This window comes from Elephas maximus, chromosome 10 (genome assembly GCF_024166365.1).
Source record: "Elephas maximus indicus isolate mEleMax1 chromosome 10, mEleMax1 primary haplotype, whole genome shotgun sequence".
In the NCBI taxonomy this organism is placed as follows: domain Eukaryota; kingdom Metazoa; phylum Chordata; class Mammalia; order Proboscidea; family Elephantidae; genus Elephas; species Elephas maximus.
Window position 1 is genome coordinate 73607870 of NC_064828.1, and position 461733 is coordinate 74069602.

At 41.4% G+C, this 461733-nt stretch overlaps 2 protein-coding genes and 1 non-coding gene across 3 annotated transcripts; 2 read left to right on the plus strand and 1 right to left on the minus strand.

Moving 5' to 3' along the window:
• Positions 1 to 18087: 18087 nt before the first annotated feature.
• Positions 18088 to 21324, minus strand: TMEM30B (transmembrane protein 30B). The gene has a single exon (XM_049899320.1). The coding sequence runs from the start codon at positions 21024 to 21026 to the stop codon at positions 19965 to 19967; it is 1062 nt and encodes a 353-aa protein (XP_049755277.1). The 5' UTR covers positions 21027 to 21324; the 3' UTR covers positions 18088 to 19964.
• A 50467-nt stretch (positions 21325 to 71791) lies between these two features.
• PRKCH (protein kinase C eta) lies at positions 71792 to 349997 on the plus strand. The gene is made up of 14 exons (XM_049899308.1): positions 71792 to 72582; positions 152474 to 152537; positions 216457 to 216607; positions 219423 to 219457; positions 223098 to 223186; positions 224563 to 224692; positions 226947 to 227074; positions 230172 to 230315; positions 230481 to 230654; positions 272399 to 272553; positions 324819 to 324957; positions 325924 to 326112; positions 346873 to 347016; positions 348718 to 349997. Exons 1-14 carry the CDS (start codon positions 72220 to 72222, stop codon positions 348862 to 348864), a joined length of 2052 nt encoding a protein of 683 aa, XP_049755265.1. The 5' UTR covers positions 71792 to 72219; the 3' UTR covers positions 348865 to 349997.
• A 31152-nt stretch (positions 349998 to 381149) lies between these two features.
• LOC126084919 (U6 spliceosomal RNA) lies at positions 381150 to 381254 on the plus strand. The gene has a single exon (XR_007519145.1). It is a non-coding gene; the product is annotated as a U6 spliceosomal RNA (small nuclear RNA).
• Positions 381255 to 461733: the final 80479 nt, after the last annotated feature.

The following is a 461733-nucleotide window of genomic DNA, read 5'->3' on the forward strand; positions in this document are numbered from 1 at the left end:
ATCAGCCAGCCAATGGAAAGATATTAAAGGTCCTACCATCAGTCATCTGCCCCCTCCCCCAAAAGATTATCCAGTCTGTCTATTGAGGCCAAGACCAGAAAGGAACATCTACCCAACTGGGGACCATATGATTTAGTCTCACACTTCACCCAAGCAGTGGTCTTAAAAATGATTCATTTCATAGTCTGAATCAGCAGGGAAGTGCTTTCTTGCTGTTCTGACTTTGTACATTCCACCATCAGACAAGTCTAAATTCATCTTTTGCCATTCACATTCAAATCTTTTTTATTTTTTAAATTTATTTTGCTTGACCAAGGAATCTTTTTGGAGTTGGTCAAAGACATGGACCTGCCATAATGGATCATTGCTGGTGTGGTTTCTTAATCAGGTTTCAATGGAGCTAAAAGTTGCAAAATTAAGGATTTAGAACTGGAATGATACAGCCGCTTTGGAGACCTGTAAGTTTCTCATAAAGGTAAGCATGCATCTACCTTACAATTCAGCAATTCCACTCCTAGCTATTTGTGCAAGAGAAGTCAAAAGATATGTCCATGAAAACAATCAAACAAGACTGTTCATAGCACCCTTATTCATAATAGCTCAAAACTGGCAACAGCCCAAGTGCCTGACAACAGGAAAATGTATAATCAAATTGTAGTATAGTCATACAACACGGTACTGCTTAGCAATAAAAAGAAATGTACCATCAACACACACACCATATGGAGAATCTCAAAAGCATTATTTGAACAAAAGAAGCTGGATATAAAAGAGAACCTACTGTATGAGTACAATAATATGAAGCCTAAGAACAGGCAAAATTAATCTATAGTGTTAGTAGTCAGAAGTCAGAAAGTGGTAGCCTTTGGCAGAGTGGTAATTGGCTGAAAAGGGACACAAAGGAACTTTTCAGGGTGATAGAAACCTTCTATACCTTGTTTGGAATGGTGGTTATGTTTGTGAATACAGTTGACAAAATACATCAAACTGAACACCTAAGATCTGTACATTGTATCATACGCAAGTTATTCCTCAATTTTTTTAAATAAAAAGTTGAGAATTTAGAAATACAAATGATGTAAAAAAATGCTTGAGGAAATCAGGAAAAAGTGAAAGTGGGGAAATTGATGATTCTGGGGGGAAGATAAATTCATTAAGGATGCAAATGTATATGGATGTATATAGGAATACCTAACTAGCTACTTTGTATTTTCTTGAATGCATACAATGTGCAAACATTGTGCTAATCGCCTTATTATACATTATCTCCTTTAATCTTCTCCTTTTTTTAACCCTCCAGTACACAGAATTGGATTAATCGTATTACTTGGTTCATGGCACATTCTCATAATTGACCCATGCATGGCAAGTTTTATTTTATTAGCCAGTAATTCTTATTTGTAATATGCACCTGCAAAACAACCACCCAGACACAAACTATGACCTTGACCGTAACCTGTTATATAGCCACATGGTCTTCTTCCTTTGCCATCCCCCCACCTTGCCTCCAGTGGAAATAGCTGTCATCCTGAACTTTGGGTTCATTACTCTTTTTTTTTTTTTTAAATATATACACAATTTTATCAATTCTGTGCAGTTGATTTAAACATATAGGCATAAATGTTATTTGGCTTCAACTTTATGAAAAAATATCATGCTGTACATAATCTTTTAGGATTTACTTTTTTTTTTACTTAATGTTGCTAAGATTCACCTAATTTGTGTGTCTCTAAGCCATTTAATCTTTATTACAATTCTGTGATGCGGGATCAAGTTGGGACTCAGAGAAGTTGATTAACATGCCCAGCCACACATAGCAAGAAGTGACAGAGGCAAGATTCAAAGCCAAAACTCTTAACCAATGTGCTGCTCTGCCTTCTCCCTTATACTGCCTGTTACGTATAGCCATGTCTCTATCTATCCCTATCCCTGTTCTTGTCTACTGCTGTCCATATTAGACATTCAAAGATAAGGGTCATCAGGGAATCCAGGCTATGGAATATGAAAAAAACCAGCCAAGCCCATCTAGTAATTTATGGGTCTTTATATTGCAAGCCCTATGGGGCAGTTCTATTCTGTCCTATAGGGTCACTATGAGTTGGAATCAGCTTGGCAGCAATGGGATACTCTGGTAAGGAGCTCTGGTGGTGCAATGGTTAAGCGCTTTGCTGCTAATTAAAAGGTTGGAGGTTTGCACCTACCCAGTGGTTCTGTGGGAGAAAGACCTGGGGATCTGCTTCCGTAAATATTACAGCCAAGAAAATCCTATGAAGCAGTTCTACTCTGTCACCTGTGGTCACTATGAGACAGAATCGACTTGACAGCACCCAAAAATAACACAAAGTACTCTGGTAGGAAGTCCCTGAGTGGTGCAAATGATTAGCGTGCTTGGCTGCTAACCTAAAGTTGGTGGTTCGAGTCCACCCAGTGCCTCCTTGGAAAAAAAGACTTAGAGATATACTTCCGAAAAATCAGCCATTGAAAACCCTATGGAGCACAGTTCTACTCTGACACACACAGGGTCACCATGAGTTGAAATTGGCTTGACAGTAATTTTTCTTTCTTTCTTTTTTTAAATATACTCTGGTTGAGAACTATAAACATATGCCTATAACTTCAAAAGTTTTAGTCCTCTAAAATACAGAATGTACAAGCAGGTAATGTCTTAGGAAAAGCATATGTGAGCACGGTTGTGTGTGTGTGTGTATGTGCATTTCCTGGAGTGTGTCTTAGAATAACATCCTTATTTTATTTAATCTCTTAGGCTAAAAGGATGAATGCGCAGGCATTGTTTAACCAACTTCTTGCTCTGCACCTTATAACTGTATACCAGAGGCAAAGGAAACGGAATCACCCTCTCAGGATACCATTACGGCCAAGCAGAATCTCATTAAAAATCAATTCCTCAGGTCCATAAAGCCAGTTTATTTTATCTTCCTGGAGTGCCTGCTGCTAGCAGCTACATAGTTCCATTGTGTAGTGGTTTTGTCTGCTAAGAACGTTGCACAAAACAGCTATTTAAAGATTTTCCATTTTTATGTTTACCTTTATAATTTTGCAGTAGTTTAAGTGTATGGGATTTGTTTCTCCAGCTTAGGGTATCTTGTTACATGTGTTAGAATCAGCATTGCCAGTTCTAGGGTCCCACTAATCAAATATTTATCTTTATAAACTAGATGTTGTCTGATGCGAAAGTACGGGTTTAATTAATTGGGGGGCCGGGGCTTCAGAGCTAAGAAAGCCTAATTTGTCCAATTACTGCTGTCTAATTATTGACTGTCTCGGCCAATTGCAACAACTTCTTGTCCTTTGCTGCTTTCTGATTGCTGAGTTGTACCTATGACCTTCAATGGGAACATCACAAAAACCATGTAGGGAATTTGCTCCTTGCAGTGACTTTAATTCAAGTATCTCTAAGCATCCTAGAAATCAACATGGACCAGTCAAATTTTATAAATGAGGAGTTGAAAGCACACAGATTGAGTGAGCTGTACAGGTTACAGCCTGAATGAGCAACAGAGGTGGAAGAAATTGGAGAGGCTACTCCAGCCCCATCTGGAATCCTTTAACTCTCCTTGTCCCCTTCAGTGGGTTTAGGGGTTGACTGATTTCAAAGATCAGTGACCTTTTTGGAGCAGTGACTGGCAGTGAAACACAGAGGCTTGGATTCCTTAGTTTCGGACTTTTATGGTCCATGACGCAGGCTCAGTTTGTATTTTAGAACTATCTGTGTTGTTAGTGTGGAGTTAGCGTGGTGCAAACAGTTAACGTGCTTGGCTGCTAACAAAAAAGTTGGAGGTTCAAGTCCACCCAGTGGTGCCTTGGAAGAAAGGCCTGGAGATCTACTTCCAAAAAATCACAGCCATTAAAAACCCTATGGAGCAAAGTTCTACTCTGACACATGGGGTCGCCGTGAGCCAAGGTCGATCGATGGCAACAGATGTTGTCAGTGAGTGAAAAACGTGAGATAGAGTAAATACGGGTTGGGTGAGGACTGAAGCAGGAATAAGTGTTAAGATCCCTACCAACAGACACCCAGCGCTCTTTCCCCACCACATGTAGGAGACTAGCATATGATAGAAATAAAAAAGGTTAGAAGCTGAGATTGGGAGGAACCAACTCCAAAATAAACCTCAATATAACCTACTTAAAATTTTCAATGGAAATTAAGAGAGTTATCCTGTGTTTTGAACTCTTGCAAATTTAACAGTTTTATTTCCCTTAAAAAAAAAAAAAAAGTCCCTGGAACACCACTGTCCAAGATCCCTTAGGTGGAACTCCATGTCTACAAGACAGTAATTGGTATTAGACCAAAAAAGGGGGTGTTTGTTCAAATATGCTTGCAAACTTCTGAATAGTTGGTCTCCTTCATGGAAATTCCTAAGTATATTAACTTGTTAGAGGTTCTGAAAAGACTTGTAAGGGGGAAAAAAAAAACTTAGTATGACTAGCTTGACCATTAATTTTTCCCACACTGCAGCAAAACAATGACATATGGCATCTGGTGAAAATAGAAATAATCTACAGAGAACATTTCAAGGAAAAAAATTAACCCTTCGATAAAAAAAAAAAAATCAGTCCTATGCCCATAAACCCTACGGGGGCAGTTCTACTCTGTCCTATAGGGTCTCTATGAGTCAGAGTTGACTCGACGGCAATGGGGTTGGGTTTTTTTAATTTAGTTTTTGTTTTTAAAGTCCACTGTAAAAATTTCTATCTGAATCTCAAGTCACAGAATTCTATTGCTGGAAAGGAATCCAGTGGCTTAGTCCAACCACATCATTTTAATTTATCTAGGTCATGTGCTCAGGTAGTGACAGAAAATGGACCATAACTCAGGATCTTCACCTCGCAAGTCAGTACTCATCCACGTCACCACTCTGCCACTCAGAACTCCCCTAATACCAGAATAATTTCAGTCTGGGCTTGAAAATGTAAAACTGAAACGTTGCTATGTTTGTGTTTTGTGCTAATGTTTGGCCTAGAATGAGACTGGGCTAGGAGAATAGTATTTAAAGAGAGCTCTAAGATGAGCCCTAAGAACTTGAAAAGGAATGCTCCAGGATGGGGGAAGAGTTTTAAAGATGATTAAGGCTCTTAGGAAATCCTGGCGGCATAGTGGTTAAGTGCTATAGCAGCTAACCAAAGGTTCAGCAGTTCAAAGCCACCAGGTGTTCCTTGGAAACTCTATGGGGCAGTTCTACCCTATCCTATAGGGTCGCTATGAGTCAGAATCGACTTGACAGCAACAGGTAAGGCTTTTAGGAAAATTATAGGTCCAGAAAGTATGCAGTGACGAATAGACCCTGAAGGTGCATAAAGGAGGCAGGTGGGAAGTTTTTAAAAGCAAGGAGCTTTTGAGGGTGCAGAAAGGTGGAGTTCATGGCAGAGGAATGCCATAGGGAAGATGAATGGCTCAGAAACCTCCTGAGTCAGTGGCTTGACTCAACACTGCAACATGGATCCAGAGCGAAGACAAATGAAAACTTACTTTCTGAAGGGCTAGGAGAAGAACTGTATCATCAGAACAGGTAACAGAAATGGTTTTATATGCCTGAGTCATCTATAAACCTACTATTCCCCTTATTTGTGTATAGTTTTTATTATTAAAACAGTTGCTGTCAATTCTGACTCGTGGCAACCTCATGTGTGTTAGAGTAGATTTCCAGACCTTTCTGGGTAGACTTGAACCACCAACCTTTCATTTAGCAGTTGAGCATGTTAACTGTTTTCACCACCCAGGAACTCCTTTATACTACTAAACCAAAAAAACCAAACCTGTTGCCATTGAGTTGATTCCCACTTATAGCGACTCTATAGGACATAGAGTGCCCCATAGGGTTTCCAAGGAGTGCCTGGTGGATTTGAACAGCCGACCTTTTGGTTGGCAGCCATAGCTCTTAACCACTACACCATCAGGGTTTCCTTTATACTATTAGAGGCCTTTAAACTGGTGTCTAAGAGTCTGTGTACCTTAAAACAATTCTGATTCCTTGAGCTTCACTAAAATGGAGCCTAGCAAGGGAGATCAGGAGGTGGAGATGGGTAGTGGAGAACAAGAAGCACAATTTTTGAAGGAAAAACAAAAACCCGATTCCTTGGGCAGTGTGGTAGTGGGGTGGGGTTGAGGAGACATTGAAAAGTTCCCCCAAGCCAAGTCTAAATAGACTGGGGAGGTTCTTATTTGGAGCTCTCCCTTGGCAATGTTTTATCACAGTGTGACTTCCATTCTTGGCTGAGGAAAGAACCTGGGTGGAACTGAATTGGCTTAGCTCACCCTGACAACACATTCACAGTAATGGAAGACATCTTTTCCCTGTAACTTTGAAAAACATGAAAGCAGATATTGGCTCTGAGTATGTCCGATAGCCTAACTTTATTTCCTGTCAACAGAAATAACTCTGATTTATACTTGGCCATCAACTCCACACACTCACACACAATTCATATTGAGAGAGGAGGGAGAGATGTAATACCCAGAGCTGTGATGTATGCCTATCCAGCAAAGCTTCCTGGTCCAAAGGAGACCCCAGGGACCGAGAGAGACGCTTCAATATTCTCACTCTTCTACACTCTATTCCCTGCGCATCCTCTCAGTGAGGTATATCACATGAGCTTCACGTGGGCTACATGTTGGCTTTGATCTCTGAGGCCCCCACCTGCCCCTCTTGGTCCAGAAGGTTTGTTGGCCCATATCCAATAATTATAGTGAGATACTGGCGGTGGAAGGGCTGATCTATTCTGGCATCTGGTACATTGTTTTATTCTAATAATATTTGGGCACATCAGAGAAGTGAGAGAATTTTTAAAATTCCAACTTGTTCTCAAAATTGATGGACGATGCAGGCAGCGGAAATGAAGCAAATATGCTTTTTCAGTTAATGCCAACTTCTGTCATGTGGTTTTGAATTCAGAAGCATTCTTGCCACAGTCCTTTCATTACACTGTATAATTCATAGAGTTTAAGATGTCATTAATTATAAGATGCACCATGATTTTATGCACCATTAAGAAAGACAATGTTACCAATTAAATTATGGAAAATAATAATCTTACATTTAAATTTTTGTCTTTTATCCTTATTTAAAGAGTTTTATTACACGTATTTAAGTAGATTTTTATTACTTATTACTCTTAGGCAGCTATTAAAAAGGGAAATGTAAATATAATAAAGTGGCTAAGGCTAACTCTTCTTCATATTCAGTCCAACTTTTATGAATCCGTTTTGAGACAGACTAGTCAATGTCCAAGTTATTGCCCTCAAAATATAATGAAAGTAGAGCACAATGACAACTGCATCACCACCATCACCTGGCTGACAGTGAGTCTAAGTGCCAGCAATTTCTAAGATGTCTTGGCTTGTGAGAAACGGGATTTGAGACACACCCTGATTTCAGAGATCTTAAAATGTGAATATAAAATGTGCATCTTAAAATGAAAGAAATAAGTGTTTTGGTATTGAAGCATGGTACCAGGTGTACTTACATAAAATTCTACAAATATTTTACAAAAATCTCTGTTACTATTTCTTAGGTTCAATATCAACCTTAGGAAAGTAAACAAAGTTTAAAAATCACCTCTGCTCGAAGCATTTTGCTGAGATTGAATTACTGTTTTAGTTTAAATGATTTATAGGGCTCCTAAGTGAGCATGCTTATTTTGCTTCTAGAAAATCTCTCCTCGACAAGTGGCTACTGACTGGTTTTATCAGTCAGTGCATCGGGACCATGAAGCAATTTCATATAGTTACAGGGCAAGGTGCCTGCCAATATTTACGCCTTTCGTGAAAAACAAAGAAAACCCAAAATGCAATTTCTAATATAAGAAGATATGACATATGCCTATTTGGCAAAGCAATCTTGTCAAAAGAAGGCTAGTAGCAGTCTTTTACATTTTTTGTCCCTAAAGTTTACAACAAAGTACGTATTTTTCCAACGTTAAATCAATAGTATTTTCTTTATGACTAATACATTCTGTACAAGAGGTGTTTTTAGAAGGGAAAATCAAAACTGGTAGCAGCCACTAGAAGTATATTGAAGAAAATGTACTACATTATTTGAATAAATTCAAGATAAACTTCCCAGTTTCTTTTCTTTTTCTGATCTAGTAATTGCCCGTGGAGTAGATTCTGACTCATAGTGACCCTACAGGACAGAATAGAACTGTCCCATAGGGTTTCCAAGACCGTAAATCTTTATGGAGGCAGACTGTCACTTCTCTCTCCAGCCACATCTTTATTCTACAGGGTGGCTGACCGACCTCTTGGTTAGCAGCTTAGGCTTTTACCACTCCACCACCAGGGCTCCTTGCATTAGACCCCAAACCCCAAAACCAAACCTATTGCCCTACCGACCCTATAGGACAGAGTAAAACTGCCTCAAAGGGATTCCAAGGAGCAGCTGATAGATCGGAACTGCCGACCTTTTGGTTAGCAGCGAGCTCTTAACCATTTTGCCACCAGGGCTTCAAAAGCGGAGGGAGTTAAACGTTGGTGATTCTGTCTCTGTCCAGCGGAGGGCAGTAGTGCACATCTTTGGAAACAGGATTCCCACTACTGGATTGGATAGGCATCAACTGAGAAACCTTACACTATGTTCATGCCTCTGCAGTCAGGTTCCTGCTACAGTTCTTGGCAGGGTCAACAAGGCCATGCAAGGTGGCTTCGGGGCTCAGGTGGCAGAGTTGAAGCCGCCTCTTCCTCGTTCTGTGAAATGTCCTGGGGTGTGCAGTACAGGAAAAATGCCAATGCAAAGGGACTGGAACAGGGCCGTACTGCTTAACTGGCCTTTGGCTAAATTCGAGAGAAAGCAGCTAAAATGCCACTTATTACCTTCCCAAAATTTCTGTCCTGGGACTAATTCCCACTTAGAAGATTCCATTTTCTCCTGCCTTCTGCTCTGATGAAAGACGATGAGTAGGAGGTGTCGAGGCTTTGGTCCTGTAGCAGTATCTTCTATTCCAAAAGCTGCCTCCCCAGCTTAGCACTGGCCAGTGCTTTGCTGTCTTCGTGCAGTGTTTGAACAACCTGTGAACATCAGGCCCCTGAGAACTCCCAACGGGCTGACCAGCAGGGGTGCCTCTCTTCCTTTGAACTTTCCATTAAAATGGAGTGCCTTGAGCAAGAGTCCATCTGAGGTCATTTTTATTATTCAATATAAAGAAAATATTAAGTTAAAATATTTCCAAATTTCCTCAGTGAGGTAGCAAATACTTAGGAAAGGAATTATTCTAACCTCACATTACTCAAGTCTATAAAAGCCCTGAAAATAACACAGAAAGGGTATAGAATCTAAAGATGTCATAACAAGTGTAGTCTTAGATCCACCCCCCCCCACAGCTTTTCATTAGTACAGAGTAAATCGCCCACACTGTTAAATACTATAGAGTGTATATAATAGGTGCACAATTTAAGGAATAATAGCAAAATGGACACCAGTGTATCCACCTCCCAGCCTAAGAGAGAGAATATTTGATGCTCCTGCTTGTTCTTCCCTGATTCCATTCGCCTCCTTCTTTCTCAGAGGTAACCACTCTTCTAAATTGCAATCATTTCTGTGCTTTTCTTTATAGAATGAATCCTTCTGTATTCTGTTTCATTGGTGTGTCTATCCCTGCACTAAAACCACTCTGTCCACATTACTGAAGTTTTGTGTTGTTGTTATTGTTAGCTGCCATCTAGTTGTCTCTGGTTCATGACGACTCCATGTATAACAGAACAAAATGTTTCCTGATCCTGCACGTTCTTCACCATTGCTGGCATGTTCGAGTCCAAAAAAACCAAACCCGTTGCTGCCGAGTCGATTCCGACTCATATCAACCCTATAGGACAGAGTAGAACTGCCCCATAGGGTTTCCAAGGAATGGCTGGTGGATTCAAACTGCTAACCTTTTGGTTAACAGCTGAGCTCTTAACTACTGCGTCACCAGGGCTCTTGTTTGAGGCCAGTTGGATAATATTTTGTTCCGATCTATTAAGTTTTCATTGGCTAATTTTCAGAAGTAAATCACCAGGCCTTTCTTGCTAGTCTATCTTAATCTGGAAGCTTCACTGAAACCTGTCCACTGTGGGTGACCCGGCTGGTATTTGAAATGCTCATGGCATAGCACCCAGCATCATAGCAACATTCAAGCCAACACAGTATGAGAAACTGACAGACAAATGGTGGAAGTTTTATAGGCATGTCTTAATTTCTAGTAGGTCAAGTACAGGTCCCCCTTCACTTCCCTGCCCTCTGTTCTTCTTTCTCAGGGGTGTCTTGACTATTCTTGAACCTTTATAGAATTGGTCTTAATATTAATAATTAACTTTTATTAGCACAAAAACTAAGAGAAAAATAGGGTATGAGAAGTTGAGTCACTTAATGTGGTGATGAAGAGCAGGGGCCCCTCAGTTTGACGACCTGGTTTGGGCTCTGGCTCTCCCTTAGATCTATACTGCCTTGGACTTAACCTCTCTTAGCTTCAGCTTCCTCATCTGTGAAGTGCAGATAATAATAGTACCTATTTTGTAGGATAGTTTTGAGGATGGCAATGAGATAATGCCAGGCACTGAACTTAGAACATTGCCTGGAAAGAGCTTGCCCAATGTCAGCTATTTTTATTGTGACTGTTGACTTTGAAAAGCCAGAATTTTAAGATCGGGGTTTCTGAAATCAGGCCTCAGCTGGAATCCTGGCTGTCTCACACCAGCTGTGCGACCTTAGAGCAACTTCTTAATTTCTCCAAACCTCTGTTTCCACATTTTCGAAATGATACTACTAAGGTTGTTGTAAAGATTAAATGAGAAAACCAACGCAAATCATTTAGCATGCTGTCTGGCACCTTGTCAGTGCTCATCAATTTCTTTTAAGTGGTTTAAACCCATTGCCGTCAAGTTGACTCCAACTTAAAGCGACCCTACAGAACAGAGTAGAGCTGCCCCATAGAGTTTCTAAGTAGCACCTGGTGGATTCGAACTGCCGACCCTTTTGGTTAGCAGCCATAGCTTTTAACCACTACGTCACCAGGGGTTCCTTCAAATGGCTTAACTAGTTTTAAAAGTGAATTTCGCCTTAATGGTAAAAACCGCTGCATCTCCACTTCTGAGTCTCTATAAAAATACTTGCCAGGGTGAAACGGGAAAAGAATGCTGGTAGTAAAGAGATTTGCAAAACTACTTCTGTGTTCTTGCAGCTTTTCTTTGTTTTCATCTTTTCTTGTTTGGCAATAGCTTCATTGAGATATGATTCACATGCTGTACAACTCACCCATTTAAAGTGTGCGAGTCAATGGTTTCGAGCATATTCAGAGTTGTGCAACCCTCATCACAATCAATTTTAGAACATGTTCATCACACTCCAAAAAAACTGTAAACTTGACCAATGAGGGTTCCAACCTTGCTCACCTTAGTTATTATCTGTCTTTTTTATTATAGCCATGCTTTCATCTTTTTTTTTTTTGAGGTACAGGGAACTCAGGAGGGAGAAACACAGCTGTCGCTTATCAGGGCCAAGGGTTAGAGTCTCCCTCGCAGGACTTTTTTCTGCCTCCACATCCTCTTTTTCAGCTTAGGGAGGACAATGCAAAGCCATTTCTTAACATGTTTTCCAGAATCAGAGGAAAGTTCAACATAACAAAATTTTATAGCTCCTGCCCAGAAACATATATTACCTTAAAAAAATAAAAATACCTTTCCCTTATCATGCATTATTCTTTTACATGTACAATTTGTCTGACGTATTGAAGTAATGTTCCATGGTTAGCTGTGACTTGGAGGTTTATAGCCCTTCTGTGGCAGACCAGACTAAACATAATTCATTCATAGCTACTTAGTGCTCAGGGAAATAAAACCCTGAACTTAAATAACTATGGTGTGACCTCTGTAAAATATTATTTATGGTTTTAAAACTACTATTATGTAGATATCAAGATGTGCCAAATGTCATAAACCAAACATCAGCCAGCAAATGGGACAACTTGTATTCCATTTATTTTTGCCTTCCTTTCTGGATAGTATTTCTCTACAAATGCTATTTTTGTTTAAATGGATTCAATGATAATTGCTAGGTAGAGGAAGGCAATGTTCATTTACATTTTATTATAGAATAGTACAGTAAAGGAAACCCTGGTGGTGTAGTGGTTAAGAGCTATGGCTGCTAACCAAAAGGTTGGCAGTTCGAATCCACCAAGTGCTCCTTGGAAACTCTATGGGGTAGTTCTTTTCTGTCCTATAGGGTTGCTATGAGTTGGAATTGACTTGACAGCAATGGGTTTGGGTTTTGGTTTTCTACAGTAAATATCACACTCAGGTAAAATTTTGCTGAAGATCACTCAAAAATTGTTGCAGTAGTACATTAACAGGGAACCGCCTGAAATTCAAGCTGGATTCAGAACACGATGTGGAATGAGGGATATCACTGCTCATGTCAGATGGATCTTGGCTGAAAGCAGAGAATACCTCTGTTTACCTGTGTTTTGTTGACTATGCAAAGGAAGATGTTTACCTGTGTTTTATTGACTATGCAAAGGCACTTGCTGTGTGGATCATAGCAAATTATGGACAACATTGCAAAGACTGGGAATTTCGGAACGCTTAATTTTGCTCGGAACCCTGATGGCGTGGTAGTTAAGCTTTCAGCTGTTAACCAAAAGGTCGGTAGTTGGAATTCACCAGCCATTCCTTGGAAACCCTATGGAGCAGTTCTACTCTGTCCTGTAGGGTTGCTATGAGTCAGAATCACCTTAAAGGCAAGGTTTTTTTTTTTTTTTTTAAATCGTGCTCATGCAGAACCTGTACATAGATGAAGAGGCAATTGTACAAATAGAATAAGGGGATACTGCGTGGTCTAAAATCAGGAAAGGTGTGTGTCAGGGTTGTATCCTTTCACCATACTCTTTCTGTCTGTGTGCTGATCAAATATTCTGAAAGCTGGACTATATGAAGAAGAACAAGGCATTAGGACTGGAGGGAGACTCATTAACTCATTAACAACCTGATATGCAGATGACACAACCTTGCTTGCTGAAAGTGAAAAGGACTTGAAGCACTTACTGATGAAGATCAAAGACCACAGCCTTTAGTATGGATTACACCTCAACATGAAGGAAACAAAAGTCCTCACAACTGGACAAATAAGCAACATTACGATAAATGAAGAAAAAATGGAATCTGTCAAGGATTTCATTTTCCTTAGATCCACAATCAACAGCCATGGAAGCAGCAGTCAAGAAATCAAATGACGTATTGCATTGGGCAATTCTGCTGCAAAAGAACCTCTTTAAAATGTTGAAAAGCAAAGATGTCACTTTGAGGACTAAGGTGTGCCTGACACAAGCCATGGTGTTTTCAATTGCCTCATATGCACGTGAAACCTGGGCAATGAATAAGGAAGACTGAAAAAGGATTTATGCCTTTGAATTATGGTGTTGGTGAAGAATATTGAATACACCATGGACTGCCAGAAGAATGAGTAAATCTGCCTTGGAAGAAGAACAGCCAGAATGCTCCTTAGAAGCAAGGATGGTGAGATTTTGTTTCTTTACTTTTGACATGTTAACAGGAGGGACCAGTCCCTGGAGAAAAGGACATCATGCTTGGTAAAGTAGAGGGTCATCTAAAAAGAGGAAGTCCCTCAACAAGATGGATTGACACAGTGGCTGCAACAATGTGCTCAAACATAGCAACAATTGTGAGGATGGCACAGGATCAGGAAGTGTTTCATTCTTTTTTACATAGGGTCTCTGTAAGTTGGAACTGACATAACAGTACCTTACAACAACCACAGTAAATAAAAAAATTTCCTCTATAAAGCTGTACCACAAAAATATAAACATTCTTTAACTTCTTGAAGTTTAATAGAAAAGACATTGATTACTTTTGAATATTAAGGAACTGCCTCCACTATCAGTGGACTAATATAACCCATCTGCTATTCATTTATGCAAATTGGTTTGTGGGGGAAAATCTAATGACATATTTAAGTTATTCAAATGGGAATTCTAAACACAGCACTTTCACACTGTTAAGAATATATATGAATTCTGAGCACTCCTTACTCTAAGATTTTCATATGTTTAGGGTGCTATCCTCTGCATTTCGTTTGCTTTCTGAATTATTTTCTATGCATACAACTATTGTGGAAAATAAAATGTTGTTCAGTGGTCATAGAGTAATGGACTCACCGGTTTTCCAATGCTCTAGTCATTCAACAAATGTTTGAGGTGTCAGCTTGTGCTAGTCACTCTACTTGGCACTGGAAATATTAAAACTGAATGAGAAATCTCAGCCTTCATAGAACTAACAGTCTGGACATGGAGATAAGACTGAAAGAAGCAATTTCCAGTCAATGTGTTAAGTGCTGTGAGAGAGAAATGGAATAAAGGACCATTCCTGGGGGCAGGGAGTGGAGGAAGCAAGGACGAGCTGAGGAGGACTTGGAGAAAACACAACCGCTGAGCCAAGTATTGAGGATGAATGAGTGAGTAGATAGGGATTGTCCTGTGGACCAGCACAGACCAAGACATGAGGATACTTTGGGCTCAGACCTCTTCAAATCATTCCATATGACTAAAATTGTGTGGGGCCTTGGAGGAAAAGGAGATGAAGGCCTTGTATGCCCTGTGAAGGCATTTGGACTTTGTCATATAGGCCACGCACAGGCACGAGTGATTTTATGGTGAGAAGTAACACGGTGAGATTGGCATTTTAGGGAGTTCCTTATGGCTGGAATGTGGAGAAGAAACTGAAGCTCAATTAGGAAGTTCCTCTGTTTCCAGATTAGAAATAGCAAAGTCAGGACCTGATTGAAAGTGCATTTGGGGTATAGAAGCAACAGGATCTGATAACCAGTTGCATGTGGGTGAAAACAGAGATGGAGGAATTCAGGGGGCAGTTCAGGTTTCTGGCTTGGGCGATCGGGGACATTAAGGGAGTCATTTTCAGCATCTAGTAATATACTTGGAGGAACAGGTTTGGAGAAGAGACTGACCCCACTGAACTTGAGTACCTGTAGGACATTCAGTCGAGTCCAAGAGGTGGTTGGAAATATGAGTTTGGAGTTCAGGAAATAAAGTCAGGGTTGGAGATGGAGATTATGTCATTTATTTATGTGATGTTGAGTGATGTTTTAAAAGATTCTTGAAAGTTAATATACAAGTTAATTTGCTCCTCTAATGTTAAAACTTGATAAATATAATTCAGTTATTTGAAAATTATGTTGATGAAACAGATGCCTAAACCCCTAAAATCTTCTAGGAAAAAGTAAAGAGTAGAAAGTATTTTACATTTGATTACTTGTTATGAATAAAAACAAAAACCAAACCCAGTGCCGTCAAGTCGATTCCAACTCATAGCGACCCTACAGGACAGAGTAGAACTTCCCCATAGAATTTCTAAGGAGCGCCTCGCTGATTTGAACTGCCGACCCTTTGGTTAGCAGCTGTAGCACTTAACCACTATGCCACCAGGGTTTCCTGCTATGAATAAAAAAAAAAATTTTTTTTTTTTTTTATGAATAGGAAGCATCAAATCTCCATTTCAGATTCTTTAACAAAAACGGGCAATGTTTTTTGCTTATCAAAATCATAGCAAGGATTAATCAATTCTTCTTTTGAAAATACTCAAGTGTTCCATTTCCAATAACTTTACTGCTGCCTCATCCAGAGCCTATGCTATTTTTTTTTTTTAAACATTACCTACTATTATAAAATTCTAAACAAAACTGAGCAAAACAGAAAGGGATTTACTTCTACATTGTTGATCTTGATGACTTTCTAAAAGCTCATGTATCTTGATGGATAAGATTAATGAGACCACATAGTGTTAAGCACCTTGGACTTTCAGAACAAAGGCCTTTTAGCAAAACAAAGTATCATTATTAATGACACATCATTTACAGTTTTCAGCAGTAATGTAAGATTTCAGCCGCTTTAATGGGAACTTAGTTAAGAGCTCAATGTGGAGGCCAAGACTCTTAGCTAAGTTTCTTGACAGTAATACCTTTTGCTTCTAAGGAAAAAGATACATCACACTCAAATTGATCAAAAAGACAAGCTGAGGAGTTCAAAAGGAGGTGAGCCACTGGCTGCTTCCTGACTTTCTCAAAGGCCTTGTCATCAGTGAGTGCTATTGGTGAGCCCTGCCCTCTGCAATGGGCTCCCTTCACTGGCCCTTCCCTGCCTCCTGGACACCTACTGGCCTAGAAAATGCCTCATGCTTCAGACCTCATCTTTCCTTTTTATTTCCCCACTCCTATCTCTCTCCACCACTCATCTGACTGTTGTACTGTGGTGGCTTGCATGTTGCTATGATGCTGGAAGCCATTCCACCAGTATTTTAGATACCAGCAGGGTCACCCATTTTGGACTGCTTTCAGCAGAGCTTCCAGACTAAGACAGACTAGGGAAAAAGGCCTGGTGATCTATTTCCAAAAACTAGCCAATGAAAATTCTATAGAATGCAACAGAATATTGTTCAATATAGTGCTGGAAGATGAGTTGTTAGGTTGGAAGGCACTCAAAATACACAGTGGCCACAACAGTGGACTTGAGCACACCAATGATAGTGAAGATTGTGTAGGACCAAGCAACATTTTGTTCTGTTGTACATGGGGTTGCCATCAGTTGGAGCTTACTTGAGGGCTACTAACGACAACAATAGCCTATGTCTCTACAGCCCCCAAACAATCTTTGTTGAGTTTAATTGCCCCAGGGTTTTTCTGTATCCTACATAAGCTGGACAGCAAAGTACAATAAATGAAGACGGAACACTTCAGTAACCTAGTTTTCAAGAATACAGCCAATGATGGGAATCGTAATGCAAAGTGGCAAATCAGTGGGGAAGTTTCTGTCTGAATACGCATTGATAGTCTCATCAGGGAAATAATGAGGAATACGTGTATACCCAGAGTCAACACTGTTAGGAATTTTCTCAAATTCTGTACACAAAGTGCTGCTCTTGTTTTCAATCTCTCAGGGACCTTAACGTTTTTCAGTGAGATTCACTAAGGCCTTCTCAACGGTGATTCAAAAATGACTGTTTTTGTTGGAGGACAATTAGGAGAAAATTTCCTGCAGGAAAAAATTGAAGGTTAATTTTCTTTTTTAATTTGCTGTTTAAAAATCAACCAATCATGTTTTAGCCACAGAAAGAAACAAAATCTGGGATGCAAAGAAATTCCCAAAAAAGGAGGAGGGAATTTACTATCATTACAGCAACTAAGGACTTACATCTAAAAGCACATAAGGAATTGATTATGTTGCGACTCTTCCAACAACTCCCTTTGAGAATTAAGATTGTTGAGGTCTCCAATGACTAGAAGAGGGCAGTGGCCTTAAAGGTGAGGCCAAAGTGTTGTGGCTATACATTATGAAGTGATATTTGCTATTAAAGGAAATTCCAGACTATTTCATGTCTCTGGTTTTTAACAATTGCATAGTCAGTAAATTGTTTAGCTGATTTGATTGCGGAGATACCTGAAAAGCCTTTCTTATTTTGTCATTGTTTCAGGAGCTTCCATTGACCACTTTAGTCTTTTGTTTGTGGTTTTATTTTACAAGGTAGGTCAAAAGCACATTTTCAGTCAAATTGTTGAGGTCACTCTTTTCTACCTTACTTCCAGAGGGCACACCTTCAGCTGGGGAGCAGTTACTGGATAACATGGGGATTCAAGCCCAGCTAGAAACCTGAGATACCAGACAAAAGTTACAGCACAGGGATCATCACGGGAAGATATTTCACGTTCACATTTTTTCAGTTTCTGAGGCTTTGCAGCCCAAAATGTGAAACATTTCCCCATGATGATGCCTATGCTGTAGAAGACCAATTATGATCACACATTCCTTACTAACTTTTAATATGAAAAAATTTTTTTAAATGACTGTTTTACCAAATTTAAACAATAGTTAGCACCATCTAATTCATACTACATGTTGATAGAAATCCAAATTCTGTTTCAGAAAGTTAATAATGAAAGATTATGTTCACTTTAACTGAGACTCATTCTATAAGATGCTTTTCTTGCTGCAATATAAATGGGCTAACAAATGAGCAAAGGGCTGATATTGTCTGTGCCTTTAAGATCATAGTTCAAAAGAATTAAGCAAACACAGTAACAAAGGTAAGACAAACATAACCTTTATTCACTTTTGGTAACTCAAAGTAAGGGGTTGGAATCATATTCAGTATTTTAGTCAGAATACCTTAAGTTTCATGGTCTCATTTAAGATTTTATAGTAATGGACTGAATGTTCTAAAAATGTTGTAAGGGACTGCTGGAAAGTAGTTGTAATAGAGAGCAGGTTCTGGAGAATTCTGTCTGACAGAACACTAAATACTGCTTGCTTTCAGGAAATAAACTGGTTAAGATGATATCACAGAGTTTTTTTTTTTTTTTTTTTAAGTTCCTTTAAGTTATTTTGCTATGAAAGGAAATTTTGTTTTTAATATTTTATTGCTTCTTAGAGTAACTTTATACATATTAGGATGATAATAGTCCAGATTTGAAAATTATCTCAGAGGTTCAAATAATTCTCAAGATTCCAGTTTACATATAAAACTCTATACTCCTTAGCATTCATTCAAACATGATTATTGGAAACAAACATCCTTCTTCTGAGAACATGAATTAAAAAGTTTTCTCTCTGATCCAAGGGAAAAGGTATGAATGAAACCATTTCTCTTTAAGCATATAAAAAAGTCAGATGGCACGGAGAACTGAGCCAGGAGTCAGAAGATGCAGATATGACTTTAGGAAAGTCACTTTCTCTCTAAGATCTCTTCCAACTCTCTGATTCTAAGGTTAAAACATTCTCTTGGAGCTGTACAAGCTGACCCTAAATTTTCAATTTTCTACACAGTACCTGGTATAGCTTTTTTCTAACTCCAATATTAATTGATACAAACCCTGCCCTGCAAATTTGTATGACAACTAATTCAATTAGAGATAGCATTTTTTTTTTCCTATTCATTCCACAAATCAGTTAGAGCTTCCTGCGTTCAAGGGAAGGAGCCCTGGTGGTGCAGTGGTTAAGCACTGGCTGCTAACCTAAAGGTAGGCGGTTCAAACCCACCAGCCACTCTGCAGGAGAAGGACCTGGCAATCTGCTCCATAAAGATTACAGCCTAGGAAACCTTGTCTGTTCTACTCTGCCCTATAGGGATGCTATGAGTCCAATCGACTCCATGGCACACAACATGTTCAAGGGGATGTGCTAAACCAAACCTGCAAAACTGTGATTGTCACTCTCCCTAGGAAGGAATTACTGCCTGAAAGCCTGGACTAGGTGGCTGTTTTAACAGCTTCAGTTTCAACCTCAGATACAGGAGAAAACGGGGAAACATCAGTATTCTATTTGCTCCCTGGTCAGGGCAGTGATTGCCAAGCTTGAAGGAATATAGGACTCTCCAGAGGAGCTTATTAAAACACAGTTTCAAGGGCTCTAGCCTTATTGCGTCAGAATCTCTGGGGACGGTGCCTCCAAGCCCATATGTTCTCCCCCATCCCTCCACGCCTTGGCAGGTTACCTGTAGGCCTCACTCTACACCTCCCCTTCCTCTCCCCACCTCACCTCTCCACAAAAAAGGAAAGGAAGAATAAGAAAATCACTGGACTGTAGTGGCAAAAGCTCTAGATTCAGGAGTCAGGAACCAATAAGCAGCTGCTTGATCTTGAATGAGTTATCTAAAAGAACACCACTCGTTACTGGATGGTCTCAGTCTCTCCATCCGATAAGGAGTCTCTACTCCCCTCTGCTCTCAAATGTTACAGACTGTAAGGATCTAATGATGGGGAAATGTCCAAGGATGTTTCACTCTGCAGTCCGAACAAGGCAGGGAGGATGTCTGGCAGCCCCAATTCGGTGGGATTCCTTTCTCTGGCTTCCCATTCCCAAGAACCGGAAAAGGGAGGCAAGGTTGGAATTGTGCGAGAAGGGAGGAGGAGATGGCCAAAAGAAGCTTGCGAGAGAGTTTTAGCAAGAAGTAGGAACTACTCCTCGTCGTCGTCGTCGTCGTTCTGGTCCTGGTAGCGAATGTAGACGATCAGCATGACAAAGCCTGTGAGGATGCAGAGGGAGCCGACCACCAGGTAGGCGATGCCCAAGAAGGGGTTTTTGCCGCCCATCCACGAGATGCTGCTGAAGATGATGCGCTTGTGGCCGCCGAAGGCCGTCACCGGGTAGTTGTAGGTGATGTTGACGCGGTAGGCGCCCCGCGGCAGGCCGGCCGTGTAGTTGCCCTGGCGGATGCGCGCGTACAGCTTGCGGAACGTGGGCAGCGCCGCCGTGCGCATCCACACCACGAAGTCCTGGTTGATGAAGCCGGTGTTGTTGGGGTCGGAGCTGAGCTCGTAGACCGGCCTGGGCCAGTTGGGCGGGGGCGCCGTGCCCTGGAAGGCCAGCGCCAGGCTGCCGTTCACCAGCGGCGGGTTGCGGAACTTGACGTGGTAGTCGCTCCACCAGGCGATGCCGGTGCGGTCGAGCGGCACCTCGACGTAGGGCCCGCCGGCCGAGCGCTGGTGCCACAGCGAGAAGGAGTCGTTGAAGAGGCTGTTGGCGATGGCGCCGCAGGGCGCGATGGGCAGGCCGCCGGCGCTGTACTGGTAGGGGGCGCACTCGTTGATCGGCTGGCGCAGCGCGCTCTGCAGCCCGCTCAGCTGCGCGTCGTCGCGGGACACGACGTAGCGCCGGTAGTTCTGGTAGAAGTTGGAGAGCTCGTAGTAGAGGAACACCGGGCCCTGGAAGAGCTCCGGCAGCGAGAAGTACCAGGCGCACTCGCAGCTAGGCGGCGGCGCGCGGCCCTGGGCGGCCGCGGCGCACACCGAGCAATTGCTGGTCCCCGAGTTGCCGGTGTAGTCGTCCTCGAGCTCCTTGATGCCGTTGGAGGTGTAGTAGAGGCCCAGGCCCAGGCCGATGAAGGCCAGGCCGGCGCAGAAGAAGAGCGGCAGCGCGATGCTGGCGGACAGCAGCGGCTGCCAGGCCGGGAGGCGCTGCTGCGTGAACGCAGTGTTGTCCGGCTGGTGGGCGCCCCGCGCCGTCACGCTCCAGGTCATGGCGACCAGCGCGGGATGGGCCGACGGACTGACGGACGGGGGGGTCGCTCAGGTGGGGCCTGCCGCTGGGACCTCCCCCTCCGCGTTGGGTGAGTCCGGGGCTACACCCGGTCTGGTTTCTCGCCGGCTCAGGTGAGTCCTTGCGCTGGCCCCGCCTCCCGCTCGGTGAGTGTTAGTTCAGGTTCTTCGTGTGGTAACCAGACCCTTCAGTTCCGCCTCCGCCCAAGCTATCCTAGCCGGCTCCGCCCTGCAGGTAACCCACGGATGCGGCTCCGCCCCTTCCGAGGTGAGTGCGCCGGCTCTTCCTCTCCTTACCTGGCCGGTCCCGGCTCCTGTTTCCTCTCAGTCCAAATGCCAACTCCTCCTCCCCGAGGTAAGTGGCGGCCCGGGGCTGCCTCTGAGTGGCTCATACCTTGTTCAGGTTCCACCTCCTCTTCCGCCTTTCAGTTAACAGTTGCACCTGGGCCGGTCCTTCTCGAAATCATAGGAGCTGTAGCCTCCGGCAGAAAGTTCCGCTGAGGGAAGGCTTGAAGATACCAGACTGCTAATTCTCTTTTAATTGGGGGGAAAAAAGTGATTCTAGACCCTCGTGTCTTTGTAGGTTAGCTTGTGGACCGCTTCTAACTTCCGCTTCCAGCCACAAATCGTAATGCCCGGGAAGTTACACCGTGTCAATGCTGTTTCAAAATCAATGCTTGCATTTAAATTCTAACATATATTTTTTTTTAATAAAAAATTATGTTCAGGTCCAAATCCTCAGTTAGGCTGTATGACTAAGACAGATGGAAAATTCTCTAAAATGACTCTTAAAAAAGAAAATCGAAGACCGGAGAGGTTAAGAGCCTTTAAATATCTTTCTAGCTGTTGGTGAAACCACACAAGGAGAAAAATGCACTGGACTACATGTGATTTCTTTTTCTTCTCAGATTATTTGCCTGACCGGAGAAGGGGTTCCAGAAGACCTAAGTGTTATCCACAGTGAAGGACATTTGGAATGTTTGGCCAAGGAGGTAAACTTCAAGGATTTATAGGGCTTACTGTAAAGAGAACCCAAATTTGCTCTGAACATTGCCTGGAATTCTGGCGTTTATATCCAGGCTGGTACAACCCATATGAGGGATATCCAGTAATTTCAGCCTTGTGCTAAATCCTCCCTAAGTATGGAGGTGTTCCTACCTTTCCTCCAGCTCATTAAATGCAAATAATGTAAATATTTTCTGCATTACACTTCTGCAGCTACCATAATATGTTGCGTTCAGGAGGCATTCAAAACCCATAGAATCTTGCTTGTTAAATTAAACAACAGGTTTTATTTAGTATCTTTCACATGTGCCCTATGATAAGCAATGTAGAAGACAGGAGAGAATTAATCTAAAAATGACCCTTGACTTCAAGGAATTTGCAGTCTGGTAGGGGACATATTACTTAAGAGCAAGCAACAATCAAAATAGCCAATAAACTGAAAAACCAAACCAGATATGGTCAGGTGGATTCTGACTCATGGCAACCACATGTGTTACAGAGTGGAACTTCTCAATAGGGTTTTCTTGGCTGTAGTCTTTATGGAAGCAGATCACCAGGCCTTTCTTCCATGGTGTCCCTGGGTGGGTTTGAATCGCCAACCTGTAATAGTCCAGTGCAAACTGTTTGCCCAAGCCAACCCATTGCCTTTGAGTTGATTTTGACTCATAGCAACCCTATAGGACACAGTAGCACTGCCCATATGGTTTCCAAGGGTGTAAATCTTTATAGAAGCAGACTGCCACATCTTTCTCCCTCAGAGCAGCTGGGGGGTTCAAACTACCAACCTTTCTGTGAGTAACCAAGTGCTTAACCACCGTGCCACCAGAAAGCGTATAATCAAATACGAATTATGCTTTAGAAGAATGATACTAAAATTAGAAAGGGTAATATTAATAATGGAAAGCTCATTCCATGTTGTTGAATGGAATGAAGGCACATTGAAATGTTTAGCTGTTAGAGAATACTGAGGGAGGCCCAATGACTTGAATGTGACTTCCCTCACTTCTTATCAAGGAGCTCTGGTGATGTGATGGTTAAGTGCTTGGCTCCACATCCATAAAGATTACACCCTAGGAAGTCCTATGGGGCTGTTCTACTCTGTCACATGGGGTCTTTTGAGTCAAAAATTGACTTGACAACACTTAACAACAACACTTCTTATCATACCCTAAGAGAGCAGATTCCGGTATTGTCAGTAAGTTCCTCTAGTGTGAGCCATTCTCTGTTACATGTTTTTTCAATAAGTTACAGGAATAAACAGTTTTCTGCATGATTATGGTTGAGTCCCACTCAACCCTACATAATTGAATCCGTCAGTCTGCTTGATACAGAGTCTGCAAAACAGGTCCCCAGTGTGAAATTCAGTTCTCAAAATTTTATCTACCAAAAAACCAAACCCGCTGCTGTCAAGTCGATTCCAACTCCTAGTCACCCTATAGGGCAGAGTAGAACTGCCCCATAGAGTTTCCAAGGAGCGCCTGACAGATCTGAACTGCTGGCCTTTTGGTTAGCAGCTGTAGCACTTAACCACTACACCACCAGGGTTTCCAAGAAGATAATAAGTGCAACAACTGCCATCACCACCACCACCCCTAAAAGTGCACACCCTCCTGTTGAGCTCAGAGCCTTTAGAACCCTCTACTTCCTGGATGATCTCAAGGCCTCAGTTTATTCATTCTGGTTACTAAGGTAACACCAGAGTGTCCAAAAGCCAAAGGAGGAGAGTATTTCCAGACAGGGAATGGTCAGCAGGGTGAAACAGCTGAGGATTCATATCAGATAAAAAGGTCTCAACAACAACAAAAAATAAAATGAGTTAAAAAAGGAAAGGAGCTATTGGATTTGACTTTTGTTGGAACAGTTTGGGTGGTGGAGTGGGAGGAGTCGGACTGTAGTCAGGTAAGGGAAAGAGGAGGTGGAGACAGCCATGGTAGGACAACTCATTTGAGAACTGTGTGAAGGGATGGAGAAAGGTAAGTGATAATTATTCTAGAAGACCATGTATTCTAAAGGAAAGGCTGCTTTCTTTTGTGGTAGTATAAATACAATAAACATTTGCCATTTCAACATTTTTTACATGTACATCTCAGTGACATTAATTACGTTCACCGTGTTGTGCAACCGTCACCAAATCTCTTTCCAAATTTTTCCATTACTTAACCAAAACTCAGTGCTCCCTAAGCAATGACTCTTCTTCCCCACCCCCTCCCCCAACCACCTCTGGTAACCACTAGTAAATGTTGGTCTCTATACATTTGCCTATTCTAAATAGTTCATGTAAGTGGAATCGTACAATATTTGTCCTGTTGCGACTGACTGATTTCACTCAGCATGATGTTTTCAAGATTCATCCATATCGTAGCATGTATCAGGACTTCATTTCTCTTTACGACTGAATCATAACCCATTGTATGTATGAACCACATTTTGTTTATCCATTTTTCTGTTGATAGACACGCAGGTTGTTTTCATCTTTTGGCTGTTGTGAATAGGGCTGGCAGAGAAATGTTTATTCTGAGGGAAAAAAGATAACAGCACAGGAGTAGTTGAAGAGAAAGGAGTGAGAAACTCATGGATGTTACAAAGACCCTGAGCAGGGATTGGGGTCCAGAGAACAGGTAGAAGGTCATCTTGCCTATGAAACTGGAGGGCAGGGAGTAAGGATGAATGCAGAATACAACTGGGAGTTAGGCCTGGCTGGAAAGAGGTTTCATTTAGTAACTTCTTTTTGTGTAGCAAAAGGCAGGATCACCTGCCAGAAGGGGGAGGGGGGAGCGTAAGTGTGCACATGGGAAGGCTGAGGGGGTGGGAGAGAGGGAGCTGACTAGGACTTGAAGGGGTGCCACGTGACTTTATCTAGGAGAGTCCGGCATCCCAGGCTGGGAGAAGGCAAATGATTGACAGCATCTAGTACATAGGTGTTTTCGGGGCAGGTGAACTGGGAAGATAAAAAGTTCCAAGATATTGCAGTCTGACTAAATGGCCAACAAAATGAAACCAAAAGGGAGCTGGTGGATCAGAAGGAATGAACGGACCAGGAAACTGGCAGTCCTAATATTGTTTTTGAGCAGGTGGCTTGAAAGCTGGGAGGGAAAAACCCTGGTTGAGATGAACTGTTGTTTTAGTTATCTAGTGCTGCTTTAACAGAAATGGAAACCCTAGTGGCATAGTGGTTAAGTGCTAAGGCTTCTAGCCAAAAGGTTGGCAGTTCAAATCTACCAGGCGCTCCTTGGAAACTCTATGGGGCAGTTCTGTTCTGTCCTATAGAGTCGCCATGAGTTGGACTTGATGGCAATGGGTGGGTAACAGAAATAATATGTGGATGACTTTAACAAATGGAAATTTATTTTCCCACAGTTTAGGAGGCTAGAAGTCTGAATTCAGGGTGCCAGCTCTAGGAGAAGGGTTTCTCTCTCTGTCTGCTCTGGAGGAAGGTCCTTGTCTCTTTAACTTCTGCTCCTGGACGATCTTTACGTGGCTTGGCATCTCTCTTCCCCCAACTCTGCTTCTCTAGTTTGCTTGTTTAATCTCTTTTGTATCTCCAAAGAGATTGACTCAAAATACACCCTAATCCTACCTCATTAACATAATAAACATAACCTAAACCTTCATTGACATACCCTAATCCTGTCTCATTAACATAACAAACACAACCTGTTCACAAATGGGATTATAACCACAGGTAGAGGTTAGAATTTATAACACATATTTTTAGGGTCGCTATGGATTTTTTTTTTATGGATTGGAATCGACTAGATGGCACTGGGCTACTGGGTATTTTCAGGAGACATAATTCGACCCATAACAACTGTTAAAAGATTTTGGAGGTGGAGCAGTGCCGAGATCTATGTATTTGTTATATTTCCTCTACCTACCTGTAAATTCTGAGAGGCCAAGGACTGATGTATCACTGTGTCCCTCAGAGTTCATTGATAACAAGCATTGTGACCTCAGGTCTCTCACTCTATTGTACGTGTTATCATGATGCATTAAAGGACATTTGGATCATGTAGAGTCTTCCATCTCAGTACCAGTAAAGAGATGAATTTGTTCTAAACAGTTGTTTATTGAATCAGGATTATTAAGAAAACTCAAAAGAAAAGGGCATTCATAATCCAACTATTCTTATAAATCACTTTATTTTTCCATTTAATTGTCTAGATTTTGTCCATATAAATATTTAATTTCCTTGGTTGTAATTATGATGAAAATGCAGTTATCATTCTACTTGTAAAACTACCTTTGTTTTGGAATGGGATGGAGAATAAAATATTTTCCATGTTTCTTTGTGGTCTTATAGTTTTTTTTTTTTAATGGTTCCATAATTCATTGAATGAGCCTACTGTATTTAACTACACTTACTGTTGGGCATGTAAATTATTCCAATTTTTTGAGTACTCCAGAGAATATCGTAGACTTATAACCTTTACTTTTAGATTATTTTCTTAGTATAAATTTCTAAAGTAGGAAAAGGAGCTTAAAAGTCAAAGGTTTTTTTTTTTTTAAATAGTTTTTATTGTGCTTTAAGTGAAAGTTTACAAGTCAGTCTGTCACATATAAGCTTATGTACACCTTACTCCATACTCCCACTTACTCTCCCCCTAATGAGTCAGCCCGCTCCCTCCTTCCAGTCTCTCCTTTTGTGACCGTTTTGCTAGTTTCTAACCCTCTCTACCCTCCCATCTCCCCTCCAGACAGGAGATGCCAATACAGTCTCAAGTGTCCACCTGATACAAGTAGCTCACTCTTCCTCAGCATCTCTCTCCAGCCCATTGTCCAGTCCCTTCCATGTCTGATGAGTAGTCTTCGGGAATGGTTCCTGTCCTGGGCCAACAGAAGTTTTGGGGACCATGACCGCCGGGATTCTTCTAGTCTCAGTCAGACCATTAAGTCTGGTCTTTTTATGAGAATTTGGGGTCTGCATCCCACTGTTCTCCTGCTCCCTCAGGAGTTCTCTGTTGTGTTCCCTGTCAGGGCAGTCATCGGTTGTGGCTGGGCACCATCTAGTTCTTCTGGTCTCAGGATGATGTAAGTCTCTAGTTCATGTGGCCCTTTCTGTCTCGGGCTCATAGTTATCGTGTGACCTTGGTGTTCTTCATTCTCCTTTGATCCAGATTGGTTGAGACCAATTGATGCATCTTAGATGGCCGCTTGTTAGCATTTAAGACCCCAGATGCCACACTTCAAAGTGGGATGCAGAATGTTTTCATAATAGAGTTTATTTTGCCAATTGACTTAGAAGTCCCCTTAAGCCATAGTCCCCAAACCCCCGCCCTTGATCCGCTGACCTTCGAAGCATTCAGTTTATCCCGGAAACTTCTTTGAAAAGTCAAAGTTTTTAAAGACACGTACTGCTAAGAGTCTTTTATACTGCCACAATAATGTGTATACTTTGCTCATTTCACCAACCTTTGCCAGCAAAATCAGTTGATAACCACAGGATAAATTAATCTATGCTAATGATCTGTCAGAGACTAGGGGAGGCAGTATTGATTGGGAAAGAATGCTGGTCTGGTGTTAAAGAAATTCAAATTCTACTCGAGTTTGTCAGGAAATAACTGTGTGACCTGGGTCTAATTGCTTAACTTCTCTGGTCTCATGATTGGTTTTCTATATGAGTGCATTAGCCAAAATGACATTTAATATCTCTTTCTATGCAAAGATTTCTATATTTCTTGTCAATCTCAAGGAATCTTTCTCACACTGACTCACTCAATAACAGTAATAACTACAACTGAGTGTTTACTGTGACCCAGTCACTCTGTAAGCACTTTGTATTATCTCATCTAATTCACAACAACATAGCTAGGCAGTGGATAAAGTTACCATACCCATTGAACTGATGGAGATACTAAGGCTTAGGTTAAAGAATCGAGGCTGCTCAAGTTCTCATAGTTGGTAAGTGACAGACCTGGGGTTCAAAGGTCAGCCTAATTCCAGCATCCTGAATTTTCAACTGCTACCTTGTAATGTCTTGGCCCACTTCCTCTTAAAAGAACCTAAAAGACCTTAGCCTTGACCCAGTTTTTAGCGTTGCAGTTCTTCTCTTACACCCCAAAGATAAGAGAATTCCATTCCAGTTATGAAAAGGGCCCTAGAACATCTGAGTTGCCTTTGTTTTTGTCTTACAGAAGTTTTTGTTTTGCAGCCAACTTTTGTTTAGCATGATTATTTCTCTTGCTAAAGTAGAGATAACTTCATTTGTCTGGCTGGACTCAGTTTTTGCATTTATTTCATTTGACTCTTGACTATTTATCTTACTGAAACAGAGCCTGGGTTTTTAATTGGCATTCCCTTCTATAGGTTTATACTATTTGAGATCTTTGCCTGTTACTCTGCCCATGGGGCAGCTCTTATTTAAAAAGAATCAAATTAAATTGCTTCATAAAATTACAGCATGTGTTCAGAAAAGTTTTTTAAAAAAATTCACTGTGCCTGGGCTTCATTTTTCATTAAGAACTGTATTCAGCAGATTTCCTGTTTCAAAAATTATGGGGTGGTACCCCCTAGTGGAAGATGAAGAGAAACTTCAGTTAACTAGCATTATAAGTGCTGGAGGTTCCAAAGACGTCCAGGAATTTCTTGGCTCCTTGCCACAGTTCGTTGGTTCTTTGTCACTAACTTACTGAAAAACAGTGAAGGTCAATGAGAGAGAGAACTGCAAGCAGAGTTGGATGGGTCAAGCTGCAGTGGGCAGTATAAAATGGAAAATGGGATTGGGATAGGTGACTGTTTTAGTCATCTAGTGCTGCTGTAACAAATACCAGAAGTGGATGACTTTAACAAAGAGAAGTTTATTTTCTCACAGTAAAGTAGGCTAAAAGTCCAAAATCAGGGTGTCAGCTCCAGCGGAAGGCTTTCTCTCTCTGTCAGCCTTCTCATCAATCTTCCCCCAGACTAGGAACTTCTCTGCACCGGGACCCCAGGTCCAAAAGACGCACTCTGCTTCTGGCACTGCTTTCTTGGTGGTTTGAGGTCCCCAAAAATGTGTGTATCAATTTGGCTGGGCCATTATTCCAGATATTGTATGATTTTCCTATATGTTGTTAATCCTGCCTCTATGATGTTAATGAGGGAGGATGGGCAGCAGTTGTGTTAGTGAGGCAGGACTTAGTCTACAAGATTGGATTGTGCCTTGAGGCAATCTCTCGAGATATAAAAGAAACAAGCCAGCAAAGAGGCTGGGGGACCTCATACCACTGGCTCCTAGTCTGGGAGAAGATTGATGAGAAGGCCAACGGACAGAGAAAGGCTTCCCCTAGAGCTGACACCTTGAATTTGGACTTTTGGCCTACTTTGCTGTGAGAAACTAAACTTCTCTTTGTTAAAGCCATCCACTTGTGGCATTTCTGTTATGGCAGCACTAGATAACTAAGACAGTAACCAAACCAGAAACCAAACCCTTTGCCATCGAGTGCATTCTGACTCCTGGTGACCCCATACGTTACAGAGTGGAGCTGTTCCGTAGAGTTTTCTTAGCTGTAATCTTCACGGAAATGGATCATCAGGCTTTCCTTCTGTGGCACAGCTGGGTGGATTCGAACCACCAACCTTTAGGTTAGCAATCAACCTTTAGGTTAGCAGTCAAACTTTAGGTTAGTAGTTGAGTACAAACCATTTGCGCCACTTAGGGATGGGGTCTTAACCTGGGTTAATGGAGCTGCCAGGTTAAACAAGCACAGATAAACCAGTAAGGATGAGTTTGTAATTGAACTGTAGTTCAAATTTGGTTGTGGGGATTGTGCTTGGTGAATTGACAGGAGTGAGACCCAAAATATGAGGAGGACAAGTTGGGTGACAGAACTGAGATAGAAGGGAAGGCAGATCTCTGTAGCTGGAAATAAAAGGGCTTGAATCAAAGCTGAAGTAGACTGTCCGGTATGAAAGATGAACAGGGTATATACCAAGGGTGAGAATTTAGGGCAAAAGAGGACACTGTGGCCGAGCAGTGTCTGTGGAGGCCCCGCAATCTGTCAAGGCCAGAGACCACCCACCTCTGCTGTCCCCTTGCCCCTGATGGAGTGAAACTGCCTGGTTTGGGGAAGGCATCACTGAGGGCTCTAACATATATACTGACTTTCCCTTCCACACAGTAATAAAATCTATTCAAAATTTTTGGGATTCCTTACTTATACAATGGCAGTAAATAAACATTAAAAAATTTCAGAAAGTTAATCAGATTTTTAAATTGAATAAAGTAAATATCTCCCCTCATTTCACACAGGCCATGTATGTCTGGTTTAGCTTCTTTCCCCTTCCATCTCAGTTTCCTTTTTTGTGCCATTTTCTTAGGCTTCTTGCCCTCATTTACCTTGTTCATTTTTAAAAATGCAATGGCCGTGTTCCCATTTGCTTTAGAAATTAGACAGGGGCAGGGATAGATGATACATCCCATGCAAGTGATTGCTTGTTGTTTTGTTGTTGCTGTTTGTTTTTTATGATCACTTGGAGGTAAAACATTGAGATGAACTCTCCCTATCCAAGAAAATAACATAACTCGAAAACCTTGAATAAATATGTGAGAGTGGAATCTGTTTCAAGAAACACAAAAGGGAATGCTTAGCCAGAGATTAAATGACACTAAAACAAAAGCATAAGATAAATACTGAATTGAATCTTTTATTTTAAAGCAAGATTTTTTTTTCAAGCATGTAATATATGTCCAATATAAAATGTGTATCCACTATACACAGATATTAAAAGTCTTAGTAATTAGTTTTTTTTAAGTTAATGATTCTAAACATCTTAGATAATCCTTCTTGTCTTTTTTGTATTTGTACATTAAAAAAAAAATTGAAACCATACTAGACTTTTATAACCTTTTTCCTCCCTGAAATAGATCATGAATATTTCCACTTGTTATTAAAGATTTTTCTAAGAGTAAGATGATGGTATTATAGCATTTGTCTAGGCTCACGGTATGATACTATGCTCATAATAGCCCACAGTGATTACTCTACCATAATTTCTGTAACACTCCCCGTATTGTTGAACATTTAGGTTGTTTCCAGTTTTTTTTAACCAATATAAATAATGCAGTAGTGAATAGAGATAAGTCGTTTTTTATTTGTTGTTGTTGTTAGTTGCTGTCGATTTGGCTCCGAGTGTAGCAGAATGAGATGTTGCCCAGTCCTGTACCATCTTCATGATCATTGGTATGTTTGGGTCCATTGTTGCAGCTATGTGTCATTCCATCTCACTGACGGTTTCCCTCGATTTCACTGACCCTTTGCTTTACCAAACATGATGTCCTTTTCTAGTAATTAGTCTTTCCTGATGACATGTTCAAAGGAAACAAGACAAAGTCTCACCATACTCACTTCTAAGTAGCTTGCTAGGTGTATTTCTTTTAAGACTGAGTTGTTCATTATTCTAGTAGCCCACTGTATATTCAGTATCTTTTGTCAACACCCCAGTTCAAATGCATCAATTCTTCTGTCTTCCTTTTTCACTATGCAGTTTTTGCACGCATATGAGGCAATTGAAAAGACCATGGCTTGGGTCAGACACACCTTAGTCAGCAAAGTGACATCTTTGCTTTTTAAAATGTTAAAGAGGTCTTTTGCTGCAGATTTAGTCAATGTAATGTGTTGTTCGATTTTTTGACTGCTGCTTTCATGGACATTGATTGTTGATCCAAGTAGAATAAAATCATTGACAACCTCAATTTCTTTTACATTTATCATGATGTTGTCTATCCATCTAGTTGTAAAGATTTTTATTTTCTTCACCTTCAGGTGCATAAATTTCTAGGAGAAAACTACCAAGTCAATCAATTTTTAATATTTAATTTATATTTTTATCAAACATCAGGTGGTCTCTCTCTAAGGATCTTCCATGAAGAAAGAAGGAGGGAGGAAGTTAGTTCCCTGTAGAAATGCTTGGCTGGGGGGTAGAACATCGGTCTTTAAATCTGCGGATGATCTGAGGCTTACCTTGGACCATGGTAGCCCACCAAAGTCTGTGGTCCCATGACCCAAGCCAACCCCCGGCCTTCTTGAATGTCACGGCTCATCTCCCTGTTTCTGCATCAATGTGACTTTGGTATTGCTCCCTGCAGTCAGAAAAGCCTCTAGATTGCCTCAGTACCTACCTTTCCTCACTTAATTCTTACCGTGACCCTATAAGGTATTACTGAAGTTTAGAGAATTTAAGTAACTTTCCAAGGTCAAACAGCTAGGACACAGCAGAACAAGGATCTGGACCCACGCTTTCCACATTTCGCTGTTTCCCCTTCTATTGAGGGGTTAAGAATTCTCAGGGCAGTAGTGAGTTCTTTTCTTCCCTGAGATATGCCACTGATAGAGCTCAGCTTGAGAGGATTCAGACAACTGCAGAAACAGAAATGAGGACCAGCAACTGAAAGTGTGACTTGTTTCCTGGTTGGAAAGAAGTCAGAAAGGGGGCTTTGGTCAAACCCTCACTCAGCCCAGCCCCAGCTCGAGAACAGTGCTGGCTGACTACATCATATCTAGAAATGCATAGGGCAGGGCTGTCTTCCAGGAACTCACTCATGTTTTGTGGGCTTTCTATATAAGAAATATCTCAAAGCCTAGGATATTTCCACTACACAGAACTGTCTCCCCAAGACACCTAGATAGGAACTGTCTCCCCGAGACACCTAGATATTTCTCGTCTGCATTTACAAGTATCTCTTAAACCTAGGTTTGTGGCTAGACGATTAGTAGTTCAGTTCTTCTCTGCAGGAGAATAGAATTCTTTAACTTGAGAAAAAATACTTACCAGGGAGCCCTTTGGTTTTGCCTAGAGTTCAGATCATGTGAAGAGGCTCAGGCAGTGAGAATCTGAACAGTTTGCATAAAAATGTAACTTCCTTGTGCATGGAGTTAAGTCTCTGCAGAAAAGTCACTATGATATGAAGTGTTTTTCAACTGGCTGGGGAAGGAGAGAGTCTAGGGTCCCCTGGACTCTGAGAGATGGAGAGAGGACTGAGACCAGGAGGACAGAGGCCTGCTACTCGGTGGCATGTGAGGAGACGAAGAAGAGAGAGGGACTACAGATGTGCTGTGAAGGGGCTGGTTTGGAGACTCTAGAGACTGGGACATCTGATTACCAGCTTTAAGTACCCCCCCTTTTTTTAACCAGCATGTTCAGTTTTTATTTAAAAGGGGAAATCAGTCTTCATCAAATCACTGGAGAATAAATACTTGGAATACAATATTATTTAACTCAAAAATTTGTGCCTATAAGCAAAGACTGACTGGATAATTTCAGTTGTATATACTATACGCAAGGTGGAATTTTTCTTTCTTTAAGATAATTTCTACAAGTAAAGGTAAAAAAAAAATCAATGTTTTACAAATACTGTAAATAGGTGATGAAGTTTGGTTGACTGTCCCACAAACCAAGCAGCTATGTTTTGGCTATTCTAATGGTGGGCAATAAAAAGTCAGGGGAGGCATTTAAGACATGTTATCTTTCTAGACCATAATGTACTTCTCAGTTACAAAAATGACAAGAACAGGCTTATGAACACTTTGTGAAATATTCAAAAAGAGAAAAGGAAGATAAAGAGTTAAAACAACCTACCAGTTGCCATGGCAGCTGCAAATTGCTTAAGCTGAACACTCACTGCCATTTCAACTTTCACTATCCCTGGTTTTGCTTTCGTAAAAACCATTCACAGTCACATCCACAACTGGAGGTGAATGTAAGGCCACAGGGCACAAAGAGTGAGCAGCAGCAACAACAAAAGGCATTTAAAGTAGGGGTAGGCGGTCAAAGGGAAGGAGCAGGGGTGAGTTGAGAAAGGAGAGAAATAAGGTGGGAAGAGGTTTGGTGTTTAAATAGATCAAAGGAGTGTGATCAAGGTAGGAAGATGGCGGGGGAGGAGTTGGGCATGGGAATTCCCTGCATTCATGAAACTTTTCTATATTCAGGAGGTGAGAAGGGAGACATTTGTTCCTTGTTTTTGTTAGAATTTTGTTTCAGTTGTTTCACAGAGATCAAAAAGCAGTGGCATTAATAAACCATAGGGTAAGTTTGCTCTGCTTCACAAGGTTCCAGAAGTTTTTGTTTGTTTGTTTGTTTTTTACCAGTTGCTGACAAGTCAGAGAAGAAGCATGCTGCACCAGGGTTTTAATGGCTGATTTTTTGGAAGTAAATGGCCAGGCCCTTGTTCCGGTTTTTCCCTTTTTTCACATTGCAATTCCCTAATCTTATCCCCAGGTGTTCAGACACTCAGTAGCAGATGTTGTCTGTGCTTTAGAGAATTCCAAGGGAGCCTGGAACCTTGCTTAGGAGAGGCAGGCCAACTGGGCAAGAGAGACAGCAGCACGAGGAAGCACTGCACAGCGGCAGCTCTAGAAGGCTTAAGGAGCGCTGGGGCAACAGGCTGGAATAACAAGCAGGACAGAGTGGTGGAACAGGTCAGTAGTGGTTTTCCAAATTAGTCTTCCGAATTAAAGATTTCTTTTGAACAGAAATTTTTGTGGCTGATAAGTTTCAAACCACTAGTTTGGAAGAACTGCTTATCCCTCAGGTAGTTCTTCATAAATGCTGCTGTTATGGATTGAACTGTGACCTCCAAAAAGACATGTTGAAGTAGTGAATGTCACCTTGTTTGAGGATAAGGTTTTTCTTTGCAGATGTTATCAGTTGTGCTAACACAGTCATATTGGAGTAGGGTGGGTCATAATCCTAATTCCCTTTTTTTTTTTTTTTTCAGTTTTACTTTAGATAAAGGTTTACAGAGCAAATTAGTTTCTCATTAAACAATTAATACACATATTGTTTTGTGGCATTGGTTGCCAACCCTGCATGTCAACACTCTCCCCTTCTCCACCTTGCATTCCCTGTTACCAGCTTTCCTGTCCCCTTCTGCCTTCTTGTCCTTGCCCCTGAGCTGGTATGCCCAGTTAATCTTGTTTTGTTTTATGGGCTTGTCTAACCTTTGGCTGAAGGGGGAACCTCAGGAATGACTTCAATACTGAGTTAAAAGGGTGTCCAGGAGCCGTACTCTCAGGGTTTCTCCAGTCTGTCAGACCAGGAAGCCTGGTCTTTTTTGTGAGTTAGAATTCTGTTCTACATTTTTCTCCAGCTGTGTCCAGGGCCCTCTGTTGTGATCTCTGTCAGAGTAGTCAGTGGTAGCCGGGCACCATCTAGTTGTGCTGGACTCAGTCTGGTGGAGGCTGTGGTAGTTGTGGTCCATTATTTCTTTGGACTAATCTTTCCCTGGAGTCTTTGGGAACCCTAATTCCTTTTGAGTAGCTAGCATCTTATAAAAGAGAAGAACAGACACAAAAGATGCCATGTGACGACACAGGCAGATGCACCTGTACGCAGCAAAGGAACACCATGGATTGCTGGCAGCCACGAGAAACTAGCCTCTCAAAGCCTCCAGAAGAAATCAACACAGCTAAAACCTAGAATTTGAACTTCCAGCCTCCAAAACTGTAAAAAAAATTAATTTCTGTATTTTAAAGGCACCTACATGGTGGTATTTTGTCATGACAGCCCTAGAAAACTAAGACAGCTGTACCACTTGTTTCGCCCAGGTTTCCCAGGGCTGCTGAAGCTGTGATGAGCCCAGAATTTTGTTCTTCACATGAACCTGAAGGACGTTTCTTCTCTGTTGCCACACAGGGCAAAGCCGTATGTATGGCCTAACATACATACAAGGGTGACTGCTGGTATTTGAAATTTCAATGGCATAGCTTTCCAGCAGCATAGCAACACACAAGCTACCACAGTATGACAAACTGACAGGCGGGTGATGGACAGCCTTCAGTGGAGCCTACTAAGGCAGACTAGGAAAAAAGGCCTATGAAAATAGCCAATGAAAACCCCATGGATCATGCCAGAATACTGTCCGACATAGTGCTAAAAGTTGAGCCCCCTAGGTTGGAAGCCAGCACTGGACTCAAGCATGCTGGCGATCATGAAGATGGTGCAGGACCAGGCAGCATTTCATTCTGTTGTACGTAGTGTCACCATAAGTTGGAGTTAACCCAACAGCAACTAACGACTACAAACTAGGGAGGCAGGGCCGACATCTTATGAAAGTGAGTTCCCTAACAAAGACATGGTTAGATGCTCTTCCCTGTTTGATATTATCAATAAACTTAGTAAACCTACTTTCAATTCCATTATCTAGGTCAGTGAGTCAAATGTTAAAATGCCTTGGCCCAGCACCTTGGAAACCTGTATGTGTCATGGATGCTGATCAATATTTACCTGTTAATATTCAATCCAGAGATTTTATACTCATGGAGGGTGGCAGGGCCCCCTGACCTTTCTCTCTGAATTCATTGTGGCTGGGTTTAAAAGTTGTTTTCTTTCTGCAGGAGGGATAATGTGAAGATGGCTGCATCATGTCAACTTCTAAACAAAATCTGAGAATGTTAAAGGGACCAAGGCCCTAGATGACACCTTACGCAGTGGTTTCCAAGCTGACTAAGTAGCAAAATCATAGTATTATAGGAGCGGGGGCCGGGGCGGGGGTGGGGGGTGGCTTTTGAAAATACATATTCCCTGGAGGCCATCTCTTCCCAACTAAAACAAAATCTCCAGGGGGCAGGGTCCAGGAAGCTTACTCAGAGCAATCTGATAATTGGTCAGTGTTTTTGGCCAGTGTTTCAGTAGATCTCCTCTTCTATGCCAGCCTCACATTCCATGTAGGGATTCTCTTTGATTATAGCCGAAGATTACTGGCATGCAAAGAATAGAAACTTACTCAAGCCAGTCTAAGTACAGGGGTGGTTAATGTTCAGAGATGAGAAAATCACAGAAGGAAGGAAGTGAAGGAAGTATATCTGACTCTCTGAGGAGTAGAGAGTCATCCTCTCTCTTCACTGACTGGTCTCTGCATCTCTCTGCACCTCGACAGCCCAGCTTCTTCAGGCTCTTAGATTTTGCTCCTGCAATTTTGCTCCTCCAAATCTCAGGCTGGTTCATGGCTTTGGATTGTCACAGCTCAGAATCTGGTGCCAGAGCTATAACATCTTTTTGTGTGTGTGTGTTTTTGGCGAAAGTTTACAGCTCAAGTTATTTTCTCATATAAAAATTTATACACATATTGTTATGTGACATTAGTTGCAATCCCTACAATGTGACAGCTCACTCTCCCTTTCCACCCCAGGTTTCTTGTGTTCATTCAACCAATTCCTGTCCCTTCCTGCCTTCTCAGCCTGCCTCCAGACAGGAGCCACCCATTTGGTCTCATGTGTCTGGTTGAACTAAGAAGCATACTCTCCACGAGTATTATTTTGTTTTATAGTCCAGTCTAATCTTTGTCTGAAGAGTAGGTTTTAGGAATGGTTTTAGCTCTGGGTTAACAGAATGTCTGGGGCCCATAGTTTCAGGGGTTCCTCCAGTCTCTGTCAGACCATTAAGTCTGGTCTTTTTATGTGAATTTGAGTTCTGTTCCACAATTTTCTCCCACTCCATCTGGGATTCTCTGTTGTGTTCTCTGTCAGGGCAGTCATTGGTAGTAGCCAGGCACCATCTAGTTCTGATCTCATGCTGATGGAGTCTGGTTTATGTGGCCCTTTTGTCTCTTGGGCTAATATTTTCCTTGTGTCTTTTGTGTTCTTCATCCTCCTTTGCTCCAAGTGGGTTGGGACCAATTGATACATCTTAGATGGTGTTGTGGATTGAATTGTGCCCCCCAAAATATGTGTCAACTTGGCTAGGCCATGATTCCCAGTATTGTGTGGTTGTTCTCCATTTTGTGATTGTAATTTTATGTCAAAGAGGATTAGGGTGGGGTTGTAACACCCTGACTAAAGTCACATCCCTGATCCAATGTAAAGGGAGTTTCCCTGGAGTTTTGCTTACAAGAGATAAAAGGAAAGGGAAGCAAGCAGAAAGTGGGGACCTCATACCACCAAGAAAGCAGTGCCAGGAGCAAAGTGCGTCCTTTGGACCTGAGGTCCCTGCGCAGAAAGCTCCTAGTTCAGGGGAAAATTGACGAGAAGGCTGACAGAAAGAGAAAGCCTTTCCCTGGAGCTGAAGCCCTGAATTTGAACTTTTAGCCTACTTTACTGTGAAGAAATTAATTTCTCTTTGTTAAAGCCATCCACTTGTGGTGTTTTTGTTATAGTAGCACTAGATGACTGAAACAGATGGCTACTCACAAGGTTTTAAGACCACAGACACCACTCACCAAAGTGGGATGCAGAGCATTTTCTCAATGAACTTTTTTATGCCAATTGACCTAAATGTTCTCCAAAATTATGATCCCCAGGCCCCAGCCCAGCTACTCTGCCCCCCAAAATGTTTGGTTGGAAACTTTTTAAGGAAACTTCTTAGGTTTTGCTTTGGTCCAGTTGTGCTGACTTCCCTTGTATTGTGTGTTGTCCTTCCTTCCACCTAAGATGATTCTTGTCTACTATTTAGTTGGTGAATTCCTTTCCCTTTCCCTCCCCACCCTCGTAACTATAATTACCTCTATTTTTCTAAGTTTAAACCAATCTTTTATTTCTTGATATCACCTTAACTTCCTCTCCATATGAAAGTTCTATGACTACACCATTTAGTCCCTCTTTTTTGTTTTATTGTTGTCATTTTCTACATAATGACGTCTATGTTTCCCTATTTTCAGTCTTTTGGCTTTGACTTATTTTTGCAACTTCCCTATCAGGGTTGATATCTGGTTGTTCTGTCCTATGTTCTAGTCTTGGGTTGTTGTCTGATATTGTTGGTTCTCTAGCTGAAGGACTCCCTTTATTATTTCTTATAATTTTGGTTTTAGTTTTTACAAATTCCCTTAGCTTCTGTTTATCTGGAAATGCCCTAATTTTGCCATCATATTTGAGAGACAGTTTTGCTGGATATATAATTCTTGGCTGGCATTTTTTTCTTCAAGGTTTTATATATGTTATTCCATTGCCTTCTCACCTGCATGGTTTCTGCTGAGTAGTCAGAGTTTAGTCTTACTGACTGTCCTTTTTAGGTGAATTTTTGTTTATCCCTAATAAAAAAAAAACAACTAAACCCATTGCTGTCAAGTTGATTCTGACTCGCAGTGACCCTATAGGACAGAGTAGAACCACCCCTAGGGTTTCCATGGAGCACCTGATGGATTCGAACTGTCGACGTTTTGGTTAGCAGCTGTAGCTCTTAACCACTATGCCATCCCTAGTCACTCTTAAAATTCTCTCTTTATCTTTGGTTTTGGTGAGCTTGATTATAATATGTCTTGGTGACTTTCTTTTGGGACCTACCCTGCGTGGGTTTCGATGAGCTTCTTGGATAAATATCTTCTTCTTGTCTTTCACGGTATCAGGGAAGTTTTCTGCCAGCAAATCTTCAACAATTCTCTCTGTATTTTCTGTTATCCCCTCTTGTTCTGGTACTCCAATCTCTCATAGGTTTTTCCTCTTGGTGGTGTCCTGCACAATTCTTGGAGTTTCTTCTTTTTTTTTTTTTCCAAATTCTTATATGTGATTTTTCCTTGAATCATGTCCAGGGCTTCATATTCAGTCTCACTAATTCTGACTTCCATTGCCTCAATTCTCCTATGAACTTCTATTGAGTTGTCTTATTCTGAAATTTTATTGTTAATCTTTCGAATTTCTATTTGCTGTCTCCCTATAGGGTCGCTATGAGTTGGAATCGACTCAACGGCAATGGATTTGGGTTTTTTGGTTATGGTTTCTAGCAGCCTGTTAAATTTGTCATTCTGTTCTTAAATCGATTTCCTGAGTTCCTCCATTGCTTTGTCTGTGTATTCCATGGCTTGGTCTGAGTTTTGCCTGATCTCCTTCCTGATCTCTTGAAGAGCTCTGTATATTAATCTTTTGAATTCTAACTCCAGTAATTCCAAAATCTTCTCTTTATCTGGAAGGTTTCCTGGTTCTTTGTTTTGGTCGCTTGCTGGAGCCATCCAAACCTGCTTCTTTATGTGATTTGATATTGACCATTGCCTCTGAGACATCATTAAATTGTATGTTTGCTTACTGTGTCCTGGCTTTTTATTTTGTTTTGACATGCTCAAATAGGCTGGGCATGTGAGCTGCTTTGGTTATTGGGGTCTTTGAAGCTCTCACATCCTGTCACACCAGGTGGTTAGAGTGTCTACTAGGTGTGTGAGCCCAGGAGTTTGTTTATTTTTCTTGCATGGATTCAGCTCAGGTGTCCAGGTCATTGGTCACTGAGTGTGTGGTGCAGACTCTCACCTATAGTCCTAGATGGGCAGGGCTACATAGGGGTGATTGAAGAGGTGCAGATATCTGGCTGCAGTAGGGGGCTATGTGCTGAGCAAGGTAGGGGGCTGATGGCAGCCCCTGAGTGCCTGGGTGGAAGTCATGTACCAGTCCCCTAGAGCATGTAGGTGGGTGGGTTTTACAGCTAGACTTTGGCATCCAATGCTGTTGGCTATAAGGACTGGGAGGCACCACTTATTCTCAGACCCCTGTCTTGGGTGGCTAGGTGGAATGGGTGAAACTGCTAGTCCTTATGCCCCTGATGTGGGTGGGTGGGGACCCTGCTGAATGGGCAGAGCAGTGTCAAATGTCACAAATCTGCAACTCCCCCTTGGCTCCTGTAGTTGAAAATAGGCTTCAGGTATATACCCTATTCTCTGCTAATGAGAGCCTACGTGGTTGTATCAGCCCACACAGGTCTAGGCAGTGATGAAGGGCATTTGAAGTCCATGGACCCCTTATGCCAGTGCCTAGGCAAAAGGGCAGACTCTGCCCTGTGTTCCCAGCTTAGGGGATTTGGCAGTTTTTTTTTTTTTTTTTTCCTAAAGCTGTGAGAATGATTTGGGCATGATAGCTACTATTTCCTGCTTAGGGAGTGTGGCAATTGCTGAATAATGCCACAATGGAGTGGGGAGGGGGCTGGTGAGGAGCAAGTGGCACTTCTCCATCCCAGCGGGTGAGGGGTTATTTTGATCCTGAGTGGTAGGTTAGATGCTTGCACTTAACTTTTGCAGATACAGCACTCCTTCCCTCTGGCTCCAGAGGCTTATGCAGACTTTCCACTGTCTGGTCTCTCTTGACGTGGTGAAACATGTCCTGAGCGCTACTGCTTGCCTTAGCTCATGTGTGCCAGCTGACCCAGCCCACAGGGTACCAGGTAGCTCAAAACTGGCACTCCTTCTCTGCTTCTGAACTGTCTTCCCCTCCCCCTGCCACTCAGCCTGACTCCTCAACTTTGTCTTTGATCAATTATATATAGATTGTCATATATAATCAATTCACTTGTTTTTTTAAGTCTTTGTTTTAAGAGGGACCACAGGGAGCATCTGACTATTCCACCATCTTGGCTCCACCCCCAGAGCTGTGTCATCTTTCAGCTCCCCCTGACTTCTGTAGTTATGCTGCTTAGTTTAAGAGAGAGAGAAGCCAGTTTGGGCCAGGGGTCTGGCCTGGGCCGATCAACTGTGGCAGGAATAGGGAAAAGTCACATGGCACAAACATAGCTGCCTGCATCCACCTCTTCAGTAAAAGTTGAAGGGACTCTTGCAAAGGAGGGATGAGGTCTGACTAAGCACTCAAAATATATCTACAGTACCTTTGTAATATCTCAACTAGGGGGTTATTTGGGATCTACTTGAACACTCATTGTGACAAGGAACTCACCATTTCACGAGGTCTAGTCCCTCCCTGTTGAACAGTTCTAAGAATTCGACAGCTTCTTTGGTAATGACCATCGCGTATTCTAATTTTATTATTTGGAATACTACAGAATAAGCTTACTGCTTGTCTTTTAAGAACTTTGAAGCTGGTTATCATGTACACCTTAAGTTTTTTGTTTTGTTTTTTTTCTTCAGACCATGTATGCTTAGTTCCCTCACCTAGTCCTCTCTAGACTCTCATTGTTCTGGTCTCCTCCTTTTGCACATGGCTTGGGTTTGTAGATGTTGCTATTACAGAATTTATTTATATACCCATTAAGCTCCAACTCACGGAGATCCCATGTGCTACAGAGTAGAACTGCTCTGTGGGGATAAACTTTGGGGATAACCTTGGCTGTAATCTTTACAGAAGCATATCACCAGGTCTTTTTTTTCTGTGGTGCCACCAGGTAGGTTTGAGCCACAAACCTTTAAGTTAAGAGTAAAACGAAAGTTGTTTGTGCCACCCATGGACTCTATTTATATACAGTAGTATTGTAAAAGCCCTGGTGGCACAGTGGTTAAAGCAATCAACTGTTAATGAAAAGTCGGTGGTTCAAAACCACAAGTGGCTCCTCGGGAGAAAGCTGTGGCAGCCTGCTTCCGTAGGGTGTTTTAAAATATGGACTTGGTGATAAAAACAATGCCAAAGATCACATGTTAGAATTTTGCAAGACCAGTGACTTCTTTGTTGGAAATACCTTTTTTTCAACAACAGAAATGGCAACTTACATGTAGACCTTACAAGACGGAATACACAGGAATCAAATTGACTACATCTGTGGAAGGAGATGAAAGAGAAGTTCAATATCATCAGTCAGAACAAGGCCAGGGTCTGACTGCAGAACAGATCATTATTTGCTCATATACAAGTTCAAGTTGAAGCTGAAGAAAACAAATCCATAAGAGCCAAACTACAACCTTGATTATATTCCACCGGAATTTAGAGATGATCTCAGGAATACATTTGATGTGTTGAACACTAATGACGAAAAACCAGACAAGTTGTGGTATGACATCATACATGAAGAAAGCAAAAACTCATTAAAAAGACAGGACAGAAAAAAAAGACCAAAATAGATGTCAGAAGAGACTCTGAAATTTGGTTTTGAACGTAGAATAGCTAAAGCAAACTGAAGAAATGATGAAATAAAAGAGCTGAACAAAAGAACTCAAAGGGGCAACTCAAGAAGACACAGTGAAATATTATAATGAAATGTACAAAGACCTGGAGTTAGAATACCAAAAGGAAAGAACACGCTCAGCGTTTCTCAAGCTGAAATAACTAAAGAAAAAATTTAAGCCTCGAGTTGCAATAACGAAGGATGCTATGGGCAAAATATTGAACGACAGAAGAAATATCAAAAGAAGCTGGAAGGCATATACACAGTCATTGTACCAAAAAGAATTGGTCAATGTTCAGTCATTTCAGGAGGTAGCATATGACCCAGAACTGATAGTATTGAGGGATGAAGTCCAAGCTGCACTGAAGGCAATGGCAAAAAATAAGGCTCCAGGAATTGATGGAATACCAAATGTCATGGGTTGAATTGTGCCCCCTGCCAAATGTGTATCAACGTGGATATGCCATGACTCCCAGTATTGTGTGATTATCTACTATTTTGTCATCTGATGTGACCTCAGCCTTCAGAATGGATTATATATCTCAACATAAAGAAAACAAAAGTCCTCACAACTGGACCAATAAACAACATCATGATAAATGGAGAAAAGATTGAAGTTGCCAAGGATTTCATTTTTCTTGGATCCACAATCCATGCCCGTGGAAGCTGCAGTCAAGAAATCAACTGACGCATTGCACCAGGCAAATCTGCTGCAAAAAGATCTCTTTAAAGTGTTAGAAAGCAAAGATGTCACTTAGAGGACGAAGGTGTCTATGCCTGACCCAAGCCATGGTATTTTCAATCACCTTATATGTATGCAAAAGCTGGACAATGAATAAGGAAGACTGAAGAATTGATGTCTTTGAATTGTGGTATTGGTGAAGAATATTGAATATACCATGGAACGCCAGAAGAACAAACAAATTGTCTTGGAAGAAGTACAACCAGAATTCTCCTTAGAAGCGAGGATGGTGAGACTTCGTCTCGTGTACTTTGGACATGTTATCAGGCGTGATCAGTCCCTGGAGAGGGACATCATGCTTAGCAAAATAGAGGGTCAGTGAGAAAGAGGAAACCCCTCAAGAAGATGGATTGACACAGTGGCAGCAACATGGGTTCAAACATAGCAACGATTGTGAGGATGGTGCAGGACCAGGCACTGTTTCATTTTGTTATACATAAACAGGGTTGCTGTGAGTTGGAACTGGCTTCCTGGCATCTAACAACAACAAGAACAGTGTTTTTAAAAGAATTTACAATGGCTTTAAAATATATAATAGAACAACATACAATAAACATTTCAAAGCAAAATAATGAAGTATTTTATAAAATAAGATGGAGCTGAGAGAGAAACTGGTACATGAAGTCCCGCCTATGAAACCCTGTGCTCTTGCTGGTAGTAATCTACAGGATTTCTTCTTAAGCTTTCTAGCAGCTAGCCCAAAGTGGGAAAGATGAATTGCTGCATCCATGAGAGAAAACAAGTCATTAGCTCAGACAGAATTTTAATTATTTCTGGTACAAAGAAAAGGAAAAATTTTCTCCTTGGATTTCTCCTAGAGAAGATGTAAAATCACGTGTTATGGGTTGAGTTATGTCTCCCAAATGATATGTTGAAGTCCTAACCCCTGGTACCTGTGAATGTGACCTTGTTTGGAAATAGGGTCTTTAAATATGTTATCAGTTAACATGAGGTCATACTGCAATAGGGTGAGTCCTAAACCAATATGAGTAGTATCCTTACAAAAGAGAGGAAGAGACACAGAGCTGCACAGAGAAAAGATGGTCTAGTGACAATGGCAGCAGAAATTGCCATATCTGCAAGACAAGAAAGACTTGGGGCCACCAGAAGCTGGGAGAGAAAAGAAAGAATTTTCCCTTAGAGACTTCAGAGAGAACATGGCCAGGCTGATGCCCTGAATTTGGGCTTCTGGCCCACGGAACTGTGAGAGAATAAATTCTTGTTTTCACCTATACTTCTTGGTATTTTGTTGCAGCGGCCCTAGGAAGCTAATACATCTGGTAAACAACATCTCTGACAACAACCTTGCAGTAAATATTGCAGCAAATCTCATAGGATTGTTTCTTATAACATCTACCAGAGTGAGATATAATCGTATTTAGTCAAAGCACGGTTTACTAAAGGATCTCTATGGAGGCTCTGTGTCGTTGGCTGGGTTCTCTAGAGAAGCAAAACCAGTAAAGCATACAAGTATATATACATAGAGAGAGAGAGATTTATATCAAGGAGATGGCTCACGCGGTTGCAGATGTTGGAACGTCCCAAGTCTGTGGATCAGGATAGAGGTTTCTCTTGATTCACGTAGCCACGGGGGCTGGAAAACCCAAGATCAGTAGGTTGGAGAGCAGGGCTCTTGCTTACAGGCTGTGAAGACGAATGAATTCCAAAGTCAGCAGATAAGCTGATAGCTCAAGTCCCAAGAACCAGAGGTCAGATGAACAGGAGACAGTCACAGGATCCAGAATAAGCAAAAAAGCCAGAACGTCTGCTTATATTTGGATGCAGGCTACACCCCCGAGGAAACTCTCTTTCAACTGATTGGCTACTCACAGCAGATTCAATCATGGGAGTGATCACATATAAACATTGAGAATCATGGCCCAGCCAGGCTGACACACAATCTTAACCATCACACCTTGTGACCCAGCTGTGCCACTCTATGGTTCTCTGATCTGTCCATGCATGGGTGTTAGAGGATCTAATAGTTTTCAGGCTGTGCTCTGAGGGCCCATCAGTGCTCAGACTTCAAGCTCCCCATCCCTTCCCCTGGCACAGGACCAGGCAACATTTCCATCTGTTATACATAAGGTTGCCACAAGTGCTATGGCTGCTAACCGAAAGGTCAGCAGTTCAAATCCACCAGGTGCTCCTTGAAAACTCTACGGGGCAGTTCTACTCTGTCCTATAGGGTCACTATGAGTCGAAATTGACTTGGTGGCAACGGGTTTTTTTTTTTTTTTTTTTTTGCTTAATAACAGTGTCCCTTCCTAGCATTTCATCCTTCCGACCCTGAACTTCTAAAAAAGTCATGGTTTAAACAAGAATTCTATGGTTAAAAAAGATGTTTGAAACTACTGATCTAAAACAATGAGTGGACAGCTGTTATGGAGTCAGTTCCAACTCATGGCGACCCTATGTGTTACAAAGTAGAACTACTCCTTAGGGTTTTCTTGTCCGTAATCTCTACAGAAGCAGTTTGCCTGGCCTTTCTTCTGCGGACATGGTGGATGGGTTTGAACCGCCAACCTTTAAGTTCATAGCTGATATCCAGCCACTTGTGCCACCCAGGCTTCTATCCTTCAGGTAATCCTCCCTATATATTGTTCATTTTCCCAAGTTTTCAACAGTTAACGAGCAGCAATGAGTTCGAAGATTAAATATGCTGATAAATTCCTGGAGCACAGAGCTTCTATGTTTCCAGTTTAATGCAGAGCCATATGTTTTAATAATCAAGCAAGCTAGGGAGGGATTGACAACTTCTTATTAAATCTGAGGTATTTAACAAGGACATATGGGTAGACAGAATGCCACTGTACCTCAGCTTGGAGGTGGGCTAAGGAAGGACCATCTGTCAGTGCTCAGATTCTCCTTAAGAAGTAATTTGGTGTTTGCTCCAACAAGACAATACACAAAGTACAGCCTCAGTGATTTCAGCTTAAAAACATTTTTTGAGTCTCTTGTAACCAACCAAAAAAGCCAAACCCATAGCTGTCAATCTGTTCCAGCTCATAGCAATAGGACAACTATAGGGATAGGACAGAGTAGAACTGCCACATAGGGTTTCCAAGGAGCGGCTGGTGGATTTGAACTGCTAGCCTTTATGGTTAGCAACCATAGCTCTTAACCACTCTGCCACCAGGGCTCCCTTATAACCAAATGCCCATTTTATCCATAAACAAATCTCAGTAAGTCACTCATAGGAACCACTGAGCTCTTTATATTGAAAAGTATGTATATTAGTTTAAATATATATATACAGTTACAAAGTTGATGGTGTTGGATTTAGAGCAATTAGCCCTTCTTTTTGATAATAATAGGATCAACTGTCTATTAATGCCCTTCTGGTTTTCGATAATAAAACCATGGTATTGATGCACCAGAGAAAGCCTGTTTCTCTATTATTTGTAATTGGGGTAAACACTGTATCTGAAATGCACAGTGGTATTAAGTACAGATTGAGTTTAAATATTTGTGGCCAAGGGTGGGAGTGGGATGGGGAAATCAGTATTGAGCTTGTAGCTCAGCCTGTAACCAATTTTAGTTCTCAGAGCCAAAGATTATGGAAAGGTGGGTAAAAATTACAAGCACACTTAGGTTTTTCTTATAAGATTGCTCCACGAGGTTGGCAAAGAGTTTAATAATGATCACGGGTGGTATAGCCATGCCTGTAGCTAACCTTGTGTAGAACATTGTTCCAAGAAACCCAGAACTTAATGATTTATCAAGCAGGAAAGTAGCATGCGTTTAAATGGACCATCTAGTAAATTAGGAGGGGAGTAAAAGATTGCCCTTAGAAAGAAATGGGGTAGACCAAACTGTGATCCAGTTAGTAAGACGGAATTTCTTATTTAAAATACCACTGACAAGAGTCTTCACCATTTACTCATAAATCCATGTGATGACTCTACCTTTGTTTCAAAAGTTTTATGGGAATAATGTATATGTATGAGTTTCCCTGGGTACCACAGTTACAGGTGATTTGAGTGAAAATGAGAAGTTGTAAAATTAAAATATAAGCCGGTGGTACAAATGGTTAACACACTTGACTCCTAACTAAAAGTTTGGAAATTCAAGTCCACCCAGAGGCACCTTGGAAGAAAGGCCTGGAGATCTACTTTCAAAAAATCAGCCATTATAAACTCAATGGAGCACAGTTCTACTCTGACACACATGGGGTCGCAGTGAGTCAGAATTGGCTCAACAGCAAGTGGCACTGGTATCTTTATTAAGTTCTCAAGATAGCAACAGGGTAGGTATAGGTGGATACCAACTGTCTGTTGGGGTAAAACCCTAAACTTTCTGGTTGGTCACAACCACCTGGAAAGATGGAACCCCTAACTGTGATGGAGAGCCCGGCAGGTGGTGCTGGAAGCAAAAGCGTCTGGTTCTCAGAGGGTCCCCTTTACCTCATCTCAAATGACCAGGGTACAGACAACACACCAGAGCCTAAAAGCCTGACAGTCTGGGTAGCAAGTATGACACTGACAAAGAACAGGCTTGTGAAGGTCTAGTCCCAGGTCTTCCTTCTAGAAGTAGAAGAAGGACCCCTTGCCCCTATACACACATTGTTTCCTCTTCCCTGTGGGTCCACAAAGCCCACCTCTGTGCTGTCCTTATATTCAAGTAGGGACAAGGCACTCCCAACATTAAAGTGGCAGAGTTCCCTCTGCCCAGTTTGTACAAATATACAACACTTGCCAAAAAAAGCCAAATCCCTCGATTTCTAAAACACCTGAAAATAAAAACATTTTTAAAGGGTAAGGTAAGATCAGAGCTCTCTATTAGCAGTGACTTGCTAACCATTCACTTCTCCAAGAGTTTTATTTTCCTTAATGTTTAAAATGTCTAAGTAATAGGAGGAAGTATTGCCAGGTCCCATTCTCTGACTAGGTTCACAAACTTAGGGCAATCAGCCTCAGCTTGCAAGCCGTGGAAAGTTAGTCTCCCAGGCAGTACTCACAATCTTAACTTTTGGTATGTCTCTGAGGAAATCTTACCAGGGAAACTCTGCCCCAGAAACTGCATATTAACAGTTATGACCAAGCTCAGGGCCTCCCAACCAAGTTCTTTTGCGGTAAGGACATGTTTCTATTGGTTTTATTTTACATGTTCCTAGGTAGACATTAACAATTTTCAGTTCTCATGATGCCCCATTAACCTGGGTATACTTGTTTGTTGCCTGACTGAAGTGGACAGGTCAGCCAATTTGCCTGTCCTACCTATGTTTCCTCGAAATATCAGTGCAATCCCCACTCCCAGAAGTATGGGCTTTGGATGCAGACACAAGAGATGATCACTGTCCAAAATTTTACTTAAAAAAACAAATCTGTTGCCGTTGAGTAGATTCCAACTCATAGTGACCCTATAGCACAGAGTAGGACTGCCCCATAGGGTTTCCAAGGCTATAATCTTTATGGAATCCAACTGTTGTATCTTTATTCCATGCTGACCTTTCAGTTAGCAGCCAATCTCTTAACTACTGTGCCTTAACCACCAGGGTTCCTCCAAAAATTTATAGTTCTTACTAAATTTTATCTTAATTTAGAGTCATCATTCCCATTTATTAAGATGACTTTATGTCCTGACTCTTCGTATCTAGTATGTTAGCCATCTCTTCCAGCATTATGTTACTCAAAGATTTGACCAAGATACCTCTTCGTCCAAGTCACTAATAAAAATGTTGACTGTGCTGGTAGATTTATTTGGTGGAATGTAAGTGAGCATTCAATATGTTGGTGCAGATCTTTGTTTATTGTCATGGAAAGGCCATAGTATGTTGAAAACTGGAAAAAAATCATCAAATATTATGCATTTTTCTATTGTTATAAATGTGTACAGGTGTATATAAATATAGAAAAAGTTCTTGAAACAGACCAAAAAAAAATCATGCCAGCGATAATCTCTGAGTGGCCAGGGTACCACCTCTATGTATCTTTTAAAAAAATAATTTTGTAATGAACATAGATTACCTTCATAAACAGAGGAAGCGAAGAATTTTATATTTAAAAAAAATCAAAAGAAAAAAGGGGAAAGATTAGAGAGAGTCCTGTGGCATGTCTCTAAAGATCTTCCAGGCCCGATGGAGTAGTTCTCAAATGTCTCTGCTGAACAGAATTATTTGAAGAGGTTTTTAAAAACCATCTCCTCTGGGAAAAGAACCAGATGATGCTGATGTTGCCAATCCCTGGACCAGCCTGCAGACCCACCCACTCGCCCACTGCCCTCAAGTCGATTCCAACTTATAGTGACCCTATAGGACAGAGTAGAACTGCCCCATAGAATTTCTAAGGAGAGCCTGGCTGATTTGAACTGCTGACCTTTTGGTTAGCAGCCGTAGCACTTAACCACTATGCCACCAGGGTTTCCGGCCTGCAGACAGAGCCATTTAATTAGCTATGAATCTGCCTAACTCCTCTGCCTCTTACTAGCTGTGGGGCTTTGGGCAAGTTACTTAAGCTTCAAAAAACCCGTTTCTTCAGCGGCAAGATGGGATAGCAACACCAATCTTGAAGGGTGGCTGTGAGGCTTACTGATAAATGTAAAGTGTAGTAAACAGTGGCATGGATCTCCACAGCATCCAGCCCTCGGTGGTTCTCAACCTTACTGACAGTCACCTCCATACCACACCTCTTCCCCCTTCTCCCTTTCCTAATGCTAGGCTTTTCAACACATTTTAGGATCTGAGAAAACGAAGTAAAGACAGTACTAATGTTACTGTTGCTGCCAACTTGCTAAAATCATTGTTTCTCATGCTCTTCACATAAAGAAATGAACCCTCGATAAATAACTTACTGGTTGTTTCAAACTCTTTGGGTCTTGTTTGTGGGTTTCCCATTACTGAAATTCCCCTTACAACTCCGGCAACTCTGGAAGTTAATTCAAGAAATATTTGGAATTGTGCATAAAGCAATCTTCTAAGCAACCTGATCTTCATTCCCCACGGAGCTTAAAGCCAGGTGACTGAATGGTAAAATATCAGTTTTGTACCTCACAACATTTTAGTGGAATTTTTGTGATTTGAAATATCCTAATTGGTGGGGGATGGGAGTGTGAAATAGCATACTTTATTTTTTGTCCGTTTTCAATTAGAGCAGGATATTTTAAAAGTAACTCTTACAGGCAGTTATTGATTTCTATAGAATATGATTCAAACCACCTCAGAAGGGCTGAGGTGAAGGAGACTTAGCCCTGAAGAGGTCACCGAGCTGGACTGGGAGGTGACTGGTTTACAGAGGAGCCCCACGCCGGAGTCTAAGTTGGGGAAGCATTGCTTTTGGAGTAGCGAGCTTGGCTGCTTGGGGATGATTGACAAAGATCACACACAGCCGCATTCCTCCCACACAGCTTCTCTGCTTATACCCACACAGTTGGGTGGCATGTGTGAGCAAAGGAAAATTCTTTTGGCCCCAGAGCTGGGCTGTGGATGAATCATGCCATACTGCAGGTTTCCAAAACAGAACCAATGGATGGCAGCTTCACTTTCTCTAGAGCCCAAAATTCATTTAGTAGTCCTGTAATCCTCCCAGACTTGGGCTGTAAGGAGCCTGGTGGTGCAACAGTTAAGTGCTCGGCTGGTAACTGAAAGCTTGTCTGTTCGAACCCACCTAGAGGTTTCGCGGGAGAAAGACCTGGTGATCTGCTTCCATAAAAATCAGAGCCAAGAATACCCTATGGGGCAGTTCTGCTCTGTCACATGGGGTCACTATAAGTAGGAATCAACTCAGTGGCAACCAACAACAAGAGGAAGGGAGAAAGGTTGGAACAATTATTTTCCATACACTAGTCTGGTAGAGGAAAACCTGGTGGCATAGTGGTTAAGTGCTGCGGCTGCTAACCAAAAGGCCGGCAATGCTAATCTACCAGGCTTTCCTTGGAAACTCTATGGTGCAGTTCCACTCTGTGCTGTAGGTTGTTATGAGTCGGAATTGCCTGGATGGCAATGGGGCTGGTTTTTTTTTAGTCTGGTAGAAATCAAGGTAAAGTTCTTCTGTTGATCCCCCTAATTTAACCTCCTTAAAAAAAAAATGAAACTATCCTACTTGAACATATATTTCAAAGATGATGTTTCTAATAATTCTGTAATTTTTTTTACGTATATAAATTATGGTTTGCAGATTTGTCATGAATTATTTAAATTTAAAATATAGATGATCACGTTCATGCACAGGAAAATGACAGAGAAAAGTTAAAATTGATATGTGCAAGGCCAATTAAGTGAACAATTTTGAAACTGGAAATTCATTCGATCTTAATGTTATTATCATTATTTTAGTTCTGGTTCTTTTTCTTTGCCTGTCTCTTTTGGTTTATAGTTTGTGGCCAGTAGATGGCACTGTGTATTTCCAATATGAAAAGCACTTGAAATCCTAATGCTAGGTTGTGCAGAAGAAAATAATATAGTTTTTTTTTTTTAGTTAATAGTTCCTTATTTCAATGAATTTCCCACAAAATTTGTCAGTATTATAGTTTTTTAAAATTGGAATTCAAATTTATTTCAGGAAAATAATTGAAAACAACTTGTACAAATATCCATAGTGGCAAGTAGGGCTCCACTGCCAAAATGGTGCTGTCCATAAAATGGGATTGTTCATAATTAAAAGCAATAAAGGTACTGACAGATGCTAGAACACGGATGAACCTCAGAAACGTGCTACGTGTAAGAAGCTGGACGCAAAAGGACACCGATTTACGTATGTAATGTCCAGAAGAGGAAAACAGAGGCAAGATTAGTGGTGGTTGGATGATAAACAAAATAAAAAATTATTATTTTATTTATTTATTTTTGGGAGGGAAATTCCTCTATGGGATTGACTTAAAAGTTAATTTGTCTAAAAACATTTCCGATATTTCAAACTTACCCCTCCAATGTGTCCCTCAAGCAGCGGTCAGTATTGTAGCTTCTTAAACAGAAATCCAGAACATAATTCCAGAGTCCATATGAAACTTACCTTGCATTAAAAAAAATTCCTTTGTATGTGACGCAAGAATACTGCCTCCTGTGTCAAATGCGATAACTCCTTTACATCCTTTTCAGAGCATCACACTGCTGATTTTCTAATACTGTTGATGAACTTGTGTTAGTCTAATCATATGCTCTCATTTAAAGCTCCTCATCGCCAGAAGCATTTATTTAGGATACAAATTTATTTACAAATTTTTCTGAGATGCTATCTTTAACTCTGGAAAAGAATACAATTAATTTTCTTTCTTAGGGATTGATCCCAGGAGATAGCTTCATCACTCTCATCTTTAACCAGTTATTAGAAAATGATGTTTGATTACTGAAGTTTCACTTACCAGGCCTCACCCCCAAAAAGCTTCTTGTTCCTCTAACTCTCCATTGTTTCTAATAAGAAGTCAACTGTCACACATAGCATTGTTCTCCTGCGTGTTATTAACTTTTTTACTTTAACTGTTACATTTCCTCTTTATCTTTGGCCTTCAGTCTTTTGACTATGATGCACCTAAGATTTTTTTTTTTAATGCATTTATTCTGCTTGGAGCTTGTTGATCTTTTGATCTGGAGGCTGCTGTTTTCCCCAGGTTAGTGGAATTTTCAGCCATTGGTATTTTCAAATTTTACCCTATTCCATTCCATATGTATATTCCATTATACATATAATTGGAGTCCCCTATGTATACTAGATGCTTTGTTCCACAGGTCTCTGAAGCACTGTTCATAATTTTCTTCAATCTTTTCTTTTTGTTATTCAGATGAGATCATTTTTATTGATATCTCTCAGAGTTAACTGACCTGTCCTTCGGCCATCTCCAATCTGCTCCAACAGTCCAGTAAAATTTATATTTTAGATATTTGCTTTTTAGTTCTAATAAATCTGTTTGGTTTATTTCTTTGCTGATACTCTCTATGTATTTACTAATTATATTCATCTTTTCTACATGTCCTTGAATATATTTATAGTAGTTGTTTTAAGGACCTTGTCTGCTAATTCCAACATCTGGGTCATTTTGGGTTCTGATTCTACTGACTGTTTCATTTCTTGATTATGGGTCGTATTTTACTGCTTCTTCACATGTCTAGTACTTTTAAAATTATTATTTGATGGATATTGTTATAACGTAGTTACAGGGAGTCTGAATTATCTTACAGTCTTTAAAGGTTGTTTAGATTTCTTCTCACAGGCAGTTATGTTACTGGCAGAGCCTTGATTTTGTTAGGCTTTTTAAAATTTTTATAATTTGTTAGGACAGTTCTATTATATTTTTATTCCTTAGTCCTGGGGTATACCCCTTTCTTGGAGCATGGTACTTATTCCTAAAGTGTGGCCTCTTTGGAGTTTCGGTGAATATCTGAGATGCTCAGTAAGGTCTCTTCACTTTGTCTAGGCCAGTAAGTACTCCAGTGATTCCAGCACTGCACAACCTCTGACATCTTGGCCCTGTTCTCATTCAAAGCAGCCACTCTCTGCTAGCCTTCCTGAAGTCTCATCCTGCGCCTGGGCTGCATGGGAACCCTCATGAAGTCTTCTTTGTCCTCCTTCTCCGCACACACCTTCTTTTCTGGTAACTGCCTTACAAATTCCGGGGACCAAAGACGTGTTAAACTTCTGTCCCCATCTCTTCAGCTCAGCAAGACTGCCACATTCTCTTGCATCCTACTTCTTTTGTCCAGTAGGTACCCCTAGGCAGAAAGCTGAAGAAGACATGTAGCTCACTTTGTATTTCTCTTCTCACAAGGATTGCAGTCCTCCAGTGCTTGTTGTCAAATGCCTGAAATCAGCTACCTTATGGATTACAGTTGTTTTGCATATAAGGGCAAGTCCATTCCTAGTCACTTTGTATGGCCATAAGTGAACAACTTCTTGTATTAAGTTTTCATATGTATATACAGCTCAATAAAGTACTAACACAAAAATCACATTTTTCAAAAAATTTAAAGGTCTTTTCTTCATTTCTATATCAGGGCACTCTTTTTAATGCTTATTATGTATACTTAACCTAACCTCAATAGTCATTAGTTTGTTGAAGTTCATTTATTTATTATAATTAAAATTTCTCAATCATAATGATTAATATTTAAAGTGAACATGTATCTTTAAGACTCATTACAGAGCATATTAAACATTGAAAAGACATTTTTTTCAAAAGTTTAAGGTAAGATTTGAGTATAACAAAGTGTCCTTCCTACTGAAAAAAAAGTAGGGATCTATTAAATTCTAAGACAATAAAAGTATCTATACGAATCTTGTTGTTCATTACAAAATTTAACTTGTAATTTTCCAAAAAACAACCAAAATAATTTCTTTCACTGGTTATAATTTAATGGGGACATGAAAGGAAAATGCCAGAAACAAACTTGCCTGGCACTGTATTTCTAGGAAAGCTGATATAAATCATTGACGGCACCATAATTTATGTGTGGGTTTTTTTTTTTTTTTTCCAATTGTTAAACAAAACATAGCAAAGCAATATAAATGATAATGCTGTTTATATAAATCAATAGAGATAAGGCATGTTGAGTCTAGTTTACTTGAGACTAGAACCTGCCCTGGGGACCCAGGGAATGTGTAATAAACAACCTAGGAAATACTTCAGTACTAGCTCCTTATTTACAAAACAAAAGTTTGGTCTAGAGTTCACTAGTACCTCTTCCAGATCAAAGCGTTCATCCTTTCTCTGTTCCTATTTTTAACTTCTGTACCATCTTCTTATATTGCTGTATTTTTTTCTTATCCTAAAGCACTCATTCCATACACTTAGTTTCATCTCAAAGTAATGACAACCATATTTTTGGAAATATCAGGCTCAGTGCCAGGTAATTTTAAAAACTTAAAAATTGTGATGATCCCATAAATACAGTACATTGTCTCCTATTGCTATTACAGAAATCGTAAAAACAAAAAAAGAGAGAGAGAAACAGCATGGGCATTTACTTGGAAACATACATGCTGGAGTGGTATCACCGCCTGCCATGAGTTATCTCAAACTGAGTCCAAGTTTTTAAAGTCATTTCCTAACTAATGTTAACAAGCACAGGTGTTTCCTGATTTCAGTTGTTGGGACTCTTAAAATGAGTAACTCAGGAAAACGTGTAAAATTCCTTTGTCGGCTTCCTTTCTCCTGTATCAAGCTCAAGGTTCATCTCGGTACTATGTATATGTGGTTTTTGTATGTCCACACCCGCTTAACCCATGAGCTTATCTTCTGTCCCTGTCTATTTGTGATATGCACCGGTGTTTTCTTTTGTCTTTCCTCTTACTTGCATTATTTTTTCTCCACGTTTTCCTCCATAGTTAGAATCCCAATCTCGGTAATTATGGTTGTGCTAAGACAATGTGTGAAAACATTCGGCAGGTGATTTGAAGTGTCTCTGCGGGTGGCAGGGTTGAGCTCCTGCATGGCTATGGGTCTATGCCTGATCTTGAGCCCTTTTACCTACCGCAGATGGACACATGGTAGCAAGTACAGAGCAGCAAAGATGAGGCGGTGGAAGGAAAGTGGGGCAGGACGGCAAACATTTGTGCAATGCTGTTAATGCTGCTGCCGTTGTTGTTCGGTGCCCTGGAGTCGGTTCTGACCCACAGGGACCTCACGTGACCGAGTAGAACTGCCCCGTAGGGTTTTCTTGGCTGTAATCTGTACGGAAGTAGATCACCTGGTCTTTCTCCCAAGGAGCCACTCGGTGGGTTCAAATTGCCAACCTTTCAGTTTGCAGCCAAATGCTTAGCCGTTTGTGCCACCGAGATTCTTTGCTGTTAATGCTAATGTACTTTAAATTCAGTTTCTCACATAATCTGTGCAATTATATAACTTGTCCAGGGTCATCTAGTACTCTTGGAAGATGCAAACTAAAGACTCTGAATGCTAGTGTCTCTTACGCCTGGGGTTCTTAAACTTGAGTGCAAAAGAATCACCTAGGTTTGATAAACTTTGTCAAAAATGCCAATTCTAGGACCATGCAGCTCCCCATCCCTAACACCAAGGGTTTTTGGCTGGAAAGTCTGAATTGTCCTACTATCACTTATTGGCTTCTGGAGCTAATATTATATTGAATTCATAGCAGATTTCATTAAGTTACTATTATTAACATTGAAAGTCTGCAGTACCTTGATTTACCTACTTCACCCTGCCTGTATTTTGAATAAACATTTGCTAACTTACTGAGCTTAAAACAAATGTCTCAATTCAGATTTCTAAATGGGCGTGGGTAAAGGCGAACGGGAGATTTTAAAGTAGGAATATATCTTGGCCAGTATTGTGGAAAGTTAAATTTTTGTCTTTGTATGACCAGGATTGCAAGACAACAAAAGGCCCTCTTTTATCCTTTTTTATTACAAAATGTAAGCTCTAGGGACCAGGCACCAAACTGCTTTTTCATTTCAAAGAACAGAAGACGTTCAAGTTTCACCAGAAAGAAGACAGTAAATGATTAAGATTTGAAAGGATTAAAGTCAAGCTTATCTGTGATTTGGTGTGTAATTTTTTAATTTTAATATTAGTTTAGAAACTGAATACATTGATAAACTTTTCATTATGGAAAAATAACAAAATACAGATAAAAAAAAGAAGCCACCGCCCATAATAACAAATACTTATAAAGTTGTTACTGCTAGTCACTGTTCCAAGTGCTTTACGTATAATAACTCCTATGAAACTCACAACAACCCACTTTTACAGATAAGAAAACTAAGGTATAGAAAGGCTAGGTAGAGCGTAAAGCCACACAGCTAACAAGTGGCAGACTTGGAATTTGGATGGAGGCAGTCTAGTTCCAGAGTCCTTGTTTTTAACCACTACACTAGACTAACTCTGCCCTGTAGTCTGTGACTCTGTGATAACCAGTATTAACATTGGGGGTATACGCTTCCAAATTTACACACACAGAACATATACATGCAGATTTTGCGTGAAATAGGATCCTACTGAATTAAAGTTTGATAGCCCGTTTTTTCACTAATGGTACACCATGAAAATCTGTAACGGTCACTATAGTAAGTGGTTATGGCTGTATCCTGGTAAATGTTCTATTTAAAGTGAAGCTCTCCTTGCCCTTGCCTCCAAGGTACAGATATGAAAAAATACAACCAAGGAGGCTCAAGTGATCACTAATATTAAGATCATTTGAATTGATGAAAATCATTTCATATATTAAATTGTACATTCAATTCAAAAGAACATTCCATTCAGAGAATGAAAGTGTTTAGAGGTTCTTACAAATGATCTAAAAGCCATTCCAGAGGCCTTTGGAGAGTCCAAGTATGAAGCCCAATGACCAGAATGGAATTACTGATTGGATGGTCACCGAGTGAACCGAAGAATGCCATCAACAAGACGTGGAGAAAGTCCGGTAAAGGGTGAAGAGAAATGTCGTTGGAGCAAAATCGTCACTTTCTTTCACAGGTCTCTTACACAAGCCATTAGATCTAACAGCTTGGTTGCTACTTGTGCTTAATAACCACTCAGCTCGTTAATATACCGGAACCAAATGAGAAAAGTTAATGGAACAACCTGACCATTAGCTATATTAATACCTAATAGGTGTAGAGAAAAAATATTACTATTTTAAACCATATTCACTTGTTTCCATTACTAGTGCTTTTTAAAAATGCTAAGAAAAAATATTAAAAGTGAGGAGTGATAATAAGTTCCAAATTCAGAATTAAGGAGTTTTAAGTTTTTCTTAGTTTGAAAAGATATTTTGCCACATTTGGTGGCACGTAAGTTGTTATTGCAGAAACGGATACAAAGAAATATTTGCTGTGACTAAATGCAGTCTTAGCTCCTCTAAACTATTTGTGTCTTCTTTTTATTGTGTATGAAGTATGTTTTATTATTTTTTTAATCTATAAAATTATAAATCAGGCTGAGGACATTTATAAACATATTTCTTGATAGAATGCCTGTAAGGTTTTCCAGGGTTCACACTATTGCTACAAAAGGTACTTAAAAAAAAAAAAAGTACTTAATGTAAAATATTTCAAATGAAAATATTCTAATATGGGTAGATTCAATTAGATGTCTTATGTCAAAAAATAAAGCCATCATGGGAGAGTTGTAGTTGTTTTCACACATAAAATACTTAACCTCACTCAATTTTCCTGTTTAAAAAGGATGGTAGAAATGTTTTATGGAGTCATTCCTCTTGGTCACCACGCTATGTCTAAGCAATTGTCTGTACAAAGTGTTATTAACTTGATTACTTTTCATGGAGGTATTACTTTTATGGTTTCTCCTCTGTTCTGATCTCAATCCCTGGAATCTGTCTTATTTAAGAAGGTTTTTGAGGCAAATAGTAATATAAGGCCTTCCCTTTGAAGAAGTCTGAAGAAGGGTCTGCAGCTCTGCCTGTCAACTCTGTCTTCCTGGCTTCCCTTCAGACTGCTTTTCTTTCATTCCCTCTCTCCTGAGCTCTTCATCCATTGCAGCCCTTAGTCAACCTTCCCATCTGGTGTGTCAGGACCTCTGGGCTCACTGAGGACCTCACTACTCTTATCTCTCCTCTCCTACTTTGTCCTCTTTTCTTCCCCTAATGAGAAAATCACAGAGAGGAGAGGGGGGTGGTTTGGTTTGCCATTGCTTTATTTAGAAACACATATTTACTATTGGACCTCCTTGGAAATGAAATGGGCTTTTTCAAAAGTGATGGGCCCCTTATCTGTGGGATTGACCAGACAGAGGCTGAATGCCCATGCAACTCACATGTCCAGGTGTTAAGATGTGTACGTCTTTCTTTGTTCTTCTTTTTTCCCTCCTAAGTATCCATGCCAAGTGTAGGTGACCATATACTGTTCAAACTCAGATACTCATGAGTATGGTGTGGCACCGTTATTATGCTGAGATAACAGGCTAAAACTGGGATTGTCTTGGGCAAATGGTCAACCTATACACCAGGGCCAGACCTCTTTTTTGTAACCATAATTCTCTGTATTTATAAGTTGGTTCCAAAGATTGAAAATCAGAAAACAGTGATTATTATGATTATGTAAATATGGCTCACTGCAGAGCCAAGTAGAATGTGATCATTATGGTTCTTTTCTGGTATAGCTTTTGTTTTTCCTAGAGTTTCTGTCTCTTTTTTTTCCTCGCAGTCTCTGCTTTTTTCACACGCTCAACCTCTTCTAACATCTGAAGGATAGTGTCTAATCTGTGGAATTCTCTAAGCCCTCCTCTGTTTTCCTTCTCTGAGATGGCATGACAGATAGCCTCCCAGGCCTGTTCCCACAATCACCCTAGGCTTCTCTTCATTTCTTTTATGGGTTGAAGTCTTCATTTCCTGGGTCACATGTCTTTTTTTCTTGGTTTACTCTATTGGTTTCCTGAAGCACAAAAGAAAACTTCTGAGCCTTTATATGTCTGAAAATATCTTCATTCTGCCTTTCCCCTTGATTGATAGTTAATTCCACGTAGAATTCTAGGTGGAAATAATTTTCTCTCAAAACTAGCATTATGACTCCATCGTCTTCTAGCATTAGCTGAGATGCCAGTCTGATTCTCATTCCTTTTAGTTATCTCTTTCCTTTTTTCACCTCCTGGAAACTTTAAAGATCTTTTCTTTATCCTGGTTTTCTGAAAATTTACAATAATGTGTCTAGGTGTGCATCTTTTTTCACTCGTCTTGCCTAATACACTGTGTCATCTTCCATATGAGACTAGTGTCTTCCTTCCACTCTAAGAAATGTTATTACATCTGTGAGATGCCTTACCTTTTTCTGTGTTTTTTTGGGACATCCGTAAGTAGGACACCTATAAGGAGCCCTGGTGGCTCAGTGGTTAAGCATTCAGCTACTAACCAAAAGGTCAGCAGTTCAAATCCACTAGCCGCTCCTTGGAAATCCTACGGGACAGTTCTACTCTGTCCTATAGGGTCTCTCTGAGTCAGAATTGACTCGATGGCAATGGTTTTTTTTATAAGTAGGATATTTTAGCCCCACTTATTTATATGTACCTGTGCATATTTAGAAATGGATATGGAATGGCACTGCTATAACCTCTACCCTGCATACTACTCTCTCCTGCCTGTTGAGAATCTTGATCTTCCTTCTTGTATTCAGTACATAGCGGTATTAGAATCACTCTGCAACAGGGCTTAGGCACTGCATTTTTTTAAAGCGTCCCAAGTGATTCTAATATGCATCAAGGCTGGTGAACTATGTAGGCACTGGAGGCAGTTTGGGTGTGAATTGTTTTCTATTACTTACAATGTGAACATGAGAAAGTCATTTAATCTCTGCAAGGCCCTTATAGGGCTGTGAGGACTAAGTAACATAATCCACGTAAAAGGTTTAGGTCAGTGTCTGGTCAGGTCATTGCAAGTAATAATAATATTAAACATAGTTAACACTGAATACTTAGTGTATTCTAGGCACTATAATAAACACTTTGTGTGCATTATCTCATTAAATTCACTTTATGAATTAAGTACTGTTATTAATCCCCATTTTACATATGAAGAAACTGAGGCAAGGTCACACAGGTAACAATTGGCAGGGTCAATATATAAACCCAAACAACCGAACTCTAAACCACAGTACTATTGTCCTTACAGCTATATGTCCAAATTGCCTCACCTTATCTATTTGTCGGTGTTGCAGTCCCCTGGTGCTTTGTGTACATTGGCTTGGGATCTGGGCAGACTCTATGGTCAGCTACTTGGATTGTCCTTCCTGTCCTTAATATTTTACCCAGAAGGGCTGGGTCTGTCCAGAGGAGTGAGTGGAGCAGGCATTGACAATAATAGCTCAATAAATATTATTTTTTTTTCATTTGGTGACTGTCCTTCAATTTTTAAACATATTTCATTCTTCCTTTCATAAGCTTCCACTGTTATTTATTCATCCATCCCTTCATCCATCTATCCCTCATCTGCTGAGTTCTGCTATACTCCAGTTGTTGTACTAGATACTAGGGTCTCAAGGGACACAAGAGCTGCTTTCTAGGACTTAACCACTGAAGGCAGAGAATGCAGCAGGTTAAATGTCATTACGGGTGGATAAAGCTAAAAAAGAAAAAGAGAAGGGGGAACATTGGGGAAGGTGCCAAAGAAGACATATTTGAGCAGTGACTTGAAGGATGAAGAAATACTTGCAAGGTGAAGAACTGGGAATGACATTCCTGGTAAAGAGAATACCATGTGCAAAATCTAAGTGAAAGTGAAAGAACACACCATCTTCTAGAACCATTTTGATCCTGCCTTTGTCTTTCTAAAAATCGCATTTGATAAAATATAAAGTGGGATACCAGCTCCAACAGGCTCATTAATCTCCTGTCCTCAGATCAAGTTAATTTTCCAACTACTCAATGGAAATCACTCTGTTTAAGGTGTTTAATGACTACCTCTTTGCCAAAATTTAAGTCCACATTGTACCTTTCTGATCAGTCTTATCTGTATCGCTTCCTCTAATGTCTAATGATTAAACAATTTCTTTTACTCTCTTTCCTAAAATCTTAGTTCCATAAGAGTCTGAAGAGAGATATATCTGAGTTCAAACCTCAGCTCCACCATGTATATTAACTTGTTTTTAGGTGCTGTTGAGTCAGTTCCAACTCATAGTGACCCTATGTACAACAGAATGAAACATTGCCCAGTCCTGCCTCATCCTCACAATCATTATGTTTGAGCCCATTGTTGCAGCCACTGTGTCAATTCATCTCGTTGAGGGTCTTCCTCTTTTTAGCTGACCCTCTACCAAGCATGATGTCCTTCTCCAGGGACTGGGCCCTCCTGATAACATGTTCAAAGTATGTGAGACAAAGTCTCACCATCCTTGCTTCCAGGGAGCACTCTGGTTGTATTTTTTCAAAGACAGACTTGTTTGTTCTTCTGGCAGTCCATAGTATATTTGATATTCTTTGCCAACATCGTAATTCAAATACATCAATTCTTCAGTCTTCCTTATTCATTGTCCATCTTTTGCATGCATATGATGCGAGTGAAAGTATCATAGCTTGGGTGAGGCGCACCTTAGTCTTCAATATGACATCTCTGTTTTTTAACACTTTAAAGAGGTCTTTTGCAGCAGATTTGCCCAATGCAATATGTTGTTAGATTTCCAGACTGCTGCTTCTGTGGGCAATGATTGTGCATCCAAATAAAATGGAATCCTTGACAACTGCAGTCTTTTCCCCATTTATCATGATGTTGCTTATTGGTCCAGTGTGATGATTTTTGTTTTCTTTGTGTTGAGGTGTAATCCATACTGAAGGCTGTGGTCTTTGATCTTCATGAGTAAGTGCTTCAAGTCCTCTTCACTTTCAGTAAGCAAGGTTGTGCCATCTGCATATCACAGGTTGTTAATAAGTCTTCCACCAATCCCGATGCCACATTCTTCATATAGTCCAGCTTCTGAGATTATTTGCTCAGTATACCGATTGAATAAGTACGGTGAAAGAATGCAACCCCGATGCACACCTTTCTTGATTTTAAATCATGTAGTAAACCTCTTTTTCTGTTTGAATGACTGCCTCTTGGTCTATGTCCAGGTTCTACACGAGCACAATTAAGTGTTCTGGAATTTCAATTCTTTGCGATGTTATCCATTATTTGTTATGATCCACACAGTTGAATGCCTTTGCATAGTCACTAAAACACAGGTAAACATCTTTCTGGTATTCTCTGCTTTCAGCCAAGATCCTTCTGACATCAACTATGATATCCTTCATTCCACATCCTCTTCTGAATCCAGCTTGAATTTCTGGCAGTTCCCTGTCAATATACTACTGCAAACCATTTTTTAATTATCTTCACCATAATTTTACTTTACTTATTAATGATATTGTTCGATAATTTCCATATTCTGTTGGATCACCTTTCTTTGGAATAAGCACATATATTGATCTCTTCCAGTCGGTAGGCCAGGTAGCTGTCATGCAAATTTCTTGGCATAGATGAGTGAGCACCTCCAGTACTGCATCCGTTTGTTGAAACATCTCAATTAGTATTCCATCAATTCCTGGAGCCTTGTTTTTCACCATTGCTTCAGTGCAGCTTGGACTTCTTCCTTCAGTACCATCAGTTCTTCATCATTAGCTGTCTCCTGAAATGGCTGAACATCAACCAATTCTTTTTGGTATAGTGACTCTGTGTATTCCTTTCATCTCCTTTTGATGCTTCCTGCATTATTCAAAATTTTGCCCATAGAATCCTTCAAAATTGCAACTCAAGGCTCTAGTTTTTTCTTTGGTTCTTTCAGCTTGGGAAATGTCGTGTGTTCTTGCCTTTTGGTTTTCTAACTCCAGATCTTTGCACATTTCATTATAATATTTTACTTTGTCTTCTAGAGCCACCCTTTGAAATCTTCTGTTCAGCTTTTTTACTTCATCATTTCTTCCTTTTGCTTTAGCTACACTATGCATCTGTCAGCTTGTCATACTGTGGTGGCTTTTGTGTTGCCACCAGTATTTCAAATACCAGCAGGGTCACCTTTGGTGGATAGGCTTCAGCAGAGCTTCCAGACTAAGACAGACTAGGAAGAAGGAAACGGTGGCGTACTTCTGAAAAAACTGGCCAGTGAAAAGCTTGTGAATAGCAGTGGAATATTGTCTGATGTAGTGCTGAAGAGTCAGAAGGCACTCAAGATATGACTGGGGAAGTGCTGCCTCCTCAAAGTAGAGTCTACCTTAATAATGTGGATGGAGTTTTCTTGACCTTTATTTGCTGATGTGGTGTGGCTCGAAATGAGAAGAAACAGCTGTAAATGTCCATTAATAATCACAATGTGGAATGCATAATTTATGAATAAGGAAAATTAGAAGTTAGCAAAAATGAAATGGAATGCTTTAAGATCAATATTCTAGGCATTAGTGAGCTGAAATGGACTGGTATTGGCAGTTTTGAATCAGACAGTCACATGGTCTACTCTGTCAGGAGCGATACATTGAAGAGGAATGGCGTCATATTCATCGTTAGAAAGAACATTTCAGGGTCTATCCTGAAATAAAATGCTGTCAGTGGTAGGATGATATCCATATGCCTCCAAGGAAGACCAATTAATACAGCTGTTATTCAAATTTACACACCAACCACTAAGGCTGAAGGTGAAGAAATTGAAGATTTTTCCAACTTCTGCAGCCTGAAATTGATCAAACGTGCAATCAAGGTGCATTGATAATTACTGGTAATTGGAATGCAAAAGTTGGAAATGAAGAAGGTTTGGTAGTTGGAAAATATGGCCTTGGTGATACAAATGATGCCAGAGATCATATCATAGAATTTTGCAGTACCAAAGACTTCTTCATTGCAAATACTTTTTTTCACAACATAAATGGTGATGGCGACTATACATTGTGGACCTCACTGGACGGAAAACAGGAATCAAGTCAACTCTGTCTGTGGCAAGAGATGGTGGAAAAGCTCAATATCATCAGTCAGAACAAGGCCAGGGGCCGACTGAGGCTATCAATTGCTCATATGCAAGTTCAAGTTGAAGCTAAAGAAAATTAAAACAAGTCCACAAGAGCTAAAATATAACCTTGAGTGTATCCTGTCTGAATTTAGAGACCTTCTCAAGAATAGATTTGATGCACTGAACACTAATGACTAAAGTCCAGATGAGTTGTGGGAAGACATCAAGGATATTATACATGAAGAAAGAAAAAAGTCATTAAAAAGGAAAGAAATAAAAGACCAAAATGTCAGAAAAAACCCTGAAAATTACTCTTGAACATAGAGTAGTTAAAGCGAATGGAAGAAATGATGAAGTAAAGGAGTATAAAAAAAAAAAAAAAAACCCAAAAGAGTATACTATGATTCAATTCATTTAACCTTTCAGACTCTCAGTTTCTTTATAGTAGAATAGAGATAATAACATTTACCTCATATAGTTGTCATGAGGATCAAATGAAATGTTTGTCAATTGCCTTGTTATAATTCTTGGTGGATGCTCAATAAATAACAGTATGGTAACCAAGGTAATGGCTGAAACGTACCTTGCCCTGGCAATGTATAAAGTGCTTTCTGTGAATTATTTTTAATTTTCAGAGTTATTTAAGGTAAATTCTTTTATTACTTATTTGTAAGTGCAATACTCTATGAACTGTGTTTCATTTGCCTGTGTTGCATTTCAGGGAGCCCTGGTGGTGCTGTGGTTAAGTGCTCAGCTGCTAACCAAAATATCAGCTGTTCAAACCCACCAGCTGCTGTGCAGGAGAACGATGTGGCGATTGCCTCTGTAAAGATTTCAGCCTTGGAAACCCTATGGGGCAGTTTTACCCTGTCCTATAGGGTCACTCTGAGTTAGAATTGACTAAGTGGCAGTGGGTTTTTTTTTTTTTTGATGTGGCATTCTAAACTTTATCCTTTGATATACATATTTTATGTGCTTGAACTTTATCCTTTGACATACATATTTTATGTGCTTGCTTTTATAGCATGTCTATATAGTCTAGTTTTTATATTATTTACTATTCTATGCTCTTCATCATAGATTATTTTAATAGCTATATAACATTCCACTGAGTTCCTATTTCATAATTTACTTAATCATTCTACTATTACTAGACATCTTCAGGTATAGAACGAATTTCTTACTTTGAAGCTTTTGATGTATACTGTCAAACTGTCTTCCAAAAAGTCTGTGCTGTTTTGTAGTAACATGGAGGTAATTTTTGACCTGGCTGTGTTATTCTCTAAATTCTCTAAGCCTATTTTAAAGGGGAGGGGGGTTGTGTACAGTGTTCCCTAAGATGTTTGAAAAATGACAGTGATTCAGTCAACCAATCTTTCACTCAAAAAAGCATTTACATAATGTCTTGGGAATTGTACGTAGAGAAGATCAAAGTTATAAGACAAGAAATAATAATAGTGATAAGGATAAAAATCTCTAGTCTATAAAAGGACCTGTAATATGGATTTTAAAGCCGTCAATAAAGACATGCAAGTTGCTATATTTCATTGTGCATGAGCCACTTGTGAGTGGGACAGGATGTGTAGGCAGAGGAGACTTTGTGTTCCTCTGTCTTCCTTAAAAGTCAGGGACAGCTCTAGACAAAAATAAAAAATCTTAAACAGGAAGACAGTCCCTTCCTAAAGGACTTTGTACGTGTGCTGTCTACTACCGATCCATTGTCCCCAAGGAGCCATCTCATGGCACATGAAAGGCTGGCGACACCCAGAGTCTGCCCAGAGATTGACTTAAGCATGGTGGTAGAGAGAATCATCATTCTGTTGGGGCTGTTAAGCTGGGAAGCTGGTAAACTGGGGCTGCTGGTGACCGTCTCCCCTGACTGTATGGAGGAAGCCAGTTGTAGAAAGAGAAAATGAGGAGCACAGAGAGGGAAGCAAACCCAAAACATGATGACAGTGGGGAGGGAAGGAGAGAAAAAGTATGTGAGAGTGAGAAAGGAGAAAGTAGCTTGGCTAATACAACAGGTAATCTGCATTTTACCTGTGTCTTTTTGAGGTTCAAATATCTCACCCTAAACGTATGACTTCAAGCAGGCAATTTTGGACAGCAAGTAGGCTGAGAGCCATAGACAAATGTTTTTTTCGTAACTAAGGCCTATTTTTTTCTTGTGCTTTGGATGCCATCCCGTACTATATGCTATGCTATAATCTCTCTTCTCCCTGTGTCTCCCCTTCCAGTGTCATTCCATCTTCCTCCTTAGCTTTCACTTTCCTCCCCATTCCAGCCAAACTTCTTGAAAGAGTGTCTGCACTCCCTGTCTCCACTTATTTATTTTTTACTTCAACCTACTCTAAATGGGCTTCCACCCCTATTTTAGTTATTTAGTGCTGCTATAACAGATATATCACAAGAGGATGATTTTATTTTCTCACAGTTTAGGAGGAAGCTAGAAGTCCAAGTTCAGGGTGATGACTCTAGCAGAAGCCTTTCTCTCTCTGTCGGCTCTGGAAGAAGGTCCTTTTTTCTGTGAGCTTCTGCTCCTAGGAGATCTTCATGTGGCTTGGCATTCCCCTCTCCCCAATCTAGTCCTTTTATCTCTTGTAAGAGATTGACTCAAGACACAACCTACACTAATCCTGCCTCATTAAAGTAACAGAAGACGGATTCCCAAACTGGATTATAACCACAGGCATTGAGGTTAGGGTTTGTGACACATATTTTGGAGGGACACAGTTCAATGCATAACAACCCCCAACTCTCTACTGAAACTGCTCCAAGATTACTAAGGACCTACTCATTGCCAATGAGACAGATTGACACAATAGCCGAAACAACGGACCCAAACATGCCATTGATCATGAAGATGGCACAGAAGCGGGCAGTGTTTCAGCCTGTTATATATAGGGTCATCATCAGTTGAAGCTGACTCAATAGCAACTAACAACTACACATCCATTGCCAACTCCACACAATATCCTTTAGTCCTTGTTGTTTAATCTCTTGGAAATCCTGATGGCATAGTTGTTAAGAGCTACAGCTGCTAATCAAAAGGTTGGCAGTTCTAATCCACCAGGCTCTCCTTGGAAACCCTATGGGGCAGTTCTACTCTGTCTTCTAGGGCGGCTAAGAGTCAGAATCGACTCAACGGCAATGCTTTTTTTTTTACTTTATCTCTTAGCTGACCATTCTTCCCAGGTTGAAAATTTTTTTGGTTGGTGTCCATGATACCTGGATACCACACGCTCCTGGTTTTTCTTTTATTCCCCTGGCTGCTGCTTCTGAAGCCTCTTGCCTGCCTATCCTCTACCTATCAATGGTGGGGTTTCTGGAGGTCTCTGTCTAAGGCCCTATTTGCTCATTCTATATGCTTCCTATCTCTCCCTTAGCAGAGATCTCATCCATTATTCTAGCTTCAACTGCCATCTAAATACCCATGATTCCTACATTTATCTTTAGCCTAGACTATGCTTCTGAGCTTCACAACCACAACCAATTGCCCACTTCTGATTTCCACTTAAATGCATCAAAGAAATACCAAATTTAACATGGTTCAAGCTGAACTCTTCCTCTTGCCCCACAAATTTGCCTTTCCCACAAATTTGCTCCTAAATCACTAATGGTTCCCCAATCTACACAGCTGTTCCAGCCAGATATCTGGGAGTCATCCTTGCTACTTTCCTCTTCCACGTTCCCTCCATTCAACCCATCATCAAGACCTGTCAATTCTACCTCCTAAACACTTCTTAAATTAATCTACTTATTTTCATCTTCATCATCACCACTTTGGTGGCGTGGTGGTGAAGTGCTACAGCTGCTAACCAAAAAGTCGGCAGTTTGAATCTGCCAGGCACTCCTTGGAAACTCTACGGGGCAGTTCTGCTCTGTCCTGTAGGGTCACTATGAGTCAGAATTGACTCAATGGCAGTGGGTTTGGGTTTTATTTTTTTTTGGTTTTCATCACCACCTTAGACCCAGTTCCCATGGTCTCTCTTCTGGATTTTGGCAACTGCCTCCTAACCGTTCTCTCATTCATGCTTTGTACTTCCAACCCATTCTCTGCACAGGCTTAGCGAGACATTTTAAAACACAAACTTCATCCTGTCCTAGTCCTGCTTAGCAGCCCTCAGAGGCTTCCAGTTGTCTGTAGACAATGTCCATCTTTCCTTGGCCTACTAGGCCAGTCAGTGATGGACCTTGACCCACCTTTTTTTTTTTTTTTAAATAAGTTTTATTGTGCTTTAAGTGAAAGTTTACAAATCAAGGCAGTCTGTCACATATAAGCTTATATACACCTTACTACATACTCCCATTTACTCTCCCCCTAATGAGTCAGCCGCTCCCTCCTTCCAGTCTCTCCTTTTGTGACCGTTTTGCCAGTTTCTACCCTCTCTACTCTCCCATCTCCCCTCCAGACAGGAGATGCCAATACAGTCTCAAGTGTCCACCTGATACAAGTAGCTCACTCTTCATCAGCATCTCTCTCCAACCCATTGTCCAGTCCCTTCCATGTCTGATGAGTAGTCTTCGGGAATGGTTCCTGTCCTGGGCCAACAGAAGGTTTGGGGACCATGACCATCGGGATTCCTCTAGTTTCAGTCAGACCATTAAGTCTGGTCTTTTTATGAGAATTTGGGGTCTGCATCCCACTGTTCTCCTGCTCCCTCAGGGGTTCTCTGTTGTGCTCCCTGTCAGGGCAGTCATCGGTTGTGGCTGGGCACCATCTAGTTCTTCTGGTCTCAGGATGATGTAAGTCTCTAGTTCATGTGGCCCTTTCTGCTTGACCCACCTTTTCAGTCTCATTTCTGCCACGCTTCCCTCACCTTTCTTGGCTCCAGCCAGATGGAGTCATCTCTGTTCCCCAAACAAGCCAAGCTCTCGCTTTCCTCAGGAACCCTAAATGAGCTGATTCCGCTGCTGTTTACTTCTTCAGATACCCTTCCCTGGTTATCCCCTCCAAGTTACATTGCCCAATAGCACTTTGGCTTTTCCTTTACTGCACCAGATACGTGTAATTTTCTATTTATTACTTATCCTCCCCATGGGACTGGAAGTCCCAGGAGGGTAGGCACTGTGGCTGTCCTGCTCATTGCTCTGTTGCCATTACCCACTCTAGTGCCTGGCACTGACAGGACAATAATGGAGTGGCTGGTACTCCTCACATCACAACACGGGGCAGCTATCTAGCTGCTAACCATTTAGGGGCTGTCTTCTTTTGGTGTCAAAGCCCAACAGCAGCAAATCCTTCAGTGGTTCTTAAAACTAGATCTGAGCTCCTTGGAGAGGGTGGCAAAGTTGGCCAAAATGGTCAACCTGACATCTTCACCTAGAGCACTGCAGCCAGACAGAAGCTCCCTGCATGTTTGGAAGCTTGCTTTACAAGCCCTGTACAAAGTTAAGGCATCGTTAGGGTAATGTGTTGTATCTCTGCTCTGTTCTCTAAGGAAGCTTTGGTCCTTTTAAGATAGGCCCTCCCCCACTCAACCCATTCTTCCTGTTTGTGTTCATTCTACACTGTGTAGTTATTACGGGTGAGGCCTTTATTCACTAGCATAAAATTCTCAGTTTGAGAGTTCCCAGCAGGGCACTGTGGGGAGAGGCTAGAAGGTCCTGCTCTAAGAGAGCCAGAATGGCAAGACAGAATTAATTATCTTAAGAATGACATAGGCTTTAAGGCAGACAAATTGGTTGTGACTGCCTTTAGGGAGCAAGCTTTGCAGTGCAGGGGTTGGTAGGGGCAGGGTGGTGGTCCACCGAGGAGAGAAGCCACAAGGTCCTTCCTGGGGACAAAAACTGCAGAAGTCAAGGGTGGGAAGAAACAGCTGTCCATTCGAACTCAAACAGTAACAAATGTGAATCTTTCCTATAAAAAGGTGATTTCTTTGGTGTACCTGTGATGAGAATAGTGTGAACATCCTCTGGCCGCCCTATCCAGGCAGACCAGGAACCACCCCCGCAGAAGAAGAGGCTTATTAAATCTCGGGGACTCTGTCTCCAGAAGAACTGATCTTTCCTGCTCCTTGTGGAACCAGACACACCTCTCCAAGGAATGAGGCAGACAGGATTTCCATCATTACTACTGCCCTATTAAAAAACTAAACAAGCAAACAAACAAAACCCCGCGTAATTACTCTCTGCAGAAGCAAGGATGGCGAGACTTATCTCACTTTGGACACATTATCAGGAGGGACCAATCCCTGGAAAAGGAAAAAAAAAGGTCAGCTAAAAAGAGGAAGACCCTCAATGAGATGGACTGACACAGTGGCTGCAACAATGGGCTCAAACATAGCAATGATTGTGAGGATGGCGCAGGACGGGGCAGCATTTCAATCTGTAGTACATAGATAGGGTCGCAATGAGTCAGAACCGACTCCATGGCACCTAACAACAACAGGAAAGGCCCACAAACAGGATGGCCCGAGCTGAACCCGGGATGAGCCATCACCGTAAAGATTAGGAAAAGGAACCTCCCTGCTCTGCACAGGCCTCCGGCCGGGGCCTCTCCCGTATGGTCCAGCAGGGTCGCCAACCCACTGCCGAAAGAGGGAGAGAGGGCGCGGGCAACTCCTCGATGCGCGCGTTCCCTGCTCTTGCTCCTCCTCCGCATCCTCTCCGCCTTCCAGCCCTCCCCGGACCTGTCTTCCATGCCTCAGGTGTTTGCTCGGGTTGGGCCACAATCCCTTCCACGTTTTGGCCTGAACCTTGGGGAGCCTCTAACCGCAGCACACCGTGAGACCCGGCGCAGCAGGGAGGGCGCGAAGGGTGGTGCAGGCGAGTAGACGCGGGGCTCCCCGGCGGCGTGCTCCCTGGCACCGACCGCAGGGCTGGGCCACGGGCTGGCGCCACGCCCACAAGGTCCGGAAGACGCGGGAGCTGGCGCAGGGTTTCTGTGAACTTGGAGTCCGGCAGCGCGAGGCTCCCGCTGGGGATGCAGCAGCAGCTGCTTCCTGGTTTGAAGCTCGCCGAAGGGGGGAGAGCGTGAGCTCGCGGAGGCGGGGGCAGAAGGAGAAGCAGGAGGAGGCGGGGGCAAGAGACGCTTGGGGCTGGAGCTAACCGGACGGGTCGCTCCGGCTCTCCAGGGAGAGAAGCTTATAGTCCCCGGAGAAGGGGCGAGTCCCGCGCGAGCCCCCGGGAAGCGCCTCGCGCTCGAGAGGGACAGTTGGGCTGCTCCTGCCCTCCGAGGGCTCGGAGCAGGGCTCCCCTCCTTTCCACCTCGGGAGGGAGGGGGGGAAGGAGGGGAGGGAAAGGTCCCGGGGAGGCGGCAGAATGGCGGGTCGAGGGGGTCTTGGGCGCTGCTTTTCCCCGGAGCTGCCTCCACTCCTGCGACTACCGCGAGGGCTGGCCTGAGCCGGGGCTCCTCGCTGTCCTGCCGCGAGCCAGCGCGACCCCCATCCCCCGGGGCCGGGGCAGCGGCGCCGGCATGTCGTCCAGCACCATGAAGTTCAATGGCTACTTGAGGGTCCGCATCGGCGAGGCTGTGGGGCTGCAGCCCACCCGCTGGTCTCTGCGCCACTCAATCTTCAAGAAGGGCTACCAACTGCTGGACCCCTACCTGACGGTGAGCGTGGACCAGGTGCGCGTGGGCCAAACCAGCACCAAGCAGAAGACCAACAAACCCACGTACAACGAGGAATTCTGCGCTAATGTTACCGACGGCGGCCACCTCGAACTTGCTGTCTTTCACGAGACACCCCTGGGTTACGACCACTTCGTGGCTAACTGCACCCTGCAATTCCAGGAGCTGCTGCGTACGGCCGGCACCTCGGACACCTTCGAGGGCTGGGTGAGTAGCCGTGACCCTCACCTTTCTGCCCACTCGGCACCCTCTAGTTCTCTCCACTTTTCAAAACTCGCCCGGGTACCGCTTTCCCAGCGCCTTCCTGAGCTCAGCGAAGGTGGGAATTCCCTCCAGACTTTGGTCCTCGCCCAGGTGGCCGTGGCATCGGTGACGCGGCCGCGGTGGGTGTGTGCGGGTGCAGGTGTGTCATTAGGAAGCCGGCCTGGACACGGTTCCCTTTCGGGGTAGCTCGCACTAACGGGAAACCGGACAAGGAACCGGAGCTGTCACTCATGTCCTACTAGACTTTGGGTGAGGAACCCGAACTCTCAGCACGCGGGTAATACGCAGGAAAGGCAAGGAAGATGTGATATGAAAGTGCCTTGATTTGGGTAAAGTGCTTCAAGCGCTTCTTAGGAGAAAGCCATACATTCTCGCGAGTATTATTCATAATGTTTATGGATACGAGTTGGTTCAGCCACGCAGACGTGCACACGTGTCCCGGCATGCACATCCATTACATCCCAAAGGTACAAAAGTTACACTGGCAAGGATCGGAGTGCCTAGGTCTGCACGTTGGCAAGGTTTTCTTATTTAGCAGTTTTACGAGGAGATGAGGTTTACATATTCTTACAAGTAACTTCAGTTTAGTCACAATATGAGAGCTGTGAGTCCCGCACTATGAAAGGAGTGACTTTGTGGACTGCTCCTCTCCCCCGCAAACCTCATCACCGGCTGCTGTTCTTCTGTATTGACATGTAGCTACCCGTCAACTTCCCACGTGCCTCTGCTTTTCACTAGTTCCCATGAGGCAACATTTCTGCTGTAAATAGATTAAAATTTCTAGAGTACTCTACACAGTGCTGAGATGCTTTAGCTTCGTACGGTATGACGCAGGTGTTATCATTCCTACTTTTAGATGATGAAATGATAACTATAATTAGTTTGATAAGATGAAGTAGGCTGTTTGAAGACTCTCAAGAGTTTAATGGTTCAAGTTCTGAAGTCAATTTCCAACTCAGTATGTAAATCAGCATTGCAAACCTGTTTGAAATTAACAAGTGGTGGGATCAGATGGATAATGATGAAGGCTCATTTATTTGTTATACTTTGGAATATTGATAATTTTATTATAAGTGCTCTAAGATTACAGATGGCTTGTGGAGCTATCCTCTTCTTTTGAGTAGAAGTAAAGAAGCCTACTGTAATGCTTGCTTAACCGTTATCATCAAATTATATGGAGCTAATTCCCCTTCAGACTAACTTACTTTGTGGAATTTAGAAGCGGTCTGGAGAGGAACAGCTAAATATACAGCCAGGGACTTACATTTTATCCCGTGAACCTAAGGATATGAAATAGAGGTGAACATAGGAATTGCAGTGGAATTACTGAATTCATGTCTGATTAGGAGGTAGCCTGGGTAATGCTCTTGAGGAAGTGTGTTCTGAACAGGGCTTTGAACCTGGTTTGTTCTGGTTCAAAGCCCTGCTGAGAATTTGCATTTCTAACAGGCTCCCAGGTGGAAACCCTGGTGGCATAGTGGTTAAGTGCAACGGCTGCTAACCATTAGGTCAGCAGTTTGAATCTGCCAGGCGCTCCTTGGAAACTCTATGGGGCAGCTCTACTCTGTCCTACAGGGTCGCTATGAGTTGGAATCGACTTGACAGCATTGTTTTTTTTGGTTTTTAACAGGCTCCCAGGCGATGCTACTACTGTTGGTTAGGGGCCAATTCTGAGAACCACTAGTAGAGCAGTGGGTTTCAAAATTTATTATACTTAAGAATCACCTGTGCATCTTATTAAACTGTAGATTCTGATTCAGTATATCTGGGGTGGAAATGCAAATTTTCAGCAGGGGTTTGAACCAGAATGAACTGATTCAAAGTCCTCGTTCTGAAGCATAGTGATGCAGATTGTCCTGTGGCCATGAGAAGCATGTCCTGACAGAACTAAGACTGGTCCTTTTCACCCCTAGTCTGCACATTTGAATCACCTGGGAAGCTTTTAAAACTCTCCACTTTTAAAGACTCTGGATAGGAATCTCTGGCTGTGGAATCGCCATATCAGGACTATTTGGCTCCCGGGGTGATAGGATCCAGGCTACCTGACTAGGTGGAGGTGTGCAGAACTACTTATTGTCCCACTGGATGAACAGAGGTTAAAGTAAATGACTATATCTACAATTGTGTGAATTAATTAATTATACGTAGTGTTCTGGAAAACATGAGTGTTTGGTAGGATAAGGTTAGCATTTGAATGACTTTGGAAGCAATGATTTGTATGTATTTTTATTCAATTAGAAGCCTTGGGGTGCAGTGGTTAGGAGCTCTGCTGCTAACCAAAAAGGTCACAGTTCGATTCGAATCCACCAGTTGCTCCTTGGAAACCCTGTGGGGCCATTCTACTCGGTTCTATAGGGTCGCTATAAGTTGGAATGGACTCAACACATCGGGTTTGGTTTTGGTATGTTCAATTAGGAAGCAGAGTTTTTTCTTTCTTGTAAGGTTTTTTTTTTTTTTTAGTAAAGTTCTGGATATTTTGAACTGTGATGATCAGGTAGGTAGAATAGAGAGATTTTTTTTTTTCCTTTTTGTTAAGAAAACCATCTGGAGACTGAAAATATATGCAGTGCTTGTTTTTTAAATTAGCACTTTTATAGATCTAAAGGTGCTTTTGAAGTTTAGAGTTACAGAAATACTTCGAAGATATTTATCTTTGGTATATTGAATTCAAATGTATAGTTTATTTAGACAGACATGGAGTAATAGTATTTACCTCACAATATTTTTTGTGTGTGTTGCAATTGGAACTACACATTGCTGACCTTTGAAACACCTAGTGACTTAGTTTTTGCTAGTTGATGAGAAGAGACAAAAGCAGAAGATACTTTCATCATTAGAGTAAAGCATAAAAAGTTGTTATACTTTCTGGCTTAACATATTTTTTAAGTATCAAGAAGATAATTGTTACCATTAATTTTAGTACCAGTCTTGTTGATATTTCCGCTAAACTTGATGAGAGAAAGTGTTAGATCTATTTTATTCAGTATATTCATGGTACCAAGCACAGTGCAGGACATGGAGCAGATACTTTAATATTCATTTACTCACTGTATGTATGTTATTTCATTTAATCTGCATACAATCCAATGAAGTTGTGCGATAAAGCTAAAGTTCCTAAATAGATACTCATAGCATTCAGCACTTAAGTTAGAACAAGATCTCAAATCAAAGACCGAAGGTTCCACCAAACTAAAAAAGAAAGGCAAATTGAACCCAGCATAAGCAGAAGGAAGAAAATTGTAAAGATAGAAATCAGTGAAATAGAAAACAGAAAGCAATAAAGGAAATTAATGAAACCAAAACCTGGTTCTTTGGGAAAAAAAAAAATGATAAACTTCAAGGCAGAATGATCAAGGGGGAAGAAAAAAAGATGCAAATTATGAATATTAGGAATGAGAGAGGGCACATTACTACAGATCCTATAAACATTAAAAGGACAATAGGTAATATTATGAATAATTTTATGCTAGTAAATGCTACAATTTAGATGAAACGAACAAATTCCTTGAAAGATACAAACTACCAAAGCTTGCTCAAGAAGAAATATATAACTTGAATAGCCCTACATTTACTAAAGTAACTGAATTTGTAGTTGAAAACCTTCCATAACCAAACTCAAGATTTTGGGTGCTTTACTGGTGAATTCTATCACGCACTTAAGGAAGAAATAATACCAATTCTACACAAACTCTTTCAGCAAATAGAAGAAAAGAGAACATGTCCTAACCAATTCTATGAGGTTGGCATTACTCTGATACCAAAACCAGATGAAGACATTACAAAGAAAGAAAACTACAGATCAATATCCCTCATGATCATAGATACAAAAATTCTTAAATTTTAGCAAATCAAATCCAGTAATATATCAAAAGGATAGCACATCATGCCCAAATGGGGTTTATAACCAGGACTGAAAGGTTGATTTAAAAATCTATCAGTGTAATTCTTCATATTAACAGACTAAAAAAGTAGATCTCTCTGATCATCTCAATAAAAACCAAACCAAACTCATTGCCCTCGAGTCGATTCCGACTCATAGCGACCCTGTAGGACAGAGTGGAACTGCCCCGTAGAGTTTCCAAAGAGCGCCTGGTGGATTTGAACTGCTGACTTTTTAGTTAGCAGCTGTAGCACTTAACCACTACGCCACCAGGGTTTCCAAGATCCAATTCAGTATACGAAAATCAGTTGTATTTCTATATTAGCAGTGAACAACTGAAAACTGAAATAGGAAAATACTGTTTATAATAGCATCAAAATATGAAATCATTAGGAAAAAATTTCGTAAAGATGTACAAGACTTATTCATTGAAAATGGCAAAACGTTGCTGAAATAAATTAATGATCTAAATAAATGGAGAGAGATACTGTGTTCATGGATGGAAAGATTCAATATTGTTAAGATCTCATTTATTCCGAAACTGTTCAAGAGATTTAATGAAATCCTAGTCAAAATTTCAGCAGACTTTGTTGTAGAAATTGACACATTGATCCTAAAATTTATATGGAAATGCGGAGGACCTAGACTAGTCTAAATATAATTTTGAAAAAGAACAAGTTGGAAGACTTACGCTACTTGATTTTAAGACTTATTAGAAAGCTGCAATAATCAATGTAGTGTGGTATTGGAGTAAAGAATCTAGAAATAGATCCAACGTGTATGGTCAATTGATTTTGACAAAAGATACCAAGGTAATTCAGTGGAGCAAAGATAATCTTTTCAACAAATGGTGCTTGAACAATTGGATAGCCATATGGAGAAATATAAACCTTGACCCTTATCTCCCATCATGAACAAAAATTAATTCAAAATGAATCATAGGCCTAAAGGTAAGAGTTTAATTGTGAAAATCCTATAAGAAAACATAGAAGAAAATCTTAATGATATTGTGTTCAAAAAGGGTTTTCAGATAGAACACAAAAAGCGCCAACTATAAAAGAAAAAAAAGCAATAAATGGGACTTTATCACAATTTAAAACTATTTTACAGAAGACAGTTAAAATGAAAACACAAGGCACAGACTAGGAAAAAATACTTATATAAATCAGATAATGAACTAGTAACATAAAATATACAAGAACCCTTATAACTCAATAATAATGAGACAAATAACTCAATTTATAAATGGGCCAAAAAGTTGTACAGACAACTTCATGACAAAACAGCACATTCAAAGATGTTCATAATTATTAGTCACTAAGTAAATGCAAATTAAGACCAAAATGAGATACAAATATGCACCCACTAGAAAGGCTGAAAAGATGGAAACTCTGGTAGCATAGTGGTTAAGAGCTACAGCTGCTAACCAAAAGGGTGGCAGTTTCGAATCTACCAGGTGCTCCTTGGAAACCGTATGGGGCAGTGCTACTCTGTCCTACAGGGTCACTATGAGTCGGAATTGACTCGACGGCAATGGGTTTGGTTTTGGTTTATACCAAGTGTTGGTGAGGAAGTGGAGCGACTGGACTCTTCATACCCTGCTCTTGGGAAAATGGCACAATCACGTTCGTTGGAGAATAGTTTGGCAGTTTCTTAAAAAGTTAAACGTATACCTACCAAATGACCCAGCCACACTTAAGTACCAAGAGAAATGAACAGTGTTGTCTACAAAGACTTATGCATGAATGTTTACAGCAGCTTTATTTGTAATAGCCCCCAAACTGGAAACAACTCAAATGTCAGTTAACACAATGACTGTTTGAACAAATTGTGCTGTATCCCTGCCATGGAATACTACCCAGCAATAAAAAAAGATGTACTATTGATACATGGAACTACATGGATGGATCTCAAAATAATTATGCTGAGTGAAAGAAACCAGGCAAAAAGAGTACATACTGTGTGATTACATCTATATAAAATTCTAGAAAATGCAAACTAATTTATTGTGACAGAAAACACATCAGTGGTTGCCTGGGAATGAAGGGGCAGAGTTGAGGGGGGGATGAATTATAAAGGAGGCACAAAGAAACTCTTGAGGGAGGCGGATAGATTCATTATTTTGACTGTGGCGATGGTTTCACAGTTATATACATACGTCAAAACTCATCAAATAGTTCACTTTAAATATCTGCAGTTTATTGTATGGCACATAATGCCTCCATAAATCTGTAGGGGAAAAAAAAAAAAACAACTAATGAGGATTTTTTTTTTAATCCCTGTTTTACCAAAGAAAATGCTTAAATAAGATGCTAGTAAGTGATAGAATTGGATTTGAGCTAAGTCTGACTCTTGAAAACTGCAATGTCTCTTTGGTGTAGAAAATATTTATCAGAGTAGGAGCTTAAAAAAGCACCAGAATAAAACAAATTCATTAAATACAGTTTGTGACTTTGGGACACGGTCTCATTTTTTAAATTATCATGGTCAGTTTTTTCTGCTCCTTCTAGAGCTTGTTTATTTTACATCACTTTGTGTACTTACGAAAACTGAAGATTTGCCTAAGTTAAAATCCTGTTTCCTTCTTGCATGCATTTGTTTCTTGATTTAATAACTTTCCACACAGGGACTGGCATGTAGTGCATAATGCCGACTGTGGGGACCTGGGGGGAGGCTGGAGGCTGCGTCATGGAAAGACCTTGGCAGCCCCTCAGGAAGGAAGGACCTGCTTGGCGGGACCCCAGCCTGTTTTCCTGGTTCAGCCCTCCTGAAGACATTCTGTTCCCCGCAGCACAGGAGTGCTGCCTTCTCCTAACTTCTCTGTGAGGTACCTGTTCTGCAGTCAGAGCCGAGTTACCACTGGCAGTCGCAGTCTGTCTTCTCTCTTGACTCCCAGATCCATAGGCATGAATTTATAGCACCAAAATTTTTCCAGATTCTTATCTAGTGATTCATTCTCTTTTGTACTTCATAGTGCAGTAATTTATTGTTATAACCGATTTTTTTTTTTTCTGAGCCAGTTGGTAAGGAGGGTCTAACTCTGACTGACAAACCTACGGTGTTTAGGGGAACAACGTATTTTAGAATCTTGCGAGAGGCTTACCAGATTCAGTGTACAGGAATTTGTAATGTACGTGTGTGGTGTCTTCAGTTTCGTTCTAAGAATTTGCTGCAGTGAGGTTGGCTGCTTCTCATCATATAGGCTGTGGCTCAAATGTGTCCCCCACAGAGAACATTTTCCTGTCTTGGTTATTATCTTGTCACCCTGTTTTATAGTCTTTATTGCACTCATCACTCTCTGAGACCATTTTGTTAATTGATTTATTTATTGAACCATCCTCTTAGAATCTAAATACCTTGAGAGCAGGGACTATACCTCTCTTGCTCACTGTGCTAGCCCCAGCACCTTGAACAGTGTCTGGCACATAATAGGTCCTCAATATTTGCTGCATCAATTAATTTTTTAATGTGATTTTCAGGGCAAGTCAAGTATAAGTACTTTGGGAATACGTTTCCTTAAATATCTTATTTATCTTTCGAAAAGAAATGTGAATAATGGGGAAGTGGTCGTAATTGCAGTGTTCCTCTTTTAAATCAATCAACGACATACCAATATGTACTTGACAAATTACTCTAGATTTTTGGGTACGGGAATGGATTGAAAACCTTGCGCAGAGAAAATTTCTTGCTTTTGCTTCATTTTAAGAGTACAATTTTTAGATGAGTCATATGTTGTAACTTTTTCACTAGTCATCTGAGAGCCTAACAAGTTAAATTCTGGGCCAAAACAAAACCGTGGCTGTTGAGTCAATGCCAACTCACAGCAACCCTGTTCTGGGCCGTAACAAGAAATAAGCATTTAAAGATTGTACTTCAATCTTACGGAGCTAATGAAGCTGGTGGGCAGAGCGTGAATCATTTTACCTTATGCAACTCTTAACTCAGGTTTAGTATCCAGCAGGTATTTAGAATGGAGGTTAGTGGTAATGGTAAAAGTGCACTATTGTTTCATGAGGTGGATTGCATTTACTTAGAATAAGAGAGGTGTCTTGAATTTTCTGTAGTCTTTTCTTTCTCTTTTCTAAAACAATTGACTGGATCAGGTATCCTTTGGGTTAACTGTTTAGCTCTGTTTTATTATAATATGATAAAATGATACTTGAGTTGGAAATATAGTCCCTGACCAATCTTCTCTACTCTTGTCATTATATCCAAAATGATCCTAGTTGCCAAGCTGATAGTCATTCCTTTACTTAAAACTTTTCAGTGGCTCCTGAGTGTTTTTAGGATTAAGCCCAAAGTCTTTAAAATGGTTTAGAATGTTCTATGCGATCTGATCCTTAATTTTCTCTTGAGCGCACCTATGGGCAAGTCACAGGGAACTTCTTTCAATTCCTGAAAGACGACCCTTCACCTTGCTAACTCCTCCTTATCAGTTTAGACATCACTTTTTCAGAAAACTTTCCAGACATGCGAAGTCTGGGTTTAGTCCAAATTTTTAGTGTTCCCTCAGCATCCTGAGGTCTCCATCAGCCACCCTCACTCCCATCCTGAATGAATTGATGTATGAATGGATGGATTTGCCTCTCATGGAAGTGTGTGACATTGGTTAGAGGGAGTTCAAGGTGTAATCATCTGGATGGTTAACTTGGATTCATCTCCTTTGCTTCTGGGGTAGCTACTCGAACAGGCTATCTCATGTGTCTATATGAAATGGCAAACCTTAGGTGAGCGTTCATCTACCATTCAGTACCCAGTATATGCCAGGCACTGTGCTTGACCCTGGAGAGTCAAATAGATGGGACAGGCATGGCACATTCCTTCAAAGGCCTTGTGGTTCCAATAGGGCGATAGATTGAAAAACAAAATAGGAAATTCCAGTGCTAGGAGCCTCTGGGCGGTATAAATGGTTAATGTACTCGGCTACAAATCGAGAGGTTAGGGGTTTGAATCTACCCAGAGGTGCCTTGAAAGAAAGGCCTGGTGATCTGCTTCTGAAAAATCAGCCATTGAAAGCCTTGTGGAGCACAGTTCTACTCCGACACATGTGGGGTCGCCATAAGTCAGAGTCAACAGTAGCTGGTTTTTTAGTAAGTGCTAAGATGCTGATAAACACCACGTTGGGGAAGGTCAGGGACATCTTCCTGGAGGAGAAACACAGAGCTGATTATTAAAGCCCCAGCATAGATATCCACAGGCCTGCTTCGGTTAAATGGCTGTGAAAAATCATTCCTCAAAAGAAGAAAAGGAACTTCTGGCCTGATAATGTTTTTCCAGAGTGACATGACAGATGCCCCTGTGAAAGGTAACAGTTCCTGATCCATAGAAATGTTTCCATCTTTGGAAAGTTTGGGAAGGAACTAAGTTATGATGCTTATGAACACATGACCTGAAAGAACTTTTGACTCCCAAAGGCAAAAATAATAGCACCCTATTCATAGCATCAAATATTTTAAGCTTTGTGCCAATCATAAAGGAATCATAAGATTTTGAAGCAGGAGGATCATCTAGTTCAGAACAATAGCAACAAAAAAATCTCATAGCTCTTAGGCCTGTGGATAGCCTGTGGAAGAGCCGCTTGGCAAAGATATTTTTAGTGTTGACTCTGAAGGCATTTAGTGGTAGAGTGCTTCCATTTGCCACAGACCCTCACCACTCCCTATTACTTACACCTGCCCTCTTTACTCATCTCCTGCTTGCTTCTGGAGGTTTTTGAGTTTGTGATGCCTGCTCTGGCTCGAGCCTTTTTTTTTTTAAATGTGGGAACCAAGGTTCCTGCCAAAGAATTACTATGGCCCTGGCTGACATGATGTGTTACACACACAACCATCCCATTGAATATCTACATATGTATCTACTTTACTTAGACATGTATTTACTAATTTATCTAGATACTTATTTATCTAAATATATGCATATACATAAATATATATACATATGTTGTTGTTGTTAGTTGCCATCGAGTCAACTCCAACTCATGGAAATCCATGTACAACAGAACAAAATGTTATGATCCCACACCACTTTCATTATCATTGATAAGCTTGAGTCCATTGTTGCGGCCACTGTGTATTATTTTCTAGCACTATATCAGATGATATTCTGTTGTGATTCATAGGATTTTCATTGGCTATTTTTTGTTAGTAGGTTGCCAGGCCTTCCTTCCTAGTCTGTTTTAGTCTGGAAGCTTCACTAAAACCTGTCCACCGTGGGCGACCCTGCTCGTATTTGAAATACTGGTGCTATAGCTTCCAGCATCAGAGCGACATGCAGGCCACCACAGTATGACAAACTAACAGATGTGTGGTGGATATACATATACATGTATAACCAGGTGCTGTCCAGTCAATTTCAACTCATGGCAACCCTATAGGACAGAATAGGACTGCTGCATATGGTTTCCAAGGCTGTAATCTTTTCGGAAGCAGACTCCACATCTTTCTCCTGTGGAATGGTTTGTGGGTTTGAATCACTGACGTTTTGGTTCGCAGCTGAGCCCTTAACCACTGCCCACCAGGGATCCTTATACATATATATGTATATATATCATATACACATACATACATAAATATGCATGCATAATATATACACATAAATATAAAAAATAATGTATAATATGCATATATACACATATATGTTGTGTGTGTGTCCTAGAATTTCAGAGAAAATTAGACTACTTGTAAAGATATGAGGAGCTAACTTTCACTGCAAAACAGATGTTTTATTAACTATCCAATTAAAAAAAATCTCTTTGCGTTTCAGTGTACAACTTCCAGCAATATCTGAGTGCCACGCTCTCATAGGAGTCAGGAGACCTGGGTTCAAGTTGTGACTTTGACACCTCTCAGCCTCTACCCATCAGGGTTTCAATTCCCTGGTTTATATAATGAGGGACTTGCACTACAATATCTCTGATAAGCCTTCTGTCTCTAAAGCCTCTGTTCCATGTGTTAGGCAGTTACTTCATTTCTTTCCTTTTAGATTAATTGGTTTGGTTTTAAGCAGTCAAAATGAATTTTGTCTTAATGAAAGTTAGTAACTCCTAAGAATTAAATTGTTCTAAATCTAAATTGCTCAGGTGTGGAGAGGCCTTAGCTCATGTCTTAAGTGACTTGTACAGCATTGATAGTCATGTTGGTATTATTTCGTTGGCTTAGGAACGGCCTTAAGAAAGTACAGTGATGCTCAATTCAGAGCCAGCGCTGTCCTGCAGTTATATTTCTTAATTTACACTAATGCACTCCTTGTTCTGGGGAATGGTTGTAAGTTATGCCCCTGTTACGTTGTGTCAGAGAGAGACTGAATATTCCACTGTTGAAGTTTTTCCTGGAACCTAGCTTCTCTACATGGTAATTAATGCTTCGCAGTTCCTTAGTGTCTCTAGTCACCAGTCTATATCGCCACCCTGGGTGATGACAAATACTATAAATCACTTGTAGGACAGACATTTTAATTAGTTGGCAGGATGAGCCCAAGGGTGTTGGCTATCTTGGTGTTTTAAGTGCTACGCTGAAGAATTTGTTGCGAATCACTGAAGAATTTGTGGCGAATCGCTGAAGAATTTGTTGCGAATCGCTGAAGAATTTGTTGCAAATCGTGATACTGTCTGGAGATGCTTATCAAGATCATTAGGTTGGTGTGTTTCTGTAGTGCTAGTAAATTAGAGTGATTGTCAAAGCACCTAGGACTTTTGTAGTAGGAAGACCACTCAACAGGGAACCTACCAGCAGTGCTTTTGTTATGTGCTGCCTTCCTGAAAGTTCCTTTGATTTTACATAAGTTCCCTGGGCACGTTTTGACCTCACAAGGAGAAAAATGCTTAAAAGTTACCAAAGATGTTTAGTTTGTGCCTGTAGTTTAAAAAAAAAAGGAGAAATTTGCTACAGGATAGAACTGTTGTCAATACGAACCCCTCATAGTTAGATTGATAAAAGAAGTCACGTAGGGCCAGTGTGAACATGTTCTGTACCTGGCCCTGTATAACTGATTATAGACCTAGCCCCTGTTCTCCAGGCACTTCAATCCAAACCACAAAGTTGTATTTTCATTTCTAAGCCATCTTTTATCCCTTGTACTTGCACAGCACTGTCTCTGTATCTTTTCTCATATCATTTTACCAGTTGCCGTCAAGTCAGTTCTGACGCAGGGAGACCCCATGTGCATCAGAGTAGAACTGTGCTCCATAGGGTTTTCAGTGGTTGATTTTTCAGTAGACTGCCAGGTCTTTCTTCCTAGGTACCCCTGAGTAGATTCAAACCTCCAACCTTTTGGTTAGCACCTAAGCACATTAACTATTTGTACCACTCAGGGACTCCTGTCTTTCTCATAACCCAGCCAAAACCCAGTGCCATCGAGTCGAGCACTTAAATATAATGCTGTGGTCTCTGCCCTCATGCTGGATTTTGGTTTTCTCATCTGTAACGTCAGAGGGTTGGGCACCCTGAGCCCTGTGGTCCCTTCCAGGATCAGAGTTATGTGGTTCTAGTTATGGTTCCACCGGACAATGCAAATTCTACTCCCTTCTGGAATATTTCCTGGGAATTATTCTGCTGATTCTTAGGTCTGTCCTGGGCTCTGAAATTATTTTTGGAAGAACACCCAAAAGTAAAAATATGTTAGTATAATTCCCCAAACAGAATGTGTTTGTTTATTTGTAAGCTATGGACCTCTTAGGTTCTTTATTATATTGTGCTGAAATCTGTGTTCCCTTACAGTATGGAAGTGTTGATAGAAGATTACATGTAAACAGTGTTTCTGAAACTTTTTGGAACACTAGACCCTTTTAGTGATGATAAAAGCTATGGATTCTGCCTCTAGAAACATGCACGCATGTGCACATTAATGATATTCTGGGCATACTTTTACCTATAAAGCCTGACTGTAGTAGACATAGCCTGAGGTAAAGAACTTCCAATCTGCAAGTGTCAGAAATAATGCTTTTGTTAGTTCCTAATTCCCCAGGCAAAGTTCTAGTATTTTCCCCTGTATTAGAGGACATTTTCATTTCAGTTAATTATAGGGAACAAGTTAACTAGTAGAAAGAGGGAGCTATAAATTTTAGAGAAAAAGTTGTGCTTTGAAGGGTACATTCTCACTTACTTTTGACTCCTGGTGAAATATACCAAATGATGACCCATTTTAAGACCTATTTGGCTGTGTTATTTATGTATTTTCAAAAGCCTCTATTTTTGAAGGGGTTTCTTTGAGGTTTGCGGTAGATAAAATGTTTAAACACACCCACCCACACACCTACACACAGAAAACAAGGACAGTTTGAATGACCTTGGCTTGGTATCTTAGTTAATATAAACTTTTTTTTTTTTAAGCATAAGATTTATTAATTTTGTACACCTGTTCTTAAAATGTTAACCATCTTTTTGAGCTGTAATGGGCATGATGGTGAACTGCCGTGTGAATCCAGGACAACATGATGAGATCAGTTTTGCTTGTCTATTCCTATTGCCCTTTGAACTCTGTTTTCCTATGGCTTGGGCCTTTCCATCTAACATAAAAACATTTTCTGATCTTCTCTTGAGTTCCAGCTCTCTTAGCTGACACCTTGGAAAGCAACCTGATGCAGGTGGAAATTGAGCTGAATGTAGATCAACCAAGAGCAGCCCCACAGCTAGTTAGAAGAAAAGTTGAAATCTTAGCTCTCTGGATTCAGGCCAAGATTCTTTCCACAACTTCAGCTCAGTGTATGGTGAAGGCAGCAGGAAAGCCATCCAATCATTCACAGGTCTTTATTAAGTGCCTACTGAGTATCAGGCAGAAACCCTGGTGGTGTAGTGGTTAAGAGCTACGTCTGCTAGCCAAAAGGTCAGCAGTTTGAGTCCACAAGGTGGTCCTTGGAAACTCTACAGGGCAGCTCTACTCTGACCTGTAGGGTCGCTATGAGTCGGAATCAACTCGATGGCAATGGGTTTGGTTTGGTTTGGTTTGGTTTGATTTGGTGTGTCAGACAGGAGTCCCTGGGTGGTATAAGAGCTTGACTGCTGACTGAAAGGTTGGTGGTTTGAACCCGCCCAGAGGATCCTTGGAAGAAAGGCCTAGTGGAAGAAAGAAAATCCACTTCTGAAAAGTCACTGTCTTGAAAGCCCTATGGAACACAGTTCTACTCTGAAACACATGGGGTTGCCATGCATGCGAATCGATTCCACAGCAACTGGTTCTTTTTTTGTTTGTTTGGTTTTTTGGCGTGTCACCCATCATTCTAGGTGCTACAGATGGAGCAGAGAGCACAATACCCAGAGTCTCGGCTCTCACGTAGCTTCTGCCTTTGCACAGAGAGGCAGATAACCAACAAGTAAACAAATGAATAAGGAAATGATGGTTAAGTGCTAAGTGAAGGGTTAGAAGATGGTGATGTGATGGAGATGACAAGGTGACTGCTTTACCTAGAGTGGCCAGAGAAGGCCTCACAGAGATATGAGTAATGAGAAGGAACCAGCCATGTGAAGGTTGGAGAAAGAGCTCCTAGGCAGAGGGGACAGCTAAGGCAAATGCCTTAAGGTGGGAACAAGCTTGACGTGTGACGGGGCAAACAAAAGTTGGTAGAAAGTGGGCAGACTTGGCATCAGCAAGTCAGGTGCATGAATTCCAGCTCTGCTACTTAATAGGAGTGTGAGCGATGAGCAAGCCCCTTAATTTCTGAGCATTACTAGTTTTCTCCTCTGGAAAATGGTGCTAATATTAACTGTTAATTGTTGCTGTCCGGTCAGCTCTGACTCTTGGTGACCTTATGTACATCAGAAGGAAACGTTGCCCGGTCCTGCACCATCTCCTGATCTTTGATATGTTTGAACCATCTTATTGAGGGGTTCCCTCATTTTTGCTGACCCTGTACTTTACTAAACATGGTGTCCTTTTCTGGCGATTGGTATTCCCTGACGATGTGTCCGAAGTAAGCAAGATGCAGCCTTACCATCCTCACCTCTAAAGAGCATTCCAGTTTTATTTCTTCTAAGACGGGTTTGTTTGTTCTTCTGGCAGTCCATGGAATAGTCAATATTCTTCTTCAGTCTTTTTTCATTGTCCAGCTTTCACATGCATATGAGGTGATTGATAAGACCATGGCTTGGGTCAGGCTCACCTTAGTCATCAATTATTGTGAATATTAGATATAACACATAAAAAATGCCCAGCACAAAATAGGCCCTCAAGAAATGGTAGCTTTGGTTACTGTTAGTCTCCCAAGGAAATTAATATTCTGATAAGGGCCTTCTGAAAATGATCATATTGGCCAAGGAAAGATACTCAGATGGCTGCATTTTAGAGAATGGGGCTGGCGATGTAGAAGTTTCCTGAGGATGGGGTAGGGTATTGTCTTGTTGGTGTCCCTCAAGTGACATCAAGAACCCATTCAACCCGTTGCTGTTGACATCAAGAAGCATCTGCTTGATCTCTATCCCCTTCAGTGCTTCGCTTTCCAGAGAGATCTAAAGATTGTGAAGTTCGTTCCAGATTTTTGGATTTCTGAATGTTATATTTATCTTCTACGGACTCTTAAATATTAATGGAAAGTTTCAATAATTTAAGGGGGTTGGATTATTGTATTGCAGCGATATAATAGACAGGGCACCGAAGTTGTTTTTACAGAACTACATTTATGAATCGTAGTTCATAAGCATAGTCCAATATATATACTAACAAATGAAATAAAACCTCAGCCATTATGAATAACTAAAGACAGTTGATTCTTGCTTACCGCTGAAAACTCATGTACTTTGTTGGTGATGATCATTTTGTGGATTAAATTCTGAATAATTTTTATAATTTTGAGTAATTTTAGAGAATTCCTATTTTTCATCTCCCTGATTTCCAGAATGTTTCCAACCCTCCCTTCAACATCCATTGTTCTGTGTTTAATGTAAAAACCACATTAGTATTTGCCTCAGTCACATTTTTAGGGTGCAGAATCTACAATTATGGGCTAATAACACAAATAACAGGCTTTGAGGAGTATTTATTGGACAACAACTGTAATTATGGGTGCATCATAATGTGTTGGTTGGGAGTCAGCCAAATTTGGGTTCAGCTATTAGTTCTCTTATTAGCAGAACTCATTTACCTCCTGCAACCCTCAGTTTTCTCATCCATAACATAACAACCACCTCACAGGGTGATGTAGAATATAGTGAGGTCTTATGTAAACCGTCTAGCACAGCACATGACACATACCAGTGCATAGGAAAATTACTATCGATTACACCATCACTACCACTACTTTACCCTCAGCACTTAATTATGAAATCACGGGTCCAAACTACAATTTTCTGTAATTAGAAAACACTGAGATATTTATTTACAATGAATTTTAGAATTATAAAGGATTTTTGAGTCCAGCCCTCTTACTGCTTTTGGTTTTCATTTAAGATTCTGGAATATAAATCAGTAGACTTCTAGTTACTGGGAGAAGAGAAAGAGTTTTTCTCATCCTGGAGTAATAGGTATTTGAAGTAAATTCTGCACGTAAGGCCACTTTGAAGGAGCTTGCCAGGAATATGAGAAGATGGAAATGGACTTACTAGAGCTATGATGTTGGCCAAAGTTAGTTTATGGAAGATCTTGAAATTGAGTCTGTTGGTTTGCTCATTCTGTACTGGGCAGATAGAAAGGCTGAGTTAATGTGAACCAGCAAGCCAGAAAGAATTAAAGTTGTGATATTCAGTTACAAAGGACTGAAGGAACACTTTGAAAAGCTGAAGAGAGTTCTTTTATTGATCCAACTAAGGGAAGTGATGGTTAAATCGTGTCTTTCAATTGGCAGCAAAAGATATTTCCTTTGACTATCTAATACTAGTACATAGTTGAAGGTGAATTGCTCTGTCATGCTTTCAAGGAGAAAAACTACAATTTTAGACATGTATCATTTAAACTTGTGGATTTATGGATGAAACCAATAGCAACTCATTTTGAAGGTGATTATTTCTAGTTACGTCCGTTGACTGGACCTAGATTTTTTACAGTTGATTTCAAGTTAGAGCTTTTCTGAATTGTACGTATTTAATTTTTCAGAACAAAAGTTTCTTTTGCTCCCTGCTAAGGCATAGCAGAGTTTGCATTTGATGTTTTTAGCAGAACCTTAGTTTTGGTTGTTCAGAAAGCTTTGTTAGCTCTTTGGCTATTTGGAGAATGTGCTGTTTTGAGTCTCCCCTCTGGGCCTCCTCGCCTTCTTGTCATGCACATCCTGTACCTGGGTTGTGGTTATATTGACTCTTCGGGGGTGCTGCTGTTGCAGATGTCTGAGGGTGAGTGAGGAGATATGTTCATGGGTTTCTGCCCCACTTTGGCCACTGACTTGCTTCTTTCAACTCAGTAGTCCTGCAATTTGTGTGAATGCTGGAGACCCTCAGCCTCCACCCAGCACCTGGCCAAGTGCCCTGCACATGGCAGGGATTCAGGGCACATTTGTGGAATGGAGACCTTCCTCACTGTTCTCATGTCTTAAGTCTAATTCAAGAATCAAACACTGTCATCTATACTGCCTTTGCTAAAAAGGTTTTTCCTTTAAAATTTTATGAGTTTAGGAGCAACCTCAGAGTAGTTTAGAGAGAATGAATATGCTAGTATGATTTTTACTCTCTTGATTAAATAAGCATAAAAGGTATGTGAAAGGAAGAATGGAGCCCAGGTTCCCCAGATAAAATGCTAACAACTTTGGTGTAGGTGATAGATGATTTTCAAAACAGCAAAACATGAGAGATTTAAGCCATTTCCTGGTAAACCAGATGTTAGGAATTTATTAATGACAGCTTCCCTTTGTAAAGAGAACATCAGTGATGGGCATACACTAGGTCAGGGTTCAACTATGACCTTGAGCCTTGATTTCCGTTATTTTCCTTAAAGTATCCTGTTCTGGCAAAATAAATAGGTGGCTCCTGAAGTTTCCTCATGAGGACCTCATTGCACGTTTTTCTCTGTGAACTGAATTTCTGATGGGTAATTGTTGACCCCTTCCGCTGTAATTTGGACCTGTTGAGTTTGTATATATAGAATTTTGTTTTAAAACAGGAAAAATAATGATTCTGAAAATCGTTCCTGTCAAGACATTGAATGAGCCTGTTTATTGATATGATTTCCGTTAATATTTTGGAGATAAATTACACAGTGACAAGTGTGCTTTAATGAAGGTTACATAAAAAGAAGAAACCACCTGAGAAAATAATGAAGCCTCACCACTTCCCTTAAGCCTCTCATGCAACGCCGACCCCTTTTTACTATTTAAAAATTTTTTATTATGAAGAAAATGAACTATACAGGAAAATAGAATAGTGTAATGAATATCCATTTATCCATCAGCTACATTTAGCAACTATTAAATTTTGCCATATGTGATTTACCTATTTTTATCTGAAGTATTGTAATATAAAATCATCCCTCCCTACCCCTCATCTTATAATCTTAGCAGGCGCCCTTAATTTTGTTCTGTTTGGGTCATTATTTTGGAAGGTCTCAGACAAGATTTAGAGTTATAATCAGGAAGAACTTGTTTCTTCCCTAACACGTTATTCTCTGTAGGTAAATATACTAGTGTTCCAAAGAAAACTTAAGGTGACAAGTGTGAACTTCCTCAATTCCCAGCTTCCAGCTCTCACCTGCAGTCCTATGCCCTTCTGCAGTCCTGCTTTCCTGCTGCCATTCACTCTTCCGGATGAGGAGAACTTCCTGTTTAAGTCCAGCCCTGCTCAGTTTGGGTCCCCTCTGTGTTCTCTTGGGCCAGGCTTTCCCTTCCCTATACCCTCCTTCTCTTCGTTTCTCCTGACACCTTCCCTTTAGAAACAGATCCAAATCCCTCTGAACACTCAACACTACCCCTTTTTCCTCCCCTCCCCCAGAACAAACCACCCAGCCCTCTCTTGGCCTTGCTTGCTTCCCTTTTGAGGTAGGGCTCAGTGTCTCCCCTTCCCTTCTTAGCCACTTCTGTGAAGTGCCGTCTGCACATGTCCTCCCCTCTCTTCCCATTCTCTTCTCATCCCTCTGCAGTCTGGCTTCTGCCTGCACTGCTCCACAGACACTCACTGCTCTGGGAAAGCCCAGAAATGTCCTTGTAAACATGCCAGTCCTCCTTTTTCTTGTTGGCTGCTACTTGAGACTCTTTGCTCCCCTCGTTTTGCATTTCTCCAATGCCTTCTATGATAATTTTTTTCTCAGTTTCTTTTTGTACTTCTTTTTTTGCCATCCCTCAACCTTCATAAATATTGATATTCTCCAGAGTTTGGTTCTTTTCTTGTTGTCTTTCTCATTTTGAATGTTCTCAACCACTTTCATAGTCTTAAGCATAATTCCCATGTGCTGAAGTCTTCCAAAGCTGTCTCCCATCCCCTGCGCCCTCCCCTACCAGCTTGACTATTGCTTCTAGGACTGACGCAGGCAAAGGGCTCCTTTAATCCTAACAACAGCTGGTGAGGGAAGACATTACTGTTGTATCTGCATTTCCTACCTGGAACCTGTGGCTTAGAGAAGTCCTAGAACAGGTCCAAGGTCCCATGTCCCATATGCCTGCTGGACAGACCTACTGAGATGTCTTTCAGGCATGTCCAAGTCAATGTGTCTACAATTAAATACCTTATCTTCCTCTAACCTGTGCCTCCTCCTGTTTTCCTGGTCAGAACTGGTGTCACCATCATTTAGTCACCTGGGGTTTTCTATCAATTTTTCTTTGTCTCTCACGTCTTTCCGTCTATCCATCAATTGCTACATCCACCTGAATTTGCTTGCTAAAGTCTTCTTGAATCCGTTTCGTCTTTTCCATCAGCAACACACTTGTCTGGGCCCTTATGATGTATGTGGATTTTTGCAATCGCCTTGGACCTGATCTCCACATATCTAGCCTTACTCGTTCAAATCCATCCTCCACAGAGCTGCGTGTATGAATTATATAACATTTAACTATATCCTCTCTCCTGCTTAGTCTTTTAAAGGCTTCCCATCCCCTCTAAAGTTCAGGCTTCTTGGGAAGATTCCCAATAGTCTGACCCTTGCCTGCCTTTCCAGTCTCCTCTCCCACCTCTCCTCGCCTCTCCAGATTGGGCTTGCTTGCTTCCGCCATCTAATTCTTTTCAGTTTCAGTAAATATTGGCATGGTGGGGTAGGCATCCCTTTTTTAATTTGGGCAGGACTCATTGTATAACGTTGGAAAGGATAGCAAGAATGAAGATATGAAAAATCGGTTCCTTTCCATGTAACTACAAACACACCCACAAACAGGTCTGAACATGCACACAGCAGCATGCACTTCCATGTCTCAGCTCACAGAATTCACTGAGCAGCTACTATGGCCAGAGACCCTGTTAGGTTCTGGGGCACACAACTCAAGGAGCTCACCTGTACTGGGGGAGACAGCACAAACCTGCAGTTTCATTGTAGAATAGTTGAATTCAGGGACAGAAATGTGTGCAGAATGTTAGGGGATTGTGAGCCCAGGGGTTCAAGGAGGACTTCTTGGAGGAAGGGATGCTCAAGTTCAGCCCTGAGGGAGAGTCAATATTAGCCAGGTCTGAGGTGGCACAAATGGCCTTTTTCCTTTCTCCCTTGGAGATTCATATTTTTTTTCCATGGAATTTTACCTGTGCAGGTCATTTTAAACGGGGCTGACAGCACTAAAGTGATTTTTAAAAATACTTGATTCATACCATTGGTAGGAACTTGCTTCACCAGGGCAAGGGCTTTGTCTTGGCCCCTGTCGTATTCCCAGCACATGGCCCCTGGTAGATGGAGAATAAATGTCGGTTGAATTGGATGTCTTGAGGTGAGGGGTGAGAAAGAGTTCTCCTCTTATTCTTGGAAGCTGTAAAAGTTGGTGTGACTGAGAGGTTGGCCGTGGGAGGTCCTAGGCCCCGTGGTGTACTTCCATAGTGTAACTACCTACCTGTGTGGCAGCCTGGGCCATCTCACAGGAGGGCCTGAGTATAGTTGAGACATCCAACTTTGTGTTCTCAGCAGGAGTGCCAAGCTCATTTGCAAGTGAAGGGAGTGCCCTTTTAAAGCCTAAACAAGTAATTAAATTCAGGCAGAAGGATGGTGAAGGTGGAGCTAACTCATTTATTAACAGACAGTATGATCCACCTAATTTATATAATTGTGGATTATTGTGGTTTGTCTTTTCCTAGCTGCAGGAAGGCTTCAGGAGCACCCTTTGACTGTGAATTAGTCAATAAGCAGCTGGTTGGAGATCTGACAATACCAGAAAGTACCATCTCTGTAGGCATTATCATTTACTTAATTATAGATACTTACCCCATATATGTGAAGTTAATGATTGTCTTGGTTCTGAGCTCTGAATAATTTGCCCCCGATGTGCCATTCCATTGGGCTGCCTCACTACATATTATTGGGATGAAGCCTTTGTTTTTTCAGAGACCTGTTTCTACCAGAAGAATCTCATTGTAAGTGTTTCCACAGGAACTCTGCCCTTTGCCAGTGTCATTGTTGTGGCTGTACGGCAGAACCCACAGGGCGGAGGTGTTCTAACCCTTGTTGAAAATGCAGTAGATCTTTCCATTTCTTGCTGCGAATTTTCCAGGGTGTTCTGGCCCTCCAGGGTGTCTTAAAACCAGGTTTACTGGTTACCACATGAGAACTGATATTCAGATGTCTTAAATTATCCATTGAAGACTAGCATCCAGAATGGTTGTTCAGCTTTCATCTCTCCCAGCTAGCGTCTGACAATGCCATGTAGAAGCTGTGTATAGTGTTGCTGTTAGGACAGCTTGTGAGGTTTCAACTCTGGGTGAAGTATTTCTGTTCCTCTCAGCTTTTCCATCAATCAGCAGATAGTGTTCCAGACGAGGTCATTTCACTGATTCTTCTCATGCATACCTCCTTTTTTTTTCTAATTTTGTAAAATATATATATCATAAAAATTTCCGTTTTAACCATTTTTGAGTGTACAATTTAGTGGTATTAATTCTGTTCACAATGTTGAGTAACCATCATCACTATTTCCAAAACTTTTTCATTACCCTACCCAGAAACTCTGTACTCCTTCAGCAATAACTCCATATTTCTCCCTCCCCATAGCCACTGGTAACTTCGTCTACTTTCTGTTTCTATGAATTTGCCTGTTCTGATACTTCATATGTTGTTGTTAGGCACTGTCAAGTCAGTTCTGACTCATAGTGACCCTATGTACAACAGAACCAAATGCTGCCTGGTCCTGAACCATCCTCACAATCGTTGCTATGTTTGAGCCCGTGGTTGCATTTTGCAACAGATTTGCCCAGTGCAATACGTTGTTTGATTTCTTGACTGCCGCTTCCATGGACATTGATTGAGGATCCAAATAAAGTGAAATCCTTGACAATTTCAATATTTTCTCCGTTTATCACGCTGTTGCTTATGGGTCCAGTTGTAAAGACTTTATAATTCATGTGAGTGGAATCATATAATATTTGTGCTTTTGTGTCTGGCTTGTTTCACTTAGCATAATGCTTTCAAAGTTTTCCCTGTAGCATATATTATAACTTCATTCCTTCTTATGGCTGACTAATACTCTATTGTGTGTATATAGGAAACCATGGTGGCGTAGTGGCTAAGTGCTACGGCTGCTAACCAAAAGGTCAGCAGTTCAGATCCACCAGGTGCTCCTTGGAAACTCTGTGGAGGCAGTTCTACTCTGCCCTATAGGTTTGCTATGAGTCAGAATCGACTCGACGGCAAGGGGTTTTGGTTTGGTTTGGGTATGTATATACAAATTACCATTTGCTGTTGATTGAGTTGATCCTGACTCATGGTGACTACATGTGTGTCAGAACAGAAGCTTGCTCCATAGAGTTTTCAATCACTGATTTTTTGGAAAGTAGATCACCAGGCCTTTCTTCCTGGGGGCCTCTAGGTGGAATTGAGCCTTCATCCTTTCAATTAGCAGCCAAGCACATTAACTGTTTGCACTACCCAGGACTCCATATGTATACTACATTTCATTTACCCATTCATCTGTTGATGGAGGCTTGAGTTGTTCCCATCTTTTGGCTATTGTCACACTGACTTCCTGCCTTTACTTTTTTACAGTTACTTAAAGTGTGGTCTGGAATATAGTTGACTGGTTGACATTTACAGTGGGCTGATAAATTGAGGGAATGGCTTGGAGGCTAATGTATTCTTTGGGGGAAAGAGCTTAATGTAACATCAATTAAGAAAATAATGAGTCCCAAATCATTATAACTCAAGTGTGAAATCTTTCCCCAAAATGGCTGTTTAGAGAAATAGTGGCCAGCTCACTGAAAAATAAGACAGTAGACTGGATTAAAAAGGCTTATGTTTGTGATTGATTTCTTTGATCAAACTGGTAAAAGGACTAGTTTCTATAAGGAAAAGAAGGCCTTAAATTTTATTGATGAGATTTTCATTGGTTCTGGAGTTATGATAGGACAGACTAAAAGAGTTTTCTTTATACTTTTATCTCAGAAAAATTATATCTAATGTGCAAAAGTAAGACATGGCCTTTTTTTATAATCAAGAAGTATTTTAAATAATATTTGTTGCATAATAGCACATTTATGACAGAATAAGAATTGGGTTAAAAATACATTATGAGTGAAAGAAGTTTAAAAATAATTTTATCCATAACTTTCTTAGAATAGTAATGGGTGGAATTATATTAGGCGCCAGGAAACTGATCAGGCTTATTTAAAATGGGCATTTTCCAGGTTCTCATCCTCTGTGTGGAAGCAAAGGTTGATCCGTCAGCTTTTTCTTGAGTCAGGATTCCAACAATTAATTCTTAAATGTATATCCCAAACCCTGGAATCCCATCGCCTTTATGTAGCATAAGGCCTGTACTTTGTGTTGGTGGCTCTTTTGATGGTGACTTCTTCAATGGTGAGATTTCCATTCATCTCCTCTTGCTTTCCGGTGATGATGATTATTATATCTTTGGAATACCATGAAGCATATCATTTGGGGAGAAGGAACTTTCTGATGTACCTGGAAAAGAAGTGGAGAGCTTGTTTCAGGCCAGTGATAAACTCAGTGATCTCTGGAAGTTCCCCCAGCTCCAAGAACTTTGCTGTCATCCACATCTGCTGCTAGGGTTGCTGCTTCAAGAAACTGGACGTATGTGTAAGAAGGGGAAATAAGTATGAGAGACCTAGCTCCTCAGAGCCTGTAGGAGGTAGGGTTGGAAGTTGGGTTAGATGGTGACTGGCATTCATAGCCACATCAGTACAGAAGAGTCCCATGATGCAAATGGAGGCAGGTTGTGCTCCAGGTGTTCCCATGAAAATAGCATGCTGCAAGCAGAGATTTTAATGACACATTTAATCCTTTTGTGTGTGTGTGTGCGCGTGCATGTGTGATTTGTTGAAGCGCTAAATGTTTGTAAGTAACTTGCTTGAGAGAAAAAGAGCCACAAGGCAGGCCCATAGGGAGGGCTGGATGGTTGCTCTGTGAACAGACCTGTTCTTTTCAGTCTCGTGGAGCCAGCTGCCAAGGCGTAGGATGATCAAACAGCTGCAAATATGGCTGGAGGCGGCACTGGGCCCATATTCAACAGGTTTGCTTGTGGGTGAGACGGGCAGAATGTCACTAGCACGTCCTCACTGATAGAAGTACTGGCCTTGCTGATCTTTGCTTGGGTGATTTTTGTGTGTTTCTTCTAGAAGTGCCAGTTACTTCTAGAAGGCTTGCCTCTCTGACCTATTTTCACCAGATCCAGATTGCTGGCTCCTTAAAGGGACCTTAAAGATTGTGTGGGATAGAGGATTTTTTTTTTTTTTTTTTAATGCGGTTACTGGCAGTCCCCAGGTTCTGAACAAGATCCATTCCTAAGTTGGAACAGGTGCATACAGTTCTTATTTAGCCTTGCTTTAGTGCAAGAAACGCCTCGAAGCCTTTTCAGTTATTTAAAAGCTGCATGTGCAGCAATGAAGGTGATTGTGATGAAGACTTCGTTGTGAGTAGGGGTTCGGTCAGGATCCCTGGTGGCTCACTGGTTAAGCACTCGGCTGCTCACCCAAAGGTCAGTGGCTAGAACTTATCAGTTACTTTGCAAGAGAAAGACTTCAAGATTAACAGCCTTGGAGATCCTGTGGGAAGTTCTACTCTGTCCTTTAGGGTCCCTGTGAGTCAAAATCAACTCGATGGCAGTGGGTTTTTTTTTTTTTTTTTTTTGATAAGAGTTGGTTCAGTAGTTTCAAAGTGAGGGCAGATTTATATAACATTAATGGGCAAGTACCAGTTGTCTGAGCTGTCCTTAAGTCAGAGGTTCCTAACCCAGGGACTTACCATACTGCCCGGAACTCCTAGTTGTTATGGAGGTCAAGCTTAACTTGCTTACCAAGTATCCTACTTCACATGTAGTGTTTTCAGTTTCCACTGTGGGAGAATGACCTTATCAGTCCTGCTAAGAGAGCTTATTTCTGTTCCTGTCACAGTACCAGGCTGCATACTCAATTCTCCTTGAGTTCCCTTTTCTGATATATTTCCTAACAAATCATTTCCCCCTTTCCGATATTTTAAGGGTAACAAGTCCCAAGATATTCAAATATAGATGAGCTCCCTTCTCAAGCTCTTTTCTAGGTGTAAGCATGTTTTTGAAGATGGACTCTTTCTAGGGTCTTCTGAGATTGCAAATCGTTTGGAGGCTGGAATGTGCAGAGTTTTCAAGTCTTTTGTAGGAGTCTTCAAGTCCATAAGCACACTTAATTTTCCCAGATGATACAGATTTCAGACCTCAAGTAAAAAAACAAAACAACTTAATTCATCTATCCTTTCCCCATTCAGAGACTAAAACTTTCAATATTTATATGTGGAGGCTAGGCTGACAGAGCAACAAATAGTAGTTAACGGTGGTGGAAATCACCACATAATGTGCATGTTGAAGAGGATAAATGATCCTCCACCATGGGTCTCAACTTGTTCCTTCTGTCTCAGAGATCTGCTGCAGCATCAGGAGAGAGGGGAGAAGTGATTAATGGAGTAGGGTGGGGAGTCGGATAATGCATAATAATAGCACTCAATGAGGATTGTGTCAAGCTAAGAGCTCCACGTGCATTAACTCATTTAATCCTCAGAATGCCTTTGAGATCTAAAGATTCTCTTCTTACGCCCTCTTTATGAGGCAGCTGAGGCCCAGAGAGGTTAAGATACTTGCCCCAGGTAAGTGGAGGAGCTAGGTTTGAACATCTGCATGGAGCCACTACCCAACATTACATCTGCTTCAAGGTGGTTGATAGGAATCAAAGAGCAAAACTTTGAGATGTATTGTTGGGTATTTGCCTTTTAAGGGTATATGTCTCTTAATTCTCCAACCAGCCCATGGGAGAAGGATGTGGCAGTCTGCTTCTGTAAAGATTTACAGCCTTGGAAACCCTATGGGGCAGTTGTACTCTGTCCTGCACGGTCGTTATGAGTCAAAACCAACTGGATGGCAGTGAGTTTGGTATTGCCTTGGTCTCTTAATTCTGGTAAAGTGTAGAGAGAAATTATTGAGTGTTTCATGAGAAGACTCTGGGTAGGAAGAACATCTTACATGTGCTATGTGTGCATGGACAGAAGATGACAGGTCTTCAGATATCACAGAGCTTCCCAAGGTTGACATGCCTGCCCCATTCGAAAGAGATGTTTTAGATGCCACCAGATATTTTTCTTAGCAATTTAATGAGTAAACAATCAGATTATTACATGACAACACAAATTAGCTTGAACTTCTCTGGAATTTACCTTCCCTCAAACACTGTGCTTACTATAGTATAGATTTCTACCTTTTATTTTCTCAAACAGTGAATTACTAGGTAAAGAAATGATTGAGTTCATCAGCACAAGTGGGGTGCATAAGGTGTTGGGAGCACTCTACAAACAGTAGCTGGAGGTAGTAAGTATAATTTCCCAGTGTTTAAGGCTATAGCCCACACCAATGACTTTTTCTTTTTCAGTTTTAAGATATTTTAAAATGCACTGTTACTTTTCCAATAGTATCAACACTTTTTTTTTTTTTGGAGCAATTCTTATGTATCTGGGTCTATTCTAGACATGGACAAGCAGAATTAAAGGCAAGGTCTCTGCCTCAAGAGCTTATGTTCCAGGAGAAACAGATACATTAACACAATACAGAAAGCTGTGTGAGATGGCCTTAATGCAGAACTCCATGAGAGACTAAAGCTTTCATAACCAAAGGAAGCATCAGCAGATGTTTCACATCTTCCTGTCTGTTTTTTTGTAAACCCCTTCTGTTAAAGTGGGCTTGATTTAAGGTCTACTCGTAGTCTTGGACTTCAACCAAACAACCATTACAGGAATGAAAATTTAAATGAGCTACGTTTCCTAAGCATTGTAGTCCCCCCCGCCGCCCCGTTCATCTTTTCATTCCATCATTAGCTAACAATGTTCTCGCAAGTCATTTTTAAGCATTGTTTAGTGATGGCTTAGGAATTTTACCATGTGTTTACTTTGGCTTTTCTGCTGCCCCTTGCTTTGTAATCTGCTCACTGGTGATTCCGTTGTTTCTTTTGAGCTCCTTTGAAGTTGGGTGGTGAGGGGTGGAGACTGGAGGAGCTGGGGAGAGAAACAATGAGAGACATTCCTAAATCTGTGAGGGGACTTTGGTGAAAACTCTGGAGAGGCTGTATTACAGCTGTTTACCTAAAGGAGGGAATACTGATTTAATTACTTTTAGAAATGCAATTACTTTTTATTTAATTGTTTTTCTTAGAGTCATGGAATGAAGGTGGCGGTAAAGCAATTGTGTTGTACTGGTTGGTTTTCTTCTGATTGCGCTCAAGGCTGAATGGAAAGTGTCACCGTAGGACTATTCATGCTTCTACGCCTCTTTTAGCTGCCTTTGCCTCCTCTTTCCCGGGCACTGGTGCCCATATCCAGCTGGTGGCCGGTGGAGTAACTCTTGCCCTCCTGGGCTTAAAAGTGGTATTCCTGGGCCTGGAGGGAAACCCTGGTGGCATAGTGGTTAAGAGCTACGGCTGCTAACCAAAGGGTCGGCAGTTCGAATCTGCCAGGCGCTCCTTGGAAACCCTATGGGGCAGTTCTACTCTGTCCTATAGGGTTGCTATGCGTCGAAAACGACTCGACAGCACTGGGTTTGGTTTTGGGATGGTGCAGTGGGAGCATCTGTAGTTTATTCAGAATACCATTTTGTGGTATTCGCGCTCTTAGCTTAGACTTAGTTTGTCCTAAGCGGTCTTCGGGAGTTCCTGGGTACTGCAAACGGTTAATGCACTTGGCTGCTAACTGAAAGGTTGGCAGTTTGAGTCCACCCAGAGAAGCCTCAGAAGAAAGGCCTGGAGATCTACTTCTGAAAAAAAATCAGCCATTGGAAACCCTATGGAGCACAGTTCTGCTCTGACACACATGGGATTGCCATGAGTCAGAATCGACTTGATGGCAACTGTTTTTTTTTAAAGTGGTCATCATTGTTAATCAGAGGCCACTGAAGGTAAGGCACCTCATGTGGCCCCCACAGAGAGAGGTGGTGGGTCTTTTTCATCAGAATTTGGTTAAGAATGCTTCTCTCTGTTTTAAAAACCAGAACCCTGATATAACTAGTAATGAACCTCGTTAGTAATTTAAATTGGCAGATCTGAGGTATTAGATATTAAAATGGTTTTATACCATGTTAATTAGTGAAGTGTGCTTCTGGGGTGAGGGGGGGATGCAACCACTTTTTACCAAAATAGTGAGGGAGAGAGGATCAGATTTTTTTAGGGAATAGGATGAAATAGCACTTTAGTGAGCTTTGATGGGCAGTAGGGGGAGGAGAGTTTCTCACTGGTGCTAAGAAAGCTGTAGAAACTCACAGGGAAATTCCCCTGCTCCTTTCCGTTCCTTTTTCTGACATGGTTTTAGGTCAATTTATTTGGGCCAGTTTTATCAGCACCCATCTCTTTTTACAGCTTCCCCAGTGATGGCTGTGCAGTTGGTGTTTTCTGGGGATAATGTTTTTTCCTGTGGTTTGTCACTGCCAGAGTAGGGTGCCAGAGAGAGGACCTGTGTGTTCGGGGTGAGTCCTCAGTGGCTTGGCCTGCTTTAAAATGCTCTGGGGATGTGTGGTCGTAGAGTAGATTTTGAATGAAAAGAAGGAGTGGGCTGGGTGGATGGAAAAACCCGAGACCAGTTGGACCATGCGTGTTGTCAGGAGAGGCGGGAAGTATAAAGAGATGTGATTGGCAGATGGAGGGAAACAAAAGCTTTCTGATGTTTGGGCTTGGAATGAAGTAAGTCAGTTTTCTACTGATTGTGTTAAGTAAGACAGAGGGAACCTTCTCTTGTTCTTCGTTGGATCCAATAAAAGGGAAGAATGTTGCATGGGTTCTTGATTTTAGCAAGTCTCACTGAGCTGGTATAGCTATCAGCCTTGGCATGTCATTTTCAGTGGCTGACCTTTTTCCTCTTTCTCTCCTCTCAGAGTCACCAAAAGCCACTTTCAGTTGCCCCTTGTTTAATACGGTTTTCCCTGTGAGTTCTCTAGGCTTGGTTAGGGTCTCGCTGACTTTTCTATAAAACTCCCCTATTTTATGCTTCCAAAACAACTGGTGCTTCTGCCTTGCTGCACTTTGCACACGATTATTTGAAATTAGTCATCTACCCTAGACTGCAAGCTTCATGAAGGCAGGGGCTACAGTCATATCAGCATCCTCAGATCCCCACAGAGTGCACCCTGGTAGTAATTGTTAGTATATGTTGCCTTCCTGCCCGACTGGACTGACACAGGGGTGGCCCTGTTCAAGCAGTGATTCAGGCTAAATGAATTTGGAAAAACGGTGGTGGCTTTCAGTTTATGCCCTTAGAAGTGTGCACTTGAGAGTAAATCACAGGTGGTCTGTTTGCTTAGACCTTCACAAATTTCATGGAGTTTTCTCTGTTCCCTTATATGTAGTTGCTGCTTTGACTCTCACAGTGATTCTCTGAGGCAGGTCGATTATCATCTGGGTTTTCATCTGAGGAAACACAGGAGGTAAAACAGTGGTAAGGTGAGGTTACACGGGCGGTGGTCAGGAGCAGAGCAGGGACTCAGTGGTAGACCTCCTTTCTCCAGATCCAGTGTTCTCTCCAGTACCCCATGCTGCCCTTCCACATTTATTGAGCACCTACTATATATCAGCCTTTACATTTGTTGTCTTATGTATTCTCCCATCCATCCTGTTGCATTAGATATCATCATCCCTATTTTACAGATAGGGAAATGGAGTCTCAGAGAGGTTAAGTGACTTTTCTAAGGGCACACAGCCAGTGAAAGGAAAAGGAAGAGTCTGGATTCAGACCCAGTACTCCAGTGCTGGGAATGCAGCTGTTGCCTGCAGAGAGCGCCAACTCAAACCTTTTGGATGCTTCCGGTAGCAAATGGGGAGCGGTGCTTGCCACCTTAGAGATTCTGGCTGATGTCTGTGTTCATTCCTGTGTTCATTGTTGTTTCACACATACTGTATGTAGCAAGTGTGGATGATATGCCAAGAATGTGCTCAAGATAAAAAGATGAATAAGATAACCATACAGAGAACTATGGCAAAATGTTTTTGGTGTTGTTGTGTGCCATCGAGCTGCTTTTCAGCTCAGAGCAACCCCATGTGATGGAGTAGAACATCTCCATAGGTTTCCTAGGCTGTCACCTTAACAGGAACAGATTGTCAGGTCTTTCTGCCATGGAGCCACTGGGCGAGTTCAAGCCTTTCAATTAGCAGCTGAGCGCTTAACTGTTGCACCATCAGGGCAAAATGGTATGTTACAAATGCCTCAAGAAGGGTCTATGTAAAGTGCTGTGGGAATGTAGAGCTGGGAAGATAACCATCGTTTGTATAGTGCTTTGTATGTTGTCTCTTGCTATCATATTCATTCCTATTCTTATCCTCCCTTCCTCCTTCCCTTGTTCCATTTCTCTTCCTCTAACTCTCCTCAGGGCTGAGACTGAGTTGGTGGCCCTTCCAAAGGCCTTCTTCACTGGACCCCAAGAGAACCCCAGCATACATGTTTGCCCAGTCTGTTTTGTACAGAAACAGTAAAAAACAAAGAGCACTGACATATTTAGATCTATGGGTTTTTATAGAAAATAAGAATTACTTTCTTATATAAGGTCAGCAGTTATGCCTTGTTTACTTGCTCCTTTCTCCTCTAGAGACTAAGAATATATATTGCCTCTCAGAATCATTGTTGAAACGGAGACTAGAAACTGTAGCAAAGCCTCTCTTTTCTCCCCTTTTCCTCAGAGTCCTATGCCTCTTGAACACAAACAAATGTCCCCTCACTCCATGTTATTGTTGGAAGGTACTGTTGAGTCACTTTTTCAACTCTTAGCGACCACATGTCTGACAGAATGAAATACTGCCCGGTCCTGCACCATCCTCACAATTATTGCTATGCTGAGCCCATTGTGGCAGCCACTGTGTTAGTCTGTGTCATTGAGGGTCCTCCTCTTTTTCACTGACTCTCTACTTTACCAAGCAGGACGTCCTTCTCCCTCCTGATAACATGTCCAGAGTACATGAGATGAAGTCTTGCCATCCTTGCTTCTGTCTGTACTTCCTCCAAGACAGACTTGTTTGTTCTCCTGGCAGTCCATGGTATATTCAATATTCTTTGCCAACACCATAGTTCAAAGGCATCAATTCTTCTTTGGTCTTCCTTATTCATCGTCCAGCTTTTGCATGCATATGAGGCGATTGAAAATACCATGGCTTGGCTCAGGTGCACCTTAGTCCTCAAAGTGACATCTTCGCTTTTTAACACTTAAAAGAGGTCTTTTGCGGTAGGCTTGCCCAATGCAATACGTTGTTTGATTTCTTGACTGCTGCTTCCGTGGGCATTGATTGTGGATCTACATAAAACGAAATCCTCTCTCCATGGAGAAGTGATAATGCCTCATGTCTGGAAAGCTCAAAGCACTTTACAGCAGCACTGTACACAGCATTCTAGGGAGGGAGAGAAGGGGGGATACTGTTAGTGCTGGTTCGTGAAGCAGACATAGGACACACAGATGTTAACTGTGCCAGCTCTTTTAAAGGCTTTCTCTTAGGCCCACATCTAACTCAGTCTAATAATAAAAATCCCCAAATAACCATGCTGACTTAGATCTTATGACGCTCAGAGGTCAGCCCTTTGGTATCTGCAGGTGGCAAACATTTCTATAAAGGATTGTAGGTTGTTTTTTCTCCCTGTAAGAGCCAGTCTATCTCATGTTGCCTTGGTCACGGAAATGGGCCAGTTCTGGTGCTCCCTTTTTAAACCATACTTTTGATAAAGCACCACTTTGCTTTGCCTTTTACGGTCCCAGGGTACACATATTCTTAATCTATTGGTCTACTTACACAGTTTAAGCAGTACTCATTTAGAGAATTTCAGAGGTCTTATAACATGATATTCTGTTAGAAAAGCTCTAAGATAGCTATTGATTCCCCCAAATAATTGATTGGGCTCTAGTACTAGGTATATCGAGAGAGGGCTGCATTGCTGTGATTTAATTCTGCCATCCTTGGGAAAGAGGGCACAAGGTTCTGGAAGAATGTGTTTATAAATACTCATTCTCCCAGATGGTGATTCTAGCTAAGGTCCTGCAGAGTTGCATTCTGCCACCCTTCTGTCTGTGAGCATGAAGACCTGGGGTGGCAGCAGTGGAAGTCATGGTGGGGGGCGTGGTGGGGAGGGGAGGAGGGAAAGGCAGATTGATATTCCATGGCTGTAGTCTTTCTTCTCTCCTTGTCATCTAGCTAGACTGGGGTCTGTCTGTTTTTCTATCTTCTGAATTTTAGAAACTGGATGCATGTGTAAATTTAAGATTTGTCCTGCATAAATGGAAGCATACTTGCTTATTGAGGGATATATTTGGATGAACTAAGTGTGTCTCAAGGCACAGTGAGGGGTGGGGAGATCCTGGGGGAGACCCATTTGGTGTTGGTGGTTTTCCAGGTGGTAGAATAGTGGCATGGTTCTTTCCCTGATCTAGATTTAGCTCTTTGGGGATCAAAAAGGCAAGGCAAAATTATTCATGAAAATGAAACATTCTTGTCATGCTGTGGCCTATGTAGTGATCCACAATTTGAACATTCAACTTGAATTCTCAGTAATTGGAGATTTCTTCTTGTATCTTTTTCTGTTTACCTATGTTGTTGTTGTTAGGTGTTGTCGAGTTGGTTTGAATCCTTACGACCCTATGTACAGCCGAACAAAATACTGCCTGGTCCTGCGCCATCCTCACAACCCTTGCTGTGCTTGAGCCCATTGTTGCAGCCACTGTGTCAATCCATCTCAGTGAGGGTCGTCTTCTTTTTAGCTGACCCTCTACCATGCATGATGTACTTCTCCAGGGACTGATCTCTCCTGATGACATGTCCAAAGTATGCGAGATGTAGTCTCGCCATCTTTGCTTCTAAGGAGCATACTGGTTGTACTTCTTCCAAGACAATTTGTTCGTTCTTTTGGCAGTCCATGGTATGTTCAATATTCTTCACAACCCCATAATTCAAAGACGCCAATTCTTAGGTCTTCCTCATTCATCGTCCGGCTTTCGCATGCATGAGGCAGTTGAAAACACCGTGGCTTAGGTCAGGTGCACCTTAATCTTCAAGGTAATATCCTTGCTTTTCAACACTTTAAAGAGATCTTTTGCAGCACATTTGCCCAATACAATGTGTCTTTTTATTTCTTGACTTCTGCTTCTGTGGGTGTTGGTTGTGAATCCAAGTAAAATAAAATCCTTAACAACTTCAATCTTTTCTCCTTTTATCATGATGTTGCTTATTTGTCCAGTTGTGAAGATTTTTGTTTTCTTTATGTTGAGGTGTAATCCATACTGAGGCTGTAGTCTTTGATCTTCATCAGTAAGTGCTTCAAGTCCTCTTCACTTTCAGCAAGCAAGCATGTGTCATCTGCATATCAGAGGTTGTTAATGAGTCTTCTTCCAATCCTGATGCCCCGTTCTTCTTCATATAGTCCAGCTTCTCGGATTATTTGCTCAGTATACAGATTGGACCGATACGGTGAAAGAATACAACCCTGATGCACACCTTTCCTGATTTTAAACCACCTAGTATCCCCTTGTTTTGTTCAAACAGCTGCTTCTTTATCTATGTCATGAACACAGTTAAGTGTTCTGGAATTCCCATTCTTCGTGATGTTATCCATAATTTTTTGTCAAGTATGATCTGTTCAGTAACACCTCTAGTGGGAGCCCAAGCAGTAACTTGTATTAAAAATATATTGTTTCTGCAGTGAAACAAATGTTCATACCCACTGGAATCAAGACTATAAATTGTCTTATTCAGTTCATGTTAGATTATGACACCAAATGTTATAAAAAAAAAATTTTGATTTTGGAGCTTTTGAATATCAGAATTGTGAATACTGAAAATGGATTTGTCTCCAGATGCAAAAAACCTGGAAGATTTTACACTGAATCCTCAGTTACGATTTTCTTGGGATGGGGAGGTAGGTTGAGATAATGAGAAACTTTCATTTTCTAAGGTGTACATTTTAATTATTTATTCTAGTAAGCATGTATGATTTTATTATCAGAAAACTGATTAAAGGCATACATATAAAATAGCTAGAATCACATTTAAGAAATGTATAATAGTCTTTATCTCAGGATACTGGGATTAGTAGTACTTTTTTCCTTTCTTCAAATGTTTCTAATGTGATTATATTTCATCTATGTTTAAAATATTTTCTAGATATGATTAGAAAAAAATAAAAAGGAATATGGGATAGAAACTAAAAAGTCAATGGTGAAGAATAAGACCCTTTAGGTGCTGTGTGGGAAATCAGGACCCACCTTTTCCGTGATGCTTTGTAAGAACACCATACTGATTGATTACATTTTTTGCCTTCCATGCTGGAGAAACCATTGCTGTTGAGTTGATGCTGACTCATAGCTGGAGACCTGGGGTCAATTCCTGGCCAAGGCACCTCACGTGCAGCCACCAGTAGTCTGTCAGTGACCGGAGGCTTGTGTGTTGCTGTGCTGCTGAACTCGTTACAGTGGAACTTCCAGACTAAGATGGACCGAGAAGAAGGGCCTGGCAGCCTACTTCTGACAATCAGCCAGTGAAAACCCTATGGATCACAACAGTCCAATATGCAGCCAATCACGGGGATGACACAGGACCAGGCACCATTTCATTCCATTGTACGTGAGGGGCCGACCCACTGGCAGCTAACAACGTTAAATTTTAGGAATCGCATAGAAGAAGCAAATCACGATAGCCACAAATTACTGAGAATAGTAAAATACTCTATGAAAATGTAAGACTTCACAGAAATATAAATTGTTATTGTAGCAAATTGCAGTTCTTAGGTGGTTGGAATGAATGGTGTTGGTGGGAATGGGCTTTGTCTGAGAACTGACTGGAAGAATTCATGAAAAAAGAAGGAACTTGGAAATTTTGTGTGGAATGTAAATGAGAAGGTTGATAGTTGATAGTTTAATTTTGTCACTCAATACATAATGACCCATATTATTCTTTATTTTCTCATTTTTCCATATTTCTAATCATAATACATTCATTTGTTGTATTTTCTTAATTACGTAATTACAGTTTTACATATTGCTATATGAACAACAATAAAAAACCTGTTGCCACTGAGTCAATTCTGTGCTAAAGTAGGACTGTGCTCCATAGAGTTTTCAATGGCTGTAATCTTAAGGAAGTAGATCAGATTACTAGATCTTTCTTCTGGAGTGCCTCTGGGTGGACTCAAACTGCTAACCCATCAGTTAGTACATAATAACTGCATGATATTTCAGGGACTGGTTTCCATAATTTATCATCATATTGCTTTCTAATTTTTTGCATTACAAATAACACCTCTTTGTACCTGTAACCCTTTCTAAATCTAGGGATTGTTTTCTTAGGAAAGATTTTCTAAACGCTTTAAGATCTTAAAGTTTATTCAGTAAGCATTTATTGAGGATCTACTATGTTATGTAACTCTGCAACAGGGTTTTGAGCCTGTTCATTTCAGTTTGAACCCCAGCTAAGAATTTGCATTTCTAACAAGTTCCCAGGCAATGCTAATGCTGCTGATTAGGGACCAGTTCTGAGAACCACTAGCAAAGCCGCGGTTCTCAAAATTTACTATATGTAAGAATCACCTGGGGATCTTGTTAAACTGTAGATTCTGATTCTGTGTATCTAGGGTGGAAATATAAATTCTCAGCAGCAGCTCAAACTGGTTCAAACTGGAACAAACCATTTCAAAACCCTCCTCTGCAGATACAAGGATGAGCTTTCAGGACCTTTGCATGTGCCGTGTCAGCTTTCTGGGGCTTTCACCCTCATCCTTCATCACCTGGCTGATTTTCCCTTTAAATTTTACCTTGCCGAAAAGGCCTTCAGTGCATCCCCGAAGTAGTTTACATTTTCCTATACTTTTCCTTCTCATTTACTTGCAGTTGTAAATAGTTATTTTGGAATTATTTGTTTCATTTCTGCTTGCCTCATTAAACTGTAATCTCTGAGAGCAGGGCCCATGTCTCCTTTTTTCCCCTTGGTATTCTCAATACCTAGTATACTGTTGTTAGGTGCTGTTGAGTCGATTCCAACTGACAGTGACCCTATAGGACAGAGTAGAATTGCCCCACAGGGTTTCTTAGGCTCTGACGGGAACAAATTGCCAGGTCTTTTCCCTCACAGAGAGGCTGGTAGATTCAGACCACCAACCTTTTGGTTGGCAGCTGAACACTTACACATTCAAATATTTATCTAATAAATGAATGCTTGAATAAATTAATTAAAGGAAAAAATGAATGAATATGATCCCTGTTTTGAGATGCTTAGAAGATTAGAAGTGAATAATGGATTGCACTGATACACAATTTCAAAGGTATATAGATAGAAATATCTATATAATATTAGATGGAAGGAACACACGGACATTATACCAAAAAGAATTAGCTGATGTTCGGCCATTTCAGGAGGTAGCATATGATCAGGAACCGATGGTACTGAAAGAAGAAGTCCAAGCTGCACAGAAGGCATCGGTGAAAAACGAGGTCCCAGGAATTGATGGAATATCAATTGAGATGTTTCAACAAATGGATGCAGCGATGGAGATGCTCACTCGTCTATGCCGAGACTGTGGAAGACAGCTTCCTGGCCAACCGACTGGAAGAGATCCATATTTATGCCTATTCCCAAGAAAGGTGATCCAACGGAATGTGGAAATTATCGAACAATATCATTAATACCACATGCAAGCAAAATTTTGCTGACAGTCATTTAAAAGTGGCTGTAGCAGTAGATTGACAAGGAACTGCCAGAAATTCAGGCCAGATTCAGAAGAGGGCTTGGAACCAGGGGGATATCTTTGCTGATGTCAGATGGATCCTGGCTGAAAGCAGAGAATACCAGGAGGATGTTTACCTGTGTTTCATGGACTATGCAAAGGCATTCAACTGTGTGGATCATAAGAAATTATGGATAACATTGCGAAGAATGGAAATTCCAGAACACTTAATTGTGCTCATAAGGAACCTGTACATAGATCAAGAGGAGTTGTTTGGATAGAACGAGGGGATACTGAGTGGTTTAAAGTCAGGAAAGATGTGCGTCAGGATTGTATCCTTTCACCATACCTATGCAATCTGTATGCTGAGCAAATAATCCGAGAAGCTGGACTATATTAAGAAGAACCGGGCATCAGGATTGGAGGAAGACTCATTAACAACCTGAGTTATACAGATGATGCATGCTTGCTGAAAGTGAAGAGGACTTGAAGCACTTACTGATGAAGATCAAAGACCACAGCCTTCAGTATGGATTATACCTCAACATAAAACAAAAATCCTCACAACTGGACCAATAGGCAACATCATGATAAATGGAGAAAAGATTGAAGTTGTCAAGGATTTCATTTTACTTGGATCCACAATCAACACCCATGGAAGCAGCAGTACAGAAATCAAAAGATACATTGCATTGGGCAAATGTGCTGCAAAAGACCTCTTTAAAGTGTTGAAAAGCAACAATGTCACCTCGAAGACTAAGGTGCACCTGACCCAAGCCATGGTATTTTCAATTGTATCATATGCGTGGAAGCCCTGGTGGTGTAATGGTTAAGTGCTACAGCTGCTAACCAAAGGGACGGTAGTTCAGATCCTCCAGGCGCTCCTTGGAAACTCTACGGGGCAGTTCTACTCTGTCCTATAGGGTCGCTATGAGTCAGAATCGACTCGACGGCACTGGTGTTTTTTTTTTTTTTTTTTAAATAATACGCATGCGAAAACTGGGCAATGAATAAGGAAGACCGAAGAAGAACTGATGCCTTTGAATTGTGCTGTTGGCGAAGAATATTGAATATACCATAGACTGCCAAAAGAATGCTCCATAGAAACAAGGATGGGGAGACTGCATCTTACATACTTTGGACGTGTTATCAGGAGGGATCAGTCCCTGGAGAAGGACATCATGCTTGGTAAAGTACAGGGCCAGTGGAAAAGAGGAAGACCCTCAACGAGATGGACTGACACAGTGGCTGCGACAATGTTGTTGTTAGGTACCGTTGAGTCACCTCCGACTCATAGCGACCCCATGCACAGCAGAACAAAACACTGCCCGGTCCTGCGCCATCCTTAAAATCGTTGTTACTCTTGACCCCATGGTTGCAGCCACTGTGTCAGCCCACCTTGTTGACGGTCTTCCTCTTTTCTGCTGACCCTGTACTTTGCCAAGCATGATGTCATTCCCAGAGACTGATCCCTCCCGACAACATGTCCAAAGTATGTAAGATGCAGTCTCGCCATCCTTGCTTCTGAGGAGCATTCTGGTTGTACCTCTTCCAAGACAGATTTATTTGTTCTTCTGGCAGTCCATGGTATATTCACTATTCTTTGCCAACACCACAATTCAAAGGCATCAGTTCTTCTTCGGTCTTCCTTGTTCATTGTCCAGCTTTCACATGCATATGATGAGGTTGAAAATACCATGGCTTGGGTCAGGTGCACCTTAGTCTTCAAGGTGACATCTTTGCTCTTCAACACTTTAAAGAAGTCCTTTGCAGCAGATTTACCCAATGCAGTGTATCTTTTGATTTCTTGACTGCTGCTTCCATGGCTGTTGATTGTGGATCCAAGTAAAATGAAATCCTTGACAACTTCAGTCTTTTCTCTCTTTATCATGATGTTGCTCATTGGTCCAGTAGTGAGGATTTTTGTTTTATGTTGAGGTATAATCCATACTGAAGGCTGTGGTCTTTGATCTTCATTAGTAAGTGCTTCAAGTCCTCTTCACTTTCAGCAAGCAAGGTTGTGTCATCTGCATAACGCAGGTTGTTAATGAGTCTCCCTCCAACCCTGATGCCAATCTATACAAAAAAAAAAAAAAAAAAGTAATACAGTGGAACCCTGGTGGCAAAGTGGTTAAGAGCTTGGCTGCTCACTGAAAGGTCGGCAGTTGGAATCCAGCAGCCGCTCCTTGGGAACCCTATGGGGCAGTTCTACTCTGTCCTATAGGGTTGCTATGAGTCCAAATTGTCTTGATGGCAACGGGTTTGGTTTCATCTTATTTTTTAAAAGCTGTTTCTTAAGACTCATTTTTGCTGGATCTTCATGGTCTTTTCTAATAGCCTTACCTATTCTGGTCTTTATCACCTGTTAAGAACTGTTAGCTCCTTGAGGGACGGGATGGTGTGAGCTCCAGTAGTATGTAATACAGATTCATGCAGGTGAGGATTGGTAATAAACTTTTGCTAGGAGACTTTAGAAGATCCATTTTCCTGTATATGCTTTAATGTATCCCTTGGGTCAAATGTAGGAATTTTTTTTTCAACAGTGGTCATTAAATATTTAAGTAATTTGACCAAAATGTGTCTTCTGACTTTTAAAAAACTTTACTAAAAAATACACTAGGTAGTTTTACACGGAGATTTTGTAGTCTTACATTCAGGATGGAAATCTATTGACTACTATTGACTCAGCTTGCCGCTTACTTTCTTGGCGGCTTCTGAATTCATTTCTTGGAGTATTAGAACTCACGGCTGACATAGTAAGTATTGTTACAGTGTAATTTTACTTTTTGCCACTTCCCCTTTCTAGCCGACCTGAAATCTGGAACATCTCCACCAAAACATGTGTGTAATCCAGTCTGAATTTAGAAGTGTCATTGAGAGAGAAGCAACCTGAGCCTTTGAGACTGAAATGAAGCCTCCTTTAATCATACATCTTCTTATACATGGTAGAAACTGGCAAGTGACTCACCAGGGGTGGAAGCCTGGAAAACAACCTGCCGAGGAGGGTTGTCTTTCTGGTAACACATTGCCACCCTTTTGAAGCATCTGGGGAACTTGAAGAGCAGGAACTGCCAGTCAGACTGACTGAGCGCTTGGCATTCTTTTATGGAAAAACAACAGCTCATCCAGAGCGAAAGAGGAAGTGGTAGGGGAGCTGGGGGGCACAGAACAGGAAAGTGACCTTACGTTTCCATTGTTTCTAGGCTGTTCCGTCTAGTGCAGTGGGTTGTTTGGGGGGTGGGGGAGGAGTTGGAATCACATTATTTCTATTGTTGCTGTCCAGAGCAGTTTGTGATCAGCCGGTAACCAAAAGATTGGTGCTTCGGACCCATTCAGTGGTGCCATGGGAGAAAGGCCTGGAGATCTGCTTCTGTAAAGATTACAGCCAAGAAAACCCTATGTGGCTGGCCATTCTACTCTGTAACTCACCGGGTTGCCATGAGTCAGAGGCCATCTTGATGGCAGCTAACAACAGTGTTGTTGTCCTTTTCAGATATGCTGTGCCATTTCGTTAACGAAGGGAGCTTGTACCCGTCGTATCTTTGCTTCGCTTCGCTTCGTAATCCGTATTGTTTGTGATCCCTGACATTCCCCTCACACTTAGTCCAGGACTAAACTGATTATAATTCTAGTATCGTTGTAAAAACTGGGATCCTCCTTTGCCAAATTTCTGTGAAATTTGAGAGCTGAAAGACTGAAGTCTTTTTACAGGCTGTTTCTGGCTCTGCCACTGACAGGTTTTTGAGTGCCAGGTGATTTTTGTCTCAGTATATAGGCTTAAAGAGTAAGAGTCAAGGAGTTTAACTGCAACAATAGTGTTATTTTGCTAATTTTTTTAGTGTTGTCTTGGGAGCACTCTGGGGGAAAATAGAATTGTCTTCTTTAGTTCTGTGTTAGGTAAGGAGATTTTTTAGGGAAATGTTGATCACCTGAACACCTGCCAGTGCCCCAATTCGGTGATCTATCCATGCTTCCGCCATCCGCAGCCAGCAAGTCTAAGGCCTAGGCTGAAGCTAGGATTGCTTTCTCTACCCCTGTGCTTGGGCTGCCCAGCTGTGCAGCAGAGACTTACAGATGGGCAGGCTCATTCCTTCCCATTCCCTGTTCTACTGAACGATAATGCCAGGCGCTTACTGTTCTCCTTAAGGCCTCTCCAAACCCTCACTCTAACAGATGCCCTTGTATCAGACTTCATTAAAAAACTTTTGAGGCTTCTTAGAGTGATCTTCACCAGTTTCCTGTCCTGATGTCTATAAACTTAAGTATAGTCATGGTTATCTTCACTTACTTTCCTTCAGATTTATCCCATTGCCTTCTGCTTCCTCCTAGGCCTTGCTCTGTTAGTCATTATCCCTCCTGTCTCTTTCTTCAACTTTTTTGTATTTTACTGTCTCTTTCCCCTTGGTCGTGAATTAGCCTCAGTGTTTCTCGTTTTTGTATTTCTTGTTCCTACTAATGACCTAATGTTTGTCAAATCCAGTGGACATGCTATTGTCTTTATCTTCCTGGACCTCTTTGTTGCATTTAAGGAAGCTTATCCACTAATCTCCTGGAGAGTCTTGGGCTTCTGGGATGGTGCATACTTCTGGTTTCCTGCTCCTTCTCTGTCTTATGTCTCCTTTATGGGTTTCTTGCCGTTTGACCACCCCTTGATCCTGGATTTGAGTTCTGGGAGTATTCCTCTTCTTGTCTCTCATACTCTGGCTTTGTGACTTCCTCTGCCCGCTGGGTTTTCATTACCATCCGTGTATATGCTGCTGACTCCTATGTCTCTGCTTTTCTCTGCTGCCGGGTGTCTAGCCATCTGCTGGTATCCAGTGTATACCTGAAAAAATACCTGAAGGACACCTTAAATTCTACATGAACTGAACACCTCTTAAACCTCCCCTTTCTCCTGTTTTAGGAGACCATACTGCACAATGGTTAAGAGTTGGTCTCTGCAATCAGACAGACCTGACTTTGAATTGTGGCTCCAACACCTCTGTGGATCTTGAACAAGTTATACAGGCTTGGGGACTGTATAGCACCTATCTCCTAAGATTCTTATGAAGTAATGTCCACAACACATTTGTATAGTGCCTGGCTTAGAATGAGAGTACAATAAATATTAGTTGTGACTGATGTTCTTCTCTTTCAGTTACCCTCACCCGTTGAGTCACTCATGCCGGAAACCTGGAAGTCATTCTAAATGACTTTACATCCTATATCCAGCATGTCACCCAGCGCGGCTGATTTCTAACTACCTTTATTTTCTAGTTTTGGCAATTTCTGAGCCTCCTCTTCCCTTGATTCCCATTTCCACTGCCTGCATGCAGGCCCTCAGTATTGCCTGCCAAGATGAAGCCAAGTCTTCTGCCTCTTCTTTGTCTCAGCATATTTACCCTCCAGTATGTTACCAGGTAGTACTTCTAACGTCTGACGGGGTCTCTCCCCTGGTTGAAGCCCTCATATGGCACCCCATTATATGCAAATCAAGGACATAGTATATCTGGCTCTCCTCCCACTTCTTAGGGGTGTTGTAGCCTTTTTTTCTTACCACTCCCTGACTCGATTTTGTACTTGAGCAACACTGTCTTGCTGTGTTCCCTGTGCAGGGCAGACCTTTTAGGCTCTTTCTCACCTTTATTATCCACACTTTTTGGAATGCTCCCTTCCCTGCTTTTGCCTTACTAACTTTCCATTCTGAGGACCCAGCTCAGGTGTCACTTCCACCAGGAAGCCTTCCTTGACCCTCCCAGGATGGGTTAGGCAACCTCGCATGGAGTCCTGTCATTCTCTGTGCTCATTTTGCACTTAGGATGTTAAATCGTTATATTTTTTCCCTCCCAACATAAGTTCCTGAAGGGCAGAAACGTGTGTCATTCAACTTTGTATTTCTGTACTTGGCTTGATGCATGACATGTGCCAGGTGCTCATGAAATATTTGCTAAATGGATGATGGAATTAAAAATGTGAGCCTCCAGGTGACCCTGGTTTCCTGTTTGTGTGGACCAAGGTGTTAGGGGCAGGGCAGGGATCATCAGTTGAAGCCTTGGTGGGGCAGCCACACCTGAAGTAGACATCCTATCCCTTCGCTGAGTCCCTAGGTCTAGGAGTGAGGCTGTCAAGTGGCGAGTATCAAAGTGAACCTGAACTAGTTCCTGTGAAGAATAAAACAGTATTTTACATGGTCTGCTTAATTCTTATTTTTTTTTTTTTTCAGAGATCACTTTCATATTTTAGAACGTATGGGAACACATTTTATTTTTTTTAAGAACTTATTTGATGGGAGGTATTGCAGACTATGTTCCCATGATACACCATGTGGAACTACATACCAGCGACAGGGAGCGAGAGAACACGTATGCCCTGAGATAGAACTTCTTTAGAAATGTAAAGTAGGCTGACCTACGTTAGAGGCTGCCTGTATCCTAATTTTCTATTTTAAAAAGATGATGGCCAAACAATGAAAAGCTGAGGACATTTTAGAACTCTTTTGTCTAAAATAGTTGACGCTAGCCACCAATAGCTATTTAAATTTAATTTAAATTCAGTGTAATTAAAGTTCAGTCCCTCAGTCACATTAGCCACATTTCAAGTTCTTAATAGCCACGTGGCAAGTGGTTACTATGTTGGATAGCTTAGATATAGACCGTTACCATCGCCAGAGAAAGTTCTGTTGGATAGCGTTTTAGAATGCAAGAGCCTGGGTGGGTACTACCAAAGCCAGCTTACCACTGAGGAAATTTTAAGGAGTTATGAAATAATAATTCTTACTAAGAACATTATATAATTGCTATTTAATCACTGTATCATTTGATTATGTCTATATATAATCACTATCATTTGATTATGTCTATATCTTCAGGGATAACAACATTCAGACACTAAATAATGTTCGTTGTCTATCTGGAAATGTTTTCTTATACAATTCAAAGGGGAAAGAGAAGAATGTGGGTTGAGTAAATGGACTTATTTGCCTTTGCTTCATTGTCATAAGAATTCACAGAAGCTAAAATGTGTGTTGAACTAAATATTTACAGCTCTTAAGGAAAGCCATGTGTGTTTTCCTTGGATGAAAGGAAAATGAAAGATTTTATGGTTGGAAAATGCAAGACCACTTTAAGAATTAAAATCAAAAGAAATGCAAGACTTCCGGCTTTCCTTTATTTCTCTGCCTTATCCTTTTGGCTTCCAGTGGCCCGAGGAATTGAAGGAATAAGCATATCTTTAGTTCAACTGGAACCTTGACAGGAAGCTAGTTGTTTTGCTAAGGACCTCACTAGAATATTTAATTATAGAGCAGCTACTTTTTACACTGACTACATTGGATACCAGCACCTTAGATGGGCTGGCCTAGAAAGATTGTTCGGGAAGAACAAGAGTGACAGACCTGTGCAGTCCATCAGACATAATCAGTTAGAGTTAACCTACAATTGCCAGGCACAGGGAGATGTGATATGAGTCATTCTGCTATTAAAGCCCCCTGGAGACCATATGTGGTTCCCAACTGGATGGTTTCTGAAACCCAGGTCAGAAGCTGTAGCCGAAGGATGTTTGTTAGATAATGGAGAGCTGTGGGTTTCATATCAGCATCCTGGTTTTTTCTGCAGCTTGTAAGAACAGTGCCTGGGTAAGTTCTTAAATGTTTATTTGGGGATTTTAGGAGGGACAATGGGAGCTTGAGGAGTGGAAGGAGTTGAAATCCTACTTTTACCTTCCTGTGCCTCTTTCTTTGTGAAAAAACAAAAACCCAGTGCCGTCGAGTCTATTCCGACTCATTTGTGAAGAGCTCCATTATTGAGAAACAGTATAAAGGAACTCTGAGTTAGAGTAGAGCATGGAAAAATCTGTGAGGGAGTGAAGAACGAAGGGTGTTTATCCTAGAGGATGATCACTGCCATGGTTATAGTGTAGGTAAAGCACGTTCCTGACTAATAGTAGAAGTTTGTTTTCCTAGTCAAACTTTCTGTATACTAGCAAAACATTAGCTTTTCGGAGAGTTAATTTTTTATGAACATTGTCCATTGTCTTCCTAAAACACTCAACTCTGTCCTCAAGCCTCATTTTATACTCTTAATGTCCTCCTTCAAGAAGAGGCAGCCTAGCTTAGTGTTATAACCTTGGGCTTTGGAGCAGGTAGACCTGGGATAGAAACCCAGGTTTACCACTTAGACAAGTTACTTAACTTTTGAACCTCAATTTTGTAGTCAATGAAATGAGAATAATAATTCTTACTTCACAAGCAAAGGAAGGACAATTTCCATGTGTGGGATAAAATATTAAGGGAAGCTGACTTATTTTCAGAAAGTTTTTTTTTAAGCCACATTCCTGATCATTTTTGTGATTATATTAAGTCATATATTTGTTTTACCATGCCTATTTAATTAACATTATAAATCTATAAGGAGGAAGGTCTCTTGGTGAAATCAGTGAGACTATCTCAGAATCTGTGGTATTAGGGAATTAATCAGAAAATAAAATTGAATGTGATCAGAAGAATGTTTAAAGGAAATTTATTTTAGACAAGTAAAAAAAAAAATTTTTTTTTGCTACATTATTTAAAAGAAAAGGGAAATGAAAGAATGAAGGAATTCAAAGGCTATTCGTTAAAAGCATATTCATTAAAAAAACAACAAAAACCTTGAGTATTTGAACTTTTTGTTGTTTTGAGTAATAATATAGTCTATGAATTTCAATCCAGTCTAAGTAAAAAATACATCTCATTTTTCCTTCCAGAGAGTTTTTGAGGACAGACTAGTCAGCTTTGACTGTTCACATACATTATTACAGATTTGAAAAGTCAGGTTTCATGTGACTCTGACACAGAGGAGGTGGAATAATTATGAGTGTTCCTCTCTTGAGCACTATGTAGTGTTCACAACAAAAGGAACTGTAGTTATTTTTTCCTTAACGCCTGGGCTGCTTAGGCCAGTGTTCCTGGAGATGTGGGCTCTGTTGGAACTACAGTGGGTGTTGATGACCCTCTTTGCTTCCAATACTGAGTTAATTCTCAGAGATACAAGGATGAATAAGGTATAGTCCCAGTCGTGGAGAGGAATATCATCTAGAAGGGGAGTATGGACATGGGCACCTGTGATGTCAATATCAAATGATGAGTGTGATGACAGGGCACTAGGAGATATAGAGAATGACCTCTTACCTCCATTTGAGAAAAAGGGAGGTTAGGCAAAGGTTCCTGGAGAAGTCACATGAACTGAGTCTTGAATGATGAGTAGGAGTTAGATGATGAACGGGTGGGGGAGAAGGGCATTCTAGATGAAGGAAGTAGCATGAGTATTAATGCATTAAACAGTTCTGTGTATGCTTGTAGAGTCCCTAGGTGGTGTGCAAGCAATACGCTTGACTGCTAACTAAAAGGTTGGAAGTTCGAGTCCACCCAGAGACACCTTCAAAGAAAGGCCTGATGACCAAAATATCAGCCTTTGAAAACCCTATGGCACAGTTCTACTCTGACACATGGATCAGAATCTACTCAATGGCAACTAGTTACTGGTGGTGTGTGCTTGCAAGCGCAAGCCATTCAGTGTTAATAGATGGTAATGCATGAGATGGGGAGTCAAGGGCTATAAGGGGAGTGGTGTTATTTCAGGGACAGGCCATGGAGAGCCAGGTATACTGTGTGAGGGCTTCGAGTATATGCTTTAGCTGATGGGGAACCATTGAAGAATTTTGATTTCCCACTTGGTCGGGTTGCTGTGGTAGCTCAGTGGATCATAGATTTGAGCCCAGATTTTAGGAAGCTGTCATGGCAGGCCAGATGAGAGAGGATGCAAATAAGCAAGAAGATAGTGAAGGTCAGGGCTGAAGAAGAGAAGATAGGTTTGACATGTGCCCAAGATGTGAAGATGATATGACTTTGATCAGTTGGCTTTGGAGGATGAATGAGTTGTAAGAGACCAAAGTGACTCCTGAAGTACTAGTGTCAACGTAGACTTAGGGAATGGAGGAGGAAGAACTGGTATGATGACCAAGGTAATGTATTGATTTTAAAGAGTTCATCAGGTAACATGAGCCTGAAGCTCCGGGAAGCTAGATGGCTGGAGATATGGATCTAGTAATCATCCACATGAAGGTGGTTGTTAGAGCCATGTGAGCGAGCTTGATGCCCAAAGAGAACATAGAAAATGAGGAAGGCAGTAGAAAGAGGATGGAGTCCTAGGGGCAATCTTACAGAGGTGGAGGGATGAACGAAAGAAGACATTCCTAGGAAAAGACTCAGAAGAATGGATCAGAAGGTGGAATCTGTGCTGTCACAGAAGCTGGGAGGGGAGACTTTTAAGAAGTTTGTAGTTGAGATAGATAACCCTCAGTTATCCTAAGTATTTGATGAAGAATCAGGCGAAGTAGGGTGAGGATGGAACCTTGAAGAAAATAGAGACTATTTGGAATATTCTGTCACTGAAGGAACGGGCAATTGGCTGACCAAAGAAAAGTGACAGAATGTGAAGAGGTACTGAGATCAAAAACAGAATTTACAGTGGCCCAAGTTTACAAGGTGCCCCGCCAGCAGCCTGTAGGTAGGAGCAGAAGTGGCAGATGATTATGGTCCAGGGTAGGGCCAGTCAGATGTGGCAGAAGAACAGGGAATGAGGATATGGGGGTGTAGGTAAGAGTAGGGAAGGAGATGTGACCAGGAGAGCCTGATGCTGGAGAAAGCATTTGTGGACCAGGAGGCTCTACATGGTCAAAAGCAGGTCTAGTAGGCAAATGGCGGGAGGCTGTAGGCTAGTGTAGAAGGAGCAAGTCCAGTGGGTGGCCACGGAAGTGGGTGGCAGAAATGGCATGGAAGTGAGGACCACTGGAGAAAAGGAAGGCTCACAGGGAAAACTATGTAGAAATGAGACTTTTATTCCACTTGGACAAGCTTGTAGGACAAGCTTGTAGGATTCATACTGAGTTATAAAAACGAATATGTAGAGTAAAAAGCAATTTGGGTGTTTCAGAACGTGGTAGATGGACATGTATCCTAAATGCTCTGTGCGGTTTTCCTAAAGACAGGCGTGTAGAGCAGTAGCTCTGGGGACTTCTGTTGTGATTCTATAGCCATGTATTTAAGGAGTGAAAAAAGTAAGAGTTTGTGTCTCTCTAAGGAAGAAAATTAGGGAAAGCTTTGATAAATGAATATATTATAATATTTATGTATGCTTATCTGTCAAAGTCATTTCACTGAGTTTCCTATTCAGTTTAGTTTGGTGGTATTGGGTGATGCTTTTAAAGTCACTTTTAGCTTGTTAGTTTCTCTCGAGAGGATAGGAGGGAGTACATATTCCACGTATTTCACTGGATTAGAGGATGGATTACTAACAAAAATAATGGAAAGCTCTTAAGTAAATTTAAGTATTGTATAGTGCCTGGAGGAAATAGATTTATGCTGAATTATATGTACTTTAATGCAATCTCATTTAAAGTTTCACTTTCAACTTTATATATTTGTGGTGCAGCGCATCAGTTTTACATGGCCTTTCTCACCATGGTCTTACAACTCCCACCAAATGACTGGATGGGACTATGCAAGTGATGTACTTGTGGCCCACCAAGCGGATTGGCTAGCTTGCTAATAATGCAGATAAGATGCATGGCACCCTGGGGGGGTGGGACCATGCAAATAAGGTGTATGGCACCTTAACTAGGGGATTGGTCGGTTTTGCCATCCTGCTAGGCTTAAAATGAGTCATCCCAGATAAAGAAAGGGGGAACCTCATTACCACCAAGAACAGATGGAAGCAGAGCAAGTCCTTTGGACCCTGGGTCCCTTTGCTGACAAATTCTTAGACTCAGAAGACAAAGAGAGCTGTGACACCAAAGATGCAACATGGCGAGAAGTGGTGGCAGAGAAAATGGTGGCAGCAGAACCAGGAGACCGGCACAAGATGGAATAGTGGGCTTCCTGGCCCACAAAGCAAGGTGGTTACAGTGGGTATGCTGACCTGCTGAGCGAGAGAGCTGAGTGCCTTTGGACAGGAGGCTTCCTAGCAAAGTGGGGTGCCTGCAGGTACTTATTGGCAGAGCTAAAGACTTTGTAACACTTTCCCAAGCAAAGCAGAGGCTGTACTGTGGGCATGGCCAAGAAGCTGTCCTGATCAGAGAACTGTATCCTGAGTCATTCCTGATCCTGAATTGTAACCTATTGCTTCCCTAAAAAATCCTATAACTATGTGTATGATCTATGAGTTCTGTGTGGCCATTGCAATGAATTATCGAACCCAGGAGAGAAGTAGAGAGTACTGTGGGAGGGACAGTTGGTTGCAGAACTGGTAAACAGATGGGAGGGTGGAGGTACGTTTGGCTCCATCTTGTAGCAGTGAGCCTTGGGCTGTTCATCTTGATTCACCTTCCCCCTTATGAAATATGAGGAGTCTGACACTGCTGCCATTTTTACAATATTTCTGTATTTGATTTTTTTTTTTTTTAACTGAAGACAGCTATTTCTTCTAAGATTAGAAAAAAATCAAAACAAATCACATCAGTATGTGTTTGATGATCTTCCCACTACATGTAGGGTGGTGTGAGAATACAAAGACACATAGGACTTGATTCTTGCTCCCAAGGAACTTCAAATTTAGTTTATGGAAACAACATAAGCACAGGAAAAGTTGGATAATTATGCAGCATTTAAATAGCAAGGCATTGCATGACTAACGGACAGATGAATTGTTGAGGCAGCATTTGCTACAGGAGTTTGGGGAAAAAAAAGGCCATTCTGGCTGTGGTGGTAAAGGAAGGGTGTAATAACTGAAAACATACAGGAAAAAGTGGATAGGGTTATATAGAGGGACTGGAACTTGGGAATTACTGAATCTTGTTCTCCAGCTTCTGCCTTACCTTTTCCCTCAATTTCCCAATCCCTGTAAGGCAATCATGACGTGTTGCCTCCCATACTGCTGGAAGATGAGATGGTGATTGTAAAGCTCTTTGCGAATAAGTCCTGGTCCTTCCACAGTATGTAGGAGGTAAAAGATTGCACACCTTTTGAAGGTATGTGAAGTTTTAGGTCAGTAGGGTGTTATTTACTGTTGTTCACATTTACCAAGTGCGATGAAAAGAAATTAGCATATTGCTAAAAGTTTGGATTTTTAAAAATTTTGATGCAAATGTAGACAATAAAACATACAGCAATTCAGTCATTTCCATATGTTTAATTCAGTGACATTGATTACATTCTTCAAATTGTGTTACCGTTCTTGCTATCCTTTTCCAAATTATTCCACCACCATTAGCATACACTGGATACCTGTTGCTGTTGGGTTGATTCCAACTCCTAGTGACCATATAGGGTGGAGTAGAACTGCCCCCAGAGGATTTCCAAGGCTATAAATCTTCACAGAAGCAGACTGCCACATCTTCCTTTTGTGGAGTGGCTGGTGGGTTCTAACCTCTGATCTTTTGACTAGCAGCTGAGCACTTAAGCACTGTGCCACCAGGGCTCCTATACACTCAGTGCCCCCTAACAAAAACCCTCACTTTCCCTCTCACTCCCACTGGATTTTTTCTTTCTTAGTAAGGAAAAACTCATAAAAACCCTGAAGAAATTTAAAACTAACTAGTAGACACATTAGAACTTTGGGAAAATTGTTTCCATGACCCTGCATCCTTTTATTCTCTTCATTTCCTTGAGACAATGATTAATAAGGAAGCATAACAGAGGAGGAGCCAGATCCAGACTTAGGAGGCAAAGAATTTTGTAGTTCCATCACGTAACCTGGCTTCGTTAAGGAAGGTCAGTGGAAAGCAACCTTTGCCTGTTTGTTCTGGTTTGGACCCCTGCTGAGAATTTGCATTTCCACCCCAGACTACTGAATCAGAATCTACAGTTCAACAAGATACCCAGGTGATTCTTATGTATAATAAATTTGAGAACCACTGCTCTTCTAGTGGTTCTCAGAATTGGTCCCTAACCAGCAGCATTAGCATCACCTGGGAACTTATTAAAAATGCAGATTTTCAGCAGGGGTTCAAACCACATGGAACGTGTTCAAATCCTTGGTGGAAAGTGCAGGTTGGCTGATGACCACCTTGCGTGAACCCAGCCTGGCACCTTGTATTTTAGAACTGACGGTCTCAGAGCCCATAGGCTTCCTGGGTATAAGGAAATGAGTGTCAGCCATTTCAACCTATTGCTAATTGCTTTGGGAATATGAAAGGTATTCATTAGGCCAGGAAGTTTGTACACACAGACTGTAACTAATGTGGGCAGCCCTGAAGCGACCAGCGCTCCTTCAATATCTCTGTATTTCATGGTTCTGCTTATATTTATATTTGCCTCAATTGCCAAAGGTGTTTGTGTAATGGTGATGGAGATGGGATCCTAGAACTTTTGGACCCCAGCCTTAAATCCCCTGGGAGCACTTCTCTTTCCAGGAGGAGGTTGCTCCTTCAGCTGTCTTCTTCCCTTCCCTACAGTAGCAGTTAGGTGGACTAAATGTGAAATTTCTGAAACAAATATTTTGATACGTAGGGAAATCTGTTTTCTTTCATAAATCCCTTTTCCTTCATAAATGGATGTATGAATGGATTCCTGAATGTTCCGTTGCTCCACCTCTTCACTGCTTTTGACAGTGGTGACCCGAAGGTCATAAACGGGGTTTTTCCATACTTTGGCAAACCAGGAACATGGAGGTGAGAGAAGGCAGAGGAAGGAAAAGGGAGAGAAAGAAAAATAGGGAAAGAGAAGGTAGGAAGATGAAAGGCAGAAGCGAATGAGTTACGACAAGAGAGGAGGAAGAGAGCAGTAATTCTCCAATGATATCTGCTTTTACTCCAGTCTAAGTGTCCATGTCTGACTCAGTGTCCTCAGAGGACACTCACCCTGAAAAACAAATACAAGATCATGCTACTTGGGTGTTGCAAATGTGTGTGTGTCAGAGGTCGGCCCTAATGTAACTGCCACCAAGGTCACTGTGGTGAGGTCATGCAAGAGGCACACCCAAGCTGCCCCTTGGTACTGCTTTCCTCACACTTGATTTCCCTATTTTCAGCCCCAGTTTTGTATGTGGCCCACAGTAGGGGCTCAATAAGTTCTGGTTGGATGAATAACTAGATGACTGGGTACTCTGGCCCCTGTGGAGTTTCTGTGACCTGGAATCAGTCTGGAAGGAATGAAATTGTCCAGTGTGAATTCATCTCCTGCTTATGACTTTCTTCTATCAACTGTAAATTATGCGTTACCCAGATAGACCACAGGCTCTTAGTCTGGTGTTTGGAGGAGCTTCCAGTGTCTGAGAGCCCATGAAATGGGATGCAAAGTTAGAATTTTCTAAGGAGAGGGTCAGAGAAGCACTGCTTTAACCCAGGTTAATCTTTCCATGTTTTCTTCCAGGCCTCTGGGCATTACCCGTAAAAACCTGTAGCTGTCAAATCAATGCTGACTCATAGTGACCCCATAGGCGTGAGTGGAGCTGCCTCATAGGATCTCCAAGGCTGTAATCTTTACAGAAGCAAACTGCCACATCGCCTGTGAAGCAGCTGGCGGGTTCAAACTGCTGACCTTTCAGTTAGCAGCTGAGCGCTTCGCCACTGCTCCTCTGAGCATAACAGCAAACTCTAATTCCAAGACCTGATGCTCACAGCCTACCCATAGCCTCTTCCCTGGATATTATCGAAGCCTCTAAAAAAAAAAAAAAAAGTCCTGCAGTTGATTCTGACTCATGGCAACTCCATGTGTGTTAGAGTAAAACTGTTTCCCATAAGGTTTACCATGCCTGACTTTTCAGAAGTAGATCAGCAGACCTTTTTTCCAAGGTGCTTCTGGGTGGACTTGAGCCTCCAACCTTTTGATTAGCAGCCAAGTGTGTTTGTATCACCTAGGGACTCTGAGATACCTCTGGTTGCGCAAAAAAGAGAAGCTGAACTTCCAAGATTCCCTTGCCTTTGAGCTGAGCGTGTAGCCTCACAGGGAGAAGGCGCTGGACTCTCCTCCCCTCTGATTCCTTTCTGTTTGGTCTTCTGCCTAATACCTGAGATGAGGAGACTTCTCCAGACTGAACTGTAAGGAAAGCCTTTAAAATGCAGAAGCAATTTTATATAGTCCATGCCCAGTGGACACTGATGTTTATGAAATAACAAAGGAAGAACAACCAGGCCAGGTGTCAGAGGACTTAATACAGCCTTTGGCAACTATGTAACTCTCCTGTAGGTATTTCTTATCTGTAAAAAAGAGTTCTGCTTACTAGATATCAGCTGAAATGGATTGATAGTTGGAGTGTGCTGTGGAAGTTGGAACGTTTTGCCAATTTAACTTTTTGAATTTAAATAGAAAGATGTTTGATTATAAATGGTGATTCTCTTCCCATCCCCAAATAAATTCATTTAAAAATTTTCAACCTTTGACAATGATATACTTGGCTACAGGCATCCAAAGCACATTTGACAATAATTGGCATTTACAGAAAATTGATTGAAGGCTGTTTGTTCGTGCATGCATTTGTTCCTTATTCATTTATTTTAAAAATGTGTAGAAGTCTAATACGTGCCAGGCACTGGGGTTCCATTGATCCTACAGCCCACACTTCCTTTCTGCATCCTCACTGTGTACTTGGCCACTTGGTTTTGGGCTTTGTAAATCTGTTTTACCCTGTTTACAGGAAAAAATGCTACTAGAATGTGCTGCGCACGATACACCATTATCTCATTGTTGGGATATTTCTGAGCAAGGTTTTAACCCCTTTCAGTGCACCCTACAGGAAGACCCACTAAAAGAGTGGTTCTCAAGCTTTATATTTAGCAAGCATTAGAACCACCTGGAAGGCTTGTTAAAGTACAGATTACCGGTGCTCACCCCCAGAGTTTCTGATTTAGTTGGTCTGGAGTGGAACCTGAGTATTTGCATTACTAACAGGTTCCTAGGTGATACTGATGCTGCTGGCCTGAGCCTCACACTGTGAGAACCACTGCATTAAAGACGTTTCTTCTAGACCTCAGGACCTTGAAAGCTGTCTTCTCCCCTGAGGAATCCGTGTGGTTTTATTATGGTTGATGTGAATGATGTTTGGGATTCCGGTTCCGTTTTTGCTTTGGCTCAGAAGTTCAGATTCAAACTTATAACTTCAACTATAACATTTAAACTTCTACTTCAGTAACGTTTAAATTGTTTACACTTAAATTTTTCCCCAGCCTTGGTCTCCTATTGCATTTTCCCCGTTCTGATTTTTACCTGTTTATAGTTCGCAATTTTATTATATAAATTCCTGTTAACTCTTTGAGCCTTTTGTGGAATATAATGTGTATTGATTAAATATGATTCTAGTCAGCATTCTTTTCTTGAGCACTTGGCTTTCCTATCAACTCTAAAATATGTTCCGTTTTAACTGTTTATTGCATTAGCTATGGGCATAGTTTTTCCAGAAGGGTCAGATTATTAATAGCAACTAAACAAAGTGGATTGAAAAGAAAAAAAAAAAAAATGAGCAAGAAGGTGAGAAATAAAGTTCTCATTGCAAGCATAGAGATTTTTCTTGGAACTAGCTGGTGCATATAATATGATCTGTATGCAGAAATTACTATTTTTTATGGAGAACCCTAATATAAAGAAGCAAACTGTACACTTTTTTTTAATTAATTTTTATTAAGCTTCAAGTGAACATTTACCATTCCAATCAGTCTGTTGTATGCAGAAATTACTATTTTTTATGGAGAACCCTAATATAAAGAAGCAAACTGTACACTTTTTTTTAATTAATTTTTATTAAGCTTCAAGTGAACATTTACCATTCCAATCAGTCTGTCACATGTAAGTTTACATACGTCTTACTCCCTTCTCCCACTTGCTCTCCCCCATTCAGTCTCTCGTTTCGTGCCAATTTTGCCGTCTTCCCTCTCTCTCTCTCTTCCTATCCCCCCTCCAGTCAAGAGTTGCCAACACACTCTCCAGTGTCCACCTGATTTAATTAGCCCACTCTTCATCAGCATCTCTCTTCCCCCCGCTGACCAGTCCTTTTCATGTCTGATGAGTTGTCTTCGGGGATGGTTCCTGTCCTGTGCCATCAGAAGGTCTGGGGAGCATTGCCTCCGGGATTCCTCTAGTTGCAGTCATACCATTAAGTATGGTCTTTTTATGAGAATTTGGGGTCTGTATCCCATTGGTCTCCTGCTCCCTCAGGAGTTGTCTGTTGTGCTCCCCGACAGGGCAGACATCGATTGTGGCCGGGCACCAACTAGTTCTTCTGGTCTCAGGATAATGTAGGTCTCTGGTTCATGTGGCCCTTTGTGTCTCTTGGGTTCTTAGTTGTCATGTGACCTTGGTGTTCTTCCTTTGCCTTTGCTCCAGGTGGGTTGAGACCAATTGATGTATCTTAGATGGCCGCTTGTTGGCATTTAGGACCCCAGACGCCACATTTCAAAGTGGGATGCAGAATGTTTTCATAATAGAATTATTTTGCCCATTGACTTAGAAGTCCCTTCAAACCATGTTCCCCAGACCCCAGCCCCTGCTCCGCTGACCTTTGAAGCTTTCATTTTATCCCGGAAACCTCTTTGCTTTTAGTCCAGTCCAATTAGGCTGACCTTCCTTGTATTGAGTGTTGTCTTTCCCTTCACCCAAAGCAGTTCTTATCTACTGATTGATCAATAAAAAACCCTCTCCCTCCCTCCCTCCCTCCTTTGTAACCACAAAAGTATGTGTTCTTCTCCGTTTTTTCTATTTCTCAAGATCTTATAATAGTGGTCTTATACAATATTTGTCCTTTTGCCCCTGACTCATTTCGCTCAGCATAATGCCTTCCAGATTCCTCCATGTTATGAAATGTTTCAGAGATTCGTCACTGTTCTTTATCGATGTGTAGTATTCCATTGTGTGAATATACCACAATTTATTTACCCATTCATCCGTTGACGGACATCTTGGTTGCTTCCAGCTTTTTGCTATTGTAAACAGAGCTGCAATAAACATGGGTGTGCATATATCTGTTTGTGTGAAGGCTCTTGTATCTCTAGGGTATATTCCTAGGAGTGGGATTTCTGGGTTGTATGGTAGTTCTATTTCTAACTGTTTAAGATAACGCCAGATGGATTTCCAAAGTGGTTGTACCATTTTACAATCCCACCAGCAGTGTATGAGAGTTCCAATCTCTCCGCAGCCTCTCCAACATTTATTATTTTGTGTTTTTTGGATTAATGCCAGTCTAGTTGGTGTGAGATGGAATCTCATCGTAGTTTTAATTTGCATTTCTCTAATGGCTAATGATCGAGAGCATTTTCTCATGTATCTGTTGGCTGCCTGAATATCTTCTTTAGTGAAATGTGTGTTCATATCCTTTGCCCACTTCTTGATTGGGTTGTTTGTCTTTTTGTGGTTGAGTTTTGACAGAATCATGTAGATTTTAGAGATCAGGCACTGGTCTGAGATGTCATAGCTGAATATTCTTTCCCAGTCTGTAGGTGGTCTTTTTACTCTTTTGGTGAAGTCTTTTTTTTTTAGATGAGCATAAAAATAGGTGTTTGATTTTTAGGAGCTCCCAGTTATCTGGTTTCTCTTCATCATTTTTGGTAATGTTTTGTATTCTGTTTATCCCCTGTATTAGGGCTCCTAGGGTTGTCCCTATTTTTTCTTCCATGATCTTTATCATTTTAGTCTTTATGTTTAGGTCTTTGATCCACTTGGAGTTAGTTTTTGTGCATGGTGTGAGGTATGGGTCCTGTTTCATTCTTTTGCAAATGGATATCCAGTTATGCCAGCACCATTTGTTAAAAAGACTATCATTTCCCCAATTGACTGACACTGGTCCTTTGTCAAATATCAGCTGCTCATACATGGATGGATTTATATCTGGGTTCTCAATTCTGTTCCATTGGTCTATGTGCCTGTTGTTGTACCAGTACCAGGCTGTTTTGACTACTGTAGCTGTATAATAGGTTCTGAAATCAGGTAGAGTGAGGCCTCCCACTTTCTTCTTCTTTTTCAGTAATGCTTGCTTATCCGGGGGTTCTTTCCCTTCCATATGAAATTGGTGATGTGTTTCTCTATCCCCTTAAAATATGACATTGGTATTTGGATTGGAAGTGCGTTATATGTATAGCTGGCTTTTGGTAGAATAGACATTTTTACTATGTTAAGTCTTCCTATCCATGAGCAGGGTATGTTTTTCCACTTAAGTATGTCCTTTTGAATTTCTTGTAGCAGAGCTTTATAGTTTTCTTTGTATAGGTCTTTTACATCCTTGGTAAGATTTATTCCTAAGTATTTTATCTTCTTGGGGGCTACTGTGAATGGTATTGATTTGGTTATTTCCTCTTCAGTGTTCTTTTTGTTGATGTAGAGGAATCCAAGTGATTTTTGTATGTTTATTTTATAACCTGAGACTCTGCCAAACTCTTCTATTAGTTTCAGTAGTTTTCTGGAGGATTCTTTAGGGTTTTCCATGTATACGATCATGTCATCTGCGAATAGTGATAGCTTTACTTCCTCCTTGCCAATCTGGGTACCCTTTATTTCTTTGTCTAGCCTAATTGCCCTGGCTAGGACTTCAAGTACGATGTTGAATAGGAGCGGTGATAAAGGGCATCCTTGTCTGGTTCCCGTTCTCAAGGGAAATGCTTTCAGGTTCTCTCCATTTAGAGTGATACTAGCTGTTGGCTTTGCATAGATGCCCTTTATTATGTTGAGGAATTTTCCTTCAATTCCTATTTTGGTAAGAGTTTTTGTCATAAATGGGTGTTGAACTTTGTCAAATGCCTTTTCTGCATCTATCGATAAGATCATGTGGTTTTTATCTTTTGTTTTATTTATGTGATGGATTACATTAATGGTTTTTCTGATATTAAACCTGCGTTGCATACCTGGTATAAATCCCACTTGATCAGGGTGAATTATTTTTTTGATGTGTTGTTGGATTCTATTGGCTAGAATTTTGTTGAGGATTTTTGCATCTATGTTCATGAGGGATATAGGTCTATAATTTTCTTTTTTTGTAATGTCTTTACCTGGTTTTGGTATCAGGGAGATGGTAGCTTCATAGAATGAGTTGGGTAGTATTCCGTCTTTTTCTATGCTTTGAAATACCTTCAGTAGTAGTGGTGTTAAGTCTTCTCTGAAGGTTTGGTAGAACTCTGCAGTGAAGCCGTCTGGGCCAGGACTTTTTTTTGTTGGAAGTTTTTTGATTACCGTTTCAATCTCTTTTTTTGTTATGGGTCTATTTAGTTGTTCTACTTCTGAATGTGTTAGTTTAGGTAGGTAGTATTTTTCCAAGAATTTATCCATTTCTTCTAGGTTTTCAAATTTGTTAGAGTACAATTTTTCGTAGTAATCTGAAATGATTCTTTTAATTTCATTTGGCTCTGTTGTGATGTGGTCCTTCTCGTTTCTTATTCGGGTTATTTTTTTCCTTTCCTGTTTTTCTTTAGTCAGTCTAGCCAATGGTTTATCAATTTTGTTAATTTTTTCAAAGAACCAGCCTTTGACTTTGTTAATTCTTTCAATTGTTTTTCTGTTCTCTAATTCATTTAGTTCAGCTCTGATTTTTATTATTTGTTTTCTTCTGGTGGCTGATGGGTTCTTTTGTTGCTCACTTTCTATTTGTTCAAGTTGTCAGGACAGTTCTCTGCTTTTGGCTCTTTCTTCTTTTTGTATGTGTGCATTTATCGATATAAATTGGCCTCTGAGCACTGCTTTTGCTGTGTCCCAGAGGTTTTGATAGGAAGTATTTTCATTCTCGTTGCTTTCTAAGAATTTCCTTATTCCCTCCTTGATGTCTTCTATAACCCAGTCTTTTTTCAGGAGGGTATTGTTCATTTTCCAAGTATTTGATTTCTTTTCCCTAGTTTTTCTGTTATTGATTTCTAGTTTCATTGCCTTGTGGTCTGAGAAGATGCTTTGTAATATTTCGATGTTTTGGATTCTGCAAAGATTTGTTTTATGACCTAATATGTGGTCTGTTCTAGAGAATGTTCCATGTGCACTAGAAAAAAAAGTATATTTTGCAGCAGTTGAGTGGAGAGTTCTGTATAAGTCAATGAGGTCAAGTTGGTTGATTGTTGTAAGTAGGTCTTCCGTGTCTCTATTGAGCTTCTTACTGGATGTCCTGTCCTTCTCCGAAAGTGGTGTGTTGAAGTCTCCTACTATAAATGTGGAGGTGTCTATCTCACTTTTCAATTCTGTTAAAATTTGATTTATGTATCTTGCAGCCCTGTCATTGGGTGCATAAATATTTAATATGGTTATGTCTTCCTGATCAATTGTCCCTTTTATCATTATATAGTGTCCTTCCTTATCCCTTCTGATGGAACTTTAAAGTCTGTTTTGTCAGAAATTAATATTGCCACTCCTGCTCTTTTTTGATTGTTGTTTGCTTGATATATTTTTTTCCCCATCCTTTGAGTTTTAGTTTGTTTGTGTCTCTAAGTCTAAGGTGTGTCTTTTGTAGGCAGCATATAGATGGATCGTGTTTCTTTATCCAGTCCGTGACTCTCTGTCTCTTTATTGGTGCATTTAGTCCATTTACATTCAGCGTAATTATAGATAAATATGTTTTTAGTGCTGTCATTTTGATGCCTTTTCATGTGTGTTGTTGGCCATTTCATTTTTCCACATACTTTTTTGTGCTGAGATGTTTTTCTTAGTAGATTGTGAGATCCTCATTTTCATAATGTTTAACTTTATGTTAGTTGAGTCGTTACGTTTTTCTTGGCTTTTTTCTTCAGTTATGGAATTGATATTCCTTTTTGTGGTTACCTTATTATTTACCCCTATTTTTCTAAGTAAAAACCTAACTTGTATCGTTCTATATCGCCTTGTATCACTCTCCATCTGGCAGTTCAATGCCTCCTATATTTAGTCCCTCTTTTTGATTATTGTGATCGTTTATCTATTGATTTCCATGATTCCCTGTTATGTGTATTATTTTGTTTATTTATTTGTTTTTTAGAATTAATCTTAATTTGTTTGTTTTTGTGCTTTCCCTATTTGAGTTGCGTTGATATCAGGACGTTCTGTTTTGTGATCTTGTATTGTGCTGGTACCTGATATTATTGGTCATCAGGCCAAACAATCTCCTTTAGCATTTCTTGCAGTCTTGGTTTAGTTTTTGCAAATTCTCTAAACTTGTGTTTATCTGTAAATATCTTAATTTCTCCTTCATATTTCAGAGAGAGTTTTGCTGGATATATGATCCTTGGTTGGCAGTTTTTCTCCTTCAGTGCTCTGTATACGTCGTCCCATTCCCTTCTTGCCTGCATGGTTTCTGCTGAGTAGTCTGAACTTATTCTTATTGATTCTCCCTTGAAGGAAACCTTTCTTTTCTCCCTGGCTGCTTTTAAAATTTTCTGTTTGTCTTTGGTTTTGGCAAGTTTGATGATAATATGTCTTGGTGTTTTTCTTTTTGGATCAATCTTAAGTGGGGTTCGATGAGCATCTTGGATAGATATCCTTTCGTCTTTCATGATGTCAGGGAAGTTTTGTGTCAGGAGTTCTTCAACTATTTTCTCTGTGTTTTCTGTCCCCCCTCCCTGTTCTGGGACTCCAATCACTCGCAGGTTATCCTTCTTGATAGAGTCCCACATGATTCTTAGGGTTTCTTCATTTTTTTTAATTCTTTTATCTGATTTTTTTTCAGCTATGTGGGTGTTGATTCCCTGGTCCTCCAGATGTCCCCGTCTACATTCTAATTGCTCTAGTCTGCTCCTCTGACTTCCTATTGAGTTGTCTAATTCTGTAATTTTAATGTTAATCTTTTGGATTTCTACATGCTGTCTCTCTATGGATTCTTGCAACTTAATAATTTTTCCACTATGTTCTTGAATAATCTTTTTGAGTTCTTCCACAGTTTTATCAGTGTGTTCCTTGGCTTTTTCTGCAGTTAGCCTAATTTCATTTGTGATGTCTTTAAGCATTCTGTAAATTAGTTTTTTATATTCTGTATCTGATAATTCCAGGATTGTATCTTCATTTGGGAAAGATTTTGATTCTTTTGTTTGGGGGGTTGGAGAAGCTGTCATGGTCTGTTTCTTTATGTGGTTTGATATGGACTGCTGTCTCCGAGCCATCATTGGGAAACTAGTTTGTCCAGGTAATCAGCTAAAAAAAAAAAAATGCAGTCAGATCCCTATCTGAATTCTCCCTCTGGCTCCGGGTATTCGGATGTTAATGGAGCCACCTGGGGAGGGTGGGGGAGGGATCGGAGAGCCAGGAGTGTAGCACCTCAAAATATAGATCTGATCCCCACGTTCACGCTCCGCCCGCGCCCGCCAAAATCGCGGCGGGACGGCTCCCCGGCTGGGACGCTGCTCTCCCCGCTCCAAGACCAGTCACTTCCTCCCGGAGACTTCTCCCTCCGGTGCACCGTGCCACACGCGCGAACTGGGTGGGCGTCACCTCCACGAACATCTGGGCCCCCCCCCCGGGGTCACTTTAGGGAAATATAGCTGATCCCCACGCTCACGCCACGCCCGCTCCCCGCCAAACTCCCGGCGGGACGGCTCCCTGGCTGGGAGGCTGCTCTCCCCGCTCCAAGATCAGTCACTTACTCCCGGGTACTTCTCCCACCGGCTGTGCTGGTATGCTGCCCGCGCCAGCCGGCTAGGCTCCCTCCCGGGATGAGTTCAGGGGCTAGGGCTGGGCCCCTTGTCTGTGCGTCTGCCCTGCTGGGCTCTGCCCCAGATCGGGCTCCGAAGGTCACCTGCCTGATACGCTGGCTCCTGGTTCTGAAAACGATCGCTGTCTGCCCGTATTTGTTCGTTCTCCGTCTCTAAGTCTGTGTTTGTTGTTCAGAGTTTGTAGATTGTTATGTATGTGATCGATTCACTTGTTTTTCCGAGTCTTTGTTGCAAGAGGGATCTGCAGTAGCGTCCACCTAGTCCGCCATTTTGGCCCCGCCTCCTGTACACTTTTTAAATTTGTTGGAGGACGAAAGGATTGGGTGGTGACAAGAACAGTGAAGGAAGAACTAACCACAATGGCTCCCAAACTTGAGCAGGCATTGACTTACCAGCGGAGCTTGTTAAAATGGGATGCTGGTCAACTAGGCCTGGGGGTGGACCTGCACTTACTATAAGGACATCAGGGGATTCTGGCTCTGGGGAACTAGGAGAAGTGCTTGCAGTTCTTACTCCCTCAGCTTTGGGGAGAAAAGCAAAAAGCCGGGCTTGCCTTAAAAACCTGCTCCAAATCTTTATCCGTTTTTAAATAATAGTTCCTGTTCAGATTTTGTGAAATCAGATAGAATAATGGGCATGAGGTCATTCTCATTACATAGCCTTGGCTCTTAAAAAATAAAAAATTACTCATTATCTTAGATGTTCGTTGTAAGACGTTTGTAGTTGGAAGACGTTTGTAGTTGATTTTACACACACACCCACACGTACACACACATGTACACAGGTTCTCTCTCTCTAATTGGGTCTAGTTAAGTATACAGGAGTAACTACTTCTAGCTTAAGGAATGACACTTTTCACCAACAGCTTGTCTGAAAGCAATTTGGAGAAAGGAACACTTCTAAAAGTCCTGAGGGGCTCACTGCCGGAACGTGGAGTAACACTAGCTCATACTGGGATGTGCTAACAGGGTGCCAGATGGGAAAGTTGGGAACAGGGACAACTTAGCATTAACATGGTAATGTTACATACACCATCTTAAAAGGTCAGGTGCTCTTTTGTACTGCTGCTTCCTTTCATTTGGTGAAAGTATCGAATATATCACCTGACTAATTCAGGTTTTAATGTCTTTAAGAGTTACCTGGATTTAGGGGTCAGTGAAAGCATTTTTTTTTTTTAAATAAGCTTTTTTGTTTTAGATTTACAGAAAAATTGTGAAGGCAGTACAGAGAGTTTTCATATAGCACAAACCCAGTTTCCCCTCTTATTAACAAAGTGCCATTTTTATCACGTCATTTAAGGACACACACTATCAACATGACTGGGTGACACAAGTTGTGCTCAGCTGCTAATGGAAAGATTAGTGATTCAAACCCACCCAGCAGTGCTGTGGAAGAAAGGCCTGGCGATCTGTTTCCATAAAGATTACAATGAAGAAAACCCTGTGGAGCTCAGTTCTACTCGGTAACACATGGGGTCACCATAAGCCAAAACCAACTTATCTGCACTAGGTTTGTTTTGATTTACTTTAGTACGGTACATTCGTCACAACTGTTACATAGCTGTCAGGAGCTGCTGAGTCGGTTCTGACTCATAGCAACCCTATGTTCAACAAAACAAAATACTGCCTGGTCCTGCGCCACCCTCACAATCGTTGCTATGCTTGAGCCCATTGTTGTAGCCACTGTGTCAATCCATTTTGTTGAGGGTCTTCCTCTTTTTCGATGACCCTCTGCTTTACAAAGGATGATGGTCTTCTCCAGGGACTGGTCCCTTCTGATAACATATCTAAAGTAGGTGAGAGGAGGTCTCAACCATCATCGCTTCTAAGGAGCATTCTGGCTGTACTTCTTCCAAGACAGATTTGTTCGTTCTTCTGGCAGTCCACAGTATATTCAATGTTCTTTACAACACCGTAATTCAAAGACATTGATTGTTATTCAGTCTTCCTTATTCATTGTCCAAGTTTCACATGCATAAGAGGTGACTGAAGACACTGTGGCTTGAGTCAGGAGCACCTTAGTCCTCAAGGTGACATCTTTGCTTTTTAACACTTTAAAGAGGTCTTTTGCAGCAGATTTGTCCAATGCAGTGCGTCATTTGATATCTTGACTGCTGCTGCTATGGGCATTGATTGTGAGTCTGAGTAAAATGAAATCCTTGACAACTTCAATCTTTTCTCCATTTATCATGATGTTGCTTATTGGTCCAGTTGTGAGGATTTTTGTTTTCTTTATGTTGAGGTGTAATCCATACTGAAGGCTGTAGCCTTTGACCTTCATCAGTAAGTGCTTCAAGTCCTCTTCACTTTCAGCAAGCAAGGTTGTGTCATCTGCATAACGCGGGTTGTTAATGAGTCTTCCTCCAATCCTGATGCCTCATTCTTCTTCACAACTAATGAGCCAATACTGATACATTATTATTAACTAAAGCCCATACTTTCTTCAGGTTTCTTTCATTTTTAGCCAGTATTCTTTCGCTGCTCCAGGATGCCACCCAGGATACCTTATTACGTTCAGTTGTCCTGTCTCTTAGTCTCTTCTTGGCTGTGACAGCTTCTCAGACTTTTCTTGTTTTTGATGACCTTGACAGTTTGAAGAATACTGGCCAAGTGTTTTTTGAATGTCCTTCAATTTGGGTTTTTCTGATGTTTTTCTTATGGTTAAACAGGGGTTATGGGTTTTGGGGAGGAAGACCACAGAGGTAAAGTGCCATTTTCATCACTTCATATTAAGAGAGCACACTATCAATGTGACTTATTACTGTTAATGTCAACCTAGATTGTCTGATTGAGGTCGTGCTTGTCAGGCTTTGTGTCTATAAAGACACTCTTTTTTGCCTCTTGTCTATACTGTACTCTTAAAAAAGGAAATCACTGTCCTCAGCCCCTACTTAAAGGATGGCCAGTTATGCCCTAAAGTGCTCGTTGGGTTGCAGTTGTGGTTGTGAAACGGGTTCCTAAGAACAGGCAAAAGTTCATGTAGAAAGAAATGAGAGAATGAGATAAGTGAATGTTAAAAAATGAAAGCTTTTTGTGTGACAGAGACTAATTTTAATGAGGTTTATTAAAAAGCCATAAATGCATGAGGATTCTCTTCACGGGGGTGCAAATGGTACTTCTAGGTCCTAAAATTCAAATCTAGCTCAACCTGCTGCCAATTTATGAAGTCACTTACTTCTGAGTGACTCTGTCGATGCAGTGGCAGTGATGGGGTATAGTTTTCCTGGCTCAGAAAGCGATTGTGAAGCTGAATGGAAAGGGTGTGAAACTGTTGGGGGGACCAGAAGTATATAGTGTGCCTTTCTAGACTCTCTTCTTTCCCTTTTGCTGGTTTGGCTTTCTCACATCTTCTAAACATGGGTTTGATCTTTAACCCTTTATTCCTTGAACTGTACCTTCTCTCCATGGGTGCCAACTCTCTTGGGGTTCAGTTTTCCCTGCTGCATGGATGACTCCTACAACTCTGCCTTTACCCCAGACCTTTAAGTCTCAGGTCCCTATCTATCTTTTGGTCAGATATTTCCACCTGGATATCTCTCTCCTAAATCAGTATGTTTTAAAACCAGAGACATCCCAAGCCAACTGACCTTTTAGATTCCCTTATTTCTTCCAGGACTACCATCAGTCTTCCAGTGTTTCTGATACTGGAACCCTTTTAGCCTTTCTTAGTTCTTAACCATTAGCCCCCAAGTCATACTGAGCCTCCTTTTGTATTTTACTTTTGTCTTCTCCACCACACACCTGTATTGTTGGAATAGACCCTCAACTGCACCCTCCCCCCAAACCCAGACTGTTTTTCTCCAGCTTGTCCTCCAGCCAGTTCTTTTTAGACTGTTACTAGTCTAATGATTTGAAATTAAATTTCAACTCTTATCTTGGCGTCCAAAGCCTTCTACCTAACTTGCATTTCTACTTTTACCTTCCAACTCAATTAAGTTCTTGTAGATTAATTAACCTTCATGTTCCTTCCTGTTTTTCTTCTGTTCTCTACATCTCTCTCTCCATCTCTGCAGAGTAAAAAGTGGAATTAATCCTGCAGGTGGAAGTTAACAGGGATATGGATGGGTTTTAACTTACTATGAAGAGGATCTTTCCAAAAGAGCTGCCCAAAGGTTGGGTGGATATCATGGAATAAGTCTACCCAGTTTTCAAACCTAGCGACCCCTTTAAAGTCCTCATTTACCTCCTCCGCCTCTGTAGCATTTGACTTCTCTTTTTTGAAACCCTTTCCTCCAATGTTATATGACATTGCCCTTGAATGACTCCCCCCACTTCTCAGGCTGCATCTTTCTCATTCTTCTTTCATCTCCTAAATGAATCTGCTTTCTCTTTTATTTGAAAACTTTCATGGCTTTTGTGATCACCATTTGAGAAAGATTTGCAAATAATAACCCCAATCCTATCTATCTTCACAATTTGTCTTAATTTCCAACCCCTTGCCAGATGTTTCTATTTGGGAACCTTTGTGTCCAAATTTGAACTCATTTCCTTCCCTTCTAAAACATTTTCCTTCCCCCCACTGAGTTCACTGGTTGATTAATAGCAACTATTGTCTAGGTTGGGGGTTGGCAGACTTTTTCTATAAAGGGTAAGATAGTAAATATTTTTGGCTGTGCTTTTTTCTGTAAAGGGCCAGGTAGCAAATATATTTGGTCTTGCAGGCCATATGGTTTTGTGGCAAATACTCAGGTCTGCCATTGTGGTACAACAGCAGCCATAGGTGATAAGTAAAAGAAAATGGGTATGGCTGTGTTCCAGTAAAACTTTACTTACAAAAATAGGCCAAATTTGACCTGTGGGCCATAGTTTGCTAATTCCTGGTCTAGGTCACCCCAACTCAAAACGCAATACTTCTTTGATATTACTCCTTTTATTTGCTGTCTTCGTATAAATTTTAATTTCTGCCTATTTCTACCCTTTCGAAAAACAGTAGCTGTCCCCCATTCATTGATGTAGTTGACAAAATGCCCTTTTGCGTGTTACTCTCTGTTCTCTTACATAATCAAACACCTCTAATGACTCCCCTTAGCCTGCATAATAAGGTTAAAACTCTCTGGGTGCAGCTCTTTCTTCAGTTTTGCCTCTAACCTTCTCTCTTTCTCACCTATCTGGACGTTCCACTTCAACCACACTGGGCTGGTTTGTGCCTTGATATAGTTTCTGCTCACCGCGTGCTCTTGACTCACAAATGGTCTCTTTCCACTTAGCAAAACTTCCCTTTGGGGCCTCAACTCAGGTCACACCTCCCAGGTGAAGCCCTGGCCCAGTGATTGTTCCTCCTGATCTGGACAGTGCTTTTGATGTTGTCATTTACTGCTTCAATTTACTCTGCACTGGATTATAATTTACATGTTCCTGGTGTTCTGCCTCTGAACTTGGAGAAGACCTTAAGGACAGCTGCATCAGTGCTCCGTTGACATGGGTGATGGTCACACCAGGAATCATCATCCTCCCTGGAGGCCATTCCCCCCTTTCGGTTACAAAGTCTAGCTGCTGCTCCCTTTTGTACCTTTCCCCTTTCTGCCTCCTCCTCTCCATCCCCTCTGCTGCCTTTTTAGCTCGTCTCACCACCTATTTCACTAAGACTATTGAAATAGCCTTCAACGTGTATGCCTACCATCAGCTTCTCTCCCCTTATAACGCTAACACTCCATCTGTAGGGATTTGACATGTGGGTATGACCCTGTAAATTTGCTGATTGAAACCACTTAGTGGTTCCCCACTGCCCACTGGATTAGATCCAGCCTCCTACCATGTCATAAGGCCATTTCTGATCTGACCCACTTTCCTCCCAGCCTTGTTTCTGATGTGTCTGGTATACATAGTCTACACTCACCATGTGCAACCCCTAATAGGCCCTCTGTGTGTTTGCATCTACTTCCCTTCTGTCTGGATGCCTCTCCTTCCCTGGTCCACCTAACAAAGTGTTACCTAAATTTCTAAAAATGGCACGAATGTCCCTTCTTCTTCGGAGCTTTCATCTCTCCATATTCCCAGAAGGCCAAAAGAATAAAGGTGTTGTCATATAATAACTATTGGGATAGACCTAGAGCCTGAGCAATGAGTAATGAAGGCCCAGCTTATATGCGCTAAATGCATAATTTTGACTTATTCCTCTTTTTTTTCCTAGAGCTTTTGCCTTCTTCCTCCATTACAATGGATTATGGGAACAGACGATATAGAATTATTCTGGGTTTATTTGTAACCTTTTTTTTTTTTAACCTATAGCTTCAGTTAAAATATTTTAGGATGGGGCAGAGTCAGAGGGAATAATTATTTCATTGCAAATATTTGAGATGTCATTTTTTACCCTAGAAAGATAACTCAGTATCTATGGCAAAGCTTACTAGACCTCAACTTCTAATGTTTCTCCTTTCCTATGGCGTTTCCTCTCAGAGAAGAAGGCTCATCATGGGGCTGAGAGCTCTCCCTAGGCAACACTCAAAGGTTGTAGGGAGTAAATTAGTTTCTCATTTAAAAATTCATAACACAAATTGTTTTGTGACATTGGTTGCAATCCCCACAATGTGTCAGCACTCATAATGTGGAGTCTTCCTGTCCCTCAACATGGTATGTTTTCCATTTATGTAGGCCTGTTTTGGCTTCTTGTAGTAGTGTTTTGAAGCCTTTTCTGTATAAGTCTTTTACGTCTCTGGTTACCTAAGTGTTTTATCTTTTTAGGCTCTATTATAAATGGTATTGTTTTCCTGATTTCTTTTTCTGTGCTCTCTTTTTTGGCGTATAGGTATCCAACTGATTTTTGTATGTTCATCTTGTATCCTGCTACTCTGCGGAGGCTTTCTGTTAGTTCCAGGAGTTAAAGGATGTGTTTTAGGGGCAACTTCTTCATAGTCTTCAGATGTCTTTACTTGCCCTGTAGAGATTCCAGGTTTTGAACTTGGAATCATAGACTATTTAGATATGAAAAGGATCTTAAAGGTTTGATCTACCCCCTCATTGTTGAAGCACAGAAGCCAGATGACCTGCCTGAGTGGCAGGTTTACGGTGCCAGAGCTATGATCACAGCCTGAGGCTCTTTGCCGATGCCCCCTCCCCTCTGACCACACTTAGGATGAGGGACAGACTGAGGATTTACTCACTAAAATAATAATAATGTTTTCCTTCATTTTTAAACTTCATTCAGATTTGATAAGCATTACTTTTTCTGTTCAGTTTCTGCCCTCATCTTTCTTTTAATCTGTGGTACTTTTTAGTGTATTAACTTTTTAGTATATTCGTTGTTGTTTGTTTTTAAAGATGTTAGAAACAGCATTGGTTTTTTTCCTTAATAGACTTTATTGTTTCAGGTTCACAGAAAAATTGTCCTGAAAATACAGAGAGTTCCCATAGGCTCTTCTCCCCCTGCAGACAGTTTCTCCTATTCTGAACATCTTGTGAAATTCCTGGGAGGTTAACACACTTGGCTGCTAACCAAAAGGTTGGAGGTTGGAGCCTACCCTGAAGTGCCTCAGAAAAAAAGCCTGGACATCTACTTCTAAAACATCAGCTGTGGAAAACCCTAGGGAGGACAGTTCTACTCTAACACACATGGGGTCACCATCAGTTGGAGTCAACTCAACAGCAACTGGTTTTTTTTGTTTGTTTTTCGAGTTTAACATCTTGCATTTCTCTCTCTTTTTTTTTAAACTGTACTTTAGATACAATTAGAACAAACTAGTTTCTCATCAAACAGTATACACATTGTTGTGTGACATTGGTTAACAACCTCATGACATGTCAATACTCTCTCTTCTAAACCCTGGGTTCCCTATTACCAGCTTTCCTGTTCCCTCCTGTTCCTCCTGCCCCAGGGCTGATGTGCTCCTTTAGTCCCATTTTGTTTCATGGGCCTGTCCAATCTTTGGCTGAAGGGTGAACCTCAGGAGTGACCTGATTACTGAGCTGAAAGGGTATCTGGGGGCCATCCCTTCAGGGTTTCTCCAGTCTCTGTCAGGCCTGCAAGTCTGATCTTTCTTTTGAGTTAGAATTTTGTTCTACGTTTTTCTCCAGCTCTGTCTGGGACCCTCTGTTGTGATCCCTGTCAGAGCAGTCAGTGGTGGTAGCTGGGCAGTATCTAGTTGTACTGGCCTCAGTGGAGGCTGTGGTAGGTGTGTAACACCTTGCATTTCTCTGGTCCATTGGTTGCACTTGATGAACCAATATTGATACATTGTTATTAACTTAAGTCTATAGCTTACATAAAGGTTCACTCTGTGTGGTACAGTCCTGTGCATTTTGACAAATGCATAGTGTCATGTGTCCGCTATTATAGTACCATACAGAATAGTTTCACTGCCCCTGTTCTCCATCTATTCATTCTTTTTCTCTGTTCTTGTCCTTTTAATGCTTAAAACTTGTCTGATTGATACAGAGCTGGAAGTAGAAAATCTTCAGGGGCATAGCATTTGTCTCATTCACCTCCTTTAAAACTCTTTCCATGGGAGGGGCCATGTGGTGTGTCTGCAGCACAGGATGCTGACTCGAGGTCTCCAGGCAGCTAGCTAACTCGCGGGGCCTGCACTGCCTACCTCATTGCATCGGCCCCAGCAAATAGACTTGGCTGTGCTTAGCCTCTTGTGCCTTGTGTTCTCGCTGGGAGCTATCGAGGGACACCGTCAGGCTGGTGCCACTCCCCCTGGCCTTGGCAGTGAGGAGGCGAGAGGGCTGGCAGTTAGCAGAGAGCAGCCTCAGGTGCTGGTGGCACGAGTCTTGCCTGTGCTCCCAGGGGAGACAGGTGATGACCTCATATGCTGGAAGCCAGGTTGGGGTGGCTTCAGGTTGAACGGGAGGCAGCAGACAGACCTGCAGTAACCTGCAGGCAGATGTTGTCACGACGGACATGAGGGAGGCTGGGCAGCAGACCTGACCTACATGTGAGTCTTCCCTTGGCCTTCATTGCTTGTGAGGCCTTGGTCAATTCCATAATGTCATTGAGCCTCCATTTTCCCTTCTGTATAATGTGATGGTGATACTTAACCTTGCAGGCTATGAAGGTTAGAAACAGTGTCTGTTAAGCACTAGTGTGGCTTCTGTACATTGATGGAGTTCAAGGTATGGTAGCTGTTATTGTTGTTATTTAAGAACACAGCCACACTTCTTATTGGTTCAATCTAGTAAGAATTTTTTTCCCCCTGTAAGAATTTAAACTCTCATTTTATAACCTGATAGATTCAGCTGGAAGAGAATCAGAAATGCTTTATCATGCTTTTAGGTTCTTTTTGTTACTTATCTGTAGGATAAGACTTAGAAAAGCTATAGAAACAAACCACGTAGCCAAGAATGGGAATTTTGTAGCCTTCCCTATTACAGAGGTCTGACTGAAGGCCCATAGAATCTAGGCGAAACTTCTGCTTTGCACGAATAAAGAATTGTTTTTTAATATGTTAGATCCCTCTGCTAATCCCAGGCTGAGATGAGTATTAAGTAGCCAGAAGTTTCCTGTCTGTGATCAATTCTAATGCCCTTTGTGAAGGGAAATGGTTGTAAATTATTACCGATTAATTAAATGAGTGTTTCCCTTGAGTCCTGTGAGCAGGCTTTTATCTAAGCCTGTTTAGAATCATGGAAAGGTTTTTAGACAACCCTCTGATTTCATGGACAAAGAGACAGAGCCAGGGATATAGAGAACGTGCCCAGTTTCTGCAATATGATGTTAAAGAAAATCAAACATTGGCCAGGGCACGGGGCTGGAGATCTGGTGGGCACATCAAGTGAACAGAGAATTCCTGAGCAATGGGCCCTTGTAGTCCATATACCACTGGTGGCCAACTTGGAGTGCTTTTATATTTAACACGTTCTGTGACTTAGTGACTTAGTGTCTTCTTTATTCTATAGTAAATGTCATAATTCCTCTTTTACAGGTGAGGAAATTGAAGTGGTCACTTGACTTTCCTATGGCCACAGAGCTTTTACCTCAGACTCTCAGAGATGGTACTAACCCCTATGCAGTGGACCGTCTTTACCTGTGAAGCAGCAGCTGCTACCCTGGGGTGTTTATCCCTGAACCTTCTATTTACCAAAGATCTCATCTCAGTTTGTGTAAGGATATTTTCCATGGAAAATCCCTGACTTTCTTTTTTTAATAGATGCTAAGAGAAAATGGAATTCTTTTTCTTGCCAGTAGTTTCTGAAATGTTTCTTCAAAAAGATGGAGGCTTCATGTTTTGAAACACAATCTGCAGTTACAGCAGAAAGATGATAAATCATGTTCAGTGTGCATTTTTACTAATGATGTGTGTAAAAGCATCCTTACACTTAATAGACATTTTCATTAGTCCTGCTGCATTTTGGCATGATGCTTCCAGTTGTTTAGCTTCTCTTCTTCTGTATAAATCATTTTCTAGTGAAGGGCAGCTCTTCATTGCAAAGAACCTCACTGCTTCCCCTTCAGTGTGTTGAAAACGACAGTATACATGGGTAGGAAATTTGCATTATCACAGACTAAAAAACAAAAGGCTTTAGAGGTTTGGAGAGAGACAGCAAGGGTGTTTTCAATATCACTGTCAGATGATATTCAGCTCATTAGATCAGATCCGCAGATATTTATTGAGCATTTACTTTGTCCAGGGTAATCTGGTAGGCATGGAATTAGAGCCATTTAAAGCTGGAAAGGACTTTGAAGAGCATCTAGCTCAGGGTTCCCAGATGGTGGTCTGTGGCCTAACTGTGTCAGAATCACTCATGGAACCTTTAAACACTGTAGGTGCCTGGCCCACTTCGCTTTTCCCAGAAAATGCTAAATCAGTAGCTCTTTCATGGAACCTGGGCATCTGTATCTTTGATTCCCCTTCTTTACCCCCCTGATTCTGTATGACAGAGAGGTTGAATGGCTTGCCCAAAGTCACAGACCAGTTAGCGCAGGGTTCACACTAGAACCCAAGTCTTCTGTGCCATTTCTGTTAGTCAACCAGACGGGGAGGATAAGCTTAAATGGGAACATGTAGTATTTAAGGCCACATCGATTCATGTGGGTACAAATGTTGAGTATCCTTTTTTTGCTTGTGTTTTTGGTGTTATATCTACAAAACTATTGCCTCACCTAAGGTCACGAAAGTTTACTTGTGTGTTTTCTTCTGAATTTTATAGTTTTAGTTCTTACTTGAGGTCTGTGACCCATTTTGAGTTGATGTTGTATATCGTATGAGGTAAGTAAGGATTCAACTCCATTCTTCTGCGTGTGGATACAATTGTCAGTACCATTTGCTGAAAAGACTTCTTTTTTCACTGGATTGTCTTGGCAGCCTTGTGCCCCTTTTTAATCTCTCTGTACCAGCCCTCCTGTTTCCTTTACCTCTGTCCCCAGCCAGCTGCTGATCTGTTTTCTGTCACTCTAGATTAGTTTGCTTTTTCTAGAGTTTCCTATAGATAGAATCATACAGAATGTACTCTTTTTCATCTGCCTTCTTTCCCTGAGTATTCTGAGATTCTTCCATGCTGTTACGTGTGTTAATAGTTCATTCTTTTTTATTATTGACTAGTATTCCATGGTAGGCATATATCACATTTTTAAAGTACATTAACCAGTTGGTGGACTTTTTTTCCCCCCTTTTTTGACTAGTACAGTTAAAGCTCCTATGTGTGTTCGTGTACAGATCTTTATACAGATACATGCTTTCTTTATTCTTAAGTAAATACCTAGGAGTAGAATGGCTAGATCAAATGGTAAGCATGTGTGTAAATTTTTTAAGAAACTGTCAAGCTGTTTTCCAAAGTGGCTTTACCATTTTACAGTCCCACTAGCAGTGCATGAGAGTTCCAGTTACTCCACATCCTCACCAACACCTAGTAGAATCAGGCTTTTTAATTTTAGGTCTTTTAATAAGGTATGTAGTGTTATTGCACTGTGGTTTTAATTTACATTTCCTAATGACTGATGGTGTTGGACTTCTTCTTATGTACTGATTTGCCATCTGTCTATCTTCTTTGGTGAAGTGAAGTGGTAAGTCCACCTTTTAAAAAATTAGATGGTTTGTTTACTTATTATTGAGTCTTGAGAGTTCTTTATGCATTCTATGTACAAGTCCCATACCAGGTGCGATTTACAAATATTTTCTCCGAGTTTGTGTCTTGTTTTTTCATTCTCTTGACAGTGTCTTCCAAGTAGCAGAGATTTTAGTTTTTGATGATGTCCAGTTTATCAATTTGTTCTTTTATTGATTGTACTCTTGATGTCATATCTAAGAAATATTTGCTTAACCCGAGGTCCCAAAGATTTTCTCTAATGTTTTCTTCTAGAAGGTTTAAAGTTTTCATTTTTACATTTTAACTCTATGATCCATTTTGAGTTACCTTTTAAAAAAAAAAAAAAAAAGTTTTTTTTTTTGTACAAGTTGCAAAAATGGGTCAGGGTTTCAGTTTGTTTTTTTTTTTGCATGTGATGTCTAATTGTTCTGGTGCCATTTGTTGATTTTTATTCATTTGTTCATTTATCTATTTGTGTGTAAGGATGTCATTTTTTCAAGCTGCTGTTTTCTGGGTTTCAGCGAGGGCTCAGGAGTTGTCCTCCTTACCAACAGAAATGTTCTGTAAGTGAGAAGGGGATAGAGGATTCCATGCTCCCTGAATAACTGTTACAAAAAGAATGCTAACGTGTAATGTGCCCATTTTTCTGTGGAGCCTGCCTCAGCCCCATTTTCTTGGGCATTCTGTCAGTGCCCTAGGCGATGACATAGTTAATCCGAGGCCCTGATTTAGGAGGCTGTAAGGTTGAGACATAGCATGAATGAACAAATAGAACCTGGGATCCAGTGAACCATGGAGCCTGGAACAACAAGCTGAAATTTTGCAGAAACAATATGAAGCACCTAGGTTTTTGTGTGGGTTTTTGGGCCTAACCACTGCACCAGCACAGGGCGTGGGAAACAAAGCTTTATTGCACATAGAAAAGACACAGAGGTTTTAGTTGATGGCAAACTCGACCTGGGTCACTGGAGCTTCTCAGAGTGCTCATGCAGTCTGTATCTGCATCAGTGAAGCACTTGTTGAGATTGAGGTTGGCAATGATCTTGCTGTCTTCTGTGAGGGTCAGGTCATACCTCCAGGGTGATATTCACTGTTTAATGGAGATGTAAAGACACTGGGGTATGTCTGGAAGAAAATGACCAGAATGATGAGGAAGGAGTAAACCATGTCTCAAATGAAACTGCTGAAGGAGTTTGGGATAATTTATTCACTCATTCATTCAACAACAATGTACAAGGCAGAGCCCTAGGGAACAGTGTGTAATGACAGCCACATGATGTGGGTTTCAACAATGGTCTCCATATAGATGTGGACTTGCCGAACTATCAAAGAGAGGCCTGGGAATGTCTCCCTGAAAAGGTGACTTTTGAGTTGAGTCTTGATGGACAAGTAGGAGTTTGACACGTAAAAATGGAGTGAAGGATTTTCTATCTGGAAGGATCAGCATACCCAAAGTCACTAAGCAATAAACTCCAGATAGGTAATGAGTCTTTCCCATATTTGTGACTACATTCCCCAGTACGCTGCCTGACGTATAACACATTTGTTGATCTCTCAGGTTGATTGAAATATCATGCCTCACAAGATTCTACAAGTAACCAAAGTAGGTTCAGATACAGGTTGAATGAGCAGAGGCTGAAAGGTAGTCAGGGACACAGTGTGCAGGGGTATGTGCTGTGCTCAGGAGTTTGGACCTTTTTATGGAAGGAAGAGGAAACATTGAAGGATTATAAGTTAGTAAGTAGCATGGTCAGATTTTCATTTTTCAAACAGGACAGTGGCAGTTGATGAGAGGCTGTGAGTCTGGAGACAGAGAAAACAGCTAGAAGGCCTTTGCAGAAGTCCAGGTGAGGCCAGACAGTGGGGATGCGGAGGAAGGGGCGTGTTTAGAAGAGACTCAGAAAGTGGACTGGATGGAATCTGGTAGTGATTAGATGTACATGGTAAGAAGCCTGGGCTTCCAGCATGGGCTGCAGGGTATATGGTGGGGTCACAAATGTGGGGAGGGAGTTGTTGACTAGGTGTTAACAGGTAAGAAGTAGAACTCTGGACAAGTTGATTTAAAGGAACTTGTGGGACACAGAAATGGAGAGTTTCAGAAAAGAGGCATAGGCAGGTTTGGGAGAGAGGTCTATGCTCGAGACATGGAGCTTACAAAGTGGATCTGACCCTACCTCTTACCCCAGACTACACCCTGACCCTCCTGGAACTTCCGAGATGTTTCCTTCTCTACTCCTACCCTGAAGTTGAGTCTCTCAGTTGGGTTTTGAAACCTTGGGTCTGAATCGTCCAATGGAAAGAAAAGAGGACTGAGGAGAAGCAAGATTTAAAGGCAGTCAGAGAAAGAGATGCCTGAGAGGAAAAGTTAGGAAATAGCGAGAGTAGGACCAGGAGAGAGAGGTGCCCTGGAAGCAAGGAACGGGAGAGGCCCATGAAGGAGGAAGCTGTCAAGAGGATCAGATGCTGCAGAGAGATCAGTTGAGATGAAGAAAGACATGTGGTTGGATTTGACAGGATGTTTTAGGGCTTGTAGGAGCTGCCTCAGTGCTTAAGGGAGGCAGAGAGTCAGATTGTAGTATATAGTATGGATTTTAGAAGGCCTACAGGGGATGTGAAAATTGTCTTCAAATACTTGACTTACTCTTTTTGGCTGCCATTTTGGCTAAGTCTTTTGATAGAAAACCGGACTCAGACTGGCTAAAGTGAAAAAAGGAATTTATTGGTTCAGACTACTGAAAAGTCCAGATGTATTAGGTGAGGCTTGATCTAAAGGTCTAAGTGATATCATCAAGACCTGGTCTCTTTCTCTCAGCTCTCCCCTCCTTGTTGGCTTCATTCTCCAGACACCCAAGTTTATTTCCTCCCAGATCGAAGTTCAGTAGGAGCAAGATCTTGTTTCTTCCTTGTAGCTCCAAGAGTCCTAATTGGACCTCCTTGGATCATATACCCAAACTAGAACCAATTACTGAGGGTAGGGAGTTGCAAGTGGCCAGATACAGAGCTTGGGCCGCCTCTGGACCAGTTACGGTAGCTGGAGGGATTCAGTGCTCTGATTGACAAAGCCTGGGTCACATATCTACTTTGGAGCTGGGGTAGAATCCCAGCTGAACCATTTGGACTGTGTAGTACAGGAGGGAGTAGTTCTCAAATAAAACTAGAGTGCTTTTCCCAGAAGCTGGAATGGATACTATAGCTAAAGAGAAAAAGTCCACTACAGCAGTAGGTGCTGAACTAGAATCAATGAGTAGAAATTATTGGTTGCTGCATTTCTGATCATAGAAAAAGATCTTTTTATGATGTCTGGCAATGAAATAGACCAGCTGCGGAGATATTGAATTGACTGCTACTGGAGGTACCTAAACAAAAACCACTGTAAATAGATAGCAACAACCCATCAGCACTGTGTAGATGGAACAGAAAACTTCTAAGGCAGCATTTTTCGAACTGTTTCACTGTGACCTGCAGCTACAAATACCTTTTTGCTTTGCAACCCATATGCCCTTGGCGTGTGTATAGTGGTGTCACTAGGACTGGTGTCACCCAGTGAGGTGACTCATGGTGGTGAATCCTCCCCCCATACTAATTACCACAATGTTATAGCTAAAACACCAGAAAATTTGAGAAAATTGGTGACTGTAAAAACACTGGCAGCAATGAAAACAACAGCACGTGTTTTCGAAACATCCTTGTAATTGGGTAATAATGATAGCTCTGACTGGAGCTCATTAGAAGGTCCATAAAGTAAATTAGCATAGAGTCTTAGCCTTGTATGTATATCAATACGTGTGCTTACGAAAAATTTTTTGTTGTTATAACTAACTACAGGGATTTTATAAAAAAATAAATTTCTGCTGAACACTACTACTACACAGAAATTTTATATACAGTCATTTTGATGTCACCCCCTCTGATAGTGTCACCCAGTGTGGTCCACACCCCCCCAGACACTACTGTGTGTATACAGAATTGCAAGCAAAAAAAAAAAAAAAATAGTTTCTTATTTCTGCTCTGTTTTGTTATACCTTTAAAACCCTGCTGTTTGCAGCCCATTGATTGTTTTTATGCACTAATGGGTCTCAACCTGCAGTTTGTAAAGTCCTTTTCTAAAGTCAGGGGTTCTTAGCATATTCGCCTCAGATGAACCTCACTTGAAGATGGCATTTGAATCTGGCTTTTCCACTGCCGTGGTGGTTTGAGTCAAAAATGAGGAAGCAAACCTATCTTGTTGTCAGCGTTCCTGGGTCTAAGTGGTGGAATCTCCCTTCTGTCAGAGCTGCTCCTGACCTGTCGGGGTGGAGAGGCCTGCTTTGCGGGCCTGCGGGGCGCTGTTGGAGGGTGCCTTTACTGGTGGCGGCCTGGAGGATCACAGAGGCAGCCCTGCAGCCTGTCCTGAGGCTGGCAGCAGCTCCTTCTGTGCCAGCAGTGGTTTATACTGTGAGGTCGGGTGTGTATGTATGCGTGCATGTGTTCTGTGCCAGGCCTTTATATTGAAGACAAGGGAGTGGTTTTTTAAAAATAACATATTTTTGACTTGAAACAAGTCGAGGCAGAGAGTGAAGACAATTAGAGACTGACATCCTGTTTAGTCATCTCTCCTGAGAGCTCTATTTTCAGAACTTCTGTAAGATTCGCCAGTAGTGTTAAGATAGTTAAGGGGAGATTGTTAATTTAGCAGGAGTTGTGATACAAATAGCTGCTTTGAACCTTGAACACTGGAATGATTTACAGGGCGGTAACCAAATTGGTAACAGATTTTATGCAAAAAGGGAGGGTTATAAGAACAGGTAAAACTTTTTGATGGTGCAAAATGGGGATCTTTTATTTTGAAAACTGGGTGTGGTCATGACCTTGGGTAAGGTCAATGCATTTTTTGTGGGAGGGGGGAGGGTCTCTGTTCACCGAAGTATAGTAAGAACAGTAAATAGTACTGTTGAGATTCTTTGAGGTCATCTGATGGAAGCCATGTCAGAAATGGTGAATAATATCATAGGCTTTCAGATGAAGCCCCTGGGTGGTGCAAATGGTTATGTACTTGGCAATAACTGAAAGGTTGGAGGTTCGAGTCCACCTTGAGTTGCCTCAGCAGAAAGGCCTGGTGACCTACATCTGAAAAACCAGTCATTGAAAATGCTAAGGAGCACAGTTCTACTCTGACACACAGGGGATTGCCATGAGTTGGAATTAGCTCATCAGCAACTGGTTTTAGGCTTTCAGATGAGAACAGTGAGACTTGGGGTGGATAAAGGGCCTTGCACGGGGTACGGAGCTGGCAGTGGCAGAGCCAGACAGAAGCCCCTGTCCTGGTCTTATCCAGTTCAGGGTTATTTCTGCCACATCATATGATTTGCAGCTTATTCACATTGAATATTCTATCAAAAATGACCATATCTATACTAAGCTTCTGTTCACCTGCCTCCTTTAGGTGAAGGCAGAAATAGCCATGAGCTGAACCTGACAAGATTTATTTAAAGACAAACTGTAAATTCATGCCATTCGATTCCCAAAGAACTTCTCAATCCAAGGTAGTAAAGTTAGCAGCCAGCATGAAAAGGGCAGAGCCTGCCCACCTGGCTAGTGGTGATCAGAGCACTGTCAGGAGGGCACCGTTCCACTTGGGCGCCATGCCGTGTGAGGGTCTTTGGGATACTGGGGTGTGTGCAGTAGCCGGGATCTCAGTGGGGGAGACAATTTCAAGCTGCCTCAGTTGCAGAGTGGATATCTTGATATTTCAGCCCATGGATAAGAACTTTAAGGGGCATTGATATTCTTTTGAACAAGTAGAATATAGTGACTGCAAAGCACCTAAACTCCCTTCCTCTAGTGCTTCCTTAAGATTAACTAGACTGTGGTGGAAACGGTATAGACAGAGACAGCATTCTGTTCTTTATACTTTTTCTTGATTCAACTAGAGATTTGCAGTTGGCAGTCCATTATTACCTTTATTTATCTAGTTCTTATACTTGCCATAGGATTTCATAAAATGCTGCTGTTACAAGTGGTATACATAAGTTGGGAATGTCTCAGAAACAATTACCAAAAGTATATGGTGCTTCTCTATATATTGAAAAGGCAAAAAATGGAAGAGAATAAAATTTAAGAAGGCGGCAACTCTGAAAAGGCTTAGTTTCTTTTAGACTGGTGTCTCAACCTGTACTACTCTTTGAGATTTCACTTGTTCCCTTTAATGAAAGCCTTAGCTGATTGCTGACTGGGATTTGTACATTTTGGCCTCTGTAAAGAGTTGAGGCCCACAAAAAATACTTTAAAATTAAAGTAAAGTGTAATTTTACTTTTTTTCTCTTTCTAGATTGATTTGGAGCCGGAGGGGAAGGTATTTGTGGTAATAACCCTAGCAGGGAGTTTCACTGAAGGTAAGAACGAGTTTTGTGTTGTTTTCCGGTACATGAGCAATCTCAATTTATATTCAGTAGGAATTTCTATCATGGAAATTATACAAAGGGCATTTTGTAAAAGATATTTTTAAAAAATTTCAGTGTCTTAAATTAGTCTGGCTGGCATTTTATTACCTAATGGTTGGATTGCCAGATTAAATTAAAAAAAAAAGAAACCCAAAACCCACTGCCATCGAGTCAGTTCCAACTCATAGCGACCCAACAGGGTTTCCAAGGCTGCAAATCTTTATGGAAGCAGACTGCCCTCGGAGCCACTGATGGTTTTGAAGTGCTGACCTTCTGGTTGGCAGTCGATAGCTTTAAATATATTTGCTAAATCTGGTAATCTAGTATTTTGTTTAATGTACTCACTGAGTTTTTATTCATCATCATCTTGTTGTTAATAAGTTTTTATCCTCCATCATCTTGTTAGTAGGTGCCATCCAGTCGATTTTGTCTCATAGTGACCCCATGCAACACAGTAGAACTGCCCTGCAGGATTTTCTAGTCTGCAGTCGTTATGGGAGCAGATCCTGAGGTCTTTCTCCTGAAGAGCTGCTGTGTGGGTTTAAACCGATAGATAACCTTTTGCTTAGCAGCTGAGCACTTAACTGTTGTGCCACCAGGGCTCCTATCATCATCTTAGCTGAACTGATAAATTGTTATTGCCTCTTTTGGTTTATGCCTATTAAATTGTGCTTTAGATTTGTTTTTGTGCTAACCTTTTAGCTTGTTACTGAATTTGTGTGAAAGCAATTCAGGGATCAAGTCCTCTTCCTTAGGATCTTTATGCCATTTTTATCTTTTAAGAGATTCTGTTCCTCTTCCCCTGCTACCATCCCCCGACCCCCAAGGTTTTTTTTTATTTGAGGTAAAATTTACAACAGTGAAATGAGCACTTCAGAAGTAAAAAAAAAAAAAAAAGAAAAAAATGAGTTTTGACAAATGCATACGACCTTGTAGCCAACATCCTAATCAAAAATATATTACATTTCCATCCCTCTGAAAGTTCATTGTGCCCTTTTCCAGTCAGTCCCCTGCTGCCAGAGGCAATAAACGTGCTGATTTATTTTTTTAAGCCATAAATTAGTTTTACCTGTTCGAGAAGTTCATAAAAATACAATTATAAAGTATGCTGTCTTTCGTATCTGGTTTCTTTTGCTCAGCACAATTTCTTTGACATTCATTCATGCCATTGTATATATCAGTATTTTATTTATTTTTGTTGCTGAGTGGTATTCCATTGCATAAGTGAAGCACAATTTGTTTATGCTTTCTTCTTTTGATGGCTATTTGAGGTTTTCCCTGTTTTTTGATATTATAAATAAACTACTATATAAACATGCTTGTATATAAATTTTTGTGGATATACACTAGGAGTGGAATTGCTAACTAATAGAGTAGGTATGTATTTAACTTTATAAGAAATTCCCAAATGGCTTTCCCAGGCGGTTGTATTATTATACTCTTCACCAGCAATGCATGAAAGTTCCGGTTACTCCGTATCATCACCAGCACTTGGTATGGTCATTGTTTTTAATTTTAGACATTCTAGTGGATATGAAGTGGTCTCTTGGTGAAGTTTTAATTTACATTTCCTTGGTGTTGAGGGCTTTTTTATATACTTATTTGTCATTTGAGCCCACTTGGCGCAGTGGTTAAGAGCCTGGCTGCTAACCAAGAAGTCAGCAGTTCGAATCCACCAGCCACTCCTTAGAAATCCTGTGGGGCAGTTCTACTCTGTCCTGTAGGATCACTATGAGTCAGAATTGACTTGATGGCAATGGGTTTTTTTTTGGGGGGGGGGAGTTATTGTTCCTTTAGAGTTTTTTTTAATAAGTATTTAAGTATTTTGTCCAACTAAAAAAAAAACTGGGTTTGCCTTTTTATTATTTATTTGTAGGAGCTCTTTATATTTTCTAGATATGAGTCCTTTGTCAGATATATGCATTGCGAATACTTCCAGTCTGTGTCTTGCCTATCCATTTGAAGAGCAGAAGTTTTTAATTTCTTTGAAATCCAATTCATCAATCGTTTCATGATTTGTGTCCTCACTAAGAAATCTTTGACTAGCATGGGGTTACAAAGATATTCTCCTGTTTTTTTTTTTTTTTTTGGAAACTTAAGCCTGTAAGTTTAGCTTTTATATTTAGGTCTGTGTTCCTTTTAAATTTATATTTGTGTGGTGGAGGACTTGAAATTGTTTTCCTATAAAGCAATCCAGTTGTTTCAGCACCATTTGTTGTAAAAACCAAACCTGTTGACATCAAGTTGATTCTGGCTCATAGCGAGCCTACAGGACAGGGCAGAACTGCCCCACAAGGTTTCCAAGGCTATAATCTTTATGGAAGCAAACTGCCCCACCTTTTTTTCCACGAAGTGGCTGGTGTGTTCAGATTGCCGAGCTTCCAGTTATCTGAGTTGCTTAACCACTGCACCACCAGGATTCCTTATTTGTTGTAAAGAGCCTCCTTTTCCCATTGAATAGCTTGACACTTTTTGTCAAAAATCAATTGACCATATATATATATATATATATATGCGTCTCTTCCGTTCCAGTGATCTCTTTGTCTATCCTTATACCAACATCACACTGTCTTCATTTCCACGGCCTTATAGTAAAGCTTAAAGCATTGTGAGCGCACCAACTTTGTTCTTTTTGTTTGTTTAAGGTTATTTTCCTTTCATGGCCTCCTATTGGAGTTCTGGCATCATCTCTGAGTCTTCAATCCCAAAGCTGTTCTTAAAAAAATTATTTAAATGGGGCTGCGGTCTGTGACAGATAGGAATGGCATTAGGAGCTATTGCCTCATCCTTATCTCATTTTGTTCCATTTTTACATCTTTGTTAATTCTGCTGAATTAGCAGCTTAGACAAAAACATTTTATTAGATGCTAGACATGACTGAGAAATACCTGCTGGGTCAGACTTGTAATTCCAATGTCAATGGTGGGGAGTTAAAGGCAGACACATCCATGTGTGCAGTGCAGGGGGCCAGGTGCCATGCAGGAATAGGTCCAAGGCACAAAGTTGGCTCATGGGCGAGAGCTTTGGGAAGGAGGTTTTAGAGAAAGCTTCATAGGGGAGGTGACTCATAGACAGATTTGAAGGATAACTAGGAGTGTGCTGGAAGAAGACAGTGTATACAAGGCATAGAGGTGAATATTGGTAGGTTCAAAAAGCTGAAAGTGGTATGGAGGTGTCTGTGGTTGGGGAGTGATGGGACAGAGGCCAGAGACTTGGGAGGTTTGCTCGGGACAGTCCCATTTGGCTTGCTGTACCAATGTTACTATTAACTTTCCCTCTCAAAAGTGCTCTGAGTTAGGTGAGACATCATATGGTGTCACTACTTCTAGGCAAGTAGAGGTGATGGGTGCCAGCAATGTGTTTTAAACAGAAAGACGCAAGATCTGATTTGGTGGCAGTAGGTTCAAAGGTGGGAGTGTTGTTTAGGCCATAAGAGATAACCAGTATGTGGAGAGCCATTAAGAGATTGTTAAAATTGTCTAAAGGGAAGATATTCAGGGTCTGAGTTAAGTTGGAATGAGTAGGAATAAATAGGAGGGGACAGCTTTGAGAGATGTATAAAGCCAAAAACCAAACCCACTGCTGTCAAGTCGATTCGGACGCATAGTGACCCCATAGTTTCCAAAGCTGTAAATCTCTACAGGAGCAGACTGCCACATCTTTTTTCCACAGAGCCGCTAGTTGTTTCAAACCACTGACCTTTCGGTTAGCAGTCAATTGCTTTAACCACTGTCTCAGCGGGGATGCTTTGAGAGATGTATAGGTAGTAAATCAACAGGAATTGGCAATTCATTGGATGTCAGGGATGAGGAAGGGTGATTCTCAGGTAATGCTCAGATGAAGTGTGGAGTCATTCACCAGGATAGAAACCCAGGGGGTGGAAGATGATGAATTCAGCTTTGTACAAGTGGAGCTTGAGGTGACTGTGAGACAACCAAGTAGAGATGTCTAGAAGGAATTGGGAGTCTGGATTATGGCAAGATGTTCAGGCCCAAGATAGCTAATAGCTGTAGTGCAGGGGAAGGTAGGCACATGGATGAAGGGGCCCAGTGAGAAGATTTAGAGAGAAAATCATGCTGGCCAACAGCCTTGGAACATCAACATTTAAGGACTCTGACTCATAGATTATAATTTTTCAGATAACCCCAGGTCTGTTGAAGGTTTACTTAATGAATACCATTTCACTAATGGTCTCATTTGTTCATTCTGTAATATTTGAATGCTTAATGTATGCCTGACACTATTTCACCAAATGGCCTACCATCTTCCAAAATGGCATCTAGTATTTGATAATGAAGTTTGAAGAAAGAATAGAATATAAAAGGCTTTAAAAGCGTAATAACTGAACCGGTAGTAACTGTATCTTCGAAGTTTGGTGATACAGTGAGCTGAATGCAAAGGTATGCATAATGCTTGGATAAGAAGAAAAAGTGGACCTGCTCTAAAATCTGCAGTGAGTATTGAACATACCAAGTTCTTCACTGAACAAGGAACTGGCAAACTTGGGAACGTCATAGAACAAGGGAAAAAAAAAAGGTTTTGGCAGTAATCGCTTTGTGAAGTCTTTTGCAGAGCCGGAGGCATAACCTTATTAACTGGATCAGAAAACTCGTCGTAGTTGTTCATTGTGAGAATGGTGTTATCTCTCGAGCAGGTGCAGAATTCCCCTGAGTACTGCTGCTGAAGTAGACACAGCTGAAGTGATTTATTATTTTGAAAAAGCTGTCTGATGTCACTCTTACTTCATTCTGACTAAGCCCTTCTGGAGCTACCAACTGGATCTGCAGCCTAATCAACCTGCACTGTGTTATACGGATGAAGCAGACCTGGGTTTTCAGCGCATGGCGTAGGAGCTGTCACTGTCCTCATGAACATGAGTGTCTTTTGAGCTATTGGACTAGTTTCTACCTGGGAGTGTGGAGTGGCAAAAGAATAGGTTGAGATAAAGGAAACTGATGAAAATGCATGAGACTAAATTCATAGCTGCTATAATTCAAAGAGAAACAACAGGAAGACATTAAGTTAAAGAAGTGATATACTGTCACATGGGGACAGGTCAAAATTAAGGTGCTGCATTTTTGTGCTGTTAGAAGTAATGATATAAGATTTTAAGATTTGAAAGGAAGGTAGTTTGAATGAAATTTGCCTGGACTCAGGATACCCCAAACTTAAATGGTTGGCCTACAGAGAGAAAACCAGACATTATGTGCTCAGAAGCAGACCACGCACCATCTATGAAGTTGTTGTTACCTGCCCTTGGGTCAAATTTGCACAACAGAACAAAATGCTGCCCGGTTCTCTGACATCCCCATGATCTGTTGCAGATCAGGCCATGATCCATAGGATTTTCATTGGCTGATTTTCAGAATTAGATCACCAAGCCTTTCTTCCTACTGCCGTAGTCTGGGAGCTCCACCGAAACCGGTTTAGCATCATAGCAACACGGAAGCCCCCACTAACAGACTGCACCTGGCTGCACCTGAGGTGAACTGGCTGGGAATCAAACCCAGGTCTCCTGCGTGGAAGGCGAGAATTCTACCACTGAACCAAAAAAATCAAATCTAAAAACTGGTCAAGCTTCCAAATCTAACCACCATATTAGAGGAAATACAGAGGCTAGCAGGATATTTTAAATGATACCGGGGATGTAATCAGCAAAATCCAGACTGTGGGAAAAACTTTACAGGACAAGAGACTTGATTTTTTTAACCAAAAATTGTAAGGAAAAAAGAGGCGGGAGAACCTTAATAATAAAGGAGACATATTAACTAGTTGCAGGGTATGCACCCTATTTGGATCTTAATTCAAACAAATTGTAAAACAAACAAAAATTCTCAGAAGACAACTGAAGAAATGGAAACGTTTAACAGATACTTGGTGATGTTCAGCAGTTGTTAGTGTTATTTAGTGTGACTGTAGTTGTTTTTGTTTTTTTGTGTGTCTGTTTTTTAAAGAATATCTAGTTGAGATACATTTTGAAATATTTACTCATGAGATGATGTGATGTCTGTGATTTTCTTCAGAATAATCCAGAAGTGGGCAGAAGCAGTATAGATGAAAGCAGGTTGGCCATGAATTGATTGTTGAAACTGGGCAACGGTACATGTGGGTTCATTATACTATTCTGTCTACTTTTGCATGTGTTTGAAATTTTCTTTAATGAGAAGTTAGACAATCCAAATGACAAATTTAAAAAAATGTCCCTTTTGTAGACAAAAACCAGACTCTTGTTTGCCTCTATGACATCAAAATAATGCTTTAACTTTGAACATGTGACCTCTCCTCATTTACAGATTGAGGCTGGTATATTTTATCTGTATATATTTTATCTTTAATTCCCAATTCTTATTTATCATGAAAAGACAAGTTAAAATTTTTTAAATGACGAAAAATACTTTGGAAAGTTTTTTAAAAGTTCTAAATAAATACAAAGCAGTGAGTCAAAACCTGCAGGTAGGAAGAGATGAGTAAGATGATTCCCTTCATTCCATCATGAAGTGTTCTCATTTATAATGAATGACAAGTAAATCATCTCCTATTAACAGTTACATAACACTTCACCCTTGAAAGTTTAGTTTTAAGAGTTCCCTGAAAGAATTAATGGTCAAAGTACCTTTATGCAAGATCATAAAACAGTTTCTATGGGCACATCCGTTTCTTCCCCCTGAGTTCCCAAAACAAACATGAAGGTATTCTTCACCAATTTTGGGGGCAAGATAATTTCATTAAAAAAACAAACACCCTGAGAAGCACCTATGACTTGAAGCTTGTTTAGAAGAAAGAAGACCATTCTTTTTTGTTAAAACCTTGAATTGCCCTCTCCTCTCAGATTCTTATTATATTACTTGGAACAGATGTATTTCTCTCAGGGAAAGTATGCAGAAGTCCACTTGAATTTTGGTATCTGCTTATTCTGTCTAACACGGCAGCACGTTATGGTGCCAAATAAGATTCTGATCTTTTTCTTTTTTGTACATTTGCCTCGGTTTTTAGCTCAAATTTCCTGCGTCAAACCACTGGTTTACAAATAATTACGTTTGCTACTAAATCATTGTGACCACAGGCACCGACAAGGCAGATGAAGTTTGCAGTGACAGCTTTGCAGCTGCAACCTACGCTTTCCTACTGTATCTGACTCTTGTGATGCATGTGTCGTTTTTAAAGGGAAAAGAAGTTATCTCTGCTGGGAGTTGATTTACAGCATTCCTTTCTCATGTTTCAAGCCTGATGACAGGTAGTTGATTTAGGGGGGAAAATTTTTTTTTTTTTTTTTTTTTTGAGGGTGAGGAAGGCCATATATCCTGCCTGAGGAGTGAGTGAGAAGCACTTCATTTTTCCTGCTGGCTTAGCGGTGCTTGTAGCTACCATTGGAAATGACTGCCAGGTCGCAGACAGGGTAGGGAAAGAGGAATTGAGGGAATGGGAGAAGGAGAACTGGAAAAGGAACAAATCATATTTTTAAAAGGAGAGAGAGGGAGAAATGAAAGAGATCAAGACTAATGGTCCCATGTCACAGGGTCCTTGCTTCTCTTACCCATGATGCTCAGCTCCTTTATTGAGTGCCTTCTGAGGGCTAGGTGCTATGCTTGGTTTGTAGTTCAGCAAGTAGCAACAGCAGCCCTTGTTTTATTTTCTTTCTGATAGCAGGGTGGCCTCTTACCTTAGTCATTGAGTACCTGCTAGGTGCTCATGTCATCCCGTATATTATTTCATTTGCTCCCCACAACAAACTTCTGAGGTTGATGTTATTCTGTTTATGCAAACAGTGAGTCACGCTCCTGCTTATGGTCTCCTGGATACTAAGTGCCAGAGCCCAGACCCAAGCACAGATTGCAGTTCTGAAGTGGAGGATCATTGAAGGGCATCCAGTTATCTGGGAGGCAGCGTAGCATTTTCTCTGTGTTCTAACTTGGAATAAAACTCCCCGGGTAGTATAATCCCACCCTCCCCAGAGTTTTGTCTTCTTTGCAGATGATGCCTTTTTACAAGACTTCCCTTGGATTTGTCTTCCTTAAACTCAAAGAAGTTTCTCCTGGCCTTCTCAGACATCAGGTGTGGATCAGAGAGCCCTGTGCAGATGGAACTTCAGATTTGCCCAAGTTTTTTTTTTTTACTGCTCTCAGGAGGTTCTCTTGATATTGACCTTAGACTAGAACTTAGAAGAAAATGAAAATAAAAAACGCTTTCACTTAGGGTATGATAACTGCCCTTGCCTACTGATACCCTGATACTCATTGGCTCCACCCTAACTATTTCTCTTACTCTTACTGCCTATTGATGAAAAACTCCAAGTATGGTTCTGTTAGGGGTTTTTTGATTGGTTTTCAAAGTGCTGCTCTGCAGACCTCTGAGGGTTCCTGAGATGTTTTCAGTTGAAAACTATTTTTCCCATAATACTAAGATTCTGTATTTTTTTTTTTTTTTTTATTACCATATTGACATTTCCTCTAGTGCTACAAAAGAAATGGTGGATAAAACTGCTGGCACCTTACCACAAATGAAGGCAGCAGCACAAACTATACTGTGGTCAGTGTCTTCTTCACTGCTCACCATGTGTACGCTCCACACCGTGCCTGTGTGTTCTCGCCACACTCTGCGTGTTCTCCCAGCCATACACTTGTAGAAAACAAACAAGCCAGTTTCACTTAAGAATGTCCCTGATGAAGTACTAAACATTATTGATATCATTAAAACTCAACCCTTGAGTGTCATCTTTTTAATATTCTGTGTGACAAAATGGAAAGTATGCATAAAGCACTCTGCCACTTGCCAGAACACTCTACTGTCTGGAAGAAAAGCACTGTGATCGAGTTGTGAGCTGAGCTAGCCACTTTTTTTCACAGAACACCATTTTACTTGAAAGAATGACTGGCAGACAAACTATAGTTATGGAGACTTGGGAATTTGTCAGATATTTTCTTAAAAATGCATGCAGTGAGCCTACTTTTCAAGGAAAACAACTGTGAGCGTTTGGTGCCAATGATAAAATTAGAGCTTTCCAGCTGTAATTTGAATTTTGGAAAAATTATACCCACCATTGTGAGCTTGACAGCATTCCAGTATTTAAGGACTTTCCTGATGAGTTCATTGTTGATATTAACAATTGTGATTTTTAAAGATATTGTAAATGGAATGTGTCAACATTTGGAAGATCTGTATAATTCAGTGAACCCATATTTTCAAAATGACAGATACATGATGTTACAAAGCCACGTGTGGGTAAAAATCCATTCAAAGTGCAAGAAACCAAAAAAGAACAAACTCATTGCTGTCAAGTCAATTTGGACTCATAGTGACCCTATAGGACAGAGTAGAACTACTCCACAGGGTTTCCAAGAAGCGCCTGGTGGATTCAAACTGCCAGCCTTTTGGTTAGCAGCTGTAGCTCTTAACCACTGTACCACCAGGGTTTCCAAAGTATGGGATAGGCTGATGTATTTTAATGTAACAGAGTGTGTAAAATGTATCAATAGAATTTCAAATTTCTCATTACAACTAACTCAGCTACCACTTGTTGAGTTTTGATGTAGTATGATAATATTTACAATTACTTGAAAAAGCTATTAAAACACTCTCCCCTTTTCTAACTACTCTCTGTGTTAGGCTTAATTTTCTCTAGCTACTTCGACTAAAATAACATATTGAAACAAATGAAATACAGAAGCAGATGTATGAATCAGCTGTCTTCTCTTAAGCTAGACATTAAAGAGATTTGCAAAATTGTAAAACAATGCCATCGTTCTTATTAATTTTTATTTTGGAAAATATAATTATCTTTCATAAAAATATTATATTAAAATGCACTGAGTTTGTTTTAAAATGATAAAATAGGTATTTGTAAATGTCTCCATTTTAGTTTCTAATATGGTAAATATCGATAGGGCTCACATAATCTGAAACTCTTTGTAACTCCTCCCTGGTGGTGCAGTGGTTAAAATGCTCAGCTGCTAACTGAAAGGTTGGCGTTTAGAACCTACCAGCCGCTGCATGGGAGACAGATGTGGCAGTCTGCTTCCGTAAAGATTATAGCCTTGGAAACCCTATGGGGCAGTTCTGTTCTGTCCTATAGGGTGGTTATGAGTTGGAACCAACTTGACAGCAATGGGTTTGGTTTTTTTTAAAAGGAGCTCTGAGACCAAAAACTTTTTTTTTTTCACTTTTATTATTTTTTTAATTTAGGCTCAGGTTTGTGCAAGATCTTTAGAAGGCTTGAAGTTTAGCTCTTCATAAGATTCTCACTTTCAAGTCTGTTTTTTTTTTTTTTAGTATTTTTATTGTATTTTAGAAGAAGGTTTACAGATCAAATTAATTTTTCATTAAACAATACACATATTATTTTGTGACATTGGTTGCCAACCCCATTACATGTCAACGTTCTCCCCTTCTCCACCTCGGGTTCCCTGTTACCAGCTTTCCCGACCCATCCTGCCTTCTCATCCTTGCCCCTACGCTGGTATGCCCGTTTAGTCTCGTTTTGTTTTATGGGCCTGTCTAATCTTTGGCTAAAGGTGAACCTCAGGAGTGACTTCAGAGCTGAGTTAAAAGGGTGTCCAGGGGCCATACTCTCAGGGTTCCTCCAGTCTCTGTCAAACCAGTAAGTCTGATGAGACCAAAAAACTTTTTGAACTTCTAGGTTTGAGTAATATTTCCATTTTATCTTTCAAAAGCACAGCACTTTTAATTTTAGTGACCACAGGGAGAAGGGACTGACAGATATTTGTGTATGGTATATTGAGGAATGGTGTTAGTAACAACTGATACAGCTGACAGGATAATTCAGTCATTTTTTGAAAACTTACTCCCTTTTTCTTATTTTATTGCACAATGTACTGTTTCAGACAGTTTTTGTTATAAGTCTTTTCTCATAAAAATAGGAAGGTCAGGAAGTGACACCAAAACAACCAGAGTGTGTGGTGGTTTCTAACTTTAGAGATACCTGTTACAGGTGGCTTTGTGCTAAACCTTTTCTTGATTCAAGCAGAACAAGGCCAACTGCAATACTTCTGAGCAGTAAGTGCTTCAGCAGTACTCTGAATACGCACGTGGTCAGAGCTGTGAGCACTAGACGCTGAGCCCTCAAATATGGCTGACAGAGCTCTGGACAGACGCATTAGGATGCTCACTTCATGTGGTACTCATTTATCAACTAGTATCGTCCTTTGAAATTAGGGTTCTTGCAAAATAGATTCTGACTGGTTTCTCCATTTTCTCAAACTTCATTTTTTTTTTTCATTGAAATTATACTAAGGTATTATCTCAATAGAATTGAGATGTGGGTAAACGCAAATGATTTAATTTTTTGATAGAAAAATTAACTGCACCAGAACCTTTTATTATACTTCAGCCTTATTTTCCACACCCCCTTATCTCTCTACTCTTTAAAAAAGGGAAAAAAGAACAAGGCAGCACAGTTTATTTCCCAGGCCAGTTATATTGGCATCCCTTTCTGTGGGTTTTCCCCAGTAACACCCTGAGTCAGTGGGCAGATAGAGAGACAAGAAGACCAGTTTCATGCCTTCCTCTCCCTGAAACTTGTCTTCAGTGTCATGATTTCATCCTGATGCCTTTAAGATTTCTGTTCTGGGTCCTAAGTCATCCCTGGATGACCCCCTGCCTGAGCTGACAGCATTGAGGTGTGTCCAGTGGCCTCAGGTTGCAGATGCATTTTTTGTGTATGTCAGAGCTTGCCTTAGATTTTCTAAGTGGTCTCTTAATTCTCATATGACTTTGGAGAAAAACAGTTGTCACCTCTGCCTGTGAATTTGCTTTGATCACAGAATATACTGAGTTGAGCACAACTTCTAAATTATCACCTTTTGGGTCCAGTGGACCAAGACAGCCATCTATATATACACAGGGAGTATAAATGTAGAGAATTATGCAATAGATGAATGTGTGCACACATGTATATGTATGTGCATACTAACGACATCAGCTTATATTCACAGAGCTCAAAATTTTGTGTGTGTGGGAGGGGGGAGGCACAAACAATTAGACAAAGGAAAATAATATGTCAAGTGGCAAGTGCTGTGGAAAAAATACGTCAAGGTAAGAGAACAGACATAGGCGAGGGTACATGTCTTCTGTTATTCATATCAAGTGCTCAGAGAAGGCCCTCTGTTGAGGTGATATTTGAGCAGGAGGTCTGAAGGAAGAGAGGAAGTAGACCACGAGAATGTCTGGGGGAAGAAAAACAGGAAGTACAAAGACTAAGAGGGAGCATGGTCAGTGAGTTGGGGTTATGGCAGGGAGAGGAATGTGGCTGAGCCTGTGGTTCAGGTGAGGTGCTCACCATGGTTCTTGGCACGAGGTTGGCACCCTTGCTAATGATACTTCCCTTGGCAGGAGCATGCCTTTATCACTTACGTGAAGTTGGCTTATAATTTAGTTGCTTGAACTAATGCTTTCCCTTTTGGCTAGGAGCCCAAAAAGCACAATATTACATGTGTTTATAATGATTTAGCACAAGTTGCTAAAACAAGAACAGTTCTATGTTCACAACGAAGACCTCCTCAAGCTCCGCAAATTCTATCATGGCTCTTATTGTTCTAAGCTAAATTAGGATCCATTACACAGCTTAATGGAAACCCTGGTGGCATAGTAGTTAAGTGCTAGGGCAGCTAACCAAAAAGGTCGGCAGTTCGAATCCACCAGCGCTCCTTGGAAACTCTATGGAGCAGTTTTACTCTGTCCTATAGGGTTGCTAGGAGTCGGAATCGACTCGATGGCAGTGGGTTTTTGGACACAGCTTAATAAGCATTGAAAGTTCAAATTCACTGTCTGGAGATATATAACAAGCCCATGCACTGCTACATGGAGTTAACTGTACTTCGATTTTAGTTATGGGTTATTAAGGAATTACTCTTATTTGTAAACCTCACTCATCCAAAACACAGAGAATTCAGGCTTAGCTAGAGACTTCTGTTCTTGGGCTGGTATGAGCCATCATTTGCTGTACAGTTTTAGCAAATGTAAGTGACACATCTCTACTAAATATCTGGAGAGGAGTTGTTAAATAGGTTGGAGCTCAGTATGGGCACATTGTAGGGACTTGGTATATACCTTTTGAAAGGGTAATTAGTATTGAATATTGATGATACTTCCTGAGGATGTGAAGCATATTGGGAGGACTCTAGAGACAATGTCTTATAATCTGGAAGCTTGCCCACCAAGCTTTTGGAGTCTTCAGATATGAAGTTTACCAAGAATTAAAAATGGGGGCTTCCACCCCAGATAAGTGAAGCATTACTGAAAAAGAAGAAGAAAGTGGGAGGCCTCACTCTACCTGATTTTAGAACATATTATACAGCCACAGTAGTCAGAACGGCCTGGTACTGGTACAACAACAGGCACATAGACCAATGGAACAGAATTGAGAACCCAGATATAAATGCATCCACATATGAGCAGCTGATATTTGACAAAGGCCCAGTGTCAGTTAATTGGGGAAAAGATAGTCTTTATAACAAATGGTGCTGGCATAACTGCATATCCATTTGCAAAAAAATGAAACAGGACCCATACCTCACACCATGCACAAAAACTAACTCCAAGTGGATCAAAGACCTAAACATAAAGACTAAAATGATAAAGATCATGGAGGAAAAAATAGGGACAACGTTAGGAGCCTTAATACAAGGCATAAACAGAATACAAAACATTACTGAAAATGACAAAGAGAAACCAGATAACTGGGAGCTCCTAAAAATCAAACACCTATACTCATCTAAAGACTTCACCAAAAGAGTAAAAACACAACCTACAGATTGGGAAAAAATTTTCAGCTATGACATCTCCGACCAGCACCTGATCTCTAAAATCTATATGATTCTGTTAAAACTCAACCACAAAAAGACAAACAACCCAGTCAAAAAGTGGGCAAAGGATATGAACACGCAGTTGACTAAAGAAGATATTCAGGCAGCTAACAGATACATGAGAAAATGCTCTCCATCATTAGCCATTAGAGAAATGCAAATTAAAACTACGATGAGATTCCATCTCACTCCAACAAGGCTGGCATTAATCCAAAAAACACAAAATAATAAATGTTGGAGAGGCTGCGGAGAGATTGGAACTCTTATACACTGCTGGTGGGAATGTAAAATGGTACAACCACTTTGGAAATCTATCTGGCGTTTTCTTAAAAAGTTAGAAATAGAACTACCATACAATGCAGAAATCCCAGTCCTCGGAATATACCCTAGAGAAATAAGAGCCTTTACATGAACAGATATATGCACACCCATGTTTATTGCAGCACTTTTTACAATAGTAAAAAGCTGGAAGCAACCAAGGTGTCCATCAATGGATGAATGGTTAAATAAATTATGGTATATTCACACAATGGAATACTACGCATCAATAAAGAACAGTGACGAATCTGTGAAAGATTTCATAACATGGAGGAACCTGGAAGGCATTATGCCGAGTGGAATTAGTCAGAGGCATAAGGACAAATATTGTATAAGACCACTGTTATAAGGTCTTGAGAAATAGTATAAACTGAGAACAACACATTCTTTTGTGGTTACGAGAGGAGGGAGGAAGGGAGGGTGGGAGAGGGTTATTTACTGATTAGTTAGTAGATAAGAACTACTTTAGGTGAAGGGAAGGACAATACTCAATACAGGGAAGGTCAGCTCAACTGGACTGGACCAAAAGCAAAGAACTTTCCAGGATGAACTGAATGCATTGAAGGTCAGTGGAGCAAGGGCGGGGGTTTGGGGACTATGGCTTAAGGGGACTTCTAAGTCAATTGGCAAAATAAATTCTATTATGAAAACATTCTGCATCCCACTTTGAAGTGTGGCATCTGGGGTCTTAAATGCTAACAAGAGGCCATCTAAGATGCATCAATTGGTCTCAACCCACCTGTATCAAAGGAGAATGAAGAACACCAAGGTCACACGATAACTATGAGCCCAAGAGACAGGAAGGGCCACATGAACTAGAGACTTACATCATTCTGAGACCAGAAAAACTAGATGGTGCCCAGCCACAACCGATGACTGCCCTGACAGGGAGCATAACAGAGAACCCCTGAGGGAGCAGGGGATCAGTGGGATGCAGATCCCAAATTCTCATAAAAAGACCAGACTTAATGGTCTGACTGAAACTAGAGGAATCCCGGCCGTCATGGTCCCCAAACCTTCTGTTAGCCCAGGACAGGAACCATTCCCGAAGACAACTCATCAGACATGGAAGGGACTGGACAATGGGTTGGAGAGAGATGCTGATGAAGAGTGAGCTACTTGTATCAGGTGGACACTTGAGACTGTATTGGCATCTCCTGTCTGGAGGGGAGATGGGAGGGTAGAGAGGGTTAGAAACTGGCAAAACGGTCATAAAAGGAGAGACTGGAAGGAGGGAGCAGGCTGACTCATTAGGGGGAGAGTAAATGGGAGTATGTAATAAGGTGTATATAAGCTTAAGCTTATATGTGACAGACTGACTTGATTTGTAAACTTTCACTTAAAGCACAATAAAAATTATTTAAAAAAAAGGGGGGGGAGGGGCTTCCAAAAGTGTGAAACGGCAAGAAAGGATCTGTTCTAGAGCAATTCAGTAACTTGGGAATTTTGAAAAATACAGATTCTCAGGCCCCCAGACTGAATCAGAATCTCTGGGGGAAGAGACCAAGGAAACATGTTCCTAATGAGCACCTTGGCAGATTCTAATGATTTGCCAAGTTTGGACATCTCTGTTCTATCCTACCCAATTGCAGTTGAGTCCGGTCTGACTCACGGTAACACCACATACATCAGAGCAGAGCTGTGCTCTGTGGGGTTTTCAGTGGCTGATTTTTTTGAAGTAGATCACCAGGCCTTTCTTCCGAGCTGCCTCTGGGTGGACTCGAACCTCTAACCTTTCGGTCAGCAGCCAAGCGCATTAATTGTTTGTACTACCCAGGTACTCTGGTTCTATTCTAAATCATATATAATTCAGTTAAAATAAGGAGTTTTGGTGGTTGGGAGAGGTTTGTTAGTTGAAAAAATGCATAGTGTATTACTTTTGTGTACTGCCTTAATAGTTAAAAGGCCCTTAAAAGAATGTATTTGGTGTTTTAAAAAAGGCTGTGATACAGGCAGATTAGGTTAAAGTTTTTGTATTTTTAGGAGGAGAAAATAAGACTCAGAGGCCTTGCTAATGTCTGCAAACACTCAGGTTTAATGACGTAAAGATGCAAACCAGGCTTCCAAGTGATAAATTGGGATGGGAGTATTGGCTTTGCTGCCTATCAGAGATTGGACTGGAGACAAGTTATTGACGTTTCCCTTCTCTGAGGGCAACTAGGGCTAGGAAAAGACAATTTAAAATTATTCCAGTTAAAATGGGAATCAAATATTTTTGTAGTACATATCTTTAAAAGTTGTGGTTGGGGCTCTTTGTTTGAAAATGACAATAAAATTATGAAAGTAAGATTTTCATATTACCGTTATGAATGTTTAGGTTATAATGGCACCTGTGTGCTAATTCTCAGAACCAAGAATGGGTCAAATAGCTTAGTGTGTACTTTTCTGGCTGATTTGAAAGCATGATAATATCATCTACTTCTTAATGACTTACTCAGCACTCTCAGGAAGAGGGTTGTTTTTGCAAAAGTATTTGAAGACATCATCAGTTTTTCCGAAGGCCAAACATGGTTGATCTCCTTTCCTGTTGGTGATGGACCCGGTGCCCCAGATTGACATTGTCAGTGGCTTTGCTGTGATTGGAGCAGCTTGTCAGTCAACTTCAAGTCCTCCTGGATTTTCGATGAGATCTCAATTTTGCTCTGGAGCTGATTTTTATTATGTGGGTTTTATTATGGGATGTATCTGATTCTCAGAAAGGGGGGATGATAGCCATTTCCCTGGTGGGCAAAGATCAGTTAATTTTAAACAGGGAAGAACATCAGAGAAGGGACTAATTTAAAAGTGGTCAGTCTGTTCATCAGTCACTATTCTTATGCTCTGACCGGTTAGTTTACCTATATAAATCTCACCATTAAAGGGACTTTGGTAACGAATACTCAGGTCATGAGTTCAGGTGTCACTGCAAAATGTATTACTTATTCCTTATGAATGGTGTAGTACACTCTTACATAAGACAGTATGCGGCATTGGTGGTTTAGGGGTAGAATTCTTAACCTCCATGTGGGAGACCTGAATTTGATGCCCAGCCATTGCACCTCATGCACAACCACCACCCGTCTGTCAGTGGAGGCTTGTGTATTGCTATGATGCTAAATAGGTTTCAGTGGAGCTTTTAGACTGACAGACTAGGAAGAAAGGTCTAAAGACCTACTTCTGAAAATCAGCCAGTGAAAATGCTATGGATCACAATGGTCTGATCCCCAACTGATAATGGGGGTGGTGCAGGACTGGGCAGAGTTTTGTTTTGTTATGCATGGGGTCCCCATGAGTCAGGGATTGACTCCAAGACAGCTGAAAACAACTTAAGTCAGTAGTGTTGTTCAAGTACCATTCTGTAGGAGACCAAAAAAAAAAAAAACCCGTTGCCATTGAGTCGATTCCGACTCACAGCGATCCTATAGGACAGAGTAGAACTGCCCCATAGGGTTTCCAAGGAGCGCCTGGGGGATTCGAACTGCTAACCTTTTGGTTAGTAGCCAAAGCTCTTAACCACTGCACCACACCACTAGGGCTATATCTACCTATTAGGTACTTAGAATCCACACAGGCAAAGGAATGTGTCACAGTACCTTCCAAAAAAAACCCAAACCCATTGCCGTCAAGTCAATTCCGACTCATAGCGACCCTACCTTGTGGAAATCCTGGTAGCGTAGTGGTTAAGTGCTACAGCTGCTAACCAAAGGGTTGGCAGTTCAGATCCACCAGGTGCTCCTTGGAAACTCTATGGGGCAGTTCTGCTCTGTTCTATAGGGTAGCTATGAGTCACAATACCTTAGAGGGGTTCTTTTTAATGTTGGACTTTAGGAAGAATTTGTTGACAAATACTGAAGCTTAATTCTGCCTTAACCATATTAATTTTGTTAAGATACTAATAAATGACAGTTCAGTAGGACTCTGATATCTGCTTCTAGCCCTTCTTTACTGAGGATGCAGTGGGAACACTCAGCCAGGGAGCCAAAAGAATCATTTCTGTTCTGGTTCTGCTCAAGTGCGTCTTTGAGCTATCCTGTCTTGTTCTGTACCTCTTGCTCAGGTGTATCATGTCCTTGTTTGAGATCTCTAATTTCTACATTCCCTTTCTTTGCCTCTGAATGCTCAAAAGTCCCGCTGAGCGCAGTCTTTAAGGGGCCTTCTCTCTAAAGTGCAGAATATTGACTGCATGCTGGCTTGTGCCTACTTGGCCCTACCTCTCTTTCTAACTAGGAATCACAGACTGGTTTTGTTTTGTATGTGGCACAGTGCAGTGCTTTTGAAGTTTTTCAACTTGAATTCTTTAGACCAGGCAGGGTTCTCAAGAGCACCACATTCCTTAGCCTTCTGTGTTGCCTGAATCCTCTCTGACTTTTTTTCTCCATGCTTCCTCTCTTTGGCCTCAGTTTGTAATCCTGAATCTGTGCAATAGCCATGGGAGAAGCATATCAGTGACTTTTAGTGGGATCACATCTTCGATGGAGTTGAGTACCATCTTTACTGAGTACCATAGAAGATCCTGGAAGGTGCAAATGGTTAACGTGCTCAGCTGCTAATCAAAGGGTTGGAGATTAGAATCCACTCAAAGATGCCTTGGAGGAAAGGTCTGGCGATCTACTTCTGAAAAACTTTTGTTCATTAAAAGACTTTACCAAAAAAGTGAGAGGACAAGCTGCCGACTAGAAGAATGTCTTTGGAAATTGTATATCTGTCAAGAACCTAATAACCAAAATATATATGACTTCGACAACTTAAGAAGAAAAGGACAAATAACCCAATCGTAAAATGAGCAAAGGACTTGAATAGACATATTAGCAAAGAGAACATTCAAATGGCCACCAAATACATAAAAAGATGCTCAGTCATTAGCCATCAGAGAGATGCAAATCAAAACCACAGTAGATACTATTTCACTCCTACTAGGATAGCTAAGATTTAAAAAAAAAAAAAACAAAAAACAGAACACAACAAATGTGGGCAAGGATATACAGAAATTGGAACCCTTACCCATTGCTGCTGGAAACACAAAATGGTACAGCCATTGTGGAAAACAGTGTGGCAGTTCCTCAAAAAACTAAAAATAGAACCAGTAATTACACTCCTAGGTGTATACTCAAAAGACTTGAAAGCAGAGACTCAGAGACTTTTACACCAGTGTGTATTTCAGCACCATTCACAATAGCCAAAAGATGGAAACAACCTAAATGCCCATCAACAGATAAATGGATAAACAAAATGTGGTACACACATACAATGGAATACTACTCAACCAGTAGGAGAAATGAAGTCTTGATGCATGTTACAATATGGATAGAGCTGGCAGACATTATGCGAGTGAAATAAGTTAAGGACAGAAGGACAAATATTATATGAGCTCACTTATATAAAAAGATAAGAAAGGGAAATGTGTAGAGACCAAAGTTTATTAGTGGTTACCAGGGGTGGGAAGGAGGGGAAAAGGTAAGGGGGAGTTAATGGTGATAGAAAAGTTGCATTGATTAAGGGTAGGGTTGCAGGGCTGATTATCGTAATTGCTGTCAGTAAGTTGTACACCTATAAAAAGTTGAATTGGCAAAAGTTGTATGTTAGATATATTTACAACAAAAAAAAAAGTAGCTGCTGAGGCTGCTTATGTAAAACCAAATACCTCATGGGATTTAGCTCCTTGATTTGGACGTTTAGGGTTATGGTTTCTTGGGACATCCCAGTTAATTGGCCTAATAATGTGTTTAGTACTTCTGTTCTATTTCCTAGTTCATTGCATAGTACCTGGGGTCTTAAAAGCTTGCAAGCAGCAACAATTGGTCTCTACTCATCTGGAGCAACAGAGAAAGGAGAGTCAGAAACAGGAGAAGGATACGAATGTATGGCTAATTGCCTCCATGAACAATTGCCGCCTTTGCCATGAGATCAGAAGAACTGGATGGTACCCGACTACCATTACTTGAACATTTTGATCAAAGATTCCATAGAGGAATCCTGATCTAAAGGGGGAAATGTAGAACAGAACGTGAGAATTTCATGGACTCCAGACTTCCTGAAGTCATGAATGTTTGATGAACCCCTGAAACTACTGCCCTGAGATAATCTTTAAACCTTAAACCAAAAGTATCCCCTGAAGTGTTAAAACCAAACAATAGTTTAACTAGTAAAAAATGTCTGCCTTGAACATTATGCTGTTTTAAAAAGTACATATTTGAGATCATATTGACAACTCAAAAGATTACATAGTAACCTTAGGGGGCAGTGAATTTATGTTAAGGCGGGGAACAACTCAGAAAAGGAGGGTGAGAATGGCTGTACAACTTGAAGAATGTACTCAATGTCACTAAATGGTACATGTAGAAACTGTTGAATTGGTGTATGGCTTTGCTGTGTATATTCTCCACAACAACAACAAAATAAATTATATACTAAAAAAAAAAAAAAAATCATCCACTGAAAACCCTGTGGAACATAGTTCCACTCTAACACAATGGGGTCACCATGAGTTGGAACTGACTCAACGGCAACTAGTTAATTTCATTGAGTACCACAGAGGCTCCTCTCTTGTGCCATTCAGCCCCCATCACGTCCCAGTAGCACTCCACTTTGGGTTTTGGGTAGTGCAGAGTCTCACTGTTCTGGGGAGGTCTTAGAGAAGAGTCAGGAGAGAAATATCTCCTTTTTTTTTTTTTAATCCAGAGATAAGTCATGCTTTCAGATAATAGATCTACTTCTAGTGGTTCCTCCACCTCCCTGAAATGCCCACAAGAGTTAATTTCTGGTGCCAATGTTAATGCCTTCTTTAATTTACAACATCAGACTCTGGCTCTTTAAACTCAAGAACTACCATTCAAGTCTCACCTACAGACAAAATCCTTTGGCAGTTGATGGTGGTGATTAGTTAGTGCACTGAAGATGTGGGGCTGGTGGTAGAAGGGGCACCACCTTTAGATCAGGTGGACCTGGTTCTGATACCTGCACTTACTAGCCGTGTAACCTTGAGCGTTCATTGCCTTATGTGTAAAACATGGACCTAATGATATCTGGCCCTGGGACTGTTGTGAAGGTCACATGTGATTATGCATACAGACACACCCTCCCAAATAGACTGTTGCATTAGGTCCTGATGCAGATTTTGTAACTTCCTACTTTGGAAGGAAATCCATATTCTATTTACTACCATGTACTTTGTGTCGAATCATCTAAAAGGTACTGGGAAAAATATAACTACACCTATTCCTCACCAACTATATATTTATCTGACATTTTGTATTTGCGACAATAATAAAAAATCTACTCTATTTTCTGGGTTAATGACATACATCTGGCAATAACGAACACCAAAGTACCAGGCAAGAGTAACACTGTCTGTGATGGTTAAGGTTACATGTCGGCTTGGCTGGGCCGTAATTCTCAGTAGTTTGACAGTTATGTAATGTTGTTAATTTGGCAGTTATGTAATGACGTAATTTGGCAGTTATTTAATGATGTAATTTCGCAGTTATGTAATGATGTAGCCATCCTGTGTTTTATAATCTGATATGGTTATCCTCCATTTTCCCATAATGCTGATTTTCACCTAGCGACCTGGTCTTTGGAACCTAACCACATCCATAAGTGAGGAGTGGGTATACTGCATAAGCCCCTTTTCTCTGCCATTGTTTTAAACCTTAGACAGCAACTGAATTTCACATGTGTCTTTTTGTCATATTCTGGGAGGGTGTAATGAACATACTGGTCTGCACGTGCTTTCTGTAGGAGGTACCATCAGTGAAGCTGTGGGTGGCAGGGAAGTATTTCGGGTTGAGGGCAGGGAAGATGCTGGAAGGATTCAGTGCTTGAGAGAAGAGTGATGTTTTGTCAGTTTTCTGCTTGTTTGACCGCAGGGAACATTTGTTGTTGTTGTTAGGTGCTGTCAAGTTGATTTTCAATTCGTAGCGACCCCATGTGACAGAGTAAAAGTGTCCCATAGGGTTTTGTAGGCTGTAGTCTTTACGGATGCAGATTGCCAGGTCTTTCTCCTGTAGAGCTGCTAGATGAGTTCAAATTGCCAATCTTTCAGTTTGCAGCTGGGTGTCTAACCATTGTACCACTAGGGCTCTTTACAGGGAACACATCTTACCCCTGTTTTTAAATCTGCCCACCAAAGCCAATGCCACACTTTACCCAAGTCACTGCCTGGGTTGGTGATGCTGGTACTGCCTCTTCTAGTGAAGATCAGTTGTGTCGCGGGTGATGTGTTGTGTGTGTGTGTGTGTGTGTGTGTACAAACTAGTTAAACCTGTGCTGTCAGTCGATTTCGACTCATGATAACCCCATGTATGTCAACATAGAACCTTGCTCTGTAGAGTTTTCAATGGTTGATTTTTGGGGGCGGAGGAGTAGATCACCAGGCTTTAATTCTGAAGCACCTCTGGGTGGAGTCGAACCTCCAGCCTTTCAGTTAACAGCTGAGCACCTTAACTATTTGCACCACCCAGGGATTCCTTGTGCATGTGCAGACCAGCCCTAATTCATAGTCCTCCAGACTGCTGTGGGCACTCCACAGGAATGTTGATTGGATAATGGAACAGGAAGTAGGGGTCCTACTTTCCTATCTAGCATGACCCTAGCAGCAGTGGACCCAGGAAATTGTTCTTTGGAGTCTTATTGAAAACCAACCCCCACAGTTGGCTGGTTCTTTTAGCACAGATATAGATAGAATTGAAATGAGTGCCTTCTACCCATATGTATGTTGAGGTGAATGAGTTAATGTTTAAAACACATTTTTAGGTCCTAGACAGAAGGCATGTGTTAAAAGGAGATGGTATGTGCTGCTTGTTAGTAATTTCTCATTTCTAGAGGACTGAGTTTTAAGTGGCAGGGATTGAGGTTGTAAATTGTCAGGCAGCATTGGCCCTTGCCGCACCCCCTAATATCCCTATGCCAGGATTGTGTTAGGTTTGGTCACCAGCCTGGTGACCTGACAAGTGCTGCCATCAGCTTGGAGGGTTGTCGTTGTGTACTTTGTTATTTATTCAAAAGTTGCAGTTGGCTCACTCCATGTGGGTATTTCTATAGCCTTTGGTCTTTCCCCAAATATTTGCCTTAGTTTCTTAAATTAATTTCTCACCAGTTTAAAGTGTGTGTTGACTTTTATGGTTTTAATTTTGCAGACTTGGTTGTCTTGTCTTACAGAGGGTGTCTTTTATTCAGCTCATAAGCAGGTTTTGTTTGCTTGCTTAGCTTATTTAGGAATTAACTGCCACCCAATTCCTTGTTAAATTGAAGATGGTGTTATGTTCAAGTGGAAAATCCATTTTGAATCTGGTACTTGATTATTTAAATATCTCTTGTGCATTTTAAAGGTAAAATTATACTTTTGTTACATGTAAAGGGGGAAAACTTACTGAAAACCAGTTGATTAACTTTTGTGTAGATTTGTGAGGTTAATCTTTTACTCTGTTACTATGTGGTGTCTGTGGTTTGTTCTTGGTTGCTGTTGAGTCAATTTCGGCTCGTGGTGACCCCAGGTGTGCACAGTAGAATTGCTCCGTAGGGTTTTCAGGAGCAGATCATCCGGCCTTACTTCTGAGGCACCTCTGAGTGGGCTGAACTGCCGTAAAGGCCAGCTCCCTTTGGCAGTCACACTTTTGTTGAACTCGTGAGATAGAACAGTGTGCTAGGCTAATTCCAAACCACCTGAACCACTGTGTTCATTTTGGGAATAAACGATGATTACAAAAGTAGAGGGAGTATGAGATATCATGGATGTCATCTTCTCCTCAGCTCTTCAGTCACTTGGATGTCAGGGCTTTCAGTCTAGGGTGTATATCAGACCTCCTGTAGAAGGGGCATTACAGCTCAGCAGGGACAGAGTCCAAGTGACCCTCTCTTTCCAGGATCTCGGTGGTCCTACTCGGAGAGACAATCACCATGCAACAAAGAATGCCCCCATTGTGCAGAGTTTTGAGCTACCTCAGAGGCTGCCTCCTTCATGCCTAGTCTTTACACATGTCCCTTTGACTCATTTCCCAATCCCGTCTTCTTCAGCGCCCAAGAGAGCAGTGGTGCCATTGGATGTATATGGCATGAGCAGAATGATGCTGCACCAAGAAACTTCTTTTGAGCCACTTGCTTCCAACAGAAAAAAGAGAAGAGCTGGACGGAGTTTCCAGGCCAGGGCACAGGGAGGTGGAGCCCAGTGGACTCTGAGTTGAGGAGATAGAGAGTCCAGGGAGACCAAGGCAGCTAGAGATCACAGATGGAGTACCAGATAGGAGACAGCTGTACACAGAGAGAACTCCAGAGATTTGCAAAGGGTCCTCCTTGAGTATTCAGCTGAGTACCAATCGGTGTAAGGAAAGCATCTGAGGCTAGGGAAAGAACAATCCAAAAGCATCGGAAGTAACTGTCTTGGCAGTCACACGGAGCCAGGAATAATGCCTCTTCCCACCTGCCAGACTGGAAAATCTCAAGAATCATGGAGTATTCAGTAGAGTATATAGAAGGACCTTGCATCACTAGTGTGGAATAACTGGTCTTAGACTGAGCACTGTTCTGGGCCCACCTATTAAAAAAACAAAACAAAACAAGATATCATAGGATCAAATGATTTCTAAGCAACTTAACTATGTACCAGAACAAAGCTGAAGAATTTTTATGAAAATGCAGAAGCCCTCAAAAGATAAAATTCACAATGTCTGGCATCTAGTAAAAAAATTATTAGGCATGCAAAGAAGCAGAAAAATACAATTCATAATGGTAGATAAATGAATCAATTGAAACTGCCTCAGAACTAACACTGATGTTAGAATTAGCAAAGTTATTAAAAGTTATGATAACTGTATTCCATATGCTCAGAAATTAAGTGCAGACATAGAAGATTAAAAAAAATCAAAATGGGATCTCAAACACGATATGCCATTCTCTGACTCAGTCCTTACCTATCACTTCCACTACACCTATATGACCTTAACCTGGTCCCCTACTAATTTGTCTGATCTATAAGCCCCTTCTGGTCCACTCAACACCCTGCCTAGTCCAAGCTGTGAGGTCGCCCCTGCGGTGTTAACTGAGTGATGCCAAGGAGTCACTAAATCCTTTAAACTTCCTTCATGCCTGCCATGCTGGTACCCAACCCAAGTAGTCATCCCCCCTTCTCTCCCATCCCTCTTCTTCTTCCTCCCCTCTCCCAAGAGTGATTCACTTGAAGCCTTCCTCTTTTAGCTCCAGGTTAGGGAGGGAATAATCTCTCACCCCAACACTGCACCTCTTCTAAGGCTGATAACCCCCTCCTTTCTCAGACTCATTCTGACATTGGGGGAGCAGTACAGAAGTGGGGGGTGACTTTGGTGGTCCTGTCTTCAGGAAGCCCTGGTGGGAGATGGCTCTTAGAACTAAGAATGTAGGGTATTTTGTACCTTTTGTCCTCAACTGAAATTCCAGGACAACAGAAAAAATTTCCGCTTAGAATCCTAGATCTACATGAAGGAGCTCTGGTGCTTCCACAAAGATTAAAAAAAAGAAAAAAAAAACCAAGCCTATTGCTATCAAGTCGATTCCGACTCATAGCAGCCCTCTAGGACAGAGTAGAGCTGCCCCATGGAGTTTCTAGGGAGCACCTGGTGGATTTGAACTGCTGACCTTTTGGTTAGCAGCTGAGCTCTTAACCACTGTGCCACCAGCACTCCAAGAAAATCCTGTGAGGCACTTCTACCCTGTTACATGTGGCCACTATGAGTCAGAATCGACAGCACCCAACAACAACAGATCTACATAGGGTCGCTGTGGTTCGAAATTGTCTCCGTGGCACCTAACAACAACAGATCTGGATGACATTTTTAGTAACTGCTTATGAACCAACCAAATCCACTGCTGTCGAGTCGATTCCGACTCATAGCAGCCCTATAGAACAGAGTAGAACTGCCCCATAGTGTTTCTGAGGTTGTAATCTTTATGGAAGCAGACTGCCACATTTTTCCCCCGCGGAGCAGCTGGTGGTTCAAACTACCGACCTTTCAGTTAGCAGACAAGCCTTTAACCACTGTGCCACCAGGGCTCCCCTAACTGCACATACCAAAAAACCAAACCAAACGTGCTGCCACTGAGTGATCCCGACTAATGGCAGCCTTATAGGATATAGTAGAACTGGCCCATAGAGTTTCTAAGGAGAGGCTGGTGGATTCAAACTACCAACCTTTTGGTTAGCAGCCGAGCTCTTAACCACTGCGCCACCAGGGCTCTAACTGCTTATAACCAAAACCAGACCCATTGCCTTCAAGTTGATTCTGACTCATAGCAACCCTATAGGACAGAGTAGAACTGGCCCATAGGGTTTCCAAGGAGAGCCTGGTGGATTTGAACTGCTGACCTTTTGGTTAGCAGCCAAGCTCTTAACCACTGTGCAACCAGAGCCCCTAACTGCACATAAAAAAAAAAAATTTTTTTTTTTTTTTTTAATGAAATTCTACCTTCCTTAGAGAATAGGTCTTCCCCTATTCAGTATCCTTCATACTTGCAGAGGAGGTATTCGGGACCAGAATAGAATGGGATTTAAAAGGATTTTACTAATCACTGAATGTGGCTTCGGTCTCCATAGATCTAAGACCACTCCTTAAGGATAGAGTTTTTTGACAGCACAGCAGTTGTTGTTAGGAGCTGTTGAGTCAGCTCCAACTCATAGTGACCCTATGTACCACAGAACGAAACATTGCCCGGCCCTGAGCCATCCTCACAATCATTGCTATGTTTGAGCCCATTGTTGCAGGCACCGTGTCGATCCATCTTGTTGAGGGGCTTTCTCTTTTTCACTGACCTTCTACGTTACCAAGCATGATGTCCTTCTCCAGGGACTGATCCTTCTTGATAACATGTCCAAAGTACCTGAGATGAGGTCTCACCATCCTCACTTCTAAGGAGCATTCTGGCTGTACTTCTTCAAAGACAAATTTGTTCATTCTTTTGGCAATCCATGGTATATTCAATATTCTTTGCCCACACCATAGTTCAAAGCCACCAGTTCTTCTTGGGTCTTCCTTATTCGTCATCCAGCTTTTGCATGCATAGGAGACAATTGAAAATACCATGGCTTGGTTCAGGTGCACCTTAGTCCTCAAAGTGATGTCTTTGCTTTTTAACATTTTTAAAGAGGTCTTTTGCACAGGTTTGCCCAACACAATACTTACAGCAGAGGAACTTTAAAATGTGCTGGTTTAGTGATTTCTAACTCTTTTGATTATGAAGGCCATTACTGTATCTCGCAGTGCCTCACATAAGAGTAGCTAGTTGTGTTTTATCTCTTTTGACTAGTAATATACTTAAGGTAAAAAGTTACTATAAATCCAGTAAAACATTTATTTAAAATTTTAATCATTTCTTTATAGTGGTAACTATATATGTAACAAAACATTTGCCATTTCAACATTCTGCACATGTACAGTTCAGTGATATTAACTCATTCTGTTGTTGTTAGCTACTGTTGAATTGGCCCTCGACTCGCGGAGACCTTGTACACAACGGAGTGAAACACTGCTTAGTCCTGTGCCATCCCCATAATCGGTTTTGGATCAGATTATAATCCATAGGGTTTTCATTGGCTGATTTTTGGAAATCGATTGCCAGGCTTTTCTTCTGAGACTGTCTTAGTCTGGAAGTTTCTGTCCAGCATCATAGCAGCGCGCAAGCCTCCGTTGTCAGATGGGTGGTAGCTGCACATGAGGTATATTAACTGGGAATTGAACCTGGGTCTCCTGCATGGAAGGCGAGACAGTGTTTAATGCGTTGCTCAATTCATGATCCCTTGTGATGAATCTTTCCTCTACCCTGGAAGTCCTTGGACCACAGTTTGGGAATTTCCCAGTAGCCTGTTTTCTCTAAGGGAAAAAAAAAAGCCTGTAGCGTGATTGCATCTCTATCTTACAAGTCTCAACAGTCTACATGAAAGCATCTAGGTTGAACGTGTGTTCATTTTGCAGCTTATTTATGTATGAGAGATTTTTGGTGGATGCTTGTAAAGGGCTGACAAGGAAGCCATGTCAGAGTTATCTCTTCTCTGAAAGGCTAGACGAAAGGTCACCTGACCCGCCGATTAAACTTGAAAAGGGAGAGTGTGTCTTTTGCCACCTCAAAGGCCAGATGTTTATTGAATCTCTCCACCCTGCAATTGTTTTACATATGGGATGGTTTCTGGAGAAGGATCTAACATCTGCACAGGTCTATCCTGTTCTTTGGCTGTGTTTACCGAAATAAGATCTGCGCGCAGATTCACACACTGGAAACTGCACGTACAGTGTAAGGTAGGGTATGGCCTGCTGTGTAGGGTTTTGGTGGCTCATACTTTGAAGCATTTTGTATACTTGACAGATCAAACTCATATATTCCTAAATATTAAGTAATTTATATGCTAGGCATCCTTGGGTGTCCTGGTGATAAAGAGGTGACTATGATAGGCTCCCTGCCTTCCAAAAGCTCACAGTCTGGAGAGGAAGGTGGTCGTCTAAACGCAGTTCAGCATGATGTATAATGAGTAATCCACAAGGAGTTTGGAGCTTCTTGGAAGAAGGCTAATGCCCTCAGAAAGGAGGATGGAAATGGAAGATGAAGCAGGCCTTAGAGGGAGATGGAATGTGTTATGTGGATTCCACCTTTGCATCTGGAAGAGTTAACCTAAGCGTGGGCTGATGGTTTTGTTTTCTGAGAGATGTCTTAGAGAAGCTCAGAGTGTCAGGAAGCCTTTGTGATAGGTTCACCCTCTACATTTGTTTTCCTGACCCCAGAATCAGAATTATCCTCCGTCTTGGTATCAAAAGATGCTACTTAGTTCTTAGGTTTTGCAATGGGATCAGTAGATAGAGAGCCCACCAGTAATGATTGAAAATGTCTTGAGGTCTGTCCTACAAGAGCAAGGATGTTAACCCTGAAGCCTGGGCGAGACTCCGTCCTGGAAATTATGCTCTGCCCCTTCCTAAATTCCCATTGTTCTTTCAAATGAAGAGGCCATTGTTCACTTTCATTCCTAAAAGAAGCAATATATTTAACTTCTGGCGCTTTGCCAGAAGGAGGGCTGCTCTCTCTGAAGCCAACACCCGTGGCTTCCCATCAGGACAAACACTCGGCCTCCATCTGATTTCCCCTCTCTGGTTGAAGTTGTTTAGGTTCCACTCAGGCTCAGTAGGAATCTGGCCGTTATGTCCTACGAAGTGGCTACAGAGTCCTTGATTTTTGATCCATGTTTAATAGAAAAAGGACAAAATCTTAGCTCTTTTATAGCAGCCAGATATTCTCCAAAAGACCTATTATGGGAATTTAAAAGCGGATGCCTGGTGTGAGAATCTGTGCTATATTAGGACTTTGAAGCACAACACAAAAGAGTTTATCGCTTTGTTGAATAGTTTCAGTCCAGGCAGGTGTCCTAGAGCAGAAGTTTTCAAACTTGTTTTTGAGCAACAGAATACTTTTTTTCCCAAATGCAATCTCCTACAGAATGCAAAAACATAGGGTTTTTTTAGCCTTGGCATGATTGGTATTTTGGGCCAGGTAATTCTTTGTGGTAGGGGGCTGTCCTATGCATTGTAGGATGTTTAGCAGTAACCCTGGGCTTTACCCACTAGATGTCAGTAGCACCCCTGCCCCCAGTTGTGACAACCGAAAATATCTCCTGACATTGGCAAATGTCCCCCAGGGAGCAAAATTGCTCCCAGTTGAGAACCACTGCAATACAATACAATATATAAAACTGATTTTAAAAAAAGAAGGAGCCATGCTTTGAAAGTAGGATTGGGCTCCTCCCTCAGAACTTTGCCCAGGGTCCTTGACCCTCAGTGGTGGTATTTAAGGACCTGGTGTGGAAGTGTATTCTCTCACAGTCCAGTAGGCTAGAAGTCTGAATTTAGGGTGCTGGCTCCAGGGGAAGGCTTTCTCTCTATGTCCGCTCCAGAGGAAGGTCCTCGTCATCAGCCTTCCTTGGTCTGGGAGCATCTTAGCACAAGAACCTCAGGTCCAAAGGAGATGTTCTGCTCCTGGCGCTGCATTCTTGGTGGTCTGAGGTTCCTCTGTCTTTCTGTTCACTTCTCTCTTTTATATCTCAAAAGAGATTGGCTTAAGACACTAATCTTGTACATCTCATCAATATAACTGCCACTAATCCATCTCATTTCTTCATAGTGATAGAATTTACAATCACATAAAATGGTAGACAATCACACAATACTGGGACTCATGGCCTAGCTAAGCAGACAGATATTTTGGGTAGACACAATTCAATCTATGACACGTAGGCTGAAATTTTAAAAACCTGGAACATGGGGAAGCAGTTATAAACAAAGCAAAAGAACTTAATTACGCAAAGCTGTAGGTGTGTTATGAACCTATATATATATATACAGTAGACATTTTTGTGTATGTATGTATACATTGGGAAACCCTGGTGGCGTAGTGGTTAAGCGCTACGGCTGCTAACCAAGAGGTCAGTAGTTCGAAACCGTCAGGCGCTCCTTGGAAACTCTGTCAGGCAGTTCTACTCTGTTCTGTAGGGTGACTATGAGTCAGAATCGGTGGCAGTGGGTTTGGTTTTTTGGGATATGTATACGTTGTATATGTACTCAGATGTGGAGGAAGAGAGGTAGTGCTTAGGTGATATCTGCCTGCTTCCTTATGCATTTGGGTTTGATACAAATTGCCTGGGTTTATCAGAGACACTAGCTGAATACGTCCAGCTTTCATGGCACACAGCAGAACTTGCCCTGCTCATAGGGGCTCTTGTGGGGCTGGGGGTGGGGAGGAGAGGGGTTAGCACCTGCAGGACTGGCTTCAGCAAGATTCCAGCTGAGTCCCAGTTTGGCTCATAGCCCATCAAAGTCATTAGATGGAATTGTACCTTTCGAACCCTCATACTGAGCAACCATGTGCTTCTATACACATGTGTGTGAGTAAGTACTCCTCTCCTCCTCCTTCCGGAAGCCTGATGCTGTCTCCTCACCCTGGTCACTCTGAGTAAGGATTGTGTGGGGAAACTCTGTGAGCTTGGCACGTGGCACTCCCACCTTGTCCTCCCTAACCTGGGCTGGTGAAAATGGTTACTGAAGCCTGTCCTATAGGCAGAAACTGTGCCCCAGGTATGTTCCTTTGGCCCTTCGTGGGTGTCAGTCAGTATAAGCAAGAACAATACCATCAAGTGATTCAGTCTCACCTGTGGAGAGACACATGTGCTCAGGAGGGAAGGAATTGGCTGCCTAGAGGGCCCAGTTTCCATCTGTCTCCCAGCAAGCTCATGCTAACCCTTTGCCACACCTGAAGTCCAGTGTTAAATCAATGAATAGCCTGTGCCTACCCTGGTAGTGCACTGCGTAAGAGCTCGGTTGCTATACAAAAGGTCGGCAGTTTGAATCCACCAGCTGCGCCTAAAAAACCCTTTTAGGACAGTTCTACTATATCCTGTAGGGTCACTATGAAGCAGAATCGACTTGAAGGCAATAGGTTCACCTTAAGGACAGAGTCCCTGTGTGGTGCAAATGGTTAACACTCTTATGTGCTAACTGAAAGTTGGAGGTTTGAGTCAACCCAGAGGCACCTCAGAACAAAGGCCTGGTGATCTACTTCTGAAAAACCAGACATTAAAAAGCATATGGACCTGGAGACTGTTGCCCTGGAGGTACGCTTTAAACCTTAAACCAAAATTATCCCTTGAGGCCACCTTTTAGCTGAATAACCGGTTGATTCCTAAAATAGAGAATATCACCCATGAGTAATAAGCTCCATTAAAAAAATCATCTATATGAGACTAAATGGTAAAAAATTACTTTATGCAAAGTTGAGAAGGTAAGGGAACAGGGAAACTAGAGTACCGGAAATGTACAACCAGAACGGCATGAATGAGAATGATGACACATTGTGAAAAATGTAACTGAATAATTTGTGTAGAAATTGTTAAATGGGAACCTAAATTGCTCTATGAACTTTCACCTTAAACACAATAAAATATTATTTTTTTTTTTTTAAAAAAAAAAGCCCCTGGAGCACACTCCTACTCTGACACATATGGGTCACCAAGAGTGGGGATCAACTCCACTGCCGCTGACTTCCTTATGGACTGTCCTCTTATCCTAACAGCTTGTTTGGCTGGTTGTGAACATTTCTTGACAACATAAAGCGTTATTTCATTTTCCTAAAAGAGCACATGGGAACAAAGGAGTGAACAAAAATGCGTTTTATCTGTATACCCATCTATGGATCTCCAACCCTCTGAGAAACCCATTTCCAAAAATGCTTCAAAAGTTTTGCAGAGGTTTGTTTAGAATTCCTGGAAAAGGCTGATAAGAACCAGTTGCAACCCCCCTCCAGCACCCTCCTCCCTCCCCTTGCTGCCACCAGGGGCTGGAGGAGAGGACCCAGGGGAACAACTTGCGTTGGGACTTAGGTGAGGAGCCTGCAGCCTTCTCTGGCCTATGAAAGAGGGAGCGTGAGATTATTTGGAAAAAAGATTTTTTCCTTGCTTGAAGTATGAAATCAGTTTGAGTGACTTAAATCTCTGATGTGGATTATTGCTATCTAGTAAGTACATAAACCATTGAGTTAAAAATAGGCTAAACAATGGTTGTTGTTGTTGTTGTTGATTGCCATGAGTTGGCTCCAACTCATGGCGGCCTTACGTATAACAGAACAAAACATCGCCCAGTCATACACTATCTTCCTGATCATTGGTATGTGAGTACTTTTTTCAGCTATTATGTCTGTCCATCTCATTGAGGGTTTCCCTAGTTTTCATTGGCCCTCTACTTTATCACACATGATGTCATTTTCTAGTGATTGGTCTTTCCTGATGACGTGTCCAAAGTAAGTGAGTCTAAGTCTTGCCGTCCTCACTTCTAAGGAGCATTCTGGTTAAAACTGTTCATTCTTCTCAAAGTCCACAGTATATTCAAAAGTTACAACTGATACATATTTTATAGTAGATGTTATCTAGTGGACAGTTTTATGGGTGGCCCATGCATATAATTGACTCGTTTTGCAACAAGAGCAGTGTTTCAAGGATGCTTCTCTCCCCTACTGTTCCCTAACAAAGCAACTGCATTTCCTGAGCTTCGTACTTTTGTCACCTTTTATCATCAAAATATGCAGCCAGTTTTAGGTAATACTGATAGGGTTTGTGAAAACTAAACACTGTAACACAGAATGGGTTTGTTAGGAGTTTATGTGCATTTATGTGCAACTTTTTTTATAATATATACATTGTTCTGTGCATTCTCTCATTTAATCATCACACATCGGCCCTTGTGACCTGGGTTTTATTAGCCTTTTCTTGCGAAAATTTAGGGAATCTGATAATATCGCTCCCCTGTATAAAAACCCTCCAGTGCCTTCCTATGATCTATGTCCAGGATGATCTCTCATCCTGGTCTGGTATTGACCTTCTTTGTAAATCTCATCTCCTGCTAGTCCTTCATGCTCACTGTAGTTCTAACGGTATCAAACTACTTGTAGGTACCTGAGTGTGGCAAGCTATTTTATACTTCTGTTCACTTGTTCTTATACCCTAGCCACTGAGGACACATGTCCCCCCTCCCCCCATACACACCTCATTCGCAGTCTGAACAGGCAAATGTGATACTATGGGATAACGGCTTTGGTCTTGGTGCTGGGGAAGCTAAAAGTAGAGTAATCTAACCCTGACTTGAAGGGATTACAGAAGCTTCTCAGATAAGGCAACTCCTGAAGGAAATCATTTTTTTTTTTTTTTATTAACTTTTATTGAGCTTCAAGTGAACATTTACAAATCAAGTCAGACTGTCACATATAAGTTTATATACACCTTACTCTGTACTCCCACTTGCTCTCCCCCTAATGAGTCAGCCCTTCCAGTCTCTCCTTTCGTGACAATTTTGCCTGCTTCCATCTCTCTCTATCCTCCCATCCCCCCTCCAGACATGAGATGCCAACACAGTCTCAAGTGTCCACCTGATATAATTAGCTCACTCTTCATCAGCATCTCTCTCCTACCCACTGTCCAGTCCCTTTCATGTCTGATGAGTTGTCTTCGGGAATGGTTCCTGTCCTGGGCCAACAGAAGGTTTGGGGACCATGACTGCCGGGATTCCTCTAGTCTCAGTCAGACCATTAAGTGTGGTCTTTTTATGAGAATTTGGGGTCTGCATCCCACTGATCTCCTGCTGAAGGAAATCATTTTGTGGGAAGTGGGGTGGGAGAGGAAGGAGAGGAGGAATGAAGTGATTTGGGCAGGGGTGGACCTGAAGTCTAGCAGGGATGAATAAATGATGAAGTGGTGGAGGTGGTCAAGGCCAGCAGCAGATTTACAGATTTTACCCTGAGACCAGAAGGCAGCCACTGATTGGATGGTTTTTAAATAGGGGCCTGGCAAGGTGCTAGGTTGTTCTCTTTCTGGGGTATTTTGTGTTTCCCTGCTTCCCCACCTGGTGGCTGCTCCTCAGGGTTTGGGCTCAGTTCAGCATAGCCTTCTCCGTGTGTACCCCAGGCACAATCAGGGCTCTCTCCTCTGGTCTCCTAGCACCTTGGACATGCATGAATACAGATAAGGTAACAATAGCTTCTGTGTTTAACTGTTTATTTATTTACTTGTGTGTCCTTCCTGTTGGCCATTGGTTCTCAGAGTTTAAAACATAGATTATCTGTCCTGCCTCAGATAGTCTGATTCAATAGGCTTAGGACAGAGTAGAATTTCTACTTTTTAACAAACAGGAACATTGCAATAGACTGTGCTTATTGAAGGCCTGTGTTTTACTTATGCAAAATACACACACACAAATATACACATATACACCTTCTCTAATTCTTACTTATATCCATATTTGCTGGGAGAGTGCTACAGAATTGATATTCTATAAATGTTTGATTTAATGAATGAATGAAGTTGCCCAAGTTTATATATACATAAGTACTGTCAGAGTAAGGAGCCTCGGTGGTGCAACAGTTAAACTCTCAGCTGCAAACTGAAAGGTTGGTGGGTTGTACCCACCCAGAGGCTCTGCAGGAGAAAGACCTAGCAATCTGCTCCCATAAAGATTATAGCCTAGAAAACCCCACATGGGGCAGTTCTACTCTGTTACATGGGGTCACTATGAGTCAGAATAGACTCAGTGGCACCTAACAACAACGGTAACAACTGTGTTGGAGTATATATTAAAACTCACATTCCAAGGGCCGGGGCCTTTCAGGGCAGCATTACACCAAAGCTGCCATATAGAGATGGCCTTTGAGAGGCAGGTGGTCCTATGGAACCACAACATCTTAGAGACCCAGAACAAGGAATCTTTAATTTATATTTTATAATTTTCAGTTACATGTCAATATAATCTGGAAACCCTAGTGGCATAGTGGTTAAGTGCTACGGCTGCTAACCAAGAGGTCAGCAGTTTGAATCCGCCAGGTGCTCCTTGGAAACTCTATGGGGCAGTTCTCTGTTCTATAGGGTCGCTATGAGTCGGAACCGACTCGACGGCAGTGGGTTTGGTTTGTTTTCTTTTTGGTCAATATAATCTACAAGGGCATCACTAATGGGCATTAGGCAGTCATTATGCCAGACCCTGGGAGGATATTTTAAAAAGTTGCTATTGAGTCAGCTCTGACTCATAGCAATCCCATGTGTGTCAGAGTAGAACTATACTCTGTGGGGTTGTCAGTGGCTGATTTTTTTGGAAGTAGATTGCCAAATCTTTCTTCTGAGGTGCCTCTGAGTGGTCTTGAACCTCTAACCTTTTGGTTAGCAGCTGAACGTGTTAACTGTTTGCACCATCCAAGGACTCCTGGGCAAATATAGAAAACTATAAAATTTAATTCTGGCCTCAAAGACAATTTTGGTCTACTTGAAGGGGGGAAAAACCTATCTGGGCGTATACAATACAAAACAAAACAAAAAAATACAATCTTAAATGACTGTGCAACATTGTGATTGTGGTGTACGATGCATGAAAGAGCATTAGAATTGTGCAGTGATTGAGGAAGAAGAGGGCAGTGTCAGCTGGAGTGGTCTGCAGACACCTTTGCATGAGGAAGCACTCATATGAAATTTAGCTTTGGGCAGGTGGGAAGACATTTCAGGGAACGGGCCACCATTGGTGGCAAGGAGGCCAGCATATCCAAGCACAGGAGTGTATCGGGGAGCTATGGTTGTTAGTCTGGAAGGGGATGGTGGTCCAGGCTTGGGAGGGCCTTAGTTGACAGGTTGGCAATATAATTCTGATGCATGGCAGTGTGGCACTTTTCAGTTGCAGGCTTATTCAGCTCTTTAAAAATCTGTTATCTGTAACCCCACCTTCATTCACCTTATTAGGGAGGGTAATACATTTCTGCATCTAAGATAATAACCATGTGCTCCTTTTTTCTGGAGGGCTCTGACTGCACTTGAGTTCCAGGTCAGAGGGAAGCACCCAAGATGCATCCTGGGACAGTTTCGTTTGGCTTTTGACTAGAGGAATGTTCACATGTCCTTCCCTGTTCCGGGTGCCCAGGCCCTGCACACACTGCCAAGCTGTCACAGTCCCTGTTGTGTAATGTGTTTGCCAGTACCTTCAATGAAAACATTAAGAAAAAAAAAATCAGAACTGTGATTTCTTCGGTTATTAATCCAAAACACAGCGCCCAAGCTATCGGACATATGACCTGGAATAAAGCTTTGCGTTTACACTGACCCTGAGCTTTTTCACGAGTTTGGGCAAACAGCCTCAGTAAGAACGTTTTCATCAGCGGTGTCACTTCTTAATAACACTTTGATCTGGGATATTTGCTTTTTCATCTTATATAGTGATTTTGCCCTCAGGTAGTTCGAGAGGTCTCCTGTGTAGGCTCTTGTTTAGAGTTTGCCACAAATACTGGAAGAAGAAACTTCTATTATCACTATTTATATATTTCTCAGTGGAAGGGTATAGCTTATTTAAAAATAGTTGTTCAGAATCTCCTATCTACTATTTTAGTATGAAACTGCAGTGCCCTGTCCTTGTATTTGCAGAGGAATTTTCTCACGCAACTACACGAACACGTGGCAAGTTTTGTCTGAGGAAATTCGACTCCTTCACCTCTCATGAGTTATTGCTTCAGGAATGCAGTTGACCAAAGTAGATTAGAAACAGTTTTTAATGGGGGAAATACATGTGCTGACAGAAAGACAGCCAGTGGCAGGGCTTTCCTCTGTATGTCCCCACCTTGTTACCAGTCTGTACCTGATGCTGAGAACAACCAAGCCTGCTTAGCCTCTGATCTGAGGCCAGGGGCTGTTCGCTGTAGGCCCTTACCAAATAGGTTGTTTGATAATTGATCCACTTTGCTTCTATGTCTGAGTGGAACTTTAACCTGGCACTTAAAACCAATATGCTTTATTATGTTAGTGGGAGTTCTCATCTTGGAAAAGTGAAAATTTTCTGTTTATCAATCACAGAAAATATTCCTCACTGACTTGATTCTTAGATTCAATCACGGCCTATAAAAGTTACAAAGATGTTTTTTCTACCTACCATTTTGTCTAAATGTCTCTTTAGAGACACCCGCTTTTGTTGGGGGTGTGGGTAGGGGGAGGTGAAACTTGCAGTAACAATAGTTTTCCTTTTTGCTTAGATGATTTAAGGAGCTCTGAATGCCATAGTTCGTATCTCGCCATTATCACGTGCTCCGTGCTCAAGGCCAAAGGTTAAAAATAAGCTCTTCAAGGAAGCAAAACTGAAGCAAGAGGAAATTATATCTTAGTTGTTATAGAGAACACTTCGAGTTTTACATGAGTTTCCAGTTGACCGCGAGAATAGAGGGAAACGTGAAAAGCTTCATTCCTTACAAATCAAGTGAAACCAGCTCCTCTCCTCCCACTCAATACAAATACAAAACTGAGAAAAAGGAGAGTGGAAGGCTGAAAAGAGCAGAGAGGTTGTTAGGCCTCATTCATCAGAATTACCATGCCCATGTTAAGGAACCAACTTGTGAGCTTTCAGCAACAGCTCTGATAGAAACCTGTGGAACTGAGTTGACACTCTGCTTCTCAAGGCACATGGGGATGGTTTGTAAATACTATAGGGTTTAAAGTGCACACTGTCATCCACTGTTTCTGATCTTTTTGAGCAGAGATGGGTTTTAAGATTTTGTGTTTGTTTTAAATCAGAATCTGTCTGATACCTACTTCCAGATAAAGAAGGCATAGTCACACCCATTGTTGATACTTTTAGAATAGCGGAGAATCCTAGAATATGTTTCCCTGTGGATTATGCAGGAGTTGACTAGTTGCAGTGGAAATTTCTGAAGTCAAATGAATTTCAGTTAATAAAGAACTTGAAAATAGGGCTAACAAGACTTATTCTAAAGAACCCAAAAAGTAAATGTATATGTATGTGTGCTGGGAATTGTAAATGGAGAAAATAGAATCATTGTAACTTGGGTTATTTTAATAAAATATTAAAATTTGAACTATTCAGCTAGAGGTGGTATAAAAAACTTGACAGAAGTCTGATTTTCTCTGTCTACTGGCCAGAATAATGCTATATACATGGAATTTTAATACATAGTATAGGTTTTATATGTGCCTCCCCTAAATATGTCTGCATAATTGAACAATTCTGAAACCTGCTTTGTCTTCAGCCTGAACATGATTTTAGGCAGAGAGTTCTCAGGTCTGTGCTAACCGGGATCGTGAGGTTCCCGTTTGGATATTCCGGATGTGTATTCCCCTATTTTCCCAGAACTTCTTTAAAATAGTTTTAAAGTAGCGCAAAGGAATAAAGTCATACATGTGGAGAGAACTGGGTGAAGTGAGATTAAGGCAACAATTTTTAGGAATACAGAATGAGGATGGGATTATTCTGCCGGATGAAATGTTGCTGAGGAAGCTACAGCCCAAAATATTTACAGGAGAGAGGTGTAGTGTTCGTGGAGGCCCGGGGCTGGGAGTTGGCAGGTAAGCAGAGCAGTAGTGTAAGTAGGGAATATGTCAGGGTAATTGACTGTCTCAGGAGAAGCTGCACCTGTTGCCGTCCCAACACAGAGCAGTTGGCAGCCAGGCATTTATTTCTAGGCAAAACCAGGAAGTACCTCCTCCAAAGAAAAACCTTCCTCATTAGGAGAGAAGCCTATTGAAAAACAGACTGAAGCTATACAACGGTGGGGAAAACCCATACACGCTACTCCTATTGTTCCCACCACCTAATTTTTCATTTTAAAATATATGCAGTCAACCACGCTATGTAAAGAAAATTAGCACCATGAAAAGACAGAGGTAAAACTGCTGACTTTGAAGGAAAAGACAGAATTCTATAGAACTGATGAGAACTTTTAAAAATGAAATGACTTCAATATCTTCAAAGAAATTCAAAGAAACCGTGTTATCATAAAAATAAAGAGTATGCTGTGAAATAAAAACCGTTAGAACAAGAATGTGCTCTTTGAAATTTAAGCTATCATTACTGAAATAAGATATTTAATAGAAAAATTGAAGATGAAGCTGAAAAAAAATCTTCCAACTATAGAATAAAAACATAAGCAAAATATGAATGAAAATATAAGACATAGGGCTAGAAGGCGTTCCAGAAAGAATGAACAGGAGAAAGAGGACAGAGGGGATAAGAAATAATAGAAGACCATTTTTCAGATCCAAAGGAAAAACTCGAGCACTCACATTAAAAGGAACCAGCGAATGCCAAGCTGAATGAGTGAGAAAAGAGTCTCCTCTACATGCATCGTACTGAAATTACGGAAAAACAAAAGACGATTTCTTAAACCTCTGTACTAGAAAAAGATGATTATGCAGACCTTCTTATGTGTAACACCTTAGTAAAACAGAGTAGAATAAAGTTGAGAGAGATGATTTTGAGCTTAGAATTCTTTACCCAGTCAGACTGTCAAATAAATGTCAGGTCAATGTAAAGATGTTTTTATGCAGGCAGGTATTCAGAAAGTTTATCTCCCCTTTATACCTTCTGAAGAAGTTACGAAGATATACTTCAGCACAGTGAGGGAGTAAACCAAGAGAGAAGTATTTAGGAAGCTGACTTATAACCTGTTGGAAATACTGAAAGGATGACAATTGTGTAGAGGCTAAAGAACAACTGAAGAAGGTCAGAGGGCTTCAGGAGGAATGACATTGGGCAAAATGTGAATTCCAAGCAATTGGTAGTAGACGCATATGTTTCTTTTATCAACAGGGAAAAAAAAAGTGTCTAACTTCTCCCCTAAAATAATTAACTATACAAGAAAGTTGTGCTTTCAAATGAAAGATAATACAGTTTTTAAAAACGGGCAAAAATTTAAGCAGGTATTTTCTCACCTCAGTTCCTTTTTACAATACTCCTGTTTTCTCTGCCCCATCTCGCCTTCACTTATCCTGAGAGTCATCATTTTATTGTCCTTCTTCAGAGAAGCCGCTTCTGATTCCTCCAAGTCTGAGTACCTCTCCTGCCCTTTCGTACTCCCATGGAAATTGTAATGTGCAACATAATTGCTGTTTCCATGTCTGTCTCCAGCATTTGCCTTTCATTGTTGAGGTCATCACTGTATCTCTCTCACCATTGAACACCCGCTGCCCATCAAAATGTCCAGCACTTAGTAAATGTTCTAAACCTGTTGGTTGAGTGAACATATGATGGAAAGGGAAGGAAGTGTTTAGGTGTCCTTAGAGCCTATCTTGGGACTTTGTATAAATACCCAAGGTTAAGGCAAAAGATAGTCTGTTAGTTAGTGCCCAACGTGGGGTAAAATACCTCACTTACTTGAAGTGATTTTGTTAATTGAATGGCACCTTAGGGTTCAGAGGTCTATTGCTCTTCATTTTTCAGCTGGAACCTTAGCAATTTGTTGAACTGCTGTGTATTTAGACTATATATTTACTAGATTATGATAAATCTCTGAGTCCAAAGTTAAATATCCAGACTTTTATTAGTAAGGTATATTCAGTTGGTACCAAATATTCTGGATGACTGAGGCATTTTTCACTTCATATTCAGCTATTTGGAATATCCTTATATACATCTCTGCTTCTCCTGGAAAAGTATAAACCTTTACTCAAAGGTACTGCCTAAGTTTTCATGATAATGGAGAAAGAACCCTTTACATAGATTAAAAAAAAAGAGAATCCATTTGTCATTGACTCATGGAATGTTCTCTTTCGGGGAGCATGGATGTAACAACACTGGGTCATCACTAATCCAAAAATCTGTTTTCATCGGTGGTTTCAATCCCTGTGAATGCAAAAATTTTGTTTACACTGTTTTTTAATTTTTTTTAATTTTTATTGTGCTTTAATTGAAGGTTTACAGAGCATTGAACAATTTCTCATTAAACAATTAATATGCATACTGATTTGTGACATTGGTTGCCAACCTGACGACATGTCAACACTCTCCCCTTCTTGACTTTGAGTTCCCTGTTTCTCTTTGTCCAGCTTTCCTGTCCCTTCCTGCCTTCTTGTCCTTGCCCCTGGGCTGGTGTGCCCATTTAGTCTCATGCACATGGTTGAGCTATGTGTATTATCATTTGTTTTGTGGGACTGTCTAGTCTTTGGCTGAAGGGTGAACCTCAGGAGTGGCCTCAGTACTCAGTTAAAAGGGTGTGCAGGGCCCATACTCTCAGGATTTCTACAATCTCTGCCAGACCAGTAAGTCTAGTCCTTTTTATTTTTTCCAATTTAAATTTTGTTCTACATTTTCACCAGCTCTGTCTAGGACTCTCTGTTATGATCCCTGTCAGAGTACACATTTTTTTTTTAAGCTTCATTTTTTATCTTACTTCATTCATCTTTAAGCCATAATGAAATTTTCAAAAAACAAAAAAGGTTAATCAAGATACTGGCTTTAGGTTATTTGCACCTAACAGGAAGTGACCATTTGATGTAAAGACATTCGATTAAAACATCTCTCTTGTTGCCTTTTTTTTTTTTTTTTAAGATCAAAAAAGTTGACTGAGATTCAAAACCCCACATTAGTGTTGCGGGAAATTTGGTTGCGTGATAAAGGTATTTTGCCTTTGGTGTGAGGTTTTGAATTAGCTTACAATCAGCAACAGTGCAGCCGATTTGAAATTGTGTTGAATCAGCAATGAGGAGGAAGCCTTGCCTTCATTCCAGTCATGCAACTGGAGAAGGAAATGATTGGGCATCATACTCCTCATGGCTAATATCCTGTGTTTTTTTTTTTTTTTTTTTCTAAAATCATAAAATGAGGACCTGAGAGCTTAGAAGGAAACTTAGATATCAACTGGTAGAATGGGGGGAAAAAAATGAAAGGGAAATAGAATAAGCCAAACTGAAGAGCAGGATTCTTTCAGCTCTGAACAGGAAATGCATGTTTATCTGGGAAAGATTTTGGTTAGACAGGTTGTATAAGAATCTTACTTTGTGAGAAAGGAAGACTAACCTCACCTGGTGGGCTGGGGTAGAGGTGGAAAGAGCAGTCCCCAAGCTTGAGTGAGTGCTTGCCCTGAGAAAAACAGAGATTTCAACCAGAGAAACCCTACCTTCATGGCAATGATATGCTAATGCTATTAAAAAAGCTTACCTTTAAATTACTAATAAAGTATATTCATTTTATAAAATCTGATGATTAAATGTAACTTTAATATTAATTGCTATAAAACGGAAACAATAGCTTTGAAAAACATGGAGAAATGTTTTGAGTGAACAATTGACAAAAGGCACATAGAGTATGATTTCATATAATGTAAGACTATATTGCTACAAGGTATATACTTGGCATTTTCATCAAAATATTAACAATGATTATTTTTGTACTAAGACTTAAGATGATTTTAAAAAGGAATTTTTTTCTTTTATAATTTTCCGCATCATATGTTTTCTGTAATGAGCATGAACAACAATAGCAATAACAAAGAGCAAAAAAAGAGACATTTTAAATATCACCTCTTCTCTGACAGCTGAAACCACGTCATGGCTTCATGTCCTCTGTGGTCAGTTCAGAAGGTTATTAGGAGGACAGAGGGTATGTGAGTGCAACCTGTACATAGATCAAGAGGCAGTCGTTTGAACAGAACAAGGGGATACCGCATGGTTTAAAGTGTGCTTGGGGTTGTATCTTTTCCCTATGTTTATTCAGTCTGTATGCTGAGCAGATAAGCTGGGCTATATGAAGAAGAATTGGGCATCAGGATTGGAGGAAGACTCATTAACAACCTGCAATATGCAGATGACACAACCTTGCTTGCTCAAAGTAAGAAGGACTTGAAGCACTTACTGATGAAGATCAAAGACCACAGCCTTCAGTATGGATTATACCTCAACATAAAGAAGCAAAAATCCTCACAGCTGTACCAATAAGCAACATCATGATAAATGGAGAAAAGATTGAAGTTGTCAAGGATTTCGTTTTACCTGGATCCACAATCAACGCCCATGGAAGCAGAAGTCAGGAAATGAAAAGATGCGTTGCACTGGACAAATCTGCTACCAAAGACCTCTTTGAAGTGCTGAAAAGCAAAGACATTACCTCCAAGAGTGAGGTGCACCTGACACAAGCCACGGTGTTTTTTATTCACCTCATATGCATGCAAAAGCTGAACAGTGAATAAGGAAGACTGAAGAATAATTGATGTCTTTGAATTGTGGTGTTGGCAAAGAATATGGAGTATACCACTGACTGCAAATCTGTGTTGGAAGAAGTACAGCCAGAATGCTCCTTAGAAGCAAGAGGGAGGAGATTTCATCTTTCATACTTTGGACATGTTATCAGGAGGAACCGGTCCCTGGAAAAGGACATCATGCTTGGTAAAGTAGAGGGTCAGCTAAAAACAGGAAAACCCTTGATGAGATCAGTTGACACAGTGACTGGAACAATGGGCTCAAACATACCAACGATTGTGAGGATGGTACAGGACTGAGCAGTGTTTCATTCTATTGTAAATAGGGTCACTATGGGTTGGAACGGACTCGATGGCACCTAACAACAATGAAGGATAAATTAATAATTTCCAGATAATTGGAAAATGCTTACATTTTAAATCATATAATATCAAGATACTGAATCTAATTTTTCTTCAACTTGGGATTGAGGATAACGCCATTTTGACTTTTTTTTTTATATAGTGAGGATGATGATAAGAGTACAGATGGAAACGTACCCCCAAATGATCCAATCCAAATTTAATGGGACAGAAACTCTTTTCGTAACCATCCTGGAACCTTGAGGGAGGAGTGATGATCTACTGAGGAGTGCTTAATTTTCATTTTGAAAAAAAAAAAGAAAAGAAGTGTTACTGGAAGCCTATGGATGAAATTACGGGGAAAATAAAGTGTTTGTAGAACCACAACAACAGAGTAAGAATTCTTAACATTTTTGCAGAAGGGAAGTGTGGTGTACTTGCAACTGATAACAGGGGACAGGCAGGAATTTCTGCCATTAATTTATGTGTGCAGAAAAGAGTAAGCATGAGATTTGAGGATTATTATTATACAAATATTTTATTTATGTGTCGCCTCATTCCATAAAGGGTTTGAAGCAGTTTACAGGAAATTTATATGGCAGTAAAATATAAATAAGAAATCAGGACCAGAGTATAAATTAGGTACACTAGCAGAGGCTGTGGATGCTCACCCACATTTCTTGCAGCTTACAAAGCGGGGCTGGAAGTTCTGGGGAATTTTTTCACTCACCCCCCAGCAGCAGTTTCTTCCGCTCATGAAGGTGTTCTGCCAACTCCTTGAGATCCCCAAAGAGATGGAGCCTCAGTTGCCCACAGTGGTAACCTGCTCATTAACACACTCTCTCAGGGTTTCCTTTCCTTCTCTGTCTCACTTCGGAATTCCCTGGTGCTTCCAGGAATTCGTTCTCAAATAAACCACTCATGTTTAAATCTTCGTCTCAAAATCTGCTCCTAAGAGAGTCCAAAGTAAGGCAGGTGTAGACAAGGAGAATAGAACAAGGATAACCAAACGGTAGTAAGGTCCTAAACTGTGCTATTGGTTGATCCATACATTTGGCTTGAAGCATACTGGCAGCAAAACAAAAGAGTAAGTATGATGAATGACATGAGGAGAAGATGTTTTAGTCTTGGGAATATCAGGGCTTTAAGTAGAACCATGTTTTATTCTTACTGTCACTAAAAGCTTAAATGGGGTTACTGGATACATGGTAAACAGGACCCCTAAAACTTTCCTATAGAAAATGTTTTACTAGATTTCCCAAAGCTATTTTCGTAGCCACGCTTCATGCAAATGCAGCTTGGTGAGGACTTTTCTGCAGGGACTGTAATGATACGTCCAAATATACAGCTTCTGGAACTCTTGAGACTTGTAGTTGCATTGCCCTCTGTACAAGAAAGGCTTTCCTGATAGTGGGAAGTAAGCTCAGCTACCAGCAAGTTAGCCTCCCTGAGGCCCATCAGTGTTTCAGCCTGGAATTTAAATGCCCGTGGTCTTCAGGGCGGAAGCCGTGGCCGGAAGCCTTGGGCCCGTGATCAACCATGCTAAGGTGTGTGATTCCATTTCCCTTTAGGAGTTCTTGGCTAAAGCACCTCCAAAGGATCACTAAGAACACTATGTGGACACAGTGCAAGGGGAGGGACCAGAATTGGGCATGGATTCATGAATTAAACAGCTTTTATTACTTGCTATGTTCAACCATGGTGCTAGATTTGCCAAACTAAGAGAAATAAATCATTTGCCTCCTTGTCCTCAAGGGGCTTATGGTGCAACCTGCATACCTATAGTCCAATGTGTACACATGTAGTGCATTGCACTGATGACTGTGATAAAGGTGTAAACCAAGTGCTGTGGGAGAAGTGGAGAGCAGGGGACCTGGGTTCTGGTCAGAGCTGGCTTCTCAGAGGACATGCCATCTGAGCAGTCTTGAAGGGTGAGTGAATTTTTTCCAAGCAGGACAGGAGGGAGATCCAGCAGAAGGCAAAGCACAAGTGGACCTAGAGGCATCCATATGCATGCTGATTTCAGAGCACGATGAATTCAGTCATGTGGCAAGATGGAAGGGAGGAGGAGGAGGAGACAGGAAGGTTCCTGAGTGCTGTGAATGCTGGGTGAAGGAGGTTGGCACTGGTCTATTGAATAGATTAGGAGAGGAGCATAAGACTGCCTTCTTAATAAAAGGAAAACTGATCCTCCGAGCGTGGCAACAGGGAGACGCACCAAATGGGAGAGGTGGCTAGACTTGTAGCCCCAGGTCTTATGCCCCAACATTCACAATCCTTTGAGAATTCTCACTTATCACCATGACCCTCTATCTACCATGGTAACCTAAGCGGGTTGCTACTTCTCTTTAATGCACTCTTAGAAGAAGAGCTTAGACCTGGCTGGACCCTGTAAACCAGGCTAATGACAAAAACTGAAATGTACACAGTGATATGAATCAGAGGGTCTCTCTTACAAGGGATGGTTGACACATTTTCAGTGTGCCATCACTATTGGGCTGTTGCCTAGCCAACCTGTGCCTGTCTCTATGGAGCCTTGTGGACTCTGCATCCCTGGAGTGCATGGTTCCCAAAAACCCACTGCTGTCGAGTCGATTCCGACTCATAGCAACCCTGTAGGACAGAGTAGAATTGCCCCATAGGGTTTCCGGCTTTCGGCTGACAGGGAGTGCGTGGTTAGGCATGTCTAAGTGACTCAAGTCCAGACCTGAGAGAGTGAGAACTAGAGCAAAGGACTAGTCTCTCCACATGACTAAGGTCCCCCTTGGTACTCATTTTGTTGTTGGAGGACTTAATTTTCTCCCAGATATTGGACAGTGGGAACAACACCCTGTACAGAACTCAACTGCAGTTGCTGTTGGGTCGACCCTGATTGGTAGCAGCCCTGTGTGGGTTAGAGAAGAACTGTGCTCCACAGGGTTTTCAGACTGTGCTCCGCAGGGTTTTCAGACTGTGCTCCGCAGGGTTTTCAGACTGTGCTCCGCAGGGTTTTCAGACTGTGCTCCCCAGGGTTTTCAGACTGTGCTCCCCAGGGTTTTCAGACTGTGCTCCCCAGGGTTTTCAGTGGCTGATTTTCCAAAGTAGATCACCACCACTTTCTTCTGAGACCCCTCGGAGTAAACACAAACCTTCCAGCCTAACTAGCTGAACTAGTTAACCGTTTGCATTGTCCAGGGCCTCCTTTCTCCTTTTGGGAATACCCACCCCTTATTACTTTACTGGGGTCCCAGTAGGACAGTCACATCAGAGTATAGCCAAACCAAAACCAAACCTGTTTCCATCAAGTCGATTCCCACTCATAGCGACCCTGTAGGACAGAGTGGATCTGCCCTGTAGTGTTTCTAAGGAGCGGCTGGTGGATTCAAACTGCTGACTCTTTGGTTAGCAGCCAAGCACTTACCCACTGTGCCACCAGGGCTCCAGAGTATAACAGGTAAGCCTAAATGCCATACAGAAGGTTCGTGTAGACTATAGCAGGAAAGTCATCTCACTACAGAGTGTGGCCAGTCATAATCCATATTTCATAAGGATAACTGGATGAATGAAGGGTGAATTGCAGAAGGGAGCAAACTTATGCAGTGAAACTAGTTAGGACATTATTACATAGTCCGGATGAGAAGATGAAGGAGACAGGAACCATAGCCAGTGAGGATGGAGAGGAGAGATACAGCCAGGTCACAGTAGGTTTAGTAGCACTTGACGATTGCTTGTGGGGCGCGGGGGAGGGAAGAAGGATCTGAAAACATCTCTTGTGATTTTGTCTGAATGACTCCAAGGATAGTGGTATATTATCCAGGAGGAGGAGTGGGTTGAACAGCTGGGGAAAATAAGTTTCATTCTACAATCAAGAAGTTTTAGGTAATTTGGGGATATCTTGGACAGATGCTGAGAAGCCATATAGAAAAAGTTTGGTACTCAAAAGAGCAGCCAGAACTAGAGTTATAGATTTGTGCATCCTTGGTATAAAGGCAATTGTTAGAAGTCAAGAGAACAGATGAAATGAATGAACATACAGAAAGACCAGAAGGATGGTATTAAAGCAGCCTTGGGATGCACACGTTTAAAGCTTGGGTGGAAGGAAAGAGCCAGTGAACGAGATTAAGAAGGAGAAATTATGGAAGAACTAGGTGGTGGTACTGGAGCCAAGGCCTCTTTCCTCAATGACTGAGAAGGGAAGGGTTTGTACTTTGGTCAGTACTCACAGGTGCCAGAGATGAAGACAGTAAAAAGAATGAGAGGAGGATGGGAGGTAAGGGCTCCGTTTGTGTAACAGTGGGGCAAGAGGCTTTTCCCATTGCTCCTGATGGAACTTGGTGCCATTTCAGATGACCACACTTCAGGAGCTCTGTTCTGATCACCATTCTGCTGGCAGAGGGGTGGTTGGAGTGATGGATGAAGATGGGCTTAGCTCTTATAGGTGTCATGTTGTTGTTGTTAGGTGCTGTTGAGTTGGTTCCAACTCATAGAGACCCTACACACAACAGATTGAAACACTGCCTGGTCCTGTGTCATCCTCACAATTGTTGCTATGCTTGAGCCCATTGTTGTAACCAGAGTGTGTCAGTCCATCTCATTGAGGGTCTTCCTTTTTTTTCACTGACCCTCTACTTTGCCAAGCATGATGTCCTTCTCCAGGGACTGATCCCTCCTGATAACATATCCAAAGTATGTGAGATGAAGTCTCGCCATCCTTGCTTCTAAAGAGCATTCTGGTTATACTTCTTCCAAGACAGATTTGTTTGTTCTTTTGGCAGTCTATGGTATATTCAATATTCTTCACCAACACTAGAATTCAAAGGTGTCAGTTCTTCTTTAGTCTTCCTTATTCATTGTCCAGCTTTCCCATGCATATGAGGCGATTGAAAACACCATGGCTTGGGTCAGGCGCACCTTAGTCCTCAAGGTGAAATCTTTGCTTTTCAACGCTTTAAAGAGGTCTTTTGTAGCAGATTTGCCCAATCCAGTGTGTTTTTTGATTTCTTGACTGCTGCCTCTGTGGGTGTTGATTGTGAATCCAAGTAAAATAAAATCCTTGACAACCTCAATCTTTTATCCGTCTATCTTGACGTTGCTTATTGGTCCAGTCGTGAGGATTTTTGTTTTCTTTATGTTGAGGTGTAATCCGTATTGAAGGCTGTAGTCTTTGATCTTCATCAGTAAGTGCTTCAAGTCCTCTTCACTTTCAGCAAGCAAGGTTGTGTTATCTGTATAATGTAGGCTGTTAATGAGTCTTCTTCCAATTCTGATGCCTCGTTCTTCTTCATATAGTCCAGCTTCTTGGATTATTTGCTCAGCATACAGATTGAATAGGTATGGTGAAAAAATACAACCCTGGCACACACCTTTCCTGACTTTACACCATGAAGTATCCGCTTGTTATGTTCAAACGACTGCCTCTTGGTCCATGTACAAATTCCTCATGAGCACAATTAAGTGTTCTGGAATTGTCATTCTCTGCAGCGTTATCCATAATTTGTTATGATCCACAGAGTCTAATACCTTTGCAGAGTCAATAAAACACAGGTAAACATCTTTCTGGTATTCTCTGCTTTCAGCCAGGATCCATCTGACATCAGCAATGATATCCCTGGTTCCATGTCCTCTTCTAAATCCAGTTTGAATTTCTGGCAGTTCCCTGTCGATATATTGCTGCAGCTGCTTTTGAATGATCTTCAGCAAAATTTTGTTTGCATGTGATGTTAATGATATTTTTCGATAATTTGCGAATTCGGTTGGATCACCTTTCTTGGGAATAGGCATAAATATGGATCTCTTCCAGTCAGTTGGCCAGGTAGCTGTCTTCCTAATTTCTTGGCATAGATGAGTGAGCACTTCCAGCACTGCATCCATTTGTTGAAACATCTCAGTTGATATTCCATCAATTCCCAGAGCCTTGTTTTTCCGCCTTCAGTGCAGCTTGGACTTCTTCCTTCAGTACCATTGGTTCCTTATCATATGTTACCTCCTGAAATGCTTGAACATCGACCAATTCTTTTTGGTGTAGTGACTCTGTATATTCCATTTTCTTTTGGTGCTTCCTGCATCGTTTAATATTTTCTGCATAGAATCCTTCAGTATTGCAACTCGAGACTTGACTTTTTTCTTCAGCTCTTTCAGCTTGAGAAATGCTGAGCATGTTTCTTCTCTTTTGGTTTTATATCTCCCCCAGGTCTTTGCATATGTCATCATAATACTTCGCTTTGTCTCCCCAAGCTGCCCTTGAAATCTTCTGTACTTCATCATTTTTTCCTTTTGCTTTAGCTATTCGATGTTCAAGAACAAGTTTCAGAATCTTTTCTGACATCCATTTAGGTTCTTTCTTTCTCTCTTGTCTTTTTAGTGACTTCTTGCTTTCTTCATGTATGATGTCCTTGATGTCATTCCACAACTCATCTGGTCTTCAGTCATTAGTGTTCAACGAGTAAAATCTGTTTTTGAGATGGCCTCTAAATTCAGGTGGAATATAGTCAAAGTCGTACTTCAGCTCTTGTGGACTTGTTCTAATTTTCTCAAGTTTCAGCTTGAACTTGCATATGAGTAATTGATGGTCTGATCCACAGTCGGCCCCTGGCCTTATTCTGACTGATGATATTGAGCTTTTCCATCATCTCTTTCCACAGATGTAGTAGATTTGATTCCTGTATATTCCATCTGGTGAGGTCCATGCATATTGTTGCCATTTATGTTGGTTAAAGAAGGAATTTGCGATGAAAAAGTCGGTCATGCAAAATTCTATCAGGCATTCTTCAGCATTGTTTCTATCACCAAGGCCATTTTTTTTAAACTACCGATCCTTCTTGTTTCCATCTTTTGCATTCCAATCACCAGTAATTATAAGTGCATCCTGATTGCATGTTCAATCAACTTCAGACTGTAGAAGTTGGTAAAAATCTTCAATTTCTTCATCTTTGGCCTTAGTGGTTGGTGATTAATTTGAGTAGTAGTCGTATTAACTGGCCTTTCTTGTAGGTATATGAGTATTATCCTATCACTGACAGCATTGTACTTCAGGATAGATCTTGAATTTTTTTTTGACAATGAATGCAATGCCATTCTTCATCAAGTTGTCATTCCCAGCATAGTAGGCCATATGATTGTCTGATTCAAAATGACCAATATCTGTCCATTTTAGCTTACTAATGCCTAGGATACTGATATTTACGTGTTCCATTTCATTTTTGACGATTTCCAATTTTCCTAGATTCGTACTTCATACATTCCGGCTTCCAATTATTGATGGATGTTTGCAGCTGTTTCTTCTCATTTTGAGTAATGCCACATCAGAAAATGAAATTCCCAAAAGCTTGACTCCATCCACATCATTAAGGTCGACTCTACTTTAAGGAGGCAGCTCTTCCCCAGCCATATTTTTAGTTCCTTTTAACCTTAGGGGCTTATCTTCTGGCACTATATCAGACAGTGTTCTGCTGCTATTCATAAGGTTTTCACTGGTTAATTCTCTTCAGAAGTAGACCACTGGGTCCTTCTTCCTAGTCTGTCTTAGTCTGGAAGCTCAGCTGAAACCTGTCTACCATGGGTGACCTGCTGGTATTTGAATACTGGTGGCATATCTTCCAGCATCACAGCAACACACAAGCCCCCACAGTATGACAAACTGACAGATGAGTGGAGGCTTGAGTGCCATGAGTCACCTCCAAGTACTATTCAGAACAGTCTAGTAACATGATTTTCTTACTGTCCTTTTACAGATGCTACCCATCCACATTAGTCTGGGTTGTGGTACGTATGTGTGTAGGCTGGACTTCCGCAGAGGGAGCTGAATTCTTGAGAAACAACTGTGTATCTCCTGTAGTGTCAGATCTCGTAATATGTTGAGTTTAATCGCTCTATCTGAATTTGGAAATAACTATGAGTCATATAGTTAAGCTCTCTTCAAAAACTAGAAAAGATTCTATACCAGTCAGTGACAGTTGGGAGGCTTTTGCTTGTCATTTTGAAATACCAAAACCAAAGCCAGCCTCTGTTACTGGTACTGGCACAAATTCCCAGAACCTTCTCCCTATCCTGGTTCCCAAGTTCTCCTTCCTCTTTCCAAACAACTGCTATAATCTCAGCCTATTTATGAAGTCTTCCTTAAGTAAACAAAGGACTAGATATGCAACTTCTGTGATTACGCTTTCGCTCAGCACCCACCAAATGCTCTCCCACTGGCGTTGTGTACTAGTTGTAAAGACTCATTTAATTTCCTTATTTGCTGAATGTATATCCTCATCTTTCTCTGTTTATATCACTGTTGACTTAGGCAGGGATCCTTTATGTTTACATTTTTACACATCGTTCATTATGCGGACAGTTCTGTGACGAGATGATTGCTTAGTCAGTGTTTCTGATGATGTTAACCTAAGTTCTCTCACTACCTTACAGGATATATTTTGGAGACATGAACAACATAATACTTGACTAGTAACGTTTGGTTAACTCTAAAGTTTTCCTGTTTATTTTTTCTCACCGTTGCACCCTCCCACATGCACAAATGATAAACCACTATCTCAGGAAGAAGAAAGACATTTGATAGTATTACTCAGTAGTTCAACAACAGTAAACAGCCTGGCGTCCCAACTTCTATCATTGGCTGCTCGACCTCACTTAACCTTCCCATTAGTTTCTGTTTCCTCACCAGAAAATTTATTACTTTCCAGGGATACTGGGAGACCCAATGTGAATAAAGGGTACAGGGCATAGAGCCCTGGGATAAAGCCAGAAGTGGAGGATTCTAGTCTTAGTTCTGGCACAAGCTAGCCAAATGAAGCCGGGACAAGTCATTTAACTTCCCTGGATATTGATTTTCTTTTCTAGACAACAAAGTGATTGAGAAAACAGTGTGCCACTTTCTCAAAAAAACTAAAATGAAAACTCCCATAAGACCCAGCAATTCCAATCCTGCCTAGGCATATAGCCAAAAGACTTGAAAGCAGAGACTCAAAAAGAGACTCGTATACCAATATTCATTGCAGCACTATTCCCAACAGCCAGAAGGTGGAAACAATCTAAATGCCCATCAACAGATGAATGAATATACAAAATGTGGTACATACGTACAATGGAATACTACTCAGCCAGTAGGAGAAATGAGGTCTTGATATATACTGCAGTATGAATGGAGCTGAAAGATACAATGCTGAGTGAAAGAAGTCAATCACAAAAGGACAAATATTGTATGACTTCACTTATATAAAAAGACAAGAAAAGGAAAATATATAGAGACCAAAGTTTATTAGTGGTTACCAGGGGTGGGAAAGAGGGGGAAAAGCGGGTTAGTGGTGATGGAAAAGTTGCATTGATTAAGGGTAGGGTTGCACAGGTGATTAATGTAATTGCTGTCTATAAGTTGTATACCTATAAAAAAAGTTGAATTGACAAAGTTGTGTGATAGATATGTTTACAACAACAACACCAAAAAAACCTGCAGAGGCTGCTTATGTAAAACCGAACACCTCATGGGATTTGGCTCCTTGATTTAAAGGTTTAAGGTCATGGTTTCATGGGACATCCCAGTTAATTGGCGTAATAACATGCTTAGTGCTTCTGTTCTACCTCCTAGTTCATTGCATGGTGCCTGGGGTCTGAAAAGCTTGTAGGCAGCCATCCAAGGCACAACAATTGGTCTCTATTCACCAGGAGTATCAGAAAGAAGAGTCGTGAATAGGAAGAGGACATGAAATGTGTGGCTAATTGCTTCCCTGAACAACTGCCACCTTTGCCACAAGACCAGAAGAACTGAATGGTGCCTGGCTACCATTACTGAACATTTTGATCAAAGATTCCATGGAAGAATTCTGATCAAAGTGGGAGGAAGTGCCAAGCAGATTGTCAAAATCCCATGGACTCCAGACTTCTTAGGGCCATGACAGTTGGATGAACTGCTGAAACTATTGCCCTGAGATAATCTTTAAACCTTAAATCAAAACTATTCCCTGAAGTCTTCTTAAAACTAAGTAATAGTTTAACTTAACTAGTAAAAATCTGCCTTGGAAGGAGTGCAACCAGACGCTCCTTAGAAGCAAAGATGACGACACTGCATCTTACATACTTTGGACATGTTGTCAGAAGGGATCAGTCCCTGGAGAAGGACATCATGCTTGGCACAGTACAGGGTCAGTGGAAAATAGGAAAACCCTCAACGAGGTGGATTGACGCAGTGGCTGCAACAATGAGCTCAAGCATAACAACAATTGTAAGGGTGGCGCAGGACCAGGCAGTATTTCATTCTGTTGTGCATAGGGTCACTATGAGTCGGAACCGACTCAACAGCACCCAACAACAACAATAACGGTTAAAAAGAAAAGTCTGCCTTGAGCATTATGGTCTTTTAAGAACTGTCTGTATGGGATCAAAGAAGAGGAAGGTCTTCAACAAGATGGATTGATACAGTGACTGCAACAATGGGCTCAAGCATAACAATGATTGTGAGGATGGCGTAGGACTGGGCAGGGTTTCATTCTGTTGTACGTAGGGTCACTATGAGTCAAATCCACTTGACGGCACTTAACAATAACAGCATATAAGATCAAGTTGACAACAGCAACTCGAAAGATTGGGGGCAGAGCGTTTATGTTAATGAGGGAGGAACAGCTCAGAAGAGGGGGTGAAAAGGGTTGTACAACTTGAAGAATGTAATCAGTGTCACTAAATGGTACATGTAGAAACTGTTGAATTGTGTATGTTTTGCCATGCATATTCTCAACAACAAAAAAAATAAATAAAATTTAGAAAAAAATCCTTTTTGTTCCTAGACCTCTATGGTAATTTGAAGTGAGGGTTTTAACAACAGTTATAGTAGCTAATGCTTCATTGGTATCTGCCGGGTACTTTTCTAATTACATTACACTTACTACCACATTATGTCCTCAAAATGATCCTACGAGGTAGGTATTCTTATTCCTCATGTTCTACAGATGAGGAAACTGAGACATAAGAGGCTAAACAAGGTACCCAAGGTCGCCCAGCCTTTACAGGGGGAGAAACAGGAATCACGTGGATTCCCTCAGCCACAGCCACTACACTCTCCTTCCTGTTGTGTATAGAGCCACAGAACCTTCTCAGCACAGCCCCTTATAGATAAGCCTTTAATATTAAACCAAAACCCAAACCAAACCCATTGCTGTCAAGTCAATTTCAACTCACAGCAACCCTGTAGGACAGAGTACAGCTGCCCCATAGGGTTTCCAAGGAGCAGCTGGTGGATTCGAACTGCTGAACTTTGGTTGGCAGCAGAGTTAATATTAAAGGAGGAGCCCTGTGCCTGGGCTCCTCCTTTAATATTAGCCAAGTACAACTTAAGTAGTATTTAACTGAGTCTAAGTTCTTTCCTTATGCATTTTATATCAGTAGGATATAAAAAGGTGCCATGTCATAAATTTTACATCTCTCTGTGATTTAATTTTCTTACAATTATTTGAAAGTTAGAAGCTATGATCCATGCTTTTGGCTCACATGTAAATGTTTCTGATTTCTGCTACTGGAATATAAAACTTGAAATTCAGATAGGTAGAGCAAAAGACTAATGAGGATGAAGTCTTTACTATTTTTTAAAAAATTTTATTGCACTTTAGGTGAAAGCTTACAATGCAAATTAGTTTCTCATTCAAAACTTTATACACAGTTTGTTTTGTGACATTGGTTGCAATCTCCATGATATATTGGCACTCTGCGCCTTTCCCTTTACCCTCCAGATTCCCCTTGTCCATTTGTCCAGTTTTCCAGTCCCTTCTTGCCTTCTAACCTTTGCTTTTGTGCAGATGTTACCCATTTGGTCTCATATTCTTGATTGAACTAAGAAGCACATTCCTCATGTGTGTTATTATTTCTTTTATAGGACGGTCTGATCTTTGGCTGGAAGGTGGACTTTGGGAGTGGCTTCAGTTCTGAGTTAGCAGTGTCCTGCGGCCATAATCTCAGGGGTTCCTCCCGTCTCTGTCAGACCAGTAACTATGGTCTTATTTTGTGTTTGAACTTTATTCTATATTTTACTCCAGCTCTATCTGGGACTGTCTATTGTGATCCCTGTCAGAGCTGTTGGTGGTAGTAGTTGGGCATAATCTAGTTCTTCTGGTCTCAGGCTTGTGGAGACTATGGTACTTGTCGTCCATTAGTCCTTTGGACTAATATTTAACTTCTGTCTTTGGTTTTCTTCATTCTCCTTTGCTCTGGACAGGATGAGACCAGTAGATGTATCTTAGATGGCCGTTTGTAAGCTTTTAAGTCCCCAGATGCTACTCACCAAAGTTGGATGTAGAACGTTTTTTTTTTAATGAACTGTGTTATGCCAGTTGACCTAGATGTCCCTCGAGACCATGGTCCGTAGCCCTCAGCCCCAGTAACTCGGTCCCTCAAGGTATTTGGATGTGTCTAGGAAGCTTCAATGACTTTGCCTTGGTCAAGTTGTACTGACTTCCCCTATGTTGTGTGTTGTCTTTCTCTTCACCAAAGTTAGCACTTGACTACTGTCTAGTTAGTGATTTCCCTTCCCTACTCTTTCCCTTCCCTGTAACCATCAAAGATTGTTTTTCTCTGTGTGTAAACCTTTTCTTGGGTTTTTAGTGGTCTCATACAATGTTTGTCCTTTTGTGATTGACTTACTTCACTCAGCATAATGCCCTCCAGATTTATCCATGTTATGAAATGTTTCGAGGATTCATCATTGTTCTTTATCATTCTGTACTATTCCATTGTGTTTATGTACCATAATTTATCTGTTAATCTGTTGATGGGCACTTAGGTTGTTTCCATTTTTTGCTATTATGAATAATGCTGCATTGAACATGGGTGTACATATGTCTCTTCATGTGAGTATTTACTGTTTTTGAGATAAAGTAAAAAAAAAAACAGTTTTACAGACTTCAGAGACACGCCCCCACCCCCCCACCCCCACCGCGTATCAAAGCCTCACATTATCAACTCAGGTTTGAGTCCTGCACAACTTTTTGCAATGAAAACTTACCCTGTGGTTGTTTGGTGGCTTCTAGTCATGTGTGAACTCTAAAGTTCTCAAATTGAGTGTCCGGGATGACAACTATGTTTTATGAAATGGAATTCTATTTCAAAATAGTTCATCTTCACTGTGTGTGACATAGTTACTCTCCACCCTGTCAGTGGACGGCTTGTCAAAACTGACTCCTGGTGAGCCAAGTCAGGGCTCCAGGAGGACCTCCCTCTGGAGATTGGAATGTGAAGTCTGATGCCGGCTTCCCCTTTAACTTAGAGGCATTGGGCACCTTAGGAGCGAAACAGAAGTTGTGATGGATGTAAGTTTTGGCTGCGGATCATGTTAGGATGCCTGACATGTTTGGCTAAAATGTGATCTGAAAGATTTTTCAAAGCCTGGCTTTGTTTAAAGTGCAGCAGGATTCAATAGTCTTTTTTAGTCCTTTTAACTGAGCACTTCCTAAACAGGAGTCCGAGCAAACAGTGCAGAAGCTCCTGTCCACCACTCTGTTGTAAGGAGGAATTCAAGTCTGTGCTCAGGTGAATGCAGTGTAGTCCTACTGGCTCTCTCTTCCTGCCTGTGGCATCAATCAAGACACTCGTGACAGTGAGAGCCCTTTGAAACCTTGGGAACCTCAAGTTTTCTTAAATTATCAAATTTCTTGCAAATTCCATGGTGTTTATGCATATGTGTGTGTTTGCTTTTTAAGCAAGAAGGGTCATACATGGAAAAGAATACAAAAAAGCAAAGTGTGAAGTTTAGTTAGAGCCCATGAGCATGTACAAGTATGTATGAGGCACCCCAGATACAGACAGGAAGGAGAAGTGGCCCCAGTGTAATGCGATAAGGGGAGAGATTGAGGTGCACTCCCAGGGTGCTGTGAGAGCAGAAGAGAGGAGAATTTCATCTTGTCTCAAGACTCAGGAAGGTTCTTTAGCCCCTGGGTGGTATAAGTGGTTAACACACTCAGCTGCTAACCTAAAGGTTGAAAATTTGAGTCCACCCAGAGGCACTTTGGAAGAAAGCCCTGGTGCTCTGTGTCTGAAAAATCAGCCCTTGAAAACCCTGTGGAGCACAGTCCTACTCTGACACACATGGGGTTGCAACACATTGGAATCCAGTCAATGGCAACTGGTACTTTAGGCCTTGAGGCAAGTAAGATAAGCCTCAATTAACTCTTTGGAAAAAAAAAAAAAAAGAAGGGAAGGGCATTGCAGGAAGAGTGAAAGGCAGCAGCAAAGGCATCTGAGGTGTGCTGAGCTGTGGACAGCTGCAAGCAGTTCCTTCCTGTATCTCGGTTATAAGGCATCTGTGGAAAATTCACAGGTCCATGCTACTGCTGTTGGCAATAGCTGTTGAGGAAAAAAAAATAGTAACTGGATTCATGAATATTAAAAATGCAAGTAAGCTGACCTTTTAACTAATCATCATAGTATTAAGGGACTAAATAAGTAAGTCGTGGTAATCAGACCCAAGGGAGAATTTAATTTGCTCCGAAGTATGATAAATGTTGAGTAATTCAATACAAGTGTTGCTCTGGCCAACATTGAGCTGAGTCTGTAACACTGGTGCAGATATAGAGTGATAACATTAGGGTAAATTTTATCTTCCAACAAAGTAATATTAAAATCTGCTCGTTTTGTGGTTACTAAATGGCTCCTGGAAGTATTGTTGGGGCGAAGACCATGGTAATGGTGGCTTCTGTTCTTATGTAGCCCTGATCTGAAAAGTGTAAGAACTTCTCAGGTGTATCGATTATGACATTCTTCCCACAGGGCTGAGGACGGGAAGGTATATTTTATCTTCTTTAGACAGATGAGCCTGAGAACCAAAGAAATTAGGCTACTTGCCAAAGATTCATCTTCAGTTAGCAAACAAATAAAACCCAAAGCGGGTACAGTTTTAACTGTGCTAGATAGCCTCTCAAGGCATTAGTGTCTTGCTATTTCTGTTTTTTAAGTGCTACAGCTGTTAACCAAAAGGTCAGCAGTTCAAATCCACCAGGCGCTCCTTGGAAACTCTATGGGGCAGTTCTGCTCTGTCCTGTAGGGTCACTATGAATCAGAATTGACTTGGTGGCAATGGATTTGGGGGTTTTTTTTTGGTTTTTTTTATTTCTGTATTTCATTCTTTTGGATTTCTTGTGTAGGCCGCCCCCCCCCCCCCTTTTTAATGTCTAAAAAATGCACCAGTTGATATCCAGATAGCATACATTCTTGCTTGCTGGTGTTTTATAGAAAAAAAAAAAAAAAATCCTAGAAGTTGAATTGTTGGATCAAAAGAAATGTACTTTTAAAAGTTTGATGAGATAATTGTCAAATTGCTCCTCCATAAAAAGAAAAAATCTGCTTGTAAAATAGCTACATTTGTCAAATGCTGCCATGTGCCAAGCTCTGTGCTAAACACTTTGAATGCATCACTTCATTCAGTCCCAGGGAGAACCCCTTGAGGAAAGCACCACCTGCTCGATCGATGGGAACTGAGGTTTAGCAAGATAAACCAGCGGCTCATGGTCACACAGCTGGAAGTACTGGAGCCCAGGCCTTCACATTGGTTTATCCTCTTACGACCTCACTATGGAGGTGCCCATTTTCCCATAATCTTGAAGAAAATGGGCGTTGTAGTAGACCTTTTAAGTATTTGCCAATCTGAGAAGCAAAACGTGGTTTAGCTTCTAGTTCTTACATGTCCATCTTGGATAGGATTGGACACCTTGACGTGTTGGTTGGCTGTTTGCATTTATAGTTTTATCTGGACTTTCCTCTTTTTTCTTATTGATTTATAAATATTAAAACTAGTCATCCTTTGTCATATCTTGCAAATCCTTTTTAGCCTCAGTTGTTTTTTTTTAAACTTGTTTTGTGACTTTTGCTAAATAGAACTTTAAATGTTTTAAGTTACAAATCTGTGAATCTTTTATGGCTTTAGATAGAGTTTTGTTATCCTTATTCCATCCTAGGAGTATAGTAGTTTTCTAGGTTTTTTTATTTTTCTGTGATTTTCTCCTTAAAGTTTATCTGAGATTATTTTGGTATAAGGAGTGAGGCAAAAATTTTTGCCAAAAGACTGTCTAATTGTCTAAAAATTTATTGCAAATCCATTTTTTCCCATTAATTTGAACTGTGTTCACTTGCAGATAAATTGATTGCTGGTTTTGAACTCTTCTTGATGGGTGATACACTGTTTCAATTATTGCAGCATTAGAATATGTTTTAACGTCCAGTAGAGCAAGTCTTTCCTCATTGAAATTTTTTTGAAAGTTTTTGAGTATATTTGTTGTACCAAATAAACTTTGAAAAAAAACTAAAGTTAAAAACATTCTTTGAGGATATTGATTGGAATCTTTCTGAATTTAGAAATTTGTTTAGGAAGATTTGACAACTTTATGATATTAAGCCTTCCTATCTAAGAATGTCACATTTATATGTCTTCACCTTCTTCAGTTGGGTTTCATAGTTTTCTTCATATTAATCTTGTACTTCTTCTAATATGTTATTCCTGGATAATTTGATTTGTATATTTGCATGTATGCAATATCTTTCCCATTGTATATTCTGTTTCTTTTGACGTATTAAAGATCTATTGATTTTTTAAAATGATTTATTACTGTCCATCTTACTTAACTCTATTTTTAATAGATTTAATTCTAGATTTTCTTGAGTGTTCTAGTCATGCTATCAACCAACTCCAAATAACAGATTGGGAAGCACTTTCAGAATAATATTAAATAATAGTGATGATAGTGGATAGTCTCATTTGTTCTTAACTCTCACAGAAATTTTTTTGAATTTATCATTCAGCTTGATGGTTTTGGCCTGTGCTCATAATTTTTCGTCATGTTAAAGAGACAATCTTCTAGTCTTACTTTTCAAAAGTTTTTTTTTGTTTCAATCAGATTACAGGTTAAATTTTACCAAATGCTTTTTCAACATCTACTCAAATGATCTTTTTTTTTTTTTTTTTTAACTCATTAATAGAGTAAGGTATAGCAATAGATTTTCAAACATGAAATTCATTATTGGGTCCCTGAGAAAATTCTCATTTGGTCACAGTGAGTTATTTTTTTTCAGGTTGTGGTGGTTAGTATAAAAAAAAACCTGGTTATCTAAGTGTAATTGCTACTGAAAAAGTGTACATAAGATGAATCCTTTCAAAATGAGTACTAAGTTTCCTTAATGGTTGAAAAAATAAAATTGTGACAATCTTTACTTTATTATATATTGAAGAAGCTTTTTATTTTGTTATAAGCACTAATTTTTAGAACAAGATTAGTTGTTAGGATAAAATTTTATTATAGCAGAATACTACATCTTTTACTTTACTTTTGACTTTCATAGTACAGTTTTAAATAGGGTGTTTTTAACAAGTATCTGAGGCATTATCAGTTTTCCCAAGGGCCTCTCAATACATTGATATTCAGATTATTCTCTCTTAAAGTGACCATGTCATTTTCTGGCTCAAATTTCATTTATTCAGTTGTTAACTTATCTAACTCTGTCATTGACTCTGGGTATGAATCTAGCAATTCTCAAATATTGCTGTCATAGATTGCATAAAAATTCTCCAACTTTTGCAAGATTTTCAGTTTTGCTTTGTGAATATTTTCGTGTTTTAGGATCTTTGCTTTCTTATTCACCTTGTACTACACAAACTTCAACAACTGAGATGCCTGTATTTTTCTAAGATCTTTACATCAAAATATATAAGTGAGTACTAATGGACCACAACTATCACAGCTTCCACTAGACTGAGTCCAGCATGACTAGATGGTGCCCGGCTACCACCACTGATTGCTCTGACAGGGATCGCAATAAAGGGTCCCAGACAGAGCTGAAGAAAAATGTAGAACAAAACTCTAACTCACAAAAAAAGACCAGACTTATTGATCTGACAGAGACTGGAGAAACCCCGAAAGTATGGCCTCTGGATACCCTTTAAACTCAGTACTGAAGTCACTCCTGAGGTTCACCTTTCAGCTAAAGATTAGACAGGCCCATAAGACAAAATGAGACTAACTGGGCACATCAGCCCAGGGGCAATGATGAGAATGCAGGAGGGGATAGGAAGGTCGATAACGGGGAACCCAAGGTGGAGAAGGGGAGAGTGTTGACACATCATGGGATGGGCAACCAATATTACAAAACAATATGTGTGTTAATCATTTAATGAGAAACTAATTTGCTCTATAAGCCTTTATCTAAAGCACAATAAAAAATAAAATAAAATTATGAGTGAGCTTGATATATAAGCAGCGATTCTTTTCCTGGGATCCGTAATTAGAATTCAGATGGTCTGGAAACTTGATGGGGGAAATTTTTTCATCTTATTTTCACTAGCCTATAACTTAAATATAGCATGTTCTTCCATTTACAAACCAACCCCAGTAGTATTAGTACTATGTATGTCACAATAGAAATCACAGGTATTTTCATATTATATTATGGTTTTTACAAATATTTTAAAATGCAGTTTGCCCTCATCAGTACTTCAGAATTATTATAGTGACTAGGTCTGCTGATAGAATAATATATGTTTGTTTGTAAATTAATTAAATTCTATTTCATTTTAAATACATTTTGATAATTGATTTCTTTTGAAATTTTATTGTTTTATCAATTATAAAACTTTAGTCTGAGAAGGTGTCCATAGGCTTCACCAGACTTTCAGAGGGGTCCATAGAGTTAGAAAAAAAAAAAAGGTTAAGAATCCCAGGTTTATTTTTGTTACATCTTAGGATCTCTCTCTTTTTTTTGTGTGTTAGGATTACATCATATAGTTTCCTTTTAAAAATAGGCAGTTTTTCTTCTTTCTCTATTCTGCAACAGGTTTAAACACTAACATCTGTTCCTTGAAGGCTTGAACTTGTTCACCCATGAAGCCATCTGGGCCTAGAGCTTTTCCGAGAGGCAGGTCTTAGAAACCTGTCTCAATTTCTTCCACGAAAAATATTTAGTTTCAATTTAGTTTATGTAGCTCTTCTTTAGCTCATTTTGGTAATTTGTGTCTTCATGGAACTCTTCCATTTCTTCCAGATTTTTTAATTTATTAGTGAATTGTTCTTGCATGATTCCTTAAGTATCCTTCACATCTGTGATTAATTTATAAGCATTATTGAGGAAAAAATCTTTATTTTACTGATCACAAGCCTCTGCATACTTTTGAAAAATTTTATAGAATTATGCAAAAGACATAATTAACTTGGTCTCTAGATGGTGCACAGTTTTCAGCATCCTCAGATTAGGATCCACATTTTAAAAATATGGTGTTAGAAAAGGAACTTTCTCCCTATTCCAGGTTAACAGAGGTGCTGCAGATGTGATGCTTTTGAGTAGCGTTGTCACGTTCCGTGCTATGGGCAATTCCCTCGTTCAGTTTGTGAGGAGAACAGATTCCAAGGGGAGTAATGGGAAACACTGTTTAACCAGCCAGTAGTTACTGCCCGTAGATGGCCCAGAGGTCTCAGACAACTAGCCAAGGGCTAGGAGACCTGCTGATGTCACATACTGGAGCATCGGAACCCTAGGAAACGCATGTCGTGTGCTGGGGAGATCGGCCCAAGATAGCCAAATATAACCAGGCAGTCAGTGGATATCTCGGGTTCAGATGGTGAAACCTGAAAAATGAAGAGCCACTAGAAGGAGCCCTGGTGGCACAGTGGTTAAGTGCTCAGCTGCTAACTGAAAGGTCAGCAATTCAAACCCCGAGCCATTCCATGGGCAAAGATGTGGCAGTCTGCCTTCATAAAGATTATAGCCTTGAATACTCTATTGGGAAGTTCTGCCTTGTTCTATAGGGTCACTTGACTTGAATCAACTCAACAGCAATGTTTTTTTTTTTTTTCCTGGTAAGGTCAATAGAAAAGCATGATGGTGTTCTGGGAAAGAAAGAAAAAATAATTTGTGGTAGATTTGAATTTCCTCATTCATTCGGTGCAACTGCATTCATTACACATTACATTTTTTTCCTTTCTTTTAAAATACAGCTACTCTCCAGAGAGACCGAATCTTCAAGCATTTTACCAGAAAGCGCCAGAGGGCTATGCGAAGGCGAGTCCACCAGGTCAACGGACATAAGTTCATGGCCACGTACCTAAGGCAGCCCACGTACTGTTCTCACTGCAGGGAATTCATTTGGTAAGAGGCTCTCTGGGCTCCCTCCCTGGCTGTGTGTGATTTCAGAAGGCAGATGATTGTCAAGAATGATTTTTGCTTCTTGTTCTAATACATTTACCTGGCAATTTTAATCCCCATTGCAAAACAAAAACAGAAAACCAAAAAACTAAGCCCCATAGAGTTTCCAAGGAGTGACTGGTAGATTCAAACTACTAACCTTTTGGTTGGCAGCTGAGCTCTTAACCACTGTGCCACCAGAGCTCCAAACCATTTACAGATCCAAGTTTTCCATGTTATTTCTTTTACCAATCATTTTGGTAAAGGTGCTAATGAATCATGAACTGGTCAAAAAACAATTCAGAGGGAGAGGCTAAGGGCCTGCGTAATCAATAAATTAGACAATAAGACCCTGAATCAAAAATTAAAAAAATCAAAGTGCAAATCAGGTGATGAGTTATAGATATTAGTCATTGCAAGTAAACTCAGCTGGTAGAGTCTTGAGCCTCTAAATGTGTAGATGAAATAGTCATAGCCTGCAGTGATCATGTAATATAATCTAACTCCTGGCGATTAGGAATTTAAGGCAATCAACAGTTGAGAAATTCTAGTTGATTTTGGACAACTCAAGCTGAAGTCTGTCTCTCAGTGGCAAATCTGTAACATAAAATAAATTCAGGTGATAGTTACCTTCCATTACAGTCAGCATTAAATGTATTTATTTGGAAAGAGAAGAAACACCCCCTTACATACACGTGTGCGCACCCGCACGCATCTGAGAAGGAAAAAACAAGGTTTAGTGTCTGCAGCAGGAAAGGAGACTTATGTTTTTGTTGCAAATTTTAAGCATTTCGTTGAATGAAAACAGAAGCACTTAAATTCAGAGTCATTTCTGGATATGGTTCACATACTTTTTATATTATTTTCTGTGATTATTCTGGATTTGGTACCTTTTACCGTCAGAACCCAGGGTTAGTTACTATTTCTGGCATTTTTAATCAAAGATAGAGTCTTATCTAAACCAAAGGCCCTAAACTGGCTGATGATATGAGATATGAAACCTGCAACTGTGTCACAGCATCTATAGTCTTTAAGAAAGAAAAAAAAAAAAACTCTATTGTGCTTTGTGTTTAAACAATCAGAGGCTCTGGCATCTCTGCCCCCTTTTCTTGCCGCCACGTCCCCCTTTGCAGTGGTCTGCACTCTCTAGGTTGCTGCAGTCTCACTACTCCCTGTGGTTTGCCTGACGTGTGAAGGGTGATAATCTGTTACCATTTCTTCTCATGTCACACCCGTTCTGCTTCCCTTGCTTATGTGACCTCCTGGCCCCTGTAGGCATTTGAGGTTGTAACCTCTGACCTCAACCAACATCCTTGGTGGAAACTTACTTGATAATTTCACCAATTTTTTTCCATTAAGAAACAGTAACTCCCACTCAACTAGCTTTAACCCTGTGGAGCGTGTATGCACATGTACACCCCCACCCACACAACCCCACACACCCGCCCACACACCCACACATACACACCCACACACACTTAAAATATCGATATATTTATTTTAAACATATACTTAAGCATTCAGTTTCATCACCACATGGATATACAACCTTAGACAAGTTATATAACTCATCAGTGTCTCCTCGTTTGCAAAATAGAAACATTGATTTTATTTTATTTCTATCGCAAACTTTTATATAGCACTTACTAGATGCTAGGCACTATTCTAAGCACTTTACATTATTGTCTTCTTTAAAAAAAATTTTTTTTTTTTTATTCTCATGATGACACTATGAGGTAGGTACTATTATCATCATCCCCATTTTTTTGGAGATGTTGTTTTTGGGTGCCACAGAGTCGATCCTGACTCATAGTGACCCCATGTGACAGAATAGAACTGCCCCATAGGGTTTTCTCAGCTGTAATCTTTATGGAAGCAGATCACCAAGTCTTTCTCTCACATAGCCGCTGGGTGAGTTAGAACTGTCAGCCTCTCAGATAGTAGCCAAGTTATTAACCATTTGCGCTACCAGGTCTCCTTATCCCCATTTTATAGATGAGGAAATTAAGGCTCAGAGAAGTTAATACCGTGTCCAAAATCACACTCAGGCCATCTAGCTTCAGTCTGTGCTCTGACCCATCCTGCTATGTTTGATATCTCACCTGGCTTTTTTGAGGATTAAGTGAGATGGTATATGTTGGCTGCTTGGCCTAGTGCCAGGCACATCCTAAGGGCTTCGTAAAATGTGTTTTTTGTTATTGAGAATGAAAATAATGCCACCATCACCCATAGAATATGTTAGGGAGAGACAAAGATGGAAGCTGTGGGAGAGAGGGACATACGTTGGCAGCACTTCTGCTTCCCTTGGACCCCAGGCATGATGTGGGCTATAGTGTCAGGGAAGAGAGACATACTCCGGGTCAGGCACTACTGTAGGTTTATCTGTTTATTCAGTTTACTATTTACTTCAGTATCTGTAAAGCCTTATGTGTATGTGAGAGAGAAGCCTGAATAAGGGGGTAGGATGACTCTTCAGACTGAGGGTCAATCACATGTACAAATTAGGATTTATTTTCACTGAGAAGATTGCCACAGAGGTGGGGGGGTGGGACACACCATCACCCATTGTTTATATTTTCTGGAGCATTCTAATCAGTCAGATGATTTCTGTAGCAAACAAGGGCTCAAAAAAGCAGTATCATCTTTGTTTCTTCCCTGAAATTGTGTTTTTTGTAAAGGACCAGAGGATGAAGTTTGTTTTCCTTAAGAATTGTAATAATAATAAGCTTATTGCTGAAATAGTTGACTGATGGCCTTTTTTCTCTATTGTCTTAAACAGGGGAGTCTTTGGGAAACAGGGGTATCAATGCCAAGGTAAGAAATCATTTTTTGAAACCATGTTTAGTCTTGTTTCTATATTAAAAATGATGATGCCAAGAGAAAATAGGAAACATTCTATTAATATCATGAGAAATAATTCTGTATATGTCAATTGAGACTCCTCCATAGGATTACAGCTCTTTAGTTTTGGTTAAATTTTGGTTATAATTTAGAAAGCATAGAGGAGGCATTTTTATTTTTAAAGCAGGATACCAAAATCAATTCTTTAAAGTTTCTTCTGTGCAATAACATGAAAATACTAAAGGTAATGGCATTTTGTAGGCAGGACCCTTGGATCTTGAAGATAAGTTTTTGTTTTTTATAACCACATTGTCAGTAGAGGTGAGAAGTAGCATAATGCTGCTTTCTCTCTACCTGCAAGGGGCATGAAAGCTATTATTCTAATTGCCTTCTTTTCCCCCTTGGGGGGAGAAGTGTTCAAGGTTAAGCTGTTCATGGTCTTTTAAGTTATTGTACATTAAATCTATTTTTATTTTTAAAATTCAAAATAAAACTAATGTTCAGGCAGAGTCAGAATGAAACAAAATGGAAAGGAGTGAAGGAAAGCTCCTTACTTCAGTGCTTTAACTGGGCTGAGCTGGCTTGTCTTTATTTGGGCCTCCATTATTGCTGACTTGAATGCCCATCTCCTTGATTTACACTCTATAGATTATTGATAAAATAGAGTGGCCGCCTATATGTAAATAAGGAAACTCTGCCATGTCTTGCAGAGGCAGTGAAGTCAAACACTATTTTCCTTAGAAGAGCTAAATAAGACATACTCTTGAATCTAATTTTGACTTGAATTTATGTGAATAATCCCACTGAGTTTTCAAAGTTAGAAAGAAATAACTGTACAATCAATCCCACAGTAATAATTGACTTACATGCTATTGATTACAGCCCCAAGTGAGAAAATAATTCACAAGCGAGAATCAGTGTTACTTTTTAGCTTGTGTCTCACCAGCACAGGGCTATGCCCTGCCTTCAAGTCTGGTCCATCTTGTGCATATGAAGATAAGTTGAGAAGCTCTTGATGGATAAATTACAGTTTTGAGTTTAAACTATATATTTTATGATGTATACCTGTTGTTATTTTATTTCTTCTCTTCCTTAGCATGTAGTGCCAGGAGATTGGAGGATTCATTTCAGTGAGTAACCTGCTGTTAAAAGAGCAGGAAGAAAAAAAAAAATAGAGCAGGAAGGAACATTGATTAGGAGACATGATGGCACCACTTTGTTCACATCTTATAAGAGATATAAAATGAAATGCTTGTATGGAGGAAGAGAGATAACCATGCTGACTGATCAAGAGTATGCTGGAGTAGCTATATTAATTTCAGACAAAGTGGACTTCAGAACAAGGAAAATTATCAGGGATAAAAAGAGGTATTACATAACTATAAAGGCTCCAATTCTCCAAGAAGACATAACAGTCTTTAATGTGGATCTAAAAACCGATAGAACTGCAAGGAGAAATAAACAAATGCGCTATTATACTTGGAGACTTCACCTACCCTCTTTCAGTAATTGGTAGATCAAACAGGCAGAAAATCAGTAAGGATATAGTTGAACTGAATAGCACTGTCAATCAACTTAATATAATTGACATTATAAAATATTTCATCCAACAACAGCAGAATTCACGTTCTTCTTACACTCATAAGGAACGTTCACTAAGCCAGACCACATTTGGGGCCATAAAACACACCTGAACAAATATAAAAAAGTAGAAACCATACAAAGTATTTTCTCAGACCACAATGGAATTAAACTAGAAATTAGTGATAGAAATATAGCTGGAAAACCTCCCACTATTTGGAGATTAAACAACACACCTTTATTTAACACATGGGACAGAGAAATTAAAAAATATTTCGAACTAAATGAAAATACAACTTATTAAAATTTGTGGGGTACAGCAAAAGCAGTTCTTAGGGAGAAACCTACAGCAGCATTGAATGACTATATTAAAAAAAAAGGAAGACCTAAAGTCAGTCATCTAAGCTTCTACCTTAGGAAACTAAAGAAGATAAATTTAAGCCTAAAGGAAAACAGAAGAAATGAAGTAACAAAAATTAGAGCAGAAATCAATGAAATTGTAAACAGGAAAACAATAGAGAAAAATCAATGAAACCAAAATCTGGTTCTTTGAAAAGATCAATAAAATTGATAAATTGCCCGCCCAGCTAACAAAGGGGGAAAAAAAAACATTCCTCAAAAAACGAGGTCTTTCTTTATGAAGGATAGTTTTGCGATCCCCTCATGAAAAAAAACAAAATGGTTCTCCTGTGCACTTTCAACTTGGTTCTCCTGAGAATTCAATCTGATGAAAGCTAGGTTTGGTTTATGGTATAGTACTATTTGGTGACATGTCATCTGTCTATATGTACTTAATCCTAAAAACCTCCATATGTCTTGGAACATTGCCCTGATGGCTTAGTGGTAGAATTCTCATCTTCCACTCAGAAGACCCAGGTTTGATTCTCAGCCAGTGCACCTCCTGTGCAGCCATCACCCATCTGTGAGTGGAGGCTTGCGTGTTACTATGATGCTGAATAGGTTTCAGTGGACCTTCTGGAATAAAATGGACTAAAAAGAAAGGTCTGGGACTCTACTACTGAAAAGCAGCCAATGAGAACCCTTTCACTTCCCAGCCGATCATGGAGATGGTACAACACCTAGCAGCATTTTGTCCCATTGTGCATGGGATGAGTTGGGGGCTGACTCAAGGGCAGCTAACCACGACAGCAACATATTTCTATGTTGCTTATTGCACATGTTCATCCCTTAGTGGCACACTGAACTCCTTCTGGACGATGCCAGTTATCTAGATGCAAAGTGGAAAAAAAATTGCTATTATTCAGAAAGCTCTGTATATTCAAACAATTGATTGAGTCATTCAGCAAACATTTGTTGAATGCCTTACTGTGTTCCAGGCATCATGCTGGGAACACTGAGAATATTGGGAGGCAGCATGTGGAAGGTTTGAAATGAGGGGAAGAGATCCTTTCAGTCTAGAAGGGAAGCAGAGGCAGAGTATTTTTATGAAAGAGGTGTTTTTTGAATTGGCTTTTGTAAATTTAAGATTTAGTTAGGTAATAGACCAAGAGGACAGGGAAAGACATGGTTGGTGTATGGAGGAGAATGAAGACTTGTTCTAGGAAGAGTGACTTAGTCTGGTTTTTATTGGAATGAATAACTCATGTAGAAGAAAGGCAACATGTAAGCTTGGAGTAGCCTTTGGAGCATCCGAAACTGAGTGGGAAATTTGAACTTCACTGATTGGCAGTGAGACACCACCAAAGATTTTACATCATAGGACTGCGGTGTTCAGAATCACGCTGTAGACAGGTTTCTCTGGAGGTCTGGAGGTAGATATAGGATAGATTAAAGAAAGAAGAGTCCGGAAGGATGAAATAAGCTCAGGACTTGATTACAAATAGTTTGAACGTGAGCAAGACCTGAGTTAGTATGATAGCAAAGAACATAGGAAAGATGGGAGCAGTGGCTGCCACCGTGTGGACCCGACGTCCAAATCGAGTCACAGTGACATGGTGCAGCCCTTGCTTATTTTAACTGGCTAGACTGTGAGCCTCTGATAAATGTATAATCGCTGGATTTAATTTCCTAGTGTGCACCTGTGTTGTCCATAAGCGCTGCCATCATCTAATTGTTACAGCCTGTACTTGCCAAAACAACATTAACAAAGTGGATTCGAAGGTAAGAGGATAGCAGTTTACTTTCACGCCCTCCAGCTCACTCCCCCTGCCACCACCTTCCTCCCACCTTCTTTGGCCTTCATGGTGGCTGTAGAATTGAAATCTCTCTCCTTTTTGTGTTATAGCATTTGTATTTCTGTGCATGTTCTTTCCTTGAGATGGCTATATTAGTGGTAAGCTGGGTATAGACTATATGGATCAGTTCTGCTATCTTGGCCTCAGACAATCTGGATTTGAATGCTGAATCCAGCCTCTGCTAGCTTTCCACTCTGTGAGTGTGGGCAATGCCCACAACTTCTCTTAGCCTCAATCTAAAAATGGAATCAATACATCTCTCATGAAGTTTTTATGAGAGTTAAACAAGATAAAAGTAATGTGAAAACACCTTAAATATAAACTGCTTTTTCTAAATAAGAAAGCCATTAGCCTCCTCAAGCCTCTCAAGAAATTTCAGGGAGAATATATACCTGCACATAGGAGTTTGGTCCAAGTTTTTGCCAGTCACAGGGCATTCAGCTGGGATAGGCATACATTTTAAATTCTAGAGGTGGAAAACAGTGTTGCTGATAATGACAATGGATTTACAGATGCATTGGAAAGGATGGCTCTATAACACAGTGGCTCTTTACATACAGGAGTGTTAAAGAGTAAAAATACAGCCATGAACCACAGCTTTTATGAGAAAGAGACCAGAAAAGATTTAGGAGGAGCAACTGTTGTCCCCAATCCTTGTTATGTGTGGATCTGTTTTTATGGCTTTAAATCGTGATGTAGATTGTAGAGCATAGGCTTATTCTAGTTATTTGCTGGAGACAACATGTGAGATTAAACCAGGGCCTTTATGCTCAGATTGTCAGAATGTTACGGCAAAGACCAGAAGGGCTGAATTTACTGAATGTCACTTTGGAGTGAATTCCTTCTTTGGTTCTATCCCCTCTGAGTGCCTGCCTCTTTTCCTTTTTCTCCTTAACAATTTCTGGAAGAACCTGTGGTAATAGCAAATGTATGTAGTCTATAGAAGACCAATGTAATCCTGATCTAAAAATGTTCTAGAAAATAGATACGAGTATAAGGAGGTTGGCAGAGAAAGAAACAAAGCCTGAATATAAAAGTTAAGTGAAAATCTTGATATCTATTTATCTCCCAAAGTAGCGAATGACCTACCGCACACCCCAAGTTTCTGTCCAGTCTTTTTGATTAGAAAATGTGCTTAATCTGGTTAGAAAGACCTGAGTGATTAATCATGACTGAGTACAGTAAAATAATATACGCAGCTCAGGTGTCATGGTAATGATTTTCGTTTGGTGGGCTCCTATTGCTGTTTTTACAAAAGATGTTGGTGTGAAATTTTAACTCTTCTTGATTGCTTCTTTACAGATTGCTGAACAGAGGTTTGGAATCAACATTCCACATAAGTTCAACGTCCACAACTACAAAGTGCCAACATTTTGCGATCACTGTGGCTCCCTGCTCTGGGGGATAATGCGACAAGGGCTTCAGTGTAAAAGTGAGATGCTGGGGTGTGGGGGGTAGGGAATCCACTTCTTCATGAGAATACCATGCTCCAAGCTTTGGGAATTCTGTAGATTCAGAATCTGACCTTGGGCAGATGATTGTACATACTTTGTAAATTAATATCTCAGTAATTTTCTGTTCATATGTCACTTTTTGGGCACGTAAAGAGAACTATATCTGATCCAAAGAATTCCTAACCTCAGAACACTAAGTCAAATGTTAAATTCAGTTCCTTCCTTCTTTCCTCCCTCCCTCCCTTCCCTCTCTTTCTTCCTTCTTTCTCACTCTCTTGCTCGTATTTATTCATTCATTTCTGAGTACAGACTAGTCATTGTGTATTTTAATACATAATTTGAAAGAAGGAGAATGGGGTCGTGGTCAGGAATGGAAGATGGTAGAGGTGAGATGGCCAAAGTGAAGGTTAGGTGATGAGTAAGAGGTGTCAGGAGGACATCTGATGACCTCGCCAGAAATAAGCAGGAATGCAGTTGGGGAGCATCGTAGAGCAGCCCCAGGTGTTCTGAAAGAGCACCATGATAGACATTTGAGGAGTAGGTGGAGCTTTGGCTATGGGCTCACACCTCGCTAACTGTGTCCAGTGGGACCAAAGTTTGGAGTCTTGCCTTAGCAAAGAGTATGAGAGGGTAAGGGCTGATCCGTGTCCTGTCAGGAATTGGGGAGCTGCTGGCCTTGAGTCATCTCCCATTGAGTGTTACTGTAACAATGTAGATATTGTAGGGTACACCACCCCCTGTTGAAATATCAGTGACTTTCATCCTGAGGCCTTGTCAGACACAATCAGTGGTAGAGGAGATGAGGAAGCAGAATCGACGTGGGTGCAGGGATGATGTTTTCATTGACTGCCTGCTTCTGTCAATAAAAAAAAGGAATCAGTACTTGTCTTCAAGAACTACAAATTCATCTATTCCCCTAGAACGCCATTTAATAATTCTTACATAACCAAAACCAGCAGCCAGCTCATGTATGCCTTTTAGGCTTTTATCCAGTTTTTGCTTGGTCTTAAGCTGGATGGTCTCACCTGGCTGTGGTTTCCAGTGTGAAACTCACTTGCTGCTTCCATACAGTTGTTGCTGGCTTGCAGAGCCATACATGAGGCTCACCTGTGGTGCTCTTGTCGTTGGTGGCCTGAGGGTGTCACACCTGTAGTGAGCTGGCTCCTATAATTTTTGTTTTTATTGTCACGCGGTGGCTTTGAAAGGCCACTGTAGACTTGTCTCCATACCAGCCTTCTCAAGAGAGGTGGATTTCCTATGAAGCTAATGAAGCTTAAGACTCAGAGTCCTGTCTTTGCAAGGACCCTTTCCAAGGCTTCTACTTGATTTGGTATTTTGTTTCTTAAAGAGGGCCCCTAAATTATATGAGCTTCAAGCCCCACAAAACCTGGAATGACACCTGCCTCCATAGATGGAATGATGCTCTGTAAACAGGGAACGTGTTGCTTGCTGCTTCCACTCTGTCGCCCATCAGCAGGGCCCATGTTGGGAAACCATGCCGGAACGTTCTTTCTGCTGGTTGAACCTCCTGTCTTTCACTGTCCCAAGTCTGCCCTGTGCACCAGCTAAAGCTTGCTTCATTTCTCCTCTTCCAACTGCCATTTACTCTGACCTTTAAAAAAATTTTTTTAAGTTGCTTTTTTTTTTTCCCATGAAGCAGTTAGAAGCACTGAGAACCACAGCCCCACAGGATGCCCGTGTCTGTGCTGTGAGGTCTGCCCAACCACAACAATACTCAGAAAGAAGGCTTTATTTAGAGGGTTTTCTCTCAGAAACTCCGTTTCCATCCTGTTCAGTGAACTTTGCGTGGCATTTAGACTGCAATCTTTTATCATACTATTGAGAGATAGCAGAAAAAGAATAAAAATTGTCGACGTGATGCCTCGTTATTTAACTGGCTGTGAATTGTCGCTGTGATGAACGTTTTGATCTTTATATTGAGTCATGCTGGTACGTCAGCAATGGCTGTTACATATGATTTTAGATGAATGTGTTCCGTCAAGTCCAGGTGAAAATATATGTATTTGAGATGTATTAATCTTCAGTATGCCAGGCTTTCTGCTTAGGCACAGAACGTCAGGACTTGTTATTAGTGTAAGTTTAATTTTATGAGATGACATTGTTCAGCCTGTAGCATTCCTGTCATAATCCTTCAGGGTGTCACAGTTCTTTTTTGTAGTACCTGTCGCCTTCCGTTCTCAATGTGGAATTCTGTTTTTCTCTTCCCTCCAGTATGTAAAATGAATGTACATATCCGATGTCAAGCGAACGTGGCCCCTAATTGTGGGGTGAACGCTGTGGAGCTAGCCAAGACACTGGCCGGGATGGGTCTCCAACCCGGAAATATCTCTCCGACCTCGGTGAGACTTTGCTTCCCGTCGTGTATGTTAATTTAAAAGTTCAGCTGTGGAAAGCCTGAATGAGAGTATGTGGCATAATCAAAAGTCCCTAATCTAGCAAATGCCATGAACAGATTTAGTACATCCCTTTAAGAGCATTTCGCTCCATAAATATGATTCTATGAACAATTAATATGATAAGAAATAATAAGCATGCAGATATAGCAGGAAGCAGGGGAAGGTTTTTTTTTAAAACCAGCTTCCTGTCAGTATGGTGTGATGGAAAATCTGGAATCCGGTGGCCTGGGTTATGTTCCCGGCGGGGGGTGGCATGGGGCAGGTAACCAGTGACTGTGGGCCTCAGCTTCCTCATCTCTTGAACTTGAAGATTTCTGAGGTTCTCCACAGCCCTGGAATTTAGCTGTCCTGTAGTTTTTGTGTATAGATTATGAATTGATCTCTCAAGTTCAGCAAAAGACAGGAGTTCCTTCTTCTCGGCTCTCAGGACTGGGTGGGAGTTGTCGTGTGACCTTCCTGAGTGACCTTCTACTGCCATAATTCGTTAGAACCTCAACCACTTCCCAGGCCTGTGTCCTAGTGCTGCCCTGTGTCCTTTGCTGGCCGGGGTCTGCAGAGAGCTGGGAAATAGCCATGGGTATGGCTGTGATATCTGAAGGGTATCGTTTGATGTCTGGTTCAGGAAGATTCTAGACAGGACTGTTAAATAGTCTCTGATACTTACGAAGGAAAGTGTAATCACTCTAAGCTTCTAAGTAGCCTATGAAGATGTCAGGACTAACCACCCCATTTGCCTTTGACTGAAAGGTTCCTGTCTGCTAGATCAGGGACTTGTGTCGATATTGTGTTACTTGATTTCAGGAAGGCGTAGACAAAGTCCATCATGTCGATCTGTCTTGTGAGTAGATAGGGGGGATACTAATATAGTGAGGAGGATTTATTGACGGAGCAGCTATTCCTGAAGAGTGGAGTTATGGATTTCAGCTCGGGCCAGAGTTTGCAAAATGCCGTGGGAATCGGGTAGGCCACACGGCGCCGTCTCCAAGGATGGGGAGTGTCACTCATCATTTGGACCAAGTATCTTTAATATTGTATGTGATACTGGGAAACCTGAAATCATTTCTTATTTGACAGTACAGCATTAAAAAGAGAGAATTTTATCAAAAGAGAGGAATGGGTTAAAACAAACCAAGACCAAAAAAAAAAAAAAAAATTGAGAAATCCTGCTGTAGAATTTTCTAGCCAGTACCAGCCCAACCAGGGGAAGTATTTAAGTGGAGGAAGTGAAATTCAAGCTGATGAAATTTTTCTATTTCTGAAAAATTTGTGACTACAGACCTAGAGGAGAAACTATAAAAAACAGTTGGATTTTTAAGATGATCCATTGTGTACTTGCTATCTCCGTTTTATTGGGTTAATTCAGTAAAATGTTTATAGTTTCAGGCTGTTGCATAGTTGGTTTGTTGCAAACACTGCTTAGAAGTTGCCCCCAATAGATTTGTTTTTATTAGCTAACTAGGTCAAAAGCTGCAGGTACCTTAGGCTTTTGATCTGCATTGTCTAGTGTTAGCTTGTCTTATACATATTCCAAGGTGGCGAGCTGCAGAAGTCCCTTACCTTTAGGCACTCTGACGAGGTGTGTGCACAGTGTGATGGGACTGGAGAGCTGACTGAGGAGGCCAGCTTTATCTCTGTGTGTTCGGGATGGGAAAACTGGAACTCCCATTATGCTGGGGGGAGGGTAAATTGGTCAACCTTTCTAGAAGCAAGACCTGTATCACAAGTCTTCAAAATTAGCACAGACTTTGGTCCAAGGAATTCAATTTCTAGGAAATTATTCTAAGCGAGCAGATGATAACAACTACACAGCTTAGATGTATTGAGTGATTATCTATGTGCCAGATGCTGACCCGGGGGCCTTGTATGCATTTCATCATTTACTCCTCATGACTACACATGTGGGTGGTGTTATAACATTACCTTTTTCAGAAAAGGAAACTGAGGCATGGAGAGGGTGAGTAACTTGTCCAAGGTCACAGGGTTAGGTGGTGGAGCTGCTATTTGAACCCAAACAGTCTGCTTAAGAGCCTAGACTCGTAATTACCCTATTGTTGAAGATTTGTATACAAGTATGTTCATTGCGGTGTTATTTATAATAGTGAAAAATGGGAGACAACCTATATATCAGGGGGATTAGTAAATAAATTATATCTATAAAATGGAATAGTGAACAGCTGTGAGAACTCATTCTTGAAGGAATCCTGAAGAATATTTAAAACCAAAAAAAAAAAAAACTTGTTGCGATTGAGTCAATTCCAACTCATAGAGACCCTATAGGACAGAGTAGAACTGCCCCATAGGGTTTCCAGGGAGCAGCTGGTGGATTCGAAGTGCTGACCTTTTGGTTAGCAGCCCAGCTCTCAACCACTGTGCCACTAGGGCTTCATGAAGGATATTTAAGGATAGGGATGATACATACGACGGAAGGTTAAATAAAAAAAAAAAAGGTTATTAAACCATAACGTTTATTATACATTTTTTAAAAAGACACATATGTATAGATACTTATCAATATTTTAACTCATTTTTGGGGGGGGTGGATCTGGCAGGACTATGGGTATTTTAAATTTTGTTTTTCGTAAGTTTCATTGTTCAACATTTACACTGACTTTTTATTTCTTTGTATAATTTAAACATTGTATTAAAAATGTTGCTTCATATATTCATGTCCAGGTCCTGAATGGTGCTTGATTCTCTGTCAACATGAAACCGCTCTTTGTGAAGTGGTCACCAGGTGGCGTTCTTAGCATTTGTTGTTTCTACACACTTCACTTGCCTGCCATCTGAAACTCAGCAGCTTAGACGTATTTTAAAATGCTTCTTCCTCAAACAGCAGTACACCCAGATCAGTAGCTGATAACTGAGGTAGTTTTGAGTTTCAAAACCTGATCGATCACACTTCAAGATGAGCCGATCTCTTTCCCCAGGAGTTGTATTGAGGGGTGAGCCTGCTCCCACAAGTATAGATCCTTTCCATCCATAAATGCCCCACGTTCGAGCTGAGATTTCTGAGGCAGCGTACTCTTGCTTTTTTCTGCAGAAACTTGTTTCCAGATCGACCTTAAGACGACAAGGAAAGGAAAGCACCAAAGAAGGAAATGGGGTCGGAGTTAATTCTTCCAACCGATTTGGTATCGACAACTTTGAGTTCATCCGAGTGTTGGGGAAGGGAAGTTTTGGGAAGGTGAGTGTTGGCTTTAACTGTGCTAAAGTAAGCACTTGTGTGTTTGTCGTTTGTGTGTGTGTGTGTGTACACACATTTCTCACATGCTAGTTCTTCCCCATGTGTGCCTACACCTAGGCATTTCAAGAGTACTCCTTCAGGCCTTCTCTTTCTGCTTTGCTGTAGGTGATGCTTGCAAGAATAAAAGAAACTGGAGACCTCTATGCCGTGAAAGTGCTAAAGAAGGACGTGATTCTCCAGGACGATGACGTGGAATGCACAATGACCGAGAAGAGGATCCTGTCTTTGGCTCGCAATCACCCCTTCCTCACTCAGCTGTTCTGCTGCTTTCAGACCCCGGTAAGAATGCCTTGTGTTCACCACCTAAATGGTCTCCTTTCCTAAAGAGTTGAAAAAATCTGATGTTGAAGATTTTTATTAAGCAGAGTATCAGAAAAGTTTTTTTGGGATGAGCTCCCAAGACAGGGCCATATGAAGGCACTGGTGACTTCTGATGACCTCTGGACAAAGCTGAAGCTAACCCCTCCCTTTCTTACTTTCTTACTGGGGAAAAATCCCTTTGAGGGTTCTGTGTTTTAAAATTGAAAAGGTCTTCACATATGAGTTCTCTCAAGCAAAATGAGTAGTTACAGAAGTCTAAGAATAAAGTAAATGCCATGAGCTAATTATCTTGGTGAATTTGGCCTTGGTTCTGCTCCTAAATGCTGTACTGGTTCTGATCCAGGCACAAGAATCAGACCATCAACAATCCTGACCTCAAACAGAGATTCTTTGCTTGATTCCATGGACAGATCCTAGGACTCAAGTCTGTCTAACTTATGAGGTTGTGTAGTTAGGAATACTTTTGGCTGCAGCTAACAGAATTCCCAACCAAGGGTAGCTTAAACAGTAAACAAAAGGGTATGGTTGGTACATTAGTATCAGCTTTTTTCTTATTATTTCACATAAAGAGAAGTCTGGGGGTAGCAATGCTAGAGTTGGATTTGTTGCTTAGTGACACTGCACATTTCTTCCTTGAGGTCTCGAGGTATTGGCCATAGCCCTTGACATCACATCTTCACATGACAGCGTCCAAAGCAGGAAGCATGGGGCCAAGGCACAGGCTTCATGGGCCACTCTTTTTATCAGGAAGAGAAAATCATTCCTAGACTTAAGTCATCTGCTCACTCTTAGGTGCAAAAGAGGCTGGAAGAGCAAATATCTGGCCAAGATAAACTGGTTTACCATGATTGGCTCATCCTCTGGGGTGGGACACTTTGTTAACCCCTTAGAATTGGGCTCAAACTTGGTCTTCTGTTATCATTGAAGAGGGAAAATGGTTCCTGAGAAGGCACCAAAGGGGTCTGTGACAGACGTGTCAGAAGCTCCCTGCTCTCCAGTGACATTCCAGGGTGTGAATTCTGGACACCTCCCTTGTCTGTACTACCAGCAGGGAAGTAGGGGGTGGAGAGGGAACGGGATAGGGGCACCTCACCTGGTCCAGGGATGCTGACTGCCCGTCTTTAGGGAGAGTAACAACAAAGCTGAAACAAGAAGGCTGAGTTAGAATTGGTTAGGCAAAGAGAATGAGGGTGAGAATACCATATAGGGTAAGCAGCAGGTACATAGGTCTGGGGGCGGGGCGGGGGGAGGGAGAGCATCAGGTATGAATAAAGCTCAGCATCATGAGTGTTGAGGTTGGGAGGGCCTGGTGACAGCTAAGGCTGCAGAGTGCCAAGGCCAGGCCATGAAGGGCCTTGCAGGCGTGTTAAGGAGTTTGGGTTTTAGTCCTAAGAGCAATGGAAAGTTCTGTAAGAAATTGCATGTGTCTAGCTATTAAAAACCAATTTTTTGGTATAGGTACTATAAACATCCTCCAAATATCCTTTCTATGAAAGAAACAATTATGACTACTTTTGTGTGTAGACTTTCAGAGAATCTTTTGCGCATAAAAGAATACATACACAAACATGTATATGCATACATTTTTTAAAAAATCACAAATGGTAGTGTATTTTACCCACTTCTATGCCTTTTTTTTTTTTAAAGGTAATAGTATATCTTGGAGATTGTTTCACACTGGTAAGCACTTAGCTGCCTCATTTTTTAATGGCTGAGTAATGTTCATTTTAAGAACGTACCACAATTTATTTAACTTCTTCCATATTGCTGTGTGTTTAGTTCGTGCCTAGCCTTTTATTCCAGTGACTGTTGCAGTGAGACCCCTTGTACTTAAGTTTGTTTATGTGCTGTACTAGTATGTCTATATGATATGTTATTAGAAATTATCGTGTTTGGTCAGAAGGTATGTGAATTTAAGATGTTGATTGCATTCAAATGCCCCCTCATCCAAACTGGCTAAAGATGGCTAGCATTATTGCCAATATACCAGGCACCCTTCTAAGTACTTTATGTGTATAAACCCATTTAATCTCTACAGTAACCCTATTTTAAAAAAACTATTATTATCACCCTATTTTACAGATGAGGAAACTCTCATTGCCGTTGAGTCGATCCGACTCATAGTGACGCTATAGGACAGAGTAGACCTGCCCCATAGAGTTTCCAGGGAGCACCTGGTGGTTTCGAACTGGTGATCTTTTGGTTAGCTGCTGTAGCACTTAGCCATGGTGCCTCCAGGGTTTCCACAGATGAGAAAGCTGAGGCACAAAGAAGTTTAGCTTCTAAGTGGCAGAGCGGCTTTTGAAGCCAGGCAGTCGGACTGTAGAACCCAGGCTACATTTCTGTGCTACATTTCTAAGTTTCTAGTCGAAAACCACATGGGAGAAGGCCTCTTTCCCCCTCCCACCTCATTCTCCCATGGCATGCTAGCTATCACTTTGATCATCTCAGAGATTTTTCTAAAGTGGTATCTTTGAAGCTCTCATTTGCGTTTCTCTATGAGTGAGGCTGAGCGTTGGTTTCCCTCATGTTTAAAGGTCACTTGTGTTCAGATCTGTTTGGAAAGGACGGGTTTGGAGCAGGACAAGATGGGAGCTGGGAGACAGGAGATACATTGAAGGGGTGCACTGCGTGGACTCCCCATGTTGCCCAAGCATCTCAGAAAGAACTGGAGAGTCAGGGTGTGGCTTTTGGGGGCTGTGGTACCCCCTGTACACCTTCTTCCTTCCCCTGAGGGTCTGGTCTTCTTGAGGCCACACCCTCCTCACCAGGGGTCCTCAGTTGCTCCTGACAGCCCTGTGCCCATGCCCCCCAGCCCTCTGGCCCTGCTTCTCTGCTTGCATCTCCTGGGTCTTCTGTTCCTTTGGAGCTTCGTTCCCTTCCCTTCTCCACTGCTACTAGAGTGTCCCTGAAATTATATTTCTTGTGCTCCAGCTTTGCCAACATAAAGCCCTTCCCCACCCTCACTCACTCCACCTCATCCTCTTTTTTTTTTTTTGAGAAGAGTGAGGTTATAGCACAGGACTTGAAAACATTCTTGTAAGGAAGGATGACTGATAAGTTGGTACTAGCCACCCACCTGGGGCTCAAGCTCAAATCTCCTAATGATACCATGTCTCAGCCACAGAGCTGAGGTTGCGGCTCAGATCACCTTCCTAAGGCCTGAGATGTGTCATATGACTGATGTTTCATATGTTAGATTAGATAACTGGCTGATAAGCTTTGAGTCAGGCAGGCAGCCTGATAGGTCGTGAGCCTGATCTGGCCCAGACAGTGGCCCAAGTAAGTGCTGGCGAAGCAGATAAAGGAATATCTCCTACCCAACTCTTGGGAATTTTACTTATAAGAGGAAATCCCTGAGTAGTCAGAGGTCTCACCAACAATTACATAATGTTATCACAGAGTAAAACAAGAGATTCCAGAAAAGATCCCAATGAATACGGCTTATACAACGCAGGATTTTCCAGGAAAATACAGTGATATGCTGCGATATATTATGATAGCCGGAATTCAGTGGGACGGTCTTGTTTTTCTGGGTCTCGCAAGTGTTCCACCTTCGACAGGGTGCAGTCTTACCACTTTTCTATCACTTGCTTTAGGGGAAAATATTTGAGTTTTCCTTCTCGGACAGATTTCCGCCCTGCGGAAGTTCCTGCTTTTGCAGGTTTTACTGTATATAAATTATACAATATATCAAAGTATATATTGTATACTTTGCTCCTAGTAACTAATGTTACTCACGGTATTCATTCAGCAACTGAAGCTGTTATTTACGTTGGCTCAGTCTGTTTTTTCTAGTGACAGTTTTATCTGTGGCCACAAGGCGGCAGTCATAACTGCAAAGTCGTTTTGCACCACCATCACCTCCACCTCCACCCTGTGCCCCCTCCCTGTGCACTGCCATAGGGATTTAAACTTTATGTACTGCAGTAGGAAACCCTGGTGGTGTAGTGGTTACGTGCTACAGCTGGGCTGCTAACCAAGAGGTCGGCAGTTTGAATCCTCCAGGCGCTCCTTGGTCGGCAGTTTGAATCCGCCAGGCGCTCCTTGGAAACTCTACGGGGCAGTTCTACTTTGTCCTTTAGGGTCGCTATGAGTCGGAATCGACTTGACGGCAGTGGGTTTGGTTTTGGTGTATTGCAGCAGATGTCTCCAAAGCAAAGGTTAAGGTGAATTTTCCCCTGCCTGTAATCAAGATGATAAATGAAGTAGTGGGAACCAACTTAAAAGAAGCAAATGAATTTTTCGCATGCTGAGCTGGAGAGAAGTAATTTTCATTTTGCTGCAATTTCTGCCTTCTCTCAGGTTTGCAAGGTGTCAGACTCTGCAATGTGCATGGCACATGCTCGCTGTGCTTCCATCTGTCAGAAATCCTCAGTGACTATCCCCATCCACTGTTGTAAAAACTGGCAAAAAAAAAAGAACAGAGAACATTAGTTACTAGGAGCAATTATAGCAGATTATTACTTTTCCAGCTACTCCATATTTGCAGGCTGTGGTCTTTGTGTCATACCAAACTGTGACCGGCTCCCCTGAAGAATTTAGGACTCCCCCGCTCTTTGTAAAGTAGCTTTTCATTGTGACGGCCCTGGGAGAAACAGGGTTCTGCTCACGTACAGCCCTGGGGAATCAGTATCTCTGCCTAGAGAAATACTGGCATAACTTGCTGAGGGTCACTTAGATTGTAAGAAGTGGGAATAAGGTTCAAACGTAGGTCAGGCTGACTCTGTAGACTGAGTTCTGTGGTCCACCCCATCAGTCCGTGTATTATAAGACAGTTGGCTTGTTTATTCAGCATCGGCTTATTAAACACATCCTTTCTGTGCCCCGGCGCTCCTCCCACTGCTGACGTAGCAACAGCATTGACTTTGGAAACTGAAGTTCTGAGTTCTATCCCAGCTTTGTTTTCCCTCTGGCTGAATGGCTCCAGCCTATCTTAAAGTTCCTTTGAGCCTTAAAGCTCTCACTGTGAAAATGAAATCAGTATTGCTGAGGATCAAGTACGAGAACGCTGATGTGCCCTGTGCACCCAGAAGCACTGTTCACATGTGAATAAACTCGTTTTTGTTGTGATGACCACCTCCTTTCCCACGGCAGAGGACAATGACCTGGGGCTTCCCGGTGACCGGCAAAAAACCCCAAACACCCCCACATGGAAGAGATAGAAACTCTCAAAAAGTAGGAATTTTGGAGCTCCTTGTGTCCCTTGGGAAAAAGAAAATGATAAGCAAGTTTCAAGTGTTAGATGATTTTTCCAGTGTGCTGCATAGGATTATGAGCCCTTAATTTATTCCCTCGGTTTTGTTTTTTTTAACAATAGTAATACACATTGCTTACAAGCATATAGTTAAATTGGCATCCTCATACATGGCATTGTAAATCCTACTAGTATATGAATAATTGGATAATCTGTATCAAGACCCGTAAAAACATTTATGTTCTTGGACCATTAATTCCATTTCTGATAACCTAGCCTAAAAAGACAATACAAAGAATAAAATTAATTTTATACATAAAGATGTTTATTTCTGGTACGTTATAGGGTTCCTATGAGTCAGAATTGACTCAATGGCAATGAGTTATTTATACTAGGAAAACACTGGAAACAACTTCAGCCTTCAACAATAGGGGTATACTTAAACAATATACCATTTGATGTGGATGTTTTAGTAAGTAAGGAGGTAATTGATAATTTTCAGCCAGTAAAGAGACAATTGAGTATTCAGCACTTGAATTATGTGTCAGAGAGTAGTAACACGTCTGACTGCACAGAATCCATGCAACAGCCCTGTAAGAGAGATACGAGTATTATCTTCATTTTACAGACTGGTTAAGCTGAAGCACTAAGGCATTAAGTCATTTGCCTAAAATCCAACTGGTAAATGGTAGAACTAGGAGGTTAAACCAAACCAAAAACCAAACCCGTTGCCGTCAAGTCAATTCCGACTCATAGTGACACTATAGGACGGGAGAATTGCCCCATAGGGTTTCCACTGAGCACCTGGGGGATTCAAACTGCTGACATTTTGCTTGACAGGCGTAGCTCTTAACCACTACACCACCAGGGTTTCTAGAGCCCAGGAAATAATACAGAATTTATGATGATTAGTGATATGTATCCATATCAGGTTCTGTCCAAGACAGTGAGTGGCAAACCTGGCTCCTCCCTCCAAAAGTAGACTAGAAGGAAATTATGCCAATAAAACTAACAGTGATGGTGTTAAGGTAGTAGAATTATAGATTTTTTTTTTCTGTTTATCAAATTTTGGTGATGAGATTACTATATTTCTGTAACAATGGGAGGGCAAAGTAAGCGGTCATTAAGCCAGGACGTCCTACCCCAGGGAGGGCCCCTGCTCTCCCAGGCCCCAGGGTACAGGCTTAGTAAATGCTGCCTCCCTCACCTTTCCAACCTAAATTCACTTCACACTCCTTTGATCTCAGTCAGCGGCTGTTGTTTCAGTAGTAGCTGAGCCTCCTGGTGTTCATGGCTAAGAATCCAGCCCTCTACCCCCTCTCCTGGGTCTTCCCCCTCAGCTCCTCTGGAGCAGGCCAGCAGAGCACCTAGGAAGGGAAGGAACAAAGATGAGGCAGTAGCAGGAGGGGGAGTGGATAAGTGAATGCTGGCCAGATGCTGGAGTCTTTGTCCAGAGACCCAATTCATTGAAGCAAAAGTTTCTTCAGTTTGGAAAACCTAAGCCATACCGTGCCTCTTATCAGCCATTTAGAAAAGCTTATACCAGGCGAGACCTGGGCCCATTTCAAGAGAAGAGCCAGGGCAGCCCTCAAGTCTTTGTGAATACTTAAGCATACGTTTGCCTTTAGCTGCATTCATTCAGGTGGGCCTCCGGTGCTCACATCCTCCCTTTAAAGGGACAGAAGCCCAGTGCTCTCACCTCCCATCCACTCTCTGCCTGTGTTCTCCCTGGGGACATCTGGGCTGCTGATGCTCGCCTCATGGCATCCCTTACAAGACTTGCCCATAAAGCAGTGTGCCTGGAGCTACTGGCAGGGGCAAAGCTTTCCATAGGAAGCCATGCCTCAAATGTTGGTCATGGGGCACAAATCCTAATTTAGGATGTTAGCCTGTCTAGGAATCTTGTGAACTAAATGCTGTCAGTATACGCGACTGATGCAAAATGACTTCAGTACACTTAAATCATACTGGCAACGTGTTATGAAAAGCACCTGGAAACACGAATACAAAGGGACATGCTGTTGTCTGTATCATTTTCTCCATTGTTGTGATATTAAATGTTAAGTGAAGTATGTGTGTGAATGTGTGTGAGGAGAGGGAAGGTGGGCAGCAGAGTAGTCACATGGCCCTGGAATTCATTTTTCAGAATCTCACCATGCAGCTGACCACACTGTAGCCTTCAGTCTGCAAGCTTTGAGTTCTAATTCTGGCTTACGAGTAGCCCGTTTGTCTTTAGGACGGCCCCTGCCTTTTACTTTTTACAGATAAGCAGCTCTTATCTGAAAATCTGTGTTCTTCCTCCATGGTCCTGTTTGTGCGAAGAGCTCAGTGATCCTGAGGCTGGCTTCATGAACATGGTGGACTGAGACCCTGCAGCCCGCCCTGTGGGTCCACTCAGTCCTGTCCAGCTCTGACCACATTCCAGTTCCCTCCAGCTCTCTGCCCTTTCCTGTGATTAATAAGCTTCTGGCAGCGTGGGGAGGCCAGTTTGCCTGTTGAGCTGCTGCCAGTGGCTGGATTGGGGACAGAGAAGGCACACTTGGCCCCTGGAGCGGCATCACTGAGTTGTGCTCTGAATTTCAGTGACATCCTGGGCACGAGGAAGAGGCCACATGACAGCGGGTTAGGGGAGGAGAGGGGGAAGTGTAGCCGAAATAGCTGAAAGACTTCTGCAGAGGCCTCTGTTCACGCTCAGAAGAGCTGGTTGCATCTTGGAGCCCAAATGGTGCCAGCTTTGCTGAAAGTATTGATGAAGAATGAAATACCAGCAGCAGCAACTACTCATTGATACCACAGTGCATGGTCTAGGCACTTATATTCATTACCAGTGTCTGGAAAATTGTAAATTTTTGACATTCAATAAATTTCTGTAATTGAAATATTTAGTACCCGAAACATTCAGTGAAGTGTAGATATGATTATCCCCATTTTGTACGTCTGGAACTGAGGCCCAGAGAGTTTAAATACCTTGCTCTAAATTGCACAGCTAGAAAGAACCAGAACATGGATTCTTAACCAGGTTGTCCGGTTTAATAACCTGTGCCCACTCTATTGTTCTTTAACTAGAAACACCTTTTCTTTGTAATATGTACAGCTGAGAAGAACAGTTTCATCCGACAGGAATAAAGGCAGTTTTTCACAATATGTAGCTTTGTGACCTTTTATGAAATAACTAAGGATATTTCCTCTTATCTATATGGAACTAGGCTCCCTCCTTTCCCTGCGCAGTGACTGCTACAAATGTGATTTGGTCTCCTTACGGGTCATTTGTTGGAGTTTGCCTCTGGCTGAGATTAAAACAGTAGAAAATGAGCCAGAACATGGTGTTTCCCAGCTCTGCCTGTTCCTAGCTTATTCAGACTGCATGGTCTTTTAGGCTATTAAATGTTGTTGTGTATATATATATATTAAAAAAAAAATCATCCATTTTGGTTTTTCCTCCTTTATTTTCTCTTTTCAGTTGTAGTAGGAGGGTTGTCATGGACCTGGCAGAGGAGTATCATTCCTGACTGGATCTGGCTCTTTGGGGCAAGCAAATGTTTGACCTGCCTTCCTCTCAGCCGAAGGCCCTCTGGGGACAAAATGCACATAAGTTGTCTCCTGGCTCTGGATTCTTGGGCGGATTATTTGGGGCCTTTGCTTTGCTACTCTGAGGCTGTCCGTCCTTCCAACCTTTTGTTGCTAAATCAGGCCATGAACACGAATGGGAAGTAAGACAACATGAGGTTCAAGCCGTTCTTTGGCTCTCCCTTTTGGGGTAGGACTGCCAAGGTATTTGGTGTGATAAAGGAATTTGAAATGGTTGGCGCGCTTTTCAGTCTCAGGTTGTTCAGTTTGACCTAGTCTTGTCGTCTTTCTCGCTGCCATGACCATGAAGATCCGGAGATTGAGTAGACTCGCCGCCTCCAAGTTTGGTAAGATGGTTTGTGGAGCAATGTATAATTTCCTTTGACGTAACTGGGACTTGACTCTGGTCAGACTTTACCGCTGTATTACACAATAACTGACAAAACCTTTTGTGGTGGTGATTGCTTGATGATGGTTTTCCCTGACCATTACTGGGAGCCCTTTCAACCCTGCCAAACTATAGAGACTCCGGCCTGGACAGAGTCCTTTATTGAAACACTGGGCTTAAAGAGCCAAGATTGGCTCCAGGGGATGAATGAGAATGAGATGGGCTTTCTGCCAAATACTGTAGTAAAATTCAATCAGTCCCAGATCACATTGACTGAGTGCTAGGCAAAAGAAATGTAAGATGGTTCTTTTAATCTCCCATCTAGCTGCAAAAAGAAGATGAGTGCACATGAAATAGCTGTGTTCAGTGGACCGCATATAGTAAACGTGTTTACTGTATTATACCATTATACCACCAAGGGAAAGGTAGTTGAAAATGAACATGGATCGTGGGAGGAAATCTTACCCAAGTGCCAGTCTCTCCTCAGAAGTACAGTCAGAGTGGCTATAAAAACAACAAATCAACTAACACCTCTGTGGCAGCCTGCAGTTGTTCCCCAAGAAGGATGGGTTGATTCCCACCATGACTAATTGGGACCTTCAGACCAGAGCCCTGAAGCCATCCCACCTGGAAGACAGAGTTGTTCTGTGTATAACCCTGACTCTTCTGGATGGAAACCATAGACCAGAATATATTCTAGTTCAAAAATTCTTGTGAGTTTACCATAATTACTTCATCACTGGTAAGAACCAAGCCATGTGCATCTATTGTAGGCCCTAGAACGATCTAGGGCCTCTCATGAGCAGAATCAGCTTTGCCTGTCAGCATAAGTCGTTCTGACCGTAGTGGTTAGCAGACTTGGAAGTGCAGAGAATTGCTCACTGGCAGGCTAGGGAGGAAGGCGTTCATTCATTCAACAAATGTGCACTGAGTGCCTGCAAGGTGTTGGGCTCTGCTCTAAGCCTTGAGGACGCAAAACAGTGAGCAGTGAATAAAGCAGAGTTGCCGCCCTCATGAAGCTCGTGTTCTTATGGGGAGTTCGTGGTCCCGAAGCTTCTGAACAAGCTGTTCGTAATGTAGGATCAGCTGGTGACCCTCCATGGTAGGCTGGTCATGGTGGCAGTTCTGGTGATTTCCATTTAGGACAAGCTCAGAGCAGCCAACTGCTTGGAAGGAAATCTGAGGACCTTCTCTTGAGTCTACATTTGCATATCAAGTGCATTCTTATTTTTGTATAGGGCATATGTGAATTTGGGGGCCTAATGGAGATTCTTGGGGTGGTGGCACACGCCACTGGCACTGCATCTGATTGGTGATCAGTTCTGTATCACTGATAGGAGTGGAAGGCACGATGCAAAAGGCAACAGCGGCAGCTTGCTTTCTTACACCATTGCTATTTGCACCATCTTCTGCACCCTGACGGTAGGCTGATCTGTTCACTAACAGCACCACAGGAGGCTGTGGGAACACCCCCATCCCCCATATTAACCCACGTGCCCTCAAGACTGACTGTACTGTCCTGCAGGGCTCCTCTTCAAGGCCTTTTGTTGTAAGCCAATACCTTGGCTCAGTCTTACCCTCCGAGCCTCCCCTCCGCGGCAGAGCTTTGGCATGTCCTGTCTTCCTGTGGGGCCACCCAGGGAGTTCCTGTTTCCTTTCTGTGGGAGGCTTCCAACTTTTGGTATATATGCACAGCAAAAGAGCCTGCTGTATTTGAGCTCACTCCTACCCACTTCTGTGGAATGGTCTGTGATGATTTATCACTTCCATGTTGCCAAGGGAGTCTTGGAACCCTTCCCAGAGTCTCTCATTCCCATTCTCATGGTATATGATATTATAAATATTAAAATGATATATAATTATCAACCAAAACAAAAGAAGAAAATTCCTCCAGCAAAACTCCTCACCAGGACCCCAGAGGTCATAGTCCCCGGACTCTCTGTTACCCTAAGACTGGGACCATTCCCGAAGCCAACTTTTCGGACAGGGATTGGACTGGACTATAAGACAGAAAAAGATACTGATGAGGAGTGAGCTTCTTGGCTTAAGTAGACACATGAGACTATGGGGGCAGCTCCTATCTGGAGATGAGATGAGAAGGCAGAGGGGGACAGGAGCTGGCTGAATGGACACAGGGAATACAGGGTGGAGAGGAGGAGTGTGCTGTCTCATTGGGGGAGAGCAACTAGGATTACATAGCAAGGTGTGTATAAGTTTTTGTATGAGAGACTGACTTGATTTGTAAACTTTCACTTAAAGCATAATTAAAAGAAAAAAAACTCTTCTCCAACCCCATTCATTTTTTTCCCCCTTTCTGTACAATAGACTATGGAAGCGCCTCTGTTTGCTTCCTTGTTCTGCCTCTCCTCTTGCCTCCTTACTCCCTAAGGAGCACTGAGCCACGTGCCCCTTGGTGTTCTGTAAGGGAATGACCCCAACAAGCCCAGACCTACACTAATGTGTACCTATCAGTGATGAAAGGCGATTCAAGATGAGTTAGATCCAACCAACAAAAGTAAGGAGAAAATATAATGGAGTTGGCCTGGAGACTAAAGTTTTCTTCTCTGGAAGCTGGTAGAATTTAGGGTCTGCTCATTAACTTGATTTGTTCCTCCTTACTGGCCTTTAGGACAGATCTGTGTCAGGAATTTCCCTTCCTCATTGCTCGGAACTTTACCCCCAATGCCTTGACCCTCACCAACAGGTCAAATAGTTTTAATAATCTAAAAAAAAAAAATCCAAATCCATTGGTGACAAGTCATTTCCGACTCATAGCGACCCTACAGGACAGAGCAGAACTGCCCCACAGGGTTTCCAAGGAGCGCCTGGTAGATCTGAAGTGCCGGCCTTTTGGTTAGCAGCTGCTACACCGCTACACCACCAGGGTTAATAGTCTAGTGGTTGGTAAATGTTCATCCTTTCTAGTAAAAAGATGACATCACTTACTGGCATAGTACAGTGTCATTTGCCCACTACTAACATTTGGGGTAGGAATATTATCCAGTTGTTATGAAGGGCTGTCCTGTGCATTGTAGGATGTTTAGCAGCATCCCTGGCCAGTAGCACCATTGCTGCTAGCACCTCTCCAGTTGTGACAACCAGAAGTGTCTGCAGACATTGCTTGGTGCAGGGGATCGAACTGCTCCCAGTTGAAAACCCCTACCTTACGTGAACACCATCAGGTGGTCTGTCCTAAACATGAAAAGTCAAGTCGGCTAGGAGGTCACTTTTCTTGGTGGAGGAGCCAGAGCAAAGTGTGTTACATCTCCTTTATGACAAAAATATTGTCATTTTTTTCTGATTTTGCAGAAAGGCACAGTTCCTGTTTTTGGGTATAAACAGCTATCAGAGGCTGAGCTGGGCACTTGCAGGGACTGATCCCCGAGCTGGGAGGGGACAAGGAGGTGTGCAGGGTCTGTCTGACATGAGCGAGCGTTAGCACACTGCTAGCAGCTCTGAACGGTGAAGCCAGTTGCACAATAAGGCAGATGTTAGAGCCTGGAGGCACCCAGGGAGCAAAAATTTAGCTCAGCCAACGTATATTTAAAATGGATTCTTTATAAAGCAAGTAATAGAAAGAGTGCAACTTTTTCGGTTTTGGTATCTCATGATTACACTCAGTTTAGCAACAAGGCATCAAATCAGCGGTATTTTATGACAACCATCCTCTGCAGCCAGAACTTATAGGGGTACCTAACTGTGAATAAGAGTCCCTGGCTGGTGCAGATGATTAACATGGCTCAGCTGCTAATCAAAAGGTTAGAGGTTCAAGTCTACCCAGAGGCATCTTGGAAGAAAGGCCTGGCAATCTACTTCCAAAAGATCAGCCATTGAAAATGCTTTGGAGCACAGTTCTACTCTGATACACAAGAGGTCAGCATGAGTCAGAATTGACTCCATGGTTTATCCATGAGTCAGATTTCTGACCTGTGTGTGGTACCTATGGCTGACTTTTATAGATAGAGATAGAGTTTTAAGAAATATTTCTCAGCCAGCATAGAAAAATGTTCTGGTGGCAATACAAGTGTGCTTTGGGGGAAGACAAACTTGCTGTCTTCTTTCTTTTGATTTCCATACTTGGAAATGTCATTTCAACTCAAAATACAGATACCTTATATGCAATCTTCCAACGGAATGGTCTCTAAATATTAAAAATAGCCTAGCCAATAGAAACATTGGCTGTTTCTGTAGTGAGTGGTAGCACTGCATCTGTCTTGCATGTTTAATTTGATTCAGTAAATGTTCACTGAGCACACAGTATGTGCCAGGGGCTGAAGACAGGAGGAAGAACAAGATGTGGACCTGCCATCTACTTGCTTACAGTCAAAGGTGATCATAAATGCAAATACCTATAACATCGTCTGACAGAAGAAAGATCCTTGAGAAGGGCCTCCCAGCACTGGGTTTTGAGGATAAATAGGAGCCCTCCAGTCCCAGGAAGAGAGGAAGGGCCTCCCAGGCAGAGGTACAAAAAAAAAAAAAAAAACCCATTGCTGTCAAGTCCATACTGACTCAGATCCACCCTATAGGACAGAGTAGAATTGCCCCATAGGAACTCCAAGGAGTGCCTGGTAGATTTCGAAATGCCAACCTCTTGGTTAGCCATGATAGCTCTTAACCACTACGCCACCAGGGTTTCCAGGCACAAGTAACTGCAGTACAAAGGCACAGAAATTGAAATTGCACAATGTGCCCAGGAAACCCCAAATAACTTGATGTAACAGGATTGTAAAGTGAGAGAGGAAATGTTAGGAGAAAGAACGAAGAAGCCAATTCATAAAGAGCCTGAAGTCCTAGGCATGAAAGTGCAAGAAGCCAACGAAAGATTGAAAGTCAGGGAGCAGCGTAAGATTTGCCTTTTAGAAGGTGTTTGGGTGGCTTCAGCAGAGGAAGGATACTGGAGGTAAGCAAACCTCCTCAGGATGCTGAGCCAGTGATCTGCTGGCCCTGCCTTCCCCAAAGTAGCGACCTGGGGGAATGAGTCATGGAAATACAGAGGATGAGGAGTTGATGGGACATTTTTAGGGTAAGAGAGTGGGAGGAGTCAAGGAGCCCCGCACTAGTCAGCGGCTTGAGGGGAAGAATATAAAGAGTTCAGTTTATAGCTAGTGAAGTATGAGGGCATTTGGGAAATCCAGTGGTAAGAAGCTGCTGCTCAGAAACTGTTCAGATGGGGGATTAGATTTAGGTGGCTTCAGTGTCTTCTTGGTAGAGTAGAAACTGTAATCTAAAGTCTTTCAATAGATGTTTACAGAGGAAGAAGAGGGGAGAATTGAAGAAGGAAGAGAGAATTCTAAGTGAGGGTGGAGAAAGGTTGAAAAGGTCAGAAAGAAGAAGAATTAGAAGGAAGTGGTTCACAGGAGGAGCAATCAAGAGATAAAGTCAGGTCACCAAAGGACTGCCTTGGGGTTTTAGCACCTTAATCTCAGCTCTCATCTGTGGGATTTGAAGAGCTCACCTGAACTCCATTTAACCCAGTGAAGCTTCTCTACAAAGTTAGCACAATGTCCTTCCCCTTGGGCAAACATTTTTCTGTTTCTGATTCCTTTATCCCTCACCTTATTAGAGCTATGCCTCTTTTTTTTTCTTGAGTCTTTCTGTCTTTGTAATAAGGTCTGAATCTTTCTTCTTCAATGGACAGTGGAGATCAATATTTAGCCTGTTTTGAAAAAAATGGTTCTGGAAGAGATTGTTGGTAAGTCATTTGGTTGGATAGGTCTCTTTCCCCAGCTGGAGGGCAAGAGAAGAGCATGTTATGGCTGCACTGGAAGAACCAAGTGGTTCAACACTGTGAACAGAAGAAGGAACAGACTCTTGGCTAGTAGATTCTCAGGCATCATCATCCCAAGGCAGATACAGAATATTCCAGGTCAGATTCTCTACATCCCTAACTGGGAAAAATTCTCAATCAACTATAATCCAGACTGTCCTGAGCCAGAAATATGTAATTCATCCATAAATCAGAGAGAGAGGTGAAATCTTGACTTCTTTAAGAGTTTGCAAAGTTTAGGAATCTCTGTTATGAAAAAATGACCTAAATAAGTGAAATGATATTTTTTACTCTTTATTCTGTACCTAGGTGCCATCAAATCGATTCCTACTCATGGTGACCCCATGTATTTCAGAGTAGAACTGAACACTTTAATTTCAATGACTGTGACCGTTTGGAAGTAGATTGCCAAGTCTTTCTTTTAAGATACCTCTGGGTGGATTCAAACTGCCAACTTTTTGGTTAGTAACCGAGTCCTTAACTGTTAGTGCCACCCTATGTGAACCAAGTGCCTAAATGTCTTCAATAGACCTGGTCCTGTTTGGTGCTTAAATGAAAAATTTTTAAAGAGAATGACAGTATGTGAAAATAATTATTTAAAGGAATCCTATTGTGCAAACGTTTGTTAAGTAACTAAAGCTTATAAAAAGTGAATAACCACCTATCTTCTTTGTGAATCTAAGTTTTAGTGTTTTTCAAATGGAGGCATATTTGCTCAGGAGACAGTGTACAAGTGTCCTTCCCAGCCACCAGGGGAATTTCCAAAGGTTCATGATTAATCATTACCCAGTCAGAATTAAAATACCATACCTGTGTTAGTTATCTAATGCTGCTGTAACAGAAATATCAGAAGTGGATGGTTTTAGTAAACAAATTTATCCTCTTACAGTTTAGGAGGCTAGAAGTCCTAAGTCAGGGCACTGGTTCTAAGGGAAGGGTTTCTCCCTCTGTCAGCTCTAAAGGAAGGTCCTTGTCTCCTTTGAACACCTATAGGCCTGGCATTCCTTGGAGACCTCCATGTGCCTTGTCATCAGTCTTCCCCTGGGTCTAGGAGGTTCTCAACACAGGGACCTGAGGTCCAAAGGACACTCTCTGCTCCTGGCTCTTCTTTTGTGGTGGTAGTAGGTCCTTCTCCTTTCTGTTGCTTCTCTCTCCTTTTATCTCTTGTGAGATAAAAGGGATGACTCAAGCAAAGGCACAGTGACTTGAGTAGGGTGATGACTTAAGGGTGTGACTTGAGTCACACCCTTTAGTAGGGGTGCTACTTAAGATACACCTCACCCTAATTCTGCCTCATAGAGGTTTTAGGATTTACAACACATAAAATGGGGGATAATTACATCAGATCACAAAATGGAGGATAGATACATACTACTGGGAATCATGGTCTAGCCAAGTTGATGTACATTTTGGGAAACATAATTCAATCCATGCAAATACTCAATTAGCAATAATCTGCCCTAAAAGATACCTGTTCTTCTAGAGTAATAGAAATTATTTTTGTCACGGTATAGTGACTAGGCTATTAATACCATGTCTTCTTATTTCCATTAGCTTAATTAGAATTTAGATGACTTATTATTAGTTAGCAGCTAATTGTAGGACTTCATAGAAATGGCCTTGGGAATAGTAGGCAGCTGTTAAAAAATCATGGTTTTGATGACCAAATACATAAGGAATTATTATGAATATAAATGAAAAAGGCAAGATTTTTTTTTCTTCTATCTTTAAACAAGCAGTTTAATGTTAGGTTCTATAATCAGGACATAAGATGAAAACCAAATTTAGTTAAAATTGCCTTGTAATTTTCTTATTTGCCCTGAAATCTCCAGATAAAAGCCATAGCTTTGTTTCTGTTTGCATTTAGACTTACTATCTCTAGGTGTTGGAATTATAGATGATTTTATTTTCATTTTCTTTATTCTTTCCACAATTTTCTAAATTTCCTACAAATGAACGTGTAATTGCTTTAAAAACAGAGAAAAATAAAAACTTTACAAATAAAGGGTAATGAAGCGGCCTCAGCAAAGCTGATTCACTGTCTTAACTCTTCCCCAGACTAAGGACTTCACTTCTTTGCATTTTACTTTCCCATACGTAAAGGCGGTAGGTGACACTAATCTTGGCAGTTTGTTCCTCCTTTTCTAATGCACTATTTTAAATTTTATCAGGGAAAAACAGTAGCCCACTATATTAGTTCGCCAGATGTTTATTAATCCCTATGGTTGGTACTATTAGAGATACAGTCATCCCTCAGTGTTGGGGGATTGGTTCCAGGGACCCCATCCCCAGGATGTCAAATTCTGGGGATGCTCAAGTCCCTTACAAAATGGCATAGTGTTTGTATTTAACCTATGCACATATACTTTAAATCATCTCTAGATTACTTATAATACCTAATATGATATAAATGCTGTGTGAATAGTTGTTATACTGTATTGTTTAGGGAATAAAGACAAGAAAAAAAAATTTTTTCTGGATATTTTCAGTCCATCATTGGCTGAATTCATAGATGCAGAACCCACGGATAGGGAGGGCCGAGTGTACATCATTGAGCATCCTGGCTCTGCCTTCAAAGGTTTTAGGTCCTCTATGGAAATTTTTTTTTTTTTATGGAAATTTTTTTTTTTTTTATGGAAAACACAGCCCAGCAGTGTTACCGAGTAAGGTGTGTGTGCACCAGAGACGTCAAAGACTCCATCTGGAAAGAGGACTTATACTCCCATTTGGCTATAACCCGGATCATGTTTTGCTTTTACTGCTGTTAGCTGTCGTAGAGTAGGTCCCTGATTCATGGTGACCCCATGTACAACAGAAAAAAATGCTGCTCAGTCCTGCCCTGTCCCCATAACTGGTTGCAAATCAGACCACTAGGATCTGTAGGTTTTCACTGGCTGATTTTTAGAAGTAGATTGCCAGTTCTTTCTTCCTGTTTTATCTTAGTCTGGAAGCTTCACTGAAACCTGTTCAGCTCTATAGAAGCACAAAAGCTTCCACTGACAGATGGGTGGTAGAGGTACGTTGGTTGGGAATATGAACCTGCGTTGAAGCGAGAATTCTACCACTGAACCACCAACGCCTCAATCATGTGTTTACTGTTTATGCTTTATAGAACATCCTGCTCCAATGTCTCAGTGTGCGGAACTGCAAGTTAGAGTGCATCTTTGTCTCCCTGGCCTGGTATATCTGCCAGTAAGCCCTTGTCAGGTTTCATTACAAGGGACTGCTGTAGTGAGTCCAGTTTGCCAGAAAAACATCCGGCATTTGAAAAGAGCTGTGTGTCCCTCCAGATTTGAAAGACAAGTTCCTAGGGGTTTATTGTAATGGAGACATCTTTCACCTTTCCACAGACTAGCCTCCAAGCTCAGACAGTATCTTGCCTGTGGGTTTGACAGAGGTGTTGCTGGGTGATTAAATTAACTTCTGACATCTTCTAGGCCGCACAAAAGGATAAGGTAAAAAAAAAAAAAAAATGAAGCTATTAGGCTGCCTTTCATTGTTTCTTTCTTGAAGCCTTTGTAATCGTTCTTTATGTGGTTAAATTCACGTTATTTCCAGTTCAGACATGGTGCAATCAAATTTCCTCATGAGGATGCTTTTCTACTATGACCCCTTTGACGTCAGTAACTGCTTCCTGTTGATGTGAACTCCCTGTTTGCCCTGTAGATGACTTTGTCCGAGAAAAGTAATAAAGCCAGGGCGCCTAAGAAAGATTCAGTGCAATGCTATCTGAGACATTCTCCTCCTTGCCCAGACAGTCAGAAGCACTCTGCAACTTTTGGTAGAGGGTTAGTTTGTTGTTCATTTAGAAATATTCCAAAGCAGTTCTTGGAACTTTGCTAAGTCATTGTAGACTCCAAGCTTAATATTGCCTTAAAGCAGTAACTAAATTAGTTATAACTTTAAAGATTCTCGCTAGTCTTTGAGTTATTTCCAAAGGTTAACCTGCTTCCTCACTGCAGTCTTGAGTATCATGACTCTTTCTTACTCGCTTGGTTTCCAAAATAATACAGCTTCAAATGAGCGTTACATCTATAAATTGTAGGGACTATAGATTCTCAACCGGGTTATGAGAATGAATCAACTTTGTTGTTGTTGTTATTAGGTGTCGTCGAGTTGGTTCCAACTTATAACAACCCTACGTAAAACAGAACAAAAGATTTCCCAGTCCTGCGCCATCCTCACAATCTTTGGTACGTTTGAACCCATTGTTGCAGCCATGCGTGCGGCCCTAGGTCTGTTGTTGCAATGTCAGTCCATCTCGTTGAGGGTCTTTCTCTTTTTTGCTGACCCTCTACTGATAACATGTCCAAAGTATGTGAGCCTTGCTATCCTCGCTTCTGAGGAGCATTCTGGGTGTACTTCTTCCAAGACAGATTTGTTCTTTTTTCTTACAGTCCATCGAATATTCAATATTCTTCGACAGCACCATAATTCAAATGCATCATTTCTTCTTCCTTCTTATTTATTCATTGTCTAGTTTTCACATGCATATGAGGTGATTGAAAATACTGTGGCTTGGGTCAGGCGCACCTTAGTACTCAAGTTGACGTCTTTGGTTTTTAACACTTTGAAGAGATCTTTTGCAGCAGATTTGCCCAAACAATGCGTCGTTTGATTTCTTGACTGCTGCTTCCATGGGCATTCATTGTGGATCCAAGCAAAATGAAATCCTTAGCAACTTCAGTCTTTTCTCTGTTTATCATGGTGTTGCTTTGACTCTTGTGGATGTGTTTTAATTTTCTTCAGCTTCAATATGAACTCGCATATGAGCAATTGATGGTCTTTTCTGCAGTCAGCTCCTGGCTCTGTTCTGACTGATGACATCAAGCTTCTCCATTGTCTCTTTCCACAGATGTAGTCAATTTGATTGCCATGTGTTACATCCAGGGAGGTCCATGTGTATAGTTATAGTTACCATTTATATTGTTCAAAAAAGGTATTTCCAATGAATAAGTCATTGATCTTGAAAAATTTTATCGTGCAATCTCTGGTTTCGTTCGTATCATCAAGGCCATATTTTCCAACTACCAGTCCTCCTTTGTTTCTACCTTTGGCATTCTAATCACCAGTAATTACCAGTGCACCTTGATTGCGTGTATGATCAATATCAGACTGCAAAAGTTGGTAAAAATCTTCAATTTCTTCATCTTTGGCCTTAGTGGTTGGTGGATAAATTTGAATAACAGTCATATTATCTGATCTTCCTTGTAGACATTTGGATATTTTTCTGTCACACAGTGTTGTCTATCAGGATAGATCTCAAAATGTTCTTGATGATGAGTGTGATGCCATTCCTCTTAAATTTGCCATTTCTGGCATAGGACAGCAGATGGCCATTTGGAGTCTGACAATCACGTGGTCTAGTATGTCAGGAATGACGAATTGAAGAGGGACAGCATCACTGAATCAACTTTATACAGGGGGAAAATAACAACTACAGAAGTCTAGCTTACAACCACATGTTTGCAGTCCACAGGAGGACACATTTGCTTTGGAATGACAATACTAATAACTGTTATTATCATATTAATAAAGCTCTTAAAAGAGAAAATATGAATTATCACTTCGTATTAGGAAATTAGAAAACTTACCGGAACTGAAACCTTGTTTAGCACACTTTGGTTATCACATCTAGTTTTGTAACCCTTGCTTAACAAGGGCTTTTCAGAAACAGAAGTTCTCCTCACCAGGTCAAGGCACATAATCTCCGGAAATGCCCTTGCATCCAGCAGCTGGACTAGGAATCCTTCTGACTCCTTGAAATCTCGAGGTTCCTGTCTGGCACGGAGGGTTGAGTCACAGTTGCAGCTGCTGCTTTGTCTGCCCTTTCAGCCTCCCCCCCACACCACCAGTTGGCACAATTAAGGGCTTGAGTACTAGCTGAAAAGTTGGTTGTTGGAACCCACTCAGAGGCCCCTCAGAAGAAAGGCCTGGTGATCTGCTTCCATCTAGTTACAAAAACAGATCATAGTTATTAAACGGTGCATTGCAGTTAACTGTTCAAGTATCTGCCCCCCCCCCCCGTTACTAGATTATATTATGCACAAGATCAGGGACTGAGTCTATCTTGCATCACCATTGCCAGCATCTAACCCTGGGTGGTGCAAATGGTTAAGTGCTCAACTACTAGCTGAAGGGTTGGGGGTTTGGACTCACCCAGAGACAACTCAGAAGAGAGGCCTGGTGATCTGCTTCCAAAAGATCACAGCCTTGAAAAACCTGTGGAGCAGTTCTACTCTGCACACATAGGGTTGCCATGAGTCAGAGTCAACTCGACGGCAAATAACAACAACAGCAACGTGCGCACCTCTGAACCCTATGGATCACAGCAATCCAACCTGCAGCCAGTCATAGGGATGGTGCAGGACTGGGCAGTGTTGGTTCAGTTGTGCATACAGTCACCATGCGTTGTGGGCCAACTTAACAGTAGCTAACAACAACAAGAACAGGAAGTGTCTCTGCCATTCTGTGAGCTCGGTGAGCAAGGCACCACGTCTGTATCCACAGCATGCAGCTCAGGGCCCAGTATGCTGTAGCTCCACCTGTAGGACCTTCCTGTACCTAGTGTCCTGCTGCTGGCCTCCAGAGCCCCAGAAGCAGACAACCATGGTGGCTGAAGCTATAGAGAAGGTGGCAATAATGAGGAAAATCATAATAATAATTGCTAAAGTTCATTGAGCACTTGGAGTCTCTAGGGAGCACAAACGGTTGTTCACTTAACTGCTAATCAAAAGGCTAGAGGTTCGCAAGAAACAAAAAGGGACCTACGTAAGTAGAAAAACATACCTTGCTTATGAATAGGAAGACTTAACATTGTAAAAATGTCTATTCTACCAAAAGCTATCTATATATACAATGCAATCCCGATCCAAATTCCAACGACATTTTTTGAGATGGAGAAACAAATCACCAACTTCATATGGGAGGGAAAGAAGCCCTGGAGAAATAAAGCATTACTGAAAAAGAAGAACAAAGTGGGAGGCCTCACTCTACCTGATTTTAGAACCTATTATACCGCCACAGTAGTCAAAACAGCCTGGTACTGGTACAACAACAGACACATTGACCAATGGAACAGAATTGAGAATCCAGACATAAATCCATCCACATATGAGCAGCTGATATTTGACAAAGGCCCAGTGTCAGTTAATTGGGGAAAAGATAATCTTTTTAACCAATGGTGCAGGGATAACTGGATATCCATCTACAAAAAAGCGAAACAAGACCCATACCTCATACCATGCACAAAAACTAACTCAAAATGGATCAAAGGCCTAAATAAAATCTAAGACAATAAAGATCATGGATGAAAAAATAGGGACAATGTTAGGAGCCCTAATACATGGCATAAACAGAGTACAAAACATTACTAAAAATGCCAAAGAGAAACCAGACAACTGGGAGCTCCTAAAAATCAAACACCTATGCTCATCCAAAGACTTCACCAAAAGAGTAAAAGACTACCTACAGACTGGGAAAAAGCTTTCACCTATGACATCTCTGACCAGTGCCTGATCTCTAAAATCTACATGATTCTGCTAAAACTCAACCACAAAAAGACAACCCAATTAAAAATTGGGCAAAGGATATGAACAGGCACTTCACTAAAGAAGACGTTCAGGTGGCTAACAGATACATGAGGAAATGCTCTCAATCATTAGCCGTTAGAGAAATGCAAATCAGAACTACAATGAGATTCCATCTCACTCCAGCAAGGCTGGCATTAATCCAAAAAACACAAAATAATAAATGGTGGAGGGGTTGTAGAGAGATTGGAACACTTCTACACTGCTGGTGGGAATGTCAAATGATACAATCCTTTTCAAATAGATTTGGTGCTTCATTAAAAAACTAGAAATAGAATTACCATACGATCCAGCAATCCCACTCCTTGGAATATATCCTAGAGAAATAACCTTTACACAAACAGATAGATGCACACCCATGTTCATTGCAGCACTGTTTACAATAGCAAAAAGTTGGAAACAACCAAGGTGCCCATCAACAGATGAATGGATAAATAAACTATGGTATATTCACACAATGGAATACTACACATCGTTAAAGAACAATGTTGAATCCATGAAACATTTCATAACATGGAGAAATCTGGAAGACATTATGCTGAGTGAAATCAGTCAATTGCAAAAGGACAAATATTGTATGAGACCACTATTATAAGAACTGGAGAAACAGTTTAAGCAGAGAGGAAAATACTCTTTGATGGTTATGAGAGGGGGGAAGGCAGGAGGGAGGGAGAGGGGTATTCACTAATTAGATAGTAGATAAGTTTCATTTTAGGTGAAAGGAAAGATGATACACAGTATAGGAGAGGTCAACACAAATGGGCTAAACCAAAAACGAAGGTTCCTTAAAAAACTGAACACTTCAAAGGCCAGCATAGCAGGGGCAGGGGTTTGAGGACCATGGTTTCAGGGGACATCTAAGTCAATTGGCGTAAAAAAATCTATTAAGAAAACATTCTGCATCTCGCTTTGGAGAGTGATGTCTGCAGTCTTAAATGCTAACAAGCGCCCATCTAAGATGCATCAATGGGTCTCTAACCCACCTGGAACAAGGAAGAACGAAGAACACCAAAGGCACAAAATAATTATGAGCCTAAGACACAAAAAGGACCACATAAACCAGAGAGACTACATCAGCCTGAGACCAGAAGAGCTAGATGGTACCCGGCCACAACCGATGACTGCCCTGTCAGGGAACTCAACAGAGAAACCCTGAGGGAGCAGGAGAGCAGTAGGATGCAGACCCCAAATTCTCATAAAAAGACCAGACTTAATGGTCAGACTGGGACTGGAGGAACCCTGGAGGCCATGGACCCCAGACCTTCTGTTACCCCAGGGTAGGAACCATTCCCAAAGCCAACTCTTCAGACAGGGATTGGACTGGAATAGGGGATGGAAAATGAGACTGGTGAAGAACAATCTTCTTGGATCAAGTGGACACATGAGACTATGTTGGCATCTCCTGTTGGGAAGGGAGATGAGAGGGCAGAGGTGTCCAGAAGCTACCCAAAAGTACATGAGGAGAGAGAGTGGAGGGAAGTACGGTGCTGTCTCATCAGAGGGAGACCAATTAGGAGTGTATAGCAAGGTGTATGTAAATTTTTGTATGAGAGACTGACCTGATTTGTAAACTTTCACTTAAAGCACAATAAAAAAAAGTAAAAAAAAAAAAAAAAAAAGGCTAAGGGTTCGGGTCCATGTAGAGGTGCCTCAGAAGAAAGGCCTGGTAACATACTTCCAAAAAATCAGCCATTGAAAACCCTGTGGAGCACAGTTCTACTCTGACATCCATGAGTTTGCCTTAAGTTGGAATCAGCTCAACGGCAACTATTTTTCTTTTTGTTTGTTTTGTTTTTAATTGAATATTTACTCTGTGCCAGGCACTGTTTTAAACTCTTACCTTAAATCATTTAATCCTCACAAACCTGTTGAGTTTTGTCGTCTTATTATCCCTGTTTGCAAGTAATAATTTTGAGAGAGAGAAAATAAATACAGCATGCTGGGAGTGGCCTTTGTATCCCAGGCTCCTGTCTCCAGGGCCTGTGGCCTTAACCACTGTACTGTGCTTCTGCTTATTAATACCAGGGACTTTTGCACTGGGCACAAGGTTCCCTAGATTTGGTTTTAACCTCTTTGTGTGATGTAATAGTAATAATAGCTTCTATTTGTTGAGATTGTTCTCTGGGCCCAGTGCTGTATGACAGACTTTGCTTCTAGTTTAATCCTCACAAGTTCAATGTAGTTGTTATCCTGGATTTATAAATAAGGGAACATCCAGCCCCTTAAAAATCAGTGTGTTTTAGTTAAAATACTAGTAGCAAGTAGCAAAAAACGACATACCCAAGGTTATGAAAAAAGAGAGAACTAAAAAGAAGGATTCAGGGATATAAAGGGTGTCTCGTGGAACCCAAGAGCTGAAATTGACCAGGACTCTCAGGGGAGTTTTGTAGGACCACAAAGACATGAAGAACCCAGATAGTCTCCTTCTCAGTCTAATTTCATGGTCCCTTATTGCTGGTCGTTCCCTGACTCTGTGTTTCTCATTCTCCTCCTTTACCCTCTCCCTCCTTCCTTGCTTCCATCCACCTAGGTGCTCACCACTGTGTTATAGCAAAGCATATTCACATGTTCACACCATTAAGGAGCCTCAGTTCCCTAATTCATGTTTCCCTCAGTTCCTTTAGACAGCCCAGACTAAATTAAAACCTCCCCATCTCAATTCTGACTTCCTGGGAGAGAGACTCTTAGGAGACCAGCTTGGTTCAATGTTTAGCATTTACCCATAAAACTGCACTAGGGCAGCTCTTTGAGGAAGGGGTCACCATGAGCTGAACAGATACCACCTGTCTTAGTCATCTAGTGCTGCTGTAGCAGAAATACCACAAGTGGATGGCTTTAACAAAGAGAAATTTATTTTATCACAGTAAAGTAGGCTAAAAGTCCAAATTCAGGGTGTCGGGTCCAGGGTAATGCTTTCTTTCTCTGTCGGCTCTGGAGGTAGGTCTTTGTCCTCAATCTTCCCCTGGTCGAGGAGCTTCTCAGGTGCAGGGACCCTGGGTCCAAAGGACCTGCTCTGCTCCTGGAGCTGCTGTCTTGGTGGTATGAGGTCACCCTGTCTCTCTGTTTGCTTCTATTTTTTATATCTCAAGAGATAGCCTCAAGGCATAATCCAATCCTGTAGGTTGAGTCCTGCCTCACTAACAGAACTGCCACCCATCCCGCCTTATTAATATCATAGAGCCAGGATTTACAACATATAGGAAAACCATATAATACCGGGAATCATGGCCCAGCCAAATTGATACACACATTTTTGGGGAGACATAATTCAATCCATAACACCCCCAATGTGTCTACCACATTGACTTCTGGTATCTAGTCCCTTTTCTGCTCACTCTATAGACACCTTCCTTAGGCAAATGTAATTTTGTCCCAGATACCATCTATATGCTCAAGACTCCCAAATGTAGATCTCCTGGCCAACTCTGTCTCTAGAGCTCTAGATGCATATGTCCAACCATCCACTGGCAATCTTAACATAGACATCTTATACATACTGCAAATTTGGCCCTTCTGTAATTGAAATTCTGATTCTTTTCTCACCAAAATCTTCATTCGCTATCACAGTGAATGTTATCACCAGCCACCCAGTTCCCTAGGCCAAAAATCTTGGAATCTCCATACTTCCTTGTTCTCCTCTTCCTCACTCTTCACATACAATCAACTATTCGCTCCTTAAACGTCCCTCAAGTTGACCCATTTTCAATTTCCTTACCACTGCCTGGGCTACCACCATCTCTCACATTTGCTCATGCTGTATAGCTTCCTAACTGGTCTCCCTACACTGGGTCTTACATCCTTCTTGCTCAGTCTTTATACTGCAACCAAGGTGATTTCTCTGTAATTTGAATCCTTGCTTAACACCAATCACTCATTCATTTAAAAAAATATTATTAAGTCCCTATTATGTGCCACTGTGACTTTCCCTGGCCCTTAGTATGTCTGACAGGAGTGACAAGGCTCCTCACGGCATAGTCTTTGCTGACCTCGCTAGAGTCTCTGTTCCAATGATATGGAGCTCCTTCCAGTTTTCTCCTTTGCCTCCTGGCCTCTCCATACTCAACCTCTGTCTGGAGCACTTATCCTTCCACTCCCTACTTCCCCACTTGTCTAACTCGTATTCAGACATCCCCCTAAATATCAATTCTTTTGAACCACCATTCTACATATGTTCCCCAGATGTTTCCCACATGCTACTTGTGCTCTCTACCTAGGTAAAGTTAGGCTTTTCTGTAGTATGCACAGCACAACCTGTGTTCTTCAATCATAGCATTTTCACACTGTATTGTAATTTAATCATCTACCTCCCCCACTAGCCTGTGTCTCCATGGGGGGCTCTCTTGCTCATGGTTTTACCTGTATCACTTAGGACAGTGTCTGGCACATAGTAGGTGTTTAATAAACACTTATTGTTTCTGGCCATGATGGATTAATTGGTACTTTCTGCCAAAAACAGCCACAGAACTAGAAAAAATATGAGACAACTGTTTTTACGTGTTGAACAATAGGCAGCACAAGACTGTTATCCTTGAAAGGAGGAAAACTCACAAAATAAGCACGTAGTCCCCTTAGTTCTCTTCCTGGGGTCATTTTCCAAACACAGTAAAATAAGTTGGAGTCTAGGCAGATAATGGCAGCTCTGTTGAGCTGAGGAGGAAGAACTCAGAGTTTGGAGGAGCTAAGTGGCTGGAATCTGCAGGGCAGGGCCCTGGAGAGGAGGGAACTATGCTATGGGGTTGAGGTGAGATCTTTTTAACATTTCACTAACACCCCAGGATCCAGCTAAGACATTAAAAGGGCCGAGCCTTAGGACTAAGGATAACACCCTAGAGTAAGGCCTACTCTATATTCTACCAATGCCAAAAACCAAGTGCTGACAAGATCCACAGCAGACACACGGTTTGGGTTTTGAGTCCTGCTAAGTTAGAGAATCATGTAAAATACAGTTCAAGGTCATCAGCCAGCAATTGAACTGCATATTAGAATAAAAATTCAAATTTCTTAGAGGAAGATAACAGAATCCAGAATCTCTACAAAGTATCATCTGCGATGTTACATATGCAATAAAAAATTACTAGACCTGCAACGAAACAGGAAAAGGCGAACCACAGTCAAAAAAAGCAGTCTGTAGAAGTTGACCCAGGATGGCCTAGATGTTCCATTTAGTAGCCAAACTTTAAAGTGGATATTATAAATATGTTCAAACAGCTAAAGGAAAATATATCCTAAAAATTAAAGGAGAAAGGCTACCTTAATGAATTAATAGATAAGGAATACCAAAACCAAAAATCCGTTGCCATCAAGTCAATTCCGACTCATAGAGACCCTATAGGACAGAGTAGAACTGCCCCATAGGGTTTCTAAGTCTGTAAATCTTTACGGCAACAGACTGCTACATCTTTCTCCTGAGATAAGGAATAGTAGCAGAGAAAGGAAAGCCATTAAAAAATGGGAAATATGGTATTAAAATGTGTAATAATGGGAATGAAAAATTCGCTGGATAAGATTAAAAGCAGATTGGGTAAGGAAGAGAGTCAGTAGACTTGAAAAGAGATAAGTTGAAATTCCAAAAAAAAATGAAGAACAGAGAGAAAATTGAAGAAAAATGAACAGAACCTCGAAGACTTTGGAACAATGTCCAATCACAATACATATAATAAGATTTCCAGAATAGAAACATGTGAGAATAAGGTAGAAAACATACTTGAGGAAATAATGGCTGAAAATTTCCCAAATTTGATGAGAAAGCATTATTTGCCGTCTTCAGTAAACTCAATGGACCGCACGTAGGAGACCTATAAAGAAAACAGCACTTAGACACATCATGGTCAAATTATTGAAAACCAAAGATAAGGAGAAAATCTGCAGAGCAGTTGTAGATAACAAGATACATTATATACAGAGGAGCAACGATAAGAATGCTGACTTCTCGTTGAAAATGTAGATCAAATGAAACTTTAAAGTACTGGAAGAAAAAATAAACTGTCTCAACTGTAATTCTATAACCAGAAAATTATCCTTCAAAAATCAGAGTAAAATAAAGACATTTTCAGATATATGAAAGAGAATTTGTAGCCACTAGACCTGCACTACAGGAAATGCTAAAGGATGTTCTTTATGCTGAAGGGAAATGATACCTATCTAAACTGAGAACTCTAGGAAGGAAAGAAGAATGCCAGAAATGGTAAGTGGGTAAATAGAAGACTCTGTGCTCATTTTTCTTCTCATGGTTTCTCTAACAAAAAACCGATTGTTTAAAAGAATAAATAATGTAAGGTGAGGTTTATAACATATACAGAATATGACGACAGTACAAGGGACAGAGAGGGTTATTACAGGTTTAAGATTATACAGGCTTAAGGTTATTACATTTGTCAAGTGGAAAGTGTCAAAAGTGAGAATTGTGAAATAGGCCGTATAAAAAGTCAGGTGTGAAGTTGTACAATATTGACTTTAATAGACTTTGATGATTTCACATATTGTTAGATGTTATATAAGACATAAAAGTAGGAATAGCTAAAAAACCAATAGAGGATATAAATGGAATGATAAAAATATACGACCTAAAAATAAGCTTCAATAAATTCGTAAGATTGAATTTTTCAAAGTATATTCTCTTACCAAAGTATATTCTCAATAACAATGTCTAGAAAATACCTAAATATTTGGGAATTATAAATAACAGTTCAAAGGTAAAATCACTGGGAAAATGAGAAAACATGTCACACTAAATGGTAATGAAAATACATTAGTATTTGTGGGAGACAGCTAGAGCAGTGTTTAGAGGAGAATTTATTGCTTTTAAGGCCTATATAGTTTTCAGAAAGCTTAAAATCAATAACGTAAGTTATCACCATAAGAAGGCAGAAAAAGAGCAAATTCAAATTTAACTAAAGTAGAAGGAAAGAAATAATAATAGAGCAGAAATCAATAAAATAGAAAACAACAGTAGAGAAAATTAACAAAACTTTTAGAAGTCCGTTAAAAGATTAATAAAATTGATAAACACCTAGCAAGACTAATCAAGAGAGACAAAAAAATGAAAGAAAACACAAATTAACAGTATTAAGTATGAAAGTGGGGAGAGTCTTATGAACATTAGAAGAATATTAAAGGAATATTATAAAAATCATAATACCAATAAATTAAATGTAATAGGCAAAGTCCTTGAAAAAACACAACTGACTCAGGATAAAATAGAGTATCTGAATATCCCTATATCAAAGAAATTTATTCTTTTCTTAAAGAAATTTAATCCTTTTTTTATGCTTCTTACCTATTTTATTTATTATGATAATAAAATACACTTAACATACCCTGAAACTGTTGCCCTGAGATAATCTTGCACCTTAAACTGAAAACATCCCCTGAAGTTTTCTTGAAACCAAACAATAGTTTAGCTTAACAAGTGAAAAATGCCTACCTTCAGCATTTTGCTCTTTTTAAGATCTACCTATGTGGATAGATGCCACGGAAGTTAAGACCTTGGCTGCTAACAAAAATGTTCGGCAGTTTGAATCTACCATCTGCTCCTTGGAAACCTTGTAGGGCAGTCCTGCTGTGTCCTCTTAGGTCATTATGGATCGGAATTGACTCAACGGCAACAGATTTGGTTTTGGTTTGGTATATGGGATTAAACTGACAACAGCAACTTGAAAAATTACGTAGGAACTTTAGGGGCAGTGTTGTTGTTGTTAGGTGCCGTTGAGTTGACTCTGGCTCATAGCTACCACAGGTACAACAGAACAAAACAGTGCCCGGTCCTGCACCATACCCACAGTCGTTGTTATGCTTGAGCCCATTGTTGCAGCCGCTGTGTCAGTCCACCTCGTTGGGGGTCTTTGTCTTTTTTGTTGACCCTGTACTTTACCAAGCATGATGGGCAGTGAGTTCATGTCAATGGGAGAGGAACAACTCAGAAAAGGAGGGTGAGAATGGTTGCACAACCTGAAGAATGTAACCAGGGTTACGGAATTGTACACGCAGAAATTGTTTAATTGGTGTATGTTCTGCTGTGTATATTCTGAACAACACCAACACAGTAAATAAAATTAAAAAAAAATACAGAGCATAAATTCACCATTTTAACCATTTGAAAGTGTAAGTTCAGTGGCATTTAGTACATTCACGAAGTTGTGCAACCATCATTGCTGTCTAGTTCTAGGACCTTTTTTTCCTTTGTTTATTTTTTTTACTGTGCATTAGGTGAAAGTTTACAGAGCAAATTATTTTCCTATTAGATAGTTTGTACATAAAGTGTTTCATGGCCTTGGCTTCATTCCCTACAATATGTCAGCACTCTCCCTATTTCCGCTCTGAATTCCCTATTTCCTTCCACCCTAGTGTTATACGCTTCTGCCTTCTCAGTTTTGCTTTTGAGCAAATATTTCCCTTTTGATCTCTTATGATTGATTGTTCTAAGGAGCATGTTCCTCTCAGGTGTTATTGTTTATTTTATGGTCTTGTCTATTGTTTGGCTGAAAGGTGGTCTTTGGAAATGGCTTTAGTTCCAGGTCACAAGGGTATCTTGGGGCCATAGTCTTGGGGGTTCCTCCATTCTCTGTCAGACCAGGAAGTCTGCTCTTTTTTGTGTGAATTTGATCTTTTGTTCTACATTTTTCTCCCACCGTATCTGGTACCTTCTGTTGTAATCCCAGTCAGCAGTTAGTAAGGAATTTAATTCTTAAGCAAAAACTTTCTCATACACAAAATACCAGATGTCTTCATTGGTGAATTCTATCAAATACTTAAGAAAGAAATATTACCAATCTTATGAAAGCTTTTTCAGAAAATAGAGGAAGCAGGAACACTTCCCAACTGATTTTATTAAGCCAAAATAAGTATGATAGCATAACCTGACTGACAACACCGCTGTAGAAAATTACACACTAATACCCCTCGTGAAGACAGATGCAAAGAACACCCTAAAAATATTAGAAAATGAAATCCAGCAATATGTAAAAGAGGGTAATTCATCAAAAACAAGTATGATTTATCCCAGACATGCAAGGTTGTTCAACAGTCAATAATAAGTCAGTGCAATTCTCTATGTTAACAAAGTAAAGGAGAAAAATCATGCAATTATCTCAATAGATATATACATTAGTAGAAATTGGCAAGCTGACTTAAATTTATATGGAAATATAAGGGACCTAGAATAATCAAAACAATTTTGAAAAAGAACAATAAAATTGAAAGACTTACACTCTCTGATTTCAAATGTTACTCTAAAGTCATAGTAATCAAGATAATGTAGAAATTGGCACAATGATAAAGCAGTGGAACATAATAGAGAGTCTAGAAATAAACCCACACATATATGTTCAATTGATTTTTGACAAAGATGTCAAGGTAATTCAATTGGGAAAGGATGGCCTTTTTAATAAAGGATGCTAGAACAACTTGGATATACATATGGAAAAACTGAACCACAACCTCTTATTTCACACGATATTAACTCAAAATGGAGTGTAGGCCTAACTGTAAAAGGTAAAACTAAAAGAAAACATGGGAGAAAATTTTTGTGACTTTTGGAGGTAGGCAAAGATTTTTTAAGATACATAAAGCACTAGCTATAAAAGACAAAAATTATAAATTAGACATCATAAAAAATCCTGTTTTTCAAAGAACATCATTAAGAAAATGAGAAGGCAAGCCACAGTCAGACTGGGAGAAAACATTTGCAGCACACTGGGTATCTGATAAAGAACTGTATAAAAAATATATAAAGAATTTTTACAATCAATACAGTCCAATAACTAAATGGGCAAAACAATTGAACAAGTTTCCCACACACACAAAAAAAGTTTGAATGGCTGAAAAGATGATCAGCATTATTGGTTATCAGGAGGTATAAATTAAAACCATGGTAAGGTACCATTAATAGCCACTACAATGGCTAAAATTAAAAAGACTGAAAATACCAAGTTTTGGTGAGAATGTGGAGCAACTGAAACTCTCCCAGATTGCTGGTACATTCACTTTGGAAAAGTTTGACAGTTTCTTATGGACTTAAATACAAGTTTACCATGTGACTCAGCAATTCTAAAAATCCTTGTTATTTACTTGAGAGAAATGAAAAAATGTGTCCATAGAAATACTTATACAAGAATGTTCATTCCAGTTGTATCATATAGCGTCAAACTGGAAAGAGCCCAAGTGTCCATCAGTATATGAATGAGTTAGCAAAATGCTGTATATTCATAGTGCATATGAACTACTGATACACACAACACCTTGATAACATGCTCAGCAAAAGAAGCCACACATAAAAGTGTACATATCATGGTTCCATTTATTTGAAGTTCTAGAACCAGCAAGACTAATCTTCAGTAATAGAAATCAAATCAGCAATTGCCAGGCACAGGAGCTGACTGGGAAAGAGTCAAGAGGAACTTTCTGCGGTGACAGAAATGCTCTGTATCTTAATGTACGTATATTTATGCCTCAGACTCAATAAAGATGATTAAAAGGAGAAACGTGAATGAATGAGGAGAGATTGAGAAACTTGCCCAAGGCCATGTCATGCAGCCAAACCAAACCAAGCCTGTTGCTGTTGAGCCAGTTCTGACTCATAGCAATCCCATGTGTAACAGAATAGAACTGCTACAAAGAGCAGGCTGCTGGCTCACAGGGCTGCAGAAACTGGCGATTCCCAGAATTGGCAGGTCAGACAGCAGGCTGCTAGCTCAAGTTCCAAGAGCTGGAGGTCAGATGACAATGAGCCGGATGCAGGATCCAGAGCAAGAGCAAGCTTTGCCAGAGCATCCATATGTATTGGATGTGGATCACAGCCTCAAGAAAACTATTCTTACATCAGGTACTTGATTAAGGCAGTGACTTGAGTAAGGGTGTGACTTAAGATGGTGACTTGAGTAAAGGCGTGACTTGAGTAAGGGTGTGTTTCAAGATACACCCCACACTAATCCTGCCTCATTAACAGATAGAGGTTTAAGATTTACAACACGTAAAATGGAGGATAATTATACAACACCACAAAACGGAGGACAGTTACATCAGACCACAGCATGGAGAACAATTATGTAATACTGGAAATTATGACCAAACCAAGTTGACACATAATATTAACCATCGTACCCACCCACGTTTAAATGATTTCTTTTTGTGCCAGGAACCCCTGGGCAGCAAAAACAGATAAGTACTCAGCTACTAACTGGAAGGTTGGCAGTTTGAACCCACCCAGAGGCACCTAGGAAGACAGCCCTGGAAATCTGCTTCTAAAAAGTCACAGATTTGAAAACCCTATGGAGCAGTTCTATTCTGCATACGTGGGGTCGCCATGAGTAAGAATTGACTCAACAGCAACTTTGTTGTGCTGATCTCTTACTTGAAGGAGTGACATTTGTTCACGGGTTGAGCTTTCTAGTGAAAGCAGGCAGACACTGACTGATTTTCAAACTGATTTTCAGCCTGTCTTCAGTTCAGCCGTGGTTAGTAATGACTCTGAGAAACCAGTGCCCTTGCACAGAACCTGCCAGAGAATGTTGAAAGCCCAAACAGCATGGTCCTTGTCTGAAGACTGAAGTGGCTCTTGGCACAGTACTTTCATTACTGAGGTTTTGTCTCTTTTTCTTCATTTAACTGGAGAAGGTCCTACAACCCTTCAGTTTTAATCCCTAAAAAACAATCCTTAATGAGGAGCTCTAGGGAATGCATACTGCTTATGCTGACAGCCACTATCAGTTCAGAGAGTATTTTTATCCCCTCCTGTCTGGGGAAGTAACAGCCCTGAATGATAGCCAGGACAGAGGTGGCCCAGGCTGCAGGAGGTTGGTGGATCCAGGGCAAGTGACGACAGGAATTCTGTTATTACCAGGCACAAACCCCTTGGCCTCCCTTTCCTGTAACTCATACCAGGCCTGGGACAAAGGGATTTTTGAGTTGCTTTTGTTCTCCCAGGTGTTCATCACCCTGTGTTAATTATTTGTATTTGTGGTTGGTTGAATCAGAGACAAAGGAAAGCAGCAAGGGATAAACAGAGAGTTTGGCCACTTGAACCTTAGGGTTCCTCCTCCCAGATCAGAGCAAAAATTACCGTAGAGAAGCCAAAGGGTTCATGAAAGCTTTGTGGAAGTCCAGGCTCAGTTTCCAGAAAATTGAACTTTAGAAAAATTGCTGTGAGTCAGCCCCTGACTCATGGTGTCTCCATGTAAAGCAGAATGAAATGCTGGCCAGCCCTGTGCCACCCCCGTGATTGGTTACAGATCATGGTGTCTCCATGTACAGCAGAATGAAATGCTGGCCGGCCCTGTGCCACCCCCGTGATTGGTTACAGATTGGACCATTGTGACTCATAGGGTTTTCAGTAGCTGATTTTTGGATGTAGATCACCAGGATTTTCTTCCTATTCTTAGTCTGGAAGCTCTGCTGAAACCCATTCAGCATCATAGCAGCACACAAGCCTCACTGATAGATAGGTCATGGCCGCACATGAGGTACGTTGACCAAGAATCAAACCTGGGTCCCCCGCGTGGAAGGCAAGAATTCTAGCACTGAGCCACCCATGTCTCATAGCGACCCTCTAGGACAGTGTAGAACTGCCCCGTAGGGTTTCCGACTCCCGACCTTTTGGTTAGCAGCCAAGCTCTTAACCACTACACCACCAGAGTTTCCGGGTGTACTATAAAAAAAAAACCAAACCCACTGCTGTCGAGTTGATTCCGACTTATAGCGACCCTATAGCGACCCTTTAGGACAGAGTAGAACTGCCCCATAGAGTTTCCAAGGAGCGCCTGGCAGATTGGAACTGCCAACCTCTTGGTTAGCAGTTGTAGCACTTACCCACTACGCCACCAGGGTTTCTGGAGGTACTATGCGTAGGCTTAAATACAGAAACAACCATCTTTGTCATTGCTGCCCAGGTTAGGATTTGGAAACAACTCCCTGCCCCAGGAGCAATTCATAGCAACCTTAATTCATCGTATATCACCTCTGTAGATGTGGGGCTGCCACACATCCTTCATCTAGTTGCTTTTCAGTTGAGTTTGTGAAGCATGATGTAGTGTTTCTCAAGTCACTGGTGATATGTCATTCTGAAATAGCACAGATGGGCAGTGATGTTCTGAGTAGGAGGCTGTCTTCTGTCTCCTTCCACAACTTCAAATGTGGGCCTCTGCCTTGCATGCAGTGGGCATTCAGGAAGCACTATGACTAAAAAGATTCCCTTCACTTTGATAGAATCAATTCCAAAGGAGTAAAATTAAGCCGGAGTGATTTGTTTTTGTAGGTGTTATTTTATTATATGTGGTGTGTTCCAGCTTACTGAAGTCTTTTTCAAGCCAAGCCCCAGGCACTGGGCCTGTTATTCTAGTAGAGACCAATAGGTGAGCAGTCATGCTTATTAATAGGAGCTGAGACCCTGCAGCTCTCAATTGTGGGGAGCCTGGGGGGGGCAGGATGAAACAAAGCACCCCTAAGTAGCCTTTTGCTTTTTCTACTTGATTATTAAAATAGCCATAGGTGTTATATAAAATGAGAAAAATATGGAGGAAGCACACGTGACTTTAGTTGGTGTCTAAGTACAAAAGTAATACATACTCATAGAAACCTTGAGAGATAAGAAGTATGAAAAAGAAATGCCATCTCAAATCCCATAACTGAAAGCTAACATTGCCACCATATAGGTGTATTTTGTTCTTTCTATGCATATCTGCGTCTTTGGCTATAACAACTCGTTCTGCACATTCACTCTTAGGATTTTTTTTAACTCAATCATTAGGCTTACCGTAAAAAATACAATGGCATCACATGGTAACATTTGGTGAAAATATAGAAACTCAAATCCATAATCTCAAAAATGGTCAAAGAGATACTATGTTTCTTATACAATAGAAACCTCATTCTCCTCATAGAGGGAGAAAAAATCTTTGTAAGCCTAGTTCAGGATTTAAGTGAATGAATGACTGAATGAATGATGCTTTCTTCTGATCTTTTTTAACTGAAAATATCTTCCGCAGCAGCAGCAGCAGCAGCGGGGCACTGCTGTGTGTTGCCCTTGCTGGAAGCATCACCTGAAGACGTACTAAGATTTTATCGCAGATGAGGCACCTCACTTCCCTCCGCTCCCAGCACCTAACGAGGAGTGGATGTCCTTTGCTAATGACTACAGATTTTTACCATTTCTCTCCTCCTCTGCAGAAGAAACCTTGGAGAAACTTCTGCCTAATCTTTTCCCCTCTGCAGCAGACACTGTAAAATAGGGCAAACAGAAGTACACATTACGAAAGGTTTCCTCACAGCAAAAAAGATTTTGCTAGTCAGTAAACATATTTTTATACATTGTGACATTATTTTAGGTCGCTGATAAGATACACCATTACTTTTCATTAAAACATCAGTGTAGACCACTCTGACTGAGATGACAACAGAGGGTCCCAGACAGAGTCGGGGGACAAATTGTGAAACAAAAAATCAAATTCATAAAAAAAAGGCCAGACTCACTGGTCTGACAGAGACTGGAGGAACCCCTGAGACAGTGGCCCAAAGACACACTTCTGAACTGGAACTGAAGCCATCCCTGGAGACCACCTTTCAGCCAAACCATAAAAAAAAAAAAAAAAAAACCATAGACGGGCCCAATTAAATAAGCAGTAACACCTGAGAGGAGTGTGCTCCTTAGAACAATCGGTTATGTGAGTTCAAAGGGTAGCATTTGCCCGAAAGCAAAGATGAGAAGGCAGGAAGGGGTAAAAAATCAGCGAAAGGAAACAGGGAACCTGGAATGGAACTGGGGAGAGTGCTGACACATTGTGGGGAATGCAACAGATGTCAGGGAACACTTTATGTACAAACTATTGAACAGGAAACTGATTTGCTCTGTAAACTTTCACCTAAAGCACAATAAAAATTTTTTTAAAAAGTGTATCTCAGATGCTTGTTCCCCTTCCTGCTTGCTGCAAAAGTTGCAGGAAGCAGTGGATCCCGTATTTTTGAAGTTCTGAAGCTTATGGTCCCCTTGCTGTGCAGCAGAGGTGCACGTGTCCCTGGCTCTGTGCATTATTTAAGGGCTGTAGGCGGCGTGAGAAAGAGGAGCGAGACTGCAGGGCAGTGTTTCCTCCTCCCAGTTCTGGAGGTTAGCCAGGGTCTGGCTCTGAGAATGATTTTTTTGTGAACTATAAATGGATGAAATTTCCCTTGAAATTCTCTTATCTCCTTGATGCCTGTTGCCTTAGAAATTCTTGCCAGGAACCCTGGCTTACAGCAACCTAAATAACAGCAGGAATACTGACCCAGTTCCAGGAACCATGTATTTAGAGCAATTAGAACTCACTTTTACTGTCAGTCACACCCAAGATAAAGTGCACAGGCTGGGTTAAAAATGTATAAGGACTGACATGTTTGCCAGAGATGGTTTGGGGTGGCTTTTCTACCTTACTCTTCATCAGGCACCGCCATGGTCACCCCTACAGTTGAGCAGAGCACTAGGCTAACCTCTTGCTTCCTATGGAGATGCAGCCTCAGCTTGCATTTATCCTCCTCTTCCTCCCCCCCCCCCGCCCCCACCTTCCCTTGCTATCCTGATTGTTCCACCTCAGTCCTTCCCAGGTAGAAAATGCCCGGTAGCTGGTGCTCATGAAAGCTCATCCCGCCCAACCCTGCCTCTCCCCTGGTCAATCAGACTCAAATGAAGGCCACTAGGAGTCCCTGGTGGCGTAGTGGTTAAGAGCTACAGCTGCTAACCAAAGGTTGGCAGTTCAAGTCCAGCAGGCACTCCTTGGAAACCATTTGGGGCAGTTCTACTCTGTCCTATAGGATCGCTATGAGTCGGAATTGACTCAACGGCAACGGGTTTGGTTTTATTTTGTTTTTCTAGGAATTCCTGGCTGGTGTACAAGATTAATGCACGACTGCTAAGCGGAAATGGAAGACTTGAGCCCACCCAGAGGCACCTCACTCGGGAGAAAGCCCTGGCAATTTACTTCTGAAAAATCAGCCATCGAAAACCCTATAGAGCACAGTCCTACCCTGACAAACACTTGTGGTCGCCATGAGTTGGAGTCAACTTTTCATTGGTGGCTGGTTAACTGGTTAGCTTAGGCATACAGCTTGCCATGTGTTTGTGTGTGTGTGTATGTATATATATATTTATTAATATATATACACACATGTACCTGTATATACATATGTACACATATGTATATCCTTGCTTCTAAGGAGCATTCTGGCTGTACTTCTTCCAAGACAGATTTGTTCATTCTTTAGGCAGTCCATAGTGTATTCAGCATTCTTCACCACCACCATAATTCAACAGCATTATTTTCTTCTTCAGTCTCCCTTATTCATTGCCCAGCCTTCACATGCATGAGATGACTAAAAACACCATGGCTTGGGTCAGGCACACCTAAGTCTTCAAGGTGACATCTTTGCTTTTTAACACCTTAAAGAGGTCTTTTGCAGCAGATTTGCCCAATGCAGTGCGTCATTTCATTTCTTGACTGCTGTTTCCATGGGCGTTGATTGTGGATCCAAGTAAAATGAAATCCTTGACAACTTCAATCTTTTCTCCATTTATCATGATGTTGCTTAATGGTCCAGTTGTGAGGGTTTTTGTTTTCTTTATGTTGAGGTGTAATCTATACTGAAGGCTGTAGTCTTTGATCTTTATCAATAAGTGCTTCAAGTCCTCTTCACTTCCAGGGAGCAAGGTTGTGTCATCTGCATATCACAGATTGTTAATCAGTCTTCCTTCAATCCTAATGCCCTGTTCTTCTTGATATAGTCCAGCTTCTTGGCTTATTTGCTCAGCATACAGATTGAATAAGCATGGTAAGAGGATACAACCCTTATGCATGCCTTTCCTGACTTTAAACCAATCAGCATCCCCTTGTTCTGTTTGAATGACTGACTATTGATCTACATACAGGTTCCTCATGAGCACGATTAAGTGTTCTGGAATTCCCATCCTTCACAATGTTATCTATAACATATATATGTATATATACATATATACATAAACCCACTGCTGTCAATTCTGTTCCGACTCATACATACATATGTGTATATAGGTATGGAGCCCTGGTGGTGCAGTGGTTAAAGCAATTGGCTGCTCACCGAAAGGTCAGCAGTTCAAAACCACCAGTGGCTCCACGGGAGAAAGATGTGATGGTCTGCTTTCATAGAGATTTACAGCCTTGGAAACCCTGTGGGGTCCCTACAAGTCGGAATCAACTCAATGGCAATGGGTTTTTTTTTTTTAATGTGTATGTATGTATGTATAAAACCAAACCAAACACATTGCCGTGTAGTTGATTCCGATTCATAGCGACCCTATAGAACAGAGTAGAACTGCCCCATACAGTTTCCAAGGAGCACCTGGTGGATTTGAACTGCCAGCCTTTTGGTTAACAGCTGTAGCTCTTAACCACTATGCTACCAGGGTTTCCCTATGTATGTATGTATGTATCTATGTTTTCTCTGTTAGCTTATATTGACCAATGCCATCTGAATATATGAAGAGATTTTGTTTTGTTTTTTGTGTGTGTGACTCTTATTATTCGCTCTCTGCTTTTAAATTTTTGTGTCTCATTAGCAGAAAGAGCCGTTTAGTAAATACATGGGATTTTTTTTTTTCTAATTACAGTATTAAAGTAGGGGGTAGTCAGTCATACGTTTTACTGTCTTCTGTAGGGATCTGCTCGATGAAGCCAGTGATGCAATCGCTTTCTACTGTCTGTCGTTCGGCTGTGGTTGTGTGGCAATATCCCAGCAAAGTTGGTGGCATTTAAAACCACAAAGCTATTTTTTGTGTAAGCACAGCATTTGGTAAAATACCAGTTTCCTCACAAAATACCTTCCCCCCCCCCGCCCAAAAAAAAGGATAATCAGTGTTCCTGAATGGATTACACTCATGCTACAGTCCTTGGCTCATGTGTCACTTACTCAAAGAGACCTCCCCAAGCCCGCTGGCAGCAGGTGGCCAGATGTCATTGCTTCCTTTACTTTCTCTTCATAGGATTTACCAGCTTTTGTAAACGTGCTTGTTTATTTCACTTTATTTATTTTTAATGATGTGTTTCCCACACAAGACTCCATATGGGTAGAATCTGTGTCTGTTTTCTCTCTGTTCGGTCCCCAGCACCTGGCTCTCCAGAAACTTCATAAATGTTTGTGAGAGAGAGTGAGAAAATCCACTGATCTTAGCGGTCCCTGAAACAAGGGGTTTTACCCTGTTAATCTCAATGGCATCCCTTTCAGTAAGCAGTCTTAATTTCCACAGCACTTTATTCACATCACTTGCTTAGGTCTTAACCACACCATGAAGAGAAGATGACTTTTTGAAGAGTCCATGTCACCCACAGGTTGAGACTGCACCTCTCTCCTCTCAGTTCCCACTCCTGACAGGTGGGCTCAGGAATCTTTTGGTGGACTGGATGGAGTTTCTGCTGTTGAGGCTATCATCAGACTTCTTTTTGGCTACTTTGTCTAAAGGGTTTTCCTTTTCCTGTGTTTCTTCTCCGCCCTCTTGTGAGGGTTAACGCATCTGTTAGATACCTTGTACTTTCTCTGATAAAGCCTGCATGTTCCAGATGAAAGGCATTTACCTACCCATTTGTGTTGCTCTCTTACAGTTTATGAAACACTTTCATGTACAACTTCTTGTCTGTTTTTTATCCAGTGACCCCAGAATTTGGGTAGGGATAGCCTTGTCATTCCCACTTCACTGATAATGAACATCCAAAGTTAAGCTCAAAATTAAGTTGTCCTCAAGTCCATGTATGTCAGAGTAAAACTGTGCTTCATAGGATTTTCAGTGGCTGATTTTTCCAAAGTGATCAACAGGCCTTTCTTCCAAGGCACTCCTGGGTGGACTCGAACCTCCAGCTTTTAGCAACCAAGCATGTTAACCATTTTGACCACCCAGAAAGCTCAAAATTGTATGACCTTTAAGGTGCAGAGCCCGAACTAGAACCAAAGGATTCCAGTGCCTTCTGTACTTTTTATTTAATGTAGAAATTCAAGGCCGTGTGGAATTACCTAAAGGAAATCCAGGTGTTACCATCACCTAAGGGATCTAATCCCACCGGACCCATCATGCTGCACTCTGATTCGCTGTCACGATCTTTCATTGAGTACCTCCACTCGGCAGTCTCCTCATCCCGAGGTAATATAATTCCAGGAGAACTCTAGGTTGATGCTGCGCTATATTAGATTCTGTCTTGTGTTTGTATCCAGGATCGTCTGTTTTTTGTAATGGAGTTTGTGAATGGGGGCGACCTGATGTTCCACATCCAGAAGTCTCGTCGCTTTGATGAAGCCCGAGCTCGTTTCTATGCTGCAGAAATCATTTCAGCGCTCATGTTCTTACATGAGAAAGGAATCATCTATAGGTGAGTTTTGGTTGCTGAACGCCCTCCACCAACATAATTCATCCCCTGCCTCCTCTTTTTGCTTGATCCATCCTGCCATTCCTCATGATAAAACCCGTTGCCGTTGAGTCGATTCCAACTCATAGCGACCCTATAGAACAGAGTAGAACTGCCCCATAGAGTTTCCAAGGAGCGCCGGGTGGATTTGAACTGCTGACCTTTAGGTTAGCAACTGTAGCAGTTAACTACTATGCCACGTGGGTTTCCTTCCTCATGATAGTCAATTTAAAACTTTTGATATTAAATTCTCAAAGGTCCTAAGTGTTCAGTTAGACTAAATGAAAAGCATAGCAGTGAATACTGTCTTCAAACTGAAACTTGCCCCATTTGGTATTTGTCAGATAGGCTTGAGAGGTTTGGAAGAGACTGCTCATGAGTTTGTTAAGCTGGGGTTTGCTGAAGCCGTGATTACATGCCAAGTCCTGCGGTGCTGCACACATTGTTGTTTTAACATTTGAAGTGAATCAGTTAATCGTGGATCCATGTAGTTTTAAGAATCCATACCTAAAAAGAAAAGCGCGGGGAACCATTGCTCTGTTGTTAGCTGCCATTGAGTCAGCCCCTGATTCACGGTGGCCGCATGCACAGTGGAAACAAATGCTGCTGGGTTTTGTACCATTCCTATGATAAGTTATGGATTGGACCATAACTGATTTTTGGAAGTTGGTCATCAGACCTTTCTTTTTAGTCTGACTTAGTCTGGAAGTTCCACTGAAACCCTGTTCAGCATCATAGCAACATGCAGGCCTCCACTGACAGACAGGTGGTAGCTGTGCGTGAGGCACATTGGCTGGGAATGGAACCGGGGTCTCCTGCATGGAAGCAAGAACCCTCCCATTGAATCACCACTGCCCCCTATCATTGCTCTAAGTTGGTGTAATGAACAAGAATTGAGGTCAGATAAGGTACAGTTCACCAGTCAAGGAGCTAAGAAAACTGTCAATAAACAGTGTCCTACTTGAGATTGTCACTTGTAACCCCCCAAAATGACTTGATTCCATTTCACGACACCCAAATCTTTTGATCATGATATGCCATACTTCAAATAGGCTCAAAGTCTGGTGGATGTTGTTAGATCTCCGGATTCAACAGGTACCAGATGAAACATTCATCAGAGAGAAGGTGAGAAATGTGACAGTGAATGATGGACTATTAAATTTTATTCTTAAATTTTCCTTCCTTTTTTCTTATTGCCAATATCCTCCTACTCTTTAAATCACATTATAATTTAGTTGCCACATACACTTTTTTTTTTCTCTTGAGATAACAGTCGTTGCTTTCCTTTAAGAAAAATTCTCTTTTATATATTGATGAATGCCAAAGTAAAGAATTTCATGATTGAAATTTCCTATTTATTAACCTTACTAAATGCTGTTCCTTTTGTGAGCTCGTGACAGTATTGTCATCATTATTAAAATATAGGAGAGCCTTTAAAAGAGTGAATATTCTTAAGTACTGTGGGAGTTGGAATAGGAAGAGAAGAGTGAGAATAGTAAGAATGCAACAGGACTAGTAGACAGTGCCAGAAGGAAGTGGGAAAGCAAAGGAGGTGTAGTAAGAGGCAGTCTACAGAGATTTCTTCTAGTTAATTCTCAGTGCAGAACCCTGAAACTTCAACTAGGTATAGCTCCTTTATCACAGACCAAGGGCCCTGTGAGGTAGGGAGGGAGGTACAGAGCCAGGAACCAGGCATGGGTAATCAGCAGTGGGAGTCAGCTGCTGGAAAGTAATCAGGAGCTTCCATTCATTCTTAACTGTGGGTTGCTGCAGGATGCTGTAGATGGCCTGTGCTTTGAGCTTTCTTTACCAGTTTATGGTATTCTCCTGGTAGCTCTCTCCAAGGGATGTTTCCTATCCTGACATTTTCCTAGCATGTGATTGGTGGATGGTGCAGTCTCATGATGTCCTTCCTGGTGGTGATATCAGATTCTGGGCAGTGGGCTTCTCCTTTGTTCTCCTGTCCCTGGCTTATCCATCCACCTCTGTTCTACTCACCCAAAGAGAGCCTTTCCCACATTTAGTTTTTAAGATCAATGATTTCACTACTGAGTAAGGGACTCCTGTTGTAAATCACAATAATAACATTAGCAGCAGCAACAAGAGCTAAACGGAGCACATGCTATAGGCCCAACACTTTCTCTGCATTTCTCCTTTAATTCACCTAAAAACATTATCATATAACAAGAATATTATTCTCACTGTTTAGGTGGGTAACTGAGCCTTAGAAAGGCTTAATCACCACACTACTAACTGGTAGTGAAGCTAGAATTCAAGCTATGTTTTTAGCCACCGGACTACACTGTCTCCTAAGGAGAAACTTGAAGGCGTAGAGGAGCACTAAAGAGTCAACTTCTTATTCCTCTTTTGGGGATTAAAAAAAAAAAAAAGGGAAGAAACATTCACCATCAAGTCATTTCTGACTCAGGGCAGCACCGCGTGTGTCAGAGTAGAACTGTACTCCATAGGGTTTTCAATGGCTGATTTTTCAGAAGTAGATCACCAGGCCTTTCTTCAAAGGCATCTCTGGGTCGACTTGAACCACCAAGCTCTTGGTTAGCAATGAAGCGCCTAACCATTTGCACCATCTGGGGATGCCATTTTGGGGATAGGACAGCTTTAATTCATGAAAATGAGTCCGAGTGAGGAAAAGCAGTAATGTCTAAACTCAGGTTTTCCTGAACATTGAAAGGCTTTACTTGGTCCATTAGACAACATTCTGCAATGATGCGAAGCAGGAAGCTTGCTTTCCAGTATTGGATATTACCACCTTTCAGATCACTTGTTTCATTTGTCTTGAGATATGGAGGACAGACACTGCATAACCTGATAGTTTTTTTGTGAAGTGGTATCAGCCTACATCTTAAGAAGATTTATTTCAATTCTTGGTGTCTGGGACTCAATTCTGAGAATTGATTTTAGTTTACTCTTCGAGCTGAATCCCATATTCAGGCTATACCTGGTGTGGTTGACTTTGAAGGGAATACATTTAATTAAGATAGATTGAAATGTTATTTTTATCCTGTGGATTTATTTCCACAGGATAATTTAATTCCATGCAGAGTACTGGCCTAGGAGCAGACTCTTGAGGATAAGCTTTTGAAAGCCGAGTCCTTGGAATTCACACACAGTAAAGGCACATTTAGGTCACAGAGTGGTGCAGATTTGATACAGGGGGCCCAGTTAGAAACTAGGAGTGTCAGAGGGCCAGGTTTACCACACAGGTCTTTGGATAGCCTTTATCAGAGTTAAAATGAACTACCTAGAAGACTCCTCTCGCCTGCCCAGAGAGAGTTGTTGTCTGTTGGTTTGAGGTTTTATCTGGTGAGGACAAGGGGAGTGTTTCTTTTCTTGCAAGTTACAAAGATGGTACCACCTGCAAGACATTGTCAATCAAATAGAACTTTAGAAGAGCTTGGTGCCTTAGGCTTCCTCTGACATGAGTTTCTTTTCTCCATTAGCTGACTTCTGTGAGAAGAGATGGGCCAGTTACATTTATGTGCTTTTCAAGTTGTTTTTGACTCTGATTCTCAGGTGCATTTACTGTTTCTTGGAGGAACAACTGGATCCCCTGGAGATACAGCAGGAGAAGGGTCTGCCCCCTTGCCTTTGGGTGGAAGGTTGGGAGCTTGCCACGGCCCAGAGACCAAGAAGAGTGGGCTGGGAAATAGGCAGGCAATGAGGCAACTTCTCTAAGGAAAATGAAGACTATTCATTCCTTTGTCCTGAACTTGTTGGCTGATGGGGAGTGCAGATAGTGCTCATGAATAATTTACAGTTGGCACTGACTTTTTCCCTGAGTCAAGCCTTACAGAAAAGTTAGGCAGACAAACGGGCATGTAATGCCGTTTACCTGCCCACGGGCATTGCAGGCACGATTTTCTATCAAGTTTCATAAGCTGTATTAAAGGGAAATTCAGCCATCATTGACTTTTCAACCCCAAACTTGTAACGTGAACACAAATTGATTTGTTTTTCACAAAGCATAGAATGTATCCAAAATACCTTGGGTGAAGAAAAGTTTATAGAAGGGCACCGTTTAAACTTTGGTTCCTTTTTGCCACGGTATACTTGAACACACAGCTCATTTCAACACATACTTCTCAATTCAAGAGTCTAACCACTTTGTGTCTTATGCAATTCTTGGCATGCTGGGTGCACAGTAATAGAGTTTACTCCTAAAGCTCCAAGTGCTTACTGTGGTATTTCACGATATCATTTTCCAGACGTAGAACTGGTTCACAGATAGTAAGCTTTTGCCCCACAGAGGCTCAATCCCAAACCTGACATATTGTCTTGTATTCATATGCTTATGTAGCACATTAACTTTTAAAGTAAATCACCTTTGATATTTCCTCACTTTGAGAGAAAAATCTCTACCTAATTTGACTTTTTTTTTTTAATTCAGAATTTGAAATGATTAGTAATCTTGCTCCACTATAAATAAGATCTGTTAAGTTTTTTTTTTTTTTTTTGTTAAGATAGTCTTTGGGCACAGTTGTTGGATCTGTGTGAATGTGCTGTTCTCTACTATCATCTGACTCTTGTTTCTCAAGGCTGTCTGAGAGACTCCAGGTACCTGTGTTATTTGAAGTTAGCTGGTATGAATAGCTTTGCTTGGGGAGCCCATGGAAAGGTCGCTTCTGGTGAGCATTGCTTCCTTGTCTAAGGATTAATGTATCATCTTTTTCCAAATTAATTTGTGTATTGGGCCAATGATGGATGTTACACTCTTGCGTCGTTGCTGTCTAATATCTACCTCTTCCCCTTTTTGAAAATTGTGGCAGCATTTGCCTGATTCCCATATCCAAGACCTCTCTTAAAAAAAAAAAACAAAAAACAAAAAACTTACTCCTCAGTATTTCTCATCAGCAGACTTCAGAGTCCCTGAATGTCTTTCATTTGAGCCTGGGTTCTTACTGTTGACTCATCTATGTAGGAATTCAACTCCGTACTTATATTTATTCTACCCATTCTAATGAGAAAAGTAGTCTTTTATTTTTATTGCAGTAAGTATATAGGAAGAGGCCCTGGGTGGCTCAAACAATTAAGTTCTTAACTACTAGCCAAAAGGTTAGCTGTTCAGACCTACCCAGAGGTGCAATGGAAGACAGGCCTGGTGATCTGCTTCCGAAAGGTCACAGCCTTGAAAGCCCTATGGAGCAATTCTATTCTGAATTGCCATGAGTCAGAATCAATTTGATAATAAGTAACAACAAGAAGTAGATAGGTAACAGAACATTAGCCGTTTCTACAGTCTTCACATGTAGAGTTCAGTGACATTAATTACATTCGTCATCTTTTTGATAGAGAATATGAAAGCCAATTTAGTAGCCCTGTTTTCCCATTGTTTTTGATAACATAATTCCTTCTCCAAGAAGTACCAGTAGGTCTGCCCTTTCTTGATCTGCTTGCTGCAGACAGCTAAAAATTGTAATTTGTTATTTTTATAAAGTCCTCATTTCTTTTGGATTTGCCAGCCATGGGGATGTTCAATACTTTAATAATTTTCATATCAGTTTTTGCCAATGAGCCCCCATCCAGGACTGTTACAAGGACTCCAGACTTTTTAGTCATGTTCAAGTTTTCCTCTCCTCTTAGCTATGATCTTCTTTGCCATACATTGCTCTATCAAATGGTGGTCTCACTCAGTTCCTGCCCTTTCATTGTCACCAGAGAGTGGCCAGTGTCCTAGTTCCATCACTGACTTCTAAGGTCCTTTTTGAAGGATGTAGTAGAGAGCTTACAGCTTTGTAGCTTATTGGAATACCTTGACATTTCCCCAAATGCAGCCTTCTCTTTTCCCACAGTGAAACTCATCAGACACTTTTTTGCTCCTTTGCAAAGCCTTCAGAGGTCATCTAATAAATGTTTATTGAGCACCAGCTCTCTGCCACGGGTTAGAAATACGATAATGAACAAAAACAAAATTGTTCCCTTGTGGAGGGTACGGTCTAGTGTGGGGAAAAGACATCAATCAAATGATCATCCTAATAGAAAATTGTAGCTATGACCCGTGGTACGAAGGAGAGGAATGCATTGCAATGAATGAGGACCTCTAATTGGATGATCCGACCTGGTCAGAGAGAGATGAAAGCAGGCAGAAAAGATCATTCTAGGCAAAGGGAACTGCAAATGATAGGCCTGGTACAAGGAGGGAGCATGGTAAGTTCAAGGGCTTCTAAAAAAAGCCAATGCGGCTGGACTCCAGGGGGGGATATCTTCCCACATTTCATTATTCCAGTGTGTTCATTTTCATATGATGATTTCAAGATTTTTATTGGGCACCCTGAGTACCCTTTTAACTCAGTACTGAAGTCACTCCTGACATTCACCCTTCAGCCAAAGATTAGACAGGCCCATAAAACAAACAGTAATACAAGTACCTCAACCATGTATATGAGACTGAATGGGCTCACCAGCCTGGGGGCAAGACCAAGAAGGCAAGAGGGAACAAGGAAGCTGGATGAATGGAAATGGGGACCCCAAGGTCAAGAAGGTGAGAGTGTTGACATATTGTGGGGTTGGCAACCGGTGTCACAAAACGATATGTGATTGTTTATTGAGAAACTAATTTGCTCTGTAAACCTTCATCTAAAGCAAAAAAAAAAAAAAAAAAGATTTTAATGGCCATTTCTTGTAAATAAGTTATTTAAAAGTTAGGCTGGCCATGTTGCCAATCCCTGGAGGAGCCATTCACAGTCCCTTGTGTACAGTTGTATGTGTTTATATTCAAAAATGGAACTATAAAATTTTAGAACCAGATGAGACCTCAAAGATCATCTAATGCCAAGGTCTCTTTTATGGATGAGGGAATCAAATCTCAAACATCAAAACAGTAAACTGTTTCTCATAATGGATATTCTTTTAAGATGGCTCATCTGCAATTTGTTTTTCATCTCCAGAAAAAAAAAAATAGTTCACCTTTAGAAAAATTGTGTTTCAATCTTCAATTTACTGCCAGCATGACAAGCTAATCAAGACCTCTTTAGGTGTTAGATACTGTTCTTTCCATTTCAATAAGGAAAATCCAGTTGTGTTCCGAACATATTTAGTGAGCTCCTGCTTTGTCCCAGGCATTGTGTTAGGAGGTATAGTCACAAAATGAGCAGGTGCGATATCTGGCCTTTGAAACTCTTTCTGTAATGACAGACAGCTTCCAAGATTAGAGTACTTCCAGAGTACTATAGGAACAGAGAATTGTCACTTAGCCCAAAATGGAGGTTCAGGCAAACTTCCTGGAGGAGGTGATGCCTGAGCTGAGTGTGAAAAGTCCCAAGCTGAACAAAGATAAGGGTTTTCAGGTCGAAGGGCAAGCAAAAACAGAAATATGAAAGTTCATGGTGAATATGGAGGCAAGGGAGAATGGTGGGGCAGAACTATAAGAATTTTAATAGTACTGGAGCCTAACGTTGGAGGAATGGTAGAAGATAAGGGTAGAGGGGCTGGCAGAAAGCAACCTATGAAAGACTTAGCACTCTGGAGATGTTTGACTTCTGTATCATGTAGGATTTGGCAGAGTTGCCCATCTTTTCAAGAAACACAAAATGACAGTGGCTTAAACCACTCTCTCTCATATTAAAAAAAAAAGTCTAGAGGTAGAAGGGCCATGAAATTGTCTGCCATGGAAGGTCCATGAAGTTGTCTGGGACTCAGACTTCTATCGTTTCTATTTTGTCATATTCAAGGTCACTTCATGGTCTAATGTGGTTGTTAAAGCTCCAGGCGTCATCTCTATATTCCAGTTCCAGGCAGTAAAAAGGGTGCCCCTCCCAGCTGAGTCAGTTCCCTTTAAGGAGAACCCTTCCTGAAATTTCACACAGTACTTTTAAATAGAATTGGCCACAACCTAGCTGTATAACTGCACCTTGCTGCTGTGGAGACTAGTGCAATATTACAGGTAGCCACATTCTAGCTAAAATACAAGGTCCGTTATTAAGGAGGAAGAAGGAGAATAGTTATTTGGAGGAATAATGTCAAACACAAATGCCATGCCAGGGAGTTTGGGCTTTATGTAGCAGATAAAGGAGAGTCTTTCAAGGCTTTTTGGCAGGTTGCATGACGTGACCAGATTTATATTTTACATTCAAGGTAGGTGAGGGGTGTATGGTGGGGTGTGGTTCAATTTGGGGCTGTTGCAGCATTCCAGGTAGGAAGATAAGGAGGACCTAAACTAAGACAGTGATGGTAAGGGTAAAGAGATAGGCATGAGCTTAAGAGTACAGACAGGGCTTAGTGACTGGGTACGTCCAGGGGATGAAGGAAAAACCAGAGAGTATTCCCAGGTGTTTAGCTAGGTGTGTGAATGGATGATGGTGCCATTAGCTAGGAGAGATCATGAGCCCAGGAGGAGGTCTAGGTAGAAGAAGAAGATGGTGAGTTTTAAACACATTATATGTCAGGCACTTGAGACATATTTCAGTGGAGAAGCTCAGCGGGCAGGTGGACATGAATCTGAACCCTGATGAAGAGAATGGGCTAGAACCAAGTACTTGGAAGCACACAGCTGTTAGTTCAGATCACAGGACTGGATGAGATCTCCCAACAAGACTGACTTATATGGAGCAGTAAGCCAAGGACAGAACTCTGGGGAACCAGGCCCCGTTGGAAATCTGCCTAAAATTGCCTCCAGGGTTAAAAAAAAAAAAAAATCAACTGAGATACTGCATTATTTACAGAAAGTGTCCCCAAAGTGCAGTTCCATTAACAATGTAGTGCTCTAGAAGAATAGAAGAGGGTAACTCATTTTAAAGTAAGTTTGTTGAGACACAGGGAGCGTTCATTCTTTCTACTAAAAGAGTGCTGGATTTCAGAAGACCTGGGTGCTAGCCACAGCCCTGCTCCATGTTGCTTCTGGGGACTTGGGCAGGTCACTGAAGGCTCTGAGCTTGTTGTCTATGTGTACAATGGGCTACCATCGACACAGCTTCCCTGTAGGCTGTTGGTGAAGCTCAGATCACATGAAAGTGAAAATATAAAAAGCTCTTTGAAAAATGACATATCAATAAAAGCGGTTATTCTTTACATTCATGCTGTCAGCTGAGTTTGGTTTCCTTTGTAGCATAGGCTTGATCTGAAGTTGCCCTCAAGATGTTTCTTCTGGAATAGGGAATTCTTCAGAGAAATTAGAGCTTTAGCTTGTGAAAATCAACCTTCTGACATCAATCTCTTTATAGTAAACTAAATCTGACTGTGCTTTTCTTTTAAAGAAAATAATTTTCTTAATATTTTAGCAATATTTTGATGTTATCTGTGCTTAATATAGTGCTACGACTGCTAACCAAAATGTTGGCAGTTTGAATCCACCAGGCTCTCCTTGGAAACTCTGTGGGGCAGTTCTACTCTGTTCTGTAGGGTCTCTATGAGTCGGGATCAACTTGACGGCAACAGGTTTTTTTTGGTTTTTAGTGCTTAATATACTCAGCATGTATTTATCATAAACTCTTGAGATAGGTTTCTTAGGAAGCCTGGAGCATGTGGGAGAGATTGTCAAATTTGAAGACTGTACTCTTGCGTTTCGCTTAAACTTCAGCTGCATCTCTTGTGTTTGGGAGAAGTAGTTGAACTTACTTTGATTTTACCTCTTTGAGTGTTGAAGCAAATTATTGGTTATTACTTTGAGGAAAGATCCAGCAACCTTTTCAGACCATCAATGGGGTAAATATCCTGATGGCTTAATGTCAGTAATGCAGTTTCTCAAAGGATTCAGCTTAATGGCAGACAGAAGCTTATGCCCTGAAACCCTTTGATTGTTTTTCTGTACTTCATCTATTAAGTCAGAGTACTGATCTTGGCATACTACAGCAGTGTTTGACCTTTGTATCAACAAAGGCTATGGCTATTTGGAACTAATTGATAAATGTGTTAATGACTTTCACTGCCTAATTAAATCAGACCAGCAGCTTTGCTCTTCTCCCCACTGAACTGACCAAGCAACCTATTGCTTGATTTTAATCAAAGGCAATCTTGCATTTATTTGCTAAGCAACAAAAAAATAGTCCGTTGATCTTTATATATCAAATGAACACTTCTATTTGTAAAAAGTGATTCTATTGTGAAGTTCAACAACTGTTTATGAAATGTCTCCCCAGGCAAAGCATTGTGTCAGGCCCTTTGAGAGAGTCAAAGAAGAATAAAGAAAACTCAAGCTGTGGGTTCAAACTGCTGACATTTGGTCATCAGCCGTGGCTCTTAACCACTACGCCCGCAGGGCTCATAGTGCAGATAGTGAGAAAAATAAATAAATATGTTGAATGTTGAGATTATAAATCTATGAAGAAAAACTAGGTAAGGGGAGAATGGTTTTACTATTTTACATGGAGGATTAAGGAAGGCTTTCCTGATAAGAGGGCATTTGAGTCAAGACCTAAGGAGGTGAGGAAGAAAACTATATATAGATATCTGGGGAAGAGCATTATGGCCAGAAGAAATGTCAAGGGCAGAGCCCCTGAGAGGCATGTGCTGGACATGGCCAAGGGTGCAAAGAGGCCGGTGGGCTGGAGAGAGTGGCGCTCTTGCTTTGATTCTGTGATACAGAATAATAGACACATGTGTTGAGCCACATGTATCTTGTACCAGGTACTAGGTTTTAGGATGTTTTGCTTATTTAATTTTTACTTCTTTTGACAGCTCTACAAGGTAAATGATGCTATCCTTGTTTTACAGTTAAGGGAACTTGAGGCTCTGGGAAGTAAAATAACTTACTCAAGGTCACATAGTATGCTGTGGAACTCTGCGATCCCACCTCAGTAATATCCTTTTGAATCGACGAAGGTACTAAGTTCCCTTGACCTCCACACCTTTATGGAGAACAGTATGTGCCAGAGGTGAACACAGAGTGGACTGACTGGAGAGAACAGCCAAGGATTAGATCCAGGCATTGTCATTCTTTTGGATCATTGAGGCTTGTATATTATTAGTCTTGAAGCTATATTTTTCAAATCCTTCTCCTGGATCCCAGTACTTAAGACTGGCTGGAGAAATAGCAGAGCGGAGTACGGTGTTGTAGTCTGCCTTTTAATAGACTTTGCACCAAGTGCCAGAAAGTAGAATTTTTTCCTTTGTCTTACAAGTGCCATATTTTACTCTTGAATAAACTTCCTAAGTAGAAATGTAAATTGGTGTAAGCACCTAGTTACTGTTTGGATAAAAATGTCATACATGATGAATTTCTGGGTTCATTTGCAAAGAGAAGTAGGTAAGACCTGACAGGCAAACTGCCACAAGCCCTGGAGAATGTCACTGGTGGTTGAGGCTCCAGCAGGCTGTGTGTAGTGCACTCAATGGAAGGGGGAAGTTTGACTGATTGGCCTTTTCCATCTCCTTGCTCTCTTGGCATTACTCCTCCCAACCTCCAGAATACCCATCCAAACCTTCTCTTTCACATAAATGACCACTCTTCTACACCATTCTTGGCACTTCCATCAAAATTTACGTGCCTTGTGGCCTATTAATACAATTCTAAGATCTCAGAGTTGGAAGGGAGCTCAAAGTCATATACCCCTCCTCTTCCAAAACTTTTAATAGCCAACATCCTGCTAACTGGTCACTTTTTTCTGTGCTTAAACAACTTCAGGCAAAGGGGAGCTTATTTCCTCCTTTCTTAAGTACCTGTGGCTATTGGAAGTTTCTCTTTTTTATTGACTCAAACGTGTCTCCCAGTAGCTTCCATTCAGTCCTGGACTGCCTTTAAGAGAGAGAACAGGAAAAAAAAAAAAAAAAAAATGCAAGCCATTTTCTACAAGAAAACCTTCCAGATACTTGACAGGAACCTGGATCTCCCAATCTAGTTTACCTATCAAAAAAGAAAATGCTGTCAGTGTGGTATTACTCATTCCGGCCGTCATTGAGCAATCACTGATTTCTGAGCAAGCAGTCGTAAACCATCCATGTAATTATTCATTCTAGATATTTGCCTTGGATCAATATCCAGTTGACTTGTTATATTCTTCTTATAAAATCAAAACTGGCTTAGCTGGTAATTGGTTAACTTTTATGAGTTGGGGTGTAAGCTCATGTTACCTCTCCCAGATAAGACTTTGGCTTTAATTACATTTTGTCAATGCTGAACATAGAGGGGTAGCAAGCATGATGGGAAGTTAATTGTTGGTGTATAATCTCAGAATAGGGCATTCACAGTGTTCTTTTGTGTGGCTCTCGGAGGAATTTAATCCCTGTCTACATTTGTGAGTGTAGCTTCAGCCTCTGTGTGCACATGAAAACAGAGATGATAATTATAAACCCCAGAACTAGGGTTCTCCATTGACAGTCCACTCTGAAAAGGTAGGTGTCAGTCAGTGACTTATTCAGAACCATATCGTAGGTCCAGACAGGCCATGATTCTACTCCAACATCCTGTAATTTCCCATTCTTGTTGTAACTATTTAAATGATTTGTTTGCAAATATTTCTGTATAAAACTGTGTCACTACACCTGTACATTACTTTTTTTTTTAATAATGTTTCCATATAGAACTCTTGGGTTAAGTCCATAATATAAAATTGCCTTTTCTCTATTTTTTTCAACAAATTCGAACATTTATTATGTGCAAGGCATTGAGCTATTATTAATAGATTTATAATCAAACATTGATTTAGCTTGGTTCGTTAAAGTGCTATAGTCAATAATTATTTCTCTCCTCAAACTTTAGCAAGACCAGGTGCTTATTTCTTAGTTCTCAAGGATTAAGAAATAGATTCTGGCTGTTATTAGAAACTTAATTATTTAAGTAAATTAATAGCCTGTTAAAAATAATAAAATTCTCATTTTTTTTCAACTTGATTCCTCCCTCTCCTAAGCTGCATGTCTAGTTTGATGGGAAAAAAGCAAAGAATACCTTTATGTTGGGTCATTGAAAGTGGAATACTGCTTTATGCAAGAGATCTGTTTATGAAGCTAATTTCCCTAATTAGAACCACATGAAGCTACCCTAGCTGAATTTTCTATTGCTATAACTCTTGTAGTAGCTCTTGCTCTAAGATGAGTAGATTCCTTTCCATTTTAGATCTATTTTTCTAATCCAGTTCAACAAACATTTGAGCATCTTCTATCTGTAAAACACTATGCTAGCTAAGTATCCTATAAAATGTAAATGAATCCTGTTCCCCCCACACACTGCTAGCTAGTTTGGGAAATAGATCCATAAATTAATAAATCTAATTCAAGGAAGCCCTGATGGCACAGCTGTTAAGTGCTTGACTACTAACCAAAAGGTCGACAGTTCGAACTCACTAGCCATTCCATGAGAGAAAGATGTACCAGTCTTCTCCTGTAAAGATTAGAGCCTTGGAAACCTTATGGGGCAGTTCTGCTCTATCATGTAGGGTCGCTATGAGTCATTCTAGACTTGTTGGCAACAGGTTTAATTCAAGGCAAAATGTGCTCATGCCATAAAGGAAGTACAGGACTCAGTAGGTACAGAGGAAGGAATGTTTACATTCTCTAGGGAAATCTAAAAGGCTTCCATGGAATAAGTACAATTTGAATGGGACCTGGTTGCTTAATTTCTCTGTGCCTCATAGTCCTCAGAGCCCTGGTGACGCAGTGGTTAAGAGCTTTGCTGTTAACCAAAAAGTCAGCAATTCGAATCCACCAAATGTTCCATGGAAACCCTACGGGGCAGTTCTACTCTGTCTTATAGGGTTGCTATGAGTCAGAATCGACTCAATGGCAACAGATTTTTTTATTTTCGTACTCCTCATCTGTAAAATGGGGATAATGATAGTACCTACATAATGGGATGCAGGTGAAGATTAAATAATACTATTTAACATATTTAATATAGCACCCAGCAGGAATAAGGCATTCAGTAACATCAGATATCATTATTGTTGTCTATACCAGTATTCTCATTATTTGTCATCTTCAATTCACGAATATGGGAGGAACTGGAAAACGGCATTTATTTCAGGCAGAGGGGAAGGCGAATGAAGGCTTGGAGGTGGGAGAGCACCAGGGAGGTTTGGGTTCTGCTACTAGACTGTGGTCAAAAGAGAGGAAAGCTCTGGGTGGAGTTAAACTCAGGTCAAATTCTGGAGCAATTTCAATTCTTGACCTAGGAATTTGGATTCATTCTGAATGTAATGGGAAACCATTGAAAACTGTGGGAAGGAGACAAGATCGGATGAATGTTTTTGGAAAATCACATCAGCGGTGTGGAGAGGCTGGATTGAAGGAGGTAGAATCTGGGAGACAGACTATCCTAAGAGCTCAAGTTAAACGATAATGAGTGGTCGAAGTGGGGAACTAACATCAACAATAACAATAATGATAGTTAATCTCCACTGAGCATTTGCTTTATGTCAGGCAGTGTACTGAGTGCTTTACGTATCTCAGCAGTTTGAACCCACCAGCAGCTCCGTGGGAGAGAAGACCTGGCAATTTGCTCCCATAGAGAAACCCTAGGAAACCCTATGGGACGGTTCTACTCAGTCATAAAGGGTTGCTATGAGTCAGAATCAACTCAACAGCACACGGCAACAACAATTTAAGGTGAGGAAATGGAAATACAGAGAAGCCAAATAACTTCTTCAAGGTCATACAGCTAGCAAATGGTGGAGTTGGGATTCAAATCCAGGCAGTTCGGCTGACAGAGCCCAAACTGTTGACCATCCAAGCAGAAGGAAGGAAAAAATAGATGCGAGAGATGTAGGATGGAAATAAAGATTTGTCCTTCATGTACATGATGGCAGAAGGGAAGGGAGAGGGACACACCCACACCAATGATAGCTGCTGGACCTTTCCTTGCGCTTCAGGAGGAAGGGTGAACCCATTGCCAAAGAAGGAGCACCGGACGAACAGAAGTTTGGGGATGGGGAGTTAAGGAAACTACTTTTGGACATGCTGAGTTGGCCAAGTAGTCAAATGATCCATTTCAAAGTTAGAAATACCAGACCGATGTTAAGGCTATGAGGCAGAGTTCCCTTGTAGTTAAGAGGAAGGCTTTGAAATCGAACTTGGATTTGAAATTTACCTACACATTGCACTAGCTATATGATGCTGGGTAAACACAAATCTTGGCTTCCTAATCTGCACAATAGGGATAACAGCACTACCCATCCATGGGATTACTGTGAGAGTTCAATGCATGTGACTTGTTTATTCCAATTCTTGGCACTAGTCAGTGTTCCCTACACATTATCAGTTATTAAGAGGAAAAGTGAGTCAAGGATGAAATTTGAGCAATCATTATATTTAAGAGATAGTCACTTCAATAAGGAAGTCGTTGAATAAATTGTGATACACCCATACTGTGGTCTATTATGCAACTGTTAAAAGAAAGGATGAGTTAAAACTCCATTTATCGACACGGGTAGATGACCCTGATACATAAGTGAGGAAAATAAGAGAGTAATGTGCATGCTCACTTTAATCACATTTTTACAAAACAGTAACAAAAGCTATTCATTCATAGATACATGTATGGAGAAAGTTGGGCAAGAACAGAAACAATATTTTGGGACAGAGTGGACAGTTACTAATTTTTCACTACATACCTTTATATTATCTTGCTGACACATTGTGGTGAGAATATGTTACTTTTATGATCCTTGAAAATAACTTTTAAAAAAAGAAGTAAGCACAACTTAAAGAATGTAATCAATGTCACTGAATTATACATGTAGACATTGATGAATTGGTGTAGGTTTTGCTGTGTATATCTTGAATAACAACAACAAAAATAAATAAAATATTTTAAAAAATAAGCAAAAGGATTGGGGGATGGCAGAGAAAGAGGAGAAATTGGTCAGTAAAGCAGGAGAGGGATGTTCAGACAGGGAAGAGATGTGATCCGGGGGAGTTCAGAATTAAAAGCCAACAGACTCCAATTTTTTTTCTCCCTCCCATTTGTCATGGTTACACTAGGGTGTGGCACCCTGAGCTTTTCTTTTCTCATTTGTTTTTCATGTGGTACCCCTCAATTTCTGGCACAGGGAACAGCAATATCTCATATCTCTTCTCTTTCATTTCTAGCAACTGAGCCAACACTTGGCTGAGGGAATATTCTAGGGGGAGATAAGTGATAGGGATATCAGTATAAAAGTGCTATCATTTATTAACTAAAAAGCATGCCCTTTTAATTTAATTAGGAACCTTAATGCATACATAATGATAAAGAAGGAAAATTTTAACTGTCCTAAAATGACTATGGTGAGAGCTAAATCCTCCTCACATCCCTGTCCCCAGCCTCCCAATTCCCACTGCTCAAGACAGCCTGTTAGCCATTTTTTGTCCGTCCTTCCAGAAATGGCCTGTGCATGTACCAGTGCTGTGTTTGAGTATTTCCTGTTGAAAAACAATGGTATATTATATACTTGAAGAACAGCAGTTTTTCCTAAACTTTTCGAGAGACCAAATCTAAACCCTTACAAAAAGGTAGCAGTTGGGTCACCATTTCTTTTCTCATTAAGTGCCCGTGGATAAGGGCTCAAGCACTGTAAAGAATTCTTCTCTCTTTTGTTTCACAAACTGCAGGTATTTGTTCAGGTTAGGTAGCAGGCTTATAAAAGTTTATTGCTGTTACAACACTCTGAAGAGAGATTTGTTTCCAGCACTACATATAGAGCAGTTGCTTTGTTCATTATTTATAACTGGCTGAAAGCACAGTAGCACATACTTCTACAGTAGTTGTACAAGGCCTTCTGTCCTGTGGAACTGGCTGCCAAGGAGTTCCCAAACACCTTTTTCTGCAAAGCGTGGGGCCAAGCATTATCGAAGGGGAAAAAAGTCATAGGTGAAATCCTGTTCGCTGCTATCAAGTAGAAGCAGCCCCTCCAGCCCCAAATCCTGCAAATTAAGCAAGAGGCGTATTAAATCTTAGTTTAATCCAAGTAGTGAGAAGCTTGCCCCTCCCAACTTCACCCAGTGAGGATTTTAACACTCCTTTCATTTTTTTGACTAAAATATGAGACTGAGCAATAGAGGAAGGCAGGTGACACTGAGTCATGAAATTCACCCTTTAGGGGAACAGGTCTTGTCATCCTGTGCCGCCCTGAGGCACCGGTGTCTCTCGTGTTGACTTTTCAAATTAAATTATATATTTACTCATCTAATACATGGAAGGAAACCCTGGTGGCATAGTGGTGAAGGGCTATGGCTGCTAACCAAAAGGCCAGCAGTTCGAATCCACCAGGTACTCCTTGGAAACTCTATGGGGCAGTTCTGCTCTGTCCTACAGGGTCACTATGAGTCAGAATCGACTTGACAGCAATGGGTTTCGTTTTGTTTTGGTTTAATACATGGAATGCCTGAGGTGTTAACCTGGGTGGTGTAAAGAGTTAACACCCTTGGCTGCTATCTGAAAGGTTGGTAGTTTGAATCTACCCAGAGGAGCTTCAGAAGAAAGGCCAGGTGATGTCCTTGTGAAAGATTAGCCATTGAAAACCATACGGGGCACAGTTCTACTTGGATGCGTGTGGAGTCACCATGAGTCAGAATTAGCCCCATAGCAACTGGCTCGTTTCCGTAATACACACGCACACAGGCATGCGTTGGCTGCTAACTGAAACATTGATGGTTTGAAACCACCAGGAGGCTCCAGGGAGAAAGATCTGGCAATCTCCTTCTGTAAATATTACAGCCTAGAAAATCCTATGGGGCAATCCTAGTCTGTCACATGGGGTCGCTTTGTGCAGAATCGGCTCAGCAGCACCTGACAACAAAAATACTAGAGGATGAAATTGAGAAAAATACACTGTGGCAGTTAAATTAATTTACAAAGGTGGTGAGGAAAATTTTGACACAGAAATTGTCGAACCTGAATGGTGTGGGCTGTCTACTGCTACACTAAGGAAAGGATGAGTTTTGGCCTCAAGAACACAGAAGTTTTGTTCTCTCATCTGTGGACAGGTAGGTTCAAACCCGTCGGAGGCAGTAACTGAGTTTCCTTATGACTGACTTTTACGTGCGGTGCTGATTTTTTTTTTTCCCCCATAAGAATCTAGTTGAGTAATTCAAAAGGTTAAAAAATAACAACAGTAACAACAACAAAAAGTGAGAAAGGTTAATCAAGGTTGCCCATATGCCAGGAAGTTACACACAAACTGGAAGAATCTGTGAGGTCTTTGTTGGTTTCTCCCTATGCAAATACTCAGCCAAGCTTAGCCGAGTTTGAGAGCTGTATCTGTTCAGCTGCCGTTTAAGAAATAGGACTCTGTTCTCTACAGTTTATTCCTTTGGGTTTCAGAATATAAAATATGAAGTGTGTATAATCACAGGCCAGGTTCCCAGCATTTCTTGGCATTTCAGCTTTGGCAACAAGAATAGGAAAAACTGAAGCTTCTATGGCCAGAAAGGCTGAGTGTAATCTTTATGCTGTGGCACTACCAAAGGAAATAAATATGCTGAAAGCACTTTATCTCTGATATACATCTGAGAGGCTGCTGTGCTTTATTCAGTTTGCTGCAGCTATTGTATATTTTCATATTCTCTTTTTGTAAAAAGAAAGAGGTAGTGTCGAGGGCTTACTAGGCAAAGCATTTTCACTATATCTCATTTGATGCATAATCCAGGAAGCGTGCCCTGCGTCACACTTCAGCTTTTAAGTATTGATTCTAGAATCGAAAACTCACCAGAGAAGGTCAAGATACTTTTACATTTTAAGAATTCTCAAGATAAAAACTTATCAAAGAGTTCAAGATGAGAAGGATCCAATAAGGAACAGGAACTTTCAACATCAGAAATTCAAGAAATTGCCTAAACTTTGTTTTGTTTTATTGTGCTTTAGGTGAAAGGTTAAAAATCAAGTCAGTCTTTCATATAAAAACTTAAATACACCTTGCTATGTACTCCTAGCTGCTCTCCCCACAAAGAGACAGCACAGTCCTCTCCTCCACCCTGCATTCCCCTTGTTCATTCAACCAGCTCCTGTCCCCCTGTGCCTTCTCATCTCACCTCCAGACAGGAGCTGCCCACATAGCCTCATGTGTCTACTTGAGCCAAGAAGCTCACTCCTCACCAGTATCATTTTCTATCTTATAGACCAGTCCAATCCCTGTCTGAAGAGTTGGTTTTGGGAATGGCTCCAGGCTTGGGCTAACAGAAGGTCCAGGGACCATGACCTCCAGGGTCCCTCTAGTCTCAGACCATTAAGTTTGGTCTTTTTAGGAGAATCTGAGGTCTGCACCCTACCGTTCTCCTGCTCCCTCAGGGGTTCTCTGTTGTGTTCCTTGTCAGGGCAGTCATCAGTTATAGCTGGGCACCATCTAGTTCTTCTGGTCTCAGGCTGATATAGTCTCTGGTTTATGTGGCCCTTTCTGTCTCTTGGACTCATATTGACCTTGTGTCTTTGGTGTTCTTCGTTCTCCTTTGCCCCAGGTGGGTTGAGACCAACTCATGCATCTTAGATGGCTGCTTGCTAGCGTTTAAGACCTCAGATGCTACTCACCAAAGTGGGATATAGAATGTTTTCTTAATACATTTTTTTATGCCGACTGACCTAGATGTCCCCTGAAACCGTGGTCCCCAGGCCCCCATCCCTGCCACTCTGACCTTCGAAGCGTTCGGTTGTATTTAAGAAACCTCTTAGCCTTTGGTTTAATGCAGTTGTGCTGACCTCTCCTGTATTGTGTGTTGTCTTTCCCTTCACCTAAAATAGTTCTTGTCTACTGTCTAATTAGCGAATACCCATCTCCCTCCCTCCCCACCCTCATAACCATCAAAGAATATTTGCTTCTGTGTTTAAACTATTTCTTGAGTTCTTATAATAATGGTCTCATACATTATTTGTCCTTTTGCACCTGACTAATTTCACTCAGCATAATGCCTTCCAGATTCCTCCATGTTATGAGATGTTTCATGGATTCATCATTGTTCTTAATCATTGCATAGTATTCCATTATGTGAATATACTGTAATTTATTTATCCATTCATCCGTTGATGAGCTTGCCTCCACCTTTTTGCTGTTGTAAACAGTGCTGCAGTGAACATGGGTGTGCATATATCTGTTCGTGTAAAGGCTCTTATTTCTCTAGGCTATATTCCAAGGAGTGGGATTGCTGGACCGTATGGTAGTTCTATTTCTAGCTTTTTGAGGAAGCACCAAATGGATTTCCAAAGTGGTTGTACCGTTTTACATTCCCACCAACAGTGTAGAAGTGTTCCAGTCTCTCCACAGCCTCTCCAACATTTATTATTTTGTGTTTTTTGGATTAATGCCAGCCTCGTTGGAGTGAGATGGTATCTGATTGTAGTTTTGATTTGCATTTCTCTAATGTCTGATGACCGTGAGCATTTCCTCATGTATCTGTTAGCTGCCTGAATGTCTTCTTTGGTGAAGTGCCTGTTCATATCCTTCACTTGTTTTTTTAATTGGGTTATTTGTCTTTTGTTGTTGAGTTTTTGCAGTACCATGTAGATTTTAGAGATCAGACTTTCCCAGTCTGTAGGTAATCTTTTTACTCTTTTGGTGAAGTCTTTGGATGAGCATAAGTGTTTGATTTTTAGGAGCTCCCAGTTATCTAGTTTCTCGTCTGGTGTTTGTGCATTGTTAGCAATGTTTTATATACAGTTTATGCCATGTACTAGTGCTCCTAGCATTGTCCCTATTTTTTCTTCCATGATCTTTATTGTTTTAGATTTTATATTTAGGCCTTTGATCCATTTTGAGTTAGTTTTTGTGCATGGTGTGAGGTATGGGTCTTGTTTCATTTTTTTGTAAATGGATTTTTTTTTTTTTTAATCCAGTTATGCCAGCACCATTTGTTAAAGAGACTGTCTTTTCCCCATTTAACAGACTTTGGGCCTTTGTCAAATATCAGCGGCTCATATGTAGATGGACTTACGTCTGGATTCTCAATTCTGTTCCATTGGTCTATGTATCCATTGTTGTAAGAAACTACCTTAACTTTAAATAGGCTTAGATTAATTTATGTGGGGGAAGAAGTAAACCAAACTCTTAGTTTGCCCAGAGAAGTCTCTACTCACCCCTGTGATCCTGGTATAATGATTAATAGTGCCCCTTCTCACTCTAAGCCCCAGTTTGGACAATACAGTGCATGCTCACCCTACAAAGAGGTGTCTGCATTCTAGACCTTTTTTCCTGTGAGATGGTAGTATCAAAGCAAGGAAGATGCTTTTACAAATTGGGAGGGGTCTCCTTCTACAGGAGGAAAATTCTTCCAGCATTTTCCCTTCATGGAATGTTCTCCCCTTGCCTGTGAGTTAGAAATTTTGGCCCCATATTATATTTTATTTCCACAATACTTTAATATGTTTACATGAGGTATTAATTTGTCTGTAGTCATAACTTTACAGGTCCACATTCTGTCCATGAACCATAAGTTTATTATTTCATTTATTCATCCATCCATTTATTCATTCAACAAAATATTCAAAGTAGGGCAGGACCTACTTTGTGCCTGAGGATATAATAGTGACCAGGACAGGTCATCCCCCTGCCCTGGGGAAGCATATATTCTAGTGTAAACAAGTAATAAGTAAAATTTATGACCAGTTGGTGAAAATCACATGGAAGGAAATAAGTGAATTTTTTTTTTTTAGTTTGTACTTTTGGTCCATAGAGCTGATAAAAGGGAATATGAGGGAGAGAGAGAAGGAAAAAAAAAAAAGAGACTCCTCTCTTTCCTCTTCTTCTTTCATCCTTAAACATTTAAAGTATTTTACTCAAATAATTTCAGCGTGAGGACCTGTGGGGAAACTCCAGTCACACATTCTAACCAGATAAGAACTCACATGCCCAGACAACTAAATTTCAGATAAAAAGTGAAAGACAAGGAGTCCAGGGCCAGACCAGAAGCAAGTGTTCAGAGAGTGTGTTTAGCCCTGGCTCCTAATGTGCTTCTTTCAAAGTTTTCATATGTCCTTTATCTCCTAATCAGTGCCCACCAGGACACCCCAGGACATTTCAGTATATCTCTTCTTCTTAGGCCTCTCAGAGAAAAGAAGTGTGTTTTTTCTACCTTACTTTGGAAACATTGAGCTGTCTTTCTGCAGTTTGGACAACAGAAAGACTGTACTTAAAGAAATCCACCGGAAAATCTGAGTGCTTGGAGAAATTCAGGAATATTGTCTTTCATCATAGAATTTCTACAAACTGCTATGCTGAGTAAGTCTGAGTCAGCAGGAGGAACTTCACCACAATGTAGCTTCAGACCTCAAATCAGTGGGGCTGTGGCAGTGCCCCAGCCCTGAACGGGATGGGGATTAGGGACAAGGGTAAATGATGACACTGGCCATTCCAGACTAGGGGTGTGGGCACCTTCCAAGATGCAAAGTCCACCATCCCAAGCGAAGTTCTAACTCCCTATACTCTTGGGTGGGCTTTTTCGAGAAAGCTCATCTTCGTTTCTTCTTTAGCCACCGACACTCCTGTCCCAGAAAGTTTCTCTTCGTGTTAAGAGTGCATCTTCTTGAGATCCAGATGTTATCCTTATCTGACAGTACCATGAATTATAGGAGAGGCTCTCACCCAAATACCCTCTGACTCCTTATTCTTAGGATGAGAAGAGAAGAAAAACAAAGGCCAAAAAATCCCTTTGGTCACACAATGGCTCTTCCTAAATAGGTCTTTAGTGAAATAGCTCTGTCTTAATAAAATGGGGAAATTGCTGCAGGCAGTGATCTTCCACAAAGCCTCTTATAAGCCAACAGGGTCTTCAGGTAGAGTTACTGTAGACTCTGTTTTCTATGAAAGTGAATGTATACACCCTAAACTTCCCCGTTAGAGCATTCTTCCTGTTAATCCCCAAGCCTTCAATACAGCAATTGACAGGGGAAATGCATATTGATAACTGCCGTATTTCCTTGATTCCAGGAAACCGTAGATTACAAAGAACACTGATTTGATGACAGCGAGAATACTGGCATTATTGGTCATTAGTTTTCAGGAACTTCCCTGTTTCTAAAACATTAAAGCGAGGGGGCAGGCAAAGGTGTTAGAATCAAGGCAATACAGAGGTTGAAAATTTTTCTTCTGTAGGCAATGATAGAGGAGATTTTTTTTTTCTCTCTAGGCACAGTGATAGAGGGCAGATTGATTAACAATATCATTAAGACTATTCTAGAAGCAAGGATAGTGAGACATTGGATTGCTTACTTTAGACACATCATCAGGAAAGACCAGTCTCTAGAAAGCACCATTGCGTTTGGTAGACGGTCAGCAAAAACGAGGGTAGCCTTCAATGAGATGAACTGTCACGGTAGCCACAGTGGACTCAAACATACCAAAGATCATGAAGATGGCATAGGACCAGGCAATACTTTGTTCTATTATACATTATACATAAGGTCACCACAAGTCAGAGGTGACTCAGTGGCAGCTAACAACAATAATAGTGACAGCGAAAGGGAAGCAGAAGTCAGAACTCAGTGGTTCGGAAGCAGTATGATCAGCTCGATTTGAAACCTCTCCCCTTTTTTATGTTGTGGTTAGGCTTCTCCAGGCACCAGCATTTTCCACTGTGTCAGAAAACCAAACTTAGTCTACCCCTCCTCAGGTTGCACATTGGGAGATTTGTGCTTCCTGTCATTTCTTTCCCCAAAACTGGGGAATTCGGTCACAGATAAAAGTGTGAGTTCGGATATTCCAGTACAATATGACAGAGGGGACGATGGAAAATGCTGATTTTGTTGTTGTGGTTAAGTATTGTTGAGTTGGTTCTGACTCATAGTGACCCTACCTACAACAGAACGAAACACACTGCCCAGTCCTGCGCCATCCTTTCAACTGTTGCTATATTCGAGCGCATCGTTGCTGCCATTGGGTCAACCCATCTCCTTGAGGGTCTTCCTCTTTTTTGCTGATCCCCTACTTTACCAAGCACGATTCTTCCTCCAGGGACTGGTCCCTCCTGATAACATGCCCAAAGTACATGAGATTAAGTCTCACCGGCCTCCCTTCTAAGGGGCAGTCTGGCTGTACTTCTTCCAAGACAGATTTCTGTCAGTCCATGATATATTCAATGTTCTTTGCCAGCACCATAATTCAAAGTCATCAATTCTTCTTTGGTCTTTCTCGTCCAGCTTTCGCATGCATATGAGATGATTAAAAATACCAGGGCTTGGGTCAGGCACACCTTAGTCCTTGAGGTGACATCTTTGCTTTTTTGCAAAGTTGATAGGGTGGTTGAATTTACCTTGCAAATGATGACATTTATTGTAAATGGTCTGTCTTTGCTCAGTTTTTTTGTCTTTATATATTTATCTTGAACAGCAAAACTTGAGGAAGTTATTTCACTCAGTCAAAACTTAAATAGTCAAGTCTTTTGTTATTTTCTCAAGACAAAGCTGCTAACTAGATTTGTAGGCATCCTGTTTGTCCTCAATTCACTGCTATCCCAGTTTTCACCTTACCTTTGGAACATTGTTCTGATTAATGTTCAAATTCCCATAATGCATCTTTGGTATGGGTGATGGGGCCAGTCAAGCATCTGGAGAGCTGTGCAGAGAAAGAGGCCCCTGAATCCTGCTAGCCTTCCTCCAAGGTAACCAAGCTTCAGCCCCTTTCAGAGCTTATGGTTTCCAGGAATTGTTTGTGACACAAATTGTGAGGTATGATGCAAATGTGTGCTTGTGTTTTAAATCTGACGTTTCATGGAAAAGTTTGGAAAGCATCCTGCCCTTTGCCTGCCATACTGTGGTGCACTGATTTGCTCCTTGTCTGGTTGGCTGTCTTGAAAACATGCAGCATCAAAATAGACCATCATTAAGTTGTCCCCAGGCTTTCTTTGGCCAAGAAAGTGACTTCTCCACCCTTCATTTACTTGACTCACCATTCCTGAGCACCTACTTTGTACTGTGTTTGACTCTGAGGAACAAATGATAAATAAGAAAGAATCTCTGCCCTCCAGGATTCAGTCTGCCGGGGGTTCCAGATGCATACATAAATTAACAATAGATGATATGGTACCACAGAAGCTTAAAGTATAATGTTAGCGAGTGCAACAAGAGCACAGAAAAGGATGCTCTTAATTCTGTTGGAAAAGGTCAGAGGAGGTTTTGGAGAAGAGACGACATTTGGGCCTGCCTCAAAGAGTGTGCAGGTTTTCAGTTAACAACAAAATAGGAAAATGCATGCCGGGCAGCTGGAACAATAGGGACAGAGGCATGGAGCCAGGAGAGGGTCCTCTGATAAGGCATCATGAAGGCTCAGTGTGACTGGAGGGTAGGGGGCATGGGAAAGAACAGGGGAAGCAGCAGCTGAGGTAGGTTGCGGTGAGAATATGGAAGGCTTTGAATGCTGTACTGGGGGGTTTAGGTTTTATTTGCCTCTCAATAGAAGCCATCAGAGGCTTTAAAGAAAGAGAGTAAAAGCAAATAAATGTAGTGTACTAAGTGGGGAGTACTGGGGGGAGTGGGGGGAAGCCTCAGATCAAACCAGGCGTTCAGTTAGGATGCTTTGTAATAGGTCAGGCAAGAAATAATCAAGCTTGAAGCAAGCCAGTGACAGTGGGAAGAGAAAGGAGAAGTAGAACAGGAGTGATACTTTGGAGGAAAACCAAAAGGACTCTGCAAAGAATTGGATGTGGGGACCAAGGAGGACACTGAAGATGACTCCAAGATTTCTAGTGCGTGTGGACCCTAAAGCTTTCAACCAAGTAAGGACAGTGGTTGAATAAACTTTGGTTTTCATCCTTTTGTGTTTGAAAGGTTGAAACACCCCCCTAGTTGCTGTGCCCAAAAAAGCAGCTAGAAATGCAGATCTGGATCTCTGGAGAGAGATGTCAGGCTGAAGATTTATATTTGGGAACCAGCTATCTGGGCGGTATTTGAACGCAGGGGATTCAGACGTACAGGTAGAGAACCAAGTAGGGCAACTGTGAATAACTGGACAGATCATGCACTGAACAATCTAGTGGGTGCTATTCCATCATATTCATTGTAGATTTGTATAATGACGACAGATTTCTGACAGGTAGTGGTAACACGTCTTTAGAAAAGGCAGTTTTGTTGAACCTGCTCAAGGACGTCATATAGTCTTGCAGTAGTGTTGGAAGTAAACCAAGGCAAGGGCGAAGACCAGAACCACCTACCCTTTAAGGGAGGGTGGAGGAGAAGGAACCAATACAAAGGAGACACTTAGGAGTGGTTAGAGACTTAAGTGGGCTTTTGTTTCCTTGCCGTGAATTTGCTTGAAAATGTTGTTACTGCATGGTAAACTCGTCTTACTTTGGCTTAATGACTCAGGTAGAACCTTGGTTCATATTATCCATCAGTTCTCTCTTTTCACATATCTAGTGAGTTTTCCTCGGCCCCAGACACTAGAGGATAGGATAGTTAACTGTCTCCATTCACGTAAGATATCAGATTATCAAACCTATGGCTCTGTTCCTGAGAGCCACCTGTGGGCAGTCGACTATAACAAACTGGGCAGTTGACTACACTTTGGCATAAATAGCTGCCCCCTCCAGAATGCCTGCTTCTGAGCCTGCCCAATTTGCTCCTAGGAGGGCAGGGCATATTCTCTGTCCCTAGGAAAGGGTACCCCTTCAGGCCACTCACTTTTCACACCTGATCATGGTCAGCCAGGAGTCAGGCTAGGCCAGCTCCCAACCCAGAACAGGCAGAACCACTCAGATGTCCCTTAATCCTGACCTCTGAAGGCCTGGCAGCGTGTAGCAAGCTTCTTGCCTCCTGAACCAATTAAGAAAGAACTGTGACTTGGAGGCGGTCTTGGCTCCTTTGTGGCACAAAGTGCTAAGGCTCAAAGCCTTCCCCACATGTGCCAGTGTGATGGTCTAAATGCTCCTTGCAGAGGAGAGAGCGTGTGCCCTGCCTTGGCACAGGATTCTCTTCCCACACCTGCCACTGCTGCCTCTGGCATTCATGACCTTGTTTGTATTAGTGGAAAGTTACAGTAAGAGTGATAGCATCACCTTCCTGGCCACGACAGGAACATGTCAAGTAACCCAGATCGAAAATTCCAAGTTCACATCTGTGTCAATGGAATCCAGGCTCTGTAGGCAGATGAAACATCGCTTGGAACGGCCATAAAACTCAAAATGAAACTGGGGTTTGTCTGCGCAGGTAGAACTCAATTGCTGGTAGATTATCTTGATCAGTCAGTGGAAATTTTTTGTTTGTAAAACAATTCACTTTTTTCAGATCTTGAGTATTGGTAATTTGGGGCATCAGTTGATTCTCTGCTGCTTTTTTTAAATGAGGAAGAGAGTCTCTTTTCTAATGGGAAAATAATCACGTATCCACCCCCGAATCTTAAGGGCATAGGCTCCCTGACTAAATGGATCAGAAGTCCTGGGGATCTCTTGAGACAAGGTTTCATGTGCTAAACGCTATAAATGGTCAGGTGATCATATTACCCACTTTTTAAAAACAGAAATAGAGGGGAAAAACTTTTCCAGATTTTCAGAGGGAAAATCTGGGAGTAGAACACAAGAGGCTGAGGTTCTGGAACTGTGTTCCCACATTGCCTTGTCTGGAAAATGCAAAGAACTAGTCAGCCAGGTTGTACCAGCACTTGGCGTCCATGCCAGGGGATGACACAGGCATTTCTTGAGACTGAAAGACTTAATGATTAGCGTGAGCAATAATTAAGAAAGGACCCCAATGAATTTTTCTTTTTATCAACTTTCGAAAAGAAACTGGTTCCATATGATGGGGATCTTGCTCTTTGGTGGGGGCTTAAAGGATTTTCTGAGTTTTTACATCGTTTCCTATGTAATATTCCATCCCTTGTGGCTTTGGAGTTTTCCATGATATGCCTTAAAAAAAAGAAAAAAACACAGCACACATCCAATGAGCTTTTCGACTTGATGAAGAATTTCAGGAATCTCATTATTCCTTTTCTTCCTGGACTGACCTTTTAATTTTATGCAAGTTTGTACAGAGGCGATTTGTCTTGTCTGTTTTATAAGGCCACACTGTTGTAAGGGCGGTTAATCACCGAGCGCAAACATTAGTCACTGATTGTTGTACCTACAAGCTCAATTTTCTGATATGAACTCTAGGAGCAAACTGAGAGCTACAGGAGGAACAGTGAAGTTGGCTGGGTGGCATAAAGAACCCACCCCTGGATGCAGAAAGCAGTTTTCATCATTTCTTTCTCAGTTTCTTAGCAGAGCACTAAGTCCTGGAGGGAGATACAGTTACCAAAAGAATCTTACCCTGAGGAGTGTATGGATAAACGGAACGGAACCAAAGTTAAGAGTAAGAGACTTGGAGCTTGTTCTGTTCAGTCATCGCTTAATTGAGCACTCAGCACTATGCCAGGCACCTTATTCTGAGGTAGTTGTTGTTACTTGTTGTCCAGTCGATTCAGACTCATGGTGACCCCATGAGTGCAAAGTAGCACTGCTCCGTAGGGTTTTCAAGCTGTGACCTTCTGGAAGCAGACCGCCAGGCTTTACTTCCAAGGTGCCCCTGGGTGGGTTTGAACTGCCAACCTTTCAGTTAGTAGTCCAGCACTTAACCAGGGACTCCTGTTTTAAGGTTACCCATTGCCTTCAAGTTGATTCCAACTCATAGTAACCCTATAGGACAGAGTAGAACTGCCTCATAGGATTTCCAAGGCTGTATTCTTTATGGAAGGAACCCTGGTAGCTCAGTGGTTAAAAGCGTTTGGCTGCTAATCAAAAGGTCGATAGTTGCAACCCACCAGCCGCTCCAAGGGAGAAGGGTATGACAGTCTGTTTCCATAAAGATTTACAGCCTTGAAAACTGTATAGGGTGACTCTGACTCAGAATCGACTCAATGGCAGTGAGTTTTTTTTTGGGGGGGAGTGGGGAGTTTAATCTTTATGGAGTCAATTCTGAGTCAGAGTGACCGTGTAGGGTTTCCAAGGCAGTAAATCTTTACAAAGCAGACTGCCACATCTTGTTGCTACAGAGCAGCTGGTGGTTTGAATCGTTGACCTTTCGGCTGGCACTCAAGCGCTTAACCACTGTGCCACCAGAGCTGAAGTAAGTATGGGAAGTACCTGCAGAGAGACCAACAATTACGATCAGTACAATGAATGCTATAATTAGAAGTATGCATCAAAAGTCATTGGTGCACAGAGAAGGGACACCAAGCTTGTTCTGGGAAGTGATGGAGCAGGCTCCCCAGAGACAGAAAGGCTTTGGTTGAAACTGAAGCAATCAGCCCAGCAGAGAAGGAGGAACAAAGGTGCCTGGGCTAGAGGTCTTCAGACTATCTGTGGTGAAGAACCCGTGTTTTGTCATTATTGTTTCCAATCCGTGGAGGACCAATGCTTTTGTAAAATATAAAGAAGTAAATTATTAGAAAAGTGAAATGAAAATAAGACATAAAATAGGAGCTCAAATTTTTTTCTTTTAATTAAAAAAAAATTTTATTGTGCTTTAGATGAAGATATACAGAGCAAATTAGTTTCTCATTAAACAATTAATACACATATTATTTTGTGACATTGGTTGCCAACCTCACAACGTGTCAACATTCTGCTTCTTGATCTTGGGTTCCCTGTTACTAGCTTCCCAGTCCCCTCCTGCTTTCTTGTCCTTGCCCCTGGGCTGGTGTGCCCATTTAGTCTCATTTTGTTTTATGAGTCTGTCTAATCTTTGGCAGAAGGGTGAACCTCAGGAGTGACTTCAGTACTGAGTTAAAAAGGGTGTCCGGGGGCTGTACGCTTGGGGTTTTTCCAGTCTCTGTCAGACCAATAAGCCTGGTCTTTTTTTGTGAGTTAGGATTTTGTTCTATGTTTTTCTCCAGCTCTGTCTGGACCCTCTATTGTGATCCCTGTCACAGCAATTGGTCCGGGCACCATCTCGTTGTTCTGGGCTCAGTCTGGTGGAGGCTGTGGTAGATGTGGTCCATTAGTCCTTTGGATTAATACTTTCCTTGTATCTTTGGTTTTCTTCATTCTCCCTTGCTCCAGATGGGGTGGGACCAGTGGAGTATCTTAGATGGCTGCTTATAATCTTTTAAGACCCCAGATGCTTCTCACCAAAGTAGGTTGTAGAACATTTTCTTTATAAACTATGTTATGCCAATTGAGCTAGATGTCCCCCAAGACCATGGTCCCCAGCCCTCAGCCCAGTAATTTGGACCCCCAGGGAGTTTGGATATATCTATGAAGAAAAGATCAAGTTTTTATTATTAGATTGAACAGATGTAAAACTACTAACAGATAGTTATGAAAGTTTCTAAATGCTTATTCTCAATTTCCCTACTTACCTCATTGCAGAGCAATAACAGTTTGCAGATGAGCACTGGTCCCTGGACCACACTTTGAGTGAGATGCTCTAGGTAAAGGCATGAGTCCATGAGTGGCACAAACAGTTAAACGCTGGGCTACTAACCAAAACGTTGGTGGTTTACACCCACTCAGAGGCACCTAGGCCTGGCAATCTGCTTCGGGAAGGTTACAGCCTTCAAAACCCTATGGAGAGCTGTTCTACTCTGAAACATAGGGTTGTCACGAGTCAGAATTGACTTGATGGCAGCTAACAACAACAATGCTGTAGGCAAAGGGGAACATGTATATGAACAGAGAGGTGGTGCTCATCTGGGAGTCTGAAAATAGGCTGGGGAGCAGTGCTGAAGGAAATAAGGCTGGAGGGACAGACAGAGGCCCCATGGTGGAGAGCTCTGTGTACTGAATCCTGGCGGGAACGTTCAGATTATTTAAGTATTCAAGTGTAAGATTAGAATAACATTTTAGAAAAATCACTGGTGCAGCACAAAGAATGGATTAGAAAAAAGATGGAGATACCAGTTAGGAAATGTAGTAATCCAGGTGGGAAATAAGGGTGCTGAATGGGGGCAGTGGCAGGGGCGTGAAGAAAAGACGTCATCCAGGAAGGGTAATTGTCAGTTCTTAGTGAGGACCCCTGGTGGCACAGTGGTCAAGCTCTCAGCTGCTAACCGAAAGGTCAGTGATTGGAACCCACCAGCCACTCCAGGGGAGAAAGATGTGGGAGTCTGCTTCCATAAAGATTGCAGCCTTGGAAACCCTGTGGGACAGTTCTACTCTGTCCTATCGTGTTGCTATGAGTTGGAATCGACTCCACAGCAATGGGTTTTCTGGGTTTTAATGGAGCCCTCGTGACACGGTGGTTAACAGTTTGGCTGCTAACCCAAAGGTCAGCAGTTCAAATCTACCAGCCACTCCCTAGAAACCCTATGGGGCAGTTCTACCCTGTCCTATAGGGTCTCTGTGAGTCAGAATCAACTTGACAGCAACACGTACAGGTTTAGTGATTGACTGAATGTTAGAAGTGGAGAAGGGTATATCATCTAGTCTGATCCCATCATTTTGCAGAGAAGGAAACTGAGGCTCAGAGAAGTGACAGCTGAGGTCAGAAACTCTGCTCCTGGCTCAGGACAAGTGTCCTTGCCCCTTGACTAGGTGACCAGACAGTGCACCAAATCACACCACATTCCACCGCATCAGGTCCACAAGGCTGCTTCTGAAGGGAGAGAGGACTTATGTTCATGGGAAGGAACAGGGTGAGCTGAGATGGCAGCCTAAGCACCTGCACCTCCACACCCCCACAACCCTGCCAGCTGCACTCAGTCAGCCTGGCTATCTCTGCTGTGTTCTTTGCTCATGGTCACTGGCTTAATGACAGAAACTACTCTAAGAGCTCACTGTGTCCTGGAGTAGCCAGTTAAATTCACATAAATCCTGTTTAGGCAGTTGGTGGAATTTTTAATATCCTTTTATAAGAACAAAGGTTGCTCTCACCTATAAGACAAATATTAACAGTCAACAAGCAGGGAAAATTTTCCTTTCTGGTATCTCTTGACATTGTTAATTCTAGGCTGCCCATGAAGGGCTGACTCTAGAGTGGGGTGGACTTGAGAGTGTGTTCAGAGCCACTGGAGTTCCTGAAGTGCTTTCCTAGTCTTAGGTCATCTGCAAGACAGAGGACCCCAGCAGGCAATGGCAGCTTTATGACGGTTCCAGAAGCCCCAGATGGGGGTCAGCGTCCTTGCACAAACCCGGAATCCACCCAGCTTCCTAATAGTTGCCCCATCCTCCCTAACCCAGACCTTCAGTTCACTAGGGGATCTCAGAACCAGAGAGGGGAGTTGCTATTTTTATTAACAGCCATTTATTAGGGGCATATACCCATTATGTCAAGTCAATTACAACTCACAGCAACTCTATGGGACAGAGTAGAACTTCCCCACAGGGTTTCCAGGGCGATAATCTTTGTGGAAGCAGTCTGTCACATCTTTTCTCCCGCAGCACAGCTGATGGGTTCAAACAGCTGAGCTTTTGGTTAACAGCCAAGCACTTGACCACTGTGCTACCAGGTCTCCTTTATTAGGGACATACTATGTACAAATCAAGTGTTCCTGGATGGCAGAAACAGTTAAGTGCTTGGCTAATAGCTGAAAGTTTGGTGGTTCAAACCCTCCCAGAGGTACCTGGGAAGAAAGGCCTAATGATCTGCTTCTGGAAAGTCACAGCCACGAAAACCCTTTGGAACACCGTTCTACTCTGAAACACATGGGATTATCATGAGTTGGAATCAACTCAACAGCAACTAGTTTGGTTTTTTGTTTGTTTTTATATGCAAGTCACTGGGCTGTGCACTGAAGGGAGCCCAAAAATATAAAGATAGAGAAATGAAAATATGAGGGGCTTCCTTTCACAGTGACCATACTTTAATTGGGAAAGTAAGAATCATATAATAATAGCAGCCCAAGGTAGGATTTGAGAATTCTTGTTCTCTGCCTGCCCTCCTTTGAATCCTCATGACATTGGTTGGCTTACTGAGGTAAATGAAGGCAAACAGCAGTGCTGTGGCATTGATAGAAATTCTTAAAATGTGGACCCGGAGTTAGTTGCTCATTTTTGAAAGCACATGGTAAAAATATTAACAGATTTGGACGTGTACGAAAAATTGCCTTCGTTTTGCCCAGCATTGTTTACAACAGCGGAAATTGGAACCAGTGTCTCCCGAAGGTGGACTTGCAGGGTCTGGGTTTTATCCCACCACTGAATGTATCCCGCTGTTGAGTTTATGTCCTAAGTAATTAGGCAGGAGGAGGGTAGAAAGCAAGGACTGGCTGTACCATTTGCATTTTATTTGATTGCATTGTGAAGCACAGATACCGTTTCACTTCCTGAGAATTTTGTGTTTTGTTTTTTGGATAATTCCAGTTTCCAGAAGGTGGTAAATAAAGTTCTCCGGCCACCGTGGTTACTAAGGGTTGCAACAGGATTCTGTGACTTCTTTCGTTCTCCTTCAGCTTAGCCTGACTAAAAGAATGGTTCACCTGTGGTGACCTGCCTGGCATTTGACAGCCCAGGTTGGAACTGGATGAACCACAGTGTAGGCTGACCTTTTCTCATTGTACCGATCAGAGCTACTGATACTGAACAGAGATCGTAATTCCTGTATCTCAGTGCTTCAGAATTGGATCTTGGCAGAGATAAGTGAAGTAGACAAAGGTGCTGTGACTGGTCAAGCTTAACTAGTTCTTGAGTCGTTGTGTTCATTGCCTGAAATACTGGCGCCAGGCTGTGGCTCTGTGTGACCAACCTGCTTTGGTACTTCAGCTCCTTGCTTTATCACCCAGAGAAAGCTTATAAGCCAGATGTGTCACGTAGTAATATAATAGACCCACATGCCCAAGACCTAAAAGTTTAGATATCTAGAATTTATAGTTTGTTTATACCCTTTATTGATTTTTAAGATTTTTTTCAAAATCTTAAGTGATAGACCATGTATTATCTGATTTTTCACTGATGAGAAAATAATAGTTAAGGTTTCTATAGCACTTAATGTGTTCCAGGCACTGTTCTAAGCAATTCACATATAGTAACTCATAGTTTTATGAGGTAGGAAGTGTCGTGTTGTTATATACCTTTCACGATAGGGAAACAAGCACAGAGTGGTTTAGTAACTTGCCCAGAACCACACAGCCAATAAATGGTAGGTCCAAGACCCAAAGCCATCCTTCAAAGTTTGCACCTTTAACCTCACTCTGTACTGCCTCTTAGTATTAGACAGAGAGAGGCTGGTTCAGTGACCTCCCCAAGGTCACAAAGGAGAAGGAGAGGGAAGCAGACTGAGGAGGTAAATGGGAGCTATGTTGCTTCAGAAGAGCTTAGTTGAGAGTTTGCCCTTGGCCTCTCTGTCAGTCTGTGTGGCATAGGATTCCATTCTTGGCCATGCATCTGGATTTGCTCTCTATCTAGGATTGGCCACTCTGGATTCATTACCAAACAAGGTCATCACCATGAGCTCCTCCTATTCCTCGGGAAATGAAAACTATGCCCCATTATTATTTCTGCATTAAACCATATATTCGCTAAAGGTCTTTGACTGCATCTAAAATGTGCATAGGGAGCCCTGGTGGTGCAGTGATTAAGCGCTCAGCTGCTAACCGAAAAGTCGGCAGTTCCAGCTGTTTGTTACCTGATTAGAGTCCATGCCCTGGAGCAGTCAAGCCAATGAAACATACTCCAAGTCAGAAAGAGTGAGAAAGTTTATTAAGGAGATGTATACATCACCGGGGACCCAGCAGCAACATGGCTGTCTCTATGGAGTTCCAAAGAACAATTTTACATTAGAGCTTATATAGAATCTTCCAAGGGCTGGAAGTGTATTTGTAGTCAGCAGATGGCATGGCCAGAGGGAGGAGTTATTCATTACAAGATAGTGACAAAAGACATTTTATCAAACTGAAGGGATACATATCAGATACCTGGGCTCTGATTTTCCTGTGAGGGGTCTAAGTCAAAGGTGGTCAACAGAACAAAACAAATTTATTTGCATCAGATTAAAAAAAAGAACAAAGTCATTAACATTAGGTCAAAACAAAGTCATTAACAGAGATATGTGAAGGAGGAGGCAGGCAGAGGAAGGAGAAAAACTTACAGGTTCATCATGGCGTTATGTCAGGCTCTCAGTCACCCATTTGAAAAAGGAGAAAACATGCTGGGGAGTATTAGGGTCACAAAATCCACCAGTGGCTCCATAGGAAAAAGATTTAGCAGTTTGCTTCTGTAAAGATAACAGCTTTCGATATTTTATAGGGCAGTTCTACCCTGTCCTGTAGGGTCACAATGAGTCGGAATTGACTCAGTGGCAGTGGGGTTTGGGATATGCATAGGTTGCTGTACAAGTTACTTACTGAGTGAAATCCAGGGTTAGCGACCACCCACCTATTTAGACTAAGGTCTGTCATCTTGCAACCTTAATGTTTTAACAGAGAAATTGAGGTGCTAGGGAAATTGACCAAACAAAAATAGACATTCATCGGGTCCAGTTTATCAGGGCGTCCAACCAGTTTGTTCCAGTTTGAATCGCTGCTGAGAATTTGCGTTTCTAACAAGTTCCCTGCTTGTTCCACCCCAGATATATTGAATCGGAATCTACATTTTAACAAAATCCCCAGGTGATTCTTATGTATAATTTCCTGGGAACTTGTTAGAAACGCAAATTCTCTGCAGGGGTTCAAACTGGAACAAACCAGTTCCAAGCCATGAGTAGTTTAGCATTTAAGGCAAGAAGAGTAAGACCTGAAAAGTCTCTTTATCTGCTACTTTTGCTTATAGGCGTGATGATACTTTCTAAATAAAAATAGCACACATAGGCTAAAAAATAATTTCCCTCCTGATTTGTGGATTATGTTTATTTTTAAGATCTTAGGAAATTATGATTATTCACACTTATGCATTTAATAACCAGTTGCCATTGAGTAGCTCCTGACTCGTGATGATCCCATGTGTGTCAAAGTAGAACTGTGCGCTGTAGAGTTTCAATGGCTGATCTTTAAGAAGTAAAATGCCAGGCCTTTCTTCTGAGGTGTCTCAGGTGTACTCGAACCTCCAGTCTTTCTGTTAGCAGCGAAGCACATTAACCATTTGCACCACCTAGGGACTCCTATACATGTACTAAAACCCAAAAACCAAGCCATTGCCGTTGAGTCGATGCCAACTCACAGCGACCCTATAGGACAGAGTAGAACTGCCCCATAGAGTTTCTAAGAAATGCCTGGTGGATTCAAACTGCTGACCTTTTGGTTAACAGCCATAGCACTTAGCCACTGTGCCACCAGTGTTTTCATGCATGTAGTAGATTTATTAAGAGCATTCTACTATATAAAATTGGAAACATTCTTTAGATAGTATCTCCACACAGAAATATTCAAGTATTTAAAGAACAAACAGTTAAATGTCTTGGCAAACCTGGGCTCTGCGGGTACAAAGCAAAGCGCTGGGATCAGAGTGGGTGCTTGGAAGTATTCTCTCAAAGGGAATTTTTTAGGAGAAAATTCTCTGTCTTTGGCATATTTTGCTGTAATATGTATGTTGCTGTCACGTATCTAGCCTGTCAATACAGGTAGTCTGGAGGTGACCCAAGAAATATCCTAGACCTAACCTTGGAGTTTATAATCTGATTGAGGGAAGTAAGGCTTTTTATGCAAAACATAGTAAAAGAACAAAGCAAGACCAGCTATGACCTGAACTGAAATGTGAGGTGCACATTTAATTCCGAGGACCTGGGAGTGGTTCTGAACCACAAGTGTCCTTTTGGGTTTAATCTCTAATGGGAATAGCAGGTAACCAGATGAAACCCGCTGAGGTAGCCAAAAGTTCTGGTTCAAGTCTGAAGGCCATGTCCCCTCTAATATTGCATAAAGCATTGCTAATGGTGCCAAAGGTTTAGGTTTAGCCAGTTGCTAAAAGCAGCCTGCGCATCACTTCCCAAGGTTGGTTCTATAAACGCAATGCCTTCCCGTCATAAAATACATCTCATCCTTCCCTCCTGACAGAACTCATGTCTCTTTTCACGTGTTATGCAAGTCTGCATACTGGGACTTCAGATGGCTGTAACAACATTTACTGCTTGTTTTTCCCAAGCTGAGAAGAAATTCTAACCTCGGCCAAGCAAGGACCTTATGATTTCCTCTCAACCCAATGTCTTCAGAGAACTGGCCTTAGTGCTGCCAGGTCTGTGCCCTTTTAGCAAGAATAGTCTTTTGTTTCATTAAAGGGAACCAGCCCAACTAGACAGGCCAAGATGTCTCATGGTCCATTCACCTGTTGGTCTGTGCATTTGTAATAATACCTCAATTGTCTGGCTCATCTTTCTGAGGACGGAAACCAATATTAGTTACCCACTTAATAATAATAATAATAATAGTAATGATGATGACCTAGTGCTATGGAGCCCTGGTGGCACAGTGGTTAAGCATTTGGCTGTTAACCAAAAGGTCGGCAGTTTGAGTCCACCAGCTGCTCCTTGGAAACCCTATGGGGCGGTTCTACTCTCTCCTATAGGGTCGCTATGAGTCAGAATCGAGTTGACAGCAACTGGTTTTTTTTTTTTTGGATGGGCCTCTAGGAGTCCCTGAGTGGTGCAAATGGTTAATGCATTTGGCTGCTAACTAAACGGTTCCAGATTTTAGTCTACCCAAAGGCACCTAGGGAGAAAGATCTGGCAGCCTACTTCCAAAAAATCAGCCATTGAAAATACCATGGATCTTAAGGGACAATTAGGTCAGTTGGATAACTTAATTCATAAAAATAATGTTCTACATCCTAGTTTGGTGAGTAGTGCCCGGGGTCTTAAAAACTTCCAAGCGGCCATCTAAGATACAACTATTGGTCATTTCCTGGCTGGAGCAAAGGAAAATGAAGGAAACTAAAAACTCAAGGAAGAAATGAGTCCACAGGACTAATGGCCCACATGAATCACAGCCTCTTCTGGTCTGAGATCGGAAGAATTAGATAGTGCCTGGCTACCACTTCCGACTGTTCTGAGCGGGGACACGGTAGAAGATCCCTATTAGAATGGGAGAAAACTCAAATTCATGAAAAAGTCCAGACTTACTGGACTGATAGAGACTAGAGGAAGCCCTCAAACTATCGCCCTAAGATGCCCTTTTAATCTAGAACTGAAGCCACTCCTGGAGGTCACCTTTCAGCCAGACAATAGATTGGCCTGCAAAATAAACGGTAAGACCCATGAGGAATGTGCTTCCTTGAACAATCAACTATATGAGACCAAACAGTCAACACTGACCCAAAAGCAAGGATGAGAAGGCACAGAGGGCCAGGGAAGCTAGATGGATGAGACAGGAGGGGTGGAAATGATAAGAGTGCTGACACATTTCAGGGGTTGTAACCAATGTCACAGAACAATTTGTGTATGAATTGTTGCGTGGGAAATCTAATTTGCAGGGTAAACTCTCACCTAAAGCACAACAGAGTGTTCAAAAAAAAAAAAAGTAAACCCTGTGGAGCACAATTCTACTCTTAAACACATGGGATCACCATGAGTCAGAATTGAATCGATGGCAACTGGAAAAAATGAACCCCGTAATGTTTTATAGAGTATCAGTATAATAAGAACCTGTTTATTGGTATTGGTACCATGTGTCCAGTGTAAACCTGGTAGAATCCACCTGCCCCTGCCTATCCCCAACTCTACTTCGCAGCCACCCCTGATTGTATTTACAATCTTATTGCTTACGAGGGGATCAAGCTCTGATTCCTGCTTACCAGTAATCCTTCTTTCCTTCACCTTCATACATATGCCCTGCAAACAGCCAGCCAGCAAGAAAGTCTTCCATGTCTATCTACCCTAGCTTTCAGGGCCTCAGAATGCCCCATGGCTCTCTAACTCAGTTTATGATGTTGCCCTTAAGTGACAGACCAGCAGAGAACCTCCATTTCCTTGTTGGATTTTTGCGCCTAGGAAGACAAGCTGCCTTAGCAGGTGGTTTTCCATGGGTTAGCTGCACTTGGCATCCTGCCAGTGGGGGAGCCTCAGAGCTGAGGCACGATTTGATTTGGTGACCACTTTATTCTCACCTCGACTTGCATGCAAGTCCAGGTATACCTTTGTCCCCAGCATCCTATGTGTTGTCGGGGGTAGGTCCAATGTTCAGGAGGCCCCTAACCTGCCAAGGGTTTATCATCTCCTGGTGTCTTTCTCTTGAGCCCTGCGTCTTGCCTTCCTACCTTTCTTTACTAGTGCATCTGCAAGCTGAACACTGCCAGGTATCATGTAAGAAGTGCTTTGGCAAGGAGAGTCCATGAGAGAGGTTTTCTTGGCAACTGCAAAATAGAAGTACTGTAAGGAGCCACTAAATAAATGTGTGCCTCTTCAGCCAAGGAATTTCATCACTCCTGGGGGAAGGGAGTATGGAATGAAAAAAATAGAATTATAAGGCAAAGCTGTCAGCTTGATGGCTTATTTATTTGATAGTCCTAAGGAGATACATCATCTGCATACCACTGATGTTAATCAAACTTATTTCCTCCTGCAGTTCTCCCAGGAGTCAGTAAACATTTCCTTTGCACATTTTTTCCTACCATGAGACAGGGAGAGGGGACACCTCTTGGTCCCTTTGTTCAAGTTAAAGTTGGCTCCATGTATACATGGTGGCAAAAGTGGGAATATGGTGACTGCATTTCAAGGGCATCAGACACCCACAACCGGATGGAGAGCAGCACTTGACCTGCGGGGATTCATTTGTGGGTCCCAGGCCCTGCTTTACTAGTTTTTACCAGTTGCTATGGAGTTGACTCTGACTCATGGCAGTCTCATGTGTGTGAGAGTAGAGCTGTGCTCTGTAGGGTTTTCAGTGGCTGGTTTTTCAGAAGTAGATTGCCAGGAGACTCTGGGTGGACTCAAACCTCCAACCTTTTGGTTGGCAGCTGAGCACATTAACCCTTTGCATCAAAGATGGTTCAATAGCAAGACTTGCACAGAAGGCATTTTTGTGATCATTTCTTAGCCCATGTAGCTATTGGAAGGGAGTATGAAGGGGTGGGGAGAAAAGAGCCTCAGAGAAGCCTTGGTAACACTTTCTGAGCTGGAAATTGTTTTATTGACTTACTCATTCATTAGAAAATGAATTATTCTCCATCCAGCCTCATCATGATGGATGTTCATGTCACACATACTGGTTCTTAAGCAGATGTTCCAATAGATGAGCCTCAAAACTAGCAGATAAAGTACTGTTTCATGAGTGGAAATGATGTGGAGACCTCTCTTCATTATTAGGAATGTTGCCCCCTCTCAGCAGAGGCCTTATTTTTATACTGAAGTGGTTAAGACTACAAGGACACAGTGGGGCAGATGAATATGTAAATGCCACCCATAAAAATTTTATATGTGGAGGACACTTTGGGTGGCTTCAGTAGTGAAAAATGAGCTTGTGGCAAGAGGCTCAGAAATTCTGTTTCCACAGTTGTGCAGGTTCTTGATGTACAACATGCTTTCGTTCAACATGTATCGAAGACTGCGTTCCAAAGAAATCCCTCCCGTTCCCACCACTGAGTCATTTCCCTACAAATAAATCTTCCTTGGGAATTAAGGCTTTAAAAGGCACAGAAACGAAGAAAATAATTAAGGCCAAAATAATACACTTATATTTTAATGATTCTTCCTTTTTCTCAAAATAATGCATGATTCCCATATGAAATTTAGAAAAAAAAATATATATATATAGATCACTCATAAACATATCACTCCAGGAATAGACTTTTAACCTTTCTCTTTTATCTGTTCTCTTCTCCCCTGCTCTCTTTGTTTCCTACCTCCCCCCTCAATTGTAACACAGTTAAGAGAATATTGAAAATACGATTCTGTATCCCACTTTTTCGTTTAGAATTGTATCAGCCTATAAATAAACCCTGAAAGCTAGAAACCATAAAGGACAGATTGATAGATTTGATTATATGAAAGTATGAAAGTTACAATAAGCAAAGTTAAAAAAAAATAGGCAGTAATATTTTCAGTGGATACAACATTATTACTATCCATAATATGTAATGAATTTCTAAAAAGCAATAAAAAAGATGAACATTTAAATTTTTTTTATTGGATAAGACATATGAATAGGCCAAGACAGAAGAAATACACATGGCCATTTAAGTAAATAAGTATAGATATACGTATATATATAACCTGTTGCCTAATACGTATATATATGTATGTATGTATGTATGTGTATATAATTTTTTTTAAAAACTTAACCTCATTAATAATCAAAAAATGAAGTTAAAACAAAATCATTTTTCACTAGCAGATGGGCAAGGATTATAAGTATAGCTACATGTAGCCTGAATGAGGAGACCAAGAAATGATACTTGCATGTACTATTGGTGGAAATATAATTTGAAGCAACCTTTTTGGAGGGCAGTTGATCAGCATCGATTTAAGTTTTAAATGTTTATAGCCTATGATGTAGCATTTCCACTTCTAGAAATTTATCTAAGTAAACACTACCTCAAGTATGCAAAGAATGTTCACTACTACATTGTTTGAAGTTGCCAAAAAAAAAAAAAAAGAAACAACCTAAATGTTCATGGTGAGGGGCTAGTTATATTATAGTACATCTTTATAATGGGATTGTATCTAATCATTTCAAAGAATGAGACAAATCTATAGGATGTAGAAATATGACCAAAATATTTGCTAAGTGAGAAAAGCAAGTTACTTCATAATATCATGTTAGTGTAGCATTGAGAAGAAAAAAATGGAAGAATATGAAGGCATCATCATTGTCTCTATAATTTTTCAGAAATGATTGAATTTTATATGATGAAACATTACTTTTATAATAAAAAATAATTCTCGAAAGATATAAACATTCTGTCATAAATATTTCTCTACATTTTTAGTTCTATGTAAAATTTTAGCAACTTTCATAAAATTTTATCCTGGATATACCAAAATTTATTTAGATATCCTCCATTATTACATAATGTAGCTTGTTTCCAAATTTTGCTTTTATAAGATGTAACAACAAACATCTCTGTAAAATAAAACACTTAAATGTACACCATAAGAGCATCATATCATGTAGCAGAGACTGAGAATTTAACCTAGAAAGAATCCATCAGGAGGCTTCAGATTTCCATGTCCACATTTTTAAGGTAGCTCACACGGATTTTGAATGTACCCTTCAAACCAAAACCTACTGCTGTCAAGTCGATTCTGACTCATAATGACTCTGTAGGACAGAGTAGAAATGCCACATAGGGTTTCCAAGAAGCAGCTGGTAGGTTTGAATTGCCAACCTTTCGGTTAGCAGCCAAGCACTTATCCACTGTGCCACCATGGCTCCTTTTTGAAAATGTACAAGGTTGACATTTTCTAATTCCTTTAAGGCTTAAGACTGTAGGTGTCCCACAGGGAAGCAGAAGAATTAGGCTTCTGCTCCTCTGGGAGCTCAGCTATGCTTACTTCACTCTGGGTATAATTGTCTGGGCCTCCCTGGAAACCCTGTGGGGCATCTCTCTGTCCTTTAGGGTCGCTATGAGTTAGAATCAACTCTATGGCAACAGGTTTGGGTTTCTGGTATCACAACTGCATGCATAAGCAACATCATGACAAACAGAGAAAATACTGAAGTTGTCAAGAATTTCAGTTTACTTCGATCTACAATCAACGTCCATGGAAGCAGCAGTCAAGAAATCAAACAATGCATTGCATTAGGCAAATCTGCTGCAAAAGACCTCTTTAAAGTGTTAAAAAGCAAAGATGTCACTTTGAGGACTAAGGTATGCATAACCAAAGCCATGATATTTTCAGTTGCCTCATACGCATGTCAAAGCTGGACAGTGAATAAGGAAGACCGAAGAAGAATTGATGCCTTTAAGTTATAGTGTTGGTGAAGATTAATGAATATACCATGGACTGCCAGTAGAACAAACAAATCTGTCTTAGAAGAAGTATAGCCAGAATGCTCATTTGAAGCAAGGATGACAAGACTTCATCTCACATACTTTGGATGTGTTATCAGGAGAGACCAATCCTTGAAGAAGGACATCATGTTTGGTAAAACAGAGGTCAGTGAAAAAGAGGAAGACCCTCAACGAGATGCATTGACACAGTGGCTGCAACAATGGGCTCAAGCACAACAGTGATTGTGAGGATCACACAGGACCCGGTAGTGTTTGATTCTCTTGTACATGGAGTTGCTATGAGTTGAAACCAACTAATGGGTCCTGAGCTGTCCAGGGATTTACTACAAGCTGAAGGCATGTGAGCTACCTTCTTGCTGCCCCCATTCTTACATGAGGGTCTGGGACATGGGAGCCCCAAGGGGCAGAGACTGGGGTCTGCTTGTAGCAGGGCCTTGCACCAGCCCTGCTGTGCAGGTGGTAACAACATGAAGTCCTCTGAAGGAAGCCATAACTACAACAACAGTAATATGCACAAGATGTCCTTTTATCATAGCTTATCGTACTTGTTGCTGTTGAATTGATTCTGACTCATAGTGACCCTATAGGACAGGGTAGAACTGCCCCATAGGGTTTCCAAGGAGCAGCTGGTGGGTTCAAACTGCCAACCTTTTGGTTAGCAGACATAGGTCACTGTGACTCTCAACCACTGTGCCACCACTATGTCATAGGATATTGATTTATTCTCTGATGATTCTTGTGTTAGTTGGTGAAGTCCTCTCAGGAGACAATCTGTCAGGAGGATTTGTCTGCAACACCACTAGATAGAAGGGAGCGTATATGTTGTAATGGGTCATGAGCCCAAGCCTTGGAGGTAAGCAGAACTGAGTTCTAAATTCTGCCTTTACCACTCACTAGCTATATGACCTTGGGCTAGTACCTACTTCATAAGGTTGTTTTGAGGACAAAAATAAGATAGTACAGATAAAGCACTTAGCATTTATTCAGTATATGTTAGTTTTTTGGATGCCATGATTATTACTCTTATTATCCTCAAAAGATTTTTTCAGGTTTTCGAGGTACACACAGACACATACACACGACAAATGAGCAAACAGGCAATAGTATTGACTGTAGATTTTATAATATTAAGGAATTATTTATTTAAAAAGTTTTTAGCTGTGATACTGGTATCAAAGTTGTATTTTATTAAAGAATTGTCTTTTAGATACAAATATGAAAATATTTTTAGATGATATGATTTGATGTCTTCAATTTGCTTCAAAATAATCTGAAAAAATGAGTCAGAAAAGAAGTAGATGTATAGATGAAACAAGATTGGGCATGCTTTTATGATGGGTATGGACCCCTGGTGGTGCAGTGGTCAAGAGCTTGGCTGCTAACCAAAAGGTCAGCATTTCGAATCCACCAGCTGCTCCTTGGAAGCCCTGTGGGGCAGTTCTTCTCTGTTCCAAAGGGTCACTATGAGTTGGAATTGACTTGATGGCAACAGGTTTGGTTTTTGTTTATTTGGTGTTTTTTGTGTTTTTTTTTTTTTTTTTTTGTAATGCTTATGTGAGGAGTGTTATATTATCCTATATACTTTTATGTATGCTTGAAATTGTCCATGACAAAAAGTTCAAAAAATAACACTAAAAGTGGTTACTGAATGTGACTAGACCCCTAGATTCATTCTTGTTTATAGAGCCAACTTTCAACTCACTCTCCTTTATATTTTTTGGCAGAGTAACTGATTCCATTGATCTAAGCAGTAAGACTCATGTCATTCTATTTTATTATTCGCAGAATAGCTCATGGTGGAAACAAAATAAATTCAATTTCTGAATCTCCTTTTTGTTCAACCACTTGGGAATCCTCTCTGAAACTACTGTGGGCATTTTAGGTAACCCTCATTACCCAGCAAGAACAATGGACCTTTCAGGCAATCAGAGATGATAGAATAACTCTTTCTACCCTCCTATGCTGGCATGACAAAAGTATAGCTATTAAATACTGGTGCTTAATGAGCTAATGAATGGCGAACCCATAATCGTGTTTTGGCATCTTGTGATCTGAGCCTCTGCCCTGTATGAACTTGTAATCTTCGTTGTATAGCCTTGTTAAGTTTGGCTGCTGAGCCACATGTTGGCACAGGAGGATGAGGAACTCAGAAGCCAAAACCTGACTTCTGCATATTTTAAATTAAAGTCAAGAGTCATAAACAAAACCCATTGCCGTTGAGTCGATTCCGACTCATAGCGACCCTATAGGACAGAGTAGAACTGCCCCATGTGGTTTCCAAGGAGCACCTGGTGGATTCGAACTGCTGACCTTTTGGTTAGCAGCCGTAGCTCTTAACCGCTATACTACCAGGGTTTCATAGGGGACCATTTTTTTTTTCCTCTTTTTTGCACCCCCTTCCTTTTTTTTGTCCCCCCCAATAAAGGTAATTATTTACCTTTAGAGTAGAAGCTGACCATGGCCATAAATGGCCCTGCAAGCTTTGTATTTGTTTGACCAACCCTCTCTAAGTTTTGCTCTTCCATTTGAATACAAGCCAGCACAGTAGAAGGTATTGTACTGGGGTTTTCGTTGCTTTATAACTGCCTCTCCTAAATAGGTTTCTCTTATACAGCCTCACTAAAGAAAAGAATTTGAACTTATATTTCAGGATTCTTCTTTTCCCTCTGGGACCTATTTCTAAGGGTGAAGCACATGACTTTTTATAAGTTTAATTACTTTGGAAAAAGGGTCTCAGTGAGGTTTATGGAATTTCCTTCCTTCCTCTAATATAAGACAGGTTCTGAGCTGCCCAGGGTGACCCCACTGTTATCCTTCTGAAATGCTCCGATCATCTCTTTGCTCAATATTTTCTGCCAGTACTGAGCTGGAGCTAGAGAGGAGTAAGGCCTAACCCCTGCTAATGGAGAAGACAGATACAGACAGATGCCTTCTGGAATACAGTGCAGGGTGCGCTGTCATGGAGGCATGAACCAGAGTTGACGGTGGCTGTGGAACTCTGGTGGTATAGTGGTTAAGAACTCGGCTACTAATCAAAAGTTCAGCAGTTCAAATCCACCAGCCACTCCTTGGAAACCCTATGTAGCAGTTCTACTCTGTCCTACAGAGTCACTATGAGTCAGAACCAACTGCATGGTACGTAATAACAACAACATGTTTGTCTGGAGGAGTTCTTGGGTGGTGCAGATGGTTGATGTGCTCAGCTACTAACCAAAAGATTGGAGGTTCAAGTCCACCCAGATGTGCCTCAGAAGAAAGGCCTGGTGATCTATTTCAAAAAAAAATCAGCCATTGAAAACCCTATGGAGCACACGGAACACAGCTGTACTCTGACACACACGGGGTCTCCATGAATTGCAGTCAACATGATGGTCACCAGTATGTCTGGAAAAATCAGGAAAAACCTCACAGTGGAGATGCGCAGTATTAGAGATGAGGACAGAACTGAAGCCTGTGATTATATTGCATCTTTAATAGAACCCTCTTGGGATCCCATCTTGAGAGTTTTGTCCTGTTAGGAACACTTGGTAAAAAGCCAGTAATGGCATTTCCCCCAGGGCCTGTACAGTTCTGACACTGCCTGAAACTAGGCTGCAAAGTCAGGCTAACATGTATGATCTGCCTGTGTGGCCTCGGGGATTCTGCGACTGGGGTAGATCCCATCTCCTTGGTTGCTCAGGTCTGTCTTCTGAAAAATGAGGCTGTGTTCCTAGATCTCTTTGCAGAGAGGATTGTGACGGGCGGCTTACAGAACTAACTGCAAAGCACTTTTCTCTCCCTGACAACCCCTGCTCCCCATGACAGTAGCCGAAAAACCTCTTACCTGGGATGTTAGTCGAAAGCTCTCTTGAGCAATCGCAGGTCAGCTGTTGTGGGTTTCTGTTAGCACTTCTTCCTGTTGCCCGAGAAAATCTTCCCCAAAACCTTAGCAGGCATAATGGCTTCAGGAGAATTCAGAAACTCAGTAACCTTGTTTGGAAATGAGGGAAAATCAGAGTGTTCTGGGCTCGGGTACAGATCCGCAGGAACCCGGACTGCTGGGCTAAAGCATGGTGGTGATAAAGGCAAGCTCACAGGCACAGTTCACTGTGGCCCTGATTCTTCCTGGGGATGCAGGTTGTAATCGCTCACTTCAGCCAGCTGCCTCACTAATGTTTGCCGTCAGTCTCAGAGGAACTGGACAGCGGGCACCCATAGGCCTCTTAAGTCTGAAACCACCTCTGGCAGCAGCTTTCCTCACGTGTAGGTGACCACCGTCATCATCACCATCCCTGCACTCTTCCAATTCCAACGTCACGTGGGTTAAATAAGTTTTGCTCATTTTGTGTATGTGTGGCTAGGAAATAGTTTCCACAAATCATATCTCATGGGAAACAGCCCTTGTGTAGCAAGTAGAAAGATTCTGAATGTAGAAGGGGTTGGGAGGCTGATTTGGGGGCACAGGCCAAGTTTGATTTAGAGGCAGGGAAGGTCTGCTTTGCTAAGTGGGCTTGCAGGTACTCAGCACACCTTGGTGTTACACCTGCCCTCCCCTGTTCCACAGGAGCCCAAAGAAGGTCCATTCTGTTTTCCCATTGATCTGTGCCAGGAAAAGCCTGTTAAATTAACCACACTTATCAGGGGTTCCTGGAAGACAGAACTTTGTTTTCATTCCTGGGCATGTCCCTGTGACCACCGTGGATCTGTGCGTGGTCAGGCTGTATCAACTCACAGGCTGCTGTGGGAACTGGTCACACCAGTCCTGTCATCACGTCCTCCTCCAAGCCCACAACATGATACAGGGCTAGACAGAGGCCAGTTTTTTCCCTTGGGCCAAGGAGGCCAACAGATCTTTTATTCTCAGATCAGGAATAGGAAAATGGAGCCATGAGAGCCCCTTCATAACCCCCTGTGAGCCTGAAGCTCCAGAAGAGCAGTCGGCTCCAGCCACAGTGACAATACCAGTGAGGGAGCACCCCACTCCCAACTGAATTTAAGTAGGAGGACCAAGTCCATGGTGGCCACACACACACTGGCTTAGTTGCAGCCCCAAGGCTGGACAGTCACCTGCAGCACCTGCGTGATGTGCAGCTGGCTTCTCACTGAGGTTTGCCTCTGACCATATAATTCCTTAAAAAAGCAAAGTAGTCTTAATTGCTCCAAATTGGAAGCAACCAGTATGTCCTCCAATAGGTGAATGTTAAAACAGACTGTGTACATCCATACAATGGAGTATTATTCAGCAATAAAAAGAAAGGAGTTATCAAGCCACAACATGACATGGAGGAACATATTGCTAAGTGAAAGAAGCCAGTCCAAAAAAGCTACGTGCTGGGTGAGTATCGTGTAGGGTCTTAAAAGCTTATAAGCGGCCATCTAAGATACTCCCCTGATCTCACCCCGCTGGGAGCAAGAGAGAATGAAGAAAACCAAAGACACAAGGGAAAGATTAGTCTAAAGCACTAATGGACCACAACTACCACGGCCTCCGCCAGACTGAGTCCAGCACAACTAGATGGTACCCAGCTACCAGCACTGACTGCCCTGTTAGGAATCACAATAGATGGTCCCGGACAGAGCTGAAGAAAAATGTAGGACAAAACTCTAACTCACAAAAAAAGACCAGATTTGCCAGCCTGACAGAGACTGAAGAAACCCCGAGAGTATGGCCCCCAGACACCCTTTTAGCTCAGTAATGAAGTCACTCCTGAGGTTCACCCTTAAACCAAAGTTTAGGCCCATAAAACAAAAAGAGACTAAAGGGGCACACCGGCCCAGGGGCAAGGATGAGAAGGCAGGAGGGGACAGGAAAGCTGGTAATAGGGAACCCAAGATCGAGAAGGGAGAGTGTTGACATATCGTGAGGGTTGATAACCAGTGTCAAAAAACAATATGTGTACTAATTGTTTAATGAGAAGCCAGTTTTGTAAACCTTCATCTAAAGTACAATAATTTTAAAAAGAGAGGAAAGAAGAGCTATGTACTGTGTAATTCCAACTGTATGACATCTGGAAAGGGTACAACTATAGACCAGTGCAGTGAAAATATCAGTGGGTGACGGGGGTTCAGAGGGAGGTGGGGAGGAATGAATAAGTGGAGCACAGGACATTTTTATGGTGGGGAAGCTATTCTGTATGATACTGTAATGGTGGACTCATGATCTTATGCATTTGTCATAGGAGAAAATCCATGGGACTGTACAACCCAAAGTGTGAACCCTAACCTAAACTGTGGACTTTAGTTGATAATAATGTATCGATATCAGTTCATTAATGATCACAAATGTACCACATAAACGCAAGACTTGAATGATAGGACAAACAGTGTGCAGGGAGGATAAAGAGCGTATAGGAACTTTCTATACTTCCTGTGTGTGTTTTTTTTTTTTTTTAAAGTCTATTAAAAAAAAAAAAAAAGAAACCAAAGAATAAATGTATCACCCAATAGGCAAGGTTGCTTCTCTCATCCTCTGAAGACTGTGGCTGGGAGGCCGGCACTGGTGTCAGTCTGCGGGGCCCTGCCCCAAGCTCCCTCTGTAACAGTGTGGGGCATAAGTGGCAATGGAGAGCAAGGAGCAAGAAGCCTGTGTTGGCGAGGGGAGTGTTTTCGGAAAGCACTGTTTTTTTTCTTTTTTAAATTTTATTGCCGTAAAGCATATATAACGAAAAATTGCCATCTTAACCATTTTTTAGAGTATGATCCAGTGATAGTCTTTACATTCATCATGTTGTAAAACCATCACCATTATCCTTTCCAATTTTTTTTTTAATCACCCAAACAGAAACTCAGTATATCTTAATCAAAAAATCCCCATTCCTCACCTCCCTCCAGTCCCTATTGTTGTATGCCCTCAAGTTGATTCCAACTCATAGCAACTATATAGGACAGAGTAGAACGTCCCCATAGGGTTTCCTAGGCTGAAACCTTTAAGAGAACAGATCACCAGGTCTTTTCTTCCGCAGAACAGCAAGTGAATTTGAACTGCTGACCTTTCAGTTAGCAGCAGAGCACTTAACCATTGCACCACCAGAGCTCCTTTCCAGCCCCTCGTAATCACTAATGAACTTTTGCCTCGTGCATTTTCCTATCCTACATTTGCCTGCTTCACGTAAGTGAGATCATATGATATGTGTCCTTTTGTGTCTGACTTATTTTACTCTGTATAATGTTTCCAAGGGATCACTGGGAGCTATTATCCATATGACAGGGTGTATCAGAACTTCATTTCTCTTTATGGTTGAGTAAAATTCCATTATATGGAAATACCACATTTTGTTTGTTCATTCATCTGTTGATGGACACTTGGTTTTTTTCTACCTTTTGGCTATTGTGAATAATGCTGCAATGAACATTGGTGTGCAAGTATCTGTTTGAGTCCCTGCTTTCAATTCTTTCGGGGATATACCCCGAATTGCTGGATCGTATGGTAATTTTTGGTTTAAGTTTTTGAGAAACTGCCAAACTGTTTTACACATACTGCTTTTTATTTGCAGTTTTACCGGTATCCAGTCTTGTCCCTGCCTGTACCAAGGCTGCCGGGGCTTCTTACCAAACACTGCTGCTGCTGAAAACTCACTTCCCTCAAGTAGATTCTGCCATTAGGAGTTGAGGGAGGAGTGGAAAGTGCCCTTGTCCTGGGCTTGCCAGAATCCATTAGGCACGCCTGTGTACCTGGGTTACACCCAAACCCAACAAACCCTGTCCTTACTCCTTTTTGTCCTTTTCCTGGTTATTAACATACCCACCAACCCATTGAACCCATTTGCCTCCTGTCCCTGGTCCACCTCTAAGTAATCATCAAGCCGTATTACCAATTTTGCTTTTACTCTGCTGACTGATCCCTTACTTGCCATTCGTTTTGCCACTTACCCTAGTTCAAGTCATCACCATCTCTTCCTTGGGCTATCTCAGCCACCTTCAGCTGGGAACCTTTTACTCCCTTAATTAGAGAGCTTCAGTGGACCCCTTTTGTCTGATATATAAATGTCAGTTTTTCTTAGCATGGCATTCAGGACTTTTCACAGATTGGATCTAATTTTCTTCAGCCCTGGGACCTTCATTGGTCCCAGTGATCCCATGCTGGCCCCCATCAGCCTCACTACACCCTGTGGGGTTCCCACAGCCTGCCATGTACGTCCGCACCTTGGAACCTGCTCTTGTGTGTTTTTTCCATCTATCTGGCCACGGCAACATCCCACATCCCCCTTTTCTGAGTAGAAAACTCTGGCGCATGCTTTAAGACTCAATTTCCACTTCTATTGAGAACTATTCCTCTCTCTTACCAGAAAACCAAACCCGTTGCTGTTGAGTCAATTCCAACTCATAGCGACCCTATAGGACAGAGTAGAGCTGCCCCATAGAGTTTCCAAGGAGTGCTTGGTGGATTCAAACTGCTGACCTTTTGGTTCGCAGCCGTACCACTTAACTACTACTCCATTAGGGTTTCCTTTCTGTCATGGATCAAATTATGTCCCCCCCCAAAATGTGTGTATCAACTTGGTTAGGCCATGATCCCCAGTATTGTGTGGTTGTCCTCCATTTTGTGATGGTGATTTTATGTTGAGAAGATTAGGGTGGGATTGTAACACCACCCTTACCCAGGTCACCTCCCTGATCCAAGGTAAAGAGAGTTTCCCTGGGCTGTGCCCTGTACCACCTTTTATCTCTCAAGAGGTAAAAGCAAACAAGCAAGCAGAGAGATGAGGACCTCACACTACCAAGAAAGAAGCACTGGGAGCAGAGTGCGTCCTTTGGACTCGGAGTCCCTGCGTGAAGAAGCTCCTACTCCGGGGGAACATTGATGAGAAGGCCAACAGAGAGGGACAGCTTTCCCCTGAAGCTGATGCCCTGAATTTGGACTTTTAACCTGCTTTACTGTGAGGAAATAAATTACTCTTGGTTAAAGCCATCCACTTGTGATATTTCTGTTATAGCAGCACTAGATGACTAAGACACCCTCTCTTACCAGAAGGAATTAATTGTTCCCTCTTAATGTTTTTCTCACAGCTTTTGGTTTGTACTTCCATTGTACCACCTGTATTATACAAGAGCTGTTGGTTATATGTATATATATTTTGAACATGCATTTATTGAGTGTACTACTTTAGGCAGTGAACCAAATCAACCTGTTCCTTACCCTCATAGAGCTTATAGTCTAGAAAATATCTGTCTCCACATTACATTGTGAGTTCCTTGGGGATAAAGATCATCTTTGTACACTTGATGCCTGTCATAGTCCCTAACACAGTAGTCACTTGATGAATGAATGCTCATCAGGTGAACGCCAACGGGCAGAGATGGGTGCCAGAGTGGAGGATGGGGGAAGGGACAGCGGGTGGATTACTTATGGACACAGGTAAGTGGGAATCCTGAAAAGGTCACATTGTGTCCTCAGTCTAAAGGGCAGCCTAGTCTTTTTATATGTAGTTAGCCTATTCCTATGGACTCATCATCTAGGAACTATGAGGCAAATTCTGAGTCTTGATCTAAGCTTTTGTCACCGATAGTCTGGAGCCCTGGAGAGCCTGGATGGCAATGATCATGAGCATTTTATACCCCACAGACATTCTTTTTGAAGGAAAGCTCACTCAGTCGCACCAGACCACACTATGGTCTGAGTTCCCATCCCCTGAGCCAGTTCTTCCAGGAAGATGGCCTATCACATGCTGCTATTTTTTTTATTTCAGAGATCTGAAATTGGACAACGTCCTGTTGGACCACGAGGGCCACTGTAAACTGGCAGACTTTGGAATGTGCAAGGAGGGGATCTGTAATGGTGTCACCACGGCAACATTCTGTGGCACGCCGGACTATATTGCCCCAGAGGTGAGTGCGGTGACTTGCTGCAGCTTTTGAAATTCGAGCTCCACAATAACTCTGACAGGAAATACCACAGGCTGCTTTGTGCTGCAGCGTTGTGGGCAGGGCAGGAAAGCTGAGGCCTCCAGGCCAGCCAGCTTAGGGCTTGTTGTTTGAATGATGGCTGAAAATGGCCTACCCAGTGCCATCGAGTCGATTCCCACTCATAGCGACCTTATAAAAAAAAAAAAAAAAAAAATTTTTTTGTACTTCTAAATAGGAATTGGAGTTTTTTTTTTTTTTTTTTTTTTTTTTAACTTTGCAGTTGCTATAGCCTTTAGCCGTGAATGAGGACAAGGTATGCTGCACTTACAGCTATTTATTTTTTTCTTGGTCTCCACTCAGTGCTTTAATCCTAGCTCTACTTAGCAGAACTACAGAAGAGCTCTTGAATTGTTCCCATATAAGTGAGCTTAGTCTTCTCCTCCTTCTAACAGTTGCCATTGCTGTCAAGTCAGTTCCATCTCATGATGACCCCATGTCAGAACTATGCTCTGTAGGGCTTTTAATAGCTGATTTTCCAGAAGTAGGTCACCAGGCCTTTCTTCCAAGGTACCTCTGGGTGGACTCCAACCTCCATCCTTTCAGTTAGCAACCAAGGGCATTAACCATTTATACTACCCAAGGACTCCCCTATTCCTTATAGACTGATATATTTCCAAAACTCTTCTTGTTTTGGAGCCTCATGTGCCCTTACCTTGTCCTGGCACAGACCATTAGCTAATCCGACCATAAATGTTTGGTCAGACCTACATGAGAAGGTGCCTCCACATTGACCACAGGGAGAACAGCCCACTCCATAAAGGTGGAACGAAACATATGCCAGCAAAGGAGACTTCATTTTCTTATTTTGATATTTCCTAACCTATTCTTCCCCCTAGTTGTTTACTACCAGATGCACATAGCATTTCTAATGTTGCCTCCTTGGCACAGATCCTGCAGGAGATGCTCTACGGACCTGCCGTGGATTGGTGGGCAATGGGCGTGTTGCTCTACGAGATGCTCTGTGGGCATGCACCCTTTGAGGCCGAGAACGAAGATGACCTCTTTGAGGCCATACTGAATGACGAAGTGGTCTACCCTACCTGGCTCCATGAAGATGCCACCGGGATCCTAAAATCTGTAAGTTTGGCTTCACCCACCAGCTTCTGACCTACTGCAAACCAGCCTGTCGTATGTGTTTCTTAGGTCTTTTTTTAATACTTCCCAACAGCAAGCTGCCAGCTCCAACCAAAATGTGTGTTTTAATTTAAAGAAACACAGGACCAGAGTTCTGTCAGGCTGGGTCTTCTTTTATGCAATACTTATTTCTGGGCCAACTGCAATAGCAATTGATAGCTTTGTTTGCCATGTGTCAAGTATTCCTAGCACTTGTGGCTTTAGTTTAGGTGCGGTGCTGCTCCCTTTCACTCAGTCCACAGCAGGCCACCTCCAGGTCTGTTATGATGTTGTGTTTCCATCAGCAATGTCCAAGGAACAGAGTGAAGGGGCTTTTCTCTTAATGCTGGGAGTGAAGAAGGGAGGTTTTCCAAACCTCTGTAGTTCTTTTTTGCCTCCATGTTATCCTTGTGCAAGGCAGATGCCAGGCTCAAGATTCAGATGTAACATGAATAATGTCGAGGAAGTCTTTTCTGCATGTATTCAAATCTCTATGTTGAAAGCCTTACTTTGAAGTGAGGAAGAAATAAGAAATTGGTGCCTTTATGTTTAAAATAAGACATCACACATAATTTGGGTCAATTCCATAACCACATTAAAAACCAAAAACTAAACCCATTGCCATCGAGTCAATTCTGACTCATAACGACGCCATAGGACAGAGTAAAACTGTGCCATAGGGTTCCCAAGGCTGTAATCTTTACAGGAACAGACTGCCACATCTGTCTCCTTTGGAGAGGCTGGTGGGCTTGAATCACCAACCTTTCGGTTAGCAGCCAAGTGATTAGCCACTGTGCCACCGGGGCTTCTCATAACCATAGTAGTTGAGGTAAAAAAAATATATATATATATTATCACCTATTATGGGGTATAAAGGTGAATAAAAGATCAGTTCTTCAAGCCAGGAAAAAATCAGAATCATCCATCTAGTAATATCTATATGATAAGAATTACTTTTCTTCTAGTCACATCCTTTCCAGTGATTTGAGACAAAAAGCTAAAGTTGGGAAATATTAATTATCTTGCTGAAGAACTTGCCTTCATTTAAAAATCTCAAGCCATATCACTGGTGCCATTTCAAGAACATTTCATATGCAGGTCATTCTGTACTGGAACTGAAGGGAGGGTTGTCCCTGAGAATTTTCTGCATCACAACAAGAAAAATAATCAGAAATCCTTCCTGGGCACAAATTGCCAAGTGGACTGTAATTCATAATTCATAACTTGATTCCCAAGTCCAGGTGCCAATACTTTCCTGAAATCAAGGAAGCACACGTCTCATATAAATAAGAGTGAAGAGCTTTAAGTCTCTACTAAAACGTCTGCTATCTAGCATATTTTCATAAGAACAATTTATTTGTATATTTAGTAGAAATTTTAGACCGAGGAAACCAAGGATATGGCTTTTTTAATTTTTATGAATAAAAAAATCAGGGAGAAGGGCTTGTCTTGTAAATTTGTGCCGTATAAGTTTCTTAACTACAGGGAAGTTTACTCCCCTAGGTTGGCCATGACCTAGGCTGTGATAACGCAACCTCATCGTGCTCCAGAGTCTGGATTACTTTGTATCACTAGGTTCCCAGTTCCATGGCCCAGGATCTATTGCCTTGTGAGTCTCAAGGCATTTCAACCGCCTATGGCCTGCAACAACCACAGTTATAATTCTAACGTTTTTCATGATGAACATATTTAGTCCTGTTAAAAAATTTTTTTTTAATTTAGCATTTTTTATTATAGTGAAAATATACACAACAAAACATACACCAATTCAAAAATTTCTACGTGTATAATTTAGTGACACTGACTACATTCTTCATATTGTGCGACCATTCTCCCTGTCCTTTTCCAACGTATTCCACCACCATTAACATAAACTCACTGCCCTCTAAGCAAAAACTCCCCTTTGGCCCCTCCTTTTCACCCCTGGTAACCACCAATAGTTTTCGGTTTCTATATATTTGCTTATTTCCTGTAAGTGAGATCATATAGTATTTGTCCTTTGCGATGACTAATTTTGCTTAGCGTAATGTTTTCAAGGTTCATCAATCTTGTGGCATGTATCAGAACTACATTTCTCTTTATGGTTGAGTAATATTCCATTGTATGTGTATACCATATTTTTTTTGTCCATTCATCTGTTGATGGACATTTTGGTTGTTTTTACCTTTTGGCTATTTTGAATAAGACTGCAATGAGCACTTGGTGTATACTTTAGCATTTTTAATATTTAAAACTTAAGAGACAGGCCCCAGAGTTTATAATTCAAATGAAGATTCTTGTTGAAGCTATAAAGAAATGCATATATGTGTTGTTGGCGTTGGTTTATAACCGTCAGATAGAAAATCAAAGATAGTTTGTGCCTCAAGGAACTTTAATTTTCTCATTTAGGGATTAATAGTCTAGTTCAGTGTTTCTCTAACATATAAGTACCTCAGACCTTTTGAATGTAAGACAATTAGAGACCTTAAGAGGTCATATCACCATGTGGGTTGGGCATCACTCATATATGTTTTCAGTTTTTTCTTCAAATTTCTAGCAGTCCTAAACCTCAGTCCAGTGCTTCAGGATCATCTAAAGAAAGTCGTATGCAACACTAAATTAGAGACCTACATCCAGTCCAGCCTTTTCAGAAGCTAGAACAGAAACTAAGAAAGGTTAAGATTCAGTTGGAAATGTTTATTTACACCGTTTCTCCTTAACCAGTTACACCCAATTATTTTAAGCTGTATCTTTGATATAAAGATTAGTATTTTGGGTAACTAGAGCAAAACCTCATATCTGAGTAATAACCTCCACAATCTTTTCTGAGAGAGAACAGCCTCTGGTGTCTAAAGAGATAATAATCTTCAGCAGAGACAGAGTTGTTCTCTCACCGTGCAGATTCACTTGTGGGTAGCTGTGAACATCCACATTTCCTTTATTTCAGCTCCTTCTAATGGCAGCTAGTCTGTTGGATAGAGGCAGCACCTGAGATGGTTTTGTGTCATTTATGTAGCACTGATTTTCCTAAATGGCACTCAGGGTTCTTCATGGGGCCTCCTCTTCATAGTGCCAAAGAAGGAGCATGAGTTTCAACCCCACAGTTCCAGACGTGCATCCCAGCTCTGGTACATGATGACTGAGTGACCTTGATGAGCTACTCGCCTCTCTGAATCTCAGGGTCCTTGTTTATAAAATACAGACAATAAAATCCATGTCATACATTTATTGCCAGAATTGAATGAAATAATATACATAAACCACCTAGGTACACAATAAGCATTTCCTCTCTTCCTCTTCCAAAAAGTGTGTCTTAAAAATAATTTTCTGAGAAACACTTGAGATTTGTCAGATAAAATTACTAGAAAATGCTCAATGAGAGGATATCAGGGACAATTGTGTACATTTCAGCATCTATGACTAAAATTGCCTTGTATGCATGCAAAAGCTGGACAATGAATAAAGAAGACTGGAGAAGAATTGGTGCCTTTGAATTATGGAGTGGGTGAAGAATATTGAATATCCCACGGACTGCCAGAACGAACAAATCTGTCTTGGAAGAAGTACAGTCAGAATGCTCTTTAGAAGTGAGGATGGCAAGACTTCATCTCACATACGTTGGACATATTATCAGGAGACACCAGTCCCTGGAGAAGGACATCATGCTTGATAAAGTACAGGGTGAATGAAAGAGAGGAGGATCCTCAACAAGATGGATAGACACAGTGGCTGTAGTGATGGGCTAAAGCATAGCAACGATTGTGAGGATGGCAAAGGACAGGACAATGTTTCGTTCTGTTGTACCTAGGGTTGCTATGAGTTGAAGCCAACTCAACAGCATCTAATAACAACAACATGAATAAAAATAAAAAGCTTAAATGCTGTAGATGAGGAAATTCAGATATCCTTTTCAGAGGACCGAGATACATTTAACGGAAGTGAGACAAGGGAAAGAAAGAAAACCAAGCAGTTAAGAGCATTCAAGACCTGAGAAACACTGAAGAGCTAAGGGCATCAGAGCATGGTGGTTAAGAACCTGCCTCCATGGCAAAGCTGTCTGAGGGCAAATCTTGGCTCTCTTTTTCTGGCTGCATGACCTTGGGCAATTTGGGTAATTTTGCCACACCTCAGTTTCATCACCTGTACAGTTGGGGTAAATACCACCAGGTCTACTGCATGGATGACAGGAGACAGTGTGTAGGTACTGCTTGAAGCAGTGTTCAGCACAGAGTCCACACTCAGGAAGTGGTCAGCACTGTTGTCAGGGAGAACTTGACACCCGAAATGACTTTTAGACTTCTTGCCCTTATCTCTGAAAAAGTATCACTTTCTATTTGTTTATTATGAGAGGCGTTCAAGATATCAAGTCATAGTTCATAAACCATTCAGACCCATTTCTGGTTCTGATTGAGACTTGATTTAATTTGAAAAACATACCATAGTCCTTTTATTGCTAGAAGGAAACTTGGAGATTGTCCACTCTAATCCCCTTGTTGTAAGGATGAGGAAACTGTAAAGCCCGGAGAAGTTGTGACTCCCCAAAGGCACATTACTTGAAACAAACATCCACAACAACAGAAACGGATTGAATCCAGATTCTCCCAACACCCAGCCTAGGGACCTGACCCGGACTGTATCTGGCCCGTCCCCATTATATCTTCTACTTTCCATTAACAAGTGACTTTTACCCTCAGAGTCCCACATTCCTAGTGCCCAAATCACTCCCTGGTGTGATCATTTCCTGTTGTACAAGGAAGATTAGCCACGAAGGAAGCTGTGTGCTGTGTACTTCCTATCTGTGTGGCAGGAATCTCTCACTTATTCAGCTTTCAATAAAGTAAGATATAATGTTATGGTAATGACCAGTTGTAATGTTATCTTTTAAAATTGTGCGTTTGAATAACGCTGTAATGCCAGAAATAATTATTATTCTTTTGATCTCATAAAAGAGTCTGTGTTTCTGGAAAGAGAAGCTCATGTATTGGGAATTCAGAATCCATGTTCAGTTCAACTCAGCAAATACTTGTTGATGACCTCCCTTTGCTTGGCTAAGTGCTGGAAATGCAAAGATGAAAATAAATGGTCCACTTATGTTGCTTACAGTCAAGGAAGAATGAGGACATATAAATGAATACTTAGAACACTGCCAAGGAGGAATGATTAAAACTCTCTGTGGGCAAGGACAGGGAAGGTAACATAAGGACAAGACAGAGAAAGTGACATTTAAGCTGGATGCTGAGGAACAAATAAGAGTTCAGTCAGGTAGACACAGGGGAGAGGAATATTCTAGGCGGAGGCAATAACTTGTTCAAAGCCTCAGAGGCATAAAGTAGCATGATGTTCAAAGAACTGCAGTTACCAGTTCTGTACAGTTGGAGTGTTAAGTGCAGGTGAGGGACAACGGAAGATCCATTTAGCTCAGGTAGACTTTGATGGGTCCGGGGGACATTTAGGAAGCGGCGTCTACTTAGCAGTTGATCACATGGGTCTGGAACTCCAAAATAGGTTTGAAGATTATCACTGTAGCAGAGTAGTGAGAACCATGGGAGTGGACAATGACTACTGAAAAGAGCCAAGAGTAAAAAGAGGGTGGAGGATGGGACCTGGACACACCAGTGTTTAAGGGGTGGCCATGGAAGAGGACTCAATGAAGAGGACAAGAAAGAATGACTTCAGGTTTGATAAACATCCAAATCTGCAACATGTCCAGTAGCTTTACTTCTGGTGAAACAAGCCAGTGGTTGTGTGCATGATTTAGCCAGAAACTGATGCCCAGCAGTAACTTTTGATTGGGATCAAATGGTTCAAGTCGAGGTAACCTAGAGCTTAGGGAGTTAGGTAAACTGAGACATTTGTGAGGACTCTGAACAAGCTTTCATTTTGCTGTACAATTCCTACACTCGAGGCCTTTTTCCAGAATTTTGTGACCACCTATGATCAGGTGGAAACCCTGATGGCGTAGTGGTTAAGAGCTGTGGCTGCTAACCAAAAGATCAACAGTTTGAATCCACCAAGTGCTCCTTGGAAACCCTTTGGGGCAGTTCTACTCTGTCCTGTAGGGTCACTATGAGCCGGAATCGACTTGACGGCAACGGGTTTGGTTTTGGGTTTTTTATGATCAGGCAATGTGGAAGCCTGGTGACTCTAAGAGTTGCTAATGTTCGATTGTTGAGTCCATTGGGTGGTGTCTTGCACAGGCCTAAAAACAGTAGTGAAGTCGTAAGTGCTAAGTTTGTAATGGAGTGTAACCACTTCTCTTTACCCTTACTTTTGTAGAGCTTTGTGACTAGTAGAACATACATGTAGGATTACAGAGCCGGAAGATCCTTAAAAACATTTTGTCCAAATCCCTGTTTGATAGATGGGAAAGCTAAGGCCCAGAGAGGTAAAGTGACTTCAGTCATTAGGAGGGTTAAATGTGGTAGAATGGAAAGAATACACACTGGCTTTGGGGTCAGGAGACCTTGTTCTCCTTCTACCCACTGCTCTTCATTCTCTACCTCTGTAAAGCAGCGATGATAACATCTGCAGTACCCACTCCAGATGAGATCACATACATGATACAAGAGTACATTACTGTAATTGGTAAGTTGTGAATAGTGAGTTCACAACACACTTAGTGATGTTATAATCCTCATCCTTTCCTTGAACAATCCAGTAACAGTATCAAGATTATTAATGCTGAATTGCACATGAAGCTGTGTTAGGTTTATTTCATGAGAGAATTGTGTTTGTTTTCCAGGCGCTTTCCATCTAAACCAGACACATACATGTGGGGTGTACATAGCCAAATAGATACTGATATGAAAAAGTATAATTACATAAGTAACTAGGTAATTACAATTTGATGAGAAAAAAGTTCAAGAGAGCAAAACAAAAACAAAAGCTTTGAGAACAAATAACATGCAGACTAACCTGATCTGGGCCGTCAGGGAAGGCCATCCTGAGTAGATGACATTTAGACTGAGAACTAAAGGCTGAAAAGAAACTAGTGAGGCTTAGCTATATGCAAAGGTCCTAAGAAAGAAGTCCGTTTAAGTAATTCTCTGGCTGGAGTGTGATGAGCAAAGAGGTTGGGACAATGACAGTTTTTAAAGATGAGGCCGAAGAAACAGCTAGGTTGCGAAGGACATTGCAGGCCATATGAAGAAGTTTGTCCATTATCTTAAGTGCCAAGATAAGTCATTAAAGGATTTTAAGTAAGCACAAGTGATAAGATCTTTTTTTCATGTTTAAAAGATCATTCTGGTTATTGGATAAAGAATGGATCAAACAGACTGAAGTATTTTCAGATGAAATCATATCTGGGATTTCTTTCAAAATAATCCAGAATTGGAAGGTGGAGAACAGATGAAGCAATACTGGACATAAGTCAGTGATTGTCAAGACTGGCTGATGGCTTTATTAGGGTTCAGTTTATTATCCTCTCTGCTTTTATATGTTTAAAATTTTCCAGAATGGAAAGTTGTTAAAAATCAACATATGAATGGATGTTTTATGTAAATTCAAAGTATATGTGTGGGCCTATAAACATTTCTAGGCAGTGAAGAAAAAAAGTGGACTTACTTTTCATGAATAAAGCAAAGTGGTTTAACAATACAAGTATACAGAAAAAGGGAATTGTGTGTGCCATGTATTAGTTGTCCAGTGGAACCCAGCTACATCTTTTGATTCCCAGTAAGAGACTTAGGTTTCTGGACTGGGGGCCTTTGTCACCCCAATCATTTTTATACTATAGGCAAAATGATCACTGGTTTTAGCACACTCATTTCTTCAGCAACCCAGAACAGTTTCCATGTCTTTTCAAGAAGTGTCCCTCAACCTCAAGTCAGCACTCAGTGTACCCCAGGAAACACTTTTAACAAATAGAAAAGACACCAGAGCAGGAAGGAGCCCTTGCTGGTAAGCTCCACCCCAGGCTGCTAGCCTTGCAACCCTGTGCACCCCTTTTCTTCCTGGCTGGGTTTGCTCTTCCTACCAGAGAGGAAGGAAGAGCCACGATCTCCAAGCTAGCCCTTCACATCCCTCTTACAACAGCCTCAGCATGGTGGGTCATCTCTACCTGGCTTCCTGAGATTTCATGATGACATTTTCTTGGAATACAAGATCAGGACTGTTCCTGGAACTGGTGTTTTCTGGTTACTTGGCTTTGTTTTTTTTTTTTTTTTTTGTCTTCAAAAGAAAAAGCTTTCTGAATTCCCTCTTACCTTTTTAAATTAAAGACATTATTACTATTCCATATCTGGGGACCCTGGTGGTATAGTGGTTAAGTGCTATGGCTGCCAACCAAAAGGTCAGCCGTTCAAATCCACCAGGCGCTCCTTGGAAACTCTGTGAGGTGGTTCTACTCTGAACTACAGGGTTGCTATGAGTCGGAATCGACTCAACGGCAATGGGTACAGGTATATCTGGGGAAACTATTTGGATATCCATTTATATAACATACCTGAGATTCACAGATGGTAAGGACCTCAGGGCTTCATCTGATATAATGGTGTAAACGAGTCCCCTGAATTTAGGGCGGGGGAGAGGGTGTTCTTGTCCAGCGTTCCACAGTAAGTAAGCGGTTGGACAGGACTGAAAACAACATCTTCTGATTTCTAACCCAAGGTTACTCTCCTACACTGGCCCTTCCCATCAGCGCCTGTACCACACCTACCGCCCCTAAGATGGTGAACATTTGAGTTCTTTGTACATAGATGTCCAAGCATTTCATCTGGACTTAGAGGGCAAAGGACCTGGGAGAATACTTGCCACAGAGCACAGATCAGTTGGGCGATGGTTGGGGCTTCTACTTGACAAACAAAAAAAAAATCTAAATTATTAACCTGTGATCCTTTTAACTAAAAATAACCGTAGCGTGTGGGGTGGGGTGGGAGGGAGGTAGAATGCAGTGGGAAAACTTTTGTTGTTGTTGTTTGCCCTTTTGTCTCTCTCATTTCTAATCTTCACTTTTCTTCACTTTAAACGTCTGTGTGATATATTCACATGTGCCTCCTCCAAGAGCAAAACAACCCCAGCCCCCATTCTCAAAGAATAGATTATAAAAACTGGCAACATCCACAGAAGTTAACAGGGAAGAAACTCCCGAAGGTACACACGTTTGTGTAAAGACCAGGTAGAGGCTTTCCAGATCACTGACTTTAAAGGTGATTTTTTTTTTTTTTTTTTTTTTTTTTTTTTTTGGCTTTTCACTTAGTTTAGGAAGAAAAACAAGATGTTTTCTTGTTGCTCACCATGTTACCACATGTCATAGGCTGGCACTAAATCAAATGCTGATAATAGGATATAAAAGGAAATATTTAGTTTGCTTAAAACTGCCAAGATTGGGCTGAGTTTTGCGTTCACCTAGCTCCAGAAAGACTTGGGAAAGTCCCCAGCAAGGCTGTAGAGCTTAGGGAGTTGATGCACTGTTGCAGAGGTTACCCTCCTCTGCTAAATCAGCACCCCTGAAGTCACATGGCTCAGTGCTGACTCAGGTGAGTCAACACCCTTTTCTCAGAGCTCACACAGGTGACTGGGTTAAATAAGCACTGAAGGGAAGTTGGTGCATTCTCCTCAGCCACCTTTGACAGTTCTGGAGACGTTGTAAACTTGGCATCAGAAGGTGATTATAAAGTGCTTTTGTTACTAAGCTTTATGGAAATTAAAGTGTATCTGTGCGTGTGGGTGTATCTGTCATCAAACCTATCAGATTTTATCATCCGTGCATTGTCTGCTGGAGTCCTGTTTGCCTCTGTGCACAAAAGGGGAACCCAATTAATTCTGGAATCCTCTTTTAGCTGTGTGTCCCACATCTGTCACCAGGCAGTTGACTAGAGCCATTCAAAGAGATCAGCCTTGAGTTTAAAAAAAAAAAAAAAACCCAGTGCCTTGAGTTTTAGCCTCTCCATTTCCCTACTTTCCTCTGGGTAGAAGATGGAATGCTCTAGGGAGTGACCAGAAGGTGATCAGCTAATAGGAGTTTGAGGAAGAGGAGGAAAAACTGGGACCCAGATTGTTAGAGCAGGTCTTTCGAACACTGTTAGAAAAAAAGTTATCCAAAGATACTTTAACAAGAGGAATGGTTACTATGCAACTGGCAGCCATTTGCCAGGACTGGAGTTCCCGTATGAGAAAATGGAACTGCTCCAGAAGCCTCTTGCTGAAGCTCTTAGTGTGGGTAACACCTTTCAGAAATGTAGCATTTACCCACAGATAGATCAAGGTCAATGGGGTCAGAAAACAGAAAAACATTAACATATTCATCTTCCCAGAGATTTCATATTTGGCCTTTTTTTTTTTTTTATCATATAGCTTACATTAAAGTTAATGTTCTCAAGTTCCTTCCCCCTTGCTACTTTCTAAGTTTCCTAAGAGTAGAAATCATAACATTTTACTTGTGGCTGGCAGTGTGAAGGATTATTTTTCTTTTTTTCTTTTAACGGAACACTAATAGCACTTGGAAACCCTGGTGGCATAGTGGCTAAGAGCTATGACTGCTAACCAAGAGGTCGATGGTTCAAATCTACCAGGCACTCCTTGGAAACTTTTTTCTACCCTGTCCTATAGGGTCACTATGAGTCGGGATCAACTTGACAGCAGTGGGTTTGGTTTTTTTAATAGCACTTACCTCTATAGTGTCCATACCTCAGCCAGAAGAGAAAAATGTCAGAAGTTTTGTAGAATGAGCATGGTAACTTTATCCATGTGGAGGTTTGCACCAATGTAGGTGAGTCAGAAGAGCTTCTGTTTTAAGCTGGAAAAATTCTCGTGAAAAGAAGTAGTATGCTTTGCTTTCTTTGTCCTTTCCAACATCAAGGATGTAACAGTGGGTTGTTAAATGTGGTTTGAACACCACAGATAATGCATATCTGGCATAAAGAAGGGCACTGGTCTGGTTTTCCTAAGGAGGAAATAAAGAGTATTGTGGAGTGCTGCTCTGGAGAATCCTTCTTTAGCACTCGCTTATATTCAATAGCTGTTCTTCGGGAGATCACACACAAAAGGAAGTAGCTTGTTCAGCCTGGGTGTGTAGGGTAGCAACAGCAGGTTGAGCTTCCTTTTCCTTTAATACTGGGGAGTTTCTGGAGAGCAAAGAAACCCGCCCTGTCCACCAGAGCTTCTCGAGACTGGTTTGCCTGGAATAAAATTATATTGGTTAACACTGTTGGCACAAGTGCATGACCTTGGGCTTCCATTTCTGAAACTCACCTCTGACATTTATCTTGTTTTTCTTAAACCAAAATTGTCGTGTCATTTGAGTAAAGCTACTAAGATGGCTTGGGATTCAGAGGAAGCAATAATGATTATCTTAAAACACAGGAAAGGGTAAGGGTTGACAGGGAATTGCAAAAATGCCACACAAAAGTGCTGTTGGATTCCAGTCACAGACAGGCTAGAAGATACTGAGACAAAGCCACTAGGGATTTCGGCAGTGTTCCTTCCCCACTGCAGTACAGCACATTCGTTGTACCAAGTTCCATTATGAGGAAATAGCATTCACTGTGTCGTATGCCTCTGGAAATGTCTCACAGAATATTCTGATGTAGGTCAGTTAAAGCCTATCAGTTAAGACACTGACCATTGGCATTTTCAAATTTATCCACATACTCACTCCTTCAATAACTATCACAGCGAGATCAGCTTAAGCAAGCTTTGTTTCATTTATTTTTCATAAAGGCAAGTCCTCTTCCGACCCCAGGAAAATGTGACATCTCTACCTGAGTGAGTTATGGTCATCTTCAAAATGTCACCTCCCCCACCCCAGGGTTTTAATGATAAACCCTAAAAGGGGAGAAAGAAAGGATAAGATTGTAGACTCTTGCTGTTGGCAGAGACAATGGAAGGCATTGGTCTTCTTGAACCTGGTGCTGGACAGGTCATCTAGCATCCTTGACAGGTCATTCAGGTTCTGCTTCTAACATTTCTGGTAAGAGAGTCATGTTCCTCCCAGGAAAGCCCTTCCCATTATTTTATGGCTTTCAGTGTTAAAAAAAAAAAAAAAAAAAATTTTTTTTTGTTTTAATTTTCTTTATACAAAATATGCCTCCTTTACTTTCCACTCCCAGAATTTATTCTTCCCATTTAGAGCTGCCTGATCCCTCTTCAGTATCAACTCAACAGCAGCGGGTTTGGTTTTTGATTTTAATCCCTCTTCTAAGGAGCCCTGGTAGTTCAGTCACCGGTAAGTGCTCGGCTGCTAACCAAGAGGTCGGCAGTTTGAACCTACCAGACACTCCGTGGGAGAAAGATGTGGCAGTCTGCTTCTGTAAGGATTACACCCTTGGAAAACCATGGGGCAGTTCTGCTTTGCCCTATATGGTCCCTATGAGTCAGAATCGACTCAGCAGCAGTGGGTTTGGGTTTTTTGGTAAATCCCTCTTCTAAAGAGCCCTGGTGGCACAGAGGTTAAGTGCCCGGCTGCTAACCAAGAGGTCAGCAGTTTGAACCTACCAGCTGCTCCGAGGGAGAAAGATGTAGCAGTCTGCTTCCATAAAGATCACAGCCTTGGAAACCCTATGAGCAGTTCTGCTCTGTTCTGTAAGGTCACTATGAGTCAGAATTGACTCAACGGCAACAGATTGGCTGGTTGGTTGTATTCCTCTTCTACCTGAAAACTCCTCAGGTATTTAAAAATATGAACAGTACCCTCCTGTCTTTTCCAACATGAAGACTCCCGTTGTTTGGAATAAAACCAGGTGGTCAGATGGAAGGATTCCTCAGATTTTTTCCAAAACTGTTCCTTTCCTCTCCCTTCTCTTAGTTCCTGCTCTGGGTACGTTTCCCAGCCACATCTCCCTCCATAAAATTAGAAAAATAATCACGTCACATGAGCCACCGAAGGAAGTGCAACATCAGGTAAACACTCAGAATGCTATGATAGCTCATTCAGGCGAAGTCCTGCCCAATATCATGCCAGGAATCCTCCTGACCTGTCAGTCCATGCATTGTCCAGAGTGTTCCAGAATCCAGATAAGATTGGTAGCCTCAAGAGGAGGTTTAGCATAGTGACTGAGAGCAATGACTTATAGTGTCAGACAGGCCTGGATTTGAATCTGTAAAATGGGAAAAGTAATCGGGGTTCTTGTAAAGATTGTAAAGAATGAACTTGAAACACTTAACTCAGTTCCTGGTGAAACGGAAGCGTATATAACATGCATATATCGTAGTGATGGCTACCAGTCAGTAAGCTATAACGTAGCTTTTATTAAAAAAAAAAAAAAAAACTGTACCATTCTCTTCCCCACTTCTGCAGCTTCCCCCTACCCTCACCAGTCTGGATCTCCACATGCTGTGAGAACGGCAGGGTGGTCTACTGCCATGGGTGTGCAGATTACTAGTTCCTGCTCTGCCTAGTAAATTCCATCCAGATTCGGTCTGAACAAGCTGGAGCAACTCTCATTCTCTTGGCTCATCCAATATTCTGTAGCAGCACCATTTTGTATAATAACCTCTACTTAGAGAGATTACGTTTTATTTCTCCTGAGCTATTCAGAAAATCTGTTATGTGTCTTCCCACCTTCCCATCTTCTACCTACCCCCAGAGGATTGTTGTCAGTCCTATTTTAGGTTTAAAAGTCTTCTCTGCTTCTCCTATGTAAAAAGACTTATTTGTTCCTTAGAATCAACACCAAGTCAAAGCCCTGGTGTTTCTTTCCCACCTGTGCTGCCCCATCAGCTAACTCCCATGTCCCAACCTTGTCCCTGTTACCATTGCCTGGCTGGAGGGTGCTGCTGGTATAGGTCTTTCCCAGGTCTGTGCCTCACCACTGTGGTTGGCATGAAGGGGTGTGAACAGAGAAGGTTGATGACTGATAGGAGAGGGTCAGACTCTACCTGTAGCAGTGACAAAAGGCAGACATGTGTGCCTACAACACACAATGCATTTTGTCAGCGCCAGGGTAGCCATTGGGCTCTCTACCCATGGTGAGATTGGCCATGATGGCTGTGAATCATACTCTGTTCTGTGTCCTGTGTACTTTCTCTTCTCTCCTCCCCAGCACTCTCTATAGAGCCATAAATGCCTCCAGGAGAGTCTTCTGGAATATTGATGGGAATGTCCTGTGGCACTACTTCCTTCCCTTACCAATTGCCAGTGTTAGCTCCTCTCTCTATCATTTGCTTAAGATCTAAAATTGAACAAAGGGATAGTTCAGTCAGTTGGAGTAACATAGTTCACAAAAATCATGACCTGCATCCTAGTGAAGTGAGTAGCATTTGGAGTCTTAAGACTTTGCGAGCAGTCATCTAAGAAACAACTGCGGGTCTCTACTCACCAAGAGCAAAACAGTAAGAAGGTAACCAAAAGCTCAGAGAAGAAACAAGTCTACACAACCACAACCTCATCTACCCTGCGATCAGAAGAACTAGTTGGTGCCCAGCTACCACCACTGACCATTCTGACCAGGGATACAATAGATGGTCCTGCCTAGAAGGGGAGAAAAATGTAAAACAGAACTCAAATTCTCTTTTATCTATCTGTCTGTCTGTCTGTCTGTCAATCATCTATCTATCTTATATGTCATCTATCTAATCTATATATATACACACACATACATATATACATATATATACATACATATACATATATATGTATATGTGTGTGTGTGTATATATATATCTCCAGACAAACTGGAACAGTAGAGAACAGAGGGCTCCTGAGACTATCACCCTGAGACACTCTTTAAACCTAGAACATAGCCTACCCCTTGAGATCACCTTTTAGCAAAATAGCAGAGTGGCACACAAAATAAAGAATATTACCCATAAGATTGGTGCTGTACTTAAAAACCATAGTATGAGACCAAAAGGTCAACAATTACTAAAAACCAAAGATGAGAAAATAAGGGGGTGGAGTAACTAGAGCACTGGAAATAGAGCAAACAGAACACAAAGAAAATGTGGACACATTGTGGTAAGTGTAACTAGTGTCACCAAACAACCTGTGCAGAAATTGTCAAACGGGAACCTAACTTACTGTGTAAATTTTCACTGAAAACTCAATAAAATATATATATTTTTAATTGAGATTATTATTATTTTTTTTTTTTTGCCAAACAACCAAATCCAGTTATGCTGTTTGAACACAACAGTGTTCTCTAGATCCTGGAAGAAAATCTTACTAGACTAATTGCTCTATTTATATAACTAGTCCCCTTTGTATAAAATCAGACAGATTTTGAAAGAGGAAAAAAATACTTTTAGCCATTGCCTACATTTTAATGAGTTTAAAAGTACATTTGGATCCTGTTACCTCAAGACTCATTACAAAGGGTCAGCTTAAACCCTGTCCTCTGGAACATCCAGCAACTCAGAACGAAAGCCTCCTCATGTGTAGCTGAGTCCACGAGGCATGACTAGTCCTGTACCTGGTACCAGATTTACAACGAAGTTGCTCTGTAGCAGCCAGCTGCCAACATTTGCTGTCTCTCTTCTATTGTTAAAGCAGATAAAGCTGCATATTAAAGCCTGACTGTTGTTTGTGTTCATGCTCTCAGATTGTCTTAGAAAAGATTTGCCGTCAGAAAAATTGTTTTCCAAAGACCACCACTACTATCCCAGTGTTGGAGCCTGGAACTGAAAGCATCATTTTTCTTGTTCTCACCTTTCCTGGCTGCAAAGTACAGTAAGAGGGAGAGTGGGAAGAAGCCTCAGGGTCATGGGTGACCTCAGGTTTTAGTCTCTCAGAGACTTTCGATCCGTGCCCCTGCCTATAAATGGTTTAACAAGATAATAGTACCTTACCAGTTGCTTTGAGTCAATTCTGACTCATGGCAACCTCACGTGTATGACAGTAGAACTGCGCCCCATGGGGTTTTCAGTGGCTGATTTTTCAGAAGTAAATTGCCAGGCTTTCTTTCAGGTTACCTCTAGGTACGTTGGAACCTTTCGATTAACAGCCAAGCGCATTAACCATTTGCAGCACTCAGGGCCTCCCAAAGATGATAATATTCACATTATTGAGGGCTTCCAATGTGCCAGGCACATTAGATAAATGATCTCATTTACTCCTCATAATAACATTGTGAAGTACCAGAAAATCTCCATTTTACAGATAAGGAAACTGAGGCCCAGAGAAATTAAGAAATCTGTCCAAGATCACACAGCTCATCAGTGGTGGAGGTGGTATACAAACACAGGTAGCCACAGTGCAGAGCCCAAGCAGGGAATCTTTGTGCCGTCCATATCCGTGGAGATCATATGCCCTTCCTTGGTTTGCAGGAAGCTTCTCAGGACATTCTTGTATAAACCTGGCCTAAATTCCTTACAATTCACTTTAGAGCTACCCCTCCAAAGGGAGCATGGCTAATAGCTTACCCCTCTAGTCATACCTTCTCTGTAAACTTGGGAGAATTGTTAAGTCTGTTATTCTCAAGGCCAAGTATGTCACTGATTCCTTCAGTTAAATTCCAGTTTAATACTGCCCATGGAAGGGAGAGGAAAATGAAACAACTCCGAACTTCCCTGACTTCGGCTCTTCTTCCCCTTCTCTTCATTTAGCTTGAGACTTACATATGAGGTGGAATTAGATTTTCCACCCCGCCTCCTCACTTACTCTTTGCAGCTTATAAAGTGCTTTTACTGGCCCTAGAAAACATTCTGCTTCTTTGAGTAAATGTGTCCAGACTCTTTCATGAAGTCACTTTATTTTTCTCCTTGGTTAACTTTCCCTTTTGGACCACAGTTGGGGAGAAGGTCAGTTGAGGTGAAGCAAGCTTTAAGTTTGACCTTAGACACAAAGAAATTGATTGCATTTAACGGCATTGTTGTTAACTTGTTTGTCATTTGAGCTCCATTAGGAACATAAGGAAATAGAGGAAGCTTCCTGAAGAAGGATTATGCCATAACCGTTCCAGCAGCCCAGAATCAGGTGGTTAGGGAGAGGCCTGTGCCTAGCCTAGGACAGCAAGCCCCTCCTGCCTCCAACTCCCCACCAGTGTGCACCACGGAAGACTTCAAGCTCAGGACAAATGTTAAACGTCCACTTAATTCCCTATCTCTGTCTTTGGAGGGGAATGGTCACAGAGGGGCTACAAGCCTCTCCCCAAAACATTCCACTCCCTTAGCACCACGACCACCCTCCTCCTCCTTGGAATGGTTCCCCTTTGGTTTCTGTTTCATGGCACTTGTCCTCCCCTGGCTTTTCATGATCTTCTCCTGCTGCCACTTTGGTATTCTTTCCACTGTATGCTCAGGAACTAGACAGAGTCAATGAGTGAAGCCATTGAGAGTAAAGCCAAAGGAGACATGGCTGACTAAGGATCCTATGCCCCCATTTAAACGGGACCACCACTGTTCAACACCAGGCCATTTTTATCAATAAGAAGTGCAGGCCCAATGTTCTAAGCTACCCCATTTTCTAAGAGACACTGGAAAACTGGACTTTATACGACATTTCCTAGTTTTTAAATGTTTAACAAGAAATTAAAATTATTTTAAAATACTATGTGGGCCAAATAAAATATGTATGAGTCTTGGGGCTGGCTTCAGTTCTATATTCTCTTTCTGCAGTCTTGCCTGCAGTCAGTTTCAGCTCTCACCCAAATGTTGAGGTCTATGTTAGATCTTTATCCCTAGTCCACACTCCAGATTTGCATGGCTAATCGTCTCCATGTGGGTGCCCACACACCTCAAATGCAAAGCTGAGCTTATCCACCTTCCAGAACCTGACGTACTGTAAGATCTCAATAATGTTGATTGTTTTTGTCTTTATTTCTCTGACAAAATATTACTACTACTGTATTAACTACTACAACTATGACTCCTATTATTACTACTACTACTAATAATCTGTTGCACCTCTTTTGTTCCCTGTTTCCATTACTCAACACCACCACTCCATCAGACAGTCAGGGAGGACCCTGTGATCTTGGACTCTCTTTCCCTACCTCTTCATCCTAGCTCTAGGCCGTCGGTGGATTGTGCTAATTCTGCCTCTATAAGCCTTCTAGGACTCACATCTAACTTTTTCTTCTTATTAACTAGAAATTATTCTCGTTTCTGAATTTGTGCCTTCTTAGCTATTGCCTCAGCCTCATAACTATTCACCCTGCCACAGGCTCTTACTTCCCTGTTCGGGATTTATTTATCACACTGCGGCTAGAGTCATCGTCCCAAGTCACAGGGAAGCTCTTGTCACTGACCTCTTTGTACACTTGTGATGGATCCTACTGGCTGCCCCCAAAGTTACCCAACCATCCCTGCGTGCCAGTGTACTAGGCTATATACCAGGTATATGTGTGCACCTGTGCGTTTGTCCTTGCTGCAGTCTTAGGCACAGTTGTTTTTTTCTTTCATACCCGTGATAGTTGTATTCATCTTCTAAGTCTATTCCATGAAGCCATCCCTTGCTTATCACTACCAGCCCCTAATGCGTGTGTGGACGTATGTGTGTGTGCACATGCATGCACAAACACAGAGACACACACACACACAAGCTACTTGTCAGTCTGTCTTCTAAGTTCCCACAGCATTTTGTCTATGTCTCTTTCCATTTTATCCAGCCTTGTAGGTGAAGTTTGCTTCCTCGTCTCCTTTCTAGGTGATCAGCTTCTTGATGGGAGACATGCTTTATCATCTGTTTATCTCTACACTGCCTTGCATGTAATAAACACCCTGTAAACATTTGTAAATTCAATTAAAGATTTTTTTTTTAATGGAACATGGCTGCATCTAAAGGGATCAACCAAAGATATACAAAAATCAAAACAAAATGCTGTCCTTATTTAAAAAGATTTCTCAGATTATCAAGCTAAAGAAATGGATATTCTGCCTGTCCTCAGTTCCAGGAATGCAGTTTTTTAGAGGAGCAGGAGCACAATTTGGTCTGCTTTTCCTCAGGCACTGCCCTTTCCAGAATGCCCTGTGGAAGCCTACATTCAGTGCCAGGGCCAGGGAAGAATGAGCAAAGTCTCTCGGACACCAAGGCTTCCGCCACCCTGGCAGATAGAGCTCTGTACTGTTCCACTTGCCCAAAAGGACGAGTTGTGCCCAGACATTCACAAGATGTCCTCTGCTCACATCATTGACAGGCCTGGGAGTTTCCCACAAGCCATCTGGGTCTGTTTTGCTGTCCTTGTATCCTGAGTTTTTTGTAGCATTGTTTTTGTTGTTGTTGTTACTTAGCTGGTATTCCAGTGACTTTTTTAAGGAGAGCACCTACTTTCTTCTTTTATGTAGGTATTTTCCCTTTCCCTTCTGAGTTGCGTAGGCTTACCCAGGGAGAGCCCAGGCAGCGTGAGCTCCTAGCTCTTACAAAACCTAGTTTGTTTATAAAATATGTATTTCCCAAATCTACATTGATCATTGTAAGTGCCTGGAGTGGTAACTTCTCTGGAAATGTGTAGCTCAGAATTCTCCTTTTTCTTTGGGGTTCCCCCTCCAATCCAGCACCACCTGTGGCTTTTAATTCCTTGTCCCTGGAAGAAAGGAGTAGCCTTTACACCCCATCAGTGCCTTCATTTTTTTATTAGCTCTTCTTTGAAGTTTTTTTTTTTTAAGCATTTTATGAGGTATCTCCGTTCAGATTTGCTTAGGAATTTTGAAGGCTCCTCTCTCCACATTATCATTTTCATTTGAAACAATGCTGGTGACTGCCTCCAAACACTACCTTCTCCTTTCTGCATCTTCAACAAGAATCTCTTTTTATTTACTCCCTAATTCAGCTCCAAAGCAATTTCTATAAACACAGCATTACTTCTGTCTTGTGTTCGTAAATCAGACCTGACAAAGTGTGCTATTCTAAGTTGCATAGACCTATTTTTAAATAGCTTGATTTAAATACAAAGCAACAACCAAACTTCTTATCCAAGGTAAATTTTCTTTTAAAAATGGAAAATTAAATTAGCTTCAGTGTCTTTGAAATTGAGAATCACATTCTGACCGTGAAAAGTGAATTATCCTGCACTTGTCCTTGCTCAGGAAGTGAGCAAAATATCTTTATTGGCCATTTTGCGAAACTGGATTTAGCTGGAAAATCTTTATAGGAGGAGCTCAGCCCCAAGAATGTTTCCTAATTGATACAAATACAAAGGATTTATATACACATATTGCTTGAATATGTGACAATGCTTGTTCTAATTTTTGGTCTATATTAACAGGTTCCTAGTTTTTTTCTTTAGTCATTAAACCTATTTCAAAATGGGAAAAAGCATCTTGAAGAGAAAAATTTTCACCCAGAACTGTGATGTCTTCGTTACATGAAAAGTGGCCAACTTTTGTAGCCAGAAAAAAAAAAAAACTTTAAGTTTCGTTTTTACCATTTATGCTTCATTAAACAGATTTTTTAAATAAGTCCCACTCTTCTCTCTCTGGCCTTGTCAGAGAGCAGGAACGCTGGCTGGCTGGTCAGGTCTTTCAGAAAAATAGCACAGCTGTTCCTAAAAGTAGCCCCATTCATAAGATGCCTGCTGTCTACAACTGCAGTGTTGGAGAAAGGCAGACTATTTTATAAAAAGCTGCTTTTCTTTAAAGAGGAAAAAAAAAATACATGGTGTTTATGGAAAAGAGAACTAGACCCTTCAGCTTTCTTTTAGTGGCCATGTCTGGATGGAAGTGGGGAAGACCATAAATACACACAAGCAATTGCGCCTTTAGAGATGATTCATACTGGCTATGCTGCTGCTGATGGAAAATCCAGCTAGTTAAGCAAGATCAGCCAGAGCCTCACACAGGCTCTTCTGCCGCAGCTGATACCCACTATCTTGTGACATACCTGATGTATGTGAATAAATGATACTTACTTTCTCTCTCTCTCTCTCTCAGTTCATGACCAAGAACCCCACCATGCGCTTGGGCAGCCTGCCTCAGGGAGGTGAGCAAGCCATCTTGAGACATCCTTTCTTTAAGGAAATTGACTGGGCCCAGCTGAACCATCGTCAAATAGAGCCACCTTTCAGACCCAGAATCGTAAGTGCCCAAGGCCATTATTGTTGAGCCAACTTTCCTTTTTCTTTAAATGTCAAAAGTCCAATGGGCAGCCACATGGCCCCTGTGGAATGGCCAGACCAGAAGTTCCACCTGACACTTTACAGGGCGGCCTCACCTAGGAGTAGGCTGGGCTCTTTGCCCTTGAGGCAACATCTCTCCATGTGCCCAGGACTCATGGAGTTTTCACCTCTCACATACCCTTAACCTAAATTGAAACCTCCCAGGCTTCTGAGATGCCTTTAACTTTCCAGGTTCCTCCAAAAGAGTTCGGCTAACAAGAAAATTTCTTGTTCCTAACCCGATTTCCTCAGGCCCCTCAGTCAGGGGGCCTTTTGTGCCTTTCCAAAGCCCTTAAGAAAGTAGAGAGGATGTAAAATGTTACCCACTTCACTGGACCCAGGCCCCTTGCCTCAGAGACCCCAAATCTGTAATGGCCACTGTAGCACATAGCTCAGGCCAGGTCAGACCAACCTTGCTTTATCTGGAGGAATACTGGGAGAACCAGGGGTGCCTCCCCAACCTGTGTGGCTGAGCGGAGTAGCCTTTCTGAGTTACATCTAGCTTACAGTCTGGAAGCTGAGCTCTTGCTCATCTGTGGGTCACATACCCCACAGTGGGCAGGTAGGGAAGCTGGACCTAGCACTAGATGGAGAGCTGTGAGGAGGAGGATGGTATAAAGGCAGAGAGAACTGTCACTGACTCTAGCAAGAGAAGCGGCAGTCTAATGTTGGTAGAAATTAGCTATACAGCATTAGCTTATAAAGATATACACAACTTCTCCAAACATAACCAGTAATCAGTTGTCATCGAATTGTCCCCATTTCGTGGCAACTCCATTTGTGTCAGAGTAGACCCGTGCTCCGTAGGGTTTTCAGTGGCCCATTTTTCAGAAAGAGATCACCAGGCCCTTCTTCTAAAGTGCCTCTAGATGGACTCAAACCTCCAGTATTTCGTTTAGCAGCCAAGTGTTAACCGTTTGCACCACCCAAGGACTCCTCTCCAAACATACAGCTAGCTTAATCTATAACAGCCTGCTAAACCATTGGATGTGAGGCATCCAGAGAAAAAGCCATTTTGTTTAATGGGTTTCCCTCAGGAGCTCTTCTGGGTTTAGGGAACACTTCGTTTTCAAAGGCTGGAGCCTGTAGTCTGGACGGCACAGCTGTTCCAGCAGGTCATAATGCGTCTGACCAGTGAGAAAAACGAGAGGCAATTGTTCCCTAAGCTCCACATTTCTTGAAGTTTCTCAGAGAAAATCTCTTCAAGCAAACAATAGGTCGGGCAAGTGTGAATTTACTCAATCCCTGTTGACAAATACATGAGCTCAGGGGCCCCTCAGGAAGGGCAGTTAAGAAGTGGAGCTTCGGTGAATGGAGAATAAAGGGTGAGGGGGCCACCTGGTTCAGGTGGCCAACTAATTCCTTAACCCCCCAGCCTGAGGCTGGCCTGCTCAGCAAGATTTTTCATGGGATTAGAGAATTGGTGGTTACTAAATACCTTAATAATAGATGATGCAGTAGAATTGCTATAAAGTACTATTTAATCATTATCATAACTGTGAATAATGATGCTGATAGAGCTACAGAGCAGTTCTCTGAAGTCATTGGAGCAGGTTCAGTCCCATGAGAGATGAGTAAGTCTCAAGTGCATAAAATCTGACCCTTGTTTCCTTTTTGACAGAAATCCCGAGAAGATGTCAGTAATTTCGACCCTGACTTCATAAAGGAAGAGCCAGTTTTAACCCCAATTGATGAGGGACATCTTCCTATGATTAACCAGGATGAATTTAGAAACTTTTCCTACGTATCTCCAGAATTGCAACTGTAACCTTATGAGAAATGAGAGAGATGGTATGAGAATCAAAAGGGAATTGAGATTTTCTAGGAATTTCCTTGTGAGAACACCTCAGCACCAGCCTTAGAACAAGAACCTTACCTTCAAGGAGCAGGTGGAGAATTCTACAAAGGACAGAGCTTCAAGAGATCAACTATTTCAAGTCCTGAGGGAGCCATGGTTCTGGAATTAGTTGATATCGAAGTGAGATTTCAAGAAGTATCTTGCTCAACCCATGTGTTTCCAATGGCTATTTGGGGCTTGGGAAAGTAACAAGAGCCAAAATGAGAAAAAGTATGAAGAATAAACTCAATATTAAAAATTCTGAGCCAAGCAGGCTTTTTACCTCATGAGGTAAATCAAGACTTTGACTGTATGGACCAGTTTTGTTCTTCGTGGAGCCAATGAATCCCCAAGACTGGCTGTCTGCAAAAAAAAAAAATGCCCCTAAATGCTAATGAAGAATTTAAAGATAGTTTAAAAGGAATGAATGGCTTTCCAAGCAGAATGATTTCATCTGAAGAAACAAAAATTGGCATCAGTAAAACTCACAACATAACACCCAATTTCAAAAAATATGCTGAAGTACCAAGACAACCAATATTGCTTATTCTTACCCTCATTTAATAGATATTTATTGAGTACCCAGTGAGAAGGTGCCAGAACACCCAATTGTGTAAACGGCGTATTTGCTTTAATGGAGCTTCATTCTAGAGTTTATTAATTTACCTGGATATTGTTTGCATTCTGTGAAATGCCTTTCCATATTGCATACATGACACTTCTTTGTCTGCATATAACTCTTTTTCACAGAAGAAAAGCCACTGCTCCAAAGCAACTTTCCACATGGTCAGGAGGCAGAACCAGAGGCGCTTACTGCCTGCTGACCTATGGGATCTCACTGTGGGACGATGTGTCAATACTGCTCTGGGCTCTTAAGTGAAGAACTGCACGCCACTCATGTCATGGTTTATACGTTCGCAGTGTGTTTAAATTATACTTTAAGAGAAAATGATGTGTGTTTGGTATAAACTTTAATAATTAGAATTGGATCTCAGAACACGTACATTTATGAAAGAAGGAGCTTACAATATGTAACCATGTATGTAGTTGGAAAATGTTATCTGGCTGGAAATAAATACTTTTTTTAGCAAAAGAAATTTTTTGTCTGGAAAAATTGATGCAGCTCCCCACTAGGGGAGTAGATTTCTAATCAGAATTAAAGCTTGGGGCAAAATGGATAGCACTCTTGATCTAAAGCAAATTCCAGAAAGGAGAGGTTGGCATAATCTTCTGCGTATCCCTGAAATTACCTTTCATCCTCTGACCAGAACTTCTGTTCTGAATCAGGGTGATGACTGCTAAGCATTGCTGCAACCAATTAATTCTTGAAATCCCAGTGGCTAGACATCTGGGTTTGGGGTTTAGACATAATAAATGCGTATTTATCATTCACATAAAGTTTAGTGCAAGTCTGATGGCCCTCCTCTGTCTTGGAACTAATCTAGAAAGTGGAGATTCTCAGGTTGTCATAGTCAGGGAAGAGAGAGATGGAAGAGGTGCTCGCTGCTTAACTGCTCTCCTAGGAGGGACACAGGTCACCTCTGCTCACCTTTGGTTAGACGGAACACAGTCTCACTCCAGCTACAAAAGGTATAGGAATTATAGAGCAACCAAGGGATATCAGGCTAGTACAGACACCTGCTCTGGGTTATTTTTTGCATCTCAACGTGAGAAATTACTTTTGAATGAAAAGAATAGATAAGATCCTCCCGTTACATTTGTGTAGGACGTAGCAGTTCATAGGCGCTCTCACCTACATAATTTCACTAGGTCATCACAGCATGCCCATGACATAAGCAGGTCATTCAACCACTGTTTCCACTATTTACAGTAGGAATCCGGTGCTACATTTTACACATGAGAAGAAAGCAGAGGTTCAGTGGAGTTAGTGGATGGCCCAAGGGTTTCAGGCTTGGTAAGGAGTGGGCCCAGGGCTAAAACCTCAATCTTTGATGTTCTAATCCAACAGACTTCCAGGAAACTGAGGGATCATACTGATTTGGGGACTTCTTGGCCTTCAGAGTTACCTTACAGCTCAGGATCTTCTACTGCTCTGTGGGATTGATTAGCTACTTCATGTGGTTCTTCATGCTGGCAGAAAACCATGAAGAATAAACTAAACCTATGTTTTTACAAAATCCATTCATGATCATAGCCACACAAAGGAGGCAAAATGTTCTCTTTGTTGAGTTTGTGTGATTACTTGCTTCCCTCTCACAGTCTGTTCTCAAGCCTGCTACCTGGGTCTCCCACTTTGGGTTAAGTCCATTCTTTTGAGATAATTCCAGAGTTATCAGACAGGCTATCCAATGGCTAATGATTTGGGTATGATAGGATTTCTGGTGCTTTCCTTCTCACCTTCTTCTTTTACATGTGATGAGAGAGAAGAGTATGGGACGTTTTGTCTAAAACTCAAAGTCTCCAGTCCCAGGATTAGAGCTCCACTTCACATCTTTCATAAGTTCTCTTAAGCCTCATGCCCCCTTTCTGAGGGATCACAAGCCTACCCTTGTCTGTACTTCCTGTGCGGCAGGCTGGCAGTGAGCCCTTCAGTCAGCAAGTGCTGAGTCCACTGGGGCTGCCAGCTTCCCGGAGCTCAGCTAGTAGCCCGAAGGTCAAAACGAGGTTACACTGTGACCTTTCATCCCTCAGATTCTCTTCCCTTTTGGGTAAGGAATCTTGAGAAATACTCAGACATTAGCATCCTACCATCCTCCCCAGGCCAGTCCTCATGCCCACACCCATTTGACCCTACTCTGTCAATCTTATACACACTGACTTAACTAGACATGTGGTCTTGAAGTTTTGAAAGAATAACTGCAAAACATTTGCCTTGAGATATGTCGATCAGCCTTTGATTGTGAAAGATGTTTTAACTTAATAGCTAACAATCATTGAGTGCTTATTATGTGTGAGGCCCTATTCTAAAAAGTTATATTTACACAGTCACTACCCCATGATGTGGGTATGTTTACTTCATTGTACAAATGGGGAAACTGAGGTACAGGGAACTTTAACTTGCCCAAAGTCACACAACTATCTGTAGTAAGGCAGGAATTTGGACCAGGCAGTTTAAAGAGTCCGTACTTTAAACCCAATTTGGTGAGGGTCTTCTATTAAGGTCAATTCTATTCTTCCTATCTTTGTGGAATTTTGAGATGATTTAAAAAAAAAAAAAAAAAAACTGTCTAGTCAATTCTGACCTTATAGAACCAAACCAAACCCACTGCAGTCGAGTTGATTCCGACTCATAGCGACCCTATAGGACAGAGCAGAACTACCCCATAGAGTTTCCAAGGAGCACCTGGCGGATTTGAACTGCCAACCTCTTGGTTAGCAGCCATAACACTTAACCACTATGCCACCAGGGTTTCCGACCTTATAGAAAGGGTGGTATAAAAATGGCTTGGAGGCAGTGTCGGACCTCGTCCAACCCCACAAGCAGGAAGAGAACCAAGAGCAACAGCCCAAGGCTGATTGCTATGAGTTGGAGGTCAGACACGCCTCCTCTCTCCACCACCTTTACCAATTCTGGCATCAACTGTCCCCCCCACGGCACTCTCTGTTGGGTTTGGTAATTCATTGCAGTGGCCACACAGAACTCACAGACCATACTCACAATTATGAGGTTTATTAGGGAAGTAAGTTACAATTCAGGCTCAAGAACACTTAGGATACAGTTCGTCCATCAGGATAGCCTCTCCCTTGCCCTCAGTCTCTGCCCAAAGGCACTCAGCTTTTTTCATGGGCCAGGAAGCCCACCACACTGTCTACTGTGTCTACTGCTGCTGGGTCTCTCCTTCCTTGGTGGTGGTGGGCTCCTCCCCTCTGCTCTGGAATTGGCTCTCTTTTAAGGTAAAACTGACCAGTCCCCTCGGTTGGCCACAATTACCCTATCACACAATCACCTGGGTGGGAGTTTCAAGACCATGGCTAGAAAGGCCACACACAAAAGTAATTAATCCACCACAGGTGGAAACTGGAGTTAGCAAGGAGCACAAGATAAAATTGCCAGCCAGGCAGGACAGTATTAGTCATTCCCTCGGCAGTACCTTTTATCAGCAGTGAGATTATATGATTTGGATTTCAAGGACCCGGAGTTGCTAAGCATCCACCCCCAGGGAACTGGGTCAGGCCAGAGTGATAAAATCCAGACATGGACTTCCATGAGGAAGAAGAAATAGTCTGGGTCATAATAGATTCTGTGAATGCTGTCTGAGCCCCTGGAGCAGCTGCTGAGCCTTGGTGGGATTATCCAATCCTCTCCTGTTATCGCCTAGAGGAACCTTCTCATGTTTCAATAACTCCTTGCCACCCTACCCTGCGGCCTCATGTGGCATCATCAGGAAGAAAGCATGTATGGTGCCTACCTTGGCGGCTGTGTCTTTACAGCTACAGAGCTAATGCAACTTGGTAGCAAAGAAAAAGGTAAAGATAAAAACACCCCCTTTATCACTTATTGATCTTAATTAGGTGCACATTGCTTTGAAAATATTCCATCCCCAGATCTGACTTCGGCAGTTTCACAGGCAAACGCCACCGAGCTTTATATCTTCTTTATTCCCAGGCATTGCCATCTGGTTGTTCAGTCAGGCAGTGTTGACTTAAGATGGCTAGACAGCCCCACTGTGATTGCCCCTGGCTCAGAGTCATGCCGGGTCTGATAACTTCTCATTTTGCGTCATCCGAGGATAAAACTCGGATACAACCTTTTTGCATTTGCAATGGAAATGAGCTCTGTGGTCAGATGTTCCTCTACACCGCGTTGCCGTTCTGACAGAACAGGCCAGAGCACGGCTATGAATGTGCTTTGTAGTCTCTCTCTCTTCCTGTGTTGGACTAGAACCAAAACTCAGGGTGCCATCCTCTGCTGCAGCCTGTCCCAGCCTCCTCCATCACCTCCACTCCCTGTCCTCGCTCTTTACTCCTCAGGGTAATAAGTCAGCCCTGTCCTCTCTGTCTCCCCCACTTATTCCGTTTGTTTTTCAGAGCCTAACCTATTATGTAGCCAGTTTTCCAGCCACCAAGATGACATAAAATTCAGATTTGCATATTTATTTTACAGGTTCTTCTAGCACTTAGAAATGGCAGTCACCTTTTCCATGTGTTTCTACATCTTTCCATCACCCTATGTCAGCTCTTGCCCTTGCATGCACTGTGAGATTAGCCCTGGCCTACACTGCCCACCACAGTTCTCAGGGGCAAGATGTCACAGTGGTTAAGAGCACTGGCTTGAGTGGGTGCAGACCTTTGAGACCTTTGTGCTGTATGTTCTTGAGCAAAGCGAGTCACTTCCCTAGATTTCAGTTTTCTCATTTGTGAAATGGGGATGAAAATAGTACCTGCCTACCTTGTATTATTACTACAGGGATCAACTGTGATATTATATGTCAAGCACCTAGTACAGTGCTGGGACGTAGAAAACGCTCAGTCAGTGTTAGCTTTTATTATTATTGGCCACTCCACAGAGGACAATGGGAAGGGTGCTTGTGATGTCTACCAGGAAATGGACAGAGAGGGACACCCATGTTCTCCATGCCGCTGCCGGTGTCATCTGATGTGGACACTCTGCTTGCTCCCAGTTGGAGGGATTTTACTTTTCTAAGTAGTTGGCTGCCGAGACTCCTCGGGAGACTTGTAGAAAAACTTCTCCTAGGATGTTTTAAGTCCATCCTTCTTCTAATTGACATGCAGGATCAGTCTTAAGTTTGCAGCTTTGTTCTGTTCATTCTAAAAAAGAGCAGCCAAAAATACCCATGGTTTTCCCTAAAATGTTTTTTCCTCTCCAACCTTTCAGGAATTCTTTTGTTCTGCCAGCTTTTACATGAAGGCACATTTCATTCACCCTGACTACGTAATGCAGGGACTACACCCCAACACCACTACACGCTGGCCACTCTCTGTCCTCACATGCCTCTGGACCAGTTCAGAGATCAAAGAACATGTGCTGAAGGTGTTCAGGAAGCCCTGGCATTCAAAGCCAATCACAGAACCAAGAACCTTTCCTTCCTAGATTAATGTATCTGTGAAGCAGGCTCTTAGTAAAACAAGAGTCCCACCAGGCCTGTGTACTCTTACTGGAAATGCCTGTGGCTGCTCACTGGAGCCACAGCACCCTTGTCCCCATGCAATGGCCCTCCCAGACCGCCTAGGGCAACCTATGCTGCCAAGGCAGTTCTTACCCCACAGAGACTTCATTCTTCTGAGAGCTGGGACCACAGCTAGAAGAATTTAGGTTAGACAAAGTGAAGATTGTGCAGCACTGAGTGTGGTCAAACATTCAAATGGGCTGGAGAGGGTAAGACAGGATTCTTCTTTGGAAGCATTTCAAATCAGTCGGTTCTCAAGAACCTGAGGTTGTATGGTAGTCATTTGACATGAAGGTTCCAGAAATAACCTCGCAAGTTTTCTCCTAGCCTGTGTTCTCTGGTCTACGAATGAGCAGAAGGATATGCCTGATCAGCCTCCACCAGTAGATACCAACCCCATAAAACTCTTGCCACACACAAAACCTCCATCACTTGGATTTCCTCCCTGTTCATCTCTGTGCAACCATCACACTCTAGCACATGTGCACGCGCTGAGTGCTCTGTCTACCCAGTATTCCTCTTAGGCTTACACAGATCACTTATTCCAAAAGTCACATGCACACCAATATCTTACACCTGGTTACCTTTCATATTTTCATTCTTGTTCATGCATGGCAAAGAAAAAGGCTTTTTAAAATTAAGATCAGCACAAAAAGGATAAGTCCCCTTCTAGCAACTTGTAAAGAACTACTTGTGGATGAAATAGAAACCAGGATTCTTCACCTTGACTCCCACCACCTCCCTCCCTTTTTTTTTCTTTCTCAAAGAGAATAGCTTTCAAGACTAAAAAGGCACAATACTCAACAATAAAATTCCAGCCCAAGGTACACATTGTGGTTGTTAGCTGCCATTAAGTTGATTTCCACTCATTTCGAGCCCATGTACAACAGAACAAAATGATGTCCAGTGTTATCCTCACAACCCCCAGCATGTGTCCATCTTTGCAGCCACTGTGCCAGTCCATTTCACCAAGGGTTTTCCTTGCCCTCATTGGCCCTCTACTTTGCCAAACATAATGTTTTCCTCCCCCAAAAAGAGATTATATAAAGCATCCAGGCAATTATGGGCAAAATTGCGGGGAAGAATTATTTAAGCAGGAATTTATTAGCACTGAAAGCTGTGTTCATCATTAGGACTGTGTACGGTTCACAAAAAACCGTTTTGAAAGTCCACTCTTGTTTTCTTTTTTGTCAGTCACCAGATGGGTCAGAGGTATGCGGTAGGTTTAATATAGCTGACTTTAGCAAGATATAAGGAAAGGCTTTGCCTCTTCTTGTGGCCACGCTGAATTCAAGATACAAAGGTACCCAAAACGCGGCAACTAATAGATTAGCATCAATCTGGAATAGTGTGCTGTAACCTTGTGTAACCCCTGCTCCCATGGGATTAGCATACAAATTTCAAACCTGCCTTTAATCTTATTTGAGATTACAAACATTCAACATAGTGACTAAAAAAAAAAAAAATCAGACAGTGGGACAAAGGGCTACTTTGTTTTCAAACCATCATGCTCTCCCAGGAAATTCTGATACAGAAAAGCAAACTGGAGCCTGGAGATTCATTCATTCATCCAGCTAATATTTATGTAGCACCTGGTGGCACAGTGGTTAAGAGTTTGGCTGCGAATCAAAAGGTTGGCAGTTTGAATCCACCAGATGTTCCTTAGAAAACTTAGAGGGGCAGTTCTACTCTGTCCTATAGGGTCGCTATGAGTTGGAATCCCCTTGATGGCAGTGAGTTTTTGGTTTATATGTCAGGCAAGGAGCCCTAGTGGCTCAGTGGTTAAATGTTAGATGCTATAACCCAAAGATTGGTGATTCAAACCCACCAGCTGCTCTGCAGGAGAAAGACGTGGCAGGCTGTTTCTCTAAAAATTACAGCCTTGGAAACCTTATGAGGCAGTTCTACTCTGTTTTATAGGGTCACCATGAGTGGGAATCGACTTGATGGCAAGGGATTTTGGTTTATATGCCAGGCATGCTCCAGTTGCTGGAAAAACTATGTGAAAAAACACCCAAAGATCCCTGCATTCGTGGAATTTACATTCTGGTGGTCTTGTTATTGTTAGTTGCCATCAAGTCAATTCCAACTTATAGAAACCCCATGTATATGGAGTAGAATTACACTCCATATGGTTTTCAAGGCTTTCAGAAGTACATCTCCAGGCCTGTCTTCTGAGGAACCCCTGGGTAGGTTCGAAAAACCAACGTTTTAGCTAGTACTTGAGAACTTGACTGTTTGCACCACCCAGGGACTCCATACATTTTAGTGCAGAGGTGCCATATTGTTTACCCAAATTGACCCACTCAGTGGTAAGACATCCCTGTGGTCTGCCGTCCACATAATTGCATCCATGGCACATGGCACATTGTAGGTGCTTACAAAATTTGTGTTGTTGAATGATACAATCAGAGCTGGGTGTCAAACCCACACTTTTTCACTCCAAAGATAGTACTTCAACAGCTCCATGATGAAGCAATAAATTTACGAAATTAAGTGTAACCCGTACTTGGGTCTGTACAGCTAATTACATCAGGACCAAATATCAGGGATATGAGTGGCAGCATGAGTAAAAAATTAAGGGGTGGTTAAGAAAGTAAATTCCACGTATTTGTTCATCCACCAAATATTTATTAAGATTTTTGGACTTTTTTCCAAGTAATGGAGATACAACAATGAGTAAGATAGGCATGGTCCTAACCATCTTGGAGCTTACAGTGTAGCAAATATATAACAGAGTACACTGGCTACATAGATAGGTAGGTAGGTAGATAGACAGACAGACAGACAGACAAATACATAAATGCGACCTTAGGCCCTAGAGTTAGAAGTGTGGTGTCTCAGATGAGGGGGATGATCACCCTACTCAGCTTTGCCATGGTTAGACAGTGCCTGGAAAACTCGACTCAGTTCTAGTCATCTTCACTGAGAGATACAAAGCTAGATCATATTCAGGGAGAGTGAACCAGTTAATGAAGCGAGCAAAAAGCATATAACACAGCAAGTGAGGAGGTAAACTGGAGGTTAACCTGAGAATAAAAGATGAGATTGTTATACGACTTTGAAATATGCTGCTCACCAAATATATTCAGCTCTCCACCTCCTGAACACATAGTAAGAGCCACTTGGACAGTTATGGGTGAGTGAAGAGCAGAAGTGATGTACAATCCTTCCAAGCCAGGACATTTTTAGTATTGCTGAGACGCTCTTTCCCCAATGAATGGCAATGATGAGAGATGGCAGCTGGGCTCTGACAGCCTGGGTTCCTGGGTGATTAACAGGAACAGAGACCCCAGCCAACCCTTGATGGACATTTTTCATGAGCAAGAAAATGTTGTTGTTGTTTATCACTGGTATTTAATGCTGCTGAGATTATGGGATTATTTGTTACTGCAGCATTACCTTGTCTGTCCTGACTGATAGGCCTTCCATGTGGATAGGGGCTATTCTGATAACATATGGCTCCCAGGATTAAAATTAGGACCTTGTCAGGCTGCAACAGGGGCTGCAGAGTTTGTTTGAACATAAAAATGAACTTCTTTACAAAGGTGCCCAAAAGTATAATGGATTTCCTAGAAAGGGAAGAAGTTTGCCATCACTGGACATCTTTAAAGACCCTGGGTGGCACAAATGGTTAAGCACTCGGCTACTAACTGAAAAGTTGACAGTTCGTGTCTACCCACAGGCACCTTGGAAGAAAGGTCTGGTGATCTGCTTCTGAAAGATCACTGCCTTGAAAACCCTATTGAGCAGTTCTACTCTGCACACATAGGGTCACCATGAGTCAGAATTAATTTGACAGTAACGGGTTTGGTTTTTGGTTTGGTTTGGTTGGACATCTTCAAACATAGTCTGTACAACCATTGGTGGGTATGATGAATAGGTGAGACTAGATAACCACAGACATCCCTTCCAACCCTGAGAGGCTATTATGCCACCATCTGGGATGGACTTAATTGTGTGCTTCCCTGGCCCACTGGGGCAGGCCTGGAGTGGGCTCCCCATAATGTTTCCAATGGCTACATGCTGAGGCCCTTATTGCTTTCACTGTGCCACACAGTCAGGAATTTGTGCTCATCATGGCCAGGGGCTCAGCAGTTGTGTACAGAAATGCACAGCTGCTCAGAAGGCAAAGAGACCAAGCAAATAATCAAGGCTTTCTTGGCTCAATGTCCCCTAGGACGCCTGTTTGCATGAGGACTACAACCTTTGTATCCCAGAGGCTTTACGAAACCTCAGGGATTCACCCCTAATGGTTTGTTGCTCATCATCACGCTTATTCTGCCTTCTAGAAACAATAGCTATTCCTCCTTCCTAACAATGCAGAACTCCAGTGTAAAGATATGTTCTGGGGAGTTTTTTTTTTTTTTTTTCTGGAGGGGGAAGAGGAACATGGTATTTAGAATCAAATGCTAGGTTTAAGCACTTGCCCCATTTTCTGGTGGTTTGTTGGAGCTGGCTCACATGAACCAATTCTAAATATCTCTTCCCAATTCAGTGTTCAGTGGGCTTATGACAGTAGCTTGAAATTGGCCATGATAAGAGTATTTATACCATGGAAATTGGTACATACTACAAATCAAGGCTTTTCTTTTCTTTGAGATCCAGCTTACCAGGACACCCCTGAAAATAGTGAGAAAATCATGGTCTTTGGAGCTAAGACGGCAAGAGCTAGTTTCACCCTGGCTCAGCTCCTACTACTAGCTGCTATTATTGAGGAAAAACATTTAATCTTCTGTGAGCCTTAGTTTCCTTGTCTCTAAAATGGAGATAATAATAAAAATCATGATATTAACTTCATCCTACAGTAGTATGAGGATCAAATGAGATAATGTCCACAGATCACTGAAATTAAGCTAAGTTCCTTCATGTTGATGTACATGTAGACAACAGTATCCAGAGATAGAAAAAGGGAATATACTTAAATTGTGGCTTTTTTTCAAAGTGTGAAAAATCTTCCCAGAAATTTCCCAAGAACCTCACACCCTCATATCCCACTGGCCAGTTTAGAGTCACATGCCCATGCCTAAAGCCAATCCCTTGACTTGGGAAATAGAAGCCAAGCAACACTTCCTGAGGGTGCCCTGGAATCCCAGTTGGGTTTGGTGGGATTTTTAAAGCTCTCCAGTTGGCTCCATTGTGCAGTGGCATAGAGTCTAAGCATTAGACATACTATGACTTAGCCCTCTGAGGTTGGGGAGAGGTTCAATCTCCTCTTAAGGACAAGGATGGAGAACAAATTCAGAGTTTTAGGAATGTGAAAGAGGATGGAGGAGGAAGGATGGCTCAGCAGTATAGGCTCTAGCCTCCATTCCTAGCTACTACATGATCTTGAGGCACAGAGTTCAGCAGGAAAAACTGGGGGCATTAAGGAATGGTTGTTCTTAGAGGTTAAGACACATAACTGAAAACAGAAATGATATCTTGGATTAAGCTTTGAGAAAATGGGTCTGTAATGAGGAGTGGCGGGGCGGGGTGGGGGGGGAGGTGAATTAAGAAAGCACTTGCAACTTACCCTGATTGCATAAGATGTGGCCAACAGTGGTTTCTGAAGAGGACTGTGCTGTTCATTGTGCATCTCCTATGCTGCAGCGCTGAGCTAAGCCTGGTGAGGACCACCGTGTGCTTACTGTATACAAAACCTGAGGTAGAGCCACAGGTACAACAGACTTCTTCATTTGGTCTACATCTTCTCAGAATATAGCAGCCTAAGTGGGATTCCAGGGACTCACTTCCTGAGGCTCAGATTTGTCTCCTTGCTTTCAGGGGCCTGTCAACAGCACCTGCTGAGTGTATATTGTGGACTCTGAAGGAATATGGACTTTGGAGTCAGGAAACACAAATTTGAAACTTGACTTTGCATTCACCCCGGGCCAGTTGCTAACCCCTCCCAAGTCTTGCTCCCTTCATTTGTTAAACTATCATAACAGTAATAATACCTACCTCGCAAGATTGTTATAAACTCTTAACTCAGTGCAAATTTTAGTTATATTTAGTGTAACTGAGGAATTAAATTTAAAGGTAGAGACCTTTAGTTCATCCAAAATTTCCCCATTGAAAGGCTCCATAAACCATAATTCATGGAAGGAGGAACCATATACCAGTTCTTCCTAGAGGGGGTTTGGGGTTTAGTCACTGCTTCTAAGAGCAGGCCTCTATGTCTTGGTTCCATCTGTTTTATTCCCCAGGTGCTCCCACTCATTAGCTTTCCATTTGCCCTCTGCTCAGTGGGGGAAAGGATAAGAAAAGTGGAACCGAGGATTTTTATTTTTTATGTTTCCCACCTCAGTCTGTCTATGAGGCAAAACAGGAAAACTCCAGAGTTTCTCCTCGCCTCTTCCCCGCACATCCAGCTGCCTCCCATCAGAAATCCCATTCCAAATGAACGCTGCTGCACTTACAAAGCAGCAGAGAGACTTGGGTTCTTCTTTATTTCTCCTTTATATCAGACAGAAGCAGATACCAGAGTCAAGCAGGGGGCACTTCCAAACCAGTACCTTATTTCTGAGAAAACACACACACACACACACACACACACACACACACACACAAAACAAGACTGAGTGCATATAGACCAAGGAGCTTCCTGTCTCAGGCCAGCTGGAGGGCTGGGCAGGGCCAGAGAAAGCATCTTTGTGAAATGCAGGGACAAAGTGAAGGTCTCTGCTCCTTCCTCAGCTGGGGAATCAGGGAAGTCCGTCACTTCTGGCTGACTTGGAGTCGCCCATCCGCTTCCACATGACTCTAGTGCCAGCCAGGCAAATGCATGGCCGGGTTCCAAAGGCCTTGACCAGAGCTCAGAGAAGGCAGAGCCCTGAGGTCAGCATCCTGGGCCCACCCAGGCTGGATAAGAAAGTACAGAAGCAGTGGAGGCGACTGGATCCCAGGTCCCAAGAGGGAAATAAAGACACGTTAGAAACATTATGTCTGGAATCTCATGTGCTTGACTGCTCAGGAACGCGTGGCTTGAGTAACTTTATGGTTTGACTTACAGGAAGGCCTGATTGGGGTAGAGCAGGAATGTTGTAATGGCTCGGGATCACCTTGGAAAAATCATTCATCAGCCAGCCCAGCACGGCAATTCCAGGAAGCAGCTAGTAGTGAATCAGCAGCCTCCCCTCTCCTTGTGGCTTCAGGAAGCATGCCCAGGGCCTCACCCTCTCCTCTTCAAGGGAGGAAACACCCACCATCCACACACCAGCTCTTCTGGAAGGGACTGGGGTGGGGGTGCGGGCAAGGGAGGAGGTGCTCCATGGCAGCTCCCCCCACCCCAGAAGTAGAGGAAAACAGGATCAGAAGGGAGACCTCTAGGCCCCAGGTTCTACCAGGGTCTTTTGGAAAGATTTTCAGGCTTTTGATATAGCAAATCAGTCCATAGCTCCTAATTCTCTAGGCTGGAGTTTACAACAACCACAAAACTAGGTAGAAATCTCTACACTCTGGGGTGGCACAGTTTGCACCTGCCTCAACATGACATCAGTCTCTTACCTGCAGAGCCAGTCATGGTCTGAGAAGCTTGCAGAGGCTCAGCAGTTGGTCATGTGGTCAGGTGGCTGTTGCGTATGAGGGCCATCCTGTACTGAAGGTCAAGATGCTGCCTCAGTGTATCCCTAGGCAGCTGGAAGAGTTTTGGGAAAAGGCAGTGGGGCTCCAGCTGCTTCTTCAGGCCTTGGGCCCTCAGGTGCCTCAACTCTAGGTGGGGCATTCCTGCTTTCTGGCTTCCCACTGGCCAATATCTGGCCTCCTCCTGAGGTTACCACTATCCCTGAAACAGCTTTGAGACATTGAATTCGTTTTGCCTTAGATTCCCCACAGCCAAACGAAGCTAGTCAAATAGTGAACAGAGTTGGAGAGATGGGTCATTTCAGGTCAGCTCCTGGGTTTGTACCCAACTTAAGAGAGACTGCTAAATTTCTCAATCTCTCTGTCTCTGCGTCTCACTCACCTCTATGCTGTTACATTTAAACACCAGTTTAGACCTCAGTGACTCACATTCAGACCTGATGACTATGAAAGCAAGTCCACGTTCACTGATGATTCAGGAGGACAAGGACCTTGAAAGATGAGCTGAGTCAATGTGAGCCAGGGAGTTTTTAATCCATCCACCGTCCTATGACAATGGACTCACCCCTTTACCTTTCTCTGGGTGTCAGTGCCCTATCTTCCCAGGTGAATTGTAAATATATTCATGTTTGAGGTTTCACAGTGCCTGGCCCATAGCTAAAGCTCCCAACAAATAAATCCTTAACAATTTGATATCTTGTGAGCTGTCTTCACCAAGAGACAGACAGTTGACTGGAACTGAAAACGTAATCCTCTCAAACCCTGTGAAGACCTGTCCTCCAGGGTGTGAGAGTTCAGGCTTGATCTGACAGACCGCCTCTTCCTGGGCTCTCTCAGAAGGTGGCTGTAGGCATATGGGGGCAAGTTCTGGGGACAGTGAGCTAACAGACCCCTTTTGCTTCAGTTCTCCCCAGCACTCAGACTTTATTTATGGACTTCTGGATAACATGCTTGATGGTAACTTTTTATCAGTTACTCATCAAAGCCACCATTTGAAACTGACCAGTGCCACCATCCCTAGTTCTTGATCATAGTAATCAAGATGGTACTGAGAAAGAAGGTGTATTTGTGTCAACAAGCCAGAGAGCTAGTCTCTGGCTTTCTAACTGGATTATTTGTATAATTTAGGTTCAGAAAGAGTGAACTTCTAGGCAGACACAGCCCAAATCACCATCCCATTAATACTAGTCTACTGTCTATCCCAAGCTGCCCCTTTTGCTTCTTTGAAGGCAAGTGAGCAGGTCTCAAGCTTGTAGCTCTGTTGGACTGAGCTTGTTTCCTATCTTTCTCTCTAGTGATTTATCAGATTGTCTTATTGTCAAGAGCCAGGGTGGCTAAAGGAAGGTTTGCCCCCCTCATCAACTATCCAGAGAAATAGCCACCAAAGAAATTCCAGCTCAGCAAACCTCTAAGGATCAGTGGTCCCACAACAGAATTACCTATGGGAAAGTTTTAATAATACGGCTTCCTGGGAACTTAGCCCCAAAGGTTCCAATTCCGTTGGTCTGAGGTGAGGCTCATGTGGCTGTATTTTTTTTTTAAACTTTAAGATGATTCTAATAGGTAGGCAAGTTTGGGGACCACCGGACAAATTCTAAGCTCTTCGAAATCAGGCACATGTGAATCTTCTTCCCCCTTATATCCCCAGTGACTAGCACATCACCTGGCACATTGTTGTTGTTGGTTGCCCTCAAGTCAATTCCGACTCATAGCAACCCCACATGACAGAGTAGAACTGCCCCATAGGGTATTCTTGGCTTTAACTTTTATGGAATCAGTCGCTAGGCCCTTTACCTGCAGAGCTGCTGGGTGGATTCGAACGTGCACCTTTCAGTTAGCAGCCGAGCACTTAACCATGCACCACAAAGACTCCTTAGTAATCACTTAATACATATTTATTAAATCAATGAAAAAAATGAATGCTTGAAAATAAGGGTGGCTGTATCGGTCAACCTAATATCACACCTAAAAGCTAGGCAAGAGCCAGTGGTGGAATGTGGAAGGCCAAAGAAGTCATAGTAGGGCCAGGGAAAAAGATAAGGCAGCAGTAAGGAAGGGTAAGTAGAAGAAAACTGGGTAATCTGAGCCCTGACGGGGAGAACATTGGCTCCTGGCCTTGAAAATGCTGGTGCCTGTAACAATGCTGCTGCCCCTGTGTTGGAACTTATAGGGGTTCTGCCTCCACCCCCACCTAAGAAAGCAAATTTGATTGGTCATTTCCATGTTTCTTATTGCCATTGAGTTGATTCTGGCTCACGGTGATCCTATGCGTTACAGAGTACAACTGCTCCATAGGATTTTGGCTTTATAGAAACAAATCGCCAGGCCTTTCTTCCACTGTGCCACTAGGTGGATTCAAAATGCCAACCTTTAGGTTACTAGTCAAAAGCAAACTGCTTGCACCACCCAAACCAAAGAACCAAACCCGTTGTCGTCAACTCCAACTCAGTGACCCTGTAGGAGAGAGCAGAACTGCCCCATACGGTTTCCAAGCATCAGCTGGTGGACTCCAAGGGCTGACCTTTTGATTAGCAGCCGAGCTTTCAACCACTGAGTGGCCAGGGTTCCTTGCACCACCCAGGGGCCTCACTTTCCATGCCATGTTTAAAGTCCTCCAAAGTCTTGATAGGAAGTCTATAGTCCTTTCTTTGGCTACAAGTCCCCTCCTTCCTCTTCCCAGCTCATCACGTGCTACTTGCCCCATCTCTTTACCTGCACCAGCTACCCAGCCTTCTCTGAGGTCTTACCAAAGTGCCACGCTGTCTCTCACCAGCCTTTGTTCCTCTGCCTACCATGTTCACCCCTCTCCTCAGCCCCTCACTTCACCTAGCAAACTTCTATGCCCGCCTTGAATCACAGGTTAAACATCACTTTCACTTCCTCAGGGGACTGTCGGCTCCTGAGGATAGAGGCCATGCTAGTAGGTTGTGTTCAAAGCCCAGACAGAAAGTGCTCTGATACTTGTGAATGGAGGAATGGGGGGGGGGGGGGGGGACAACAAACAGCAGACACTCAGGACTGGGGTTCACTTTTGTTCCTGCAAAACAGGATTCTGCAGAGCAACAAACATGCCCACTGATTGGATCTAGAGAGGAGCTAAGGCCAGGGGATGACAGCTGTGTAGAAAAATAGAAAAACAAGTGGAGGGAGACCCAAAAAGACTCGAGAGGAGACAATGTCTTAGAGTTACGCTGAGTTCTGCCTAATCCGCCGCTAGGGTCAAAGGCTGACCTGGGACACCGACAGTCACACTCAGCCCAGGCAGGCTGCCAAGCTGGTTCCATCCAACACCGTGAAAAAACCGAGGCGGCAGCAGAGTTGGGCAAAGGCTACAGACGCTGATCAGGCCCCACACTGGTTGCAGGGCGGAGGCGGCGGCCCTGCCCTGACGCGTGGGCGGAGCTTTCCGGAGTCAAGTGTCCCGCGCAGGCAGGGGCGGGCACCCGGAGGCTTCCTTCGCCTGCTTGACGGGTTGATGGCTTGGTTTGGTCTGACCAGTGAGGCTTCTGTGAGAAGCGGCCTCGATTTAGACGTTCAGCAAGCTGGAAATCACCAGCTGGGCTCCCAGCGCTGTGACCACAAATGTCTCGCACTTCCAGAGCTAGCCACTGCCACATTCAAGGGACTTTCCCCCAGTGAGGACCTGCTTTCTGTGTCAGGAAGTTTAGGGTCTAGTCTAGGCTCAGTGTCTAACTCGGTGGTTTAGGGGGAGTCACAGAGATTGACTGTGCCTCAGCTTTCTGTCTGCAAAATGGGGGTGTTGACAGCTGAGTTCCTTCCATCTCTGGAAGAAAATGATTTTAAATGGCGCCCTGGTCCCCCTAAACCCTTTGCCTGAACCTGATGTCTGCTGCTTCTAAAAGCCTAGCGTTCCAAATATCACCTGTGGTGGGACTTGAGGATGGTCCTGACTGGAAATAGTGTTGAAGAACCTTTTGTAAACATGGTCCTCCTAAGAATCTGTTGGAATCTATGCACTCTCTCTCTAGAAAAATCTGCACACTCCCCAAACATTGCTTAGAAGTGCAGAGAGTTAATGGTATAAACTATGCACCTCTAGTTTAACATTCTCAGTCTAGCCCAACTCCTCTTACGGGTGAGGGGCCCCCACCTGAAATGAGCCCTCAGGGAAAACCTTCCAATTCTCACACGCAGGAAGCACCACTTCTTCCTCCCTCCACCCATCTTCTTTGCCACCCCCCACACTGGGGCACTCTGAAAAGGGAAATTGTCCTATAAATACTTGTAAAAGGTGTGGGATATTTCGTAGCAGAGGAAGTGAAAACTAATACCCCTCCTCTGCAAAACTCTGCCTAGTTATTTTCTCCCAGCTTTCTCCTCATCCTCCCACAAGCCTGGGGGAAGAAAAAGAAAGACCAAGCTATGGCCAAGTATCTCACCCCACCCCCACCACCCTGGCCCCCCCAGCCCCGCTGCCCCCCCCATCAGAATCATCAAGGCCATCACCATCCCATAAAACTTCCTATTGGAACATCACCTTGCAGGGGGGAAAAGAGCCAAAGCCCCTTTGCCTGCTTGCCTGCTGTATCTTGTTGCAAATGAGCTTCATGCACGATGGGAAACTACAGGGAGGAGACATTAATGTAACTGCAAGAAACTGCTCTAACAATGGATGATTCCAGAGGTTACTAATTGGCCCTCACTCCTGCCACGTTGTTTTGATGAAATGACATAGCCCAGCTGGGGGTAACCAACCAAACCATTGCCATACAGCCAATTCGAAAAACTGCCCCAAAGGGTTTCCAAGGATCAGCTGGTGGATTAGAACTGCCATGCCTTTGGTTAGCAGCTGTACCTCTTAACCACTTCGCCTCCAGGGCTCCCAGCTAGGGGTTAAAAAAAAAAAAGGGGGTAGAGAGGCGGTAAATAGAATCCTAACCTCTTGCTAAATCGAAGTGTGCATGGGACCAGCATTAGCAACATCACCAGGAACTTGATAGAAATGCGGGTTCTGTCTCAGACCTATGGAAAGGAAATCCTTATTTTACCGAGATCACCAGATAATTTGCATACATATTAAAGTTTGAGAAGCCCAACCCAAGGTCCGCTGGTAATGGTCATTAATAGAGTTCCCCGGACATTCTTTCCCTCACCGGGAAAACCACAACAGACAGGCCAAATTTCTCCAGGCTCTGCTTGCAGGAGATGGTGGTTGTGCTCACAAGGAGGACTTCTCCCTCACTCAACCAGAGCTTACCCACCTGTTTGCAGAGTCACTCACCGAAGGCTACTTCTTCTCAATTATTTTATCTTCTGGGAAGAAGAAGTCTCCTATCTGGAGGTGAAAATAACAAGTAACCACCTCTGAAACCAAATCCAGTTTGTCTTTAACTTTAGCAGTAGCTCTGACTTCAGTGTTGCTGGAATCAGTTCGAAGGTCTAACTGTGAGACACTTCGGGGGAAATGAGAGGAGGATAACCAGGCTCCCGGAGTTGCCCGTTTGCACAGCTCCATTACTATCTTCACTGACCTTTGGAAATGAAGGTGCAGAAACCACGGGAGGTGAAGGGAACACGGACCGTGACTTCCAGAGTACAGCAGACGGGGAAAGGTGGAAGAGAAATGCAGAAAACCGCTCAGGGGATGACAGGCTTGAGTGACACCCGCTGAGACAGGGCCCTGGTCTTCAGGGCGTTCCTCTCTGCCTGTTCTCTACAAACACTTGAGATTTGTGACTTAAGAAAAATGTCGCTCAGCCAGCTTATAGAAAATGTAATGTGGCCACTATGCAGCTATCCTGGCTTTTAAAGAGGTCAAAAGCAGACCAACTTCAAGGCGTCAGCTGCTCAGTTTGCGGTCTGGAAAGACATCCTTGATCTTTTATTGTCCTGCCTTTCCTCAAAGCCGCACAGCTTCCCTGGGGAAACAGCTTGCCTTGAAAGAGATGCTGTTATAGCTGAAGATGCTTTAGTTTTACTTCCAGTCGCTGATTGCTTGTGGGAAATAATTGCTGCTGTGTTATGCTCTGTGTCTTTTATTTTTGCATCTTTACTAGGTGAACAGTAGCTTCGTGGACATAGCTGTTTACAAATCTCTGGGACTTGCTTGTGTCTGCATGGAGATTAATTCAGACACTAAAAAAGATAAGTGTAAGCAAAAGTACACAGTACAAATTGTAAGATTTTTTTTTTTTTTTGGTCCAGTTTCAGCTAGTAGAACAAAGTGATTACCAGTTGGAGCCTGGATTAGTGAGAGAATCAGAGAGGCACTGGGACTGTATCACATCCAAACACCCAGTTGAAAAGAACAAAGCTTCACTCCCATCACACAGATGGTGGACAACATGTTAAAGATGCTACAGAGGGACTTATTTTTCCCAAAATGGTTAAGTGGAGACATTCCAGATCACAACTCCTCTAACACAGTCTCTCATCTCCAGGCAATGTACTTACCGTGGGCAAGATACAGCTCAGCTCTTTTATAGTCCAAAAGAATTTCTTTTTCTTCAAAGCTCAAACTTACCTCCTCCAGGAAGACTTTCTGATTTAGCCCAGCCCATAAGGATCTCTTGCTTAATGCAGAAGAAATTCACTACTCAGGAACAGTGTCTACTATACCACTATGCTTTTGTTTTTATGTAATCCTGGAATTATTCTCTGTTTTACTCTTCCCTGTCAACACAGACAGGTCAGTAGCCTTCTGTGTTCTGCACGTTCTGTTATTTCCCAAGCTCCTACTACACACAGTAGGTACTTGACCAATGCCAGTTGGGTTGACTGAGATGGTAATCTCTAACCTGTTGTCCTTAGCTCTTTCATGTGGGGGAGGTAAATTTGACCCAGGGCCTCTTAGGCAGACTGAGAAAGGGTTAGAGCTATTGACTCAGTGACATTCTTGGTTCTGTATGAGTGCTTTATTTTTTAAAGCAGGAGGATTTGCCTCCAGTACACTGAGGAGACATAATCCCAGTGTCAGCATATGTCTTAAGTATCTACTTGTGTTGGATCCCACAAGCAGATCAGCCTCCACAACACTCTCTTGCTTTGGCCTGTCCACTCCCCAGAGATGGGGCCAGTGGTAGAGTGTGTTCAAGCCATGGTCTATTCTTAAGGAAAAAGACTGGGACAGTGTGGGGGTTCTTCTCTTGTCAAATACCCCCTGTGTCCTGAATGATCAAATTTAGCGAGAAGAATGAGTTTATTTTATTAAGAGGGTTAACATTCTTCCTAAAGGAGTTGTTTGTCTAATTGTTTGGTCACTGGCCATTGACCAAATAAGGCCTGCAAGTATAGATCAGAGCAGGGTTTTGGATTTCTAGAAAGGTTGCTCTCTTCTATTTTACATTATCCTTATGAGATCACTGAGACCATCTATTCACTCATTCAGAAGTATTATGTGCCTGCCATGTGCCAGGCATTGTGGTAGCCATCAGAGATACAATGGTAAGTGAAACAGATAGATGCTGCCTATTCCTGGGTGGCACAAATGGTTAAGTGCTTGATTACTAACTGAAAGTTTGATGGTTTGAACCCACCCAGAGGTATTTTGGAAGAAAGGCCTACGATCTGTTTCCAAAAAGCCACAACCATGAAAACCCTATGGAGCAGTTATACTCTGCACACATGGGGCCACCATGACCTGGAATCAACTGGATGGCAACTGTTTTTTCTCTTCTTTTTCTAAAATGATTTTGTGAGAGACTGGCTTTAATCCAATAAGCAAACAAATAAGTACATTATTATCAACCATGATAAAGGCCCTGCAGAAAAAGAATAAGAAGGCCTGCAAGAAGATAACAAGAGAATTTATCTGACCTAATGGGTTTTTTTTTTTTTTTTTTGGAAGGCGCCTTGAAGGTGCAATGGTTAAGCGCTCGGCGCTAACCAAAAAGTCAGAAGTTCAAACCCACCAGCCACTCTGCAGGAAAAAGATGTGGCAGTCTGCTTCTGTAAAGATTACAGCATTGGAAACCCTGTGGGGCAGTTCTATTCTGTCCTATAGGGTCGCTGTGAGTTTCAATCTAGTCTATGGCAACGGGTAATGGGGGTGGGGGGGGGGAAGATTCAGGGAATGCTTCTCAGAGGAAGTGACATTTAAACTGAGCTCTGAAAGAAAAATAGGAATTAAAAGGTAAAAAAAAAAAGGTAAAGAGGGGTAAAAGAGTGCTTCAGAGAGAAAGAGCTTGGTCATTGGAGGAACTGAAATAAATTGGCTGATTAAAGGGAATGAGGGAAGCGAGGATCCGGAGTGGTAGGCAGGGCTGGATCACATTGGGATGTATAAGTGCTGTTGAGGGTCTGGGCTTTTAGTCTGGAGCAATGGAAACCCATTTTAAGCATAGGACGAGAACATAAATGTTTCTACACAATTGCTCAGGTAAGACAATGGTGAACAAAAACATCATTACTTAGATTTCTGCCAGTTCTCACCTTATATGGCCTGGATAAGCAGCTGAATCACCCAAGTTCTGCTTCTATACCTCTGAGCCAAGCTGGGGTACTTCCCCAAAACTACTTGCCATCGAGTCAGTTTGACTCACAACAAGCTCATGAGTGTCAGAGTAGAACTAACTATGCTCCATGGGGCTTTCAGTAGTTCATTTTTTGGAAGTAGATCACCAGGTCATTCTTCTGAGGTACGTCTGGGTAAATTCGAACTCCCAACCTTTCAGTTGGCAGCTGAGTGCATTACCTATTTGCACCATTCAGAGACTGCTCAGGCCCACTGGAAAGCCAAAGGGCTTGTTGAAAGATGTGGGGGCCCTGGTAAAACTCACTGCTTGAAGGCATTCAAATCTTGGATGCTTTACTTCCATAATCATTTTACCTCCACTCCCAAGGAATAAATCCTTAAAATTATAACCCTTGGGTCCCATGCCCAGGCAGGCTCACTTCTGTTGAATCACAGTAATCACGGCTTTGACTGTGAGTTACCAATTCCAAATTAAATGATTGGCCCACAGCCGATGCGCTAGTCAGCTCCTCATCGAAGACAGATTTCCAGCTTCATGCACACCAGGCAGTGTGCACTCCTCAGGAATGTTGCCAGGGGTTTCTATTATAGGTCATAAAAAAAAAAGGAATTCCATGTTTCCAAAGCCCTTGTTTGTCCTTTGATATTCCTGCCTATTGTAAGAACCAGAAGTTCCCAGGATTGCTTTCTGTGGTGGTGAGAAAACTCTCTCTGAGTGGGAAGTGATTCCTTATCTGAAAATCATTTTTAACCAAGTTTGGTTCTGCCTGAGCCATGGCATCCTTTGTGGATGATGCTAGCTTTCTTGTGGGCTGCTCCACCTGGCTATTTCCTGAAGCTACTGGTATAGTTGAAACAGGCATGTGAACAACCCTGGGATTAACCCTGTTAATCCTCAGCAGGTTTTGATCTGAAAAGTAATAGCTTGTTCCCTTGATTTGCTTTACAAATTCTGCATTGTTGGCAGGTTGTGCCTTGGCCTTGCCCTAGCCCTCTGTGCAGAAATGAGACTCAGAGTTACTCACTCCTCTTCATTTTAAAGAAATTCCAGGAGTGCTCAGACAAGCAGCTGAAAAATCTCTCTATTTAAGTACTTTCAAGCATCAGTGTTTCAGCCTCCAGTAATGCAGCTGAAAATAGGACTCTTGTGCCAAAGGTAGCGTTCTGCTTCTTTTAAACAAGACGGAAAGGGGTGTGGGGCTTTATGGGTGGTTCCCTGGGAAGAGGCGAGCTTGAAAACTTGGACCTCCATGCCCAGCTTTGTCCTTAACAGACAGAGCTCCCTCTCTCCCTTCAACCCGCTTCTCACTGGGTGAGCTGATCTCTCCTGACAGCTCCCAAGTTAGTCCTCTCACTCCTGGGAATGGCTTTGGCACTGCTACAAATCTTTCCTTTCCACGTGCACTCTTCATTTTCAAAGTTTTTCAGCATTGTTCCATGAGTGAAATAAACTGACTTGAAAGTCTTCAGTAGTTTCAACCAGCAAATAGGTTCCAATGGATATGTAAATCTGTGGTGCCAGAATTTATGTACCAAAAGCGAATCTGTCTATATTTGAATATAAATGATCTATAAACAATTCTGAAGAGCACACAGATCAGAGGGTATTCCATGATATCTGTTCTCATCTGTCTGTGTTTTCTTTCTTCTCTCCAACTCACGGCACCACACTTTGGGAAAGACCACTATATTCCACTCCTCCAAATTAGAACAATTCCTGTGTTTGGGTCTAGGACACATTCACTGAGGATGGAGCCTGAATCCAGTCGAGTCTGACGGAAAATAAAACAGTGTGTTCCTCCCTCAGTCAGTATGGATGGTCACAGTCACCAACTGATGGAGTGGTCTTGGGCAAACCACACGACCTCTCTGCCCTCACTTTCCTCATTCGTGGATTAAGGATAATATTGTTCTTATTGTTCTCTCTCAGAGTTATTGTAAACTATCTTTAATTTGCAGTATGTGAGTGAATTGTGCAATTTTAAAAGAGTATATAAATATAACCAAATATAGCCATGTCATTATGTGGAGAGTGGCCTACTTCAGTCTCCCTTTTTCCTTATTCTTCCTGAGAAAAAAATAAACGAATAAAACCCATGCCAAACCAAGCATTTGTGATGGCACGCCTAATTTAAGCCCTGGCCGGAGTAGAAAAGGCTGGCATTGTCATGGGATCTGTCTGTGGGTTCCTAAGAATACACACATCCTGCATCTCTAGCCTCGTTCGTGTTGGGTTTCTTGCGCTGTCTCTGTAGCCTGTACCTCATGTTACGGAGGTGTCCGGGCTGGGGGCGGTTGGCCTAAAATCCTCAAGGCACGGCCTGTTGCATTTTAATACAAATGATGCTGCAAAGCCTGGCTGCCCATTCTCAGAGGGCTTGAAAAAAATTTTTGTGTACACTGACTCTGACAGTTTCCTTCTTACATTCAAAATTACTGGAGGCTGAGACCCGTCCCTGCCATTCCTTTCTTGTGATGCAGTGACTTCCAGAGCAATGAGTAAACATTTCTGTGGGGGAAAGGGCTGTGGTCCCAGCACTGTCACAAATAGCTGGACTCCCTGGAGTATGGCTCTTAATTTTTCTGAGCCTCATCGTCTTCGCTAAATGGGCTTCAGTGGCACACTTGTGGGAGGGTAGAGGTGAGGAATTCTGCTCTTCTTGTTGTTATTGTTATTTGGCCATTTTTTAAAGTTTTGTGCTCATTGAAAACTTTTGAAAACTTATATCTTCTAGCAGTAACCTTCTCTGGTTGTAAAAATTCCACTAGAGCCCTCACTGATTGCTCATATGAGATATTTTTTTATTTTCATCCAGCCCAGATTTTTTTTTTTTTCCTTCAAAGCTGATAACTGTAGATGAGCAAGATTAGAAAGAGGTAATCACCCAGATGTCTGCTAGATTAGGAGTTCTCAGCCTGATCCATCCTGTCTGGAAAGGTTTTCTGGAGGAAGCAGGTATGATAGGGGTTTGATCAGGTGAAATGGGAGCCAAGGCTGGACCCTCCTGGCTTAGAAATTTGCCAGTAGTTCCTGAACCTCGACACTTGCCAGTAACAAAATGTATCCTTCTGAAATGGGTCCCCTGTCGTGTCTTCTGAAGTGGTTTTTAATTAAAATAGACTTTGACATCAAAAGGAGAGATGGAGAATTCATTGAAAACCTAACTTTTAGAAGTGGCAGATGCTTCTGCTGGATCTGCTTTTGGCTGTCCATGTGCCGTGAGTGCCATTGACTCAAAGGCTGCTATGTGTTTAGCAAGTAAATCAGGACAAGACTGGGACTCTGATGGGCTGGGGAGGACAATGTCCCAAAGGAGGTCCCCAAAGGGAATCTGCTACAAAATAGGTAAGGTCCCTCTACTAGTTTCCTAGGGCTGCCGTCACAAAATACCATAAACTGGGTGGCTTATAAGAACAGAAATGTACTATCTGATAGTTCTGGAGGCTAGAAGTCTGAATTCAGACTGTCAGCAGGACCATGTTCTTTCTGAAGGCTCTAGTGGAAGATCCTTTCCTCTTTCTCCCAGCTTCTGGTAACCCCAGGCATTCCTTGGCATGTGGATGCATCTTCACGTGGCCATCTTTTCTCCGCCTGGCTCTCTGTCTCTTCTCTCTTATAAGGACATCACTCAGCTTGGATTAGGACCCACCCACCCCAGTATGGCCTCTTATTAATTGATAGCATCCTCAAAGACCCTATTTCCAAATAAGGTCATGGGTTAGGACTTCAACATATCTTTTGGAGGCACAGAATTCAATCTATAACAGTCCCTAAATAATCCACATGCCCTCCGCATCCCACCCACTGCGGTTCACTGAATGAGAAAGCAGTGACACCACACATGCAGGATTTGTGTTCTTCTCTCCATCGCTAGCAATACCCTCCACCGTGCAACCCTTCAGAGGCCCCCAGTCTAAAACTGACTCTTTATTCATTCAATAGGTTTATTTGACAATCAGGAGATCTCATGGTAGATTTTTCCCGAACCTATTCTTAAGGCTCTTCTCAAAATGACATGTTGATCCCCCGTCTCCTCAATCTTGTCTTTGCTCCTTCCTCCCTCACTCTTCCGCCTTGGAGATCCCACAGTGTTTCACCATATTCCTGCTCTTGTCCCCTATCATAGTGCCTTTCTACACACTGCTGCACGTCTGGAAACAATCTCTCAGTAATGTGTTAACACTTCAACACTCTTCTGAAGTTAAGAGGCAGATTTTTCAGGAAACATTTTAAAGGAGGTCAGGTTTCTCTGTTTTGAATTATGGTTCGTGGAGAGAGGAGCCAAAACAAAGTATTATAAAAGGCTTAGAGAAATCCCAGGGTCAAAGCTCCTTAACTATGATTGTATGACCTAGTTGGAATGTAGCACAGTTGCCTTTTTGGTTCATTTATTTAAAACAATTGTGTGACATCATTGTTTAGTCACTGGTCTATGTTTATCCCCAAGGCAATCCCTAATGAGTGGAGCAGGAACCACGAGATGCCGTCTTATATACAACAGGCATCGTGGTCAACTTTTCCTGAGTTGCAGAATACATGGTTTTGTCACACAACAGGTTTTTGTTTTGTCCAATCAGTGAAACAGGGAACTTCAGATGGGAAATTAAGGCTGGAAAATCACTATCCTTTTTGTTGTGGTTGTTGTTGTTGTAAATATATGCAGCAACACATACACCAATTCAACAATTTCTACATGTACAAGTCAGTGACACTGATTACATTCAAGTTGTGCAACAGTTCTCACCCTCCTTTTTAAAAACAGAGCAATTTAGATTTTAAACCAAGTCTTCTTTAGTTTTAGCTGTACCTTGTGAGGTTTTTTTGTTTTGTTTTTTCAATTTTTATTTTGATAAAATTTCAAGCAAACAAAAATTTGAAGAATAGTGTAAGGAACTCCTGTCTACCCTTCACCCAGATTCACTCATTTTGGAGGGTAACATTTGGTCACGTTTGCTTTATTTCTGTATGGATATTATTATTATGTGATCCATTTGAGAATAAGTTTCAGATTTCATTCCCCTTTATCCCTAAATATTTTGGCATGAATTTCCAAAGCACAAAGACATTCATTCACCACACAGTACAATTATCAAGATCAGGAAATTTAACGTTAATACAGTGCTATTATCTAAAATACAGACCTTATGCAAAGATTTCCAGTTATCTAAAAATTATCCTTTTTTTTTCCTGGACCAGCTCCCACAGATTGTGATCTAAGATCCTTTCTTTGCCATTTACTTCTAAATGTTTTATCATTTCCTTTGTGAATTTCTCTTTAAACTGTGAGGTACCCACTGTTGTTTTGAGTTGCTATCGAGTAGATTCAAAGTTTCCAAACGTATGTTGTAGTTTTTTTGTTGTTTTTGACTTCTTTTCATTGTTGATTTCTAATTTAATTACGCTGTAGTCAGTGAACCTGGTCTTTATGATAGCCTTTCTCATTTACTGAGACTTCCTTTGTGTCAACAGTTTGGATTTTTTAAAAAAGCATTTGAATCTACTGTTGGATAGAAGGACGTTTCTTCTACATATCTAGTAAAATGTTGTTCAAATATTATTGGATTATTTAATATTATTAAATTCAATTCTCACTGTGTTTTTACTTGATCTCAGTAATCTGCAGTATGATTGTTGATTCGCTGATTTCTCCTTATAATTCTGTCACTTTTGGCTTTGCCATTTTCAAAGTTGTGCTGTTGAAGGCATACAAGTTCATGAATGCTACAGATAATAGAGCAGGGGGAGATCAGGAGCTCATTTGAGTTTGAGATTTCTATTATACATCCAAGTGGCAATATTAAGTAGGCTATTGGCTATACGAGCCTGGAGTTTGGAGAGTTGAGTTGGAGATTTAAGTGGGACGTTGTCAAGATACAGATGATATTTAAAGCCGTGAGCATGAATGAGCTCACCAAAGGAGTAACTATGAATAGAGAAAAGCGAGGACTGAATCCTACGACTCTTCAATTCTAAGAGTTTGGGAAGAAGAGAAGAATCATCAAAAAGGGAACTGAGAAAAGAAATGGCCAGTGACGTGGGAGGCCAACCAGGAAAGTGTTGTGTCCTCCCACGGAAAAGAAGAAAGTCTAGCAGAGTCCTCTATCGAATTCAGTTAAGTAAAATGAGGGCTGAGAATAGACCGTTGGTTTCAGCAAGTTGGTAGGGGGTGAGGAAGAGAGTGCCTGATTGCAGTGGTAATACCTGAGGATTATTTTTAAGCCTCCCTTAACAGGCTAGCAGAAGGGAGGGTGTCCTCCAAGTCCACCCAAACCCTGGCTTCAAGCAGTAAATGGGCTTTAGTTCCCTGTACCCAGTGGAACTCTTTAATTCCCTTTACTCTGCAGAGGTCAAACTCCCTGAGACTTCTCGCTGCTTCCAGTGCTGGATCCCAGTAGATAGCCCATTTGTGGAGATGTTTATCCATGAGCCTAGCTATGGTTATTTTCTGGTTTTATTTTGTTTGTTTGCTTTGTTTTCCCCTAGAGTATCTCTTTTTGCTATGACTTTGGAGCTCCAAATTTGTATAAAAGTGTAAATTCGTGATGCCATACACTCTTAAAATCTGAACATTTTGAGTGATGTGTTAGTTAACTATGTCCACAAAGCAAGCAAACCCAAAACTTAGTCACCATTTATTTAGCTTATGACGCTGTGGGTCAGCAGTTTAGGGTGGGACCAGCTACATTCTTCTGGTCTTTGCTGGGTTCTCTCATCCATCTGTGGTCAGCTACAGGTCCACTAAGGAGCTCTGCTTCTGGGTGTTACATGGCTGTCACCTGGAGCAACAGGAGTGACAGGGCTAACTGGGCCAAATGATCCTTTGCCGTTTAGCAGCTAGCTCCAGCTTGTTCACACGGCAGCTGGGTAGAGTCCTGACGGAGAGCAGAAGCTCACAGGACCTCTTGAGGCCTGAAAAAAAAAAAAAAACCCATTGCTGTCAAATCAATTCCAACTCATAGTGACCCTATAGGACAGGGTAGAACTGACCCATAGGGTTTCCAATGCTGTAATCTTTATGGAAGCAGACTGCCACATCTTTCTGCCGTGGAACAGTTGGTGGGTTAGAACCGCTGACCTTTCAGTTAGCAGCCGAGCTTAACCACTGCACCACCAGGGCTCCTTTCTTGAGGCCTTGGCACATGGAAATGGAAACATTACAATATCTCTTCTGCTGCAATTTATTGGTCGAAGCAGGATACATGGTTAGCCCACATTCGAGGTGTAGGGAAATCGATTCTACCTCTGAGGGGAGAAGCTGGAAAGCTACATTACAAAGGGGCATGGACACCGGTCAGGGAATAATATTGGCCATTTTTGCAAACAGTGTACTACAAATAGAGTAATAAAAGGACTTAAATTGTTGTAAGACAAATTTTAATTAGATAAAAGGGGAAAATATGTCTATATTGGAGCATATTGCTGATTTGGAGGCTTTACACATATAGGAGGTAGTGATAAGACCAGCTCCAGATAGAACAGAGGGCTCTGTATCAGATTCAGTACAACCAACCAGCTCAGTATTTGTCTGCTCTAAATGTGTGCAAGGAGTCATGGGAAATTCACAGAGTAACTCCTTTCTGCCTTTCAAGTAGCTATTACTTGAATAGGAAGTACAGGGCAAGTTTTCAACCCCAAAACAAGCAGAATATGAAGCGCTCTGAGATGACCAGTCATGGGAAAATCTTTGGCATGAGGCAGACTTCAGCAGCGTAGGCTGAGAGGAAGAATCCATGCAAAAATTAGAGACTCTAAAGAGACAAAGGTTACAGGCAGTGGTGACACTTTGGCCACCAAAAGCCAAACCCAGTGCCGTCGAGTCGATTTTGACTCATAGTGGCCCTATAGGACAGAGTAGAACTGCCCCCATAAAGTTTCCATGGAGCGCCTGGCGGATTCAAACTGCTGAACTTTTGGTTAGCAGCCGTAGCACTTAACCACTACACCACCAGGGTTTCCGACGCTTTGGCCAGGCATCCTTATTTAATTGGTAGAGAGGTCAAAGACTAAGAAACACATCAATCCTCAGGACACGAAAGCGAAAATTTCTCCCAACGGATTCTTTTTTTTTTTTAATTAACCCACAAGAAAGTTATTGCTTTTAACTTAAAGAACACTTCTATCAACAAGAACTCTATATACTTCAGCAAAGATGGGTCCTAGCTTGTGGTAGAACTGGCAGATTTCCAGAGTGTTACCAAGACACCTCCCTTCACGCCAGGGATGTCCAGTTGTTGATGTTCTTGGTGTCCAAGGCAAACAAGACCAGGAAGAGTGTACAGAGGCTGGTGCTCAGAGGGTGCATTCACTTGCGGGTCTTTAGTCCCTGACTCCAGCAAACTCCAGAGTTTCTTTTTGTGAAGTTAGGTTGTTTTATAGACTCTGCAGAACTGAAGGTGACCACCCAAAATGTTGTTTGGCCACTTTTTCCATTTGGCTAAATCAGCTGGTGATTTTTTTTCATACTATCAAAATTTGACTAGTATTTCTGTCCTCAGAAGTTATTGGCTATTCTAGCTAATTCTTGGGTTGAAGCCAGAGACTAGGGCTGGTTTTTAATGTATCTTCAAAGGGCCTAGTCCCAAGGGAGCCAGCTCTATCCAAGCCATTGCTCCTGAGGCATGGACTCTTCATCAAGCCTTTGTTCTCCTTGGAAACCACCAGAACTCCACCCAGTGGGGCAGAATGAATCTGGCACAGGTAAGTTAAGTATTCCCATAATGCTTAATATCTCTTTTCAATATAAAAACCAGTGGGCATTTTTGGAAATAAATAGGCAACACTTAAAAACTGTGTTGTTCATGCTTCTATCTCTGAAATTTTTGAATCTGACACTGTGTCATGAGTATGAATTTGTGCTACATGAAAGATTATATTCTAGGGAACAGTAAAGAGATGAAAATGGAAGTATTTGAGTGCCTACTCTATGCTAGAAACTATGCTTTACTTTTGCTCGTTCACAGCATCTAATCAATCACCATGGAAACCCTGGGGCGTAGTGGTTAAGTGCTGCAGCTGCTAACCAAAAGGTTAGCAGTTCAAATCCACCAGGCACTCCTTGGACTCTCTGGGGCAGTTATACTCTGTCCTATAGGGTCTCTAGGAGTCGGAATTGACTCGACAGCAACGAGTTTAATCAATCACCATGTCCTTTTAGTTCTGATTTCTTAGTACTTTAAGGATGAAAGCTCTTTTCTCCACTTCCACCACCACCACCTAATTTACAACCTTATCACCTTTCAGGAGGATTATTGCAATAACTGCCTGTTTGGTCTCTGGGCTTCCAATCTCGTCCCTTAAATCCATACACCTGAATGTGGAATTAGCTATCTCAATCATTCGTCTGGACTTGTCATTTGCCTTCTAAAAACTCTTCAGTGGCACCCCACCTCCCAAAGCAGTGTTTAGTCAGGTTCCTGCAACATTAGTTCCATGAGCTGTCTCTGGTTACGCAAGTTTGGGAACTCAGCATATCTCCATCTTGGGAAATCACAGTGCACATCTGCATATTAAAGCCTTGGAGGCCTTGTGTGGTCAAAAAACTTGGTTAAGTTGGTTTAACCCAGTATTTTCCAAAGTTATTTGACTCTGGATATTTTTTCTTAGTATAATACCCATTATGTCTACTGCAACTTGTGTTCTGTAGTACAAACTAGGAAACGCTGCCCTACATAGTCAAGTCCACAAGCTTCGGCAAGTCATGCAAAACTAGAGTCATTAGACTTAGCAAACAAAAATACAGGACACCAAGTTAAATTTGAATCTCAGATAAACAACAATTGTTTAGTATAAGTACATCCCAAATATTGCATGGGACAGACATACAGATGTATACGAAAGCGTTATGCATTATTTGTCTAAGATTAAAATCCAACTAGGTGACCTGTATTTTATCTGGACAGTGCCCTTTTTGACAGTGTCCTTTATGACCTATAGTTTGGTGAACAGACTAAGCCAAAATGAATTTGATAGGAATTTTTCCCCCAGGGAACACACTAGGAAAAAATTAAGATTCTTCTTGGCTTTCAGTTGGACCCCTTCCACTTGCCACTACCCTTATTCACTTAAAGCAATTGTCCATCCCACTACACATTGGAATCAGAATGAGAAACGTTTAAAAATGCCCACATCCATGCTTACTTCGGCAGCACTTATACCAAAATCGGACTCAGACAGAGAGGCTTAGCATGGCCTGGGCAAGAGTGACATGCAAATTCATGAAGCGTTTCTTTTTTTTTTTTTTTGTAAAATTGCCTGTGGTGATGGTTGCACCTAACTATAAGTGTACTAAAAGCCATTGAATCCTATACTTCGAATAGGTGAACTATAGCTCAATACAACTGTTTAAAAATGCCACAGCCTATCCCAAACCAATTGACTTAGAATTTGCGGGGGGAGGGTGTTGTTGAATGGGGAGTTTGAAAGGCAAGACAGGTCTGTGAGGTAAGTGAGGTGCCTAGGGAGAAATATTTAAGGCAGCTTTCACTCTCACACACTGACCCTGCACTTGCACAACCCTGAGAGTGAGCACCTCCTTAAATACTGTGTATAGGCACCCCCTGGCCTACTTCAGGCCCTTTTTAAAGGAGGTAAGTACAAGATTGTGTCAAAGAGCCCCCAGGGGATTTTTGAGCAAACCTGTGTCCCATCTCTGCATTTTGTTGCTTTGCGAGGAGATAGCAAACTTTCCCAAAATGGACATGAGCTCCAGCCCATACGTGTGAGTCAGGAGAGGCTTTCACCATGCCAGGCTTTCCTGAAACGTAGACTCGCAGCTGGTTCCAGTTTCATCTAGAAGGCCACTCATAAAAAATGTTACATCTTGGGTTCCTCATTCTTCTTCAGTTCAGGCTGGTGGTGACTGAGTAACTTTGAGTCTCTGGCATCCTATGGATTCTGTTTCACATTCAAGAATGGTTTTAACTTTCTGAAAATGTAATGAATACTTTTCACTGTCCAAGGTTTTATAGATTCTCACTCCCACTCTCCCTTCTCCAGCTCTGTTTTCTGCCCCTTCTAGCCAATGGTTTAGTGCCCTATCGCCAGCAGTCTGGTCAGAAAGACACATAGTTGATCCTTGTCAGTGGTAGCGACTAGGACAGCTTGCCCAGGAATGGTCAAGGCCAGCCTTGGGAAGCCAACTCCTTCTTCACTGGCCTCTAAGTTCTGTGATGTCTTCAGCTTTCTGCGTGCCCACCCCCACCCCCTGCCCTGCCTCTGTGTTACTGGCTGCTGCCAGTTCCTTCACTGCTGATTCCCAGAGACTCTGTAAGTTTTAAGACACCAGGCAAAGAAAAGTGACTTGGTACTTTTCCAGGGCTCAAAAAGATGGGCTCAGTTGGTGGATGCTCCCAGCACAACCAAAATTGAGTTCTTTCTATTGTGATAACTGACTGATTTTCAATGATTTTTCCCCATAATACAATTCAAAAAGCACCTCCTCGGAGAAGAGTTGGAAGAGAAAAATCCAAGGGAAAAGATCAGATCAGGCAGAGTTTGTAGCAATTTCCTTGCAATATTAAGATCATGGAATTGTATGGGTGTATCTCCTAAGTCAGAATTGACTCAATGGCAGTGGGTATTTCACATGGCTTAATAGCTGGGTCCCTGAAAAGTCTCACACAAATGGAATTATTTTTAAAATTAAACCACTGTAAGTGCACAAGGAAAGATTGCTAAATAAAGGAAGCCTGAGATGAATCATTTTATAAAGCGAATTATCTTTACGTAATGAACAGAATTCCTCCCACGCACATGCATTCAGCTTTCTTTATAAATTTGTGTTTTTCACATGGTAGAGTTTGTGAAGGTGGGGGGCTTCTTACACTGGCAATCCATCTGAGGTCACAGCTGCTCTCAGGCACTGAAACTGAACTTTTTATGCTGTTCTCTGGGAAGTGTGAGTAGCCACCAGTGTTTTGTGGAGATTTTCTGCTGGGAAAACCATCCCTTGGGATAAGCTGACCCAGAATCTTCCTGGTCTACCCCCAGAGTGATGTGGTCTGTGGCACACCCAGAGAGATTGTCAGTGATTGGAGAGCGGAAGAGATGATGGAGGATGTGCTGAGGCTAAATGTTGCCAAATGCAACATGAAAGCCAGTGTGGTGTGTTTGTTAGAAGCCTGAGGTTGTAGCCAGACCACTCTTGCTCTGCCCCTGTCATCTAGCTGGATGACTTCCCGAATCTCGGTATGTTTATCTGTAAAATGGGGGTGATTACAATAGTACCTAACTTAGGATTGTTGCAAGGACTAAATGGAGAAGAGCACCCCGTACACAGCAAGTGCTGAAAAGGTATTAGCTATTTTTTACTTTGCTGGGGCAGATCTATTAGGGTAGAAGGGCAAGTATCAAAAGAAGATAAGCCCAAGGATGCTAGTGTTCACTGAGTACTGGCCCATGCCAGGAACATACTGAGCACTTTCATTTAATCCTTACATCGTACACACAGGGCCACCAATTTTAACCCCATTTTCCAGAGAAGAAAACTGAAGCTCAGAGAGGTTAAGTAATTTGCCAAATGTCACATAGCAGATAAGGGACAAAACAGATATTTGAGGCCCATTCTGTCTGCTCTTTTCACTCTGTCTCAGGACTGAAAAGAACAGGGTCTATACCTGACTTTTGAAAGATGGAGGCTTATGGCTCGGAGGTTATTTGGATTTGGAAGTAAAAGTTGTTCAGGAAGTATTTATATCAAGAAAGAATAGGGAAATTCTTTTATTCATTCCACAATAAGAATCTATCCTGTGCTGGCACTCTAAGTACAAAGGTGAGTAAGACCTCGCCCCTGCCTCAGAGTCCAGTGGGGGTGATAGTAATGTTAAATTACAATAAACCCCAGCCAATGTTAGGATACAGTTGTGCAAAGTGTGCTATTAGATACCTATGCACAAAATGATTAAATTTACCTGAGGAAGGCTTCAAAGGGGAGGTGACATTTGAGAAGTTTACGAGTATTATCTTATGTAATCCCCTAGTACTTGGTGAGGTGAACAATACTGTTACCCTGTGGCAGGGACTGCTAATTGCCTAGCTAGTATTTAAAATCTCCTTCTTACTTAGTAAGAGAACCCTTATTTTATTCGGCGAGGTAATATGGGCAGATAAAGGCTACCCAGCCTCCCTTGTGGTTAGTTAGCTAAAACCAAAAACCAGTTGCTGTCCAGTCAGTTCTGACTCATGGCAACCCCACGTGTGTCAGAGCAGAACTGTGCTCTACGGGCTGTGTTTTAAATGGCTGTGATCTTTTGAAAGTAGATCACCAGGCCTTTCTTCCAAGTTGCTTCTGGGTAGACTAGAACTTCCAACCTTCTGATTAGCAGCCTTGTACATTAGCTGTTGGCACCACCCAGGGACTCCTGGGTAACTCTCACCCATAAAATGGAAGCAGAAGTTGTTGGGTTAGACTTCCAGCAAAGCTTCTTTAAAAGGATATAGGCTGCTTACATGGGCTTTTTCTTGCTCTTTTCCCCTTTCTCCTGCTTCCTGCTTCTTGCCTGGTCATGATGGCTAAGGCTTTAGCATCAACTTGCGACCTTGTGAAAGGAAGCGACAAGCTAAAGATGGCAGGGCAGAAAGACAGAAGGAGTCTGGGTCCCTGGTGACTCTGAATTGCTGTATCAGCCTTGGACTGCCTACCTCCAGACTTGTTTGTTTAAATGAAAGAAAAAGCTAGCATCTGACCCAATCTCTAACTGACACAAGGCCCTGAGGTTAGTAAATAGCCGTGATGGAATCTAATCTCAAGCAGCCTGATTCCCAACCCACGTTCTTACCCACCACCCTATACTGTTGGGGCAAGTCTATGGCTCTAGTGCAACAGAACAACCTGGAGTGTTTCCTTGAAATTTTAATCCTCTTTTTTCAAGTGTTGGGCCCCAGCATCACGCACACAGGCCTGGTACTCAGTAACACTCAATAATGTATATTGAATGAATACAATGACTAACTGCCCCTCAACCATTTCCTGAGGAACTGTTTTGCTAAAATGATGACCGCTTCACAGATTTCCCCCAGCGCAGCATCAGTATGGAGCTTGTAAGAAATCTGAAGTACTTTAAGATATTAAAAGAAAGAAAATAATAAATTAAAAATGATAATAAAATTTAAGCAAAAAAAGAGATACATAAAGCTTCATTTAATTAAATAAAATTCATTCAATCATGAAACAAAATTGTATATGGTAGGGGGTAATAAAAAAATAGTTAAATGGAATAAAAGAGTTTCTATCCCAAATCTCTTTTTAAAAACTACTATTTATTTTGCTGATGGCAAAACTAGCAAGTACAACTTGGTTAAAAAAAAAAAAAAAAACTGAAACAACTTAGAACAGTTAAATATTGTAAGTCTCCTTATTACCCCCCACTATATACCTTTTTTTTTATATACCAGCATGGTAAATATCCTCTCAACTCTTTTTCTATTAAAGAAAAAAAAAAATTTCTAGGATTATAAAAATGAGCTCATGATATATATACTATTTTGCAAACCTTGCTTTTGTCATTTAACATCGTATCTTAAACATTTCTTAATATTTGTGTGCAGTGGTTAAGAGTTCGGCTGTGGGTCAGCAGTTCGAATCCACCAGCCGCTCCTTGGAAACCCAATGGGGCAGTTCTACTCTGTCCAGTAGGGTCACTATGAGTCGGAATAGACTCGACCGCAATGAGTTTGGTTTGGTGCATTTAGATTAACTTTGTCCTATGTAAGGCTGCAGAGTATCTTTCATCTCAATGCAGCCCTTAAAAAAAAAAGTGTTTGGCTGTACCTTTGACCTTGCTTTTAAAGAGTCATCAGGTGTTTATCAGTGGTTAACGAGAAGGAGATCAGATGTTGAGTAACTCTCACCCCTACCTCACGTGAACTGGGTTCTGGAGTAGTCAGGCTGGCAGGTGTCCAGCTCTAGAAAGAAACGTGTTCTAGGGTCGTTGTTTTGTGGACAGAAAGCCGTGAAGCTCAGGGTATGGAAAAAGCAACTTGGATTGGTCAGGATAGTTATTACACTTCTAGGATCACTGATACCTTCCCTCTAACACCTTCCTGGCAGCTGCAGGGCACTGATGCTGCCCTGGGGAAGGAGGTAGCAATGGGGATTGTCTGAGAATCAGCTGTCATTGTACAACCCCACAGACAAACAGTCCCTGATTGCCCTTCTCGTTAGAACATTGTGAGCCTGTGGGAGCACTCACTGTAGTGAACTCAGGTTCCAGGTGGATGGGGAAGGAGTGGTCAAAAACAAACCCAGCAGGTGTGGCCTCTGGCCTGAGGGAGTTTAGGGGCTAGATGGACAGGTGGACTAGGAACCCTACTCCCTACCACCCCACCAAAAACAAATACATTCACTGTCCACATGATTATCCCAAAGCCCATAAATCAACCTAGTCAGTGACTGAGTCAACCTGAGCTCAACTTATTCAACCTAAGCTTGCTTGGTGAATGTTGGGAGCAGGTGCTACAAGCATGGGCAGCCAACTGGACTCAACCGGAAGACTCTGGGGAACAGGTGAGTTAATCATAAAGCAGGGCTTTAAAAGATGGAACGAGGCCCAGAGCCCAGCCTGCACAGACCTGTGGCAGAGGTGCAGGATGTGGGTGTGTGGTTCAGGACGGGGGGGTGGGGGGGCAGGGAATCAACGAGTGGATTAGTTCAGGTAGAAGGAGAGTTTGAGGTAGAATGTTAGCATCATGGTAAATAGTGTAGGTAAAAGAGTGGCAGTAGGAGGGAGCGTTAGAACCTGTGTTGAGGGGATTGACTTGGCTATGTTAATAAGGAACAGCTGCAACTTGGGCAGAGGCAGCCCCAAGGAAAGCCAGGTCACGGCTGCTGTGTTCTTTCATCTCACGCACGTACCTGGGAGGAAGTAGCTCCACCAGGTGCCTCACCTGTCCCTCTCTTGTGCAAGTTGGGTAATTTGCACTCAGTGTGTAGCCAGAATTGTTGTTTCATTGGTGTTGGCAAAGTAGTTCAGGGTTTCCTAGCTGACCAGTTGGCCCAACTATGATTTCTCACTCTAAGATGGCAAAAAAGCTGAGCCTGCCTTCCAGTCCATACTGTCAATGCCCTCTAACCAAAGACCACCAGGACCACCTATAGTCAAACAAAGGTGGGTGTATTGGCTGGTTGCAACGAGGGAAAATGCACACCATGGGGAACACAGAGCATCTCCTTAAAATCAAACCCATTGCCATTGAGTCAACACTGACTCATAGTGATCCTACAGGACAGAGTAGAACTGCCCCCACAGGGTTTCCAAGGCTGTAATCTTTGTGGAAGCAGATTGTCACATCTTTCTCCCATGGAGCAGCTGCTGGGTTTGAACGGCCTACCTAAACAGCCGAGAGCTTAACTACGGTGCCACAAAAAGAACTTACTATAGGATTTGGGCTTGTGTTAGATGATATTGGGGAGGGTCCAAGGAAGTGGAACTCAGCTCTAGATTGGATGTTGTCAGGGAGTGGGGGAAATTTTATGCCTGGGTGTCTTAATAATTCTTATCCAGAAGGCAGGAGAAAGGAGCTGAGGCTAAAACTGCCGTTACTGAAGAAGCAGCAGTCACTCATATGAGCCAAGAAAGGGGCATCTTTGGTCATTTTTGTGGTTCGGACAATGTTCTTATTTTTGTCTGGGTTCAGTTATGATTATGGAGTAATCTTGTTTTTGTTTTGCTTCATCATGGTCACAGAGTGGCCTTGTCTGATGTTGGTGTTCTGTGGAAATTTTGTTCAGCTGGAGAACACCAAGACCTAGCTGTGTCAGGCTAGGTCCCAGCTCCCAGAGGATGCTTTCTCCCTTCTCCATAAAAACTGAGGCTTCTGTGTCACCGAGGGCTCACGGTGTTCACGTCCAAGCAGAAACTCCTCTTATAGGGCTAGAGTGCTGTTTTCACAAATAACATGCCCATGTAAATAGTGCACCCACACATATAATGCCCGTAGCGCTCCTAGGAAAATAATGCATGAGAGGATTGGCAAACAAAGCATAACTCGAGAGTTACTTGCATAAAAATATGATAATCTATTTATTCAGTCAACAAATATTTATTGAATGGCTAGTATACTCTTAAGGAGCCCTGTTGGCTCAATGGTTAAAACACTGACCTGCTAACAAAAGGTTAGCCCTTTGAACCCTCTAGGAGCTCTGAGGGAAAAAAGATCTGGCAACCTACCCCCATAAAGATTGCTGTTGCTGCCTGGTACTGGTAAAACGACAGACACATAGACCAATGGAACAGAATTGAGAACCCAGATATAAATCCACCCACATGTGAGCAGATATTTGACAAAGGCCTAGTGTCAGTTAATTGGGGAAAAGATAGTCTTTTTAACAAATGGTGCTGGCATAACTGGATATCCATTTGCAAAAAAATGAAATAGGACCCATACCTCACACCATGCACAAAAACTAACTCCAAGTGGATCAAAGACCTAAACATAAAGACTAAAACAATAAAGATCATGGAAGAAAAAATAGGGACAACGTTAAGAGCCCTAATACAAGGCATAAACAGAATACACAACATTACTAAAATATTGTATAAGAACACTATTACAAGATCTTGAGAAATAGTATAAATTGAGAAGAACACATACTTTTGTGGTTACGAGGTGGGGAGGGAGGGAGGGTGGGAGAGGGTTATTTACTGATTAGTTAGTAGATAAGAACTACTTTAGGTTAAGGGAAGGACAATACTCAATATACTGAAGATCAGCTCAACTGGACTGGACCAAAAGCAAAGAAGTTTCTGGGATAAAATGAATGCTTCAAAGGTCAGTGGAGCAAGGGCGGGGGTTTGGGGACTATGGCTTAAGGGGACTTCTAAGTCAATTGGCAAAAAAATTCTATTATGAAAACATTCTGCATCCCACTTTGAAATGTGGCGTCTGGGGTCTTAAATGCTAACAAGCGGCCATCTAAGATGCATCAATTGGTCTCAACCCACCTGGATCAAAGGAGAATGAAGAACACCAAGGTCACACAATAACTATGAGCCCAAGAGACAGAAAGGGCCACATGAACCAGAGACCTACATCATTCTGAGACCAGAAGAACTAGATGGTGCCTGGCCACAACCAATGACTGCCCTGACAGGGAGCACAACAGAGAACCCCTGAGGGAGCAGGAGAACAGTGGGATGCAGACCCCAAATTCTCACAAAAAGACCAGACTTAATGGTCTGACTGAGACTAGAAGAACCCCGGCGGTCATGGTCCCCAAAACTTCTGTTGGCCCAGGACAGGAACCTCTCCCAAAGACAACTCATCAGACATGGAAGGGACTGGACAATGGGTTGGAGAGAGATGCTGATGAAGAGTAAACTACTTGTATCAGGTGGACACTTGAGACTGTGTTGGCACTCCTGTTTGGAGGGGAGATAGGAGGGTAGAGAGGGTAGGAAGCTGGCAAAATTGTCACAAAAGGAGAGACTGGAAGGGCTGACTCATTAGGGGGAGAGTAAGTGGGAGTATGGAGTAAGGTGTATATAAGCTTATATGTGACAGACTGACTTGATTTGTAAACGTTCACTTAAAGTTCAATAAAAATTATTAAAAAAAAAAAAGATTGCTGTTGCTGTTGTTAGGTGCCATCGAGTTGGTTCCAATTTATAGTGATCGTATGTACAGCAGAACGGAACACTGCCCGTTCCTGCACCATCCTCATAATTGTGATGTTTGAGCACATTGTTGCAGCCACTACATCAATCCATCTTGTTGAGGGTTTTCCTCTCTTTCACTGACCTTCTGCTTTACCAAGCATGATGTCCTTCACCAGGGACTGCTCCCTCTTGATAATATGTCCGAAGTAGTGAGATGGAGTCTCGCCATCCTTGCTTCTAAGGAGCATTCTGGCTGTACCTCTTCCAAGACAGATTTGTTCATTCTTATGGCAGTCTATGGTATATTCAATATTCTGCAGCCAACACCGTAATTCAAAGGCATCAATTCTTCTTTGGTCTTCCTGATTCATTGTCCAGGTTTCATATGCATATAAGGGGTGATTAAAAATACCATGGCTTGGGTCAGGTGCACCTTAGTCCTCAAAGTGACATCTTAGCCATTTAACACTTTAAAGAGGTCTTTTGCAGCAGATTTGCCCAATGCAAGATGTTGTTTGATTTCTTGGCTGCTGCTTCCATAAAGATTACAGCCTAGGAAACTCTATGGAGCAGTTGTACCATGCCCTAAAGGATCACTATGAGTCAGAATCAGCTCGACGCCACACAACAACAGTATAGTTTCAGATGCTTGGAGTAGAGCTGTGAGTCAGGTGGTTCTCATGGAGTGTACATTTTAGTGAAGGAGCACAGATAATATGAGTGAACAATTAAGTAAAGAAGTCTCAGATAGTGAGAGGTGTTATAAAGAAAATGGAAGTTGTTGATAGAATAGAGAAGACTGTGGTGGGAGGCCCTTTAGAGAGGCGGTCAGGTAAAACCTGTCTGAGGAAGTGAAGAGAAGGTGTCTTGTAAGAGTACTGCAAGGGTAAGAGTATTTCAAGCAGAAATAACAGGAAATTCTAAGGCTTCTAGGAGCAGAGAGAACACGTGTGTCTTCGTTATCTAGTGCTGCTGTAACAGAAATACAAGTGGGTGGCTTGAAAGAAATTTATCTTCTTACAGTTCTGGAGACAAAAAGTCCAAATCAGGGCCGGGGTCGTGCCTGTTCCTTCCGTGGACCTCTCTCCTATTCTCTGGCGACTGCCAGCAATCTTTGGCACTCCTTCACTTGCAGATGATCCTCACATGGCATCTATTGTGCCTCAATTGTGTGCCACAAATCTGTGTCTATGCTGCTCTTTATATAATTCAAAATTGATTGCTTATATTACATTACATTATTACATTAGATTGCACAGGTATAAGGGTGAGAATCCCAACGCGTGTTTTGAAAGGGCACAGTTCAATCTGTAACAGTGCATGTATCTGCAGCATGGTGAGTGAAAGATAGATGATATAAGTCACATTCAGAGAGACAGGCTGGGTCAGAGTTTCGGTTTTCTTCCCAGTGCCCTGGGAGGCCACTGAAGGCTTTATGAGAGGAATAACAGGACCCCACACCTCCCTCTGAGACAAGAGGCTTATAGCATATTGATCTCTCAGCATCCAGGGCCTTGTCCCTTACTGCCTGACCTCTCCCTCCAAGCCCAGGGTTTTGGATACACCAGAAATAGTCTCACTTTCTCCTCACCTCCTAAAGCTGATCATTGTTTAAGGTGGTTCATTAGTTTCCTACTGTTGCTGTAACAAATTACCAGAGCTTAATACCTTTTTTTTTTTTTCCTTAAAACAACATACATTTATTATCTTATAGTTCTGGAGGTCAGACATTCTAAAGTCAAGGTGTCAGCAGGACTGCATTCCTTCTGGAGGCTCCGACAGAGAATCCATTTTCTTGCATTTTTCAACTTCTAGAGGCTGCCTGCATTCTGTGGCTTGTGGCCCCTTCCTCCATCTTCAAGGCTGGCAGCATAACTCTGACTACAGCCTGTGCTGCCATCATCATACTTCATTCTCTGATTCTGACCCTCCTGCCTCCTTCTTATAAGGACCCTTGTGATTAATCAGTCCCACACAGATAATTCAGGAGACTCTCCTATCTCAAGGTCCTTAAACTCATCACATCTGCAAAGTCCCTTTTGCTATGTCAGGTAACATATTCACAAGCCTTGGAGATTAGGACATGGACATCTTTGGGGAGCCATCAGCCTGTGTAGTACAGGTGTTCACATGAAGAGCCAAGATCTGAGTCTGGCCTAAGCCCTTCTACTAATAAAAAAAATAAGGTATGTTATTTAACCACTTTGGATCTGTTTTCTTATCTGTAAGAACGGGACTAATCCGTGCCCCATCAACCTCAGGAAGTTATTGTGAGTATAACATGAATTAATGTAGCATATTTGGAAAAATAAAAAATGCCATAAAATACAAGGAGTAACTATGAAGTATTATGAAGACTGTGAAACATGGGCACAAAAGGGGAATTATATATTAACCAGAACGCTGCATTTGAAAGAGCTGGGTTTGAGGCCCGCTCTCCATAATACTTGCTGTGTGACCTTGGGCAAGTAACTTAAAGTCTTTGAGTTCCATTTTGTGTAAAATTTGGAAGATGCTGTCTTCTCACAGCAGCGTTGTGGAGTTTAAATAAGGTGATGTAGGCAGTGATGCTTGGTGAAATGTTACACAAATATTTTTTGTAAATATTTCATCGGCAGGCACACAAATACTTCTTCCTAAATGCACAATGAATCCAGGTCACAGGACAATATTTAAGACATTAAAAGAAGTTGCTCAAGAGCTGCTTTATTCATTCAGTACCTGTCATGTAACCATGTTTAAGGTCTTGATTAGAAATGGGAATAAAAAATATACTTTCTGAGTGTGGGCTATAGACCCAGCTTATTTATTCCAAATACTGTTTTTGAGCATGTAACTATATGCTAGACACTGTCCTGGTGCTGGAAACACAGTGGGCAGTGAAGATAGAAAACCTCACAGAACTTATAGTCTAGTTGAGGAGACTATAAATCAAACAAACCCACAAATAAATGTAGAAATACAGCTTAAACTCCTCAAAGGCAAGGTTTGTGGTGCTGTGGGAGCTTATAACAGAGGTCCTAATTAGTCCTCTGGAAAGTCACAATTGAGCTGAAATCTGAAAGCTAAGCAAGTAAGTGTATTTAGAGGAAAATGAGAGGGATGAAGAAACAGCATGTGTGAAGGCAAAAATGAAGTGTTGAGTGTTTGAAGACCTCAGGGATCACAAGTGTGGCTGGATTCAGAGAGTGAAGGGGACAGTGGTCAAGATCTAGACTGGCTACAAAGGTCATTAATGTGGGCAAGCACAGTGACTGATGCAATCAAGGCATGCATGGTGTTACACCCAGTCCCAGGTTGTTTGTTTTAATGTTTCTAAGAGAATCCTACTATTGCATGTTTATAACCTGAAAAGTCCTTTAAGCACATATTAATTGACCAACATAATTCTCATCCAGATTAGAGAGACATTAAGTCACCATATATAGATATAATAGGTGCAACAATGGACTATAACATACCAACAATAGCCGCAGTAATGGACTCAAACATACCAACAAACACGAAGATGATGCAGGACTGAGCAACGTTTTGTTCTTTTATACATAAAGTCACCATGAGTCAGAGTCCACTCAACAGCAACTAACAGCAACAGCATGTAGGTACATGAAGGGTGTTCAGGTTGGTCGTAGGTAATCATATTTGGCCCTACAAAGACTGGCTCCAAAGACGGGGTGCAAAGACCAGGCTAGGTGTTACGAGGACTCACTGATAGGAACTCACACCTTACCTGAGTGCTTTCCCAAGCACCTCACATACAGCATCACATTTCATGTCCATAAAATAGCTGTGAAACAGTTTTAACAGTGGGGAAGAGGCTCAATGTTGCCCTAGCTCCCACAGTGACAGAGGAGATGCTTGAACCCAGGTCCACCACTGTTTCCGGATAAAAGTGCTTTTACTCACAGACTACAACTAAGTCACCTACATTCTCTCTCTTCTGCCGTCCTTAAAATCATAGAACTCTAGAATTTTCAAAGCCAAAAGGGAGGTGGAGCCAAGACGGCGGAATAGACAGATGCTTCCGTCGAGCCCTCTTTACAACAAAGACCTGAAAAAACAAGTGAAATGAGTAAATTTGTGACGAGCTGGGAGCCCTGAGCATCAAAGGCAAGCTTAGACAACAATCTGAGGGTCGGTGGAGGAAGAGGCCGTTCAGAAGCAGAGAGGAGTTACCAGAGCTGAATCGCGGGGAGCCCTCGGGGACCATTCCCGGAGCGGCGGCAGCAGTGGGCTGGTACTCGTGTTCAGCTGCGGTTTCCTCAGGGAGAAGCAGCCAGCCACACAGCCCACTCACACCTCCGGAACCTGAGGAGAACGGTGCTCTCAGCAAAAGCTAAGTACTTGTGTACATTTTACCGTGCCCCACCCCCACCCCCAAGCCGGCTTCAGCGGCTGAATCTCTGGGCCTGAGATAGACCCTGGTGAGCACCTAGAGCTGTCCTCCCGGCTTTAGGGAAGGAAAAAATTTGCAACTGGGGGGAAAAGATAATTTGCTAGCTCCATTAACGGGGGGAGCTCAGGACAGAAGCGGCTCCTGTCCAGGCATAAACCGCCCGTGGACCTTGAGCACCTTTCCCTTCTGCATGGACCTGTGTGGGCCTATTTCGGGAGAATAGGCCTTTGTTGGCAAACTCTTACCATTTCAGCTGTGTGGTGAGAGGTGAGTGTTTGACGTTTGACATTACTTTGCCTATTAAACAAGGTCCTCACCTACCCACAACAGGGACCTAAGGACTGGTAGCTGCACTCAGGTCATCCAGGCACCTGCGACAGGGGTCTGAAGATAACTGGTACCTCCCAGTCCTTACAACAAAAACTTTGGGTGCCCGTGGTCCCTCTGCAGAAGCCACCCACCAGCACACTCTAGGGAACAGAAATGCGTTTTCCTCAGAGACACTTGGGGGTCAGTTCTCAGCCCCCTGCCTTGTTCAGAGTGTGACCCCCTGCTGTAATCGGATACCGGTATATACGCCAATCATCCCTGCCCCTCTAAGACTGTGGGACAGAGCCTGTACCGCACACTTGATATCAGCTACCTGGAAACCTGAGCTGAATTTGTACAAGAAAATGGAATGGACTCCCAGACTGATACACCTGATAACAGGTCTAGCCAGCTGGGGACAAGACACCAGAGCTCCAAAGGCGAAAATAGTCAAGCTGGCTCACTCAAGCAACCCATAGGGGTATACCAAAACAAAACAAAGCAAGCAGCTAAGACACAGTAAGCAAGCATAAACTAATACAATAACTTATAGACAGCAAGGAGACACCAGTCAATATCAAGTCACATAAAGAAACAGGCCATAATCACCTTAACAGGCTCTCAAAACAAAGAATCCAGGGATCTTTTAGATGAAAGCGCATTCCTGGAATTGCCAGATGCAGAATACAAAAGTTTAATATATAGAACCCTTCGAGACATCGGGAAGGAAATGAGGCAATACTCAGAACAAGCCAAGGAACACACAGATAAAGGAACTGAAGAAATTAGAAAGATTATTCAGGAACATAATGAAAAGTTTAATAAGCTGGAAAAATCCATAGACAGACAGCAATCAGAAATTCAGAAGATTAACAATAAAATTACAGAATTAGATAACTCAATAGAAAGTCAGAGGAGCAGAATTGAGAAAGTAGAAGCTAGAATTTCTGAACTCGAAGATAAATCACTTGGCACTAATTGAAGAAAAATCAGATAAAAGAATTAAAAAAAAATGAAGAAACCTTAAGAATCATGTGGGACTCTATCAAGAGAAATAACCTACGAGTGATTGGACAGGGAGGGATAACAGAAAATACAGAGAAAATTGTTGAGGATTTGTTGGCAGAAAACTTCCCTGATATTGTGAAAGATGAGAAGATATCTATCCAAGATGCTCATCGAACTCCACATAAGGTAGATCTTAAAAGAAAGTCACCAAGACATATTATAATCAAGCTTGCCAAAACCAAAGATAAAGAGACAATTATAAGAGCAGTGAGGGATAAAAGAAAAGTCACCTACAAAGGAGAGCCAATAAGAATAAGCTCAGACTACTTGGCAGAAACCATGCAGGCAAGAAGGCAATGGCATGACATATTTAAAAAATTGAAGGAAAAAAATTGCCTGCCAAGAATCATATATCCATTAAAACTGTCTCTTAAATATGAAGGTGAAATTAAGACATTTCCAGATAAACACAAGTTGAGGGAATTCATAAAAACCAAACCAAATCTACAAGAAATACTAAAGGGAGTTCTTTGGTTAGAAAATCAATATAATATCAGGTATCAACCCAAGACTAGAACACTGGGCAGAGCAACCAGAAGTCAACCCAGACAGGGAAATCCAAAAAAACAAAGAAGATTAAAAAAAAAAAGCCCAACACAGGGTAACGGTGGTGTTATTATATAAAAGAAGACAACATTAAAATAATAAAGAGGGACCTTAAGAAGTGTAATCATTCATCTTCCATATGGAGAGGAAGGTACAGCAATACAAAGAAAAAAAGTTTTAAATTTAGAAAAATAGGAGTAAAAAATAAGGTAGACAAACTATCCTACTCATCAAAATAAAATACAAGGGAAAAATACAGACTCAGCAGAAACAAAATCAACAACAACAAATATGAGGAAAGGAAAATATATAAAGAAAATCTACTCAGCACATAAAATCAAGTGGGAAAAAGAAACTGTCAACACACACAAAAAAGATCCAAATGATAGCACTAAATTCATACCTATCCATAATTACCCTGAATGTAAACGGACTAAATGCACCAATAAAGAGACAGAGAGTGGCAGAATGGATTAAAAAACAAGATCCGTCTATATGCTGCCTACAAGAGACACACTTTAGACTTAGAGACACAAACAAACTTAAAGGATGGAAAAAATATATCAAGCAAACAACAATCAAAAAAGAGCAGGAGTGACAATATTAATTTCTGACAAAACAGACTCTAAAGTTAAATCCATCAGAAAGGATAAGGAACGACACTATATAATGATTAAAGGGACAATACACCAAGAAGATATAACCATATTAAATATTTATGCACCCAATGACAGGGCTGCAAGATACGTAAAACAAACTCTACCAGCATTGAAAAGTGAGACAGACAGCTCCACAATAATAGTAGGAGACTTCAATACACCACTTTCAATGAAGGACAGGACATCCAGAAAGAAGCTCAGTGAAGACACGGAAGATCTAAATGCCACAATCAACCAACTTGACCTCGTAGACATATACAGAACACCCCATCCAACAGCAACCAACTATACTTCCTTTTCTAGTGCACATTAAACATTCTCTAGAATAGACCACATATTAGGTAATAAAGCAAGCCTTAGCAGAATCCAAAACATTGAAATATTACAAAGCATCTTCTCTGAACATAAGGCCATAAAAGTGGAAATCAATAACAGGAAAAGCAGAGAAAAGAAATCAAACACTTGGAAACTGAACAATACCCTGCTCAAAAAAGACTGGATTACAGAAGACATTAAGGGTGGAATAAAGAAATTCAGAGAATCAAATGAGAATGAAAACACTTCCTATCAGAGCCTTTGGGACACAGTAAAAGCGGTGCCCAGAGGCCAATTTATATCAATAAATGCACACATCCAAAAAGAAGAAAGGGCCAAAATCAAAGAACTATCCCTACAACTTGAACAAATAGAAAGAGAGCAACAAAAGAAACCCATGGGTGCCAGAAGAAAACAAATAATAAAAATTAGAGCTGAACTAAATGAAATAGAAAACAGAAAAACAATCGAAAGAATTAACAAGACCAAAAGCTGTTTTTTTGAAAACTCAACAAAATTGATAAACCATTCGCCAAACTGACAAAAGAAAAACAGGAGAGGAAGCAAATAACCTGAATAAGAAATGAGATGGTCGATATTACAACAGACCCAACTGAAATTAAAAGAATCATATCAGATTACTATGAAAAACTATACTCAAACAAATTTGAAAACCTAGAAGAAATGGATGAATTCCTAGAAACACACTACCTACCAGTAAACTAACACAAACAGAAGCAGAACAACTAAATAGACCCATAACAAAAGAAGAGATTGAAAAGGTAATAAAAAAAAAAAACTCCCAACAACAAAAAAAAAGCCCTGGTCCCGACGGCTTCACTGCAGAGTTCTACCAAACTTTCAGAGAAGAGTTAACACCACTACTACTAAAGGTATTTCAGAGCATAGAAAAGGATGGAATACTACCAAACACATTCTATGAAGCCACCATATCCCCGATACCAAAACCAGGTAAAGACACCACAAGAAAATAAAATTATAGACCTGTATCCCTCATGAATGTAGATGCAAAAATCCTCAACAAAATTCTAGCCAACAGAATTCAACAACATATCAAAAAAATAATTCACCATAGCCAAGTGGGATTCATACCAGGTATGCAGGGATAGTTCCACATTAGAAAAACAACTAATGTAATACACCACATAAACAAAAGACAAGAATCACATGATTTTATCAATTGATGCAGAAAAGGCATTTGACAAAATTCAACACTCATTCATGATAAAAACTCTCAGCAAAATAGGAATAGAAGGAAAATTTCTCAACGTAATAAAGGGCATTTATACAAAGCCAACAGCCAACATCACCCTAAATGGAGAGAGCGTGAAAACATTCCCACTGAGATCGGGAACCAGACAAGGATGTCCTTTATCACCACTCTTATTCAACATTGTGCTGGAAGTCCTAGCCAGAACAATTAGGCTAGATAAAGAAATAAAGAGTATTCAGATTGGCAAGGAAGAAGTAAAAGTATCTCTATTTGCAGATGACATGCAGAAAAGCCTAAGGAATTCTCCAGAAAACTACTGAAACTAATAGAAGAGTTCAGCAGAGTATTGGGGTATAAGATAAACATACAAAAATCAGTTGGATTCCTCTACACCAACAAAAAGAACGTCAAAGAGGAAATCACCAAATCAATGCCATTTACAGTAGCCCCCAAGAAGATAAAATACTTAGGAATAAATCTTACCAGAGATGTAAAAGACTTATACAAAGAAAACTACAGTACACTTCTGCAAGAAACCAAAAGAGACTTACATAAGTGGAAGAACATACCTTGCTCATGGATAGGAAGACTTAACATTATAAAAATGTCTATTCTACCAAAAGCGATCTATACATTTAATGCAATTCCGATCCAAATCCCTAGGACATTCTTAAATGAGATGGAGAAACAAATCACCAATTTCATATGGAAGGGAAAGAGGCCCCGGATAAATAAGCATTACTGAAAAAGAAGAACAAAGTGAGAGGCCTTACTTTACCTGATTTTAGAAGCTATTGTACCATCACAGTAGTCAAAACAGCCTGGTACTGGTACAACAAGAGATACATTGACCAATGGAACAGAATTGAGAATCCAGACATAAATCCATCCACATATGAGCAGTTGACATTTGACAAAGGCCCCAAAACAGTTAAACGGGGAAAAGACAGTCTTTTTAAAAAATGGTACTGGCATAACTGGATATCCATCTTCAAAAAAAAATGAAACAAGACCCATACCTCACCCTATGCACAAAAACTAACTCCGAATGGATCAAAGACCTAAATATAAAATCTAAAATGATAAAGATCATGGAAGAAAAAATAGGGACAACATTAGGAGCCCTATTACAAGGCATAAACAGTATAGAAAACATTATAAAGAATGTAGAAGAAAAACTAGATAACTGAGAGCTCCTAAAAATCAAACACTTATGCTCATCCAAAGACTTCACCAAAAGAGTAAAAAGGCTACCTACAGACTGGGAAAAAGTTTTTAGCTATGACATTTCCGATCACTGCCTGATCTCTAAAATCTACATGATACTGCAAAAAGACAAATAACCCAATTAAAAAATGGGCGAAAGTTATGAATAGACACTTCACTAAAGAAGACATTCAGGTAGCTAACAGATATATGAGGAAATGTTCACGATCATTAGCCATTAGAGAAATGCAGATCAAAACTACAATGAGATTTCATCTCACTCCCCAACAAGGCTGGCATTAATCCAAAAAACACAAAAGAATAAATGTTGAAGAGGCTGTGGAGAGATTGGAACACTTCTACACTGTTGGTGGGAATGTCAAATGGTACAACCACTTTGGAAATTGATTTGGTGCTTCCTTAAAAAGTTAGAACTACCATAGGATCCAGCAATCCCACTCCTTGGAATATATCCTAGAGAAATAAGAGCCTTTACACGAACAGATATATGCACACCCATGTTTATTGCAGCACTGTTTACAATAGCAAAAACATGGAAGCAACCAAGGTGCCCATCAATGGATGAATGGATAAATAAATTATGGTATATTCACATAATGGAATACTACGCATCGACAAAGAACAGTAAGGAACCTGTGAAACATTTCATAACGCGGAGGAACCTGGAAGGCTGTATGCTGAGTGAAATTTGTCAGTTGCAAAAGGACAAATATTGTATAAGACCACTATTACAAGAACTTGAGAAACAGTTTAAACTGAGAAGAAAACATTCTTTTGTGGTTATGAGACGGGGGAGGGAGGGAGGGTGCGAAAAGGGTATTCACTAATTAGACAGTAGATAAGAACTACTCTAGGTGAAGAAAAAGACAGCACACAATACAGGAGAGGTTAGCACAATTGGACTAAACCAAAAGCAAAGAAGTTGCCTGAATCAACTGAATGCTTCGAAGGCCAGCATCACAGGGGCAGGGGTCTGGGGACCATGGTTTCAGGGGACATCTAAGTCAATTGGCATAATAAAATCTATTAAGAAAACATTCTGCATCCCACTTTGAAGACTGGCATCTGGGGTCTTAAATGCTAGCAAGCAGCCATCTAAGATGCATCAGTTGGTCTCAAACCACCTGGATCAAAGGAGAATGAAGAACACCAAGGACACAAGGTTTATTACAAGCCCAAGAGACAGAAAGGGCCACATGAACCAGCGACTACATCATCCTGAGACCAGAAGAACTAGATGGTGCCCGGCTACAACCGATGACTGCCCTGACAGGGAACACAACAGAGAACCCCTGAGGGAGCAGGAGAGCAGTGGGATAAAAAACCCCAAATTCTCCTAAGACCAGACTTAATGGTCTGACTGAGACTAGAAGGACCCCGGTGGTCATAGCCCCCAGACCATCTGTTGGCCCAAGACAGGAAGCATTCCCGACACCAACTCTTCAGACATGGATTGGACTGGACAATGGGTTGGAGAGGGATGCTGGTGAGGAGTGATCTTCTTGGATCAGGGGGACACTTAAGACTATGTTGGCATCTCCTGCCTGGAGGGGAGATGAGAGGGTGGAGGAGGTTAGAAGGTGAAGAAAAGGATACGAAAAGAGAGAGTGGAGGGAGAGAGCAGGCTGTCTCATTAGGGGGAGAGTAATTGGGAGTGTGTAGCAAGGTGTATATGGGTTTTTGCGTGAGAGACTGACATGATTTGTAAATTTCACTTAAAGCACAATAAAAATTATTAAAAAAAAAAAAGCCAAAAGGGACCTTAAGCATCAATCAACTTGTTCTCTTCCCTCATATGGAAATTGCAGGAAGTCTGAAAATTTTAAGGAATAATAATATTTCAGAAGTCCTGGTGGCTCAGTGGTTGAGCACTAGGCTACTAACCAAAAGGTCGACAGTTTGAACCTATCAGCTGCTGAACAGGAGAAAGATGTGGCAGTCTCTCCCATAAAGATTACAGCCTTGGAAACCCTATGGGGCAGTTCTACTCTGTCCTACAGCGTTGCTATGAGTAGGAATTGACTTGATGGTAACGAGTTTTTTTTGGTTTAATATTTCAGGAAAAGACTAAAAGTGCTATTTTCCACTGATGGAAGAGAGAAGTCAGAATTCTGTTCCCTCCTTGTGACTCACTCTTGGCTCTCTAGTGGAAATACTGTAATGGAAACACTGTTCCTGTCACTAACTGTCTGTGACCTTAGATGGCAGACCGAATTGCCTCAGATACCCTCCATTTTCTCATTCAGAAACGTAACATATTACAATATGGATCCAAATCTTGAAAACACTATGCCGAGTGAAATAAGTCAGACTCAAAAAGACAAATATTGTGTGATCCCACTGACGTGAAATATCTAGAATAGGCAAATGCATAGAGACCAAAGTTTATTAGTGGTTACCAAGGAGGTGGTGGGAGGGAGAAATGGGGGGGGAGGTATTGCTTAAGTTGGGGCTGTGAGTTTCTGCTAAGGGCAATGAAAAAATGTGAGCACAGATAGGGATGATGGTTGTACAACATGGTGAATGTAATTAATCTTCCTGAGATGTACACATAAAAATAGTTAAAGTGGAAAACGTTTTATTATAGATATTTCACCACAATTTAATTTTTAAAAAATGAAATCATAAAATGACTACAACAAAGGGGTAACAAATCATCATGACCTCAGCAAGCACATCCAGAATTGAAATAAAACTTCAAGAATCTGTACTTATCCTTATTGTGCAATGTATACTATTTCCTATTTGATCCTATCCTGTCCTTAAAAAAAAGCTCTTTTCAATCCACTGTATTGATTTCACTACCCACTTAAATTTGAGGTCTTCACGTTGACAGACGGTGGGCTGGATGCTCCCTAAAGTGCCTTTCAGCCCTGGTTCTCTGACCTCCCTCGTGGCTGCCCAGAGCCTCATAAGCTTCTTTCCAGTAAGGCAAGTACCTAGCTCTGCTCTGACCTGGAAGCTGCAGGAGTGACTTGGAGGTTTACACTTTCAGTCCTTCAGCCTCACAAACTAGCGTTGGCTGTGTGGCAATTTGTTCTACATAAGTATAAGAAACAAAGCACAGAACACAGCCTTCTGATCGTGGTCAGCCAAGATTAGGTGAAGAGAGAGACCTATGTTCAGGTCAAACTGCAGGGTTAGATAACTTGGTTAGTCTCTACCACCTCCCACCCAGGACACATACATCAAATACACACATATCACACATACCACACATGCACACATACCATGACATGTGTCCACACTCACACATATAAACTTTCACTCACCATGCTCACCACATACACAAAACACCATTTATTCTACACACAGACACACACACACACACACAAAGTACCCTCCATACACAGTCTCACATACCACATATACCACATACAAACATATACACACAGACATCACATATACACACACCTACCACACTATGTTCATACCACACATACGCACACACATATAGACCCCACAAGCACCCCACAGACACATACCACAAACATGTACACACACAGCTCTTTCGAGTCCCCAGAACTCCTCAGTTAAAAAGCAAGAATTTGTATAATTTGAAGGTGAGGGAGCCAGAAGGGAACAATTTAAAGTTAACCTATAGTATCTCCCTACAATCCCCCTCCCCCAGTAGCATAAAGTTGGGAAGGGTATTTTCAAGGGCTGGAGAAATTTGCATAAAAATATGCTGGTGATTCCACAGTGACAATGTGGAGCACTTTGTAAAAACTGTACTCTTAAAAAAATCAAGGGACAATACTATGGTGTATTGCAATTATAATTTATTAAAATTTAATTGAGCTTTTATCTTATCAGTACTTATTTTTAATGTTATTTTATAGTTGATTTGTCTGCTAATTTGTAATAGCATAATAATGTATGTTTAGTGTTTATAAATTTACACATTTGCTTAATGTTTTAAAAAAGATTTAGAAATAATTGTTTTTGAAATATATGACATATGCTGTTCCACTGATAATTTAAATGTTACGAATTCTGAATATTAGAAAATATAATGACAGTATCAATCTCAATATTTTAGTATTAAGGGAAAAAATACCAAAATCCTGGTAATACCATTTTGCCTTGAAATTGCTGTCATCTGCAGGGAGCTGAAGAAAGTACTGATTCCCACCACCCCATGCTGACTCTGAAGTTTCTTTCAGGACCTAGCACAGTGCTTGGCATCTGGAGAGCTCTCAGGAAATGTCTGATGAGGGAATGGCTAAATAGGAATAAGGCAAAGGAAGAAGAAAAGGAGAGAAAAAGAAAGAAAACATGAGAAAAAGAAGAAAAAAGAGAGAAAGGTAAAGGAAGAAAGATAGGGAATGAAACCAGATTGGGGAGATAAAAAGAGAGTTATACAGGCATGTTGCCTCTGCCTTGGGCGAGTTTTCTCTAAAGGAAATGGAGATCAAGACCATTTCCATAACAGAACTTGTTTGAAATACTATTGCTGGAACCCATCTGGTGAATTGGCAGTTTTATGAGAAGTTCATTGGAAAATTCAGGCTTCCATCTGTAATACAAGAAGAAAATCTTGCTAAGACATTTGACAGAGACCCAGTTGTTTAATCTTGGATACAACTCCAATGTTCACTTTACTCTGATAACAAAAGCCATGTCACTGAAATATTTGCATCACTTGTTTGGAATTGTTTTCTTTTCATATCAAAGAGACTCTGAAACTTGCTCTTGAACATAGAGTAAGTAAAGTGAATGAAAGAAATGATCACGTAAAAGAGCTGAACAGAAGATCTCAAAGGGCAGCTCAAGAAGACAAAGTAAAGTATTATAATGACATGTGCAAAGATATGGAGTTGGAAAACCAAAAAGGAAGAACATGCTTGGCATTTTTCAAGCTGAAAGAACTGAAGAAAAATTTCAAGCCTTGGGTTGGAATATTGAAGAATTCTGTGGGCAAAAAGTTGAACAATGCAGGAAGCATCAAAAGAAGATGGAAGGAATACACAGAGTCATTGTACCAAAAAGAACTGGTTGACGTCCAACCATTTCAGTAGGTAGCATATGAACAAGAACCAATGGTGTTGAGGGAAGAAGTCCAAAATGTACTGAAGGCATTGGTGAAAAACAAGGCTCCAGGAATTGATGGAATACCAATTCAGATGTTTCAACAAACGGATGCAATACTAGAAGTGATCACTATCTTTTGCCAAGAAATTTGGAAGACAGTTACCTGGCCAACTGACTGGAAGAGATCCATATTTGTGCCTCTTCCAAAGAAAGGTGCTCCAACAGAATGCAACAGAATGATATCAAACAATATCATTAATATCACATACAAGTAAAATTTTGCTGAAGATAATCCAAAAAGAGTTGCAGTAGTACATTGACAGGGAACTGCGAGAAATTCAACCCAGATTCAGAAGAGGACCTGAAACAAGAGATATCATTGCTGATATCAGATGGATCTTGGCTGAAAGCAGAGAATACCAGAATGATATTGTCTTAGTCACCTCATGCTGCTACAACAGAAACACCACAAGTTGATGGCTTTAACAAACAGAGGTTTATTCTCTCATAGTCTAGTAAACTAGAAGTCCGAATTCCGGGTGCCAGCTACAGGGGGAGGCTTTCTTTCTCTGTTGGTTCTGGGGGAAGGTCCTTGCTATCCACATTGCTCTGGTCTAGGAACTTCTCAGGTGCAGGGACCTTGGGTCCGAAGGACACACTCTGCTACTGGCACTGCTTTCTTTGTGGTATGAGGTTCCCATTCCAAGTTTCAGGATCCCATTTATTCCCAGTCGATGACCTCACATTAACTTCAGACACCTCTCAAGGTTGGCAATTGAGTTGATGTTGTAATTCAGCCACTATTACAATAAGACTTTGGGTTTGGTTTCTGCCAATATCAGCTCCGTTACTACAAGAAATAAAGCTTTCTTTCAGGGCACAAGTGGAAATTTTGAGGTCATTTATGCAGCAGTTGAGCTTTGACTCTGAAGCCCTGAGCGTCTCTTTCTTTTACCAGTTTGTCTAGTGGAAGTAGGACCAACCAACCAGCTTCCTTATACTTCTCATTAAGACAAAATTGTAGAAATGTGTCACCCAGAGACTCGCCTTTCACTAATACCTGATCTATTAGTGATGATATTTTGTGTATTTGTATTGCCACCTCATGCCACTGATAAGCAGTGCCCTATTTACTACTGGAAGCAGAGCCATCAACATCTTTAAGACTAACCAGACTTGAGAACCAATTTAGTAAACTCATCTTTACAATTTTGTTTCTCTAGAACCACCATCAGTACCAAATGTCTTAGGCTGGGTTCTGTAGAGAAGCAAAACCAGCCAAGTGTATTCATATCTATATAAAGAGATTTGTATCAAGGAAATGGTTTGTGTGGTTGTAGAGGCTGGAAAGTCACAAATCCCTAGGTCAAGCTGGAGGCTTCTCCTAATTCATGTAGCCGCAGGGGCTGGCAAACCCAAGATCAGCAGGTCAGAGAGCAGGGCTCTTGATCACAGGCTGCAAAGACAGACAAATTCCAAGATTGGCAGGCAAGACTGCAGGTAAGCTGCTAGCTCAAGTCCCAAGAACCAGAGGTCAGACGAACAGGAGCGAGCTACAGCATCCAGAGTGAACAAAAGCCTGCAAGCCTTGCCAGAGAGTTCATTTATATTCGAAGGAGGCCACAGCCCCAAAGAAACTCCCTTTCTACTGACTGGTTACTCACAGCAGCTCTCATTATGGAGGTAATCACATTATATAAAATCTCATCATGGAAGTGATCATATCATCATACAACTAAAAACTACTTCATAGCTGCCAAACCACTGAGAATCATGGCCCAGCCAAGTTGACACACAACCTTAACGATCACAGATGTTTACCTGTGTTTTATTGACTATGCAAAGGCATTCAACTGTGTAGATCATAACAAATTATGGATAACATTGCAAAGAATAGGAATTCCAGAACACTTAATTGTGCTCATGCAGAAACTGTACATAGACCAAGAGGCAGTTGTTCAAACAGAACAAGGACATACTGAGTGGTTTAAAGTCCAGAAATGTGTGCATCAGGGTTGTATCCTCTCACCATACTTATTCAGTCTGTATGCTGAGCAAATAATCTGAGAAACTAGACGGCATGAAGAAGAAAGCACCATCAGGATTAGAAGAAGACTCATTAACAGCCTGCGCTATGCAGGTGACATACCTTGCTGAAAGTGAAGAGGACTTGAAGCACCTACTGATGAAGATCAAAGAGTACAGCCTTCAGTATGGATTACACCTCACCATAAAGAAAACAAAAATCCTCACAACTGGACCAATAAGCAACATCATGATAAAGGAAGAAAAGATTGAAGTTGTCAAGGATTTCATTTTACTTGGATCCACAATCAACACCCATGGAAGCTGCAGCCAGGAAATCAAACGACATGTTGTATTGGGCAAATCTGCCGCAAAAGACTTCTTCAAAGTGTAAAAAGCAAAGATGTCACTTTGAGGACTACGGTGCGCCTGACCCAAGCCATGGTATTTTCAATTGCCTCATACGCATGTGAAAGCTGGACAATGAATAAGGAAGACCAAAGAAGAATGGATGCTTTTAAATTATGGCATTGGGGAAGAATATTGAATATACCACAGACTGCCAGAAGAACTAAAAAATCTGTCTAGGAAGAAGTACAGCCAGAGTGCTCCTTAGAAGTGAGGATAGCGAGATTTCTCTCATGTACTTTGGACATGTTATCAGGAGGGAATGGTCCCTGGAGAAGGATATCATGCTTGGTAAAGTAGAACGTCATTGAGAAAGAGAAAGACCTTCGACAAGATGGACTGACACACTGGCTGCAACCATGGGCTCAAACAGCAACTATTGTGAGGGTGGTGCAGGACTGGGCACTGTTTTGTTCTGTTGTACATAGAGTCGCTATGAGTTGGAATGGACTGGATGGCACCTAACAACTTAGAATTTTTCTCTTTTTATCTCAAAAAGTCATTTATAAGCTTTGGAATGAGGAGTTATGATTTTATTGTTTCTTCATATGATAAAAATAATATATGTTCATTATTTTTAAATAATCAGAAAATGCACGTAAGTATAAACAAGAAAGTTAAAATTACCTATTATCTAAAACATCCCAGAGATTATAGTTACTAGCATTTGTGCGCCAGGTTTTATTTTTAATACAAACATAAAAAATATGAATATATAATTATACTATATATATTATTACATAATCTTTTGTTTCACTTCAGTATGTTGACATCTCTGTCCATCTTTTAAAATGTTTGCATAACTTTGTGTTCCCCTATTTGACAAATGTTTGGGTTTTCCAATGTTTTATTATAAATGGCACACTAAAGAACGTTCTTATATAGGTATTTTGTGCATTTATCCTGTTATTAGGATAAATTCTTAGACGTGAACATTTAAGTGTGAGCATGCACACTTCTAAATGCTGTCTAGATTTGCCAATTTGCTGTCCAGAAAGACTGAACCAGTGTATATTGCCTTTAAAGTGTATGAAAGTGCCTATTGTCTCACACCCTCATCAACATTAGCTATTTCCATTCTTTTTAAACTTTTCCAATTTTATAGGTTAAATTTTTTAATTTTTATTAGCATTTCATTTATTACTATTGTTGTTGGGTGCCATCAAGTTGGTTCCAATTCATTTTTCATATATTTATTGGCCATCTGCATTTTTTTTTTTTTGGTAAATTGCCTGACCTGACCATGTCCCAACTGTATTTTTCTATTGGGTTTTTCATCTTTTTATTAATTGCCAAGAGTTCTTTGTAATTCGAAAATATTAAGCCTTTGTTCTGTTACAGGTTGTGAATGCTTTTTTGAGTTTTTCATAACTTTGAGCATGTAACTTAGATATATAGGGGTTTCCTTTTGTTCCAATATAGTAATAATTTTCTTATCTCACTTATGAATGATGCTTAGAAATGTATTCCTCACTCCAAAATTATGTTATGCTCTACCTGTGTTTTTTTCCTGTGGTTTTGTTTGTTTGTTTGTTTATGTTTATAATTTTACCATCTGGATTTATTCTATATGTGGTATGAGGTGGGAGTCCCACCGTCTTTTCATTGTTAATGGATTGTCCCGTTAAGATTTGAAATGAATAATCCATATTCATCCAACTGATTTGAAATGTCTCTTTAAAAAAAAAAAAAATTTTTTTTTTTCCCATACTCTAAATTTTTACAGATACTTGAGCTGTTCTGCCAGTTGCCTTTTTGTGTTTTTCTGAAGTCCTATAGCCATGTGTGGCAGTCCTTTAGAATATCTACTATTGTTATTTTCTATTATTTTTACTATCCAGGTTGAAAGTTCTTACCTCTAAAGCCTTTAAGATAATGAATGGCTGCCACTTCTGATGGAAGAGGAGCCCTGGTGGCACAGTGGTTAAGGCGCTTGGCTCCTAACCTAAAGTGTCAGTGGTTTGAACCCACCAGCCCTTTCTATGGGAGAAAGATGTGACAGTCTGCTTCTGTAAAAATTTACAGCCTTGAAAACCCTCTGAGGGAGTTCTACTCTGTCCTATAGGGTCACTACGAGTCGGAATCAACTTGACAGCAGTAGGTTTGGTTTTTGATTTTTCCGATGGAAAGAACAAACTCTATTTTATTTTGGAGTTTTTCCTCCTGGGTCATAGAGTTTCTGACGTGGAAAAACCCAAAAACTAGTCCAATCCCTAATTTTAATGCTAGAAATATTAGTTGACTTGTTCATTGTTAACACAGCTAGCAGCGCAGCGCTGAGACTAGAACTAAGACTAGAACCAAGACTAGTTAGTAAAGAACTGCAACCAAACTGAATAAAGACCGTTACAGTGAGGGTTTGTCAAGGGCTACAAAAGTAGAATTATTAGTAATTAATAATCCTATTTTTTCTAGATCACCAGGATCTAACAATTTGGGGTGAAATGAGAGATTTCTAGAGCACCAACTTGTGAGAGAAGTTAAATGCACAGAGCCCTTGCTGTTAACTGACTGAGTCCTCAGAAAACTCGCATAAAAAGGAAACATCACTTACACAGTTAAACAAAGGCTTAGCATACAATCCAGCAATCAAGCTCCTAGGTATTTACCCAAATGAGTGGAAAATGCATGCCCACACAAAAACCTGCCCATGAGTATTTATAGCAACTTTATTCATAATTGCCCAAAATTATAAGCAAACAAGATGTCTTTCAATAGTTGAATGGATACATCCATACAATGGAATATTATTCAGCAATAAAAATAAATGAGCTATCAAGTCATGAAAAGGCATTGAAGAACGTTAAATGCATACTGCTAAGTGAAAGAAGCCAGTCTGAAGAGGCTACATAATATGTGATTCCAACGTACAACATTCTGGAAAATTATAGAGACAGTTAAAAAAAAAAAAATCAGTGATTTCCAGGGGCTCAGGTGGCACACAGGGCATTTTTAGGGTGGGGAAACTACTCTGTATGGCACTGCAATGGTAGGTATATGACATTGTGCATTAGTCAAAAGTTATAGAACTGTATTCTTCATAAAGAGTGAACCCTAATGCAAACTGTGGGTTTTAGTTAATAATGAATCAATACATTTGCCTGGAGAGAGAAAACCAAAAGGGAAGAACATGCTCAGCATTTCTCAAGCTGAAAGAACTGAAGAAAAAATTCAAACCTTGAGTTGCAATATTGAAGGATTCAATGGGGAAAATATTAAACTACGCAGGAAGCATCAAAAGAAGATGGAAGGAATACACAGAGTCACTCTACCGAAAAGAATTAGTCTACGTTCAACCATTTCAGGAGGTAGCATATTATCAGGAACCAATGGTAATGAAGGAAGAAGTCCAAGCTGCACTGAAGGCACTGGTGAGAAACAAGACTCCAGGAATTAATAGAATACCAATTAAGATGTTTCAGCAAACGGATGCAGCACTGGAAGTGCTAATTCATCTATAACAAGAAATTTGGAAGACACCTACCTGGTCAACCTACTGGAAGAGATCCATATTTAAGCCTATTCCCGAGAAAGGTGATCCAACAGAATGTAAAAATTGTCGAACAATATCATTAATATCACACACAAGTAAACTTTTGCTGAAGATCATTCAAAAGTGGCTGCAGCAGTACATCGACAGTCAACTGCCAGAAATTCAATCCAGATTCAGAGGAGGACCCAGAACTAGGGTTATCATAGCTGATGTCAGATGGATCCTGGCTGAAAGCAGAGACTACCAGAAAGATGTTTACTTGTGTTTTATTGACTGTGCAAAAGCATTCAACTGTGTGGATCATGACAAATTATGGATAAGACTGCAAAGAATAGGAATTCCAGAACACTTCATTGTGCTCATGGGGAACCTGTACATAGATTAAGAGGCAGTCATTTGAACAGAAGACGTGGTTTAAAGTCAGGAAAGGTATGTGTCAGGGTTGTATCCTCTCACCATACCTATTCAATCTGTATGCTGAGCAAATAATCCAAGAAGCTGGACTATATGAAGAAGAAAGGGGCATCAGAATTGGAGGAAGACTCATTAACACCCTGCATTATGCAGATGACACTACCTTACTTGCTGAAAGTGAAGAAGACTTGAAACACTTACTGATGAAGATCAAAGACCACAGCCTTCAGTATGGATTATATCTCAACATAAAGAAAACAAAAATCCTCACAACTGAACCAATAAGCAACATCATGATAAACAGAGAAAAGATTGAGGTTGTCAAGGATTTCATTTTACTTGGATCCACAATCAACACCCATGGAAGCAGAAGTCAAGAAGTCAAAAGACCTGTTGCATTGGGCAAATCTGCTGCAAAAGACTTCTTTAAAGTGTTAAAAAGCGAAGATATCACCTTAAAGACTAAGGTCCACCTGACCGAAGCCATGGTGTTTTCAATTGCCTCATATGTATGCAAAAGCTGGACGATGAATAAGGAAGACCAAAGAAGAATTGATGTCTCTGGGGAAGAATATTAAATATACCATGGACTGCCAAAAGAACAAACAAATCTTGGAAGAAGTACAACCAGAATGCAAGGGTGGTGAGACTTGTCTCACATCCTTTGGACATGTTATCAGGAGGGATCTGTCCCCGGAGAAGGACATCATGCTTGGTAAAATAGAGGATCAGTGAAAAAGAGGAAGACCCTTAGCAAGATGGATTGACACAGTGGCTGCAACAATGGGCTCAAGCATAACAACGATCATGAGCATGGCGCAGGACCAGACAGGGTTTCGTTCTGTTGAACCTAGGGTCGCTATGAGTCAGAACTGACTCAACACACCTAACAACAACAACATATATGTGTGTGTATATATACGTTGTATATATATGTGTGTGTGTGTGTGTGTGTGTATATGAAGCTCTGGTGGCACAGTGGTTAAAGCACTTGTCTTAGTGGTTAAAGCACCAGCCACCCCATGGGAAAAAGATGTGGCTGTCTACTTCTGTAATGATTTACAGGCTTGGAACCCCTATGGGGCAGTTCTGCTCTGTCCTATAGGGTCGCTATGAGTCAAAACCACAGTGGGTTTTTTTTTTGTTTGTGTTGTGTGTGTGTGTGTGTATATATATACACACATATATACATACACGCACACACCACAGACACACAAAATAGTGAGCATGAAAGTACAAGCATAAATACAGTAGTAGCAGTTTACCCAACATTGAGTTTCAAAGAGAAGTTCCAGACATTCTCGGATACTGCATTAGCTCAGGCAGCTGAGAGGCAGGAAATGTGTGTGGCTCTGTGATCACAGCAAGGAAGGAGAAGAGCTTTTTATAGCCAAGATACAGGAGGAAACACTGATAATCTGAGGAGGACTGTGCATATGTGGGGTTTTCTTTTCCTTATTGGGAAAACTCTCAAACTGTGTTCCTTAAAAGTCATCCAGTCTCTCTCTTACCACTCCCATGTCAAGACAATCTATTTTCTAGCAATTAATCTTCTATCTGAGGTCACTAGAGTTTTTAAAATATGTTAATTTCCTGCAAGAATTTATTTTTTATTACCATCATATTTTTTCTTTTATTGTACTGTAGATGAAGGTTTACAAAGCAAACCAATTTCTTATTAAACAATTAATACATATGTTATCTTGTGACATTGGTTGCCAACCCCACAGCATGTCAGCACTCTCCCTGTCTCAACCTTGGATTCCCCATTATCAGCTTCCTGTCCCCTCCTGTCTTCTCGTCCTTGCCCCTGGGCTGATGTGTCCATTTAGCCTCCTTTTGTTTTATGGGCTTATCTAATCTTTGGCTGAAGGCTAAACGTCAGGAGTGACTTACTTACTGAGCCAGAAAGGTGTCTGGGGGGCCATACTCTCAGAGTTTCTCTAGTCTCTGTCAGACCAGTCTGGGCTTTTTTTTTTGTGAGTTAGAATTTTGTCCTACATTTTTCTCCAGCTCTGTCGAGGATCCTCTATTGTGATCCCTGTCAGAGAAGTCAGCGGTTATACCATCTAGTTGTGCTGGACTCAGTCTGGTGGAGGTTGTGGTAGATGTGGTCCCTTAGTCGTTTGGACTAATTTTTCCCTTGTGTCTTTTGTTTTCTTCATTCTCTCTTGCTCCAGATGGGATGACACCAATGTAGTATCTTAAATAGCAGCTCGCAGGCTTTTAAGACCCCAGACACTACTTACCAAAGTAGAGTGTAGAACGTTTTCTTTATAAACTATGTTATGCCAATTGAGCTAGAATTTATATTTATTTTTAATAGGAAATATAATCATATGGTTCAAAATTCAAAAGGTACAAAAGGACATATAGTGAGAATTCTCCCTCCCAGGGAGTTCCTCTCCCTAGGGAAAATCAGGTTCTAGTTTCTTACATACTCTTCCAAAATTATTTCATACATATTCATAGATAGAAGTACACAATATATTCTTTTTTTGCTTTTTTCCACACTTACATGGAATATCTAAAATAAGTAAATGCATTGAGACCAAAGTAGATTAGAGGTTACCAGGCACTGGGGAAAGGTGGAGAATGAGGAGTTATTGCTTAATAATGGGTATTGAGCTTCTGTTTGGGGTGATGAACAGATTTGTAAATAAATAATGGCGGTGGTTGTACAATACTATGAGTGTAATTAATGTCACTGACTTGTATGCTTAAAATTATTAAAATGGCAATGTTTATGTTATATATTTAACTACAAGTAAAAAATTACTAGGCAAACCAAAAGACAGGACCACATGACTAAAAAACAAGGAAAAAGACAATATAAGCAGACAGGTGATCTGAATATTGAAGTTAGCTGAAAATTATCATTGATACGTTAAAGAAGAGAAGATGGACAACATTGTTGGAAAGATGGACTCAATTGCTACCCCTTCCATATCTTGTGCCCTCTCTTCTAGAAGACATCTTTTCCTTCTATACATAATCCTGAAGGTTTATCTTTTTATCACCTGATCTAATAACCTAAACATTTCTTTAGGGATATCAGTCTTTGGGGATAAATGCTAAGTCTTTAAGATGACTGCTTCTTTTCTCCAAGATGGTGTCTGCATTTAAGAAGAGAGGCTTTGGTGACCTTGTGGAAGCAAAAGAGAGACAAGTTCCTTTAGACGATCCAGTGTCCTCTTTATCCTCTCTGGTCTCTGCTGTGGAATAGCTGGACAAGTCTGTACCCTGGACTAGTAACCAGTAATGTGCACTTAGTCCCATCTGACTGTTTGGGCTCAATGGGCTGGTGACCACCACTGCATTCCAGAGTCCCAGTCACTTGCCTCTAGTCCCATAGACCCTTCTCTTTCATGGAAACTTCAGGTTTCTGCTGGGCCACCAGCCTTCTTAACACGTCTGTGTCTCCTCAGTGGAATGTGAGAGAATTATCACTTCTTCAGGCCAGGTAGCCTCATTAATGACAGTGGGTTTGGTTTTGGTTTTTAGCTCCCTGTACCTGTCCTTCGCAACGCTATTAAAATCGTAACTTTACGTATTTTGTGAGAACAGTTATTTAACGTTTTCTCCCCTACAATGTTGTAATTTTTGAGATGGTGGGGATCCTATGCAATTATACTCATCATTGTATTCCCATTGTTTAGCATAACAGGTGCTCAATAAATACTGCTAAATGAATGAATGAATGAGAAACCTATAACTTCAAGGCCCTAAGATATAAGAACATAGCTCAGTTATTCCCATCCATAATAGGAGCCATTCTTAGTTTTCTCAGCAATAGCAATTCCCAATGTGTTCTTTGCTATCAGAACCTTGATTTTGTCTGGGTGGCAAAATTCCCAGCCCAGAGACTAAACCATATATTCCTCCAAGTCAGTCATAGCAGTTCCATTTCTTTCTTTCTTTCTTTTTTTTTTGCCATCAGAATAGCTATAACATTTAGTTTTGGCTAATGAGCTAGAAAGGGAAGACTTCTAGGAGGCTTCTGGAAAAGGGTTTTGCCCTTGATGGAAGGAAAGAAGAACATAAGAAGAGCTCTTTTTAGTCTCTCTGCCCTCAATCCCTCACTTCTTAAATGTGATAGGATGAAGCTGTTACACTTGGAGCCATGGCAGCCATCCTACAACCATGAGGGAAAGACCTCATTGAACTACTATATCAAGCCTGGAACTACCTCCAGACTTCTTGCTATATAAGAGCATAAATGCTTTTATCATCTAAGACCACTACGTTTTGAGTTTTATATTGCTAGAATTCAATTTTTTTTTCCTGATATCCTTTGGAACAAATCCATGCCTTCCTCCACCTAAAGTTGGGCCAGAAGATCAGTGTTTCTGTTTTTATCCTCATATAATTGCAGTTACAGTCTATTCTCTGAGATAGCCTCATTAACTTCCTTGGTTAATATCAAATATGACTTTAGGAAACATCTCTAGAGCACTCTGAACAAAACAAAAAAAACCAAACCCACTGTCGGCAATTCTGACTCATAGCGACCCTATAGGACAGAGTAGAACTGCCCCATAGAGTTTCCAAGGAGCGCCTGGTGGATTCGAACTGCCGACTGTTTGGTTAGCAGCTGTAGCACTTAACCACTACACCACCAGAGTTTCCTCACTCTGAATAAAGAACATATAAATGGTCACACCTGGTGAACTGGAAGAAACAGGACCAGGGGTGGAGGAAAATTCCAAGCAAGTGGTCAACAGCAGAGAGATCCAGAAGAGCTGAAAAGGAAAAATTTTAATTATCTAGGAAGTAAACTCATGGAAATGTACCAGGCTTTTGTTGGAGAAAATTTTAATTCCATTTATGGATATAAACAAAGACTTGAATAAATGGAGCAAAACATCAATTATCAATTATGTGGAACAATTTAACTTTGTAAGAACATCAGTTCTGAAATTAAACTATAAATCCAATGCAATTCCAGTAAAGTGCTCCTCCCCCCATGTTTTAGACCTTGACAAACTGATTTTAAAATTTATATGGAAGAATAAATGTCTATAAATAGCTAATAAAAAAGATGAGCATAATGAAGATTTGCATTACTAAATATTAATACATATCACAAAACAATGATTTAAAATTAAAAAAAAAAAAAAAGGCCAGTCAACCAAAGGAACAGAATAGTGGACACAGAAATAGACCTAGCTGTCTGTGGGAACTTGGTAAATGATAGAGGAAGAATCAGAATTACTGGGGAAGCAATGGATTAATTAGTAGATGGTCTTGGGAAAACTGACTCAATTCAAATCCACCTCAGACAATTTAAAAAGGAATTCCAAATGGATTAAAGAATTAAAGGTAAAACTTTATAGTAATAGAAGTAATATCTCTGTGACTTTGGTGTGGAGGCTTATTCCTTAAAGAGAACCTAAAGAGTATAAATCATAAGGAGGAGAAAAATGGATGGATTTGGCTACAAAACAAAATTAAAGATTTACTGCAACAAAAGAGCTGGGTGGTAGATTGGAAGATGTTTTTTACATCCCAAAATAAAGGGTCTATATCTAGGAAATCCTGCAAATCAGTAAGAAATCTCCCTAGGTTGTTCTCCTGTAAGTGGGCCCTAGGCCATATTTGGAGGCACACTGTACTAGGTAGAATCAAGCTTTCAGGACAGTGAGAGGAAATGAGTGAACAGGGCCAATGGCAGCCAAACATCTGCCCAGCACTAGCAGCAAGGAAACAACATTCTAGCAGCTGGCCCCGTCAGCATCAGCTGCCTTGTTCCCCTCCCTTTAGAGTGGTCCAATCCCAGTGTGTTTGGCCTGGAGGGGTTTGGGTGATGAAAACTGATAACAGCTGTCTGTTGAGTACATCTGTGGACAGGGAGCCGCTGGAGGCATCTTCTCTACGAGGATGCGGCTGGGTGTGGTGCCTACAGGGGTCCTGAGCTTGATGTGATCACCCTGATGCACACTCTGGGCTGTGGGCTTGAGGTGGGGTGGGGAGTGGAGAGGTGAGCAGAGTATGAAGAGTGAGAATGACATAAGTGGGACGTTGTCAGATGCAAACGCTTGAGTCTGACCTGATGCCTGATGAGAGGAGAATGGCTGGCCCATCTCTCCGCAGATCTCCGGGGCAGCACCCTCAGTACTTGGAGCTGCAGACTCTATCATCCCTACAGTGCCTGTTTTGCCCTCACCTCCTTTGGTTCCTGATTTGGGCCAATGCTTCAATAGCTGAGCTGTTTTGTGGCATATTGTGCACCATGTGGAGGAGATTTTTAATAGTGACTGCTATGATTGCAGGCAGATGTGACATGGCCTGAAGCTTGCCTTTAGGGATGTCTAACGGCATGCTCAGCCCTGCACCTCTGGCCACAGAGAAGTCCACATCCTTATGAATGGAATACACAACCCAGTCAAGAATGGACTCCCTTTCACTGTTATTTATCCAGGCACTGTTCCCCTAGTGGCCAAGAGCACCAATGGGAGCATGGATTCGCTGCGCCCTACCTAATATGCAGAATGGCCTGGTTTTCTAAGGACAAGGGAGGTTTTTCAGATTTATACAAACAGAGCAAGCATATTTGTGGGTATCTAGGTAACTAACCCAGTTTGAAACTCCTTTTGACAGCGTAATTCATAGTCCCAGACAGAAATGCTAATGTGAACACAGACACGCCAAGGAACCAGCTACAGTGGAAAAGATTAAGAAATGGCCCCAAATATAGCTCTCTGTAGAAATCATTTGATTCTCCAACAGACCACTTTTCACAACTGTGAATATTTTCAGGTAAAGGAGAGAGAAAAAAAAAGGGGCAGAGAATCCAGAGAGACAAATATTTCAGGCATAGCAATAACCAGTAAAGTTTTCTTTCTCTCCTTAGAAACTTCGTGAAATCAGCCTTCTGACGCTGATTGTGTGTGATGTGTAAAGGAGTGTGTGCGAATCTGAGGAGCCGTATGTGCGTCTGTGGGATGGGGTGTCCCTGAGGCTTAATGAGACCCGAGGCAGCTGCAGCTCCCACTGTGCTGAACGGCCAGGGCAGGCTGACAGAGCCATTCTTCTCTCGGTAATGTGTTCACCTGAGCATGAACGTTAGTGTCAGAAGCACTTAGTGCAAAGCAACATCTCAGGGGTGAAGCAGTCATTGCCACTCTGTGAGCCTGGGAATTCCTACGCCTATTTGTTTGAGGGTTTGGGTTTGGGTTAGGGTTAGGCAAACCTTATATTTTCTAATGATGTTGAAATTAGAAAAAAAAAGCAAGAGCACTGTTTATAAAATCATCTTTTTAGGGTGAACCCAGCTGTGAAAATCCCATTGCCTTGCAATGGGAATGTCTTCCTGAAGAACTAGACAATAGCTCTTCTTATGTGGGCCATATCCTCTTGCCCTTATCAGCCCTGTCTTTGGAAAAGAGTGAAATGAAAGTTATTTTACACCCAACCTTGCACAAAGCTAATGTGCCTAATTAGTGGAAGATTTGCTGTTGGGATAGGAATCTGATTTTAATCAGTAGCATCCATCTTGCAGAGACAGGACACATCATGGGCGAACTATGTTTTTTCTTGTCTTTCTCACAGTAGCAGTGAATGTGAACTGAACTGATTACCCTCCTGCCCTGATTCCCAGCATGGCCAGAGGCATTCATTTCTGGGGCAGCTGGCCAGCTCTGAGCTGGAGGCAGCTCACTGGGCCACACAGCCGTGGGCTTACAACCTACCTGCTGGTTCACAAACACTGGGGCTTCAGCATAATGAAGAGCCACAGCTAAGACACTCGTAAAAAAAGCCATTATCTTTACTAATCTTTTGAATAGGTAATATATGTGTTGTTGTTGGGTGCTGTCAAATCAATTCCGACTCTTAGGGACCCCATGTGACAGAGTTGAACTGTCCCATAGGGCTTCCTTGTCTGTAATCTTTATGGGAGCAGATTGCCAGGTCTTTCTCCCATGGAGTAGCTGGGTGGGTTCAAATTGACAAGCTTTCAGCTAGCCACTGAGCACTTGACCGTTTGCACCAACAGGGTTCCTTAGGTAATATATGTACCCAGTACAAATCAAGCCTCCTTCCTTTTGCTGTCCTCTCTTTGTTCCTCCCTGGAGTCATTGTCTATTAATAGCTTCATGTGTAATGGTCCATGAATTGGCATACAATGGGTGGGGCAATGGGTGAGATCTGTCCTGGGTGTAGGCAATAAGGGGGTGGGTGCGTTGTCAGTGTTATTGTTAGCTGCCATTGCATCACCTCCAACTTATGGCAAACTTATGTACAACAGAATGAGATATTGTCTGGTCCTGTGTCATCCTCACAATCACCAGCATGTTCGAGTCTACTGTTGTGGCTGTTGGGCTAGTCCATCTCACTGAGGGTCTCCCATGCCCTGTTGGCCCTCTACTTGACCAAAAATGATATCCTCTTCCAACAGTTGATCTTGCCTGATGACATATTCAAAGCAAATGAGTCAGGCAGTATAAGTCTGACCACATTATGTACTGTTGTGGGTTGAATTGTGTCCCACAAAAAGATTTGAAGTCTAACCCCTGGAACCTGTGAACATGACCTTGTTTGCAAATAGGGTCTTCAAAGCTGTTACCAGATAACAAGAAGTCACACTGGAGTAGGGTGGATTGTAATCCAATCTGAGTGGTCTCCTTATAAAAAGCAGAAGAGACACAGAGGGAAGACAACCAGGTGATGACTGAGTTGTACTGTAGTTCCAAGCCAAGGAACACTTGGGGCTACCAGAAACCTCAATGTTTTGCTCTGTTATACACAAGGTCTGCATAAGTTGGACCTGACTCAATGGCAACTAACAACCTAATTGTCTAGGCTTCTAATTGATTCTCTGAGTTCCCTGATAGCTTTCTCATGAATTCTTCTCTGCGTAAGTCAGCCAGAGTCAGTGTCTATTGTTTGCAGCTAAGAACTCTTACAGCCCATGATAGTTGTATACCACAGACAAACTAACCCCATTGCCATTGAGTCGATTCCCACTCATAGGACCCTATAGTTTACAGTAGAATTGCCCCATTGTGTTTCCAAGGGAGGGCTGGTGAATTCAATCTCCTGACCTTTTGGTTAGCATCTGAGTTCTTAACCACTATGCCACCAGGGCTCCATACAGATAAACAAGAGCCCTAAAAATGTAGAACGATGGATGGCCTTGCTAGAAATGTCAAAGCATATCTTATCATACTCTAACCTGTCCCTGTCCACCTTTGCCAGATATTAGTAGACTCAACAAAACAAAACTAGGACTCCTCCTGATTAAAGAGATTGTCATAGAGTTTATTCCACTGAAAACAAATTAATAGAAGCAATAAATAATTTAAAACAATCTAGCAAGGGTTGTTACTGTTTTGTGCTGTTGATTCTGACTCATAGTGACCCTATAAGACAGAGTAGAATTGCCCCTCATAGGGTTTCTCAGGCTGTAATCTTTATGGGAGCAGATCGCCAGGTTTTTTCTCCCACAGAGCCACAGTGTTTCCAATACTATAATCTTTATGGAAGCAGACTGTCACATCTTTCGCTCATGGAGCAGCTGGTGAGTTCAAACAGCCAACCTTTCCATTAGCAGTCAAGGGCTTAACCACTGTATTTACTAGAGCTCCTTTCTGACTTCTTTAGGTGGATTCATTCTACTGTATTTCCTCAGAGCATCATGTGCATTTCTCTCACTGTGCTTACTAATAAATAATTATGTATATAATTATTATACAATTACTGCCTGTCTTTTCATCAAACTCCTTTGAGAGGAGGGTCCTATGACAGTCTTTCTTTTTTCTATACCATGTTGTTGTTGCTAATTGTCATCTAGTTGACTCCTACTTGTGGTGGCTTTATGTAGAGCAAAATGAAACGTTGGCTGGTCCTGCCCCATCTCTGTGATCTTTGATATATTTGAGCCCACTGTTGTAGCTATTGTGTCAATCCATCTCAATGATGGTTTCCCTTGTCCATAGCATTTATTATATTGCCAGGTACTCAAAATATATTACTTGAATAAATGAAGAAGAGCTCTTGAAATCTGACAGATTCTTAGTGCCATTATAACAGAAATACCACAAGTAGGTGGTTTTAAAGAACAGAAATTTATTTTCTTACAGGAGACTAGAAGTCCAAATTCAGAGCACCCACTCTAGGGGAAGGCTTTCTCTCCCTCTCTTGGCTCTGGGGGAAGGTCTTTGCCTCTTTTCAGCTTCTGTTCCTCGGTTCCTTGGCCATCTTCACGTGACATGGCATCTGTCTTCCCCCATCTGTGCTTCCTTGCTTCTGTGCCTAATCTGTTCTTTTTATATCTCAAAAGTGATTGTCTTAAGACACACTCAACACTGATATGACCTCATTAACATACTGAAGAAAACCCTACTCCCAAATGGTATTACATTCACAGATATAAAACAAAATCATAGGGACTCTATAGTGCACAGGTAAAGGGGTTAGGATTTACAACACATATTTTGGAGTGTCACAATTCAATTCATAATAACACCCCCACATCTTTTATGGAACTTTCTGGAATTTGGGCTGTTTCTATTCCCAATAGTATACAATTCTCTCTACTCTAAGCTCCACAATGTCCTGCAATTCACCCCTTATTTTTCCAAGGCAGTAAAGATACACTGTATGTGATTAATAACTTAATACAGGTCATGTGGAGACCTATAATAGATTATCTAGGTGGAGCCAACATGGCACTATAGACAGAAGCACCATGCCATCTCTCTGCAGCAAAGACCTGAACAACTAAAACAGATACAAACATCAATCCTGGAACCCTAAGTACCAAATGAAGGAATAAAGAACTCATTCAAGCACTGAATGAAATAAGAAACTGACAGAGAACAGAGAATGAGGAGAGCTACTGAGTGGAGGTCCCATACCAGCTAATGTGGCCAGATTCATCATTGTGAGCTACAGCCAGCAAAGAAGGAAAGCAACTTCGCGGAGCTCCCAACAGGAAACAGAGCACCTGGTAACCAGGGACACACACTTTCTCACTGCCCCCCTACCCCTCTTCTCTGTACGAGGCCTCCACCGCTTGCCAACAGGCCACAGTTGCTCAGCCAGGGAGACACTAGCTCACTGCCATTGGAGTCTGCCCTGCCCCCACGAGCTGGCCCCTTCAGCACCATTTTTTTTGTTTGGTTCGTTGGTTTTTGGTTTGTATTTTTATTTGTTTGTTTTTATTGGGTTGTTTTTTGGCTTTTTATTGTTGTCATTGTTGCTTCTGTCTTTCCTTTCTCTTACCCAGCTAGCCCAGTGTGCCATCCCCTCCTCTTCTTGACAGGCTGTGGTTTTTTTGTTTGTTTCCTTTCTTCTTTTTTTTGAGAGGGGGTGGGCTTGTTTCTTGATTTTTTTTTTTTTGGCCTTTTTTGTTTCTTCACTCTCTCCTTTTTTTTTTTTCCCCCTTTCTCCCACCTACCTAGCCCTGTGTACCACCCCCAACTTCTTGGTGGGCTATGCTACACCGTTCAGCTGGACAGCCTCTGGCACTTGGCCTCCCTAAGTCTGCACTGCCCCCACTGGTCAGCTCCCTCAGTGCCATATTTTTATTTCTTTTTCTTTCCCCTCCTCCCTCCCATCCAGGCCCTGCGCTGCCTCCACCCCTTCTGGGCTGTGCTGTGCCACCCAGTGAGAGAGACATCAGCTTGCCGCCACCCCAGTTCTATCCCACCCCCAACAGCCAATGCCCTTACCTCCATATTTTTTTTAATTATTTTTTGTATTATTTATTTAATTTGTTTGATTGTTGGTTTCTTCTCTCACTGTCTCCTCTTTCCTTTCCTTTCCCCTACCCACCAAGCCCTGTGCACCACCTGTGCCACTTCTGGACAGGCCAAGCCACACTACTCAGCTAGAGAGCCACCAGCACACAGCTTCACTGGGCCTGCCCCACTCCTCATCCACTGAATTGTACTGCAGCACCATTTTATTTACTTTTTTCTTATTTATTTATTTATTTTTTTTACTTTTTTCCCTTTGTTTCTCTCTCTTCTTTCACTTAGCTCTTCACATCACGTTGTCTCCCTTCCCTCCTGCCTATCTGCACCCTGCACCAACTGCCACACCCCTAAGCGGTACCAATGCAGTCCCCTGGACCCCGCCCTGCATTGCCACTCAGTGCTGCCTCATTACCCCCAGTTCATGCCACAAACTACCCATCCCCACCCCTCCACCTCTGCTGGACCCACCCTTCTACAGCATAACTGAGTGACTGGCCCTGTCCACCCAGACAAGTTGGGGAGAAGTATCATGTCGACAGGTGAGCAAGCAACAAAACACACCTAGGCGGCCTGCCCCAGGCATAACCAGTAAATGATGAAAATAATTCCTGAATACCTCAGAAACAGTGGACAATATCAAAACATATTTAAAAAAACAGGAGAGGATGGCTCCAGAAAGCAACCAAAATAAAATACCAGATGACGTTCTGCTAGGAGAGAAGGCACTGGAACTACCTGACAGGGAATTCAGAATTCTAATATTCAGGGCTCTCCAATAAATGAAAGAAAATGCAGACAAAAATAAGGAAAAAATAGACAAAATCATGGAAAAGACAGACAAAACAATGGAAGAAATCAGAAAAATACTATAGGAACAAAATGTCAAGATAAATAAGCAACCAGAAATTATACAAAAACATCAATTAGAAATCCAAAAGATAAGCAAGATTTCAGAAATGAGCAGTGCAATAGAAGGTTTTAGGAGCAAATGTGAAACAGTGGAAGACAGGCACAGCAAAACTGAAGACAAATCTTTGGGTCTATTTTGTTTGAGAAAAAATCAGAGAAAAGAATGAAGAAAAATGAAGAAAAATGTTTGGAGTTCCAGAACAGGGAGAGAAAATAGAATCATTGAAGATTTGCTGACAGAAAACTTCCCTAATATCATGAAAGATGAAAAGCCAACTATCCAAGAAGCTCAACGAACCTCATACAGGATAGACCCCAAAAGAAAAACACCAAGACACATCGTAATCACACTCACTAAAACCAAAGACAAAGAAAGAACCCTGAAAACATCTGAAGAAAAACCAAAAGTCACATGCAAGAGGGAAACAATAAGACTAAACTCTGATTACTCAGCAGAAACCATGCAGGCAAGAAGGCAATGGAATGACATATATAATATCTTGAAAGAAAAAAAAAAACTGCCAACCAAGAGTAATATATCCTGCAAAACTCTCACTCAAATATAATGGTGAAATTAGGACATTTCCAGAAAAACAGAATTTAAGGGACTATGTAAAAACCAAATTTACAAGAGTTATTAAAGGGAATCCTTTGGTTAGAGAACAAACATCAGACAAGAACCTAAATTTAGCACGTAAGACAGCATCAGCCAGATACCCACCTAGATAATGGACTCTCAAGGGTAAATGATGACTAGACAAGTGGGCACCCCAAGCTCATTCATTTGGCACTTCATTCAACAGATGTTTCAAAAATATTTGTTTAAATTTCCTTAGAGGGGAGGCCAAGAAATGCATGAAGGTAAATTGATCACAGGGGTAGAGCTTTGCCTCTCCTTGGTTGCCCCTTACTGTTCTGCTCTGGTCTCAAACTCGCACTCTCCACCCAGCAAAAAATCCCTGCATTACTAGACACAGGAATTCTAGAGGGCAGCTTAGAGACCATCACTTTTTCTTTGAGAATTCTATTTGGAATTCTCATTGCCCCATCCCATGCAATTTACCAAAGTATTCCTTCTAATCACACACCTGATGCTTCCTGAGACAGCTCCTGATAAACGTGATTTTTCTACCTCCTTACATTTTCAGAGATGTTTCAGGACCCATTTTAGACTGATACCTCAGTGCACGCCCAGCTGGCTCACCCTTTAATTTAGTTCTGTGTTTACTATACCAGGTGTTTGGATTCAAAATAAAGAATGAGCACATGAGTTAAATATGTTCATTCCACTTGATCCAGAAGTCTCAATCCTGGGAAACTGTTCTAAGAAAAAAAGTACAAAATAAGGGAAGCAATCTGTACGTTTTAAGATTTTCTTTGCAATTTCTTTGAAAGGTTATCGTATCAGTCAAGGTTTCCACTAGAGAAACAGAACTAGTAGTAGAAAAAAGTGCATATAGTGCTGTTTTAACAAACAAAACTTTTATTTTCTTGTGGTTAAGAAGGCTAGAAGTCCAAATTCAGGGCACCAGCTCTAGGGGAAGGCTTCCTCTCTCCGTTGGCTCTGGGGGAAGGTCCCGGTCTCTTTTCGGCTTCTGTTTCTTGGTTCCTTGGAGATCTCATGTGGCGTGGCATCTATCTTCCCCCATCTGCGCTTGCTTGCTTAGTTGCTTGCTCAATCTGCTCTTTTATATCTCAAAAAATTGACTTAAGACATACACTAATATGCCTCATTAATATAACAAAGAAAACCCATTCCCAAATGGGGTTATAACCACAGGTATAGGGGTTAGGCTTTACAACATATATTTTTGGAAGACACAATTCGATCCATAAAAGTATGTATATATTAGAGGGAGAGAGAGACAGATTTGTCACAAGGAATTGATTGACTTACATGATTTTGGGGCTGGCTAGGCAAATCTGAAATCCATACAGGAGGCCATCAGGAAGGGCAGGCTGGAAACTTAGGCAGAAGCTGACTGCAGTCCATAGGCGGTATTTCATTTTTCTTAGGAAAACCTAGTTCCGCTCTTAAGGCCTTTAAACGGATTGAGTTGGGCCCATCTAGGTTACTGAGGATGATCTTTACGTAAAGTCAACTGGTTGTAGACATTAATCAGATCTACAAAATACCTTCACAGTGACACCTAAATTACTGTTTGACTGAATAACTGGATACTGTAGCCTACCCAGTAGCCCTGGTGGCACAGTGATTAAGCGCTCAGCTGCTAACGAAAAGAATAGCAGTGCAAACTCACTAGCTGTTCCACAGTAGAAAGAGGTAGTAATCTGCTTCCTTAAAGATTACAGCTTTGGAAACCCTATGGGGCTGTTCTACTCTGTCCTATAGGGTCACTATGAGTAGGAATCCACTTGACAGCAATGAGTTTGGTTTTATAGCCTACCCAAGTAAACAAATAAAATTGACCATCACAGTTATTCACTGGTTTTTTAACAAAACGATTTTTGCCTGTTATAAAGGCAATCATAGAAAAATTGATAAAACCAAAAAATGCCTATATTCTGTTACTTAAAGACAACCACTGCTAACACTTTGTATCGTGTTAATGTAGTACCTTTTAGTTTTGTTTTTCTAGCAAAATTCATTATCTATAATAGCAGGAAAAAGAATGGAAAGACACTAAATGTTCAACAGTAGGGGAATGATTATGGAAATTATGGTCCATGCATATGAGCAGAAATTATACAGCTCACACAGCCTTTGAAAGTTATAATTGTGAGAACTTTATCAACCTAAAAAAAAAAGGCTTTAAGTGAAACACCACAGAACAAAATTATACTTCCACTGTGATTACAACTATGTAAAAGTTGGGTATCATGGGAACATGCTCTAGAAGGAAACAAAAAAATAATGTAGCAAATGTTGGTGTCCCTCATGTCCCCCAGCATGTAACGTTTTATGTACCTTGAGCAAGCACCTAAGACTGCTGCCAGCACCCATGAACATTGCCTGAGGGTTTTCTCTGTTCTCTATAGTCTGTTGTGCCCAAACAAATGCGAGACAAAATTATCAGAGAATTAATATCCTTCTGGGAGAAATCCTCGATTAATGACTGATAAGAGTTGCTGGGTATTTACTTCAGCAACCTCGTCACTTGGTTAAGATATCCCAGAGGTGGGTATTCTACCCTGGTTCCTAGAGTACCCCAGTTAGATTAAACTTCAGTTGCCCACAGTGGCTACTTGCTATAATCACCCTGTATTGGCTTCCTTCCCTTTCCTGTCTCACTCTCCCACTCCACCAGCAATGTTTCCTTCATCTCCTAAGTAAACTACTTCCACTGGAATTCTCATCTTGTTCTGGTTCTTAGGCTTGTGTTCTTAACAGGGGCAATACAGCCTCAAAATTGACACCTAGGAGACAAAGAAACTAATTTGGTTTATGTATGAACCACGGATGTATATAGAGTACATGAATAGATAAAAAGTATATCTGTGGTATTAAAAAATCATGGTGAGGCAATTAGGATAAAAAAATGCCTAAAAAAGTCTCCTTGGGGAGGGTAATAGTTTCAAAAAAAAAAGGTTGGGAACCACTGTGACTTTGAGGGAACCCTAATTAAGGCAAAACAGTTCATTTGTTAGAATGATTGATCAAATATAACTTTTTTTTCTCTTATTTTGACCTCTATAAGTTATCATGTATTGTGTACAATAATAATACTCATTTTTTAAGCAGAAAAACATCCCTGGACCTGATCTACAAGGCACTTCTGACCCAGAGACAGACGGATCTATCATCAGCATGCTGACTGCAGACCTTGTGACTGCTACTATACCCTCAGCCACCTTCCCCTCCTGTACCACTGCCACCGCCATCCTTTCACACCTGTTTTCTGGTAGTGTGAGCAGAATCACTTTGGATTAAGAGCTATAATCAGGCTTTCTACATTTTTTTTTCAGTGAGAGAAAAAAAAAAAGCTAAGATACATAGAAACTCAGTCATTATGAGAGTAAATTAACTAGAAGAAAGAGGGTCAAGAAATCTTCAGGTGAATGAAGAGCAGTAAAATGGAACCATTGATCAGGAAAGCCTCCCTAGCATGTGTGGAAGTAAGAGAACTTTGTTGGGCACAGGTTGAAGGAAAGACAATCAGGGTCCCCCCAAAGCCCCCTGTGCATCCATGGCAAGGGCAGGAGAAGAGAGCTGGCAGTGGGTGATGCTTTGAAGTCAGGTTATCTTTAGTCTGGACTTGGAGGGCCATGGGAGGCCTCAGAGTGCCCTGTGTAAGCTTAGCTCCAGAAAACTGAATATTATGAAGCGCAAAGGGGGAGGTCGAGGAACCAAAACAGTGGTTACAACCAGCCGTGGGTATTTGGCAGCCACAACAAAGAGATCAAGTCAGTTTCGCATCGTTGCTCACATACACAATGTCCCAAATTCTTGAAACTGGTCCAAAGAAGATTTTCTTTTATTGACTTTATAAAATGCTAGTCACAGTGCTCTCTTGTCATAGTTAATTTTAAAATAAGGAAAAAGATTGGTAAGCACCATTGTTCCAACTTTGCTCCAAAAGGTAAGAGGAAATTCAGGGCTGTAACCCAGGCTGCACTAGGCTCCAGGAGCCTAACTAGGTCCAGGGAGGAGGGAGATGCCTGGGAGAAAAGGAAGCAGGAGACGGAGTTGGAAAGACCCATGACCTGTCTGCACAAAGGCAGAGCCTCACGTGTCCGGATGGTTTAGTTAGTAGCAAACTAGACAGATACTCAAAGTTCCTGTCTTACCCCTCAAGATTCAGTGAACTTTATTATCTTATTTAAGTACCCAGGATACTTTCTCCTTATAAACTAGTCCTTGGGAAGCTAGTAAAGCTTTTGTAGCACACAAGGTATAATTCCACTGCTACATGAAGTGCACCATTTGTGGAGAGTGAGTCACAATAATTGTCCAGCAAATGCTTTTGGATGTTAATGATCTAAATTTGTGCTTGCTACTCAAAGATGAAACTGTGGAGCTCATTTGAAGACATATAGCTTTAATAATAAAAATACCTAACCTCAGTGCCACTTTACATGAATTATCTCTTTGAGTTAGGTACTATTATTGGTCTCCATTTTACAAATAGAAAAACTGGTGTTCAAGGAGGTTAAGTAATTTGCCCCAAGATCACGTAGCTAGCAGATGGAGAAGTTTAGTTTACTTCACTCCAGGGTCCATATACTATAATTCCTCTCAAAGAGATAGAACAATGGTTTTATTAGAAGTATTACAGCTGATCACTTTTAAAGGTAGCTGGGTAAAGCCAGCACGAGCCCTCTTTAACCATCGATGGGAGAATTGAGATCAACGTATCATTTAGTGTATTTATCTGTGAACCTTCACAGTACCTTTTGGCTTGGCAGAGTACTCCCCTAAGTGCCTGAAGTCTCTATCACAGAGTGCCAAGTACTTGAAAGAAGTAGGTGCAAATCTATGACTTCGTAGTAGTTCAGATACAGTCGAATTTGTGGTTTGTAGAGGATTGTAGTGTCATAAAAGACGTTCCCTTCTCTTCTCAAAGACTTTTCATTCCTCTCATTTTGGTTTCAAATCTCAAAAGTTTCACTCACTCCTGCCACCTAGATAGCTGACTCTCTTTTCAGTAACTTTAAACCTTCCCCTTCCTCTTGTCTCCAAGGTGGCTGCCATCGAGCCCTTCCCTTTCTGTGTACTCATGCCATCCCCCCTATCAAGAGGTAGTGTCTATTCCATCCCTCCTCTTGAATCTGTGCTGGTCTTACTAACTTGCTTGACCGATAAAAAGCACTAGAAGTGAGGTTCTGTGACCTCAAACTTTAGGTCGAAGAAAACTTGCTGCTTCTATCTAGATCTTTTGGGATAATCACATTTGAAAATGAGTTGCTATGCAAGGAGTGTGATTATCATGAGACTACTCTGCTGTGACGTCTCTGGGCAAACAGTTTGCATTCCGCTGCAAGCCTAAAGATTGGTGATTCAAACCCACCCAGTGGTACCATGGAAGAAAGCCCTGGCAATCTGCTTCTATAAAGATTACAACCAAGGAGATCCTATGAAGTGATTCTACTCTGACACACACCAGGTTGCCATGAGTCAGAATGGATTCTATGGTAATAGGTTTACCACGCTGTGAGAAGCCCAGCCCACACCAAGAGGTCCTGAAGGCTGAGATACCACATGGAGAAAGAGATGCCAAGGAGCACCCAGTCACCATACACCCATCTTAAAAGTGGGCCCCCAATTCCCAACCACTGCTGCCGACACCATGCAGATCAGAGACAAGCTACCCAGCTCAACCCTTCTAGACTTTCTGACTCATATAATCATGGGGCAAAATAAAATGATTGTTATAAGCCACTAAATTTTGAGGTCATTTGTTATGTAACAATAGTTAACCCAAACAAGCATTTAAACATTCTTTAATCTCTCCACTCTTGAGAAACAACAATAACAAAACAAAAAACACTACATCCTCCTCTAGCTACTACTCCATCTCTTTCCTCTTGTTCACATCTAAGCTTCTTGAGTGATCTTCAACAGGTTTCTCTACCTCCTCACTTCCCCCTGTCTCCTCTACCCACTTTAACCACCTTTTCATCATCTTCTGAAATTACAGACAATCCTGAGAGCCTTATTATTGCTGACACCCTTTTGTCCTTATTTTATTTGGCTTCCCTACAGTCTCTGACACTTCACCTTGGAAACATCCCCTCTTGGGCTCCTTCTTTCCCACTGATCCTTTCTTCTCAACACCACCCCCCTTCATGTGCTGGCTCCTTAAAGGGACTGGGGCTCCCTAGGATTCTGCCTTCAACTCCATTCTCATGCTACACATCTGCCTTTCTGTAGGTCTGCCTTACAGATTACGTTTATTAAATTCACTAGAGGCAATCAGAAGGTAAGAGTTAAATTAAATCCCAGTGTTTAACAAGCAGAAATAAAATAATCCCCCACTGAAGGATAGCCTTAAACCTTGAGTGAAGCAGCATTTTCTACCACCCTGGCGTTTTCTCATATGAAGAGAGTAACATACTGGTTTATAGACTTCATGGGGTTCATAGAATCATAGACCTTGTTATGGATTGAATTATGTCCCCCAAAAATGTGTGTCGACTTGGCTACGTGATGATTCTTGGTATTGTGTGGTCCTCCATTTTGAGATCTGATGTATTTATCCTAGGTGTTGTGAATCCTAACCTCTGTGATGTTGATGAGGCAGGATTAGAGGCAGTTATATTAATGAGGCCGGATGCAATCAACAGGATTAGGTAGTGTTTTGAGTTAATCTTTCAAGGTATAAAAGAGAGAAGCAAGCAGGGAGGAGAGGGACCGCATACCACTAAGAAAAAAGTGCTGGGAGTGGAGTGCATCCTTTGGACCTGGGGCCCCTGCACTGAAAATCTCCCAGACCAGGGGAAGATTGATGACAGGGACCTTCTCCCAGAGCTGACAGAGAGAAAGCCTTCCCTGGGAGCTGGCATCCTGAATTCAGACTTCTAGCCTACTACACTGTGTGAGAATAAATTTCTGTTTATTAAAGCCATCCACTTGTGGTATTTCTGTTATAGTGGTGCCAGAAGACTAAGACAGAGCTGGAGAAGACTTAAAGATTTCTACTTTCTTGTGTCTTACGAAGTTCATCATAGCTGCAGGATCCAAATGTTAGGTCATGTGACTGATGAATGCTGGGACCTACTGATTTACTTCCTTTCCTGACTTATCCACCAGCTCTTCCCTTCCGCCTGCACCTCATTATCTTTGCTGAAGGAATAGGTGGTGGAGGAAAGGAAGGAAGAGCCGAAGAAAGGCCTCTGATAACAAACAATAAGAGCAAACATAAAGTTTTGATGCTTCTGGAGAGAAATTTCTGTAAAAATACAATGTTACCTTCTGAAAATATGATAGAATATATGTATTTTTCCACTTGCCATTGAGTTGATCCTAATTCATGGCAACTCCACGTGTGTCAGAGTATAATTGTGTTCCATAAAGATTTTGATGACTCATTTTTCTGAAATAGATTGCCAGGCTTTTCTTCAGAGGCACCTCTGGGTTGACTCAAACTTCTAACCTTTTGTTGAGCAGCCAAGAGCATTAACTGTTTGTACCATCTAGGAACTCCAGAATATTGTAGCGTTCTGAAGTATTTACAGCCAACTGACGTTGTCTTGCACTAAATTCGAGTGGTAATTGTTTTGTATTATTGCTTTTAAGAGCAGGGAAACATGTAATGTAATGTGGGATTGTTTCTGAAAAATCTTTTTCCTTTTGTGTGTGTGTGCCTGTACATATATTTGGAAGATGACCAGACACTCAAAAGATCCTAAGCAGCTTTCACCAGAAGTTTTTGATACCAATCAATATCCTGGGACTGAGATAATCAACAGCACAAAGTAAAATGCAAGGAGTAAGGAAGGAGTTAAGAGCTTTACACAAAAAGGAAAAACGTATTGGCTGGTCTATCTAAAAGCTTTCTTACTAATAGTAGCAAAGTATGTAGGAAGCTATGGAATTTTACCCAAAGAGTTTCAAGAATACTGTTTTGGATCCACTATCTTTTAAGCAGCATAAGATTAAATCAATTTAACAAATGGTAGGCTTGTGATGATCACTGACTAATGGTTTCAGAAGGTCGGTGACTGCCCATAAGACATGGTGCAAATAACTAAAATCCATCACCTGATCCAAGGGAGTACTTGGTTAGTTCTGGTTACCTCTACCTATAAAAGCTATAGGATTTCTGCTAATCTTCTCCCTGCCCCTTTCTATGTTAAACAAAATCTATCCCTGGTTCAGCAGCATCAATTTTCTCTGCTCTGTGAACAAGAAGAGGCCTAAAAAAAAAAAGCTATAGGATTTCTGCTAATCTTCTCCCTGCCCCTTTCTATGTTAAACAAAATCTATCCCTGGTTCAGCAGCATCAATTTTCTCTGCTCTGTGAACAAGAAGAGGCCTAGATCTGTACAATTCACCACAGTCTTGATTGCTGAAAGGAGAAAGATAATGTACGTGAATTTTCCTGCCAATGCTGGGGCTCACACTTCCCTTCTCATTTTTCTCATTAAAGTTAGGAATGAGTCATTGGTGTTTACTTAAAGAGAGAAAAGTTCTTTGCCAATACATGTAACTATTTCCAAATCTGAAACAGTTCTCAGACATAAGGTTTGTGAATGCTAAGACATCTGAGCTGTTCTCCCACCCACCTACCCAAGCCCCATTTTCTGCCTCACATCTAGAAGCAAGAGGGCAAGGGAGTCTGTTGGTATGGTCCATAAAAGGTAGCCTCCTGGAGCACAGAATATCATGGAAAGGGTAGAGAGCAAACCTGAATGGGGCAAATGGCTGACACCAGCTTGAACACTGCCAGTAAACATGATATAAAAAAAAAATTTTTTTTTTTTAGAAGGAAAGAAAATGGGGCCGAACATAACTGGCTCTTAAAACTTCTACTCAGAGTGACACTTCACTTCTACTTACATTTCGTTGACCTATGCCAATCACACGGCCACACCTCACTTCAAAGGCTGGGGAGTATAATCCTCCTCCAGGGAAGGGAGGTAGATATTGGTGAAGGTAAACAGTCCATCAAACAAGGGGTGGAAAGTGTATGGCTAGGGGAGAGGAGAGAAGACAGCTTCTTTTTTTACTATATGTCTTTTTTTTTAATTTTGTTAATGAATATTGCTCACACAAAACAATAAATAATGGTAAAAGTAATAAAATAAAGCTATAGTTAACATTTTTCCTTCTTTTTGACTGCCCAGCATCTGAACCACCCACCTTAGGAGGAAGAGCTAACCTCCTACTATACAAACAGAACACAATGGATACCTACTTTCCCAGACTCTTTTGCGGCACATGTAGATTCTGCCAATCACGTGTACTTGCCCCAGACTTTAAATTGAAAAGTAGAACTGCAAAGAGGGGACCAAACCAAACCAAATCCTTCCTGCCAAAGGATGGTGGCAGGATGGCAATGGATGGTGGCGGTGACATCTGATTTCCAGAGTCAGCAGGGAAAGCTGCAACTTTCAAGGTCCGATGCTGGGGATGCCATCTGCAATGCCTGCCAGCCAGCACCATGGCAGTGCAGTGCTCATAGAACTAGTTCCATGGCATGATTTTCAGCGTTGTTCTTGGCTGTGTATCCTCTAGACTTGATTCCTGCCTTCTCTGAGTTTAGAAACTACCCAATACCCTTTCCTGAAATTCCATTTTCTGCTTATTAGCCAGTTTCATATCTGTTACTTGCAGCTAAGAATCCTGACTGATACAATGCCTAGCTTTTGACCCGTTATTGTAGAGAAGTACAATTACAGTAACTACATGAAACACTCTTTAGCTTTCAATTTTATTTAAAAAAAAAAAATTCACTGTATTGGATATTAAATAAATAGCAGTTTAACCTTCCTTTATCAATTCCACATGTATAAAGCTTTTCTGAACCAATTGTTTGTCACTGTCTAGAACAAGAGCTGCAAAATCAACATCTATTTCAAGCTATCTGAAGCATCTAAAAATTAAAGAGAACTTGATAATGATTTAGATATTAATATTTTCTTAGAATTTATTGTTAATCAAATAAGGGGTTGTGTAAGTGAGGCTACGAGGTAAAGTAGAGCAAATGCTGAACTGAAGTGAGGGAACTCACATTCTGTTGCTGGGCTGTACCTTCACAGAACTAACCGAGTCTCTGTTTTCTTATATTCATCAGATAATTGCTTAGGTTCTTTCATCTCTGGTACTTTATGTTTCTAAATTGTTAAAACCCAGAGTGAATTCTCTTTCCAAATTGGTTAGAGCAGCTCAGAAAGGCTCCAGCCAGATAGAATCAGACTGAATCACCCTGTACTGTGTACTGAACCTCTTTGTATTGAAGACTCTTTTACTAAAATGCATGTTTGGAGATAGCGCTGTGCAGCCGGGGAAAGGGGTCATCCTTTGTCTTCTGCTGACCCTGCCAGATAAAGTTATCTATGAGCCATAATCTTTCTCCTACTGCTTTACATTTTCTTTCTTAAGCCCAAAAGCTAAGACTCTGGTGACAAAACTTTATAACAGACAACTCATGGACCAAAAAGATGAGCTCAGTATGTCTGTTCTCAGGATGATTGATACCAAGAGCAGGCTATCCCTCACCCTGCTCAGTGACGGACCAACAGAGGAAAAGATGCATTTTAGGCTGATACAAGCACGGAAGAACTACTCTATTTTTAAGGACAATAGAAAAAATACAATGCCTGGCTTTAGAAGAAAATCTCTGCTCTTATTCAATTAGATTTATGTCCCCTTACCCTTGTTTTTTAAATGAAATGTATAATTTCTCTACTAAAATCCTGGAAGGGGTTCAAAACTGAATCTCCTCCTAGCTAATTTAAGTGCTTTGCAGAAACCTTTTAATCACATTTTTCCCCAATTGTACACAGCTGTGGAATAGTAAGGTTCTAGTCAGAGTTCAAAACAACCTCCCTCGTTGCTGACTCAGACTTCTAAGAATTACACTCTGCTGCTTAGCCTAGCAACAAAAAGAAATTCAAATTTGGAGAAATTTGGGGAAAATCATTCTCCTTGCCGAAAAGAGGTCCTTGTTCAAACGATGAATTGGGCAGAGTTGGTGTTCCATGTTCCAACTCCTTTTTTTGTTTCTCTTTCCCTGACCTCCCAGTTAACCTATTCCATCTCTCCATTCATCAAAATTTGTTTTCTGGAAAGGATTGGTAAATATATTCACATTCAGTTGAAAAGAGTAGTCTGTTCTATTTCTACACTTTCCTCAACCCATTGTAATATGGCTCCAGCGCCAGTCCTTACTCAGCCCCCATTGAAATTGCACTCATTGAGGCCACCAACAAGCTCCTCACTGCCAAATCCAATGGACACTCCTCAGTCCTATTCTTATTAGATTCCTGTAGCAGAGAGACATTGGAAATTGCCATTTTCCCATTCTTCTTGCTATCGACTCCTATTTTAGCCCTAGGGGATGAGATGTGATTAATTTAAAGCAAGCTGTTTCACTTGGCCAGCAATTGGTCTAGGAGTGGGAATGAGCCTTGGTCAATGAGACATAGGAGAAGTCTAATGGGGACCCCTGGAAGAGATAATCCTGTTTGACAGAAATGAGGCACTCAAGGAGAAAGCCTTATTGTTTCCACTCACCTTGATTTCTGCTTGGGATGCTCTAAGGTGAGGACTTGTTGCTTGGAGTTCCAGGTTGTTGACACACTGAAGGTGGCAGAGCAGAAGGATGGTAAGAGCCTGGGTCCTCCACGATAGTGTTGAATCGCAGAGCCCACCTACAGACCACCTTCCTCAGACTTCTTAATAAGTAACTTATAATGACTTAAGCCACTTTTATTCTGTTACTTGCAGCCAAACATATCAGGTATCAATAATACAATATTTTATACAGCTATTATTAGTAAATCTCTGTCTGCATCATTTGAGGAGCCCTGGTGGTACACTGGTTAAGCATCCTGCTGCTAGGCAAAAGGTCAGCAGTTTGAATCCACCTGCTGCTCCTTGGAAACCCTATGGGGCAGTTCTACTCTGTCCTATAGGATCGCTCTGAGTCAAAATCAACCCTATGGCAATAAGTTTGTTTTTGTTTGTGTATTTGTTTTTGGTATCACTTGATATCATAGACTGCTGTTCCCTTAAAAACTCTTCTCTCCATGACCCCAATTAGCTCTGGCTCTCAACTGTGTACACTTTTTCTTTCAGATGTCTCTCAAATATAGGTATTTCCCAAAACGTTCATCTTGAAACCACTTCTCTGCTTACCCTATGTAGTTTCTGAGGAGAATTCCTCCAGACCCACTGCTTTAGTTATCACCCATACTATGGCATGTTCCTCAGACCTCTCTCCCAGGCTCTAACTCAAGATATTTAAAACCAGACTCAATCATTCTCATTTGCAAACATGCCCCTCTCCCTGCATTCCTCCATCTACCCAGTCATTCAAGATAAAAACAGGAGAGTCATCCTAATCTTTCTTTCCCAATTATTCATACCCTCTCCCAGGCTTCACCACAGTGAACTGATTACAAAATCAAGCTCAGTAACCTTCTAAGTATTTTTGAAATACATTTAGCCCCTCTACTTTCACTGCCAACTCATTAGTTCATGCTATATCATCTCTTGCTAAAATCATTGCAAGACCTTCTTAACTGACTCATTCTCTGGTCTTGCCTCCTTCATTCCATCCTCTGCACTGCCTTGAGATGATTTTTTCGGAAGGTCAAATCATACAGAGTCATTCCTCCACTTAACTTTCGATTGACTCCTTAGAATAATATTCAAGGCCTTCCTCATTTGACTGCAGATTACTCTTCTAGCTTCATATCTTCTGGGATCAAGTGAGGAAGGACTCATTCTTCCTGCAAAGTCTACTTTTTTCACTCTCTTCTACTTTTTCCACCTGGTGCACTCCCATCGACCTTCAATTCAGATATTATTTCAACTAAGAAGAGTCTTGCTTGATCCTCATCAAGATCTTTTACTTCCCTCCATCCTCCAAGAAAGAATTAGATGCTCCCCATAGTATCTTGTACATACCTATTCTACTGCATGTATTAACCAATTGTGAAACCCTTGACTAATTTGTCCAGGCTTCATTAGATTGTAAGTACTTTGAGAACAAGAACTGTCTTGTTCATGTTTGTTACCCCAATGTCTAACAAAATGGTAATAGACAGTAACAGTGTTTAATGAAGGAATAATTAAATACTCTAACTCCCAGGGGATGGCATTTAATTTTCACAAAAGAAAAAAACCTCTAAGAATAAAAATGAATTTCTAATTCTTTGCTATAACATCTTAGGGCCCAGTGGGGAGGCATTTTCCTGATGTAGGTAAGTCACACTACATGGATAGCTATCAATCCATAATAACATCCCTGTCTTGCCTGTTGGGTAAATATTCATCCAGAAAATGTCAGAAATTTTGGCCTTTCAACAAAGCATTTCAAAGACTCTGAGTCGTCTAAAATTAATTACAGCCTTTAGTGAATACACTTTAGTGTTTTTGAAGTGGTAATGATTCATTTTAGAAACTTGTATACAAGGTATAAAAATAAAGTTCTTAAAATACAAATTCAAAAATTTTATGAAATACATCTGTAATATATGTAGAAAAGAGGAATGACTTTAATCAAGGTTCCTAATGCTGTGTACACCTGAGATCCAGTTATAAACAGCTACCCATAATTCAGTTAGACTCAGAGTAGACATTATGTGTAACATAAATGTGAGCAGATTGAGCCAATTTCATTTAACGTCGTCATCATTGATTGCACTAAATATTGTACTGGATTTTTTCCATTTGCCCCATCTAGATCTGTTCTATACCCTGCTCTGTGGCCCAAGAGGGTGACTTCAATGGACTGCGTCAAAGAAGCTACTTTGCTTTCTGGTTTCTGGTTGAGTTTGGCCAATGAGAGTCACCAGCAGTAGATCAGAAGGCAGGAGGAAAAAAGAGGTTGCTTCCACCGCAGGTCATGGTTTGACACTGGCTGTATTCCTCTACCAAATGCCACAGCACCTGTTAGGTGAACTTCTCCAGGCTCCTGTAACTTCTCCCTGCTCTTGCCCATCGGGTCTAGAGGTTATAGAAGTACTGACACGTCCCTGCTGTTGCTAGCACAAGAGGATTTCAGTAGCCCCCATTGGTTTCCCTCAATCCTGCCTTCACTCTTGTAAACATTCCTTTCATTAAACTCTTCCCAATCATCACATTTGAGCGTCATCTGCTTCCTACTGGGACCCAGACTAATATACATGCTGAGGTCATTTAGGGAGATGATGAGAAGGCTTAACCTTTTTACATCATCACCTACAACTCTCAACTTTATTTGCTCAAAGAGCATCTACCTCCAGGTATAAAAGTGTCCCAATAATAGTAATAGAACAATACTTTGGAGTGGTCATCTGCAGAATTGGGGGAACTTTACTGTCCCTTTCTAGTTCCACCGTGATGGATGAAGACTAAGTAGGATGAGGACCCTCATGTGCTTAGGAACAAAGACTCCCTGGTTAAAGTTGGACAAAACTGTCCCGTGGGGCAGCTGCCAATCTAAAAGCCACATTAAAACATCACTGAGCTACTAAAACATGGCAGAAAATGTAACAAGATAAGGAAAACAATAATATTAATCAGAAATCCTCTCAGGAGAAATACTTTATGTGGTTAGGAGAAGTATTGCCATGAGTTGCTCGAGATGGAGTGGAAAACCAAAAAAACCAAACCCACTGCCGTCAAGTCGATTCCGACTCATAGCTACCCTATAGGACAGAGTAGAACTGCCCCATAGAGTTTCCAAGGAGTGCCTGGCAGATTCAAACTGCCGACCTTCTGGTTAGCAGCTGTAGCACTTAACCACTATGCCACCAGGGTTTCCATGGAGTGGAGGGAGGGGAAAAAAGAGTATGAGACATCCTCTCCCCAAGAGATATACTACAGTAACAATAGATAGTTGGTAAATCAGCTTCTAATGAGTATGGTTTGGGTTAACTTGGGAGATTATGTTTGGCTGAATGCTTGGCTCAGAATTGAAGTTAAATTATTTTGAACAAAAGTAGAAAGTCACTGCCCTCGATGACTCTCTTTTTTGGTCCTTTACCCCTGTATCTGGGAATTTTTCCCCTAAGTAGTTGCTGCTCAAAGGATATCAGTTTGAAGAGATGCCAAATTATTAACCAGCCTGGGGTGCCCACACATGCCCTTCTTACCCTGATCCTAGCTACTGAGTAGAAAGAAACAGCCATTTCTTCCTCTCGGGACTCTAGTACTGACTTGAACTTCTTGATTTCTAGTTTGTGGTGTGATGTTCTTTCTCTACCACTTACCCAAATGTCTTGGTCTCCACTCCTAAATTCACCACGTGATGGTGGGGCAAATACCTTCCACCCCTACTTGTGATATAAGTTCACAAAACAGGGCCGTCTTAGCCTCTTCTGGTTTTTAAAAAACATTTTCATAATGCAGCTCGTTGTTGTGGTGTTAACTTGAATCTTTTGTCACTGTCCTTTTTTCCTAGGATTTAATCAGGAACGTAGGAGGTTGAGGAGGGAATAAGGCTCATTACATTTCACATCACATCTCCACTGCCTGTCCTTGGATCATCATCGTCCTTGGTCCAAGCAGCTTAATTCCCTTATGTTAAGGCTAGTTTCCTCCAAGGAATCTTCTTGACCCTTCATGCAACTAGACTTCAGCTCAATTGCTGGCCAGCCCGCGAGTGTGCAGTTAGCATAACCTAGGAGGCCATGCTCAAAGAAATCATCAAGTTGGGGGGATGCAGTATGAGTGTGGCTATCTGTTGGAGGAAGGTGACTTTTGACAAACCCCTGACTTTCTATCCATCATTCACTAAACAAAATAGTTCCGTATGGCTTGGGTTCCAGCCTTTTGATATGAGTATCCCATATCAAGGTGTTAGGGCTCTGCTTCTTTGTCAAGGCTTGGAAATAGCCTTAGACAGCATTGCACACAGAGTATTTTGACAATGAGAGCCTGTCACTGCAGATGCCCAGTGCACTCCTGTTTATCCCTATAGCCACACCTCATCCGATGCCTTTCTCTCATTTTCTAACACAGAGAGGCTCAAACTAGGCTCCTGAACACTAAACACCACTAGTGGATTGAAGCCTCTCCCTGCTAAAAGTAAGTAATATCAACCTTATTTGATTCACACACACACAAAATTAACACATAATCTCTCCATTTTCAGTTTTTTCTTCTCGAATTTCTCTCACACTTTAGGCCCTTTTTTATAAATGACAAAATGATAGCATCATGCTTGAGGAACATGGGCTCTGGAGCCAGATTGCCTGAGTGTGAGTCTCACTTCTACCACTTGCTGTGTGACACTGGGCAAGTTACTTAACTTCTCTGTTATTTTGTTTTTTCATCTGCAAAATGAGGGTAATTATAGTACTTGTCTCATAAGATTATTGTAAATTGCTTATTATTTGCTATATTACTATTCATGGAGAAACTTACAAATAGCTCATTTTTATTTTAGCAGACATTTTTGACACAGACATACGTGCACATGATTCTTATTTTTATGTAATGTAGTCTTGTGACTATCATAGAATTAAGTGGATGCTCCACAAAGAACACTGTAAATTTTAGACAGTCTGCTACCTCAATGAATTTGAACTCCACTATAATGTAGAAAGTGCAGGGAAGACAAAATTTGTGCTCAGCCTCTATTCTGGCATTTACGAGCTTTGTGACCTGAGGCAACTCACCTAATCTTTCAGTCTCAAATTTTTAATCTGTAAAACATCACAATTTTTATTTGTGTAATCTTAGGATTTTGTGATGCTCAAACGAAATATTACAAACTGTGGAGCCGTATGGGAGTCCCTGGGTAGAATGAATGGTTAATGCACTCAGCTGGTAACTGAAAGGTTTGGAGGTTTGAATCCACCCAGAGCTGCCTTGGAAAAATAGCCACTGAAAACCCTACTGAGCACAGCTCTACTCTGACACACATGGGATCGTCATGAGTCAGAGCTGACTCAGTGGCAACTGGTTTTTTATGGAGCTACATAATTCTGTATCATACGAATGTGTTGTTGTTATTGTTAGGTGCTGTTGAGTAGGTCCTGACTCAAAGCAACCTTATGGACAACAGAACGAAGCACTGCCTGGTCCTGCGCCATCCTCACAATTGTTGCTACGCTTGCGCCCACTGTTGCAGCCACTGTGTCGATCCATCTTGCTAAGGGTTGTCCTCTTTTTTGCTGACCCCCTACTTTACCAAACATGATGTCCTTATCCAAGGATGATTCCTCCTGATAACATGTCAAAAGTGAGACATAGTCTCGCCATCCTTGCTTCTAATGAGCATTCTGGTTGTACTTCTTTCAAGACAGATAAGTTGGTTCTTTTGGCAGCCCATTGTGTATTCAATATTCCTCACCAGCACCATAATTCGAAGGCATCAATTCTTCTTTTGGTCTTCCTTATTCATTGTCCAGCTTTCGCATGCATATGAGGGGATTGAAAACACCATGGCTTGGGTCAGGCACACCTTAGTCCTCAAGGTGACATCTTTGCTTTTCAACACTTTAAAGAGGTCTTTCGCAACAGATTTGCCCAATGCAATACACCTTTTGATTTCTTGACTGCTGCTTCCATGGGTGTTGATTGTGGATCCAACTAAAATGAAATCCTTGACAACTTCAATCTTTTCTCATTTATCTTGATCTTGCTTATTGGTCCGGTGGTGAGGATTTTTGTTTTCTTTACATTGAGGTGTAATCCATACTTAAGGCTGTGGTCTTTGATCTTCATCAGTAAGTGCTTCAAGTCCTCTTCACTTTCAGCAAGCAAGGTTGAGCCATCTGCATAACGCAGATTGTTAATGAGTCTCCCTCCTATCCTGAAGCCCCGTTCTTCATATAGTCCAACTCTCGAACTATTTGCTCAGCATACAGACTGAATAGGTATGGTGAAAGATACAACCCTGACGCACATCTTTCCTGACTTTAAAACTTGCAGTATCCCCTTGTTCCGTTCAAACAACTGCCTCTTCATCCATGTACAGATTCTTCATGATCATGATTATGTGTGTGGAATTCCCTTTCTTCACAATGTTATCCATAATTTGTTATGATTCATAGTCGAATGCCTTACCATAGTCAATAAAACCCAGGTAAACATCTTTCTGGTATTCTCTGCTTTCAGCCAGGATCCATCTGACATCAGCAATGATATCCCTGGTTCCACGTCCTCTTCTAAATCTGGCTTGAATTTCTGGCAGTCCCCTGTCGATACACTGCTGCAGCTGCTTTTGAATGATCTTCAGCAAAATTTTACTTGAGTGTGATATTGTCCAATAATTTCCGCATTTGGTTGGATCACCTTTCTTGGGAATAGGCATAAATATGGATCTCTTCCAGTCGGTTGGTCAGGTAGCTGTCTTCCAAATTTCTTGGCATAGATGAGTGAGCACTTCCAGCACTGCATCCATTTGTTGAAACATCTCAATTGGCATTCCATCAATTCCCAGAGCCTTGTTTTTTGCCAATGCCTTCAGTGCAACTCGGACTTCTTCCTTCAGTACCATCAGTTCCTGATCATATGTTGCCTCCTGAAATGGTTGAATGTTGACAATTCTTTTTGCTATAGTGACTCTGTGTATTCCTCTCATCTTCTTTTGATGCTTTCTGTGTCATTTAATATTTCTTCCTGTAGAATCCTTCTGTATTGCAGCTCGAGGCTTGAATTTTTTCTTCAGTTCTTTCAGCTTGAGAAATCCTGAGCGTGTTCCTCCCTTTGGTTTTCTATCTCTGGCTCTTTGCACATGTCATCATAATACTTTGTCTTCTCGAGCCATCCTTTGAAATCTTCCATTCAGCTTTTTTACTTCATCATTTTTTCCTTTTGCTTGAGCTACTCGACGTTCAAGAGTAAGTTTCAGAGCCTCTTCAGGCATCCGTTTAGGTCTTTTCTTTCTCTCCTGTTTTTTTAGTGACCTCTTGCTTTCTTCATGTATGATGTCCTTGATGTCATTGTACAACTTGTCTGATCTTTGGTCATTAGCGTACAACACGTCAAATCTATTCTTGAGATGGTTTTTAAATTCAGGTGGTAAATACTCAAGGTCATACTTTGGCTCTTGTGGACTTGTCCTAATTTTCTTCAGTTTCAACTTGAACTTGCATATGAGCAATTGATGGTCTGATCCGCAATTGGTCCATGGCTTTGTTCTGACTGATGATATTGCGGTTTTTGATCACCTCTTTTCACAGATATAGTCAATTTGATTTCTGTGTATTGCATCTGGCAAGGTCCATGTATATAGTTGCCATTTATGTTGGTGAAAAAAGGTATTTGCAATGAAGAAGCCGTTGGTCTTGCAAAATTCAATCATGCAGTTTCCGGCATTGTTTCTGTCACCAAGTCCTTATTTTCCAAATACAAATCCTTCTTCTTTGCTTCCAACTTTCACATCCCAATTACCAGTAATTATCAGTGCATCCTGATTGCACGTTCAATCAATTTCAGACTGCAGAAGCTGGTAAAAATATTCAATTTCTTCATTTGTGGCCTTAGTGGTTAGTGCATAAATTTGAACAGTAGTCGTATTAACTGGTCTTCCTTGTAGGCGTATGGATATTATCCTATCACTGGCAGCATTGTACTTCAGGATAGAACTTGAAATGTTCTTTTTGGTGATGAATGCAACACCATTCCTCTTCGAGTTGTCATTCCCAGCATAGTAAACCATATGGTTGTCAGGTTCAAAGTGACAAATACCAGTGCATTTCTGCTCACTAATGCCCAGGATATTGATCTTTATGCATTCCATTCCATTTTTCACAATTTCCAGTTTTCTTAGATTCATACTTCGTATGTTCCAGGTTCCAGTCATTAATTGGTGTTGCAACTGTTTATTCCCATTTTGAGTCGTGCCACATCAACAAATGAAGGTCCTGAAAGCTGGACTCCATCCACGTCATTAAGGTTGACTGAGGAGGCAGCTCTTCCCCAGTCGTATTTTGAGTGCCTTCCAACCTGAGGGGCTCATCTTCCAGCACTGTATCAAACAATGTTCTGCTGCTTTTCATAAGGTTTTCACTGACTAATTCTTTTCAGAAGAAGACTGCCGGGTCCTTCTTCCTAGTCCGTCTTAGTCTGGAAGCTCAGCTGAGACCTGTCTGCCATGGGCGACCCTGCTAGTATTTGAATACCAGTGGCAGAGTTTTCAGCATCACAGCAACACACAAGCCCCCACACTATGACAAACTGACAAACAAGTGGGGGATATAATAAACATTTACATGTAAATGTAAGAACTTACTATATTGTCACTGGTATTCTCTCTAATCAAAATCTAACCTTTTAGGGTTTCCCTACCCCTTTAGATCTCTATAAGAAAGGTATTACTTCTGTTTACCAACATCCAATTCTTCTGTTTCTGGATGCAGAAAGACTTTCCTTCTCATGCTCCTTTTGTGGGGTCATATGACTCATTCTGGCCAATGATAGGCAGAGCAGTTGCAAAACTCACGCATGATTTTCCAGTCCTTCTTCCCCTACCCTGACACCCATGAAATCCGTGTGTTCCACACTTGGTACAGCTACAGGATGGGAACTAAGCCATTCTAACTTGGTGCTTGGTATTAGATGGGAGCAACCCTTCTTTTATTTGCATTTCAGTTAAAACCACTGCAGACAAAACATCATGAGGCATAAATAATTCAAATGAAATTAATTATTCAAATGGTCAAAATGTCAGGTCCTATATTGGAATCTTGTAGGGAAGATTTTTTAAACAGAAAGTGTCTGTTACTCCATTCAATCACACTTATTGTATATCTGCTTACTTTGTGTAGACCCAGTCCAGGGTTCTTAGCTAGAGTCCTAAACGACCATGTGAGCTATCATTAGGGGTGTCAGGTTGAGGAAAAAAATAGAGGACTCCCAGTTAAATTTGAATTTCAAATAAACAGCGAACAATTTTTTAATATAAGTATGTGGAATGCAATATTTGGAATATGCTTGTACTAAAAAATGATTCATTTTTTACCTGAAAGTCAACTTTAACAGGATCCTTGTCTTGGTTATCTAGTGTTGCTATAACAGAAATACCACAAGCAGATGGCTTTAACAAAGAAAAATTTGTTCTCTCACAGTTTAGAAGGCTGGAAGTCCAAATTCAGGGTTCTAGCTCTAAAGGAAGGCTTTCTCTTTCTGTTGGCTCTGGAGAAAGGTGCTTGTCATAAATCTTCCCCTGGACTAGGAGCTTCTCATTGCAGGGGCCTCAGGTCCAAAGGACACGCTCTGCTCCTGACACTGCATTCTTGGTGGTATGAGGTCCCCATGTCTCTCCGTTCATTTCCCTCTTTTATATCTCAAAAGAGATTGGTTTCAATTGTAGATTAATCTCGTAGATGGAGCTTACATAACCATCGCTTATACAATCTCATTAACATTGTAAAGATAAGATTTACAACACATAGGGAAATCACAGCAGATGACAAAATGAAGGCCAATCATATAATACTGGGAATTATGACCTAGTCAAGATGATAGATATTTTGGGAGGACACAATTCAAGCCATGACAATCCTCAAGTAATATTTGAGATTTATTTATATGTTGTTTATCTGAAATTCAAATTTAATTGGGGGTGCTGTATTTTATCTGGCAACACTAGCTCTATGGGACCTGGGTTCTGGACTAGTCTCTGACATTTGCTGACTGAAGGCCCTAGTCAACAGTGCATTTAGTGCTGTTTATATTTAATTGCTATTAAGCCTGAAAGGGCAAGCATAAGCTAGACAATTACTCTAAACAATACCCTCTTTGATCTAGCTGCACGCTATAAAAAATTTATGAAAGGAGTATCATATCATATTCATTTAAAGAAATTGCAAACTTTTTCCATACTTCTCACGTGCCCCCAGATCCCCTTGGCCTCACCTGTCTTCGGGGCCCATGGACACTGGTTCTGCCTCAGCAACATTTAAAATACCAGCTCTGGGTGCGATTCAGTCTGTTTTCCACAAGAGCAACCTGATAATGTCTTACCTCATGCTTGCAATTCATGCATCTTGGCTTCCACTCTGGGACTTTCTAATTCTGAAATGTGAGATTCTGTGTAACCCTCTTGGTGCCCACATGGAGCAAAATTGTGATCAACAGGAGACGGGAGCTGGTGAACACAGGTTTTTGTTTTTTTTTTTCCTTCCTCTCACCAGATTGGCTATCTTATTCAGGAGTTTATGTGATCTTTCATAAAAAGTCCTTGGGGATTAAAGAATCAGTTGTATTTGATACCAAGTGATGGCTAGCCTTTTGCCTTGGGCTGTACTTCTGGAGAACCGAGACTAAGATATTATATAACACGCCTTTAGTAATGAAGCAGTACGCATGTTAGAAAAAGTAGGGATTTGGAGTCAAGGGACCTGGGCTCTGTGCTAGTCTCTGACATCTGCTGCCCATAGAGAAATTACTTATCCCCATAGCTTTCGCATTCTTCATGCATAAAATAAGTATTTCTGAAGACTCAATGAAACAATGTTCACAAAAAGTGTATTAATAATAATGTTATTGTTGTTAGGTGCCGTCAAGTTAATTCTGACTCAAAGCGACCCTATGTGCAACAAAACAAAACACTGTGGGTCCTGCACCATGTTCACAGTCCTTGTTATGCTTGATTCATTGCTGCAGCCACTGTGTCAATCCATCTCTTTGAAGGTCTTCCTCTTTTTTCGCTTACCTTCTGCTTTACCAAGCATGATGTCCTTCTCCAGGGACTGATCCCTCCTGATAACATGTTCAAAGTATGTGAGACACCACCAGACTGAGCCCAGTACAACCAGATGGTGCCCAGCTACCACCACTGACTGCTCTGACAGGGATCACAATAGAAGGTCCTGGACAGAGCTGGAGAAAAATGTAGAACAAAATTCTAACTCAAAAAGAAAGACTACATTTACTGGCCTGACAGAGTCTGGAGAAACCCTGAGAATATGGCCCATGGACACCCTTTCAGCTCAGTAATGAAATCACTCCTGAGATTCACCCTTCAGCCAAAGATTGGGCAGGCCCATAAAACCAAATGAAACTAAAGGGGCAGAGCCCTGAGACAAGGACTAGAAGGCAGAAGGGGACAGGAAAGCTGGTAATAGGGAACCCAAGGTTGAGAAGGGAGAGTGTTGAGGTGTCATGGGGTTGTTAACTCATGTCATAAAACAATATGTGTGCTAACTATTTAATGAGAAACTAGTTTGTTCTGTAAACCTTCATCTAAAATACAGTAACAAGAAAAAAAAATTTTCCTGAGACATAGTCTTGCCGTCTTTGCTTCTAAGGAGCATTCTGGTTGTACCTCTTCCAAGATGGATTTGTTCATTCTTTTGGCAGTCCATGGTATATTCAATATTCTTCCCCAACACCACAATTCAAAGGCGTCAATTATTCTTTCCCTCTTCCTTATTCACTGTCCAGGTTTACATGTACATGAGGTGATTGAAAACACCATGGCTCAGGTCAGGTGCACCTTAGTCCTCAAGGTGACATCTTTGCTTTTCAACACTTTAAAAAGGTTTTTTGCAGCAGATTTGCCCAAAGCAATGTGTCTTTTGATCTCTTGACTGCAACTCCCATGGGCGTTGATTGTGGATCCAACTAAAATGAAATCCTTGACGGTTTCCATTTTTTCTCCGTTTATCTAGATGTTGGTTATTGGTCCAGTTGTGAGGATTTTTGTTTTCTTTACTTTGAGGTGTAATCCGTACTTAAGGCTGTGGTCTTTGATCTTCACCAGTAAGTGCTTCAGGTTCTCTTCACTTTCAGAAAGCAAGGTTGTCATCTGCATTACGCAGATTGTTAATTCTTCCTCCAGTCCTGATTCCCCATTCTTCATATAGTCCAGCTTCTCGGATTATTTGCTCAGCATACAGATTGAATAGGTATGGTGAAAGGATACAACCCTGACACACACTTTCCTGACTTTAAACCGTGAATTATCTCCTTGTTTTGTTCAAACGACTGCCTCTTGATCTATGTACAGGTTCCTCTTGAGCAGAACTAAGTGTTCTGGAATTCCCATTCTTCACAATGTTATCCATAACTTGTTATGATCCACACAGTCGAATGTATTTGCATAATCAATAAAACACAAGTAAACATCTTTCTGGTATTCTCTGCTTTCAGCCAGGATCCATCTGACATCAGCTATGATGTCCATAGTTTTGCATCCTCTTCTGAATCTGGCTCGAATTTCTGGCCGTTCCCTGTGGATGTACCGCTGCGCTCCAGCTGCTTTTGAATGATCTTCAGCAAAATTTTATTTGCATGGGATATTAACGATACTGTTTGATATTTTCCACATTTGGTTGGATCACCTTTCTTGGGAATAAGCATAAATATGGATCTCTACCAGTCGGTTGGCCAGGTAGCTGTCTTCCAAATTTCTTGGAATAGAAGAGTGGTACCTCCAGGGCTGCATTCATTCATTGAAACATCTCAACTGGTATTCCATCAATTCCTGGAGGCTTGTTTATTGCCAGTGCCTTCAGTGCAGCTTGGACCTCTTCCTTCAGGGCTGTTGGCTCCTGATCATGTGCTATCTCCTGAAATGGTTGAATGTTGACCAGTTATTTTTGGTATAGAGACAATGTATATTACTTTCATCTTCTTTTGATGCTTTCTGTGTAGCTTAATATTTGCCCCATTACATCCTTCTGTATTGCAACTCCAGGCTTGAATTTTTTCTTCATTTCTTTCAGTTTGAGAAATGGTGAGTTTTCTATATCCAGCTCTTTGCACATGTCATTATACTACTTTACCTTGTCTTCTCAAGCCAACCTTGGAAATCTTCTGTTCAGCTCTTTTGCTTCATCAATTCTTCCTTTCACTTTAGCTACTCATCATTCAAGATCAAGTTTCAGAGTCTCTTCTGACATTCATTTTGGTCTTTTCTTTCTTTCCTGTCTTTTTAATGATGTCTGACTTTCTTTGTCAATGATGTCCTTGATGTCCTTGCACAACTCGTCTGATCTTCGGTCATAAGTGTTCAACACATCAAATATATCCTTGAGATGGTCTCTAAATTTAGGTGGGATATACTCAAGGTTGTACTTTGGCTCACATGGACTTTGTTCTAATTTTCTTCAGTTTCAACTTTAACTTGCATATGAGCAATTGATGGTCTGTCCCAAAGTTGGCCCCTGACCTTGTTCTAACTGATGGTAGTAGCTATAATAATAATTTTCTATGTGTCAGGTGCTGTGCTAATTGATTTATAGTCCTTAAAACAATTATGTGGGTTAGGTTCTTTTTTTTTTTCCCCCATTATACAGACTGAGGTTCTGAAAGGTTAAGTTACTTGCTCTAGGTTACAAAACTAGTATGGATAGAACCAGGTTCTGAAACCAGGTAGTCTGACATCATACCTGTGCCTTTGACCATTACATGGTACTCTTCATATAGTGATCAAAACAGTGGCTGGCACAATGTCTATTCTTCCCCCTCCTTCTTAGCAATAGAATCCTACATATATTTTGGATAGCAATGTGCCCAGCTACATGACTGTAGCTTCCAGCCTCCTTTTATTTAGATGTAGTCATGAGACTAAGTTCTGACCAATGTGCTACAACTTTGACTGTTGTACGGTACTTCTGGGAACTTTCCTTAAATTGGAACGAGGCAGGCCACTTTGGTTCGTCCTTTTTTCCTGACTGGAATGTAGACATGATAGCTGGAATGCAGCTAACCATTATAGACCATAAAATAATGTAAGGATGACTGAGTAGAAAGATGTCTGTGAAACAACCATACCAACCATAGCTAGCTTATATCAGATCTTTTTTTAAGCTAAGAGAGAATTACCCTTCTACTTGTTTCAGGCAGCGTGCTTTTTTTTTTTTTTTCTGTGTTTTCTTCTTCTTATTCTTGTATATGTAGCCAAATTTAAACCTAACTCATGAAGGATTTGACAAAATTTTTGACTGCCTGCCTATCCATTTATATTAAAAAAATCCATTTATATTACAAAGCAGCATATACATTTTACTTATTATTAGTACATTTAATATTGAGGAAGTGGATATTGTTAAGAACTATTGTAGTTAGTTGCCATCAAGATGGCTGTGACTCAGGGTGACCCCCCGTACAACAGAAGAAAGTGTTGCCTGGTCCTGCACCATCTTCATAATGGTTGGTATATTCGAGTCCCTTGTCGCAGTCACTGTATTTTGAGTGCCTTTCAACCCAGAGGGTCATCATCTTCCAGCACTATGTCGGACAATATTCTGTTGTGAGCTCTAGGGCTTTCATTGGCTAATTGTCAGTAGACCTGCAAGCCTTTCTTCCACCACCCATGTCAGTCTGTCATAGTGCGGTGGCTTGTGTGTTGTGGGTTGTTATGATGCTAGAAGCTATGCCACCAGTGTTTCAAATACCAGCAGAGTCACCCATGGTGGACAGATTTCAGAGGAGCTTCCAGACTAAGACAGAGTAGGAAGAAAGCCATAAGCATAACTGCAATTGGAAGTCTAGAGGAATTGGAAGCATATTTATTCCAAGAATAAAAATTGGTTGATACTGCTACACATATTGCAGACCAGATGCTGTTGCATAAAACTGATTCTATCTTTTTAGACAAGACTCATCTCTCCTCAGGCAGTATGCTATTTACTTCATTTAAATATACCCCCTTTTTTTTTTTATCAAGATGTACTGAATGAAGTATTTTTTCATTTACCAAGGTAAAATCTGAGGTATTGAACAAAATCTATATCTGTAATTAGTTTTTGAGGTCCAGGCTAACCATATTGGTGAAGACCTGAAAATAAACATATTTCCAAAGCATCCAATATTTACCCCTGACCATTGGCCAGTTTGGCAAAGGATTAGAAGTTAATTTTATGGTAAACCTAACACCTGTTGCCGTCAAGTCGATTCTGACTCTTAGAACTGCAACCTAGGGTTTCCAAGGAGCAGCTGGTAGATTCGAACTGCTGACCTTTTGGTTAGCAGCTAAGCTCTTAATCCCTGTGCCACCAGGGCTCTGAATGCAAATTAAAAAGTTATTATTATGAGGATATTCTTAATAATTCCTTAATTTAGAAAAGGAGGTAAACCATTGGCAATATTTAACAAGTACTAACTAGTTAACTAGCCATCTCACTAGTATTAATATCAAATTACTTGTAACATGAGCTTTTTTCCAAAATAGACCTCCTTCTTTCTTCCATTCTCATCATTCCTCTCAAATTAAAGAGTCTATGGTTCCATGGTGGTACGTGGTTAAGAGCTTGCCTGCTAACCAAAAAGTCAGTAGTTCAAATCCACCAGCTGCTACTTGGAAATCCTATGGGGCAGTTCTACTCTGTCCTATAGGGTCACTATGAGTCAGAATCAACTCGACGGAAGCAGGTTTGGTTATGTTTAGTTTTTTAATAGAGAACATGTACTAAATACAATTACTTACTATTTATTAATGAGGTTCAAAATATACTGACGATTTAATTTCTTAGTATAATCTTTGTTCTCTCATAAAATGAAACAGAAAAAGTATTACCTACAAGAAACTCCATACCTTGATTATGTTCTTGTCGTAAACTTCACCTGATCCTCTCTTTATGGTTAGAGTTAATAGGAGATGATGTCTTTGTAGGATCCCCTACTTGGATTTTGCAGGGATTAAGGCATAAAGGGAATCTCTGGCTGGTACAAATGGTTAAGTGATTGACTACTAGATGAAAGGACGGTAGTTGAAACCCACCAGAGGCTCCTTGGAAGACAACCCTGTTGATTTACTTCCAAAAAGTCACAGCTTTGAAAACCCTATGGAGCAGTTCTACTCTGCACCCATGGAATTACCAAGAGTCAGAATCGACTCAACAGCAACTAACAACAACAAGACGTAAAGAGTGGTCCAACAACAGCCCCCCATTTCCCAGGCCCAAACCAAAAACCAAATCTGTTGGTGTCGAGTCAATTCCTACTCATAGTGACCCTATAGAACAGAGTAGAACAGCCACAAGGCTGTAATCTTTATGGAAACAGACCTTCTGGTTAGCAGCTGAGCACTTAACCACTGCACCACCAGGGCTCTTTCCCCAAACCCAGGAGGAATTAAAAGAATGACTCAGAAAAACTATGATTTACCTACATAGTATCACAAACTAAAAAAAAATCATATCTTTGTGCTTTCCCATGATTTCTTCTTTCATAATATTTTTCTAGTGGTACCAAATATGAAACAGCTTGACCTTATGTTATACTTTAGAGGATTAGTAGAGAGTACTAATGCCTTTTTCTTAAGTAGAAAAGCAAACAACAGAAATATGATTCCTTCTATTACATAAGAGATATAATATTGTATATAAATGTACTTTTGTATTTAAACATTCAATTTCATCTGTATACAACATTTTCCATTAAATAAAACCAAAAAAACAAACCCATTTCCATCGAGTCAATTCTGACTCATAGAAGCCCTATAGGACAAAGAACTACCCCACAGAGTTTCCAAGGAGCACCTGGTGGATTCAAACTGCCAAACTTTTCGTTAGCAGCCCTAGCACTTAACCACTACACCACCAGGGTTTCCATTAAATCAGGTAATTAAAAATGAGGTCTTTGAATGCTTCCAATTTATGTAATTCTGAGAGTTTCCTAAATCTACTGTAACTAAGCTCAAGGGGAGAACTTAGAGAACCTGGAAGAATAACTAGGTAACATCTTTTGAATTGTCCCTTTCAGATATCAGATGTTACAAGAGAAAATTTGGAAAATATCAAAGGGCATTTTCTAACACCGAAGAGTATGGAGACACCATTTTTGACCGAAAGGTGGTGTAGCCAGGCACTTGAGAAATTAAGAAAGGGGGTAGAAGCGTTGTCATTCAAGTTGGTGTAAAAACAGCTTGGGGGCAGTGTCTGAACTCTCCAACTTCACAAGGGGAAAGGGGACTCAAGATCAACAGCCCAAGGCTGATTCCCAGGAGGCAGAGGTCAGACATGTCTTCTCTCTTCACCATCTTTACTAATTCTGACACCAGCCATCCCTCCTCACAGCACTCTTTACTGGGTTTGATAATTCATTGCAGGGGCCACACAGAACTCACAGACCATAGTCACAATCATGGGGTTCATTAGGGAAGCAACAGTTACAATTCAGGCTCAGGAACACTCAACAATACAATTCTTTCATCAGGACAGCCTTTTCCCAGCCATGCTCGCAGGTATGCCTCTCCCTGGCCCTAGGCCTATGCCCAAAGGCACTAAGCTTTCTCTCTCCTTGGGCCAGGAAGCTCACTGCTCAGTCTCCTGCTGCTGGGCCTCTCCTCCAGGGTCTCTCCTTCTTTGGTGGTGGACTCCTCCTCTCTGCTCTGGAATTTGCTCTCTTTTAAGGCAAAAATGACCAATCCCCTTGTTAGGCCACAATTATCCTATAGCACAATCACTTGGATGAGAGTTACAAGGCCATGGCTAGAAAGGCCAAAAGCAAAACTAATTAATTGCACCGCAGTTGGCCAGTGAGAAAAGTTTTTCCTTTTTATTGTTGTCAGAAGCTATGGGGTTTAGACTGATATTTTTCCAAAAGAGAAACTTTAAATCTAGGTATGCAAGTAGAAGCAGGCTCTTGGTTGACACTGCAGAATTCTGTATCAATACAGGAGACATAATTTTGACATGAAAAATTTTAAGAATAAGTATAAGCGATTGACTTCCTTGATCATAAAAGAGCTACACTAAGTCCTCTGGAAAATATTTTTCCATAATATTATACCTTGATAAATTAGGTAGGGTGGATCAACAGAGAAATATACAAGAAGTTAGCATGATGAGTTGAGCTAGCACTTCGTATCTAGTTCAGGGCCACACCAAAGCGGAAATCAAGGAAAGAACAAGCGGATGAATTAGTGATTTGCTTAATGGAGTTTTTTTTACATTTCAATCAATTAAGGAAGAGTAGCTATCAATTCAGAGATATTCATATTCTTGGGCCATAATGCTTTTTCTGGAAATTATTAACCAATAGGTTCTTTTTCTTCTATTTCGAGAAAATAAAGCCAAGTCCTCAGCAGAAGGAGGAAGCTTGTCATCTTTTTGCTCTAATTGGAAGACATAGATCCTATTCTTTTCCGTAATGGTAGAAAGTTAGTTAAACATAAATTGGAAATAAGAGGTAAGGGACTTAGAACACAACAATATATTTTCTACAATTTAGAGTTGGGATTTCAATTAACACAAGACTTTGACAGTGGCACCATGACACAGACATAAGAGAAGCATTAACAACCAGTGACCTGGAAACAGATTACATAGTTTGGTCCCCTGTTTATGGAGTGAGACATGAGGCAATTAATCAGCACTGTAAAAGGACATACATTACTCTTACCTATTTTTAATGAAATAAAAGAGAACAGAGCAAAATCCCTCATAAAAGATACTAGACTAAAAAACTTGACCCTGTAATTTGTGAGAATACATGTGTGCTTCTAAGAGCTGTCCAACAAATTAGTGGTTTATAATTTGAGAGATAAATGGTTCTTCTTTCCCTTCAGAGAGGACAGTAAGCCCCCTAATTATATGAAGAACTGCAGCACAGGAATCTGTGTTTTGTATCATCTATCTTGTAGATTTCAACAGCCAGAGGCTCAGAATTTTGGCAAAGATGACTAGCAAGGACCTAATTAAGTCGGCACCTATTCTCCATCCCTCCCTGGGTTCATAAAATAGCACAGAGGTTCCTCTTCTATACTTTCAGCAGTGGTCTCTTATATAGAGAGATACTCCCAGATAATGCTGGCTGTTCTGGCCTAATTATTAACAGCACTCTCTTTCACTCTCAAAAGGGTCCCACTTTGGACAATAAATTATATGGTCACCCCATCTCTTATCAACCTGCTATACAAGTCACTCTGGCAAAGATTTTCTATGAACACTGAATCTGCCTGTACCCTCGTCATCCTAGGTTTGAAAACATCTTTGGTAATCTAATAAAGACAAACAATTGGGACAGTATACACCATGTGTATGACTATGAGAAAGTCACTTAAACTTTTGGGGCCTCAGTTCCTTCAGATGTAAAACAGGAACATTAAAGTAAATGATGTTTTTAGCAATAAATGTCATCTTGGCTAAAGCCAACCCAGTTGAAGTCCTCAACTATTTTCTTTTAATTCAGCCATATGAACCAGGCTTCTTTATCTGAGAAAAGGTAGCCTTGGTCACTAGATTATGTTTAGGGCTTGAGAGAACCAGAAGGAAAGGTCAGGTGTCCTATCATAGTCTACTCAGGGCCTCTCTTCAGCTCTAATAAACTCAACCATTTGAAGCTGCTATAAATTATTTACCATCTTTTTGAGGTTCAAACAAGCATGTCCTGAGAGCCCTGCTAGCACAGAAAATCCAGATATCCCATTCCAAGTTGTCCCTAAAGTATCTCATTTTGAGCACAGCAATGATATTTTCAGTTACCTGAAAGACTTGACTCTCACTTCTGAGAAACACAGGTCCGTAGTAGACCTATGTCGCCCGTTTATGAAAAAAAAAAAAAAATACATATAGGTAGGTGCGTATCTCAATCAAAACAACCTTCTATCATTTACAAATATTCTTTTGTACTCTGCCTTTTCAAAAAAGAATTTGAGTTTGCTTTAATTTCCTCATTGATAGCAACAATCTTGTTAGTTTGCTTATTAATTTTGCTTATGCTCCAATAATTTCTACTAAATTACTAAGGGGAACTGGCAGGTCAGAGGTGGAGAATGAAGTTGAATTGATGTCTTGGAAAGCCAAAATCATGCACAAGCTGTGGGGTGTGGGCGTGAAGGAAGAATTAAGAAAAAGCAGAGAAAATGCTCTACAGAGAAAATGAAACAGATGACAGAGACAAGAAACCGGAAGGCTTGAGATTGAGAAATAGAGGCTTTCTAGTTCTCAGAGGAGATGGCTTGGAGTCCTTATTGTACTTTTTTTTTTTCAATCCCCTCCCTTTATATCCCTTCAAAGGGAACCCTGGTGGCACAGTGGTAAAGTGTTCAGCTGCTAACCAAAAAGTCAGTGGTTCAAACTCACCAGCCATTCTGCAGGAGGAAGATGTGGTAGTCTGCTTCCGTAAAGATTTACAGCCTTGGAAGCCCCGTGGGGCAGTTCTACTTTGTCCTCTGGGCTGCTATGAGTCAGAATTGACTGACGGCAATAGATTTGGTTTGGTTTTTAGTATGTCCTTTCAGTCAACCCTCTTTTCTTTCATAGTCGGAGTAGGTCTCTGGTTTTTGAAACCAAATAATTTCTGGCTAAGATTCCTTTTAAACTTTTTAATATCATTTCAGTCTAGGTGAGTGTATCAGTAAGAGTCCCATCAGCAAACAGATGGCACACTCCACTTTGAATAATTTGAAGATTTACAAAGCTACTATTTACATAAGTGTGGACAGTATAGTAACCCAAGGTTAGTAACTATAGAGTGATTACCACACCTGGGCCCAAAAGGACAAGGGAACAGTTACTGGAAATCAAAAGGAAAGAGTCCTGTGCAGAGAATCACTTTTAGAAGAGCAGTTACTTAGGGCAAGGGATGCAGCAAGCCTGAGGTGACCTCAGAGGGAGGGAGTCAGGGAAAACATACCCTGACCTTCCTCACTCCCTCCAATGTCCAACTGGGGCCTCCCTATTGGCCAACCCCAACCAGAAGCCAGAGTCAAGGGAGTCTATTGATATTGCCACACAGCTCAGGCTCTCAGAGCAGACAGCGGGGCAGAGAAGTTTGCTTCATTTGCATTTATCTGGTTAAATTTCTCATTGAGGCTTACCAAGAAAGCGTTTAAATCTCCTGTGCTTGCAATCTAATGGGAGAAAGTACTGTCTTTCAGAAAGTTGAAGCTCAGTTTCTGTCTAGTCCAACAAAAACACACCAGAACCCCCGCAGCATCCTCTTGGCCTGAGCAGTGCCTCACCCACGCCTCTTGCCTATGTCAGCCTGGAAGGAGAGGCCTTATGAAGACCAAGCAGTGGGCAGTAATGAGAAGTGGCAGCTGTGATGGTTAATGTTATATGCCAACTTGGCTAGGCCATGATTCCCAGTATTGTGTGATTGTCCTCCATCTTGTGGTGTTGTGTAATTATCCTCCATTTTATGTGTTATAAATCCTGAAGCCTCTATATGCTAACAGGGTAGGATTAGTGTGGGGTGTATCCTGAGTCACACACTTACTAAAAGGCGTCGGTTAAGACACATTCTTACTCAAGTCACACCCTTACTCAAGTATTTGATGTATGGGTAGTTTCCTTGATGGTATGACCTTTGATATACCATTTTGATTTACCATTCTGGCAAAACTTGCTCTTGCTGTGGATCCTACATCTGGCTCATCATCATCTGATCTCCTGTTCTTGGGATTTGAGCCAGCAACCCTCTATCTGCCCTGCCAATTCTGTGATTTACTGCCTTTGCAGCCCCGTGGGCCAGCAACCTGCTATCTCACCTGGAGGTTTGGGATTCATCAGCCCCTGCAACCACATGAGTTAGGAGAAGCCTCCAGCCTGATGCCTGGTCCCTGGATTTGGGACTTGACAGCCTCAACAACCGTTTGAGCCATTTCCTTGAGATAAATCTTTATATATGTATGTGTTTATATATATATATAGATAGATGTGGAACCCTGGTGGCAAAATGGTTTAAGAGCTTGACTGTTAACCAAAAGGTCAGCAGTTCAAATCCACCAGCCACTCCTTGGAAACCCTATGGGGCAGTTCTACTCTGTCCTATAGGGTCGCCATGGGTAAGAATCAACTCAATGGCAACAGCTTTTCTTTTTTATATACGTATGTACATACACATATATATATACATATATGTAAAAAAAAATTTTTTTCTTTATGTATATGCACACATATATGTGTATATGTATATGTGTGTGTGTGTGTATATATATATATATATATATACATGCTTCGTTGGTTTTGCCTCTCTAGAGAACCTAGTCAAAGACAGCAGCTGAGTGTGAAATCCTGCCCCTGGCCGGCAGCAACTGGAAATAAGGCCAAAAATAGCTCAGACACAATCCCAGCTTCAGGACAGGGATGGAAATACTGCTTTCACCTCAAAGCTTCCTTTCAAGCCATTAGAGAATTGTGGAAAGTGTATTGTTGTGTTATTTTTATTCCAAACATCCATTCCCAAAGGAACCCTGAGCCACAGTGCCCTTCTCTGTCACTGAGGAAAACAGGACTATTCCAGTAGGGCTGAGAAAGCTGTGTGAAAGGGGAAAGGAATACGGCAGCTTAACAAGGACGAGGGTCCAAAACAAATCTGCCTGAGAAACACAAAGAGAAAATGCTTGTCTCACTCTCAAAACAGCTTTTGTTTCTTCTTGTGGAAAATAAAGTATCCCTTTTCAATTTTAGGAGTCACTGGGTGATGTAAATTGTTAACGCACTCGGCTGCTAACTGAAAGACTGGCAGTTTGAGTCCGCTCAAAGGGACCTTGGAAGAAGGTCCTGGCGATCTACTTCTGAAAAACCAACCACCGAAAATCCTATGAAGCATAGTTCTACTCTGACGCGCAAGAGGTCACCGTGCGTCAGAATGGACTCTGCAACTACTAGTGGTTTTTATCTTGCTTCAATTTTATCACCAAGACTGGGTAAAACAGATCATCATGTTCTCAGTTCTCAAACTGGTTCTATAAAACCCAGTGTGGCTACCTAATAATCAAATACCCTATGGAATAAATGCATTTTCTTTACTTTCTCTACCTACCTCTCATAACCTCTCCCCTAAAATCATGAAAATTTTCATTAGATATTGATACTCGTGCTGTTTGCATCACAAAGAAAGTATTGTAACTTTCAAACATGATCTCAATGCATTAGTTTCCTAGGACTGCCTTACAAAAATACCACAAACTAGGTGGCTTAAAACAACAGAAATTTACTCTCTCACAGTTCTGGAAGCTACAAGTCCAAAATCAAAGTGACAGCAGAACCATGCCCATCTGAAGGCTCTTGGAGAGGGTCCTTCCTTTCCTCTTTCCTAGCTTCTGGTAACCCAGGTGCTTCTTGTCTTGTGACACCATAACTCTGTCATCACAAAACATTCTCCCTGTGTGTCTGTGTCTGAGTCTTTTCTCTTCTTAGAAGGACATCACTCATATTGGAGTAAGAGCCTACCATGCTCCAATATGACCTCAACTTAACTAATTACTTCTGTAATGACCTATTTCCAAATAAGATCATGTTCTGAGGTTCCAGGATTTTTTTTTTTTTCCTGGAGGGGCTGGTGGAGGTGGGAAGGCACCATACAACCCAGTACATACTGATTAAACAAAAAAAGAGCCTGTTGCCATCCAGTCAATTCTGACTCATAGCAACACTATAGGACAGAGTAGAGCTGCCCTGTAGGGTTTCCAAGGAGTGCCTGGTGGATTCGAACTGCCAACCTTTTGGCTAGCAGCTATAGCTCTTAACCACTAGGCCACCAGAGTTTCCACATACTGCTTATGGAGTACAAATTCTGAAGTAATAAAATTCAGCAGACTGGTTCTGTGTTCTACGTGCTAGGCACACAGAATACTACAATGAATTTAAAATGACCTTACTCTCAAGGAAATGGACATGTAAACGAACAATTACAATACAGCGTCATAAGTGAATATAACAGAAGATTTTATAAAGGAAGGTCAATGCATAAAAGGGGGAATGATCAAACCTTATGTGGCTAGAAAGGCTTCCTGGAGTAAATGGCATGTGAACTTACCTTTAAAGGACGACTAAGAGCTTATGAGATGGTAAGCATGGAAAGGGCATCCCAAGCAAAGGGAATGGTATGTGCAAAGGCAAAGAGGCCCAAATGGGCAAGTTGCATTTTAGGAACTAAATTGAGTCAGCACAGCAGAAGCATAACATGCTCGGGAGAGAACCTGAAGAGGGAGGCAGGTACAAGGTGATACCAGGGTGTGAAGAGAGTGTCATCAGTTGTGGTGCATTCCAAGTAATCTACTCATAATGGCGTACAGAACTGTGAAGATGGTTTCTTTCCTATTTTGGGTTTTTAAAATGGAATACTTCTCCCTGTAAAGGTTTCCTCCCACCCAGTTGCATTCTGCTATGAATTCTTGAGTGGGAAGAAAGTGGCATTAGTGCCATCATGCTGAGAGTCGAGCATGGCCTTGTGTATCCCCAAGGGAGTGTGCCATTCAAGCGAATGCTGTCTTTCATGGAGGCATGGCAAGAACAGGAAGTGCTGGTACAAGCAATGGAGACAACAAAGGGTTTAAAGCCAGGGAGTGAAATGGCCACATTTGCATTTAGTGACGCCCTTCAAACAGCATTGTGGAGAATTGTTTGCCTTGGATGATGCAATACTTAATGTATTAGTTTCCTTGAGCTGCTATAAAAAAATATGGCACAAGCTGTGTGGCTTAAAACAACAGAAATTATTTCTCTTTCACAATTCTGGAGGCCGGAAGTCCAAAACCAAGGTGTTGGCAGGGCTGCACTCTTTGGAGGGCTCTGGGAGAGCATCCTTCTTGCCTCTTCTAGCTTCTGGTGGCTCCAGGCATTGCTTGGCTTGTGGCTGCATAACTCCCATCTCTGTCTCTGTCTTCACATGGCCTTTTCCTCTTTTGTCTCCTATGAGGATACTTGTCATTGGATTTAGGGACCACTCAGGGAATCCAAAATGATCACCTCAAGATCTTTAACTTAATTGCATCTGTAAAGACCCCTTTTCCAAATAAAGTAATATCCACATGTTCCAGGAATTTGGATGTGGACTTGTCTTTTGCGGGGGCCACCATTCAGTTCACTATACATGAGAATCATATTGTTCAACCTATGATCCTCAGAACAGCTATATTAGGACCTCCTGGAATACTAGGTTAAACAAATCTCCCTGACTAATTCTGCTACCCACTTTCATTTGACATTACTAGACTAAAGATGTGGGCTCAGGTTAAAAGGTATCAGCTACCACGAGGATGGCCTTGTGATATGGGTATAGGAACTAGTTAAGAATTCGAATGGTCAAACCTCAGTGGTGGCTTGAAAGTGGAAGTAAAGAAGGTGGAGGTGATTATAATGACTTCTAGATGGCATCAAAGAGCTGCCAACTGAGATAGGAATAAGGAAGAAAGTATGGAATCCCAAAAATCTTGAGAGTTGGAATGACTGAAGAGATCCTTTTTATCCAACCCTTACATGTGGTTCAGGATTTCCCTTTTTGCTATTCTTGACAAATAATCTGCAACTTCTGTTTAAGCAATTGACTTTGTTTCTGATTTTATTGCTGTCTGTTTCCTTCACTAGTTTAAACAGAATGAGGGAAGAGGCCATGTTAGTTGGGTTCACTGTTGTTTTCATGTACCTAATGGAGTGCCTGGTATATCAAAGGTGCTCAATATGTATTCATGAACAAATGAATGAATGAGCAACTCCAGTACCAGGAAGGTGGGAGAACTAGTTAAGAATTAGAATGGCTAAGGCTTATTAAGAGTTATCACAACTAGACTAAACCAAAAGCAAAGAAATTTCCTGAATAAACTGAATGCTTCAAAGGCTAGTGTAGCAGGGGCAGGGGTTTGGGGACCATGGTTTCAGGGGACATCTAAGTCAATTGGCATAATAAAATCTATTAACAAAACATTGTGCATCCCACTTTGAAGAGTGGCGTCTGGGGTCTTAAATGCTAGCAAGCAGCCATCTAAGATGCATCAATTGGTCTCAACCCACCTGGATCAAAGGAGATTGAAGAACACCAAGGACACAAGGTAATTATGAGCCCAAGAGACAGAAAGGGCCACATGAACCAGAAACTACATCATCCTGAGACCAGAAGAACTAGATGGTGCCCGGCTATAACCGATGACTGCCCTGACAGGGAACACAACAGAGAACCCCTGAGGGAGCAGGAGAGC

Excerpts from the sequence above, each read along its gene's own strand:
- PRKCH (XM_049899308.1), top strand. The coding sequence starts at position 72,220 with ATGTCGTCCAGCACCATGAAGTTCAATGGCTACTTGAGGGTCCGCATC. Across the intron at positions 152,538-216,456 it reads AGCAGGGAGTTTCACTGAAG|CTACTCTCCAGAGAGACCGA; the intron begins GTAAGAACGAGT and ends TTTAAAATACAG. Across the intron at positions 227,075-230,171 it reads GAAATATCTCTCCGACCTCG|AAACTTGTTTCCAGATCGAC; the intron begins GTGAGACTTTGC and ends TTTTTTCTGCAG.
- TMEM30B (XM_049899320.1), bottom strand. The coding sequence starts at position 21,026 with ATGACCTGGAGCGTGACGGCGCGGGGCGCCCACCAGCCGGACAACACT.